The 551,837-nt window shown below is 42.0% G+C and overlaps 4 protein-coding genes and 2 long non-coding RNA genes across 45 annotated transcripts; 2 read left to right on the top strand and 4 right to left on the bottom strand.

Annotated features, from left to right (window-relative positions):
- Positions 1-10,742: 10,742 nt before the first annotated feature.
- LOC119851853 (serum paraoxonase/arylesterase 2-like) lies at positions 10,743-53,814 on the top strand. Its single transcript, XM_038392366.2, has 9 exons — positions 10,743-11,135; positions 21,612-21,682; positions 38,394-38,449; positions 40,067-40,232; positions 41,889-42,015; positions 44,520-44,720; positions 45,385-45,466; positions 47,662-47,790; positions 50,653-53,814. The coding sequence occupies exons 1-9, from the start codon at positions 11,062-11,064 to the stop codon at positions 50,809-50,811; spliced, it is 1,065 nt and encodes a 354-aa protein (XP_038248294.1). The 5' UTR covers positions 10,743-11,061; the 3' UTR covers positions 50,812-53,814.
- Positions 53,815-56,713: 2,899 nt separating this feature from the next.
- PPP1R9A (protein phosphatase 1 regulatory subunit 9A) lies at positions 56,714-323,393 on the bottom strand. 26 transcript variants are annotated; one of them, XM_038392368.2, is made up of 22 exons: positions 323,314-323,356; positions 318,646-320,348; positions 152,666-152,798; positions 152,029-152,149; positions 145,661-145,765; positions 125,851-125,986; positions 120,408-120,470; positions 116,032-116,187; positions 115,088-115,132; positions 108,631-108,684; positions 105,957-106,186; positions 102,662-102,758; positions 102,382-102,553; positions 91,127-91,284; positions 90,211-90,511; positions 79,503-79,599; positions 79,327-79,404; positions 71,227-71,425; positions 68,882-69,001; positions 66,713-66,736; positions 65,136-65,318; positions 56,714-63,613 (listed from the first exon to the last, which is right to left on the bottom strand). In XM_038392368.2, exons 2-22 carry the CDS (start codon positions 320,113-320,115, stop codon positions 63,401-63,403), a joined length of 4,155 nt encoding a protein of 1,384 aa, XP_038248296.1. In that variant the 5' UTR covers positions 320,116-320,348; positions 323,314-323,356; the 3' UTR covers positions 56,714-63,400. The 26 variants fall into 26 exon arrangements, with proteins under 26 accessions (XP_038248296.1, XP_038248295.1, XP_038248300.1 ...); XM_038392367.2 differs by lacking the exon at positions 323,314-323,356 and adding an exon at positions 322,361-322,623; XM_038392372.2 differs by lacking the exons at positions 120,408-120,470; positions 323,314-323,356 and adding an exon at positions 322,361-322,645.
- LOC122459001 lies at positions 311,513-316,970 on the bottom strand. Its single transcript, XR_006279407.1, has 3 exons — positions 316,645-316,970; positions 313,765-314,412; positions 311,513-313,630 (listed from the first exon to the last, which is right to left on the bottom strand). It is a non-coding gene; the product is annotated as an uncharacterized LOC122459001 (long non-coding RNA).
- A 65,128-nt stretch (positions 323,394-388,521) lies between the features above and the next one.
- SGCE (sarcoglycan epsilon) lies at positions 388,522-455,243 on the top strand. 14 transcript variants are annotated; one of them, XM_043509283.1, is made up of 13 exons: positions 389,240-389,425; positions 399,998-400,102; positions 408,052-408,174; positions 411,340-411,497; positions 415,324-415,396; positions 419,458-419,656; positions 421,123-421,285; positions 437,039-437,250; positions 437,981-438,007; positions 438,729-438,917; positions 446,668-446,711; positions 447,493-447,527; positions 454,944-455,243. In XM_043509283.1, the coding sequence occupies exons 1-13, from the start codon at positions 389,317-389,319 to the stop codon at positions 454,992-454,994; spliced, it is 1,488 nt and encodes a 495-aa protein (XP_043365218.1). In that variant the 5' UTR covers positions 389,240-389,316; the 3' UTR covers positions 454,995-455,243. The 14 variants fall into 14 exon arrangements, with proteins under 14 accessions (XP_038248760.1, XP_038248763.1, XP_038248762.1 ...); XM_038392839.2 differs by lacking the exon at positions 399,998-400,102 and adding an exon at positions 407,384-407,507 and having other exon boundaries at positions 389,328-389,425; XM_043509288.1 differs by lacking the exon at positions 389,240-389,425 and adding an exon at positions 407,384-407,507.
- An 8,591-nt stretch (positions 455,244-463,834) lies between these two features.
- Positions 463,835-522,950, bottom strand: CASD1 (CAS1 domain containing 1). The gene is given in 19 exon segments (XM_038388700.2): positions 463,835-466,396; positions 468,335-468,427; positions 469,490-469,567; positions 470,126-470,266; positions 471,409-471,510; positions 473,997-474,059; positions 474,062-474,081; positions 481,501-481,657; positions 484,921-485,040; positions 485,762-485,851; positions 486,325-486,750; positions 487,823-488,037; positions 493,510-493,633; positions 497,747-497,791; positions 499,291-499,353; positions 503,136-503,180; positions 507,300-507,420; positions 508,317-508,413; positions 522,504-522,950. Coding segments are annotated over 19 exon segments (2,709 nt in total). The 5' UTR covers positions 522,946-522,950; the 3' UTR covers positions 463,835-466,129.
- A 3,270-nt stretch (positions 522,951-526,220) lies between these two features.
- Positions 526,221-529,798, bottom strand: LOC119851785. Of its 2 annotated transcripts, none has more exons than XR_005291397.2 (3): positions 529,634-529,798; positions 528,354-528,458; positions 526,221-526,623 (listed from the first exon to the last, which is right to left on the bottom strand). It is a non-coding gene; the product is annotated as an uncharacterized LOC119851785 (long non-coding RNA). The 2 variants fall into 2 exon arrangements; XR_005291398.2 differs by having other exon boundaries at positions 529,501-529,798.
- Positions 529,799-551,837: the final 22,039 nt, after the last annotated feature.

Genomic DNA, 551,837 nt, shown 5'->3' on the forward strand with positions numbered 1-551,837 from the left:
TTTTTAAATGTTAACAGAAGAAACACAGACCAGCTCTAATATCTATTTAGCATCTCTGCCCTAGGATAGCTGTTCTCTATACTTCAGATCTTTTTATTTTGCTCTGACATGTAGCTTTGGGACCTGCAAATCTTAGGCCAATGGATTTGCAAGGGATGAATCTCAATAGTTACATAGTGTTTTGAACACCCTTGTAAACAGCCTGGGAGAATGCATATGGAGCACAGACTCCGAGTCTGAGCTGCTGCTTTCTGAAGCTTTCTGGTGCTTTTCCACGAAAGGACAAGCACATCTGTTCCTATGAAAGCCATGGAACATAAAGAGACATTCAGACCAGAAACACCTTTTCCCATGTAATTGGAAGGAGGGGTAGCTGGGCAGGTGCATTCTATAGTGAGATTGCTATTGCAAGAAGCATCCCTACAAAATGTTATTGCCACAGTGAGGTGAGGGACTAAGGGCATGGCTACACTTGCAGATGTAGAGCGCTTTGAGTTAAATCAGCCTTTATAGAGCGCAGTAGTGAAAGCGCTGCAGTCTGTCCACACTGACAGCTTCAAGCGTACTGGCATGGCCACATCTGCAGCACTTGCAGCAGCATTGGGAGCAGTGCATTATGGGCAGCTATCCCAGCATGCAGGTGGCTGCAACGTGCTTTTCAAATGGGGGTGGGGGTAGAGTGTGACAAGGAGTGTGTTGTGTGTATGTGGGGGGAGAGAGAGTGGGTTTGTGGGGGGCTGAGAGCATGTCAGCATGTCTTGTAAGTTCAGACAGCAGCAGACCCCCTTTGCCCCCCTGTCTCTCTCTCTCATACACAGCATTCCACACTAATGGTTGCTTTGTCTCAGAGCAGATAAGCAGACGGCTGTCAGAAACGGAGCTTTCAAAGGGCATTTCTGCATTTCTACAACCAATTCCAAACAATGACAAGAGTGGCCACTTGACTTAAGGGGATTATGACATTTCCGGAGGCTGATCAGAGCATAGTAAAGCAACACCTCGTTCACACTGGCACCGCGGCGCTCCAGCAAGGGCTCAGCAAATGTTATTCCAGTTGCTGAGATGGAGTACCAGCAGTGATGTAGCCGCGGAGTCAGAGCACTCTACATGCCCTGCCAGTGTGGACAGGTAGTGAGCTAATGTGCCCGGGACTCCTTTATTGAGCTGTAACTCGCAAGTGTAGCCAAGCCCTTAGTCTTTCTGTTAAAATGCTGGAGTGGGAATCAATTCCTACGTCTGGAATAGCCTTCCTGAATGACCTTTGCTAAACCACTTGATTTTGGTGTACCTAAGTTCCCTACATATAAAAACTCTGTGTGGAACCAAGAATAAAAATGTCTGAGTCTCACACGCATGCAGAATGGGACATCAAATGGTAGTACAAAGGGGTGGAGGGGAACACATCTGCTCTCTGGTAGCTGTTTTTCCCTAGATGCTGAAATGAAGAGATTGCAGGAGAATTTCAGCGTCCATTTTTTTTTAAAGTAAATTTCTGGCCCTCGTGGTTTCAGAGAAAAGCTGGCAAACATGGAGTGAACCTAAAAGGCTTGGAAACCAAAAGAAAAAACCCCAATGTTTATTATTTTAAAATCTCATGATTTTTAAACTAATCTTGTGATTTGAGGGAGGCCTGTCTGATGCTTTTTGAATAGTTGCCGGTTAGCAAAACTGGTTGTGCCTGTTTCCCTTGGGGATATGTAGTTTCCCTCATTGCTTTTTAATGGGAAATCTTTGGCCATTTCTTATCATTGGAGACACAGGGCTAAGATTCCCCCGAAGACTTAGGCCCCTAACTGTCACTTTAGCAGCCTAAATTCCAGAATCAGGGATTCACAAATCCCCCACTCAGATGGCCATTATCTTTGAAAACTCGTGGCGAACGGGGGAAGTCCCGGATGACTGGAAAAAGGCTAATGTAGTGCCCATCTTTAAAAAAGGGAAGAAGGAGGATCCTGGGAACTACAGGCCGGTCAGCCTCACCTCAGTCCCTGGAAAAATCATGGAGCAGGTCCTCAAAGAATCAATCCTGAAGCACTTAGAGGAGAGGAAAGTGATCAGGAACAGTCAGCATGGATTCACCAAGGGAAGGTCATGCCTGACTAATCTAATCGCCTTTTATGATGAGATTACTGGTTCTGTGGATGAAGGGAAAGCAGTGGATGTATTGTTTCTTGACTTTAGCAAAGCTTTTGACACGGTCTCCCACAGCATTCTTGTCAGCAAGTTAAGGAAGTATGGGCTGGATGAATGCACTATAAGGTGGGTAGAAAGCTGGCTAGATTGTCGGGCTCAACGGGTAGTGATCAATGGCTCCATGTCTAGTTGGCAGCCGGTGTCAAGTGGAGTGCCCCAGGGGTCGGTCCTGGGGCCCGTTTTGTTCAATATCTTCATAAATGATCTGGAGGATGGTGTGGATTGCACTCTCAGCAAATTTGCGGATGATACTAAACTGGGAGGAGTGGTAGATACGCTGGAGGGGAGGGATAGGATACAGAAGGACCTAGACAAATTGGAGGATTGGGCCAAAAGAAATCTAATGAGGTTCAATAAGGATAAATGCAGGGTCCTGCACTTAGGATGGAAGAATCCAATGCACCGCTACAGACTAGGGACCGAATGGCTCGGCAGCAGTTCTGCGGAAAAGGACCTAGGGGTGACAGTGGACGAGAAGCTGGATATGAGTCAGCAGTGTGCCCTTGTTGCCAAGAAGGCCAATGGCATTTTGGGTTGTATAAGTAGGGGCATAGCGAGCAGATCGAGGGACGTGATCGTTCCCCTCTATTCGACACTGGTGAGGCCTCATCTGGAGTACTGTGTCCAGTTTTGGGCCCCACACTACAGGAAGGATGTGGATAAATTGGAAAGAGTACAACGAAGGGCAACGAAAATGATTAGGGGTCTAGAGCACATGACTTATGAGGAGAGGCTGAGGGAGCTGGGATTGTTTAGTCTGCAGAAGAGAAGAATGAGGGGGGATTTGATAGCTGCTTTCAACTACCTGAAAGGGGGTTTCAAAGAGGATGGCTCTAGACTGTTCTCAATGGTAGCAGATGACAGAACGAGGAGTAATGGTCTCAAGTTGCAATGGGGGAGGTTTAGATTGGATATTAGGAAAAACTTTTTCACTAAGAGGGTGGTGAAACACTGGAATGCGTTACCTAGGGAGGTGGTAGAATCTCCTTCCTTAGAGGTTTTTAAGGTCAGGCTTGACAAAGCCCTAGCTGGGATGATTTAACTGGGACTTGGTCCTGCTTTGAGCAGGGGGTTGGACTAGATGACCTTCTGGGGTCCCTTCCAACCCTGATATTCTATGATTCTATGATTCTATGATTCTATGCCACCAAATCTTGTAGGTGCCTAAACTCTCCCAGCACCTAAATTTTTGCAGTAGAAGTTCCCTAGGTGCGTGTGTGCCTGCGGAATGGTGCCTCAGGCTAGGTGTCTGCCTAAGCCCCGGTCTACACTACAGAATTAGATAGATGTAAGGCAGCTTAGGTCAACCTAATTCTGTAAGTGTCCACACTAAAATGTAGCTCCTGCCGATGTAACTTGCCCACTACACCAACTTAATAACTCCACCACTCTGAGGGTATGCCTACACTATGAAATCAGGTGGAATTTATAAATGTTGGTTTTTTAGAAATCGTTTTTTATATAGTCGATTGTGTGTGTCCCCACACAAAATGCTCTAAGTGCATTAAGTGCATTTACTCGGTGAAGTGCTTCCACAGTAATCGAGGTTAGCGTTGACTTCCGGAGTGTTGCACTGTAGGTAGCTATCCCACAGTTCCTGCAGTCTCCGCTGCCCATTGGAATTCTGGGTGAGATCCCAATGCCTGATGGGGCAAAAAACATTGTCGCAGGTGGTTCTGGGTACGTCATCAGGCCCTCCCTCCCTCTGTGAAAGCAACGGCAGACAATCCTTTAGCGCTTTTTTTTCTGAGTTACCTGTGCAGACGCCATACCACGGCAAGCATGGAGCCCGCTCAGCTCACTGTCACCATATATCTCCTAGGTGCTGGCAGACGTGGTACTGCACTGCTGCACAGCAGCAGCAACCCATTGCCTTGTGGCAGCAGATGGTGCAATAGGCCTGAAAACCATCCTCATCGTGTCCGAGGTGCTCCTGGCCGACTCGGTAAGGTCAGTCAGAAGTGCCTGGGCAGACATGGGTGCAGGGACTAAATTAGGAGTGACTTGACCAGGTCGTTCTCTTTAGTTCTGCAGGCAGTCCTATTGTATCATCTTATGGTGAGCAGCCAGGAGATGTGGATGGCTTGCAGTCCTTTTGCACGTCTGCTGCTAGCCAAAGATGTAAAAGATAGATGGAGTGGATCAAAACCAGAAATAGACCAGATTAGTTTTGTATTAATTTTCTTTCCCCCTCCCTCCGTGAAATCAATGGCCGACAATCATTTTGGTGAGGTCTGTCAGGGACACCTTGAAAACTTTAATGGAGATTCAGTCCTGCCTGAAACACCAGAAGGAGAGATAGCTTAGTGGGTTGAGCATTGGCCTCCTTAACCCAGGGTTTTGAGTTCAATCCCTGAGGGGGCCATTCTGTGTGACAGCTGTTTTTGTTTCTCCTTGATGTAAAGCCACCCCCTTTGTTGATTTTAATTCCCTATAAGCCAAACCTGTAAGCCATGTCGTCAGTCGCCCCTCCCTCCATCAGAGCAATGGCAGATAATCGTTCCGTGCCTTTTTTCTGTGCAGACGCCATATCACGGCAAGCATGGAGCCCGCTTAGATCACTTTGGCAATTAGAAGCACATTAAACACCACACACATTATCCAGCACCAGTATATGCAGCACCAGAACCTGGCAAAGGGAAACCGGGCTAGTAGGCGATGTCAGCGCGGTGATGAGAGTGATGAGGACAGGGACACAGACTTCTCTCAAAGCATGGGCCCTGGCAATGCAGGCATCATGGTGCTAATGGGGCAGGTTCATGCGGTGGAACACCGATTCTGGCCCCAGGAAACAAGCACAGACTGGTGGGACCGCACAGCGTTGCAGGTCTGGGACGAATCCCAGTGGCTGCGAAACTTTTGCATGCGTAAGCGCACTTTCATGAAACTTTGTGACTTGCTTTCCCCTGCCCTGAAGCCTGCCCCCTGCCCTGAATACCAAGATGAGAGCAGCCCTCACAGTTGAGAAGCGAGTGGCAATAGCCCTGTGGAAGCTTGCAATGCCAGACAGCTATCGGTCAGTTAGGAATCAATTTGGAGTGGGAAAATCTACTGTGGGGGCTGCTGTGATGCAAGTAGCCAACGCAATCAAAGATCTGGTGACATCAAGGGGAGTGACCCTGGGAAATGTGCAGGTCATAGTGGATGGCTTTGCTGCAATGGGATTCCCTAACTGTGGTAGGGCCATAGACAGAACCCATATCCCTATCTTGGCACCAGAGCACCAAGTCGGCAAGTACATAAACTGCAAGGGGTACTTTTCAATAGTGCTGCAAGCACTGGTGGATCACAAGGGATGTTTCACCAACATCAACGTTGGATGGCTGGGAAAGGTACATGACGGTCGCATCTTCAGGAACTCTGGTCTGCTTCAAAAGCTGCAGGAAGGGACTTTCTTCCCAGACCAGAAAATAACCTTTGGGGATGTTGAAAAGCGTATAGTTATCGTTGGGGACCCAGCCTGCCCCTTAATGCCATGGCTCATGAAACCGTACACAGGCAGTCTGGAGAGTAGTCAGGAGCTGTTCAACGACAGGCTGAGCAAGTGCAGAATGGTGGTAGAATGTGCATTTGGATGTTTAAAAGTGCGCTGGTGCAGTTTACTGACTCGGTTAGACCTCAACGAAACCAATATTCCCACTGTTATTACTGCTTGCTGTGCACTCCATAATATCTGTGAGAGCAAGGGGGAGACATTTATGGCAGGGTGGGAGGTTGAGGCAAATCGCTTGGCTGCTGGTTATGCGCAGCCAGACACCAGGGCGGTTAGAAGAGCACAGGAGGGCGTGGTGCGCATCAGAGAAGCTTTGAAAACCAGTTTCATGACTGGCCAGGCTACGGTGTGAAAGTTCTGTTTGTTTCTCCTTGATGAAACCACCCTCCCCTTTGTTCACTCTACTTCCCTGTAAACTAACCACCCTCCCCTCCTCCCTTTGATCACTGCTTGCAGAGGCAATAAAGTCATTGTTGCTTCACATTCATGCATTCTTTATTAATTCATCACACAAATAGGGGGATAACTGCCAAGGTAGCCCAGAAGGGGTGGTGGAGGAGAGAAGCACCAGGAGGGGTGGTGGAGGAGGGAAGGACAAGGCCACACAGCACTTTAAAAGTTTAAAACTTTAAAACTTATTGAATGCCAGCCTTCTGTTCCTTGGGAAATCCTCTGGGGTGGAGTGGCTGGGTGGCTGGAGGCCCCCCCACCGCGTTCTTGGGCGTCTGGGTGAGGAGGCTGTAGAACTTGGGGAGGAGGGCGGTTGGTTACACAGGGGCTGTAGTGGCGGTCTGTGCTCCAGCTGCCTTTCCTGCAGCTCAACCATATGCTGGAGCATATTCGTTTGATCCTCCAGCAGCCTCTGCATTGAATCCTGCCTCCTCTCATCATCTGCTGCCACCTTTCAGCTTCAACCCTCTCTTCAGCCCGCCACTTACTCTCCTCAACCCGCCACCTCTCCCCCCATTTTGTGCTTTCCTGCACTCTGACATTGTCTGCCTCCACGCATTCGTCTGCGCTCTGTCAGTGTGGGAGGACAGCATGAGCTCAAAGAACATTTCATCGTGAGTGTGCTTTTTTCGCCTTCTAATCTTCGCTAGCCTCTGGGAAGGAGAAGATCCTGTGATCCTTGAAACACATGCAGCTGGTGAAGAAAAAAAAAGGGACAATGGCATTTAAAAAGACACATTTTATAGAACAATGGGTACACTCTTTCACGGTAAACCTTGCTGTTACTGTTACATACATAGCACATGTGCTTTCGTTCCAAGGTTGCATTTTGCCTCCCCTCACCGCATGGCTAGCCCCTTCCCCCTGTGGCTAACAGCGGGGAACATTTCTGTTCAGCCACAGGCAAACAGCCCAGTAGGAACGGGCACCTCTGAAGTCCCCTTAAGAAAAGCACCCTATTTCAACCAGGTGACCATGAATGATATCACTCTCCTGAGGATAACATAGAGAGATAAAGAACGGATGTTGTTTGAATGCCAGCAAACATATACTGCAATGCTTTGTTCTACAATGATTCCCGAGTACGTGCTACTGGTCTGGAGTGGTAAAGTGTTCTACCCTGGTGGACGGAATAAGGCTGCCCTCCCCAGAAACCTTTTGCAAAGACTTTGGGAGTACGTCCAGGAGAGCCGCAAATGCCAGGGCAAATTAATCATTAAACATGCTTGCTTTTAAACCATGTATACTATTTTAAAAGGTACACTCACCAGAGGTCCCTTCTCCACCTGGCGGGTCTGAGAGGCAGCCTTGGGTGGGTTGTGGGAGTACTGGCTCCAGGTCCAGGGTGAGAAACAGTTCCTGGCTGTTGGGAAAACTGGTTTCTCCGCTTGCTTGCTGTGAGCTATCTACAACTTCATCATCATCATCTTCCTCGTCCCCAAAACCTGCTTCCGTGTTGCCTCCATCTCTATTGAAGGAGTCAAACTACATGGCTGGGGTAGTGGTGGCTGAACCCCCTAAAATGACATGCAGCTCATCATAGAGGCGGCATGTTTGGGGCTCTGACCCGGCGCGGCCGTTTGCCTCTCTGGTTTTCTGGTAGGCTTGCCTCAGCTCCTTAAGTTTCACGTGGCACTGCTTTGGGTCTGTCAAGGTTCCTTCCCCACTCTGAACTCTAGGGTACAGATGAGGGGACCTGCATGAAAAAACCCCTAAGCTTATTTTGACCAGCTTAGGTTAAAACTTCCCCAAGGTACAAACTATTTTACCTTTTGCCCTTGGACTTTATTGCAGGCACCATCAAGCGTCTAACAAATATATAACAGGGAAATAGCCCACTTGGAAACATCTTTCTCCCCCAAAAAATCCTCCCAAACCCTACACCCCCTTTCCTGGGGAAGGCTTGATAAAAATCCTCACCAATTTGCATAGGTGAACACAGACCCAAACCCTTGGATCTTAAGAACAATGAAAAAGCAATCAGGTTCTTAAAAGAAGAATTTGAATTGAAGAAAAAGTAAAAAGAATCACCTCTGTAAAATTAGGATGGTAAATACCTTACAGGGTAATCAGATTCAAAACATAGAGAATCCCTCTAGGCAAAACCTTAAGTTGCAAAAAGACACAAAAACAGGAATATACATCCCATTCAGCACAACTTATTTTATCAGCCATTTAAACAAAACAGAATCTAACGCATATCTACCTAGATTGCTTATTAGCCCTTTACAGAAGTTCTAAGCTGCATTCCTGCTCTGGTCCGGGCAAAAACAACACACAGACAGAGTGAACCCTTTGCTCCCCCCACCTCCAGCTTTGAAAGTATCTTGTCTCCTCATTGGTCATTTTGGTCAGGTGGCAGCGAGGTTTTCTTTAGCTTCTTAACCCTTAACAGGAGATAGGGTTTTTTCTTCTGGCCAGGAGGGATTTAAAGGTGGTTAGCCTTCCCTTTATATTTATGACATGCCCCCCAAATCACAGATAGGGTGAAACGCAGGCTAGGATTTCTTCCTGGAGCTCTAGGAGAAAACAGAGTTAATAAGACACATGCACCTCTAAATACAGTACCAAGTATATAAAGACTAACAATATTTTTCACATCTCAAGGACAATTTTAACCAGTTGATTCTGGGAAACTTTCACAGGAGACTGCATCAGCCACTTTGTTAGAAGTTCCTGAGGCGTGTTGTATGTCAAAATCAAAATCTTGGAGAGCTAAACTCCACCGAATAAGTTTTTTGTTATTTCCCGTGGCGGTATGAAGCCACTGTAGCGCAGCATGGAAACGCCATCCCCAAACATATGGGCGTAGCTTTTCCAGAGCGTAGACAATAGCGTAACATTCTTTTTCACTGACTGACGAGTTGCTTTCCCTCTCAGACAGCTTCTTGCTGAGAAACACTACAGGGTGGAATTCTTGATCCGGTCCTTCCTGCATTAAAACTGCCCCACACCACGCTTGGACGCATCTGTGGTTACTAGGAATGGTTTGCCAAAGTCTGGGGCCCTTAGCACAGGGTCAGACATGAGTGTCACTTTAAGCTGGTTAAAGGCCTTCTGACACTCTTCAGTCCACTGAACGGCATTTGGCTGTTTCTTTTTGGTTAGGTCTGTCAGTGGGGCGGCAATTTGGCTGTATTATGGTACAAATCGCCTGTAATAACCGACCAAACCTAAGAAGGATTGGACCTGTTTCTTTGACTTTGGGACAGGCCACTTTTGGATAGCATCCACTTTGGCCTGTAGGGGATTGATAGTTCCTTGACCCACCTGGTGTCCAAGGTAAGCAGTCCACTAAGGAAGCATGGATAGCCGACACTTGTGCTCCAGTGTCCCTCCACGCGGTGACCTTCTTCCCGCCCACACTCACAGTTTCCCTCCTCTCTGCGGGTATCTGCGAGGTATCTGGGCCTGAGGACCTCTGGTGCGATTCCAGTGCAATGAACTGTAATCTGTTGGGGTTCTTGGGGCAGTTGGCCTTCACATGCCCCAGCTCATTACATTTAAAACATCGTCCAGCTGACGGGTCACTGGAGTGAGGTGGGTTGTTGGAGAACGGTGTGGCAGGATGATAAGGTGTCTGGAGTATTCCTTGGTGTGTAGTTGGGGCCTTGGGCTGCCCCTGGTAGTAGTGGGTGGTCTGAGGGTGTCCCTTCTGGTATCCGCTCCAACTGCAACCAGGGTTGTTCCTCTCTTCTCCCTCCACCCATTTTGTTCTGGCTTGCCCCGCCTCTCTGGCAGTCTGGGACTGCTCGTATTGATCAGCATAAGAAGCAAGACTTTCTGCTGAGTCCATTTCCTTATCCCATAAACACTGTTTTATTTCCTTCTTGGACATATTCAGGAATTGCTCCTGAGCTATCAAATCACACATTCCGTTATAGCTAGTGACACCCCTTCCTTGGACCTATTTATCTAACAGATCCTTCATCTGGTTTAGATAAGCCACATTACTTAGTCCAGGCCCTCTCTTAAGGGTTCGAAATTTTATTCTGTACGTTTTGGATGTAATTTGAAATTGCTTTAAAACCAAATCCTTGAACTTATTATAGCCATCACAATGGAGCACTCTGGGATAGCTCCCGGAGGCCAGTACCGTCTAACTGCGTCCACAGTACCTCAAATTCGACCCGGCAAGGCCGATTTCAGCACTAATCCCCTTGTCGGGGGTGGAGTAAGGAAACCGATTTTAAGATCCCTTTAAGTCGAAAAAAAGGGCTTCGTCGTGTGGACGGGTGCAGGGGTAAATCGATTTAACGCTGCTAAATTCAACCTCAACTCCTAGTGTAGACCAGGGCTGAGAGGCGCAGCGCTTAGGTCGATGTTGTTAGGGCGAGGTGGTCCTCGGCGTAGGCACGGCATTGCTTACACCGACTGTTGCTGCCTTTCAGAAGCCGTCCCATAAGGTACCACGCCAACAGTAAAATGGGTGCCCGCGCTCCTGGCGAGGACGCACTTCGCCGACACCAGCAGCCAAGTGCGGACGTGTAAAAGCGATTCCATTACTGCGGAGGCTGGACGTCGAGTTAATGCTGTAGCCACGTGCCCCAAGTTCCCGTGTGCATGCAGCCCAAGGTCTTTCTCCTGCGGCTGGGGTTTGCTAGGCTGGAGCTAGAAGCGACCCCTCGCCCGTTCTCTCCTGCGGAGCGTCGCCTGTCCCCGTTGCCAGCCCTCGCTCAGGGCTATCCCAGAGGCAGCGAGCTCAGCGCCGGCAGGCTCCCGGGCGGCAGGGCGAGCGGCGGGCGGCGGGAGGCGGAGCTCCCGCCGCCATTAGCGGCCCCGCGGCTCTCGCAGCTGGGAGGGGACGGTTAGTGGCCGGGAGGCGGAGCTCTGGGGCCCGTCGCTGCGCCGCGGAGCTCGCTCAAAGGCGGGTGCGCTTGACCTGCTTTGCGAGGGGGGCAAAGAGCCGCCACCAGCGCGGAGCCATGGGGAAAGTGCTGGTGCTCGCCCTGGCCGGGATATTTGCAGCCCTCCTCGGGGAGAGGCTAATGGAGTTTCGGTAAGTGGCTCCAGCCCCGCCTCAGGGAGCTGGCCCGAGCCGGGCCACGTTCGTCAGCTTTGTCCCATGGAGAGACGGGGACGTCCTGGGTCTGTGCGTGTAGCTGGTGCTTTCCTTCCCTAATGGGGGCAGGGGAAGGGCGTTTCCGCCGCACAGCGTTCACGACTTGAAATAGAACGGCCACGGGTGGGGAATCGAATTCGAAGTCACTCCGGTCTAGTGGGAGCAGTTTGGTCCCGCACGTTCTGACGTTCCCGCGCCCCTTATTGCCCAGGGTTCTCTCCCCTTGTGCACGGGGCATGCAGAGCAGAAGTGCCATGAAGAGAAGGCTCGATTGTGCAGTCCTCCCGTGCCCTCATCGGCTGGCAAAGCTTGCCCGCGGGGTTCAGGCTGAGCGCAAAGCTGGCAGGAGCAAAGCGGCTCAGGACGCTAGAGCCTGGCTTTGTAGAGCCTGGATCGCTGAGCAACTGAGATTACATAGAAAGAAAAGGAGGACTTGTGGCACCTTAGAGACTAACAAATTTATTAGAGCATAAGCTTTCGTGAGCTACAGCTCAATCCGATGAAGTGAGCTGTAGCTCACGAAAGCTTATGCTCTAATAAATTTGTTAGTCTCTAAGGTGCCACAAGTCCTCCTTTTCTTTTTGCGAATACAGACTAACACGGCTGCTACTCTGAAACCTGAGATTACATAGCTGTTTTAAAAAAGTGGCTGTCTGTCTTCCCAGGGGATTGCAGTTCATCTCGTTGTTTAGCATGGCGTGCAGCTTTAGCAAAAGCCTGCACGTACAGAAGTGCCACTGAATTTGTCAGAGGAAGGGAGGGGTTAATGTAAACTACCCTGTTATCCAGTAGATGCAATCGGAGCGCTTGCTTTTGTTTGCTTTTGTATTGGTCGTTCTAAGCCGGGCTTGAAACTAAACTTCAGAAATATTCGCCTCAGATTTACAGTAGGGTGATGTCATACCTGGGTAAATCCTTTGCTAACTCGAGCTAATAGGGTCTGTGAAGTGTGAACTTTAGCTTTGTTTACTTGTCTGTTCCTCTTCCAACAGAGGTAATGATTGGGGGTATGTGGACACAGCCTCACACAATTTCACCAATCGCTCATTTAAAAAAAACCTGTTTTGTTAAATAACTTTGATTGCAAAAATAAATAACTTTTATTTTTTTTAAGCCAGAACTTGTGAATAAACAGCCACTAGCAAACCAGTTTGTGTACTAGCTGGAACTGGAACCAGTATACTTTCAGTAAGGGAACATGCCAGTTTCAACTTTCAGAGGAGTTGTTTTGAGTAGTGAGATGAATACTAAAAGGAATGAAAGCTATTAAACCCTAGAAGTAGACAGTACATACAGCAAAGGCTAGTCAATATAATATTACAGAAGTAGCTTCTCTAGAAACATAACCATGTAGCTTTTTAAAAGTGGCAAAGAGTCCTGTGCTCCAGTACGTCTATTAGTCTGTAAGGTGCCACAGATCCAGACTAACATGGCTACCCCTCTGATACTTGACACCAGTAGCTTTAGACTAGAAAAGTGAATGTGGAATTACTTCGTTAGGTGACAGTGGAGTCGTCATGCTGGTAATAATGAGTGATGTAAAAATATTTTCAAGACATCGAAGTAACAACATAGAAATTATTTAAATTTTAGATCCAACATAGCTAATTACAAAGAAACTTTTTACTACTTACTTTTCTACAGGGTAGAGTGCAACACAAGTGTATTAAGAGAAGTATTGTGTTTTGAACTAAATTCAGTTTAGCGCTGATCCTACCACTAGTCTGAGCACTAATTGGGAAATTTATTGGCAACAAGAAACTGCTACTGTTATGTCTGACGATATAGGGATCTTGATAAAGTTCATCGGAATGCATCCGATGAAGTGAGCTGTAGCTCACAAAAGCTTATGCTCTAATAAATTTGTTAGTCTCTAAGGTGCCACAAGTACTCCTTTTCTTTTTGATAAAGTTCTAGAATTCCCAGTTTATTTTTGGGGTGAGCTATTTCGGAGCATAATAAGTAGCAGGCCCCCGTCGAAAGCTGAGTAAACTGGATTGAAATAATATTGAAAACTGGTAAAATAAAATTATATGCTAGAAATAGATCAAACTAAAAGCACTTGTGAATATTCTATTTAATTTTTATTGTATTTTTAAGACTTTTTTTCTGGTGTGTGCATGTGCTGCATTATAAGCCTGCTACATTGCAACCTTGCTAATACATCAGTATTTGTGTCTGGAGATGTACAACTTCAGATAAGAGTTGAGACTGGTGTCTAGTTTCCTCCTAATATGTACTGGAAGGAGGAGATTGGAAAGTGAGATTTTTTTTTTTCCTTGATATCTCTCCACACCCATCCCCCACTCCAAAAGAAAATGAAAATTAAGAAGTTCTCTATAGCTTTGCTGCTGTTCACATTAATCCCTTGAGTTCTGGCACATTGTGGTCTGGTAATATGATACTGAAAAGGGTCCTATCAATGTTTGTCTTTTTTTCAAACACATTTAACAGAATTTCTAATATTCCTGGAGGTGAAAAGTGATTAATTTTTTACTAAATCGGTTTATGTATCATACTGTATTGCTAATATCTACAGCAATGGAAGCAGCTTATTCACATCTTATCTCTGCTGTGGGGTCTGAACATAGTAAGAGTTCACAGTATTCATAGACTTTTGCCTCCACTCCTTAAAAGAACAATTCTTGATGTAGCTGAACTGCTATATTTTCAGATATGTGATTGTTAAAGGCATTGACACTCTTCTTATTTTCCTCTTGTTCTTATTATGCTTTAGTTTTAAAATTCATAATAATAAGGTCCTGATCCAATGTCCACTGAAAATAATGATAAAGCTTCCATTGACTTCTGGCAGATGCTAACTTTCTCCTGAAGACTTGATGCCGAGAGTGTACTTTGAAAGCTTCTATAGGATTGAAAATTTGTTGTAGTTTTTAAACCATTTTTGTATTCCTCAGATGTAGAAAAAATAGGTCTCAAGCAAGAAACTCTTTAAAACCAGTAGAAACACTGTGATCGTCACACGAGGACGTTCAATGTTGCACTTTTTGTGTTGCTAGTGGTGTGGTAGGGGTTGGCTGGGAGTGTGTACTAAGTTGTGGTTTTTTGAGAAGTTTCCAAGTGAATTTCCTAAAGAGATGAGGATCAGTTTCTCAGTTATAAATTTTGAGACATTGGTAGAAATGATAATATCCTTGAAGCCCAGGCGGCAAACTTCATGTGTCAACACTAAAGTTTTGCCAGCATTTTTTCTAGTATACAGCTGTTGACATTAGTGTCGCTAGAACATGTGAAAGCTTCGCTACCTTTGCTGATGCCATGCATCCTCACTGTGAGAGGTTGCCTCAGCAAAACCCACAGAGCAGGAAGCAGAGGCATCCACCATACCACTGTGTGTCTCATTTTCTTGCAGGATGTTTTTGCAGTGCATTGTGGGATACCAGCATTCTCAGGGAATTATGGCAACTTAGGGCCTTTGTTCCATCTCACAATCTTTTTTCACACTGTTATTAAAATACCCTCCGGTCTTCTCATTGCTTTTCAATTTTCCTGCTCTGTCGCTGGGAGAAGCATAGATGCTGAAGAGATCAGAGGAATTTTCATTGTTTTAGAGACTGAGTGAGTAATTCTTCTGTATTCTGAACTTTAGCTACCACCATTAGTAGTCCTACAGCAGCAAAAATGAGAATGACAGTCCCCAGTTGCTTCAGGCATTCACTGACCAGTTACACACAGTGGAGAAATGCATCTGTACCTGTGAAATGAGAACCAAGTGGTGGGATTGGATAATGATGCAAATCTGGATGATCAGCAGTGGCCAGAGCACTTTTTGGATGTGGAAGGCCATGTTCCTGGAGGTGTGTGCCATGCTTGTTCCAGTCCTCCAGCACAGGGATACCAGAATGGGAGCTGCATTGACAGTGGAGACACAAGTAGTGATTGTGCTCTGGAGGCTTGCAACTCTGGGCTGCTATTAGTCAGTAGTCAGTTGGTGTTGGAAAATCTATTGTGTGGGGTGAGAGGAAGTCAGTTATCCTGATGTGAAAATCCATTAAGTATATCCTGCTGCACAGGATTGTGACTCTAGGCAATGTGCAGGAAATAATAGAGGAATCTGATGGAATGGGCTTCCCAAACAGGGGAGAGGGGGCAATATGTGGGACACGCGTCCTGATTTTGCGCCTTCCACCAGCTTGCTTCTGAGTACATAAACAGAAAGGGGAACTTTTCTATGTTTATGAAAACATTGCTGGATCACAGGTGGACATTTCATTGATTGGATGCCTGTTCTTCCTGCTCTGTGGGTTTTGCTGATGCAATCTCTCGCAGTGAAGATGCATGGCATCAGCAAAGGCAGGGAAGCTTTCACATGTTCTAGCTCAGGGGTGGGCAAATTTTTTGTCCCAAGAGCCATATCTGGGTGGGGAAATTGCATGCAGGGCCATGATGTAGGGCTGGGGCAGGAGGTTGGGGTGCAAGAAGGAGTATGTGGGTGGGAGAGGGTGCGGAGTGCAGGAAGGGGCTCAGAGAAAGGGGTTGGGGTAGAGGAGAGGTGTGGGGTGTATGAGGGCTCAGGGAAGGGGGTTGAGGTGCAGGAGGGGGTGCACAGTGCGGGAGGGAGCTAAGGGCTGTGGTGCACAGTGCGGGAGGGAGCTAAGGGCTGTGGTGCAGGGAGGGGTGCGAGGTGCAGTGGGGGCTCAGGGCAGGGAGTTGGGGTGCAGGAGGGGTTTGGGATCCAGCCTGGCGCAGCTTACCTGGAGTGGCTTTGGGATGACAGCGGTGCGCACTGGGGCCAAGGCAGGGCCCCGGCCCCGGCCCCGGCTCCATGCTGCTCTGGGAATTGGCCGGCATCCATGGAATGGGGAACTGTGGCCAATGGGAGTTTTGGGGGAGGTACCCACAGGCAAGGGCAGCATGCAGAGCCCTCTGTTCCCTCTCCCCAGGGGCTGCAGGGACGTGGTGCCTGCCGCTTCCCAGAGCAGTGCGGGGCCACAGGAGTGGCAATCCCACAGGCCGGATCCAAAGCCCTGAGGGGCCAGTTCCAGCCCTCGGGCTGTAGTTTGCCCATCCCAGTTCTAGCAACGCTAATGTCAACAGCTGTATATTAGAAAAAATGCTGGCAAAACTTTAGTGTTGACATAGCCTAGCAGATGATGATTGCCACCTGGGCTTCAAGGATATTATCAATTCAATTAGCACTAACTTTGGCTGATCAGAGAAGGTGCATGATGCTCACATCTTCAAAAATACTGGACTTTTTTGAAAGTTGCAATCAGGCATGCCTTTCTCAGACTGGCGCATACACGGTGGGGTTGAAATGCCAACAGTGATTCGCGGGTACCTCCCCTAGCCTTTGTTTCCTTGGCTGACGAAGCCCTAGATGGAAGCAAGGAAAGATTTAACTCCCACCTGAGCAGGTGCAGGATGACTGTTGAATGTGCGTTTGGTAGATTGAAAGGACGCTGGAGATGCCTCATGATTTGGTGTCACCATTCTGGGTAGCTGCACCCATTTTTCCCCTCCATGGTCTATCAAGGGCTACCACTCTAGGCTCCCAGCTAATCAGCCATCTCCCCTCTGGGGTAGATACTCACGTCTCTGACTTTCCTGATCAAGGTTTTTCCAGGCAGTTCTCTGCTTACACTTTTATATTCCCAGCAAGCTAGGGTGCCTGAAAGGCCAGCTTCTGTGCTTTGCTTTCTCTCCAGAAGCTATAAGCAGTGTAGTTGCCAGCAGTTATAAGTTTTAGAATTACAAATATTTCAGAGTTGTGAACAACCTCCATTCCCAAGGTTTGTAACTCTGAGGTTCTACTATAGTCTGCCTGACTAATTACTGGAGTGCTTGCAAGGTTTTTCACATTTTCTAATGCTCTGATATCGCATTCAGAATATATTTGTTTAGGTTTGCATTTAATGGATTTATGGTGATGGAAATTCTAACTTGCTACCAAAAGCTGCTGGTTACTAAATGGCTGTGATAGTTTCTTATTTTGCTGTTGGTACATTTTTAAAATAAATTGGCTCTGGCTATTTCAAAAGGGAATTCCTTTATTCTCTGTGCACATTTGGCTGCCATTTTGAAAGGGACTGGAGGTGGTTTGGGGCCCACAAAGAAAGTAAAGAGAGAGAGAATTATGCTTTAATATAGCTACCTGAGCTCCTTTATCTGTCCTCAATGGATTCTGTGACTGGGTTGGGTCCATTAGTCTTTTGAACAGCTCCTGGCTCTCTTGTGGGGGAGGCGGATGGAGATCTGTATTCTCCTCATCTCCCTTCTCCACACTCTTGTCATTGTTGCACTGCTGGGGCTCCTTCCTTGGGGTCTCATGAGGCGTCTACTCTTACTTACAGATTGCTGGTAGGGTCCTTGCCAGCATTGCATATAAGCAGCAAGTATTAGGGGGTAACCCCAGATCTTCTGTTGGCCTCCCTTCCCCATAGCTTGGCATTGCTGCTCATTACCTTTTTCTACCCCGGCTTCAGCATCTTCTTTGCAATAACTGAATACACCTCTATATTCCTGTGGTTATTCCACAGCTGGGCTTGTACCACACCTCCCCAGAGGCCAAGGAAATCTAGGCCTTCTTTTCTAGACAAGGAAGCAGTGCAAAGCTTGCCTGTAGCTTTACATGGAGCCACACCCGTATGCTTACAAAGGTAAGCTAGTAGGAAGAACACAGTGGGTATTTTAAAGGAGGTCAGGCTTCTGGTCACTGTAACCCCTGAATAACTGATTTTTAGAATTGTGACTGGAGCGGTCATTCTCGGTGGGCCATTGTGGGTCTATGGCTGAAGGAAAAGATAATGCAGCATCTACGAAGACGCTGGTACTGGGCCAATAGAGAGTTTATGCCATTTGGGGACGTGGTTTAACTTGGCTGACACAGAATCAGGGTGTTAGCAGTAGGACTCGGAATTGCACCTGGGTGCATACACAGACGTGCTAAAATAAGGCCAGTGTTACCAGCAAAACTTCGTAGTGTAGACCTGGCTTTGGTATGTAGCTAGGTATAGGGAGCTGTATATGGTACAATAACACCCTACAATCTATTTTCACATTGTCCTTCTGCTCAAGAGAACCGTTGCAAATGGCTGGTGAATCTGGGACACTTCTTTTTCTCTATCAGACAAGCAATATTAACATGCGGCTTGGCTGTTTTGAAAGAGTGCTACATATTTTTGCAAAAAATCCTGGTCTTTCTGAGTTAATGAGACTGAAGTGATGGAGCAGGGGAAAGTGAGAGCAATTCAAGAATGCTGATGTTGCTGAAAAGCCGCACAGAATGAAGAAAGAAAATATATTAGTTAAATGATGATTCCTCTGGCCGCTTGCTTGGTGATCCAACATTTGCCTGAATTGCTCTTCAATGAGGATAGGGGGGAAAATAGTTCACTATATTAGCTCACTGGTAACTCTGAAGGTCTTAATGATCAAGCCATATGTTCTGGCAACTCAGGTTCAGGCAGAGGGAAGATAAAAATTGTATTCGCAGGACTGTTTGAAAACAGTTTTAAGTTTTTGTTTAATTTGAACCTGATCTCTCCCACCGTCCCTCTGAGTTCTTAATTTTACCTGGGAAACATCTGAGTGAAAATCCACAAACTGATAATAATGCAATATTAGGTTGAGAATGTAAATGAATGCAAGTAAAGAGATTAAAAAATTATGGCTTCCACAGCAATGCTAACTATTGTAGCCAGGTGTCCAGTTTTTGACTGGCCAGTCAAAAAGGACCCTGGCGGTTCCAGTCAGCACCACTGACTGGGCCATTAAAAGTCCAGTCAGCAGAGCATCGGGGTAGGCAGGCTTTCATCTCTACCTGGCTCTGCACAGCTCCTGCAAGTGGCAACATGTCCCTCTGGCTGGGGGGGTGGCCAGAGGGCTCTGCGTGCTGCGCCAACCCCGAGCACTGGCTCCACAGCTCCCATTGGCCAGGAATCACGGCCAGTGGGAGCTGCTGGGGCAGCACCTGTGGACAGGGAAGCACACAGAGCCCCCGGCACCTCCACCTAGGAGCCAGACATACTGGCCGCTTCCGGGAGCTGTCTGAGGTAAGCGCTGCCCAGAGCCTGCACCCCAACCCCTCTGCCCCAGTCTGGAGCCCCCTCCTGCACCCCAAACTCCTCATCTCTGGGCCCACCCCAGAGCCTGCACCCTCATCTGGATCCCTCACACCCTCCTGCACCCCAATGCCATGCCCCATCCCTGAGCCTCCTCTCACACTCTCAACCCCTCATCCCCGCTGTGATGTTCTGTACCTCGGGGGAATACCCTGCACCCCCCCACGTTCATCCTATAATATGATTGTGTGGTATCCAATGCAAAGTTTGTCATGTCGGGTGTCTTCGGAAAGCTTGTGATGCACTGAGCGTTGTTGTTGTTATAGTGATGTTATAGTAATTGTTTTACAGTAATGTTAGAGGTTGTAATTTCATGTATATAGTTGAGCGATGAAGAGAGAGCAGATGGAGTGAGTAGGGGCAGGGCCTCGGAAGGGGCGGAGCAGGTGTGGGGCAGAGGGTGAGGCAAGGGTGTTTGGTTTTGTGCGATTAGAAAGTTGGCAACCATATAGCTACTGCCGGGGGCAGGGACTAGCTACATGAGCCGTGCACACACACTGACACGCCCAACAAATAGAACATGGAGTACATCTGTCCCTCCGCTTCCCCCTCCCAGCCCAAAGTAATAGACACCTGAGAAAGGGTTTGGAGTGGCTGGAGCTGAGCAGGAGAGGCAGTATTGCTGTTACAGGAGATAATGTTATTAAATCAGGAGTTGGGAGATTTTTTTGCTTGTAAATGGGAATCTCCCTGGAGTACCAGGAGACTGGGTCAGTCTGTCCTACAGATACCATGTTGTTTCTTATCACTTGGCCTTTCATCTGTTGACATCTGGCCCATAGTGTCTGATGCTATAAGTATTGGGAAGGGGTAAGAGTGGTAAAAAGGTGATACTGGGAAGGGAGAGGTCAGAGACCACAGGAGGAAACAGTTGTAGACCAAACACGCTGTATCAGGAACAGTACCTCCTGTCATTCACAGACAGGGAATGCTGCCCCTAAAAATACTTCGCCATTGGAAAGCAATAAGAGTGATAGGGAAGGATGGAATTAAGGGACCCTCAAAATAGTAATTGGACTGGGAGGAAAGAAGGTGACCCTTCTTTCTAAAATATTGACTTAGTGCGTTAGCCCTATGTGGGACACTGGTATCTAGAGTATTGTAATTTAGGCATAAAGTGTAACTTTACAAAACCCATATAGCTAGAGTTGCTTAACTTCTGGACATCAAAGCTTAAAAATAATTGTTGTAAAGTTATATTTGTTCACTCTATACAGTGTTCCCAATGCTTGCCATTTTATGCCACAATAGTGGATGATTTTCTAAAGTCCCAGCTCTGGAGTCATTGAGTTATGTGAGAATTTCAGCTTGCTTCTTTTAATGAAAGTGTCTAGCCATCATCATTGCAGAGAAAAGCTTGAAAACATGATGTGAGCATACTCTAAAAGCTCACAAGAAGATTAACAAACATTCCAGAATTATTATTTATAAATATTCCACATTTGTGGGTGATTTTTTTTTTTTTTTAAAGTCTGATTCTTGATTTTTTGAATGTTTGGATCTGGCACTATTGCAGTTATAAAGATGAAGACCCCTCTGATCCTTATTTTATTTTATATTTTAGCATTAGCATTTTACTGAGAAATGACTGGTTCTATAGCTAAAGTAAAGGCAAGTGGGGACCTTTTGAGCATTAGCCTGTTGATAGATTGTATAGTCAGTTGCTTGACCACACTTTGGTACATTATGAAATATATTCAAGAGACCAAGTAACCAATGTTAGTCAGGCTTATTAATATGGTACAGGAAAAAAGTTCTGTACGATACCAGTCTCTGAAGAGCAGTCTCCTGCAGCAATGTTACATTCACCTTATGCAGAAAGGGTGCTTCCCAAGTTACACATTATTTGTATATTGGTATTATTTGTATGGTTTTACAAGTTACACATCTCTTTATATGTCACTAAAACCCAAACCATCAGTTTGTCCCAGTTCCCAAATGTCTTGTACTGTTCCTTCCTTATCTTTGTTTTAGATACTCACATGCCAGGTACTGGTCTGTGAAGGTACCTCCGTAGCTTTTACTAAGACAGAATGAATGTATCTTGATTTTGACATGTTTCCTATCTCCTTGTGCCAAATACTTGCTTTAATAAGTGCAAGATGTTATGGGATACTTAGCATAAGTGAAAAGGATTATGGTATAGATCAATTTAAGCCATATCACTGTTACAATATTTGTACTTAATGCCATACTTGTGTATATGGTGCAGATAATACATATTATTATGATATATATTTATATGCTAGCCAGCATATATCGGTCAACACTGTTTCAGTTTGTAAAACTCTCTCTGATCTGTTACACTAAACTGTATTTCCTCTTGCAGACGTAAACTGAATAGCTCCAGAGAGCTGGAACCAGTGGAACTTCCCAACTGCCACCTTATTAAAGGAATTGGTACGTATATGATAGGACTAAGTACTTTGTATTGGGAGCCTTGCTTTGAAGTCAGCTACTAAAGCCAGGTTTTAAAAATCTGACTCTGGAAAAAATAATAATTGTGGCCTATAAATACTCTTTTTTTGCTATTGTGAATCCCCTGAACTCCAGTAGGAAAGAAAAGAGGCAGCAGACAGAAAATTCTGTTGTGAACAGCTGGATGTTCAGAATCGAAGGAAAATTTCAGTTAGTACTGGGATGGGAGGTTGTGTTAGTACATTGTCAGTGTTTCTCTTTTCATAACCTTTGTCACAGTACCATGAAGATGGAGAGACCAACTAAAGCTCTGTTGCATATCTGAAATGCACACAGTGAGGTGTGGCCATGCTTGTGGGACACGCCTTCAGATGCCTGTCTGCTGGTGATACATTTCCTACAGGAGCTTCTGCAAGTCTGAAGGCTTTCAGAGGCCGCAACAGGCACAGAGTTAACTGGCGTGCTGATAAAAGCAAGCTGGCAAAATGCTGGGCGGAGTTGGTGGTTTTAAGATCAGAGTCCAGTCAAAGTGGATGTGGAGAAGTAGAAAAGGAGCTTTAGTATATAAGGTACATACAGCAGCACACTTCCCTTTCTCACGTTATGGATCCCAAAGTTCAATGTTTTGCATAATTTAACCTGAATATGCAAGGGAGCTATAACACTAGAAAGACAGCGTGTCCATGCTTGTGACTAGCAAAGTTAGGAAAAGGGGATTGCCATTACTTTCTATATAGGACATTCCTGAAAATACTAAGCACTGAAGCTATTCGTGTGTGTGTGTGTGTGCGCGCGCGCAGACCTAAACACAGTCCCATACAAATTTATGAAGATTAAATGTGTTCTGTTTATGAAGAAAACTAAAATGTAAATTTCTTCATCTCCTTTTTCTTTATAGAAACAAATACAAAATGTTACACATAAATATTGTAACATTTTGTCCTCTTAATTTAATATTTCTGTTGAGCACAAGGAAAACTGGGATTTATTTTTTAGCTAAATGAACAATTATAAATTCTCCTGGCTGTTAGCCATTTAGCTACATGTTCTTTAGTTAAAATATCTCCTTCATATTTGAGATAGTGAGCTCAGCATCACAAGGTTGGCTTTTTTTATTTGTACAAACATTTCACATGTTGAAATCAGTCAGGTCAAAATAGGTTTAGCTGTTTTAGATGTTGAAGTTACCATTAACTTGTTTTCTTCCTATTTCAGAGCACTTACGAGTGGATTTGCTGGTTTAAGAATACTAGGTTGGGGCGGGGGGGGGGGGATTAGGCCTATGTCTTTAACAGGATCTTTCTAATGGCTGCTAAAACAAAATTCTAACAGGGTTGTACTTATAAAAATCTGTAAATGGCTGAACTCCCTTGTCTATTTTTTGTGGAATGCTTTGCATCAGTTGGAATTTACAGCTTTTCCTCTGACCTAGCCGAGTCACACTGTTAACTTCACAAATCTCACTTCCTGACAGTTGCAGGGATCAAATGTCTTTCTGAACTCAAAATTATGTAGTTGAATAAACGCAAGTAGAATTTTTTGTGTGAGATAGTGGGGAGGTTAGGTCAGTAGAACTTGCATTTGAAAACATTTCATTCTTCTGGGTTGAGCCCATATTTATTAGAGGAAGAGGCAGAATATTCATTTCCCTTGATAATATTTCATGTAAAAGGTATTCTTGAGTGATCCCTTTAAACTGGTGTCTTTGCTCCCATTTGGGAAAAGCAAATGGGTCTTTACAAAACCTTTTGCAAAATGCTCATTCTGTTCAGGAAAATAGAACTCAAAATGGCAAAAACAATTTGATTAACTTCTGAACAAAATAATTAACTGTCCCTCACAAACATCTTGGGGCCTGGAATTTATATGAAGATTAGCTGAATGCTGATGGCCCTCTTTTGCCCGGAGACTGGGCTTGAGAAATACACAATGTTACAGCTATCCCCTGTACTCCCGTGTCATAACATTCCCAACCCTAGCTGAGCACTTTGCTCAGGTGCATTCCTGTCATCTGCTGGTCCTCAGAGCAAAGTCAAAGCAAGAAAACAGACTCAGTGGCTCCAACATATCAGTGGGTGATATTAATAGTAGCAATATTCTTATAACACCTACAAGCCTCAGGCATGGACCAGGACCCCATTGTGCTAGAGGCTGTATAAACACAGAACAAACTAGTAATGTCAAGAAGTTGCTGCAAATTAAAAAAATCAGTATGTTGATATGGAATTGAAAACATCACTCCAAAATTCACTTCACGGGATTGGGGCCCCAAATAATAGTCAGATGGCAGCACCAAGATAGTAGAGGTTGCATCACCACTTACGTTTAAAGGTTGATCTTTCTAAATCCTTTTAAAATCAACATGCTTAGTTTGATTCCTTTGAACTGTGGTTTACCTCAGGAGGGGGCAGCACAGGGTTAGTAACCCAAAATTGGGCTCATTTGAGCTAGGAATTGTGGAGATATAAGCCCCCAAAATGTCCATTTTTAAAAATAGTTTCTAGGTGGGTTCATCTTGTACAGAGCTGGAGTCAAACTATTGTTGTTATGGGGGTCTAAAAGGTCTCAATTTTTCAAGTTTTACCAAAGGTAGTGCATGGTACCCATTGAATCTTTGCGGGACTGAAATTTGGAATGGTGTTTAAGAACATGTTCACTTCTTTGCTTGTGTAGACAGACAAGTATTACATTGCACATGAACCAATAAATGTGGGGGGGGAAAAAAACCATGAAGGCTTTTTTGCAACCACTTTGTTTGCCTGGATTGTTCGAGGGAATTTGCTGCAACATTGTCCCTGGTGTACACCTCACCGCTGCCTTTTCTAGTCTTAATCTTTGTATACCCATGCAATAAAGATTTAATAATTCTTAAATTGCTTGCTCTATTGTCGTTCTATTATAACGTGTTTTTTATTTTATGGGAAGGTTTAATTAGCAGCCGGTCGAACCAAAACTTTGGTGTGTGGGGAGTTGCGGGGAGGGGATGGGGGGGGAGAGAGAGGGGTTGTGGCTATGGTGGGGGTGGGAAATGAGAATGGGTGGTAGGCTAGTCTAGGATTCGATTTTTGAGAAAATCTGTGTTTTACTAACCATGTGGAAGTGGCTGCTTCCAGATCTCTGAGCAGATAAACGTGGTGGATTCCAAAGATGCATAGCATGGAGGTTTGGAACTGATGGGTACCTTGACAACTGAGGAAAAAGAACTTAGTGCACTGACAAAATTACCATTGTGTGGATTCTGGGTAATTCCTGGCTCATGAGGTTGCAGAAGTTTGCGAGAGAGCAAAGAGTATGCCAAGATATGGAGATTGCTGATTACAGGCTAATTTGGGAGAGAAATGGTCTGCATTGGCATTGTGTTTCGCCCACCAGTGACTTATGAGGTTGTGATCTCCTGGATGTTGTGGTGATTCGCTGAGGCGGAAATGATCTGGGCCTATTCCTAGTGTGCACTTCATACAATGTATGAAAGCAGATTTGGATATGTGGTCAGGAGCTGTGATCGTTTTCACTGATTTGGCTGAGCGTCTGAATAATTGCTACAGTGACAATATGAAATAATTAATAAGCATTGGAAGAATATTAACTGGGAAATCAGAGGGTTCATGGCTAACCAGACAACGTGAACTGTATGGCATAGAAACATTACAAGCTCTGACCTCCCCACGCTTTCTCAGAGATAGGGTATGTCCATTGGATGGGGTCAGAGGATCTTTCTCTCAAATGTAAAACTATCGGTATTTTCCAACAGAAATCCTGTGCGTTATTTCTCTCACTGGCCCTGCCACAAATTCCACCCTCCAACTATTATGAAACATGACCAGAAACGCCATCCACTCTAACACATTTGTCCTTCCCTCTAGCCACTGCATGTGAGTTTGGGTTATAGGTAGGGATGAGGGGAAAAGAATGGCAATTGACACTTTTGTATACTAGGGAGTGGAAACTGCAGAGAAATGCATTCCCTGCTTGTGGTTGCAGGGGGGCTGGGTACAGTAGTGGGAGGGACACAGGTTGGCAGTAATGCAGTGAATGGGTCAGGGCGTGGCTGGGGAGATGTGTCAAAGTAGGGTTGGTGTGGCCCCAGCTGACTGGCTTGGTATGCAAATTGCAGGGCATGGTATGTAGAGCTAACTAGATGATTAGTAATTCCTACCAACAATGTATCTTTTTCCTGTTTAAAAATAACCCTAGGAAATTCAATGTCAAAAAATAACATTACCACAGAGTTGAGGTTGCTTGGTGCGCGTGTCATCCCATTGCTGAATGGTGAGTTGAGCAAAATTCGCACTTCTTAATTGCTCATGTCCTTCTTTTCAGGTTGCCCATGCAGTTTTAAGTTTGCCCCTTTCAGCAGTGCCCCAATACACCCTGTTAACACACATACCTTTTACTCTGCCAACCATTTTCTTTTCCTTTTGTCCTTTAATAGTGTTAGATGGCATTCTGTGGGTGTGAATGGACTGTAAAAAGAGGTGAAGAGCTTGTACATTTCAGCAATAGTGAAGCTGGCAGAGTAAAGGTTTTTGTGTTAATGGGGCATTGTTGAAAGAGAGCAGAGTTAAGGTTGCATAGGCAACCTTAACTCTGCGTTTCCTAGTTTTCAGAAGTTTGAGTTTAGCTCAACTCATCTTTCTGCAAGGAAATGACATACCACCAACCTCCTCAACTCTACGTTAACATAGTTTTTGCCACTGAGTTCATAAAGGAAGCCAGGAAATTGAAACACTTCTACCAATCTGAGTAAAATTACTCACTTGTGTGTTTTCTGTTGGACTCAGCCATGTAAGGTTGCTCATGTGTTTGCAGGATCTGGCCCACAGTAATTACATTTAGGATATTTTGCATGTGTATTTCAGTTTTTTTTTCTTAAAATCCCCCAGTAAAATGTTGTAATCTCTGTATTAATCTGAAAAACTAGACTAGTCAGTCTAACCTCTTGAGTGATTACTTTATTCAGAGCCAAGATAGTCAATTAATCTTAAACTACTCATATTGTACATGGGAGAATAGAACAGCTGTTGATTATGTTAAAAACCATTCACCAGTGGTAGTTTTCCAAGTTACTGCAGGCTTGGTTTTGCTATCTAGTTCACTTTTGTTTTTGTTTTTTTCCACATAGAATTTCCCACTTCATGGTTTTTAGACTTTTTGCTTTTGAACACCAACTTGGAAAAAAAAAAAAAAAGTCAGAAATTAAACTGGGGGGGGTGGAGGGGAAGGTTATTCTCTTAAATAAAAAAAAGGCAAATATCTTTCAAGTTGGCATAAGTGCACACCTGAATTGCAACCTTCAGTCCAAAGCGATCTTTTTAATTGTTAGAAATGTACATCCTGGGTGGTAAAAGGGTACATTCCACTTGTGTTTACAGCTGGGCAAAATCAGGAATTGTTATATAACTGAACCAATTTGTTTTGCTTTAATTTGACCCCTTCTTGGTGAATCCTTTTTTTTTTTTTTTTTAATTATTATTATTTACAAAAATGTTTGCAGAAAGAAGTTTCATGAAACACTCAAGTGAGTGTTCATGTTGGAAGTGCTCTCATGACTGCCCCAAATTCTTGAACAGAAGGAGGGAAATCTAGAAGAGAAAGTGAAGCAATCAATCAGTGAGCTGAAATGGTGTCATAAGTGGGCCAATTTGCAGTGTGAATATCAAATACTTGTAACTAACAGTTTGTGAATAATCCATAGACTAACAAAGCTTAGTTTAAGCAATTCCTTGAACAACTGCAAATAGTGAACACATTGGTAAAAAAAAATCATGAGTTGTTTGTGTGTAGCACAAAGAAAAGAGTACATTTGAATAGGTGATAGTTTGTGAATTGTTCACCTAGTTCTATTCCTATTACTGTCTCATAATTTGATCTTGATTAAGAATTCATGGAAATAATTATCTGAGGAGTTTCTCCTGATGAACAATCTATTGTTTTCTCTAACTTGTGTACGTTACCCTCAGAAACATGATGGAATTGTATCTCATATCCTCCAGCAAGTGAATTTGAAGTTTCATTTAATGTAGTTGGGTGCAAGTACAAAATAATTCCATATCCTGACAGAAGAGAGAAAAAATTACCTTTTTGTAGTAAATATTTCTAGGGTACTCATCACCATAGGAAGTGACTGTGACAGTCTGGTCAGGGTTCAGGGGTGCAATCCAGGACCAGTGAGGGGTTGTCACCACTTAACCATAACCCTGGGTGCCTCACAATGCTCTGTTGCTGTAGCTCCCAACCTAGGCCACTTACAACAAGCCTATAAGCATGTGGGTCACACCCTGAGCGTCTGTGTGCTTACACAGTCCTAGTTCAGCAGCTCTGATCCCAACAGCCTGTCTACAACCTCACTCTGGCTTCCACCAGCCTTGGTTATGACCAGCCAGATGACTTCAACACATTCCCAGTCCCAGATTTCCCCAAAACTGTGTCCTAAACCCCAGTGTTTTTCAAAGTTTGTGTCGCGACTCAGTACTGGGTTGCAGCATGTAAGGCGCTCGGCACCCAGGGACCCTAGCGGCTCTAGTCAGCACCACTGACAGGGATGTTAAAAGTCCCGTCGGCGATGCTGTCCAGCTAAGGCAGGCTAGTGCCTAACTGTTCCAACACCGCGCTGCACCCCGGAAACGGCCAGGAGCAGGTCCAGCTTCTAGGTAGGGGGGCCACAGGGCTCCACGTGCTGCCCCCGCCCTGAGCACTGGCTCCGCATTCCCATTGTCCTGTTCCCGGTCAATGGGAGCTGCAGGGGGCGGTGCCTTGCACGCCTCTGCCTAGAAGCCGGACCGGCTGCTGGCCACTTCTGGGGTGCAGCGTAGTCCGCGGTGCCAGGACAGGCGGGAAGCCTGCCTCTGCACCCCGATTGCCCTGCTGATCGGGAGCTGCCGGAGGTAAGTTTGAGCCCCAACCCCGTGCACCAATCCCCTGCCTAGCCCTGAGCCCCCCCAAACCTGGAACCCCTTCTTGCCCCCCAACTCCCTCATCCCCGGTCCCACCTCAAAGCCTGCACCCTCAGCCCAGAGCCCTGATCCCCTCCTTCTCCCCAACCGCCTGCCCCAGCCCCGACCTCACCCCAGAGCCTGCACCTTCTCCTGCACCCCAAACCCCTGTCTTAGCCCTGAGCCCCTCCCAAACCCCTCATCCCCAGCTCCATTGGGTCGCAGGCATGAACAATTTTCTTAAACTGGGTCCCCAGAAAAAAAGTTTGAAAACCACTGCCCTAAAGTGTCCAGCCTTCTCCTGGACAGCTCAGAGAAATAATGTTTGTTGAACCTGTAAAGAGACAAACTGTATCGGAGATTATTGTCTAAACAGCGCACAGAGTTGGTTCATTGTGAAAATAAACAAATGTATTAACAATAGGACTTAAGTGGTGTAAGTAAAAGGAACAAAGTTAGAAAGGGTTACAAGCAAATAAAAGTGAAAACACATGTCTAAAAGCGCATGTCTAATGTAACAAGGTGCAGGCTTTGTTCTAAATAGTTTCTCTCACCAGTCAATCATCTCCCAACTTGGCTCTTTTATTTACTTTCTTCACACCAGTCATGATTTTATAGCCCTCTATCATATTCCCCCCCGCTTAGTCATCTCTTTTCCAAGCTGAAAAGTCCCAGTCTTTTTAATCTCTCCTCATACGGAAGCCGTTCCATACCCCTCATCATTTCCGTTTCCCTTTTCTGTACCTTTTCTAGTTCCAATGTATCTTTTTTTAAGATGGGGCGACCACATCTACACACAGTATTCAAGATGTGGGCATACCATGGATTTATCTAGAGGCAATATGCTATTTTCTGTCTTATTAGTTAACCTTTTCCTAATGATTCCCAACATTGTTAGCTTTTTTTGACTGCTGCTGCACATTGAGTGGATGTTTTCAGAGAACTATTCACAATGACTTCCAAGATCTTTCTTGAGCGGTAACAGCTAATTTAGACTCCATCATTTTGTATGTATAGTTGGGATTATGTTTTCCAATGTGCATTACTTTGCATTTATGAACATTGAATTTCATCTGCCATTTTGCTGCCCAGTCACCCAGTTTTGTGGGATTCCTTTGTAACCCTTCACAGTCTGCTTTGGACTTAACTATCTTGAGTATCTGCAAATTTGGCCACCTAATTGTTTACCCCTTTTTCTAGATCATTTATGAATATGTTGAACAGTAGTGGTACCAGTACAGATCCCTGGCGGACACCACTATATTTACCTTTCTCCATTCTGAAAACTGACCATTTATTCCTACCCTTTGTTTCCTTTCTTTTAACCAGATCCATATGAGAACCTTCCCTCTTATCCCATGACAGCTTACTTTGCTTAAGAGTCTTTGGTGAGGGACCTTGTCAAAGGCTTTCTGAAAATCTAAGTACACTATATCCACTCAATCACCCTTGTCCACATGCTTGTTGACCCCCTCAAAGAATTCTAATAGATTGGTGAGGCATGATTTCCCTTTACAAAAAACACGTTGACTCTTCCCCAACAATATAACATGTCTGATAATTCTGTTGTTTACTATAGTTTCAACCAATTTGCCTACACTGAAGTTAGGCTTATCAGCTTTTAATTGCTGGAATCGCTTCTGGAGTAGTCTTCTTTTTTTAAAAAAATTGTCACATTAGCTATCCTCCAGTCACCTGGTACAGAAGCTGATTTGAATGATATTATTTACTAGTTAGTAGTTTTGCAATTTCACATTTGAGTTCCTTCAGAACTCTTGTGTGAATACCATCTGGTCCTGGTGACTTAGTACTATTTAATTTATCAATTTGTTGCAAAACCTCCTCTAATGACACTTCAATCTGGGACAGTTCCTCAGATCTGTCATCTAAAACGAATGGCTCAGGTTTGGGAATCTCCCTCACATCCTCAACTGTGAAGATGGGTGCAAAAAATTCATTTAGTATCTCTGCAATGGCTTTATCTTCCTTGAGTGCTCCTTTAGGATCTTGATCGTCCAGTGCCCCACTAGTTGTTCAGCAGGCTTCCTGCTTCTGATGTACTTACACATTTTTTAGCTGTTACTTTTTGAGTCTTTGGCTAGCTGTTCTTCGTAATTGTATTTTTACATTTTTTTTACAATTTTTCCACAGAAGCATAAGGTGCTGGCTTCCCTTGTTGTCTCAGGTGAAAGACCTTTTCCTAGACATATTTGCTTACCTATAGTCGGTTCCACAGGCTTCAAACCCCATCCCCTTGGTTTGAAGGACCCATTTTTCTCAGCTTGCAAGGGCTCTGTTTCCTTGTCGGTCTAGTGATGGTTGCCTAAAATGGCTTTCTGTCCTTGCTTCTATCTCCCAAAGTTCAATGACCTTGTTTCAGGAGGCAGGAAGCCCTCCTGTGTGCTCAGCTTGCTGTGCCCACCTGGATGCTGACCTGAGCTGTTCTTCCCTTCCTGTGGGCTTCACATCCCCCTGATACATTAAATGCAGTTTCCATTGTTTTGATTTTACCATGCTTTAATTTACGTAGGAGACTGGATGGGAACAGTTCCTTCCTTTGTTCAGCCACACACATTCAAACATAATATCACTGAGTGTTCATAATTCCTCTTATAGTATTAATACATGCCGTTTACAATTATATTAATCACCGGTGTGTAAAAAGGCATTCATAAAATCTTACTAGCATTGTATTCAGTCAGTTGATTGATTTGCTTAAGTGAGGTTTAGACCCCCTGTCTCTCTAGTTCAGATAAAGTTTATTTTCCTTGCTGTGGTGTGGTCACACTGTCTCTTTTCCCCACTTGTTAGCTTGATAGCTTTGTTTATCTGATATGTGTAAATGCATTCTCATTGTCTTTGAGGCCAGGTCTACACTACAGATCTATATCGATATAACTAGGTCACTCAAGGGTGTGAAAAATCCATATCCCTGAGCGACGTAGTTATGCTGATCTAAGATCCTGTATAGACAGTGCTAAGTCTACAGGAGAGCTTCTCCCGTCAACATAGCTACCGCCTCTTGGGGAGGTGGATTAACTATGTCTACGGGAACAGCTCTCCCATCGTCATCGTAGCGTCTTCACTAAAGTGCTGCAGTGGCACAGCTGTGCCTGTGTAATGCTGTACATTGAGACAGGCCCTCAAAGTACTTTGGAAGTAACTGCCTGATGAAGAAACCAAATTCCTTTGTTTAGGGCGGGGTAACTCCTGTCTGAATGGCAAACACATTTTAAGAATTATAACTTCAGATGTCCATAACTTTGCGTCCGTTGTTTGCACCTACGTTAAACAATGATGTTAATAACCAGTGAGTTCTGAGCTTTCCAGTGACATATCATCTGGATCTAAAAGCGGGCATTCGATAACAATAGTGAGTTGGTTTACACAGGGCTGGTCAGGCCAGTTGAAACTCACTGCTAACTCTCTGGGTTCCCCTTATCCTCTGTCCTTGGACTCTTCTTAATGTGACAGTGACAAATATAGTAATTTTATTTTATCAATTTATTTAGATTTAACAATGTAAAAGATGCACAACCATACCAAAGCTCTAACAAATTTCCAATGGCCTCCAACAGCACTAAAAAATTTCTTTTTAAATGGGCTGGAACAGGGGGTTGGGGTGTGAGAGGGGGTGTGGGCTCTGGCTGGGAGTGGAATGAGAGGGTTGGGATGCGGGAGGGGACTGTAGGTTGGGGCAGGGAGGTAGGGTGCGGGGCGGGGGTTTGAGTGCTCCATCTGGGAGTGGGGCTGGGGATGAGGGATTTGGGGTGCAGGAGGGGGCTCAGGGTAGGGGGTTGGGGAGTGGATGCAGGGTCCCGGCGGTGCTTATTGCAGCTCTGAGGAAATGGCTGCCAGGTCCCTGAGGCCTCTAGCTGCAAGGGCGGCCAGGTGGCTCTGTGTAGTGTGCGCTGCCTGCATACCCACAGGCGCTGCCCTATGCAGCTCCCATTGGTTGCAGTTCCTGGCCAATGGGAGCTGTGGAGCTGGCACTGGGGCGGGGGCAGCGCATGGAGCCTCACAGTGTGTGACTGCCCCCGCACTTAGGGGCCACAGGGACCTGGCGGCCACTTCTGGAAGCAGTACGGAACCAGAGAAGGTAGGGAGCCTGTCTTAGCCCTGGGCCCCTGCTGCACTGCCGACTGGACCTTTGGCAGCCTGATCAGCGGTCCCAACTGGAGCCGCCAGGGTCCCTTTTCTACTGGGCGTTCCGGTTGAAAACTGGACACCTGGCAACCCTATTCAGGGCCATGGAACAGCACACAGCATGGTGAGTATATGGGGGCACTTTTCAATCCCTTTGGCTGTTAGGAGCTGGTGACCTGGGTAACTTTTGGCATAGTGTAGTAAACCCTGCTAAACTTATTACAGGAAGTAGGGGGTCCTGGAAAATATATCTCTCATAAAGGTTCCAAAGGCCCAGAAAAGGCAGCCACTTGAGATGGCTCATGGGTGCCTGGGTCCATATGCGACCAGCCCCATGTCCTCCCAGAGCTCATTGTGGTGTGTCTGACCATGGCAGAAGCAAAAAGGCTGCTCTGGCTAGAAATGTGTGAGCAAAGCTCAAACACTACTTGCTTGAAAAGTTCAGTGAAATTGTGCCAGTGAACAGGAAAGATGTCTGGGTCAAGACAAACTTGCATCACTGCAAGTGGAGGAAGGACCAGTGGATTGCTGGCTAGCTTTGTGATCCTGTCCAAGACAAGCCCCCTAAACCAGCCACAAATTGTTCGATCTCTTTCCTGAATCTGACCATAGCAAGTAATTTGTTTTGGACTCAAATATTGTTAGTGGGTTGGTGTGTGTTTTTCCCCGCCTTCCCCCCATACCAAATCATGTAGTTTGAATGCCCAGTTACTGGCTTGCTTGCGAGCATTCTTTTGAATTCTCAATATGTTTAATTTGAATTCTCAGGTGTTGGTTCATGTAGCATTCAATCACTGGAAGCATTTCTTTTTTTTTTTTTTTGTTCTGAATGCATTGAATGTTAGTTGCATTTTGTAATTTTATTTGAATTATTTGCCTGCAGAGGTATGTGCTTTGAATGTACCTAAGGTATTTGCAAAAGTATATATCCTGTTTTTTCTTTCTATTGATTTTTTATTTTTATTTTTTTTCCGTTGTACTGACAGTGCATGCTCTTAAAATAAACAGGCTACTTTAAAATTGAATTCCTTTGCTTCCTTACCATGTGCAGTCAGCTGCCGTTTTTGGGAAGGGAAGGAAATGGGGACAACATTTCTCAAGCTATGGAGGAAAAAAGAACATTTAATAGGGGCAGTAAATCACACCAATTAGAGCCCCTGTCCCTTTCCTCAGTAGGTTTTCTCTGGGTTCATCTTGGTCTTGAAGGGGTCCTGGTTGTCTTTTGGTTCTGAATCCTCCATGTCCCCATCCTCAACAAGCTCTTCCTCACTGTACAATTCTAGGGTGCCTTATTCTGGGTGTCACAAGGTGTCTGCTGTCACTCACAGGTGTGATTCCTGCTCAGAATGGCATCTAGCTCTGCATAGTAGAGACAGGTCTGGGGGACAGAAACTTACTTTTTTTTTTTTTTTTTTGCTGCTTGGGCAGCGGAGTTCAAAATGTAGGAAATGCCAAATTGAGATCTCTAGGTGCTACCACAGCACAAATAATTAAGCCACCCAGTACATGCAATCACAGCAGCAGGGAGTTGACTGACAGGAGTGTGTCTTCCCTTCCCTCTCCCCGCCCTTTATGCCTCTTGTTGTGTAAGGAGCATGTGTCAGTGTTAAGAGCAGGATAGAAGCAGTAGTGATAATAGAACATATTGTGAATTGCAGTGTGCATGTGCGTGCGCGCACATGTGTATATGCACATGGGGCTGGTGCAGCTCCTTGCTGTTGCACCTCTGAAGTAGTGTAAAGCCAGTTTAATCGGCCTTTATGTCGCTGTGATCCTGTGGTTGTGCAGAGCTGACATGGCCTCTTACCCACTGGAGCTGATGTTACAGGGGAAAAGAGGGTATGGCAAGAGAAGTGTCTAGCTAGGTTGCCCATGTGCTACTCCTATCTTTGGCTATGTTTTTGGACCCTGGTAGCTGTTTGTAGCCTGGTATAAATTTAGAGAAGCCTGAGGACAGCTTTACCTTGAGACAAGAGGATCTGCCTGAAGGATTGGGAGTGCAAAGATGAACTTCAAGTCCCCTTTACAGCACCCCCGAGTGTGTGCTTTCTGCATCTGGCTGTAGCCGAGGTTCTAATCTAATAAAGACCATGTGGTTTTCCTGTAGCATGTAGTGGATGGCTTTCTTCTATCAGTAAGTAAAGTCCATTCTTGGTCTAATCATGATGGATGCATATCTTTGTCATCTATGCTCTTTTCTCCCACCCTCCGTGCTCTCTACAAACTTTATTTAATGAATGGTAGAGGCTTTCCCAAGCTCATAAATAGGATTGCCATGATTTCATTAGGATGATGTCCTAAAATATTAAGAATGGGGGGTCTCTATTGAAAAGTAATTCAGTTACAGTCCTGTTCCCCATTATAGATGTAATATAAACATTACTCTGCCTGAACAGCTACAAAAAAGTATTAATACGTTTTCCTCTTTCATGGGCACGTGGATAGGAGAGTTTTTTCAGCTCATGTTGGTGCTCTGTATGAGAGATACTCATAGCTGTCAGATTCCTCCTCTTTTATGTTATCTGATTTATAAACGTATTCCATACCGTACCCTTGCAGTGAAATTCTGTATTTTGCCGTATAGAACATCTTCATTTTAAAATGCTGTGTTCTTAAATCTTGCCTCGGTTAGAGAGATGCAGTAAAAGTTTTTTCCCAATAGAGGCTGGAGTTTCACTTAGAGAAAGGACTGGTGAGACTTTTCTGAGGCTTGAAGAAGTGGGTTTTAAGTGCTGAATGCCTTATCCTCCAGGGGTCAGACTAGATGATCACAATGGTCCCTTCTGGCTTTGTAATCTATGGATCTGTCCTCACTATCTGGGACATTTTAGCATGTACTTAAACATGAACCTTACAGACATCATAACCATCTAATCTTTATTAAGACTAAAAATGCTAAAAGTCCTTTCCTGCTGTAGGTACAATTTGAGAACTTCTGTCTTTCATTTCGCAGTTAGAGCCGGTTAGATACCCAGAGTAAAAAATTATTTGATCAATCAACAAGTTCTATTCAAAAGTGCATATATTCTACACCTCTTGGGTAATGCAACTTTCAAAGACTTCCCCATCTTTGCTTAGTGCTGTACAACCCTATTAATGCAAACATTGACAGCTATGAAGTAACAATGGAGCATTATGTGGCTTTTGTTGGCTGTAGTGAACTAGACTAATCCTCTAATGTAGCGTTCACCATATTTAACTGAAAATATGTTTCCCCTCCATGTGAGTGTGCTAAGGTTTCTGGTGGTTTGTTTCTGACCCTTGGCATTATTTCATGCTGTGTAGAGAGAGGGTTTGTGATCAGGAAAATCCTACTAATGAAGTTCTGCAATGCAAGATAAATGGGAATAATCTTCAGTGAGCTGTAGTTTAAACACTGGAGAAACACCTTCAACAAGGACAACTGAATGAAGAAAGCTTTTGTTTCAGTGTTGCCCCTCCTCTTGTAAGACACTAAAGACTAAAAATCCAATTGGTGATTTGGAGTAAGGAAGTTAGAATCCTGTTTTGTAAATCTCTGCTGTCCTAAAATGGTCTTATTCAGGCTGGCTCAATGGAGGGTGCAGCACAATGCAAAAGCATGCTGAACTCCCTTGATGTAGGCTGGACATTTTTCTTTCATGGAGAAGGTACCTCTCGGGTACTCCTGAGGCATCTTAGAAAGTATTAAAAAATTAAAAACACCTCCGTTCTCTTGCTAACAATTATTAAATAATCTTTTAAAGGCTTCCTCCTCCTTCCCCAACTTTCATCTTTCATCACTTTCATCACTCCTCATCTTTTTCTTGTGGTGTGACTTCCTTAGGTCTGATATATGCTAGTAATTTTAAAGACTTCCCACCATTATTACGAGTAAAGCTTCACCAGTGGTAGATGGGGTTCTTAACTATCATGCCATCTAAATCTGTTCAGAGCAATAGCAACAATGGAAAAACTTTCTGGAAAAAGATCAAAATAGACACAGGCCTGTAGGAGTAGGATCATTGATCTACATCTTAATAATGTCTTCTGTAAAAGAACTACTCCCTCTTGTGCACACATAATGGATGAGGGAGGTTGTTTAGCAAATCCTAATCCAACAAATATTCGAATGGTAGTCACGCCTTTCTTATCTAACTAGAAGGTAGTTGAGAAGTGAATGGTCAATATTTGATTTGTTGTGCAATCTCTTAAAGGTAGTAATGAACCCTTTTTAGTGTGTAGCTTTTTCTCTAGTTTATCTGCTTCATAAATTTGTAATTTAATTTTCCATTCCCAAACTTGGGAAAACTCCTCCTTTGATTTTAGTGGAGACGAAATGATCACAGCTCATGATTTACTTGTTCACAAACCAGCATATTCTGCCAGCACAGTCTGTCTATAGTACTTTTATGGCCCCCACCACAGTAGTATTGGAGCATCTCACAACACCCCTGTGATGTAAAGAAATGCCATTTTTACAGATGGGGAACTGAGCCACAGAGAGCAAGTGGCTTGGCCAGGGTCACACAGGTTGTTTGTGTTGGAGCAGGAATGGAAAAGCCCTAGTATAGTTTCTTATCTAACAGCTGCTCTATTGATGAGTCTGCAGAGATTTTCCTCTTAAAAAATGCAATACTTTCTGCAGGATCTTTAAATTTTTCACTTTTAAAAATTGTTTAGAATTCTGTTAAGATTCTGTGCTGCTCTCCTGAAAAATGGGAAAGGGTCCTGAGAGGAGCTACGAGAATGAGTGGTCTGGAAAGACACCCTTTACAATGAGACTAAAAGAGTTCAGTCTCTTTAGTGTATTGAAGAGAATGCTGAGGAATGACTTAATCAAGATCTTAAACTACCTACACATGGAGAAGATCACTGACACAAGAGGATTTGTTATTCTAGCAGCACAAATGTTTACAATATCCAGTGGCTGAAAGTTGAAGCTGGCAAAGTACAAATTGAAAATGAGACAAATTTTTAACAGTGAGGGCAGTTAACCACTGGAGCAGCTTACAGATGTGGTAGATGCTCCATCACTTGGAGTCTTAACGTCAAGATTGGATGTCTGTCTTAACGAGATGTTCAAGATCAGCCACAAGTTATTGGGCTATTGGAAATTCTGGGTGAAATTCTATGGGCTGTTAGGTAGGAGGTTGGACTAGATAATTGTGATGGTTCTGGCCTTAACATCTATGGTCTACACTTGCAGTTTAACAATGTTCATTGCTGGTTTCCCAGCTGATCTTATTGTCAGAAATGGATAAGTTTTCTAGTGTAGACTAGGGCTCAGGTCAGAGGGGACTAGATAGCTAGGACAGAAGGGCACCTGGAGGTCAACCTTTCAAACACAAAATTCAGTGATGCGGGGAGGAAGCACATGTCTGAGTTGTCAGACAAGCCTAGATCCTAGAGAGGGGGTAAACTTGAACACTAACTTGAAATTTGTGCACTACTGTTATTTTCAGTAGCTTCTGAAGCTTCTGCTAATTCTTTAGACACATGGTACGAGTAGCACAGTAGCTGAAAACGGTATCCATTTGCTATCTCTTGAAAGTAGAAGTGTGTGTGTGTGTGTGTGTGTGGGGGGGGGGGGACGGGCAAGGCAAAGATTTGAGTAGTAAACTCTTTCTGAATAAGCCACTTCTCTGTCTTTGCAGAAAGAGGTTCAGAAGATATTGACATCCTTCCTGATGGTCTGGCTTTCATTAGCTCTGTAAGTATCCCACCTCCCCACCCTATGCAGGTGTTGGAATACTAATTTTTTTCTGCACAGGAGTAACGCCTGCAAATTGCAGGCTGAACATTTTCCATGCGCACTGCTTCCTGGGAGTAATGCAGACTTAAGTTAGCTCAAACTACATTTCTTCCTACCTGAGGAAGTTCATTTCTTAACCTTGTAGTGGTTATTGTGGCTATTGTTATACAACCGTTATCATTGGCACATGTGACTTTACATTCTGTTGGTGCATTGCCAACCCAAAGTATTCAGTATTTGAGTCAGCCTCCCCAAATCAGGAGACTGACTGACTTAAAAATCATGATTTTTTTTTTTTCCCCCTTAAATTAACTTTTGGATTCTTTTTGCTTATTTCCTGGTTATTGAGCCCTTAGGGTTCACATATTCAAGCTTTTCTCCACAGCCGTAAAGGCTAGGAACTGTGTTTTGCTTCGTGAATGCTGAGAGTTTCATTCATGTCATTCCACCAACTGTCACTATTGGGGAAAAACTACCAATATTGCAATACGTGTGATAGCATCCGTGTCGCCAACTCTCGCGATTTTGCCTAGAGGAACTGTGCTAGGTATTAGGTAGTCTCCTTACCCACTCAGGTGCACTTAACTGTGGCACTGCAGCTTTGTTTGCCCATATTTTGAAAACTTTTTGAACAGATAGCCTGGATCAATTCAGAGATTCCCTGTATTACCTTGCATGGTAGTGGTGGTCCAAAGCTGCAGTCATCTGAGCTGTCTGAAAGCAATGACGCTGTGTCCTGAAGAAATGTTAAAGTGGGGGAACATGGAACTGAGAGTCAGAAGCCAAAAGGGGTAGAGACAGGATGGATACAGGCCCTTAGAAGTTACTTGAGGTGGGGGAAGAAGAATGGGGGGAGGGAGGCAGGAAAGCTGGGGTGAGAGGTGCTTGTTTTGAAAGGGACCAGCACAGAGTGGCTGGGTGCATATTGCAAGTGGGGATCTGCCATGTTGAGGTCAGAAGTCCTGTGTGGGTATGCAGCATTGTCTTGGGATAACCAGCACAGGGAAGGTAGATGCTTGGGGGGGAGGGGGGGGCTAGCATCACAAGAAACGGGAATGCTCAGACAGGGTCTGGGTAGAGCAGTTGTGGCTGGTGGCTGTTGAGGGGAATTACCAGCATTGAATGAGGGTGCTGGAGCAGCACTGTGGATGCGGTGGCAGTTTGTGGGGCGGGGTGTTCAGAAAAACAGTGGGGAAGGAATGTCTCTGGGATGCAGAAAAATGAGTTTCTTTGTGGAAGGGTGTCGTAGCAGCAGATGGATGTGGAGAGGCAGTAGCACTGTGAGAATATTTGGTGGTGATGGGGGCATCAGCAGTATATGGTGCAGAGCGTGCACAAATGTGTCTAGGGTGGCTGGGTTGCAACATGAGGAGGATGCAGGCAGCATAGTGAGAGAGTTAAGGAGGGATCAGTTGATTAGGGAGAACATGAAATAAAAAACACCAGAAAAGAGACGGGATTAGTACAGTTGTTGCTGTATTATGAGATGTATCCACAAACCAAAACAAAAAGTTAGTCTTGGCAGCTTTGTTAGGATCCTCTTAACTTTCTTGTTGTGTTTACTTAATCTTAAAGGGTTTAAAATATCCAGGGTTAAAAAGCTTTGCTCTAGACAAGCCAGGTGAAATATTTCTGATGGATTTGAATGATGAAAACCCAAGAGCAATAGAACTGAGAATCAGTCGCGGGTTTGATCTGGCATCATTTAATCCTCATGGGATCAGCACGTACATAGACAAAGGTAAGAAGACTGTTAAATGGAGACAAGAAATCTCAACCTAGAGATTTATTATTATTATTATTTATTATAGGTAAAACCCTTTGCTATTCCTGTCACCCTCCATGGTGCACCATCAATAACCTGATATATGGGTGGGAGAAAAAAGTATGATCCAGCAGATCTTCATATATTAAATCAAAAGAGCTGGCTGTTTGATATTGTACATGTGTTTATATAAACTGACACACTCGTCGTCTTCAAGATATTCAATATACGGGGCATATTTCTATAACTATGGAGAATGTGGGAAATGTCTATATTTTTATGCATATTATGTGTGACTCAGTTTGTCCACTCACTTTTGTATTTTGGCCTACTTCTACTTGGTCTCAAGGGATTAACTTTTTTCCAGAGAGCCATATCAGGAGTGAAGGAATAAGCTTTGAATGGATTGGGCTGGCATATTTATGTCTGGGCTGGCATGAATGAACTCTAAACACCTGGATAGAGCTAGCTTGGAACTCCAGTGGGGAATAGCACCAGACCATTAATTTTTTTAATGACACCTGGTGTCTTGGAATATGGGTGGGTGATTACCTATGTGACCACACACTGAACACTGGGAAGGGCGGCACTCATGAAAACACCATCACTGGAACCTGAAACAAAGGACATAAATGTTAAGGGGCTGGGGGAAGGAACTTGTTCTGCCTGTGGGAGAAGAATATTCCAGTCTGGGACTGTTTCACAGCTGCAGGCATGCTGTCTGTCTTCCAGGCCAGGGCAAAGAGAGACCCTCCTAACCAAGAAAGGAAAAGCTGCCAGGTTAGCGGGCAGTTGTGTGTGTTAGCTTTTCTTTACCATTTTAACAGGATGTCCCTGCACACTGGGTCCCTGAGGACTAATAAATGATGTCTTGTTTTGGAAAGGTTGTCTTGTGTCACTGCAAACACATTGGTTGTATAGCTCCCCAGAGGGGAAGCCTCCAACAAGGGTTCAAGATCATTTGGACCTGCTGGAGGAGCTCCGGTGGGAAACAGGTGCTGAAGGCAGGGACCCAGTCTTTGGGCTGTGGGGCTCCCCCTTGAGTAGAGGGGAGACCTATAAGGTATCACTAAGGTCGCGCTCCCAGAAAAACAGCAAAAGAGTTGGAGGCACAGCATGCCCTGTAATATCGCCTCAGTAACCAGTTGCAGTTTTTGAACGCTTTACGGCATGGGTGGTTAGTAAGGGGAGTAGGAGAAGACAACTCAGTGTATGGAAATATAACTCCTCCATCACTATTCAGATTCTGCAGTTCTGGTGCTATGAGCCTTAACTGAAACTCTGTTTTCCAGCATATAGAGCCTGTGCACAATGAGCATTTCTCTTCTAGCTCACTGCACAGTAGTGACCACAAAGGGAGACTGGCTTGTGGCTGAAATGAAGCTCTGGTTCTGCAGCTTTTTGGTACTGAATGACTGATAGAGATATGGCATCCTCTAAAGGCTCTTTCTGTCCATAGAAGACCCTTCAGTCTATTGGCATCCCCCCTACCACCTCACAGGGGTGTTGAGTGTAAATACATCAAAAGGCGCTCAGACTACAGCGGTGGAAGTAGATACATACCAGACACAGACAATAAGCTGCCATGTCATTTTTCTGAAACTCAACAATGTTTCCACATTCTTTCTTTAGATGACTCCGTGTACCTCTTCGTTGTGAATCATCCGGAGTTCAAGAGCACAGTTGAGGTGTTTAAGTTTGTAGAAGATGAAAACGCTCTTGTACACCTAAAAACCATCCGCCACGAACTTCTGTCAAGGTACTGAATCCAAATCACAGCACCTGTCTCCATTTGGCTAACGGCTGTTTTTTGTTAAAACTCAACTTATATTCAAGGAAATGTAAACCCTAGAGGACCTTTCCATGTTATGTTTTCCCACTGCTTTCATTGGTACTTCACATCTGGATACTGCCAAGCTCCTACACTTCTCTCCTGTCTCCTTTGTAAGTTAAGACCTGGATCCACAAAGGGATGTGGGTGCTTAAAAGCCTAGGTTTAGGTGTCTGTCAGTTTTAGGCACCATGGCAACTCATAAACCCCTGCCTAACAGCACAGGCACTTAAATTCACTTGGCACCTACATTTTTGCTGCAAAAGTCCCTTAGGCACCTAAGTTTCTGCACCTGGGCATTTGGATGCCTAAGCCACTCTGACCCGGGAAGATAGGTGGGGGGAATGCCTATCTTGCCTGCAAGACCCATTCCAGTAGGTGTGCTCAAAACACCCTTAACTCTATGCAAAACAAATGGAGGGTGGAAGAGAAGGCAAACATCCCTTATAGCCTATTAGCCCAATGGTTAGGGTTCCCGCCTGAGATGTAGGAAATTCTAGTTCAAGAGGAGAAGGGATTTGAACAAGGGTCTCCCACCTCTCAAGTGAGTGCACTGGGCAGCGTGATTTTTTTACACTGCCTCTGGCCCTGTCAGTATTTAATTAAAGTGGAACTGCTTCAACAGGAGAGATTGAGAGAGACCCACATTGGAAAGTCTCATAGTTCAGCAGCTATGGCCGTCACCTCAGAGGTGAGGCAGTGCTTTAACGTTGGTAGTGCAGACATACCCTAACTCAAGTTTTGTGTATTCCAGTGATTTTTTTTCAAGACTCTTTTAAGCTAGGTGTTGCAATGCTAAGTCCCTTTGTGGATCTGGTCCTACATGACTTCATTTCATATTTGGGAGTAAAATGTCACGAACCCTCCCAAACACTGAACCAAACCTGACCAGTGTGCTCAGGATGATAATGTCCCGCTGTCTGGACTGGATCATGAATGTGGGGTCTGGCCACAGGGCAGACAGGAAATAGGGCACAAACACCACATTGGTTGTATGCTCTGTAATTAGACTTCACCAACCAAGTAACAAGTGTGAACTCCCCAAGTGCTACAACAGCCTTACCATGGAATGACAGACAGTCCACTTGGGCTATCTTGTCGATCAGGCAAGCTTGCTTCATGGATGGTTCCTTCTACCAAAAATCACAACAATATTCAGATTGCTCCCATTCCAGAGGACCAGTCACTTACCCTAAGTCAGTTGTACCCCACATCTCTCACCAAAGGCAACTCTTGTAGCCAGTCCTGTAATAAACTAACTAAAGATTTATTAACTAGGAAAAGGAAATAAGAGTTAAATACAAGGTTAAAGCAGGTAACATACACGCACAAATGAGTTAGTCTTAGATGACAAAAGGTAATAGAAATTTCTATAATAAGCAAACCCCATATTTCCTTTAGGGCTAACTCAGGCAAAACAGCTGGGGGTCTTCTACTTGTGCTTAGTGATTCTTGCCCCTTTAGAGTCCAAGAGCAAAAAGAACCCTGTTTCTCCTTGGGGGAGAAGAGGGTGAGGGGGAGAGAGAGGGTGAGGAGTTCAGTTAACAAAGTCTTTTGTTCTTTGATGTCTCACAATGGCTCATTTGGTTTCAAAAGCGGCCTGTAGGAATCCAGCCTTTGCATTAGAGAAGGCTTCTCTCCTGTTTGAGTTACACAGTTACAGAGGTTTACAATGCAAACGCTCAATATAACTTTATACCCTGGGTTACAGATGTTATAAGTGAGATCAGTAGATGCAGATATGACAAACATTTCATCAGGTCTAAACACATTCTTAACTTAAGATCTAGGTCCGAGATTCTCAAACTGTGGTCAAGACCCCAAAGTGTGTGACCCCATTTTAATGGGGCCACCAGGACTGGCATTAGATTTGCTGGGGCCTAGGGCTGAAGGCAGAAGCCCAAGCACCACCACCTGTGGGAAAAGCCCTAGCCCAACTGAAGCCCGAGCTTCAGCCCTGGGTGGCAGGACTCAGGTTACAGGCCCCCTACCTGGGGCTAAAGCCCTTGGACTTTGGCTTCCCCACTCTAGGTAGTGGGGCTTGAGCTTTGGCTTTGCCCTTCCCCACTGAGCTGGTGGGGCTCAGGTAGGCTCAAACTTTGATTTCCCCCCCCCCCCGGGGTCATATAGTAATTTTTGTTGTCAGAAGGGGTTTGCAGTGCAATGAAGTTTGAGAGCCCCTGATCTAGGTTAACAATTCTAACACACAGTTGAGCCAGACTGGTTTCTACCTATGCATTTGTCAGTGTTCAGGGAGGCCTAGGAGCCTTGGCATGAGCTAGAATCTGGTTTAACAATGCCTTAGATACCAATTTGTTTGTTCAAAGGTGTATATGGCACTTCTCTCTGTTCTCTGTTGTAATCCAGTTTCATACATGAACACTAATTCTCAAACCTCTGTAAAATTTGTCTGCTCCATTTTGTCATTTCAGCGTGAATGATGTTGTGGCTCTTGGACCTGATCGTTTCTACGCTACTAATGACCACTATTTCTCTGACTTCAACTTGATGTACTTGGAGTTGTTCTTGGGCTTGACCTGGTCAAATGTTGTCTACTACAGTCCAACAGAAGTTAAAGAGGTAGCCTCTGGGTTTTACTCAGCCAATGGAATTAACATTTCACCAGACAAAAAGTAAGTCTCTTTTGGTCTCCTTATACATTTGATGGACCAAATGATGAAAAGAAACTCAGACAATATTCCTGAATTTTGCATGCAAATATTTGCATGTACAGATTGTGGGGTTAGATGTCTAAATTGATTTGTGGGTGTACATTTGGTTAGTTGACTGGGTGCTCTTTGTAAAATATGGTTGTAATAAGTAATCTGAAGTGATTAGATAACTTTATTCAACTATTGGTGGTATATTTATCCAATAATATCAAAGAAATTACATTTTAACCAAACTGATACTTACATTTTTTTAAATGCTTGCAAGAATTAATGGATAAAATTCCTTCTAAAATTGTAATAAGGGCAACTGTTCATTTAACTTTTACAGACTACCACAGACTGGGAGCCTGTTTCAGAGTGTAAACCATTTGTACAATTTGACTGGTATTTTTACAAAATATGTATTTGTGACACTATTGATTGGTTGTTACATTAAAACACCTTGGAACACCATTGGTACTTCAGCCATCTGTCTTGAGTTCAATGTGTGGTGGACAGCTTAGAATTCTTATAAATATTTCAAAATATCAGTTTAAAACGTCTAAAAATCAAGGCTTACAAATAAAGAATCAATTTACTTTTATCTCTGTGTAGATACCTTGTTAATAGAATCTTTTGTTTGAAGGTATGTTTATATTGCTGACCTGCTGGGTCATAGTATCCATGTTATGGAAAAACACGCTAACTGGAGTCTAACTCAGTTGAAGGTAAGCAGTTTGCCACTTAGAACAAGAGCCTAATCCATGTTTGAAATGTAGTGTGTACCCTTTAGGGAGCCTAGATCTCTCAATCATAGCTTGATTATGGGTAGAGAATGTGTTAATATACATGCAAACCAAACTGCTGGGGGGCTGTGGTTGGCTTGTGGTACTGAGAGGAGAGGTATTCCTGTGGATTTTCATGTGAGCCATTATTATTGTTCACTGCAGCCTAATACCAGCAACCTTAAAATGAACCTTGAGTTTGGCCCTGATCACGTTCTCCTTTAGGACGCTATCAACCTGTTGATGCAGTTAGTGCTCGTTAATGCAGCCTGCAAACAGAAGGCAGCTTTCAGAGCAGCAAGTGGTATCTGACTGGGAAACAGAGGGCAATTTACAGAACATAAATATTCCAGTTCTCCTGCTTGGGGATTTGGACGTCTCCCTTTTTATGTTAATGGGAGTTACTTCCCTCCTGCCTAGAGATAATTGGTCCCATAGCATACAAGGCTGGTGTTATGAGATGGTGGTAACGCATATGATATGCTAGGGTAATTATGGCTTGTGGTTGCTGTGGGCCTGTAGAACAGGTTGTAACATGTTTCACACATCCTGTATTAGCTGAGGGGCTCCTGTTGTTGGTATTTCTGTAAATTGCCCCAAATGGTTTGGTTACTGTTCCCTATATAATAATGGAAACTGGGGGTTAACACACAAATTGGGTAAAATTTCAAATCATGAAATAAATGCCTGCAGAGTGAATTAACAGGCGACAGTTCCAGCTAGGAACTCAGATGTTCTGATTTGGGGACCAATTCACTTAGCTATTTCTAATGCCAGCTTTTTAATGTCTCTTCAGCCACTCATGTCTCTTTCTCTCCCCCAACCTACACAAAGGATCATAGAAACATAGGGCTGGAAGGGACCTCAAGAGATCATCTAGTCTACCCCACTGAGGGAAGATTAACTCTTTAACTCTTACATATTTTCAGTTTTCTTTCCTTTCCTTTCCTTTCCTTTCCTTTCCATGGATTTCTTACTCAGACCTCAGATTCTGGAATTGGTTCTGCGGCATCCTGGTCCCCAGCATAAACCAGAGCAACCTCAGGGCTGCTCTGAAATACCAAGACTGTCAACACTCTTCCAAGGCCATTCCAGCAGCTGAGGATCAGCAGATGTAGAGTTGTTCTATTCACATTCCCTATACCAGGCGCTGAGTTGATGGCTTAGTAGCTGCTGCTATAGGCTTTTCCCCTATGCTGGGGAAATTCTCAAGGGGCTGATTACACCAGCTTTAAGGCTGCTTTAAGCCACTGGAGCAGCACAACCCAGCCAAAGGGGAGAAAGGATCTGGCCCACTATGCAGAGCTATTTTTAATATTAAGTATTTGTACATGATGCCACTGGCATGCATGTCATTGTACATAGATATTCAAAGACATTGCCTCTGCCCTGAGGAATTTATAAGGAAGAGGCCTTTGTTTGGATAGTTACCTGGAAATTGGAACATCTGCAGTTACATTGGATAAGATTATTTATGAATAAAAGTTTTGGAAAGGATAGAAACCCCTCTGGACAAGTTTTTCCATAATTGCACAATTTTGACGACTTACACTGGGGTTTCGCACTGAAGCATTGTTGGTGACAGGATATTGGATAAGATGAACCATGGGTATGACCCAGTGTGGCAGCTGATAGCATCCCAGCAGATAACTTTACCAAGGACAGCTTTCCTTTCCACCTGATCTGTCTCTTCTTGCTGACCCCAGGAGTCTTTTTGTTCCATTTTAATTCAGGTTGTCAGTCCTAGCTGGGAGGGACACTGCCTTCTTTCATGCCTGTAACTTCCATGCCTGTAATGCACCATGCACACCTATATAAAAACATAAGATTTGAAGGTGACTGAGGCTAATAATATGCCCCGTCCTTCAGCTCTAGAAGCTGGAATGAGTTGCTGAAGCAAGTATGTAAGTATTTATAATGTCCTCATCACCCTCGTATCTGGGCAGTACAGCAGATGGTGATTGTTGACAAAAGGTGTAGTGAGGGGAAAATCTTATGGTGGTTTCAGTCCAAATTTTTAAAAGTGTTACTGAAAGGCATAAATACCTTTGAGAAATATGCTGATTGTGAAAGGCTATAAATGAAGTTTGTGACTTTGACGTGTGTGTCACTGTGTTGGGTTCTCCCGTGTTTGATAGGTGCTGGAATTGGACACGCTAGTCGATAACTTATCTGTTGATCCTTACACTGGGGATATTTGGGGAGGATGTCATCCCAACGGCATAAAGCTGCTCTTCTATGATCCTGAGAATCTTCCTGGTTCTGAGGTTAGTTTGACAGATTCTTTTGGTAAATTAGACCTTGTCTATACTGTAAAACTATATTGTTTTAATTAGAACAATATAACTAAAGTGGTACAACTGTGCCCTCCCTCCCCCTCACCCTCCAGTGTGGATGTAGTTATACAAGTATGAAAGTGTTTATACTGGTACAGATTATTCCGTTATGGGAAGGAGAATAAGATATTCTGGTGTAAGGCACCTTTATACTGCTATGACTGTCCACACTAGGGGTTGTACCAGAATAATTATTTCCATTAAAACGAACACATTTATCTCCCCACTCCATATTCCTAACCACAATAGCTATACTAATACAAAATCTGTGTGTAGACAAGACATTGGTGTGTCTCTTCTAAAACAAAACAGAAGAACAATGCAGAGCTTTAAAGAAATACTTCAGTCTGGTTTCTATGGAATAGTGCTATCAGTCAGAAAAATCAGCTATTGACGCTAATCTCTGTACCATTTAATGGCACTGAAGGGGAGAAACATTTCAGTTCTATCATATGGTATCTTTAGCCATAACCTCAAGGCACTAGTTATTGTGGATTATGTGAATCCAAGTATTTTTGTTAACATTCCTGAATAAATCTAAATGCATTGGAATCAGAAAATAAGTTAAGCAGAAAGGAAATATCTTTCCTTTGGAAATATCAGCTGGAATTAAGCAACTGGCTTCCACTGACTTTCAATGGGAGTCATGGGTGTAACTCATTTAGGTCCCTTAGAAAATCCTAGCTCATGTCCCTGATTCACCATTGCGTTACTCTGGTCCGAGGCTCGAGTAACTGCACTGATATCTGAGGAGCTACGCTGACATTTACTGGAGTAGCACAGCGGTTAATCAGGCTCAGATAGTTCTTGTGCAGAGAATGGGCACTACTTCAGCAGGTGACCTGAGAGAGTGTGCTCCTTCTGGAGTGTAGACTCGCCAAAGCTGTGATCCTCATCTCTGCCTTCCCAGGAACATACAAGCAACAAGCCATGCCTTGACTTGCTAAAAAACATAGACACCAAGATGACAGAGATTTAAAGAGCTATCAATATGGAGTTCATCAGATAGTGATAAAACTTACCCCGTGGATGGCAGCTTACAGGACAGAGCAGAGTCTCTGATCTGCCCAGTGCCCCTGCCTTATTGTAGCTACACTCCCATTTTCCCAACATGTTATGTTTGACATGCTGCACAAGTGTGACCTCTCAGCCACCCTCACTGAAACAATCCCTCCAGCTGCTTGGACCTTGATCCTAAACCCGAGCTGACTTCACCCTGGATTCTGTGAACCACGAAGCAGAAAATGCTTCTGCAGGCAGGGTGGTGGAAGAGCAGGATGTATGTACAGTGAAGAAGATTGGGAAGGTGTGGGCTGTGGTCAGAAATGGCTTAAAGTAGATGGGTCTGGAAAAAGCCACAGCCTGCTTTGCTTTTTTGACCTGCAAGATGGCAACTGCCAAGAGAGCGCAGCTCACAGCCATGGAAGAGGTGATACATGGATGGGTAGGGTGGGATTTCCAAAAGCACTAAATTTGAGGTAGGGAGCTCAAGTCCCATGGACTGACTTGTGCTCCTGAGTCATTTCAATGCTTTTGAAAAATCCCACCCCTTAGCTAATGTTTCATATTAAAAGGAGTTACCCATGAATAACCTTTCAGACTCCATTTCCCTCCTAACTAGTGGCTAGACTCCAAATTTACTTGAAGAGCTTGAACTCAGACCATTGTGAGCCTTGCCAGATAACATCTCTTAAAATGCCTCAGTAACCACCAGAAAAAATCTTCATCTGATAGTTCAATCAATTCCAGGCTGCTTTCTCTGCAACTGCAGTCTAATTAAATGTTGATGAACTACATGTTTTGTGCTAGCTCAGTTTAATTGTATTCGTAAAAGAAATATTGCCTGAGAATAGAGCAAGGCTAAATTTGTCCTTGTTCTTTCTCATTTACCCTTTATATTTTATAATGGCTACTAGTGAGCTGCTTTCTGCAATCCTTGCTCTTGTGGGATTTCAGTGAGAGTATACAGTTAAAATACCAACGGGAGTACTTGAACAGTACGATGCTACTCAGTGTGAATAAGAGTGGCTGAATCTGGTCCTATGGGTTTAAACCTTTTTTATATGAACTCTTGTGGCCATCATCAAGGAACTCTGTGTTCAGGGATCTGTTGACACAGAAATTGTAACATATCATAGTAGTGGAACTTTTCACCTTCAAATGTTCTGCTACCTTAGACAATCATTGTAACATTGAGTTTGTGGTGTCCACGCTTCCAAAAAGGTGTTGACAAATTGGAAAGGGTTCAGAAAAGCACACCAAGCATGAGCCAAGGTCTGAAAAGAGACCAAAGAAGTCCTATCTATTTAGTTTAACAAAGAGAAGGTTAAGAGGTGACTTGATCATGGTCTAAAAGTACCTACAAAGGAAGATGATTTCTGAATTAGAAGGATTTTTTTAATCTAGCAGAGGAAGGTATTGAGCGATCTAATGGCTGAAAGCTGAAACTAGACAAATACAGACTAAAAATAATGTGCATGTTTTTAATAGTAAGGCTAAGTAGCTGTAGGAACAACTAATCTTGGGATGTGGTGGATTCTCCGTCACTTGAAGTCTTTTTAAGACTGGAGAGCTTTCTGAACAGTCTGCTCTAGTTGTGAGCTTAATGCAGCAATCATTTGGTGAAATTCTATGACCTGTATTATGCAGGAGCACAGATCTTAAGGTCAGAAGGGACCATTATGATGATCTAACCTAAATTAATATGTCCTGTCTGTGCTGAACTCTGAACATCAGCTTCTATAAAAGTAGTACACCTTCTGTATTGACTGCATATAACTCTTCCCTCTTCAGGTAGTCCGGATCCAGAACATTGTTTCTGCAAAACCTACCGTGACCCAGGTGTATGCTGAGAATGGCTCAGTGCTTCAGGGAAGTTCAGTTGCTGCAATGTATTCTGGGAAACTGCTCATAGGCACAGTGTTCCACAGAGCTCTTTACTGTGAACTATAGTTCACTCTGTCTGGACTTTGTTAGTGGGGAGGGTTCAGTTTCTTTTAAATTGCTAATTCCAAGCTACATTGTCATAAGTCATGAAAATGTGTTCCTCGCCTCAAGGAAATAACATAAGTTCTATTCAGTAGTGAATGAAAATGGATTTAAAGGTAAAAATGTGTGGGGGATTAATGTGGAAGATCCCAGGCCAACAGCAAAGTGTGGACATTAAAGGACAAATACAACATTAAAAGAAAATGGCTGAAAATGAGTTGGTTCTTGGGTTACCAAATGGGCTCAGACTTCAGGGTTCTATTTCTCTAGGAGAGTTGATGATCTGCTTAGTGTGTAAAATAATGGAGGCAGTGTTGAATAAATCATCATTTCATGGTGTGGGTCACTGACCCAAGTGCTTTGGGGGGGCTTCTTTCACCCCCTGCAAATTTTCCCTAATCTGTCAGAAATCATTTGAAACCCATGTGTTGCCTTATCATGAACCTGTTCTCAGACATACTCTTGCCTGCATATGAGAGTATTAGGTGCATGATTTAAATAACCCTTCAAGGAATGAGTTCAAAAATCTCTACTTTCTGCATTGGTCTGAAATGCCTTAACCAAACAGTGCCTTGGAGCCTGCGCTCTCCACATACAGCCAGGGGAGCAATGGTGAAAGCTGCACCTCAGGGAAGGCCTTTAGCACAGAGAATGCAGTTCATGCAGTATATGTTTAATTACCATGCTGTGTGAAACTGCCACACTCACGCCAAAGGATTCTACCAAACAAACTATTACAATGCTGTTTGCTAGAATGATACTGTCCGCTCTGTGTAATCGTTGTATGTGTGAGGCTCGTATGACCTTTGTCTGCTAGCCAATATGCTACTCCACCTCCTCTAGGCTAAAGCATTCTGCTACTGTTTCTCTGGCAAGAAGAGAGGCAGTATGGTTTTGGAGAGTGAACTCAGGGACAGCTGTGTTGCTAGGGCCAGGTTACTTGACATCTCTCTCCCCCAATCTACAGCTGCAGAAAGGGTGGGACAGCGGTTAAGGGTACAGAACAGTTATGAGGAATGACTGAAAATGTGAAAGCAGCATCACCTCAGTGCTAGCTCCCTGATCTGCAATGGGGGAACGCTGTACTGTATCTGGTACAACACTGACGCAGGAGCAAGTATCTAGGCAACTTGTCCTAAAGCTCTCTACCCATGGCTGGATGAGGATGGTGGAGGGACTAGTAATATACTAAACCAGGGGTAGGCAACCTATGGCCTGCAAGCTGATTTTCAGTAGCACTCTCACTGTCAGGATCCTGGCCACTGGTCCAGGGGGCTCTGCATTTTAAATGAGGTTCTTAAACATTTTAAAAACCTTATTTACTTTACATACAACAATAGTTCAATTATATATTATAGACTTATAGAAAGAGACCTTCCACAAACGTTAAAATGGATTACGGGCACACAAAACCTTAAATTAGAGTGAATAAATGAAGACTTAGCACATCACTTGTGAAAGGTTGCCCACCCCTATTCTAAACCATGAGCGCAAAATGTCAGCCTCAGAGGTAGAATTCTAGCCGAGGGTTAAAAAAGGCCTGATGCGTTATCAGCCAAAGAAGAGAGAGAACTGCTATTGGTTCCCTTCCCTATTGCTACCCCTGCTTTCCATGTTCAGGTTAGACTCTGCTCGCTCCAAATCCTCTCTGAGCCCCTTTTCCAAACATGTCTATCATCAGTGCTGCTAATGGGGAGAGAGCATTGTGCAAAGTGAGCAACTTAGGTGTGGATGCTACCAGTGAGTTACAAAGAGATAAAACAGTAAATTTCCTGTACCATGGTAGCTAGGTTGTTGTGACTTTGCAATCTAAGAAAGCTTTTAATTTCTGCAATACTAGATTACTTTCTAATCACAGCACAGTTTGGCAGCAGCAACTGCAGTCAGATGGCGAATGTGTTGTTTTTACAGAAACACCTTAGGGCCTGCTGGGGTCTGGCTAAAGGGGAATACAAAGCAACTCTATGGACCCCTCACTGGCTACTTGAGGGGTCATGCCAGCATGTGCAGAATCAGTTCTGCACCCTTTCTCCGCTGATGGGCCCCAGCTCTAGTGGGGGTGGGGAGAGGCATGGCTAAGGCATTCCTGTGACCTGGCTCTTTGCTCACTGCTGTAACAGCCCAAGGGTTCATGGGAACCAGAGCACAGGTTAGGGCTGCCCCACCTCAACCACCCCCGGCAGCTAACTAGAAGCCACATGTGATTTCCTCATAGCAGTGAAGAGCCTGGGTCTGGAACAGGGGGGAGGTGCCTTACATCTGCTGCAAACTGCATCTGCTCTGAGGAACTCTGCATCAGTACCAGCATGAACCTAACTCCCAAATCCCAGAGAATGCACTATGTGCTCATTTGCCTTTACTTTAGGGGGAGCAAACTGGCTCCCCCAGCAGCTTCTTTCCCTGCAGCATTTGTTTAATATGAACAGTAGGGAAAGCACACCTTCCTCCTCCCCCACTTTTTCCAAACAACAAACTGGGCCCTTTTGGGGGAAGTACTAATAGAAAGTCTCATCTTCAAATATACTTAGTTCTAGAATATGCTCTAGTCTTGTGGTTAATTACTGTGTAAACAAAATTCTTATAAGGAAAAACATCACCTGAAATAAAATTTTGATCTTTACAGTATCATGTTTCTGATGAGCAATATTTTAATTTGAAATTGTGGCATCATAATACTCAGTGGCTCATTATAAACATTTAGCTTTACTATTCCCTGTGCTTTTCCTAATTCATTAATTGATGTACAGTGTCTAAAATGTAGTTGATTGTAAACTTGGTAACTATGAATGTACTCATCTTTATTAAAAGAAATTACACCGCAGAGTTCTTATACAAAATCTGATCCATCTTTAGATTAAACCTTCTTCAAATGAATGTAAAATGATTTGGAATCATCATTTTGTCCATTATCCTAATTTTTGGTCCTGGGAAAAATAAAGTCTGTAGTGATCCTGGGTTTTATTTTAATTGTAGCTGTCTCATGGCTGTGGTATGTATGTTCTGCTGTCAGTTATGAATTCTAAGATGTAACAATGGAATGGGGAAAAATTAAATGAATAGCTACAGGCATTTTATATATAAATATAGTAGTACCTCACAGTACATTAAAAATCATGCAAACGCATTCTTATGCTTACAAAACTCTTTGGCCTCTGAGGAGCCATGTGTTGTTAGTACTGGGGCTCTATGCTGCTCTGGCCATCTCATCTGGTCTGTCTTTTGTATAGGCACAAGATGCGTGTCTGTCTGAACCCTGTATTGTCCCAGTCACTAACTGTTTGCCCTGTTGTGAGGGGCACAGGGTTACCTGTAGCTCCTGAGTTTTCTAGGTTAATCACTGGTAGTTGGACACAGCACTATCTTCAATATAGGCCCTGTTAGTGCTGTCTCAAAAAACTTAGTATAGAGTGACCTTTAAACACAGCTTAATTATACAACAGAAAAATTGACATTAAACACAACTCTACATGTAAAGTGATTTCTAGCAGAAATCTCTAGCAACAGGACCAAATGACTCAGCCACATTTCAAGCCCGACCTACCGACAGTTCAAGTCTGTTTTTTCTGAATGCCATTTTTCCTGTTTCATTACTTGGCTGTGGCCTGGGCACACAGTCCTCTTACTTTCCTTCTACCCACATGCATTTTCTGCAAAGAACTCTACAGCACATGAAACTACTTATGTAAAGCTATGGCTGCAATTTTCCATACAGCTGCTAAAATACATGGAAGAGGAGGAAGACCAGCCAAGTGATATGTCTTCAATCCCCTTTTAAAGCCCCCCTACAGTCCAAGTGGTAGATTGTGGAACATAAAATTTTCAACATAGCATAAGGTACCACTCACCAAACAGGACCAGCAGGAAATACTGATGAAAACTACACAGCAGATAGGAGGCAAGCCATTGCAGGACTATGGAATAAATTGTGTAGAACCAATTTGTGGTAGGGAGTGGCAGGGAGGATGGAGAGAAGCAACTGTGTTGAGAGTGTGAGGGGGGGGGCAGGGCAGGGTTGGAAGAGTGAGTTATACAATGTACCAATAAACAAGTACACCATTAGTACCTTAGGTTTCAGAGTAGCAGCCGTGTTAGTCTGTATTCGCAAAAAGAAAAGGAGTACTTGTGGCACCTTAGAGACTAACAAATTTATTAGAGCATAAGCTTTCGTGAGCTACAGCTCACTTCATGCATCCGATGAAGTGAGCTGTAGCTCACGAAAGCTTATGCTCTAATAAATGTTAGTCTCTAAGGTGTCATTAGTACCTTAGTGTTTAGAGGGTTAAAATGATCCTTTCACCCTCTTGCAGGTGGTGACCATGTTGCTGAACATGACACTTGGTGACACCAGCTATTGGGAAACTTAGAGCCTGAACTCAGAATCTTTTCCATCCAGATTCAGTCATGACTATTTTGGTCCAGATACTGCCAGGAGTAACTCCATTGCAGTGATGGCCGTTACTTCAGCTATATACAGTTATTAAATTTGTGCTGAGCAGGAGAACAGCGCCATAAGGTGGCTTGAGAAATGCCCATTACAATTTTCAGTTTGGTCACGAGTGAATTGACCGATACTGTACTTGCCTTACCAAAAGTGATACAGCTCTCTTTAGAAAGTTTTGCTATGGCCCCAACGATTTACGTTGCACTGAACTGCTAGTGGCCTATTTTCTTCCACTTAGGAAGATCATATATGAGCAGGTGTGTTACATTTCAACACTGCATTAAGAAAAATCAGCCATATAATGCCACGCTAGTATGGTTTTTAATGAAATTGTGATGCACTGGGAATGTGTCTCTACAATTTATGATTTCTGGTTGATATTGTGAAGTTGTATTATGAAAAACGACCGTCATGAATAACTATGTGTATGTTGTTCCACCTCTGCCGACAGTTCTGTAGCTGGTACACACCCGACAGGGACAATGGAAAATGCTTAAGGTTACTACTAACAGTACTTAGACCTTGGTATACTAAAAATCAGCTGCATCCTTACAAATCCATTGTTAGCTTTAAGTGGAGACTCACCAGGAGCAGAACAAAGGCAGGGAGGTGACCAAGAGTTGTTTCAATAAGGGAACCCACTGGAACAGGAGTGCCAGTCAGGAAGCATCAGGCAGAAGAGAGCAAGGTCACACAAGCTGGGTAAGGGGCTTTGCAGGATGGGAGAGCTCACCCATCATGTAATACTCTGCCTGCCTTCGTGGACACCAATGATCCCTAAGTACTCCCAAGAGAAGACTGAGCCAGGTGGGCTTAGGAGCTCCATTTCTAAGGGGTAACAGACAGCCTCAGGGTCCGGGAAATGTTGCAGAGAGGCCAAGAGAGGAACCACTGTTGCAGCCTGCCAAGGTTCCAAAGGTTTAAAACACCCATGGGGGATCCAGAGCTCAGAGGCTTGGATTCCCTTCCCAGACATCCTAGTCGGTGGCCCGCAAGGGGCACTCACTAGGACCTGTGATAAGAACCATGGAGTGTGATAAGATCAAACCTGAATCCTGAATGCTGCACCATTTGTCCTAGTCTTCCGGCTAACAGATGAATTTAAAATCAACTTTAGACTTGCTGGGAAAGGAAGAATGAACAATTATGTGAAAGCCACCAAAAGCACAACTAAAGGCTTGCCTATAAGGAGAAATAGCCCAGAATAGCTAGCTTGCCATGTGGACACTTACTCTGCACTAAGAGTGCTTTTCTGTGGCTTAATCTGTTTTGGAATAGCTGTTGTGTTTTAAAGTCACATCCTATCTTATTCTGTAATAGACAGATCCTAACACATGGCAGTAGTTGTCCAATCTGGGTAACATCTTATTAATTCTGGAATGAATAACAGAGGCGTGAAGACTAAATAAAAATTCTTGTAACAAGTTTCAGTAGTTCTCTTTTTATTGCATTCATTGTCTAACAATAATACTCATTGGCAAGAAATTTATTTACACTAACAAATTAATTTTAATCAAAGGTGATTGGGTTTTTTTTAAATCTGTAAGAAAACAAAGGGCCACATGATGTTTTGCCTTGAGTGCCTCCAAATAACCAAATGTAAAGGAATGTTGTTTTTGGAAACTCAACAATCCAGAGAAGTACATATTAACCAAGCACAAGAGAACAAGCTCAGACAGGGCACTATTGTCTCTTCCATGCAGATGATTAGACACCAAGATGTACAAATGAAAAGTCCAGGATTACATGCAATTCATACACATTTGACCTTAAAAAAATTCTGAAGTATAACTATCTCCCTCCCTAAGATAAAAAGAAACAATAAAAGAAGCCAGTTTGTATAGTGGCACACAGTGCATTTCTGTTTTTTAGCTGCCCAGTCTTTTAGCAATATGTATAACACTTGTTAGTTACCAGTGATTTATAAGTGCAACATCACTGAAAAATACAAAAGCAGTAGTTATACAGTAAATGAGTCAGGAAAAGCAAATATATTTTGGAGAGGTTCACTGTGCACCATGTCATCTCCATTTGAGGAGGCTTATTTGTTCCTTACCGTCTTTTCGTGCCATGTAATTCTTGTTTCTTCTGGACACTTCATTAATATTGTGAATCTTCCTGCATTTACACCCACGTCTGCTCCCACTGTAGTCAACGGCAAAACTCTCACAACAGGATCAGGATTAGGCCCCTTTTTTTGCTCAATTTGGGGTTGATCCTGTAAAATGCTGAGCACCTTCCTCCAAAGCCAAACAGTGCTGAAGGCCCTTAACATCGCACAGGATTAAGCCAGATAAACTACGAGATTTGTGCCTAATAAAGAGTCCAAACTTCTGAAAGAAACAAGCAGCACAAAGAGCTAAAGGCAAAACCTCCCAACAAGACATACACATCCCTCCCTTTAGTCATGATTTCCTGGCTATAACAGAAGTCCCAGGCCCACTGCCAGGTAGTGAAAGACAGCTTATCTTAGGGCCAGGAGGGAACCAGAGGGCTCAGTTTCATGACTGTGATATCACAGCTTTCAAAAAGAACAGTTTTGAAAATGTAAGAAAATGCAATAAAACATATATAGAGCTTTGATGAAAAGGACTGTGCAACATGCACATAACATCTAGCTAATGGTGTGATGACTGGATGAGTCACTTCTGACATCACAATCCTGCCCAATAATCAAATGCTCAAAGCTCTCCAATAGACATCTAAGCTAAGTTTACAAAACGTACAAAAAGTTTTTTTGTAATACTAATTCTAATAAATCAATTCTGCCAAAAGAACACAAGGACAACATGCAGAGATGTACAGAGGAACAGTCTGTATATGATTTTAATAAACATTTTTGTTTAAAATCTTGTGATCCATCAAGTATTTAAAACATAACATGAAAATTGTGAGTGAGGCTAAAAACACATCTGAGCTATTATACAAAAAACTGCTAGAGCTTTGCTCTTATGAGTTTCATGATATTATCACAATCCTTGATGTGTGTTTTACGTGCATGTAGCCCTAAAACTCACCGTTACCTGCACATTAACTAATCTCTTCAATACAGTGTGTATACTTGTGTATGTATATGTACACACACAAATGCAAAAGTATTTGTTAAAAAGCAAACCACAAGCCCCATCACTTAAACATTTTCATTTCTAGAAATGCTCATTTCTTTCATTATTCTGAATCATTGATAAAAAAAATTCTCTGTGAACTCTGCCCCTTTCATTTGAACTGTTAAAGACTTCCAAGTTGCTCAAATACATGCTGATTTTTTCAAACAACTTTCTATTGTTCAGAGTTTTGGACCAAGTTACAGGTTTTCTGAGATTTTAAAGCTTACAGAACAAAAGCTATAAACAAGTTTGCTTGCTCTCTGGTTGAGGCATAGCACAAGACCAGGCAAGTGAAAAAGGCTCAATCCTGCTCCCACTGAACTCAATGACAAAACTCCAGTGGGAACAGGATCAGATCCCAAAACAACAACATTTTGCTTGTCTGACACACAATTTTTCTATCCATTTGAAAACACTGCTAAGGAATTGACACATAAACCTTGTTTTTGAAAACTGTCCTTAAAGCCCAGATCTGGCACCCTGTACAAATCGCTCTTTAAGATACTTTTTAAAGAAATACGGCTACGCAAATACAAAACTTTCTTTCTGATTTTCAGTTCCATCGCACAGGATACTAGACTAGAACAGTATATCCCAGGCACACATATGCAAAATGATAACTATGCCTTCTTTGATTTAAACAGGAACACAATCAATACTACTGCTGCTGAGCTTCTGTGGTGGGCATCATTGCCTCTAGTTGCCTGTCTTTAATGCAGCTGAGTGTGCTCTAACCAGCAATTGCTGATGAGTTAGAGACCACACAATTGCATGGATGGCAGCAGGTGCTTGTACGCGCAGTGGACGTGCGGAGACCTGAGGCTGCCAGATGATAAACATCCAAAATTCCCACTAACATCAATGGGAGTTGAGACTGATGTGGCTTCTGAGAAATGCTGTTCTAGATCCTGTGATCACTCTTGCTTAGAAATGCAGCATTGTCTCAGCTCCATCATGGCACAATAAATGGCTACTGACATAAAAGCACCTATCCAAAGTGATATATAAACATAAACCAGCTCTGCACAGCTTTTGTTACTTTTTTGCTCCACTATTTAGTTTTACTCCACTAATTGTGATGCGCTTTATGTACATGAACATCACTAGCTCTGCTAAGGCGGCAGATGAAATGCAAAAACCGGTGGACAATACTAATCTGCATTATGCAACATTAAATGGTCTGAATTCCTCATTGCTTTGCACTTGGTGTAATCATTTACACTGGTACACAGTGGGTATCCAACATCACCTAATCAGAATGACAGCCTTTAGCACTCACTTGCCCAGACGCAAATGGCTCCACAAGGTGCCAGGCAATGGGGAATGAGATCCATAAATATTTGGCAGTTTGTACAGAATAAACCACGGCCTTTTGTTCCAGAATGGTTTCAATGCTACTGCTGGATTTCAGTGCAGACACTAGCTTTTCGGGGGCTGAGGCTATGAAAGCACCTTTGTATCTTCTATTTCCTACATCTTAAAAATCCCACTCTCTGTCTCCTTCATTCAGTCTTTCACATTCTTGATCGCTAGAAGATGTGCATAAATACATAGACTAGGGCTGCCAAACCTATCGGCACTAGCAGATCCAGAACTTCCAGAATTCAGCTACCACATATAAAACAGGGTGAATGTTAGCTAACCAGCTAGCTGCGAGTGCACCAGCACAGGAGAATAATTAACTGGGGTAGAGCTGGCATAGGCTGTATGGCTGGTTTAGAGATAATATGGCCAGAGTGCTGATGTGCTCCAGGGACACCAGGCTGCAGAATACCCCTTAGGAAACTAGCACACCTTACAGAATACCTGAGACTGCTCTAAATTACGCATTGGGACTGGTGACTGGCTGCCCAGGGATTAGTAAGCCACAAAAGTAGCTTACAGTCACATTTGTGGTAGATACCCCGCCAGCTAGGCTGGGAGCAGAAGATTCGTCTATTCAGGACAGGACATTTGTCCATTCTGTTCATTCTTATGATAGAGGTAACACACTATTCTAAACTAGCATTGTTCTTAGGGGAAGCTTACAGCGGGTTGGTTAAAGGTATTCTGAGTTTTTAATTAGATATGTAATGGGCAAATGCATATCATTTCTCAATATGGGAAAGAAAAATTGTGATAAACCTTTTATGGTCTTGCAGAAACAACAACTCCTCAAACTGTATTGGTCACAAACACTGTGATTGTGACATGATTGCGTGTGCCATACATCAATGACTATCTTTAATTAAACGGAATCTTAAAAATATACCTTATCATAGAAAGAAGAGCAGAACTCAGATACTGCTTGGTCTACTTTGTTTTCATTAGTCACTTTGCATTTTATGCTTTTATTTTTAACTGATTAAATCTATTTTTAAAAGTTAGATTTTAAACTCAAATAATTACAAAAAGTTTAAATTCACCGTTTAGCTCTAAAGTTTCTATAAAATAGTAAAAACAATAATTACTAGCACATAAATCAAATTAGCTATCTGCAGAATAAGAACCTGATTTACTACGAGGTTAACTAGACACTGTTCTAAATAACAAGAATGAAAAATCAATGCATAACACATACAGTAGTCTGCCTTGGGATTTTACAAAAACAAAAAACATAAATAGAAACACACCCACAGTCTATTATATACAACCACTTAAAACATTACCATCATGTAAACATAACTTAAGGAGAAAATAATCATCTATTTATCAACATTGTATTTAAAATAGTATATTTCCAGTTTCTTCCAGATAACTTTCTCTTACCTAAATATAACTTCATAAGCTCCTAAAATAACTGAGCACTAGTTTCACCAGGTTGCCATGACACTGTAGTATAATTTGTCTCCTAGAAGGTAGATAGAAAGATTCAACTGAAGAGGTGATTTCTCCCCACAATTATATTTCTCCACTAATGGCCTCTTTTTCTCTCTGGCAGCATTAGGAAACACCAAGACCTACCAGAAATACCAACGCTGTTTTAACTGAGTGTCCTTCACTGCAGTTTCATTACTTTATGTCTATAGATCAATGAAATATATACTAGAAACATGTAAAAAGTAGATTTGGAAACAAAAAGGAAGCCATTACTAAATAGATTTGTCAAATTATTTGTACTAAATGAACTAAGTTGTATCTATTTACAAAGCTTTCTACAGGTAAACATACTATTATTAAAAATGAAAATTTGACAAATGTTAGATAATATGAGCATAGCATCCCAGTTAAGACATTCTAGAACTCTGAGCTTCAGAAGAGCTTTTTTTTTTTTTAAAGATGAATGTCAAAATATATGATGAGGGAAAAAATCCCTTTAAAATCATTCAGCATTTGCAGTTAGAGGTTCAGCAGATTGAAAGTTAAGTTTTTAATTTTGCATCAATAGCTAACTAAATAAGAGTTAACTGCTGGCAAGACTGACTACACAGAGATTACTGCTTATGTCAATACCTATGGAATGCATTGAAGGGAACGGATGTTGCTATAACCTACAAATGCTACTACACAGTAAGCATTGACTACAAAGCAATAATGTAATATCTTCGTCTTCCCATTATGTAAGCTTGATCCATTGTCCTCCCATTCATTTGGTGAAATAAATAATATTTTAATAGAGGCTGCTAAGAAACTGTAATACCACACAGTGCCAGACTGTACTGTTTGCTTCATTAATAGACATATCTATATATGAGAAATCTCTGAAGTATGTAGAGCAAGAGTCAATTTAAGCATTCCAAACATTCTGCAAAGTATGCCTCAAGGCTGAATTTTTAGTGGGGGTGTCCTCTGGACACACTATTTAAAACAGGTAGTGCATGACAGGTTTGCATTTAGTAGCCTTCTTCCATATTGTAGCCTATATTAGTTGGCCTTAATATTAGCAAATCTTGTTTTTCTTTTAACAGCCTTTTTTTTTTAAAGGGCACTTCATTGAAAACTGAAAGCCTTTAGCAGACTCAAATTTGGAGATCATTTCAGAAGATAGCAGTTGTGATTAGATCACAGCTCTGCAGGTCAGAGCACAAAGCTCACTGCCTGCAGCACTCAGTGAAGATGGAATCTGAAGATATGGTATTTTCCTTAAAAATACAACCCCCTCTAAACACCCAGTTTTCTTTTCAGAATCTGTTTAAAAAAGAAGCTTATAGTGTGTTACAGGAAAGTTTATCTGTACACCCCATGAACACAATGACCAGTGTACTCTAAAGATCTATCTGTTGTGCCAAGGTTAGAAAGTCAGTCTTGCTCAGATATCGGGAGGATAAATGTTACCCTCAGAACCCCTTGTAAACCAGCTTTGCCCCCTTTCTGTGTTAAATTACTGTACAGTTCACAGGAATGTCAACCTCCCCTCTTTTGCCCAGAAAGGATAGTGACTCTCCTGTCCTTATCTCCGGCATATAATTACAAGTCATTGAACAATTGTGTTTGCAAAACGGTTGCATTTCAAGGTACTGATGCACGCTGTAGCCTGTTCTAGCAGACAAAACTAAATATCAGAGTCATGTAAAAGAGTTGAGATTACAGTTAGAAAGATGAGTCAATGGTAACAGATGTGGGAACAACTCCAATTACCCAGAGTCAAAAATCTCCACTGATCATTGCAATCAACCACCAGGGATCCTGTTCAAAATGTGGTTGTGATGCAATGGACCACATCCCTCTTTGTCACACTGGTTACCAAACACAACTAGCCCAATACAAAATAGCCGTTTGAAAGGAAATCCCCTCAATGTTTCCCAAAATAGGATACCTAGCTTGCAAGTAACAACAACAACAAATAATAAAATAAAATAATGGTTTTGGATTGTTCAGCAGATCAAAAATAAGAGCATGTATTGCAACTGCAGGAAAATGTAGTCACACAATATAAATTTCCCTATTAATTCTATTTATAGCATTATATTTGTGTACATATTCCTGTGTAATGACCACAAGAAAATGGGAGGGGTACTGTAGATCACTTGAGTTTCTTTGCCTGAAGTGTCTCCACATTAACTAACATAGTAGTAGTTCTGGCTCATCATTGCTCATTAGCACCCTCTGTTGCATCTGATGAAGACTTGTCTAGTTTCTTTGACTTCCTTTGAAGCCGCTCTTGTTCTTTCTTCCTAAGTTTTTCCCTTTGCTTTTCCATTTTTTCTTGAGCTTTTCGAGCTCTCTCAATGGACACTTTCATTTCCTTTAGCTTTTTTTTAATGATTGCTCTGTCCTGGGAAGATGTCATACCAAGGGCCTAATATTAAAGAAAGAAATAGAATAAGAGAATTAAAGAATCCCATACAGTTTCATTTATGGCCAAATTATGTAAATGAAATAATAACACAACTAAACTAGAAGACAGTGAAAAATGAACAAAGCTTGAATTAAAGTTAGTGCACTGAAAATAATAAAACTTTGCCCTTCTATTGTATGATGCCTTCCACATAAGGAAATCAAACAACTTTATAGAATATTAAAGATTTTGATCAATTGAGAAACACAGGCACACAGAGGTTAAGTGATTTGCCCAGAGTCGCAGAAGTGTGTGGCAGAGCTAGGAACAGACCCCATATTTCCTAAGTCCCAGCCTTTGCTTTTGCCACAAGACCATTCTTTCCCCATAAAAAATCCTGGAGATACAGAAAGGTTAAAACCCAAATTTTCAAATAGTTGGTAAATTTTGTGTGCCCAACTGAGACACCAAGGGCCTGAATTTCACATATGCTGAGCCCCTATAACTCCAGTTTTTACTTATTTTATCAGCAATATGCTCATGATTTCATTGCAACAAATTAATGCACACTTTATATCTCAAAACTTTTAAACTATGTATCTAGTTCTCGTATACTATCCACAGCCAACCCCCTCCCCTGATATATATGATAGACAAATGTGTGGTAGAAAGAGACTGATAATGAATCACATAAATGGACTGATTAGAAAAGGCAAAGCTGTATAAGGCACTCTCTTCACCAGCAGTCCAATATTTAGGCTTGGAAGGATTTGATTTTTTTTAAATTGGTAAATGTCAGTAAATGCTGATTTCACCATACACACACAAACTGGGGGAAAATATTTCCATTGATAACAACTGGAATTAACAGATAGGCAAATTGAGAAAATGCTGCTTCAGAACTTATCAGAGGTTGATTTAAGGATATTTACTTGGTATATTTTGAAATGTGCTGTTAATAATTTGTGTTTTAACAGTTATAAAGCTTTAACTTCTTGAATCTCAATATATACACTCTCATTAAATAATTATTGTCTGACCCCCCCACCCATAATTTCCTGCAACTATGAAAATTTATATCAATGCAAACTGGAAAAAAAGCTTGACAATAAACAGATATTATTTGCTGAAATTATTTAAAAAAAACTGAATTCTACCAAGCCTACTGATATTTTACCTTTACTTCTTGTGTGCTGATATTTACCATCCTACATGACTTGCATTTTTACAAAATGGGATTGGATGAGAAATATATGCATGCAAATACCACTTATGCATGCAATTATCTGATCTGTACATGCAAATGTGGGTACACTGTGCACCCACATTTTTTTGCAAAGCAAAAGGGTCTCAATTTCTTTAAAAAATGGATCTAAATGATTCTAGTAATACTCTGGCCCTCTGTACCATGTCTGTTGTTATAGTCTGTCTTCATTCCATACACTGTTCTTTTTTGTACTCCTAAGGAATTCTCTTTTTCTCTAAGAATATCTCCAGTGACAATAAATAACATTTGAAGTTTGTCCCCAAGACAGTCCATTACCTTAAGCTTACTCCCATCCAGCTGAAGGAGATGCTCTCCATTAATATTTTGGGCAGTGAATTCAGAAACATACTGTTCAAAGTTGAGGCTCATTAACCAGTGGGAAACTTGCTGTATGCTCCATTCGTGAACAGCACGATTCTGACACTGACTGTGTTTAGGAGACTGTCCATCATCAAGGATCTGTGACAAAAATATGATGCAGTATAATTAAAAGGGCAAAACTGACTAGTAATGGCATATTGCTGTACATACTTGCAACACTACGGTAGAGGCATTTGTACTATTTTCATTACAACACTTCAGTAATGATACACCAATATATTACAACAGTATCTACCCAGATATCCATAGAGTGTAACAGAAATAGCTTGGTAATTCTAGTTTTCTGTATGCAGGCACAAGAAAGAGGAAGTCACAGACAATGACTGACTAGGGCTAGGTGGCACAATTCACAGTGGGAAGATTCCCATCCCCTCTCCAGGTTTTAATCTTTTAACATGTCTTTGGACAGAATGTTTTTAAGGATACACTGGAATTCTGAGGTCTACTTAAAGGTGCATTACAGTATGTTTGGAAAGTTTTAAATATGAAATTCAAAAAATTCCTTAGAAAACCACTCCAAAATTCAAGATGATGACAATAAATAGCCGAAGTTATTATCTATGGAAGACTACAAGAAGACACACAGTAACAGTATAGAACAGACAGTGAGCCACATGGTTGGCCCCTGATCTGGCTGCTCTGTGAAGGAAACAGCAGGAAAGCTATGCTAAAGGAGACAGCTGGGGATTTCTGGGTGATGTAAAGCTGGCATAGCTAACTCAGTGCCACCTGTTCCCCCCCCCCCGATCTGCATAGAGGGTATGCTGCTGTTGAGCCGGAACACATGATGCAATGATCAATCCTTGGTCAGTGAAGCAGTTGCTATGGGATATTAAATTGGTGTAATTTAGAACAGTCTTTAAACTGGTTTAAATTACACCAGCAGGTCCCCTTGATTGAGGATGGGGAAAGATGGCATAAACCCTAACCCCCAAGCTTCTGCCTACTCTGCACCAAGCATGAGCTCAGCACAGCAGAGGATTCACTCCAGTGTACTTGTTCTGAAATGCAGCCCCCACAAGACACCTCAACAAACCACAAGGACTATAATTTGCTATAAGCCTGAAAACTGCAGCCAGAAGGGTGACACCTGATAATAGCTCATCTTAACTAATTAGCCTCTTACAGTTTGTATGGAAACTTCCAACTCCTCTGTATGTGTGTGTATATATATATATATATATGTCTTCTTCCTATATGTTCCATTCTATGCATCTGATGAAGTGGGCTGTAGCCCATGAAAGCTTATGATCTAATAAATTTGTTAGTCTCTAAGGTGCCACAAGTACTCCTGTTCTTTTTGCAGATACAGACTAACATGGCTTTTACTCTGAAACCTGTGGGGTTGTGTTTGTGCTTTAACAGGGAGATTTGCCGCACAACAGAATAAGATCAGAAATGCAAATCTGCACATGAGACAATGCCACGCCACGGTCACACAGTCCACCACAAAGAGCTCACTAGTATCTCACCTCATCATCAATCATATCCAGGCTCTGAGTAAGGGAGCAACAAAGAAATGGGAAAGAAAAGCATTATAGAAACAAAATACAGAACATGTAACAGCGTGCGAGAGCGTTCAGGCAAGGGCAGCACCGCGATTTGCAAACAGGTCTGGTTATTGAAAAACAGAGCACTTTTAAAACTATTTCCAAACCCAGAAAGGTTATGCTAAAAGCTTAACTAAAAAGCACACAATTTCCTAGTTAGAGCCTGCACCACTGGTCAATGGGAGCTTTGCCAATGACTTCAATGGAAGCAGCAAAGACCCTTAATTTCTGGGATACGAAGTGAAATAAGAATGTGTTCCACCCCTTGCTTATCATTCTTTTGCCTCACAAGTGGTTATGTCGTCTCCAGTAGGGAGGTCTGTGGGAGAGGTTCCTGGCAGCACCGCTAATAACCCCAGATCTGTAGCAGTCAGCAGTGAATGGCTGAAGACTGATCCAAGCAGCATCACCTACAACAAGGGCTGGGTTGGTGTCCTCTGCAGCACTCACTGGACACACTGACTGATTCAGGAGCTGCTATTTATTATGCAGCAGAGGACAGAGAGGCCATTATTTTATTTTATTTGTATAGGCCTGTTGATATTAGATATTGCAGAGACAGCAAAGTTAAAGTTTTAGGAGAGAGGGCTTAAAAAGAAAAATGGAAGCATTTTCAAACTTATCATTCGGCGTACTGGATACAGAGTATTATCTACACTAAAATACATAGTACAATAAGAATGATGTGGAATAATAAGAGAGCAAAAATATTTAATAATGTAGGTTTTAGTGAAATGTACTATCAAAATAGAAAGATCATGTAGAATGAATGAGTCTAAATGATCAGATCTTTACAGTTTGCTATTCTCATTAGTACAGACAATTTACACATGACCACTGCCCAGCACTCTACTGTGGGTATAGTAAACATCTACTCTAAAACAGCAGCAATATTCCTACCATAGTGTCTATAGGACTTTTAGCCTTGCAAACTTAAATTTTGACAACTGTGGCTGTATGGAACAGTCATCTCCCTTTAAACACATGCAGAGCATGCATTAATATTAATCTGTAATAATATATTAACAACAACAAACATAAGTGCTCTAAGAATAATAGAGAAATATGTTTTGAAATCAAGCTCTCTAGAGCAAATCCTGGCATGTATCTCACACAAGAAAATATGGAGTTCACCACAACATTTTCAGTGGATTACAGGTTCTGTATTTATAAAAAGATAAAGATGCTCATCTGCACCTCATCTGGGTTTACATGTGAACTAGGCAAGATCTTCTGCTTAGTGAGTCAGTGGTCCAGATTCTCAGCTAGTGTAAATAACTGTAGCTCCACAGAAGAGCTGGCCTAGTGACTTTACCAAGCTTGTTTTAGGACCCCATTTTCAAAACATAGCTTCTGTTTGTAACATGTAATTTTGGCATCCAATCCAATGGGCACAATTTTTGCACACTAACACTTGTGCAAAGAAACAAAACAAGACAACCTCTGGTCAAAAAACAGCACAGAATTTAGGTCAACTCTATTGCATATGCACAAGCCAAGCACAAATTGAATGCAAATGAAATACACATGGTAAAAAAAGTTTACACAATATAGACGTGTAATAGTGTGCAAAAACTGCACAGACAGGTGATTTATTTTACACATCACACACAAAGAGGTTGGGTGGAGGCGCCTTTGAAGTTTGGTCCTTAAAATTCAATCATAAATGGCTTCACCAGCTGGTCTAACTATATCATACCTCTACAACCTAGCTAGCCCACACTCCATATTCCCTCAAAGGCATCCCAGTTATATTTATTTTAACATATGATATTAACAAGCTGTGTATATTGGTCCGTGTGCATGTACTTAAATGTAAATATAGGAAAAATATACAGAAATTAAATGGTGGCAAAGGCTTGGGTGCAGAATGTTTTAGGAATCCAATCTTATTTTGTTATTTCCCTATTTTATTTTCTATATATACACTGAAGTATGAGAAATACTGTAATAAAAGGCAAATCAGGAATCAAATTCTTCTTTTCCAATTACGTTTTCTAGAAAATAACTATCATTTGAATACTTATTAAGAAAAATCCTATTGGAGAAAGAAATTAACTCTTGCCCACTGTAAAAATGACAGAGACATACCTCATCTGATGATAATGCTAAGGAATGAGAGAAACCAGGGGTTTTCGGTTCTGCTCCTAAACCACTCAAATCAGCTGAGCTTGTGCTGCTAGGACTGAAATCATCAGTGAATGTGAAATTCTGCAGACAAAAAGATGGGTCAAAGTCAACATAAGATCATGCATACACATCTTGTGGGAGACTTGCTTTTTCCCTCCAGGCTGGCATAGTTCAGGAGTGATTTCAATAATTTACTGAACCAATTATTATAAGGATGCCCAATCTTTATTACTGTTAATATTTTGTGAAATAATATGTAATATGTCTATTACTATGGTATTAGAGAGACCAACACAGCTACAAAAACAGTGCAAACAACATATTACTGTGGTATGTGTTTAAGAGACATTTTTGCCAGGTTAGTGTCTTAGTAACAAAGATGTGTGAGGGGAATTTCCAGGCTTCCGCTTAGAATGACACTGCCTGCCCCTTCTGAGGCTGCCAACTTCACTGCTTCTCATGGCTGATCAATAGCATTTGCAGCCTTCCAGGATGCCTGCCCTCCACACATTTAGGACAAACATAGCACATGCAGTTACATAATGGGTAGGAGAGGGGGTGGATTATGAGGGAGAAATGAAAGTCACTATTGAAAAGGCAAGGAAATCATTCTGTGAATCCATTTTGGCCAGGCCCTAAATAAACTCTTTCAGAAATGAGAGGTTCTTCCCTCTTTGCCTAAACCTTTAGATAAGACAGAAGGTAAAGGAGACCTTCTGATGTTAGGTGCTGCTATTCGCTGCAATAGTAACCACAAAATAGACATTTATTTTCCTTAAAAATGAAATGACAAATATTATACTTTATAGCAAGGGTGAGCAAAATATTACTCCACGATTCATATATATTCCTAGAGATCATAAAAATCACCACTGGGGAATACTATAATTGGCAACAGATCTGCATTAGAGTTTGGAAAACAGTTCCATTTCAAAACAACAACAAAAATTAAGAAATTCCTGACGCGCCTGAGGTTCAATAAAAAAAACAAGCAGAACCAGACTCCACATCCTTGGTGTTCAAATACACAGATGAAAGTACAATAATGTAAAAAGTGTAAGTCAGTGCAAAGAAACAAACAACAACAACAAAACCCACAGGTTTTTCAACTAGCTCTTTTAAAAAATATGAAAAATATCAAGCCTTGACCTCCCTTTTTCTTTTGGAAGTCCCTCTGGAGAACTAGTGGGATAATGACATCACATGAAAATTCGGTACACCCAACTACTCTTTGTCCCTTTGAAAATCTCCCCCCCACACACACTCAGTGTCACCTTTATGTGCCCTATCTTTGCTCAATCCAAATCAGGTAATCTTTCCGCATAATGGTAAGATTTTGTTTCCAGTCAGAGTTCTGTGATCTTGTAGATTTCTATGTAGGCCCTAAGGAACGGTAAATGCCCTTGAAAACTTCGAAAATTGCTACTGCATATGTGAAAAATTAATGTCACTTGGAGTCATGCTCCTGAAAAGGAGGGTAAGAACCACTTCAGTTTCTTTTCCAGCCTAATATAAATAGTGACATGCACAGTCTATAACAAGGTATATTCCGCTAGAGAAATATTTCCCACAGATGAAAACAGATTAAACAACACAGGAAAGTTATGTACAATACATTTTAGGGCTATCATGCTGAAAGCTTTCATGCACATAGAAAGGAATCACAGAAATATTTTAAATAATTCATGTTTTTACTTCAAATATCTTCAGAAATGGAATTAAATCCGATATCCAACATGTGCAACAGGCAGATTTATTATTGTGGAGAAAAGGCAAATAACTGACAGTGAAGTTTGAAAGTGATCTCTTCCACCAACAAAAATTGGTCCAATAAAAGATATTACCTCACCCACCTTGTCTCTCTAATATCCTGGGACCAACAGAGCTACAACACTGCAAACAGTGTACATTATTGACATTTCTTAGTTTGCAAACATCTCACTTTGAGAGATTAAACAGATTAGATACTCCCTCCCCTCGACAATCAGTCCTGAAAAATGCGGTAAAATATCTGTAATTTAATATACAAATCTAGCATTTATTCTGTGGATAAATATGCTATTTTCCACTGGTGCCATTTGGTATGGTGCAGCACATCATACCTATCTTACTCATAACATACATCAAAAGAGAGAGAGAATAAAAAGGCATATACAATCTGGAATGGTAGTGTTAAAAATGATGCTTTTTTACTGTACAATGAACACCATGCATTGTTTATTGCAGTATTACCACATTGGCTCTTTATTTCTCCTGAAGCATTGAGTTTCCCACATACTGGGAATAAGGTAGCTTTTGTTTTCTACCTTGGACCCTTTTTTAGCTGGACTTAGATTTTCAGAGGATGGTTCAGTTGAGCTGCTAGATGAAGGCAGGTTGCTGGAAGAATTGGATCCTTTGCCACTCTCTCCATACCATGTGAATGGTATTCTATGGGGGAGAGAGGAGGATCGCTCTGACATAGATGCATTGCTTGCTGAGCTCTCCAGCATCTCTCTAGTGGTCCTGTTTAACAGAAAGGAGCCAGGATCTGTGTTAGATTATAAAACTCAATAAACAAATTAATAATGATTTAAAATAACTTGTAGGTATTGGCATTCTGAAAACATACTATTAGATAAAGGGAGAAAAGGGTAGTTTTTGAACTCAAGTTCTCTATATGTAATATCAGTATCCTGACATAAATCTTAAAGACTTTTCTATATTAAGTTTTTTTTAGGTAAACCTAATCAAACGATCAGCTTACCTTTGCTAAAACAAAAATAGAATGAATTGAATGTCATCATCGAGGAAAAGCTAACAGTTATAAGACTAACAGGGTAAATTATTACCTCTATTGTCTCCAAGTATGTTAGATGCTTTATGGACAAGCTATAAAGTCTGGGCCTCTGTCCAAAGAATTTACATTCTAGAATCACTGGGGCTGCCGGGACCTAACTGATGCCAGAATTAGGCCCAGGGGGTTTGGCTATAATTTGAGATACCTTTTGAGCAGGATTCATGATAGCCTGTTTCAGAACTGAATGGTTTATTGCTTTAAAATACATGCATTTAACTCTGCCCCTGGATCTCACAGCAAAATTCTGTATTTAGTTTCACCAGCATAGATGCCAGAACTTGGGGTGCAGAAGCACCCCCTGGCTTGAAGTGATTTCCATCACAGAGAGAGTTTACAGTTTGGTTCAATGGCAATCAGCACCCCTACTACACAAATTGTTCCAGTGCCCCTGGCCACCAGTGTAAATCTGGCATAACTCCACTGAAATTAATGGAGTCCCCCTGATCTTTATTTTGGTGTCAGAGCAGGATTTTAGCCCTCCGTCTTTCTTATGCTTTTGATCTGTATATGGTGGGTATATTCCTAAGGCCATGACACTTCAAAAGGCTCTTCTTTCATGCATACATATCATTTTAGTTGGCTACCCTAACTTTAGAATAATACAATCTAGATCAAGAGGGCTCATTAGGGTTTCAGAGCAGGCACATGGAGCTAAGTATATTTTGTTGGGTGGAGACTTATTTGCGTTAATGAAATTTGAGTGTATTTATAATGATTGTACAGAACTTAGAGCCATATTTATTTTAAAAATTCAATTTCCAAATATCCCCACATATTAGCATGCTGCAGTATTTTTAAGAAGGGGAAGTAATACTTATCACTTCAAGCCTTCAAATTGATTTACAACCATTTACCTACTTACTAATCCTCAACAGCTCTGTGAAGGAGGAAGTATTGCACCCATTTTACAGATAGAGAAACTGAGGCACAGAGAGGGTAAATGACTCACAAAGCAAGTTGGGGCAGATGAGAACTGAACAGTGCCTGAGTGTTGTTTTTTCTGACCATACCATATCTCAAAGTACAGGCCCATTCATACTAACTGAACTCTAGTACCAACCCAGAGAAATGCTGGACAAATGACCAGATACATTTTTAAAAAACACAACTTCAGATCGTAAAAAGAAAAGCAGCTTATTTAAAATACAGTAAGCAGAAAATGGATCAGCTGTTCTCTGGCTGGAGCAGACAATCCTGATTGCTCTAGGCCAAATCTTTCCCATCCCTGGCCTCAACAATGAGTAGCCAGGTTTGGCATAAGGTCCACCCACAGTGGCAGAGCAGGAATTCCCCTCCCCAGTAAAGACGGCCATCCACACAGTGGAAGATCAATCAGCCTCACTCCTGCTCCTCCCTTAAGCTCACCCCAGATCCTTCCCCAAATCTTGCTGTGCAGGGAAGAATAAAGGTGTTCTCTACATTGCTGGGATCGATAACATGTAGGCTCATTCCGCTGCATGGGCAGGAGAACTCATGCTTCCCACCTGCATTGCAGAACTGAGGCAGTTCTGATTTATCTGTGAACAGTGGTGGCCATGGAGGAGAGTAAAATCAGTACAAATGCCAACAATGGCAAAATAGTACATGAAGCATATATCTGAAAAAAGGATTAATTCTACATCAATCAGTCACTCTACTGGAAATAAATCATTATAATAGGATGTTGTCATGGGATCGGTCTCTTGTGTTCGAAGAGCTTCCTCGTCTTTAGATTCTAGGGAAAGTATCCTTCCCTAGAATCCAAAGATCTTGAGAAACAAATTCTTTAGAGTCAGAAACAAAGGAAAGTACAAGCAGTCTTTAAAATGTTACACAGTGATAAAAATGTTCCAGTTTACAGAAGTGTAATGAGAGTTGTAAAAGCTCATGAATTTTGAGAGAGGCAATATCAATCTTTGCCTTCAACAACTGAATCCAAAAGCAGGCATATTCAGCAGTGAAAAACGAAAGGCTAATAGAAATGAATGATCAGGTTATATTTCACTATTTACTGATTCTCAGTCTGCTCTTGACTATTTCTCACAGAAAGGAATAGATATTTTGTACAGTCAAATAAGAAAACAATTCTACTTTAGGGGTTATTTTTCACAGGCAAGGAAAGATTCATTTTTTTCCCTTTAGTTTATCATTCAAATGCTAAATATACTCACTAAAGATTCTATATCTCTCACAGATACACATCACTGCACAGTTTTCTTTTACAAATTTCTCTTTTTCCCCAGAGACATACAGCAATATATAGCACAAGCTATACATAGCCTTAGAGAAGCACACAATGAGTCAGGTCCTCAGATGGTGTAAACAGATGTAGCTCCACTGATTTCAATGGAGCTGCAGTGATTTACCCCAGAATAGGACATGGCTAGCTACTCTCACTGACATCACTGGAAGTTGAGTGCACCAATCTAGAACATTATATTCAGTGCAACACTCCTCCTCTCAGATAAAAGGTTAGAACTTTGGCTTAATGCTTGTAAAAAGTTTTAAATGTATCTGTATGTTGGAATTTCAGCAAAGTTCCACAAATTTCTGTGTACGTGCCCAAGTCAAAAAGATATTTCTGCAGAGAATTCACAGTTGGATGAATTTATTTACTTTGATTGTTCATTTATATTATTGTTTTTCTTTTGCATTTGTGTTGCTTTCTGCAAGTTTTGAATCAGTTTGTTTTTTTTTATAGTTTTTAGAATGTATTATTCTACCATAACATTTCTGACATTTAACTCAAAGGCTCACCCTTTCATGCCTGCAGCCATTCTACCTAGGTCTGGGATCAAGTCAGAGCTCCTCAGTACTTGCACAGGAGATGTTCAAGGAAAGTTCGCAAAGAGGTGTGGTGTGCCACTTCTGGGTTTTTGTGTTTGCTGAAGAAGTACTGAAGATGGTGTCTCATTAAGCAATTAATTCTAATATTAATTAATCTAATTCTAATAAAATAATTCTAAGATAATTTTCCTATGCATCTTTAAATTGTTATGAAGCTGTTCACTTTCTGAAACAAGCTGTTCTATACGGCTGCTGCAAAATGTATTTAAGGTCTGCTGTCCTCCATCCCATGAAAGGCTGCTTTTCAGTGTTGGGTGAAACGTGTGTCAAGCTTTAGGGGAAAGGGTTTTACATATATTTTATAGGGCAGTCGATTAATCACAGTTAACTCCCTGGGATTAACTCAAAAAATTAATTGCAATTAAAAAAATTAAAGCACAATTAATCACAGTTTTAATTGCACTATTAAATAATAGAATACCAATTGAAATTTATTAAATATTTTTGGATATTATTCTAAATTTTCAAATATATTGATTTCAGTTACAACACAAAATACAACGTGTACAGTGCTCACTTTATTTTATTACAAATATTTGCACTGTAAAAATGATAAAAGAAATAGTATTTTTCAATTCAAGTAATACAAGTACTGTAGCGCAATCTCTTTATCATGAAAGAGCAACTTACAAATGTAGATTTTTTTTTGTTACATAACTGCACTCAAACACAAAACAATGTAAAACTTTAGAGCCTATAAGTCCACTCAGTCCTACTTCTTGTTCAGCCAATCACTAAGACAAACAAGATTGTTTACATTTACAGGAGATAATGCTACCTGCTTCTTATTTACAGACACCTGCAAGTGAGAACAGGCATTCACATGGCACTTTTGTAGGCGGTGTTGCAACGTATTTACATGCCAGATATGCTAAACATTCATATGCCTCTTCATGCTTCGGCCACCATTCCAGAGGACATGCTTCGATGCTGATGATGCTCATTAAAAAAATAATACGTTAATTAAATTTGTGACTGAACTCCTTGTAGGAGAATTGTATGTCCCCTGCTCTGTTTTACCCATATTCTGCCATATATTTCATGTTATAGCAGTCTCGGATGATGACCCAGAACATGTTGTTCGTTTTTAGAACTTTCACTGCGGATTTCACAAAACGCAAAGAAGGTATCAATGTGAGATTTCTAAAGATAGCTACAGCACTCAACCCAAGGTTTACGAATCTGAAGTGCCTTGCAAAATCTGAGGGGGATGAGGTATGGAGCATGCTTTGAGAAGTCTTAAAAGAGCAACACTCTGATGCAGAAATTGTATTAGGTGAATTGAAAAATATCTTTTCTTTTGGTTTTTTTTTTACAGTGCAAATATTTTTAATCAAAAATAAATATAAAGTGAGCACTGTACACTCTGTATTCTGTGTTGTAACTGAAATCAATATATCTGAAAATGTAGAAAACATCCAAAAATATTTAAATAAACAGTATTCTTTTGTTGTTTAACAGCGCAATTAATCATGATGAATTTTTTTAATCGCTTGACAGCCCTAATACAGCCTCTCCTACGATAGTGCTTGGGGTGTGCTACAGACCTCCAGGATCTAATTTGGATATGGATAGAGCCCTTTTTAATGTTTTTAATAAAGTAAATACTAATCGAAACTGCGTGATCATGGGAGACTTTAACTTCCCAGATATAGACTAGTGCTAGTAATAATAATAGGGCTCAGATTTTCCTAGATGCGATAGCTGATGGATTTCTTCATCAAGTAGTTGCTGAACCGATTAGAGGGGATGCCATTTTAGATTTAATTTTGGTGAGTAGCGAGGACCTCATAGAAGAAATGATTGTAGGGAACAATCTTGGCTCAAGTGATCATGAGCTAATTCAGTTCAAACTTAATGGAAGGACAAACAAAAATAAATCTGTGACTAGGGTTTTTGATTTCAAAAGGACTGACTTTCAAAAATTAGGGAAATTAGTTAGGGAAGTGGATTGGACTGAAGAACTTATGGATCTAAAGGTAGAGGAGGCCTGGGATTACTTTAAATCAAAGCTGCAGAAGCTATCGGAAGCCTGTATCCCAAGAAAGGGGAAAAAATTCATAGGAAGGAGTTGTAGACCAAGCTGGATGAGCAAGCATCTCAAAGAGGTGATTAAGAAGAAGAAGCAGAAAGCATACAGGGAGTGGAAGATGGGAGGGACCAGCAAGGAAAGCTACCTAATTGAGATCAGAACATGTAGGGATAAAGTGAGACAGGCTAAAAGTAGAGTAGAGTAGGAGCTTGCAAAGGGAATTAAAAGTAATAGTAAAAGGTTCTATAGCCATATACATAAGAAGAAAACTAAGAAAGAAGAAGTGGGGCCGCTAAACACTGAGAATGGAGTGGAGGTTAAAGATAATCTAGGCATGGCCCAATATCTAAACAAATACTTTGCCTCAGTCTTTAATAAGGCTAAAGAGGATCTTAGGGATAATGGTAGCATGACAAATGGGAATGAGGATATGGAGGTAGATATTACCATATCTGAGGTAGAAGCAAAACTGAAACAGCTTAATGGGACTAAATCAGGGGGCCCAGATAATCTTCATCCAAGAATATTAAAGGAATTGGCACCTGAAATTGCAAGCCCAATAGCAAGAATTTTTAATGAATCTGTAAACTTAGGAGTAGTACCGAATGATTGGAGAATTGCTAATATAGTTCCCATTTTTAAGAAAGGGAAAAAAAGTGATCCGGGTAACTACAGGCCAGTTAGTTTGACATCTGTAGTATGCAAGGTCCTGGAAAAAATTTTGAAGGAGAAATTAGTTAAGGACATTGAAGTCAATGGTAAATGGGACAAAATACAACATGGTTTTACAAAAGGTAGATCATGCCAAACCAACCTAATCTCCTTTTTTGAAAAAGTAACAGATTTTTAAGATAAAGGAAACGCAGTGGATCTAATTTACCTAGATTTCAGTAAGGCATTTGATACCGTGCCACATGGGGAATTATTAGTTTAATTGGAAAAGATGGGGATCAATATGAACATCAAAAGGTGGATAAGGAATTGGTTAAAGGGGAGACTGCAACGGGTCCTACTGAAAGGCGAACTGTCAGGCTGGAGGGAGGTTACCAGTGGAGTTCCTCAGGGATCGGTTTTGGGACCAATCTTATTTAATCTTTTTATTACTGACCTTGGCACAAAAAGTGGGAGTGTGCTAATAAAGTTTGCAGACGATACAAAGCTAGGAGGTATTGCCAATTCGGAGAAGGATCGGGATGTTATACAGGAGGATGACCTTGTAAACTGGAGTAATAGTAATAAGATGAAATTTAATAGTGAGAAGTGTAAGGTTATGCATTTAGGGATTAATAACAAGAATTTTAGTTATAAGTTGGGGACGCATCAATTAGAAGTAACAGAAAAGGAGAAGGACCTTGGAGTATTGGTTGATCATAGGATGACTATGAGCTGCCAATGTGATATGGCTATGAAAAAAGCTAATGCGGTTTTGGGATGCATCAGGAGAGGCATTTCCAATAGGGATAAGGAGGTTTTAGTACCATTATACAAGGCACTGGTGAGACCTCACCTAGAATACTGTGTGCAGTTCTGGTCTCCCATGTTTAAAAAGGATGAATTCAAACTGGAGCAGGTACAGAGAAGGGCTACTAGGATGATCCGAGGAATGGAAAACTTGTCTCATGAAAGGAGACTTAAGGAGCTTGACTTGTTTAGCCTAACTAAAAGAAGGTTGAGGGGAGATATGATTGCTCTCTATAAATATATCAGAGGGATAAATACAGGAGAGGGAGAGGAATTATTTAAGCTCAGCACCAATGTGGACACAAGAACAAATGGGTATAAACTGGCCACCAGAAAGTTTAGACTTGAAATTAAACGAAGGTTTCTAACCATCAGAGGAGTGAAGTTTTGGAATAGCCTTCCAAGGGAAGCAGTGGGGGCAAAAGATCTATCTGGTTTTAAGATTCTACTCGATAAGTTTATGGAGGAGATGGTATGATGGGATAATGGGATTTTGGTAAGTAATTGATCTTTAAATATTCAGGGTATATAGGACTAATCCCCTGAGATGGGATATTAGATGGATGGGATCTGAGTTACCCAGGAAAGAATTTTCTGTGGTGTCTGGCTGGTGAATCTTGCCCATGTGCTCGGGGTTTGGCTGGTCGCCTTATTTGGGGTCGGGAAGGAATTTTCCTCAAGGGCAGATTGGAGAGGCCCTGGAGGTTTTTTGCCTTCCTCTGTAGCATGGGGCATGGGTGACTTGAGAGAGGCTTCTCTGCTCCTTGAAGTCTTTAAATCATGATTTGAGGACTTCAATAGCTCAGACATAGGTGAGGTTTTTTGTAGGAGAGGGTGGGTGAGATTCTGTGGCCTGCGCTGGGCAGGAGGTCGGACTAGATGATCAGAATGGTCCCTTCTGACCTTAGTATCTATATTTTATATAGGTATGTGTGTGTGAATTATAATAATCTGTGTGTGCAACTTCTATCGTTGTCAATGGGAGCATAGGCCTATCTCGGGCATTACATGGCTCAATCTAAGTACTTATTATTTTGCTATTTGTTAAAATATCCTCCCATCAGTGTCGGTTTCTTCTTAAAAACAACTGGCTATAACAGGGATTCATGAAAGCTGGCCTCGCGGGTATTACTTTATTTTAGCAATGCACACAGGAAAGGTGGACTATCAGTTTTATCTACTGGATAGCACAGTTTTGCCAAGGATTTTGGAATGAGACGGATTACTTCTTTGTTGTTTTACCCATACCTGGTGCCACAGGCCACCCTAATGACTTCTCTCTCTTTCCATTTCTTGCCCTTGTGGGAACTCCTTCTCAAGGGAGCCCTACAACAAGATTAGAGACCATCAACAAATGTCATTTGAAACTTAGCTTTCCATCCCCTTCTAATAAAAATCTAGTTTTTAAATAAAAAAATGCTTACCCAAGATCCACAAGCTTTTGCTTTATTTTTTCTGCCTGCCCCATAGTAGGGCTGGTTGCTCTTGATGAATGGGGACCTGTGTGAGCACCTACAATATCTTTGTACATGAAAAAAATATACATTATTATTTTATCTGATATTAAACAGTAACTCCAGAAGAGATTGTGTACATGTGCATTTGTACATAAATACACATTATATAGCTATATAAATAGTGGGACATCTCATTTAATTAGATGCAACTACAGAAATAACGTCCCTTCTTTGAGAAGAAGTGGTAAAAATTATATAAGAAGTACCTCAATGAACTGCTTTGAAACTTGAGAGAAAATACTGAGGGGAAAACGGGGGTGGGGGAGAGTTATTTTAACTGGGTTTTAATGTAAGAATTTGTACGAAGGCAAGCCACACATAAGCTAATAAGGAGAAATATGAAAAATGAGCCATTTTAAAACTCCTGGAGGATCTATCTAATCTCTATTTTTGCCAAGAACAAGCTTTTGGGAGTATACTTTACTGTCAAAAATGGCTGTTGAATATCTGTTCTGAAAGACTCCAGCAGCTTTTGAGAACTGGATAATTTTTATGACGGGAGTGCCAAGAGATAATAAACTATTTTATTTTTATGACTTGATTAAAGGAGACACTGTCAGCTTGTAATCTAGTCAATTTGTAAAAATGAGTTAAAAATAGCTTCTGTTTCTACACCTGCTCTGAGACCCTGTGGCAATCTCTGCCATTTTACAATCATATCTTTCCTCTCTCTGTTACTGTGTGATAACCTTAAAAAAAGCAAAAGGGGAAACAGATAACACAGCCCCTATAGTCAAAACAGTGAAACTGACTATACAAAAGTGCTGTAAAATACTTAAAGCAAACAAAATGAAAAGAATATAGCAGTTAAAAAAATTTCACACAAATGTGGGTTTGATTGAACTTGTCTCTAAGTATTCTACAGGGAATGAATGAAGATCAGCCATTCATTTCCTTAGGTTTCTTCATGACTTTTACACTATAGTTTCACATCCTGATTCTGATCACATTTACACTGGTTCTACACTGGAACAACTCCATTGGCTTCAGTAGATATACTCCTGATTTCACTGGGGTAAATCAAGCCCTCAGAATTAAGAATAAATAAGCAAGCAAGTGTAACCCATACCTGCTTGGTGTGACACTCTGTTCCCCTCTAGTGGCAGTTAAACCAGCTCGACATTGATGAGACTGCTACAGCTTTGGCTAAGAGACATGCGTCTTTTAGCTCATGCAGTAGAGGCTCACGCATTAAGATCCCAAGGTCCCAGGGTTTGATCCCGGCCGACGACGACCGGGGTCTGTTGACATTACACAAGCAAAAAACAAAAACTATCACAAGCACAGCTTTGCCCTCTAAGTCCCCTACCCTACATGCTACTCATTCAAAGGGGCTTTTCAGAGGCACAGGGCTGCACTGGCATGAACAGCTTGCAGAATCACTAAAGGCTTCCTCAAAAATAGTTTGCTGCAGTGCAGCAACTGAGAAACTTAAATATTTTACACTGAAAATAACATTTTGGCATTTTTTGTTCATGAAATCCAATGCACAAGCGACCCATGAAGCAGATGTGGCAGGCCAAGAAATACAAAACTCTAAAAACAAGTTGTTTTTAGTGACCATGTTTTATGCTTTACATAAGGCATTCATGAAGGTCTGACACCTGGCCTTATGGCAAAACAGAAAACAAGCATCAAATTCCCAAAAGGGGAGCTAAAGAATATACTCCTGGTGGAATTCTGTGCCACTGCGCATGTGCAGAATTCATGTCCCCTGCAGATTTTTTTCTCTGCAGAAAATAGATTCTGCTGGACAGGTGCTGCAGTTACACCTTTTGCCAACCAGAGGCTGCTGTGGCACCAGTTCAGAGGGCAGGCAGCTGTGGATAGGGAGGAGGAAAAGCTACTTTTCTCACAGCACCCTGCCCACGAGACCAGATGAGGAGACATAAGATATGGAGGGACTGACAGTGTGGGGTACATGGGGCTGCTGAGGGGGTCACATTGACTGGGGTTCAGAAGTAGGATTGCCAACTTTCTAATCACACAAAGCCAAACATCCTTGCCTCGCTTCTTCCCTGAGGCTCCAGCCCTGTCCTGCTCACGCCATCCCCCCTCCCTCCATCGCTTGCTCTCCCCTACCCTCACTCACTTTCACCAGGTTGGAGCAGGAGCTTGGGGTATGAGTGGAGGTAAGGGCTCCGGGATGGGGTGAGGGATGAGGATTTTGGAGTGCAGGAGGGGGTGCTGGCTCTGGCTCCAGCTGGAGATGAGGGGTTTGGGATGCAGGAGGGGGCTCTGGGCTGGGGCAGAGGGCTGGGGTGCAGGAGGTGGTGTAGGGTATGGGCTCCAGGAGGGAGTTTGGGTGTGGGAGGGGGCTCAGGGCTGGGGCAGAGGTTTAGGGTGTGGGCTCTTGAAAGGAGTTAGGGTATTGGAGAGGGTTCCGATCTGGGGCAGGGGGTGTGGGGGAGAGTTCAGGGTGCAGGGTGTCTATGACAGGCTCCCTGCCTGCCCTGGCTCCGCGTAGCTCCCAGAAGCAGATGGCATGTCCCTACGGCCCCTGAGCAGAAGGGTCAGGGGCCTCTATGCGCTGCCCACAGGCACTGCCCTAGCAATTCCCAGCCAATAGGTGCTGCGGAGCTGGCATTCAGGTTGGGGGCAGCACATGGAGCACCCTGGCTGTCCCTGTACCTAGGGGCCAGAGGGACATGGTGGCCGCTTCTGGGAACTGCGTAGAACCTGCCATAGCACTGCTGCACCGCCGACTGGACTTTCAGCAGCCAGGTCAGCAGAGCTGCCAGGATCCCTTTTTGACCAGCATTCCAGTCGAAAACTGGAGACATAGCAACCCTATTCAGAAGGGCTAGTGGGAGGGGGAACAGATTGGGAAAGGGAAACAGGAGCTAGTGGCATGACAGCATTGAGCCAGGGGCTGTTAAGTGGGGGTGCAGGGCCATATGGTGATGGGGGTTCAGGGACACATGGAAATATGGTGGCTGAGTGGGTCCGCGGGGCCACATGGGAACAAGGAGATGCAGGGGTGGCTGAATGGGGATGCCACATGGGAACAGAGGAGTGGCTGAATGGAGGTGCAGGGACATGTGGCTGGGGGGAGAAGTGGTATCTGAGTGAGGGTGCAGGGATATATAGGGATGGGGAAGGGGTGTGTAGGGACAGGAGCAGATGTGCCTGACTCAATGAGAGAGGCTAGGAGTAACCAGGGTCTGCATGGGGGAGGCTCCCCATCTCCCTAACAATCCCTCTCCTCCCGCTGCCAAAAGCATTCCATACTTCTCCCACCCACGCCCAATAACCCCCCCCCCCCAGTTCACTCCCAGGCTCCTTCCCAGCAATTATTTCCCTCTCCCTCAGTTCTTCCATTACTCCTAACTCCTCCAAGCATTTCCACTGCTTTTGAGGGGTGTGGGAAATACGGTTCTGTATGGTAGTTTAAATGAACATGACTCAAAGTTTTGTATTAATATGCCTAGTAAGGAATCTATTTGTCAAAAAACATTTCCTGCATCTTTTTTGTTGTCTGCATTGTTACAGACATACTTGCCGACAGGTATTTTGAAATAAATTACAAAATAATTGAAACCGGCCTGATTATATTGTTATTTTGACAAATAAAATATACAGAATTTTAAAATATTGGGCATAGAATTTTTAATTTTTTGGAGCAGAATTTCCCCAGGAGTAAGAGTAGTAGTACACAAAGCAGCAAAACACATGCCAAACTCTCTTGAGTAGCAATCCATCCTACAACAAAGGCTGATGAGACTACTATGCAATTTTTACCCCAGTGTACAGAAAATAGTTTTAAGGTGTCTCTTTTGTCTTTATTGTGTATTCTTGTCATTTAACAGTTTTAAACTTTTCAGATTCTCAATGAAAAGATTGTGCTGCGTTTCCTTTAGCATTAGGAATTCCCAGACTAGTCCCCTTATTTTATCACTATTATTTAGAATCAGAATAAAATTGAACTGAATGAATCTACAATGTGTGTTGGGTTTGTGACAGGTAGTCAGGAAAGGGACAGAGTGAAAACACCAAAACACCAGCTACAAAACAAGATCAAATCCAGGTTGATATTTAATCCAGCATTCACTTTGGTTTGAAATCGTGTCCCAGTTTTGAAATTTTTTTTGCTATGTATGGAGAAGCCCAGTTTGTGCATTAGAAGATCATCTATATCCATAACTCAAAGCAAAGAAACAAGCTGGGATAGAGGTTTTTTGTATATTTTTCATTATTATAACAAAGTGCTTTGAGGATCTACCATGAAGAGAAGACAGTGAAAAAAGAACGAGAGTAAGAAGAGCAGAACTGAAACAACTGGGGAGACTAACACTACGAAAGTTGTGAAACACACTTCAATTTTTTTAAAATAAAATGGTTACTAACAACTGAAAAGCAAACATGGCTTTGCTGAATTGTGTGTGTTTCGGGGGCAGTCTTGTAAACCCTTATTTATTTCCATGGGAGACAATAAGACTATTTTGGTGAGTTAGAATCTGCAGATAAGGATTTACACTGATAATAAATTAATTCTAGATTTTAGAAGGAACTGGTCTTTTGCTAATTTAGAGTATACAAGAAATAGCCCCTTTTCACTCCATCACGTATGTGGAGCTTCTCTACCTGCCTCCATTATCCTGACTTTCAATCTTGTTGCCTGTTCACCTTCCAGAAGGATTCTCCCCCACCCCGGCCAACAGATACAGTAAGGGCCTTGACACAGTTCTATCGATCTGGCACAATTTATTCTGTCAGTGCTTTCTGTGTATACTGAAAACTTGTCTCTTTCTGAGAAAATCAGATGTTTCAGAATAGACTGAACTGGCACACTAACAACTTCCCATGTTATCCCTGCCAAAACTACCTGCCCTCCTCCTTGATAATAGGTTCATGAGGCCTTGCATTCTGAAACTGTGAAATGGACAAGCCTTCTGAATGGAATACAGAAATGAACTGCCTACTTGTGCAATTGTCTGGTTGTCCCTGGCATCATGCAAGAGATATTATAAACTAACTAGTTTGGATATAAACAGATTGACTGAAAAGGATTAGATTGCATGCCATTATCTCCTAATAAATGTGCATGCCTGGATCATAATGCTGGAAGAACATAAGACCGGACACACTGAGTCAGACCAATGGTCCATCTAGCCCAGTATTCTGTCTTCTGACAGTGACTGATGCCAGATGCTTCAGAGGGAATGAACCGAATAGGGCAATTATCCAGTGATGCATCTGCTGTTGTCCAGTCTCAGCATCTGGCAGTCAGAGGTTTAGGGACATCCAGAGAAGGGTGCTGCTTTCCTGACCATATTGGCTAAAAGACATTGATGGTCCTTTCCTCCATGAACTTATCTAACACCTTTTTGAACCCAGTTATACTTTTGTCCTTCACAACATCGCCTGGCAACAAGTTCCACAGGTTGACTGTGTGTTGCATGAAGAAATACTTCCTTTTGTTTTAAACCCACTGCCTATTAATTTCATCAGGTGGCCCCCTAGTACTTGTGTTATGTGAAGGGGCAAACAGCACTTCCTTCTTCACTTTCTCCAGACCATTCATGATTTTATAGGCCACTATCATAACCTCCCTTAGTTGTCTCTTTTCCAAGATGAACAGTCTGAGTCTTTTTAATCTGTCCTCATGTGGACACTGTTCCATATCCCTAATCATGTTTATTACCATTTTTTATACTTTTTCCAATTCTAATATACATTTTTGAGATGGGGAGACCAGAACTGCACACAGTATTCAAGGTGTGAATTCATGGATTTATATAGTGGCATTATAATATTTACTGTCTTATTATCCAACGCTTTCCTAACGGTTCCTAACATTGTTAGCTTTTTTGACTGCCACTACACATTGAGTGGATGTTTTCAGAGAACTATCCACAATGATCCAAGATCTTTCTTGCATGGTAACAGTTAATTTAGACCCGATCATTTTGTATACATTGTTGGAATGATATTTTCCTATATGTATTACTTTGCATTTATCAATATTGAATTTAGTCTGTCAGTTTGTTGCCTAGCCACCCAGTTTTGTGAGATTGCTTTGTAGCTCTTTGCAGACATCTTGGGACTTATCTACCTTGACTAATTTTGTATCGTTTGCAAACTTTGCCACCTCACTGTTTACCTCTTTTTTCAGATAAATTATGAATATGTTGAACAGCACTGGTCCCAGAACAGATGCTTGGGGGACACCACTATTTACCTCTCTCCATTCTGAAAATTATTTATTCCTGTCCTTTGTTTCTTGTCTTTTAACCAGTTACTGATCCATGAGAGGACCTTCCCTCTTATCCTATATCTACTTACTTTGCTTCAGAGCTTTTGGTGAGGGATCTTGTCAAAGGCTTTCTGGAAGTTCAAGTATACTATGGCCACCCTTGTCCATATATTTGCTGACCCCCTCAAAAAATTCTAGTAGATTGGTGAGGCATGATTTTCCTTTACAAAAGCCATGTTCATTCTTTCATACCAAATCATGTTAATCTATGTGTCTGATAATTCTGTTCTCTACTATATTCCAACCAATTTGCCCGGTACTGAAATTAGGCTTACCAGCCTGTTATTGCCAGGACTGCTTTTGGAACCTTTTTTAAAAAAATCGGCGTTATATTAGCTCACCTCTAGTCATCTGATACAGAGGCTTATTTAAGTGGGTTACACACCACAGTTAGTAGTTCTGCAAATTCATGTGTGTGTTCCTTCAGAAGTTGTCACTAACTAGAATGCTACACAACATCCATACAGGTGTTTTATTAAACCAATCATACAAAAAATATATTTGTATAACATTAGATGAATAGCAAATAATATATTAGTAGTTTATGATCAAACAGTGATTTCATAGATGTTTAAGGCCAGAGGAAACCAATATGATAATTTAATCTGACCTTGTGAATAACATCCTGCATATTTTCAAATATCAAAAGACTACATATTGGTCCTGGAAAATTAAGATTTCAATTTGTATTATTTCCTTTATTGTTATAATTAGGGATGTTATTTCTCTGATAGCACAGAAATCTAAGCCAATTAAACAATTATACTACATTTTCCCTAGGTGGCAAAAGAGATATTTCTAAAAATACTAGGGCAAATTTTCTGTGCTCATGATTCTATTTAAGTTATTGGAGATGTGCCATTCCCACAAGTGGTGTAATTGGCCCCAAGAACTGAATGTCTCTGATAATCTGTTTTGATCATGTTGTTTGGCTTTTTAGTATTTTGTTTAATTTTTTTAATGTTTTAATCTTACTTTAACTGGGTTTTGGTTGGCTGGTTTTTTGACGCCTAGTCATTTTGAAGGGGGCTGCTTTATATACAAAAGTCCAGATTTTCAGCTACAGCTGAGTAGCACACCGTGTAATTCAGGGAAAGCACTACTCTAACATCCACAGTTAACAGCACCAAGGAGCTGATAGAGATGCCCAGGCCAAGCTCTTCCCAGAACCACACTTCCTACGCCAGCAGCAGTAGGGTAGGAGAAGTAGCTTTACAGCACCAGAGGATCCATCAGTAACCACATCTGCTGTCTTTAGAGTTGGAATGCTGATATTGCTGTACAAAATGGCCACACCCCAAAAGAGAATCTGAGCTAGAACTATTCTAAAAAAAACGTAGAAACTTAAAAATAACTTTGGAATGTAATCTCTCTCATTATGTTGTAACTGTTTAGAGCTAAGGCTTTTCATAACATTTCAGACAAACACTTGAAAGGTGCCATGTTCATTAACCAGAGAATATAGAACTGTGTGATATTACAGGTTAAGTCGATAGCCACTTACCTACACAGGAGTGTGCATGCACATATGACTACTCTCAGTCTCTAAAACAAACGAAGCTCAACCCACACCACAAACACAACAAGAGAATCTACTGTGTTTAGTTACTGGCCCATTTCCTGTACAATAAGGATTTTTAAGACTAGTTAATAATCAATTAAATGGTATTATAAAGCAGTCACTGGAACACTGGCTGCGAAACACTTGAGGAAATCGCTGTACTGGGGAACTTATTAAATGTAAATGTTTCTGACTGAAACTAACTTGTTCTATTTTGATTTTAACATACTCATTAAATTCTGGTTACACACAGAAGCACTGGCTGTTCATATAATGTTCATAGTGGGAAAAGCATATCACCTCTGTATCAATTATATATAGATTAGTTTCAGGACCTACAATGCAGGGAGGGGGCACTGAGTGGACTTCAAATCCCCTTGTTACAATTAATGATGTCATTAAACACATCTAAAAAGACAATAGTAAAGAATGAAGGAGGGTTTACCATGCTAGTGCATATTCCACTAGATTTTGAGATCTAAAACCACCAGTTTCAGTCAAGTTTTCATCAAATGCAATTCTCACTGAGGTCATGCAACACTTATGATTTCACTAATGAACATATTTACACAGAACTGCACTTTTTATCAGCCGAGATATTGCACTCAAGCTTGGGATTTTACTCCAATTTATCAGCTATCCCACAATTAGAGTACCATACACAAAGATATATCATAGGACTTTCTGGTGTCAAGTTCAGAATGCTGACATTAGGGTTTACCTTTTCCAAACCCAGTATCTTGGTAGGAATCTGTTGGAGAGGGCCTTACTATCTATCATATTATGAAGGGGGGAAAACTTGACTCCTAATAAAACAATGGCAACATTTTTTCAGCAGCAGCTCAACAAAACTAGATAAGTATTTATTTTTAGTTAATTTAATTCAGTGAGTGTCTTTTATGAAGATGTTAAAGGTCCAGTCCTAAGTCCTTATTGGACAGAATTCCCATTGACATTAATGTTAGTTTTACTTGACTAATGATTAAGGAATGCCCAGATCTAAGTAAACAGAGGCATTATAATTTCAGATGCCTAAATCAGACACATTGCCACTTCTCTGGAGTTGGAAAGGAGTAGTACTTTGTACTATACTGTAGTTTCAAAGTGCAGCACAACCAAACTAATCTTTGAAACATCTGCGTGAGCTACAAAAAATGCACTGTATCATTATCCCTATTTTACATCTCAGAAAACTGAGTTAGAAAACAGATGACTTGGCCAAAGCTTCATAACAAGCAATTAGAAATACTGAGTTTAGAACAGAGGAGTTTCTGGTTTTTGGTCTCTTGCTTAATCCAGAAGACTACATAACCTCTCATCTATTAATAAAACTACAACATCTATGCTATGCTCTTCTCAGGGGTTAAAGTAAGTTAAAGGACTTACCGGTACGCCGGAGTCCTGAGCAGGGGGCATGGCTTCAACCGGAAGAGGCATAGCCTCAACCAGAAGAGGCAGAGCCTTAAATACCTGGGCCCTTTAAATCTTGATTTAAAGGGCCCGGGGCTCCAGCTGTGGTAGTGGCGGCCGGGAACCCCAGGCCTTTTAAATCACCCCCGAGCTACCAGCTGCACAGGCAGCTGGGAGCCTTGGAGCCATTTAAAGGGCTCAGGGCTCCAGCAGCCACTACTGAAGCAGAGCCCTGGGCCCTTTAAATCACTGAAGAGCCCTGGGGGCTCCCAGATGCCACCGCTACCCCGGGGCTCTGGCAGATCTTTAAAGGGCCTGGGGCTCCGCTGTGGTAGCGGCTGCCGGAGCCCCGAGCCCTTTAAATCCCCACCTGAGCCCTGCTGCCCGAGCCCTAGCGTAGCGGCGGCCGGGCTCTGTCGGGAATTTAAAGGGCCCCGGGGCTCCAGCCGCCGTTACCACCCCAGGCCTTTAAATCCCCTCCGGAGCCCCGCTGCCACTACGCCAGGGCTCAGGCAGCAGGGCTCAGGCAGGGATTTAAAGGGGCCGGGGACAGTAGCGGGGACTGGAGCCCCAGGGCCCTTTAAATCCCTGCCAGAGCCCCGCTGCCACTACCCCAGGGCTCAGGCGGACATTTAAAGTGCCGGGGCCACAGAGGCAGCTGGAGCTCTGGGGCCCTTTAAATCCCCACCAGAGCCCTGCCGCCACTACCCCAGGGCTCGGACAGCAGGCCTCAGGTGGGGATTTAAAGGGCCCAGGGGCGGTAGCGGGGGCTGGAGCCCCGGGGTCCTTTAAACCCCAGCCGGAGCCCTGCCGCCGCTACCCCAGGGCTTTAAATTGCCATCTGGGAAAGCCAGTCCTGGTACGGTGCCCCGGCTCTTGCCGGTATGCTGTACCAGGGCGTACCGGCTTACTTTCACCTCTGGCTCTTCTACATATAACCTCCACCATGAAACACAGGTACCAATATCCAACCCACAGATTTTGAGTTACTAACAGTTTGCACTAGTTCGGTATGCTCTACTCCTGAAGTAAGTGGAGCTGACTGAAACTTTTTTGAATTTTGATTGTTTGAATTTTTTAAATTTTCAAATTAAAAAAACAATAAACATGTGAGATAAAATTCAAAAATACTTTTGTGATTTCCTCCTTCCTTTTTTCAACCATCTCAAGGGGGAAAAGAGGAAACAATTCTGGTTTTGACTTAATCTGTGTCCCTTCTACCTACCACCAAATGAAGAGAACTGCTATTTTCCGACCAAGGTGTCTAAAAGAGGTTTAGAGAACAGGGCCCATTAGAGACTTAAGTGCTAATAAAACAAGAAGAGTGCATCAAATAAATGTAAGTGAGCAAAGTGATGCACTGACTCATTTGTAAAAAATAATTATACCTTCGTCTTGTAAAACATTCCTGTTGGTTGGGTGATGCAAAGGAGATGTTTCAGAACTGTGACTGGATTTTGAAGGAGAGGAAAGTGGAGTGTCTCTCCGAGCATAATGGGAAAGCACACCTCCTTTGTGCTGCTGTCCTCCTTCTTGGTTTTCAGCTACGTTGTCAAATGAGAAGGCTGCACTGCTACCCATTGGGGAGAGGGAGGAAGCACCAGAATCTGATGCTGGTGAGGATGCTCTCACACATATGGGCAGAGGTGATTTTGAAATGTGCATGGAACTACTGTAACTGTCTGAAGGCTGTGGGTATAAGAGATTATAAAGCAAGTTATGCCATTTAGCAACCAATCGGAGCAACATTTATTTTGAACATGCAATCCTTTCATTTAACAACAGTTTGTAGAGCCTTCATATTTTTAAGCAATATTCTAGAAAGTCACACTGTTACCATTTATATCACACATAGGTGTTTCATACTAATAATCTGCTTACAAGTTCAAGAGTCAGGATCAGCAAAATCTAAGAGTAGATATTAAATTAACTGTCATTCGCACAGAGAAACAAACAAATGCAGGATTCAAGTTCGCTTCTCCTCCCATATAAATTAAATGATCCGCTATGCATAGCGCTCGTTGTTAGTTCAAATGGGAAAAACAATGAAGTGACCTACATAACAATAGCATAATACATGAAAATAAGACAGAAATTCTGCTGTTCCTGTGAGAAAAATGGATGTGCTGCCGCCAAGGCAACAGGACTTGCACACTGTTCAGACCGTTATCCAGAGTATGTTGGCCACAGATGAATACATTCTACCTACACTAAAATGAAAGGACGAAGATATAGGATGAAACAAATTACAAGGGTCATCTAGCACATCATCCTATGAATAAGAGAAAGCGAAGGCCTTCTCACCTTTCGTTCAAGGCTGTCCTCTCCATCGGTCGAACTGATACTGTCATAGAGCCTTGTTCTAGTAGGTCTCTGCCGTTTGTTCCTTACTGAAAGCTGGGCTCGAGTTTTCAGCGCTTTGGAGTCCAGCCTCTCTGTTTCTGGGACTGCTTCGTTGAAATCTATGAAAACAGGATTCAAAGATATTTAACAACATTCTTTGGATAAAATTAGCAATTTAACTCTTGTCAGATTCCACACAGGCCTGATCTGCAAATGTATGTTCAAATGGGCATGCACTTTTGCATGCCTTATTTGCATGTGCAATCACTGAAACTGGCTGTACAAATTTATGATATGAATGTACAAAAAGCCAGGCATTTGCATAAGCTATTAGCAAATCTACAAATGCAATTTCAGTAACTGTGCATGGATATTAGGCACAAAGTTGCACACATTGAAAAATTAGACCCCGTAAATCAGTGTAATATTTTGTAAAGTCGTAACAATCAGTCATAACATAATATAACAGTCATAATACAAAACAATACATCATCTCATGGTGCCGAATACATAAGTGATATGTAATGTGGTGTAAACTAGACCTACTTAGACTCCCTCATACCCACTCTATCCACATGCAAGGAAGTCCACACCATTGTAATTTACATAACTAAGAACAGGAAGAAGGCGTATATTAAAGTAAGCTTCACCCATCTTTAAAACACCTTCTTCCAGCTCCTTGGCAAATAAATTACACCAATTTAGACTCACAGGGCCAAATTACCTGCCCCTGGCCTGGTCCTTTTTGGGCACTTGAGCATTGCAAAGGGGTTTGAATCTGGCCACAGCTCATCCCTTAATAATTTCTCTGGCAAAGGGGAATTTTCAACTGGCATAGGAGCTCAATTTGCCAATTGCTCACCCCAGCCACCTAAAGAGGAGCAGGGTGATGGCAGGGCTTAAGAATCAGAAAGCTGTAACAGATGCTGTCCTGTGCCAAGTTGATCTTGGCTCAGGAAAGAAGCTGCTCCCTCATGTGTGGGTGTAAACAGGCTAATGGTATCTGAGCATAAATGACATCTGAGTGAGTGTAAATGAGTCTAACCTACATATAACTTATGAATTTGGCCCTTATGTTTAAAAGAAACTCTAAGAAGACATTTTTCCATGTTGCAAACTTTTCCACGGATTTGGCCAATTGTGCGTGTATACACAGTATATCTATGTATCTGTTCTATAAAATGAGGAATCTGATTGATCAGACTGTTTTTAAATTCCTGCTGATATGCAATACAATTCTGAGAGTTGCAATTTATTAGTCAAATCAATAAAAGAAAGGAGGTGGCATGACGGAGGAATCCTGGAGATTGAAGATGTTTGGTTTCCATGTTTATGTTATGACAATACAAGCATGGCATATGCATTCCCATCCCCATCTACTCTGTGAACAAAAGCATTTTCTTAATGATCATTACCAACCACAGCTGCTGCTTTATGCCTCCCTGCCCCCTAATGAATTGCTCCTCTCCTCATCACACTGGATCTTCCCCTGTCTTATTCAGAACTCTTTCAAATATCTGTAGCCTTCTAAAGCCAAAAAAACCAAACCACCCCACAACCAACCAAAAAACCAAACCAAACCCACCAGCACCTTAAAACCAATAGTCCTAGCACAATAGGGATTTAGGGTTACTATAATATAAAGACATCCTCATCCTCACGTAACCATGTGTCATTAGCTTCTTATCTTTCTGTAGTAGGATTCTGGAGAAGGCAATCTTCACTCTGATCATCCCTTTAGCACAACCTCCTTAGCCACTTACAGGAGTTGACTGTTTCTGACCTTTCCCCCAGTAAAATGACTTCATAAGGTCATCAAGCAAGCGAATGTGACAGCTTTATGGGAAAACCTCAAGAGGTCTGAAATACAATTTCCATGCAAGAAAATGTCAAAGGCATTTCCTGAGTCTTGTCATGACAGCACAAATAGGATGAAATTAATCATCTCAGGAAGGCCTATGAAAGGCCTTCTGCACCTTGGAAGCATTGCTTTGGCCTCGTAGGATAGAGGCACAGATGAAATGATCTTACAGGTGTGCCCATATGTGAGATGGAGGGGCATTTTGTGCCCATGCTGAAAAGCTGACAAAGGAGTTGCTGAAGGTGGGCTATGAGAAGGACTCCTGGATCTGTCATTATGCTTACCAAGTGGCACAAAACCTCCATGCAGGGTAGTAGTTGTTGTCCAACCCCACAGAGGAACAGCTACCATAGAGGGCTGAATGCAGGTTGGGGAGGTGAACTCCACCATCCAACCCTGTCAACCTCTCTGTACAAAGCTTTACCACTTGGGATTTTTACAGGGAGGGGTGAATTTCACCAACAGTCCATATGAAGAGATTACAGACATGATTATTAACACAGATAAAAAGAACTGGGTACCAGTACCCTCCCATCTTCCCCCCCTCTCTTACACACATGTGCATGCCTGCCTACCATGAAACTCTGTCAACCTAACTGTCAAATGGAAATGGAAGGCTTGCTCTTTTAGATCTTCTCTCTTCCCTTGACCATGGGCTGACCTACACCATATCTGGAGCACATGCTCAAAAAATAACATTTCACAAAAAATGGAACAATGAAAGAACTACATTTTCACAAAAGACAAACCTGGGTTCAAAAGATGATCTGTCCAAAAATGCCTTATAAACAAAGTGTATTAATCAGCTTAAACTTAAATACATGACTCTCTCAACAAATTGTGTTAACAAAATTGCACTATTTCTAGAAAGCTTATCTTTCACTTGAAAGAGGCCTGAATATTTTGGGAAAGAGTAATAAGATAAATAAATAAAGAAAATAAATTCCTTACAGTTTCAATTTTCCCTCTCCCCACTAATCTCTCAAGCACAATCTGTATTAGAACCCACAAGCTTACTATACTTCTATTTGTACAATGCAAGAGTTGTGGTTTTGTCAATTACTGAGATGCTTTCTGGGACAAGTTCCAAGTCTGCATAGCCAAGTTGGGAAACTTCCCAATTTGATCTGCTTATAAAGACAGACAATAACCACAGCATTCATAACACTGTATTTAAATGTATGTTTCTTGTACAACTAGATAGTAACCAGGTGGAAATCTTGGCTGGGATAAACTGGTTCCTATTCCAACCACTGCCGATCAGAGATCAGCAGAGGCCAAACTGTGCAATTCTTGAATGAGACAAATATTTTATATACACAGAACTCAGTATATTAGTCTTTATTGTGTGTGTGTGTGGGGGGGACAAGCACCTGTATAGCTTGCAACTATTAAAGTGGGGTGAGTGTGTGTGTGTGTGTGTGTATGGCTTTGGTTAACCCAGTATGGCCATTCTTATGGCAAATCCTAAGGTACTTAACTAATTTTTTCTACTCAGGCACTCTCCTACTGAGATTGATAAATTTCCAATCTGACTAAGGACCTCAGGATTTGAGCTACAGTGAATTGCCTCAAAGCTTTTCAATAGATTTTCAGACCTCCTATACTGGGTTACATTGCACTAACCTTCGGAAATACCAAAGTTATCAAGTGATCTCAAGTAGATTATCACTTCCTCATTTTCCTATGCTCTATTTGATTGGGCAGGAGAGATGTTATCACTATCCCATAGGGAGGGGTAAAAAGCAATCCTTAGCACCACCAAGTCGCACTAAAACTGTAACATTAAGCAAGGTCAGCCGCGTAACTCTTTGTGCATTTCTCTGAAATAAACCACATAGTGGGCTGGGTTCCTCCTCCTATTATAAGCAAACTTATGAAGCTAGTTGAAAATTTCACCTTCTACAAACACTGGAGTAATATGAAGCACTTACAAAGTCACATAGTCTTGGAAGTGATAACGGGAGCACTATTGATTTCAAGGGTATAAATGAAGGACATGATCCTGCAAACCCTGACTCATACGAGCAGACCCACTGGCCTTGCCTAAAGAAATTTACTTTTCTATATGAACTTTTCTAACCCCCGGGAAAACTTGTAAAACACCTCATACAAAAGTGCTCCGACTGTCTTTAGTTTGCTCCAAAAACCATTTTCATTAGACTCACTTTGAAGTCTAAGGACCATTTCAATATAAAGGGTTTCAACATGAACTGGTTTAGTGCTAGCATGGAGGGAAACAGCTCAACTAACGCCTGCTGCAGTTCCTTAGCAGCTGGTTGTCTTTCAACATCTCCCCAAATCCAGTGTTTCTGCAAGTTGTGTTAGGAAGGAGAGGTTACTTACCTGTACAGTAATGGGAGTTCTTCAAGTTGTTTTGTCCCTATGGATGCTCCATTTTAGGTGCGTGCATGCCCATGTCCTTCTGGTCCGAGACTTTTGTCAGCAATGTCCACAGGAGAGCAGGTGTGCTCTACATCTCCACGTGCTCCAGACTGAGGGCATAAAGGGAGAAGCAGACTGCTGCTGCTCCAGTTCCTTCTCAACCCTGATGTCCAGCAGGCAGGGATTCCAAAGCAGAGGGGAAAGGAGAGAGGGTAGCAGAGCACTCAGAGAAAACATCTCAAAGAACTCTAGTTCCTGTATAGGTAAGTAACCTCTCCTTTTTCTTTGCATTAGTGTCCCTATGGATCCTTCACTTCAAGTGAATCCCAAGCAAAGCCTCAATTATGGAGGATGGGGCTGAAGAGGTGGATTTATTATAGTTCAGAGAACAGCCTTCCCCAAGGCTATGTCTGCTCTGGAAGTATGAACACATAGTACCGAGAGAAGGTGCGCACAGATGACCAGGTAGCAGCTTTGGGTATGTCTGTGATGGGTATGCTCTTAACTAGAGGTAGAGGCAGACGATGCCTGGCAGAATGGGCCATCACCTTAGACGAAGGGTGCACCCAAAAAGCTTCATAACAGGCCAACATGCATCCTGATACCGATTTAGATAGTCTTTGCGCAGAAACAGAGGCTCCCTTCAGCTTTTCTGCAAAGGCAACAAAAAATCTAGGGGAGGTTCTAAGTGGTTAGGTAGGAAGTGAATTTAGGGACACGGAATCACTTTGTCCTGGCAGAATACTATGTATGTAGGATCAGCCATAAGCATTCTCCATTCCTCTATCCTGCTAGCTGCAGTGATGGCTATGAAGAATAAATGGAGAAAGGAACAACTCCCAATGGGTACAAAGGGTGTTTTCCACATAGCATCAAGAAGTAAAGTAAGGTCCCAAAGCAGGGTAGGCTCTCTAACATGAAGGAAAAGAAAAGGAATACTTGTGGCACTTTAGAGACTAACAAATTTATTTGAGCATAAGCTTTCGTGAGCTACAGCTCACTTCACTTCAATCACGCTGCATCCGATGAAGTGAGCTGTAGCTCATGAAAGCTTATGCTCAAATAAATTTGTTACTCTCTAAGGTGCCACAAGTATTCCTTTTCTTTTTGCGAATACAGACTAACACGGCTGCTACTCTGAAACCTGTCATGAAGGAAAAGGTTGTTCAAGCTCTTGATGAGCGTCTCAGTGGTAGGATAAGCAATACTGAAAATCCTCAGAGTGGTAGATGAAAAGCTATAATGGCAACTAGGTTGACTTTAAGAGAGGTCATTGACAAGCCCAGCATTTACAAATTTAGCAGGTAATCGAGTATGTGAGTGAGGTGAGACTCAGACGCAGGTAATGACCATTGGGTGCACCAGGACTGGAAACACTTCCACTTCTGCAGGTAAGTCTTGTGGCAGGTTTCCTATTGTTCACCAGCACAGTTTGTAGCTCAAGAGAACAGACTCTTTCTAAGCTCCAGAGTATTGAGGAGCCAGACTTTGAGATGAAGTGAGGAGAGTCTGGAATGGGTTATGGTGCCCAATTCCTATGTCTGCTGTCAGAGGGAGGTGAAAAGCTGACCAGAGAGATAGGTAAATCAGGTCCCAAAACCATACTTGCCTCGGCCAGGCCAGTGATATGAGAATGATTACTGCCTTTTCTTGTCTTAATTTAATGAGGACTCTAAGAAGCAATGGTGTTGGGGGACAGGCATATATCAGAGTTCAAGGCCAGGAATGAGGATAGCATCTCCCAAGGACTTGTGACCATATCCTCCTCTTGAACAGACACACCAGCATTTCATGGTGGGTAGCATCACAAAGAGTTCTCTCCCTGGAATGCCCCAGAAGAGACAAATCTTTTGAACTACCAAAGTGCTCAGCTGCCATGTGTGATCCAGGCAGAAATGCCAGCTCAGAGTGTCTGCAATGATGTTTTGCAGACCTGGTAGATAAGCCAATGAGATGTTGACTTGGTGAGATATCAACCAATTCCAAAGTTTTATGGCTTCTGGATTTAAGGATTGGAATCTTCCTCTTTCTTGGCAGTTTATACAGAACCTAGCTGCTCTGTTGTCCTACCCTACCTTGGGTAGGAAATGATGCCAAGTATACTGAACTGCTATGAGATCAAGCAGACTGATGTAAAGTGATGACTCCGGGGGAATCCATTTGCCTTCCACTTTCAAGTCCTGGAAGTCAGCTCTCCAACCTAGCAGGTAGGCATCAGTAGCAACGATCTTTGTAGGGAGTGGACACAAGAATGGAGATCCCACACAAACCTTGTGAGGGTCCTTCCACCAACTCAGAGAGTCAGGAATTCATCCTCCCTCAGAACATTAAGTTATTCTTAAAGCATGAGTATAGTCAGAAGAGACACAGATATGAAAAGAAATATGGAAGCCCACGAACACTTTTTATACATTTATTTAATTTACAACTGATTCTTTGCTTTTTTTATTGTCAAAACTGCAAACTCAGCCTGGAATCTGAAAATCACGCTGGGTTCTTTCTGCTTTTTTGCATTAGCACACATAATATTCTGCAGTCAAAATTTAACTGTTTTGTAATAAAGGTTGTATTTAGATTATAATGTTCAAATCTGGGCACCTAAATCCACATCTATCCACCCAATAAGTTGTCTAACTATTCAGAAGTGGTGAGCATTACAATTGATCGTGAATTTTCCAATGGAATGTTCTTCCACTGTAAAATGCTTTTTTGCTTAATATGAAACATTTTGCAGATGTGTCAATTTCAATGAAATGTCATTTAAAACAAAAAACCCCAAAGTATTTCAAAATAATATTGAAAAGTTCCATTTCAGCATTTTCAGAATGGAACATTTCAATTTTGTGGTTTCAAAATGATTTTTTTGTTTAGAAATTCCTTAAATTTTACATTATAAAAAGTTAATTTTTTTAATGCTGTAGTTGGAATTGTGATCAGTCCAAAACAAAACAAAAAAATTTAGTTTGTTTTTCAGGAAATTTAAAATTCTCTGTTTTCATTTTGTTCCAAATTCCCCTCCCCCTCCTCAAAATGCAAGTGTGGCATTTCCCATGAAAGGGAAAATCAGATTTCTACTTAGCTCTACTGAACAGCTGTAGCTCCTATTCTTACCTACATACCTATTAAGCCCATAGATCCGTGAGTGTTCAGCCCTTCTGAAAAGCAAGCCAATTAATTAGATGCCTGAATATGGAATCAGATGTCTAACTTTCTGTAACCAGTTTTGTTTGCAGTGCTGTAGCCATGTACCTTTCCAAAGAGTTTTGGGTAGCTCAAAAGCTTGCCTCTTTTACCAACAGAATTTGGTCCAACCTCAGCAACCAATTTGTAAAACTTTAGCCTTAGTGACTGGTGCTTAGTTACAAAGATGGCAGGTGCCTTAGAACAGATTTCAGCTCTGCATCTATGGCTATATTGCTTCTGTAGTAATGACAATTGTAGAGATTCATTTTTTGTCAGCAACATATGCAGCTGTGATGCAGACACACAGAGAGCAAGTATGCTGAATACTTTTCAGAAGAGGATCTTTGTTACACAGCCAGTTTTCTGACCCAAACCACTTTTTAGCTATTTTTGTCAACAGTTGCACTAAAAACATTATTGTAAATATCTGATGCAACATATAAACATTCTTGTAATGATAAGTGCGTCTGTAAATTTCAGAGATTTCAGTATTATAAATGCTTACTAGAAAGGAACATTCACAAACTCTGATTTATGGGAATGAATTCTGCAATATGGCAGAACAGTTTTAGCAGGACAATCTTTTTTTTCTTATGGTAAATACAATAATTCAGATTGATTTGCTTGCAGAGAAATATTTAGTTTGTGTTCACACATGAAACAATTGTTAAAATATCAATAAAGCGTTCATAAGTCTGCCAAAAATCAACACATCAGGAAATCTAATGCATTCTTCTATGCCAGAGAGGATTTTTTTTAAACTAGTCTTTATTATTATTTAACATTCATACAGCTGCAGCGCCCTTCATTACACAAAGGTTTCAGGTGCCCCTGTGACTTTTGTAAAATGAAGATTTATCTGTATAATTAACCCCCAGTGGCTCTTAAATGATTATTTGATAAGGAACTTGCATTTCATTCACACATCGCTCAATCCTGAAAAAAAAATGAGCACCTCCTGTAAGGATCCTGTGGGCATCAAAAAAGGTTGAGGGTACTCAGAACTTTGCAGGAACTGGTCCAGAATGCACTACAACTGTTAGGCTACTGTATGGTCTCGGGAAGCTGAGAATAAGGGTTTTCATAGATTATTTTTGTTTGGGTTGGAAATGAGTGGGTCTTTAGCCCTTCTCACCTTCCTATCTGTCATTGCAGGATAGATTTAACTTCTTAAAGTCTTCATGATAGCATCATTAGCAAAGAGGACTCGTCAACCTTCTCTGACAGCTTTCTTGACCACTTTACAATGCTTATGGTTAAAAGTATTTTATATACTTAAATTTAACACACATTTCCCCTAATGCTGGTTAAGTCCCATTAATTTCTTCCTCTGTCCCTTGTTCATTGATAAGAATTATTATTCCTTGTATTCTTACAACAGTTCTATGTCAGTTTGTAGAGAGTTATCGAGTCTCCATGTCCTCCAGACTGAACGTGACCCATGTTTCTATATTTTCTCAGAGGTGTTGGCTGCAAGATCGTCTATCATTTCTGAACTGCCTTCACTTTTATCTACTTTATAAAAAATAAAATGCTGCTCAAACATCAATGGAGAACTCAAACTGACTTAAATGGGAATGGAAGTCCCAAATAAGGCCTAGCCAATATATAATAGAAAGAAGCAAAACTTCACTGATTTCATTCTGGAGACTCTTGTTAGTATAGTTACAAGAGTATGACACAGTACTGGGCTTTCTGCTACTAATCTGTATTTGTTTACTCATACAATTTATCATCTATTATAATTTTCATGCCATCCTTCTCTGTGGTACTAGTGCCTAGCCAGTCTCCTCCTATTCAATGTGCATTTGATTATTCCTTATTTATTGACCAATGGGGATAAGTAACGTTACACTTTCCAGACCCCCTGTGTCTTAATCTTGTTGGGTTATAGAGGAAAAACCTGATAAACTGCAGGGAAGCTGAAACATTAGAACCATGAAATGAGACTTTTTTTTAAGTGTGAAGAAAAGTGTTGGACTATGACGTATTAATCAATATGGAAATGATCATCAACCAACTGTATGATGCTGGACTAAGTTACTTCCAGTGCCACCTACCCAGCACCCCAGAAATGAGCTGTCCATAGCTATCTTAAAACAACTGTAAATTATAACAAATATTTTGTTCATTAGAGAAACAACATGGAGAAGAGCAAAGCTTGCATTTTGTATATGACTTTAATAAAGACACATTTTTCTTTTTAAAATCTTATGATGTTCTTTGAATATATAAAAAACAAAACTGGAAATCCATCACTAAGGATATATAAACACATTTTGGGGTCTGATGACATCACAAACCATTTGATCTCTTTCATGGTTAAGATGATGTCCTGATATGTCAATGCAACTTTATAATTCAGATGCCTGTGTACTATCTTCCATTTGTGTATACACAGGTGAGTATACATACACACTTATGTACATACCTATCTATTGTGACAAAGTTCCTCCTCTGCCTTGGTGAGTTCTGCACTTTCTGGCAGATTTGCTCACCTCAGAGGTTCACGGCAGTCCTCAGTTTGGCTCCTTTTGTTAGTGGCACAAACCTGCCGTTTGCTCAGCTAACCTCATCGCTGGCCAGCATGGTGAAAAGGAGGAGAACAATCCCCGCAGTCTCTGCTGATCCACCTAATGGGTCGGGGGACAGGCCAGAGACTGTCCCCTCTGGTGGGACCCACAGTCCAGGTCAACTCCTCTTATATCAAATAGGGAGTTGGGGGATGGGGGGAACCCAGGCCCACCCTCTACTCCAGGTTCCAGCCCAGGGCCCTGTGGATTGCAGCTGTCTCCAGTGTCTCCAGCAACAGCTATGTGACAGTTACAACTCCCTGGGCTACTTCCCTATGGCCTCCTCCCAACACCTTTTTTATCCTCACCACTGGACCTTCCTCCTGAGGTCGATAATGCTTATACTTCTCAGTCCTCCAACAGTATACCTACTCACTCTCAGCTTCTTGCTCCCAGCTCCTCGCATGGCCTCACTAACTGAAGTGAGGTCCTTTTAAAACCAGGTGCCCTGATTAGCCTGCCTGTCCTAACTGATTCTGGTAGCTTCTTAATTGGCCCCAGGTGTCCTAATTAGCCTGCCTTAATTATTTCCAGCAACTTCCTGATTGTTCTGGAACAGCCCATGATCTTACTCAAGGAAAAGGGACCTGCTTAATCTGGGGCTAATATATCTACCTTCTATCACTCTCCTGTAGCCATCTGGTCTGACCCTGTCACACCATTTATAATATAGATAGATATATTTAGTATCCGTATTCAGACACTGTATATACACACAGCTCATTTGTTTATTTTTTGTACATACAAGAGATCCATTTATAAGACATTTTATTATATTTTTCTCATTTTGGCAATTTTGTTCCTGTTTGATCTTTAGTAAATTGGGTAATTATAGACAGACCTAGGACACAGGAAAAAACACAATCTTTCCCTACTTTATTGACACAACACAAACATGGATGAAACCTAAATGTTGTAGGCAATCCCACTGAAAATTCATTGATGGTTTAATGAATAAATAATGACCTCTGCTTTATTAACAGGCCTCAGTCACTTACACTTACTGATGAATATTCATTTTACAGCTGTTCTGTAGTGCTGCACTGCCACTAAATAGTATAACACAAAATGTTTGCTATCAGATACATTTGGTGAAAATGACAGGATTATTCTGATATTCATTTATTCTTTACTGTAAATTCTTAAAGTCACAACAGTGACATTCATACACAGCAAATTAGATTAACAGGAGTTTAGGGCTGGTTCAAACAAACCTTGAATTAAGCCATCCAGGCAAGACACTTGCTGTACATCTAGGCTCTCCACTGGATCCCCTCTGGAAACGTCTCCAAAAGATGTTTGCCTTTCAAAAATGTTGTTGTTATTGTTAACCTGGCTCCCATTTTGCTTCAACAGCCTGAAAACTTCAGCTTCCAAGTCTCTAATCTAAGAGAAATACATCCAATTATTAACCAAAATGAACAACTAGCTTTTTTTCCAGGCTATCAGACAGCATTGCCTTATTCTTCACACACTTGAGTGAACATTACTCACGCGAGCTTGTAAGCCTTGAACCTCTACAAGGTGCGCTTTCTCCAGTTCTTCTATTTTTTTTCTCTCAGCTTCCTGGCGTTTGATGAAGTCAAGTTCTCTTAAGGGAAAAAAAAACATTTGTGGTATCAAAGCAATCACAGATTTAAACAGGAAATTAACAAATGTAACGGCACAATACACATTAATATACCCAAAAAGAAAAGGAGTACTTGTGGCACCTTAGAGACTAACAAATTTATTAGAGCATAAGCTTTCGTGAGCTACAGCTCACTTCATCGGATGCATTTGGTGGAAAAAACAGAGGAGAGATTTATATACACACACACAGAGAACATGAAACAATGGGTTTATCATACACACTGTAAGGAGAGTGATCACTTAAGATAAGCCATCACCAGCAGCATGGGGGGGAAAGGAGGAAAACCTTTCATGGTGACAAGCAGGTAGGCTAATTCCAGCAGTTAACAAGAATATCAGAGGAACAGTGGGGGGTAGGGTGGGAGGGAGAAATACCAGGGGGAAATAGTTTTACTTTGTGTAATGACTCATCCATTCCCAGTCTCTATTCAAGCCTAAGTTAATTGTATCCAGTTTGCAAATTAATTCCAATTCAGCAGTCTCTCGTTGGAGTCTGTTTCTGAAGCTTTTTTGTTGAAGTATAGCCACTCTTAGGTCTGTGATCGAGTGACCAGAGAGATTGAAGTGTTCTCCAACTGGTTTTTGAATGTTATAATTCTTGACGTCTGATTTGTGTCCATTCATTCTTTTGCGTAGAGACTGTCCAGTTTGGCCAATGTACATGGCAGAGGGGCATTGCTGGCACATGATGGCATATATCACATTGGTAGATGCGCAGGTGAACGAGCCTCTGATTGTGTGACTGATGTGATTAGGCCCTATGATGGTATCCCCTGAATAGATATGTGGACAGAGTTGGCAACGGGCTTTGTTGCAAGGATAGGTTCCTGGGTTAGTGGTTCTGTTGTGTGGTGTGTGGTTGCTGGTGAGTATTTGCTTCAGATTGGGGGGCTGTCTGTAAGCAAGGACTGGTCTGTCTCCCAAGATCTGTGAGAGTGATGGGTCGTCCTTCAGGATAGGTTGTAGATCCTTGATGATGCGTTGGAGAGGTTTTAGTTGGGGGCTGAAGGTGATGGCTAGTGGCGTTCTGTTGTTTTCTTTGTTGGGCCTGTCCTGTAGTAGGTGACTTCTGGGTACTCTTCTGGCTCTGTCAATCTGTAAAAAGTAAAACTATTTCCCCATGGTATTTCTCCCTCCCACCCCACCCCCCACTGTTCCTCTGATATTCTTGTTAACTGCTGGAATTAGCCTACCTTGCTTGTCACCATGAAAGGTTTTCCTCCTTTCCCCCCCCTGCTGCTGGTGATGGCTTATCTTAAGTGATCACTCTCCTTACAGTGTGTATGATAAACCCATTGTTTCATGTTCTCTGTGTGTGTGTATATAAATCTCTCCTCTGTTTTTTCCACCAAATGCATCCGATGAAGTGAGCTGTAGCTCACGAAAGCTTATGCTCTAATAAATTTGTTAGTCTCTAAGGTGCCACAAGTACTCCTTTTCTTTTTGCGAATACAGACTAACACGGCTGCTACTCTGAAACCTGTCATTAATATACCCGTTTATTTAAAAAATAATCCTTAGTTAACAGGAGATTTGGTACTAATCCGATAATACTAAACATGCAGCTGCAAGTAGGAGAAAATAACTGAGCAGTTATTATCAACCAAATGAGTAAACATATTGTAGTAAACTAATTAAGGTAAAAATCCCACTTATTCAAACTGTCAACAACAACTGTGTTGAAACTGTGATAAACTAAACTAACCTTTTCATAATTTGTACTTATAAAGCATCATTACTTCAAATTATGTTGAATTTTGCAGCATCAGTTGGGATGGAATCGCTCTGTTAGATATGAAAATGACTGGGTATCACCACTTAATTTACATCTGTAACGCATAAGGTACAAAACTAATTATCCAAAAATTAAAAGTAAATCAGTGATGTAATTTAGGATTTTGAAGCAGTCAAAAATTATAGGACAGATCCTCCACTGCTGTAACTCTCGGTAGTACAACGGAGTTCACACCAACTGATGGTTTGGCCCTACTTCGATTGTCTTGAAAAGCTGAGGCCATTATTGATCCAATGGCACCATTCACAACAGATGCCAGTTAGTTCTTGTAGACTGGCAAAATTCCACTGTGGTTAATGACATTTTGTCTACCTAAAATCCTCCTTGTCGTTTCAGTGGGATAGGGTATTCAATTCCTCTGCTTGGAGCTGTCTATTGTTGCTATATACTGTTAAAACAGCTGAGTTTCATTATAGAAATGGCTGATTTCAGTAGCAGATGAAGCAATCCTAGTGTAAAATTATTTGGAGAATGAAAATTATTTCTGAGATGTCAGGAATGGGGGGGTCAGGAGAAACTGACCCCCCCTCCAAACTGCTGAGGTATGCTCTAGTTGATTCAGTTCAATTCAAACATTCTCAAGAGTCAGGAAGAAGAAAAACACAGCGTGAGAATGTCTCAACATGATTTGCTTCTTCATGTTGCATCAATACAAAACAATACTTAGTCAAACTGAGGCAACATCATCATAAACTGCTGCAAATATGGCTCTCTAACACAAAGACTAATACTGCAAATTAATTAATTTATAGTCATTTAAAAATATGCACAATGCCGATATTTTTAGTAATAAAAGCCCCAACCCCTAATCAGGGGTGGCCAACCTGCACCTGAGAAGGAGCCAGAATTTACCAGTGTAGATTGCCAAAGAGCCACAGTAACACATCAGAGCTCCCCCCGACTCCTGCCGGCAGTCCCACTGATCAGCACCTCCCGCTCCCTCCCACAGTGTGCAGGAAGCTCTGAGGGGGAATGGGAGAAGCAAGGGCATGGCAGGCTTGGGGGAGGGGGTGGGAAGGGACAGGGCCTTGGAGGAAAGGGTAGAGCGGGGGCAGAGCCTTTGGCAGAGCCAGGGATTGTGCAGTGAGCACCCCCTGGCACACTGGAAAGTTGGCACCTGTAGCTCCAGCCCCAGAGTCAGTGCCTATACAAGGAGCTGCATTTCAACCTCTGAAGAGCTGCATGCAGCTCTGGAACCACAGGTTGGCCACCCCTGGTTTTGATGGTAGCAAAGTGAAAAATGTTGTTTATCTTACAGGCCTTTAACACTGGGTTTCATATTTCGAGAGAGACACAGGTATATGACATAAACATTCCCTATCTGGCCACTATTTCAATTTTTGGCCCATAGCAGCTGCTTACTTTTGCTGAAAGTCCTTGATCAATTTCTTTGCTTTGTTATATTTCTTCTCCAAAGCCTGATACTGGCTTTGAGTCTCTTTGAGGTGTTCATTCACAGTGTGACACAGGGTTTGGGCCTCAATCCAGTAGCTCTCTAGTTTCATCATCCTTTCCTTATTCTCCTCAATGTTCTGTTGCAGCTGGGTCTTCTCCAGTTCCCATCTCACTTTCTCATTCTCTGCAGCCTGTAGCTGGACACAGCAAATACAGTGGCTTGAGAGTAAATAGCTGCATTAAAAATCAGTAATTCAAGATGCTTTGAAATACTGAGAGGCGTTAATAGCAGTGTCTTAATGATTATAAAGGTTGTGCATTACTAATGCAAAGGCCATTCCTGTACAATGAGAAATTCTAATACATGTTTGACACGAAAGAATGAATAAACTTAAATTAATTTGAGTCTTTTGCATCTGGCATCCACTGCAGCTTCTATGCTTCCGTTGAATGTTGTAGCATTTAAAAATTCCAGCTTTCTAATGTTGGTGATTTCTGATGGTGTGCCTGGGACATAGTAGGGCACTGGGAGTGTATTCTACCTCATGTATCTGAAGCAGGTATGTTAGAAAGCACTATGGACTAAGAAACTCAAGATTTTTTATTATTAGAATTACAAATTGTAACTTCTATATTTGATTTTACCACAAAGCTATTTAGAAAACAATGGAGGAAAAGCTAATTGTGTCTTATCTAGCTAACTGCCTTCTTTTTGAAATCAGAAACTTTTGAACTTGAAATTTATTGCACCAGTTTTCATGCAATGATAATTTCTTAATCATAATCTGCGTAATTTAGAAAGTTAGAAAGGAAGATTCGTATCTTAATACACTGAGAGAAGTATTAGTAGAGCTAATATTAAATTTTAATTTGGAAGTTTTTTTTTAATTAAACAGACAAGTTTTAAACCCAATATTTCAACTAATTTTTAAAGCAGTTATAAGAATAGGAAAAATCTGGTTCTAGTTTATAAATCTTAAACTTAGTTTATGTTTTTAAATTATCAAAGAGATGATACTGATAGAAAAAGTCCATTATATTTATTGGGCTCTGTCTTGCAAGGGGCTGAACACTCTGTCCACGATCCAGCCAAGCGCTTAAGCACCTGATTAACTTTAAGGCTAAGCACAGTGGTGGTCCCACTGAGTGAAATCTTAGACCCACTGAAGTGAATGGGAGTCTTTCCATTGGTCCAACAGTCAGGATTTTTCCCAATAAATTCAGAGTAGTTAATTCTTTTGTATCAATGGAAGAAAAGTGCTAGGTAAAATCTAGATATTATTTATTATTATTAAAACTAACTGCAGGCTTAAGTGCTTGGCTGGATCAGGGTCAGATTTCTCAGCACCTTGCAGATTGAAGTCCATACAATTTACAAAAAGCAAATAATGTTTTATGCACTGTCTAGTTACTTATCAACAGCAGTTAACTTGTACTGGCAAAGCTGTGATGATATCATAAATGATGCACACAACAAACAGAGTAATCTGTAGACTGAACATATTGTTTTACTAGCAGTTTAACCAAAAATAGCCCTGGCTCTACTAAAAAGGTCAGGCACAAATGTGTGGCAAAGAAAAAGACAATGACTCCAATCCTGCCACTGGTTTTGCAGAGATGAATGCCTACATCCAGGATGTATTACAGGGAAGTCGATGGGGCTGTGCATGGGCACAAAGGTGTATCCATATGGGTGCAATTGCTGGATCAGAGCCTAAACTGGAAGGACAGAAAGAAATTTCTGGCTTCCTAAAATGAAAGAGAACAATGAGAGTTCACATAAAATAAAATTACAATTGCCTTTTAACAGTAATCTTAGCTGATCTATTTGATAAACACTAAGCTAATTATATGATGGGTGTGGATGTTTGTAAGAAAAAATCAGCTGAATCCTTTTTCAATTTTAAAAATTGCTCTTTTGTCTTCCTTTTATTTTCTTCTGTAATATATATAAAATGTTATTGTAAAACCTATTACTCAACAACTGAATCATTATCAAAAACTGAACTCCTCGTAAAGGTTACATTGGTATTAAAAGGCCAAACATAAGAAAATACATTTTCTATATATTAATAAATTAAATCTAATTTCTAAGAGCTAATTGTGAGATAATTTCCTCCATGAAATCAATCAGCTTTTGCCTTTTATAACGCATTTTACACTGTATGCAGTAGTTTCTCTTGTATGTAAAAAGCAAATATTGTATCCAAAGAAATTAATAGTTAAAGGAAAGGAAAATGCCAAAAGTCATAGGGGGAGAATAAAATAGTTAGTCTTCAGATCTCTACTGATCAGAAAACTATTAAGAAGGCTACAATTATTGAATATAAATATAATTTATGGAATTGTTAAAGAAAATTAATTAGTACAGTATAAAGCTAAAAATCTGTCTTTTAGTCATTATGTTATCCTTCAAAATGCACATTTAATGAAAACTAGATATTTTAGCAATTTCTCAATAGCTATGCTTTAGATTTTACTGAAACCTCTACTGGAAGACCTACACCCAAACAAGCTTAATTTGAGTTTAATTTTAATTAGGTCTTTCTTAGTAAGAACTTTGGTTTACATACAGATATGTGTCTTCCATCAGATAAAAGGGAAAAAAATTAGCATGAATTAACTATGTATTGATCCTTACCTTTGTCTTCAGCTTTTGGATCTCAGCCTCTGTAACTGCATGTTTGATTTGCAACTAAAATTAAAAGCACAAAATGAACAAGTGAACTAAGAGATTGAATGCTCCAATATTTTTAAAGCTTGTGCTGCCAGTTGAATACCTTATTACACAGCAGAAGGCCTAGAGAAATGCTGCAGTGCAGTACATTGTAAATTAGAATGTTTAGCTTGCAAAATGACTCAGTCTATGCAACCTAATTAAAGAGAGGGTTCTGCCTAACCACTCATAATTTCCGATTAGGACACCCAATCTGTCTGGCAAAAATAAACATCTTGCACTTAAAAAAAAAAAAAAGAGATGAAGATAGCTTTTATCTTGCTTGGTTTTTGCTCTCCTCTGATTTGAATGTGAAAATATCCCAGTGCACGCTGGAGTTTGTAGAAAGTCCCATTTATTGGATTAAGCAGGCATATCACAGAAAGCAAATACAGAAACAGATGATTTAATAGCTCCAAATGAGAGAGAAGCTTGCAGGGAGGATTCCACACATACAGGTACCACATGCAGGGGAGAGGAAAAAGTGGCGATCTTCTCATAGGTCTTGTCTCCATTGCAACAGTTAGCTTGAGTTACTCCACTTGACCTAGACTAATTTGAGTGAGGGCAGCCCACTGCAATACAACACTCGAGCTACACAAAGTGATTGGATTAGGATCTGATGAGCAGTGCTAATCTGAGCTATAGCCTGTAGCTGAGTTCACACTGCATTACTAGCTTGAGCATCAGCAGCACTCGCGCATCAACCTATACTTGATGGAGCATCTAGCTTTAGTTTAAAATGCCACTTAACTCAAACTAGAGATTTCTGCGTGTGGACTGGAGTCAGGTTAGGGTCAAAACTTGAGCTATAGTTCAAGAGAACAGTGCAATGAAGACAAGCGCTCAGTCTATAGTTTATGCACATTGTAGTTTCACTGGATCATCTGTGACTGTGGAAATCCCGTGAAGAGGGATTATTTATTTTAATATATATATTTACATTTTCAAAAGAATGCCTATATTTACCCAAATACAACTTTACCTAAGGTATCTTAACCTTTATTATTAGGGTCCTAGCAAATTCACAGCAATGAAAAACATGTCATGGACAGTGAAATCTGGTCTCCCCCCATGACATCTGGTCTTTTGTGTGCTTTTACCCTATACTATACGGATTTCATGGGGAGACAAGTGTTTCTCAAACTGGGGGTCCCGACCCAAAAGTCAGTTGCAGGGGGGTCACAAGGTTGTTGCAGGGGGGGGGGGGGTCACAAGGTTATTTATTGCCACCCTTTCTTCTGCACTGCCTTCAGAGCTGGGAGGCCAGAGAGCAGCAGCTGTTGGCCAGGTGCCCAGCTCTGAAGGCAGTGCTCTGCCAGCTGCAGCACAGAAATAAGGGTGGCAATACCATACCATGCCATTTTTTGATTTGTGTTGCTGCTGGCGGCAGCTCTGCCTTCAGAGTTGAGCTCCCGCCAGCAGCTGCTGCTCTCCAGCTGCCCAGCTCTGAAGGCAGCGCCACCACCAGCAGCAGCACAGAAGTAAGGGTACAGTACTACAATGCCCCCCACCCCTCCCAAGTCCTTTTTGGGTCAGGACCTCAACAATTACAACACAGCAAAATTTCAGATTTAAATGCCTGAAATCATGAAATTTACAATTTTTAAAATCCTATGACCATGAAATTGACCAAAATGGACCATGAATGTGTTAGGGCCCTATTTATTATGGATTAGGGAGGCTGAATTGCAGTTACTTCACAGTTAAGGTTGGGGTATAGTTTGTACTTAAAGCAGCCAGCTTCTTTCTTTTGTATGAAAAACAGAGTGTGCCTGCTCCAAATGTGCAATGCATAATCTCTGCATAATACTTAAATTTTCTGAGGATTTTCAAGTAAATTTTGTTAATTAATTTCCAAATCTTATCAAATCAAAACAAGGTTCAAAAGTTTGTATATAGTGAGAGTTTGTACATATATCTAGGGTTATGTAATTATTTTATTAACAAAAAAATATGTTATTCAACACAACTGAAACCATGCTTAGCCATTGGACAACATGATTTACATTAGCCACTTCCATTTTGTATCAGGGTATGCAGGAGCCTTTTGGATCCGTTCAGGAGAGGTGCAAAACACTGCCTTTCTGTCACATGCAATAATGCTCCCTGCAGGTGAAAATGGGGATTAACACAGAGTGTGGGCACTGGGTTTTCCTAGCCCCAGGCCATTTGTGCTACACACGAGAAGATTAACTGTGGCAAAAGGAACGACTGCTCTCTTGGAGACCAGGATGTCTATAAAACAGGTCAGACAGTTCAGGGTCAGAGCTCTTGAGCTGGCTGAATACATTTCAAAGTTAGGATCTGTGGCAAAAACAACAGCTACGATGATCAATACCAGCATCTTTGTGAAAGTGCCCAGCTGGCTCAGAGGCTCCATTTTCACAACAAGGCACTGGCATGATGATACTTTGCTTCATAAAAATAATAGCTGCTACTTTGTTACAGGTATAACTCTATAAATGCTGTAAGACTATAAATCCCCACTCCCATCCCCCGCATTAGGCTGTAGCTTTGGCACATTACTAGGGACAAGTGACAATAGTGTTGGTGTGACTGTCCAGAACTGAGCAGAAAACATAGTAGAAAGCAAATATGGTCTGTATGTGGGGGTGATGGCAGTGGTGGTGAGCTTGGTGAAGCAGATGCTGGAAGGAAGACTTCTCTACTGGGGCAGAGATGAAGTTGTGGTATATATGGATGTTGTGCTAATGGTCAGGTGTGTGTGTCTCCGATGCAAGAGTAAAGGTATGTACAGTTAGGTGCCTTATTTTTCATTTCCTTATTTTGTGCTAAGTATGTTATTTATAGATCAACTTTAACTGACACACCAATGTAGTGTTTTTGCATATTACTATAGATACTTCCTCCAACAAGAATTCCCCCTCTTTCAAGGCTAGGAGAGGAAAGTTTATGGGCCAGATCCTTGGATAGTATAAATCAGGATACCAGCTATGCAGATTTACACCAGCTGAGGATCTGGATCTATAATTTAAAAAGAGTTTCCCATTATCTGGTGATTCAAAACTTTTCCACACAATTAGATGACTCAACTGGTATTTTATAATTAAAAAGAAAGAAAAAATATCTAAGGGAAGCTCTCCTGAGGGCTAAATGCTTATCCAATTGAGTTACGAAAAGCCAATAAAGATGACTCTAAATTATATGCTGTAAACTGCCATTCCTGACCAGGTAAGACTAGCAGAGAGATCAGCATTTCTCTGCATGCACATTGGCCCCAATTCTGCAATCAATGGAAGTTTCTTGCATAGAGGACTGCAGGATTGGGCCTAGGATGTAGAAGGAGGAAGCTGAGCGCTTGCCAATAGTACAGCTCTTTAATGTTCTTGCATATTCTGTTTCCAATCTATGGCTTTGGGGCACTGAGGAAGACAACATCCTGAGAAAGAGAGGATGAGTGCAGGTGGCAAAGATAATGCTTTTGTGCGTACAGATATTTTTAATATATCTTTTCTTTCATACAATTACAAAGATTGGGAATGAGTCAGATAAAACAGAAACAAGTGCCTTCCTAGCTCCAATAGGAACATATAACTTTGGCTAGCGGTTCACTTAATTCATTTCACCAGCATAAAACCCAAGTAGTAAAACATTATATGGGTGGGGTGATGAGCTAGGGAGACAAACTCTATCTGTTAACTCTAGAGTGGGGTGCACAACTGTCGTGCAGCTTTCGATGGCTGGACCAGCAGTCACAGCTGCTCCTTCACACTGGCACCAGTCCCCACATGGTGCTTAACCAGTGATCCTCACTGCCACAGTACCTCCAAAGAGCTTAAGTGGGCCTTCCACCCTTCGATCACTAGATGTTAGAACTATATCAGGAAAGGAGGAATTTTTGGACTCTTCCTTCTCTGTCCAAATAGGAGTGGAGGATTTGCAAGGGAGATGTTATGTTTAGTATCTACAAGATGCATCCATAATGTGTCAGACTTCTGAACTCCTTCACACCTGGTTCCCTGCACTGCAAGACCTGGATCAGGCTGGTAACTGTGAGTGACTAGAAGAACAGGAAAAATTAGAAGAGAGCCACCCTCAAAAATATGGTGTTTGTGCAAACACCAAACCTTTACTTAAATCAGCTATCTTGCTGCCTTGCGGTAAGATGAGATGAAGGGGAGGATGGCTATATTAGACTATGTCCTTTCCAGAGGTAATGATGCAACAGAAAGTTCATGATTTGATGCCGTGGGCCATCTGCTTGCAGCCCCTCTCCATCCCTCCTATAAAAGCTCACAAGCAAACAAACTATATTTAGACTATTATTAAAGAGACTTGTATCAAACAAACAAAACCAGAGCTGTTGCATAAATTACAATCTGCTCAGGTACAGATGGTTTTATCTGTTATTTTTATGCTTTCTCTTATTAAGTAAAAAATGAATACTGATCATTCAGTCAGATCATTGAATCAGCACATGGTACAGCAGATCCCACTGAGGTAGAAACAGAAGCAGAGACTTTTCTCACAAACATACCAATGTGTAGACTGGACATTTGGAATGTTTTTGTTTGGACAAAAGGAATTATGTTTTGCAATACAGAGAGCAAATATATGTTTCTCTTTGACTGAAGGCAGAGGTGTAATGGACATTTTAATGCATTTGTGTTTTAGCACTAAATTAGGGGCTAGGTAAATGGTTTGGCAAGCAAATCTGGATCTTAGATATATCATATGCATGTTCCTTGGGGGGAACAGGTCATGTATGTTTCTTTCTATGTTTTACACAATGCCATGTACATTCTTGGCACACAAACATTATTTCAGATTTTTATATATAGCACAATAAGTTTTTCTAGTGCTATACAGGATCATTGTTAACAATGATACTTTACTTTATGTAAAGTATTTCATCCTCAAAAGTGCTTTACAAATATTAATTAATTTATCCTCACAACAATGTAAATAGTACTGCCAATATTTTATCAAGAGAAAAAAGGGTTTAAAGTGGTTTGTCTAAGACCACAGAGAGTCTGTTTGCATACCCAGTGTTACATTTTTGTATTGCAATAGGAAAGAAACTATCTAAAAAGTCTCTTTTCAAGTTCATCCAAAGTTCAAAGCGTGCTTGGCTGTGTAACTATGTTTTATTTTTGCCGACAAATATGCATAGGTTACATTAAAAAAATTCAAGAAAATATATGTAAGTATTCCAATTTCCTTACTAAAAGAAAAATGTGTGACAAAAGTATAAGGTTCCTAAGTAAGAGACAAGTCAAACTTATTTGAGCATATTTTTCATCTGCAACAGTTGAATTCAATTCAACTTATTAGGTCACTCTTATGTTTGAAGATGATGTCCAATCCACTATTATTCAATACTGTCATATAGCTCCATGATAATAAGAAGAAAGAATAGCTCTTCTCTAACTACAACCCCAGCAAACATCAGAGTGAGTGTGAATAGCACCAGTAGCACATCTAATGTTGAACAAATTCAGGGCAAATGCCATTAAAAACATGAACTAACTCTAAGTCAACAAAACTTAGCTATATCCTGTTAAACGCAGACAGTGAACAAACTACAAGGCTGTGTTCATATTTTGCTTATAACTATGTGGGTGAGCAATCAAAGATTCAGCTGTAATATAAGTAGGACTTATGTGGTTACATTTCCTTTTCAAGCTCTCTTAGAGCCACCTGGATTTGAAGCTTCCCAACTCCCTGATTCTGATATCATCTACACTGGGACTTTGAGTTAAGTAAACCAGTTCCTTAAACAGTTTAAAGCCAGCTTGGGCATATTCAAATACAGTGTAGACCAGTCCATACTGGCTGACCTAACCGTTTAACAGACTTGATGAGAATTATGTTCAAGCACAGATTTCAGGGTAATTCAGTTAAAGGCCCACAGCTTGCCCACCACTGCTTTGCACTTTGGATAGCCTTTTATACAGAGAGAACAAAATGGAAGTAAACATTACCAGATCAGAATGGAACATTTTATTAAGCACTGTGCACTCATTTGAAACAGTTATCAATGACTACACAAGATGCAAGGTAGTGGAGAATCAGGCCACCAGTGTGGACAGAATTTAACACAGCAGCTCACCATTGTCTATAGTCTGAGATTTTAAAACCGGGGTCTTAAAACCAGCCATCACGATGAGGAGAGTCAATGCCAAAATGTGCTGAAAAACTCCTTCCAGAGAAAAACACTTATGAACAATAAGCACCTTAAGGCTGAAGACGACACCAGCTGAGTGAGGAATGACACAGTGACTGGTTACCCTCTAAGTCTAACACCCAGTGCCAATCATATGTATTTATAGAAAATAAGAGAACTGGCTTTGGGAGGGCAGGGAAAACTGTTTCTTTTACATCTCCCCGCTGGCCCCAGGAGGGTGCTGCCGCTCACCTCCCCCATGAGGCTCCGGCTGCTCTCACCCCTTCCATCTTCACCCTATTTAAAAAAGAAAAATGGACTTTATTGTCACGGTTCTTGGCCCAATCGCTCCAGCCACATGGGGAGCACTAATTGCAACCACACATGTCTCACGTCCCCATTGACATCACACTTTGTGGAAGATGAGGCACAAACCATATCAAGGGCTCAGACCTAAAGTACAGTGGCACTAGAGCTGATATGTCTGTCATGCTTTGTGAGTGATTCACTGATTGCAGCTAACATCGCTGACCCAAGCCAGACTTAGTACTAGCAGGCGCTGTGCAAGCCTCTTCCTCACCCAGCACTATCAAAGCACCTCAACCCCAACCTGCAACGTGCCTGCTTCTCCAAAAAAGGAGCCTTTCTTAAACCAACTGCCAGACGTGTCACACTGCAGTACTCTTAAGAGTGATTTTGTGATGTGGGTAGAAAGAACTAAGAGAGTCCACTACATTCATTTTCACTGAAGTGTAGCCCATTTGTCTCTCAATGAACTCCAGATTCAAATCTTAAAGTAAACATTTGTTTAGAAAGACAATCGATCCGCCAGCAATGAATTAACTCGCAGCTTCCTCTCCTAGCTGAAAAATTGCAAATAAAGTCCCGAGACATAGAAGGATTTTTTGTTGAAAATTTATTAAACTGTAAATTGTTCTAATTAGGAGCATTATTGCCGATTCATGCTTTGCGGAGCCTTTGTCAACACAACGGATATCTGGCAACAAATTTTAAAAACAACTGAGAAAATGGGTCTCACTTATTTCAAGCATGACTGCTTGAGCCATTTATAACTATTGACTACACAAATAAGATGGGAATCAATTCTGTTATTCTAAGAGAAATCCAAATAATTGAAGAATGAGATTACTAGAACCAGTGCTGTCCCAGAAATCTCGCCCAGCTGTCCATCTTACCTCTTTAAATTTGTGAGCAAGCTTGGTGGTGTCCAGTTCGGTTGGGGAAAACATGTCGTCATTCTCAGGAAGATCAAACACTTCAATGGCCATGTCACCTCCTGGAAGGACAGGTCCCATGTCTTCTTCATCTTCATCCGTAGCATATTCCCCTGTCTTAATATTATGGAGTTAAAATATTTCAGTTATCCTCTTATTAGACATAGCTTGTTTGCACTGTAATTAAAAAGTTAAATCTAACACCTGAACACTTCCATATGCTCACTGAAATTACTAAGCATGCACATACAGGATTCTGCATGCAACAAAAGTTATATTCTCTCAGATCTGGCACAAGCAGTTAGGAATCTCAGTAGTAAAAGTTAGCTCAATCATAATGTTTTAGTGCACTGGGTTACAGGAAAACAAAAACATAGGTACTGCAGCATTTTCAGAAAAGATCAGTCTGTCTTTATAAAGCTGTAGTTTAGTGGCTCTCAATCTTTTTAATAGCAAGACTCCTGCCCTCTTCCATTTAACAAAGATTTAGCTGGGAACCGTTCTCATTTAACAATATGGAAAGGACAGGGCTGTGCTGACCCCTGGCACTTGTTTATAAGACCACTGGAGATTGTGACCCTTAGGCTGAAAAGCCACAATGCATTTGAATATTGGGTGGTTTATTCATTATGTCTGAATTCATATAAGAAGCATAAGATCTGCATTAAAAGATACTTTTCTGAAAAAAAAAATCAATGGGGTGAAAAGCTGGCCCACTGTAGTCAACGGCCAAATTCCCATTGGCTTCAATGGGAACAGGATTTCACCCTGTATGAGCAACCTGATTTCACTGGTTCTGAACAAGAGTGGTGGGTGTTTCTTGGGTTGGTGAAATGTGGTTTGTGAAATGAGCACTCTCTTACAAGATGGAGAGAATGCTGAAAAACTATAAACAATCTTCAAACCATTTCTCAAAAATGGGAAATACAATCTAATGTTAATGAAGAAGAAAAAGTCATATAATTATTGCAAAACACTCCCAGGAATTCTAAACTAATATGTAATAAGGACAACTCCCCTTAAATTAGACTCTTAATTGACATCATGTAAATGTTAATAATATCTGTGATGTGCTGTACATACAGTTATGCTGTTATACCAGCTGGCATTGGCTGGTCAGAGAGCTAATCTGTAACTTCCTATTCTCCAGTGGGTAACAAGGAGAGTGGTGTGGGAGATGTTATGCTGACACTGGGGCATCCAGGTTTCCCCCACTCTGAAGGACCCTTCAGGAAGCCAATTAAAAAGGCATTCTAGCTGCTCTACATTGCTAGACTGGAGGCCAGAATCAGGCCCCGAGAGTCAAGGTTCCCGAGTTCAATTACCATTTCTGTCACTGACTTGCTATGTAAACTTGGAAAAGTCATTTAACCTCCCACTACACTACAGCTTCCCCCATGTAAAAAAGAGAATAATAATACTTACCCACCAAAGTGTTGTGAGGTTTAATTAACATCTGTAAAATGCTCTCAGATCCTCAGATGAAAGTGCACAGCATTTCAATCACAAATCTATTCTCATCAAGCTCGAAGTAATTGCTAGGGCCATTTTTTATTAATACATTTTAAATATTGGGGGGAGATTTTCAAAGGCACAAACAGCATTTAAGCACCTAACTCTTATTGCCTTTCAATAGGACTCAGATACCTAACTGCCATTTGCACCTTTGCCAAGCAACCCCATTATTTAAACAGTGCTAATAGGTGTTTTACACACAAGTATGAACCATATTATTGGCAATGAATATATAATAAATATCACCACTTTTCACCTATATAGCAAATCTCACAGGAAATTTTAAGATTTATAGAAAAAGAAACCTTATTTTCAATTTAAGACTACTATAGAGAAGAGTAAAAAAAATGAAAGTTGTAAAATAAAGAACTTGCTAGAATCCTTTCAGTGAAAAGAGGTATTAAAAGAACTTATGTCATCCCTTTGGTATGACCAATCCACACACATTAGTGTGGATTAGTGAAATGTGAACACTACTCCTATGAGGCCTAATTGAATATACCTGTCTGGGCATTTGTAATAATGTTATACATATTGTGTGTGTGTGTGTGTGTGTGTGTGTGTGTGTGTGTGTGTGTGTGTGTGAGAGAGAGAGAGAGAGTGTGTACACACACACACAATATACATATATTTTACATACTTAGTATATTCTATACATATTTTATATGTATTCTGTGCTGAAACGGGATCTTCAGAACAGTTACATATTCCTCCAAATTATTTTTATTTATCCTTCTTTTACTGCTTTTAGTTTTGTATCCTTCACTAGAATATATTCTTAGAGCTCATGTGAGTAACATTGAATTTAAGGAGACTACTCACATAAGCAAAATTACTCATATTCATGTTTGCAGAATCAGGCTCATAGATAGAACAGAAACTTTATTTTCCACCAAATACTGGCCTTTTCCATGTAACACCACATTTATTGTTTTCCTGTTTCTAATGATGCTGGAAATTAGCATAGATTTACTGATTTACTTTCTTGTTAGTGCACCAGTGTTATTAATGGAAACACCTAGCAAAGGAAACACATGGCACATGCTCCAACTCCGAAGTCTCTGGGCAGGGCTCCAACACAACTCTGGGACCAGTATTTGTTAGTGAAATTCTGTGGCAGATGCCAGTAAAGATTGTTTTGGTTAGGTCTTAATTTCAAACTTGCAATTTAAAAAACAGTATTTTTTATCTGTTGACTGACTATAGGATGCTGAATTTAACTTTGCTTTTACATATACAGCCAGATTGTGAAGGATAGTCTCAAATCAGATCATCAAATTTTAAAGGTCAATTTTGGAGTCTAAAATACCCAAAGTCTCTTAAACCTAAGAAAACGACTATCCTTAGAACTAAATATCAAAGGCACGGATTTTTCTTCACTAGGTAGCCAGGGTGTCAATGTAGTCTGATGTGAACTTGGTTTTCATTGGGTGGGAAAATTTGTTTTGCTCTGGAGTCTTCAAATACACTGGCACTGCATTGTGTGTTAAGACACCATTTGAAAGGAAAACTTCCATTTCTATTCATAATAAGCTAGATCACAAACAAATTCAATTTGTGCAATGTCAATTCTGCAGCTGTCGTTCTTGGCAGGTGCCACAACTGACAGCTCCCTCACCTGATGAACCTTCTAAGTTCACAAACTGGAAGTCTTCTCGTTGCCCCACAACTCCTCCTCCTCCCCTCCCAGTATCCCACATCTTCCAAAATGCTTCCCTCTACTAGCCATGATTCCCATGAACATTAGGTGGTGTTAACTGGAAACATTCCTCTCCCCTCCACAGACAGCACTGGCTGAGCCTGCAATCTCTCCCTTCTGCCATACATCACATATTCCAAACCTTCCAGACATGGAGGTGTTAGGAGAAGAATAGAGAGCTGACAGGTAACAAGCCAGGAGGAACACAGCACAACTGCCATTTTCACCGAGAGGCACCATGTCTGGGGGGTGTATTTCTGAAGACCTGTGATGGGCATGGCTAAATGGAGGCAGAGATGGGACCCTCAGCCAGTGAACCGAAGCCTTATCTATGAACCATCTCACATCGGTTTAGATAAAGGGGCTTTTAAGAACTGATTTGCTAAACTGGCAAAAAACCATGTGCAGACAGTCTTCATTTGGTTTAAGAGCGGCTTATACCAATTTAGCTTAAATTGACTTACAGACCATTATTAAATAGAAAGAAGAGTGTTTTTAAACTCATTTAAGTTAAGTTGGGGCAACAGTTTATTATAGACAGGCTGCAGAGTTTCGCCAGATGAGGGTGCTGTCAAAACTGACATTCACCCCCTCTGAACAGATAGGTGTAAGGCAGCACTTATGTAGACAAAAAGGAAAAATTTACATCAAGTGAGGGTAGTTTGTGTGCACTCACACAATCATTTCTGCTTCAGCTGATGGAAAACAATTGTTTGAAGCAAAAACACCTCAGTCCTCTAGCATAGACAAGGTCATAGGTTGGTATTTGAACAAAGTATAGAACGAGACAATGGCAGTATAATATCATTCGTGACAATGGGCCTGTTCATGCCCTCTCTGAAATAACTGGGAGTTTCGCTAACGACTTCAAAAGAGGCAGGATTGGACTCTATAATTAAGTAACTAAATAATGCAAAAAATGTGTTTAAAAAAGTACAACATGGCAATTTAAGGGAACACCTGATGTATATGTCATGAACATACACTGACTGATTAATTAAGTCTGCTGCTTGTTACGTCACATAAAACTACTATTAAGTTAATAAGCCATACATGAAAATTTAATTAGTGTAAAAGAAGCAGCAAAGCACATACAAAAGTTATTTGCTTCAAAATAACAAACCTTTTTAAGGTAACAATTGTTATTGTAGTTGCCTGAGGCTCCTTGAAATTCTCTCTCAGTTTTCTAAAATAGTTGACAACAAAAAATAAAACAAGAATTCTTCTGTACGGTAGCCAAATGAGAAGTTATATTATGCACTCTGACAGCAAAAGTTCAGTTCACACTGTCTTCATGATGGCTGAAATTCTCCCCTATATAATTAGGTCAGCAAAAGTCCTATTCAACACTTAAGTTCTATGGAAAACCAGGCACTTAAGTGGTATATCGGCCTTTTGTTAGCTCTCTATATCAGGATGGATTTCATTTGATATTATTCAATCAATTTTGCTGTACACTGCAGCAGATAATACCATAAAATCATCTTTAAAAATGTGAATAGTAACTCTATTGTATTTTTCCATCTTAAATGGAAAACATGTTAATTCATATAGCTTATCAGCCAGACCTGCTGGGAAGAAGATTGGAGATACACAGTCTAGGCAGAATTTAGCATGAGGCAGTGCAGCGAGTGGAGACCTGAGAAATGACAGGGGAGTAACAGAGGAGGAGAAGGACCTTGGAGTATTGGTTGATCACAGGATGATTATGAGCCGCCAATGTGATATGGCAGTGAAAAAAGCTAATGCGGTCTTGGGATGCATCAGGCGGGGTATTTCCAGTAGAGATAAGGAGGTGTTGGTACCATTATACAAGGCACTGGTGAGACCTCACCTGGAATACTGTGTGCAGTTCTGGTCTCCCATGTTTAAAAAGGATGAATTCAAACTAGAACAGGTACAGAGAAGGGCTACTAGGATGATCCGAGAAATGGAAAACCTGTCTTATGAAAGGAGCTTGGCTTGTTTAACCTAACCAAAAGAAGGTTGAGGGAAATATGGTTGCTCTCTATAAATATATCAGAGGGATAAATACCAGAGAGGGAGAGGAATTATTTAAGCTCAGTACAATTGTGGACACAAGAACAAATGGATATAAACTGGCCATCGGGAAGTTTAGACTTGAAATTAGACGAAGGTTTCTAACCATCAGAGGAGTGAAGTTCTGCAATAGCCTTCCAAGGGAAGCAGTGGGGAAAAGACCTATCTGGCTTCAAGATTAAACCCTAAGTTTATGGAGGAGATGGTATGATGGGATAACATGATTTTGGCAATTAATTGATCTTTAAATATTCATGGTAAATAGGCCCAATGGCCTGTGATGGGATGTTAGATGGAGTGGGATCTGAGTTACTACAGAGAATTCTTTTCTGGGTATCTGGCTGGTGAGTCTTGCCCATATGCTCAGGGTTCAGCTGATCACCATATTTGGGGTCGGGAAGGAATTTTCCTCAAGGGCAGATTGGAAGAGGCCCTGGGGGTTTTTCGTCTTCCTCTGTAGCATGGGGCAAAGGTAACTTGCTGGAGGATTCTTTGCATCTTGAAGTCTTTAAACCATGTTTTGAGGACTTCAGTAGCTCAGACATAGGTGAGAGGTTTATTGCAGGAGTGGATGGATGAGATTCTGTGGCCTACGTTGTGCAGGAGGTCGGACTAGATGATCATGATGGTCCCTTCTGGCCTTAATATCTATGAATCTATCTATGAATAGCATAGATAATAAATAGAGTGGCCCTGACTTTCTTCTCATGTATACTGGGGGAAATCGGGATTAATGGTCCAATGAGCATAATTAAGATCACACTCGGGCTTAATCTTTTGTTTATCTACAAGTCTCAAATAGTGATGAAATGATACTTAATGGACTATGGACATAGTTTAATGCTACCTCTTCATCAATTTTTTTCTGACAACTTACACTCAGCTCATCACGTGAACGACACTTGAAGTATACTGGAGTGGCATCAACTACCACTTTCACAACATTTCTAGTTACTACAATTGGAAACACTGGATTTGCTTAACAATTTGCCCCCATTTAAAAGCAATCTTTTGGTATTTGGATATTAATGCACATAACATAATATTTTGCTTCTTCATGTAACTCATGTCATTTTCTAAACTGGTTCTCAGGTTACTTTGAACACTGATAAAATAAGGATAAAAACTGAAAACCTATTCAGACCATAGATATAATAAAAAAACTAATGATATTTTACTCAGCTGTTAATAAAACACAAAAATACTTGTCCATAGCAAGTTGGTGAGTAGAAATTTGCAAGGTTGCTACAGAGCTTGCATATAATTCAGTATGAAATACAGCTATTGCAAAGAAGGAATGTTACAACTATTGTCCGGCTATACCAGAAGAACAGGAGATACTGGAAGTGGTTTAATTAGTGGAATTGGTTTAATTAGAGTACAATTTTATTAACAACTGTCTGAGAGTACCCAGCAGATAAAAGCGTACAGTGCAGGTATCTCCATGATCAATTCAATATCTACTCTGGGGGCTTCTGTCAGATCCTCCCCCCGGATCCCCAGCAACCCCTCTCCTGGGACCTTACCATCCCCCTTTCTCGAATGAGGGGGAAGGTAGGCTATAAAGGAGGGGGGGAGGTTGGCTCCCTGCCATGCCAGTCATAGGAGCCCCAAACCCCCTTTCCACTCCTTTAAAAACACATTCTTTAAATCTTTTACCAAACTATTTATCTGATCACAATTCTATTCCCCCCAGAGCACCTGCACCAGACATCCATCCCACACTTACATAATGAGTTGCAACATCATAGCCTAACTCCCATTCCATGCTCGCCCCAACTAAGCTCCCTGCCCCGCTTTCCCCCGAATCCACTATAGAGAAAACAAAAAAAAACTCACTCTGCCTGGGCCAATCTGGCAATGAGGGAAAAATTCCTCCCTAGTCCCCCCGCTCCAGTAAGGAGTAGCTAGCGCAATGCTCACAGCAGACCCTGATATTTCATCACTTTCAAGGGTAAGAGGGTGGCTGCTGCCCCGCTTGGTCCTAGTGAAAGAAGGCTTTTACCCAATATAATTTCCCCTCTCTTCCAGTTACCTGGGAGATGAGTTAGTGTCCCCTTGATGACCCACTCTACATTTGCAGCAACGTCAGTGCCTTTCCGTCCTTAAAGAGGTGTATCCCTTTGCCTGGCATGCCAAACCACCCCCTCCTCCCTCACCACACACCCCGTTTAAGGTGCAGTGCAGTGATTGTCTTCAATGGTTTATGACAAAATGTAACAGGTGGATGGACTAAAACACGTTTGGAAGGATTAGATTTTTATCAGTAAATGTTAGTAAATGGCGATTTCACCGCACACACGTAAACCGATGATGAAATATTTCCATTGATAGTAACAGAAATCTACAGACAGGTAAAGAAAGAAAACTGTTGATTGAAAGCTTATTAGAACTTGATTTAAGCATATCTATTTTGTATACCTTGACTTGTGATGTTGACAATTTGTGTTTAAACAGTTATAAAGGTTTAACTTTTTTAATCTTGTCTACAGTCATTAAATAATTGTCTGATCCCCTCAATTTCTCACAACTGTGAAAATTTAAATCTATAAAAATCTATAAAAAATAAAAAATGTTTAAAACCCACAATTCTGCATATGTATGAAAATTTAAATAGATTAAAAATAGAAAAAATACTTAAAAATAAACATCAATATTATCCATTGAAATTATAAAATAATAAAAACCAAATTCTGCCAAGCTTAAATAAAATAAAAGAGAGGGAAAGGACAATGACAAAACAACAGTGAGATGAGGCAATTTTGCAGTAGGTCCCACCTGAAAGAAGGCACCTCCAACAACACAGTACTTTCCAACACCATTCTTGGGGCATTAGGTCAGAATTGATTCAAAGGAAACAGTGTAATCAAGTGAATCACCAACACCAACTGTGACCCAGGGATCTCTTGGTGACAACTGGCAGAGGGCACTGAAGTATTTAGGGTTACAAGGGATCCCCCGGGTCTGGTATCTATGTACTAGTTGGTATCTAGTTCACCAAACAGTTATACAAGATCTCTGCTGAAAGCCTGTGTCACACTGGTCCTCAAAATCACTGTTAAATGTATGCACGGGTAATGTAAGGAGTTATGTATATATACTGAAAATGATGTTCTTAAGATCTGTGACTTGGGGCTGGTCACCAAAAGGTGAGAAACATTTCTTTCAAGCAACAGATTTTTATCATAGAATCATAGACCGGAAGGAACCTCAGTAGGTCATTTAGTTCAGTCCCCTGCACTCAAGGCAGGACTACATAATAACTAGACCATTCCTGACAGGTGTTTGTTTAACCTGTTCTTAAAAAAAATCCAATGATGGAGATTCCACAACCTCCCTGGGCAATTTGTTCCAGTGCTTAATCACACTGACAGTTAGGATGTTTTTCCTAAGATCCAATCTAAGCCTCCCTTGCTGCAATTTAAGCCCATTGCTTTTTGTCTTACCATCAGAGGTAGGGAGAGGGGCATTTTAAGGGGTTAGGGAGAAATTAAGGGGATTGTATGACTAAAGCCTGTTGGTGTCAGAATGAGTATATGTGTACATTGTGAGTGTTGAGAGATGTAAACATGAGGACTCTGAACATGCATTTCAGTAAAGGCTGTACATGATGTGGGTTAATCTGCATCCTAACGCACGGGGGTCCATCAGATACCCAAAAAGAAAAAATAGATTAGATGGAAGTTTCAAAACAACACTTCTTACTAATTCATTTAATGGAGGCTGAAGATGATAAAGGACAATTGCCCTCATGCGTCTCTCTTCAGAAACCCCCCAAAAATTAATTACTGGAAGATAAAAAATAATCATTTTCCCAGAGAGAGAATAATGCTGCAGTGTATTAGCAAACCAACCTCCTTTCCTTAATATAGACACAGCAGACACTGCCACAAAAGAGCAATGCTTTCAGAAGTGTCTATCAACTTGATGTTCACTCTCCTCCAACAAAAGGATTATTTTAAATACATGCTGAAAAACTTAGTAAGTGACTTTGTTCCTGAAAAAGGACACATGCTAAAATTGGTAAAGAAACCATTAGAGTTGGTGGAGAGAGAGAGACAGCAGATCCAAGTGTCTCTTTGACTGACTGTATAGAAAATCTAGACCAGATCTGGCCCTACACTACTAAGCTGTGCTAATGGGAGCAGAGGATTTAGGAATCTTGTCCTATGCAACAGCAGGACAAGATTCCTACCAGGCATTCATGAGACTCATAGTCATATACACCAGCTATTGTGCTGGCTAGTGCATCACTGCCCCAAGTTGAAACAGTCTTAAAGATCTATATTGATTAAAAAACATATGCACTTCAGTGTGGGCATTTTTACATTTTTGAGCACCATAGGAATATATGTATTAGTAAAAACAGGTGTATGTCGTTACAGACATGGTACAATAGATTTAGCTTTCATATGAGACTGCTTTCACTCACCATTATCTCAAAGCATGTTAGAAAGAATGAACTGGAAATCGAAAAGGGAACATTACGAAGTAATGAATAGGAGGAATGTTAACAAGTATATTACCTCATCATCATCTGCATCATATTGTGCATAATGCTTTTCCAGGAGCTCTCTCTGGCGACGCTCTTGTTCTAGAGTCTGACTAATCAGCTGAGCAACCTCACTTACTTGTCCTGGCTTTTCTCGTCCAATTACAAACCTGCATAAAACATTATTGAACAAGATTATTCTTCAGTCCTTTCTCAAGCTATGTTTGAATTTTGGTCAGAGCCAGGTGTACATTAACTGTGCAAAATATCTGATCTGCATCCATATGCAAAGCCTACTATGTAGACTATCCTTGTCAGAGAAGAAACAATATACCCAGACATGGTGTGACCAGGTCACGAAATGACTGTGTTAAAAAAACAACATCACCACTAACAATGCTTGTGAAGTCTGGCTCCAAATTCCCCTTCCACAGTGTGTGAACCCAATGGATTTAGACCCAGAGCAGAGCAAATTTGTTACATACATCATCTACTCCTGAGGGAATTCTGCGCCACTGCGCAATGCAGAATTTACACAGAAATTAATGTTCTGCACAGAATTTCCTTCCCCCCAGCCCCACAGAAATGGGCTGCAGAGCTGCTGGCCACCACTAAGGGCAACTGGACCCTGCAGAGCCTGGGTCCCCAGCTTGCAAATACAAGACACTGCTGAGGGAAAGGAGAAGGGAGCTGGACGGCTGCCAGCAGCTTCAGTTCCCGGCATATTCTAAAGGAAGGAGGCAGCGTGCAGAAATCTCCACACAAGTCTGGGACCCAGCATCAGGCTGTTTCTCCCTCTGGATCCATGGGCTCTGGGGAGTAGGGGATGTGAGAGAGTGGGCTGGGGGGGCATCCAGCAGCTAGGCGCTGGGGAGGACAGGGGGTGCAAGTGTGTGATCTGGGATACACCCCACAGCTGAGCTCGGGGTGGGGGGGAGGAGGTGCAAATGTCTGGGCTGGGGAGCCCCGTAGCTGGGCTCTAGAGGATAAGGGGTGCGAGTGTCTGGGCTGGGGAGCACCCTACACCTGGACTCGGTGGGGGGCGCGAGTCTCTGGGTTGGGGGACCCTGCAGCTGGGCTCTGGAGGGGAGAGGGTGCCCTGCAGCTGGGCTCTGGAGGGGAGGGGATGCGAGTGTCTGAGCTGGGGGGGCCCTGCAGCTGGGCTCTGGGGGAAGAGGGGGTGTGAGCTGGGCTGGGGGGGCCCTGCAGCTGGGCTCTGGAGGGTAGGGGTGCAGAGAAACGGGAACTGGGTTGTCACAGTGGTTTCTTTAACTCTCTACACCTGGGGGAATTTATTTTGTATCTGTATTGTTACAGACATACAGTAGAACCTCAGAGTTATGGACACCAGAGTTACGAACTGACCAGTCAAACACACACCTCATTTGGAACCGGAAGCATGCAATCAGGCAGCAGTAGAGACAAAAAAAAAAAATACAGTACTGTACTGTTAAACAAAAACTACTAAAAAAAGAAAAGGGAAAGCAGCACTTTTCTTCTCCATAGTAAAGTTTCAAAGCTGTATTAAGTCAATGTTCAGTTGTAAACTTTTGAAACCACCACCATAACTTTTTGTTCAGAGTTAGGAACATTTCAGAGTTATGAACAACCTCCATTCCGAAAGTGTTCTTAACTCTGAGGTTCTACTGTAGTTGCTGACAGGTATTTTGAAATAAATTACCAAAACAAAACAATTGAAGCTGGCATTATTAAAAAATTGTTATTTTGACAAATAAAATATGAAGAATTTTAAAATATTGTGCACAGAATTTTTAATTATTGGCGCAGAATTCCTGAAGGAGTAATCATCACTTCCAATCCAATAACCGTAGCACATGTCCTCCCACAAGCCTGAAAAAAAAAAAACAATCACATGGTAGCAGCAGAGAGAGATTTCTGTCGGTTTATGGGGAAAGGAGTGTGTACTATAGATTCACTGTTCTATCCTCCCCGGCCTGCATTGCATTTCCTGCTTGTTATACACACCTTTGTGGCCCCTATCCCACCCCCACTAAAGTGGAGAATCAGTCTCTGTGTTTTTTGTCCAATCAGTTTGGCTTTTGATTTTCATCTTTTCCCATGGATACATCTATAGATGATACTAATGCTGTTTTCCTAATTCAAACTGCATTTAAGTTTTCCTGTTATTTCATGAAATTCTATCACTACACTATTCTCCCAAAGTCTGTTATTGCTGCAGGTTCAAAACTTATTCTCTGTTCAGGTTTCCCTTGCTTTGGTTGAAACCCACTGCTTTCAGATCTAGTTTTTCAGCAATTACATTTTAGGATCAGCTTTGGCTGTAACACAGATTTTTTCCAGTACATTGGATGTGCTGTAATTAGATGCTCAGTGTATTACAGTAGTAATGACAAATAATCACACTATAATACCAGTGTTATAAATAAGTGAGAGACACTTAGGAGTTTAAATTAATCAAAGTTAGAAGAGTATTTTCTTAACATGCTAGAAAGAGGATTAGCTGCTTATAGCTGAAAAACATTATGCAGATCTGTAAAGCAAAATCAGGCCACTGAGACATTCCAAATGATGATTTAGTTGTTTTCTAAACGTTTGGGGAAAAAGATGAACATATATAAGACACTGGAAAGTGCATTATATTCTATGTAAAAGGAAAAATTTGATTTGTATTAGATAGCACTGTGCATTCTTAAAAGTCATTTGGAATTTGGCATCTGTGTAACACAAGGTCCCATGAGTGGATAAACCCATTCCCTATGCCAAGTAATCTGTCAGACCAGGGTGGATAAAAAAACCTCTGTGATTTAAAAAAAACAAACAGATATTTTAATTTAAATTGGATTTTTGTATTTAAATTAAATATAGCATTATTTAAAAAAATAAACCTATTTAAAATTACTCTGAAATTGACAACCTATGTTAAGATCTAAACTTATTATAATCTATTAAATATATAAAATAATATTAAGCAGTATATATTTGATGCCCAGTTTTAAAGGAAGTCAACCCACTGAACTGGTGGAAGTCATGGGCTAAGCACCTGGATTCAAGGTTTGTTGAAATGCTAAACCAGCTTTTGACAGCAGTAGCTTCTTTTGCAGGTGCAGAAAGAATATTTTCTTCATTTCAGTTTATTCAGCTATAGCTCAGTTCAATGACTAGTCCAGCCAAAGTTCAGAGACCAATTGGGAGTTGAAAAAGCAGGAAAACTTGTTTTCCTCTTCCAATTTATGAATGCAAACTAAGTATGAGAGGGCAAGATCTGCAAGCTCTAAAATCTGGAAGGACATGATGATCAGAAACAATCAGTTCAATTCATTAACTACAAGTCATACTTCCTTTGTTTAAGTGCAAAACATGTTTTGAAAAAACTTGTCTTCTGGTGTATCCAGTGCTTTTTATGTACTTTTATTTAACAACATTTTTACAAAATGTAAAATATGTTTTGTGCATTTTAATCAATCAAATTTGAATTTTCATCCAAATAGACTTTGACAAAAATCACAAGTAAAAAATTAATCATAATCAAGTAAACGATGCATCAGTCACCATTTTCTAATACGTTAAAAGTGTAACTATTAAGAATCTGAACAAATACAAGTTAAGCTATATAATTGCTTAAATAAATAAGTATAACACAGTGTATCGTCTGGGTTAGCTAAAAAAAGCACCAAATCTAATGAAAGGCTATATCAAGTTGCAAAGCAATATGTTTCAGTTGTTACTAACTAATGAAAATCAACCTTTGTTTAGAAAATAACTAAAAAGAAGTACACATGCAATACACAATTAAAATTCATGATTTAAATTAAGGTTTCTTGCTTGCTGATTTAAATCATGCTTAAAATTGGTGATTTAAATCACTTTGATTTAATGAAGTCATAGACAATTAGAAAGGAATACAATTTGGAGATATGCTGAACACCACAGAAGAGAAGTAGCCAAGGATGATTTCCAAAGGGGAAAGAAAGGTGACTAAAATGACCCCATTTGAAATGATGATGCCAAGAGTTCAAGCTGGAGAACAAAACAAGCCATTCACAAAGAACATAGTTAGCTTTCTAATATCAACAGGAAACATAGGGGGAACCAGAATACAAATCAACATTTTAACCCTCATCAAACCAGGTCTCAAACTGACACTCTGATCCTGCTGTCACTAAATCTGGCACTGGGACCCGACCACAACAGAGGGATAAAGCATCTCCTTGTGGCCTCTCTGGCCTATTCCTTCCACATAGTGACGCAACACCAACACAACACACAGCCTGGTCCTGTCTCTTCTGATCTATAGTTTTAGGACCTAATACTCCTCCAAATGAATAAAATGGCCAAATTCTTCAGCGGAAACAGCACTAGGTCCTTAACATGGTTGTTGTAAGTAAAGATGGAGACCAACCACATGTGTCATGCACTGGTCTGTCCTATGAAGCAACAAGTAAAGGGAGACTACAGCAAAAATTAATTCTGGTTTAAACTAACTAACTTAAACAGGCTTTTATTAGATGGATATCACCAAGACATCTGAGATAGATATACATGTGATGGTAATACCCATATGATAAATTGTAATTTAATTGACCCATGTAATGCATGGAATTTGTGAGGCACCTCACTGCCCTCTGCTCTGTAATTCCCTTCCTTTGGGATGTAAAACTCCATAACAACTTCACACAGCCATTATGTACATTGCCCGAAGGCCTAGGATGTGCAATATGCAGTCTTGCACCAGCAATAGGTTTAAAATACGATATCTCATGACTTCTTGGGACTAAAAATGGGAGATTTTTCACCACTGAAAAGGGGAGAATTTTATGTTTCCAACCAGAAAGCTCTTGCTTCTAGACCAGGAAGGGTCCTAAATAGGGTTACCAACTTTCTAATCGTACAAAACCAAACACTGATGCCCTGCCCCTTCTCTAACGTCCCACCCTGGCTCACTCCATCCTCCCCCCTTACTCTGTCACTCGCTCTTCCCCTCTTCACTCATTTGCTCATTTTTACTGGGGTGGGACAGGGGGCTGGGGTACAGGAGGGGGTGAGGGCTCTGGTTGGGGAAGCGGGGGAAACCTAGGAAGACAGCATTGCCTTACAACACATTTAAAACAATTTTTGAACAAGCATGGCACATTTTATACCTAATACCTCTGCGCCGCGTGAACTTTATATGAAGAGACACTTTTATTTAGTGGCAACAACATAACCCAGATTTAGTGACAGTTTTCCATGAATAAGTTCAAGACTTTTTAGAAAAGTCAACCTCAAACTACAGAGGTCATGAAGTTTTAGATTCTCTATGCGAATGAGCAAATTACCACATCCTAGTCCATGTACTTTTGCATAAGAAACTATCTGAAAATGAAACAGTCACAAAGACCTAAAACAATTATATTATGAAACAACAACATTGAACTGATTTTTAAATAGGACTACGAGAAAGTCAAGTAAAAGTAGGATATGTTAATTCGCTTAGATTAGTTATCCTCATTTAAGAGTGTCCACTAGTGTGGGACCTGAGTGGTGTGTCAGCTATGTGTAAAAATGCTACAGAAGCAGCTGTTAGGTTAGGCCTGGGAAATGCAATAGCCCGCAATAAACAATTTCTTAAGCTTAAACACTGGTTTATCCCGTGGTGGGATAGGCTTTCCCTTCCCACCATACCTATCAGTATTCTGACATAATGCAGACACTGGTGTTCCCTGAATACACAGTATGCAGCTGACCAACATTCTCTGCAGTATTCCTCAATTCTAAGGGCAGTAGCCAGCCATCAAAGACATGGCCATATGTGCACCCCCCATATGCATCTGAATGTAAACACTCTATGGAGATGAATACATTGCAAAATAATAGCTGTGAGATAAGGTGAACTGCTCCATTTATGGCACCTTAGAGACTAACAAATTTATTTGAGCATAAGCTTTCGTGAGCTACAGCTCACTTCATGTTAGTCTCTAAGGTGCCACAAGTACTCCTTTTCTTTTTGCGAACACAGACTAACAGGGCTCCTACTCTGAAACCTGCTCCATTCATGTCTGTGAATGTTCCCATCCCCACCTCACCAGTGTTGGAGAACCTGTGATATGCATCAAGCATGCCGATTCTCAATGCCCCACCTCAGTCTCAGCAGTGTGTTCTTGTTGCATGCTCCCAGTATACTTACTCTAAGCTCCGCACCCAGGGAGGCAGGGGTTTCAAACCCCTGTAAAGGGACAAGATCTGCCCCCTCAGATCACTTGGGGAGGGCAAGAAAAGGGGGAAAATATGCCCCTAGAAGGGGAAGTCCCTCAAATCCCAGCTCACATGAGCAAGTCAAAGGGGTGTCAGACCCCCTGTAGATGTGTGGGGGTCCCCCAGATCCTGGCACACACACAGGAGGCAGGTTGAGGGGTTCAGATGCCCCAAAAGAGCAACTCCCCCATACCATGGCTCACATGAAGGGGACACAGATGGAGGGTGTGATGCTGGCAGACCAGGTGCCAGCTCATGTCAAGGCTCCTAGGCCTCACTGAACACTGACAAATAAGTAACTGGAAACCAGTCTGGCTCACCTGTGTGTTAGCATTGTTAAAATACATGTTAAGTTTATAAGAATGTGTTTAGTGTTTGGACTTTATGAAATGTTTGTGAGTTGCTGCATGCATTAATTTCACTTATAATATCTGTATTCCATGTCATAAGGTATTAGTTAAGTAAGTGTTTGCTATGCAACTGGAAACCCCCAGAGTCAGGAGAGAAGCATTACCAAGAGTGAAATACTAATTTACCACCAGAGGTGTCATCTCCTGTACACCTAAAGAAAGCCTACAGACATCAGATGAACCATTGTGGAACATCAGTGGACAAAAGACTTCGTTGATTTCTTCCCCCACACCCATGCAGAGGGGATGTGCACAAACCCTCATCCCACCACAGTTTGAACTTTATGGGAAAGGAATAAAAATCCCTGACCATAAAGAACTGTATCACTATGTTGCTTGGAATTTAGAGAGGGCAATATTTCTAAGCGTCAGCATGGGATTCCCAAGCTGCTTAGCTTGGGTTAGCCCTAAAGGACATATACACTTTGCATATTACAGCAGCTTATATTACTTTTTGAAACTTAAAACTATAATTCATTTGTGTGTGCATGTTTACCTGCTTTAACATTATAAATAACTATCATTTCTTTTTCCTAGTTAATAAATCTTTAATTAGTTTATTACAGGACTGGCTACAAGCTTTGTCTTTGGTGAGAGATTTAAGGTACAAATGACATGGGGTAAGTGACTGGTTCTTTGGGACTGGGAGTAACCTGAATATTGTGGTGATTTTTGGTGTAAGGGACTATCTATCACAAAGGCAGGCTTGCATGGGTGGCATTGACTGGAGTGCCCAAGAGGACTGTTTGTGACTCCATGTTAAGGCTGTTATAGTGCTTGAGGAGTTCACACTTGATACTAGGTTGATGAAATCTAATTACAGAACACACAGACAGTTTGGGGTTTATGTGCTGGTTTGTAACAGTCTGCCCTAAGGTTGGTGCCCAAGTTCATGAACCACTCCAGACAGTGTGACGGAGGGGTCAGAGCCCCCTGGAGTGGGGGGTCCCCCAGAAACTGACACAAATAAAGGTAGAGAAAGAGGCTCAGACCCCCTAAGACAGGCAGCCCCCCGATCCAGGCAGACACAGGGAAGGGATATGTGGGGCTGACAGGGGTCTCTGCCCCTATTTTCTCTCAGTCCCCCTATGACTCACTCCCCAAACCTGCTTCCCAGTTGTCTCTCCCCTCCCATTCTTCTAAACCCCCACCGTCTCCTACCTACACTCCCCCATTTCATCTCTCCCCCATGATCATCCCTCCCCTCATTGCAGCTCCAAACCCTTTTCCCCTATTTCCACCTACTTTTCCACCCAATCACCCTCCCATTCCAGCAAACATTTGCATGTGTAATTTACTGTCATTTCAAACACAGTTTAAGCACCTTCTAAATACAGTATGAGCACCTTCTGAATATTCTGCTGTAGTCAGACTACATTCCTCCTAAAGAAAATCCTTTGACGGAGGATATCTGCCCAGGGCTAGATGTGAACTCACAGTGCCTGGGTAGTGCTCAGTTTTGATGTCTATAACATTCCCCGAAGCAATTAAGTCCTGTGAGCTACAGCTGGCTTTCAACTCCCTTCGCCTCTCTCTCTGCACATGCAGTGTAATCAGTGTGGTGCATGAGCCTTAGAACTGATAGGCATGTGCCTACCTAGAGAACCAAACTTCTTCAAATAACGCTGTAACGTGATTTCCCTCAAAGGGCTAGTGGGTGGTATGGACTCTGTCGGGTATCCCTTGAATGTCTGAGATTCTGATGCAAGGATCTCAGCCCCGGTTTGAGTCCTATATGTGCACAAAAGAAGTTGGAAATGCATCCACCTTCAGAAAAACTGGGGTTTTTCCCATGGGGTTTGCACAGTTTGTGGGGTTGTAACTCAGGAAGCCTTCAGTCAAATGGCCCCAAATCTGGATCGTTATCCGAACCCTGTGCCCCCATGAGGCATACTCGGTTTGATTTGTAATTTAGTAACTGTGCACATTTTAGAGTACTTAGAAGAGTCAGTCTTTTAAACAGGAAGAACTTCCCAACCTTAACTATAGCAGAAATGTCCCTCACTATACCGAATGGTACTGGTCTGACAGTGCCCTTTATCTCATACCCAGAAAGATGACAGAAGGATGACATTCAGTGAAACTAAAAAACAGTATGTATTTAAAAAAAAATCCCTCCATTTTAAAATCAGACTGTGGAATTCACTAATGCAGGATATTAGTGAGCTAAATAGTTCCACAAGACTAAAGAGGACTTCACATTTACATGAGTTGAAATAACATTTGTAGTTAGACTTGTCACATTAAAGTTGAATGAATGAAGGATAGCTAATGTGACGTCAATTTTTAAAAAAGGCTCCAGGGGTGATCCTGGCAATTACAGGCCGGTAAACCTAACTTCAGTATCAGACAAACTGGTTGAAACTATAGTAAAGAACACAATTGTCAGACACAGATGAACATGATTTGTTGGGGAAGAGTCAACATGGTTTTTGTAAAGGAAAATCATGCCTCACCAATCTACTAGAATTCTTTGAGGTCAACAAGCAGATGGAAAAGGGGGATCCAGCGGACATAGTGTACTTAGATTTTCAGAAAGCCTTTGACAAGGTACCTCACCAAAGACTCTTAAGCAAATTAAGCAGTCATGGGATAAGAGAGAAGGTCCTCTCATGGATTAAAAGATAGGAAACAAAGAGTAGGAAAAATGGTCAATTTTCAGAATGGAGAAAGGTAAATAGTGGTGTCCCCCAGGGGTCTGTACTGGGACCAGTACTATTCAACATATTCATAAATGATCTGGAAAAAGGCATAAACAATGAGGTGGCAAAATTTGCAGATGATACAAAACTACTCAAGATAGTTAAGTCCAAAGCAGACTGCAAAGAGTTACAAAGGGATCTCACAAAACTGGATGAGTGGACAACAAAATGGCAAATGAAATTCAACGTTGATAAATGCAAAGTAATGCAAATTGGAAAACATAATCCCAACTATACATATAAAATGATGGAATCTAAATTAGCTGTCACTACTCAAAGAGTTCTTGGAGTCATTGTGGATAGTTCTCTGAAAACATCCACTCAATGTGCAGCGGCAGTCAAAAAAGCTAACACAGAATACTGGGAATCATTAGGAAAGGGACAGATCAGACAGAAAATAGCATATTGCGTCTATATAAATCCATGGTATGCCCACATCTTGAATACTGAGTGCAGATGTGGTCGCCGCATTTCTAAAAAGATATACTGGAATTGGAAAAGGTTAAGAAAAGGGAAACAAAAATTATTATGGGTATGGAACAGCTTCCGTATGAGGAGAGATTAATAAGACTGGGACTTTTTCAGCTTGGAAAAGAGGCGACTAAGGGGGGTTATGATAGAGGTCTATAAAATCATGACTGATGTGGAGAAAGTAAATCAGGAAGTTCTATTTTCTCCTTCTCATAACACAAGAACGAGGGGTTCCAAATAAAATTAATAGGCAGCAGTTTTAAAACAAACAAAAGGAAGCATTTCTTCACACAATGCACAGTCAACCCGTGGAACTTTTTGCTACAGGATGTTGTGAAGGCCAAGACTATAACAGGGTTCAAAAAAAGAACTAGATGTGTTCATGGAGGGTAGATTCATCAATGCCTATTAGCCAGAATGGGCTGGGATGGTGTCCGTAGACTGTGTGCACCAGAAGCTGGGAATGGGCGACAGGGGATGGATCACTTGACGATTACTGGTTCTATTCATTCTCTCTGAAGCATTTGGCATTGGCAACTGTTGGAAGACAAGACTCTCGGCTAGATGGACCTGTGTTCTGACCCAGTACGGCTTATGTTATTACAAGAGCTACCCATTCTCATTCTTTAGGTCAGAAACCATTTGCCAGCTGGGATTAGGAAATAATTCCCCCTCATCCCTTTCCCTCAGAGCGTAGGTGCTGGAACTAGGAGTGCTGCCACACCTCCTGGCTTTAAGTGGTTTTCAATATATACAGGTGTACAGTTTGGTTCAATGGCTCTCAGTACCATCACCATACAAATTGTCCCAGAGCCCCTGTACAGAGTACAGTTGGTCAATGTCTTCCTGTAAAGCATATAGGCTACTGCCAGATATAGAATGCCAAACTGGTTGGATTAATGGTCTTGTATTCTGGTATGACAATTCTTCTGACTAGCATAACATTTCAAATAACAGATACCCCTCAGCTCCTTCAAGTTTTTATGTAATTAATTTGCTGGATGTGGGGGGTTATCTTGAAATGGAACAGTTTAAAAGATGGACATCATGGCTTTGTTCTCACTGTCTCTTTCCTATGTCAGTTACAGAAGGTTGGTTACGTTTTTCTGGAAGCAATATTGAAGAATCTATTCTAGGTCACTAACCTCCATTGTCATGACTATTCAAAAATGTTTATAAAACTCAAATGGGTGAATCACTAAATATCAGCATTATACTAGCTTTCTGAAGCAGCAGTGACCAAATTATTGGTGAGAATTAAGAAAGTAGTTTCAATATCACTCCTTTCATAAATGTATTTCCACATGATTGATCAAGTATAAACCCCAATGCAAAGGCTAAAATGTATTTTGCTAGACTACTTGAAAAATGACAGTGTATAATGCTTTGGGCTGTAAGAGGAAGGAATGTTGGAGACACACAGAACTGTGTGCATGCAGCATTCCAGAGAGAACATGTGTATACGCACTATGTGTTGTATTCATGATGTGAAAAAAAAGCTGTGCTCATTAAAGGTTAGGTTGGTTAGTTCACATGCTATTGCTTGGACAGCGCAGAGGCCACAAAGTGTTCATTAAAGCAATTATGTAAAATTAATTAAGTCAACACTGTAACATATATAGTAATTAAAGCAGAACTTTAATTCCATCAAACAGTATGTGTGTGATCTCTCCCATCAGAGGTTGGTATGTGGATTTGCTACAGAGACATCTTTAATAAATAGCATGGGAGTTCTACCTCCACATTTTCTCACCAGTGTGTCTCTATTTGCAGTTTTGTGTAGCCTCCCATCTCATTTCCTCCTGAAAAGGAGGGGGTAATAGATCACTTGCACCGTGCATGGGGCACTAGTGATCCCTGGCAACATGAGAGGCAGAAGCAATGGTATCGACTCTCTTTACCTGCATGGGAGTCTCAGCACCCAACCTTTCCCTCTTCCCCGCAAGTGATGTGAATCATTAATGGCCGCTTCTAAGGAAGTGATGATCCACAAATGCCTTCTCTTTACTTACAGCAGCCAGGCACAAATAGCTGTGGAGAGGAGAGGAATCCTGTCCCAAATGATCCTCGTAAACTCTCCTAAGGCCAGGGAGGGTGTGTGTACAGAGTGAAAGTGTGTCCATGAAAGAGAGGGGGGATGAGAGATTGTTCTGTAAACCTACTACTGTGTCTCAGCAGCCGAGACAGGTATTGCCATGAAACAGATTTTTTTCCTTTATAACACAGCCAGCATTCATGGTTTCTGCATGCGGAAGAGGGAATAAAAATGACAGCAAAATACGCAATCCTCTTTTATAAATAATGTTTTTAAGAGACCAATATTTGATCCAATCTACTCTATAAGCAAATGTTTATGTTTATGGTAGAACCACACTTTCAAGCTGGTAGTAACCTTTGGCATCCTGAGATTCACCTTCAAAAGGCATTAAATTAAGAGAGATGTTCGGGGATGGTTTCAGGAATGTGTCTAGCTTTGAGTAATTAAAAGCAAACACAGTACACTGAAGTAAGCAGAATGTAAAACTATGTAACTTGTCAGGGCCTAACAGTACTTGTGTATGATGTCTATGTCACAGACTTCATGATAGAGCTTGGCAAATCTTCTCACTCTACGGATCCCAAGCAGTCTGGCCAATTACATTTCACACATTTTTGGGCTTTCCTGTCAGATGGACCATGGAACTTTGGGACACAATTAGAATTGAGGAAACTGGAAGGTCTTCATCATACAGTTTTCTTAAATGAAGCAAAATCAGAAAGGGAGTTGTACCAAATTCTACCCCATCCTTCTCCTCAGCAGGTACCTGCATTTGTGTAAGTGTGCATGTACATGATTATAAAATATTTTCATTGAAATATGTATATTATTTATTAAAATCTTCTTTATCCAGTTGTGACACTGATGTGTTCAGTCAGTCTTTCTGTGAAATCACAGGTTTCAGAGTAGCAGCCTTGTTAGTCTGTATTCGCAAAAAGAAAAGGAGTACTTGTGGCACCTTAGAGACTAACAAATTTATTAGAGCATAAGCTTCCGTGAGCTACAGCTCACTTCATCGAATGCATTTGGTTGAAAAATTTGGTGGTTTTTTCCACCAAATGCATCCGATGAAGTGAGCTGTAGCTCACGAAAGCTTATACTCTAATAAATTTGTTAGTCTCTAAGGTGCCACAAGTACTCCTTTTCTTCTTTCTGTGAAAACTCAGTATTTTAAGCTTACAAATAGCAACAATGTAAAAACTCAAACCTCTCCCTAATAAATGAGACCTGTAAGGAGCCAATGATCATAGAATCATAGAAGATTAGGGTTGGAAGAGACCTCAGGAGGTCATCTAGTCCAACCCCCTGCTCAAAGCAGGACCAACCCCAACTAAATCATCCCAGCCAGGGCTTTGTCAAGCCAGGCCTTAAAAACCTCTAAGGATGGAGATTCCACCACCTCCCTAGGTAACCCATTCAAGGGCTTCACCACCCTCCTAGTGAAATAGTATTTCCTAATATCCAATCTAGACCTCCCCCACTGCAACTTGGGACCATTGCTTCTTGTTCTGTCATCTGCCACCACTGAGAACAGTCGAGCTTCATCCTCTTTGAAACTCCCCTTCAGGTAATTGAAAGCTCCTATCAAATGCCCCCTCTCTCTTTTCTTCTGCAGACTAAATAAGCCCAGTTCCTTCAGCCTCTCCTCATAAGTCATGTGCCCCTGCCCCCTAACCATTTTCGTTGCCCTCTGCTGGACTCTCTCCAATTTGTCCACATCCCTTCTGTAGTGGGGGGCCGAAAACTGGATGCAATACTCCAGATGTGGCCTCACCAGTACCAAATAGAGGGGAATAGTTACATCCTTCAATCTGCTGGCAATGCTCCTACTAATGCAGCCCAATATGCTGGTAGCCTTCTTGGCAACAAGGGCACACTGTTGACTCATATCCAGCTTCTCGTCCACTGTAATTCCTAGATCTTTTTTTGCAGAACTGCTGCTTAGCCAATCGTTCCCCAGCCTGTAGCAGTGCATGGAATTCTTTCATCCTAAGTGCAGGACTCTGTACTTGTCCTTGTTGAACCTCATCAGATTTTTTTTTGCCCAATCCTCCAATATGTCTAGGTCACTCTGGACCCTATCGCTACCCTCCAGCGTATCCCCGGAGCTTAGTGTCATCTGTGAATTTGCTGAGGGTAAAATCCATCCCATCACCTAGATCATTAATGAAGATGTTAAACAAAACCAGCCCTAGGACTGACCCCTGGGGCACTCTGCTTGATACAGGCTGCCAATTAGACATCGAGTCGTTGATCACTACCCACTGAGCCCGACAATCTAGCCAGCTTTCTATTGACCTTATAGTCCATTCATCCAATCCATACTTTTTTAACTTGCTGGAAATAATACTGTGGGAGACTGAAACAAAAGCTTTGCTAAAGTCAAGGTATATCACGTCCACCATCTTCCCCATATCCACAGAACCAATTATCTCATCACAGAAGGCAATCAGGTGGGTCAGGCATGCCTTTCCCTTGGTGAATTCATGTTGACCATTCCTAATCACCTTCCTCTCCTCCAAGTGCTTCAAAATGGATTATCTGAGGACCTGATCCTTGTGTATGGGATGTACACTACACTTCACAATGTGTGCAGAACAGCAACAAAGAAATATCAGTACAATACGATATTTTATGACAAAAGGGTCTGTATGGCAACTAGTCAGATTATAATTTAATCCATGATGAAGGACCTAGGGAAAGCTATGTGAAGATCCCCTTGTGTTTTCTCCTTCCTTCCAAACCTGCTATTTTCCATGGAAATGGGCAATCTGCCCCACAGTACACTGAATAATAATTAAATACATGGGAGATTTTAATCTTACAAAAACTGTGGTGTATTTCAAAGCATAAGGATGTGTTTTGGCAGCAGTACTCTTTGGCATATTCCTCCCTCTGCTGCTTCGCCATGCTTTCTCATCTAGCACTAAGGATGTAAATCTCTGTACAAGATCAGATAGAAAACTCTACACATCTGTAATGTTTTAGGGTTCAATTCAGACTACTTGTCCTGTAATCCTGCGTGCCTTAAAATGCTCTTCTGCTGTAGCTCCCTGTCTGGATGCTCCCAGCCAGCATACAAGCATGCACTAAGTGTCTGTGTGTTGAGCAGACCTGCTTCAGCACCTCTGACTCTAGCAGCCTGCTTGTTACATCAGAGCTCCACTCTGGTCCCCACCAGCCTTAGTTACTACTTGTATGGTGACCCCAACATACCCCCAGTCCCAAATTTCCCCCAACCAAAGAGGGTTGAAGCATCCAGGCCTCTCCTGGAACACCAGAGAATTAATAAGGTTTGTTGTTCCTTTAAAAGCACAGCGTATCACTTTATCCCTTCTACTTGGTATCACTTAAAGACAAAATGGTTACAAGTAAATAAAAGTAAAATATGCTTGCTAGTGTCTAGGGGCAAGTCTACACTACTGCTTAAATCGATCTAATTTACATCACTCAGGGGTGTGAAAAATTCCCCCCAAGTGACAGAAGTTTCATGCTGTCCACATCGGCACTATGTCATCAGGAGACGTTCTCCCGACAACATAACTTATGCTTCTCTCTAAGGTCAATGGGAGAGTGCTATCCCGTCAGCATGGCACATCTTCCCCAGATGCGCTATAGTGATGCAGTTGCACTGATGTAGCACTGTAGTGTAGACTTGCCCTAAGACTTAATTCAAACAAGCTACAGCCATAGTTCAAGGTAGATTTCTTAGCAATCATCTTCTTTCCATCCACAGCTGACTCCCTCTCTTAGTCAGGCCCTTCCAAAACAGTACAAGGGACCATCTTCCCTTGATCTTTGCCTAAGCAGGTTTCTCACCTATATTCAGTTCCCAGAGACTTCAATCTCCTTAGCTGAAAGACCCATCTTTGGCAGATTGCAAGAGTTCAGGTGTCTGTCCAGTGATGGAAACCAAGATGGCTTTTTCTCTCTCCTTTTATCTTCCCAAAGTCACTGTTTTGTCTGCACACTCAGGATGACCTCATGCTGTTCTTCCCTTCCTGTGGACCTCCCCTCCCCCTGATGATTCAAACATAAATGGGCCTTCCATTGTTTTTGGTCACACCTTGCTTAATTTACTACTGGGGGAATTCTGCGCCACTGCGCAATGCATAATTTTGCAGAAATTAATGTTGTGCACGCAGAATTTCCTTTCCACCACAGAAATGGGCTGCAGTGCTGCTAGCCACTACTAGGGGCCACTGGACCCGGCAGAGCCCAGCCTGCACATAGAAGACACTGCTGGGTGGGAGGGAGAGGGAGCTACAAGGTTCCTGCAGATGCAGTTCCCAGCATGCCCTGAGGGACGGACAGGGTGGCATGCAGGAAACTCTGTGCAAGCCTGGGACTGAGCATCAGGTTGTTTCTCCCTCTGGATCCCTGGGCTCTGGGTGGGGAGTGGGTGCAGGTATCTGGGCCGGGAGGGCCCGGGGCTGTGCTCTTGGAGGGACGGCGTGCAGATATCTGGGCTGGGGGGCATGGCTGAGCTCTGGCAGGGGGGGGGAGTTCAGGTGTATTGACTGGGGAGGCCAGAAGCTGGGCTCTGCGGGGGAAGAGGGTGCAGATATCTGGCTGGGGGGCGTGGCTGAGCTCTGGTGGGGGAGGAGGTTCAGGTGTTTTTGCTGGGGGGGCCCGCAGTTGGGCTCTGGAGGGGGGGAGGGATTGTGGGTGTCTGGCCCCCTGGCTGGGCTCTGGGGGAGAAAGGGGGCAGAGAAGACACTTGGTTGTCATAGAGGTTTCTTTAACTCTCTACTACTGGGGGAATTTTTGTGTGTGTCTGTATTGTTACAGACATACTTGCTGACAGGTATTTTGAAATAAATTACCAAAATAATGGAAACTGGCATGATTATGTAATGTTATTTTAACAAATACAATTTTTAGAATTTTGAATTTTTTTGGTACAGAATGCACCCAGGAGCATGAATTTCATTGAAACAGGTAGATAGCTGCATTCCCTCCCATCTGGGAGAAAACTAGTTTCTCCCTTTGTTTGGTCCCAGATTTTAAATTATAATATCAGTGAGCATTCATAATTTCTCATATAGTGTTACTACACACATTCCCCAATGATATTAATCACCAGTGTGTCATTAGTTTTCATAAAAGATCTCACTTGGTACACTTTTATAGTACTGTAATATTGTATGAGGCTCAGACCCCTTGTCTTTATATTCTAGTAAACCACTGGAATATGAAGTTATATTCTCAGATAAAAAGAGATTATCTGTTTATCTATTCTCAAATAAAGTTCTTTTTGTCCATCTGAAGAGACGCCATGTGGTCTGGAGAAGATTTCATGCTGGTTCTTCTCTAGCTGGTGACAGTTGAGTAGTTATCTCTTCCCTTTGCTAGTTCAACGGCTTTGTTTACCTTTTGTGTAAATGCACCTTTATTGTCTCTGCCTGATGACCAGACTGGTCAGCCAAGCAAATACACATTCCATTGTCTATGGCAGACTGGGATTATGCATTGCTTGCCAAACACATTTTAATAACATGATTCTAACACATATCCATAACTTTTTGTACATACCTTATAAATACACATGCAAGAACATTAAAGATCAGTGATTTATTAGTTTTCCTATGATATATTACATGCCGCATTTTGGGTATATATCATGACAACAGTGTGTTAGGAGTAGTGAGTATGTCAGGCCTGACACAAGTTGCTGAGACAGAGTAATAAACCACCAGTGGGCCTCTGTGTCAAACATCTAAAAGCAAAAAGCAAACTCAAACACATGGTGATAAGAGAACTTCTATTCACCAATAATTCAATGCTCTTCGCACATAGTGAATAAGAGCTTCAGCAATTTTTCAATAGCTTTGTGCTACTTGTGTTGAATGTGGACTATCAGTCTAAAGAAAACAATAATAGCACAAAGTGTGTTGATTACACCAGGGTTTCAATCACTAACACCATGCTAGAAGTTGTGCAGAAATTCTGCTATCTAGGATTAATTTTGTATCAGATAAACTCCTCATCTGGAGATAAGTTAATTCCCATATCAGAAAGGCAGCTACTACATTAGGGCACCTGACCAAGCATGTGTGGGATAACAGGAAACTAACATTGAACACCAAGATCTGGGTCTACTAGATGTGCATTTTGAGCATAGTGCTTTATTGTGGCGAGAACTGAACCACGTACAGCCAGCATGAAAGAAAACTAAACACCTTTCAGACATGCTGTCCTCACCATATTCTAACTATCAAACAGGAAACCAAAGTTCCTGACACCAAAGTACTAGAGAAAGCAAAATTACCAAGTCTAATCTCTATTCTCAAACACAAACATCTCCATTGGCTTGGTCATCTGCACAGGGTGGATGCATTCTAACGATTCCCTGTATAGAGAAAATGAGGATGCTCTAGGGCCACTGGGTCAATGTAAGCTCAAGCACTTTTGCAAGAGGGACTTGAAATCTTTCAACATCAACACTGCAAGCTGGGAAGATAGCTAGTGATAGACTACGTTAGAGGGCTGCGCTTTGCCCGGGAGTCAAAGAGGCTGAAGAGAGGTGGTTGAGAACAAGGAAAGCCAAGAGAGTGAAGAAGAAACTGCATTAGGCCTCAAGCATTAGTAATGCACCGGATTCATTCCCTAGCTCCCACCCTTACAGCTGCACTATTTGTGGCAAGGACTGTTGCTAGAGAATTGAACTTTTGAGCCACTCGTGATGTTGCAGCATGACACATAATTACAGAACTGCTTTGGCTCTTCACTTTTCAAGATGGATGATTGCCACCAATTCCCAGTTCCTGAAGTTAAATCTGTGTGGAAGTCTTTGCAGGATTGGGACCCAATTAACATATATAAAATTGCATATGTTACACAGAAGGCTCTCTTGTAACTAAACTACAATTTTTACAATATTTATTTTCCTAAATATAAACCATAACAAAAACCCAGCACTCTGCCCACCTGCACAGTCTACTACATTGACAATGCCAAAGCTAACGTTTTCCTCAAATGTTACTTAAGGATCAGCTGGAAAAGTCTTACTGTCACATGACTACAGCATGTACCCAACACTGCAACTGGAGCAGGCTGACCTTGTTTCCATTGAAACCAATAGTTTTGTCATTGAGTTCAACAAGAATAGGAACTGGCCCCAAATCATATAAATCAGAGGTCAGGTCTATCCTCTGTACAGCGAATTTTGGGAACTGCAATTAACTGAAGGCAGTTACAGCTTGGATATTAGTTTACAATATGCTACACATTTTTTTTATTTATTAATTTGTCAAAGTTAAATATTTGTTGCAATTAGCAGGTAGTTTAACAGCGTACATGAGTGTATATATTCTTTTTATAAAACTGGTAGAACAGTTTAATGGTTAGAAAATGTACATTATTGTATTATGGTTCTTACAAGTATTTTACATTTTTGCATTATGAATTTACATCTTGTATTAAGAATTTTACTCAGTGAATTTTACAGTATTTTCTAACCTGTTCACTATTTTACTGACACTTGCAACAATCCCTTTTAACTAACAGGTGATAATAAAACGAACAACACATTTTATAGCAAGGAAGTAGACAAAACATCTGATATGGGGATAAACCCAGAGCAAGTACTGGGGAAAGGGTGGCTCAGTGAATTAATATTAGGATAGTATTGGTAATGATTCTCCTTGAGGTTTCCATTTGACTGATACCTATTTGGTGGCCTATGCGAACAATGGGTCAGAGCCTGATTTAAATCCTTTGAAAGAAATCAACTTTGACCAACTTACAGCAACTGAGGATCTGACCCTACCTGTGGTTTCAGTCAAGTCTTAATCATCACGTAGTCACATCACAAAAAATTAATATCATTTATACCATTGCTGGGAGTCCCAGTAGAGATGTGACAGGTTAAAAGGACAGAGAGGTCTCTCCCTTTCCACTTTCTTGTATTGCCCCTACCCAAGAAATTGATATTCCGAATGGAAGCAACTAGATAATTTGAAATGTTTAGTACCATCAGTATGTTCTTCTTCAAACATAGTTACTCACCTGACATTTCCTTTGGTGTTTCTGAGAACTGTTGCAGCAAAATTCTGTGTAACGCCAACCAGACTGATTCCATCCACTTCTACAATTTGGTCATTTACTTGGATCCTTTCAGAAAAACAAATAAAATCCCTAATTACTCATCAAAACATAAGAGGAAGCAATACTTGTAGCTTTTAAAAAAGCGTTTGGAGTTTTACCAAAATAAAAAAAAATTGAAGTAAATACCATCCACACAACATTATGCAGCATATTTGGTATGTGATATAGACCCCAATTTAGAAAAGGGCTGATTTCATGTATATGAGCACATGCTTAAACGCATTCCTGAAGTGGGGCAAAGCATGCTTTACTATTTCGTATTGCTGAGTACAGAAGCAACACCAAGGAAAAAAATACAAAATTATGTCACTGTCTGTGTGCAGATACCTCATAATTACAGCTTTAGACAATCTTAGTATTATGAGTAATTACATTCCTCCATATCAGTAGTATGGTAGGTAATAACAGGTAAAACAAATTCCTGAGTCTGGAACATTACAAAATTAAACTCAGACCTGATCTACACTTAAAAGTTAAAGTGACCTAGCTACATCACTCATCACTTTGCGCCATAGTTAGGTCAACCTATTTCAGAGTTTAGACACAGCTAAGTTGATGGAAGAATTTGTCTGTAGACCTGGTTACCAACTCTAGGAGAGGTGGATTAACTATAGTGATGGAAAAGCCCCTTCCATTGATGTAGGAAGTGTCAGCTGCAGTACTACAGTGACACAGCTGAAGCATCAGAACTATGTTGCTACAGTGGCTGTAGAGTAGACATACTTTGAGAAACCTGAATAAGTTAAAAAGAAAAGGAGGACTTGTGGCACCTTAGCGACTAACAAATTTATTAGAGCATAAGCTTTCGTGAGCTACAGCTCACTTCATTGGAAAGCTTATGCTCACGAAAGCTTATGCTCAAATAAATTTGTTAGTCTCTAAGGTGCCACAAGTCCTCCTTTTCTTTTTGTGGATACAGACTAACACGGCTGCTCCTCTGAAACTTGAATAACTTACACATTGTCTTTTTCTAAACAATCTTGAAGAACAATGTAAACTGGAGTTCTAGTATTTCATGCTACTTGAAAACGGAGTATTCTTTAGAGCAAAAGCATATTAAATAACCTATCATGTACCTGACGGCCACTACTTAGATTATGCCTAAACTTCAAATAAGGTAAATTAGTCTTTAAAATTATCTTTAAGAGGTCTGATCTTGCATTCCCTGCACAGCAGGAATTCTGAGTGACTTGAAAGGGAGTCTTGGATGTACAAGGAATGAAGGATAAAACCTTAAATTGTTTTACAGGGGAAGAATCTTCTAGATTTTAAACATCTTTTTATAACACAACCTACTGCTTCATGTGGCAAAGTTAAAGGAATTGCTACTCTTTTCGTTCTGCAATACACACAAGTGTAAACCTGTGAATTTAGCATCCCTAGGGCAGAGATAGCATCATCATTTATTAAAGATACGTGGAGGGAAGAGAGCCATATCAAATTCAGCTCTGCTAGAAACATACAAATTCCAACAGTTTTCCAAATGAAAAAGGATATAAAAATAGTAAAAGAAACACATTTTCAAGCATCTGTATGTGAGCTACTATATCAGATAACACAGATTTAAAAGGAACCAACAGAAACAGAGCAGATGAAAAAGTTCCTTTTTTCAAGTCAAGATATTTAAAAACAGCACCTTTTCCTGAGCATAAATATCTACTAATGGAAGTTTTCCTCAGGACCTCAGAACCACATGCTCCGGGAATGCAAATTAGAAACTACATTTTGCGAAGGAGTATTAAAAATAATTTCACTCTCAGCTTTGGCATAACACCTCACATTTCTACATGCATTTTGAATAACATCTCCCAACTTTCTGAAATATACTGCTGAGCACAAATGGCTCCCAAGAGATAGTTTGGCAGCTTCAAAGTTCATACTGTCACTGTGGACCAACTGTGGATCAATGGATTATTTCCCATCCAGACATAGCAAATTTTGAAAATACTGCTTTTGTGGAAGCCTACAAACTGCATCTCTGCAACCCCATCTACTTCCTTTTTAGAACGGTATATCATTTTTATACATGTAACTGTTGCCATTACATTGAACATACCTCAATAATATAAAAAGATTGACAGATTATGAGAGTCTTTTTGTCCATTAGCCCACTTTGGTTATTACTTCTCTCTGTATTTCTTTTCTTTGCGGCTTACTAATTTGTTTCCATTTCTTATTTCAGTCTTCTTAGTTCTCCAAATACGTAACATGTGCCATCGAAAAGGATATTTTCTATTTGATGCCAAGTAAGTATTCCTATATATACACACGAGTAAGAGTAATCACATTTATTTTCCAATCATGTCTTATTCTATGTTTGGAAAGAACCCTTGACCCTGGAGACACTACCAAAATAAGCAATACTAATAAGATTTTCTATGTAATTGAGAACTGACTTGTCAGAAGGCCAATGCATAAAGAAATTAATGTGCATTTTTGCTTGCTAAAACTGCTTTTGCAATTAACATAATTCCACATGCAAATCTGTTATTTGTGCACAAAAGGCCAGTTTGTCAAATAGCTGGTCCTTTGCAAGTCAAACATTCACAATTTGCACATGGAATTGTAGTAACTATACAGAAATTAGGCAAAACATGGGCTTACATATATTAGCATCCATTTTGTATCTGACCTTTTGAAACTCAGGCCTTAATATGTAAAAATGGAATAAAAGTGCTAATAAAAAATGTAGAGGTAACATACAATGTATGTTAAAATTATAGAATAAAATAAAATAATCAGAGTTCCTTTTCAGTAAATTGAATTCTTTCCTCTCTCTTTATCCATCTGGGATTTTGAAGATACAACTGTCAAGATGACTTTATCAGGTTTGTATTGGATGGTGCACATAGGTCATTGTCTTTACTAAATCAGCATTACATGACAAAGGAGCAGGAGGAAAAATTCAGTCCTAAAATCTTTTTTTAAACTTTTAAATTTAAAGGAATTAACAGCATCCTTTTTTCTAAATATTAAAGGCATTTGTACAATATACATGAAGATGAAGGATGGTTATTCATTTATAATATATAATTACACCAGTTTATATAATATGTATTATTACACCAGTTACAATTAATTTCCAGACAGTTATTTTCAACCTTTACCCCCCATTTGATTCTTCCTCCATCCTGTTCCTGACTCATTTTTAGAGATGTGTTGAATAGCTTGACACCAATCTGAACAACATGCTATTTCTCACCAGCTCGTGAGTGTGTGTATGTGCGTGTGCGCGCGTGTGCGAGAGAGAGAGAACAAATTAAGTACCAAATGGGAGAAGGGTTTACGGGTGACAGACTTAAAAAGAAAAAGTTTAACAGTATTTTATTATTAATGAAATTGGTGGTTTCTCTGACTATTATTTTCAAGGACCAGTTCTTCAAGCTTCACTTACAGGGAACAGCAGTCACCCATATGAACTAATTTAAGTTGCTGGAACAACTTCCTAATTGCTTCTCGATATCAGAAAGATTGCAGAATTAGATCCTAAAAATGTGAATTCAAATTTCGAAGAGATATAATTTAGTATATGTTTCAAGTTGTGAACTGTTATACATTCCTCAGCAGCTGTTCTCAGGTAAATTTATTATCAGAAAAATATTTTCAAATGATGCATCATCCACTACACCTGTCCTGTACTTGAACTGGGAGATTATTTATACAAAGTAGCCATTTACCCCATCACATGTAATAAGAGTATTGGTATTTCATATTCAGTTTGCCCACTGATTCCTTCACTTTTTATTACCTCTAATTATCTATCATCCTATTCTTAATTTGGACTGGAGCTTACAGCAACCTCTCTGGTTAAATTGGCCAATGACATTTAAATGACATTTAGTTGGCAACTACCCAACATCTGCTATGTCTGGAGCAGCATGAATAAGACAGTGGTGCTCAGTCACTCGGAATTCCCTCACTACAGTTTCTCATCTTCCCCGAGGGCAAGTAATACCCGGAGTAATCTCCTGACTTTTGCAAAAAGACATGGAAAATTTACTGCAGCTACTGAAATACAATTCTCATCTGAAAATTACAATATTAGGAATCCCACCCCAATCTTTATTCAATTATTCTAGGATATTTGAGACATCCCTCCAAATATATTCATATTTATTGCTAAAAGATGGTGTTTTGATTATTATGCTTACTGATTATCATATAAGGATGAGGTTGAAAGAACCTCCTGAGCTGATGCTCCATATGCTCCAAGATGTTCCATATTCAGGGTTAGGGTGCTCCATATTCAGAGAGTTGTGTACACCTGTCTCGAATGAATGAAGTATTTTGGAAAGAACATGAGAGTTCTTTCTCAGCTGCCTGATTATTAGTCAATTGGAGACAAATATTAAAGGGGCCAAAGCAAAAATCTACTATGATCTCCCTGATGAGGGACCAACAACTTGTGCAGGCTGTGTTTGTTTGGAGTATAAACAGTCCTGAACCAGCCCCTCCAAACATCAAAGGAGAAGCCTCATATGTGGTGTCACAAAGGTGCAGGCTGCCAGATATCCAAGCAATTGAAGACAACTTCTTATCTATGTCTGTGGGTTGATTTGAATCTTTGAGATGAGATCTGCTAACATCGAGAATCTGTTGGAGGGAAGATAAGCCCTGGCTGATATATTGTCTAAGGAGGCTCCTATGAACTCCACTCTTTGTACCAGGCTCAAAGTGAATTTCTCGATGTTGAGTGGCAATTCTAGCTTGCAGAACTGAGATCTTATCATCTTTATGGTGGCAAAAACCTCATTATAAGATTGCCCCTTGAGTAGCCATTCATTGAGATATAGAAAATGATTATGTCCAGACGTCAAAGGTAAGCTGCAACCACTGCCAGTACCTCAAGGAACACTCTTGGGGCAGGCAAGGCGGCCAAACGGGAACACTTGATACTGAAAGTGATCCTGATCTACTGAAAAAACACAGGAACTGTACATGAGCTAGGTGAATTTGTAGAGGGGAGATTTTTGATAGCACAGAGCCTAGTAACATGCCTAGACCACTGCCAGCAGCTGGAATACCAATTATTGTGCTTATTGCTGAAAGCAGGTAAAAAACCAGCTACTGAAACCTTAGCACAACTTACAGGCCAGGAGGGGAAGGGGAAGTGAATGCCCACGAGGAGTAAGCATGGCCATGTGCCCTCCAGACTTGAGCTTCTCAAAATTGCTGAAGCATGAGGTTTTGCATGATAGGAAGTCTGGCAATATTTTAACTGTTGCTATGTGAAATACATCTGGTTAACTGATGGAAAATTCGCTGGCTGGAAAACTCCACATAAATTCTGCTCAGCAGGTTTTTTTGTTTTAATGAACAAGCTATGTAACTGAGTATAAATGGGGGAAGAGGTCTGAGCTTGGTGGACATTTGAATACTTGGGACGCTTTGCACATTTCTGGGATTCCTCTCAAGTTCCCCTGCAGATGGAAGGGTGGCCACCAGAAATCTACAGATATCCACTCGAGACCTCCTGAAGACCTTGCATAAATATTAATCCGGGGTATATTTGAGGTGCTCTCCTAACCTGTGGTGGACGTGTGTAAGTGCTGGAGATTAAATAAAGTAAAAGCTTTTGTAAAAGCACTTTTTTTTGCATCAACCATTTATGGGTCGGACGTGCCACGTCCCCATTGATTTATTTCCTGACACCACCTTACAAAGAGTAAAGTTACCAAGAGCTGGAATGCATGTGTGCAATCACTCAAAGAAGAATTTATAATACTGAAGATCATTCTGCGTTAGTGATTTTCAAAACGTGCATGTTAAGTGAGAAATGAGGAACTCAAGGGCATACAACTACACAGGAAAAACTAGAAAAATGTTGCTGAGGAACCTTTTTTCATAGATACTGACCATTCCAAAATTCTCTTTGAAACCAATGGGAGCTGCAGGCACTCACCACCATTCAAAGACATTATAAATGCTTCATTACTTCTGATTTTGGACAACCAACCAAATGCTACAGGGGCTTGGTTTTCAGGAAGTTGGAACAACCACCATCTGCAAATCTGGCGTCTTTAAAGCATCACAAGTGAGATAATCAAAACAATTATCTTCTGAAATTTCAGTTTGCTACTTTTATTTAGAAGCCTACCTTTAGGTACCCAGATTCGAACATTTGGGCCTTAACACTAGCTCAGATTTCTAGCTATAAAATTACACACAACTTTTTGCCATATGCAAACAATCAGAAATTATTTTCTACAAAAATCAATATCCATAACAACTATTGTTGAGGAAGATTCCAAACACTGAATCTAGTTTACCTGCCATCTCTTTCGGCTGCCCCACCTTCTGTTACTGTTTTGACAAATATTCCCAGTTTTTCAAGGCCTGCATCTGCTCCAACTCCCATTCCAATAATACTGATGCCAAGTCCATCTTCATCTGTGGAGAAGACAAATAAAAGCAATATATGTTTGATTTAAAGTAATTTGGCATTTAAAGAAGTACATTTGCATCTAGCTTTTGTTTTCCTTTGATTTTTTTCATGTGATTAAACCCACTTTTAATTATTTCCTTGGTGAGAATCTTAATTTTCTGCAGTTTTAATAACCCACCAAAGATAGATAATATTGCATTTGCCATTTGGAAAAGGTTACTACAGTTACTACAGGCAAGATGGCTAATGTTCCAGAGGAGAATGAAAAGTTAATATGAAAAATCATGTCAATTAATGTGTAAGGTGAACTACAGGAAACAACATTCTTACAGAAATACAGAACTATTGTTCTTGAACTGGTTCCTTAAATAATATTATAGAATATTTTTCAGTCTGAAGGGCCAAGAGATTTGCAACGGTTCCTTGAGAATTAAAGGTATTCCCTCTAAGCAAGTGCAACAATCCCTTTAAAGATTTGCACATCAGTTTAGAGAATTGTAAATAGTGCACAGAATGCATACCTTTTTCTAGTTCCACTGGAAAAAGCTCCAATTTTTCCACACGCTTTTCAAGTTCATATTCAGCTGATGCAGCCACTGGGTCAACTTCATCATTTCTCCGGTCATAGTCTTCATTGGAGTATGTGTTGAAAACCTTTGAAAATATGCCAATATTGATCAACTATCCATTCCAGAAAAGATCATTAACTTAAGAAAATAATTGCTATATGTATCCATTTTTATGGCTTTTTCCAATACATTGGTTGAAATGGGTTTTTAAGGCAATGTTCCCCTCCTCCCCTCAAAGTTCAGGTTTTTAAATTAGCGCTTTTTTATTCAACATTCATCTGCTAAGGACTGAAAACGAATTCTGAATATAACTAATTCATTTTTACCATATGTGGTTATAAATGCAGTACATGTTTTAGAAGGACTGAGTCATTCTACTCCTTTCAATAATTAAACACACAAACATATGGTTCCAACCAAACAGTGCTCCATCTAGATAGTAAAGATCTCCAAATACTTATAAAAGTAGAATACATAGGAACTACTGTGATTAACTGTAACTTATATCTAATCTCAACTCTGATATTTTTTTCTGAGGGTCCAATTTGCACACACAAAACCAAAGCTGAAACTCACTACTGCTAATTTGAAAAACTATTTACATATAAAATTAAAAATTATGCTGTACTTTTAAATTTTAAGATTACAGTATGGCATCATTACTGTGCAATTAAGACAGATTTAACATTTCAACTCTATTATAGGACATGTTTAATATTTATGTGTGTGTGTATACACACACAAACTTTTCAAATGCTACCATAAATGCAGTATGTTCGATGAATTTGTTTACCTGTCAGTCAATATACATATTTATGGCTTTTAAATTAATTAAGGATTACTGAAGCCTTCTGAAGAGTTATAGAGTCAGAAAGATGGAGATAGTTGTTCAGATTATTGATCCTATGCTTTATTTAGATAATCCCTCTGTTCACTTAGTTGCCCCACTGTGGCAGTAGTGAAGGAATATACAGTACTAGACATAAATATTGTATCTAAATTCTTCTGTCCTACATCGATTGTTGCATTTGTTATTTTAAACAAAGGAAACACCACACAACACCCCTACCACAACCACCACACCCACAATTTCGCTCTCTCCCCTTTTCTGTCTTTACAAGTCCTCAACAAGGGAACGCAGAATTAGGTAGCAAAAGAGTATTTACGAACAAGATCTGGTGCACGCATTGATGAACACCAAAACAGAGAGGTCACAAGAAGCCTTCCCTGACTGCAATTCTGTTCAGATGCTAATCAACCATTGCCTACATGCAAGGACTGCTCAAGGCTATCACCCCACAAGGGGCAGGGAAAGCCAACAGCAAGGCTGTGGCTAAACTCACCACGCTCTGACTCTGTAGCTGAGCTGTCCGTTCAACGTCTAAAAATTCACATTCAACTTTTATGTTTGAATTCTTAATAGAAATCAGAGAGATCAAATGTAAGAATAAAGGCTGCACCTCATCAGATCTGATGGTAAAGAGATCTTTTACACACTACAAAAAATATTATTAAATATGCTCTAAATAAAAATGGCGGCAACTGCTTTAAAAATGTCACTGAGTGATATAACTTTTAAAGTTTAGCTCCTGAAGAACACGTAAAAGAAAATGATTATAGCTTAAATGGTACTGTTAGTGGAATCTGTGTTGTTCCCACCTAGCAATTTGTCAGCTGAGAGAGCAACATAATTGACTCCACATCTATCTAAAACTAGATGCACTTCTGTCATAAATATAGAGGGAAGGGTAACCACCATTCTGTATACAGTGCTATAAAATCCCTCCTGGCCAGAGGCAGCATCCTGTTACCTGTAAAGGGGTAAGAAGCTCAGCTAACCTGGCTGGCACCTGACCCAAAGGACCAATAAGGGGACGAGATACTTTCAAATCTTGGGGCGGGTGGGGGGGAGAGAGGCTTTTTTCCCTGCTCTTTGTATATGTGTTGTTCTCTCTTGGGACTGAGAGAGGCCAGACAGAAATCAATCTTCTCCAACCCATCCTAATCCAAGTGTCCAATATTGCAACCCGTACAGGTAAGCCAGGCAACGCGGATTAGTTTATCTTTTGTTTGATGTGAATTTTCCCTGTGTTAAGAGGGAGGTTTATTCCTGTTTTCTGTAACTTTAAAGGTTTGGCCCAGAGGGGGATCCTCTGTGTTTTGAATCTGAATACCCTGTAAAGTATTTTCCATCCTGATTTTCTTTATAGAGATGATTTTTATCTTCCTTTTTTAAAAAAAAAAATAAAATCCTTCTTTTAAGAACCTGACTGATTTTTCCATTGTTCCAAGATCCAGGGGTTTGGGCCTTTGATGATTTTGTAACCAATTGGTTAGGATAATACTCTCAAGCCTCCCCAGGAAAGGGGGTGTGTAGGGCTTGGGGGGATATTTTGGGGGAAGACATCTCCAAGTGGTCTCTTTCCCTGTTCTTTTTTAAAACGCTTGGTGGTGGCAGCATACTGTTCAAGGACAAGGCAAAGTTTGTACCTTGGGGAAATTTTTAATCTAAGATGGTAAGAATAAGCTTAGGAGGTCTTTCATGTGGGTCCCCACATCTGTACCCTAGAGTTCAGAGTTGGGAAGGAACCCTGACAACTCCGTGCTTATTTTTTTTAATTACACAAAGTGGGGGAAAAAATTTCCCCAGCTCCCTCTCTCTCCCACATTTAATATATCTTTTTTATTTCTTTGGCATACATTCCTCAACTCAACTTTGTAACATTTTTGAACTAAGAATAAGAACATAAAAACGGCCATACTGGGTCAGTATCCATCTAGCCCAGTATCCTGTCTTCCGACACTGGCTAGTGCCAGATGCTTCAGAGGGCATGAACAGAACAGGTAATCATCAAGTGATCCATCCCGTCACCCATTCCCAGGTTCTGGCAAGCAGATGCTATGGTCACCATCCCTGCCCATCCTGGCTAATAGCCATGGATGAACCTATCCTCCATGAATTTATCTAGCTCTTTTTTGAACCCTGTTATAGTCTTGGCCCTCACAACAACCTCTGGCAAGGAGTTTCACAGGTTGACTGTGTGTTGTGTGAAAAAATACTTCCTTTTCTTTTAAATCTGCTGCCTATTAATTTCATTAGGTGACCCCTAGTTCTTGTGTTATGAGAAGGAGTAAATAACACTTCCTTATTTACTTTCTTCACATCAGTCATGATTTTATAGACCTCAATCATATCCTCTCCTAGTCGCCTTTTTTCCAAGCTGAAAAGTCCCAGTCTTATTAATCTCTCCTCATATGGCAGACACTCCATACCCTAATCATTTTAGTTGCCCTTTTCTGAACCTTTTCCAATTCCAATATCTTTTTTGAGATGGGGCGACTACATCTGCACACAGTATTCAAGATGTGGACGTACCATGGATTTATATAGAGTCAATATGATATTATCTGTCTTTGGAAAGAAGTAAAAATAATGAGACTGCAACAATTAAACCCATACTTCAGTCTAGAATGCCTTCTTTGCGTAACAAATCTCCGTAATCACATCAGAGATGGCTTTTCAGCTTGTAGGCACATTGAGTTTTAGATGGTGTCTTGGCACATTTTTGCTTTGGATTTAAGCCTAGAGTTCACATGCTTCCTCCAAGAAGCTAAACTCATCACAAGTTTTCTTGGCAGAACTCTTCATCACCTTCATATTAATAGGACTGTCGAGGAAACCTTACAATACCACTGGGAACATGAAGAACGCAGTCATCACTCAAAGTATTGGTGCTACTGTCCAAGGTAAAAAAATCTTCTCTGCAGTGCTATGGAAGTAACTTAGTCAGTCACATTAATTCCCCTAAAATAGTAGCTATATTAAGATTATTGTAAAGAAACCAGTAGTACAATACTACATAATTAGTAAAACAGAAATTGTGATAAGATTGCCATGCTCTTTGGAGCGGCTCACAACCGTGAGTACCTGCTTCAGGGCAGATGGTCAGAAAACAAGGCAGGACATAATGAGTATCTGCACTGGACACTTGTCACAAGGAAGCATCCTCAATTATTTTGGCTGAGAGATGGATTTTATTAAACTGTTTTGGGTATAAATACTCCCTCTCCCCAGTCACCTGGAAGAGCAATGCCTCCCACCTGGTCTAGCCACTTCCTGTTCCTCCTTACTCCATCCAGGTAAACTTTCCATTTCTTCCCTCTCTGCTGCCAACTGCAGAGGCGGCCCCCTACAGAGGCAAAAACTCCTTTTCTTCTGGCCTGCCAGATAAGGACCCAGCACATAGTTTTCTTTCAAAAGACCCTGAATGATCTATTAATTTCTAGATACAACAGAAAGTAAACAGTAGGTTTCTATCTTTACATGAAACCATTTCAAGCTATAACAGTTTGGCTTGCAAGTTCTGAAAAGATTTATTTTCTTGGGAAAAAGAAAAGGACTTTTTGACTGGGAGTGGATGGGTCATTACATAAAGTAAAACTATTTCCCCATGTTATTTCTCCCCCTTCCCCCCCCCCACTGTTCCTCAGACGTTCTTGTTAACTGCTGGAAATGGCCCACCTTGATTATCACCACAAAAGGTTTTCCTCCTTTCCCCCCCTCCTTCCTGCTGGTAATAGCTCATCTTAAATGATCACTCTTCTTACAGTGTGTATGATAAAAACCATTGTTTCATGTTCTCTGTGTGTGTATATAAATCTCCCCACTATATTTTCCACCGAATGCATCTGATGAAGTGAGCTGTAGCTCACAAAAGCTTATGCTCAAATAAATTTGTTAGTCTCTACGGTGCCATAAGTAGTCCTTTTCTTTTTTGCGAATACAGACTAACACGGCTGCTACTCTGAAACCTTTTCTTGGGAAGAAATCTTTTGCATAAGGCATTGTGACAGGGTCAGGCCAGATGGCTACAGGAGAGTGACAGAAGGCAGATATATTAGCCACAGGTTAAGTAGGTCCCTTTTCCCTGGGTAAGGTAACAGGGAAGGTTCCAGAATGATCAGGAACTTTCTGAAAACAATTAAGGCAGACAGGCTTATTAGAACACCTGCAGCCAATAAAGAAGTTGCTAGAATCAATTAAGACAGGCAGGCTAATCAGGGCACCTGGGATTAAAAAGGAGCTCATTTCAGTTTGTGGTGTGCATGCAAGGAGCTGAGAGCAAGAGGCACAAGAAGCTAAGAGTGAGAAGTACAAGCATCATCTGACATCAGGAGGAAGGTCCTGTGGTGAGAATAAAGAAGGTGTTGGGAGGAGGCCATGGGGAAGTAGCCCAGGGAGTTGTAGCTGTCACGCAGCTGTTACAGGAGCCTCTGTAGACAGCTGCAATCCACAGGGCCCTGGGCCGGAACCCGGAGTAGAGGGCAGGCCCGGGTTTCTTCCATCTCTCCACCCCCCAATTCCCTACTTGATCCCGGAAGAGTTGACCTGGACTGTGGGTTCCACCAGAGGGGAAGGTCTCTGGCCTGTTTCCCGATCCACTAGGTGGATCAGCAGAGACTGCAGGGATTGTTCTTCTTTCTTTTCCCCACGCTGGCCAGTGATGAGGTTATCTGAGTGAATGGCAGATTTGAGCCACAAAAGTGGCCAAACTGGGAGCTACTGTGAACCTCTGAGGAGAGCAAATCTGCCAATAAGCGCAGGACCCACCAAGGCAGAGGAGGAACTTTTATCACAGCATCTTTAGTAACTGGTAGATTTGCAAAGAGTTTTTATAGGTGAGAAATGACTCTTTGATCTGGACAGGTCTTTAAAAAGGAGTTTAACTGCAGTAAGAATCTCTCTTTCTTGTAAAGGCTGTCCAAAGAATGATTAGCTTTTCAAGTGGTCTATTTTAAGTTCTAATTAATGAAAGTTAAATAGTATTTTTTGCATCAGTGAATAAATATCTTCTTTTTTGAATATTTTATCTTATAAGCTCCTTTTGCTAGGAAGATATCATTTTTCAGACATTTTGTAAGTTTCTTACATAAATATATGATTTTCATTGTTAAATAATAATGACATTATTAATAGAGCATGCTCAATATTGTTTCAAAGTTCGCATCTTCCCAGATGTGGATTCCAATGGCTGTTAAATTGAGAGAGTGTGAGAATTCACCTTAAAATAAACTTTGCAACCTCTGTTTCAGAAAATTATGTTGTATTTTCCTGTGTGGGACTCAAAATGGGCTTGAACAGATGGATAGGGAGAATCACATAGGCTCTTTTCCCTACAGTGAGCATTCAGCCAGAGGATGACCTATGGATCTAATGAGTCCAATCTGTATGCAGTGAAAAGAAAGTAGGTACGGGACAAAGACCTCCTGACTCAGCCCCATTTATCTTTCTGTCCTGGAATGTATGACTCAATCAGTATCTTGACTGTATCTCTTACACGAAGGAGAGTCACATGTCTGAGAACACTCCATCACACAACAGGCAAAGTGATCCTGCCACGGCAGAATGTGTGTGGATTTCACAGCACCAACCCTGATATAAAGTCCCCTACTATTAAATCAATGCAATTGTTGTGTTCTCTGGGAGGTTCTGTGGACACTTTGCTGTTCTTAGAAATAAAGGTCCTGATTCTGATCTAAGTTAATAGATTCTATGGTCAGAAGAGAACCGCTATTATCACCTACTTTGGTGTCCTGCATACACAGGCTGGAGAATTTCCCAGACACTGAAGTAATTCTTCTTGAAAGAGATCTAATCTCATTTTAAAGACTCCAAGTGATGGTGAGTCTACCACCTCCCCTGGCAAGTTGTTCCAATGTTTAATTACCCTCACTGATAAGAAACTGCATCTCATTAAAAAGTTGAATTTCATACAATCAAAGAACTGGAAAGGACCTCGAGAAGTCATCTAGTCCAGTCCCCTGCACTCAATTTGTCTAACTTCAACTTCCAGACACTGGACCTTTTTATGCCTTCATCTGTAAGGCTGAAAAGCCCTGATTATCAGGTATTTTTTCCATGTGTAAGTACTGTGACAAAGCTCTGACCTTACCTCCGTGGGTCCCACATTTCCTGGCGGATTTCGCTAGCCTCAGAGGCTCACTGTGACCCTCCACGTAACCCTTCTCTCTCTATAGACAAGGGTCACAGTCTACTGAGCCATTTTCATTATAAGCCAGCGAGGGAGGCGAGGAGAAGCTATCCTTCCTTGCACAGTCTCTGTTGTCTCCCAGTCTCAGTGATTGATAAGGGGGTCGGGGAGGGGGGAGCCCGGGCCCACCCTCTACTCTGGGCTCCAGCCCAGGGACCCTAATAGTATCAGCTATGGTAGCTGACCTTTTAGAAACATGACATGTACAATTCCCTGGGCTACTTCCCTCACAGCAGCCCTCACTTCCTCAAGCTCCACTTCACCCTTACCTCAGGACCTCCTTCCTTGTGCCTGATATAGTGTGTACTACTCAGTCTCTCCAACAGCACAACTTCCTCCCACAGCTCCTGACATGCGCGCCCACCTGACTAACTGGGAGGCTTTTAACTAGTTTTAGCCAGCCCCTCATTGGCTTCAGGTGTCCCAATCAACCTAGCCTTCTCCCTGCCTTCTGGAAAGTTCTTAAATCGGCCCCAGGTGTCTTAATTGACCTGGAGCAGCTTCCATTTCACTGATCCTGGTACCAGGGATTTGTTTAGCCTGGAGTGAATCTCTCTCTCTCTCCCCCACTGCTCTCCCATAGCATTCTAGCTTGGAGGGAGGTGGGAAGCTGCTGCTCCTCCTGCTACTAGGCCCTAAGCTCTCCCTGCTGCTCCAGCTGCTCCCCTGGCTGGGCCAGACACCCCCCATTCTCTGCTACTTGGCTGCTGGACCCCCCACTCTTGGGTGCTGCTACTGCTGCAACTGCAACCCTGGGGTGGGGAGGGGGCTGCTAGCCCACTCCCCAGAGAGGAGGAGTGAGGGACCCCAGCAACTCTGTGAAAAACTGCTGTTATGGATACCACCACCACCACCACCTGAGAGAGGTCCTTTCTGCCTGCCTGGATGCACCACTTGGAGCTCCTGGAGCTGCTGCTGCTGCTGGAGTCCTGCTACCTGGAGCTACTGAAGCCCGAGGAGGAGAAGAAGAGGATCATCTACCAGTGGGGCAGCACCTAGAGACTTTGCAGACCACCGTGGAGGGGGACCATAAGACTGAGTAATTTTCAAACTGTGCTCTTGTGGTGGGGATTTTGACTGTGTTTGTAGGGACACCGGGGGTGTGGCGTGGAGCTGCCCCCCGATCCATCTGTGTGTCCCCCCCAACCCCCACCACTATTACTACCACCGCTGCCCCCTCCACCACCCCCACTGGCTGTATACCATCTGCCTCAGCTCCTGCCTCTGGACTCAGCTGCTTGATTGGCTTGCCACGCCCTATTTCCACCCTTTGGGCCAGAAGCAGCAGCCAGCTAAAAAAAGACTTGTGCAAGTGCACATGGGCACATGTGCCCCCCCGGACTGCCTACCCCCCAGCTTTGCCCTTTACTACCTGCCCCATTTGCCACTTGCTTTGCCTCCTCTTTTGCTCCAGCCCCCCTTACTAGCTTAAGTTTGTTTGCCTGCCCCGCCCATTTGCTTCTACAGCCTTTGTTTGTTTGCCCCGCCCCAGCCTCTGAAGCTAGCCCCTTGGTTTCCCTGTTCTACCCCCAGACCGCTTAGCCCCTCGCTCCGTGTGCCCATGCCCCCGCCCATGCGCTTGTGCAATTCCCCTTTTTAGTTGCAACCCTCTTCACTGCACCCTCAATGTTGTTGAATCCCCCCCCCCGCGTAGTGCACCAAGAGGAGCCGGAATTTCCACCTTGTGTCGGTGACTGACCCCTAACCCCTGATTGCCCCCGGTCCAGCTCACCCCTTTTGGCGCCCTCCTCCCCTGCCTGCAGCCTAGCGGGGAGGAGTGGTCGACCTGCTTCCCCTCTCCCCTCCTCCTTTTGGTATCCCCCTTTCCTCCTTGCTCATGATGGCGGGGGTTGAGACGGGTGAGACCTCTCCAGTAGCCCGAGCTCCCCCTCCCCCGCCTGCCCCTCCGTTACCCCCCCAAGCTTCTACCTCCGCTGCCAAACCATCTGCCATCGCCCCCGCTGGGGCACCAGCAGCGACGGGCACCGGGGTGACCTCCACTGCTGCCACGTCTATCACCCCCTCAGATTTGGGGGGAGTCCTCCCAGCCGGCGGGAAGGGCCAGGGGAAGAAGAAGGGGAAGGGCCCCGCTAAAAAGACCAGGCCCTCCATGGCAGGGGCTGTCCCCGATGCCCCGGCCCCATCTCCAGCTGGGGCGCCCCTCCCCGCTGTTCCCTCCACCAGCTCTGCAGGTGTCCCTCCCCCAGCCCCTAGAGCATACGCCCAGGTGGCGGCAGCCCCCCCGCCTGCCGCTACATCATTTCTCCAGCCCACCGCCTCCGCTACCATCTATAGCGGCCGGGGCCCCTTTCCCACCATGACCAGGAAGCACGGCGTCCGTTGCCTCCTGGTGCCCGCCTCACCCCACGTGGAGACCTATGTGCGGGTGTTGGCGAGGGTGGTGGGGCCCACGGCCATTGTGGCGGCCTCCAAAATGTATGGCAAGGTCGTCTTCTTCCTAGCATCGGAGGCCGCCGCCCAGGAGGCGGTGGAGAAGGGCCTGGCGGTGGGGGGCGTGTTCGTCCCCTTAGAGCCGCTAGAGGACCTGGGCGTCCGCCTGGTTCTGACCTCCGTCCCTCCCTTTCTGCCCAATGCCGCCCTGTTACCCGCCCTTTCTACCTTAGGGAAGCCCATCTCTGTCATCAGCCCTCTCCCGTTGGGCTGCAAAGACCCCGCCCTCCGTCACGTCCTCTCCTTCCGCCGGCAAGTGCAGCTTCAACTGCCGCCGGCGGCGCGCGACGGAGAGGCACTCGAGGGGTCCTTCCTAGTCCCCTACCAGGGGACCCATTACAGGGTGCATTATTCCACGGGGGAGGCCCGGTGCTACCTCTGCCGGGCGATGGGGCACGTCCGGAGGGACTGCCCCCTGGCCCGGGAAGGAGGGGCATCCAGGACACCCGAGCCCCGGCAGGGCACCGGCCCCGTCATCGCCGACGCCCCTGGCTGCCCGGCACCCGAAACTGCCCCTCCTCCTTCCCAGTCCACCATTGGTCCCGCTCGGGCCCAAGGGGTACCTCCCCCACTATGCCCAGACGAGCGGGAGAACCCCGCCCCCGCTGTTTGCAATCTGGCGGGGCCTGTGGAGGAGGGTGCGGCAGGGACACTGCCAAGTATGGGAGAGGACCCGCCCCAAGGGGAATCTTCCCTCCCTTGTGCTGCCCCACCGTTACCCCCTCGAGTCCCTGAGCCATCGCCTCTGCCCCCTGACACAACCCCTGCTAGCCAGCCCCCGGATGATGCCATGGAGGGCTGGGCCCTAGTCCAGGGGAAGCGGGGCAAGCGGAAGGCTCGAGCTCCGCTTCTCCCATCTGATGCGGAGGCCCCCCGGAAGACCAGGAAGGGGGGCACCGATGCCGAGCCTTCCGCTCTACCCACGGGTGTGTTCCACCCACCAGAGCCGGCTGGGGAAGACGTGGCAGCACTGGAAGGCGGTATCTCCCCTCCACGGGAGTCCCTCCCCTCCAAGACCCCCGAGGCACCATCTGAAACCCCAGTGTGCCCCAAAGTAACCATCGCGTCAGGTGCCGGCGGGGAGAATCCTGGGGTAGCGGAAAATAATTTCCCCTCTATATATGAGGAGATCGAGGCCCTGGGTCTGACCCCGGTCACCCAGGGGGAGGACGATCCTATGCCAGCGGGCCTCGATCTGGGAGACTTCTTTCCAGCCCCCCTTTCCCCATACTCCCTCCCCCTAACCGTTGCTTCTGCTCCCACCTCCGAGGAGCCCCTGGACTCCTCCATCAACCCGGCTGCAGAAGGCACCCTGCTGAGAGCCACCGAGCCAGTTGAGGCGACGGCCAGTGCCACGCGGCTGGAACCTGAGTCACCAGGGGCATCCCTCGCTGGTGAGGAGCATTCGACCTCCTTTCCGGGAGAGGACCCTACAGAAGAAAGTCCACCTCCTGATGCCGTGGCTGCCAAATCCACCAGAGAGCTTGCGCCCGGCATCGGTGAGAGCCCTCTCCCGACCCAGAATCTCATCTCTACCCCTGCCCCTGCCCTTCTCCCGCCCACCTCCCGAGATATTATTGCCACCCCTGGGACAGTCTCCTTCCCCTTTCCAACAGATGACTCCCAGGGAATGGCCTTTGTGTTTGCCCGTCCCGACCCACCAGGGGCTGCTATCCTCCCTCCGCCGCCCCCTATCGCCCCAGCACTCAGGTCAACCCATCAAGAGCCCCGTCGGGGGTCCGCACCCTGTCTGCCCGTCCCGCTGGGCCAGGGGGCTGTACCAAGGGCCCCATCGGGAAGCAACCAGACCATAACCCCAGCCCCCCATGCGCTGCGAGAGGAGTTGCGGGAGTTCCTAGAAGACGTCCGTGGCTCCCGCAACAAAGTCCAGCTTGCCCTCCAGCGATGGGGGGACTTTAATCAAATCCTCCGGGCCGCAAGGGCCCTCATGGGGGAGGGGAAAAGGACCGGGAGACAGGGCGCCGCGGCCTACCAGCGGGTCCGCCACTTCCGTGACTCCTTACTCACCTACGGGGTGGGTCACGGACTGCTACGCGGCCCGCCGGGAGCCACGAGCATTCCTGCTGGCGAGGATCCCCCCAAGCCCTCCTCATGGCACCCTTTACCATCGCAACATTGAACACCCGTGGCTGTAAGATGGGTCTCCGCAGGTCCCAGGTGCTCTCCTTCCTTCGAGAGGGGAGGTACTCTGTGGTTTTCCTGCAGGAGACCCATACGGATCCGACCGCCGAAGACAGCTGGCGGCTGGATTGGGGGGACAGGGTCTACTTTAGCCACCTCACAGTTCATACGGGTGGAGTGGCGACCCTGTTCTCCCCCGACCTACGGCCCGAGGTGCTGGGGGTCGCCGAGGCTGTGCCGGGTCGCCTGCTGCACCTCCGGGTCCAAATGGAGGGGCTCGTAGTCAACCTCGTCAACATCTATGCCCCAGCAGCGAGCCCAGAGCGGCTGCAATTCTATCAGCAGGCATCCGCCTTCCTCGGCACCTTGGATCCTCAGGAGTGCCTGGTCCTGGGAGGGGACTTTAACATCACCCTTGAGGAACGGGACCGCTCGGGAACCGAGAAGAGCCCGGCCGCCGTCGCCGTCCTCCAGGAGATAGTCGAACACCACTCCCTGGTGGACGTCTGGCGCGACCACCACCCGGATGACACTTCCACGTTCACCTTTGTCCGGGTGGAGGCCCATCGGTCGCGCCACTCCCGGTTGGACCGCATTTATTTATCACGCTTTCATCTTACACGAGCCCACTCCTCCAGCATCCGGCCGGCCCCATTTTCTGACCATCACATAGCCACCGTGACAGCCTCCCTCTGCGCGGAGAGGCCGGGGCCGGCCTATTGGCATTTTAACAACAGCTTGCTGGAGGATGCGGGCTTCGTGGCGTCCTTCCGGGAGTTCTGGCTGGCCTGGCGAGGGCAGCGGCGTGCCTTTCCCTCGGCACGGCGGTGGTGGGACGTAGGGAAGGTGCGCGCCCGGCTCTTCTGCCGTGACTACACCCGGGGCACCAGCCGACGGAGGGATGCAGCGATAGAGCAGTTGGAACGGGAGGTCTTAGAGCTGGAGAGGCGTCTGGCCGCCAGCCCCGAGGATCCACCCCTCTGCGGAGCGTGCCGGGAGAAGCGGGAGGAGCTCCGGAGCCTCGAGGACCATCGGGCCCGGGGTGCCTTTGTTCGATCCCGCATCCGTCTCCTTCGGGAGATGGATTGCGGCTCCCGCTTCTTCTACGCCCTGGAAAAAAAGAGGGGGGCTAAGAAACATATCATCTGCCTACTGACTGAGGATGGCACCCCCCTCACGGATCCGGTGGAGATGTGCGAGAGGGCGAGAGCCTTCTACGCAAGCCTTTTCTCCCCGGAGCCGACCGATCCTAACGCTTGCAGAGTGCTGTGGGAGGAGCTCCCGACGGTCAGCGTGGGCGACCGAGACCGGCTAGAGCTGCCTCTCACTCTGGCCGAGTTCTCGGAAGCCCTCCGTCGCATGCCCACCAATAAATCTCCGGGCATGGACGGGCTGACCGTGGAGTTCTACCGCGTGTTCTGGGACGTCCTGGGCCCAGACCTAGTCACCGTCTGGGCCGAGTCTTTGCAGAGCGGGGTCCTCCCTCTTTCGTGCAGGCGAGCCGTGCTCGCCTTATTGCCGAAGAAGGGGGACCTCCGCGATTTACGAAATTGGCGTCCCGTCTCGCTCCTCAGCACGGACTACAAAATCGTGGCAAAAGCCATCTCCCTGAGGCTAGGGTCCGTGCTGGCGGACGTGGTCCACCCAGACCAGACCTACACCGTCCCGGGCCGCAGTATCTTCGACAACCTCTATCTGGTCCGGGACCTATTGGAACTTGGGTGTAGGGATGGTCTGTCGTTCGCCCTCCTGTCCTTAGATCAAGAGAAGGCGTTCGACAGGATGGATCACGGGTATCTCCTGAGCACTCTGCAGGCATTTGGCTTCGGACCCAGATTTGTGAACTTTCTCCGGGTGCTGTACGCTTCCGCAGAGTGTCTGGTAAGACTCAACTGGACCCTGACCGAACCGGTCAACTTCGGGCGAGGAGTACGGCAGGGGTGCCCCCTCTCAGGCCAGCTCTACGCTCTGGCGATCGAGCCCTTCCTCTGTCTCCTCCGAAGGAGGTTGACAGGGTTGGTGCTGAGGGAGCCGGAGCTGCGGCTGGTCCTGTCGGCGTACGCTGATGACGTGCTCCTCATGGTCCAGGACCCGGGCGACTTGGTGCGAGTGGAGGCTTGCCAGGCCATCTATTCAGCAGCCTCCTCCGCGCGGGTCAACTGGGTCAAGAGCTCTGGCTTGGTGGTAGGGGACTGGCGGCAGGCGAGCCCCCGCCCACCCGCGCTTCAAGCCATCCGGTGGAGCACGGGTCCGCTGCTCTATCTGGGCGTTTACCTTTCTGCCACGCATCCCTCTCCGCCGGAGAACTGGCAGAATTTAGAGGGCGGGGTGATAGAGCGGCTCCGGAAATGGACAGGACTGCTCCGGTGCCTCTCCCTTCGAGGGAGAGCGTTAGTGCTTAATCAACTAGTCCTGTCCATGCTTTGGTAACGGCTCAACACCCTGGTCCCAGCCCCGGCTTTCCTGACCAACCTGCGGACATCGATTCTGGAGTTCTTTTGGTCAGGACTGCACTGGGTCCCTGCAGGGGTTCTCCATCTACCTGTGGAGGAGGGAGGGCAGGGCCTCAAATGTCTGCTTACTCAGGTCCATGTCTTCCGCCTCCAGACCCTGCAGAGGCTCCTTTATGGTGCAGGTAGTCCGGCGTGGAGCATACTGGCGCACGCCTTCCTGCGCCGCTTCCGAGGGCTCCGATACGACCGGCAGCTCCTTTATCTCCATCCGAGAGGTCTTCCGCGAGACCTCTCCGGGCTGCCGGTCTTCTACCAGGACCTCCTCCGGACCTGGAAACTCTTTACAACGAGCAGGTCCGTGGCGGCCACCGAGGGGGCAGATCTCCTCGCGGAGCCCCTGCTACACAACCCCCAGCTCCGTTTGCAGGTGGCGGAGTCCCGCTCGGTGCGCCAGAGGTTGGTCCTGGCAGAGGTCACAAGAGTCGGAGACCTCCTGGACTATGACCGGGGAGACTGGCTGGATCCCCTAACCTTCGCTCAGCGCATGGGGCTTTCCAGACCTTGTACTCCCCGATGCATACTTCAGGAGGTGAAGGCCGCTTTGCCGCCCGCTGCTCGGGTTTATCTCGACCGGGTCCTGCACAAGGGCACGCCCCGCCCACCCACTACCCCAGGCCCGCCGGACCTTTTAATTGGACCCCTCCCCCGTGGACCCAACCGATCCCTTCACCCCTTCACTAGAAGCCGGCTGCACGAGATGCAGCCGGTCTGTTTTCAAACCGCGCCAAGAAAACATCTCTACACACTCGTGCTCCACACCCTTCACGCCCGCACCCTCGTGTCCCGCCCCGATACAAAATGGCGGGACCTCCTGCCACCTTTGGAGGGTGCAGAACCCCGGTGGGGCAGCCTATATTCCATCTTAGTCCCAAAGCCCGCCGGGGATGTCAGTTGGCGGCTCCTTCACGGAGCCGTGAGCACGGGCGTGTACTTGGCGCGGTTCACCACAATCCCAGACACCTGCCCCTTTTGCGGCGTGAGGGATACCCTGGCACATGTCTACCTGGAGTGTGCCAGGCTGCAGCCCCTATTCCGGCTCCTCACCAATATCTTATTACGTTTTTGGTTGCACTTCTCCCCTCACCTTCTCATTTATGCACTCCCTATCCGTGGCCCCACAAAGTCCCGGGATCTCCTGGTCAACCTCCTCCTGGCCCTAGCTAAAATGGCCATCTACAAAACCAGAGTGAGGAGGTTGGCCGATGGAGTCTCCTGTGACTGTGGGGCCTATTTCCGATCCTCGGTCCGTTCACGTATCCGGGCAGAGTTCCTCTGGGCGGCGTCCTCTGACTCCCTTGACGCCTTTGAGGAGCAGTGGGCTCTGTCCGGGGTTCTCTGCTCGGTGTCCCCGTCCGGTTCCCTTCTTTTGACCCTTTGACCGCACTCCTGTCCCTGTTATTTTATTAGTTGTCCCCCGGAATTATTTGGGTATCTAGGTCCTGTGGATCCCCCTTTTAGGCTGGGGGGGACCCTTTAGCAGTGGACGGGCTTCGCCCGCCCACTTCCCGGATCCCAATAAGACCTCCGAGGAGCCCCTGGACTCCTCCATCAACCCGGCTGCAGAAGGCACCCTGCTGAGAGCCACCGAGCCAGTTGAGGCGACGGCCAGTGCCACGCGGCTGGAACCTGAGTCACCAGGGGCATCCCTCGCTGGTGAGGAGCATTCGACCTCCTTTCCGGGAGAGGACCCTACAGAAGAAAGTCCACCTCCTGATGCCGTGGCTGCCAAATCCACCAGAGAGCTTGCGCCCGGCATCGGTGAGAGCCCTCTCCCGACCCAGAATCTCATCTCTACCCCTGCCCCTGCCCTTCTCCCGCCCACCTCCCGAGATATTATTGCCACCCCTGGGACAGTCTCCTTCCCCTTTCCAACAGATGACTCCCAGGGAATGGCCTTTGTGTTTGCCCGTCCCGACCCACCAGGGGCTGCTATCCTCCCTCCGCCGCCCCCTATCGCCCCAGCACTCAGGTCAACCCATCAAGAGCCCCGTCGGGGGTCCGCACCCTGTCTGCCCGTCCCGCTGGGCCAGGGGGCTGTACCAAGGGCCCCATCGGGAAGCAACCAGACCATAACCCCAGCCCCCCATGCGCTGCGAGAGGAGTTGCGGGAGTTCCTAGAAGACGTCCGTGGCTCCCGCAACAAAGTCCAGCTTGCCCTCCAGCGATGGGGGGACTTTAATCAAATCCTCCGGGCCGCAAGGGCCCTCATGGGGGAGGGGAAAAGGACCGGGAGACAGGGCGCCGCGGCCTACCAGCGGGTCCACCACTTCCGTGACTCCTTACTCACCTACGGGGTGGGTCACGGACTGCTACGCGGCCCGCCGGGAGCCACGAGCATTCCTGCTGGCGAGGATCCCCCCAAGCCCTCCTCATGGCACCCTTTACCATCGCAACATTGAACACCCGTGGCTGTAAGATGGGTCTCCGCAGGTCCCAGGTGCTCTCCTTCCTTCGAGAGGGGAGGTACTCTGTGGTTTTCCTGCAGGAGACCCATACGGATCCGACCGCCGAAGACAGCTGGCGGCTGGATTGGGGAGACAGGGTCTACTTTAGCCACCTCACAGTTCATACGGGTGGAGTGGCGACCCTGTTCTCCCCCGACCTACGGCCCGAGGTGCTGGGGGTCGCCGAGGCTGTGCCGGGTCGCTTGCTGCACCTCCGGGTCCAAATGGAGGGGCTCGTAGTCAACCTCGTCAACATCTATGCCCCAGCAGCGAGCCCAGAGCGGCTGCAATTCTATCAGCAGGCATCCGCCTTCCTCGGCACCTTGGATCCTCAGGAGTGCCTGGTCCTGGGAGGGGACTTTAACATCACCCTTGAGGAACGGGACCGCTCGGGGACCGAGAAGAGCCCGGCCGCCGTCACCGTCCTCCAGGAGATAGTCGAACACCACTCCCTGGTGGACGTCTGGCGCGACCACCACCCGGATGACACTTCCACGTTCACCTTTGTCCGGGTGGAGGCCCATCGGTCGCGCCACTCCCGGTTGGACCGCATTTATTTATCACGCTTTCATCTTACACGAGCCCACTCCTCCAGCATCCGGCCGGCCCCATTTTCTGACCATCACATAGCCACCGTGACAGCCTCCCTCTGCGCGGAGAGGCCGGGGCCGGCCTATTGGCATTTTAACAACAGCTTGCTGGAGGATGCGGGCTTCGTGGCGTCCTTCCGGGAGTTCTGGCTGGCCTGGCGAGGGCAGCGGCATGCCTTTCCCTCGGCACGGCGATGGTGGGACGTAGGGAAGGTGCGCGCTCGGCTCTTCTGCCGTGACTACACCCGGGGCACCAGCCGACGGAGGGATGCAGCAATAGAGCAGTTGGAACGGGAGGTCTTAGAGCTGGAGAGGCGTCTGGCCGCCAGCCCCGAGGATCCACCCCTCTGCGGAGCGTGCCGGGAGAAGCGGGAGGAGCTCCGGAGCCTCGAGGACCATCGGGCCCGGGGTGCCTTTGTTCGATCCCGCATCCGTCTCCTTCGGGAGATGGATTGCGGCTCCCGCTTCTTCTACGCCCTGGAAAAAAAGAGGGGGGCTAAGAAACATATCATCTGCCTACTGACCGAGGATGGCACCCCCCTCACGGATCCGGTGGAGATGTGCGAGAGGGCGAGAGCCTTCTACGCAAGCCTTTTCTCCCCGGAGCCGACCGATCCTAACGCTTGCAGAGTGCTGTGGGAGGAGCTCCCGACGGTCAGCGTGGGCGACCGAGACCGGCTAGAGCTGCCTCTCACTCTGGCCGAGTTCTCGGAAGCCCTCCGTCGCATGCCCACCAATAAATCTCCGGGCATGGACGGGCTGACCGTGGAGTTCTACCGTGTGTTCTGGGACGTCCTGGGCCCAGACCTAGTCACCGTCTGGGCCGAGTCTTTGCAGAGCGGGGTCCTCCCTCTTTCGTGCAGGCGAGCCGTGCTCGCCTTATTGCCGAAGAAGGGGGACCTCCGCGATTTACGAAATTGGCGTCCCGTCTCGCTCCTCAGCACGGACTACAAAATCGTGGCAAAAGCCATCTCCCTGAGGCTAGGGTCCGTGCTGGCGGACGTGGTCCACCCAGACCAGACCTACACCGTCCCGGGCCGCAGTATCTTCGACAACCTCTATCTGGTCCGGGACCGATTGGAACTTGGGTGTAGGGATGGTCTGTCGTTCGCCCTCCTGTCCTTAGATCAGGAGAAGGCGTTCGACAGGATGGATCACGGGTATCTCCTGAGCACTCTGCAGGCGTTTGGCTTCGGACCCAGATTTGTGAACTTTCTCCGGGTGCTGTACGCTTCCGCAGAGTGTCTGGTAAGACTCAACTGGACCCTGACCGAACCGGTCAACTTCGGGCGAGGAGTACGGCAGGGGTGCCCCCTCTCAGGCCAGCTCTACGCTCTGGCGATCGAGCCCTTCCTCTGTCTCCTCCGAAGGAGGTTGACAGGGTTGGTGCTGAGGGAGCCGGAGCTGCGGCTGGTCCTGTCGGCGTACGCTGATGACGTGCTCCTCATGGTCCAGGACCCGGGCGACTTGGTGCGAGTGGAGGCTTGCCAGGCCATCTATTCAGCAGCCTCCTCTGCGCGGGTCAACTGGGTCAAGAGCTCTGGCTTGGTGGTAGGGGACTGGCGGCAGGCGAGCCCCCGCCCACCCGCGCTTCAAGCCATCCGGTGGAGCACGGGTCCGCTGCTCTATCTGGGCGTTTACCTTTCTGCCACGCATCCCTCTCCGCCGGAGAACTGGCAGAATTTAGAGGGCGGGGTGATAGAGCGGCTCCGGAAATGGACAGGACTGCTCCGGTGCCTCTCCCTTCGAGGGAGAGCGTTAGTGCTTAATCAACTAGTCCTGTCCATGCTTTGGTACCGGCTCAACACCCTGGTCCCGGCCCCGGCTTTCCTGACCAACCTGCGGACATCGATTCTGGAGTTCTTTTGGTCAGGACTGCACTGGGTCCCTGCAGGGGTTCTCCATCTACCTGTGGAGGAGGGAGGGCAGGGCCTCAAATGTCTGCTTACTCAGGTCCATGTCTTCCGCCTCCAGACCCTGCAGAGGCTCCTTTATGGTGCAGGTAGTCCGGCGTGGAGCATACTGGCGCACGCCTTCCTGCGCCGCTTCCGAGGGCTCCGATACGACCGACAGCTCCTTTATCTCCATCCGAGAGGTCTTCCGCGAGACCTCTCCGGGCTGCCGGTCTTCTACCAGGACCTCCTCCGGACCTGGAAACTCTTTACAACGAGCAGGTCCGTGGCGGCCACCGAGGGGGCAGATCTCCTCGCGGAGCCCCTGCTACACAACCCCCAGCTCCGTTTGCAGGTGGCGGAGTCCCGCTCGGTGCGCCAGAGGTTGGTCCTGGCAGAGGTCACAAGAATCGGAGACCTCCTGGACTATGACCGGGGAGACTGGCTGGATCCCCTAACCTTCGCTCAGCGCATGGGGCTTTCCAGACCTTGTACTCCCCGATGCATACTTCAGGAGGTGAAGGCCGCTTTGCCGCCCGCTGCTCGGGTTTATCTCGACCGGGTCCTGCACGAGGGCACGCCCCGCCCACCCACTACCCCAGGCCCGCCGGACCTTTTAATTGGACCCCTCCCCCGTGGACCCAACCGATCCCTTCACCCCTTCACTAGAAGCCGGCTGCACGAGATGCAGCCGGTCTGTTTTCAAACCGCGCCAAGAAAACATCTCTACACGCTCGTGTTCCACACCCTTCACGCCCGCACCCTCGTGTCCCGCCCCGATACAAAATGGCGGGACCTCCTGCCACCTTCGGAGGGTGAGGAGCCCCGGTGGGCCAGCCTATATTCCATCTTAGTCCCAAAGCCCGCCGGGGATGTCAGTTGGCGGCTCCTTCACGGAGCCGTGAGCACGGGCGTGTACTTGGCGCGGTTCACCACAATCCCAGACACCTGCCCCTTTTGCGGCGTGAGGGATACCCTGGCACATGTCTACCTGGAGTGTGCCAGGCTGCAGCCCCTATTCCGGCTCCTCACCAATATCTTATTACGTTTTTGGTTGCACTTCTCCCCTCACCTTCTCATTTATGCACTCCCTATCCGTGGCCCCACGAAGTCCCGGGATCTCCTGGTCAACCTCCTCCTGGCCCTAGCTAAAATGGCCGTCTACAAAACCAGAGTGAGGAGGTTGGCCGATGGAGTCTCCTGTGACTGTGGGGCCTATTTCCGATCCTCGGTCCGTTCACGTATCCGGGCAGAGTTCCTCTGGGCGGCGTCCTCTGACTCCCTTGACGCCTTTGAGGAGCAGTGGGCTCTGTCCGGGGTTCTCTGCTCGGTGTCCCCGTCCGGTTTCCTTCTTTTGACCCTTTGACCGCACTCCTGTCCCTGTTATTTTATTAGTTGTCCCCCGGAATTTTTTGGGTATCTAGGTCCTGTGGATCCCCCTTTTAGGCTGGGGGGGACCCTTTAGCAGTGGACGGGCTTCGCCCGCCCACTTCCCGGATCCCAATAAGACTGCTCTCCCATAGCATTCTAGCTTGGAGGGAGGTGGGAAGCTGCTGCTCCTCCTGCTACTAGGCCCTAAGCTCTCCCTGCTGCTCCAGCTGCTCCCCTGGCTGGGCCAGACACCCCCCATTCTCTGCTACTTGGCTGCTGGACCCCCCACTCTTGGGTGCTGCTACTGCTGCAACTGCAACCCTGGGGTGGGGAGGGGGCTGCTAGCCCACTCCCCAGAGAGGAGGAGTGAGGGACCCCAGCAACTGCTGTTGTGGATACCACCACCACCACCACCTGAGAGAGGTCCATTCTGCCTGCCTGGACGACCACCTGGAGTTCCTGGAGCTGCTGCTGCTGCTGCTGTGGAGTCTGCTGCCTGGAGCTGCTGAAGCCCGAGGAGGAGAAGAAGAGGATCATCTGCCAGTGGGGCAGCACCTAGAGACTTTGCAGACCACCGTGGAGGGGGCCCTAAGACTGAGTAATTTTCAAACTATGCTCTTGTGGTGGGGGTTTTGACTGTGTTTGTAGGGACACGGGGGGTGTGGCGTGGAGCTGCCCCCCGATCCATCTGTGTGTCCTCCCCAACCCCCACCACTGTTACCACCACCGCTGCCCCCTCCACCACCCCCACTGGCTGTATACCAGCTGCCTCAGCTCCTGCCTCTGGACTCAGCTGCTTGCTTGGCTTGCCACGCCCTATTTCCACCCTTTGGGTCAGAAGCAGCAGCAAGCTAAAAAAGACTTGTGCAAGTGCACATGGGCACATGTGCCCCCCCCGGACTGCCTACCCCCCAGCTTTGCCCTTTACTACCTGCCCCATTTGCCACTTGCTTTGCCTCCTCTTTTGCTCCAGCCCCCCTTACTAGCTTCAGTTTGTTTGCCTGCCCCGCCCATTTCCTTCTGCAGCCTTTGTTTGTTTGCCCCGCCCCAACCTCTGAAGCTAGCCCCTTGGTTTCCCTGTTCTACCCCCAGACCGCTTAGCCCCTCGCTCCGTGTGCCCATGCCCCCTCCCATGCGCTTGTGCAATTCCCCTTTTTAGTTGCAACCCTCTTCACTGCACCTTCAATGTTGTTGAATCCCCCCCCCCCGTAGTGCACCAAGAGGAGCCAGAATTTCCACCTTGTGTCGGTGACTGACCCCTAACCCCTGATTGCCCCCCGTCCAACCCACCCCTTTTGGCGCCCTCCTCCCCTGCCTGCAGCCTAGCGGGGAGGAGTGGTCGACCTGCTTCCCCTCTCCCCTCCTCCTTTTGATGTCCTCCCTTTCATCCTTGCTCATGATGGCGGGGGATGAGACGGGTGAGACCTCTCCAGTAGCCCGAGCTCCCCCTCCCCCGCCTGCCCCTCTGTCACCCCCCCAAGCTTCTACGTCCGCTGCCAAACCATCTGCCATCGCCCCCGCTGGGGCACCAGCAGCGACGGGCACCGGGGTGACCTCCACTGCTGCCACGTCTATCACCCCCTCAGATTTGGGGGGAGTCCTCCCAGCCGGCGGGAAGGGCCAGGGGAAGAAGAAGGGGAAGGGCCCCGCTAAAAAGACCAGGTCCTCCATGGCAGGGGCTGCCCCCAATGCCCCGGCCCCATCTCCAGCTGGGGCGCCCCTCCCCGCTGTTCCCTCCACCAGCTCTGCAGGTGTCCCTCTCCCGGCCCCTAGAGCATACGCCCAGGTGGCGGCAGCCCCCCCGCCTGCCGCTACATCATTTCTCCAGCCCACCGCCTCCGCTACCATCTATAGCGGCCGGGGCCCCTTTCCCACCATGACCAGGAAGCACGGCGTCCGTTGCCTCCTGGTGCCCGCCTCACCCCACGTGGAGACCTATGTGCGGGCATTGGCGAGGGTGGTGGGGCCCACGGCCATTGTGGCGGCCTCCAAAATGTATGGCAAGGTCGTCTTCTTCCTAGCATCGGAGGCCGCCGCCCAGGAGGCGGTGGAGAAGGGCCTGGCGGTGGGGGGCGTGTTCGTCCCCTTAGAGCCACTAGAGGACCTGGGCGTCCGCCTGGTTCTGACCTCCGTCCCTCCCTTTCTGCCCAATGCCGCCCTGTTACCCACCCTTTCTACCTTGGGAAAGCCCATCTCTGTCATCAGCCCTCTCCCGTTGGGCTGCAAAGACCCCGCCCTCCGTCACGTCCTCTCCTTCCGCCGGCAAGTGCAGCTTCAACTGCCGCCGGCGGCGCACAACGGAGAGGCACTCGAGGGGTCCTTCCTAGTCCCCTACCAGGGGACCCCTTACAGGGTTCATTATTCCACGGGGGAGGCCCGGTGCTACCTCTGCCGGGCGATGGGGCACGTCCGGAGGGACTGCCCCCTGGCCCGGGAAGAAGGGCCATCCAGGACCCCCGAGCCCCGGCAGGGCATCGGCCCCGTCATCGCCGACGCCCCTGGCTGCCCGGCACCTGAAACCGCCCCTCCTCCTTCACAATCCACCATTGCTCCCGCTCAGGCCCAAGGGGCACCTCCCCCACTATGCCCAGACGAGCGGGAGAACCCCGCCCCCGCTGCTTGCAATCTGGCGAGGCCTGTGGAGGAGGGTGAGACAGGGACAGCGCCAAGCATGGGAGAGGGCCCGCCCCAAGGGGAATCTTCCCTCCCTTGTGCTGCCCCACCGTTACCCCCTCGAGTCCCTGAGCCGTCGCCTCTGCCCCCTGACACAACCCCTGCTAGCCAGCCCCCGGATGATGCCATGGAGGGCTGGGCCTTAGTCAAGGGGAAGCGGGGCAAGCGGAAGGCTCGAGCTCCGCTCCTCCCATGTGACGCGGAGGCCCCCCGGAAGACCAGGAAGGGGGGCACCGATGCCGAGCCTTCCGCTCTACCCACGGGTGTGTTCCACCCACTAGAGCCGGCTGGGGAAGACGTGGCAGCACTGGAAGACGGTATCTCCCCTCCACGGGAGTCCCTCCCCTCCAAGACCCCCGAGGCACCATCTGAAACCCCAGTGTGCCCCGAAGTAACCATCGCGTCAGGTGCCGGCAGGGAGAATCCCGGGGTAGCGGAAAACAATTTCCCCTCTATATATGAGGAGATCGAGGCCCTGGGTCTGACCCCGGTCACCCAAGGGGAGGACGATCCTATGCCAGCGGGCCTCGATCTGGGCGACTTCTTTCCGGCCCCCTTTTCCCCATACTCCCTCCCCGTAACAGTTGCTTCTGCTCCCACCTCCGAGGAGCCCCTGGACTCCTCCATCAACCCGGCTGCAGAAGGCACCCTGCTGAAAGCCACCGAGCCAGTTGAGGCGACGGCCAGTGCCACGCGGCTGGAACCTGAGCCACCAGGGGCATCCCTCGCTGGTGAGGAGCATTCGACCTCCTTTCCGGGAGAGGACCCTACAGAAGAAAGTCCACCTCCTGATGCCGTGGCTGCCAAATCCACCAGACAGCTTGCGCCCGGCATCGGTGAGAGCCCTCTCCCGACCCAGAATCTCACCTCTACCCCTGCCCCTGCCCTTCTCCCGCCCACCTCCCGAGATATTATTGCCACCCCTGGGACAGTCTCCTTCCCCTTTCCAACAGATGACTCCCAGGGAATGGCCTTTGTGTTTGCCCGTCCCGACCCACCAGGGGCTGCTATCCTCCCTCCGCCGCCCCCTATCTCCCCAGCATTCAGGTCAACCCATCAAGAGCCCCGTCGGGGGTCCGCACCCTGTCTGCCCGTCCCGCTGGGCCAGGGGGCTGTACCAAGGGCCCCATCGGGAAGCAACCAGACCATAACCCCAGCCCCCCATGCGCTGCGAGAGGAGTTGCGGGAGTTCCTAGAAGATGTCCGTGGCTCCCGCAACAAAGTCCAGCTTGCCCTCCAGCGATGGGGGGACTTTAATCAAATCCTCCGGGCCGCAAGGGCCCTCATGGGGGAGGGGAAAAGGACCGGGAGACAGGGCGCCGCGGCCTACCAGCGGGTCCGCCACTTCCGTGACTCCTTACTCACCTACGGGGTGGGTCACGGACTGCTACGCGGCCCGCTGGGAGCCACGAGCATTCCTGCCGGCGAGGATCCCCCCCAGCCCTCCTCATGGCACCCTTTACCATCGCAACATTGAACACCCGTGGCTGTAAGATGGGTCTCCGCAGGTCCCAGGTGCTCTCCTTCCTTCGAGAGGGGAGGTACTCTGTGGTTTTCCTGCAGGAGACCCATACGGATCCGACCGCCGAAGACAACTGGCGGCTGGATTGGGGAGACAGGGTCTACTTTAGCCACCTCACAGTTCATACGGGTGGAGTGGCGACCCTGTTCTCCCCCGACCTACGGCCCGAGGTGCTGGGGGTCGCCGAGGCTGTGCCGGGTCGCCTGCTGCACCTCCGGGTCCAAATGGAGGGGCTCGTAGTCAACCTCGTCAACATCTATGCCCCAGCAGCGAGCCCAGAGCGGCTGCAATTCTATCAGCAGGCATCCGCCTTCCTCGGCACCTTGGATCCTCAGGAGTGCCTGGTCCTGGGAGGGGACTTTAACATCACCCTTGAGGAACGGGACCGCTCGGGAACCGAGAAGAGCCCGGCCGCCGTGGCCGTCCTCCAGGAGATAGTCGAACACCACTCCCTGGTGGACGTCTGGCGCGACCACCACCCGGATGACACTTCCACGTTCACCTTTGTCCGGGTGGAGGCCCATCGGTCGCGCCACTCCCGGTTGGACCGCATTTATTTATCACGCTTTCATCTTACACGAGCCCACTCCTCCAGCATCCGGCCGGCCCCATTTTCTGACCATCACATAGCCACCGTGACAGCCTCCCTCTGCGCGGAGAGGCCGGGGCCGGCCTATTGGCATTTTAACAACAGCTTGCTGGAGGATGCGGGCTTCGTGGCGTCCTTCCGGGAGTTCTGGCTGGCCTGGCGAGGGCAGCGGCGTGCCTTTCCCTCGGCACGGCGGTGGTGGGACGTAGGGAAGGTGCGCGCCCGGCTCTTCTGCCGTGACTACACCCGGGGCACCAGCCGACGGAGGGATGCAGCGATAGAGCAGTTGGAACGGGAGGTCTTAGAGCTGGAGAGGCGTTTGGCCGCCAGCCCCGAGGATCCACCCCTCTGCGGAGCGTGCCGGGAGAAGCGGGAGGAGCTCCGGAGCCTCGAGGACCATCGGGCCCGGGGTGCCTTTGTTCGATCCCGCATCCGTCTCCTTCGGGAGATGGATTGCGGCTCCCGCTTCTTCTACGCCCTGGAAAAAAAAGAGGGGGGCTAAGAAACATATCATCTGCCTACTGACTGAGGATGGCACCCCCCTCACGGATCCGGTGGAGATGTGCGAGAGGGCGAGAGCCTTCTACGCAAGCCTTTTCTCCCCGTAGCCGACCGATCCTAACGCTTGCAGAGTGCTGTGGGAGGAGCTCCCGACGGTCAGCGTGGGCGACCGAGACCGGCTAGAGCTGCCTCTCACTCTGGCCGAGTTCTCGGAAGCCCTCCGTCGCATGCCCACCAATAAATCTCCGGGCATGGACGGGCTGACCGTGGAGTTCTACCGCGTGTTCTGGGACGTCCTGGGCCCAGACCTAGTCACCGTCTGGGCCGAGTCTTTGCAGAGCGGGGTCCTCCCTCTTTCGTGCAGGCGAGCCGTGCTGGCCTTATTGCCGAAGAAGGGGGACCTCCGCGATTTACGAAATTGGCGTCCCGTCTCGCTCCTCAGCACGGACTACAAAATCGTGCAAAAGCCATCTCCCTGAGGCTAGGGTCCGTGCTGGCGGACGTGGTCCACCCAGACCAGACCTACACCGTCCCGGGCCGCAGTATCTTCGACAACCTATATCTGGTCCGGGACCTATTGGAACTTGGGTGTAGGGATGGTCTGTCGTTCGCCCTCCTGTCCTTAGATCAAGAGAAGGCGTTCGACAGGATGGATCACGGGTATCTCCTGAGCACTCTGCAGGTGTTTGGCTTCGGACCCAGATTTGTGAACTTTCTCCGGGTGCTGTACGCTTCCGCAGAGTGTCTGGTAAGACTCAACTGGACCCTGACCGAACCGGTCAACTTCGGGCGAGGAGTACGGCAGGGGTGCCCCCTCTCAGGCCAGCTCTACGCTCTGGCGATCGAACCCTTCCTCTGTCTCCTCCGAAGGAGGTTGACAGGGTTGGTGCTGAGGGAGCCGGAGCTGCGGCTGGTCCTGTCGGCATACGCTGATGACGTGCTCCTCATGGTCCAGGACCCGGGCGACTTGGTGCGAGTGGAGGCTTGCCAGGCCATCTATTCAGCAGCCTCCTCTGCGCGGGTCAACTGGGTCAAGAGCTCTGGCTTGGTGGTAGGGGACTGGCGGCAGGCGAGCCCCCGCCCACCCGCGCTTCAAGCCATCCGGTGGAGCACGGGTCCGCTGCTTTATCTGGGTGTTTACCTTTCTGCCACGCATCCCTCTCCGCCGGAGAACTGGCAGAATTTAGAGGGCGGGGTGATAGAGCGGCTCCGGAAATGGACAGGACTGCTCCGGTGCCTCTCCCTTCGAGGGAGAGCGTTAGTGCTTAATCAACTAGTCCTGTCCATGCTTTGGTACCGGCTCAACACCCTGGTCCCAGCCCCGGCTTTCCTGACCACCTGCGGACATCGATTCTGGAGTTCTTTTGGTCAGGACTGCACTGGGTCCCTGCAGGGGTTCTCCATCTACCTGTGGAGGAGGGAGGGCAGGGCCTCAAATGTCTGCTTACTCAGGTCCATGTCTTCCGCCTCCAGACCCTGCAGAGGCTCCTTTATGGTGCAGGTAGTCCGGCGTGGAGCATACTGGCGCACGCCTTCCTGCGCCACTTCCGAGGGCTCCGATACGACCGGCAGCTCCTTCATCTCCATCCGAGAGGTCTTCCGCGAGACCTCTCCGGGCTGCTGGTCTTCTACCAGGACCTCCTCTGGACCTGGAAACTCTTTACAACGACCAGGTCCGTGGCGGCCACCGAGGGGGCAGATCTCCTCGCGGAGCCCCTGCTACACAACCCCCAGCTCCGTTTGCAGGTGGCCGAGTCCCGCTCGGTGCGCCAGAGGTTGGTCCTGGCAGAGGTCACAAGAGTCGGAGACCTCCTGGACTATGACCGGGGAGACTGGCTCGATCCCCTAACCTTCGCTCAGCACATGGGGCTTTCCAGACCTTGTACTCCCCGGCGCATACTTCAGGAGGTGAAGGCCGCTTTGTCGCCCGCTGCTCGGGTTTATCTCGACCGGGTCCTGCACGAGGGCACACCCCGCCCACCCGTTACCCCAGGCCCGCCGGACCTTTTAATTGGACCCCTCCCCCGTGGATCCAACCGATCCCTTCACCCCTTCACTAGAAGCCGGCTGCACGAGATGCAGCCGGTCTGCTTTCAAACCGTGCCAAGAAAACATCTCTACACGCTCATGCTCCACACCCTTCACGCCCGCACCCTCGTGTCCCGCCCCGATACAAAATGGCGGGACCTCCTGCCACCTTCGGAGGGTGAGGAACCCCAGTGGGCCAGCCTATATTCCATCTTAGTCCCAAAGCCCGCCAGGGATGTCAGTTGGCGGCTTCTTCAAGGAGCCGTGAGCACGGGCGTGTACTTGGCGCGGTTCACCACAATCCCAGACACCTGCCCCTTTTGCGGCGTGAGGGATACCCTGGCACATGTCTACCTGGAGCGTGCCAGGCTGCAGCCCCTATTCCGGCTCCTCACCAATATTTTATTACGTTTTTGGTTGCACTTCTCCCCTCACCTTCTCATTTATGCACTCCCTATCCCTGGCCCCACAAAGTCACGGGATCTCCTGGTCAACCTCCTCCTGGCCCTAGCTAAAATGGCCATCTACAAAACCAGAGTGAGGAGGTTGGTCGATGGAGTCTCCTGTGATTGGGGGGCCTATTTCCGATCCTCGGTCCGTTCACTTATCCGGGCAGAGTTCCTCTGGGTGGCATCCTCTGACTCCCTTGACGCCTTTGAGGAGCAGTGGGCGCTGTCCGGGGTTCTCTGCTCGGTGTCCCTGTCCGGTTCCCTTCGTCTGACCCTTTGACCGCACTCCTGTCCCTGTTATTTTATTAGTTGTCCCCTGGAATTTTTTGGGCATCTAGGTCCTGTGGATCCCCCTTTTAGGCTGGGGGGGATCCTTTAGCAGTGGACGGGCTTCGCCCGCCCACTTCCCGGATCCCAATAAGACTACTTTTCTATAGCCGTCTGGCCTTGCCCAATCACAGTACCTATAGAAAGCAATCAAGTCACCTCTCAACCATCTCTTTGATCATTTGAATAGACTGATCTCCTTAAGCTTCACATTGTAAAACATTTTTTTTCAGCTCCTGGAACATTTTTGCAGCTGTCCTTTGAACCATCTCCAGCATTTCCACATCCTTCAAGTGTAGACACCAGAACTGGACGTAGTATTCTAGTAGTGGTCTTAACCAATGCTGTGCATAGAGGTAAGATCACTTCCCTACTTCTGTTTGAGATTCCCTATTCATACATTCAAGGCTTACACCCCATTTTTGAAGCCACTGGTATTAAGGTTGCTGCCGAGATAACCCATTCAGCACAAAATGATCCTAGTGAATTGACTATTGATGAAATCCATGGAGCTGAAAAGAAGCTTAAGGGAAATAAGGTGACAGGAGTCTGTGAAATTCCTGGAGAACTATTAAAAAGCTCTGGACCAGCTTTTCTTTTGTGTCTTTAGGTAAATATAATCTGGAGAACAAAGTCCCTTTCGACTGGCAAAGATGACCTTATTTTACTGCTTTGCAAGTGTAAAGACAGGAAACAAGACTGTTGTAACTACTGTGACATTACTCTTCTATCTGTCTTGGGAATTCAAGTACCCCATTCAAATTGCATTTGTAGATATCATGGCTGCATTTTACTCTGTCGACGGGGAATCGTTTTGGCTGATCTTAAAACAGAGGCCTCCCTGACCAGCCCTATTGAATGTTCTATCTTCTATATGATGACTCCTCAAGATGCATTCTTGTAAATAGGAAAAGAACCGGCTTCTTCTGAATTAAGCTGGGTGTTTGACAAAGATACATTGCCATCCCAGAACCCTTCAGTGCTGTTGTAGACTATCTCCTTAGCCAGACATTAAGTAAGTTTAGACATAAGCCTTGGTGAAAAGAACCTCACCTATTGTTGATTTTCTTTTCATTCACGAACAAGCTCATCAAGAAGATAGTCAAAGGCCAACTACAGGCTCACCTAATTTAAGCTAACATCCTAGACACAGCACAATTTGGATTCAGGAGAGGACATGGAACTGAAACCACCACGCAGGATGATCACCTGCTCTCAATGGATAGAAGGCAGATCATCACTCTCATCCTCCTGCACCTCTCTGCAGCACTGAACACTGTTTGAATGCGTCTCCCTGGTAAATTGAGAGGCATTGGAAAGTCATTTACATGAAAAGTAAATAAAAGCTATCAAGCTAACAAGGAGAGGAGATCACCACTCAGCTATCAGCAGTGGGGAAGGAACCAGCATGAAGTCTTCACCAGACAACATGGTATCTCTTCCCAGCAGGACAAAAGGAACTTTATCTGAGAATAAAATTGAAAGATATACTGACCTATAAAGAAAGGGGGAGCGAACTCCTAAGTTATCCTTCACCTGAAGAGACAAAGAAACAGAGCACTTTAAGCTCTGTAAAGAGACCTGCCCAGAGAGTTTGGAAAAGACTTGGTGAGAAACACTTCTTCAAACAAAAAGAAAAGGAATACTTGTGGCACCTTAGAGACTAACGGATACAGACTAACACAGCTGCTACTCTGAAACCTGTCATTCTTCAAACAAGAAACTTAAATCAGGTTTTAGTCTTAGACGTGTATTTTTGCTTGTAACCCTTTCTATTTTTATTCCTTATACTTAGTATAATTTAAGCCTATGACTTTTTGTTTAATAAACTTGTTTTACTATAAACCAATTCATGCTGTGATTGAAATAAGAGTATTTATCAAACCCCTGTTGAATTAATGAGATGCTGTTTATTGTTTCTTTAAAGTAGCAACAAATTTAATAACATCTGTGAGCATTCCAGGAGAGGGCAAGACACCACATGGAAGACAGCTTTGGGGAGATTCGGAAATGGGGTCACTCTGCAAAAAGTATTTGGCCAGTGGAAACCAAGTTGTGACCTGCATGCTTGTATGCTGGCTGTTGGTGTCACGGCTGAGTGCCACAGCAGCATACCATTTAAGACAACCGAAGTTCAGGGCAGGCGGTGACACAACCTCTTACTGGTCTGGGTTGAACCCCAAAGTCTCCTCAGCAACACTGGTTACTATAAACACATCATAGAAATGTAGGAGCGGAATGGACCTGAAGAGGTCCACTAGTCCATCCTCCCATGCTAAGGCTGAATTGAGTACACCCAGAATGAATCATCCCTGATGGGTGTTTGTCTAATTGGTTCTTAAAAACTTCCAATTAAACTTCTTCTCCACTCCCTATACTGGCTTCCCACAGAATATCAAATCAAGTTGAATATCTTGGCCCTTATCTTCAAGGCACTCGATGGCCTGGGCCCAGAGTATGTAAAAGATCGCCTAAAGCTCTGGCATACATGCAAGTGCGTACCATTGGAACTGGTGAGGAGCAGCAGCGCTGGCTGCCCCAGTGCCCACTCAGGTTTGGCCCCACCAGCACTCCGTCATGGTTGGAGGACCACGAGGTCAAACCTGAATAGTGCTGTGACCCCCGTGCACCAGGTCATGATGCTATTCACTAGATTTTGGTTTTGACCACCCAGTCATGATGCAGGACCAAAACTGAGTGGGCAGTGGGGCAGCCAGCACTCTTCTTCCTTGCCACTGCTTTTGGGCTGGCTCCTAAACCAGGGGTCCTTTCCAGGGACCTGCCCAGCCTCACTCTCCTACCAGAAGCCCATGTCCCTTTTCAGGGATGGGGAATAAGTAACCCTGCACCTGGGTAAGCCAGGCTGGCAGGCAGGGACTGAGCATGGTGCAGACTCAGTGGGTGAGGCATGGTGCCACTGGCTGCAGAGGGTTGGCTCCACAGAGATTGATGGTGTGTACCATGGGAAAAATTCCTGGAGGCACTCCTGCTCTGGCACAATGGAACTCTCAATAATAGAGCTTGTCTGCGCAAGAGAAAGCTTTCTTAGGGGCCAGCCCAAGACCATAGGGAATTAACTCCCCTAGGAATGAAGGACCATCACAAACCTCCTCACCTTCCCCTCTGAGTGTAATGCACATTTTTTTGACCTTGCCTTATCTAACAAACATATGGCAACATTTGTATAGATATATGTCTAAAAAAATTCCAGAACAAAAACATTACTTTGCACAAACTTCTACCCCCTGGAAAGAAGATGAGAAAACAAATGTGACAGATACTAATCACATTACTTAATGCTGGAAGGCATACATATACCAGAGTGACGAGCACAGTATAAGAACATATGGAGGAGAGAAAGAAGGAGAAAAAAGAAAGGAGAAAGAGACGGTGTGGCATTCTCCTGCTTCCAATGACTATCAGGTCTGGTTCTGCCACCAAGCTGCATCGGATTTCTGGATCTTAGCACAAATAATTCATTCCACTGATATTAATGAAACCATATGCATGAGAGTTTTTTTTCCCTTAAGGTGTTTTACAAATTTTAAATTGTGTATACATTAAAAGCTCATAATTGTCAAAAGACGCCTTAGGTGAAATCCAAGATAAACCACCTAACTCTATTAAACACATGAATTAAACTCACTTTGTCACTATCACTACAGACATTTATGCTCCACCTCAGAACAAACAGCAATCACTCCACAGACTTGCAGAACTGAAGTAAAGAGATGTGTTAACATTTACTACTCGGTAACATTAAAGTATTTGCCACTTTCATTAGAATTAATAAAATTGCAGGATTTATTTGAATTAGGAAACATTTCATGGGTCAGTTTGTAGTTATCACAGAACTGATTCTCTCTTTCTCCTCTGTCAACTTATTTTATTACCTAATTCACAAAGGAAAATTTCCAAAACTGCTTCCAGCAAATTCCTGTTCCCTTGACATGAATGTTCCCACTGCTCTCTTGCCAATTTCAGCAATTTATCCTGGTCTCCAACATCAGTTATTGTGACAATGAAGGTGCCAGCAATTTTCTCAGTCTCATATCCTTCCTTGACAAAATCCTGTAACATCTCTTGATGTAGATCGATATTTAGCAGAGATGACAGTTTGGGTCTTAAATGAAAATGTCTGCACCTTCCACTTCTGTAGAAAGACCAATCATCTATATTCTTTTATCTCAGTATTTTTCTTGGCAGTCTCAAATCTGCTGTCTATGTTCTAGACATTTTTAATCACATCTTTGGTGAAGCTTCATGTAACCTTCATGCTTATTTCTCTTAAGCACTTTTAGTAGTATCCATAAGGTTGGTTCCCCAACATTCAAGTGGAGGCCACTCAATCTGTACTATTCCTGTTGCTACAGAAGCAGAATTTGTGTAATGATTTGTCCAAATAGCCTTCTCCTCTCAGAAGCATATATACATCACAGCTTTGTGGACAACTGCTGGCGACTTCAGTTAGCAGCTATGCATCATGAACAACAACATGAGGAGAGACACACTTTCATCATATTCTGTTGCCTTCCTCTGTTCCTAACACTTGGCATGAGATATTTACTTGAAGTTACATCTGGGGACAGGGCACTATATCCACCAGATCTAGCTCTTGCCAGCTGCAGATGTCATTTCTGGTATGTACAGGCTACACATATGCTAAAAGCTTAATAAAGGGCAGCATGTATAGGTGCTGACCACAGCCATTTGCAGTAGGAGAAGTGCTAATGACTTAGGGGTGTTTTTCTTCTCTCATGTAGGGAGGAAGACTGGTTTGGGGTGGGATTCATTCTGGGGTAAGCAGCGTGTGCTGAAGGATACTGCCCTCTCTCATGCTCTCTCTTTATATTTCAGAATACTCCTCCTGTTCCCATCTCTGCTACCTGTAGCCTGAGCCAGACGGGGTGAAGATTATGGGCTTGTGGCAACACAAACGATGAGAAAAGCATGGCTTCTCAATATTTATCCAGAGCAGTGAACTGCAGGAAAACTGTTGATGTTGGGACTTCTTTGGTGGGATTAGGAAGTAGGGTAACAGTATTCTGGGTGTGAGGGATACTGAAGAAATGGACACATGCCTGCTGTTCTCTGCTTAACTGTCTGGGGTGCTTTTGTTCCTTCAGTGCCCCCTCATCTTAAAATGGCCAAGAAGGAGTGCAGGAATTCTCAGCACTTAGATGCTTTAAACAGATGGTTTTATGATTTACATATTCTATTTATGTAAGCCAGATTGTTTTTCCACTCTGCATGCTCGCACAAAAGATTAAGGGGGTATACTCCCTTTTCATGGCTAGTCACGTCCTGGGCATAGGGAGATGTCTCTGTAGAACCGCTATTACCTCTCCCACATTGGTGGATGGAGTCAAGGCAATACCCCCTCCCATGCAAACTTGTCAGGGAACACACGCTCTGACAGGTATAGGAGTGGTGCAGGCTACATCCTCACTGGACCATAGGGAAGCCAAGAGTCAGATTGCTTCCCAGGCTGTTCTTGAGGCAGCACAACAACGTGCTGCCCTATACAAATGGGTTTACAATTTAGCCTTTACGTTGAAGGAAACAGAATTATTTACAGGCAGCAGCGCTGAAAGTAAAGAGAGTGATACATAAAGATGTGGCCTCATGTATTACTCCTCAGAACTTATTTTACTTGATCATAATTTTGCTGATTTTATAACATTAGAGACACATAAACCCCAACATTATTTTCTAAACTAATTATCTTCAGAAGTAATGGCCTAAAATTATTCTCTACAAACAGAGATTAAAATCTCTTGTAAGTACTGAATTTTAATATTAGCACTATATCCAACCTTGTCCCTTGAGGACTAGAAATAAAACTTTTAAACTAATAGGAATCTTTGGAAAAGCACTGGAGGACATTTCTCTGTTGGAGGCATCCTATAATATTTTTATTACGCAATATAAGGGGGTTAATGAAATAATAAGGGATTCTAAGTTTTCTTCATCAATTTTATCTTGGACTCTTTTCCCATTTGTTATGGAAATATTCAAGGTTTTTTAAAAGCACATCTAATAATTCAGTGTCTCGTATAAAAGCAGATGGATTCAGAGTAACTGTCTTTCTCCAAAGTCAGTTCTTATTTGATTTGGTGAATCAGCCAGCACAGAATGTGTGTGTATTATTGATGACTTCACTGGGAAGAAGACCAGATAACCTTTAATTTATACATAATGTAGTTTCCACTGGTTGAACCCTCTTCTATTTCCTTCATGACAGATAGACCATTGCCCCCAAAATAACAGTCTCCTTGAAATGGAAACTTTCCAGCTACAATCATACATAACCATCTGCTAACTACACCCACAATTACTCCCATGCAACACTCCTCTTTCACAGAGTCAGAAACATAAGTTCTCTGTAAAGCAAAGAGCATCAGAGTAATATTTTTAATACAGAATTCCACAGACCAAAATCAACTGAGGTGGAGTTAGCAATTGCATTGTCAGTAACAGCCATTTAAAGAAATAAGATACAGAGTCCTGTCACTATAGCATGAATTATATGCACTCTCATATAAGGCAAACACTGATGAAAAAGGGTTTCTTGTATATTCTGTGTCTGCATTTTTTTATTGAAAAAGACTGCAGTGATGGGATGTAGAGCTTTCTCTACTACATCACCAATTCAAGGGCCAGATGCAAAGCACACTGAAATAAATGGGAGTTTTTAAATGGATTTCAATGGGCTTGGGATCAAGTCCTAAAATCTTGGCCAGGTCAGCAGAAACCAGATAAATGCTTATCAATAGATGCTTGATAGTGTATGTGAAGAGAGAGTTTGGTAGTCTCAGTGGAGTTCAAAGTGAAGCAGTGTCTACCATCACAAAACCCTCCATCACCTTTATTAGTATTCTCAGTCTAGTTTGGGGACTGAATGAGCAATGAGCAACCCACTCCACAATGCCTCAAGAAATCTAGAAGTGAGCGGTTGAACAAAACTACTACTTTAATTAATTCCACATTTCCTTATACTACCCCAAAAGCAAAATTCTACTCAATGTGCTACAGAAATGAAGGAGCAATTCCAGTTACTCAACTACAAGTCACCCCCTTCCGCCCCATGTCTCTATTACACACGTTCCATATTACAACTCTCTAGTGTTACAGCATTTTTCTAAACTTAGGGCCTGACTTTCAGACGTGTTGAGCACCCCCAACTCACATGGGAGGGGTAACAGGCACTTTAGTACTGGTACTGAGACTTTCTGACAATCATATATACATGGTTAAACTTTCTTCTGCATCTACTGATTAATTACAATTGTGGGAAGGGGAAGGTCTTGCTCTTATTTTTATTTTTCCTCTTTTTTATTTTAAATGCATTATTACTGAAAAATAGTAAAATGCTTCGACTGGATGTTTATGATAGAAATATATGTAGGAATATGTACATTTCATTGTATAAGCTAGAAATTCTGATAACAGTACCAGTATCACTTAAAGTATTTCTTTTATATTAATGGTGCTACTGAATCAACTCCATCATCAGTTTTGAAGAGATGTTTTCAATTGTGTCTATTTCAAATGCAACTGTTCCTCTATCCTGCACTGACCACTTTTTAAGCTTATCTTTAATTGGTGTAAACTACTGACTAAATATTTGCTTTGCAATACTGATAAGACTTTTACCACCTATTTTTACTTCGTATTCCAAACTTTGGGCCTTTGTTCAATATTTATTTAAGGAAGATTTCATGTATTTTGGTCATAGCATGTAGAGAGCTATGTGTAAAACATTCAGAGAAACAAACTACTATATGGGTATGTTTCCAGTGCAGTTGGATGTGTAAACTAGCTAGCATGTTTCAGAGTAGCAGCCGTATTAGTCTGTATTCGCAAAAAGAAAAGGAGTACTTGTGGCACCTTAGAGACTAACAAATTTATTAGAGCATAAGCTTTCGTGAGCTACAGCTCACTTCATCGGATGCATTTGGTGGAAAAAACAGAGGAGAGATTTATATACACACACACAGAGAACATGAAACAATGGGTTTATCATACACACTGTAAGGAGAGTGATCACTTAAGATAAGCCATCACCAGCAGCAGGGGGGGGAAAGGAGGTAAACCTTTCATGGTGACAAGCAAGGTAGGCTAATTCCAGCAGTTAACAAGAATATCAGAGGAACAGTGGGGGGTGGGGTGGGAGGGAGAAATACCATGGGGAAATAGTTTTACTTTGTGTAATGACTCATCCATTCCCAGTCTCTATTCAAGCCTAAGTTAATTGTATCCAGTTTGCAAATTAATTCCAATTCAGCAGTCTCTCGTTGGAGTCTGTTTTTGAAGCTTTTTTGTTGAAGTATAGCTACTCTACTTGCGCTACATTGATGACATCTTCATCATCTGGACCCATGGAAAAGAAGCTCTTGAGGAATTCCACCATGATTTCAACAATTTCCATCCCACCATCAACCTCAGCCTGGACCAGTCCACACAAGAGATCCACTTCCTGGACACTACGGTGCTAATAAGCGATGGTCACATAAACACCACCCTATATCGGAAACCTACTGACCGCTATTCCTACCTACATGCCTCTAGCTTTCATCCAGATCATACCACTCGATCCATTGTCTACAGCCAAGCGCTATGATATAACCGCATTTGCTCCAACCCCTCAGACAGAGACAAACACCTACAAGATCTCTATCATGCATTCCTAAACTACAATACCCACCTGCTGAAGTGAAGAAACAGATTGACAGAGCCAGAAGAGTACCCAGAAGTCACCTACTACAGGACAGGCCCAACAAAGAAAACAACAGAACGCCACTAGCCATCACCTTCAGCCCCCAACTAAAACCTCTCCAACGCATCATCAAGGATCTACAACCTATCCTGAAGGACGAGCCATCACTCTCACAGATCTTGGGAGACAGACCAGTCCTTGCTTACAGACAGCCCCCCAACCTGAAGCAAATACTCACCAGCAACCACACACCACACAACAGAACCACTAACCCAGGAACCTATCCTTGCAACAAAGCCCGTTGCCAACTCTGTCCACATATCTATTCAGGGGATACCATCATAGGGCCTAATCACATCAGCCACACTATCAGAGGCTCGTTCACCTGCGCCAATCACCAATGTGATATATGCCATCATGTGCCAGCAATGCCCCTCTGCCATGTACATTGGCCAAACTGGACAGTCTCTACGTAAAAGAATGAATGGACACAAATCAGACATCAAGAATTATAACATTCAAAAACCAGTTGGAGAACACTTCAATCTCTCTGGTCACTCGATCACAGACCTAAGAGTGGCTATACTTCAACAAAAAAGCTTCAAAAACAGACTCCAACGAGAGACTGCTGAATTGGAATTAATTTGCAAACTGGATACAATTAACTTAGGCTTGAATAGAGACTGGGAATGGATGAGTCATTACACAAAGTAAAACTATTTCCCCATGGTATTTCTCCCTCCCACCCCACCCCCCACTGTTCCTCTGATATTCTTGTTAACTGCTGGAATTAGCCTACCTTGCTTGTCACCATGAAAGGTTTTCCTCCTTTCCCCCCCCTGCTGCTGGTGATGGCTTATCTTAAGCGATCACTCTCCTTACAGTGTGTATGATAAACCCATTGTTTCATGTTCTCTGTGTGTGTGTATATAAATCTCTCCTCTGTTTTTTCCACCAAATGCATCCGATGAAGTGAGCTGTAGCTCACGAAAGCTTATGCTCTAATAAATTTGTTAGTCTCTAAGGTGCCACAAGTACTCCTTTTCTTTTAGCTAGCATGTGTATGCCTATTTGACCTGCAATATCACTTCCAGTTGCAGTGTTGACATACTCAATATGTTACAATCCTAGCAGAATATAAAATTAAAAAACCAATTGATTGTTCAAAACAACAGCCCCCAGAAAATGAAGCATGCTATTCTTCAGCAAGCTTCTAGCAATATCAAACACTTATGGCAGCCTTTTTTCTAAATCTAATACCTCCTTTAGGCTCCCAGAATTTGGAGACTAAGTAGATATGTGATGCCACCTACTCCGTAAACTGCAAGCACAGGATAGCTTTTCCCCCTATTACTGACATTATCTGATACTGAATCAGATTTAAAATTTTTATTAAACCTAATGTTTAAATTATATAAATCACAGGTTGAGAAAAGAGTGTCTGTACATCTAGGTATTGTGCTTAGATTATCCACAATACAAAGTTTGTTTTTAAAAATCATATGGTACATATAGTACATAATCAGCAATAATCCAAATTTAGGTGAATAAATTTAAGAATACAGTTTAGATATTGGCATACAAGTATTCGGGTACATCACTTATGAAAAGCTGTACAGAGACTGGTTTGTGGAAAGCAAAATAAATCAATGAATGAAAACTGTCCCTCAGTAATTGAGAATATAAGGTAGGTTGTCCATTTAGAAAATACAATCTATCAGGGAAGTATTTCAGTTACTTTCCCCACTGTGCTTCTCAACTTCTAAGCTTAGTCTTAGCGAAAAGGCAATCATCAAAGAAATCCAGCCATAAAGAGTAAGTAAACACAACAAGTACTAGTAAATATTCATGTGATATAATTCTTTCAAAACCAATACTTGTTCATGTATAGACACATCAGAATTCTATATAATGATGGAACATTCCTTATAATTCACAAATGACAGCAAATTTCTTTCATTTTAGGTAGTTATGATTGTGTTTTAATACATGCTGCACTGGTATTGAATACATGGTAATATTCATAAAAGTCTCAGAATATATTTCCCGTTTATTTTTACAATAGTAGAATACACTACAGGCTCTTCTAATAGTTCAAATACTTCAGATGCTGAAGAAAGCCACTGCGAAATAATAGCTGCATTTCTTGGCAAAATGATAAAGATTCATATAATTAATATATATATCTTTGAATATATTAAGTATTAAAGGCTCGCCTATATTAGATTTTATTTGCACTGTGTCTTCAAAATTCATGGCTGCTTCTGTGAATATATTTAATTTCGGGGAGGGGAAGCTTTGCTGTAGAAATATCAAAATTCATACCATACCTGAAGCTCTTATGTAACACTTAAAATATTAACTAATGTATAGAAATATCAACATTAATATCGAGTGCAGCTATAAATGCCTTTATCCCTGTTTCAGCAAACCTTGCTGTTGTCAAGGTAACAGACTAGTATGCTGGAGTGTTTATTTTTAAATTAAGAAACCACCAAAGTAACCCTGCAGAGGAAAAAAACACATTTTGTAATAAATTGATTTGACAAATTAATTAGAATAGAGAACAGTATTAACTAGATTATCCTGGACCTAGTACTTTACTGTCTGAACAAATGGGATGATGTAAGGCAAAATTTCTAATTTCTTTAATTAATCTCTTATTTCTGAAATTGCTACAATATTTTCCCCATGTCCTCACATCATTTACAATTGCCATCATAAATCATGGTGCTATCTTTCTTCTGCCTAAAAGGATGAGACTCACGATTTATCCAAGACTGATATCAATGCCTCCCCATGCCCCAATTAGTACAGAGCACTATCTTCCATTCTAACATTTCCCTGCGAGAAATCAACCTCTCCCCACACTTATAGAAATCAAATGTGATATCTCAACGTACAGTTCAAAACAGAATTAAACCCCACAGACCATATCAGTATTTTGTTTCTATACAAGCTGGAACAATACAAAAAAATTTTAAATGAATTTTGTATTGTGCTTGTATCGCTTTTAGCCTTTGCTTTCTTTGACTATTCTAGCCGATAACTTGATTGTCAGCAAATGTCAAAGAAATAGTCAATTTAAAGCAAATATTCGAGAATACTCACAGAATGAATTGTTTATTTTTTAAATATGAGTTAATTCTAAATAATTACGCTCATCTAGTCAGGAAACAGAAATATAATATGTGACCTATTGTGATGCTGTATGATTGAAATACGACCATTTACAACAATGATATTGCCACTGTTAGACAATTGCAACAAAACATGTACAAAGTATATCACATAAGATGTCAATGAAAAAGATATGATTTGCTAAGTACTATAATCCCATTTAAATCTATCATCACTGTATCTGAAGTTATGAATATTGACAATGTATCTATATCTTAAATGTGTTGTTCCAGAGGTAATTTACATCCAGTCTGGCCAGCACACTGTGGCCAACACAATGGACTATTCAAGTTTGATGGCCCATTAAAGGACACTTCACTCTAATAATGGGACATAGAAGAAGCTCCTCCCACCCAGTGAGCTTTCCTATTGATGCCCCAGAGGGTAATGGCTGCCCCTGTGAGTCAGTAAGACATATAAGGGCACGTGACCCTAGACTCCATCTTCTGTCAGTAATTTTCCACAAGCTGTGCTGCGAGCTTTGGTTTGGGACAGTAAAATTCCAAGCACATGGCAGAGGGTATAAAAGACCCTTGATTCATCTTCATGTTGCCTCTTTTCTGCTCTGATTCTCTGGACTGTGGCCTTACAATTAAAAGGAAAACATTTGAACTACGGACTGTGGACCTTCCAATCTTTTGGAAGTTACCAGAGACTTTACAAACCAGCAGTCTATAACATCACTGCTACAAACCTGATATAAGAACATTGCAATTACTGTATGTATAGGATCTATTAACTATTGTAACTCTCTTCTTCTTTCCTCTCATAAATAAATCTTTAAAATTTAGTTTCTAAACATCTGGCAGCAGTGTGATTATTGGATAAGATCTGATTTATATATATTGACTTGGCTACATGGCTGATCTCTTGAGATCAGAAAATACCCTTGTTTGATGAAATTAGGGATGTAGAAGTTTAACCGGTTAACCTGTTAACTGATAAGCTTGAGGCTAATCAGTTTTTGTTAACAATTAAACTGTGCCCGGGTCCCAACTGCCAGCCTTGCTGCTGGGGCTCTACTATCACCCATGCCCGGCATCCCAGCATGCTCAGCATCCTAGCTGCCACCGCACACCCAGGGCTCTGCTGCCACCCTGCTTAAAGCCCTGGCCATTGGACCAGCAGCCAAGACCCGGGCGCAGGGCTGATAGTGAAGATCCCTGGGCATGGGGCGGCAACGGAGCCTCACCTAAAACTTGGGGGTACTGCAGCACCCCCCGCACTCCTAGTTCCTTGGTTAAACATTTAACCATGTAACCGATAGAATTTTAATGGGTTACACTGTTTTTTTTACACATTATTTACATCCCTAGATGAAAGTGGTTTTCAAGAACCACTCATCATAAAGTCTAGTGTCTGGGTGGTGAGGTAAGGGCTGGGATGCCTAAGGAGAGTGCATTTTTGACTTCTTGTTAACCAGTCTGGTGTGACAGAAGTTTACTTTTATTACTGGCTTGGCATAATCTAATGATAGAATTACCATCAGTTTGGGGGTGAATCTGGTATTCTTGGCTGTGACCCACTGAGGCGCACACCTATGTGTTCAATCAAAAAAATCAAAATAACTGGAATTTTATATACTGAATACACAAGAATTGCTTGTGAACTATTTACAAACCAAGAATTATTGAGCAAATAATTATGAACAAAACCATTCAAGAAAACTTCATCATGGACAATTCACTAGAAAAAGGCAAATCAGTTGAACTATTAGAAGTTATCCATCCAGATCTCTTTTATAAATGTGCTTCTTAAAACACATTTACAATATATTCTGCAAGTTGAACAAACATTAACACTATTACATTATTGGGAATGCCAGCTAAGCCTTTACTAAAACTCTAAAGACAGGTTTCAGAGTAGCAGCCGTGTTAGTCTGTATTCGCAAAAAGAAAAGGAGTACTTGTGGCACCTTAGAGACTAACAAATTTATTAGAGCATAAGCTTTAGCTCACGAAAGCTTATGCTCTAATAAATTTGTTAGTCTCTAAGGTGCCACAAGTACTCCTTTTCTTTTTGTAAAACTCTAAAGAAGATGATAGGCAGTATTTTAGTGAACTGGAAACAGTTTGATTTGGGAACTGAATAGCTTAGGAGACTGAGCTTTTCAAATCTACATTACTGGTCCAAATCTTGTCCAGGTTATTAGTGAAAGAATGTCATTATCATTGTACATTGTAGCTGTATGAATAGACAAAGAAAAATATTATATGGCTGAACCGGTATTTAAAAAAATAGTAATGACTGATGTAGTTTTAAATGATAATGCAGCTGGGTGGGGATTCAGGAAAATAAATTTCATATGCCTAGAGTCAACAGTATCTTTCCATATTTTGCAACTTTGTTTTCTCTGAGAGCACACATACAAGGCCTGATACTAATCCCACTGAAATCAACAGCAAAACCCCTGCTGACTCCAGTTGAAACAGGACTGGGCCCATCAACAGCTTATTTTATGACCTACTACTGATCCCCTTATACAGTGATGTGAACGTAGAAGCTATACAAGTTTTTGATAGCATGCAGTCTTTACACAATTCCAATTCAGTACACTTGTTCTTTTATCCACCTTTTCTTTACAAGTTCTCTCCATCCATGGTCCAAAAAGAAAACACTGTTCCCTACACATCAACACTTCTAGGCTGAAGGTGAAATTTTGGAGAGCCAGAGGCAAAGCATTCTCAGAGTTGGGTCCCCCAGACTCTGAAATACCTTGCCAAGAGAAATCAAAATGAGCCCTCATGTAACTGTTTTCAGAGTCCAATGAAACATTTTCTCAGCAACCTAACCACTACACTGAAGGTGAGAGAGAGCAGAAGAGAAAATATGAGGAAAGAAAGAAAACATAGCAGTTAAGTAAGCATCTGAACTTTAAAATGGCAAGAGCACACAGCTTTCCATTTCAAATAATATTTGTGGGTTTTGCAATGTATATTTGGCACTTTCCCCACATATAACAGAGATCGGTCCCCTACACCACTGTTTTTCAAACCGTGGGTCGCAACCCACTACTAGATCGCGGCATGTAAGGCACTGGGTTGCCTTACTCTGGTCAGCACCGCCAATCAGGATGTTAAAAGTCCGGTTGTCAGTGCTGCCCAACTAATGCAGGCTAGTGCCTACCTTTTCCGACACCGTGCTATGCCCTAGAAGCGGCCAGCAGCGGGTCCAGCTCCTAGGCAGGGGAGAGCCGCCAGAGGTAAGTCCGCACCCCAACCTCCCACCCCAATTCCCTGCCCCAACCCTGAGCCCCCACAAACCTGGAACCCCTTCCTGCACCCCAACCCCCTCATCCTTGGCTTCACCCCAGAGCCTGCACCCCCAGCCATGACCCCCTCCCGCACTCCAACCCTCTGCCCCAGACCAGAGCCCCCTCACAAACCCTTAACCCCTCATTCCCAGCTCTACCCTGCAGCCTTCATCCCTGCACCCCAACCCTCTGCCCCAGCCCTGAGCCCCTCCCACACCCCAAACCCCTCATCCCCAGATCCGTTGTGTCACGGGCATCAACAATTTTCTTCAACTGGGTTCCCAGAAAAAAAGTTTGAAAACTACTGCCCTACACATATCTGAAATGATGTATTAAAATCTCAGTGGTTCTCAACCCATTTATCATTGTGGGCTGCAAATGCAGCTGTGTGTTATGTGGGCCGCATTCATACACTCTATATACTACCTATAAATCTACAAAAGAATAAGGTTTCAGATTTGTTCTATGACAGCAATATGATTCAAATCGACATTCTACTTTTCATTTCAACACTGGCAAATGTCTACCAAGAGCATTTTAAATTAGCAAAATAAGTAAAAACATTAACTGTTAAAATTAATTTACTGTAAAGGTGGCATGGCATGGTGTACTGCCACCCTCACTTCCATGGTGCTGCTGGTGGCACGGCTGGGCTGAGCGCCTGGAGAGCACAGTTGTGGGGCCTGCCTGCAAAGATGGGGCACTCCGCCAGCCAGGAACTGCCCCGCATGCACCTAGCAACTGCCCCTGCAGCCAGGGAATGCCCTCTATCACCGCCCGCAGGATTGTCCCCCTAGCATCCAGACATACCCCACACCCCCAACACTGGGTTGGCACATGTGCCTGCCCTTCAGAGACAGGGTGCCCTCTCCAGGGCAGGGTGCCCTCTCCAGGGACTGCCCCTTCCAGCATCCAGTCCCCATCCCCATTGACTGCCCCCCAGTACCCGTCAGCAACTCTCCCCAGCAATAAGCCCCCCCTAAGGACTGTCACCCAGCACTCAAGCCCCCATCCAGGGACTGTGACCCAGTATCCCCTCCCCCCACCTAGTCTCTCTCTCCCCCATTCACTGGCTTCACTCCCCTCCCCTCCTCACGGCCATAGCCCCCTGAACCCCAGCCCCCTGCACTCCTATCCCCATACCACCTGGTCTCCTCCCTTGGCTGCAGAGTAGCTCAGCCATGCAGCCCACCCTGCTCACCCGCTGCCATGGTCCTTTTGCCAGGGGGCCTGGAACCATGATTCTGAGAGATGGGGGAGTGGGTGGGGACACTAAGCACCCTGGCACCTCCTGCCGATGCTGCTGGGCCCGATCCTGCTGGGAGAGAGGGGCTGACACCGCTAGGCCTGATCCTGTCAGGAGTGGATACTGGGCCTATCCTGCACAGCACCATTTTTTGCACCACCACCCCCGATTTTGCACCCAGAGAAGGCAGCCCTCCCGCCACACCTTCGTTACAGCCCTGAGGATGTCACATGGGCCACAGCTGTGTGCTGACTGGGCCACAAACTGCTCACAGGATGTGGGTTGAGAACCACTTAGATAGAAGAGTCTTGGAAGTAAGGAGAGAGAGGAAGGGATGTATTTTAGGGATATTCTGGAGGAAAGGTTTGAGAAGGGTATAGATGCAATAGGAAGAGAGGTATAAAAATCATTTCTCTAAGAAGAGTAGAATTGCAGTAGTTCAGGTTCAGATAATTGGAAACAGGATATGTTTAGGGAGCTCATCATTTTTCTCATGGCACGTGAAGGAATTAGATGCAATTTTAACAAGAGGAATACCTATGATGTACAGAAATAAACTGCTACCAGCCATAAAATTACATATGCTACAGTGTAACAACAATAACTTTACAAAAAAAAAATAGAGGAACACTGTTATTCTGCTTCTTCTCTCTATTAGCTCAACTTTTCCTACCATGGCAATTTATAGTAATCCTTTTTCAGGCTATGGCTTAACTGAAAATCCTGGGCTACATACAACTAAGTGTGTATGTCCCCTAAAATACATAAGGGTCCCATAACACCCGACTGCTTTGGAGCATGGCAGCATGTGCATCCAGTGACTCTGGTGTACCTTAGCTCCCTTTTTTGGGGTCAACCATGAGCTTGAGACATGTGGGCCTACTGCTATCAGTGCTTCACCCAGGCTGCAACACTTAGGCCCCAACGCATGTTTCTTTGAGCTGTCTGCCTGCTGGATATATGTCCTTCACCTCCTTGAGGCAGAAACCACTAAAGTCTGAGAGGCAGCTACCCCCTTATATAAGGAGAAATAATGTCATCAACAAGCTTACTTTCTGTCTCCATTTGCTGGTTGGTAGGAACTTCATCCCAGTTGTCTGGACCATAGGCATGCACAGCACATTTTATTAGCGTGTGGACCCAGGGACTTTTATTTATTTATTTGGTTAATTAATTTAAAGGCGAACATTTAGCACACAATTTTCCACACTGAAAAAAACAGTAACCTAGTTAATAAATAATAATAATAAGTAATTATTAGTAATAATAATAAATCAACTCATAGAATTAATGAAAAATGTGTGTATACTGTATATGAGATTATTATATGAGAAATGACAATGAGCTTGCTTTGGGATTTTATAAGGCACTTATATCATTTAAACACATTTGGTACCCTGAGTCATGATAACACTTCTTGCAAATCACATAAATAGGGATCTCATGGTCCCCTTCTTTCACCCCATTGCAAAGGCACAGGTGTTATTGCTGGCTGCCCTAGGGCTGCAGAAAACCCTATGGGCAAAATGTATGGAAAGAAGAGGATCAATTTATACAGAGGGCTGAACTGAGACTCCCATAGTGCATTAATTTACACTTAATAAATACATCAAAATTAAATACATTACAGAGATAAGAACCTGTAATGACAACTTTACTTCATGAGAAGCTCCACAGAAAGATGACCCAGAGGGAGTAATGGTAGGGAGAATCCCAGAGAAACCAAAGGGGCTGGTAGAGGGAGCAGACAGAGAACAAGGGTAGAGGCAGAGTGGCTGCAGGGTTGGCCCAGTCTTCTGCATCTCCCCTGTGGGTGGACACACTGATCTCTATCACCGCAAGAGGGAACAACAGAATGGAATGCCCAGAAGAATGAATGACTTGAGGACAATTTCCTGAGGGACCCATCCCTTGCAGAGCTTTTCTAGCTCTGACATTTACATTTCTTCATGGTTTGGCCCACAGAAATAAAAATCTGCACATCTACCATGTGTTTTTGGACCAATGGAAAAAAGAGTTAGAATTCAAATGACTTTTAAAATTCCCTACAAAACTGAGTTAACAAAATAAATGAGTTTATCAACAACTAGAAAATATACTTCAAGTGTAAAACTATAACTGGACTTCTTTGCAAAGAAACTAAGTTTTCTTACAAGAAAATCCACAAACTGTCTGGAAAGGAAGAGTAGATTAAATTACTTGCCTCAGTGAAATTAAATATCCAGAGAATTGCTGGGCCTGTAATGATGATGACCGGGGTTTGCTCACCTATGGCTCTCCCCCTCCCTGTGCTGTGGAGGCACAGCCAGGCAGGTCTGCATCTGCAAGCAGGCCCCCGCCTCAGATGCAGCTCCCATTGGCCTTGGTGACCAACAGTCTGGGAGCCTCCTGGCCAATAAGCTAGGGATTGAAGGGAGAAGGTAAAGGGGGAGATTGTAGGGAGCTCGGGAGCAGGGAAGGGGAGCTGTCTCTGGAGGCACAAAGGGGGGCTCTCTGGAGACAGGTGATGGGGGCACAGGGGCTGGTGGGGATCTTCCAGGGGGGCAGAGGGTTGTGTGGGTCTCTGTGGGGTGTGGGGAGTGATGGACAGAGACAGCTGCAGCCCGGGTCTGGTCTGTAGGGGGAGGGACTGTTGCTATACCCCCCCACCCAGGAAGCTCCCTCTGTACTGTGTATTTTATGCCAGCTCCGGGGTGCCCATCGCTGCTCCTTTCTCCTGCCACCGGCTCCATCTGTTTGTCTGCCCCCACAATGCACCCCCCCCGTCTGTGTCTGACAGTGACGGACTCTTGCTGCTCTCTCTGCCTGCAGCCCCCTCCTCCTCCCTGCTGGGGAGGCGTGGTCAGGCAGCTCTGGCACCGCCCCCCCAGCTCCCATTGGCCAGATTCCTGGCCAATGGGCTGGGAGCCTGGTCAGCTCTGGGAGGGGGAATGGAGGCAGCATGTGGAGCTGCCCTGCGTCTGCCGAGACTCTCCCAGCACGCAGAAACGCCGGGGAGGGGGGACCATGGACTGGCTTTCCCAGGCGGCAATTTAAAGACCTGGGGTAGCAGTTGCAGGGCTCTGGTGCGAATTTAAAGGGCCCTGGAGCTCCAGCCGCCACTATCGCCCCGGCCCTTTAAGTCCCCGCCGGAGCCCTGCTGCCAAAGCCCTAGGGTAGCGGCGACGGGCCTCCGGAGGAGATTTAAAGCGCCGGGGCGGTAGTGGCTGCCAGAGTCCCAAGCCCTTTAAATCTCCACCTCAGCCCTGCTGCCCAAGCCCTGGGGTAGCAGCGGTGGGGCTCCGGCGAGGATTTAAAGGGCTCCAGGTCTTCAAGCCCCTGCTACCGCCCCAGGGCCCTTTAAATCCCCACCTGAGCCCTGCTGCCCGAGCCCTGGGGTAGCAGCAGCGGGGCTCCGGCAGGAATTTAAAGGGCCCCGGAGCTCCAGCCTCCGCTACTGTACCAACACTTTAAATCCCCGCTGGAGCCCTGGTGCCAAAGCCCTAGGTTAGTGGCAGCGGGGCTCCGGAGAGGATTTAAAGGGCCCCGGGGCGGTAGTGGCGGCTGGAGAGCCCTGGGGTTCGGGGACAATTTACAGGGCCCAGGGCTCCAGCTGCCGCTACCACAGCAGCGCCCCAGGCCCTTTAAAACTCTGCCAGAGCCCCGGGGTAGTGGTGGCATCCGGGAACCCCCAGAGCTCCTCAGTGATTTGAAGGGCCCGGGGCTCCGCTCTAGTAGCGGCAGCTGGAGCCTGGGCCCTTTAAATTGTCCCCGAACCCCAGGGCTCCCAACCGCCTCTGCAGCTGGTAGCTCGGGGTGATTTAAAGGGCCTGGGGCTCCCAGCCGCCACTACCGCAGCTAGAGCCCCGGGCCCTATAAAACAAGATTTAAAGGGCCTAGGGATTTAAGGCCCTGCCTCTTCCGGTTGAGGCTACGCCTCTTCCAATTGAAGCCACGCCCTCGCTCAGGAGTCCAGCATACCGGTAAGTCCTTTAACTTACTTTCACCCCTGTCCAAGCCCCATGTTCCTGAACCATGGAGCATGGGCACCATGGCCCACCTCACCTCTTATGTATCCAATCCACCCTGCGCCCTGTCCCCTGACTGCCCCTGCCCCTTATCCAACCCCCCCGGTCTCCCTAATCATAAGGCTCTTAGCAGCGTTTGGCTCAGCACAGAGCCAGACACGCTGTCCTGCGGGAGCACGCAGTCCCGCCCCCCAGAGCTCTGCCCTACATTAGGGTGTGCCTGGGCATATCCGGCACACCCCATGCACACAACTATGGTCTGGACTAGTGTAGAAGACTGAGGTAAGAAAGCTTTATTTGCAAAAATCTGCACTTGTAGGACTACAAAAAGACCTCTCTACAGCAGGCTGGCTAGGGTGGAAATTCTGAACATTTAGCAAAGTATGCTTTAGTTGTTTCACTAGCTGAAGTACATTACTATGTACAATGGAATATATAATGCTGTTGCATACAGTTACAGAATTCTGGTTGCAAACAGCTGCACATTTCTATTAAAAGTAGAACAGAAACTGCTTAACATGAACTGGACAGATTCCATGTAACACATTAAAAGAGACAATCTGTGTACGACATGTTATAAACCCAACATAGTGAGATTTTTCAATAGGCTTGTATTGTTTCAATAGTTACTCTAATCCAAAACGTTCAGTAATGAGAACAAACTTAGAGAGACTTCCCCCACCAATTTTATATTTGAATATTTATGACATAAACTACTGTTTATTGTCATAGTAGTAATAGAAAAATAATTATAATTAACGAGAGAGCAAGCGGGAGAAAACAAACTGACTTTAAAAAAAAAATAAAAACCCCACCATCTTTCCCATGTCAATGTCTCTTCCATTCCATTTCTCTCTGTCATTTGCTGCTGCTTCCATTTGCTCTATGGTGTTGAGACAAACTATTCTGCCCTCCCCTTTGACTCTTGCTTAAAGTAAAACACAATGGGTTAGCCACTGGTAGAATAACCACACAGAGGAAGCCACCAATCAATTTTGACAAACTTTTGCTACCGCAAATTTAATTTGTTTGCCTATCGCTACTATTTCTTAAAATTTCGGAGTCAGAAAACTGTCTTAAAAACAAACATGCTACAATAATTTTTCTTTAACAACAGATAACTGTTATATTACTGTGTTTTGGTTTCAAGGCATCCTGTCAAGGCTGAAAGGCTGATATTTTACTATAAGCAGAAAAAAAAAACCTTTGAAAAAAATTCAAGCCTTTTTTATACAACGTTTGATAGTAAAACTAAAGGCACACACCCATTTAAAATAATCCTCTGCAAGTCTCCTTTAACTTTACTAACCAAATTAATTACTAACTCAAGAAAAAATTAAAGCTATCAGCTACTTTTTGTCGTATTATATGTGAGAAAAATGATTGGTACATAGTATTGGTAACTCATGCTGCTATATGCAAATACTTAAACTAATTCTGAATTAATTAATCCATTGTTCTGGATGGAGGAGACGGGGGAAATTTACTGTGTGAAAAGGAAGATTTGTGGGTGAGGTCAAAAAAGTCTGCCAGCGTGGTAAAACTTTAACCTGTGAGTTATCTGTTAAAGATTCAGACTTTAAGAACACTAGAACACAAGATAAAGGATTTTTTATTTGTAAATAAAATATTTGTAAATCAGTACGAAACCTAGCTAAAACCAAAAGTTTGTCGTATTCCAGTGATACACAAGGGGAATGTGCATAGGTAATTCTCATTAATGCTGACTAGAATTACATGTGTAAATTCCCTTAATTAAGAATAGATGTGGTTAAAGGTTATTGGCAGCAACTTCAGCCCAATATTTACATACTAAAGAAAAGATGTACACAATTTATGAAGAGAAATGTTTTCAGGAATCTAAAAAGTAAATTTAAATAAAAAGTGTTTGTTTAAATGAAAACATTTCCTGCAGTGTGTATGATGCAAGATCATGGGGTTAGTCATATGTATAAAGGTATTCATCTGCATAAGTGTTTGCAAGATCTTCAAGGGCAGTGTTTTTAAAACCATGGGTCACGACCTACTACTGGGTCCTGGCATGTAAGGCACTGGGTCACCTTGCTGTGGTCAGCACCGCCGACCCGGATGTTAAAAGCCCCATCGGCGGTGCTGCCTAGCTAAGGCAGGCTAGTAGCTACCTTTTCTGACACTGCACTGAGTCCTGGAAGTGGCCAGCAGCAGGTCCAGCTTCTAGGAAGTGGGGCCAAGGGGCTCCGCGCGCTGCCACTCCCCGAGCACTGGCTCCGCAATCCCATTGGCTGGCAACTGGCCAATGGGAACTGGGTGGGGGCAGTGCCTGAGGGCAAGAGTCACACAGAGCTGCTTGCACGCCTCCACCTAGGAGCAGGACCCACTGCTGGCTACTTCTGGGGCACAGTGCGGACCGTGGTGCACCCCAGCGGTGCCGCTGACCGGGAGCCGCCAGAGGTAAGTCCACGTCCCAACCTCGTGGCCCAATACCCTGCCCCAGCCCTGAGCCCCCCCCAAACCTGGAACCCTTTCCTTCACCCCAAACTCCTCATCCCTGCCCCACCCCAGAGCCTACACCCTCAGCCAAGAGCCCTGACTCCCTCCCGCACCCCAACCCCCTGCCACCACACAAACCTAGAATCCCTTCCTACACTCCAAATCCCCCACCCCAGAGCCTGCACCCCCAGCCCAGAGCCCCTTCCACACCCCAACCCTCTACCCCAGCCCAGAGCCCCCTCACACACTCTGAACCCCTCATTCCCAGCTCCACCCCACAGTCCTCACCCCCCATCCCAACCCTCTGCCTCAGCCCTGACCCCCTCCCACACCCCAAACCCCTCATCCCCAGCTCCGCTGGGTAATGGGCATCAACAATTTTCTTCAACTGGGTCCCCAGAAAAAACATTTGTAAACCACTGTTCAAAGGCATAAGGGTCTGCTGCCCACATGGATCTGACTGGAGAATAGGGCCTATGGGAAATTAGTTCATTTTACTGATCCAAGTTCTTACTTTTTATTGAATTCCTTGGCAAAAAACGGGAAATGCAAAGAAGAATTTTACTGATCACTGTTGTATAGCTATCATCAGCAAACAACATCTCTGGCACTTATTCCAAGACTATATTTAAGATGTGCACAGGCCTTTGATATTTAGCCTTGATGAAGGTGTTGGGGGTTGCTAACCATTATTACTATTATTACTATACCTTTATCAGTCTAATCTAGGTAGGGGTTCATTTGGCTATGCTGCTTTAAGGAGCACATCAGGGAAGAAACTGCGACTCAGAGTCATAATTCCTTCCTGGTACTCTACAGAGGAATTAATCTTCTACTGATTAACCTGAGCGGCATATTATGTCCCCAACCCAATGCGGTTGTCCTGGCTAACATAATAGGGCGCGTGGTTGAGGGTTCAGTCACTTCCTGGAAGAGGACACAGCGGCCCCAGCAAGGCTGCTCTGCCCCATTATGCTGGGACCAGCTGGGAACATAGTGACTGCAGGGAAGAGTAAAGGGCGGAGGGGTCATCTTCTGCTGTCTTATTCTCAAGCACACAGGACAAGGGACAATCTTGCTCTTTTATTTCATTAGCACCCAAAGGCCCCAAACACGATTAGGGCCCCCACTGCTCTGAGCACTGTATAAACACAAGGTAAGGGACAGTCACCCAAGTGGCTTAGAACCTAAAACTTTTTGGCCCAAGGGCCACATAGGGGTTGCAAAACTATATGGAGGGCCAGGTAGGGAAGGCTGTCTCTACCCAAACAGCCTGGCCCCCATCCCCTATCCGCTCCCTCCCACTCCTCACCCCTGACTGCCCCCTCAGAATCCCCAACCCATCCAACCCCCCCCCACTCCTTGTCCCCTGACCACCCCCTCTGGGGCCCCCCCGTCCCTAACCACCCCCCAGGACCCAACCTCGTATCCAACCCCCCCTGCTCCCTGTCCCCTGACTGCCCCGACACCTATCCACACCCCTGCCCCCTGACAGGCCCCAGGGACTCCCATGCCTATCCAACCCCCCTGTTCCCCATCCCCTGACTGCCCCTACCCAGAACCTCCACCCCATCCAACCGCCCCCTGCTTTCTGTCCCCTGACTGCCCCCCAGGACCCCATGTCCTATCCAACACCCCCAATCCCCGCCCCCTTACCATGCCGGAGCCAGCCACACCACCGCGCTGCCTGGCAGGAGTGGCGGGCCAGAGTACTGGCAGCGCAGCGAGCTGAGGCTGCGGGGGAGGGGGGACAACAGGGGAGGGCTGGGGACTAGCCTCCCTGGCCGGGAGCTCAAGGGTCAGGCAGGTCGGTCCAGTGGGCTGGATGTAGCCCTCGGGCCGTAGTTTGCCCACCTCTGATCTAAAAAGACAAGCAGCATACAAAGGATTGGAGGAAACAGGAGCAATTAAACATATGTAGGTATTTAAAATCAGAATCCTAATACCATACAAACTACAAACTCATTTTACCCAATTTTATCAAATGATATTTCTCCCACTATGGCATATATCAACAGTACATTTTTGTTTTGGGATATGATACATAAGAGTTTATAAGGATTTTGTAATTTTAGAACAATGACACTGCCAATATTTTGAAATGTTGTACATGTATTAGAATCAATTTGTGCATGCCCTGTTGTTACCTATTTAACATGAAAGATGCAAAACATTTTGCCAAATCAAGTCCTAAATGTTATTGCGCCTTATCTGATTGTGCAGGCCTCATAAAAACTGCCTTAACAGTAATCTTACTTTACCTCTAGTTAGCTTGCAAGCCTGTCCACCTTTCTTAAAGGGCAGCTGTCAAAATCTGTTTCATATTCTAGTTTTCAAAATGGAGCATCTCATTTTTCATGGCTTAATTTTAATTTGATTACTGTTAAATCCCTTAACATAACTCATCATCAAAGGCACAATACAAATGTAGGCAAAGTTGTTATGCTCTTATCCCCTAAACAAACTGATTTCACTTCAAGGACTACCTAACAGCAAAGAGATTTATGCAAAAGCCTGAATTTTCTCTCTCTCTATTTTGGGAAGGACTTTTGTTTCTTTCATCCACCCAACAGACTTTAAGAGCTACATTTTTAAACCAGATGCCTGCAAGATATGTGCACAGATGTAAAACAACAGGTATTATTATCATGCTTGCACATCATGCACTTAGGAATACAAAAAGTAGTCCTTCATGCTTCATGGATAAGTAGTACTTACCCACATGCATATTATTTTTGTTGCCATATTTTTCTGTCTAAGGGCTAGATTAATTCCTGATTTATGTTGGCTTCTGCCAATATAAACCATAACTCAGGACACCCAGCAACATACAGACCTTCCATTGTGGAGCTCAAGCAATTGAAAGAATGGGTTAAGTTGACTGTGGAGGGCGTGTAGCAAGGGTAGCCAGAGGATGCTTGATTTAGTACATCTTCAGTGCAACCTCTACCAACAGTCCACAGCTGGAATTATTATTAATATGTCCATGGTAGTTCCTACAGTACATTCTTGTGTTCATAGAGTGAAGTAGGATGGCAGCACTGCATAAAGAAGAATATCAGCAAATACCTTCCTGAGGCTGATTCCTTGATATGCAAGGGAAGTGTATGCCTCCTAGTGCTCCTTGGGGAAGTGCAACTCTACATTGCCCCTAACCACTGGTCTGTGCCTTAAAGGCATTATGTGCCTTCCAATGCTTATGGAAATCAAACACATTAATTTTGTATTTCTGAACAATCATAAATATAAAACAAACTTAACCTCTGCAAACATTCAGAGAAATACTGTTCCATTTTAATTTGATCCTATTATCAAATAAATTCTCTTAACTAAAAATATTGTGACAATCACACAATATGCAAATCACATGCTGCTTTCAAAATGTTTAAATTTCACACTCTGTTATAGGTATGTAACAAAAAACAAGTAATCCATTATGTTAAAAGACAATTAATAACTTGGAAACAAATCCCTATTGAAGGGATTGTTATGAATGATTAAACAGTCAAGCAGATGACACTATCTGAAAGCCCAGATTTGAAAAGGCAGAAGCCTCATTTTCACTCAAGTTTACAATAATAATTTTGTCTGTCTGACTCACGAAAAAAAGCTTCAGGGCTAGAACAATCAGACATTACTATCTAATCACATTCAGTTGAATGAGAAACACAGAATCTTAGATGTGAACATCAATTTCTAATATAAATAACACAATCAATTACTTTTATATTCTCCATTTTTTCCAAAGAATGAAATTAGGAGGCATACAACTTTATTACTTGTTTAATGTTCCTCTGTTTCAGATTGAGCTGCAATGAATAAAAGTTTGTTCTGTTTTATTATGCATTAATGTCATGGATGATATCAGCACTGATCTTGGAATAGTTTGCTTCTGCTGGAAAAACCAGTGGAGGGATCACAAAATGCAAAATGATTTTAACAGGTATCACCAAAATGGTGGGTTTTTAAAAATTTCTCTATTGATAATGTTAGATTGATATTTTAGAAAAAAATAGGTATTTACAACCTATTCTACCACCAGATTATAACATTAAAATAAATTCATTTTGGGGGCTAAACTACTTAATATTTCTTCTCTCTATCCATGAAAGGTCAGAATGGGTCAGAATACAGTGTTCCCTCCACACAGCTTTCCTTTCCCAAAATGAAATTCAATGGTCCTAGAAGGGAAAGACTGCAGTTGTAAAGTTACTGTTTTCATTGTTAAACAGGCATTTGAGGACATTACAAATGCCTGTTATTCTTTCTCAAACACAAATACACCAAAATATAAATATATTTTGAATACTCACTAAAAAATAATTACTGATCTCATAATACCACATGGTGAATATGTATTTAGCATCTTTTCATGTGATGTTCAATGGTGCGAAACTTAGTTGATCATTTCTTAGAAAGTGAATTCTTTACATGATAGAATTGTGATGGACTGTCAGTATGGATGCCACCTAGGCCCACTAATTCCAAGTTTTAAAAATCATTATGTTTCTTGAACTTCTAAAAAAATTAAAATATTTATAGAACAAGATTCCAGGATTGTCAGTTTGTGTGTCACTGAGACCTAGAATATCGGTTGAGTCAGATTGTGAAGCAATGGAAACAGCTACAAGCTTGATTGAGAGCTCTTTTTGTTCAGAATTTCACCAGGCTGAATCAGCACTGGGATTTGTGATCTGTTACCATCCAATTTTTAAGTTCTCAGCCATTTAACTTTATCAGTTATACCTGTGCAACAGCAAGGCATGTATCTATGCCATTCCAAGAGTCCAAGACCATTGTGATATCACAATATCAGAGGTAATAACAAATACCATGCTTACTCTACAACGAATTTATCTGCAACAGTTTAGACCAGGGATCGGCAACCTTTGGCACGCGGCCTGCCAGGATAAGCCCCCAGCGGGTTGGGCCGGTTTGTTTACCTGCCGCGTCTGCAGTTTCGGCAGGTCGCAGCACCCACTGGCCACGGTTCACCACTCCATGACAATGGGGGCTGCGGGAAGCAGTGCAGGCCAAGGGATGTGCTGTCCACCGCTTCCCAGGTATTTATCCCTCTAATGCATTTATAGAGAGCAATCGTATCCCCCCTCAGCCTTCTTTTGGTTAGGCTAAACATGCCAAGCTGTTTGAGTTTTCTCTCATAAGGTAGGCTTTCCATTCCTCAGGTCATCCTAGTAGCCCTTCACAGCACCTGTTCCCATTTGAATTCCTCTTTCTTAAAGATGACAGACCAGAATTGCACACAGTATTCCAGATGAGGTCACACCAGTCCTTGTATAATGGTACTAACACTTCCCTTGGTTGTATGAGGCAGACTGCACAGATGGTGGATTACTTGGCCAACTGCTAGTTATTCAAACCCACTCACACTACAACACAACCAGCATCCACAATAACTCCAAACACAGATAGCCCCTTATGACAGCACACACCCCTCATTCACTATCCACACAAAACAACACAAATTTCCTAGAACACCACAACACACTCACAAATCAACAAACACAACCAGCGCACACGATAACCCCAAACATCACTTTGAAGTCTAGAATGTCTGTTGAGTCAGTAGTGTTGTTGTAGCCATGTCGGTCACAGGATATTAGAGTGACAAGGTGGATGAGATAATATCTTTTATTGGACCAACTGTTGGGGAGACAGTTGTTGAGCTTACATGGAGCTCTCCTTCAGGTCTGGGAAGCATAATCAGAGCTAAATACAAAGTGGAACAGATTGTTTAGCAGAAGTAGTTAGCACATATTTCAATGGACGATTCAAGGTGAAGTGGCCTGTTAATAATCATCCAGTCAAAAGGGGGAAAGGGAGTAAAGCAGCTGAATGGGATTGTTAGTGGGTTATAGATTGTTGTAATAAGCCATAAATGAGGTGTCTTTATTCAGTCCATGATTTTTAGTGTCTAGCAAAGTTATGAATTTAAACTCCCAGGCTTGTCTTTTGAAAGTGTCGTACAGATTTCCTTTGAGGATGAGGACTGATAGGTCACATATGGAGTGACTGCTCTGTGAAAAGTATTCTCCCACAGGTAGGGTGACCATATGTCCCATTTTAGCCGGGATACTCCATTTATTAAGACCTCTTCCTGCCATCCTCACTTTTATTTTTTCCCAAAAGGAGGCATTTGTCCCATTTGCTCTTGCTGACTTGATCAGTTGGCAAGAGCAAACAGGACAAATTACCACTTTTGTAAAAATGTGGGTTGCGGTGCAGAGGGGGCGAGTGGAGATGCCAGCCTGTGGCAGGGTTGGGGGGGGGAGCAGCATTCCAGCATGTGGGGCCCCCACAGCGTTCCAGCAACTAGGCAACAACCTCCTGAGGGGGCCCCTGCAGGGTTCCAGCAATGGGAAACAATATGGGGGGGCCTCAGGTGAGCAACTGTGGGTGTCCCATTTTCTCTATGGGAAATACGGTCATCCTACCCACAGGTGACAGGGTGTTTATCATTTTCCACTGCAAGTTCATTCAAGAGTCTGGTGATTGTCTGTTTTCACTCCTGTAGTTGTTATTGGGGCATTTAGTGCACTGGATGAGGTACACCACATGTTGTGATAAGCATGTGTAGGACCCATGGATCTTGAAAGGTATTTGTGGAGGTGTTGATCATTCTACCAGTGGAGAAATGTCTGCAGGTTTTGCATCTGTTGTTCTAGCAGCATGTGATACCGCTTTGAGTTGGTGTGTCCTTATCTGTGGAGAGCTTGCTTCTGATGATGAGCTTGGAAAGGTTGGGAAGTTGTTTGATGGCCAGAACAGTGGGCTGAGTCAGGGTGAAGCAAAGCACTGTCTTTTAGCTTCTAGTATGTTTGTTAAGGCTTCTAAATATGGGTTAAATCAAAGATGGTAAAGGATATAAACAGCTACATATCTATATATCATATACAGTATGTAGCTCATTGGGCCCACATAGTTATAGCAGTCCCAAAAATCAGATGTTCCTAAGTGCCATTACAGTTTGTGCAATAATAGCTATACAAGGAAAATTCATGCCAAAACCAAAAATCTTTGGGTTTCTTTGTCTGTCAATTTGTGTCATGATTTACATGTTATTTAAGCAAGAGATGGTTTTTAATATTTAATATTTTTAGTAAGCTAGTACAGTATCCTTTATCACCACCAGATGTCAAACCCACTTAGCTGAAGGCAAAACAATGAATAAATTCAGGGATCTCAGGGCAGATCATAAAACTCCCACACATTCAGCATGGAAGCTGGTTTTGACTGAAGGAGAAAAGATATGTGAATACAGGCAATCACGCTTCCAGGCTTACTTGCTCTAATTCTTTTATTTAATTAATTTATTTATCCATCTAAAGAAGTGGTCAGATCATGGCATAACTCTCTTGTAATTCAGATTAAAATAGTGTTCATGTTTCCCCTCCTCCCCAAAACAGACATACAATAAAACCAAAACATACTTGTAGCCAGCCTACAGCTAGAACAAATCAGCATCAAGTATACTCAGTCCCCACGAAGCTTCATGAGTTTGAAAACGATGGGAGGGAGGGCTGTTGGTGATGGGGGGAGGAGTAGAGCACATGGTCTCCTCCGTAGTTCATGTACCCTGAGGCAAAATTAATCACTTGGGATACCCTCCATTCTAAAGAACTTCCCAAGAAGGCATCAAGGAGTCCGGTGGCATCTTAAGACTAACATTTATTTGGGCATAAGCTTTCATGGGTAAAAAAAAACACTTCTTCAGACGCAATAGATTAGATCACATAAGTGTAGTCTTACCTGACCACTTATTTTCTCCTAATCCATGTCTATCTCCAGGCAGATATAAGGCAGAACCAGACCAATCAGCTCTTCTGCTGAGGGCCAAACCCCTTAACTACTTGGATCCTTGCCATTTTGGAATATGCTCTAAATTCTAACAATGTTACTAAAAGTTAGATAGTGAATATGAACTCACATAGCACAGCATTTAAAGAGAACTATGCAACTATTCTGAGCAGGAACACAATCTGATTCTGTAACACACACTGTAAAGAAATTTTGCCAGTCAGCCTGCTTGGAGACAATATTTTTTCTCTATTTTGTCAATGTCTGCCAATCCTAATGTTCGTTTAAAGAGAACTGGATGCCAAAGAAGGATAATTTTCTGAATAATAAAAAATGTATTCACATTTCTTCCTACGAGTCATGACCTTTTAAAGTCCATGATGTAACTACTGATCTGGTTAAATGTGCCCTAATGGATTAAGGAATTACTCCCTTAGCTTTGTAAACCCCAAGGGTGCCCACTTTAAGGTATCCAGATATTAATGTTTTATAAGCTTTCTTCCTTTTGACCTTGAAGTGGCAGAGAACAAATAGAGAGATGGTTTTCAGAAAAGATTTTGTTCCTTTGAAAAAAGTTGTGAATGCTCTTTCAACATCAAGAGTGTGCCCACTTCTTTTCCTTTGGAAGTTCATCATTTTAACAAAAAATGGTGGGAGGATATTAAAAAGCCTTTGAAAGAGGGTGTTTTATTTAGGAATAAAGACCAAGTTTAATCTTTAACACTTAATGAAAGATGCAGTACTAAAGACACTATGGACAGAACCCCTAGTACCAATATTCTATCGTCTCAAAAAGGCTACTTTAATAGAAAGATAATTGAAGAAAATCGGGACATGGGATTGGCCATACAGGGTCAGAAAAAGGTCCATCCAGCCCAGTATCCTGTCTACCGACAGTGGCCAATGCTAGGTGCCCCAGAGGGAGTGAACCCAACAGGTAATGATCAAGTGATCTCTCTCCTGTCATCCATCTCCACCCTCTGACAAATAGAGGCTAGGGACACCGTTCCTTATGCATCCTGGCTAATAGCCATTAATGGACTTAACCTCCATGAATTTATCCAGTTCTCTTTTATAACCCTGTTATAGTCCTAGCCTTCACAACCTCCTCAGGCAAGGAGTTCCACAGGCTGACTGTGCGCTGAGTGAAGAAGAACTTCTTTTTATTTGTTTTAAACCTGCTGCCCATTAATTTCATTTGGTGGCCCCTAGTTTTTATATTATGGGAACAAGTAAATAACTTTTCCTTATTCACTTTCTCCACACCACTCATGATTTTATATACCTCTATCATATCCCCCCCTAGTCTCCTCTTTTCCAAGCTGAAAAGTTCTAGCCTCTTTAATCTCTCCTCATACGGGACCCTTTCTAAACCCCTAATCATTTTAGTTGCCCTTTTCTGAACCTTTTCTAATGCCAGTATATCTTTTTTGAGATGAGGGGACCACATCTGTACGCAGTATTCAAGATGTGGGCGTACCATGGATTTATATAAGGGCAATAAGATATTCTTCGTCTTATTCTCTATCCCTTTTTTAATGATTCCTAACATCCCATTTGCTTTTTTGATTGCTGCTGCACACTGCATGGACGTCTTCAGAGAACTACCCACGATGACTCAAGATCTTTCTCCTGATTAGTTGTAGCTAAATTAACCCCCATCATATTGTATGTATAGTTGGGGTTATTTTTTCCAGTGTGCATTACTTTACATTTATCCACATTAAATTTCATTTGCCATTTTGTTGCCCAATCACTTAGTTTTGTGAGATCTTTTTGAAATTCTTCACAGTCTGCTTTGGTCTTAACTATCTTGAGCAGTTTAGTATCATCTGCAAACTTTGCCACCTCACTGTTTACCCCTTTCTCCAGATCATTTATGAATAAGTTGAATAGGATTAGTCCTAGGACTGACCCTTAGGGAACAGCACTAGTTACCCTTCTCCATTCTGAAAATTTACCATTTATTCCTACCCTTTGTTCCCGGTCTTTTAATCAGTTCTCCTCATGAAACGATCTTCCCTCTTATCCCAAGACAACTTAATTTACATAAGAGCCTTTGGTGAGGGACTTTGTCAAAGGCTTTCTGGAAATCTAAGTACACTATGTCCACTGGATCCCCCTTATCCGTATTTTTTTTGCCCCCCTCAAAGAACTCTAATAGATTAGTAAGACGTGATCTCCCTTTACAGAAACCATGTTGACTTTTGTGCAACAATTTATGTTCTTCTATGTGTCTGAAAATTTTAGTCTTTACTATTGTTTCAACTAATTTGCCCAGTATGACGTTAGACTTACCAGTCTGTAATTGCCAGAATCACCACTAGAGCCCTTCTTAAATATTGGCATTACATTAGCTATCTTCCAGTCATTGGGTACAGTAGCTGATTTAAAGGACAGGTTACAAACCATAGTTAATAGTTCTGCAATTTCACATTTGAGTTCTTTCAGAACTCTTGGATGAATGCCATCTGGTCCCAGTGATTTGTTACTGTTAAGTTTCTCAAGTAATTCCAAAACCTCCTCTAGTGTCACTTCAGACTGTGACAATTCCTCAGATTTGTCACCTACAAAAGACGGCTCAGGTTTGTGAATCTCCCTAACATCCTCAGCCATGAAGACTGAAGCAAATAATTCATTTAGTTTCTCTGCAATAACTTTATCATCTTTAAGTACTCCTTTTGGGCCCCACTGGTTGTTTAGAGGTTTCCTGCTTTTGACGTACTTAAAAAACATTTTGTTATTACCTTTTGAGTTTTTGGCTAGCTGTCCTTCAAACTCCTTATTACATTTTTACAGTTAATTTGGCAGTGCTTATGCTCCTTTCTATTTACCTCACTAGGATGTGACTTCCACTTTTAAAAAGATGCCTTTTTATCTCTCACTGCTTCTTTTACATGGTGGTTAAACCACTGTGGCTCTTTTTTAGTTCTTTTACTGTGTTTTTTAATTTGGGGTATATATTTAAGTTGAGCCTCTATTATGGTGTCTTTGAAAAGTGTCCATGCAGCTTGCAGGAATTTCACTCTAATCACTGTACCTTTTCATTTCTGTTTAACTAACCTCCTCATTTTTGCATAGTTCCCCTTTCTGAAATTAAAGCCACAGTGTTGGGCTGTTGAGGTGTTCTTCCCACCACAGGAATGTTAAATGTTGTTATATTATGGTCACTATTTCCAAGCAGTTCTGTTATAGTTACCTCTTGGACCAGATCCTGCGCTCCACTCAGGACTAGATCGAGAGTTGCCTCTCCCCTTGTAGGTTCCTGTACCAGCTGCTCCAAGAAGAAGTCACTTAAACTATTGAAAAATTTTGTCTCTGTATTTCGTCCTGAGGTGACATGTACCCAGTCAATATGGGAATAATTGAAATCCCCCACTATTATTGAGTTCTTTATTTTGATAGTCTCTCTAATATCCCTTAGCATTTCATCGTGACTATCACTGGTCAGGTGGTTGATAATAGATCCCTACTGTTATATTCTTATTAGAGCATGGAATTACTATCCACAGAGATTCTATGGAAAATGTGGATTCATTTAAGATTTTTATTTCATTTGATTCTACATTTTCTTTCACATGTAGTGCCACTCGCCCCTCAGCCCTCCGACCTGTTCTGTCCTTCTGATACATTTTGTATCCCGGAATGATTGTGTCCCATTGATTGTCCTCACTCCCCCAGGTTTGTGTGATGCCTATTATATCAATATCCTCCTTTAACACAAGGCACTCTAGTTCACCCATCTTATTATTTAGACTTCTAGCATTTGTGTACAAGCACTTTAAAAACTTGTCACTGTTTATTTTTTTGCCCTTTTCTGATGTGTCAGATTCTTTATGTGAATGTTTCTCATCTGATCTGGACCCTTCCATCCTCTCCTCCTGACTAAAACCTAGAGAATCTCTATCAATAGATCTCCTCTAAGAGAAGTCTCTGTCTGATCCACGTGCGCCTCTGCAGCAATTGGCTTTCCCCCATCTCTTAGTTTAAAAACTGCTCTGCAACCTTTTTAATGTTAAGTGCCAGCAGTCTGGATCCACTTTGGTTTAGGTGGAGCCCATCCTTCCTGTATAGGCTCCCCCTATCCCAAAAGTTTCCCCAGTTCCTAATAAATCTAAACCCCTCCTCTCTACACCACTGTCTCATCCACACATTGAGACTCTGAAGCTCTGCCTGACTACCTGGCCCTACGAATGGAATTGGAAGCATTTCTGAGAATGCCACCATAGAGGTCCCGGATTTCAATGGATTTCCTAGCAGCCTAAATTTGGCCTCCAGGACGTCTCTCCTACCCTTCCCTATGTCATTGGTACCTACATGTACCACGACCATCAGCTCCTCCCCAGCACAACATATAAGTCTATCTAGAAGCCTCAAGAGACCCGCAACCTTTGCACCAGGCAGATAAGTCACCATACAGTTCTCCCAGTCAGCAAAAACCCAGCTATCTGTGTTTCTAATGATCAAATCTCCCATTACTAACACCTGCCTTTTCCTAATGACTGGAGTTCCCTCCCCCAGAGACGTAACCTCAGTGCGAGCGGATACCTCAACATCATCTGGAAGAAGGAGCTTTGAGTCGTCACTGGGGCACACAATGCAATATTGGGTTTGAGGATGTACCCTATACTGGGCAACGAACTATCCTATCCACCTACTGAAATAAAGACTGCCCTTCTTGGTTTTCAGCAGCTGTGGACCAAACATTCCTTCCTAATCCACGGTGAGTTTGCAAAGCTGGACAAGCACAAGTCCATGGGTCCAGATCTAAAGTACCCGAGGAGGCTGAGGGAATTGGCTGATGTGACTGCAGAGCCATTGGCCATTATCTTTGAAAACTCGTCGCAAGCGGGGGATGTCCTGGATGACTGGAAAAAGGCAAATGTAGTGCCCATCTTTTAAAAAGGGAAGAAGGGGAACCTGGGGAACTATAAACCAGTCAGCCTCACCTCAGTGCCTGGAAAAATCATGGAGCAGGTCCTCAAGAAAACCATTTTGAAGCAGTTGGAGGAGAGGAAGGTGATCAGGAACAGTCAACATGAATTCAACAAGGGTCAGTCAGGCCAATCAACCTGATTGCCTTCTGTGATGAGATAACTGGCTCTGTGGACATGGGGAAAACAATGGACGCGATATATCTTAACTTTAGTAAAGCTTTTGATAAGGTCTCCCACAGTATTCTCGTCAGCAAATTAAAAAACTATGGACTGGAAGAATGAACTATAAGGTGGATAGAAAGCTGACTAGATTGTCAGGCTCAACAGGTGGTGATCAATGGCTCAATGTCTAGTTGGCAACTGATATCAAGAGGAGTGCCCCAAGGGTTGGTCCTGGGGCCGGTTTTGTTCAACATCTTTATTAATGATCTGGATGATGTGATGGATTGCACCCTCAGCAAGTTCGCAAATGAAACTAAACTGGGGGGAGAGGTAGATAAGCTGGAGGGTAAGGATAGGGTCCAGAGTGACCTAGACAAATTGGAGGATTGTCTGATGAAGAAATCTGATGTGGTTCAACAAGGACAAGTGCAGAGTCCTGCATTTAGGATGGAAGAATCCCATGCACAGCTACAGGCTGGGGACCGACTGGCTAAGCAGCAGTTCTGCAGAAAAGGTCCTGGGGATTATAGTGGATGAGAAGCTGGATATGAGTCAGCAGTGTGCCCTTGTTGCCAAGAAGGCCAGCATATTGGGCTGCATTAGTAGGAGCACTGCCAGCAGATTGAGGGTCGTGATTATTTCTCTCTGTTCGGCACTGGTGAGGCCACATCTGGAGTACAGCAACCAGGTCTGGGCCCCCCACTACAGAAAGGATGTGGACAAATTGGAGAGAGTCCAGCAGAGGGCAACAAAAATGATCGGAGGGCTGGGGCACATGACTTACGAGGAGAGGCTGAGGGAACTGAGCTTGTTTAGTCTGCAGAAGAGAAGAGTAAGGGGGGGATTTGACAGCAGCCTTCAACTATATGAAGGGGGGTTTCAGAGAGGAGCTTGGCTGTTCTCAGTGGTAGCAGACAACAGAACAAGGAGCAACGATCTCAAGTTGCAATGGGAGAGGTCTAGGTTGGATATTAGAAAACACTTTCACTAGGAGGCTGGTGAAGCACTGGAATGGGTTACCTAGGGAGGTGGTGGAATCTCCATCCTTAGAGGTTTTTAAGGCCTGGCTTGACAAAGCCTGCCTGGGATGATTTAGTTGGAGTTGGAGTTGGTCCTGCTTTGAGCAGAGGTTTGGACTAGATGACCTCCTGAGGTCTCTTCCAACCCTAATCTTCTATGATATAAAGGGTATAGGACTCCCCATGGGAAAAGCCTAATGAGGAAGGTTGCAGTGGTGTAAGGTGTAAAAGGGTGGGACTAAAAGACTGAAAAGTGGGTAACAATGGTTGGCAAAGCGATATTGCTAGGAAGTATAGGGGATATGCTGAATTAGCATAATTCTGGGAAGACTCCATCAAAACTCCTATGAGACACCCGCTAGACAGAGGTTCTCAAATTCGGGGTTGGGACCCCTCAGGGGGTCGCAAAGTTATTACATGGGGGGGGGGGTCGCAAGCTGTCAGCCTCCACCCCAAATCCTGCTTTGCCTCCAGCATTTATAACAATGTTATATATATAAAAAAGTGTTTTTAATTTATAAAGGGGGTTGTACTCAGCAGCTTGCTATGTGAAAGGGGTCACAAGTTTAAGAACTACTGCTCTAGAAACTAAATCTGCCCATTTGCCTGAAGAAACACCAAGGAAAAGCCATAGTGAAAGAACAGCCTGGCCCCTATTTAGGAACGACTCCCCCTGAAATACATCACACTTTGAGGTACAGTGACTCTGGTCCACTGTGTAAACTTTACTTTTTCCACTTCTTAGACTGTAAGGTAAGAACACTCTAAGGCAAGTTCACTTAAACCTATTAATAGATAACACCAGCACCTGGACATTTAAAGATGCAGATAGGTAGTTTAGAATGAGAGATCTTGCCAAACCATTTGTTTCTCAGTCCTGTCACCTGACCCACCTACATAAAGGGACCAGAAAGAGTAAAATTCTCCTGCAATTATGACCAACTCCTAATTCTACAGTTTATTTTAAATGTTTGAATGAAGAGAATGGTTAACAGGATTGGGCAATTGTCCTTTTTGTATGAACATAAGTATGAAAAAAATAAACTGTTTTATAAACAACTATGTAATTTCCTCCTGCATTGTTTGCCACAAGGAACATTTCATTGTCCTTTTGATCTCCTAGCTCTCCTTGTTGGTTATCAATTTTTGTACAACAAATCAAAATACATTTTCCTCATTTTAAAAACAGAAGCTATTATTGTTCTTTTAGGTTAGCTGGATAATCTTCCTTTTAATCATTAGAAAAATCTGCATACAGCACACAGTCCATTGAAAACTGGATTTATATTTTAAAATGCTGATTTTTCTACTCTGTTCTTTTGTTTTTATTTCTCCCCAGATACAAGAACATTACATACAGTTTTCTGTCTGACAAGATCCCTAAAAAAGGAGTTTGCAAAGCAGCCAATACAAATTTTTTGAACTTTGAAAAAGCCATTTAAAATTTATGGTACTGGCTCTCAAAACCATTTGAAAATACAACTTGTATAATAATTCCGAAAGAATATCTAAAGCCTTGTGCTGAACACATACAATACATACAACATTAAATAATTACTTTTCTTGGCTATGTAACTTCTAAACTATTTTTGAGACTAAGCAGCAAATAGCTCTATCACAATGCCATGTACAAGCTAACCCCCAAGAGTGGCTCATGTAGTAAAACCACAGACATTGGCCAGCAAGCTATCATGGTGTTTTGGTTCCCCACATGCTGCTTCACTAATTCTGTGGTTTAAGTAGCTTTGGAAGACATATTTCAGCTAATGGCTAGTTATCAAGAATTCAATTTCATAAAATGAATCTCCTCCCTGTACCCCACACAGGACACTGAGACCCAATTTGTATTATGTAAATTATTTTATAGAAAGAAATGTCCCAATGTAATATGATCAATTCATTGCGTTTTTTCCAGCTAAGTTTTCAAAGACAGGTTTTTCTTTAAAAAATGATTAAACATGGCTTTATTACAGAAACATTTAGAGAGAATTCTAGACATCCCTTGACACGTTTCTAAAATATAACATCAGATAAGGAAAAACTTAAGAGTTTACTGCAATATTAAGACATAGCTGCAAGATTAAGTTAGAGTGTGTAAATAATGCAACTGCTATTAGAAAACTCATCTAGGGCATAAAATATTAGTTAATCCTATTCTCCCCTAATGAACTGATTAGTTTACTTGGTATGTTAAAAATGCCAGCGGAACTTTTTTAGCTCAGGAATGAGGCTCCAACACTAAAGAGGTTTATTGCTTCATGATTTCTGCTAATGTCTACATCAGAAAATGTGACTATGATTTTATGTCAAGGATTTATCTCTGACATTTCCTCAATGTAGTTACATTTTGTTTAGAAAGCTGAAGAAGCAAAAAATGACATGCTACAATAAATGTAAAAGAACAAATCTATATCTGTAGCACAATGCCTTCATCCAACCTACCATCAGCATGCAGAATAGCCACGCAGAACATGGCCCATTGAGCCCTAGGATAAACCACAAACGTTTGACTCCTGGAACAAACTTCATTCTAGACATTCCATATAAGAGGCCTATGGCAAGTGAATTGGTGCAGTTCATAAGAACACAGGAATGGCCACACTGGATCAGACCCATAGTACTGTTATGCTGCGAGGTGCCAGTGACTGCATGAATTGCAAAGTTCTTTGAAACTGGTGTGAACACACCCAAACAATCAAAATAACTGTTAGGATGAGTTAATCAGAAGTCTCCTTCTTCCACCAGAGAGAGAGAGAGGGATTTGGGTTAGGTGTTGGTTTAAGTGGTTTGCAAGTGTAAGCTAAGAAACTCTCCTTTTGTTCTTGGTTTATTTTTCGTTTGAAGCAGCAGGAGTTCATGCATTCCTTGTAAATAAACAACCCTGCATGAAAGAAATACCGGACACCCTTAAAATTTCTACTTTTAATTGGAACATCCACAGGGCCCTGAACTTTGACTAGCCACTGGGGTCAAAAAGGGGCAACAGTACATAGATGTTGAAGAATATGCACTCCTCCCCTCACCCCCAGCATGAGGACCTCATCCTATTCAATAATAGCTGGAGACACAGTTAAACCCTGATGTATGAAGTCTTACATTCCTTCCAAAGCTTTTGTTACCCCTAAGTATTTTAACACTGGATATTCCTGTTATCAACAGAAACATTCAATCCCTCTGACTCTTGCTTATGAATCAGCTGGCCACGCTCTTGTTCCCAGGCCCATCCACAGTGTCTCCTTCATGCTCCTGCAAAGCAGACTACTGAAGGCAAGCTCCAACACTTGTGATGCCCATCTGTCCCCGGCCCTTCAAAACCACAAATGGAAAGACAGTAGTTCTACTATTATGTTCTGGACTTCAACAGAATGGACCTATGATGTTCAGTTATGAGAATTTCTCCCTACATTCATTAATTTTAGCCATCTGTCCAATACTGATATCCAGTACTACTGGTGTGCCTGCATCAATCCGATTGAGATATGGAATTGCTTGAACTGTGGGGGAAACAAGATCATTAGTCTTGTGTATCTGGCAGAATAATTGTGCTTGCTGGAAGCCATCATGATAAATTTAGGCCTAAGACTCAGTTAATAAAGCAGCTGTAACAAAACAAAAAGCTATATAACTGACTACAGCACAACAAGATTCTTCCGCTACTTTCTCCTTCTATGGCGGTTTCTCACCAAAGGTAGATGCAATGATTACTACTCATTTTAGAAACTTCACAACCTTCATCTCTTCCATACATTTTATATACTTTCTATTACAATAAGTAGACTGAATATAGCTTCCATCACCATTTTGCATTTTACCCTCAGCTATAAAGAATATGTAGGAGTTGTGCCAACTCCTGTTTTCCCAGATAAAGCAAGTAAAAAGTCAAAATTTTCCAACAACAATTAGTTTTCTAAGAACGCAAGCTTGAGGAGTTAATTCATCCATCAACTAATGGTTCACCTAATTCACCCACGTGTTGCCTCTTGTAATGTGTTTGGAACACATTGTCCTTTTACCTTGTGTTTGTAAAATGCCCAGCACAATGAAGCTTTGATCCTGACTGGGTCTGGTAAGACCTACTGTAATGCAAATCATAAATACATTAAAATAAAATAAAATAAAGTACAAATAGTGGCACCTAGTCATAAAACAAAACATTCTACTTTAGTGTTTCCCCAAGCATGGACTGCAGACAATCTGTGGTTCATGGTTGTAGTTTTAAGAGAATTGCCTCTTCTCCTTGTTTCTATATCCTATGTCATATTAAAAGACAGCTAAACTATATTAAATATTTTCCTAAAATGTGAGCAATTGCTGTATTTGTCATCAAAATACCATATGATCATGGAAGGAAGGGGAACTGGTCCACATATTAATGAATGAAAAAAGATCTACAACCTATTGAACAGACTTCTGAACTGGGAGCACACGAGGCAAGTCTTCCAGTGCTTACAAAAATCAGGCATGCCTCCACTGGAGATGCCCCAGATAAAGGATAGCCAAGATTTGTTTAATCAGTATAAGGAGATTAATTCTTCTTATCAGCCTGTGTTGGAAAAGCCTGACTCTTCCTCAGAGAAAATGTTCATCTCCACTTCCAAACAACCTGAGGGCTTTATAAAAGACTGCCCCCCATTTTGCCCTTCAAGGTGACATTATATGAATATCCCCAGTCAGTAAATGGCAGGCTGTATAAAAAAATTTGTTGCCAGATCAGTATCTACGCTATTCATGGCCATCAGGACTCCTGATTCAGCTTGTTGTGAGAATGTCCCTTTTCCTACTCCTCCATCCTACAACCCAGTTGCAAGAACATGTAACACTCCAGGCTCCTGCATGTTCAAAAGTGCTTCCAGGCATAGGCAGCAGGTATACTAGGCCAGGGGAAGCTAAGCCTCCCGTGTGGCACAGCCACCAACCTGCTGCCTCTGAGAGCACGGAGGTCTGGGTTGTGGTGGCCCCACTTGTGCTACACCCCCAATGCCCCTTCCCGCTTTTTTCTCATGGTCCCACCCGCCCTCTGCCTCTTCCCATCCCTCCGCCGAGGCTCCCACTGCCCATCACTTCTCACCAAGTCCCGCCTCTCCTCCCCCAAGAGGTCTCCACCACCTAAAACTCGCTGAGTCCCTCCCCTCCTCCATCCTTCTCCCCCCATGACCCTCCCACTCACCTAGACTCGACTCCCTCCTCTCCTCCATCTCCCCACCTTAGGTCCCCACCGTCCTCCACTCACTGAGTGCCTCCACACCCCTCGCATGTGGTCCCCCGACCACTCGGTGGAGGCAGGGTGGAGGGACTCAGTGAGCAGCAGTGGGGGTTTTGGGGGAGGGGCATAGCATGAGCGGGGGCCTGGGCAGAGCGGGGGTGGGGCCTCAGGGGGAGGGGGCAGAGTGGGGACAAGGCCTTTGGGCAGAACAGTGGGTAGGACCACGGTCCAGTGCTTTGGCCAGCCTCCCCAAATGCCAGAACCACACGCCGCCCATGCTTCCAAGCAATCTAGACAGAAAGAGGCCTCAATGCTGATGTCAAGGTTCCTTCCCCACTCTGAACTCTAGGGTACAGATGTGGGGACCTGCATGAAAGACCCCCTAAGCTTATTCTTACCAGATTAGATTAAAAACTTCCTCAAGGTACAAACTTTGCCTTGTCCTTGAACCCTATGCTGCCACCACCAAGTGTGTTAAACAAAGAACAGGGAAAGAGCCCACTTGGAGACGTCTTCCCTCAAAAATATCCCCCCAAGCACTACACCCCCTTTCCTGGGGAAGCCTTGATAAAAATCCTCACCTATTTGCATAGGTGAACACAGACCCAAACCCTTGGATCTTAAGAACAATGAAAAAGCAATCAGGTTCTTAAAAGAAGAATTTTAATTAAAGAAAAAGTAAAAGAATCACCTCTGTAAAATCAGGATGGTAAATACCTTACAGGGTAATCAGATTCAAAACACAGAGAATCCCTCTAGGCAAAACCTTAAGTTACAAAAAGACACAAAAACAGGAATATACATTCCATTCAGCACAGCTATTTTACCTGCCATTAAACAAAAGAAAATCTAATGCATTTCTAGCTAGATTGCTTACTAACTTTTTACAGGAGTTCTGAGGAACATTCCTGATCTGTTCCCGGCAAAAGCACCACACAGACAGACAGACAGACCTTTTGTTCCCCGCCCCCCGCCTCCCCCGCCCAGCTTTGAAAGTAACATTGGTCATTTTGGTCAGGTGCCAGCAAGGTTATCTTAGCTTCATAACCCTTTAAAAGTGAAAGGGTTTTGCCTCTGGCCAGAAGGGATTTTATAGTTCTGTATACGGAAAGGTGGTTACCCTTCCCTTTATATTTATGACAACTGACTTGCAACTATCCCCACAATCGCAGCCAAACAGGTGTAAATTACTTCCCTTAGAGTACACAGATACAAAAGGGCAACTAGCAGGCACAAGAACACACAAACTGCTGAAGCTGGCAGAACAAGAAAAGACAGGAGACAACAGTACAGAGGTCTGAGAAATGTTAGTTTGTCCTGACTTTGCTAGTACTTTTTCTGTAGCCTGTTGTAAAACTAGGCAAATATATAGATGAGTTGATGTATCCATTGGAAGACTTCTGCATACCCCCAGGAGTATGCGTTCCCCTGGTTGAGAACTACTGCTCTAGCTGATTTCCCTCACCAATGCATACTCCTGTAGCTAAGGAGTAGAAGCTGGTGGCTATGTGACTCTGCCACACAACAGCACCCTTAGTACTGGTATCAGCATAAGGCCAGTGAGCTAAAATGGTGATGAGGCAAGGAAGAGAACCAGCATGAACTGCCAATTATTAGGCAAACTACTCTCCCGAGGGCTTTCAGTGCTGAGTCAGTGAAAACAAAATTCAGAAGCAAGCAATGGAGAAGAAAACACACTAGGATCCACAGAGTAATCTGCAGGAGTTCTTCCTCCCACTAGAGAATGGAATCTGGCTGCCAGCAAACCCTTTACTATGTAGGGGCAATGACAGCACCAGATGTCTCCACCTGCAGGAAGGAAAGCTATATTATCCACCCTCTGGACTGGCAAAGAACTATAAAAATAATTTTACAATGAAAATGACTGTCCTATCACAAAATCATTACAGCTTTGCTTCAGGATCAAATTAGAGGAAAAGAAGAGTAGTGATGGTGGAAATCTTTATTTAAATATTTGTATTCTTTAATAATTAGCAAACACAGAAAATGTGTAAGTAATTTATCTGAACATATGATATATTTTAGCATTTTCTGCAGTATAAAGTCCATGTTTAAAAATTATGTAACATCACTATTTAGGAACTTATTCATAGCTTGGTTATTCACATGAAGCCAAATTCTTATCCCTTGCTCAAAGGCCAAGAGCAAACAGGGCTACAATGCAGGACCAACAGGAAGAAAAAACTCTCCTTGTTAACCTGGTAACTGAGCATGAACTGTGCCCTTTACATGGGACTTTTGGGCAATGGATCCAGGTAATTTACAGAAGGTAGTATTTGGCCCTATTTGTTTACTGCTGAATGCATGTTATTTCATTAAAGAGTTGTAAATATATGCAACAACTTTCTAAACTGTGTATCATCTGAAAAGCTGTAAAAATTAAACAGTGATTTCTACTATTTATATAAATTACTACGAGTCTACTAAAAAAATAAAATTCAAGAACACAACAAACATACTGTACACAATAATGTTTGTCCAGGTGTTTGATGCAGAAGGTTGATTACAGTAGTATTTGGACTTATTGAAGCAAGACAGACTGAATTTTTATCCCATAATTCACTGCAATGTAAGCAGATGTTAAAAAATACACACCTGTATTTAACACCATATGTGTTCGGTCAAAGGATACAATACATCAGGAAAGGATTACTGTCCCCTCCCTCCACCTGATTAGCATTTAAATGGCTTAGCAACATGGTTGTTTTAAAAGTGCAATATTAAACATAATGTACCTATGCATCTTTCACTGTACTTCTTTACACATGACAGGAATCTACAGATGGCCAAAACCTGGATGACTGGTTAATCCAGCTACGAAACACAACTAAGAAAGAAATGGATAATCTCTTTGTGAGGTACTTTGGAGAAGATTAACAGATGGCTCTATTGCAAGAGCATTAAAGACCAAAAGCTCAACAAAACAAGTGATTTGGTATTACTGTGTTGCTTTTATTTCTTAAATCAAACACCTTGATGCTTCTCATCTATTCACCAACGATAAAACAATATAAAATGCAAATGTATTGGCACTGTGACAATCTCATTAAGAAGCAAGAGATCAAAATTAGCTTCTTGGGCACAGTTCAACTGTTGCTACTTAGGTTAGACATATGCAACAAATGTACATGTTTTATGTGCATTTGGTTAATGCTACTCATACTGGGTCATAAACACTCCTTAAAGTCACAGATTTCACACATCCAGCCAAAGGGAAAATTAAGGCCATAGTTGTCATAACTGTACAGTGAAAGGAAAGACTGAGGTGGTCTCATCGTTATAGATACAGATTTCCCACTTACTTCAATTAATAAACTACCCCCTTTTAACGCTTGGCTGCCATGAATAACAGAGGTCAGTTCAATTTCTGAGTGATGGAAAGTCTTTCTCCTCTTCCCTTATGACCCCATGAAAATGCACACTGTTTTACTGGCCCACAAAAATAACTGTAACCTTTACAATAAAGCATTGCTCTACTACTACAATCACCAGTTAAATACCACTGACTTTAAGGGCCAGAATTTCATCCAAAGCAGGGAAGTTGTTTCCATAATGTCATCTCCTGTCACTATTGATGTCATCTCTTCCAGCATGAGAGAAAAAAAATGCTGCCTTTGAATTGCTTCTCTTAATTTCTCAGAAAACTATTTATAGGTAGAAAAGACAGTAATAGTATCACCTCAGTCAGGGATGAATAATGTATGCGGCACTGCTTAGTGGTTATAGATAGCAAGGGGAATTTCCTTACAAAAATGGACTTCTCCTTAGAGATTTGATAACACTCAGGAAAAATGATGAAACATCACTGGGTACCGAAGCAGAGATAGCAAGCAGTACAGTGTGTCACTTTCAGGGTGGGGTTAAAATAGACGGAGTGCCTTCTCTAGTTCTAAGCCGACAATGAAGAACCTTTGAAAGATTGTCCCATTTCAGAAGCATCTTGCAGACAATCTAGTCCACCCACATTTGAGGTGAAAGCACAGGCAGCCTTTCAAACACTTTTTGAAGTTGTCAGGGTAAAAATATTTCATTACTGAAATATCAGTAAGGTGCATTCACCTCCTTCACATACAGTTGACCTGAGACTTGGCACAGCACTTCAGTTCTTCAGTATAACTCTCTGAAGCTTTTTCACCTTATACTTCTAAGAGCAAATCAGCCCTTGCAATGGTGAAGCAATACATTTAAAACAGGATGGAGAGGGCACAAAGTGCCAGAGTGGATTCTTAAAAGCCCCACATTCTCCCTTTGAATCAGTTGATACTTACAGCAAGAACTGTTCTCATGAGCCATTTTTGTCGCACTAAAAAGAGTAGCATTCTTTGTCAAGAAACAGTCCCTGATCACACACAAAACTTCAAAAAGTTGAAGCAGAGGCGAATTAAGATTAATTGGGGTCCTGGGCACAAAGAGCATTTGGGCCTCCCACACCTTGGGTACCTGGGATGCCAGAATCTGAGGGACAGGGGGGCCCTGGCTCCCCACACTTTTAAAAGTGGGAGGGCCATGCCTGCCCACTTTTTAACATGGGCATAATAGACTCAAGCTGACATGGGGCGGCAGTGACATAGGCACAATGTGTGGAGGCAGGGGAGGCTTGGACCCCCAAACTGCAAACCTCAGGCCCAAGACAACAGGAGGAGTGATGCCGTACATGGTTGATGCCTGGGGCACAAAGCCCAGGCAGCAGCGGGGACAGCCTGTCACCGGGAGCAGCGAGGGACCCAGCGGGTATAGCCTGGCAGCAGCAGGACCCAGCAGGGGCAACCTGGCAGCAGGAGCTGGGTGCAGCCACTGAGCAAGCCTGGATGGAGAATGGCGGTTGGTATGGCTGGGCCAGTATCAGTGGGAGCTGTGCCGGAGGAGCCCTCCCTCCCCACTCCTCACTGCCTGTGACCTTCCTGGGACTCCCTGCCACCTCCCAGCCAGAGCAGGGCCTCCTCTCCCTGCATAGGGTAGCCAACTTTCTATTTGCACAAAACCAAACACCCTTGCTCTGTCCCTCTGCCTTCTCTGAGGCCCACTCACTCTATCCCCCTCCCTCCCTCCATTGCTCGCACTCCCCCACCCTCACTCACTCACTCATTTTCACTGTGGTGGGGCAGGGGGCTGGGATGTGGGAGGGGGTGAGGGCTCCGGCTGGGGAGTGGGCTCTGGGGTGGGGCCGGAGATGAGGGGATTGGGGTGAAGGAGGGGATTCAGGCTGGGGGATGGGGTCAAGAGGTTCAGCGTGTGTGAGTTCAGAGTGTCCGGGATGGGGCAGGGGTTGGGGTGCGGGACGGGCTCTGGGCTGGGGGTGTGGGCTATGCAGTAGGACCAGAAATGAGGGGCTCAGGGCTGAGGTAGAGGTTTGGGGTGGGGCTGAGGATGAGGGATATTGAGTACAGGAGGGAGCTTTCGGCTGGGGCCAAGGGGTTCAAAGTGCAGGAGGGGCTCTGGGCTAGAGTAGGGGGTTGGGATGCAGGAGAAGGCTCTGGGCTGGGGCATGGGGTTGGGGTACAGGTGTGGGCTCCCGGAGGGGGCTCAGGACTGGGGCAGGAGTAAGGGTGCTGGGTGCATACCCCAGGCAGCACTTACCTCAGTCGGCTCCCGAGAAGCTGCCAGCATCTCCCTCTGGCTTCTAGACACAGGAATGCAAGGTGGCTCCATGTGCTGCCCCTGCCTGCAGGTGCTGCCCCCGCAGCTCCCATTGGCTGCAGTTCCTGGCCAATGGGACCTGCTGAGCTGATGCTCAGGGCGGGGGCAGCACACAGAGCCCCTGTGTCTGTCACTGCACCTAGGATTCAGAGGGAGATGCTGGCAGCTTTCTGGAAGCTGCGCAGAGCCAGGCAGTACCTTGCTGGCCTGCTGCGGGCGGCCAACTGGACTTTTAATAGCCCAGTCAGCGGTGCTGACTGGAGCAGCCAGTTTCCCTTTTCAACCAGGCATTCCGGTCATAAACCGGATGCCTGGCAACCCTATCCCCACAGAGAATATCTTCAGGCGCTGGGGAGGGGGCAGGCCACCAGACCAGAGCCCCTCCCCCGGGTCCCACTGGTGGCAGCATGCCCGGGGGCCAGGAACACAGCCAGGGGCTGCTCTCAAGTACCCCAGCCCCTGCCCAGGGCAGATGGAAGGTCCAAGGAAGCTCTTACCAATTCCTGGCTCCATCTTCCGGCCTGGCCAGGAGACGGGGCGTTGGGGGAAGAGGAGGAGCATTGCCACAGTTTTGGCACTGGTGGCCCTCCCACTTCTACACACATTCTGGTGCTCCTGCAGTGGCCCCCAAATTGGCCAGGGCCCGTGCATTAATCTGCCACTGAGCTGAAGTTTAGCATTTGGTTAATACTCTTTTTAAGAGAAAACCAAACCTGCTTTCTCTATATGGAAAGATACACCTAATACCCTATATACACTATGAAATACATTAGAGCATATAGCTTTTAATTATATTTAGCATTTCTGAGCTTGTAGCTGCCTGTGGCAGCCATCATGCCAAACAGAGTACAATGAAATTTCAGGGAGTGTAAATCAAATTCTGTTCTGCTAGTTTAACATCAGAAGCATTTTAGTGTTCAATACAAAATATTCTATATGCATAACATTCTTTATATTGCTGAACTATTATTAATGCAGAGTAAAAGCAGGTCTACAATCTCTCACTGGATTTCCCGCATTGGGTGTCACAAACTATGGCACTTCTCAGCAATATAATCACCATCAGGGGTTTGAAGCACATTTTTAGAATGTCAGATTTGGGCAGGTTTCCTTTAAAGGATGGCTGGAACAACTTGTGTCACTTTTACAAAAGGGTTTTGAGAGCAGTAGATCTCTCTTGCTCTGTTTTAAAAAAACCCACAAACTTCACCTCCAATGCCAAAACTTTAATTTAGCTATGAGTAGCTGACAATGCTGAACAAGACTTGTTCTTGTCTAAACTGACTGCAAAATCATGGTCAGCATTGCGTTAATTAACTCAACTGTTCAAGGTCATGCTTTAACATGAAATAATTTTGTAGTGAAGACAAGTCCTGAGACAGGGGTCTGAATGGAGAGGAAAAGTGTAAAGTCCCTTCTTTTATCAGAATAACATCTTGTCTACACTATGGGGGTAACTCTACCTAAGTTACACAACTCCAGCTATGTCAATAACAGCTTAGGTCAACTTACTTCAGTGTCTACACTGCACGGCGTCGACAGGAGATACTCTCCCGTCGACTTACCTTACACTTCTCATTCCGGTGGAGTACCGGAGTCAACGCAAGATCGATCTGTGGTCGATTTAGCAGGTCTTCACTAGACCTGCTAAATCAACCCCCAGTACATCAATCATAGCAATGTCGATCCCTAGTAAGTGTGAACATGCCCTAAGAGACTGCCAAGAGGGGTTTAGAGACAGGTGAACCATCCAGACTCATCTCTGAAGTGGTATGGAAGGAGTAAGCAGGATCTCTGTGTTAGGACCAGCTTCAATACCTTCCTATCTAATGGATTGCCATCATCAGTCCTCCATCCTCAAAACAGCTCTCCCTCCCAATATAGCTCTTCCTGACACTTCCAATTGGAGCTCCACCCCATCATCTTCTATTTGTGATCATACTCACAGACACTTGGAAGATGCTTCCATTTCTGTAACACTCACCTTCTCATGGGAGACACAGCCTCAGGAGTGACCTCCATTAAAGACATAACTGTACTAGCAGCAGAGGGCAAGACTGCCACAGAAAAGGGGAACAGCATTTACAGGCCTAAACACAGAGGCCTACAACACAGACTGGACAGGACAGGAAAGAAAAGGAAAGGAAAGGAAAAGGTCAGCATTGGGCTATTACTTCCTATCACCTTCACTTTACTACAAAACCATGGGTCAGCCAAAAAATCGTCCTAGGCACACACTAATCGTCAACAAAACCTAGTAGCATAGGATAAAGCAAAAGCTAAGCATATGCAATCTACTATGCAGAAACACGAGATGCTCTAAAAATTAAATCTGAACTGTATATTGCCAGTAAACTAAAGCTGTCTTCTGGTACATTATTAAATGCTTGCAAGCCTCTGAAGGGCTCTTTTTTACCCCATACAATAAATAGTCTACTGTAATTGTCACATGGTAATCAGATCTGTTGAGTATGCAGGAAACTTGCTCCTTTTGAAAATGTTATGCCACTTGCAAAGCTTTTTATCCATTAGACAGATTAATAGCTGTACTTTGAACTCTCTTGCCTCTTTACAAATGTACACCCACTACAAGTTCCTCCCTGTCTGTAAGACTGTGACAAGGGATTCAGAAATCCTCCCAGGAAAAGAGAGAAAGCTCAACAGAAAGGTCCATTTTTGGGACCACAGTGGAAAAGAAATTCCCATGTGAAGATTCACATCTTCATAAAATAAAATCCCCCTTTAACATGGGATTACAATAGTTCATATTATGTCAAAATGAAATTAGAGTTAGATGACACTATGGGACAGGGAGTTCTAGTGATAATCTCTTCCTTTTCTAGCTCTTTCCCTTTCAAGAGCAGAGAAGATCCAGATCATTCAGTTTTTCAGCTTAATAAAGCTCAAGTAAAGTGAAATGTTTAGATACTATTTGAAAAGTATTACAGAAATCCCTAAGGAAGATAGGTAAGTACATTTCTTGTTGCATAATAAGAGTAGATCCTTACTGCAAGTTAATACATCAAGAAAATAAAGGAGATATTATACAAGGTGGACATTTAAATCAGGATTCAGAGTAGCAGCCGTGTTAGTCTGTATCCGTAAAAAGAAAAGGAGGACTTGTGGCACCTTAGAAGACTAACAAATTTATTAGAGCATAAGCTTTTGTGAGCTATAGCTCACTTCATCGGATGCTCTTTTCGAGGTTGGTCATTAATGCACCATGGCTGAGTTACTGATGGTGTGAACAAAAACCATGTACTAAAATTTCCCTATTTTTACGCATGTAAAATCTTGGACCATAATGTTATATGAACTTTAATTCTCTTTTTAATTAAAAATAAAACAAACATAGTTGAAGAAACACTGTACTAACAGCAGAGGGCAAATTGTACACACCCACTGATCCAAATGTAAAATTGCGCAGATAGGCACAGATATGTTCACTTGTGCATGCACGTATGGTAAATACTAAGGGGCTCCATTTTTAAAGGTATTTAGGCACCTAATGCCCATTGAAATCACTGGGAGTCTCATACCTAAACACCTTCAAAATAATGGACCAAAGTGCACACTTAAATCAATAAGAAAAATTACACTGTGGATGTGCAATATGCTATTTTCACTCTTTCATAACCTCTTTATTTACCTAACCCCAAAATTACCAAAGCACATATTCTCAAGTTTGAACATTTAAAACAACCATTTTAACTGACTATCCATTAAAAAGTGTCTGAAAATATTCTTGAAGTGTGAAACAAACTTATTCAGTTTTAAGTTCAATATATATTTTAACTCATATTTTTAAAAAAATGTAGCCAAAAGGTTAAAATTTCCAGGAACGTTTTAAAACCTGAAAATGGAGGCTTACTGCAGAATGTAATGCTTACTGTTGATATTTATTTAGCCGATCAACTTAGTTTATGGACCAAATTTTATAGTCTTTATCCAGGCAAAAGTGACATTGACTTTAGTTAAAGGATTTGGCGCTACATTTTTTTATTGCATTTTAGGATGTTTGTGCTTAGTCTTGTAAGACTTGGTAACATTAGCAAGTATTGAGATGTACATGTAGTACATTCACATTAAAGTCTTACTTATATTATTTCACTTGAGTTATGTCAAGTGAAAGAAAACCAAATATTCTTTATTTTTGTGAATTTCTGTCTTATCACTCTCATTGCTGCATAAGTCAAAACCAACTGCTATCTGTGATTTATGAGGTGACATCCATTCACAATACCTTGAATTCTGTTTACTTCTGTGCTTTTTTAGTATTAATTTTTTAGACTCGGGACTAGTTGTTGTCCCTTGAGAAAGGGAGGAGATACAACAGGGTCTTTTCTTTGGCTTTCAACTGTTCAACCAACCATAGAATGGTTTGTTGTCAGGATGACACAACACATCCGTTTGTGCTTCTTCAATACTTTTGCAAGAATGATTCCTGACTTTGAAAATAGCATTTTAAAAAGACTTTATAAATTTATACAGTGTATATACTTACTAATTGTTCTACTTTTTGTTGTAACAATCAAACTAACTCCTTTCTGTTTCCTTATCCTGTCACAAACTCAGCTTCATTATATGTGGCACGATTAATACATTGAGTATAAAAAATGTTTTTTTTACCTTTTGTGCCATATTTTCAGTTTTGTGCTTCCAGTTTTGCACTTGCATTCATTTGCTCAGAAAAAACATTTTTAGGTGCAAAAGGTTGAATTTCAGTTTCTGTCTACCTGCTTTGATCTGCAAATCAGCTAGGCATTTGAAATCAAATGATTGAGTAGCCATAAATTTAAAGAATGGATAGTTGCCGCTTTTGAAAATATGAAGCTGGTGTAAATGGACACAGTCCCGCTGACATCAAAGGAGCTATGACAACATATACCAGCTGAAGATCTGGTCCATGGCCTTTAATTTCCCCCAAAGTCTGCACCAAGTATATCCAAGAAATTCACTGTTTTGAAGAAATACTGCAGGAAATTTAACTGAATTCAACAAGGTCCTGTCCTGCATTCCTTTCTCAGATCTCAATCCCATTGGAAGTCACTGATTTGAACTGAGATTTTGGCCTAAAAACTACAGGACTCTTGTCACTTAATAACTTGCAGATGTTGTGTACAACCACTTTTAGTCTATTACATTCAACTCTTGGGAATTTACTATAACAAGTGGCCTAGGCTCCATTAGTCACTATTCCATGTAGTGGTAACACAGTAGCAATTTTGTAGTTATGAGTAGGCAGAAGCAAACTTTTATTTCCACCATTTTAGTTTAAGATTTTTTTTTCAAATGTCAGATCATTACATCCAACCAGTGACCAACACATTTAAGAACTGTGATTACTATTTTATAAAGTTTTAATTTTAGTTTGGCCAGTAAGGAGCCTATCCCTCCCTACCTTTATATTCTTTCAAAAGGTGGAGGGGGGGAAATGCAAAGGTTAATTTCTGATTTTTGGGAAGGGGTTTGTTACCATGGTTAGGAGTGGAGAATTCCTTTTGAAAACCAGAAGGCAGGAAGAGAATAAGTCTGTCAAATATGTTGTCTTCTAAGAGCTAGGGGGTTGATCCAGCTCACACTCCAGTCAATGGGAGGCTGGCCATTGATCTGAGTGGGAATTATATTGGGTCCGTATTATGGATTTTTTCTCTTCATGAGTTTGGAGGAAGTGAGGTGGATCCACCAAATTTCCTTCACATCTATGACCTGCTGGGTGTACAGGCTCAAAGACAGTAGTAGTTGGGTTTTTTTTTAATTGATTTGGGCAGTTTGGGAGCAGGGCAGATTAAAGTCATTTTTTTATTGATATTTCAAAACAGAAGAAGATTTAAAAGGAAACTTAAGATGCAGTGAACTACTAGTAAACTTGTAAACAGTGTTATCATCCCCTCAAATATCATTGTACTGTCAGTTTCAGTTTACCGGGGAGGGGATCAAATAAATGGTGGTTTTATATTGAGCTGGAAATTCTGATATAACCCAGAGGTTAAACATGTATTGAGTTGAGAAGAGTCTGCTGTTCTCGCAACATATTTTTTAACATTGCTGTATTGAATTTTACAGAATGTCATAGCTGTCAATAAGATATATTTTCTCTCTCCTCTGTCGCTCACTCCCTCTCCTATGATACAGTTTCCTGCCCTTCCAGTCTATGTATACCTTGTGCTCCCCTCTTCAAACACACCACCAGGAGAACTGGTGTGTCATGGCACATGCTGTGTTTCAGCACAGTGCCTCTTTTCCAGTAGTGTAATTAAAAGCAATTAGAGAGTTTTCATGGTTGCAGGGTTAGCTGCACTTCTATCCTCTTCATGGTCTCTGTGAGTGCACCCTCTCAGGTGTTCAGTTTCATGCCTCAACTTGTCAGAGGATGGAATGGAATCACATGATTCTCCAACTCTTAGACCGGGCCTTGGTAAATGAAGTGACCAGATAGCCTTCTTAAACTAAACTAATGTTTAATGTTAACAGTAGGAACAAATCATAACATATGAGGAAAAGAATTTTAAAACAACAAACAACCTACATGCATGTAGGGATGACCCAAGTAATTATAGGCCTGTCAGTCTGACATTGATCCCAGACAAGATAATGGAGGAACTGATACAGGACTCGATTAATAAAGAATTAAATGAGGGTAAGATAAGTAATGCCAATCAACATGGATTTATGGAAAATAGATCCTGTCAAACTAATTTGATTTTTTTTAAATGAAATTATAAAGTTTGGTTGATAAAGGTACTACTGTTGATGTAATACACTTCTGTAAGGCATTTGCTTAAGGTACTGCATGACATTTTGACTAAAAAATTTCCAAGATATAAATTAACATGGCACACATGAAATGGATTAAAAGCTAGCTAACTGATAGATCTCAAAACGTAATCGTAAAGGGAAATTATCATTGAATGGGTGTGTTTTTAGTGGGGTCCCACAGCGATCAATTCTTAGCCCTACGCTATTTATTTTTATTACTGACCAAGAAGAAAACAAAATCATTACTGATAAAGTGTACAGCTCCATAAGAATGACTAGGATTTGCAGGTTCTTGTCTGGATACCCTGCATTTCCTTCCTAATATCAGCCAAGTTAAAAAGTTACTCAAAAAAAGGACATGCCAAAGAAGGGCAGGGTCTGCAATTGTTCTTACAGAAGCAGATAAAAAAAGAATGAGGAAGCATAACCCATAACAGAAGGAAGCAGGTCAGAAAAGACACTCCAAAATCTTTAGCAAAAACAGGCTATGCTTTCTTTCCTTTCATTTAAAGGGACAACAGGACAAACACCTCGTAAGTTACAAATTGGTGTGCAGAGGGTAAAGAACAGTGATTCATTAACAAAATTATTTCTGCCACACCAAAATGACTCAGGGGCCTAATTCATAAGCAAGTGCAGTTATGTCATCAAGCTACACAAAATACAATCATCATAAAGGAAAATAATATGTGGTCAGTGACAGATGTCATTAGATTATAGCAATCATGTTAGTATTACTGAGCCTAAAACATAGAATTACAAAATACTCATCAAGATGACCTTAATTCTGTTAAAAAAAATAAACTATTATTCAGCATTTGGATGCTATTTTAGTCCAGTGGTAAAATGAGTTCTATCACAGAGTCTGTTCTGTTAGCACTTCAGTACAAACAATTTCATATTTTTTTTATTAAGTTAGTGAAATCCAAACAAATGAAACAATTTTACAGCTATAAGACAACTAAATCAATTCTGATTTAAAGGGGATATGACATTGAATTTGCAGGTCCCCATTAAATTTTACTTTCAAGATCTCTCACACATGATTTTGGAGATGAATGAATGGTTCTGTATTTCCCCAAATAGACAAATACTTTTCTTATTTTGAAAAGATTAAATGAAGGTGATTAACACTGAAAAAAATGACCAACGGCCTTCACTGTCTCATTGTATATAAAATTTCCTATAATCTAATTATACTACTCATTGAACTGTTATTTTCAGTATCCTATTGATTATTCAAATCTCATTTTCAAAGCAAATCAGAATTTACTAATGGCAACTACAATCTAACATATAATGACCTTTTGGTTATACTTCTTCTACATGATGTTTTTATTCTTGATCTGGTGCTTTTCAGAGAATAGGGTTATCTGCCACATTGAAAACAAGTCAATTTCCTCCTCTTCTTTCATGGTTTTGTTGAATTCCTATGTCTCATTTAAAGAGCTATACAGAAAACATGGAGAAGTCAGCTACAGTCTGAGCCAGCACACCTTTGGCTAGACAATGTAAAAACATGCTCACCAAAATTATCTTAATATCTGTGTTTATATCAACATACTTTCAACCTCTTGGGAGATTGAAGAAGAGGCGCAACCCTGTTGGAGTAGCCCTAAAGCTACTAACAAAAAAATTCTTGGTTATAGAAACTGATGCACAAATCCCCCTTGGGAGGAATATATTGTTGATTCAGAATCTTCATCACAGCTTATAAAACCATGATTTTACTTGCATGGGTGATTACCTGTAGCTTGATTTCATTGCCTTTAGCTAACCATGATTTCAGTGCGTTGGAAAATTTTTAATAGTGGGAGTGCTGAAAGCCAGCCCCTTTACCCCGTCCGTGTCAATCCACCCCCTCTCCAAAGGGGAGCCAGAAGCAGGGCCATGTCTCCAGGAGGGGGGGATCCAGACAGGAATAAGGAGGCCGAGGCTGGGGCCATAGCTGAGGACGAGCACAGGGCTGGTGGCCGGGACTCTCAGGCGTGGGACCGAAAGCCCACGTGCGGGGCCAGAAGCAGAGGCATGGGGCCAGCAGCCAGGACACACAAGTGCAGGGACAGAAGCGGAGCCCTGCATAAAACCTGGAGGTGGTGCAGCACCTCCCGCACCCCTAGTTCCCGTGCCTATGCATGATTTACCCTTTCTGTAGCATTTTATTTTTTCTTTGCTGCATGTTCATGCCCTACGCAACATTTGACAGCACAGTTAGGATTCAGGTTCAGATTACCTGTAACAGGACCATGACTCTTATAGCAAATTCACCTGACATTGGATGGTTCTGGCAGACACATTAGAAGACCTCCTGATTTGGGGAGCTATAGTCTGGAGGTGGAGGGCCATAGAACAAGCTCCAGCAACTCAGAGGTAGGGATATGCCTCCTCACATAGAACAGACACCAACCTAACCGTGCGGGACAGATGAGGCAAGCTGGTCTATACAACCATTCTCTCATAGGGAGATTTAGGTACGATCTACACTTAAAAACACACGTTTGCCAGTGTAAGCTGCATCTCCATTACAAGAATATGGCTCTACCAACATAGCCATACCAAAAAGCGTCTCGAGCATAGGTATCCCTAGAGATAGACGTAGATGTCAGCATAGAAGCCTTGGAAAGTCAGGGTCTCAGAACAGATAGGTCTCCCCAGCAGCAGCCTGTTTTCACTAGGAAAATAGATGCTTTTCTGAACGTGTTACCTGCTAGGGATCAGTCTTAGGCTCCAGGTTGACCACTACCACCTAGCAGTTAAAATACAAATTGCTCTATCTATACTAGAGTTTTAACACCTGTCAACTAATGTGTTTTTTAAACACTTTTTTGCCTAGTATAGACACAACCTTATCCCTTGTCTATACTAGAGAAGTACTAATGATATAATGGCAAATCCTCCTAGCGTAAATGCAGCTTATACTGGCAAAAGAGTTCTTTTGCCAGAATAACTTATACCAGTTCCCCAACAAAACAAGCTATTCCAGCAAAAGGACTTTTTTGTTGACATAACCATCTACATTAGGGCTTCTTCTGGCATAGCTATGTCATTTGTGGGGTTGATTATTTTAAATAACCAACAGAGCTATGCTAGCAAAACTTGTAAGTGTAGACCAGATCTTAGAGTACAAACTCCCTGAGGCAGAGACTATATTTATTTTTGTCTTGTATAGTATTAAGCACATCCTCTGCACTTAAACAGCAAAAGAGGAATTCTAATGAGGGTTTGGAATCCATGATGCACTTATACCGGACGTTGTGCTGATTTGGATGTAAAGGTCTAATGTTAGATGGAGTTACCTTACTAGATATAATTAATACCTTCTAAAACTAGAGACAAGGCAAAGCAAAGGAACTTTAGCACAAGCTAAACTTTCCAAGGTAAAGTCTATGCTCTCCCCATCTCCAATCAAAGTTTCAGTGTTACTGGAGAGACGGGGAGGTGGTGTTAATTTCCTTTAAAAAGAAAAGGAGTACTTTTGGCACCTTAGAGACTAACAAATTTATTTGAGCATAAGCTTTCTTGAGCAACAACTCAATTCATTGGATGCATGCAGTGGAAAATACAGTGATTAGGCCCTATGATGGTGTCACCACTAACCCAGGAACCTATCCTTGCAACAAAGCCAGTTGCCAACTCTGTCTGCATATCTATTCAGGGGACACCATCATAGGGCCTAATCACATCAGCCACACTATCAGAGGCTCGTTCACCTGCACATCTACCAATGTGATATATGCCATCATGTGCCAGCAATGCCCCTCTGCCATGTACATTGGCCAAACTGGACAGTCTCTACGTAAAAGAATAAATGGACACAAATCAGACATCAAGAATTATAACATTCCAAAACCAGTTGGAGAACACTTCACTCTCTTTGGTCACTCGATCACAGACCTAAGAGTGGCTATACTTCAACAAAAAAGCTTCAAAAACAGACTCCAACGAGAGACTGCTGAATTGGAATTAATTTGCAAACTGGATACAATTAACTTAGGCTTGAATAAAGACTAGGAGTGGATGTGTCATTACACAAAGTAAAACAATTTCCCCATGTTTATTTCTATACACACACACACACACACACACACACACACACACACAGGTTCCTCACACATTCTTGTCAACTGCTGGAAATGGCCCACCTTGATTATCACTACAAAAGGTTCTCCCCGCCCCCGGCTCTCCTGCTGGTGAGAGCTCACCTTACCTGATCACTCTTGTTACAGTGTGTATTGTTTCATGTTCTCTGTGTATAAAAATCTCCCCACTGTATTTTCCACCGGATGCATCCAATGAAGTGAGCTGTAGCTCATGAAAGCTTATACTCAAATAAATTTGTTAGTCTCTAAGGAGCCAGAAGTACTCCTTTTCTTTTTGCGGATACAGACTAACACAACTGCTACGCTGAAACCTATCATTAATTTCCTTTGTTATTTAATGATCATTCAGAAGATTAAAAAACAAGTATAGATTTTCAACTATGTGGTCTATGCCTTTTAAAATAACGTCTTGACATGGAACCAGGACTTCACCAATAAGGTAATAATATTTTTGTTTGTTTTCTAACCTTGAGTCAGGTGATTCATCCCTCCCATGTCACTTCCCAAATCTGATTCAGCCTCTCTCAAAGCAACACTTCTCCTCTGGGACTGAGGAAAAGTACAGTTTCTGACTGGATAAAGTTTCCTTCTCATTATTTTCTTGCATCTCTGCCTCTCCTCTGTTCCTGTCTTCTTTTATCTGCTTTTCAATTTCTTCTGTTGTCTGATGGCCTTTCTTGTCCTCCCCTTTCTCGTCTCACCCCATGCTCTTGCAAGTTTTCTCGCTGCTTTGCCATTTCCCCATTCTCTTTATACAACATATATATCCCTCTCCCATAAGTACGAGTTAAATCTCCTTGCACAAACAGTACTAACTTAAGACGAAAGGCACCACAGAAGCACGAAGTACAGCAATTACTATATAACCTCATTACGATGACGAAGGATCCCACTGAGCAGTCTTCAGTTGCTCCCACACACTGCCAATGGTGGTACCAAAACTCACAAAGCACTAAAACTTGTTGTCAACAGGCATATTCTTTCTGCACCAGAACTGTGCATTATTTTACTGGCACTGGGGGTCATGCAACAATATACCCAATCATCCCACACGTAGAGAGTGCTTACAAGCATTAAACTCCCCAAGTCTGGCACATCAGCAAATCTGTACTATGGGTCTAAACACAAGGGGACAACTGCTCCATGAAGCTGCAAGTTCACACCCTAATCAAGCTAATGTTTTCTGAGCAAACAGCACTGAGTAGATGAACCTTGGGGAAACAGATTTCAGCATTTAGACTGCAGTCCCTGGCTATAGGTGTCTGCAGCCATACCTACTGGTTTCTTCCAAGGGATAAGAGGCAAAAAATCCTAATCCATTCAGCCAATAACTCAAGGTGGGATGCAGAGTCCACCACTACACTAAAGACAGCCAAAGTTTTCTGTTCCAAGGATGAAAGACATAAGCCCCAAGCTAAGTCACGCTACCTATAGAAACTGACTAGACAGACAGGAACAGCTGCTTATCTAAACAAAATTACTTAGAATTTTGTCAGAATACTCAGTACTACCAGTGAATTTTATGGATTGATGTGTTGAGAAAGTTTCATTTCAAAAAATTAAAAAACTATTTGAGTTATTAAAGAAGAAGAAAGAACCAGAAGGCACCAACATCTACTTAAACAGAGATCATTAACAACCAGCTGTACTTCCCTCAAATGGTTGTCAATGTCTAGAGGAAGATTTTAACCAGGGACTGTTTCTTTGACTACTGATGTAAATGTAGTTGTCCTTTCCAAATGCATATCTGTCAGGATGTGCTGAACATTCACTGGAACCTCTCACTGTTTTGTCTCTTTAATAGGAGGTTGATGACCATTCTAAAAATTGTATCTGAAACTATGAAAGACATGTATTGTTTTTTCTACGTTAAAAATTATTCTGTATTAATTTGTATGGTTAGGGCCTGAGTCAAAGCCCACTGAAGACATGGAGTCCTTCCATTGACTTCAATGAACTTTTAACATGGCTATTCAGAACAAATAAGATATTTTACATTTTGACCTAATTTTTTCTATAGTATTCTGATAACATAACTGATGAGCCAATTTCTATCGACATACGTTTTTTCTTTAAAAAACAAAACACAAAAAAGCAAAAGCTGCAACCTGAAGGGAACTCTTACAGTTGATTTTTACCAATGTCTAAAACCAAGGGTTTGAAATGGGAAAACTGACATAACTTTAATTAGGGTAGCACAAATAGAGTTCTGACAATATCTCAGTCCTTCAGCAAGGTTTTTATTCGCATGCGCTACTTAAATATTGTTTTCAGTGTCCAATGTTTCCAAATGCTCTTCAGACTGTGTGTTCTCATTTTAGACAACACAAACTCATAAGAGAGGAGTTTTCAAATCTGTAAACTACTACTGAACACTTATGACTATGTCTCCAGACTAGTCATGGTAATGAATTTCTGACCCACTTAAAGGCATTTATTACTTTGGCTATAAAAACCTGAAGCACAAAAGAATTTTTTTCCTCACTTGACAATTCAAAGTAGTGTTTTTTGTCAAGCAATAATGGATGACAAGTGATCTACATTTCAAAAGATAAACATTTAACATCTCATTATAATTTTAAAACATTTTTCTTGATTTTAATAGCCCTTAAGCATCAAACTATCCTAATGTACTGAGCTGGAAAGATTAAATCAAAAGAAACAGACTTTTTTTCAAATGTTTATACAACTTTTTAAAAGAAGGGTTACTAGTACTGCAGTAACTATGGTGGTTCCCAGTCAGCGTAGATCCCACTGTAGATGCACACGAACGTCATCTGCATGAGGTGCATGTTTTTTATTTTGTTTTGTTTTGAACAGCAATGTCCATTAGGGCTGCACACATTCTTTGTGCTCCTGTGTGAAGGCATACAGAGCAGAGTGGCCGCAATCCTCCCTCAATTCCCTTGCAGTTCAAAGCCAGTGATAGTGGAGAACTCTGAAAGTGGGGATTGAGGGCAGGTCATGGGTTCCACACGGACAACAGCATCACAAAGATCCACAATTATTGCAGAGTAAGTAACCATTCGTTGTTCGCCAAGTATATGTCAGTGTGGAACTCACAGACTGTATGTGGCTGGAAAGCAGTACTCCCTCGGGAACCAGGTGGGATGATACGCATGTCTGGAATGTTAAAATAAATGTTTATAACCTATTTAGCTAGGGTGACCAGGTGTCCAGTTTTCGACTGGAACATCCAGTCAAAAAGGGACCCCGGCGGCTCCAGTCAGCACCGCGGACCGGGCCGTTGAAAGTCCGGTCGGTGGTGCTACGGAGGTAAGGCAGGCTAGTCTCCACCTGTCTTGGGGCACTGTGCTGCACCCCAGAAGTTGCCACCAGGTCCAGCTCCTAGACTGGGGGTCCAAGGGGCACCACGCGCTGCCCCGGCCCTAATCACCGAGCCGGGGGGGGCGCGGAGCAGAGCGTGCAGGCAAGAGCAGTGCGCCATAAAGCCTCCCGCCCCTGACCCCCGGTAGGAGCCGGACCTGCTGTCTGCTTCCAGGGTGCAGCACAGAGCCAGGACAGGCAGGCAGCCTACCTTAGCCTCCCCGCTATGCTACTGATTGGGAGCCGCTGGAGGTAAGCCTAAACCCCAACCCCCTGCCCCAGCCCTGAGCCCCTCCCAAATCTGGAGCCCCCTCCTGCACCCCAAACACCTCCTTCCCAATCCCACCCCAGAGCCCACACCCCCAGCCCAGAGCATATACCCCCTCCAGCACCTCCACTCCAAGCCCCGAGTCCCCCCCAACCCAGAGCCCCCTCCTTCGCCGCAAAGCTCACACCCCCCCAGCCCAGAGCCCTCATCCCCCTACAGCTCAAACTCCTGCCCCATCCCACACCCTGAACCCCTCATCATCAGCTCCACCCCAGAGCCCTCACATCATATCACAACCACACCACACCACAAGCCCCAGCCTCAAACTGCAGACCCCTCCTACATTCCGAATTCCTCCACCCCACCCCCCAGCCCGGAGCCCCCTCCTGTACCCCAAACCTCTCGTCCCCAGGCCCACCCCAAAGCCCACACCCCCAGCCAGAGCCCTCACCCCCTCCTGCACCCCACCTCCCTGCCCCAGCCTGGAGTCCCCTCCCGCACTCTGAACCCCTCATGTCTGGCTCCACCCCAGAGCCTGCACCCCCATATAGAGTCCTCACCCCCTCCCACACCACAACCCCCTGCCCCAGCCCAGTGAAGTCCATCCGATGAAGTGAGCTGTAGCTCATGAAAGCTTATGCTCAAATAAATTTAAGTCAAGTCTCTAAGGTGCCACAAGTACTCCTTTTCTTTTTTGCGAATACAGACTAACACGGCTGCTACTCTGAAGCCTAGTGAAAGTGAGTGAGGGTGGGGGACAGCGCACCACCGAGGGAGGGAGAATGTAGTGCAAGGAGTGCGAGACCTCAGGGAAGGGGCAGGGCTAGGGTGTTCTATTTTATGCCAATAGAAAGTTGGCAACCCTATATTTAGCAAGGATCAAGGGTTCAAAAGAGAAGTGGGAGTGGCACTGTATGTCAAATATGGCATTACCTGTTCCCAAGTCACTGATAACTCGGAATGCTTATGGCTCAACGTCCTAGCAGATAAAGCTTGACTGGTAAAGGTAACAGTGTTGATGTAACATACTTAGATTTCTGGAAGGCATTTTACTTGGTACCTGTGAGGGACAAGTTCTTATCCCATCCAGGAAGTGGTTAATAAGCTCCTCTGGGCAAAGTCAAGACTTCTGAATGAATCTTTACAACATGAATACCATGTGGATATCTTCAAAGATTTTTATAGATATAATTCCATTCTAAGGGGGTGTATGCACACACGATATTAAAATAATATGGTTTAGAGAGGATGCCTGTGCTATAACTTTTCATTGTGGGCGTTAGCACTCCAAATGAGGCATTATCAATCCCAAGCAAAGTGGATTGTTTCATTTGTTTCACACAGTACTCCTTCTAATATTATCCAATAAGGCCTTTGCCTCTTTTGTGAGACCACCATATATTTTAATTTACTCAATTTATAATCCACTATAATCCCCAGATGTTTTTCTATAATGTATTCAAACACCTGTCCTTTCACCTGTTGCATTACTACTTACTCCTATATATTAATCACTTTACATTTCTTTTTATTAAGTTTAATTTTATTGGTTGTGGCCAAAGTCTCCAATTTAGTCAAGACATTTCATCCTCCACAATACTACGTGAAATATTTCTGGCACTACAACCAATCAAACTCCACAAGATCAAATAGCACATATATAAGAAAAAAACATTTCAGCACTTGCACCTTCATATATTTCTAATATCTGGAAATATGAATGGAGATAATATTCCATCATTTAATTTATTAGATAAAATGTCATTAACATTATATGGTGATGATTAATTTCCTGCATAAGCTTTCAGATCATTTTCAGCATTAGTTCTAATGTACTTGAACTCCTTCATGCATGTGTAGGTGCTGAGAAGGCCTAAGTTTGTCTCACACAGTGAATCTTTTCTTGAAGGTTTTCAATCTCACCAGAAAGTTTAGAGTACCAGTCTCTAATATCCAGTAGAATAAGATGTAAATCCACAGTGCAATTTGAGTCTTTATTCAGAAAAATATTTCCAATCATCGAGAGTCACCCACTCTTGCATCCACACCCTTTAAAAATGTTCGTTATTTTCAAAGCACAACCCTCACAAAATCAAGAATCGGTTAAATTATCAGTAAAAAAAAGTGCTAGAAATTCTATCAAGAATGAGAAAAGCCAGGCAAGGGAGAGAGATCCAGTGGAAGACATAATCTTAATATTCTTTTCTAGAGCTGGTCAGAAAAATTTCAAAACAAAAAACAAAACAATTGTCTTAAGAATTTTGCTTCATTTGAAATATTTTGCAGAAACTGAAAATTTTGGGTATGTCTACACTATAGCTGGGAGGGCTTCTCCCAGTGTGGGTAGAGCACCACACGCTAGCTCTCCTTAAAGCAGCATACTAAAAACAACAAGTGTGGCCTCAGCAGCACAGACAGCAGCGCGGTCAGGCTAGTCACCCAACTACAAACCTACCCAGCCCCTTGGGTATGTACTCGGGCAGCTAACCCAAGCCACCGCCCAATGCCACTGTGGCCATACTGCCATTTTTTAGCATACTAGCTCGAGCAGAGCAAGCATGTGTTGGCCTATCTGCCCTGGGTAGCATGCTCCCCGCTGCAGTATTGGCGTATCTTTTCATGGGGGGAGAGAGAAAACAGGAGATTTCAAAGGGAAAATACTTTGTCAGAATTCTTGTTTTGAAATAAAGGCCATTTTTCTTCAAAAACATTTTTGAACAAGAACATTCAACCAGCTTTATTCTTTTCCCTTTTCCCCACTTTGCCTGTTGATATGCACTTGCAAAAGAAAAGCCATTTTCCTAATGGGATAAAAGACTGAGATAACAGCCAAACTGGGTTTCTAATTGGTTAAAGAATTCTATGTACTCTGAGTATTTCTGCTATTTGAATTATATCTCCTACAAGAACTACACTGCATTTTTTTTAATCCTGGAAAAACTCAGCTGTGAACTTCCATTTATTATACATGATAGCAAATAAGCTCTCCTTCCCCTTCTTTTGAACTCTAGAAAGTATGCAAAAACAGGAACAACTTTTACAGCCAGGACTTCATGCTGACATTGATAATTACAAGCCACAGAATATGTTGTAGTTACATAACTTTTACAACATTAAAAAAAAAAAAAAACCAAAAAAACCACAACCTTCGAACAACAAAAACGTAGAGTCAAACTTTCTCACATATTTTATGGTTAATGTTTAGTACAGTCCATTTTATTCTATCAAATCTAGTGATGACACATGCATACTATAAATTCACGCAAGTTGAAGAGTTCAGTACAGAGAAACCAGTCATCTGAAAGAAAATATGGCCTGCCGAGTCCATCCACAGACCAATTATTTTTCCCACCCATGTCAGCAACAATGAGCTTGTTTCCCAGAAAGTGCCTGGTTTTGAACCCCTTTCTCTGCAAAAAGAAAAGGAGTACAAGTAAACGTCCATCCTTATAGAAAGAAAAGGAGTACTTTTGGCACGTTAGAGACTAAAAAATTTATTTGAGCATAAGTTTTCGTGAGCTACAGCTCACTTCATCCAATGCATTCAGTGGAAAATACAGTGGGGAGATTTATATATTTTCCACTGAATGCATCGGATGAAGTGAGCTGTAGCTCACGAAAGCTTATGCTCAAATAAATTTGTTAGTCTCTAAGGTGCCACAAGTACTCCTTTTCTTTTTGCGGATAAAGACTAACACGCTGCTACTCTGAAATCTGTCATCTTTATAGAGGAGCACTTCGCTTCTTATCAGTACTACAGAAGCTGACACTTACAGAGTCTTCCCTACTTAGCTCATTTCCAAAGTGCTTTTGTACAAATGGGCTTCCATTCTTGGAAAAAGCTTGTGGGCTAGTTGACTTTGCTGAGATCCCAACCTGAGAGATTGGCTTATTTTCAGCCTACTACAAGGAGATGTTTTCATCCTAAATCAATCCATAATGGATTTTGACATCTCAATGCAATAATCAACAGTACTCCTGAAGTCTATGAAAACTGAGAATCTTTTTGAAAGAGAAAATTCTTGGCACTATTTATGACAAGATCCTCTCTTGGAAACCATTAACACCACATTTACTTCAGTTTCCTCTTCAGAATTGTTTCTAAATCCCCCAAGGGATTTTTAAGGTCAGAAAAGGGCATTTTAACACTTTATCTAAGAATATTCCCATCTAATTATATTCAATAGAATCTTTTGAGCTTTAAAATGGAATAGCCTTGTGGAACTCTGGGGCCTCCATCAGAGTCTAGAGACAAAAGAAAAGGAGTACTTGTGGCACCTTAGAGACTAACAAATTTATTAGAGCATAAGCTTTCGTGAGCTACAGCTCACTTCAAGAGATAGTCAAAAATTTCCATTGTTGAGTTTTCAATTAAATACGTCATCAAAAATTTGATTTATTACCACCTCCCCTCAAAAGTATGTGCTAGAAATTGTAGAGCTATTCAAAATTTTGTGACATTTTGGAAAAAAATTCACATTCCTTTTTACTATTTTTTCAACCAATTCTAAGGAACAGTTCACCACCACTATGCAAATAAATGTTGCTCAGACACATGTGGAATTCTTAATTTTCCCCCTTTTCTACCACTAATGAATAGAAGCTCATTTTCTCCCTCAGAGAATTAACCATCCTTCACAAACCAAGGCTCATTTGTGGGGGTTTGATGAGCTACTGACAGATCAAGTCACATGAGCTTGGCTCCCTAAAAAGCTCTGTAACACATCTCAGAAGAGAAAAAGCAAGATCTAAGACACAAACAATTTACTGGGAACACTTCTCCTGTGAGGGGATAAATCTGTGTCTCTGGCAGTAGCCCTGTTTGAAGTTCTTACCCAATGCTATTTAGAGCTGTACATCTAGCTCTGAGACCATCTGAAGAGGTCCTTTTCTCATCCTAATAGTCAAAGACTCATTCATCATAAGTGGTATAGGGTTCAGCATGTAATTTGCTTCATTTTTCTCTCACTTATTTAATTTTTTACTTAGGTTTTCAGGAAATTTATTAGGTAAAATTTAGCCACATTCTTTTATTTTTTTAAAAAGAATGCTACATGTGTAATTTAATTGGCTTTCTTAACATGTTTCTGTATTTGAGAGAAATTATACAGACATGTTAAGAAAGCCAATTAAATTACACATATAGCATTCTTTTAAAAAAATAAAAGAATGTGGCTAAATTTTACCTAATAAAGTCCTAAAGCTGAATAAAGTCAGGAATATTACGCAAACAAGTAATTTCTACCCTGCTCTTTCTGCCACCTCAATAATTTAATACTCTTGTACAGCAAACTTCTGAAACAAATATACACACAGCACCAATGGATCTCAAACCTGACCAGAATGGACTATCTCCAGTAGTGAAAGAGGAGGTCAGTCTCTACATGGCTGATTTAATCCTTGAGTTCTGTGCTGAGGCTGATAAAGGTTCCAGTTACTGCCAATGTGGTAGCTTTGGTTTGTGAGCACCCATTTAATACAAGGTTTAGACCCTATCTAGCTACACTTTGCACTTCCTCCAAAACTTTATTACGATGCAGGGTTAAGTGCAATTTTGACAGCAACCAGCTGATTTCATGATTTCGCATCCCACACCTCAGTATTAGGACGAACAGGAAACATGGCAATGAGTAATAATTGAGTGATAAGCTCCCGAACACCTCTTTAAGCCTTTCTAATACAACATATTTAACATTCACTAAAAATCATTGCCGCATGAAACTGCAGATACAACTTTCTAGAACCATTATTTTATTCAGGTATTATTTCTTATTAGTATTGCAGTAGCACTGCAGAGCCACAGTCAAAGACCAGGACCCAATGTGCCAAGTGCTGTATAAACACACAAAAAAAGATGGTCCCTACCCCAAAGAGCTTACCCTTGTCATCTACAATCCCTTATCTCCTCAGCTGAAGAAAGAGGGATCCCTTCTGATCTTACACTTAGAAGATTTAGAAGTAGCTCCTTCAATTCAATGGAGCTACACAGTTTTTGCACAAAAGAGACATCAAACTTGGACCCAGCTGATGTGTATGGATGAGAGAAATATCGCTAAATTTACCCAATTCATACATGTTTTATGAAGAACATAAGAATGGCCATACTGGGTCAGACCAATGGTCCATCTATCCCAGCATCTTGTCTTCCACCAGGTACCCCAGAGGGAATGAACAGAACAGGTAATCATCAAGTGATCCATCCCGTCACCCACTTCCAGCTTCTGGCAAACAGATGCTAGAGACACCATCCCTGCCCATCCTGGCTCAATTGATAGGCCTATCCTCCATGAATTTATCTAGTTCTTTTCTGAACCATGTTATAGTCTTTGCCTTCACAACATCCTTTGGCAAGGAGTTCCACAGGTTGACTATATGTTGTGTGAAAAAATACTTCCGTTTGTTTGTTTTAAACCTGCTACCTATTAATTTCATTTGGTGGCCCCTAGTTCTTGTGTTATGAGAAGAAGTAAATAACACTTCCTTATTTACTTTCTCCAAACCAGTCATGATTTTATAGACCTCTATCATATCCCCCCTTAATCGTCTCTTTTTCAAGCTGAGAAGTCCCAGTTTTATTAATCTCTCCTCATACGGCAGCCGTTCCATACCCCTAATCATTTTTGTTGCCCTTTTCTGAACCTTTTCCAATTCCAATGCATCTTTTTTGAGATGGGGCAACCACATCTGCACACAATATTCAAAGTGTGGGAGTACCATGGATTTATATAGAGGCAACAAGATATTTTATGTCTTATCATCGATCCCTTTCTTAATGATATAAATACTCCAGAAACAGATAAAAGTATGTTACTTTGTGCCAGTTTGATTAATGCAGTAAAATACTATGCCTAAAACTATGTAAGTGTATTTTTGCTTGTAGTATATGGATAAAAATGCCACCCACCCACATCAACGCTGAAAGGGGAAAGTCCCAGGAGCAAGAGAGAGAGAGATACTCAAAGGACAATAGGTAGCAGCTCCCCCTGGGAGTCTCTAGCATCTATTGGACAGCTGGGGGAGAAGGGCACTGATTGGCAAGCATTCCCCAGTTCCCAGGATTTAGCCGGGTGCAGGGGCCATGTGGTGTTTCTTTCCATTCCGTTCCAGCAAAGAAAAGGTTACTCAGCTGCTTCCAGCAGCAGCAGCAACCCTTGTCGTCCTCCTCAGGATGCAGAGGAAAGTGATAAGGATTCCAGGGCCCCTCTCCCCAGGGGCAGAGGATGTGCCCAGCAAAGTGGTCCCTCCCCCAGCAGGGTGCTCGTACTCCTGACCACCAGCTTTGGGGCTCTGCCACTATCAGAGCAGGAGCCCCCCTGGGGAGGGATGTCAAGTTGGCTTCCTGTCCACCCTCCCTGATAGAAGGGGGGGCAAGGGCCACATGGTGAAGCTGCTGGGGAGGAGGACAAAGTCATGTGGTGCCATTACAGTGGCTGTGAGGGGACTTGCATCCCCAGGTGACCCTACCAGAACGGGGTCCACTGCTTCAGCTCTCCACCTCCCCCTCACCCCGGGGTTAACAGGAGAAGAAGCCACAGGGATACCACAGCTTCTGCAGGAGCCCACTACTCCTTGCGTCCTGCTACCCACCCCCCAATTCTGACTTCCTGTGGGAGGAGAAGAGGGGCTTGCGGGGTTTCGACAAGAGAGACGGCTAGCAGGCCTGCAGATGCCCACTCCAGGAGCTGCTCTGAAGTAGCCAGTCAGGATGCACTCCCCCTTTGGGGTAAGGCAGCAGAGGTCAGGGCATAGGCAGTAGGAGTGCTCTCCCAAAGACATGGGAGGGACACTGCCTTACCCTAATGCAGGCACTAAGAGTGGTGGCCTCAGAGGTGGGTGAGGGCTCATTTGAGCAGCTTTGCCAGGGAACTGCAGGATTGGGATCAAGGCCCCATGGGGAAGGATGTGCTCAGTCTTTGAAGGAATGGAGCTCAGGCAAGGACCAATGGCCTGCAACAGGCACAGGAGGGGAGTCACAGGTTGAGGAGAGCAATTGGGCAGGAGCCAAGACCTCAGCAGAGACAGCTCATTTTGCAAATGGTGGTGAGTCAGAAGAGTCTGTCCTTCCTGGTTGGGACCCAGAATCCCTCAAATAGGAGGTCCACAGGATAGATTCATGGTATGAATTTGAGGATAGTGAGGGTCCGAGCCTCACGGGGTGGATGAAAATGACAAGGAGTGGGGAATGCCTCTGAGCCTGTACCTCACTCCCATAACTCACCAAGAGTCCAGCAGGCATCTTCAGGATGAGGCGGTGGAGTTTGTCAGCAGACCTCGGATACTGAAGGAGGGGATTGCGAACCTCGGTGCTCAGGGGTCTGGGCAATGGCAAAGGTCCTTCCTCCACTGGATGCCCCACCCTCAAGGGATATGGGCTAACCTGGCAAAATCATTGGGTTTGGTGGTCCATAGGTTAGGCAGCCTCCCTAATAACAGTGGGTCCCCCTCAGACAAGGGGGAGTGCTGTCACAGATTTGGGTGGAACTGATATCCCACAAAGGAATACAGAGCAATTAAGGAGGGACCCCAACCCCTCCCCTGCATATCAACAGATGGCATCATAGATTCATAGATACTAAGGTCAGAAGGGATCATTCTGATCATCTAGTCCGACCTCCTGCACAACGCAGGCCACAGAATCTCACCCACCCACTCCTACGAAAAACCTCACCTATGTCTGAGCTATTGAAGTCCTCAAATCATGGTTTAAAGACTTCAAGGAGCAGAGAAGCCTCCCTCAAGTCACCCATGCCCCATGCTACAGAGGAAGGTGAAAAACCTCCAGGGCCTCTCCAATCTGCCCTGGAGGAAAATTCCTTCCTGAACCCAAATATGGCTAAACCCTGAGCATATGGGCAAGATTCACCAGCCAGATACTACAGAAAATTCTTTCCTGGGTAACTCAGATCCCATTCATCTAATATCCCATTTTAGGGGATTAGGTCTATTTACCCTGAATATTTAAAGATCAATTACTTACCAAAATCACATTATCCCATCATACCATCTCCTCCATAAACTTATCGAGTAGAATCTTAAAACCAGATAGATCTTTTGCCCCCACTGCTTCCCTTGGAAGGCTATTCCAAAACTCCACTCCTCTGATGGTTAGAAATGAATTTTGAATTCATCATTCCTAATGAAACACAATCAGAAGACACAACAACTGATGTCCCTAGAGCTTATGAGGATCCGATTGGATCCGATCCACTCAGGAATCATCTGTCTAAAGTGGTTAAAGAAAACATTTGGAAAGGGGAATATGTGTATTTATTTGCTTTGCTGTTCAGGGAAGGGCAGACAGAGGAAGGGGGTAAAAAACACAAAAACAAGGACAAACCCCATAGACCTAAGATGTCTCAAACTTTCGAGAACCAATCTGCAGCCTTTCATATTTATGTGAGTATAATTTGTGTGAGGAACTCCAAGAAGTGCATTTCCTTAAGTAGGAGGATTTAATAGCAAGGGCATATGCCACAGATGAGGGTGGGTAGCATGATTAAGGTGTGACAGAGAATTTAAGCAGAGCCGGATTTACCCTGTGTTAAAATAGACCAGGAACTTTGGCTGCAGTATATGACTCGTTATTGTCCTACCCAGCTGGCATTCACAGACAGTGGGTTACCGGTGCCAAGACTTTGGTTTCAAAATGCAGATATAAAAGCCAATGCGTGCTTTGCATTAACTATCGGAAATGTTTTCGTTCAAACAAATGCAGGTTCAAGCACCACTGTTAGAGGCACAGGGGTCAGCATAGTGCACTCTCCTGTTATGGGAGTAAAGGGCAGTTCCATTAGAGAAGTAGGAAAGGGGTCTGCCAGATCCCAGTGCTTTAGGAGATGCTATATGGAACTATGGAAAAGGCTCCTTCCTTCTCCAATAAAAATACAGGTGTTATAGAACTTGTTATTGAACTGCCCTAAGGAAAAAAATGCTGCTTATTATTTATTAAATGGATTTTCAGCTGGTTTTCAAATTCCTTAAGAAAACATGAGGTGCCATTCCTGGGCAAAGAATTTGAAGTCTATTAAAGACTTTGAGTAAATAGTAAGGGCAAAGATCACCACAGAGTGGCAGCAGGGAGAATGGCTGGCCCTTTCCAATGCATTCCAGCACTAGCATTGTGCATATCTCCCCTGTGAGTGGTCCTGAAGAAGGCAAGGGGGGAAATACAAGCTTATCCATCACCTATCCTACCTACAGGGCTCATCAGCTGTGTTCAGTGAGATATTCATCACTTGACACTGTGCTAGCCATCGTTAGGGAGTGGGGCCCTGTGGCGCTGTTGGCAAAATGTAAAATCAAGTCTGCATTACAGTTGCTTCCAATGCAATCCCAGGGACTTTAACCTGCTTAGGTTTCAGTTTGAAGGCTGTTACTATTTTGATAAAGTCAGGCCCATGGGGTGCTCTGCATCATGTATCACTTTTGAAAGATTCTGTGGGCAACTGCATGAGACTGGCCTGCATCATAGGGTGCACTCTCTCAAAAACTTCTCATTTGCCGGAAAGGTTAGGGACTGACAACTGTGATACATGCTTCCAGCCTTTCGGAACCTAGCTGTGTGCCTCAGAGTCCCCCTGGCCACAGAAAAAACAAAAGGCCCTACCCAAAGTTTAATGTACCTGAGTATCCAACAGGACAATTCAGGTATTTTCTAGGTTACCTACAGAGAAGTTGGAATCGGTCAGGTTACTGATACAGGCTCTCAAAGGAGCAAAGAAAATTACTCTGACAGAAAAGCAGATGGTCAAGGGGCACCTAAAATTTGTATGCCAGGTGATGGCTCCCAATTGGGCATTTTGTGCTCATCTGGCATCAGGCTCCTCTGGAGTGCAAAAACCCCACCGCCTTATCAGAATGACAAGGGGAATAAAAGAAGTGTGGGAAATATTCCTAGAAGAGTGTAATGGGGTTTCAATATGGCGTTCGAACTGGTGGATCAAAACTGAGCTGCAGATACAGTCTAACACCTCAGGAGGCATAGGCTTGCGGGGGGTTACTTTCAAGGAGAGTGCTGTGCACAGAGGTGGCCAGAAAGTTTGGTGGCTCAGGGTATTACAAGGGGCATCACCTTCTTTGAGGTTTTTCTATGGCCCCCAATTGGAGAGAAAACTTTCAGAACAAAGAGGTCCAAAGAAGTTCTGATGCAAGTACCAATTTGTGGTCCTTATTGTAAACAAACAGACAGTCAGCTAAGGCTGGTGAGGGCCTTCATTTTACACTGCCTCCAGTTTAACATCCTTTTTCATGCAGTGCATGCCCCAGGAGTGGATAAAAAAGTGTTGCTGATGCTCTATCTCAATTTCAGGACGACAGATTCCAGAGACTCTGAGGGCCTATAAGGCCAGCTATTCAGATTTCACGGAATTTAGGACACAGGCAGCTCTACACCATAGGTGGCCCATATCCACATACAAGACAGTTTGGTGTCTTTGACCCACTGGGATTTGGTTCCCTTCACTATCTCTGGCCAGCTGATGGGCCTCTCCTACTGGAGTAGGTTGGTGCATTTTCCAGACCCATGTCGGCACTTCATAGTGAGGAAACTCTTAGAAGGGTGATCCAGGATAGGTGGGCGCCAAAGGAACAACAAGTTACCCATTGGAGTGAAAGTAACTTAAAAGTCTTACCGGTACGGGGGCCCGGGTCTGGCCCCCTGCAAGGGGTGGGGCGGGGGGGGGGTCAGCTTCCCACAGCCATCCCTTCAGCGCTGCCCAGCCTGTGTTGCACAGGGCTCCAGCATCGATTTAAAGGGCCTGGGGTTCCAGCACTGTTGCAGTAGCAGCGGTGGCGATTGGGAGCCCGGGCCCTTCTAAATTGCCAGGCCCCAGAGCAGCTGCCCCTTTAGCCGTCCCCATCAGTGGCCCTGGAGGAGGGAGGGCAATGACATTAAAGCACTGCCACATGTTGATTGTGTACAAGTGTACATAATGTACCGTAACGGTGGCCACTTCTTACCAGTACGCTGTACCAGCCCACTTTCACCTCGGTTACCCATACTACTGGAAACCCTGACGGGATTAGTATAGGCTCTGCTTTGGGTCTACAGCTGTGGGAGATAGGCCATTTTATTTAAGGAGGCATTTGTTGTTGCCTTTTTTGGCACTTTTAGAGCGAGTGAGCTGGTGCCGATGGCAGCTGCAGACAGGTCCCAGGATACAACAGACATGAATCTATCTGCAGGAATGGTGTCCCTGCACTTAAGGTACTTAAAAACAGACCAGAAAGGAAAAGGGGTTTATGTGGAGTTGAAGGAATATGCAAATGGGCACTTGTGCCCCATAAAGGCAAGAAGAGCCTTGCTAAAAATCCAGAGTCTGCAGCCAGGACTGCTGTTCATACACGGTGATGACAGCTGCCTGACAAGGTATCAATTCAACATGGTACTGAGAAAATCCTCCTGCTACTGCAGTTTTGACCCACCAAAATTTGGTATTCATCTTTCAGGATCGGGCCAGCAACATCAGCAGCTGCAGGGGAGTTTGGTCCATAGCAGAGGCAGGCAATAGGTTGTTACAGGACCTTCATCTGCACCACAGAAAAGATGGCAGGGAACGTCAAAACATAACTAACCCAATGTGCTTGTTTGTTCCATAAGCTATGCAGAGCCTATGCATTATCCGGATTTGTGGCACTCTATAGCGCATTAGACCCACAAGAGGCCAGCCAGGATGGCAGCTGGATCTCAGCTAGGCTTCAGGGCCAAAGCAGTTTGCATCAGTAGTTCAGCAAAGAGGGATGCATGAGGATCAGCTCATGCCACTTCTGCACTCAGTGACAAGCAATGTGCACCTACCTCACATCCTGGTTATTCACCTCAGGGGCTGTACAGGAGTTTACTTAAGTGACAGAATCCAGAGCTATGTTAGCTTAATTAGGCAATCATGGCCGGAGATGAGGTATGGCCAGACTTACCTGTGGATCTGTCTGGGAGCTGCAGACCTAGCCCACATGAACATGGCTAGAAAGACAGTGAAGAGAAGTCACCAAGATATTCCTGGACACAGGAGTTCAGTGATACAGCACAGGGACATCCATTACAATCAGACAGAAGTTTTCAGGGATGCTGGTGTACATTTGTCAGATGGAAGTGCTGATATATGGCTATAGTATGTGAGGGAATGGATTGGGCAGAAATTGTGATACCAGGAAATGTGGTTGGGTGTGGGCAGTGAACAAGCTAGTCGCTGTCACCCTCTGTGGCTGGTTTCCAGTTAAGAGAATAAAATGAATGTTCCCAGAGATAAAAGACATGGGATTTTGGTAATGGACTTTTGGCTCAAATGATACGGTGAGACCTTGTGGCCTTCACAGGTCAAAGTCCCCACCTTGCTGCACCCACTCAGGAGAGCCTATCCTACATAATGGGTTATATAATAAGAAGCCCTGTAACCCTGGCATCAGTTACAGATTATATGGTAAGGAGCCACATAACCCCCGCACTGAATCAATTAAATATTTGGTATAGGAGAGTATGGGTGATGAGCAAGTAGCGCCCCTCCCTTGTGTTTAATAAAAGTTGTGGCCTGACATTTAATTCCAGGCACATGTCTAGCCTCATTTTGCCACTGTGTCCACATCAACTGCATTTATCCCATACAAGTTTCAATTTATTCTCCTCTCATTGCAGACAAGTAACTAAGCACATGAAGTGGGGAATATACTCTAGCAGGTTTAATATAAACAATTCTATACTTTCTGACAAATTTTGGATAAAAGAAAATTTTAGAACCAGAAGGGAATAAAAAGCATTTGAACTCAAACCAATCCAATTTTAAGACTCAAATAAGAGATCTCAATAAAACACAGATTTTTTAACACACTAACACTCGTCTATGAAAATCCCCCAAGTCTCTATTATTCTTGTGCTTTTGAATGAAAGAATCTTTTGTCACTAACAGTCAAAAGTTAATATGGAAAAAAACTTCGCTCCACATCTGTACTGATTTGTCAGTTCTGTAATACTGCCAGCTACTGATCTCATGAAGGCTCTCACTTATTGCAATCTGTTGCAGCAGTCTCTCTCTCTCTCCCCCTCGGCCCCAGCACAATTTCTTGTTTTGTTTTATTTTTTTAAGTCCCGTACTATAAATTTTACATGGAAACATGCATACACATTGCACTCTTTGTTATAAGAATTTGCAAATATTCAAGGCACAACAGCATGAAAAATTGTTGCAGCTTTAACAAACCTTTGTCCTTTCATTTAAAAAAAGCCTCATACTGAAATTGTATTCCTCTATGCCATTCGAGACTTTATATTCAGTGAATTCCTGTATTTAGAAATTATATTTTCTCATTATACAAGTACATAACTTTACTGTGTAGGCTGCAAATCTGGTGGGAAAAAACATTTTTTAGAAATGTTGAGTACTATTCTATTATCATTTTGTGGCAAGTTTGCCGCCTACATTAAAACCCACAGATACTGAACGTCAAAAAAGACATGTGTTAATATACCAGCTTGGCTCCAGAAGAACACAGTTACTCCTTTTGTATACAATTCAATGGCATTTTCGTCACTCTGAGACTTCCACAAGTGAAACTGCAAAGAACCTTGTGTTTAATTGTATTTACTCATGATATATTTAATCTATAAACTACAAAAACACAACTTTTATAATTTTTTAGTTTTTATGTGCATTGCAATTTGGAATATAAAGTGTTATATAAGTGCTAAGCTGTGGTGCTAATTTTAGTCAAAAACTAGTGCTTAAATATATTTAAGTACTGTTTGATATTTTTTAAAACTAGGTACGATGTGTCAATCAAATTCTGAAATTTTCCACCAGAAAGTGGGACATATTAAATTAGTTAAAATAATGTTGTTTTCTTCTCTTTAAAAAAAAGATAAAGTACACAAAATAATTTTACAATAAACATTTGAAATGGAAAACAATTTTGTTTTAACTGATAATAATTTCATTTTGAGCCAAATCTGCTTGCTTTACTCACAATAAAAGTCCAATTTGTCTCATGTGAATAAGGCAAGAACCACCAGATCCTTCATATATAATCAAAATTGGTCAAAATAGGACATACCAACTAATGCAGCAAGTACAACTGACATCTTTGGGACTTTCATTGTAAAAATGACTCCAGCAAACAGTTTCAGTAGAGAACAGCTAAGCCACCTCTTCAAGACAATTATAAACGTGAAAGGTTTAAGTAAGTTTTTTAAAACGAAAAAATGAGTAATTACCTAGCATAACTGTATTCACTGTTACTTGCAATTTCAGTTATTCTACTAAGCATATTGTTTTTAAATGACCAGACAGAGAATATTTACTAAGAGACACCAAGAAATGGTGAAGAGATACGATTATATTCTTCATTTCATGCGCATGCATACCTCCAATTACCACAAAAAGAGTTTATAAGCCCATATAGAAGGGAGACATTAATTCCAAGAGCATTTGTGAGATGTCAAGCCTATTCTGTCGAATAGGAAGGATGGAAAACTTTTCCTTACTATTAAAAATATTGGGGGGAAAGAGAGGACTGTTATTTAAGCCTTTTATTAAGGAGTCGTACAGATGATCAGATCTAGCAACCTCCTCTAGATCTATGTGCCAACTAGATACTCATGACAGGTTATGATTCAGGAAGCCCCAGTAAAAAAAAAAATTTTATTTTATGACCCACTATTGGCCATATTAATCGTCCCTTCTCTTGCTCATACATCCAGACTAGATGCAGGTCAACTGCCCTTACTTGAACTATGCATAGATATATTCTTGGTCTCTTTGCATCACAGTTTTTTCTATATTCTATATTTTGTATTTTCCATTTTCTCCATCTTTCTAGAGCTCACAACTAAGAGGTATCCACACACCAACATGTCTATAAAAATATCTCAGTACTTTACAATCTTCCCTATTCTGTTTTGGTAGGTTTAATTTCTGAAAAAATAATAAGATGTTATTAAAATCTTGTGCAGTCCCCAAGGCAAAGTGCATGCAAGTAGCTTACCATTCTTAAATAGATTACTATTTATTTTACTATGGCCCAGTTTGCACTAAGGAAAGTCTCACTGAGGTGGCTACATAAGTACCTCTAAGGGGAACAGAAATTTGATAATGGGCTCTTCAATCTAGCAGACAAAAGTATAACAAGACCAATGGCTGAAAGCTGAAGCAAGACAAATTCAGACTACAAATAATTTTAATAGACAATTTTAACCACTGGAACAACTTACCAAATGGTTGTGGTAGATTCTCCATCCTTGGGAAATTTTTATACCAAGACTGGATGTTTTTCTAAAAGATATGCTCCATTCAAACAGTATTAATTCAGGGAAGTTCTATGGCCTGTGTTATATAGGGGGTCAGATGAAATGATCATAATTGTTCTATGAATGTAGTTGCTCCACTGCAATCCCCTAATGTAGGCACATTGTATCAACACAAAGCAGGCTTTACACTGGCATGTTATCAGGTAAAATTACATCAGCATCAACCCTGCTTTGCACTGGCGCATTGAATCTACATTAGGGATTTACATCAATGTAACTTTGACTCGTTACACAGGTGCAAATTTTCTTAATATAGACAGGGCCTGTAACAGCTAGAACCCATAAAGCATTCCGAGACTGGCTTAACTGGAAGCATCCCCACCTCTAGGCATGGAAGTTGTGAAAGCATGCCATCTTTGGATGGAATCTTAAACAGAAGTCCCTTATGCCCATCTGGTGGGTGTGCATGTAAAAGTTAAAGAGCCCCTTGTGATGTTTCAAAAAGAGTGGAGGATAAGCTTGCTGGAATGGCCAACATTCATTCTCTAAGTAAATAGACTCAAAATCAGACTACGAATGGACATGATAAAACACTTCAAATACAGGTCACGGTTTTCAGAAGTGGCCCTCTGATTTTGGGTGCACAAGTCAAGACACCTAGGGCCTGATTTTCAGAACAGCTGAACCTACAACTCCAGATGATATATGGCTGCTCAGTATTTCTGAAAAATCAAACCTTTGATCCAACTGTCATCCTCCCTCTCTCCCCATTCCTTCCAACTCGCTCATCTCTTCTTCCTGGCTACCCTCCCCCAGCCACAGTTCCTACCAACTCTGCCTACTTATCTTTCCCTCTCCACCCAGACCTCCTCCCTCCTCTTGCCAGCAAAAATACAGGTCATACATCTCCATCCTCCTGCTCACTGGTGTCATTTGCCTCATCTCTGGCTCCTCCCTTCAGGCTTTGCCTCTCCACCTCCCATACTTTTCTTGCCACCTCCACCATTCCTAACCTCATGCCCGCCCATCCATTGCTTTCCCTGCTCCCTCCTCTTGCTGTCTCTGGAATGTGCACTCCATCTCCAAAAAGATCACAGCTATCCCCAACTCTTCATTTCTCATTCCCTCCAGCTCTTGGCTCTCACAGTGACCTGAATCCCTTCACTGGACACTGCCTCTGCAGCTGCCCTCTCTTACAGAAGCCTCTTTTTCTCTCACACTCCATGCCAGGGATCAGACCATGGGGAGAAGGGGGTTGGGCTTCTCTCCCATTCCTGCCACTTTCCCTCTCTCCTTCTCAGTGTTTCTTCTCATTTGAGCAACAGTGCATCTGACTCTTCTATCCTCTTCAATGTTGCCGTCATCTAGTGCCCCCCTCCTCTCCATCAGCCTTCCCCTCTGATTTTGACTCCAATCTCCCCCACCCATCCTCAGAGACTTCAGCTTCCATATCGATGACCCATCTGACCCCTTAGCTGCACATTTCATCGTCCTCATGTCTCATTTGACCTGACGTTTTGGTTTAACTCCCCAGCCAATCAAAAGAGCCATTCACTCAGCTTGGTCTTCACCCAAGCCCTGCTCTCTCTCTGATCTCTCTGTGAGTTCTCCCTCTCCAACCATGACCTGGTCACTTTTAGAATCGCCCATCAGCGTCCCCCACCTCCTGCTCGGTCGCTCAGCTTTTCCATGTCTCCAGGCCGTCAGCATTGATTACTTTTCGCCTGCTATCAGCCCTTTCCTCCCTGCTCCTCTTCCCTTTCTTCCATTGATATGGTTGGTGAGTCTCTCCATGCCTCATTTGCCTCCACTCTTAATTTTTTGTCCCCCTCTCCCATCACAAAGTTTGCCCTGCCAACCCTCATCCCTGACTCTCCACAACATCCACTTCCTCTGCTCCTTTTCTAGTGTTACAGTGTCTCTGGAGAAAATCTCCTGACCAGGCTGACTTCCTCCACTATCAATCGTTCTCTCCTTTTTTGGTTCTGCCATCTTCCTTGCTAAACAACTCTACTTCTGCAATTTAATTGAATCCCCCACTCACAATCCCAGGTGCCTTTCTGGCACCTCTGACTCATTCCACAAACCCTCCCGTCCCCTGCTTCCAATTCTCTCTCTGCAAGGATCTCACTGATTTCTTCTAAGAAAAAACTGATAAAATACAAGGCGACCTCTCCACTCTACTAAGCATGCCTTCTCTTCCCACTTCCCCGCCTACATTTCTCCTCTCCTCCTCCACTGTCACGGACACTGAAATTTCTCACTTGCTTTCCTCCTCTTACCCCTCCACTTGCCTCATGATCCCATCAAATTTTCTGATCTCCCTTGGATACACTCTCATCCCCTCCCTTACTCTTCTCCTCTAACCCTTCACTCACTCTGAATGTAAGCATAATTTAGTCTCTCCCATCTTAAAATACTCCAGCCTTGACCACATTTGCTTCTCCATCTCCCACTCCATTTCCCTTTCATCTCTAAGTTTATTGCTGTTCACAAACACTTTTTGGAGTTCCTCTCCTTCAGTTCCATCCTAGACCCTCTCCAATTCAGCCTCTGCTCCTTGCACTCCACTAAAACTTCTCTTGCCAAAGGTTGTATTTATCTCTTCTTAGCCATATCTCAGAACCAGTATCCATCCTTATCCTCCTTGACCTGTCAGCTATCTTTAACACAACAGATCATGTTCTTCTTCTTGAAATATTGTCCTCCCTTGGCTTCTGTGTCTGCCTTCTCCTGGTTCTCCTCCTACCTCTCCAATCACTCCTTCAGCATCTCCTTTGGAGGATTCTTCTCATCCACCCTATAGCTTTGTGTCAGGGTTCCACAGGGTTCTGCCCTTCGTTTCCCTTACCTCTGGGTAATCTCATCTGCAAACACAAATTCAACTACTATCTCTATGCAGACAACCCACTGACCTGCCTCCAGACCTCTCTCCTTCTGCCCAACCGAAAATCGCAGCCTGTCTCTCTGACATTTTGTGGATGCCTAGTCATCAACTAAATTCGACATGGATAAAAGAGAGCTCTTAATCCACGCCCTCTCCCCAATGAAACCCTTCTCACTGCCTCTTTTCTCAGTCACAATGGACAATATCTCTATCCGGCCTGTCAATGAAGTCCATAACCTGGACATTATCTTCAACACAGGCTTCTCTCTATTTCCTCACATCCAGACTACATCTAAATCATGCAGATTCCTTGTGCCTAACATCTGTAAGATATTACTTTTCCTATCCATCTACCACAGTGGGGTCGTGATCTTTGACTAGGGGTCCCAGGCACTATACAAATAATAATAAAGCAGAGGCCAGTACCAAAAAATGTTGTCAATAAAATAAAATAAAATATGATTTTTGATTGGAAGACCAAATGAAAGAACAGAGTCAATAAGATGAGAAAAGGGTTAAAACTTTAAGGAAAAAAATGCTACATGTGATAGACTGGTTTTAGGATCTTTCTATTAACCTAAAAAAGACTTTACACAGACTGGATCTTCTGTCTAAAACCTGGTAATTACAGGCAAGTAAGCTAACTTCAATACCAAGAAATTTGGTTGAAACTATAGTAAACAGGATTATCAGACACACAGATGAACATGATTTGTTGGGGGAAGAGTCAATGCAACTTTTGTAAAGGGAACTCATGCCTCACCATTTTACTAGAATTCTTTGAGGAGGGGTCAACAAACATGTGGACAAGGGTGATCCAGTGGCTATAGTATACTTGGATTTTCAGAAAGTCTTTGACAAGATCCCTCACCAAAGAGTCTTAAGCAACGTAAGCAGTCATGGGATAAGAGAGAAGGCCCTCTCATGGATCTGGTTAAAAGAAAGGAAACAAAGGGTAGGAATAAATGGTCAGTTTTCACAATGGAGAGAGATAAATACAGGTGTTCCTCAGGGACCTGTACTGGGACCAGTGCTGTTCAACATATTCATAAATGATCTGGGAAAAGGGTAAACAAACAAAGTTTGCAAAATGATACAAAATTACTCAAAATAGTTAAGTGCAAAAAGACTGCAAACAGCTACAAATGTATCTCACAAAAGTGGGTGACTGAGCAACAAAATGGCAGGTGAAATGCACACTATAAAACATAATCTAAAACTATCAATACAAAATGATGGAATCTAAATTAGTTGTTACCACTCAAGAAAGATCTTGGAATCATTGTGGATAGCTGACTGAAAACACCTGATCAACATGCAGTGGCAGTAAAAAAAAAAAAGCTAAAGGAATGTTAGGAATCATTTGGAAAGGGATAGATAATAAAATAGAAAATATAATGCCACTATATAAATCCACAGTATATGTCCACAACTGAAATATTGCGTGCAGTTCTGGTCACCGCATCTCAAAAAAGATATATTTGAAATGGAAAGGTACAGAGGGAGGTAACAATGATTAGAGGAACAGCTTCCATATGAGAGATTAAAAAATCTGGGACTATTCATTTTAGAAAAGAGATGACTAAAGGGGGGATATGATAGAGGTCTATAAAATCATGACAAGTGTGGAGAAAGTGAATACGGAAGTGTTATTTACCACTTCACATAATAGAAGAACCCAGGGTCACCCAATGAAATTAATGCACAGCAAGTTTAAAACAAACAAAAGTAAATATTTCTTCACACAGTGCCACAGTCAATCTGTGGAAATTGTTGCCAGGGAATGTTGTGAAGACTGAAACTATAACTGGATTCAATAAAGAATTAGATAAATTCAGGGAGATTATGACCATCAATGGCTATTAGCCAAGATGGTCAGGGATACATCATCATCCTCTGGGTGCCCCTAGGCCTTGGACTGCCAGATGATGCGACTGGATGACAAGGGATGGATCACTTGAGGATCGCCCTGTTCTGTTAATTCCCTCAGCAGCAGCTGGCATTGGCCACTGTCAGAAGACAAGATACTGAGCTAGATGGATCACTGGTCTGACCCAGAACTGCCATTCTTATGCACTGTATATATTCAGTATCTCATCACCTGGAGGATTTGCTATAATGTCAAAGACAGGAAGAATGTCTTTCTCAAGTATTTATAGTGGATATAAAATATTCTACCAGTAGTCAACAAACTGGCAGCATTGAAGTCTTTATGGTACATTCAAAAACACTTTTTTGTTAACAAAGCCCTTTGGTAAGAATTTAGATACTCTGTTTTATCTTCTGTAAAATTTATTAATTCTTCACTTTAAGTTTAATTTATACTTTATGCCTGATGTATTTTAATATAGTAACAAAAAGTTTACATTAAACCTCGGTATTTTAGTTCATTTACTTTACTGCTGTGAAGTACTAGTTAATATTTTGTCTGGTATACAAAGCATTTTTGTAGGCTCCCAAGTTAATGTTTTCAGTCAGTAAATTTTGGCAAGTCAATAAACGTTGATATGATTTGACTAGAACTGGCATCTAGATCAAGGTCAGGAATTGCAAGGATGAGCTCACATTCATGCTGTCACACTCTAAGTAAATGTCTCATTTTGTTGCCTGGTTAGCTGTGCGGAACTCACTTTCCCCTCTCCAAAATTCCAGGACCAATCCCCGTGACTTCCATTGATGCAAAGCTAGAAATGTTTAAAGGAAATTTCTTCCAATCTGTCCTTTTAGAATTTCTATAATCATGTACAGTTATTGTACAATATGACCAAGTGTTATATTAAGACTAAGATGAAGTGTTAAAAAGGGATTTGCAGAGACAGAATTGAAGGCTGAGGCATAGATGGCTAACTCTGAACTCTTCTCATCCCCCAGGCAGAATGCCAGATTTAAGGTACAACCAGGAGAGGAGAATCAGAACATCTTACTATTTCAAAATCATTATTGGAGTTCTGCAAGATAAACTGAACATAAAGCACTGCAGCCTTGCTAACTCTATAGATTTTCAGACCCTCCTACAGATTTGTAGGGAATTCCTCATCTGACTAGCTGTCCTTCTCCATTGCACCACCTTACCTCCTGGGGGAAGAAACAGACAATCAAACCTGCTACTCACGTAGGGAGTGGGAGGGAAACGACACCCTCATCATGCATGGCAGAGAGCGCTCTGCCTAATTCCAGGCTGGGACACTTCCTTGTGCTAACACAGCTGACAAGGAGCAGGTGCTCCTCCCAGTTCTGTGTCAACTCATTCTCAAACACCCTACATACTCACACTGCACCTGCTGCTTTCCCCAGGCCAGGGAAGGGAAGGGAAGGGGAGGATGAAGAGACTGCTGGCAATGCTCCCCACCCCCACCCCACCCCACCATCTTGACCTCAGGTAGCTCAAAATCCTGCCACTGCTGCCCACTCCCCAGTTTGGGACAAAGAGAATAAACACTCTCTCAGTTCTTTATGCCCCTGCCCTAAGCTTGTAAAAGTGAGAAATGAAGGGAGAAAAAGAATATTGAAATGCTGAGAGACAGAGGTTAAGAATGAAATGCTGAGTGCTGGGGCGGGGGTTGAATAGCAAGAATGAATGGCTGAGTCACTTTCCCATGCTCTATATCCCTTTTTCTAGGTCTCTTGGCATAGTTATGCAAATGTCATGGACTTAAGGATATTTACAATCTTTTCCATTTTTCTTTGATGACGTTGGCAGATATGACTATGTTCAATAGATTAAAAATCTGGAAGTCAGGTGTCCATGTATGAGCAGAAACCATAATGATTAACCACTACAACAGTTAGTGAAATCTCATACTGTGAAGTTTAAAGGCAATTTTGTTTTGACAGTTTAACTTGCCTCATCTCAAACTGAAGCCTTGTAGAGCACCAGTCAAGATGAACAATAAGGAGTAATACACAAAATCACGATGCAAATTAATGGTAATATTACATTGCTTCTGTCCATTTTATTATAAAAAGCATTAATGTAGTTCCATAAATGTATATGCTACTTCAGAAACATAGTAAGACATGTTTCCAGTCCTGAAGAGCATACAATTAAAGTTAGAAAAAGCAAGCAAAAGAGTCAAACTATACGACAGCAGATCAGGTAAGGGAAAATATAGAGATGACAGTTCATAAGAAGAAGATAGAAAAGGTATCTGGAAGGAGACTTTTAAGGAAGGATCTGAAGGTTTGAGGGTGTTTGCTTTTTTAAAACAGATATTTGAGTAGTTGCTCAGGAAGTTACATCAGCTACTTCATGCTCCTTGCTTTTCCTGATTCAGAGAAATTGTAGACAATCAGGCTTTAATTATGGTGTTTAGTTTTCCCCCAGCTTTCTTCTATACTGGTAGATTTTAATAGTTCTTCCACCTGTGCTTTACACACTAAGTTTCTTACATTTCCCAGAATTTGGTTCTCTGGAATCCAACACATCACATTCCATAAACCCATTTCTACTCTGAGTTTAAATACTACAGTTCATGATCAGGAGTACAAAGGTTCCCTGTTATTTTTGCACTTCCTCTCTACTGGTATGTAGGTCCAAGACAGTTTTTTCTGTAATTGAAGTCTCTTGGGAGTCCCTCTGATGATGACATCAATGCACATTACGCAGTGAGGACCCTTGTTGGGCTTGGCAGACTCAAAGGTGGCTAGAGAGCAGAAGGTGTGCTGCCCTTTTAAGGATGACCAGAAAGCCAGCGAGGTACCTGCAACATGGAGGCATCCCCATTCCAGATCAGCATGTGGACACTGACCCATTCTCACCAGGTGACTGAAAGAGGGGGACTATTTATGTCCATGTCCGGGCAGAGAAAGCCCTCTTTTAATGGAGTGTCATGGTGGAGAGACGAACGGATACTCAAGGCTGATTTAAAGATCCACTTGGATGCTTTGGGAGGTACTGGTTTTGGAGTATTTCACCAAGGCAGGTGGTGTGCCCAGAAATGGCCCTCCAGCTGGATACAAAAGGGATAATGGAGAATGTAACATTCCTCCGTTCCCAATTTTGGTGACACTGATTATTTCGGGAATGGAGTTTACTAATAAACAGATGCGTTTCTGGTGTGACAACATAGTGGTTGTATATGTTATCAATCGCTAGTCCTCCAGATCACACAAGGTTATGAAGCTGGTGAGAGTGTTTGTACTACAATGTTTAAGCCTTAACATCAGTTTATCTTCCAAACATGTGCCCTGGTTTGATAATGGCATGGCAAAAGAACGGTCTCATTTTCAGATGGACATATTTCAGGAGCTGGCACCAGGAGCCAGCAGGGAATCCAAATGGATGCTGCTAACAGTGTGGCATATGATAGCTGTCGCTGTAATGCATAAACTGGAGCTCCTCAAACATTTTGGAGCTATGAGAGAAGTTTTAATGATTTTGTGCAATTTCAGGAGCTGGAGAGCCTGTCACTGAAATGACTGATTACAGAGGATTGGGTGCTGCAGTACATGGCGTCATTAGCCACCCACCGACTGGCGTCATCAACCACTTACACTCACTTATCAGCCTTTATGTTTGTCAGTAGGCTGAATGGTTACCCAGATCTGTGTAGTGGGATTTTAGTTTGATGATTTCTAGCAGGGTGGTCTCGAAGCACCAGTCAAAGGGTGGAAACATGTTGTTCTATAATTTCCAATATGCTAAGGGATGCGTTGCAGATCCTAGAGGCCACATGTCATTGTCAGCCAGCGGGAATCTCGTTTGGGGCTGCATTCCTAGTTGTGGTTTTTTTGAGCTTTTAGGGGCAGTAAGCTAGTACCTGGGTACTGTAGGGATTCTTCTGGAAGGGCCTTGGAATTAAGGGGTATACACTGGGAGGGGCGATCAATGATAACAACCTTGATGAGGTCAAAGATAGATCAAGGAAGCCACGGTGAAGCCCGGTCTGCACTGAGTAGGATCCGACGGCATTCAAGGCAGTCAGGAAAAGAAGGGATGGGTCCTCTCTTGAATCACAGGCATTAGAGTCCCCTCACAACCCATCAGTTTGTTACATTGTTAAGATGGGGACTGACCAGCTTGGGGATTCCAGCACATGAATTTGGTTCCCACACATTCTGGATCAGGACAGCACAGCAGTGGCACAACTCCGTTCTTGGGCTGGGACAATTCAGGCAACTGGGCATTAGCATTCTGAAGCACATAAAGGGATCAGTAGATGTCAGAGAGCCCAGCTAGAAATGGGAGGAGGCAACCAAGCTAATTGCTGGCACCTCTTTGTGGCAGATGTCCAGTGCAGGTATGTTGTAGGGAATGGATAGGGTGATCAGATCAAATGGATTGGAAAAGGATTTAAAGGAGGTTTTCTTTAAAGGAGCAGAAACTTTTTGGGACTCCTCCCCTTCTTTTTAGCCTCCACTTAACCCTCATTTGAGAGTAGGAGTGGAGAGGTTCCAGCGGTGAGTTGGCTGAGGATCAGGATGGGTAAGCCACCAGCTCAGACTTACAATTTTATCTGCCAGCTACTCCCAGAGATTTAGGAATAAAGTTGTGGCCTAATTAAACCACATCCAGTGTCTCCTGTCTTTCTTCCAGCATAACTTGACAATGTGCATTTGTCTGCATGTGTTACTCACAAGACAGGAATAATTACATTCCTCCCCTGGATACAGGAAATATAATGGTTCTGTCACAATAGTTGATCTAGATCCTCATTTTCACTTCTCTCTAGGTCTGATGGTCTGTAAAAAATGTCCACTATTTTCTCCCTTTTGTTTTTCATTCCTTATATCGATATGCAAAGAATTTCATCATCACATTCTTCATTGCTGAAACACAGATCACTGGCATTACCATATATTCAACATAAATCACTATCCTTCCTTCTCCAGAATTTTCATTCACTGAAAAGGACAATGTTCCTTTAAAGTAATTGAACAGAGGTCAAGTGATATTGAGGCATTATTATTATTATGAATTATGAAATACAGAGTAAGACTTTGACGAATTGACAAATCCAATAGAACCTATTATGTAGACAATCTAGTCTTTTTTCTGATGAGTCACTTTCATTTACGTCAATGCTACTAAACAAACTTCAAATTTGTTGGATTATAAAATTGAGACTTTTAAAAAAAACAAAAAAACTTGTGGTTCTAATGAGTTATTTTATAGTCAGTGATGAATGAGGCCAACAGTACAAAAGACCTTCGCTCACATTTATGAGAAACAATTTTTGTTAGTAAAAAGATACTATGAGTTACTTGAGCTAAAAACAAACTAGGATTTCAGAGTGTGAAAGTAAGATTATGCTCAGTTTACCAATCGAACAAAGAAAAAAAGAAAAAAATAATTCTGTCCTGACTAATGCCTGAATTCTAGAGCTGGGGTTGTCTATAATGATGATTCTTTGTCCAGCAAGGCTGAAAAAAAATGTACAGCAATGAAAAGTTCATAGTCAAGCTGCTGCAGGAAGCTAAGTGCTGTATCAGAATAAAAACAACAAATGATACTGTTCAGATGGCAACAGAGCTCATTTCTGCCAATTTTATGGTCCCTTTAGGCTGCCAGAGCAATGAAAAAATGGTCGCAATATAATAGAGAATCTGACGCAGAATCTTCACACAAGTTTTGAACAAGGAAAGACATGGAACTTGGGGTGCTGGAATCTGGAAATCATTCCATATAGGGAGCGATGAGGAAGAAAACAGAAAGATATGAGTGGGAAAAGAAAATGAGAGAGAGTAAAGGGGATGAGGCAAACATGATATAACACCATCTAGTAAACAGGCCAGGTGGAGTTGTGCAAGGCCTAGAGGAGAGTTTGAGATATGTACATTTGGCACTACAGGCATTTGAAAGAGAGCAGTCTGTGTAGCCTGATCAACAGGTGAGGGAAATAATGTTAGCAGCTGCATTTGGATGGACTGCAGGGGAGTGTGAGCAGGTGATGTTCCAACTTTACTTGAAATGAAGTACACACATGCAATATAAGCCAAAATTCCCTTGCTGGGGTTTGTCTTTACTGGTAATTTAAACAACAACATAAACTCAGCCTAAGCTTTCTCTTCAAGCTGACTGTTCCTAGGTAGTCCTAGTCTCTGCTCCTATATGCTTCTAACCAGAGGATCAAGTCCATTTTATAGCCTGTGAACTCTTCAGGACACAGATCATTGATTCTTGTATGTCTGGAAAGTGACCCAGAAAACTGGAAGTGCTACTGTAAACAAACAACTACCAATAGTATGCCACACCCGTCACAAAAAGTCAACAGAATCTACTCAGCAGCTTTGGGCAGTCCTGTTAACAGGACTGGCCAACAGAAGAGCCCTCCATCCTTGAGCATGGTCATAGACACTGCCACCCTGTTGCCATGAGTGCTGGGGGAAGCAGGGTGGAGGAGGTAGTCAATGCAGGACACAGCCATGGTGGAGACTAACATTTTAGCTGTTGAGTCAGAAAGGAAGATTGAGATATTTTGTTATAATGAACCTTGTGAAAGAATATTTAATATTACTGACTGTCCTACTAAGTATTATGCAGTACAGTTGGTCAGAAAATGGGGTTCGGTTCACAGAATAACTGACAAAAGTTAAAGAAATATCAGGGGCCAGGTTCTGTGGCTGGACGACTTTAATCTCTCCTGTTGCTGACCATTGCAGTGCATCATGGAAATCACATGGTTGTGGTGCATCGTGAGAGATGTAGTCCAGCTGGGGATTCTGGCCCAGAAAGGAGAATGGGGACATAAGACACCATGGAGGCTCAAGGGGATGCAGTTTAATGTCAAAGCAAGCCAAAACATTTCAAGCTGAGTCGTGTTGAAACATCTGACATTTTAGATCAAAATGTAACTTTCCAACATTTCCAAATTAAAAGTTTTATCTGAAAGTTGGGATCATCTCCCTCTCAAATAAAAGAGCAAATTTTCAGGTGACTGGTTTTTAAAATAAATGGCTGAAATTTTTCACAGAGCAGATACCTTTTGTGAAAAAAAATTCATTTAGTTAAAAGTCCAATTTATTTGTGATCAGCCCTAACAGGCAAACACATTACTCACAAAAGTTCATTACTCCACAAAAATTCAAGGTAAATCAATTATTTCTTTACTATATAAAAGCCAATATTTTTCTTCAAAAATAATGTTTCCAGGATAGACTTATTAAAAAAGATTAACACTTTCCTGTTTTAAAATTAGAATTAGGGTCACAATTTATAACTAGACAAAGGTTAAGGTTGTCCAAAAAGGACCCAGATGTCAAGCAGAAGACATGCTTTAAGCAACAGCATCTGGCTGCTTTACAGACTTCACAGGAAATTTTACTGACAGCTCCAAAACTGCCTCTAGGTCTGTCACATCATTAGATTGTTAATGGGTTGTCTAAAAATGTCTTTCCTTTCTGGATGTCTCTGCACTTTGATTTACCTTTGGCTGTATGGAATTTTCAACCTCTTTTAAAACTCTAAAAGCAAGGATCTATAATGAACCTTTACTATAGTTTTAATGTAACTTATGTTTCCCTGGCCCTTCCAATAGCTATGCTTCACATTTTCAGTGAAAAATTATGCTCATTCTTCATATCCGTTCATAATTCAGTGCCTAAGCTATTTACATACAGAAAACACCATAAACAGGAGTAAAACAAATGCAAATTCATGCTAAACCCCAAACTTATAAATTCTGCAGAAAAAACAGGCCCTCCTTTCTTTAGTTGTTTTTACAGGGTTCAAATAATTTATACAAAACTGCATAACATCATGAAAATGAAGGAAGTAAAAGATTTGTGACAATTCTCAAGGTAATTATTGCAAAACAAATTAACATATTTTCTTGTTTCCTTTTCAAAAAATCTGTTTCTAAGTCTTAGAACACGCATATATAAAGAATTGTTTGGCTCTTTTGGTGTTGTACTGACTACTGCTACTATTTACTGGAATATAAACATGAGAACATTGAGATGTTCTCAATATGGTTAGAAAAATGTGTGTAAATATATTACATAAAAACTAGTTTAAAAAATGTTCAAGTTCCAAAGTCTGGAACTCAAAATTTAGAAAATGCTTATGTAACCTTCATTTGGCCCCCCCTGTGCATATGCCCGAGTCTTTAATTACATAGTCACATACTTCTTTTCTCCCACAAGTTCCCTGCCTCATTCAGCAAACATGACTGATGGTGCCCGGGGAATGACAGCAATCCATTGTTTCTTTTTAGTCTCATCATTCAGCGTGTGGCCCAGCCCTTATTTACTATAAAATACCAATTCTCCACACTGAATATGTAATTTTCTTATAGTTTTTTCTGTGGCTCTCATTACCAAATCACCTGACTACCTTTCAAACATAAATTAATATCTTTACAACATCCCCACAATACAGGAAGGCATTATTATCTGCATCCATAAAATTGGAAACTAAAGCACAGAGAGATGAAGGCCAAAATTTGTAAGAGTGCCCCCTAACTCTGGGTGCTTCCATGACTGGATGACTAATTTGAGTCACCTGATTTCTCATTAGTGCTCAACATCTACAGTTCCTGTTTGCTTCAGCTGCAGTGCTCAACACTTTTGAAAATCAAGTCCTAGATACATTCAGTCAGGCTCACAGAACAATAGCGGAACACAATGGACATCTTTGAAAGTATTACTTTAAGTGACTTGCCCAGCATCACAGAGCAAGTCTGTGGCAGAGCCAGGAATAGAACTTAATTCTCCCAGGTTCCACTAAACTCCCTTAACAACTGTGTGTTTTCAAAGCATATAAGCAGTAAAACACTGAACTGAAGGAGTAAATCATATGAGCAATAAGCTGCTGATTCAGGTGTCCTCTAGAGAATGCATTAACTTTCCTGACTAGAGTCCTCCTCCTTGTCTTCCCCTCCAAAAGTGAAAAGCTTTGGCACAGACACTGTCACAGCTGAATTCACCTTCCAAAGCAGTATGCAAGTCATCACAATCATCACAATGTGGAGATACAGGTGGAAAAATCTGAGTTCTGACACTATGCTCATCACTAAAGTACCTGAAAATAAAACTCAGAATAAGATTTAGATAAAGATATTCTAGAATTGGGGGAAACAGAGCAAACTGAAATGGCTAACAATCTGAAGATCAGTGAGTGTCTCAACAGTGCTTTTTTCTACTGTGCTTGCATTCGTAATAGAAACCCAGATGAATACTCTGGTTTAGGACATTGAGATTTCTAATTAAAAATGGACATAATTCATTCTGATAAGCCTCAGTCTACTTTCCCTTCTACTGGTAAATATGTGAATAATTTGTCATCCTCTAAAGGACGAGTGTCTTCCTGTCCTTGCTAGTGAGATTCTTAAGTTTCTTCTTCTATTATTCAGACTTGTCTGTCGCCTGAGTGGATCAGTTGTGACTGAGCAGTTTAGAGTGGAGAGCTGGTCATTTTTATCTTGTTGGCCACTTTCATTTCACATTAACCCAGACATCCAGAAGATCAAGCAAGCAGAAATAAATATTCACACACCTACTTGTCCTCTGAAGCAGTTACCTTGTACTTCTGTCTGCTTGGACCACTACTTCCACATCATAATCCTTGGGTCCTTGAATCAGTTCAGTTATCTGAATGTATATGACAGAAATGGAGCCTAAAAGTCAGTACAGCTCTGATGCAGCTTGCTTAGAGAATGAGGGGGTTAGCTATGCAAAAAAACCCCAAACAAACAAAAACAGAAACAAAGTAGAACGTCCGAGTTACGAGCTGACCGGTCAACCACACACACCTCATTTGGAACCGGAAGTACACAATCCGCCAGCAACAGAGACCAAAAAAAAAAAAAAAAAAAACCGCAAATACAGTACAGTACTGTTAAATGCAAACTACCAAAAAAAAGGGACAGCAGCATTTTTCTTCTGCATAGTAAAGTTTCAAAGCTGCATAAAGTCAATGCTCAGCTGTAAACTTTTAAAAGAACCACCACAACATTTTGTTCAGAGTTACGAACAACCTCCACTCCCAAGGTGTTTGTAACTCCAAAGTTCTGCTCTAGCCTGCTATACTTGACTTTACTAGCACTGTACAGCTGGTGCATATTTGTCACTTCTATGTCTAACACGTTAGAAAAATCCAGAGCTCTTGTGTGGTAATCTGCCAAACTGAAGTGGAAAATGTAATGCTTGCAAATTGATAACTCTTCTCTCTCCTTTGTTTAATCCTGCACACATGCAGAAGCTAAGGCAGGATAATTCAGTAACCAGTCTGGTGTATTGGCAGGAATAAAAATTTTGGTTTCTATTTTCAATGATGAAATGTAAAATACTGTCACAAATACTCTGTGATACTGTTTGTTGTTAAAAAAAAGTCTTAAGAAAATGGCACTCTTAGGGTCAGATCCTTCCCAATTATATATTGGCATAGCTTCATTAACATTAATGAAGTTATGCCAATTTACACAAGTTGAGATTCTGCCCCTTGGAGGATAAAACTAGTCTTCACACCCTAATTTGTTTTTAAAAGATCCCAACACCATTTTCTAGATCTCATTTCAGTATAGCACACACATTTAAAGTGCAGCAACATACAAGCCTACTTTTTAAGCAACAAAATACAAAGCTAGAATTCACAGGGATTTCTATGCTTGTCCTATTTTTCTTGTTGATTTATTAGGTGCATGCAATCCGATCAACCAAGCTACAGCTTTCTTATCGATGATGTTCAAGGAATGAAGACCTCAGGAAGTTGAATCATTTTGCAGTCCTCAACAATATGTGTCATAGTCGGTGGCTGCCCACATTGACATAGTGGACTGTCTCTAAAATGCCACCAAAATTCCATTGCAGCACAAATTCCAGGTTCGGTACAAAACCAGTTCAGAAGGATCCATTGCCTTTGCAGCAAGTCAAACTCAGACTGACACTGAGTGGGGTCCAAGACAAGATAATTATTTGTAATTTTCTCTTCAGACCATGAAGCTCGCCATGGTTCCTCTATTATAAATCCCTCACCTGGTAAACTTATCCATAATGGGTGACGTGAGGGCAGACAACCATGTGAGAGATTAAACAAGTCTAATTAATTGGTACATGTGGCATATTATGCAATTTTGTCATGAGCTTTGCTATGCTTTCCTCTTTGTAAACACTTGGTGGAGCAACACTGCAAAGAACTGGTAACCATTGTAGAGGATTCAGAGTAGCAGCCATGTTAGTCTGTATTCACAAAAAGAAAAGGAGTACTTGTGGCACCTTAGAGACTAACAAATTTATTAGAGCATAAGCTTTCGTGAGCTACAGCTCACTTGATCGGATGCATTCGATGAAGTGAGCTGTAGCTCACAAAAGCTTATGCTCAAATAAATTTGTTAGTCTCTAAGGTGCCACAGGTACTTCATTGTAGAGGAGTAGATTTAAGTGTGCCTGAAATACGCATGTTGGAATTAAGTTGTACGTTGATTATCTTTGTGTGAGAACATATTAGCAGCACACAATATTCTGCCACTGAGTAACAGTGTGCCAAGTCTGAAATGCATAATGTTTGGGCATTGGCACCCCATGTTGTTCCTGATAGTTTTCAGAGCTTGTTGTTCTGTGTTTTGACCTTAATCGCTGTCTTTGTAAGATGGTCATGATCATATGTGAGAGTTCTGTCCGACATTACGCCTAGATAAACTGGGTGTGAATTATGCTTTATTCGCTGACCGTTGAGAACTATGTTCGGCTCTCTGCCCCCTTGTGCATGACGTAAGTGGAAGACACTTGACACAGTCTTACTTCCACTTGATATCACGTGCCACCGATGACAATCGGCCAGACGCCATAACTGTGTTCTGAACACTCTCAAGTATGTCAAAGGAGTGTGATTGAGTGTCAAGGCATATGCATAAACAAACTTGTGAGACCCAGTACATGGTAGGTCATTCGAATACAAGATGAATAACATTGGAAATAACACAGTTACTTGCAGGAAGCCATTCTTCTGGTCCTCCAAGCACTTGTTTTATCACCAATATGCACATGAAACGGTGATTTCTCAGAAACAGAGCCATTGCACATACTAACCAATTTGGCATAGTTGTAAACAATTTCACCAAAAGGCCCATGTGCCAAACTGTATTGTATGCCTTGGCTAGGTCAAGGAAAATTGAACCAGTCTTCAGTTTATCTTGGAATCCATTTTCAATGAAAGTTGTGAGTGCCAGTACTTGACAACATGTACTACGATCACTGGTATCAGCATGCCTTCCACAGATGGTGAACTTCTTTGCAAAATCAGACACTCTAGCATCTTAAAGCAGACACTTGGAAGTGAAATTTGTCTGTAGCTCGAAGACAAGTGTGGGTTTCCCAGGTTTCAGCAAGGCAATTACCCTTGCTTAGGCAGTGTGGAATCCCGCAGAACACTGCTGTAAAAACAGATGAGCCATTCCCGAGTGCAAGGACCCAGCTGTTTCATGAATTTCTTGTAGAGATGCATCGCAAAGCATATGACGACGCATTGTGGTACGCACCACGTGCACTTTCCATCCTGTTCTTAATTTCACAAGAGAAACTTTCTTCATTAAACCCCAGTGATCTACAGAAATTCTCTGTGGGAGCCTAAGTCTACATCTTCGGTCCTTACTATTCTTTAGTATCTCAGCAAGGAATCATAAGTAGATATATAAGGCAATGAAATCTGCACTTCATTATAATGATCTTGTTCTCTCTTTGTCTGTTTCTTTTAAAAAAATCACAACACTATTCTAGAAATATTCTGCCTCTAGATGAACCTCAGAGCTTGCCACTTTGTTACCAGAGGTTTGGAATGCACAGATCTAACAACCCTCAAAAGCCTACACGAGCCTAGAAGATTTTTCAATGGCGTAAATGTGTCCCAAAGAGACATAAGCAGATGCCCATGCAACATCAATGGGGAGAAATGTACCTAATAATAGCAATCAACTGTTTACAGTGCCATTATAAATAGAATAATATGTACAACATTTTATCGAACACCTACAATTGATTCCTTAAGATGAATTTAAAGCATTTGAATCATACTTTAAATATCATTAAGGTACTTGTCCAAAATCTGGGAAATGCTCTAAGATGCTAAAATATAGATATTTCTTGCATAGAATGTCTGGACATCATCCTCTTTGGTAGCATATCAGAGTCTTGGAAGCGGGGAAGGAGGGAGAATAAGTGTGTGCTGTTTGTTTTGTTTTTAAACATGAATATTTTACTTTTCAGGTAATGTCATTAGACTTGAGTAAAGAAATTCATACTGAAAATAAGAGAAATCTGTTTTGGTTTTCAAAGTAATACAATAAAATGACTCAGCTGATGTGTCATTTTTCTAGATTGTACAGATGAAACAATGTAATTGATTTAATCTTGATATCATTAAAATAAACTATTTTAAACACCAGCAAGACAAGCCAGTGTTTGGGTACTGTGCTCAAATGATCACTACTAAAAATTGGGACCTACACAAAAAGAAAACAATAGAAGTAGTTTAACGGATGGTAGTATCATAGCAGGCAAGGACAGGAAAAACAAATGGCAAGGGGATGGAGAAAAATGAAGATCATTAACAAGGAAAGAAGAGAAAACCAAAGGGGAGAACAGAGAACCAGGTTCAAAAATGACAGACATGTTTTACCCTATCACAAAGACTGCATGCAACATTTCTGACAAAAAGTACTGCCTTCAAAATAGTCAAGAGTGGAATCAGGAACCCATACAAGTAAACAATAGATAAATCACATGACTCACCACAAAATTGGGACAATACTCTTGTTCTTGTGTGTTCAGTCTCTATTTTCGTCACTGTGGGACACTGTTCCACTTTGAAACATTTCTGCATGAAATCTTAACCCTACTGCTATAGCTACTCTCTCCTAAGGCACTGATTCTAATAACAGCACAAATCCAACCTCATAGACGTATGTCACCTTATATCTTAAAAAAATCATCATCGTACATCTGTGACCACCTTAAAGTGCAAAAGCTTTGCCAAGATACTTTATAATGTGCACCCAGCGTACTGCAGTGTATACTCTGGTTTTAGAATTTGAAATCTTTTTAAACATTGTGCTTATTAGCTCCATGCTCTTTTGTTAGGTGCAGCTATGTTCATATTTCTATAACAGGAGAGATTAACATTTTAAAATTAATGTATTTGTATTTTAAGACTGGAGGAAACTTTTTTACATTAATTTATTGTGAATAGTAGATGGAGATTGGGTTACACACACAAGGCAACTAGACCAGGTGTGGAGAAGACATTTCACTGATAACTTAAAATATTTAGAAGATATCATGTGTGAAAATAAAAGAGCAGGTTAACTGTGGGTCATCAAGTTGAGACCCAGAATTTATTCCAGGGTGGATAAAAATCAATGATTAAAAAAAAATCAGATTTTTTATTTAGATCAGATTTTTTTTATAAAATGCTTTTTGAGGGAAAAAAAAAACCTATCTGAAGATAGTTTTCAGTAAGATACATTATACCTTAAAGATATCTCATCATGGAATAGGAATTATAAATTCTAATTCTATAGTATGAGACAATATATTCATGTAATGTTTAAGAAAAGTTTAAGAAAAGCACCATCATTTTCTATAGTTTCAGAGTTATCTACCAAAGATAGTGTTTCAGTCACATCATGTATGTTGCATAGCTACAGTATATCACCTGTAGCGAAAAGAAAAAAAAATCTCCATCATCCAGAAACAACCATAGATATGTTTGTGATAAGACAAAAGATTGCAGAAAGAGGTAACTGACGAAAAAACTGCCTGGTTTGTTTATGCAACAAACTCTCCTTTCCCTATGATTCAGAACCCATGCTTCATTAACATGGTTCAGTCATTAAGACCAGGATACAGTCCACCCAACAGAGCAGATGGCACAGGCAAATTGCTGGATAAAGTGTATGAAAGAGAAATCGTGTGCAAAAGGTCTAGAGGGTGAAATTGTTAACCTGAGTCTTGATGGGTGGAGCAATGTCCACAATGATCCTGTTGTATGTGCTTGTGCGACAACAGAAGAAGGGAATGTCTGCCTTACTTGGCTTACTGCCTTACAATTGATACATCAGGAAACGCACACACAGCAGAATACTTACAAGTAGTAGCAGTAAAAGCTGTAACAAACTGTGGAAGAAAAATCAAATGTCTAGTACGCAGCTTGGTCACAGACAATGCTGCAAATGTATCCAAGATGAGAAGAAATTTAGCAGAGAGTGAAGAGAGTCCCAAGTTAATAACACACAGTTGCAGTGCTCATTTGATGCACCTCCTAGCCAAAGACTTCGGTATTCCAGAAATAAACATTGCTGAATTTGCAAAATACTTCCATAACAACCACTTTGCAGCAGCTGCTCTGAAAAAAAGTGGGAGGAACCAAGCTAACTCTCCCACAAGATGGAACTCAGTAGTGGACTGGTTTGAGCACTGTATCATGAACTGGCCTAATCTGATGATAGTTTGTGAACAAAATTGTGAAAAAATAGATGGCACTGTCACAGCCAAAGTTCTCAACATTGGGCTTAAGAGAAACATTGAACACATGCTGAGTACCCTGAAGCCTATTTCTGTAGCCTTGAACAAAATGCAGGGAAACAGCTGTTTTATTGCTGACGCTGTTGAAATCTGGAAGGAAACTGAGTGAGATCTTAAAAAGAGAAATATGCAATGAGAGTGTTAAATTACAGGCATTAAAAAAAACAAATGGGACAAGCACTATCTCCAGCTCATTTTCTTGCAAATATTCTCAATACTCAATACCAGGATCAAACCTTAATTGCTGAAGAAGAGGAGTTGCCTATGACATGGACATCCAGCAATCATCCCTCCATAATGCCAACTATAATAAACTTCAGAGCTAAGGGTGAACCATTCAAGAAATATGTTTGCTGATGACTTTTTAAAGAAAGTCACACCAGTGAACTGGTGAAAGTCACCTAAGCACTTGGATTCAGAGACTGTTGAAGTGATAATCTCACTTTTAACAGCAGTAGCTTCTTCTGCCTGTGTAAAAATAAAATTTTCTTCCTTTGGACTAATTCATTCCAAACTGAGAAGTCGCTTGGGACCTGAAAAAGCAGGAAAGCTTGTTTTTCTTTTCCAGATTATAACAAACAGGAAAATAAAGATGAAGACGACTGAGTTAGCTGCAGAAGCCAATATTTTTAGTTTCTCATGTTGACCTGGCTGACATAGTCAATTCAATTTTTGAGTTTTTTTTTTAAAATATTTCATTAACTATTTTAGTTAAAAATAATTTTAACAAAAACAAACCTGATTTTAAGAAACTTGAATGTTTAACTGCATTCAAAAATTCATATGCTTGTTTTGTTAAAATATTATATGTTTGCTGTTGAAGAAAAATATCCAGAATACTTAATGTTGTTGTTTTAGTTAAATAAAACAATTTAAATGTCTGTCTGGTGATTTTCTCCTCCTAATACAGCATGGCAAGAAAATCCTCCAAATATTAAGGATTAACCTTTTGAACTGGAGATATTTATGAAGTCAATGGGAGGTGAACTATCTGCTTCAATTACCTTTGGAAATAAAATAACCAACAATCATTCATTTTCTGATATAGCTGTAAACTAATCTGAAAAGTTTCCAAAATAAATCACTTTAAAAATGTATAGTGTGTACCTTCTAAAAATGAAACCTACATCTATCTGAGTTGTAAAGAATATATATTAAGGTTATAACAACCAACAAGAACGCACTTTTATGTAGAAATCCATGATTAAATCGAGTCTTCCTGACTAGTGATTTAAATCATGATTTAAGTCAATTTGGGGTACACAAGGAATGAAGAATCTGGCCCAGGGTGTTTATTTGTACTTATTCTCCCCACACTCTACCTTTTTTCTACATAGCAGTTGATCCTTTTTGTACAAGGTACTTTTCTTATAGCTGCATGGCTCTTCAGAATTATGCTGAATGACTTGATATAGCCAAAATGTTGGCAACCAAACTGTTCTAAGATATCCCATTCAACATTGTGTAAAATTAAGTAGTGAATAAATTACCCAAATCCACCCTAATTTATTCACTACTTAATTTTACACAATGTTGAATGGGATATCTTAGAACAGTTACCCAAATTCACCCTAATTTATTCACTACTTAATTTTACACAATGTTGAATGGGATATCTTAGAACAGTTTGGTTGCCAACATTTTGGCTATATCAAGTCATTCAGCATAATTCTGAAGAGCCATGCAGCTATAAGAAAAGTACCTTGTACAAAAAGGATCAACTGCTATGTAGAAAAAAGGTAGAGTGTGGGGAGAATAAGTACAAATAAACACACTGGGCCAGATTCTTCATTCCTTGTGTACCCCAAACTTCCACTGAACTCAATGGAAATTTAATGTAAATTATTGGGCATGACTGGAGCTAATGAATCATCTGCACTGTTGCAGCATGACTGGGGCTGGTGAATCATTAACATATGGGTAGGTAAGAAGAACCTTTTATGAAGGGATATGGGGATATCAGAAACCTTTGCACATCAGAGGACAGGGCATCCATCCTATGGAAACTCCTATACTTGGCGGGGTTGAAGTTCAGCTCTGCAGCAAGGAAGCTGCAGAGCCATAAGCTGCACAAAATTGAAACTCAGCTTTTGAAGTCTAACAGTAAGTTCTGCAAGAGTGGCACTTCAGTCAATTAATCCCAGGAGACATAAGGAGCTTTCACTTAAGCAGGCAAAGTGCTATGTTACTGTACCTATTTAAATATCACCAAATAGAGGAGCTTTTATATTTGCACCTTTTGATATTTTTATATACCTAGATACACACACACACAGCATATTAATTTCAGAAAAGTATCATTAACATTTAAATTGTTTATATAAACAATGTGACTGACACATTAATATAATAAATAAAATATAGAATGTTATTGTGATATTAACTGAAGCAAGCAAAAAATTATGTGGAAATAAGGCCAAAATTAAATTAATGGCTTCAAACAAAGGCATCTAGGCATTATTCACTCTTTGCCTCTCATGCAAATGGCTCTACCAATATCAGATCTGTTTGGACATGCTGACACTAATTAAAACAAGCTATAAAAAACCCAGAAGTTTTGGAGATTCTGGTATGTATGTGATCAGACACGCATGCAGACAATGGAAGAAACACAAATAGGAAAGTTGCTACCTGAAAAAAAATGAATTATGAGCAAATTTTAAATGAAGAAAACAAAGACATACGACATCAGTTTGAAAACAACAACCTACCAAAGGGACAGAAAAATCCTAAAAGAAAAAAGCATGCTGAAAAATGTAAATGCCTAGGAAATAAAAGGAAAATGACAAATGATGAAGTAAATATAAACTGAAGATTATGTGATATGTTTTAAACAGATCCAGTTATGCGGAACGAAATGTGACCAGCTGATTTAAATTTCTTTAGTTTCTCTTTACAATGAGAAACTATAGCAGTTAGTTTCTCAAGCCTGAAATTCTCCAACCAAAAACAGTATTTTTAAAGATTATCAGATCTTGGAAAGAAAAAAAAGAGTATAGGCTCCTGAGCAATTCCTAGATCTAAACTACTAGCTTAGGCCCCAGCCCTGTAAATTCCCACGTTACTCCTGAAGACATTCTGTGCCAAAAAATGGCAGTGGAGAGCACAAGTCACCGGCTGTATGAAGGTGGGAGATCACCCTGCAACCTTTCCACTCCCCTCCGCCGGGATATGGACTCAGTGGTGAGGCTGCACTGACCCTGACCTGACACAACACAAGGCCTGGGCCTGCCCCAGAAATACCCTGGGGCCATGCCCCTGTGCGCCAGGCACACCAGGTATGGGGCAGGCAAGCTCAACCAGGCAGGATCCAAGTGTGGATGCGCTCAGTGTGGGGGGATCCAGGTGTGCTGTGAGAGGATTCTGTGTAGGACAATCTGGGTGCAGGCAGCTCAGGGAAGGTACAAGTGTGAGGGGATCTGGATGCACAGAGGCTCATTGGGGGATGGGGGGTTCCTGGTGCAGGGACAATGGGACTCTGCAGGGGCTTCCAGGTGAAAGTGGTTGGGGCACAGTGGAGGAGTCTGGGTGCAGGGAAAGTGGGGTGGGGTTGTGGATGCAGCTAGTTGGGAGGTCAGTGGTGTGGGGGTCTGGATGTGGGGGTTCAGGGTGGTGCCGGGGGGTGGGGCTCATCAGGGTGGAGGTTTGAGTGCAGGGAGCTCAGTGTGGGGTTGTCTGGGTGCAGGCGTGGGGGTCCAGAGGCAGGAGTCTGGGTGCAGATATAGGGTTTGAGGTTCAGGTATTGAGTGGGGTGTGGTTCAGGCAGGGGTGGGGTTCGGGTATGGGCTAGGGCAGGATGGGGGGTTCTGGGTGTATGGCGTGAAGCTTGGTGGGGGTGTCTGGGTATGGGAGGTCCAGATACACAGGGATTCGACAGATGGGGGACCAGCTTCCCATATAGTGACTCTTCCCCCACAGCTGAGAAGCGACAGGGGCAGGAAGCAGGGGAGGATGCTAAGCTTCCTGCAGCTGGAGGAGGTTTCTGTGGGTGGGTCTGACACATCCCCAGCCATTCCTTGCAGGGGAAGAGAAAGTCCCATCCTCTCCTGCTTCTAGCCCCCAGGACTAGCAGATGATCCTGGCTCAGGGTAGGAGCCACTGGGTGTCCCTAGCCCTGCAGTGATTTATCTTGCCGCCAGCTGCTCTGGGTGCCTGAAATGACGTACCTGCGTAGCTAGGGAGTGGTGTGTGACTGCTCTTGCAGCTTCCCTTTACTTCCGTCAGAAAGTCATTTTTCTGTGGGGAAGCAAAGAAATCTGCAGGCGACATGAATTCTGCACAAGTGCAGTGGCACAGAGTTCCCCCAGGAGTACCATGTGGAGTCCCACTGACTGGAAGTCAGAATGGAATTCAGTGGAACCCTGCCTGAGTGCAGGAATCAACCCAAGTGAGACAGGGCAATTTGCAGAATTAGAGCCATAGTAAATATTTTTTGCATACTCTTTTAGCAAATTACTTAATTTAATCATTTAATAGAGGATTTACTGTTGTGATTAAGAATAATCAATTTATGAGTGGTAGGTGTGTATTAGTAATATAAGTAAAGCAAGGTTGTAAGCAAGGCCTACAGGCTGAGGCCTGTTAGATTTCAACTTAACTATACAGGGTATATCTGTGCAGCAACTAGACAGACACCAGAGGCTGCATGTGCCAGCTGACTCAAGCTTGCAGGGCTGTTTCATTGCAGTGTAGATTTCAGGCTCAGGCTGCATCCCAAGCTCTGGGACACTCCCACCTCACAGGGTCCAAGAGCCTGGGCTCCAGCCCAAGCACAGAGGTCTACACAGCAATGAAATAGCTCCGCAACCCGAGCCCCGCAAGCCCAAGACAGCTAGCATTGGCCAGCCACAGGTGTCTAGGTGCTGTGTAGACATACTTACAAAAGCCTCAGGCCTAAAAAGGGTAGACATAAGTAGGTGCCCCAAGAATAACCCTGTTCTGGTAAAGTTACAAGGTTACTGTAAAGAAAGTGACCATAAGTGTTGTTCAGGAAAATATGCTATAATGTACCCATGTAGACCACAAGACACCAGGTTGTAACATATGGAAAGTTTTGCTCTAACTGCATGTTTATGTAGATGCTAATGAGAACAAAGGGAACTAAGAGGACAACCTATGGCAAACAGGGCACCCCAAAGTTTATGGGGCGTAGCAGCACAGATAAGGAAAGGAAGGTTGGAACCCTCACGCATACGCGTAAGGTGCTAGACGTAGTCATGACCCAAATAAAAAAGGTTCCCTGTTAGGGATAGGGAGGAAAGACCCCATCAGGAGAACCCCTCACACTCTCCAATGATTACAACCTGTTGAGACCATCCACCTAACTTTATGATATCTTTGGGTATGTGAATAGGAATATAGCACTGGCTATTGCATGGACTCTCTCAGGTTTTGTATATGTTTGTGTGATTGTAAACTTATAATACAGACAAAATTCCTTACTTCTAACTGTGTTTGTGATCACTATTTGTTCTTCATGTCTCTCCAAAGCTAAGAAAATCCCTCAGGGTGACTCTCACCCTGCTGACCTTAAAATTATAGCAACATAGGAGACGGACTCACTCAGGATGCCATGGTTTAACACAGACAAATATAAATAAAGGCTATCCTCTCCTGCAGTATTTCTTGTTAGGCAAAGCAACAGTATATTATCTGCCTATGTAATATCACTGACTGTGAGAGTATTTCAGCTACTTATTTGTAAACATTTGTTTCTGCTTTAGCTATCTAATACCTTCATTCAAACACTGCTAATTAACATATTCATTTACTCAATGATTATTAAGCAAATTGTTATTATTTAGCAGTAATTAGTGTCTGCAATTTATATTTCAGTGTACTTTATATAGCATTATTCACCTTGACTACAAAGTTTAGCAGGACCTATCCTTATGAATCAGATCAAGTTCTTTAAACAATGAATTAATTCATAGATTAGTTGTACAGTAGCAGTAAGTGTCTTTATATATCAACAAGATAACCTTGAATAAACACTGGATCTGCCCAAACATATGTTAACACACAATCTTATGTAATACACTCCAAGTGCTAGTAAAAAGAACAATCACATTACAAACTGAAAGTATTTAGGAACTGGGAATAAAATTTTCATACGCTATCACAGAAAATAATTCCTTTTTAGTTTGGCTAAAAGAAAATTGAAAAAAGGATATGGATCATACTATGTCTACAATAGATGACTGTTTCTCTCAGGCTTTCCACAGTTCCCATTATGCTTCTCTGGGCAGGAAGCACATCAAGAGGATATTTCTTTAAACTGGGCCAAAGTCAGCCCCAAATGGCCATATAGGGACCGTATAGATATCTTTGATATACTGTACATCAGTCACTTCCCAAATGACTGGAAGTCAACAGAACAAATCTCTTTCTTCAATGGGAGATGCTGCTGCAGATGTACAGTAGAACCTCAGAGTTACAAACACCTCAGGAATGAAGGTTGTTCATAACTCTGAAATGTTCATAATTTTGAACAAAACATAAAAAACAAAACTTTCAAATGTTTACAACTGAACATTGACTTAATACAGCTTTGAAACTTTACTGTGCAAAATAAAAGTGTGGCTTTCTGTTTATTTTTTTAGTAGTTTACGTTTAACACGGTACTGTACTGTATTTGCGTTTTGTTTTTTTAAATTTGTCTGTGCTGCTGGATGATCACCTACTTCTGGTTCCAAATGAGGTGAGTGGTTGACTGGTCAGTTTGTAACTCTGGTGTTCGTAACTCCAAGGTTCTACTGTATAGTGCTTCTAGTGTGGGCTACTGATCAGAAGTCGGGAGTAGGACTTAGGCCTTTTGGTTTCTGTTCTGGACTCTGCTACTGATTTGCTCAGGCACCATGGAACAAAAGTCACTTAACATTTCTGTCTCAGCTTCCTCCTGTGTAAAATAGACATAATACATGCCTGCCAACATGCATCTCATCCCAATTACAGAGAAGCAATCTTTGTTTTTCCAAGATGTTAAGATTCTTATTTAGGCCATATTCTGCCACTGGATCTGAACAGGTGGAACCCTGTGCACACACAGAGCCCCACTGAAGGATGTGTGTAGGTGCAAGGATCAGTCCATCAAGATTCAGTTGAAGGATCAGAACTTTCCTCAGGGAAAGGGTCTTGTCTCCAAACAATCTGGGAACTACATAAATAGAAATAAGAAAAGGAGTACTTGTGACACCTTAGAGATTAACAAATTTATTTGAGCATAAGCTTTCGTGAGCTACAGCTCACTTCATCAGATGCAGTGAGCTGTAGCTCATGAAAGCTTATGCTCAAATAAATTTGTTAGTCTCTAAGGTGCCACAAGTACTCCTTTTCTTTTTGCGAATACAGACTAAACACGGCTGCTACTCTGAAACCTGTCATAAATAGAAATAATAGTTATAACCTACAGCTGTTTTTGATGCTTTCATATCATCAAATAAAGGTGTTATATAAAACAGGAAAGTATTATATTATATCCTTGTGTTAATGTCTGTATGTGAAGAAGGGCAATTTAAGCAGTTACATAAATGATTCTACAGAATCAATATATTACCTGTAGGGCATATCATAACAGTATGAAAGTTCAATGCCTAAAACAAAGTTTCAATTGCTGTAGGCACTCTGTTGCTGCAAGGAATATAAATTTAATAGAAATTCCATACTGTCAGCATTTATTATTTGGTTAGGCTCAGTAAGGAGGGGTTATTAATTTGACTGGTTGAGTACTTTTAAAGTAACATTTCAAATAAGATCAAGACAGTTTCTTAATAATTAAATCTCCACTGCTTCCTGGCTGGCAAAGTGGTTTAACATCAAGAAAAGGATGACGGTCTCAGCAATCAGAGGGATCATGATTAGTTTCCTACTTCGCTAAGCCAAGTATACAATTATAACCATGACACCAAAAAGTTTTCAAATAACTATCCAACTACCTGGGGATTTGCTCCATGAAGAAACTTAGTACCCCCATTATAAAGAACAGGAGATTATAAAGATGTTATAAAAAGATTTCCAGTTTCCCACTTCTTCTCTACATACATTTCAAGATTAAATGATTCCCCAGATACTTGCTCATGGCCAAACCCCTTAGTTTCAACGAGAATCACATCTGATTAGAATTCTGCCCAAATGCATTACCCTCTTCTCAGTTTCTTGAAAGTTCAGTTCATCAGTACTATAAGGCTGGTGAAATAAGTCGCATATCTGTTTATAAGTACTGGAAAACAGAAAAGGTTTTCTCTATCCTGAATCTAGACAATGAAAAAGGGTAATCTTGTGCTTAAGGAAATTCCAGCAGGTCTGGGTTCAATTCCTGACTTTATCACACGCTTCCTGTGTAGCCCTGAACAACTCAGTCTCTGTGCCTTATAAAAAGGGGACAGTACTTTCCTTTTTCACTGGGGTATTGTGGGATAAAACCACTAATGTCATGAGATGCCCAGACACCAACAGAAATGCAATTTGGGTTAGTGGAGAGGGGCCGGACTGGGAGTTGGAAGACCTGCATTTTATTACCAGATCAGTCACTGACCTGCTGTGTGATTTTGGATAAGTCATTTCACCTCTTGATGAAACTGATGTCTCAGTTTCTCCTTACACCTTTTCTCTGTCTCGTCTGTTTAGACTGTATTCTCTGAGTGGGAGGAACTTACTTTTACCTGCAGTGATTAGCACAATTGCATACTCTGATCTCACTTGAGGCCTCATGGCACCTCCAAAACAAAAATAAATAATAATTACTGAGATAAATGCCATAAGTACCTAGACTTTTGGATTAAACTAGCCTGATTTGTTCATCTATCTTTGATTTATCCATGATTTCCTGAATATTGTTTCTGTTCCATGCTCATGTTTGTAAATGGTAATATAAATAAGTCTTAGTGTTTGTCACCCAGCAAGTGTTTCTTATAAATAAAGATATAAAAGGAGACATGGTTTGCTTTCAGGACACACAACATTACTGTTGCTCCTTTTGACACCAGCAGCTAATCAAGTTTCAGGGCCCTGGGGATGTTCAAGTCAGAAGTAGAAATCGATGTTGTCTGGTACTTTCTTTGATGCAGTCTTGTTTATACAGAAGGAACGTACAAAGTCCTGCTTCTCAAAACACAGGAGAAACCAAGAACAAAATGAGTAGTTCCTTAGCTTACAGTCCCATGCCTCTTTAGCCAACAACAGACCCAAAAGCTCACTCTCTCTAGCTTTTACCAAGGTCATGCTGTGCTCAAAGGATATTATTTGACTTTCTTGCTTTTTCCTCTCTGCTTCTCTCTCTCTCTCCTGTGTTCTCTGCCCATAAGAGTGTTCACAATTCAAGATAAGCCTGACAGAGGGCGTAACAGCCTGCACATCCAAGATCCCTGTTTAAATCTTAATTTTTCTGATTAGTAAGGATTATTATATTTTAATAGTAAAATATCTCCATGCCCAAATGTTTTCTTCAACTCTCAGTGCTCCTAGCCATATAACCATGTGCTCATGTAATGCCACCATATTCAAAAACAGATTAGCAGTGAGTGGATATGACTAAAATTCAATCTTGGCCAAATTATGACCAGTCACCCTGTACAAACTGTACAACATGGCCCAACAAGCACTCACACTCCCTTCCCATGTGTCGGATGCCTCAGCAAAATCAATGGCAAAGGGTACAAGTATAAGGAAAACTGACAGGAAACATCTGACATGACCGAAGTCTACCTCCTTACTGGATGAGAGAGCAAACAGTCAAGAGCAAAAGAGAGAGAGAGAGAGAGAGAGCAAAGAAAAGAGAAGGAACAGACAGGAAGAGCTGTGGAGAGAAGAACAACAAAGAAAACAAAAAGAAGAATGTGCGAGACTGTTCTTCTTAAAACTATACATTTCATAGATGGCTGTTTGTCAGTGTCAAACATCTTAAATTAATATTTGGATGTGGTTTACCCTTGCTCATTAATGGAAGTGTAGACCACCTACAGTTAAGCACAAGTCTTACTTCCACTAGTCAGACTTAAAAAATTCACTCGTTTTTGAAAACATCTATTGATTTGACTGATGTTCCCAAAATGATGCTGGAACCAGTAATAGCTCTAAAAATGAAACAACAATTTTAAGTGTTACCACTATACTTATTAAAAGCTATTTAGCCATAGAGCTAATGAAACAACAAAATGATATGCACTATTAATTAGCATGACCAGGCAGAAAACTTTCATATTACAGCACAATTATTATATGAGAAGATGGCATTCGTTAAATAACAATTGCTACAACTAGCTGATGATAAAAAGAATGAAAATTTTTTCCTCAGATGATAAAATTATTTTCTCCTATAAGGTTCTGTCTGCCACACTCTATCTCCAGGCAAATGAGACTAACCATATTGGGCCAGATTTTCAGATGTATTTTAGGCAATTAAAGACATAGGTAGGAGTCCACTGGGATTTCTAAAAGCATGTAGGCACCTAACTCCCCATTGGACTCATATATGCAATGTGAATAAAACATAATGGTAATTAAATCTCTGTGTGGGCCTTTCTGCATACTGTCCCTGTCTGTTAATTCTACTCTCAGATTAAACAGCAGTGAATGGTTCAAGGAGGAATAATTTTCTAATTATACATATTTACATACCCAAACACAGTTTATCATATGAAACATATTCCTTATTAGTCTATAGCAGAACAGCTGATCTGGTCAGATGTTTTAATGTATTTAGGAAGAGTTACACTTTCATCTCCAAAAGCCTCAAAAGGTAGGTATAAACTTTGTCACATAGCAATTAGCTTTTTAGATGCTTTCTTTCGTTTGGCTGATGAGTAGTCAAGAACAAAGGGAGTTCTTTTGATACAAATGTTGATGGTCTTCTGTGGAAAGTGTTCCCTTCCTTACCCTTTGGATGTTAAGGAACTGAACAGAAAAATCTCCATTTATTATTACTAGAACACCAAAAATGTGCCTGGTACTTTATACACAAATAAAATGTGTGACTTTGCCTCAAAGAACTTACAAACTATGTTACACAGGCTCGTAAGCATTGCAGGGCAGGGAGAAATAGGAGAACAAAAGGGTTTTGTTATGCATTTATAAGATTTATAACATAGAAAAGAGAGTCTACTCAACATTCTGGAGTTAAAGCAATAAAATCATACACTTTACTAATCAAATAAAATGTGTCTCGAGAGTTTTGAGAAAAAGAATTAAGATACCATTATTATTAACTAGGGTTAATAGTGCACCAGAAAGAAGGGTATAATACTTACCACAGATGTAGCGTTTTAACATTGTTACCTATTAGTTCTGTGTTCTTGGGGAACCAGGGCGCAGTATCCAGCCTGTCTGACTCATGAAGAGCCTACCCTCCCTCCATCCTCTGCTTGAACCAAAATCAATCAGAAGAAAGACTTACAAAAGCAATGAAAAGACAGTGGGAGACACACCTAAACCCCTCCCGACAAGGGTGACAGGATTAAGGCAACTCCCCTAGCCTCATTTGCATCAAAGATAGAACAGGGAGGCACCTTCATTAGCATACAGAATGGAGAACAGAGATTCCAAGGCAAGAACCGCACTGAACTCTGGGACCAGAAAAGCAGGGAAGCACTACATGATGGAGAATCTCTGCTCCAGATGTTAATGAACCCACGCCAGCACACACCCAGCTCAGTAGTTATCAGACCAATTCTAGTAATAAATCCTTTATTGGTATCCAAAATATGGAAGCTACCTAAGTGCATTGTGAGTTCCCTCAAAGAAACAGCCATAGCCAGGAATGATCAGTTCCTATTGTCTAGCATGAACAAAACAACTTTGGTATTCTCTCTTGAGCCATCAGTTTACCCACAAACAAATCTAGTGTTCTCCCTTGAACCATTGTTGTTTCCCTACAAAAAAAACAAACACACACCCCTTTACCACGCTCAAGTAAGTGTTCTGACACCTGGATCCAAACTCTGTATCAGTCCCATTAGGACTTCATCTTCTCCTGACTGATCGTGCTGGGGACTCTGCCTGTCTCCAGCACTCCGGACCCTCAGCTACCATCACCACCTGGAACCCCCAATCGACTCAAGCTTCACGGAGCGGCAAGAACTCAACTCTCTCTCTCTCTCTCTCTCTCTTTTTTTTTTTCTACTATAGGTATAGCTTTTTAACCCTGACTTGTGTGATCAGTTATAGTTTTCTAAACCTAACTTTTGTAATCAAATTTAAGCTAGATTTAGTATTGTAACTGTTTTGTCTGTTTGGCTCTCCTTGTATGGTTATTACCTAGAAATAAATAACCTTTATGGTTAAGCTGGTTGCTTCCCTTCCTCCCCCTCCCCCCACTCATGTTTTTGGCTTCCCCAGTTGCTCTGCAGCAACACTCCTCTTACGTAAGCTAAAGATCCCTGCAGCGCCCAAAAATCCTGTGGGGTTTGCTCATCAAGTGGGTTACTACCAGAACAATTGTAACATGAAAGTGGGGATAGGGACATGGCTGAATCCGTGGCATAGGAGGATGGCAGCTTGGAAGTGCTGCTCGACCTAGCCTATTGAGTCCAGGGACATATAAGGGGTCAGCTTCAGAGTGCTGATTGACCTGGTCCTCTCAGACGCACTCTGTTAATGTGTGTGTATGTGTTCATCTGATTCTGGGGCTGGAGGAATGGAGCCCTGGGGAACTAGGTCCTACAGAATAGCTCCATTGGTCTATTGGGAGGGAACCTGCAGAAGGGAGAAGTAGCGCTCCGTACGAGAACACAAGTGACACAAGCAGTACATTGACAGAATTACAGAACCCACCTGCAGAAGAGTAACCCTAATAAATGAGAATACCCCAAAGTAACAGGCAAATCTGGTAACAACATCTAACTATCTTAAAGCATAGAGCATAACTAAAGTTAGAAAGGAGGATAAGTATCATTATTTCATTTTATAGATCGAGAAACTGAGGCGCGGACAGATGGAAAAGGTTGAGGCACAGTAAACCACACCAAGAAGAGGCTCCAGGTACTAGGTGGTGCACGGATAATATTTTGAGACCTATGAAAGAACCAGGGAAGAGCAGGCTAACCATTTCCTAGAGACTTTGTTGGTTTCTTAGCTTTGCCTTAATTTTGTCATCCAATTTTGAGAGCATGCCTGCTCAAGTGCCACAAAGGAGAGAGAAAACATCCTTATCCAAATTCCCAAGGAAAAGCCAAGGAAACCTAATTAAATAAGTTGCCAGTTTTGCTGGTTAGTTGAGGTAAAATAGTGGAGTCACTATATTATTGTAAAGCAACGCAGAATTTGATCCAAAGAGGTGGGAGTTAGCCCCGAGCCAAAGAGAGATCAGCCTAGTTCTAGCTCCCTGTCAGACTGGAAACAGACTGCATTCATGGGAGAAACAGCAGTCATGGAGAAATTGGAGAAACGATTAACAGAAAATCGCATGTAAATATTTACATTGTTCACTAACTAATTTATCCCCCAAAGTGAGACATCTTGTTTGACAGAAATTAATTTGATGAGCAGTCTTATAAGAGACTTATAAAAGAGACTGAGTTATAAATTTTGCCATTAGATTCCAACTAAAGGAAACATTATAAATTATGTAAGTTTTACCTAAAGTGTTTTCACCAAGTAAAATAGCTAACTTGTGATACTAAATGGAGTTTAGGGAATAACCAATTTTAATTAAACAAATAGCCGAAGGAAAAAATCTTGCAAGTAAGCCATTAACAACAAATGAAATTACCTTTCATTTGAAGTCTAGCCAATTCACCCTTTGACACATGAATATTCATGTTTTTATTTCAGTAAATAGTCGATAACATAGATAACAAAGATAGAAAATACAGTAGATATTAGACAGAACTAAAACAGAGACAAAAACATGAATTATGTAGTACTTTAAATAGCTTTTCCCCTAGGTGAGAGAAAGGAAGGCCTAGTTTAACAAAATCATCACAGTAAATAAACTATCAAAATCTAACCACATGTTGAATGTGTAATTCAATTGTCCTTGATAGCCTCACATGAAAGGATGCAAAATACAGTAGTGCTAAACATCTGTCCAAAAATGTTTTTATATAACTTTAGTAAGTGCTTCAGAAAATCATACATAAAACGTACAAGCCCCAATTCTGCAAAGACCACAGCACATGCTTAAATCTTTGCATGACTGAGGCCTTGACCTCATCAGTTACACCTACTAAGTGAAGCTGTGATCAGCAAGTGCAGCATGTCATACCTGAGCTACCTTTAATCTAGCTAGCACAAATAACAATAGTACTGAAGTTTGGCAGTGTAGTGGGGCAGCTGCCCCACACAGCAAGAAGAAGGGGTTAAAAGCAGCACCAAGGAGGCTGCGCAGAACCCACTAATCAGGAAAGGGCTTATTGAGCCCACCAAGAGAGAGAAGGCTTGCTGGAGCAGTCAATCAAGGCCAGCGAGGGCCATATATAAAGGGCTGCTCAGCAGAACAAAGGGGAGTCTCTCCCTGGAAGGCAAGGGAGGAGGACTGGTTGCATGAAGAAGTGCTATAGATAGAGCAGTGCTGGGCAGGGGCCGCAGAGTGCAAGGGTGAGCTGCTGGCTGACCAGTGCCAGGCTGGTACTTGCTACAAGGGCTGAGAGGGTGCTAGGGCTACAGAGGAAGTGGCCCAGGGAAAATAGGCAGCAGGTTGGAGGAGGGCAGTAGGTGGCTGCTGGCTATTGGATCCCTGGATCAGGACCCAGAGTAGAGGGTGGGTCTGGGTCCCCTCCGCACTTGCCAGTGAGGAGAGTGGCTGGTATCCAGACTGCAGTTTGCCCTTGAGGCGAGGGGCTGGACCTTGAACTGCAGTTGACCACTGAGGCAAGTGGCGGGAATAAGGACTTTTGGCCCCCATGGAAGCGGGGGGGAGGGGGAAATGAAGTGGGGCACAGCCAGAGGGCCATGCCCAGAAGAGGATGCTGCAGTCTGGGGAGCAACATGGGTCCAAAGAGTGGAGACAGCAGTGACAGCAGGTGTGACACCATTAGCTGAAGGTGGACAGGAAGGGCTGAGAGCTAATTCCCAGGATGGCCAGCAGGAAGTGCTGCAGTGGTGAGTTCTGCCCCGTTACAGGCAGTATGTACCCTGGTGTAGGCCAACATCCCAAGTGTATACTCAGGTCCCCGGAAGTCTTCAACGGGGGAAGCTGGCTTGTGCTGAAGCATGTAACATGTCCTCACTACCACCGTTCATTGCATGAGCTTGCATAAAGCTAGCACACGTATGCCTAACTGTGTTGAAATCATACCTTCATTTGCAATGTGCACATACTAATAGAAAACATGACTACATGACTAAATAAAAAAAAGGGAGTTAGAGACAGATAATGCCACACCAAAATCTCAGTGAAAAGCATATTAAAAAATAATCAGGTTATATTTTGCCAGTCATCTTCAATTTCTGAAAACTGAAAAATCAGACCAAACTTCTATATATTTACCGTATCATTCAATCTATTAATGCTTTCTTCAAGAGATGCATATGCATAAAAAACAATATTGAAAAATTTAGTGGTAAAGAATTCTGCCATCTTCAAAGTGTAACATGTTCAGTATATATAGTAATCACAAATCCATATACTGCCATTTCAAAAAAAAAAAAAGGGAGGAAAGGAAGTCTGGCTTTTTGTTTTTATAGTACATATATGAATGCCAAAAAGCAGAGTTAGAGGACAAGATAATATAGAATAAAAATTAGAAAGATGTTCTGGGTCATCATTGGAAACAGTCAGAGACTGGCAAGTGCCCAGAATCAATACAGAAAAAAACCTGTAGGAGAAAGCAACCAGTGACTGCTTGTTTAAAAAAGCTACAATGTACAACACTTACCTTAGATAAGATCAAGACAAAATAGCAAGTAAAGGACTCAACTGCATATTTAAAGAAAATCGGCAAGGACTTTCCGTGCAATGCTACTGATGCACTGCCATACAAGTGCTAAAGAAAACAGCCACTGCAATTCCTAAATGCTTAAAATGCAACAGCAATGTGTAATATCTGCAATGCTTTATTAAAGCTAAGATCATTGGGCCAATGGTCAGCTTTCTGTACAGTTATGTGAGACTCTAGAACAGGAGTGGCCAAACTGACTTGCGAGCCGCATACGACTCTTTTGTCATTAAAGTGCTGCTCGCAGAGCCCCCCATTCCCCCACCCCATTCTCCACCTACCAGACTGGGTGTAGGGAGCTCAGGACCTCTGCCTTGCAGTGGGGTAGGGGTTTCTGCCCAGTGGGGAGGAGGGTCTCAGGGCTTCTGTCTAGTGGAGAGGACGGTCTCGGGGCTTCAGCCCCACTGAGCACACCTGCCGGGGCTTCCAGAGGAGTGGGGCTGATGCCCCGAACCCAATCAGGCATCTCCCAGTGGACTGAAGCCGAGAGCTCCGGCAGGTGTGTCCCAGTTCTCGAACTTCTGAAGATTGTTGTATGTGGCTCGGAGGGTCACTGAGTTTGGCCACCCCTGCACTACAATTTGACCTGATCTACTGCTCTGTAGGTCCATGTAGGCTAAACGTTCTTTCTAGGCAGTGTATTTACCTTCAATAGGGACAAAACACATCATGTAGATCTGCCAGTGACCTCAGGCCAAACTCAGAGATTTCATAGACTGGTAGAAGGTAAATCCAGGCTTCCTCAGGTGGTAAATGTTAAACCATGCCCTTGAAAACCCCACATCACAACAGAGGTTCCCCTCAGGGCTTAAAGAGGGACAGACAACCCTTTGCCATGAAAATAAAGAATTGTATGCATAGTCTTAACAAACCTATTTTTACCACATCAACTTTTGAGTCAAAGAACACGAGTGCTTTTCCCCTAAACTTCTTGTTGTCTTTCATTTTAAAATTTTTATGCAAACTGCTATCAAAAACTTTTAACTTGTTAATCATCTCTCAAGTGTATTATGAATTGCTGTTAGTCATCTTTCGAAATTGGCCCTTCTAATAGCAGTTCTTAAGGTATATGCAATTAACAGCGTGCCTGTTTTATATTATTGGAAAGAAGTCCACAGATAAAATGAAACTGTTAGCAATTTGGTACATTATATAGAGTGATTATTTTTAAAATTTGCAATATAGTACAGGTCAATGTAAAATTATGATAAAAGAATTTGATTTGGGTATTTTAGCATGTGGTGTCAACTTGATGTTCAGGATCCTAACTGTACCTCATTAGTATTACAGAAAAAATTTAAGTGATAGGAATACATATTAACCTATTTAGGCCATAATTAAATTTAAAAGGCAAGAGTCTTTTTTCCTCCATTGTAAATGAATTTGGCCACCCAACAAACGTTATCTTTTCCATAGGTTGTTTTGTATTTTATCTATCATCTTGGTTATTGATATTTAATTGCTAGGATTTATTTGGATGGATTTTTCCAGGCCCTTCTATTTTTGCACTGCTAAAATGTTATTTTTAAATCTGGGTCAAATTTGTATGCTTTAGTACAATCTAAACAAACACCTCTTTTTAGATAACTATTTTGATTATATTAACAGCAGGAAATAGTAGTTTGGCTGGGTTTTCCTAACAGGAAAGGATACTGTCAAGGCTGGCAACCCTAAAATTAGACCTACTAGCTTTGTTATGAATCATAGTTGCACACATATATGTGTGCAAGTCATACTATCCCAGCTATATATTTGGGGTGTAATTCTGACCTGAGATAGCAAAGCTTCCATTACATCAATAGGGCCAGGATTTCACACCTGTATTCTTCTTGTGAAGAGGCAGAATATTGAACTTTATAGACTCATGAAGTACACAGAAAATGCAAATACAGTAAAACTCAGTATTATTTCGACTTGCTAGAATGCAGCAGTCAGGTAAACAGATTTGTTTAATCTGCCACACTGTTGCCCTGTATTTACTTTTGAAGAGTTCCCCAAGAGATTAATTTTAATTAAATCTAAATTTCAGCCACTGAAAAACAAGTGAAAAAATTCTGCATTTAATTAATTTTTGAGAAGTTTTATGCTTCGTGACAACTGATCAACTACAGCACAGCTTTATCCCCTACTTAAAAAAAAATAAAAAAACCTAATTCTAACAGATAAAAGAAACATATCCTTAATATGCTAAACTTCTAAACTAAAAAGATACATTTATTTGACTCACCCTTCCCTCTATTAAAAATAACTCAATCTATGTTTGTAGAGTTCTGTTAAAGATTTAACATTCTCTTGAAAAGGTATACATGCTTAGATAGGGCATATAATTACAAGTATGAAATATTTCATGAAATTGTTATGCTAATTTTGGATCTGTAAAATCAAGTGTTCTTGGATCAAAATTTAGTAACAGATATTACTTAATATGTGTTTTACATAGGAAAAGATGGATATAATTGTTTTAAGTGCCATTTAACCATGTACTTTTGCACCCTTTGCTGATCATCAACAACATGTCATTTTTCAAATACAGACCACGCATTACTGGTCAAGGCTCAGCATGTTGAAAGAAACGCACTCGTATTCAAGTGGTTCTAAGAGGAAAGTCCTCTATCTCAGGCCTACACCCATTAAAGCAGTCTGCAGTCTCCTTATGACAAAAAAGGCCATTAATCCAGTTTAGTGACATTGTTCTCACACATATGACTGGGGGGGACTCAACTAGGAAAACTTAAGGATGCATTTTTACAATCAGACTGCCAGTTTAGTAAAAAGGAGATACAACCAATACCTCAGAAAGAAGAAGTAGGTAAAGAGGAGTGGAAACCATAAAAAGTAGGGCTGTCAATTAATCGCAGTTAACTCGTGATTAATTCAAAAAAAATAATTGCAATTAAAAAAATGAATCAATTAATCGCAGTCTTAATAACACTGTTAAACAATAGAATACCAATAGAAATTAAATATTTTGGATGTTTTTCTATATTTTCAAATATATTGATTTCAATTACAACACAGAATATAATATGAATAGTACTCACTTTATATTTTTATTACAAATATTTGCACTGTAGAAATGATAAGAAATAGTATTTTGCAATTCACCTCATAGAAGTACTGTAGTGCAATCTCTATCATGAAAGTGCAACTTATAAATGTATTTTTTGTTACATAACTGCACTCAAACAAAACAATCTAAAACTTGAGAGCCTACAAGTCCACTCAGTCCTACTTCTTGTTCAGCCAATTGCTAAGACAAACAAGTTTTTATACATTTATGGGAGATAATGCTACCCACTTCTTATTTACAGTGTCACCTGAAAGTGAGAACAGGCATTTCCATGGCATTTTTTGTAGCCAGCTCTGCAAGGTATTTACATGCCAGATATGTTGAACATTTGTGTGCCCCTTCATGCTTCAGCCACCGATCCAGAGGACATGCTTCCACGCTGACGACGCTCGTTAAAAAATAATTAATTAATTTTGTGACTGAACTCCTTGGGGGAGAGTTGCATGTCTCTTGCTCTGTGTTTAACCCGCATTCTGTCACATATTTCATGTTATAGCAGCACTTTCACTGCAGATTTGACCAAACACAAAGAAGGTACCAATGTGAGATTTCTAAAGATAACGACAGCACTCATCCCAAAATTTAAGAATCTGAAGTGCCTTCCAAAATCTGAGAGGGACGAGGTGTGGAGCATACTTTCAGAAGTCTTATAAAGAGCAATACCCCCATGCAGAAACTACAGAATCACCAAAAAAGAAAATCAACCTTCTGTTGGTGGCATCTGACTGAAATAATGAAAATGAACATTCATCGGTCTGCACTCCTTTGGATCATTATTGAGCAGAACCCGTCATCAGCACCAGCACTCTGGAATGGTGGTTGAAGCACGAAGGGAAATATGAATCTTTCTGGCACGTAAATATCTTGCATTTGACTGGCTACAGAAGTGTCATGTGAATGCCTGTTCTCACTTTCAGGTGAGATTATAAACAAGAAGCGGGCAGCATTATCTCATGCACATGTAAACAAATTTGTTTGTCTGAGCGATTGGCTGAACAAGTAGTAGGACTAAGTGGACTTGTAGGCTCTAAAGGTTTACATTGTTTTATTTTTGAGTGCAGTTATTTTTTGTGCATAATTATACATTTGTAAATTCAACTTACATTATAAAGAGATTGCTACAATACTTGTATTAAGTGAATTGAAAAATACTATTATTTTTGCAGTGCAAATATTTATAATAAAAAATAAAGTGAACATTGTGCACTTTGTATTCTGTGTTGAAATTGAAATCAATGCATTTGAAAATATGGAAAACATCCAAAAATATTTAAATAAATGGTATTCTATTATTGTTTAGCAGTGCGATTAATCATGATTACTTTTTTTAATCACTTGACAGCCCTAATAAAAAGCCATGAGGCCTGTTAATCTCCTGCTCTCGGATGCCACAAAGTTCCAGAGAAAATAGGAATAAGCACCCTCTCTCTACCTATATTTTGTATTTAAGCTTCCTCAACTATTACATAAATTACTTAAGCTAGTTTTCAGTAGTGCCCTTTCTGTGAAATCACTTCTCTATTGTGTTGGGCCTTGTAAATAATGAAAATAAATGCTATATTTATCATTCTCTTTGCAACTATTTAAAGGAGAGACAATGTGGGCGAGATAATATCTTTTATTGGATCAACTTCTCAGGATGAAAGAGAAGCTTTCAAGCTTACACAGAGCTCTTCTTCAGGTCTGAAACAGGTACTCAGAGTGCCTTCTAAAGACTAGTTACCAACACTCATCGATTGTCAGTAGATCTTTTTACTCTGAACAATGTGGCGATATCAACCAAATGTTTGAATCCCAGCAACTATAGGGTCCTTCTTAAAATTGTTGACAAGCTGATAAGTTTGCATTGTTGTGGTGTAACCTTGGAATATCTGTTTATGACACACTGAAAACCTTAAAAGTGAGCCTATATTGGCTGTGGGCTTGGTGACTTGGAGGGAGGTCTCTGACAGTGGCCTTTTAGAACACGCAGATGCTATTACCTTTCTATAAGCAACATTAGCAGTACATCTGAAATGTAGTCATCTTGACAAGTAAAAAGGCATTGGAAGCACATGGAATCTGGTCTGAATATTAAAGGATCCCCTTTGGACTTACAGCATCATCTCATACAACAAGAAATTATTCACTGGACATATTGGCCATTGTAGTAAATGACATCAGAAGAGTGGAAAATGAAATAACTCCCGATGTGCTTAGCCTAAAGGAACTTTCTGCAGGCACAACTCCCATTGACTTTATACCACGGAAAAGATCTAAATGACCTGAACAATCTCTTGACTCTATATCAATGGGTGGAATAAACATCCACTATAAATTAAAAAATTAAAGAGCTGGGACACAGAACAATCATTCCCATGCTCTATGAAAAATAAAGTTTGGTATTATCTGAAATATAGCATTCCAGAGCAAATTCCATCCTAAAAACACTCAGCAGACATTATACCAGAAGATATGAAGTCCTGTTCTCCTAAAGGTACATAAATATACCTGGATTTTTTTTGTTTCCTTTTAAAGATTACACTAATATACATAGGAGTTAAGTACACCCATTCAGCAAAATTCTCCTCTGAGATATATGAATTCCACGTGCAGATATTCATCCAATGACCATGTATAACTCCATTTTATCATAATACATGAAAAATATTAAAAAGACTATGCACAAACATTCAAAACAGACCTCTCTTCCGGTCTGCGATGGGGTATACAAACTCCACACTGGGCAACAAGGGGGAAAGGAGTTGCTCTGGCCTCAGCCAGTCCTTCATAGATACTAAGGTCAGAAAGGACCATTCTGATCATCTAGTCCGACCTCTTGCACAACGCAGGCCACAGAATCTCACTCACCCACTTCTACGAAAAACTTCACCTATGTCTGAGTTATTGAAGTCCTCAAATCATGGTTTAAAGACTTCAAGGAGCAGAGAATCCTCCCTCAAGTGACCCGTGCCCCATTCTACAGAGGAAGGTGAAAAACCTCCAGGACCTCTTCCAATCTGCCCTGGAGGAAAATTCCTTCCTGACCCCAAATATGGCGATCAGCTAAACCCTGAGCATATGGGCAAGATTCACCAGCCAGATACTACAGAAAATTTTTTCCTGGGTAACTCAGATCCCATCCATCTAATATCCCATCTCAGGGGATTCGACCTATTTACCCTGAATATTTAAAGATCAATAAATTACCAAAATCACATTATCCCATCATACCATCTCCTCCATAAACTTATCAAGTAGAATCTGAAAGCCAGATAGATCTTTTGCCCCCACTGCTTCCCTTGGAAAGCTATTCCAAAACTTCATTCCTCTGATGGTTAGAAACCTTTGTCTAATTTCAAGTCTAAACTTCCTGGTGGCCAGTTTATACCCATTTGTTCTTGTGTCCACATTAGTGCTGAGCTGAAATAATTCCTCTCCCTCTCCTGTATTTATCCCTCTGATATATTTATAGAGAGCAATCATATCTCCCCCAACCTTCTTTTAGTTAGGCTAAACAAGCCAAGCTCCTTAAGTCTCCTTTCATAAGACAAGTTTTCCATTCCTCGGATAATCCTAGTAGCCCTTCTCTGTACCTGCTCCAGTTTGAATTCATCCTTTTTAAACATGGGAGAACAGAATTGCACACAGTATTCCAGGTGAGGTCTCACCAGTGCCTTGTATAATGGTACTAAAACCACCTTATCCCTACTGGAAATACCTCGCCTGATGCATCCCAAAACCGCATTAGCTTTTTTCACAGCCATATCACATTGGCAGCTCATAGTCATCCTATGATCAACCAATACTCCAAGGTCCTTCTCCTCTTCCGTTACTTCTAATTGATGCATCCCCAGCTTCTAACTAAAATTCTTGTTATTAATCCCTAAATGCATAACCTTACGCTTCTCACTATTAAATTTCATCCTATTACTATTACTCCAGTTTACAAGGTCATCCAGCTCCTCCTGTATAATATCCCGATCCTTCTCTGAATTGGCAATACCTCCCAGATTTGTATCATCTGCAAACTTTATTAGCACACTCCCACTTTTTGTGCCAAGGTCAGTAATAAAAAGATTAAATAAGATTGGTCCCAAAACTGATCCTTGAAGAACTCCACTGGTAACCTCCCTCCAGCCTGACAGTTCGCCTTTCAGTAGGACCCGTTGTAGTCTCCCCTTTAACCAATTCCTTATCCACCTTTTGATGTTCATATTGATCCCCATCTTTTCCAATTTAACTAATAATTCCCCATGTGGCACGGTATCAAACGCCTTACTGAAATCTGGGTAAATTAGATCCAATGCGTTTCCTTTGTCTAAAAAATCTGTTACTTTCTCAAAGAAGGAGATCAGGTTGGTTTGGCACGATCTACCTTTTGTAAAACCATGTTGCATTTTGTCCCATTTACCATTGACTTCAATGTCCTTAACTAATTTCTCCTTCAAAATTTTTTCCAGGACCTTGTCAAACTAACTGGCCTGTAGTTACCCGGATCACTTTTTTTCCCTTTCTTAAAAATAGGAACTATATTAGCAATTTTCCAATCATTCGGTACAACTCCCGAGTTTACAGATTCATTAAAAATTCTTGCTACTGGGTTTGCAATTTCAGGTGCCAATTCCTTTAATATTCTTGGATGAAGATTATCTGGGCCCCCCGATTTAGTCCCATTAAGCTGTTTCAGTTTCACTTCTACCTCAGATATGGTAATATCTACCTCCATATGCTCATTCCCATTTGTCATGCTACCATTATCCCCAAGATCCTCTTTAGCCTTATTAAAGACTGAGGCAAAGTATTTGTTTAGATATTGGGCCATGCCTAGATTATCCTTAACCTCCACTCCATCCTCAGTGTTTAGCAGTCAAACTTCTTCTTTCTTTGTTTTCTTCTTATTTATATATAATACCTTTTACTATTGGTTTTAATTCCCTTTGCAAGGTCCAACTCTACTCGACTTTTATCCTGTCTTGCTTTATCCCTACATGTTCTGACCTCAATAAGGTAGCTTTCCTTGCTGATCCCTCCCATCTTCCACTCCCTGTATGCTTTCTGCTTCTTCTTAATCACCTCTCTAAGATGCTTGCTCATCCAGCTTGGTCTACAACTCCTGCCTATGAATTTTTTCCCCTTTCTTGGGATACAGGCTTCCGATAGCTTCTGCAGCTTTGATTTAAAGTAATCCCAGGCCTCCTCTACCTTTAGATCCATAAATTCTTCAATCCAATCCACTTCCCTACCAGCCTCCACCCCTTAAGCCTTATCCACTATGCAACACTCCCCACAAGAGAAGACCATCTCACGATCCAAAGCTGCAGTTTGTTCTGGAATACTATAATACCCAATCATTCTTTACTTATTTTCATCCTTTGTGAGAGAACATTCAGTGTCTGAATACAAGAAACTTAGATTTACAGGGAGATGATTGTTTCAGTAACCCATGAAGATAAAAAAAATACTGCTGCCAAGATGAGGAGCCTAATTCTCACTCACATCAGTTTTACACTAGTGTAACTCAGAGAAGAATCAGACCTAGACATTTATTACACCCCCTTTCCCACCAGAATAAGGGGCCTGCGTTTAGATAATTTAGACCAGTGGTGCCCAAACTTTTCCTGTCCCGCCTTCCTTACCAGTAATGGAATGTGTGTGTGTGCCCCCCCCCGCCCCCCATTACTGCACAGCCAAGGCTTCCTCAGCAGAGGAGCTTGGTTTGAAGGTGGATTCTGGGAACAGAACTGGGAATAGAGAAGGAGCTGGGGATAGAGGCGGAGCTGGTCCAGGGGGCGGAGTGGAGCTGCGGCTGAGGTCAGAGCTGGAATGAGGACAGAGCGGGGCTAGGAGGTGCTTCCTCCCCACCCCTCCCATGGGCCCTGGCGCAAGTTCCACCGCACACCCTCCGAACATTCCTTTCCCCTTCCCCCCAGGGCGCGTGTCCCACAATTGGGGACCACTGACTTAGACCTTGCCAATGCTGCATGGATTGATCTCTGTAATGGAACATTTGATTACTTACATCACGCGCAATAATATGCTACCCTTCCTAATACTGTTATGCAGAGGTTTGGGCAATCACAATACCTCACTGAAGCTGCTGGGTGTGACAACCATCTTCCATTCAGGGTAAATGAGGGAACAATTACATGCCCCCTTTATTCAGTGATAGCTGAAATAATGAAAAATCACAGCCCAAAGACCAGCACACATGCAAGCCTCGGCAATGGCTGGGCCACGCAGTCCAAGGCAATTTCATGTGGATCTGATTACAAATACAGGGCAGGGTATTGAAAAGACTGCAGCTGTGTGTCTGGAAGAGAAGCAGACAAAAACACCCCAGAAGCACACAAAAAGACAGCAAGCAAACACCAGACATAATTAGAGAAGCATTTATAGCTTCCCCTGAGAAAATGCTGAGCGCGCACACGCTTTTGGGCAGTGCGCTGCTGGAAAGAGGCTTGGATCTGTGAGCAAAAAAACTGTCTCCTGCTGTTTGATTCCTGCTGTGTTCAGGGAAACAGGACTTTGTACTCTTCATAAATAAACAGGATTGCATCAAAGAAATACCTGGCTATCATCAATTCCTCCTTCTAACAACCCGAAAGATCCAAATAACGGCCAACCATTTGGGTCAGAAGGGTAACAATACTATCAAAAATGTGTAACCTTGTTTTATGTAATAAAATAAAAACATATTTTAACTACCTTAACATTCTCCATCCAAGCATCTCAAACTGTTTTGCAAACATTGATAAATGGAGCTTAACCACATACCTGTGAGGTTTATAACTATTTGCTCCATTTTACAAAAGGAAATAACCAAGCCACAGGATCAGTGACTTGCTCAAGATTACATGAGAAATCTGTGACAAGCCTTAGAACATCTGATTCCTAGTCTCATGCCTTAACAAGACCATTCTTCCACCGGTGGAGTGAATCAGAGAGGGGTCAAATCAAAACAAAGAGCAATATGCTCATTGACTTCAAAAACTTAAGATTTGACCTATACTCTACACCTTCATTTTTCCTTGAGCATTCTGAAGTGTGTGGTTCAGCAACATGTGGATTAGAAAGGTTCTACTGTTTAAATTTACATTTAACATCTAACACTTCCTCTAGATCTCCCAGTGAGTTCTGTCTTATTTGTGTGCGTGTGTTTAAGACAATTCTGCAAAAACACAACAGGACTACTCAAGTATGTAAGGTAAGGCAAACGAGTAGACACTAGCAGGATGGGGGCCTTAGATTGTAAACCACTTTGGGCCAAGCAGTTTTAATCTTTGTCTTCTATAGCACCAACTAACCATCAACACTTAAATAATCTCTAAATACTACACTAAGGGCTAGTCCACACAGCATCGCAGTGTGAACTAGAGGGATGTGAATTACGGAGTACTCTACAATTCACACCTCTCAAGTTCACACTGTGGAACAGTGTAGACAAGTCTAAGTAAATGTGGGATCAGGCAACCAAATATTTTCCTCTTCCACACTATGATTTGCGAATGTTTTAATCCTCATGTAGTAAATAGCAAAATAAATTACAAGTGAAAATGTTTTACAGAGCAAAGATTTGTAAAGCAATTTACAATGTCAGACTGTATTCAGAATTTTCCCCACTCCTGCCCATTTACATTTCTGGATATGTTCTTGTGAGGTAAACAGTGAATAAGAAATACAAATACTATTTCCATTAACAGAAAGATTTGCACTGAAAATGTACTCCTTGAACTGATTTTTTAAAATGAAGTTTACCACCATCCAATTTATAAGAAATCTGAATATTATTATATCACAGTCATTTATATTTCTTTGTGCAATAGTCTAATCACAACATATCTTGTAAAACATCTCAGAGATTCTATAAAAAGCCTGTAAATTAGGTCTCTTGAAGAAGGTTCTATTTGAACAAGGCCCTTCTAATAGAAAAAAAACCTGTGCAATGGGTGTATTACTCAGTCATTTTGGAAGGCAATGAGGGAGAGTATAAGGTGAGAACTCAAGTGACCACATCCTCCCTTTCTCGAGAAATATCAGAAGAGGAAAGTCGCTTACAACCCCATCTCACACACACAAGTGTAGAGCTCTGTCAGCAGATCCTCCAACATGATTACATGGCATGGAAACTTTCTGGAAGATGGGACAACGTAAAGTGAGGATTTGTGGGAAATTTAGGAGTAAATTCTATGTTTCTCAGTTACAGCTATCCTCTTAGCAGAATATCATTGCACATACTATGCTGCCCTGGCCCTCATACTGTGGCTGCATATTTCTATCCCATCAACATGGATTGTTTTTTTTTAATTAATTACTATTATTATTTATTATTAAAGAAAAGGTATTGTGACAGACTGACAATATTCTGTATAAATTTTTTTTGTGAATTTTATGGAATTAAGATAAACTTTACTGAATTAGGTTTAATACCTTTGGGGTTCGTTGTATTCAGAATGCAATTGTGTATGTGTTATTTTGAAATTGTATGCAACTTCTCCACAAGGAGGGGGATGATAATGTAATACCTCCATTATGAGCCTTTTGGAGCCACACCCTGGAAAAGTACGCAGATATTTGTTCACAGCAGGTTCCCCAGGAACCAACAAACAAAACGGGATTTAGATAAATAGTCTGGTTTTAAACAGGCTCCTGGCCCTCTTCCTGATCCAGCAAATGGACAGGACCCCCCGGTCCACAGAGGGCCCCAATCCTTAGGAAAGGACTGGGCTTACTGAGGCCCCATAAGACTGGGTGCTTGTTCCGAGATGAAGCTGTGATGAACTTGAAAGCACAAGGAAAATCTGTGAGTGGGGTTTTGAAGGACTGCTCCTGCTGGCACCCCTATTAGGGTTGGGGGTGATCTCTAGTAACCTTATCGTCATATGGGTAACTTCTTGTATTGTTTTTCATGTTTTCTCTGTAGTGCTTTTACCTTCAGAGTAAAATAGACTTGCATAGGAAGTACTGTGTGGTACCTTATAATGGTGGGAAATTACTCTGTTATTAATCTCTGAAGAGAAAGTAAACAGGTCTGCTTAGGCAGAGTCCCTTGCTGAGATACCACAGTATAGTCAGGGGACTGTGCAGCCTGGAAATACCTTGGTCAGAAGGAAGTGAGTTGTGTCATCACTGAAGGGAGGTGATGGCCAGGGGATCAGGCCAGGGGCCTGAAGCTTAGAGTGGGTGCCCTTGCTGAACCATAGAGGGGGAATACAGGTCCAGTTGCCCTGCACTGTGGCATGAGTTACTGAGGAAGAAAAGGGGCAACAAAAATCAAAATGGATAAAAGGAAAATGAAGAAGAGAGATGAGAAAGAAAAAGAAATGGAAACAGATGAAGAGATAGAGAGCCTAATACTGGCTTTAATGGTCACAAGCAGGGCTTCAAAAACCCACTAGCCCATGATGAGTAGGAAAGAGGATTTTTTCCCATATGAGTGCCATCACCTTCTGAAGAATCTCCCTTTCCCCACACCCAGAAAAAGTCTCTAACCCTCATGGTTATGTAGATAACCTTACAAATGTGAACAGAGTGTAACTAGTGCACTAATAGCTCCCGACTCTGCACAGAGGTAGCTCCAGTGCCATTGCTGCTCAGGGTCCCGGAAGTCATTGTTGGGGGTGGAGGGGAGGCCCAGTCACTGCTCCACAGAGCACTTTGGGAAGGTTTGGCTGCCTTCACTGTTAGGGTGGTCGAAGTGACCTGACTGCCACTGTTAGTAGTAGAGCACTAGGGGGCTGCCACTCCCATCCATTGTAACAGGATTAAGGGGAGAAGGGGGACGCAGTGCAATACATTGATTAACTGGAGAGTAAGTTTAAAATGATCTATAATATACCCATAGCAGGGGAGGCAATGCAAAGCTGATGAGAGGGGGAAAACGGGAAAATTGTACCAGGGACGTGAGCTCGGGGGCCCCCAAAATGTCTGTAGCTTGGCTAGGGCCCCAGCAACCATGATGTACTGGGGCCCCAAATTTCTCTCGATGGCCTGGGAGGCATTTACTGGGTGGGAGAACCACCAATAGGAGACCAGGGCTTTTGGGCCCTGGCAGGTGAAAGAGAGATCAACCAGGATGGGATGTGACTCAAGAGGGGCTCTGGCCTTTAGTATTTCTGCTTCAAAAGTAGGCCTAGTCCTTTAGCTCAGTGGTTCTCAACCAGAAGTACGTGTATAGAAGTCAGGAAAGGTTGAGAGCCACTGCTTTAGCTAATAGGTGTTGGATTTATTTTTCAAGTCCTGGCCAAAAAGTCTGCTCAATTTTGGCAGCATTGTGTAACTGGATACTCTCAAAGAAAAGTAGCAGTGCATGAGCCACATATGGGCAAGGTCAACACATTGCACAGCTCCTGCTCCTTCTTGTGGGAAAAACATCTTGTGTGTAACTTGTTTTCTTTGTGCCGGAAGTTCTCCAGGATAGGGATCATGTCTTTAGGTGCACGGACAGCACCTAACACAATGAAGCTCCGAACGTGCCTTAAGCCACTAAGTGTGATTGCAATATAAATATTAAACACCGTCAACAGGTGTATGTCTTGGATAGCACCACACACATCTCAAATTTCAGCCCAGCCTCAAACTTTCCCCATAAATCCTGCCCAGGGAACATAGGGCCAGAACCTTCAGTCCCTTAAAGCTGGGGGGGCGCGGTTTCTGTTCTGCTTTTAAACAAAGTTTGAGCAGTGCAAAGCAGCCTTAACTAGCCTTCCCCCACCAGGAGGCTAACACAGGTGATGTGTCTGTGGTATACCAAACACGCAGCAATACGCAGTGGTTGAAACGGCCTTTTGAAGCGAGTTTAAGTTTCACCTGGGAACAGAATGGCAGCCACACAATTCCCAACATTGGGGGAATGCTTTGTGCAGCTCAGGATTTGAGACATAGCGTGCACAGTGCATTTAACTGTAGTGGCCAGTTAAACTACTAGCACACTCTTGTGAACCATGGCAGAATTTCCTTTGGCCTCACACACTGAATGTGCTACTCTTTGCAGCTGGTTTCTGGTTGTTTGCTGGGTTTTCTTCTGCTTTGCGGATGGACAGCATTTAGTCCTTACCATTTAAATTAGTAAAAAGAAAAGGAGTACCCGTGGCACCTTAGAGACTAACAAATTTATTAGAGCATAAGCTTTCGTGAGCTACAGCTCACTTCATCGGATGCATTTGGTGGAAAAAGCAGAGGAGAGATTTATATACACACACACAGAGAACATTCATGTTCTCTGTGTGTGTGTGTATATAAATCTCTCCTCTGCTTTTTCCACCAAATGCATCCGATGAAGTGAGCTGTAGCTCACGAAAGCTTATGCTCTAATAAATTTGTTAGTCTCTAAGGTGCCACGGATACTCCTTTTCTTTTTGCGAATACAGACTAACACGGCTGCTACTCTGAAACCTGTCATTTAAATTAGTGAAATTTTACCTATTGATTTTACTTCCTTTGTTACATCATCCCCCAAAGTGCGGGGCACGTCCCACTGGGGTGCGACGGACCGGCTAGGGAGCCACAAACAATCCTCTTAATTGGTCCTCATTTTTTTTAAAGTATATTTACAAGAAGCCTTTTGCTGGCAAAATTCTTGAAACAGTGACCCTAGGGTACCTAATTCAGCAATTTAAGTCAGTACCTACGTGAGACCCTGCTGAGACCTGCTGAGACCCTGAATGCCAATGAGGATAGTTTACAACATTGGCCTTTAAAGTATTTAGTTGCTCATCACAACATGAAGGAAAGGAGAGGAAGTATCACACTGTGAAGTTTGACACTATTTACTGTCAGTGACCTCTCATCTGGGGTAGACCTTTAACACCACATTTCAGGATTGTGGGTGGGATTGGTTTCAGTCTCCAGAAGTTTCAGAGTAGCAGCCGTGTTAGTCTGTATTCGCAAAAAGAAAAGGAGTACTTGTGGCACCTTAGAGACTAACAAATTTATTAGAGCATAAGCTTTCGTGAGCTACAGCTCACTTCATCGGATGCATCCAGAAGAGAAGAGAAGCTTTCACAAGTTTGCGAAACACTATTATATTTAATTACATTTTCCTGAAAGCTTGCCTCAAATCAGTTACTTTGGGGGAGGATGGTGTTAGCAAGGATTACAAGAGGGTGTTAATGAGAATCAAGTCAAATTAATGCTGGCTTTTGGACCTCAACTCGTTTATATGCTACCCTCCTACACAAAAATGCCTGCAGTAGAACAATATTTAAATTGTCATTACACAGACTGAGCTACAAGAGTATTATCTGTATTTTAAAGATGTGTAAAGTAATGCATAGAGAGATTACATGCCTTACCCAAGTTCACAAAGCAATCATTGACACAGTATAGAGCTCAAGGGTACATCCATACTATGGAGATAATGACAGGTTTCAGAGTAGCAGCCGTGTTAGTCTGTATTTGCAAAAAGAAAAGGAGTACTTGTGCCTACCTTGCTTGTCACCATGAAAGGTTTTCCTCCACCCCCCCCCCCCCGCTGCTGGTGATGGCTTATCTTAAGTGATCACTCTCCTTACAGTGTGTATGATAAACCCATTGTTTCATGTTCTCTGTGTGTATATATAAATCTCCCCTCCGTTTTTTCCACCAAATGCATCGATGAAGTGAGCTGTAGCTCACAAAGCTTATGCTCTAATAAATTTATTAGTCTCTAAGGTGCCACAAGTACTCCTTTCCTTTTTATGGAGACAATGGAGACATAACACCACAGCGTAGATGCAGTCTACAACAACATAAAGGGTTTTTCTGTTGATGTAGAAACACCACCTTCCCCAAAAAAGTTAGCTACATCAACAGAAGCACTCTTCCACTGATACAGCTGCATCTACACTGGGTATTATGTCAGCATAGCTATGACAGTCAGGGGTGTGGTTTTTTCACACCCCTGACCGATGTAGCTATGCTAACATTACTCTCACATGTAGATCAAACTCTGTGACCTACCCACAGACCATACTTTCTCAAATGTATACAAAAAGTTCATTGAAGAACAGCTGCTGTCAAGAGCTGGTATACGGTCCCCTTTACTGGTCTCCTTATCGGTCCAGAGAACTGGCAGGGATGTACAGCAGGCAGAGGGTGGGGACAAAAAATGCAGTGGAGGCCAGAGAATCACAAGTTTCCATGTCGCCCACAGAGAATTCTCCTTCCACCTTCCCCTCTAACCTGCACCCAGCAGCCATGGCAACATGTCCAGGCTGTGACCAATTGCCTCTGCTGGCTAGCCCAACGCTGTGCTCTTTGAGGTCTCTGGGTATGTCTCCACTGCAATTAAAAACCTCCAGCTGGCCCATAGCACGTGACTCACTGCAGTGTCAACTTTTGGGCTTCGGTTGGAGCCTGGGTTTAGAACCCTGCGAGGTGGGAAGAGTCCCAAAGCTCAGGCTGCAGCCTGAACCCAGACATCTATATCACATTGAATAGATGCAAAGCCTGAGCATATTTTCTGAGGGGATTACAGTGTGTGCTAGAGGGAAGAAGGAGCATTTATAAATCAAGCAGCCTTTATTTTCCAAAACTTTTACTGCAGTTCTTGTTCTTAGTGAAAAACCTTCCCACAGATTCACTTCCTTTCTTCACAGGACCAAGAGGCTGCACAATTTTTTGCAGACAGGACAAAAAACAACTACACAGGATTCTTTCAAACCACTTTCTCCTCCACCTTCTCTCTCACTGCAGCTTTTTCCACAATTTTTCTCCTCTCTGCAGTAGGAGATGCTCAGGGCTAAAATAATTAAAACAGTGTCCCTTTCCCTTTGAGTGACAGAAGCTTTTCAGGGAATATTTTATAGTAACAACACTGGTGATCAGATTAGTAATAAAAACCTGAAATATTGGAACAAAGTTTTTAAGGATGACCTGGCCCAATTCTGCTCCCACTGCCGGAGTTTTGCTACTGAATTTCAATGGTCTATGCCCTATTTCTTCAAGGTCAAATCAAACTTTTCCCTTGCTAATTACAGCTCTCATAACAGAGAGTAGAAATTTCAGATCATTGAAAACAACTATCAGAGCTACCCCACTAGAGCAATGGTGAAGTTTAAGGGAGCTTATAGATGTGAGAAAATAGAGATCAAATATAAAAGGGAAAAAATGAAGGATAAAAAGTTTTGTTTTTTTAAAAACACCAATGTCCCTTTTATCACTTACACATATATGGCTTTTGAGGATTTGTTTTTTTCTTGATGGGCAGTCAACATTACATAGAAATATGTAATACTACTTGAACATAACTGAAATAAAACTTCTCTTTTACCTGAAGTATATGTATCATTAAGGGTTCAGATAACAAGAATACTTTTAAAGCAATCATGCTGTTTTGCTCAACTGTATGAGACAATCATTCAGGACCACTGAAGGTTTTTATAGGTTTCAGAGTAGCAGCCGTGTTAGTCTGTATTCGCAAAAAGAAAAGGAGTACTTGTGGCACCTTAGAGACTAACAAATTTAATAGTTAGTTAATTTAATTTGTAGCTCACTACCGTTAGAAGATTTTTAAAATGGGAATGGAAAGCATCTAAAGAAAAAAAAATTGACAAGTTTAAAAATATAAAAAATAGCCTGTGTTAACTTTAAATATATCCCTTTGTTACTTTTGCTAAATGATTATCCGATTCAGGATAACCGTGATTTGAGGAATAACATTTCCATAACTGGTACATTTTCCAGGAAACTAAACAAGTCTTACCTATTAGAACTGCCTGGGGATGTCGGTAAAGAATGCTTCCCAAAAGCCTTTGTAGTAGATTACATTCTCTACCTCGCATAATGACAGGTTTCAGAGTAGCAGCCGTGTTAGTCTGTACTCGCAAAAAGAAAAGGAGTACTTGTGGCACCTTAGAGACCAACAAATTTATTAGTCTCTAAGGTGCCACAAGTACTCCTATTCTCTACCTCGTTTCTAACAAAGGTGGAATAGAATGGGTTAGCTAAATTATGTGAATGATCTACAGGGGTATAATCTATTGGATTTGTGTGTTGAGATTTTGCTCGAAGAATTAAGTGCAAACAAGGTATTTGCAAAGCAGATCCCAGTATTATGTCTTTTAATATTTTGTTTTTAATTAAAGTGACCTTATTCATGGAATGAGGAGTATGAGGTAAAGTTTTCTCTTAAATATACAAGGTCAGATTCTACTTGCTTCATTCACAAGTAGTTTCCATAATATCAACATGCTTGACAGGGACATTGATGATTTAGAACTCATACATTGTAAACAAGTTTCTTTAAATCACATTACTAAACCCTTTCAATTATAAAAAGTGAAATCATATTTAAAATCCAGTTGTTTATTTTTATTTATGTTCTTGTTTACTTTGTGCATCTCTTGCAACTCAGACAATAAAAATCAATGAAATCAGTTTCACTTTCAGATTCCTAATGCTGCAATGTTTAGGTTTCAACTATGGTAGAGAAACGTTTATTTGTTTAAAACAAATGATTGCACTGGAATTTTTAAAACAAATTTCTAGAAATTTCTATTAGTCTTATAAATACTTACTTTTATACATTTTAGTTTGGAGAAACTTTTAAAACAATTACTAACACTTCACTAAAAGAAAAGGAGTACTTGTGGCACCTTAGAGACTAACAAATTTATTAGAGCATAAGCTTTCGTGAGCTACAGCTCACTTCATCGGATGCATTTGGTGGAAAAAACAGAGGAGAGATTTATATACACACACACAGAGAACATGAAACAATGGGTTTATCATACACACTGTAAGGAGAGTGATCACTTAAGATAAGCCATCACCAACAGCAGGGGGGGGGGAAGGAGGAAAACCTTTCATGGTGACAAGCAGGTAGGCTAATTCCAGCAGTTAACAAGAATATCAGAGGAACAGTGGGGGGTGGGGTGGGAGGGAGAAATACCATGGGGAAATAGTTTTACTTTGTGTAATGACTCATCCATTCCCAGTCTCTATTCAAGCCTAAGTTAATTGTATCCAGTTTGCAAATTAATTCCAATTCAGCAGTCTCTCGTTGGAGTCTGTTTTTGAAGCTTTTTTGTTGAAGTATAGCCACTCTTAGGTCTGTGATCGAGTGACCAGAGAGATTGAAGTGTTCTCCAACTGGTTTTTGAATGTTATAATTCTTGACGTCTGATTTGTATACTGTCACGGCTAACCTGGTGGCAGAACTTTGTGACTTTGTCCTGACCCATAACTATTTCACATTTGGTGACAATGTATACCTTCAAATCAGCGGCACTGCGATGGGTACCCGCATGGCCCCACAGTATGCCAACATTTTTATGGCTGACTTAGAACAACGCTTCCTCAGCTCTCGTTCCCTAATGCCCCTACTCTACTTGCGCTACATTGATGACATCTTCATCATCTGGACCCATGGAAAAGAAGCTCTTGAGGAATTCCACCATGATTTCAACTATTTCCATCCCACCATCAACCTCAGCCTGGACCAGTCCGCACAAGAGATCCACTTCCTGGACACTACGGTGCTAATAAGCGATGGTCACATAAACACCACCCTATATCGGAAACCTACTGACCGCTATTCCTACCTACATGCCTCTAGCTTTCATCCAGATCATACCACTCGATCCATTGTCTACAGCCAAGCGCTACGATATAACCGCATTTGCTCCAACCCCTCAGACAGAGACAAACACCTACAAGATCTCTATCATGCATTCCTACAACTACAGTACCCACCTGCTGAAGTGAAGAAACAGATTGACAGAGCCAGAAGAGTACCCAGAAGTCACCTACTACAGGACAGGCCCAACAAAGAAAACAACAGAACGCCACTAGCCATCACCTTCAGCCCCCAACTAAAACCCCTCCAACGCATCATCAAGGATCTACAACCTATCCTGAAGGACGAGCCATCGCTCTCTCAGATCTTGGGAGACAGACCAGTCCTTACTTACAGACAGCCCCCCAATCTGAAGCAAATACTCACCAGCAACCACACACCACACAACAGAACCACTAACCCAGGAACCTATCCTTGCAACAAAGCCCGTTGCCAACTCTGTCCACATATCTATTCAGGGGATACCATCATAGGGCCTAATCACATCAGCCACACTATCAGAGGCTCGTTCACCTGCGCATCTACCAATGTGATATATGCCATCATGTGCCAGCAATGCCCCTCTGCCATGTACATTGGCCAAACTGGACAGTCTCTACGTAAAAGAATGAATGGACACAAATCAGACGTCAAGAATTATAACATTCAAAAACCAGTTGGAGAACACTTCAATCTCTCTGGTCACTCGATTACAGACCTAAGAGTGGCTATACTTCAACAAAAAAGCTTCAAAAACAGACTCCAACGAGAGACTGCTGAATTGGAATTAATTTGCAAACTGGATACAATTAACTTGGGCTTGAATAGAGACTGGGAATGGATGAGTCATTACACAAAGTAAAACTATTTCCCCATGGTATTTCTCCCTCCCACCCCACCCCCCACTGTTCCTCTGATATTCTTGTTAACTGCTGGAATTAGCCTACCTGCTTGTCACCATGAAAGGTTTTCCTCCTTCCCCCCCCTGCTGTTGGTGATGGCTTATCTTAAGTGATCACTCTCCTTACAGTGTGTATGATAAACCCATTGTTTCATGTTCTCTGTGTGTGTGTATATAAATCTCTCCTCTGTTTTTTCCACCAAATGCATCCGATGAAGTGAGCTGTAGCTCACGAAAGCTTATGCTCTAATAAATTTGTTAGTCTCTAAGGTGCCACAAGTACTCCTTTTCTTTTTGCGAATACAGACTAACACGGCTGCTACTCTGAAACCTAACACTTCACTGAATTCCATGTTTACTGTCACATAGCGATTTCTAGATCAAATTTGCTAAGTCCACAAATAAAAAAGAGAGACTATTTTTCTACCTGACAGGCTTGCAAATGTATCCAAGGGTATGAAAATCAAGATGTGTTATTCCTGACTCCTGCATCACCACCAATAATACAAATTCATACAAATTCTGCCCAAATATATATCATAGTTCCCAATTCCATGCAGTAAATAAGCACCCTGACTTTCACAATAAGCCAAAAATCAAGCTAATCCCATTTCAAAACAAGGCCAAAAACAAGCCAATCCCTAAGAACCCCAACACTCTATGTGACTAGATTTCCCCCCCCCCCCCCCAGCGCGAGTCTGGAACTCTGGTGGGCCTGCTGTGCATCCCTGACTCTCTCCCCGCTTGCCGAGAGCCAATCAAAAAAAAAAAAAAAAGCAGCAACAAGCTACAAGCAACAAGCCAAAAACTAGCCAAGAAGCAATTTACAAGCTAATTAAGCCAAAGGCAAGCCCAATTTCTGTGCTTTTTTCACAGGTTTGGCATGTCTGAGATTTAGCTGTTTAATCTTACTGCTTTCAATGGGATTCAAAGTTCTAATTACAGAGCCAAATTCTGCCCTCAGTTATATCTGTTTAACCCCTTCAGTCTAACTGAACACTGTCTTCCTTTTTTATGTAGTCATTTACACCAGTTAAAAGTGGTCTTAAAATGTTCCCTTTCTAATTTGGTAGTGTTTAGCATTCACTCTGCATAGCTATAAATGACTATACAAGGGGGAAGGCAATGGAGAATCAGGTACATCTTCAATGGGATCAAATAGGTGTAACAGTGAACAGAATTTGGTCCTGTAACGGGAATTTAGTTAACTGTGTTGATTATGTGTGAGCTAGAAGAGAATCCAGCTCACTCACGTGCAGCTGGATCCACAAGGATGGGACAAGTTCCAAAATGTTTCTTTTTTGACACTAAATTAAGTAGTTGTGGTCTCAAAATACATAGAGGAAGCAGATGAATCAAACAAGATGAAATTATTTTTACAGTGTCACTTTTCAAAAAAGAATCTTATTTTTCTCTTAGTCTGCACCAGCCCAGTATTTGACTCTTTAAAGACTGTCGGGTGTGCCAAATAGCTTAGTGTTTTTTCAGTGTGGATAAGTGTCCATTGGTAACTACACTGAGATTATCAAACGCACTTCATTTGCAACCTATGAGTAATTCAGTCCTGATTCTGAGAAGTAAACCTCTGTTGTAACAAGTCATTGTGCCCCCTACTCTTTCCCCAACTTAAAACACTTGAATCAGACCACATTCTTAGATGTTATTTTTAACAATGTTTTACATCAAGTATATTTCAGTGGATTGACCTTTAAATTACCTCTAGTATATGTCAAAGTACCTAAGAAGCTGAAGCACCTATATGAATACCTACTTATGCATGAAGAAAGACTGACTGGTGAAGAAGCTAGCAACAAAAGGATACTGATGCAGATAAGTAAGATTAATGATCCAATAATAGTGGATCACAGTTGCTGGTCAATAGCACATTATATTTCATACCATACAGTATTTCACTCTAGTAACTTTAATTCTTCACAGATGTTCTTTAAAGTAAGAGTCGCTGTTTGGAATGCAAAAGTTATTTTTAAATTTCAAAAATAATGGAAATATGATGGTCACCATATAGACACCTTTTATATTTCACTATGCAATTTATATATTTATGTTTAAATTACAAAGCCTCACAAACCTGAAGCTCATTCTCAATTTCTACTGGTTTAATCAACCATAAAGTAGACTAGGAAATGAGACAGGGTCATCAGAACTCATCTTCCTTTAAATCATTTGAAATTATGCTCACTTGCCAGCTGCAACTAAAAAAAATGTCTCAAGAACCTCTGCAATCTTTTCAGAACCAGATGCAGCTGTCAAAATCTACCCTGAACAAATTTAAGCTCAAATAAGAATCAAAAGTTCAGGGGAGGGAATTTACCTTAATTGGAGCACTGCTAAACTTAATTTTTCTGTTTGCTGGGATTTCATCTTCATCTGGCAATCCAATAACTTCAGCATATTCCATATCAGGTTCATAATAGTTGTTTTCATCACTATCATCTTGATCATCCTGTTCTGTTCCTGTCTCTCCCCAATCAGAATTATACCTTGATCGCACCCTGTAGACATTATAGTCAGAGTGCATATATACATGTGAACTCTGAAAGTTATTCAAGTCTTCCTGGACTTCCTTTCCACTGGTATCATCATAGTGGGATTTAGTAGCATCTGAAGCTACATCTGCTGCAAAGTCACCACCTGCTACCAAGTTTCTTGGTATGTCTGCAGCTCCAGTGCCAACACAGGCACTCTCTGCATTTTGTGAATGTTCTTTTTGTTGTAAAGAAACTTCTGAATCTATTTTTTCCTTAGTCCTGGTACAGGATTCGTCACGCTTTTCACTGTTAATGATGCTGGCCAATTCTTGTTTAGTTGCTGCACAAACATCAACAGGATCATAACTTGCTTCCTTATTCTTCCTTATTTCTTCATTTGTTTGTGATACTGGCAAAGTGCTTTTAGAAGCTTCTTCTCTTATTATTGAAGATGTACTGTTTTGCTGAAAGGTCTCAGCAGATACTGAACTTGTAGTTTGTTTGGCTGGTGAAGACCAGGCATTACCATCTTTTAAAGGACTGAATCCATCAAGGTTTGCAGCTGTGGAGGATAGATTTGCAACAGTAGAGGACAGGTTAAGTGGGTAGTGACCAGTTACAGAGTATTCTTCATTGTTTTCTGACTTTTCTAAAACGATTACACTATGTGAATCGGTGTTTTCAAACACTGCACTGAGCTGACTCACTGTTGGAGAGACAGTCTCTGTCCTTGAGCTAAGACTGTCCAATGAATCAGTACTGCCTCTATTAGACTTTGAGCTACACCACTCATCTTGGAGTTCATTGGAAACTACTCTCTCTTTCTTTGGGGAATAGCGATTGGAATGACCCATTTCATGAACATTTCGCTCAAACATCTTTCGAGTTTCAGTAAACTTGGAATAGGAAGGACCATCGTGCACAGCATCAAATCTACTAATCCTTTCTGAAACTGAAGACTCTAGTTTTACAACTGAGCCATCTGTCTTCTCCACAAATTCTTTGGGCCTAATTCTTCTTTGAGGAGACAGGGGACCACTTTTCCCTCTGGTTTTAGGGGTAACTCCAGTGCTCTCACTGGGCTCCATGCCCATCTGCATAAATAAGTTTTTAATCCTGTTGACGTTTGAGCCATATTTCCTCCCTCTGCTCTGCTGAGAGGCCTCTCCTTCAGCTTTTGTTTTTTGGTCTCCATCTGATTTAGGTTTGTCAAAGGTGCTTTTTAGTGCCTGGAACTCAGTTCTATAAGCATTCCTGTGAGGAGAGGCACTTCGGAGGGTTGATCTTTCTCCTGAAGACTCTGTTTTCATCATGTTTACTTCAGGACTGCAAAACCAATGTACATAGTGACTGATATACCACTCTCAGTCTTCTGTTACTAGTGAGATTCTGGTTGAGAAGAAAGTGCCTCTCAGGTGGCACTGGTCTCCATCAGGGCCATATTCAGTAGGTATTCTGACAGATACTATCTAAATATTTGCAAGCAACCATGACAGCAAACAAAGTGGCAAGACTGATGGCTTTCCAGAACAAATGTAGATTTAACCTGCAACAGAAAGTACAACTTTTTGAATCGAGTCATGCATTTTTATTTCTTCAAATCTAAATCAATTACTTCAATTTTAATAAAGTTATTTGATACAACTGATATTTAGAATAAAAATTACAAAACAAATGCAAGGATTCATCCTTCACACAGCATCATTATCAAAATACACACATATGTATTAAAATTCTACAGCAGACTCAATTTGCTAAAGATTCAACAATTAGACAGTCTGAAAAAGTTTGTATGCTCACATAAAAGTAAATTTTCTTCCAAGTACTAATTAACATGTCACTATTAGACAATGAAACATAGCAGTTTTGTGATGTTCATATGTATGCTACAAACATATTACAACAAACAAATTTGTCTAGGTGAAACAATTACAAAGAATAAAATTACAAGGAAAATGATATCACCAATGTTTCATTGCAGTCAAACTTTTTGACTGGAGATGGTAAAGGACAAAATAAAGAGAACTAAAATCTCTGTGTTATTTATGTCTAGGCACGAAATACTTCATGCAAACATGATGACTGTGCTTCCCTGAGCTGCTAACACTGCAATTCCACGTAGGGTGTCTCTGAACTACACAACAGTATGCTTTTAATGGTGTTTCTATGCAGAGAACGATCATTCAACAATGAAACAACAGCTCAAAAGAATTAGAAAAATTGCACCCAAAGGTATCATTTAGTGTTGAAAATAGTTAAGTGAAATTTAGTAAGACTTGCCCCTTTCCACTTGCTGTATTATTTTAACATGACAAAGAGCATGGAAGCATTTAGTGAACTGCAAAAAAATGGAGCTACAGGCTAAATCTCAATCTTCCAGGTCACATCTGCGCACCCACAGAGCTTCCAAACCAAAAAAGAAGTAATAAACTGCATTGAAAGTTACATGATCCAATATGATGAATTCAGACATTCTTCGGGGGGAGGGAGGGAGGCACTGAGTGGTGTTTAAGGTAAAGGATGAGAACTGGGTTTGATTCCAGCCTGAACATTAGCCCAGAGAATTGCAGGAGAACACCACATGATTAATAAAGAGCTAAATCTCTCTCATTAGCGTCCCTCTGTTTCCTAGTCTTTCCTCTAGGCTATAACTTATTGCTGCAAGCTTCAAATGCAATGCCTGTGGGCTGCTGTGCTCCTCACTCATAGGGAGGAATGCTATAGCACTGCAGTCACACCTAGCACTTTAGAGCAGGAAGATTATGGATCAGATACCTTACATATGTATTCGCCAATCTTTAAGCCTAAGAGGTTACTTTAGGCTAAGCAATATTATGTGGCTATTAATGCACAATCCCCTCATCACCTTCCTGAAACAGAACACACTCCTAGATCACTTCCAAACTCAAGCCCAGCTATCCATGCACAAGCAGTGGAGGGTTGCCCACAGCTGTGGCTCAACTGCTGTGCAGGGGTGCTGGAACAATTTGTATAGTGGGGGTGTTGAGAGCCATTGAACCAAACTGTAAACCCATATATGATAGAAACCACTTCAAACCACGGGGTGCAGCAGCAGCATCTCTGCTATTGTGGATCAATTTTAAAAAAAGACCAACAATTATGGGGGGGGGAGGGTGCAGCAGTTTTTTCTTAGCTACCGATCATTTCCTTTTGCCTCCTCCTTTACAGACTCCAGCTGATGTTTCCAACGATTATAAGGAAAAGAAAAAGAAAGGCTAACTTGAGGCAAAAGGATCCTGTCTGGCGTCACTGAGCAAACCCCTCTGAAAGGGGAAGTGTTGCGAAGAACCGGTTTCTCCGAACTGAAAGGCGAGAGGATCCCACACCAGCGTTGGCCCAAGAACCACCTCGCGTACGAGCAGCTGCCCTGGCAATCATGGCAGGGAGCAAAGCTCAGTAGCCATGCACCCCCCTGGCTCCGGCTACAGCGTCTGGGGGAACAAAAGCTCCCGGGCATGTCTCCCCTTGGCGCGCACACAAGCTGCGCCCTAGTCCGAACTTCAGCCCCTGCTCCCCGGTGCGCGCACGGCCCCTTACCCGGGAGAGGAGCTGCCCGACGGGCTGGGCTCCGTCCACCTCGCGCGGCTCCCTGCGCGCTCAGAGCTGCGGCTCCTCCAGCCCCCGGCTCCGACCCGCCTGGGCGAAGGTAGCGCGCGGCTGCCGCCCCCAGCCTGCCAGCGGGCAGCAGCCTCCGACTCCGCTACTCAGCGCCATTGCAGGCAACGACACGCTCCGCGCCCTCGGAGCTGGGGGGAGGAGAACGCTCCCGCGGCCCGCCGCAGCCCGGCGCCCGCCCAGCGGCTTCCCGGGGGCCGGGCGTGCGGAACGTCTGCCCCGCCCGCGGGGGTGCGCTGCCAGCGGCCGCCGCCGAGCGGAGGCCGAGCGCGGGCGGCGGATGACAGGTGCCTCACCTCCGCGGCGAGCTGCAATGGTTCGTTCCGCCGGGGCGGGGGCGAGCCACGCTCCCGCTGCAGTCCGGCCGCACAGCGAGCCCGCGGGGAGGGGCGCTGGCCGCTGAGCCTGCTACGCCCCCCCGCCCGCCGCGCCGCACTGGGCCCCGAGGTCGCCAGACTTCCCCCCCCCCTCCGGGTCTGCGGGCAGGTCACTTCCTCCCCCTGCGCGCGGGAGAGGCGAGTCCCTCAGCGGTAGCCATGGCACAGGGGCCCCGCGCGCAGCGCTGCGGCCCGGCCTCACACGCTGGCCGGGGCGCGGGAACTGGCGCGGGAGCGGCGTGAATTCACCCGCCCGCCACCGAACAGCCCTTGCGGACCGCGAGCGCAGCCGCGGGCCGCTCTCCCTCTCGGGGCTTCACTGGGCGGCAGAGCCCGAGGAGTTCAGAGCCGGTGGGAAGGGGACAGAGAGGCACTTCCATGGGCGCGGGCCGTGCACCTGCTGCAGGCTCCTGGCGGCTCAGCCACCCCTGCTGTCTCTGGGATCCCTTTGAAAAGGGGCCCCGCCGGCTGGAGGTGAGAATGATGCTCCGTCCTTACCCCTCAGTCGGTGCAGACAGGCAGCGTCCTTCGCAGGCCAGACCGAAAGCAGCGGGCTTCTTTTGAGGAAGGGCAAAGCTGCACTCGAGCCTCAATTCAGCAATAAGCGCCACGGGAGATTTCATTGCCGGATCAGGACCTTGGACTCCCCCCCCCCCCCCGTTAATTTCCTTACGTCAAGTGTCTTTGCACAACGTGCAAGCAATTAAATAGTGGAAAAGATAAAAAACTGGAGTTACAATATATACTCATTCATACTGGCATTTCTATGTTGCTTGGTAAATATTGCTAGTGCTCCAACATTCCCCACAATAATTTCCAGGATTTGCACAGATGATAAGAAAAATTCCAGAGTAGGAGATCCAGCAATCTCTCCTAAAGTAGTTTGGGAAACTGGCACTCCAGAAGGTAATGATTTTTAAATCATATAGCAACTCACACATAGAGTACATTAATTTAATTGCTTAAGCATCCAGGAGATGGCTTGAGGATGTGTATGATAAAAAAAATGAAAAAACAAAAATACTGCACATACTTCCAGTCACTTGTGTCCTGATTCCATAAAGATTTAGGTAAGTGTGTCACTTTAAACACAAGTCGTCCCATTGGTTTTTTTTTGGGGGGGGGCACTAAGGAAATTGTATAAAGTTACACACTTTCTTAAATGTATACAGGCTTAAAGCTTTGGTTATCTAGTGAGTATCAAATGTACTCAATTAAAAAATCTCTCTCTTTCTGTGACATTCTATATCCAACACATAAATATTGATGCAAAAACAAGTCCCTTTCAAGATTGATTGCCTATATGACAGTGTTCCTTCTTTTTCAAAGTTATTTTAAGAAACTGACATAGTAAGGGACAGAAATAGAAATGAATTTAACAGAATTGGGATTCTTTTCCCAAACTCAAATTGTGCCTTTCCAGAAAATGTTTGCTCTTTGTTTGGGAAAAGAAAGTTTCAGCAATCCAAGTCAATTCGCTAGAAAAGTTACTAATATTTAGGAACAAATAATTCCCACCCTTGCTTAAGCATGGCAGCATCTAGCACCATGGGGTCCTGATCCATGACTAGGTCTCCTAGGCCAGCGGATCTCAACCAGGGGTACACATAGGTCTTCCAAGGGGTACATCAATTCATCTAGATATTTGCCTAGTTTTACAACAGGCTACATACAAAGCACTTGTGAAATCGGTGCAAACTAAAATTGCATACAGTCAGTGACTGCTCTATATACACTGAAACATAGATACAATATTTATATTCCAATTGATTTACTTTATAATGATATAGTAAAAATGGGAAAGTAAGCAATTTTTCAGTAATAGTATGCCATGGCATTTTTGTATTTTTATGTCTGATTTTGTAAGTAGATTTTAAGTGAGGTGTAACTTGGGGATATGCAAGACAAATCAGATTCCTGAAAAGGGTACAGTAGTCTGGAAAGGTTGAAAGCCACTGCCCTACACCCCAAAAAGCATCAAAACACTCCGTGTATTGCTATGTGGGAGTACAGGCACTTGACAACAGCTAGACTGTGCTGTGCAGAGACCACTGCCTATCGTCCTGACCAATATAGATAGTCTTAATTGTTTATGTGCACTGCTTCATCTGTCAATATCAATCTGTTGTCTTTTGGCAGTACTATCTCAAGTGAGGTTCCCTGGATCAAGACACAGCAAATAGAATAGGAAGGGCAAGCCAGGCTTTTGGAAGACTTCATTATATAATACTCAACCAGCACACAATCAAACAGTCAATAAAACTGATGATATCCAATGCAGCAATAGCATTCCTTTTATATGGGTGTGAAACAGGATAGTTTACCACAGACACATTAAGCAACTTGAAAATGTTCACATGCACTCTCCTCCACTAGTTAGACAAAGTCTTAAATATTAACATCCTTGAAAGTGCAAAAACAACCAGCATCGAGGCAATGATCATCAAAGCTCATCTAAGATGGACAAGTCATGTTATCAGAATGGATGATTATACATGTCCAAAAAAATTTTCTGTGGTGAGCTGAAATTTGGAAAATGCAGAAGGAGTGGGCAACGAAAAACTCTTCAAAGACACCATTAAGCAGAATCTCACCTCATGTATCATAAATATTGATAACTTCAAAGACATAGTCAAGGACAGACCTGAATGGAGATCAACTATCAGTAAAGGTTGTAAATGCTTTGAGGAAAACAGACTTGAAAAATTAATTGAAAAAATGCCAAGCGTTATTCCAAGTCTTCAGCTGGAGCCTGCACATTCCTGTGTGACATCTGTTCGCAGTCTTGCTCCTCACAGATAGGATTAGATAGCCACATGAGAATACCTGTGAAGCCGTCAGGTCCTTGTAAGATATGATAGACAGCAAGGTAGACAGTTTATGAGCTTCTTGGGGAGGGACTGTCTTTTTGGTCTGTGTCTGTACAGCATCTAGCACAAGATCCTGGTCCATGACTAGGTCTCTTACATACTACAGCAGTGGTAGTCAATTATTTTTTGTCAAGGACCAAATTTTGTGGTTAAGGTATAGTCAAGGTCTGGACTCCAGAGAAAATAAAAAAATCCAATGATAATAATAAGTAAATAAAAGATTTTGAAGTCAGTTCAAAAGCATCTGGCAATCCGGATTTGGCCCGTGATCCACCTATTGACTACCCCTGCACTAGAGTAATACAAATAATAAAGTCACACAGGGAAATTCTGTGTTCCCTGAACGCAGCTGATTCTGATATGCCAGAGTTCTCTTTCTAGCAGCATGCAGGGATAGGGTCTGACAGGTGGATCTGTGTACTAAAAGGACCAAGTGACTGAAGATCAAGTCTAGGGATCATGCCACAAACACTACTACAATTCAGTGGAGCCATGGAATAACTTCTTCCCAGCCTGCTGAGTCAAAGATTCAAACCCTCATGTTAGTCCCCAGTACAAAACCTAAAAAGGCCATAGTTCATCTTTAAATAGATATTTAAAAACTGCACGTTCCTCATCAGATTCTAAACATCTGAAGGTAAATTAAATTTTGGCCTAAACTGCTAGACACTGCCATTGTAAATATCAGTATCAATTTAGAGAAAGTGACAGTTCTTTGGAAATAAAACCACAAAGAATAACTTCCATAGAGAGTATTGCTTTAATAAAACTGGAAGTCTCCTTTATATGGACCCAACAGAGTGTAGTGATGAATAGAAACTTTAAACAGAAATGTAAATGTCTTATTTACTTTGTGCATACAGAACAAGCATGCAGAGCAGCTAGAAAACAATTTAGCAAGTAAGAGAGAGATATCCATGGGAGATTTGACATTCATATTTTATGGTACTGAGAATAAACACCTTAACAGGAGATGAAACATGATTGAAGTGAATTAAAATTTTAAGGAGATTAAATATTGTATTTTATTTTAAAATTTGTACCTGTTACCAGAACTGCGTGCTACACATCCACTGTTACAAACATCACAAATCAGAATTTTTTATAATTGGATTTTTGCATATAAAACTTTGGATTCTATTCTTTCATCAGGAATGTATGTAAATTTTTTTATATGATGTAAATAATATATCAGAGTAACACTACATTACTCTGCCACATAGTTATACAAAACTGTATATCATACTTCCACAGAGTGCATCTTGAAAGGTTCAGTAATAAATCAAAGAGATCGCATTTCTTACACACTGATGAGATGAGCACACACACAAGAAGCCTGGAACTTCCAGATGGAGAGAGGGAGAGGTTTGTGTATGTGTTGCACCCTTCAAATAAACAGCATGCAAATGGAGATCTGATTTTCAGAGTGCTGGTGGGAAGCACTTTGGGTGGGATTCACAAAAGTGCTTAGGTGCCAAACCCCAGACTTACATGCCTAAGTCCCACACTGTGATTCACAAATCTCCCACCAAATCCTGTAGGTGCCTAACTCACTCAATGCCTAAGTTTTTCAAAGTAAAAATTCCCTAGACGCCAAAGTTTTTGTCTCTGGGCATGTGCACTGCTGCCTCCCTCTAGGCATCCAGATGCCTATCTCCCACCTAAGCCCCAGAGCAATTCACGAAGCAGGGGAACATAGTTGTTCAGCCACCTAATTCACCCAAGAGTGCAGATACAGTGTGCATCCGCTGAATACATGTAACACATCAGGCCTCATTCAAAAGCCATGAGGAGGTGATGGTGCCATCACTTTCCACATTATAAAACTTTTATCCCAGTGGTTAGAGCACTCAACTGAGTAGTGGAAGGCCCAACTTCATTTCACAGCTGTGGCACTGTAGATACTGAATGAGTAGTTGGAGCAGAGGAACTTGACCCAGGGTCTCCTGGCCACTCACCCCCACATGGGTGCCCTAACTATGGACTATATAGTCATTCCTTCTATATCTGGCCCTATGACTTTTATTATTTATCCACAGTGGAAGACCTACAACAGGAGAGAACCCCACATCAGACTCCCATAGTTCAGTGGTTAGAACACTCAGAGATGGGAGACCTTATTCAAATCCTTTTTCCCATTCTGGGAGAGGGGGGAATTGTACCAGGGTGTCCCACCACCCAGCTGAATGCTCTATCCACTGGGCTAAAACTTATTGGCAGGGGAAAATAGGGCAGAGGCACCACCATCCCCTCTTCTTGTGGTCATTTTGTGTGGAGTGAGGCCATCATCTAACACATTTTCAGAAGAAACTACATAGGCCCCTAGGGCCAGGAGCAGGGTTTCTGTTTGAAGATCATTTGCAAATATAGGTTCCTCCCTGCAGCCTGGACTTAGACTGCCATCTCAGAGAAAGAGGCAGAGCTTAGCACAAGGGCACCTCCCACAGGTTATCTGAGGCAAGAAGCTACCTAGCTTTCTAGCTCTTGTGGATCACATTCTAAGGTACCTGTCTCTCCCATTCATTTTATAAGGATCCTGAGTGCATTACCCAGCTTTGTGGATCACAATGATATCTGTGATTTTCTAGGTGCCTAGAAGTTAAGCATCCCGATGGTAAGCATTGCAACACATATGTTCATTCATGGATTTCACCCTTAAGGTATCTCAAGTTAGGCACCCAAAGTCACTGGTCTCTTTTGAAAATCTTGGCCTACATCTGGATTTACACAATACCTATATTACAGCTACATGTACTACAGTACAATGCATTTTGTGTTGCTTTAAATAAAATGTCACCATATGAAAGATAAGACCTGCAACTATGAGTGCAGCCATGCACTCAACTATGTAAATCAAGAAAAATAAGGTTCTTTAATTCTTAGTATTACTATGGCAACCCATTTGTTTGATTGGAAGGTGTCTTTATGCTCCATTATAGCATGGCTGACATTGCTCTAAATTTCTGAGAAATATTAAAATGCTGCACAGAAAAGACAAGGGGCCATTTTCTGCTCTCATTGACACCAGTGTAAATCCAGAATCTCTTCACTAAAGCTAATGGAGTTACTCTAGATTTACACTGATTGAAGTGAGAGCAGAATTTCCTGAAGGTGTTATTATGTATAATGGGGTTTGGTTCTCCTTTCACTAACATCAGTGTAATTCCATTAACTTCTATCAAATTGCTCTTGATTTTTTCAGGTGTCAGAAAAATCAGGCACAGTATATTTAACTTGACAGTGTCTCTTCAACCTTTTATCAGTGAGTGTCCTTCTAACCAGTTTGGATTCAAGGTGCCGAGGCTGATTTATCATTATTTTCCATGTACTGTAGGATATAAGTGAATTGCATTTGCTTTTAAACATTACTGTTTGGTGTCATGGATACATTGTTTTGAGTGAATTCAGTGGCTATAAAATGACCAGTTTTTGAGACAAGTGTTTTTTTAATTTGCAGAACATGGGGGTGAGGGATATAGAAGTGGAGGGAACCCAGTTCCGCTTTCTCCCTTCTGTTTAATATATCCCAACCCTTGGAGGATCACATCTTTGCTTAAGAAGGTAGTTCAATTTCCATGCATGTTCTGATCCTTGACTAGGACAGTCTTTTACCTGGCTACCCCACATAAACAATAAGGAAGAAAGGGACTCTCTTTTGCTATGCAGATCTGCACACCATAAAACACAATTTAGTCTTGTTTGTTAACAATTGAAATATGTTTGATAATGAACGAGTATGAATTGATTTTATATAAACTAGCACAAATAAAGAGACTGTGTTTGAAAAAGACATTCATTATTTGTCTGGCTAGGAAGATTCAAATTAGTGATCATTCTGTATCTAGCACAAGACAAAAATAAATAAGAGGCAGAAGGGTTGCCAACTCATTTGTTTCAAACATCAAGAATCCATGATGCTCAAGATGAAGAAGGCTCATTAGTATCATTCACTTGGAGTATTTTAGAAGGTTATATTAATTTGATTTAGGACAAGTTAAACTACTTGACAGCTCCGGAACAGAGTCAAAGAGGCCTTTACATTGCAGTTAGCTAAAAAAAGAACTGCCTCTAATGATAATGAAACTACATGATAAGAGGTCTAGGTCATGCTAATATTTGACTGGCTACAAAGAATAATAATTGAAGGAAGGTTATTACAATAAGGATATTGTTATATAAATTCAAGAATATTTTACTAATATGCAGCTAGTCCGAGATAGCAAAGGGAATTTGTATAGCACAGAGAAAAATTACTGTATATATGTTACAGATTACACACAAAAAGCTATTAAAAGAATGTTGATTAGGTTGCAAAGACAAACACTTGGAAGTTGGGAAATGTCATAATTAAGGTTGCTGCTGCAACTTTAATTCTGCCCCACCATGTGCACCTCATGAGATTAGGGTTTTGTGGGGGGAGGTGAAAGAGGGAGGAGTATCTATACTATAAAGTACGCATACAAGGGGGCAGAATTAAGATAGCAGGAGCAAGCATAAGTCTGGTACTTTCTAATTTTTGAGTGTTAGACTTTGCAAATTAAATGACATTCTTGTACTACAGCTTTTTGAGCATAATTTCCTAGGGGTTATTTTTTTATTAAAAAGGTAAAAACAAATTTTGACCACTCCCCCCCCCCTCGCAACCATGCATCATCAGCAGGGTTCAGCACAAACTTCTATCACTGGAGCTACAGGACTAACCGCATCAATAGGCAGCAGGAGATGGTTGTTATCCATGAGTGGAGGAACGTCTCACTCTGGAGGGGTTATTAGAGAGAGCCAAACCTTCCTTTCTCTCCCCCACCCTCTCCCTCTAATGCCAGGCAGCGAGAGAGCTCCTAGCATATATGAGATAAAGGAGCTAGGCCTCTGGGACCACATGCTTGGTTCGGGATGGGGGAGAGACAGGGACCCAAACCAACTCATCCTCTGCAGCACTCCCAGGCATTCCCAGTGCAATGCTTGCCACCTGACTTTTAGGACTCTTGTGTTCAATTATTTTTGGCCTGCTGCCAAAATAATCATTAGGAATACAAGTGAGAGAAAAGAAATGGCAAGTTTCAAAATGTATATCAAACCAAAACCTAGATGGAACTTCATTGGACAAAGAAAGGGCACTCCTTACCAAGGGGCTTTCCTCCTGCCATAGTTCAAAAGCCTACCACAAATAATACAGGTGTTAGAGCTTTTCCAAAACAAGGCCCCAAGATCAGAATGGAACCTAAATATAGGGGTCACAGCTCACTACCAGATTGCCAATGGAATATGTGAAGGGATAAAATGTTCATCAGCATGAACTTTATTAGACTGTTTTACTCACAAATGGCAAAGCTACAAGTGAGTTATTAACAAGCCTCACTCGTGTATTCTATATATATCACACTAGGGAAAAGTTTAAATTTGGGAGAGTTTTAAATATATCTATTGGGATTGTTTCTTGTATCCACTTACTTGTGAAGGCAGGTGCCTTAATTACCATGAGTCCAACTGTCTAAGGTTCAACAGGAACCATTGAATTGAAACCTCTAAAAATAATGTAAAAGAATTTCTGTATCTAAGACTGTCACTGCTTTAAAATGCCTTTGCATGACCAGAAGAGCATGCTGGACCACATACAGAGCTGGAAATATCCCCTTCATAATAGCATATAACTCCTGTTCTATCCCTGCAAAGATATAAGACCTCAAGAGTTTAAAGCTATGACATTTTTATGTTCAGAAAAAGCTGTCCATTGATGCAGGGCTGAATCTTTTCCATCCTGGTCCTCAAACTGGGGTGTTAATTTTGTGGGGAGTTCGATATTTGGGGAAGAAGGAAATATTTTTTCTGGCAGACAGATTCTTTTTTTAAATGGCAGCCAGCCAGTTGATTGGGATATTAGAACAAGTGCCAGAGATCTGGTTTAGTGAGCAGAGGGCAAGTAAGGTGGTTAAAGGTGAATGATAAATCTATCACAAACCTTTCCAATTTATCACATAATTATCACATAGACATATGTGGTGTATATTTCTCACACAAGTGCTATAAAGGAGAAAGAGATTTAGGGTGAGAACACTAATGAATTACTTCCTCTCTGTCAAGTCCAAACAGCTCAAGTTTGTTAAAGAAGAATAAAATCAAATTGCTACTCTGATATAGTATAAACATGGAAGTTAGCAGATTAACTATCATGCAATCTCTGTGTAAAATATAAACAAAAGGGAGGAAAAGGTGAAGGTGGAGTTCAACTGAGGTGAAGATGGTATTGTGTGGTGGAGAGGATGTGTACAAAAAAAGCCCAGAAAAAAAAGTCAGTTGTAGGTCAAACAGTTTTATTTGGTATTAAGAGAGTTCCTGCCTGCCTTCAAATTGGAGCTGGGATGGATGTTTTGAAAATAAAAATAAATGGATTGCCTGGGCTACAGACTGTTGGAGGACAGTAAGAGAGAAACTCCTGGGGGAAAGCATGTGCAGAATTCATGTCTCCCTGTAGATTTTTATTTCTCCTCAGAAAATATATTCCGCTGGAGAGGCACTGCAGTTATACCTTTTGTCCAGAAGGGGCTGCTGTGGTGCCAGAACAGAGGGTAGCCAGCCGCAGATAGGGAGGAGAGGCTAAGTGAGGAGACACAGGATATGGGGGGATAGACAGAGCAGGGCACATGGGGCTGCTGGGGGGTCACATAAACCAGGGTTCAGAAGGACTAGTTGTGGGGACAGACTGGAGTGGGGCACAGGAGCTAGTAGGGTGACAGCATTGAGCCAGGGACTGAATGGGAGTAGAGGTGCAGGGTCACATTGGGATGGGAGGGTGGCTAAGTGGGAGTGCAGGGCCACATGAAGGTGCGAGGAGCAGGTGGCTGAGTGGGGATGCAGGGAAGAGGATGCAGGGACACACAGGAACCAGGGAAGAGTGTGACATTCTATACCTTGGGTGAGCATCCTGGAACCCCCATTTTTATATAATCCTCATTTTTATATAATCGTGATCTTACATGTAAAGCATGCCTTGTAAGGTATCAGGGGAAAGGTTATGATCTGCTTAAAGTCATTTCTCTATCCATATATGTATATCATTAATGCATATGAAGTTATGAAAATTGTGTTGTACAGCAGTCACTAAAAAAATGCTATAAGTTGGGGAATCAGCCAGATATTAGCTCCCCAGAGGCAATAGCAAGGAAAGTAGCAAAAACCCTGGTGGGGTGTCAATCAGCCCATCAACTGGGTTTCACCTGCATCCTGTCATAGAGGGTGTGGCTGAGTGGGGGTGCAGGGACACATGGGGATGGGGGGACAGGGGTGCAGGGACAGGGACAGATATGCCTGCCTGAATGGGAGAAGCTAGGGGTCAGGCAGAATTTGCCTGGGGGAGGCTCCCCAACACCTTAACAATCCCTCCCCTACCCACCACCAAAAACTGTTCTATACTTCTCCCACTTATACCCAGCAACCCTCCCTGTTCATTCCCAGGCTCCATCCCAGCAACTACTTTCCTCTCCCTTAGCTCCTCTGTTACACCTGTCTCTCCCTTTGCACTGCTTCTGAGGGGTACAGAAAATACGGTTCTGCCGTGGAGAATGAATTATTACTCAGAGTTCTGTATTAGTATGCCTAGAAAGGAATCTATTTGTCAAAAAAACATTTCCTGAATCCTTTTCTTTGTCTGTATTGTTGCAGACATGCTTTCTGATGGATATTTTAAAATAAATTACCAAAATAATTGAAACTGGCCTGATTATATTCTGATGTTTTGACAAATAAAATGTGCAGAATTTTGCAGAACTTTAAAGTATTGTGTGCAGAATGTTTATTTTTTTGGCACAGAATTCCCCCAGGAGTAGAGAGATCAATTAGGCATGGTATTGCATGGCACCTCTCAGGCAGGGGAGTACTAGTGTGCTGTCTGTTGCCCAGCATAGCAGTAATAGGCAAGAGAGCTTTTTTTTTAGTTTTGTGGGTGAAAGTGCCCACTGGGCGTGCAGGCTTAAAAGGCTATGGGTATCCGTTGTTTTTACACAAGTGTATACAGTGAGTGCAGAGACTCATTTTACCAGATAGGAGGAGGTCTTGTTTCTCCTATTATCCCACAGCAACATAAACCAAGACGTAAATGGATATGGACAATAGCACTCGGTAGCAGTAAGTCATACTGCTGCCAGCAGTGCAGCCATGGTGCCATCCAAGTAATCAGGTGCACACATAGTGCACACACAAAAAGTAATTAGAAACAAGGGGGAGGATAATAGAGCCTAAATTCACTAGTGGTATTACTGGTCAATGCAAGGTATTCTACGTAGTGTATAAAGAGCTCTGTATAGGCTATCCAAAACAGATAAATATATTCCTGCCTACTGTTACCTCACTACTATTTTATCAGTTCTGCCAAGCTTAAGTGCAGTCTTCTGTTTTTAATTATGATCATTTTATACCAGAGTCCACACAACTGCATAACTGCCAAGTCCCAGCCTGATATCTGAGGGAGATTTGTGCACCAGCTGAGGGAGTTTGTATGGGATGGGAAAGTTTGGGCTTTTGTTTCTACAGTTTTCCTGTCTTTCCCCTTTTCTTACTTGGTCCTTTCGAACCTGTCTTGTTTCCCAGTTCCTCACATCCCTCCAATCCTGCTGATGTGGTGTGAGTTTTGTATATCTTCAAACTGCCAAACTGCTCCTGTCCTTCAGTCAAACCAGTCATTGGCATATTTCACCTCCAGAATCAGATACAGGGAGTGCTCAGAGGTTAAATGGGATGATCCTGATCAGCACTTGGTTCCCAAATCTGGTCATGCAATTCAGAAGTGAGAGAGGGAAAGAAATGGACTGAGCAGGTAATGGTGAACTGGAAGAGAATAGAAGAGGACAATATTGAAGTAGGAGAACTGTCCCAAAGGAGGGACTCTCCTTCAAGCGAAAGTCTTGATAGGTCTGCATCTGTACATTAAAACACAGACTCAGCCTGATGTGGACAGTTAACATGCACACATTCTAGGCTTGCTCTAATTAAAAAACAGCATATGGCACTATATTTATATTTCATAGATTTTGTTGTTTGTTAAACAATGTTTCCATCAAATATTCTGAATGTCAGACTTTGATATGAATGTCAGGACAGAGCACATCTGTAACAAGAAGAGAAAGGTTTGCATCTGTGAGTTAAGCATATAGAGCATGAAAAGAACAGAACTGACACAACTGTCACCCGAAAGAAGAAAAACTCATCTTATAAAAGAAAACACATGGGGCCAAATCCTGTAGTCCTTACTAAAGTGAAACTCACCTTGACTCAGGGCACCAAATTCTGCTCTCATTTATATTGGTGTAAAACTATTGACATCATTGAGTTAATCTAGAGTTTCATTGGATTCACTGTGCAGTGCCTGGCCCATATTTTTTAATATTGCATTTTATTAAATTAGATTGTGAATCTGTCTTGCTAAAATTGAAAACATCCATACACATTCATGGCTGAAACGGGAAAAAACTGTCACCCACCTATAAACAGCACTAGATTATTTGAATGTTAATGTAAACACTATACTGCTACGAGGGAGGGGGAGAAACGCTGATAAAATATGGATAGTTGTATCAAGGAAGCTTAGACTCTCTGTCCCAGCCAACCCTTTTGGTTGCTGTCTGGAGCATTCCCCATCTCTCAAATATCTACTACAGAGAAATACGTTTAACTCAAACACTTCCCTTACCACCATCTCAGAGGCTGATTAATGGAGTGGTTAAAATAAGAAAAATCAGTGGGACTACATTTGAGAGTGGCAGCAGAACCGAAATTTGGAAAGGAATTTTGAGTTGTCTGAGCATGGAGGAGAACAAGGGAGTGGCATTGCAAGGAAATAAGAATATCACATCAACAACAGAGATATTGTATCATGTGAGCCTGCACAGTTAAACTGAGTTAATAAAAAGACATCCTCTAGGGAAGGGTCAGAAACCCATTCCGTACAGGGCAGGGCACTGTGCATCTCTCTCCACTATTCAGATGCGCAAGGAGTAAAGCTGAACCATAGTAACTTTTGAGAGCTTGATGCTGCACTTTAAACACAAGTAATCTCTTGTGAGTGAAGTTACTCATGTGGAAGGAATGGGCTCTTGCATTCTTAAAACGTCTTAGTAAGTAGGTAGAGTAACAAGCATGTGTTTTCCACAGCAGTTATGCAGTGCATATACATACACTTTTCTTTCCTTGTGAACCAAATCTGAATACCTGCAATTCCCATTCAGACCAGCAGGAGCTGCAGGCATTCAGAATTGCAGGACTTGGTCCTGTGTGTTTTTCTCTGCTTCTTTCACTGCAGCTAATATGAATTGTTCAGACTGTCTTGTCTGGAGAATGAATGACGCTTACTGCTCTGGTCTGGCATAGTGGGCACTGGGTCAGAGACCAACCCCACAGAAATTGTCCTAGGATAGCCAATAGAATAGACTTGTCATGGAAAGGACAAAGACTAAATGCATGGTCGATTAACTCTTTGCAGAATAAAATGGAGCATAGCAAGCATCAACTTGAAATCCATCTGGAACTTATATCTGTCACTGTTGGCTCATGGAAGGTCATTGGACCCGCTCAGCTCCGTTGCTACACCCAGTTCTGAAATGAAAACTCTTTTCCTGTGCCCAAAGTATGTATGGTTACTCATAACACCTTAACTTCTTTTTAAAAGTGAAGAAAGATACTCCTCCCACCCTGATCACCAGGTAGTAATCTTGGAAATCTTGGGTCTGATTCTGCTCACCTATAAAGTCAGAGGCTTGCCATTGTCTTCCATTATTATTACAACACCAAAAAAGTATGCTAAGTGTTTTATAGAATAGATAATAAGACATAGCCACAGATAAGTAAAGAAGGAAAGGAGCCATCATCAGCAGTGAAGATTTAATTTTAAAAAGGAAAATAGTTTGGGGATCAGAAGGCTCCTACAACTCAGAGGTATTGGGGCTCTTAGGTCACTTAAAAAATCTGATCTTTGGGGCAGGTCCAGATACTCTCATTCATAGTCACAAAGCAGATTTTATAATACTAAAGCTAGAGTTAATAGTTGCAAACTACATAGAATTTTCTAAGAAATAAAAAGACACATATTACTTAAAACTATACACGTCCCATGCCTGTGGCCAGTATTTGTTCATATCATGTTTCAGGATAATCCTATTTTATTCAATTTTTTCAAAATGAAATTGACAAAGTAATTCTGTAAATGGTTCAGACCAACATTTTCTACCACCACAAATATTTTGTGCTTTGGGCCAGGCCACATTGATATGTACACACACATACACTTTTTGATATCTGGCTTTGCATATTAAAACAAAACAAGATCTGCAATAGGAAATTAGTGATAGTGCTAATATTCAGGTTCATATTGCTTAGACGAGTCATTGCCCTATAAACCTATATTTGAATCAAGTATATTCCAGAATTTTCACTGCAGATTTTGAACAGTTCCTCTTTCAGCTTGTTGAAGGGGAAATGGAGACTATCTCAGACCTAGATCAGCAGTTTCTCAACCTTGGGGCTATGCCAATGTGGGTGGCTTCTGGGTAGCAGCAAAGGCTCCACAAATATACAAAAGAGTATATCTTGCTTTATAGTAGGTGGTTGTTTTAACTCTCCCTCATCCTCCTACTACTCAGCCCATAATAAATGCTTCAGGGGAGAATGTGCCTACTACTGTATGCTTCATGGGGTGCAGGCTATTCCTCTTGTACAATGGTCCCACTCTGTGCACTGGTGTGGAAAGAGGTAGAGCTAAGGCACAGCTTCCTATGCCTCCCACTTTGGGGTGCTGTGCTCTTGCAGAGAAGAAGGGAGGAAGCAGTCCCTGTGCTCCCCAAAGTACATGGACTGTAGCTTTGCCTGGCCATACAAGAGATAAGGATCCTTGTATTCTTCTTTCATCCCTTCCTGAGCATCCACAGAAGAGTTAGGTAGGATCTGGCCCATTAATAGTTTTATTAAAACACATTAAAAGAACATGGACCAAATTTTGCTCTCAGTAACATTACTACATTTGGTGTAATTCAACTGAAGTTAAGCGCAGCAGTCTGGGGTAAGACACAGCTGTGTTACAGAAAGCAGAATTTGGCCCCACGTATTGGGCCAGGTCCTCAATTAGAGTAAGTCAGCATAGTTCTACTGACTCCAATGATACCATGCCAAGTTACACCATCTGATCATCTGGCCCTCTGTATTTAGTTCCTAGGGGTCTGATTCTACTCCTGTTGAAGCTGATGGCAAAACTCCCATTGTTTTCAGTGGGTGCAGGAGCAGGTTCTATGACAGATTAACTGGTATTAGACTAGAATATTATCCCAAAAGCCATCTATCCCTAATGTACAGAACCACCACATTTTTTAACTCCACTCCTTTTTTGGGGTGTTTTTCTCCCCAAACTCACCAGTGCTCAATTCTGCTGTTTTCCCTTCTCTCTAACCAACTGTCCTGCCAACTGTCCTGGAACCTTCTGGGCCAACATTCCTTCCCTCTTTTAAAAAGGGACTCAAACAAGTTTAATCTCTGAGAACACTTATTCAAATGAGGAACTTAAATGCTGTACCTCTTTTCAGATACTTTTCTTACTTACTGGTGCTCATCAAGTCATGAAAAAGTTATGAGTTTGATGTACTATACACATTGAGAGATGTAGGATATATATATATTAGGGCTGTCGATTAATGGCAGTTAACTCACACGATTAATTCAAAAAAATTAATCGTGATTAATTGCAGTTTTAGTCTCATTGTTAAACAATAGAATACCAATTGAAATTTATTAAATATATTGGATGTTTTTCTACATTTTCAAATATATTGATTTCAATTACAACATAGAATACAAAGTCTATAGTACTCACTTTATATTATTTAAGAACATAAGAATATAAGAATGGCCATACTGGGTCAGACCAAAGGTCCATTCAGCCCACTATCCTGTCTACCGACAGTGGCCAACACCAATTGCCCCAGAGGGAGTGACCCTAACAGGTAATGATCTAGTGATCATTTTCGTGATTTTTATTACAAACATTTGCACTGTAAAAATGGATTTTAAAAAATAGTATTTTTCAATTCACCTCATACAAGTACCATAGTACAATCTCTTTATCATGAAAGTTCAACTTACAATGTAGAATTATGTACCAAAAAAAAAACTTCATTCAAAAACAAAACAATGTAACACTTAGGGCCTACAAGTCCACTCAGTCCTACTTCTTATTCAGCCAATCGCTAAGAGAAACAAGTTTGTTTACATTTACGGGAGATAATGCTGCTCGCTTCTTATTTACAATGTCACCTGAAAGTGAAAAGAGATGTTCACATGGCACTTTTGTAGCTGGCATTGCAAGGTATTTACCTTCCAGATGTGCTAAAGATTCATATATCCCTTCATGCTTCAACCACCATTCCAGAGGACATGCATCCATGCTGATGATGGGTTCTGCTTGATAACGATCCAGAGCAGTGCAGACCAATCCATGTTCATTTTCATCATCTGAGTCAGACACCACCAGCAGAAGGTTGATTTTTATTTGTAAAGTGAAAATATTTATAATAAAAAATAAATATAAAGTGAGCACTGTACACTTTGTGTGCTATGTTGTAATTGAAATCAATATATTTGAAAATGTAGAAAACATCCAAAAATATTTTTATAAATAGTATTTTATTATTGTTTAACAGCAATTAATTTTAGTAATTGCACAATTAATTTGATTAATGTTTTTCATTGCTTGCCAGCCCTAATATGTGTGTGTGTGTGTGTGTGTGTGTAAGTAAAATGGAAAATAATCATTTTCATGCAGAAACATTTGCTTCATAAAATAAAAGGGTTATCATAATTCCTGGGGCAAACCACCACTTTATTGCACCATGATTAAATCCCAAGATAGTAAATGTCATTAAACTCGCATTCAAAACTAAGTGTCTGTTTCCTCTCTCTCATGTCCCCCAGGCTTTCAGTTTTACTTTCTACAGATGTAACATCTCCCGAAATACATATTTTGTTACTAAAGATTACTTAATGGTCACAGTGCCATTTCCTGCCAAATCATCCAAATCAAAGGCATATCTGAGTGACACAAATTATCTCATCCTGGCATATGTAGCTGGAAGAGGGAGAGGGAAATATACCTTGGATCCTTTACATAAAGTTTTTTCCTTTACTGTATGTGAAATTTTCTCCCTGTCAGACATATTCGACAATGTCACCACAACAATTAGATTTTCCTCCCCCAACCATTCATTTGGATCAGACATCCCTTTAAAAATTAACTCATTTCAAATTCCATCTCCAAATTCAGTATAATGGGGTAAGGTTTTAAATGTACATTGTAATATCTAGTGTCCCTTTATCTTCAGGGACCTCCAAGATTCTTTACAGTTCCCTTCCTAATCTGATTCTCTAAATTCTCTAAATTTTAATGGGTAGAAGATTATTAAAGATCATAGTTTGATTTGATCCCTTCCTTTCTTCAAACAGATTCTTAGTTTCTAGTTACTGAGAGCCAAATTCTTGCCCTATGTACACAGCCAAAACATAATAATTTTGTCTTTAAGTGGGAATTGCATACCTATTAACTGAAACCAGAACTTGCCTCTGAGGCTAAGTGTACTGGTGGCAAAAACTCCAGTAATAAAGCTACACCAAGCAAGCTGCACTAGTGCAAACTCCCAGTTTAAACAGTGCATGTGTGCGAACCCTGACTTGCACCAGTGCATTTACCCTGGTTTCAAATGGGGATAAGCTTGTTGAAAGTTATGGTTTACAGTGATGCACTGAGTTTGCACTAGGGCATTTCTTCTCCTCCTGGTAGGATGGAGGGGTGGGGGTGGGAAAGGGGTTAACAACCAGATGTGACCACACAACCCTTTCCATATGTCTCAGTGGACATGAGGGTGTAGTATGGAAAGAATGAGAACCACTACGCCAATGGTTTGGTCCAATGCAGCTACACTGACAAAGTTATACTGCTAGCTAAAAACCCAGTGTAAGACAAGGTATAGTAAGGAATAGTAGTCATGACTGGACTACAGGTATTGAAGGGTATGTGCTCTTTAGGAAAGACAGAAACAAAGGTACAGGGGGTGGAGTAGCATTGTATATCAATGATGAGGTAGAATGTAAAGAAATAAGAAGCGATGCAATGGATAAGACAGAGTCCGTCTGGGCAAAAATTACATTGGGGAAGAAAACTAGTAAAGCCTCTCCTACGATAGTGCTTGGGGTGTGCTATAGACTTCCGGGATCTAATTTGGATATGGATAGAGCCCTTTTTAATGTCTTTAATAAAGTAAATACTAATGGAAACTGCGTGATCATGGGAGACTTTAACTTCCCAGATATAGACTGGAGGACCAGTGCTAGTAATAATAATAGGGCTCAGATTTTCCTAGATGCGATAGCTGATGGATTCCTTCATCAAGTAGTTGCTGAACCGACTGGAGGGGATGCCATTTTAGATTTAATTTTGGTGAGTAGCGAGGACCTCATAGAAGAAATGGTTGTAGGGGACAATCTTGGCTCAAGTGATCATCAGCTAATTCAGTTCAAACTAAATGGAAGGATTAACAAAAATAAATCTGCAACTAGGGTTTTTGATTTCAAAAGGGCTGACTTTCAAAAATTAAGGAAATTAGTTAGGGAAGTGGATTGGACTGAAGAACTTATGGATCTAAAGGTAGAGGAGGCCTGGGATTACTTTAAATCAAAACTGCAGAAGCTATCGGAAGCCTGTATCCCAAGAAAGATAAAAAAATTCATAGGAAGAAGTTGTAGACCAAGCTGGATGAGCAAGCATCTTAGAGAGGTGATTAAGCAGAAAGCATACAGGGAGTGGAAGATGGGAGGGATCAGCAAGGAAAGCTACCTAATTGAGGTCAGAACATGTAGGGATAAAGTGAGACAGGCTAAAAGTCGAGTAGAGTTGGACCTTGCAAAGGGAATTAAAACCAAGAGTAAAAGGTTCTATAGCCATATAAATAAGAAGAAAACTAAGAAGGAAGAAGTGGGGCCGCTTAACACTGTGGATGGAGTGGAGGTTAAAGATAATCTAGGCATGGCCCAATATCTAAACAAATACTTTGCCTCAGTCTTTAATAAGGCTAAAGAGGATCTTGGGGATAATGGTAGCATGACAAATGGGAAGGAGGATATAGAGGTAGATATTACCATATCAGAGGTAGAAGCGAAACTGAAACAGATTAATGGGACTAAATCAGGGGGCCCAGATAATCTTCATCCAAGAATATTAAAGGAATTGGCACCTGAAATTGCAAGCCCATTAGCAAGAATTTTTAATGAATCTGTAAACTCAGGAATAGTACCGAATGATTGGAGAATTGTTAATATAGTTCCTATTTTTAAAGAAAGGAAAAAAAGTGATCCGGGTAACTACAGGCCAGTTAGTTTGACATCTGTAGTATGCAAGGTCCTGGAAAAAATTTTGAAGGACAAATTAGTTAAGGACATTGAAGTCAATGGTAAATGGGACAAAATACAACATGGTTTTACAAAAGGTAGATCGTGCCAAACCAACCTAATCTCCTTTTTTGAAAAAGTAACCGATTTTTTAGATAAAGGAAATGCAGTGGATCTAATTTACCCAGATTTCAGTAAGGCATTTGATACTGTGACACATGGGGAATTATTAGTTAAATTGGAGAAGATGGGGATCAATATGAACATCAAAAGGTGGATAAGGAATTGGTTAAAGGGGAGACTGCAACGGGTCCTACTGAAAGGTGAACTGTCAGGTTGGAGGGAGGTTACCAGTGGAGTTCCTCAGGGATCGGTTTTGGGACCAATCTTATTTAATCTTTTTATTACTGACCTTGGCACAAAAAATGGGAGTGTGCTAATAAAGTTTGCAGATGATACAAAGCTGGGAGGTATTGCCAATTCGGAGAAGGATCGGGATATTATACAGGAGGATCTGGGTTACCTTGTAAACTGGAGTAATAGTAATAGGATGAAATTTAATAGTGAGAAGTGTAAGGTTATGCATTTAGGGGTTAATAACAAGAATTTTAGTTATAAGTTGGGGACGCATCAATTAGAAGTAACGGAAGAGGAGAAGGACCTTGGAGTATTGGTTGATCATAGGATGACTATGAGCTGCCAATGTGATATAGCTGTGGAAAAAAAAAAAAAAGCTAATGCGGTTTTGGGATGCATCAGGAGAGGCATTTCCGGTAGGGATAAGGAGGTTTTAGTACCTTATACAAGGCACTGGTGAGACCTCACCTAGAATACTGTGTGCAGTTCTGGTCTCCCATGTTTAAAAAGGATGAATTCAAACTGGAGCAGGTACAGAGAAGGGCTACTAGGATGATCCGAGGAATGGAAAACTTGTCTTATGAAAGGAGACTTAAGGAGCTTGGCTTGTTTAGCCTAACTAAAAGAAGGTTGAGGGGAGATATGATTGCTCTCTATAAATATATCAGAGGGATAAATATAGGAGAGGGAGAGGAATTATTTAAGCTCAGCACCAATGTGGACACAAGAACAAATGGGTATAAACTGGCCACCACGAAGTTTAGACTTGAAATCAGACGAAGGTTTTTATCCATCAGAGGAGTGAAGTTTTGGAATAACCTTCCAAGGGAAGCAGTGGGGGCAAAAGATCTATCTGGTTTTAAGATTCTACTCGATAAGTTTATGGAGGAGATGGTATGATGGGATAATGGGATTTTGGTAAGTAATTGATCTTTAAATATTCAGGGTAAATAGGCCAAATCCCCTGAGATGGGATATTAGATGGATGGGATCTGAGTTACTATAGAAAATTCTTTCCTGGGTATCTGGCTGGTGAATCTTGCCCATATGCTCAGGGTTTAGCTAATCGCCATATTTGGGGTCGGGAAGGAATTTTCCTCCAGGGCAGATTGGAGAGGCCCTGGAGGTTTTTCGCCTTCCTCTGTAGCATGGGGCATGGTTGACTTGAGGGAGGCTTCTCTGCTCCTTGAAGTCTTTGAACCATGATTTAAGGACTTCAATAGCTCAGACATGGGTGAGGTTTTTCATAGGAGTGGGTGGGTGAGATTCTGTGGCCTGCACTGTGCAGGAGGTCGGACTAGATGATCAGAATGGTCCCTTCTGACCTTAGTATCTATGAAGGTCAGAATCTATGGCCTTGTCTTACACTTAAGTTTAAATTGGTTTAAAAATCACATCAATCTTAAGTTAATTAGACCAGTGCATAGCCCTTTGTAGGATACTCTTATTTTGCTAACCAAAATAAGCCACCTGTAAACTGATATAAGAGTGTCCTCCACAGGACTTTGCATCAGCCTAACTAAATCAGTTTAGCTCACATCTTAAGTTTAAATGGAACTCTCTTGTGTAGGCAAGCCCCCTCCCTTGGTGAATGACCTCAGGGGCGTGTCACTGAAATTAATCACATCAGGAGTTATAGTTCATGACATAACATTTTTCATAAATGTATCACATACAGGATAAAGTTCCACCAGGGTGTCATGGGTCAACTAACCCTCACCCACTGAGTAAGAAAGATTTGGGCACCCTGTGATGAAATCTCAAGTGCATTAGTTCGATCCTTTGTTGTACTGTGTTCTGCCAGGTGTTTAGAAATTGCCACCCTCTCCAACACTTGTTTACCTAGTTTTAGTTTCCACTATTTTCATTTATCTTTCTGTTGCCTCACCATTCAGACCTTTTAAATGAGAAGCAATCCCTGATACTCTTCTCCAAAAGAATAAGGTTTGCTTGAATTTTGTGATTTATGAGAGAGAGTCTCCAGCATCTCTCTAATACAGTCACTTTTTACTGGATCTGCAGTCAGAGATAATCTACAGGGCTCACAAAACAGCACAGAAGAGAGATTGGCAACAATGGCTTAAAGATATTGGCCTTCTTGGGCTTGTTCTCTTACTTTATGACAGTGAACAAATCAGTCTATTTGCCAAAAGATGTGGGAAAATGAGGGGCCAGTTTCTTTGTTGACATAACTCCAGTGAAGTCAATGGAGAATCTGGCCCAAGGTCCTCACTCCAAAAAGCTTACAAATCTAGATTAGTACGATACATGGGAGAACAGATACAGGGAGAAGTACTCCTTTTCTTTTAGGGAGACACTGCTGAGCATTCACCATAAGATTACATGACAGAAGTACGTCTTTAGGAGAAATATGAAGGAGGAAAGGGAGGGCTCATAGTGCAAGAAAGTGGGGAGCTATTCTAAATGGCAGGGGCAGCATGTAAGACGGTATAAGGAGACAAAGGCAACACTCCTCTAGCAACTTGAAGATGGATGAAAGACGGGTCCACAGGTGAAACCTGAAATCAGTTGTGTCTTGTATAATTATTTTATGTAGATGAATATTCCAGCTGGTGTAGTTCTTAAGAAGAATTGGGAACTTGCCACTATTTACCTGTGCTGGGCACTCCCTGGGTTTGCTTCACTGACTCCACTCCCTGCTTTTGCATTTATACGTGGGATTTCTTTACAACTTCTAATAGGTGAACTTATTTTTCAGCTGAAAAGTGGATTACAGTTCCACATTGAAGAGTACTTTAAAACCATTGTGTTTCTAATTAGTAACCCCACACACATACCTAATTTGAAGTTCCTCCTCATGTCCATCCCGATAAAATTAGTAAAGATAACAAGCTTCATCTTTTAAAATGCTATAATTGATTGTGTATACATCCTTCTATTTTTCTATCTGTGTTTGTCATATAAAACCAAAATATTACACAAAAATCCAAATAATTGTTTGCAACTCTAGACCCTAGAACACATGGGAAAATTTGGGGATAAAAGGGTTTTACAATAAAATATTTTAAAAACAATTTCCTCAGCTATTTACCTGCTAAATTTATCTGAGTTCTGGGTTGTGTTTCTCTTGTACCAGTTGGTGCCATCGCTCAATTATAAAGCCCTGTAAACAATGCATCTCCTTGGTTGGTTTTAGATGATTATTATGACATGGGCATTTGTAGGACAACTGGAACTTTTTAGTAAAGTAATGGGGACAACTCTGTTTTCCTTTCTCCTAAGGGGGCCGAGGAAGGAAGAGAAATGGCCCTTCCCCACAGATACTGAGGGTCTGAAAGGTTAGAAGTTCTTCTATCTTTCCTCTTCCATGATCCCTCAGTGAGAATGGTTTAGAGGAAACTCCATGAATTTCCTCTCTCTCTGACTCCCTCCCCTGGGTTTTCTGTGTGTAGTGACATTACCAAGAATTATAATAGGAAGCAGGGGCCATATCACGTTTGCTTTAGTCACAAGAGTATCTTCATTGACTTCAGTGAGGATTTGGCCCATGTCATTTAACTTCAGGTTATGACTCTTTAATTGTTCCCTCTCTCATGGGGTCACTATGGTAAAACAGCCCTTTACGTATGTGGTATTTGGTAATGCTAGGTGTACCACAACTTGGATGAAAGTGTTTAAGGTGCTTCAGTTGCTGACTCTCAAACTCTAGCTCCTATTACTCCCAAAAAATACACAGCTAACAGCCTCTAAAAATCACTTTCCACCCAGGTTTCCCAATCAGTCTTCCTAACCTACTCCTCACCAATTGTCCTCCTAATTACCACAGCTACCCTACTACTTCCCCATTTCAGCTGAACTACAAATATTCAGCAGATTTATCACAATATTCTCCCCTTTCTTTGATATCACTCTAGAGAATCCAAAGCAGTGGAAAATAGGTTGATTTTATCCTTTAACTCAGCTAATATGTATCTTTCAGGTGTTTTAGGCAGACCTGGCCTCCTTCCAGCCTTTCTCTGAAACCACAATAGGCTCCAGAGCCTTCCATTAAACATTAGAGAAGTAAATCTTTGCCCAGTGGTAAAAAGCAGAGATTATTATTTGTCTGTTTCAAGACTCATCAGCACACATTCTTTGGTTTCCATGGAAACCATCTCCAGTGAATTTTGAGCAGGGATGTGTTAACAGCTGAAGCAGTAACAATAATGGAGAGAATGAAGTTTGCATTGCATGAATGAAGGGGGAACTCTCAAAGTCTTTTTAAATTCTGAAATTATTATATTTTTACCTAACTCTTAGAAGTGAAATTATGCATTAGTTTCATGTTTACTAACCCAAAGGAAACATAGAAGGAAACGTTTTCATCCTGGTGAATTTAATATATGGGTTTTTAAAAAGTTTGAATTTAGTAAATGCAAGTTTGTTTTCTTTGAACAGGAGCCAATTAATAAATTTATTATTCATGTGAATACAATAATAAAGATAAGTGATTTTATATTGCTGAGATATGAATCTAAATGCATGGACCAAATTCTACCCTCAGAGATACATGTGCAACTTCCCTTGGAAGAGGTGATGCCATTTAGTTCCTGGTATAACTCTGGTGAAGTCAATGGAGTTACATCAAAGATTAATTTGGCCCATCAGTTTTGATGGAAGTTACACATACATATGTGTGGGCAGAATTTAACTCACTTATTTGAAGGAATCATTAAGAAACAGCAGTGGTTTTGTTATAAGAATACTGTAAAACGCTTATAAAACTATTACAGAGCTCTTACTGGTGTTTAATAGCACTTAATTACATTCTGATATTAGTGCATGATGAGAATGGAGTAGCTTCAATATATTTGGATTTTAGTAAAGAACGGATAGTGTTTCATGAACTCTTACTCTTGAAATTAATTCAAATGACCCTTAATAGGAAAAATTATAATGTGGATTGAGATTTGAGAACCAGCTGAATGATTGAAATAAGTGGTAATAATGACCAACAGCGATGTGCAGATGTGGTTGTCAGGTGAAGTATCGCAGAATCAGGGTTAGTATTGGTTTAATTTAATATCTTCATTAATGATTTGGAAGAGGAACAGGAGGAATAATAGTCAAGTGGTTCAGACACTAGTCTAGAACTTATCAGGCCAGGGGTGCTGGAACAATTTTTATAGAGGAGGTGCTGATACCATAGAACCAAACTGTAAACCCTGTATATGATGGAAACCACTTCAAGCCAGAGAGTGCTACTGCACCCACAGCACCCCTAGTTCCAGCATCTAAGAACCAGGCTCAAATTCAATTCCTTGTTCTGCCACAGTCTTCCTGTATGAGCTTGAGGAAGTCACTTAGTTTGTCTGTGCCTTAATTCCCCAACTGCAAAATACAGATAACAGCACTTTCCTGCCTCACAGGGGAGTTGTGGGGATAAATATATTAAAGACTGTGAGGCGCTCACATACTAGGGTAATGGGGGTATATCTAAACCTGACGTTCGTACATCTGTAACTTTAGATAGACAGATAGCAAATACAAACAAGGAGAGAGAAATAATATAAAGAGGGCATAGAATGATTAGAGCATTGGGCAGAAAATTTTTTTAAAAAGACTTAACTTAGAAAAAGAGCAAGCTGAGGACTAGATTGTAACATTATCATCTGCCCTCCTGAGTAAGGGGCAGTGTGTAGCTGGGCCATCACAGGAGCAGACAGGGATTCTATTCTTGCAAAAGGGAAAAAGGAGGGAGAGTTGGCCAGCAGCAATTACTTACTCCTCCACACCAGTGTAGATCTGCTTACTGATGAAGTTGGAGAGGGCAAGACCAAATCACTCTCATCATAAGGTAGCTATTTTCTTGTCTCCACCTGCTGGAAGGAAAGAGCTGAGGAGAACTTGGAGAAACTGAACAAACAAATAAGAAATTACCTTTCAATAGTCTATTGGCCGTTATTTGTCATGAATTTTGAGAAGAAATTATAGCAACTAGGGCAGAGACGGGGCAGCATAAAATAAGGCAGGAAAATACTTTGATTTTCTTTGAGCTATGAGGATGATGGAAATTCTGTTTTGTAAAGGATCAAGTGTTTGAAGTTCACTTTTCTCCAAATTGGAACAAAACCTGAATATTTCTAAATTATTCACTAAAGGAAATTAATTGAAGACAGATCAGAATGTTTCATTTTGACTGATTCTTTAAAAACTGTATAATATATAATGTAATACTGAGTAGAGTCAAAACAAAACAAAAAGTTGTTTTGTTCCCAAAATGTCAAAACAGAATACTTTGACATTATCAGAACTTTTTTTTAACCAAATCCAAAACAAAATTTTGGTGAAATGACAACATTTTGCAAAGAGCTTTGATTTCAATGTAACTGCATTTTTGGGGAAAATGGTTCAGTCAGAGATTTTCTGAGTAGTTCTATTCACCATCTTTAATAAATGTTACCCATGAGAAACAAGAACAAAGGAGAAAAGGGTTACAAAAGATATAAAGGTACTAATCCAGAAAATGGGAAGTATCCAGTAGAAGAACAAAAGAGGGGCTGGTACAATAGTGTGTTATTACAATAGAATGACTACAATATTACAATTAAAATTATTAAAACAGAGTGTAATAAGAGTAGAGTGACAATGTGTGCATGTGCTCTGAAGTGAAGAAAAATTAATTCTGAAAATTATCAGAAATGTGTGGGATTTTAAAAATGGTAACATTTACCATTTAAAGAACAGTACTTTAAGATGAACAAAAAAAGTAGCCTATAAATAGAATTTCAATAATTCAATAAGCTAAGAGCAATTATTTTTAATTAAAATTCTAAGTTAAACAGTTGCCATTCCATGAGTTAGGTAGCTAAAATAGTGGCAGTTTATCATTGCCTGGTATGACCAAACTACAGCACGTCCTTTATATATTTACATCTCTTTGGAACAGATTGATCGTGATGGCTTGCTGCTGTAGATGACAGAAGTCACATACTGAATCTTAGAGGTAGCAGATGCAAGGTTCCCTCCCCCATCATTAAATCTGGAAAATTGTCCAATTTTGCTATAGATAAAATCCCTGGTTTATATGTAGGGAAGAGTGGAAGGAGGACTGATTGCAGAACATGAAAAATTAGATCATTTTGCTGAAAGACAGAAATCCCTAGTATTCCTAAAATCTTTATACTGTACATTTCTAAGATTTGTATGGCTGTTCAACAGAAAGTCTAATTTGGAAGCATAATGTTGCCACCTTTTGGAATATCATGTGAAGTGTGCAGCTCCAATGCAGTGCCATTTCACGAGGTCAGAAGAGAGTGGTGGCATGTGAATATTAATGGGTGTATTGAATATGCAAGTCCAAGTGTATATTGAGACAGACAAGTGTTACAAATATTGCAAAATGTATGTTTATTTGGAAGTACTTTATCCAGTAGTTGCATGAGACTATAAAAAATGTTGTTATAATCATTATGTATATATAGCTGCACAGATAGATACATTTATTTGGTGTGCCAGTACAAGAATTGCTCTTCTAGAATTGTTATGGGACTTGATCCTGCTCCTTGACTTCAACTGGAGCAGGCACTTAGTTTACTGTTATATTAGCATTTGCATTCAAACAAAGATACTACATTAAAACCTTTGACACTTTTCAAAGACATAATAGAGGCTCAATTTAAATGTATACCCCAAATTAAAAAACACAGTAAAAGAACTAAAAAAGAGCCACCATGGTTTAACCACCATGTAAAAGAAGCAGTGAGAGATAAAAAGGCATCTTTTAAAAAGTGGAAGCCAAATCCTAGTGAGGTAAATAGAAAGGAGCATAAACACTGCCAAATTAAATGTAAAAATGTAATAAGAAAAGCCAAAAAGGAGTTTGAAGAACAGCTAGCCAAAAACTCAAATGGTAATAACAAAATGTTTTTTAAGTACATCGGAAGCAGGAAGCCTGCTAAACAACCAGTGGGGCCCTTGGACGATCGAGATACAAAAGGAGCACTTAAAGACGATAAAGTCATTGCGGAGAAACTAAATGAATTCTTTACTTCAGTCTTCACGGCAGAGGATGTTAGGGAGATTCACAAACCTGAGCTGTCTTTTGTAGGTGACAAATCTGAGGAATTGTCACAGATTGAAGTGTCACTAGAGGAGGTTTTGGAATTAATTGAGAAACTTAATAGTAACAAGTCACCAGGACCTAAATGCTCAACTTTAAGTATCCAAGTCTGAAAATTTTGACTTAAGTGATAGTCCCAGAATGACACAGGAAATTTTTTTTTGGAGTTGGGAGAGACCTAGGATCTCACACCCTCCCCAGTCCTAGGTTTTAATCACAAGACATCTTTTTCTTCCCTGGCATGGTATTTTGGCATTTATTTTATCTATTTTCAAGGAACTTTAGATCAGAGAGGAACATGTATTTATCATGGTGGCATTATTTAAGTGGATCAGTACAAAACAAACAGTGCTTTCTGTGGCTGTTAAAATGAAGCTGTTAGTGGAAGATGTATACACAATACATTCCATCTAGCTAAGATATCCGTCCAATATGAAATCAACCAAACCAGAATGACTGTTTACACTAGTAAGCAGATTTTATCTTAGAGGGCCAAAAATGCTAAAACTCCACAAACACAATCGAGAGATTAAAGATGAAAGATTCGGAGAGTTCCAGCAATCATTGTTCAGGCACGTGTTTGTATGATAAGTTGGTTAGTCTGAGGGAATAATGGATAGATGTTTTGATAAAGAAACAACCTAATACTGCAAGAGTAAAACAGTAAGAACCAAGGTATTGATGTTAGTAATAAACACAGCTCAATTATCAATATCCTACCTTTTCAGTTATAGCTTGGGTACCACGGTTAACAGTGAGGAACAGATCTTTTCTGTTCTGACTAGTTGATCAAAGTGGCGCACTACACAATTTACAGCTAATATAGAGCAGGAGAATGAGAGAGAGAATTTTGGTGCTTTGTTGTGAAAGCCAGTCATGCAGAGGGGGAACAAGTGTTTATTATTCTGTGACAAATGCCAAAAGACTTACTCGCTTAGTGACGTACAAAAGCCTGGCCAGAGATTGGAAATATTTTCAGGAATGGATGCTGCAGTGTGTTTGCAAGGTTCAACAGGCACAGCACAAAATTGCTTTGTGAACAATTGTAGTGCTTATCTCCAGGACCTTCTGAAAGAGATAAAACTAGTTTTATGAGGTTTCTACCCAACTACATTTACAGGAACTTAATGAACATTACATTCACCAGTTTTGTGTTATTTTTTGAGGGGTGGGTGGAGAATACCATATGGCCTGGTTCTGCCAGCCTTGCTCACATTGAATAGAAACTTATTTGGAAGGAGGTCACAGATTCTACTGGGACTGCTTGCTGAGTAAGGTACTACTCCATTTGACTAAATGTCAAATAGTCAGGCATACAGGGCCATATCTGGTCTCAGTTACATTTATGTAAATCTAGAGCAACTTCACTGGAGTTATACCAATCAGCAAGAGCAGCTGAGATTGTTACAAGTCACATTATTGAATATAATCTACATTCCTCCTCAAAACATCACTGTATCAAACCAACAACTTTACTAAAATGTTTCAAGAAAGTTGATATTCAAAGGAGGAGGTGGTAGAATTCTTCCACTCGCTGTTGTCCTCAGACATTCTATGAAGGAACAAACAAGACTTAATTTTATCCATATCTGTTTTCTTTGAATTCAGCTGTAAAGGAATGTAAAATCCATCCATCACACCTGATGAAGGAGAGGGAGAACTGCACTCAAGGAAATCAAGTTACTGCTGAAGAAAGTTTATAAGAGATGCCACTGCTCTAAAATGGCATCAACTTCATAAATTATTATACCACTGGAAGAGATTACAAGAAATTGGAAGTGTATTGCTGATGGCCAATATGTCTCAGACAGCTAGCTGACTTTAAGCTACATCTAGACTACCAGCTAAGGGTTCAGTCTACATTTACACTGTGAGCTAAGGAGTCCCAGAATGTATAGACCTACTTGTGCTCGCTTTTATTTGAGTTAGTGTGCTAAAAATACTAGTGTAGCTGGACAGGCAGAGGGAGAGGGGAAGCATGGGTAGCGGCAGCACCGGCTAGTCATGCTAAGTACATGCACACAGGTTTCAAGTTGGTTTGTTTTAGGGTGGCTAGCCCTATGCTACTGCTGCCTGTGCTACCATGGCTACACTATTATTTTTAGCATACTAGCTCAAATGAGAGCCAGCATATATATGTCTACACAAGCTGGGACTCATACCCTTTACTTGGCATGCTACTGTAAGCTTCCAAAAATCATTTTAATTACATTGAAAAATAAATGCAGGAACTGAAATGTTTTCTGGTGTGTATTTTACATGCTGCTGAAATAGTTAAGGATGGTATTTCATAGGTTTGTTAAGAGGCATTACTGGTCAGAAGGTACAATTTTATGTGATTAAGTGTGTACCTCAAAAACAAGTTCTGCTGTATTCAGGGGATAATGCATTCCCTATTTTAACAGGGTTAAGGTAGCTCTAGTTTTGGGTCTAACCTTTTGAACAATCTCTAACTGCACATGTAAGAGGTGCTAGATAATTGCTCCCCACCAGTCAACACCTTTCTTAAACAGGGAAAATCCACCAGTAACTGCATGTGTCAGAAAGATGGAATGCTCCAAAACCAAGGAAAACATTGACTTGTGGTACACACTAGCTTAAACATTAGGATCTCTAGTAAGAATGTTCAGCTCCTCTGTTCTATCACCTCAGGTTTGTCTATAAGTCATAGCCGTCCTCCCTGATTTAATAGCACCTTTCTGTGCTTTTACAACTCCACCATGCCCATTTCCCAGCATACAACATCTATAATTTTCTTGTCCATTCTTGCCTCCTACCACATCCAGGATGTTGCCAAATCCTGTTGCTTCTTCCATTACAACATCTCTAAAATCAATCTTTCCTCCTAATTCCTGTGGCTAGAACCTTTGTCTATGTTCTTAGTCATCTTTCTTGAAGACTACTGCCACCTCCCCCTTGCTGCCTTTCCTAATTCCCAATTGGCACCTCTGCAGTCAGTGCAAATGACAGCTGCAAAAATAGTCTCCCCTCCTTTGTAGAATACATCAGCTCTTATTTGAATCACTTCCCCACTTTTTCCTCCCCTCAACTTTAAAATACTTCTCACTTTCACAACTCCACCCTTCTGACATCTCTGATCTCTTTCTACAACTCCAGTAATTCTACTTCACAGCTGTTTGCTTCCTTTGCATCCATACTGCCTCCTATGCCCTTCCTATCCTAGTGCAGCAAATATTTACCCTTTCCTTTTTCAAATCCCACTTCAAAACACATTGCTACCAAGCACCTTGTCATTTTTAAATATGTCCTTCTAGGAAGCATTCTTCACTGAAGAAAAGATTCTTTAGTGGTGCTGCTATTTTGCATTGGAATTAACTTACGTGCAGAGAGCTTTGCACTTAAGCCACAAAATAGAGTTTAATTGAGACTGGAATGGTGAATAGCCTTTGTTCTGATCCTCGACACAATGGAAAATTTGTCCCTTCAATATCCTATATATCTAATTTGCTGTGTATTTTAAGGTCTTCCTAGATAGTAAGCTCCTTGGGACAAAAAAGAAAAGGAGTACTTGTGGCACCTTAGAGACTAACAAATTTATTTGAGCATAAGCTTTCGTGAGCTACAGCTCACTTCATGAAAGCTTATGTTCAAATAAATTTGTTAGTCTCTAAGGTGCCACAAGTATTCCTTTTCTTTTTTGCAAATACAGACTAACACGGCTGCTACTCTGACTCCTTGGGACAGTCTTTGTCTGCTCCTTACCATCCACAGTGCTGAACACATGGTGCTTACTCAGCAGATAATTATATTAATAATTCTGGATCCTCTCTATTCTCCTTGAATATAATGCAGGACACTTCTCCTTCCATTTAAAAATCAACCTGTGGAGAGAAAGTTGAAGTCTACAAACCTATAATTTAGCTAAGCAAGCCCAATCATTAGCTTGCCCTGTGGCAATTATTCTGGCAATCTAGAGCACGAGAAGCATGGTCCACAGATTTATATGTGCACAGTTCGATTCAGCTTACTACAGCGTCCAAACCTGCAGTCCTTTTATAGGCAAAACTCCCACTGAAGTTAATGGCTATTTTGATTAGGTAAAAACTGCTGTCTAGGGCCCCTTAGAGGGCTCTAGTGTTTATAGAATTTACTGTAAATCCACATGAAGCCACAGGTTGATCTTCTTGTGCCCTAATTAAGTTTGTTGTTTTAAAACTAAGATGTTGGTGAATTATCCTACAACAAAAATACTACATCTTAAATTTCATAAAAGATAGTGGGCCCAAACTTGCCATTACTGAAGGCTGTGGCAAAGTTCCAGTAGTGTTACAGAATCATGCTTTTCCATACATGCCCCACCGTGGCAGAGAACTGTTTTAGTACAGAGTATTCTGGGAGTCAGTATTGTTTAGTGGATAGGGCACCAGAGTGGGAGTCAGAAGACAGGTGTTCTATTCTGAGCACTGCCACTGACTTATTATGTAACCTTGGGCAAGTCTAGTCACTTCATCAGTCGCTGCCTCTGTTTCCCCTCCTACCTTACGTTTGTCATGTCATGTGTATACTGCAATGTAAGTCCAGGATCAGCTGTAATTAGCACACCAAAACCACCAGTAATAAACCAGTGCTAAAACCATTAATAAAACAAAGTGCATACACCAAACATTGAACAGTACAAACAGTGAAAGCAGTGCCAATAAATCAATCCCCTAATGTTGTGTGTTCCCTGGCCCCCATTTTCCTATCCTTTCAGATTTAGCATGCATTTGGCACCATTACACAGGGGATGGAGGCCTGCCAAGTGGTGGAGGACTGCATGAGGGTAGATTTGCCCTTTCCAGCTGGATAAGACACTCAGTGATGGAATTATCCAGTGTTCCTGATAAGCAGCCTCTCAAACAGGTCTTTCTGCTGCACTCTATATTTTTCCCTCAGCGAATGTTCCTACTCCAGAAACTGCACTGCAAGCCTCTCTTCCCATGCTGCAATTCTGTCCTCTAGCTTGGCAGCCTGTCTGTACCTTTCCACTTGATGTGAATCCTTCTCCCTCTGGTATTGCTCCTGCTTGTTGGTCCTGCCCAGAATGTCCACCATAAAGTCATCACTGAAATGCATCTGGTTGGACTAGTCTGTGACAGTTCTGAATCCCAGGGACCTGCTGGAATGTGCCCACACTACTGAGATGGAAGGATAAGCAGAGGTGGAAGGGGCTAAAAGCAGACATCAGACAGGGCATTATTGTCTCACTACTTCAAAATAGGTTCAGTGCATCTGTGGGCAAAACTGCCTTGTGGAATCTCAAGGCCAAAAAAGTGATACTTTGTAAAACTGAGCTTTAATATATTCTGAGAGAATGCTTAAGTTCACAGACGCTCCACGAACACAACTGAGTTAATCACAGTGGAAAGAGTGCACAAACTGTGGTAAGTAAAATTTACTTTTGATTTTTGTTTTAAAATTGCAGACCAGCTGGGCCTTTTTTGGAGGGGACACATGGCTTTATAGCTAAGCTTTCTCTATCCTTTCACACATTCCTCGGAGGACATAACGCATTCTAAAGATTTCTGAATGGCAAAGAGGCATTTTATTCCAGGCTGCCAGTGAAAAGCCACAGAGGTTTTCAAACTTCTGGTGGCTGAGCAGCATATGTATGAGTGGAGTGGGCTGATAAGCCCAGAGGTGATCTTGGAAAATATGCCTGTCCTGGAAATTTGACTACTTATCTGGAGTTCCTAGAAAGGGAAAAGTTTGCAGCTATTATCTCCTGGGATTGGGTCAAAATTAATGGGAGAAAATCAACAGGGTGCTGCTTTAGCATCCAGATGGATTACTGCCTCCCTATGGCTCCCCAGAGCTTCTGATGCAGGATACTCTGAACATATCTACCTGGGAATTACATGCAAACACAAACAATAGTACAAACTCTCAAAGAACTACACACCTAACCCCACTTCCCCGGCACATTACTGGACTATATAAAAACCCCTAGTTGTACTTCAGACATTGATTTTGTCACCTCTGGACTACATTTAACCTTCCCATTCCTTCCCCCATGCCCCATGACAGTTTATTGTTTTCAGGTAACTCATTACGTTGTGGCATGGCCGATTTGTGCAGCAGGACACACTAAAAGGGAAGGCTCTATATGGTTCTTTTTTTTTTTAACGCCCCTGCTCCCCGCCCATCTTTGTAAGAATGTACAAGTTTCTAGTAAAAATTTCATTTTAAATGCTTGTTCACACTTCCCAGTCTTCATTTTGAATTCCACGTGATGGTAGTAGGATGATACCAAGGCACTGACGTGCAGTCCACTATTAGCAGACACATGCTGCTGCAACAGCTTTTAATAAATTTTTCATTGGGTCATAAACCAGAAATCCCTTCCATCCCTATGTTAACAGGAACCACCTTGGAGTCAGAAACTAAACAGGCTGAGGGGCTATTTCTGCCTCTTGTGTTTCTACTGCCTGTTCTGCAGTGGGTGGCTCCTCTTGGGCATCAGCAAAAAGCTCCTCGGAGTAGAGACCTAGGATATGCTGCAGCTGCTTTGGTGGCAAAGCCTCCTCAGGGACTGGTGTGAGCACAAGAGAGTCACTTAGGCAGCTTGATCCAGTGCTTGTTGGCGCCCCTCTGGTCTAATACTGGATTCTAGGGTCAAAAAGTCACCATACCAGCTGACCAGGCTGCGGCTCCATGTTTGGTGAGGTACTTAGCACCTGGTCAACCGCCTCATAAAAAGGGCAGGATGACAGCAAATTCCCAAAGGTGTGGTTCTCATCCCTGGCTTTTTGGTATCCATTCTTGAGCTACTTAATCTGCTTCTTGCCCTGGTCACCAGTTTGGTGAATCCCCAACGCTGCCAGCTTCTTCTCCATCTCCTGATATATACAAAAAGAAAAGGCGTACTTGTGGCACCTTAGAGACTAACAAATTTATTAGAGCATAAGCTTTCGTGAGCTACAGCTCACTTCATCGGATGCATTTGGTGGAAAAAACAGAGGAGAGATTTATATACACACACAGAGAACATGAAACAATGGGTTTATCATACACACGGAGTGTATGATAAACCCATTGTTTCATGTTCTCTGTGTGTGTATATAAATCTCTCCTCTGTTTTTTCCACCAAATGCATCCGATGAAGTGAGCTGTAGCTCACGAAAGCTTATGCTCTAATAAATTTGTTAGTCTCTAAGGTGCCACAAGTACGCCTTTTCTTTTTGCGAATACAGACTAACACGGCTGCTACTCTGAAACCTGATATATACAGTAATTCCTGGAATTCTTGCTGAAGTTGAACATTTTGCTCACCTTGCACTAGAGATTAACCAAAATCTGACTGTGCTCCCATGACCAGGTAGCAGTGTGCTTGGCACAGGACTTCTTTCTGTTGTTGGTCACTGCAAATGCAGGAGAAGGTTCACTCTGTTCGCAGCTCCCAGTTAGAATAAAATGGAAGAGTTAAATGCTGAGCAGCAGTACCTGAACCTGGGGCTGCTTCTGCTTCCAAGCTGTGTCCATACTGCAAAAATGATGGAGTTTGGATCTGAGTCCCTGCAGGATTCAGACTTGAACCCACCCCCTCTGCAGAATTCTAGATCTGGGCTGGAATCTGATCCCAGGCTTACATTGCAATATAGACATATCCTAATAGACTGTAAACTCTTCGGGACAGGGACAGTTTTTAGTACATTTGAACAGTGCCTCGTACAATGGGTCCTCAATCTCAGCTGAGGCCTGTAGATGCTATGGTAGTACACAAACACACCAAAGTGTAGACAGGCAGAGCACAGACATGAAATCAACAAGTGTCGTAACACATAGTGACAAGAGTAGCATAAACTGAGATTAGATAGAACATTGTAGGGATTGACCTAGTCTCTCTTCAATACAGCTCTACTGGACTGGGGAGCAAGCACAAAACTGAAAGATAGACTCAGATTGGGGCCTCTTACACCCAAATGCATGGTAAAACTACTTGACAATATTTGATTGCTCTCTGTATATTCCTGTAAATAGTTATAGATAAGGTACATGTAGCTAGTACCCAAGAATATGTAGCATAATTCCTGGATTTTCCTGGACCAATATAAATTGTGGTTGTCCGTGGCAAACGGACTCCCGTAGCTAAGCTTTATAATATTGTTTTAGAGTGTGTGGGTTCTCTCATTTGAAAGTTGTAACTTTTTATTTAAACTTCTCCAGGCATTACCTTTCCCTGTGCTTCCAGAACATTCTGTTGGAGGCAGAGCATTATTTTACTGCCAGCATTTTTTTATTCTGTTATGAAAAGCCCTATATTAATAAGATAAATAGAACTGTCATCTGCAGAACTATACATAACTGTGTAGCTATTTTTTTAATTCCTTTAATTGGCTAAACACAGACATAATTAGAGGCTGGTAATATTTTATTTTCCACAGAATCCTATGATTCTGCACAAAAAAATAGCAGTGATATATTCCACAAGAAATACACTGACTCTCAGGGGGAAAAAGTAGTAATTTTTTATGTTGAGTGCTTGTTGTATTTAAAAACAACAACAGGTAGCTGGTTACAGTACCTCACATCATCTCTTCCTTCAGCCCATCCAGAGTGCAGCTGCCTCACTTAATGCTCCAACAATTGCCCGCCCTTCCTCAGATTCCTTCACTGCCTTCATCTCACTTTCTACACAGGATGTAAAATTCTTGTCCTAATCTTCAAAAACCTGCAATAATTGGTCTTCTTTACTCTCATGCCTTTTATTCCCTGCCTTGTTCTCTTAGCTCTACCCACTGAGAACTGCCCCGTTAGCATTCTCCCATTCTCCTCTCCAAGCCATCTTCTCCTATGGCTGGAACACTTCCCCTGACCTAGTATATCCTGACACAGTGTACCATGCTTCCTGCTCCCATAGCCTTTAAAATAAAATTAAAAATATAAACACCCCATGCTTCTGCAAGGCCTAAATACCATAATCTTCCCCTCATAGAAAATAGGTTTATTTTCACATCTGTGGAGGGAGACAATACAGTGGAGGAAGGATGAAAAACAGACCAACCAAATTAACCCTCAAAGTATGTTCCTCGCCTATCAGCACTGCAATTCCATTATTTTATTGCCATAGGCATTGGGCTCTTTTTCCCCTATGTCTACACTATGATATAAGATCAGAGTACAAACTCAGGCTCAAGCGTAACTCTCCCTCTGATTACACACAAATTACATTAACCCAGGGCTCAGATCCTGTGTCTCAGGACTCCATGGGTGTGAAGGGTCCAAGCATAAGTCAAGCTGGGACCCAGAATTCAAGCTCTATTACTTTCCAGCATAGACACAGCCCCACTGGATTCATACTCTGGGAGTCCTCCAGAAGTATCCCACAATCTCACAGACAACTTACTTTGTCCTCTGGACTGTCCACTTTGGTGGCCAGTCAATTTTACCCACACTGCACCATAAACAAAGGGCTAGAGTGGACATATTTTGGAACAGTGATAGGAAGTCTGGAATATGGGTGGTTAGACTCGGGCCCATTATAAAGCAGTGTAGACGCTGGAGGCCCAGGTTAGGACCCAGGATTCAACAATTCCTAACCTGCAGTTACAAATGAATATAGATGCTCAAGCAATAGGTTTACAAACCCAGGGCCTGCTAACTCAAGTTCAACTAATCCAGGGCTTACAGTGCAGCATAGACATACCCTATGGGGTCTTAAAATTACAATGCAAACTCCTCAGGGTAGGGGCATGTCTATAGCACAACTTTTATAGTTCAATCAACAAAGATCCTACATAATTATTCTTATTCGGTAGTCTGAAAGCAGTGTGGTCAGATTTTCCTGCAACTGAATTCTTACAGTGAGAGCATTCTGGGACTTTAAAATTTTAGATGATGTACTTCACCAGTCCACCGTGCCTAGCATGGCTTCCACATGATACCGCCTCCTATATCTCTGGTCCACCCACTCTCATTCTGTGTGTGTTCACCCTAGCCCTTACTCTTGCTCCAGGTGCCCTCATCTCCTGCCTCTTTAATATTAAAAGGAAAAATTCACCCAGTTGCAGAAGTCCACCATTAGTCCTAAGCACCACTTAAGTACCCTTTCAGCCTGTTTGGAAAGCAGCAGTGAGACTTGAATGGTGCTTAGGCCTCAGGCAGAACTTCTGCCCAGGGATGAATTTCACCCTCAAGGCTAATCCCTGTCCCTGCAGTATGCAAAGTCCACTTTCTGCCGGTCCCTGCTGGGGGAACATGGCTGCCCAGCAGCAGTTATTGAGGAAGAGTGGAGTGCAGAGATTAGCTGTGAATTTTAAAAAATTAAAAAAAGAAAGAAGCCAGGATGAGGGGAAAGCATTCCCACCCACCCACCCATGAATGGGCTCCTGTGGGGTGGGGGCTTTAAACTGGCAACAGTAAATCTCAAGACTTTGTCTCTGTAAGAAGGGACTCCACTAGAATGAGGAGTAGAGAGAGGAGGGGAAGGACCCACTGTTTGGCATTCTTCCCCCTCTCCCAAAAAAGGCTTGGGGGAATTGAAAGGTTTGAAGCCACCAATGTGCCTTTTCCACCCTGAGCCTTCATCACCTTCTGCCTGAGATGAAGTCTTGAGATTAATAGGTCCCTGTTGCCAATTGAAACCCCCAGGCCAAAGCAGCCAATTTGGCCAAAAAACCAACCAAACAAAAAAAAAAAAAAAAACTTTCCCCTCATCCTTTACTGGAAGGTGTGCTGTGCAGGTTTCTCTATGTGAAGGAACAATAAAGGCGTAGATTATCACCTTCTCTCTGAATAATCGATAGTTTCCATAGAACTACAGGCTGGGAAGTTACTGTGTCTCACTATACTTGGAAATGATAGTTTGAAATACTGCAACACAATAACGCACGTGGTGGTTGCTGCAAGGTTTGTCATTAACTAGAAGGGGAAGCAGAAGAACAGTACCTTGTTTTTTTAAAACTGTAGTTTGTATGAGATATTGAGCATAATACAATGCATACATTACTGAGAAGACAGAAGATGAACCAATAATTCAGAACATATTGCTATTCCTTTAGTACTCCCACAGGGAACAGAACATCAGACAGTGGAGGCAGTGTTCTACTCACAGTGATGCAAGTGAATTTGTAATTATTCTCTTATTTCATATTTGCTTTTATTTTGTGCAAGGAAGCTAAACATTTGATTGGTTTTGTAAGTTTCACTGTTTGTTTTTTGTTTTAATTTTTAAAAAATCAGTTACAACTTTTGGAGTACATGACAAATGATTTTTCATCTCCAAGATCAACTGTCACAGCGACGCTGATAACAGAAAATGCACCACAGACATTAGAGATAATCAGTTTAACATATTGATAGTCTTTTTTTTCCAAATAGAAAGGATGTGGGGAAGAGGACAATAGCCAGTTCCTTTTCTGATTTTAAACTTGCTGCTTTCACTTCTCTGTGCAAGCAGTTCCCATCCAGCTATTGCCCTGTGTTTGTTATTTCTGATTTATTTTTCAACTACAGGGTGGTTGATGCTAACTGCAGCAGACAGTATATTGGTAGCAATACAGAAATCCATTCAAGACAAAAATTAAAAAACAAACCAGAAACTCACACAAATGCTACTTAAAAAGAGGATCTATTTGTCCATTAAGAGTTATAGATCTGCAAAACTTACATCTTAAAATAAGTACTTCTGTGTCTATATCCTATCCGATTTATCAGTCAGTTGAGGTGAGTTAGATGGATCCAGTCTGGCTCCCCTGGAGCAGCAATATGAGCATTTAAAAAAACAAAACCAGGAAACACTGCTTTGAGAACCCTTTAAAAATGAGGTCAGCTCATCACTATCAAAGGCCTGTTCAGTAAGCATCAAAGCATCTTTTGAAAATTACAGGAAACCCATGTTCATTCCCCTCAGCCCCTACAAAAAGGCAGCCTTTGACTGGGTAAGATATTATTGAGCAAATGTTTAGTAGAAGAGGCTAGCATTGGGCTGCTCTTCATTAACATGTTATAAAAAATGCAACCACAACTCACATGACAAATGTTCATATTCTATTTTAACTGATTGCACTGCTAGTATAATATAAAGTTGTTGACAAAGAGTAGCATCTAAATTCCTCCCCAAAATGGCTGCTTTTCAGTGATAAAGAGGAATCACTCACCTATGTAGTTTCTAAAAAGCATAGGGTTCCACTGAGGAAAAGCATGTAGAGTTTTACGTGTGTTGCTTTAACAGTAAAAATATAATACAGGAGAAAAGACAACAAAATCTGACAAAATAATAAATGGCAGATACAATCGGACTTCCCTGTTCTCTAGATATTTGATTCTTGTGCATCTGGATGTGACCTGGCTGCACAATATTCTTTGAAAAAAAATTCCAAGTGGATAGTCATAGGTCAGCCTGTGAAATGGATTTTGCTTTGTGGTATATCTGAATGTAGAATTCAGTTGTGGTATGGGAATTATCTTGTATAATTCAAAAACATACATGACACATTAGAAAAAGTGATATCTTCACAATGAATCATTTTGAAAAAAAAAATCTGTTCTACATTTAAGAAAGTCAACAAATGGCTGAAATCATCAGATAACTCTGAACTGCTACTTTTCCAAGACACAAAATAAAGAAATTTGAACTTAGACTGGGTAGTGACCATGTAGTTTGGAGTTCTGGTATATCAAAGGAAACCAGAATTCAATTTACCTGCATCTTCTCTCAATGTTTAGGAGTAGGTCTTCGCTGCAGAGTTAGCCCATGCTAACCTAGCCTGGAGAGGTTTTGTGCAGATGGAGCTTCCCCACTGCAAAGCACTACCCACGCAACTATGTCCAGAGTGGTGCTGTATGTAAGTTTTGCTATGGAAGTGCAGCAAAAATGGAGCAGGCAAATATGAGTAAAAATGAAATGCGGAAGAAGGGAGAAGTTAGACAAGAAAGTACAGCTGAGGTGAAATAATGAAATGGAGCTGGACGACTAACTTCACCAAGTTTGATTAGCCTGCATTCTCACTGCAAAGGAGGTGGGTTGATTGAGAATTGACTATCATAGTTTAAGACACAGCTGCCAGAGGAACAGCTACAGTACTTAGTTGTTTTATGATACCAATAGTCTTGAAAGGGAAGTCCTTCACAAAAAAGAAGATCTGTGGAATAATATCCAGAAATTCATTGTTGCACTGAGATGCTCCTAGGGAGGGAAACCATACACAGATGGAGAGAAAGAGTTTTCCTGTGTTGTCCACATGAGCCAAGCTTTTGAAAGAAAAAAAAAGTTAGAAAAGAAGAGCTAATGTTTGTATCTGAAAACGCAGCAGAAACTGTTCAAAAATAGTTCCGCCATCTGAAACGGAGCTCTGTAATACTGCCAGTGTCGCTGAGATGTAGGGTGATTGGCTACATAAGTGCTGGTTCAGCAAGTTAAAGTTGCCTGTGGGCTGTTTTAACTTACAGTGTGTTAAAATTTTTTCCAATAATTTTTTAAAGTGCTTGTTTACACCACTTCTATCTTTGGATATATACAGTGTCCTTTTCCTGACCACATGATAAGTTTTCCAAGACAGATGCCAAATTCTAGAGAAAAATGCTACATTACATAACTCAAGCTTTTGTGCTCCACTTCTCCACATCAAGTTACATAAAAACAGACATATGCAGACTAAATCAGCTCAAGAGAGAACTCAATAATAATCTGTATTTCTAAAATTAAAATTCAGTAGATAGTATTTATTACAAGGAAGAAATCAGTTGAAACTATTAAGTGAGTGTTTAATATGTCCCCTTTGTTGCATTTTTTTTAGTAAAATTAAAGCTCTTTTAAAGTATACTGACTAGCTATTTTTAAAAGAAAAATTTGCCAAAAAAAATAATATGCTTTTATATAGCACCACTGCACAGATAAAATGCAGTTAATTAGGGTACAGTGTACAGGACTAGCAGTAAAATGTATTGCACTTATGATTTATCACATTGATATGCTGAGAAGTTTTGAATGTCAGCAGTTAGCAGTGAAGATCAAGGGGTGGGGGAGTCCTGGGACTGTAATGAAAGTTTTATTGCAAACTGCTCTGACTTTTATTAAATAAAATGGTAATGTGTAACAAGGGTGATGGTAATTCTATTTTTAAATCATATATAATAAAACACACTATCACGGGCATTGCAACTTTTTCTTGGAATCATACACAGATACAAAAATCTTTTCAAACATGGGGCTTGTCTTCACTACTGGGGTAAGTCGACCTAAGTTACACTACTCCAGCTACGTGAATAACATAGCTGGAGTCGACAGTAGCTTAGGTCAACTTACCCCAGTGTCTTCACTCTGCTGAGTCAACGGGAGACACTCTCTGGTCGACTTTCCTTACTGTTCTCAGACAGCTGGAGTACCGGGGTCAACCAGAGAGCACTCTGCCATCGATTTAGTGGGTTTTCACTAGACCTGCTGCATCGATTGCAGTAGCGTTGATCTCCCCATAGTGGAGACCAGCCCATGATGGATGCCTAAAAGTTAAAAGAAAAGGAGTACTTGTGGCACCTTAGAGACTAACAATTTATTTGAGCATAAGCTTTCGTAAGCTACAGCTCACTTCATCGGATGCTGTAGCTCACGAAAGCTTATGCTCAAATAAATTTGTTAGTCTCTAAGGTGCCACAAGTACTCCTTTTCTTTTTGGGAATACAGACTAACACGGCTGCTACTCTGAAGCCTAAAAGTTAGGATCCTAAAGTATTAGAATGGGCTGACCTTCAAAGCTGCTGAATTCCTGCAGCTCCCAGTAGTCAATAGGCATCTATGGTTGAAAAGTTTGACTTCAGTCTCAAGCATAGTGAAGAGATAAACAGATTTACTAGGTTAGATTCTCATGCATCAAAGATTCATGATAGTGGGCCTAGAGAAGAGAGTAACTTTTCAAACATGGCTGGAGAATAAATTCTACAAGTCATCTTAATTTTAAACTATTGGCCCTAGGACAACAAAGACTGTTGTGGTTTTGGCATTAACAAAAAAACAAACAAAAAAACCCCCATGTATCTATTCTAGTTCAAAAGTATTTTTATTCCTTCTTGGCAGTGTTTGAGATCTGAACTTGGTTCTTTTTAGAGCAACCCACTGAGCTACCTCTAGACCATAGGCCAAATCCCATAACCACCACTTGTCTATAGCAATTCCCTTTTCCATCCCAACACTAGAATACTGGTGTTGCACACCTCTGTACTCTTCTTGATCTATAGCCTGTTATATGTTGTGTAACCCTTCTGCCCGTCAGAGTTGGCAGCAACAAGGACCAGGTTTAGTATCTAGGGGTTCCATTCCAATAACACAATGCAAAACCGGCTCGAGCCCCCACCCAGTGACCTGGGACAAATATATACCACCCCCAATGGGCACCTCCAAGAGGCAATACTTCCCCTTTCGCAAGCACATATTCTGAGTGTAGCAAAAAGCCTTTTAATAACAGAGAGAAACAATGTGGCATTATGTTGGGGAAACACCACCAACAGAATTCATAACACAACCCATGAGCAAAAAACCCACCCCAAGCAAATTGGGGCATGTCCTTTCCCTTTGGTTCTTGAGTCCAGCAACCTAAAATCACCCAAAGTCCCAAAAGTCCGTCCCTGGTCCGGGCAGCCCCAGAGTTTGAAAGTTTATCTGCAGAGTTTTACCTCCCAACCTGGGTGGAGATGGGGTAAGTGGGGGGCGTTAAGAAGCACCTTACGTGGTCCAAAGCTGATTGCCCCTCCTCTCCATGGGGCTCCACTCTGCCAGCCACCCCCATACCTGTTCCAGGCATCCAACAAACTGCTCTGCTTGCCATCCCGCAAACTGCAATGCTCTGCTCACTGTTCCACAAGCCACTCTGCTCTGCTCGCCATCCTGCAAACTGCTCTGCCATATATCTTCAGGCTCCCCCACTACTTAACACAACACTCAGTGATTTCAGCTCTTAGTAAGTTTAGCTCTTTTGTGATTTCAGCTTGTAGTAGGGGAGCCTCAGTGCTGGTACACCATTAGCCCAAGTGAATTCAGCTCAGCAGCTCGACTCCTAAAGGAATCAAAATTAGCTGATATTCCACAGCGGAGAGAGAGAAAGTGCAATTAGCATGTAAGGAGATCCATGCCACCAAGCATTAATACCTATCCCCAACCTCTCTCTCTCCAGTCACTGGGTTTTGGAACCCATGACCCTTGCCTAGCGAGTGCTGCTTAATTGATGGTGAGTCCGTCCATCATAACAAAAGGCCGAGTACAGTTCTACAGTCCTTGAGTCACATAATCAGGGTAATAACAGTTTATTCCTGCCCCAATAACAGACAAACTGGGGCTCCCACAGCAGCCAAAGTGAGGCTAGGGTGGGTGTGCCTATGCAAATGAGATCAGCCCCTGAAGTTCTTTTCCACAACCCACCATGACTCGCCACCAGATGTCAGGGTAGAGCTCATCCTGACTCTGCTTACAGTTGTATCTATTGCATTAACAAAAAGACACATAAAGGAAGTGCATTTCTGACCGGCAGCAAGAAGTTGTGTTAAGCAGGGCTAGAAAACTGCTTGAGGTAAAGTGCTTAGAAGGAAAAGATCTCCCCCTGGAACTGTGTTCAGGGTGGCAATTCCATATTGGATACTGGTATCCCGGCATCAGCTAAACTACAGAAGCATGAATATTAAACAGCTTCACCCAAAAGCTATAGACTTGCTAGCTCAGGCGGAGTGGGAAAAGTGACAGGAATCTCTCATTTCTAGATGCTGGTTTGAATCTAGGCATAATGGTTAAGGGAGTGAAAGAGTTGTCATGTGATTGCTTGCATAAATTGAGTCTGTGGTTCAGTTCAGTTCTTGTTGCAGATATGACCATATCTGAAAAGCTACCATCAAATCACAGTTGGCAACCTTGGCTTTTAACAGGGAGGACAACGTTTGAATGGGCATGGTGACTAACCTTGTCTATCTAGAGAGCAGTCCATTCAGATCAAGGTTGAGGTTACTGATTGGGCAGTGTAGGAAAGCTTTCACTTTTCTGCCCACACTGCACTGTTCTATAAATAGAGGACATTAGCCTCCAGGGGCATCATACAAGATATTATCAATTTACCCTCCCGGTATACAATTAGCAAAATTGGCAGGCTGCCCAATAAGGAGTAACAATATGTACAGCACCCACTTATGTAAGGCCCATTACATACATTTGTTCTGCAACTGAAGTTGTCTTAATTGGCAGCAAAACTACATACTGATCACAGCTGCGGTCAGCATAAGGGGTGAAAGTGCACTTTCGATAATACACAATAAAGTCCCAAGATAAATAAAAAGAGTGACAAATGATATAGAGAATATTAGTCATACTAATTCAGAACTAAATATTTTTCTTTATTCCTTCTTTATTCCTTTATACCCTGCTATTCTGTTGTTTGTCATCCCATGACAAGAAAGTAGTGACCAGCTGACATTTGGGAAGGCATGACTTCTTACAATATTGCCCTGACTAATGTGGGGTAAGAACAAGTGTATGGATCTAGATTTAGATGCAGAGAGATGCTCTGTAAATCTCACTAGGTATCAATCTACATTTTTATGGTCCTAAATACCTTTTTTTGTCTGGCCTGTAGGTATTATAGGGGCAATGCTGATTCCCCCATGCTGAAGAATTAAACTCCAGAGAAGCAGAGTTTAGAAAACCCAACAAAACTTAATGATCAAAGGTTGTAGAAATCTAGTTTTCTATAAAATACAGACTCTGTATTTTAGATACAGGGCTCTGTATCTAAAGGTCTCTGCATCCTTTAATAAAAAGGAATTTTACAAAGAGGAAACTATAGTTAATTAGACTGTAGAACATACAATCAAAAGATTAGACACACACAACATCAGATCATATGGAGGAAACAAAAATATTTTAATCCTAATGCTCACAATTACTGCCAAGAGTGTCTATGACCAGGGGGAAGAACTCCATAGTCTTATTTTATGAGTCGCAGACAGGACTGATGACATCATTTGGCTTTACCCCATGCTTCCTGACACTATGGGAGTCCAGTTATTGAAAAAAAAAAACCTTTTCTCTAGCGAACATAGCTCTGTCAGATACTGATAATAGATCTACAGTTGTAAAAATGATCAGGATTGAATTTATGACAAGTTCTGCTCATATTCTCTATCTAATAAGTCCATCATTAAAATGTATGTCAACTACCATTTCAAGTTTTTAGTCTTCTGAAAAATAATATATACACATGCACAGTTTGCTAGCACATGCAATTTTCTGATAAACCACAAAAACCTTGAATTCATTTTCGGGAGTCTAGGCGGTGAGCCAGATATGATAAAATATTGGGTCTTCATGTTATTTGTGTTGAACCTTTAGATTGCCTTAAAAATAATGCAGATGATAAATAAACAGAGCCTCAGCATTGCCTTTGGAGCCCTGTCATATCCATGCGAGTTGCCCACATTAGAATCTGCAAAATAAGTACCTTCTGGAATGACATTGTATTTATTGAGAAGAACTGACAAGCTAAAGACTGAATCAAAATGAGCTTGTTCTGATCGAAGATCCTGCTCACTCAGAACTTTGAAGCTTTACAGTGTCAAAGCAAAACACTTACATTGTGCATTCTTATGTTGCCAGTTCATATGGGTGATGTGATGTTTAAGATAAATAATTTCCCATAGAAAGTAAAGCAATTCAAGCTGCTGTTTTACAACAAATTAAGAAGATAAAGTTGTACAAGATAACACAACAGTAGATGCTAATTTTTTCCCAGGTCAGAAACATTGTTACTAAGTATTTCAAAAGGTTGCCAAGAGATTTCAGTGACTTTGAAATGGTTTAAACCAGTAGAGGATAACTTCATTTGACAAACTTAATAAATAAGAGTAGAATTTTCAAAAGTGCTGGATTGGCCTAACTCTGCTCCTATTCAAGTTAATAGTAAAATATTCCTCCTGATATGAATAGGACCAGTTATGACAACACTGTGCACTTTTGATATTTCCACCCTAAACATAGAATAAAATAAATTTATAGGGCTAGATACACAGCTACATATGGGGATGGGAGCAAGGACTCTTCCCTCCTCCCTTTAGTATTATTAGTTTTGTATGCATGCATGTTTTGTGTAATGGGCTGACTAATATTGCAGGACTAGTGCTTAGGGCAGCACAGAGGCTGCTAAAAAGTTGTCCTCCAATGGGAGCAACTGGCAAGGCTGGCCCAGGACCAAATGTCACCCCAGAAAAGGAGCGTCTTTGGCACCTCCCTCCATTTGTTAAACTTTTGAATACCTTATTTTTATTGCATTTGTAATCCATGTCACAACTTTGATGCATGATTTGCATGTATGATTTATCTCTGTCATATAAGAAGATAAATTTGCATGCTAGGATCTGCAAATCTGTATTTATTCATGCCATATATAAGCAAATAAAAAAATTAATTTCCTCTTATCTTATAGAAACTTCATGTCCTAACATGAAGAAATTGAACTGTGCACCAACATTGGGTGGACCAGTATTAAATAGTGCTACAATAGGTGACAGCCTTAGAATGTTAACCCTAGTCGTTTAGTTCAAAAGGTTGCTTTTCTCGCCTTTGCCCTCGTGAAATGAAGCAAAGCATCAGAGAGATTCGAAGACTGACCAGTGGCATTTTCAAGTAATAAAATAGCAAGCAATGTCAGTCTCTCATTGGCCATTGTCAATTGAAGATATGTTTTAATGAGCCTGAGCTTCGAAAAGCTGCTCTCACCACTCATGATTGTGACCACTAGCGTGGGCAGAATCCTCAAAGCTATCCACACATTAGGGAAAGCGTCCTTCAGCTTGGCATCAAGAATGAATTGGAGAACTTGGAGTGAGAGTGCTTCCCATGTGGCAAAATGTGACAGATGTTGTCCCATTCAACATAGAGATCTTTATCATTGATGTCCAAACATTCCCCTTGTGTCAGTGTCCAGTGCAAGTCTGTACAATTGTTCAAGAGTGTTTTCCTGTCCACTGGCAGCTTACTAAGGTCATACAACAATCCCCAAGTCTTTTTGTGGTGCTTCGTTTGTCCAAACCTTTTTTTGATGGACACTCGAGCAGTGTTAATGAGCAAGCAAAAGAAGTCCTCTTGAATTTTATTTCCGAGCTCCCCATTACCCCATCTCTGCCTTCATAACCAAACTGTTTCTTCTTCAGATGAATATGAGTTTCCTTGAAAACAGGCTCAACTCCTAAGTTTTCTACCATGTCTTTGACAGCAATGATAGCATCTTCAAATCCACTGTCTCTCTACACCACAACAAATCAAGGCAGCTTCTCATCAAAGTAGTCGTGGTCATGATGTCCATTGACTGTGTTTGTAATGCCTTGCTTACAATGTTTACTGGGAACAGGATATCATGCCAAACTACAACTGAGACCAGAAATTTGAAGTCAGTGATTTAGTTTGACAGGCTTTGCCTCTCGTGTTGAATTCTGGCCTTGGCTTTATTCGACTGCGCCAGTTCCATCAGGCATCGTAAACCTCAGTTGTTTGGTATCTCACTGGCCTTATGCTGTCACTTAACAACTTCATGGTCAGATTTGTAACACTGTCTATGTGGATCTTCCACCTGATAGTTCATACTGAAAACAGGATGTATATCCTTTGCAGTACTCTGAAGAGAGATACTGAATCTAATGATGACACAGCATATGACACAACCAGACTGAGGAAATGGCAATAAAAATGCATGAAGAAAGCTCTTGGATTCAGTATAAGGATCCTTCCCTGGACAGCACTGTTTCTTCCCTTCATGTTCCTGTCCCCACCCCTCTCTGCTTTCACAGGGATTTGGCATTCGAGCCCCTGGCTTAACGAGGTCTTTTCAGCTGAGGGTCACCTCATTTGGGACAGTTTAAGCACAGTGCTACTCCTCTTTTCTCAAACAATAAAGACAACAACATTGGTAACAACATTTCACTACCCCTGTATTCAGTTCAAAAAGTGATTTGTAATGCAACACCAGCCAAAGTTGATCGCTTGGAGCAATTCAGCTCCTGTCTGCTAGATACATACGCAGAATAGATGTGTTCATATAAATACAGTTTGCGCAGGGGTAGTGAAATGTTGTTACCAATGTTGTTATTGACAGCTAGTTGGGGAGGTGGAGAGACTTCAGGAGCAAACTGTACTTATATGAACACATCTATTCTGCGTATGTATCTAGCAGACAGGAGCTGTATTGCTCCAAGCGATCAACTTTGGCTGGTGTTGCATTACAAATCACTTTTTGAACTGAATACAGGGGTAGTGAAATGTTGTTACCAATGTTGTTGTCTTTATTGTTTGAGACCAGTTCCATCAGGCATCGTAAACCTCAGTTGTTTGGTATCTCACTGGCCTTATGCTGTCACTTAACAGAAGCTTTATTTTATTCTCATTCAAAACATTCATAAACAGTTCTGTTACGCCTTTTCCAGTAGAGTCATTCACAGATTGGAAACAGATAAAGTGTTCCTTTACTTGGATACAGCCATCCTTGTCATCAACAACTCTTACTGTAAATGATATCTTTTCACTGTGTCTAATGTTGGGAGTGCAGCAATACTGCGGCCTACTACTTCACTTTGCAAGCCGCAACAATATGTTATCAAGCACCTTCCTTGCCGAAAGGTCAATCAATTCATTTTGAATTGTTTTGCTGCAGTAATGCTCCATAGCTTCCTTACAATGTAGGTGCTCACGTTGATACAAGAGATTTTTCAGCTGCTCTGTTTTGTGTAAGAAATACAGCACTAAGAGCGCTGCGCTGCCAGTGCTAGCTGAAGCAGGAGGAGATAAGAATTAAGCTTGTTTAAGATGTAAACAGGGTCTGAATGAACTCTCCCCTGACAGCTAGTTGGGGAGGTGGAGAGACTTCAGGAGCAAACTGTATTTATATGAACACATCTATTCTGCGTATGTATCTAGCAGACAGGAGCTGTATTGCTCCAAGCGATCAACTTTGGCTGGTGTTGCATTACAAATCACTTTTTGAACTGAATACAGGGGTAGTGAAATGTTGTTACCAATGTTGTTGTCTTTATTGTTTGAGAAAAGAGGAGTAGCACTGTGCTTAAACTGTCCCAAATGAGGTGACCCTCAGCTGAAAAGACTTCGTTAAACCAGGGGCTCGAATGCCAAATCCCTGTGAAAGCAGAGAGGGGTGGGGACAGGTGTCCCAGCCAGGAGGTGTGGACTGTCCCTAAGGATCCCCAGTCTGGTTTAACCTGTTCCTCCCCACTGTTCAAAGATAGAGTTAAATTGGCTTCATTAGGAGCCCTTTGTTATTTTAAGTGCTGAAATCACTTATGGTGGGACAGAGTTTCTGCCCATCCTACTGAGAGCTAAAAATCACTAAGAGCTGACAATCACTAAAGGACTGACCTACAGGAATTATAGCAGAGAGGCAGGTGACAGCAGAAGGTGACCAGGAGGAGTAGCCAGTGAAAGTGGCGAGCAGTCAGCCAGTGGGAGCGGCAAGTGGGAGGCAGTGAAGAATAGTAGCTGGCAGGATGGCCAGGCAGTGAGGAAAAGCAGCTGGTGGGGCAGCCAACCAGAGCAAGTCCTCATGGTGGAGCAAGCCCAAAGCCTTCTTCCCTGGGTGGGAGGTGAACTCACACAGATGCACTTCTGAACCTTGGGTCCTCACTGAGCCAGGACAACTACTGCGAGTGGGGTATGATGAGGGAGCAAAGGGGGCACAGTAAAGTAACTTTTGGTTGTTGAACTCAAGAACGTGTGGCAGAAGACTCTGCCCCATGCACTCTGGGGTGGGCAGCCTGCTCACATTTTTATGTTTATGAATCATGCATGCGGCATTTTCCCTAGTTAATGTTGGGTGACTTCTCTCCTTTCATTAAAAGTTTCTTTTCTACACTCAGACTCTATGCTTGCGAGTGGAGAAGTATTGCCTCTCAGAGGTGCCCAGGGGTGGTGTGTAATGTTCCCAGGTTACTGGGTGGTGGCTTGAGCCGGTTCTGCGTTGTACTGTTGAAAAGGAACCCCTAGATATTGAACCCGGTCCTGGTTGCTGCTGACTCCACCTGGCAGAAGAGTTACAAAAATAATAAAAAATAGAATGGTGATAGTGAATCATAGTGTTAGGGTATACTTAAATATGGATAGTTGTTTATAATTATAGAAGTTTAATAATTAATAAAGATAGTTTTGGGTGGTTATGGCTAGTGAAAACAAGATGGTGGTCGCAAACAGTCACATTCAGAGAAATCCAAAATGGAGGTCTGGGAACAATTCGGCCAATAGCAAATAGGTAGGCTGAGGTAAAATAAAGGTCGCTCCAAAAACTGAAGGGAGGGGTCAGGCAGGCAGGATACAGGTCTTCAATCAGGTCCAGTTTCTCAGGCCTAGGTCTTCAATCAAATCCAGCTTTGACTGACAGGTAAAGACCTTGAAGCCGATTAGTTATTTCTTCAAGCCTTATAATTTTATCAGCCAATCAGAATAGGCCAAAAGCTGTGTATAAGGAAGAGAGCTGACAGGCTTTAGTCAGTTTGTGTCTGCGTCAGCAAGAGTTTGTTGGAATCTGCGAGCAAGTGAAAAAGGCGCCAAAGTGAAAGAGCGAAATCACTAAAAAAGAAAGAACAGAATCACTGACAGGTAGCAAAACAGACAGATCAGAAGGACCTTTTTCAGAGGGAGAGAAAACTACACAAGAAGTAAACGTGGTGATTTCAATAATAAACTGAGTGAAAGGGTGTGTTAGAGATAATAAAGCTGGATGATTGTTTATGTATGTTTTGTTGTTATATGTATAGTCTTTAATGTTTAAAAACTTGCTGTCAACATCCTATGTGTGACTGGCCATCATAGTCACATAGAATGTAATCACTTAAAGCTATTTTCCAATTGTAGGACATTGTAATTTTGGGTACTTTAATATGCATCTGTGCTAATAGAATTTTATGCCTTTAAGAAAATGTGTGGTTTTATATGTTTTAGATTTGATGTGTTTTAATAATATTATTATGTTTTAGATTCATTGTATTAGGAAATACTGTTTAAATAAAGAATATTTAAATGTCTGAGTGTCAATCCTTTGAGCGGAAGGCTGTATTCGTGTTCTTCCAAGGGTCAACAGAGCTAGTCTGTTCTGGGGAGTCCTCCAAAGGTCAGAAACCCTGTGGTAAAATCCTGGGAAATCCTCTAAGCTGGGGCAGCTCTTTTACCTACCAAAATAGATAAATTAATAGATTGAGTTATTGGGGTAAGCAGGCTATTGCGGGGTGCCTAAAGTCTAATTTTGGGAGTAATAATGCAAGACATTGTTGTATTTCCCAAACCTACCTATCTACCAAACCAAGCAAATTACTGTTATTTCAATGAACAACTTATCTGACGAGCCCAGAAAGCCAAATTATTCTTTGCAAGGAAGAGGGTAACTGAGATCAGACACTCGAGCATGTTCCTCCAATGCTGGGTGTCTACGTTTATAATCAAGTACCAGAGGGGTAGCCATGTTAGTCTGGATCTATAAAAGCGGCAAAGAGTCCTATGGCACTTTACAGACTAACAGACGTACCTGAGCATAAGCTTTCGTGGGTGAATACCCACTTTGTCGGATGCATGTAGTACATTTATAAGGTGCTGGTTTTCTGCACATATGCCTTTATTCAGCTTGATCCTGGACTCCACCTCCATCCATTTGGAGTAGGCCGTAAAATGGCTGGGTGACCTTTCATGTTGCTTCAGAGCATCAGCTAAATTATGCCAGTAATTGTACCCTGAAACCACAAGCAACAATTTGGCATTTTTGTCAAATAATTTGCAACAAAAACAGAACACTTTGTCAGTTGATTTCGAGTAAACTAGCCAACACCGATTCAGTTTCTCACCATTCTCAAGCACCCTTTCACAGTGTGACTTTTACAAGTGTTACTTCTACTCATTTACTGGAAACATCATATCCTTGATTTGCCTGGCCAATTCAAAATTGTACGATCAATATTGGCAGAGTTTAGGATGGCCGGGGCTGGAGCACCCATGGGGGAAAAATTAGATGGTGCTCTGCACCCATCGGCAGCCAAGCTCCCCTCATACACCCCTCCTGCCCTACCCCCCCTCCTCCCCCGAGTGGGCTGCATCTTTGCTCCTCTGCCTACCTCCCAGCACTTCCTGCCTGGCCACTGCCAAACAGCTGTTTGCCAGCATTAGCATGCTCCGGGAGGGAGGGGGAGAAGCGGGAATGTGGCGCGCTCAAGGGAGGAGGTGGGAAAGAGGCAGGACCAGGATTTGTTGAAGGCGTTGGAATAGGAGCAGGGAGGGGGTGGAGTTGGGGCCGGGATTTTGGGGAAGGGGGCAGGGCAGGAGTGGGAAAAGGTGGGGCACGGCCTCATGAAAGGGGTGGAATGGGGGTGGGGTCAGAGGCAGAGGGTAGTTGAGCCCCCTGAGGAAAGAGGGGAAGTCAGTGCCTATGATCTGATGTATGGATTTGTAGTGTACAGTTTTTCCTCACTGCTGTTTCTGTCATCATGCAAAACTGATTCTTCTTTATCTTTTCTCTACTTTTCATGTAAATCAGATTTTTCTTTGTCATTACTCTTCTTTTCATGTGAGCTACATTCTTCTTTATTGTCAATCTCCTTTATACCACCAGGAAAAGCAGATGATTCTCCATCACTTTTCTCACATTTCCATTCCTTATCGTCAGGTAAATATGCTAATTCCTTAGTAATAGGGCTTCCATCATCTTTATGCTTCGCTCCTCAATTTCTTCAGCACTCGGACAATTGCTACTGCCCAAAGCCGGTTCTATGTTGTTCTGTTTCACATATTTTCCCATCAAATTTGCCCCTTTGTAAGTAGGGGAATGGTCCTGCTATTGTGGGGAACTTTCCTGGCTTATGCACTACCCCGGTGAAATGGGCTAGTGAAAGGATCTGAGTCCTTTACCTAGAGGCCTGCCTGATCTCAAGGGCTCCCCTTCCACTCTCCTGTGTGGCAGAGTCCTTGTAACTCCAACAAGGCTGGGTCCAGGATTCCTGGGGGGCTTGACCCCCAACCTTGTTGTGGTCACTTAACAAAGGGGCTAGGGTTTCCCCCCTCCGGGATGCTCTCTCTGCACTGGATGCTTCCCTGACCCACTTATTACATACAGTTCAGAGCAAATACAATTTATTAAACAGCAATCAATAAAAAAAATAAGGAAAAAGGGAAAGATTAAAGCAAAACACATGATCCTGCTCTGTGGCAGGGGACATCACAACCAGCGTCTCTGGAATGTCAGGGCAGTTCAGTCTGTTCCTTATAAGTCCCAGGCCTCCTTCTCAGGCCCTGGCTGTGCTGCAGGGATGCTGTGGGTTGGACACTTATTCTGGCAGTGGCCACATACCCCCAGGCTCTGGGTGGCAGGACTCTTCTTCCCAGCGTCGCCTCCGCCCCGTCGGAGTTACAATCCCCCTCCAAGTCTGGCCTGCAAGGCATCTTGGCTGGGGGTGTCTCCCTGCGCTGGACCTGCTGCCGGGGTCCCCCACACTCTCCCCAGCTGCTCACCTCACCCGGCTCCGGACTGCTTCAGCCCCAGCTCCACCTCCACTCTGCCTCAACGCTGCTGCTGTTGCTCTGCCTCCAGCTCCCTGGGCGGCTTCTCTGGCCCCTCTGGCTCTGGTTGCTGCAGCTCTCCTCCCAGCACAGGTCTGCTCTGTGGGCTGCTTCTATCATAGGTGTCGACTCCTTGGGTGCTCTGGGGCTGGAGCACCCACGGCGAAAAATTGGTGGGTGCTCTGCACCCACCGACAGCTCCCCAATCCGCTCCCCCCCACCACCCCAGCTCACCTCACCTCACCTCCACCTCCTCTCCTTCTCCTTCCCTGAGTGCACCGCTATCCTGCTTCTTCCCCCTCTCTCCCAGCGCTTGCGCAACGAAACAGATGTTTTGCGCAGCAAGGGTTGGGAGGGAGGGGGAGAAGGGGGAACACAGCGTGCTGGGGGAAGAGGTGGGGCTGGGCAGAGATTTGGGGAGGGGTCTAATGGGGCAGGAGGGGATGGAATCGGGTGGGGCCGGGGGCGTGAGCAGCCATCGGCGCCAAGGAAAGTTGGCACCTGTGACTCTGCTCCCAGCACTGATCTGCTTCCTGGGCTGCTTTTGTGGCCCCTCTGGCTGGCACAGCTCTTCTCCCCAGTTCCTCTTGAGCCCCTGCTTTCTCCTTAGCTCAGCCCCACTCTGTCTGACTCAGGCAATTCCAGCTCACACGGAGGAGGTCAATCAGGCTGACCTGGAGCACTGGCCTCTTCCCATTGTTCCTGGGAACTGTCAGTCTCAGGGTCCTGTATTCCCATCAATCCTTCCCCTTTCTTTTGGTACTGAGAGCTAGCCAGCCAAAACACCCCCACTGAGTTTTAGTAAGGGGACAAAAGTCCCCTTAGACCTTGCTGCAAACTAGATTGCAATTGAGCTTTTTGCTTCCTCTACTGAGAAACTGAAGGCTTCTTGGGGCATCTTTTATTTTCTATGGGGGAAAACAGACAGTATTAGGGAGAGCAAAATTTATGTTCTGAAGTCTTAAAAAGTCATCAAAATTATGTGTTAAGCATAGCAAAAGAAGTAACAGTATTTCTTTTACATTGTTGCGTAGATAGGGGTTCGATAGATACCTCTGGCATCTCATTACATATGTCTTTTGTTAGTCGCTACTTACATTCTTCAAGTCTTAAAACACAAGTACACTTTCACAACTACACAATAAAACAAGTTTCACAATATTACAGCTGGGCTCTCACTTCTCTTCAGTTCGTTCTTACACCTCACTGACTGACTGGCGACACGCTGCCTCCTATATACCCACAAGGGCATGGCTGACAACATTCTAGGAGATTCAAGGAAAATGTAGTTCTCCAAAAGACTGGAAGGTTCCACGAGATTCTACAAAGGTCTAGAACATTCTAGGTGGTTAGTGAAAAATGAATCCACCTATGGAATACCTGAAATATGTTACTTCAAAACATTCTATTTTCCCATTTGTCACTAACAACAGCAGCAGCCTGATCCCGGCACCCCCACCCCACTCCAGCATCCCAGGCGGTCGCCTGGGTTGCCTGCCCCAAATCAGGCCATGGCAACTGGTCAGGAAGGGGACTAACTGAACCATGGCTATGCCTCTTCCCTACTCCCTATCAGCAGAGCAGACTAGTTGCACAGGGTGGAGAAAGGGAGCATGCTGCATTCCTTCAGGGTAGTAGTAAGCTACTCTATTTGAGACACTGACGCTACAACAGGCACCTGAGCTCAAGGCACTGAACACCACATTATAAAAACGTAGGTCAATATAATTTTTGTAGCTAATGTCTGTAGGGATAAAGCCTGAACAATAAATTATTTTGGGAGGAAGTTGGTGGTCTGGTAATCTGATCAGACTACCGGTGTTTAAAAAAAAATCAGAATTTCAACCAGCATGAAAATTAGCAGTGCAAAACTGCCAGTTGTTCCCATTGGTTAGCAGAAATATTAGTGTCACAGGATGAGCTAACTCTTCAAGGGGTCTGAGGTACAGTTGGACCTGTGCTAGGCTTAGCTCATCTTCCCATGGGAAGGGAATGAGCCTGGAGTCACATAATGGGAGCCTGTGACTCAGAACTAGGTCTGTTGGGAGATTAAAGAGCAACCTGAATGAGGTTTCTCAATGAAGGAGAAACTCAGAGCAGAAGAATTGCTGTATACTGAGATTCTCCCTAGCTCCCAGGCAGAGGGCCTACAGGGAGCAGAAGTCAGCTAGGAAGGCTGCAGTGTGGGGAAAAAGCCTGCTTAGAGGAAAGCCTTAGCTGGGACAGGACTAAGAACCCTGTACCAAGGGTTGTGGGCCAGCTAGGAAGACTGAGTAGAATATTTGTTATGAACTTTGTGTTAATAAGACAGTCTCCTAGAAGGGGAGGGTTATTAGACCACTTGCTGCATGAAGTTTTCTTAACTAGGGGAAGTAGGAAAAACTGAGGTAGTGGCAGAGTCTGAATCTAGACTGAATAAATCCTGCTACAGTTATATTCCACTTTATGTTCCGGAGATTTTCTATGTCAAATGCATTTCAAATGGGTCAGACTACATTCCGCCCCCCCCCCCCCCAATTTAATATCTTCTAAGCGTTAGAATTTCTGCAAAAGCAAATACACCAACCTTGAGAGGCAGGAAGTTCTTAAAGAACTTTCTCCAGAATACAAAATATATTATGTACAGAATACGAAGGCAGAAGGTTAGTTCCACAGAAAGACTCTTAAGGAAGTATGGGGAAATTGTCATGGATGACAGCTATGTGGAAGGGGAATTATGGTTAGAAGTAGATCTGCTGATTGAGCTGGTGTGCTTACCATGGAGGGACAGTCCCAGGGGCACCATGTGACTGAGTGACTCCACGAGGTGTTTGAATCTGTTAAGATACGATACCATCATAGCAGTAAATACTAACACTGCCTGGATAAACAGCATATAGTTGTAAATAAGACATTGGGCAAATTGCAGATCCACATAGACCCAAAACCATTGCATCAGGCACTAGAGAGATGCCACTACCTACTACCCACAATTGACTATATTCTGCCAGACTCTCTACAGTCTGATATCAGTGGGTTGTGACAGCACAAAGTTGGATGAAGAATCTAATAGGACGATGACACTCAGCTATCTATGATGCTAAGATTATTCGGCATAAACCATGAAACTAAGATCTTGCAAAGATTCAACCAGGTACTGGAATAGCTGTATTATTTTAAAATGCAGATGACTGTCTCATTGTGGGTGAAGGAACAGTGCAAGAAAGCTATGCACTGGAATTCTTATGATACAGTGAGAAGAACAAAGTTAAATCCAGAAACTGACTCAATCATCATCATCAACTGACAAGGCACATGCTCTCATTGGAAGTACTGAAGGCAGTACAGCAAAGTTAAGACAATCAAAGAAATACTGGCTATAGTAGATGCAAATGTGGTGCAACAATTCATAGGGAGGATAAACTTCCATCCAAGTTCTGTCCCCATTTGGTAGCAATAACAAAGTCTCTATGCCAATTTATAAGGCAGAATGAGTGAGACTCTACTGCAAAACCATTTGAAAGAAAAAAAATCAGATTAGATTGCTTTGTCTGGAAATACTACCAGCCACTATACAAGATATACTTCAAAGAAAGGATTGGGTGTAATTCTGTTACAGGGACAGTTTCCTATGCCAGCAGAGCCCTGTTGGAAGCTGAATACGCTAAGCAGAAGTAAAAAACAAAACAAAAAACTGTGGTGGTGGTATGAGTAGAGCAATTCCTCCAGTATGTCTATGGCCACTCTCTACTAGCACAATCTTACCACAAACCACTCAACATTTATGGTTAAGCCTCTCAAATGTTGCTTCTTTCTGGTGCTACCAGATAGATCAGATATTGACTTGGGCAGCTATTGGTTTTGAGTGACACACTGGCGAGACAGAACAAGATGACCAGGACATTGAGTTGGTAAATATGGTGCCCTTGCTAATTGAAGGTTAGCAAGCAGCAAGTCAGCATGCTCAGTTGCAGGATTGGGGCCTAACTTCTGGACCATATCCTAAATACCTTCCTTAAAGAAACTCCCATTAAAGTCAATCATAACCAGTGCAAGTGTTCAACACATTCTAAAAAAAAAATCAGACATTTATTTAGAGTAACCATAAAATGAGGAACTTGATTTTAGGCACATTAGTAACATAAGATGTTACTTTCACCATACAACAAGGACTTTGGGATCTGGCCATCTGACTTCTAAATCTGCTCTACATGTTCAATGGACTGCTAGTGAGAAGCTGTGACGGTTCTCAGGGTATCCAGGACTGAGAGTCACATTGTTATTCCCCTGCCTCCAGTGAAAGGAAGAATTCCTTGTGCTTAACTGGGTGTCAGTTCCCTAATACCACCAGCCTGTTAGCCACCCAAACAATCGCCTCTGGACTATTCCAGTCCTTACTTTTGTTTGCAGGTTAACAATAGGTGTACCCCAGCTCCAAGCCCCTTTGAAGTGTTCCTGTACAGTGTCCAGCCTCTTATCTAGTGAACACTCACAGTAATACCAGGTCTGCTCTCCCACAGGGAACAGTGTACACACAAGCTTGATTGATTCAACTCAGATCGGGTCCTTGTATAGTGTCTCAGTGTTGTGATAAACATATAGTGAAAACAAGAAGTTTATTATCAAAGATTCAAGAGATGAGTAAGGAGAATGTAGCCCTTTTGTTTTCATATAAAACAAAATCATAACATGATTTTTAGAGACTAAACTTAACTGGCTAACCTTCTGTCTAAAGAAGTTTATCTCACTCCATATGTCCTTTGCAGTGTCTCAGCCAAATCTGATTGAGATCCAGTTTTCACTAATGTAATTACATTGTGTGATTACATTGTAAGTGTGATTGGTTCCCCCTCCAGGGTGCCACCTGGAACTGGGGTACTACTGAGCTCTCCTGACCCATCAACCTGGGTTCCCTCTTCACTGTACTGCTGTGACCAGCCTGTTATGCCCTCTGCCAGGCTCCAGTCTCCACCTTCACCATCACACATACAGTTAGGGACCACATCCAGCTCTGCATGGGAAGGCTTTAGCTAAGGAACTGTCCAGTATTCAAGTGCACACACACACACCCTCTGGAGGCTAAACCCAAAATTATACCGTCTTGTGCTGCACAGAGAACTGTATAGCGTAAGCTCATGAAATTCGCCCTCTCCCTCAATGCGGAGAGGAATATACACAGCTTTCTGCTCCCAGTTATGATTTCCACACACTGGTTTGTGATAAAGCAAACAAATTTATTAACTACAGAAGATAAATTTTAAGTGATTATAAAGGATAGCAAACAGATCAAAGCAGATTACCTAGCAAAAAAAAAACCGCTGCAATCTAAGCTTAATATACTAAAGAGATTGGATATGAGTAGCAACTTCGCACCCTAAATGATGATTTATGCTGGTTACAGGGATTCTGAAGGAGCCAGCTGCTCTTGCTTGAAGCTTTAAAACCCCAGGTATTCCTTTCACAAGCTAGAAAACCTTCTAGTCTGGTCCAACCCTTCTCCCCCAGTCCAGTCCTTGTTCTTCAGGCGTTTCCGGGTCTCCTTTGGGCGGGGAGTCAGTGAAGAACCATGATGATGTCACTCCCCTGCCTTAAATAGCTTTTGCATAGGGCAGGAACCTTTTGTCTCCATGCTTGGTCAGTGGAAAAACACTGGTGTTCCAAGATGGAGTCCAGTACCAGGTGACTTGGTCACATGTCCCTGCAGGGTCACAGCAGCCATGACTTGGAGGCTGTTTGTAGCATCCTCAGGAAGGCTCCCTGGTGGGAGATAAACTTCTTCTAAGGCCTATTGTTCTCCATAATGGCCCTTCCCAGCCAGCCAGCCAACTAGACTGATTGCATACTGCCTAGTGGTCATTCCCCAGGTATAAACACATTTGTAATAGATGCATGGACAATATTCCTAAATTCAGATACCAAAATGATACATGCATACAAATAGGATAATCATATTCAGTAAATCATAACTTTTTCAATGATATCTCACATGATCTATCTTGCATGAATTACATCATAGTTATGCCATAATCATTTCATGAGTGTCTGTTGTGGGGACAGTTTGACAGTGTGCTTGATTGGTTGTTTGAAAAGTGTGACTTGGGAGTGCTTTGTTCCAGGTGAGCCTTGAGTGGGCCTGACTGTTATAAAAAGCCAGTCAGCTGCGAACCAGCTGAGCAGCGAACTGCAGAGAGGCTAAAAGAGGGAGTTTGCCTGGGAGTTTACCTGGGGAGTGCCCACTGTGGCTGACATCTTGCCAGCTTCTCTGAGTAGTTACTACAACTCTTGCGGAAGCTCATAGAAGGACGGCAATATGGATGGGGAGGACCTGCACTGGATGTGCCATGTTTGTCTTTCTTCCACAGGTAGATACAACTTTGTCTGTACAAAGTGCAAGCTGGTCTCCATATTGGAAGAGAAGGTTCAAGGTCTGGAGCAACAGGTATCGACCCTGCGTTACATAAGAGAAACTGAAGAATTCCTGCACAGACATCAGGATATGCTTCTACGGACCCAACATTCTGAAGATTCAGAGTAGGCTGCACTGCGGAGACAGGAAGAAATTTTGGCAGCATGTGACCTCCAGAAGAAGAAAGGGGAACGTCCATGTACCAGCAACGCAGATACAGGTAAGTAACCATTTTAATGTTCTTTCCACAGGTACTAATGCGGAGAGTGGACTAGATGACACATCTGGGGGAAGGGAACAGAAGGAGACTCCGACGATTGGAAGGCATGAGATGCACTGTCCTAGGATTGGGGGTTCCACGACCACCACTCCCAAGAGAAGGAGGCGGATGGTGGTGGTCAGGGACTTTCTCCTCAGGGGGACTGAGTCATCTTTCTGCAGCCCTGACCAGGAAAACCGAGAAGTCTGCTGCTTGCCAGGAGCTAGGATTCATGATGTGAAGTAGAGACTGCTGAGACTCATCAAGCCCTCGGATTACTATCCCTTCCTGCTTCTCCACGTGGGCACCAATGATACTGCCAAGAATGACCTTGAGTGGATCACTGCAGACTACGTGGCTCTGGGAAGAAGGATAAAGGAATTTGAGGCGCAAGTGGTCTTCTCGTCCATCCTCCCTATGGAAGGAAAAGGCCTGGGTAGAGACCGTCGAATCATGGAAGTCAACGAATGGCTACGCAGGTGGTGTCGGAGAGAAGGCTTTGGATTCTTTGACCATGGGATGGTGTTCCAAGAAGGAGTGCTAGGCAGAGACGGGCTCCACCTAACAAAGAGAGGGAAGAGCATCTTCGCAAGCAGGCTGGCTAACCTAGTGAGGAGGGCTTTAAACTAGGTTCACCGGGGGAAGGAGAACAAAGCCCTGAGGTAAGTGTGGAAGTGGGATACCGGGAGGAAGCACGAGCAGGAGCGCGCGAGAAGGCAGGGCTCCTGCCTCATACTGAGAAAGAGGGACGATCAGTGAGTTATCTCAAGTGCTTATACACAAATGCAAGGAGCCTGGGAAATAAGCAGGGAGAACTGGAAGTCCTGGCACAGTCAAGGAATTATAATGTGATTGGAATAACAGAGATTTGGTGGGATAACTCACATGACTGGAGTACTGTCATGGATGGATATAAACTGTTCAGGAAGGACAGGCAGGGCAGAAAAAGTGGGGGAGTTGCATTGTATGTAAGGGAGCAGTATGACTACTCAGAGCTCAAGTATGAAACTGCAGAAAAACCTGAGAGCCTCTGGATTAGGTTTAGAAGTGTGAGCAACAAGAGTGATGTCATGGTGGGAGTCTGCTATAGACCACCGGACCAGGGGGATGAGGTGGACGAGGCTTTCTTCTGGCAACTCACAGAAGTTACTAGATCGCAGGCCCTGGTTCTCATGGGAGACTTCAATCACCGTGATATCTGCTGGGAGAGCAATACAGCGGTGCACAAACAATCCAGGAAGTTTTTGGAAAGCGTAGGGGACAATTTCCTGTTGCATGTGCTGGAGGACCCAACTAGGGGAAGAGCTCTTCTTGACCTGCTGCTCACAAACCGGGAAGAATTAGTAAGGGAAGCAAAAGTGGATGGGAACCTGGGAGGCAGTGACCATGAGATGGTCGAGTTCAGGATCCTGACACAGGGAAGAAAGGAGAGCAGCAGAATACGGACCCCGGACTTCAGAAAAGCAGACTTTGACTCCCTCAGGGAACTGATGGGCAGGATCCCCTGGGAGAATAACATGAGGAGGAAAGAAGTCCAGGAGAGCTGGCTGTGTTTTAAAAAATCCTTATTGAGGTTACAGGGACAAACCATCCCGATGTGTAGAAAGAATAGCAAATATGGCAGGCGACCAGCTTGGCTTAACAGTGAAATCCTTGCTGATCTTAAACACAAAAAAGAAGCTTACAAGAAGTGGAAGATTGGACAAATGACCAGGGAAGAGTATAAAAATATTTCTCGGGCATGCAGGAGTGGAATCAGGAAGGCCAAATCACACCTGGAGTTGCAGCTAGCAAGAGATGTTAAGAGTAACAAGAAGGGTTTCTTCAGGTATGTTTGCAACAAGAAGAAAGTCAAGGAAAGTGTGGGCCCCTTACAGAATGAGGGAGGCAACATAGTGACAGAGGATGTGGAAAAAGCTAATGTACTCAATGCTTTTTTTGCCTCTGTCTTCACAAACAAGGTCAGCTCCCAGATTACTGCACTGGGCAGCACAGCATGGGGAGGAGGTGACCAGCCCTCTGTGGAGAAAGAAGTGGTTCAGAACTATTTAGAAAAGCTGAACGAGCACAAGTCCATGGGGCCGGATGCACTGCATCTGAGAGTGCTAAAGGAGTTGGTAGATGTGATTGCAGAGCCATTGGCCATTATCTTTGAAAACTCATGGCGGTCAGGGGAAGTCCCGGACGACTGGAAAAAGGCTAATGTAGTGCCCATCTTTAAAAAAGGGAAGAAGGAGGATCCTGGGAACTACAGGCCAGTCAGCCTCACCTCAGTCCTGGAAAAATCATGGAGCAGGTTCTCAAGGAATCAATTCTGAAGCCCTTAGAGAAGAGGAAAGTGATCAGGAACAGTCAGCATGGATTCACCAAGGGCAAGTCATGCCTGACTAATCTAATTGCCTTCTACGATGAGATAACTGGCTCTGTGGATGAGGGGAAAGCAGTGGATGTATTGTTCTTGTGTTTAGCAAAGCTTTTGACACTGTCTCCCACAGTATTCTTGCCAGCAAGTTAAAGAAGTATGGGCTGGATGAATGGACTATAAGGTGGATAGAAAGTGGGCTAGATTGTTGGGCTCAACGGGTAGTGATCAATGGCTCCATGTCTAGTTGGCAGCCGGTATCAAGTGGAGTGCCCCAAGGGTCAGTCCTTGGGCCGGTTTTGTTCAATATCTTCATAAATGATCTGGAGGGTGGTGTGGATTGTACCCTCAGCAAGTTTGCAGATGACACTAAACTGGGATGAGAAGTAGATATGCTGGAGGGTAGGGATAGGATACAGAGGGCCCTAGACAAATTAGATTTCTTTTGGCCCAATCCTCTAATGAGGTTCAACAAGGACAAGTGCAGAGCCCTGCACTTAGGACGGACGAATCCCATGCACCGCTACAGATTAGGGACCGAATGGCTCAGCAGCAGTTTTGCAGAAAAGGACCTAGGGGTTACAGTGGACGAGAAGCTGGATATGAGTCAACAGTGTACTCTTGTTGCCAAGAAGGCCAATGGTGTTTTGGGATGTATAATTAGGGGCATTGCCAGCAGATCGAGGGACGTGATCATTCCCCTCTATTCGACATTGGTGAGGCCTCATCTGGAGTACTGTGTCCAGTTTTGGGCCCCACACTACACGAAGGATGTGGAAAAATTGGAAAGAGTCCAGCGGAGGGCAACAAATTATTAGGGGACTGGAACACATGATTTATGAGGAGAGGTTGAGGAAACTAGGATTGTTTAGTCTACGGAAGAGAAGAATGAGGGGGGATTTGATAGCTGCTTTCAACTACCTGAAAGGGGGTTCCAAAGAGGATGGATCTACACTTTTCGCAGTGGTAGCAGATGAAAGAACAATGATCTCAAGTTGCAGTGGGGGAGGTTTAGGTTGGATATTAGGAAACACTTTTTCACTAGGAGGGTGGTGAAACACTGGAATGCGTTACCTAGGGAGGTGGTGGAATCTCCTTCCTTAAAAGTTTTTAAGGTCAGGCTTGACAAAGCCCTGGCTGGGATGATTTAGTTGGGGATTGGTCCTGCTTTGAGCAGAGGGTTGGACTAGATGACCTCCTGAGGTCCCTTCCAACCCTGATATTCTATGATTAATAATATCTCTATGAAGAATATGGGGCATAGTGTCACTTTAAGTACAGGAGAAAGGGGTGTTTTCCTTGCCTTCTCCTTATATTCTCCAAAACTCATTGTCTGGATCTCAGAGTCAGGATTCTCCTCCATAGCTTATTCTCTGACGTGCCCCCCCCCTGTTGATTTCACATTCCCCCGCTGACTTCATATGTAAATGACTCCCCATTGTGTCACCTTACAATAAGTGGACCAAGAGAGATAGGTAACAAAAACATGTTTTATCTGGCAGAAGCCTGTTTGTCAACTCTGTCTTCATCCTGGTTTTAGGAACATATTTTCATAGTATCTGTACCTACATTTCACGACATTAATGAGCAGCATGACCCTGGCTTTCCTTTAACACCTCACAAGACAGTCTTTGGTGAACTAGAACGGACACACCAGGATCGGGATATTCTTGTAACCACCTTACCAGCTGGCACTAAGAGGCTCATGGGTCACAGGAGCACGTGCAGGGTTTCTCCTGTACTCACTGCTCGTGCTGGACCCTGGAAAATGTGGGTGGACACCATAGAGACACCATGTGAACAGGTGCTGAAGTCACCCCTACCTCCATTGAGCTGCCACTTCCCCTTCAGTTTGTGTTGTCGCTACTTGTAAAGAATTGTAAAGTCACTGTGGCTCATTTGTCACAGCGAGCATGGGAAGAGTTAGTTGCTCTGTAGCTGAGACAGACATGAGACAGACTAGGGTTGCCAACTTTGTAGCTGAAGAAAACGAAACACCCTTGCCCCATCCCCTGCCCAGCCCTTCTCCAAGGCCATGCCCTGGCTCACTCCATCCCCACTCCCTCCGTTGCTCCTTCCCCCCACCCTCACTTACTCGCTCATTTTCACCAGACTGGGGCAGGGGTTGAGATGTGATGGGGGTAAGGGCTCCAGTTGAGGATGCGGACTCTGGGGTTGGGCCAGGATTGAGGCATTTGGGGTGTGGAAGGAGGCTCCAGGCTAGGGCAGAGGGCTGGGGTGCAGGAGGGCTCCATCTGGGGGGGTGGGGCCAGGGATGAGGGTTTTGGGGTGCAGAAGAGGGCTTCAGGCTGGGGAAGGCGGTTGGGGTTCCAGCTGCGGGCTCAGGGATAGTGCCAGTAATGAGGGATTTAGGGTGAGGGCTCCAGCTGGGGGTGCGGGCTCTGGGGTGGGACCAGAGTTTGGGGTGCAGGAGGGGGTATGGGCTTGGGGTGCAGGAGGGGTTTCAGGGTGCAGGCTCTGGATGGCATTTGCCTCAAGCAGCTCCCAGGAAGCTTCTGGCTTCTCTCTCCGGCTCCTAAGCGGAGGCGCGACCACATGATTCTGGGCACTACCCGTATCTACTGGCACCGCCCCTCCCATTGGCCACGGTTCCTGACCAATGGGAGCTGCTGAGCTGGCGCTGGGGGTAGAGTGCAGAGCCCCAGTAGCCGTCCCAAGAAACCGGCAGCTTCCCCGGAGCCGTGTGGAGCCTGCCTGCATCACCAACTGGACTTTTAACAGCCGGGTCGGCAGTGCTGACCGGAGCCGCCAGGGTCCCTTTTCGACCGGGCGTTCCGGTCTAAAACCAGACACCTGGCAACCCTAAGCTGGACCCAGTCGGGTGCCCGAGTCCATCTGCACCCTGCTGCGGTGGCAGGGAGGGGCTGCAGGGCGAGGCAAATCCTGCTCGCCCTGTGCCAGTGCGGCGCTGGATGGAAGGAGTCGGTTCAGGGCTCCACCTCGGGGTTAAGTACAGGCCAGAGCCGGCCAGGCCAGGGGCACTTGTGACTCCGAAACAGGGCACTGAGTGACTGGAAGGGGGGGGGGGCTCCCCACCAGGCTCCTCTGAGGGCGCTTACTGCCCCCCCCCCCCGAGAAGCCGCCGCAAGCTCGGCCTGCGCGCGCCCTCGCGGCTCAGGGGCGCGCATTGGCTCGCTCCCAGGCCTGCAGGGAGCGCGGCTCCTCCCAGAATGCCCCGCGGAGGCGACCGACCGGCGCTGCTTGGAGACCGTCACTAGGGGCGGGGGGATGCCGCTGGCTGGTGTCAGGCGGCGGCACGGAGCGGGCGGAGGATGCGGCGGCGGCGGCTGGAGGAGCGAGGAGCCATGCAGCGCTGTACGCCGGGGTCCCGACCGCAGAGCAGGCGGAGCGGGGGCGCCTTCACCACCCTCCTGCTGACAGGTTGGTCGCAACGGCTCCTTCACTGCATCGAACAGGCGCGGCCCCGTTGTACCCTCCCCCCCCCCAGCCCCTCGCTGGCCGCCCCAAACCCCGACCCGCCTCGCCGGCCACCCCTCAATCCCCGGCAGCGGCCCCCTCGAGCCCGCTTTGTTCCCTGCGGCCCCCCTAGTCACTGCCTGCAACAAGGACCCCCACTACCTCCAGGGCAGCGACCCCTCGGTACCCCGCAGCAGTAGCCGCTCCCCTTTTAAACCTCCCACTTCCCCTTCAAGTAGCGGCGCCCGTAGTCCCCTCCCCGCGAGCAGCTTCGGCCCCTCTAACCCCGCCTTGCCCTCCAGCAGCCGCAGCAGCAGCCCCTGGCCCTAGCGGGCAGCCGCCCCTGCGATCATTACGGAAAACAGGAGTCTCTGCAGCAAAGCCAGTCTCAGAGCCTCGGTGGCAGTGCATCGTCTCTGTAGGATTGACACAGCCCCAACTTCCCCCTCCCCTAGGCTTGTACTGACGCTATAAAACAGCAGCCTGACACTATAAAAATCTACAGGAATGCTAGATGTGATGTGCTGGCCACCATCCATGTAACATAGTGCTGGCCAGCTCCTCCCCATCCCAACCACTGCACCGGGAGTAACATGCCCATTTTAGGAGTAGTTGTCACTTTGGATATGACCTACATGGGAGAGAGGTACCCTCATGCCACAGTAATGAACATGGTATGCATGCCTCCATAGATTAACAGGCTGTAGGTAATCATGTCAAGAACAAGAGATGTGATGCATGAAGATAATTTGATGGCACAGTCATTTAAAAGAGATCCCTGTACTCAATTCTGGTAGCGAGCATAGATCTAGTTTTACTGAAGGCTACAAAGAGTATATTTTCCTGTCACCTCTCATGACCTCATAGGATTTGCCGACACTTCTTCGAGCTCTGTCTGAAGCAACATGCATTTGCATGCTTCTGCCATTGTGCAAATAATTATATACAAGAAAGACTTAAGAATTATGGTCCCACCAGTGTCAAGCACTCAGAAGTTAGAGTGCCAGAATTAAGGTTATACAGCAACTTTTATTCTGCTCCTTTCTGCATATGTTTATAACAGTCTTTAATCACATGATCATACTATTTTCAGAGTCCTGCCACAAAAAGTATTGTCTCTTTAAGCAGAGACATTTCTTATGAAGGAAAGTGTTAGGCCACCCTACTAAAAAGGTTAAAGGAGTGCAGCTACTCCCATAAACTTTGTAATTAGGGTACCAGGATTTTGCAGTGAAAAAAAAATGTGTAGCTATTTTTCATGGTGGTTTAATCACATAGTTTCTCTGTCCTTTTGTTGTGATCAAAAGTTTATTTGCATTTAATTCTCTCAAACTATGAAGCAATGGCATTTGGGATCACTTACCTTAAATATGATAAGTACCACATGCATTAAAATATTTTAAAAAATGGAAGTAATGTGAAATTTTTTGGGGTGGAGTCTAACAAGTGTTTCGGGTTTTGATTCATATGTTTGTGGTTAATCCACCAAAGTAATGCAAGGTGGGGATCATACCAGTTCTATCTAGCAAGCATAGATTTGTGAAACAGCTCCCCTCAACAGCATGCTTTCCAGTCTCTCTCTCCCCCCCCCATAGGATTAGATTGTCAGTAAAAAGGGGAGCTAGGCCAGTCTCTTCAGACTTAAATTTTCAACAGTGTTAACTGGATAGATACAGAAAGTGGAAAAAAAAATGAATAGTTTTTGGAAGATTAGTTGCTCATTTCTTGAGAGACCTCAGGTTATTTACATCTACATTACAGATGAATGGGCTCAGTGTGCAGGATATAAGTGGTGCAGTCAATGAAAGATTAACTTCAGAAGGGATAAATTACACAGAATTAAAACATTAGCATTTGTTTTCAAATCTAGTACTTCTAAAGGTTTTTATGAGTTTCTGGAGTGGGAATGTGGAAAACTAACCCATTCTAGGCTTTACAGCCTTGCTTTATTCAAAGGGTCTGACAATGTAACCCATGTGAGCAAGGTATAGGACACAGTTGTGGGCAACTATGTGTGGTTTAAAAGACTGCATCATAATAAGAGCTGTATCTTATAATGTTAATAAATGGCATCTGCATGCTATCAAATTTCTGTAATACTGTATTTATTGCAGTACTAGCTTCATTTACTCGTTTCTTCAACTTTATAAAAAGGGGTGGCCAAACTGTGGCTCGTGAGCCACATACAGCTCTGTTACAGTGAACGCGCAGCTTGTGAAGCCCCCTCCCCGCACCCCCATTCTCCACCTACCAGACTGGGGCAGGGGCAGCTCAGGGCATCTGTCCTGCAGCAACAGGGTGATGGGGCTAGGGACTTCTGCTGTGGAAGGAGGGGGTTCTCAGGGCTTCAACCCAACAGGAGGTGCCTGTTGGCACTTGGAGTTTCAGCAAGAGCAGGGCGGAAGCCCTGAGCCCCAGCAGCATGCCCAGCTCTCAAACTTCTGAAGATTATTGTATGTGGCTCGGAGGATCAGTTACTGTGGCCACTCCTATTACAAAATATAGCTATAGATGTCATCCTATGCTCCAAGTTCACATATAAGATACAGAACTGCCCATAAGGTAACCATCCCATACCTCTCCCTTTTTAATAGTGTAAAGGATTTTTGCTGAACCTGAAAGATAATAAATCTGGCCTCTGGTGACCACTACTCTATGGAGTTCAAAACAGAAGACCCTCAGTTATCAAAGAGAGACTTTACCTTAGGATTCTTTGCTGATCTCAACTCAGGTAGCATGTCACAGATGGTTTGTCCTCGGATAACCAGGGCTTATCTCATTCAGATTTATATATTTGAAGATATTCACTTAATTCTGAATTCTTATTTGCACATCAATCAGGATTTTGGAAGCCATTCAACATCCCCTAATACACTGAAGCATTGTTTTGTTTTTAAATTGCTCTTAACCTGTGCATGAAACATCTACTGATACTAGTTGATGATCTGCATATTGATTAAGGGCATTGCTTGAAGTGTTGTCTTCTGCAAGTTTGGGTAATTAAGATTTTACTCTTTCCTTTAGTTATAGCTGTTGATCTGCAATAGCACAAGTCCAGGCTCTTTTCTTTTTTGCTTCTTTATGATGTACAAATAACAAAGGTTTTAAAAAAAGCTTATTTCAGAAATAACGGTCTTATTTACCCTGGAAAAAGCATGTTGACTTGAAGTTATATCATTTGGTTTTAAAAGGTGAAAGGGTATGGGATTTTTAGTTACTGTTTCAAGGAGTTTTTTTGTTGACATTTAATTCCACTGGCTAATGAACTTTAAGATTCAGAATCCTTGATTTCTTCATTTGAGATATGAGAGTTAGCGATGACCATCTGTGACTTCTTCCCCCTGCCCTTGGAAGTCCTCCAGCAAAGCCAGGGAAGATAAGTCTTGACATTCCTTGATATTGTGATAGAACAAGCTTTAAAAATTTATAATTTCAAAGAACTACTAATTCAATAATTGCTGTTAAAACTAGACTGCATTATGAAATCATGATTTCAGACATGGGGAAAAGAGAGTTTACTAGAGTCTGAGATAAAGACCTCTACATTATCCCAAGATTAAACCTTATACTTGATTTCTCTTTTCGAAATTTTTTATAAATCAGTCATATTGCCTTTAGAGTCAAATTAAGGGAACCTGGAGCCGTAGACACACATCCCCTTGTGGCTGTTCCCTTGCAACCTTGTCCCCATTCTACAGCCCTGGCATTCCCCAACCGCCTTTACTTGGGGTGGTAGTGCAGGGGCTTCCTCCCCTCTAGTAGAGGCAGGGATAAGAATATGGGTGCCTCAGGAACAGCAAGAAGGGTCCCTTCCCCGTTTGGAGAGGCGGCAGCAGAAACATTAGACCCCCAGTACTTACTCCAGAAGCTGGGGCGTATCTGCTTATGAAACTGGGCTAGACCCACTGCACTCTTCTCTTCCTGACACAGAATGATCACTAGAATAATGTTTGCAGGACCACACAAACAGTGGACTGGGTCTTGGGAATAACACCCAAGAAAAGAATGGAGTAATTCGCACTTTCAGAGCTATTGTTTCTGGTCATCTGTAGATTCAGACATCACCGCATCAATTAGTTAGTTTCCTTTTTTCAGTGTTTTCTTTGCATCATGAGGGCTAGAAATTTGTTTAAGTAGGAGTTCAGATTCTTACTTGCATGACTTGAGGAGCAGCCCTAAGCTTCTAGTGCTTATGCCTTAATCCATCCCATATTGTCCTTTCTGCTGACATAACTCATCATAAAAAAACCTGATTGTATATTAATCAGATAAGTAGATACAGAAGGGTGAGTCTTTACAATAGTCATCTGATTGGTTTGACTGCAATTATGGAATAAAGTTTTTTTTGTTTGTGGGGTGGCATAATTTAGATTGAAAAAATTACAGGCTATTTTGGATACTTGAAAGGTGGATTTACAGTTTCTAATCAAACTGAGAAGTGTCATCATATAATTATACAACTCTTTCCCCTCAGATACTTTAAGAAAGCATAGATCTCTAAAACTCCCTAGTTATATTTTCTTGCATTTGTTTTTTATGTTAGATTTGTCTTTTTCCCCAGTTTGGATAACTTTACAAAGTTGTTATTTTAATTCATTCTCATAAGAATACTTTGTAGTACAGAAAGAAATATTAATATTTTAGAAGCATATGCAGAAACAAAAGAGCCAGTAACAGATATCTTCCCCGTACCCCATGTCCCTTAAGCCAGTTGAATGGTTTCCCATAAAACATTAGATAAAAGGGGATAGTGACTAGGATTGGAGAAAACCTCCTTTTAGCAACCTCAGTTTTACCTGGGAGCCCCTGAAGCAAAAGATAATTTAAGGTTATCATAAGTTTTCAGTTTGTTTATTTTTGTGATTGATAATATTTAGTGTATTATAGCCAGTTACTTGTGCGTGGTTTTTCACATCACACCAGAGAAGAGGAAACACACATTTTCAGAAGTAGTAAAATGTGAGCATAATAATCACATGTCATGGTAGAGGAGGTAGGCCAGATGTAGTATCTGAAAGTGGCTAACTTTTTTAAAAGTAGGTAGACTTCAAGTGGACAGTGAACATTTAAAGGCTATTAGTGTGTTGTAATTAAACTTCAGAAATTCTTATTTGCTTTTATCATGGGGTAGGCTTTCCCTTTCTGGTAGTAAAAAGTTACAAAATAAATAAATAAACTCTTAAATTCTTTCTTTTCCAGGGTATAATCAAAGTCCAAATAAATAGCCTTACCTTTGTAACATATAAACCAACTCCAAAAAATAACATCCTCTCCTTTGGAAAGAATAACTATTTTAAAAACACAGCTTTTGGTTCTTTCCTTCTAATCTAGCCATGTCTTGTGTCTTCCTTCATTTATACATAGCAGCTGTGCCAGGTAGATGCATGAGGTCCAGCTGCATCTACTCTTCAGCCACTTAACCATTTCCTGTTTGACTCCACAACCCAGCAGAGTTACCGTGGACACAATATTGATATGCGGAATGTAAATATAAATTGTTCTGAAATTAATGTAATTATAATATTTTTATGTAATATCAAGTGAGGTATTTGAAGTACCAGTGGGGGTTGGATAATATATATACCATGCCCCACTTGAGGTTTTAACAATTTTAAGGTGGTATGATTTATTTTAATAATAAAATTAAATGCTCAGGAAAAGTCTGGAGGTACTGTCTTTGAAATGATGTGTTCCATGTTCATTTAGCCATTGGCTTCATTACTGAGACTTATCAAGTGTGTAATGGTGATTCTGTGAATTGAATATCCACATACAAGAAACTGAAACTAATGAAACTACTTCTTATTGGCCACTGAACAGTTTTCCAATTCTGTCAACTTTTGGTCATCACCAGTTTGGCTGTACTTGAACAAATGATGTAGATGTGAAATGCTTTTATCTTATTTCGAAGTCCTCAGAGACATCCAGTTTCCTTATAATTAAATAAGGGGCATGAGAGTTAGTGAAGTAAGTCCAAGTGTGTCAAGATGAGAATAACTACAATTTTAAAAAATACACTAATTATGCAGAAATTTCAATGTCTTGACATTGATTGCTTCTGTTGACTTTACTGTGTTTTTATTTAGTCCTTTAAACCCATTAGCATCTTCCAAACCTGAAAATTATTTGCTTGTTTCTAGTCTAAGAGCTGCTCTAATGTAGATCAGAGGGTGATAGTGCCAAGAAGCCATCACCATCTGGGGATTGTTGTCACACAGCCTGCCCTGGCCATGCCCTCACCCCTCCCCACCTCTGGATTCCAGGGTGTGTGATGGGCAGGAGCCAGTTACATTGTTTTTTATCAGTGTGGGATTAGGGGTTTGTGGGGCCCTGGGCCAGAGCAAGTGGGAGTCCCTCCCCCACCCTTCTGACTGCAGTCACACTCCTCCTTGGCACTCCTGCCGGGGAAATGGAGTCGGGGCACGGGGGCTTGTCCTGCCCCGCCTGCCTGGCGCTCCTTCCCCCACACTCTAACCCCGCTCCCCGGCAGGAGCAACATGTGGGCGGACGGAGTGGGGTAAGTCCCCGTGCCTCAGTCCCACTCCCCGGCAGGAGCACCAGGTGGACAGAGCCAGGCAAGCTCCCGCGCCCTGACCCCAATCCCTGGCAGGAGCGCTGGGCAGAGTGGGTTGGGGCATAGGGGTGCCCAACTGGCCAGGGCTCCTGAGCACAGGCCCCAGTGGCTAATCTGCGGCTGGTTTTTATGCCTGCATGGAAGATCTGACCAGTTTCTTTACCTTTTTTACTATTAGTATGTATTAGCTAAGACATTTTAAAATCCTAGTGTAGCCAGCACAAGTAGAATTTAAATGTTAGTACATTTTTATCCTAGTGTGGCCCACCTTCCCCTCCCATCCTGGACTTTATTCTGGTTCTTCAGTGATGAGGCTAGAATTTACCATTCCCTTCTCCCCTTGTCCCATCCACCCTGCTGCTGCTTTCCATTGAACTGCGGGAGAGAAGGGAGAAAAAGTCATAGAATTAGTGGGGGAAGCAAAAGTGGATGGGAATCTGGGAGGCAGTGACCATGAGTTGGTTGAGTTCAGGATCCTGACGCAGGGAAGAAAGGTAAGCAGCAGGATACGGACCCTGGACTTCAGGAAAGCAGACTTTGACTCCCTCAGGGAACAGATGGCCAGGATCCCCTGGGGGACTAACATGAAAGGGAAGGGAGTCCAGGAGAGCTGGCTGTATTTCAAGGAATCCCTGTTGAGGTTACAGGGACAAACCATCCCGATGAGTCGAAAGAATAGTAAATATGGCAGGCGACCAGCTTGGCTTAATGGTGAAATCCTAGCGGATCTTAAACATAAAAAAGAAGCTTACAAGAAGTGGAAGCTTGGACATATGACCAGGGAAGAGTATAAAAATATTGCTCGGGCATGTAGGAAAGATATCAGGAGGGCCAAATCGCACCTGGAGCTGCAGCTAGCAAGAGATGTCAAGAGTAACAAGAAGGGTTTCTTCAGGTATGTTGGCAACAAGAAGAAAGCCAAGGAAAGTGTGGGCCCCTTACTGAATGAGGGAGGCAAGCTAGTGACAGAGGATGTGGAAAAAGCTAATGTACTCAATGCTTTTTTTGCCTCTGTTTTCACTAACAAGGTCAGCTCCCAGACTGCTGTGCTGGGCAACACAAAATGGGGAAGAGATGGCCAGCCCTCTGTAGAGATAGAGGTGGTTAGGGACTATTTAGAAAAGCTGGACGTGCACAAGTCCATGGGGCCGGACGAATTGCATCCGAGAGTGCTGAAGGAATTGGCGGCTGTGATTGCAGAGCCCTTGGCCATTATCTTTGAAAACTCGTGGCGAACGGGGGAAGTCCCGGATGACTGGAAAAAGGCTAATGTAGTGCCCATCTTTAAAAAAGGGAAGAAGGAGGATCCTGGGAACTACAGGCCGGTCAGCCTCACCTCAGTCCCTGGAAAAATCATGGAGCAGGTCCTCAAAGAATCAATCCTGAAGCACTTAGAGGAGAGGAAAGTGATCAGGAACAGTCAGCATGGATTCACCAAGGGAAGGTCATGCCTGACTAATCTAATCGCCTTTTATGATGAGATTACTGGTTCTGTGGATGAAGGGAAAGCAGTGGATGTATTGTTTCTTGACTTTAGCAAAGCTTTTGACACGGTCTCCCACAGCATTCTTGTCAGCAAGTTAAGGAAGTATGGGCTGGATGAATGCACTATAAGGTGGGTAGAAAGCTGGCTAGATTGTCGGGCTCAACGGGTAGTGATCAATGGCTCCATGTCTAGTTGGCAGCCGGTGTCAAGTGGAGTGCCCCAGGGGTCGGTCCTGGGGCCCGTTTTGTTCAATATCTTCATAAATGATCTGGAGGATGGTGTGGATTGCACTCTCAGCAAATTTGCGAATGATACTAAACTGGGAGGAGTGGTAGATACGCTGGAGGGGAGGGATAGGATACAGAAGGACCTAGACAAATTGGAGGATTGGGCCAAAAGAAATCTAATGAGGTTCAATAAGGATAAATGCAGGGTCCTGCACTTAGGATGGAAGAATCCAATGCACCGCTACAGACTAGGGACCGAATGGCTCGGCAGCAGTTCTGCGGAAAAGGACCTAGGGGTGACAGTGGACGAGAAGCTGGATATGAGTCAGCAGTGTGCCCTTGTTGCCAAGAAGGCCAATGGCATTTTGGGTTGTATAAGTAGGGGCATAGCGAGCAGATCGAGGGACGTGATCGTTCCCCTCTATTCGACACTGGTGAGGCCTCATCTGGAGTACTGTGTCCAGTTTTGGGCCCCACACTACAGGAAGGATGTGGATAAATTGGAAAGAGTACAACGAAGGGCAACGAAAATGATTAGGGGTCTAGAGCACATGACTTATGAGGAGAGGCTGAGGGAGCTGGGATTGTTTAGTCTGCAGAAGAGAAGAATGAGGGGGGATTTGATAGCTGCTTTCAACTACCTGAAAGGGGGTTTCAAAGAGGATGGCTCTAGACTGTTCTCAATGGTAGCAGATGACAGAACGAGGAGTAATGGTCTCAAGTTGCAATGGGGGAGGTTTAGATTGGATATTAGGAAAAACTTTTTCACTAAGAGGGTGGTGAAACACTGGAATGCGTTACCTAGGGAGGTGGTAGAATCTCCTTCCTTAGAGGTTTTTAAGGTCAGGCTTGACAAAGCCCTAGCTGGGATGATTTAACTGGGACTTGGTCCTGCTTTGAGCAGGGGGTTGGACTAGATGACCTTCTGGGGTCCCTTCCAACCCTGATATTCTATGATTCTATGATTCTATGATTCATGTGCCAGAAGAGGTTTTGTTTTAAATAAATAAAGAGGGATTTAATGTGTGGGGTTCGGCTCCCCTAACCCATTTATAATCAGTCATCCCTACTCTCACCTTTAGGTCCCAGGCAAGAAGCTACAGCTTGACATTACCTTTAAAAAACAATTTAACTTCATTTCAGAAGATTAATGCTTCTCCTTACCCCCAAACTGAATACATGCAAGGTTGTTGATTGTAACCTACCCATTTCCCATCACATGATGTTCTTCAACTTCTTTAAGACATCCTTTTGTTAGTAAGTTAATGGACTGGTTTTTAGTAAAAGATCAGTGGTAAACATAACGTTGATTTTGCTATCATTCTGAACTAAATGGCCTTTCTTGTAGAAATTACATTGATTTTAAGATAAGTGTTTCATACATTTCGAACAACAACAAACATTCCAATTGTAATATATTGTGGTAAACTCTAAATCACACATTTATATTAACTGTCACAGTAAACAATTTGAAATATCGTCTTTATATTTAAAATTTTTTGCTTACTTGCATAAACATAATCCTCTATTGAACAATGTATTTGAATTTGTTTTATGAGAATTTTAAAACAAATATATTACACGTGGCGCATTATTACACTGGATGTGATGTGGTGCACATTTAGGCCCATAATGATTCACTTGGTCTTTGGGGGAAATCAAAATTACTTTGTCTTCAGCAAACTGTTAGCCAATTAATAGTGAGTATTATCGTGAATTGAGGGTGACTTGTTCAACCTCTTATGCCTTGTCTACATTGCACTTTACTGGCATAGGTGTACAAGTGCATTATACTGTCAAAGCACTTGTAGTTCAGATGCAGTTTGTACTGGCAAAGTTTCACCTTTAGCAGTATAGTTTTTTCTACACCCCCATCTCCAGAGCGAAACAAACTATGCTGCTAAAAGTACAGTTTTACAGTATAACTGCCTTTGCACTATGCGCTTTTGCTGGTATTGCTGTGTTGGTCATAGATCACATATCATCACACCCTATCTGACATAGGTAGGCTGGCAGAAGTGTAGACCTGCCTTATTTGGAGATAGCATGCCAAAATGATGACTGCCAGAGGGATATATAAGCCAGCATCATCTATTTTATTTATTTCTGTTTCTACACTCTGAAGAAAAGTTGAAAACAAAAGCTGTCTTTAAAAGAATCTGATCCCAGCTAATGGCATTTTGATCTGTGGGAGTCTGTTAATCTGACATTAATTCTTTTTTTGTTTGCATTTATTTTATTTTGAAAAGCTTTTTTGTTAAGCTCTGCTGAAGGGATAAATGGAACAATTAACTGGAAGACTAAGCAACCCAACAGTTATATTATCAGCAGAGTAAGGGCTGCTGAAAAGAATGGTGAGTTTAGGTTGTAAATTTAAATCCCATTGTGGGTTCAGTCAACATCTGCTTTCAATGTTACCTTTGCTTTTTCAGTGTATGTTTATTAATAAAATGACATCTCAAGGTAAGTAATTTTGAAAAACAATTTTATAGTTCTTTAATCTTCTAAACCATCAGGAATCTGTATGTCTTTATGTTTAATTTCCCTCTTTTTTTTTTTTTGTTGCCTATGGCTTTGCTTAAAATAATGGCTGTGTGTATAACCTAATATTGCATATTTTCTTGTCACTGCTGGTTGCTTAAAAACATCTTTGCAGTGTGCTTAATGCAATAACTTGTTATAACTCTTAAAATAATTCAGTCTGTGTTTATATGTAGGAAAAACACAATTTTTATTACTTATTTGTAGGAATACACAGAGAATATTGTAGCTGAATTTTACTGAGACCAACAGTTATCTGAGAAAATGCTGGTAACTTTTCATGGATCATCTAGCTAGGTAAAGGATCTGGATCTCCCTAGAGCTCTAGCTATGGCCAGGATCACTCTTACCCAGGGAATCTGGAAAAGGAGCTCTGGAGGAAGAAACTTCTATATGGATTCTCTTCTGGAATTCATTCACTATGGAGAAGAATGGGTTTCCCCCCCTCACATGCAGAATAGGCTGCAGGCCTGTCACCAAACCTGGTTGATCCTCTGAAATCCATGGGAGAGCAGGGTCATCCGCACTGAGATCCTGGTCCTCTCTGCTAGCTCTGGCCTCTGACAGCTCTCAGCCTCTAGGCTCTCTGACAGTGCAGTTCCAGTGGGGTGATTTCCTGGCTATGCCTATCCCCAGGATCTATGGAGAAGGAGAAAGAGCACTACTCATAAGAGGTAATACAGTCTGAGGCAGTATTATTTTCCCAGGGGAATCCTTACAGGGACAGAGAAAGACAATTTATGTTCCCTCTCCCCTCTGTTCACAGCCTGTCTACTTATTCCCTAGGCCTGTGCAGCTTCCCTTCCCAGCATGTACATCCCAGGATTCATAGAAAGGCCTTCATGGAGTCGGGGGGAAAGGAGGAGCAAAAACAGTGAAGTGAAGGTCGATGATGCCCCCTACATGACTTGAGAGCACCTAAACTGGGACCATATATCATGTATGACCATTAGTAAAGAAATTAAATTTCCCTTTCCCCTTCCATGAGGTGGACTCACACAAAAACAGAATATTTGGCAATCTGGCTCATGGAAATGGCACTGGGAGTTAGTGAGAATGTTCAGTTACATCTTCTGCCAAGTTAGGACAAAAAGAAAAGGAGTACGTGTGGCACCTTAGAGACTAACAAATTTATTTGAGCATAAGCTTTCGTGAGCTACAGCTCACTTCATCGGATGCATTCAGTGGAAAATACAGTGGGGAGATTTATATACACACACAGAGAACACACACTGTAAGGAGAGTGATCACTTAAGATGAGCTATTACAAGCAGGAAGGGGTGGGGGGAAAGGAGGAAAACCTTTCATGGTGATAATCAAGGTGGGCCATTTCCAGTAGTTAACAAGAACGTCTGAGGAACAGTGGGGGGTGGGGTGGGAGGGAGAAATAACATGGGGAAATAGTTTTACTTTGTGTAATGACCCATCCACTCCCAGTCTCTATTCAAGCCTAAGTTAATTGTATCCAGTTTGCAAATTAATTCCAATTCAGCAGTCTCTCGTTGGAGTCTGTTTTTGACGTTTTTTTGTTGAAGGATAGCCACTCTCAGGTCTGTAATCGTGTGACCAGAGAGATTGAAGTGTTCTCCGACTGGTTTTTGAATGTTATAATTCTTGACATCTGATTTGTGTCCATTTATTCTTTTACGTAGAGACTGTCCAGTTTGACCAATGTACATGGCAGAGGGGCATTGCTGGCACATGATGGCATATATCACATTGGTAGATGCGAAGGTGAATGAGCCTCTGATAGTGTGGCTGATGTGATTAGGCCCTATGATGGTGTCCCCTGAATAAATATGTAGACAGAGTTGGCAACGGGCTTTGTTGCAAGGATAGGTTCCTGGGTTAGTGGTTCTGTTGTGTGGTGTGTGGTTGCTTGTGAGTATTTGCTTCAGGTTGGGGAGGCTGTCTGTAAGCAAGGACACCACAAAAGGTTTTCCTCCTTCCCCCCTCCCCTTCCTGCTGGTAATAGCTCATCTTAAGTGATCACTCTCCTTATAGTGTGTATGATAAAACCCATTGTTTCATGTTCTCTGTGTGTATATATAAATCTCCCCACTGTATTTTCCACTGAATGCATCCGATAAAGTGAGCTGTAGTTCACGAAAGCTTATGCTCAAATAAATTTGTTATTCTCTAAGGTGCCACAAGTACTCCTTTTTCTTTTTGCGAATACAGACTAACACGGCTGCTACTCTGAAACAAGTTAGGAACATTTTTCTCCATAATCAGTCAGTCGTAGAAGATTGTTAAAAGGCTGCACAACCTGAAGATAACAGACTATCACTAAATGAGATACTTTTTTGTCAGCTGGAGAGGAAGAGCAAGTGGCATACTGGACCGAAGATTCACCTTCCACTTCTTTTCTCATTTTGAAGAAACATCAGGGGGAGGGAGAAGAAAGGCTGTGAAGGAGAACTTTCCAAATACCAGTCTCCAGAGTTGTGTTATTACAATTCATATGTGGTTATAAGATAAATATCTGTAAGGTCAAAATTCATCCTGTACAATGAATAGAATATATCATTCAAAGTACTCTGAATTATACATAAGAAAGATGGTTTAGTGGATTAGAAACTGAACTAGGACTTGGGAGACCTAGTGGAAACAATTCCCAGCTCATCCACAGGCTTTCAGAGTGGCATGTTAATCAGTATATAAGATTGGCAACCCTCCAGGGTTGTCCTGGAGTCTCTAGGATTTAAAGATGAATCTTCAGTGCAAGATTATGTCATGTGATGAAACCTCCAGGAATATGTCCAACCAAAATTGGCAACCTCATCAATGTGCCTTGTGCTTCTGTTGTCCATCTCTAAAATGGAGATATTTCTGTACCTCACGTGAGTGCTATGAGGATAAAATCCATTAATGAGTACAAATCTTAAATAATATGGTAATGAGGGCATAAGTAAGTAGGTAGATAACATGTTAAGATACGAGGAACCAATTAATGGAACCGGGATAGGAAAATTTAGGGTTTATTTTCTCAAAATATTTTAGTTTGCCCTTTAAAGGCAGGGGATTATTGATTAAAACAGAAGGGGAAATGGGATTAATGTGTCTTTTGTGGATGCATGTGCTCAATTACATTAGCATTAATGAAGCTAATATATACCCAGAGGGTAGAACTCTACCTTTCAAGGCCCCATCTAGATTAGGAAAATAGAACTGTTTTTTTAACTGTTTTTTTAACTGTTTTTTAAAAGATATTAGCTAACACAGTTTTAACGCTGTTTTAAACAGGACTTCAGCGTTATGGAGAAAGAGCGACTACTTCTTAAATGTGTTACTTGGTTTTGGTTAATCCAAGACTCCCCCTGGTAACAGTATTAATAATAATAATAAATGATTATATTAGAATAATTACAATAATACTATAAAGTAACTCACAGGGTTATTGTCAGGGTTAACTAATGTCTGTAACATGCTTTGTAAATTTAAAGCATTGTAGCACTGGTAGGCAACTTTTAAAAATAGGACTTTATACTAGGTGCTAATTAGTGTTAAAACATTAATACAAACACATCAGTAAACATTTTAAAACACCCCTATTTTTTTCAGTAAAGAGAAACCGTATCTTTCATTCCAGCTGTGGGCCAAATTCTAAAGCTGCTTTTAGCGTGTTCAACTTAGTAAGGTCATTTTTAGGATTAATTTGTTCCTCTGAAGCTTATTTTTAACTGTCCACTAACTTCATCATTTTACATCTGCAGAAAGTCCTCAATGGTACACTTACCTCAACAACATAATATGTTCCATTACCAGGAGCACCCATTGTAGTGTATGTGGCAATATCCAGTAAACTGCCTATTTAAGACATAAGACATGTCTGAGAAATAATTTTTCTGCCAAAATTCCCCACTATAGTCTCTCTTATTAATTCTTTATTCTTTATGGAGAAAGTTTACCTTAACTTTTCATTGATTCTCCTTTTTGAAACTGATCTTTGCTGTAGTATTAAAGTCTCAAGGTATAAAGCAAAACATCTGGAATAGAAAAATAAATTAAATTTTTCTTTAGGTTTCATCAAGTCAGGATATTTTTCTCACCTTTCCTGTTCTGTAAATAATCTTATTAATGTTACAAATTGCTTTTTTAGATTTTCTTGATAGATACAATTTCCTATATAATTCTATTTCCTTGATCTATTTATAGTTTATTTACAAAAGCTAGTGCAAGACTTTATTGGGTCACTAAGGCAAGATGACGGGTGTACTTACCGACTTTGATTATATGCAGCAAATTGCAACAAATTGTTCTAGGTTAGTTTAGTTAAATGAAACCTGCTTTAAATATATTAACAATAACTGATTTATTAATACAGATTTTTTTTCATAAAATGTATTTATATTTCAAGACTTTGAATTTTTATTCTTATTGATAAAATTATTATAAGAAGTGGCAGTTTAATATAGTTTAATAAAAGCGAAATTCACTCTGGGCAAAGGCAACTGGGATAACCAGGATTAATATATAAATACAATTAGAAAAAGATTGATTTCTGGAGCTCAGTAATATATGTGGCACTTGAAGGTATTAATCTTAGAAAACCAGGCTCAGAATATCTGGTGCAAGGAATAGAATGTTTGTTAGTAACTGTTGTTGAGCAATGTTTTGTGAGCAAACATCATGCAATAAGTTTGGCCTAAAGAAAAACTGAAAAAAGAAATCTTCACACAATTGGGTATTATCAGCAATAAAGGCTTGATCCTGGCAGTGGGTTAAGAGGTAGTGCTACCATGTGGATGGGGATCCACAACAGTACTGAGCACACTGTGGTGATTCTGCCAATGCATATCTCCAATTTTGCCCAGTGCAGAGTTAAGCGCATATGGCCACCGTGTAATAGAGATGGTCTACACACACCAAGTGCTGAGAGGGCAGAAGGGGCATGGTGATGGATGGAGTTGTGGCATGGTGCCACAACCTGTGAAAATGGGTGATCTAGGTGGCAACAAGGGAGTTCAGAAGTGGGTCCCCCACCAAATTTTCCTGTACCTATTAGCTGCAAGCATAGGGGCCTCTTCATAGACAGGGAATTATAGAGACCCAGCAGCTTCACCACAGGCACCATGGCCCGAAACACATGTAGCTCTGCTGGAGAAGGAGCATGTCTGAAGGCTGGCCAGCCTGTGGTGGCTCCACTTCAGCCAGCTGGAGGACATGGATTCCCTTTTGCTTATATTGTGCTGTTCTTTAAAATAGTGAATTTATTTTAGAAAGCTAGAGAGGCTATTTATGATAGTAAATATAACTCACTTTTAACACACAGTAATACAGTAAATATTGAGGCATTTGGCATTGAGCCTGTCTTTATATATTTATAATGGGAATGAACACAAAGTTTGGAAGAGGCCAAAGAACAGAGTTATTAAATCAAAGATAGCTGGAAACACCGAATTTCAAGCACATCTTGTTTAGCTAATGCTTAAAAGAAAAAGGTTCACTAAAATTTGTTTCAAAAGACCATGCATCTTGAAATTAAATATTACATTAGCAGATCTACTATTTTTACATGCTCTTCCATAGCACCTATCAGAAAGGTATATTGATACTCATCAAATAAACTCTATGCTTGGGGGGTTTACAGTCTTTAGGGGCAGACCCTCAGCTGGCTACATTCTGTTCAATGTAGTTATGACAATTTATGAGCCGAGGATTGCCTCTTTATATTTAAAGTGGAGTTTATTTTAATTTTGGTGAAGATGGCATCCTAATGAATCCCAAATTATCAATGAGATAATTCGAAAAAAGTCTTCTAGTATCTGACACTTTTCTTTATCCTTTTTGTGAATGCACTTAATAAGAAATAACTTAAGTCTAGGATGACTGTAGAAGATGAAATAATAATTTTAAAAACCCAGAAAAATCTTCAGCATACTATGCATTTAATAATTTAAGACATCAGTCTAGGAGTTGCAGATAATCTGTCCAGCCCACTCACCATATTTTGCAGCCTGGCTCATGAGAATGACAACTGGGGACTCAATGAGCAAGTTCATTTTCATCCCCTGATAGCTTAGGACAAATGCACATTCTTCTCCAGATTCAGGAAGTTGTAGAAGGTTTTTTGGTGATTTATAATTTTGCCAGCCCATCTGAATGCCATGAAATGCTGTTTGACACAATGTTTTTCAAAGTTTACCCCTGAAAAGGGCACTGAGCGGTTCTCATTTTGATTGCCATCAAAGCTGTTTTTCATGAGAACAAGTTGTTCTCTAAAACAAGGGCTCCCACAATTGTAAATCCTGCAGCTGAACAATTTGAATAAAACATGGAAGGATCCAGATGTGCACAATGTGAATTTGTGAGAATTACATATCATTCCCATCCAACTCTATTTTTTTGTTGTGTGTGCAATCAGATTTTTCCAGTGTTTGGGAAAATCTTCATTGGGGTTTCACACATCAAAAGCAATTGTTTCTAAAAGAGTTCAAGTTTATAATTTAAATAGAGAAATAAAAATGGATTGGAATTTTATCTGAGTCCCTTTTTATGTTTGTTGTGAATAATCCTGGTATGTATAAACTCGTAAAATTCTAGTTTGACAGAATGTGAATCTTCTTCACTTACGGGAAGATGAGGTATCACACCAATGTATTATGTTATTATTTAGATTAGTGCCATATATAAAACTGAGCAATTTTATATCACATATATAGGGCCTGATTTTAAAATTGGGCTCCCATTTTGAACCTGCAAATCACGGCAAATAAAAATGATGGTATGTCTATTTTTATCTGAATACCTGGTTTGCTGTACCTGCAAAATTGTAGGTGAAAAATGGGAGGCTGGATGGAGACTCCTTTAAAATTTAGCTTCTGAAGTTTCCCTTAAACAACAGAAAGAAATTAAAATTCACATTATGTCTGATATGTCAAATATAACTGTATATAAATAGTTTATATACACTTTTGATAGTAATATGTATTTTTAGAACATGAGATGTAATCAGAAGAGAAAAGCACTCAATTTTTGTAGTAAATACTAAGTAGTTTAAAAAATGCCACTGAGGAATTATGACATTTTTATTTTACCCTTGGTGTGTGGTGTGATTAATATAATTCATTCTACCCTCAATTTGTGCACAGAACTACCATAGATGTCCATGGGAATCTTGCATGCAGAACAGTGGAAGAATATTACCCTATGTTCTGAGGCTATTGATAGTGTACAAATACAGAATAACAAAGAACAAGGAAAAATTACAATAAGGTATAATAATGAAGTTCTTGCTTGCACAGCCTTCATCAGGATGTATTTGACTAAGTAGTCATATTTAATTACTTTACAAACAAGTTAATAAGCCAGTTTAATCTACTTTGTTCCTTCTGTTCCTTATTTTTATTGTTAAAAATATGGGGGAAATTTGATTATACACTCATGTGTTTTTATTGATATATGGAATATCACAAATAAACAAGTTTCCAAAAATACTCATTGGCTTCTTCATTATCCATCATTATTACCATTTTAAAAGTAAGTAGGTGATTAGCATTTGAAATATTAAAAATTGTCTTGAAATGTTTATTGGAATCTTGGACAGGACTTGGAGGATACATAATGGGCAAAGAGAGGATTTGTTTTGCATTGTATTCTTAAACCCACACAACCTTTTAAAAACTTATTAACAGGTATCTAATGCTTGTTGCTTTCCTTTCCCTAGAAATGAAAATTTCCATAGTAATGCATGCTGTATTGTCTAGAGCATGTCTCACTTTTTACTTTTCTGTCTCTTATCTTTCCTTCTGCTTTTCAGTGTACACGATTCTCTCTAAGGTGCACTCTGATCGGAATGTATACCCTTCTGCTGGAGTTCTTTTTGTTCATGTTTTGGAGAGAGAATACTTTAAGGGGGAGTTTCCTCCTTATCCAAAGCCTGGTATGGGATGTTTAGATCTTCCATGTTATAGAAAAAGATAATTTTTAGTTTTAAATTCAAGATCTCAGATGTATCTAGAATACTTTGTGGTACAGTATTGAACATAAATCATTGCAACACTTTTAACTTTAGCTGACTCTTCCATACTGGTAAAGTAAGTGGATAATTTCAAGTGGTTTTAAATCTTAAGGCTTATGAACTACAGGTATGCATTGCTGTGCATCTTGAGAAGCCCAGTTATGGACTTTGAAATCTTCAGTAATGCATGTTATATTAGAATCTGGCATTTTTCTTTGCTATCCCATTAAATCTGTAGTTGTACAAGCTTAATTTTAATTTTAAAAAGATTGAGTCGTGGTTTTTTTTTTGTAAAAAATGCCCCATTTGAGATTGTATCACTTTCTTACAAAATACATAGTGATACTAACAATTTGTGTCAAAAAGCATCTTATACATTTTATAAAATAACTTTAAATACACAAGAAACATTTAAAATAAAAATTTTAAATGTCTTTAGCATAGAGCAGTGATGATTATTTTATTTCAAAGAAAATGAAAGCTCCCTTGATTTCAATCCTATTTTGTTTCTACATGCAGTAACTTTTTTAAATCGTAAAGCAGTCTTTTGTCATAGAAAGGGCTATAGTATTTCATAAGTATAGTATTTTGACTTACATCCATGAAGTAAAACTAAAGGAAGATCATTAGCAAGATAGAAAAGATGTTTTTGAGATGAATTCAAACTTTATATGAAGATAAAGTACATTTCCCCCCACTTTGCTTATTAAATATTTAGCCTTCTAGAAGCAGGTAAAATTGAGAAGTTCTACTTCACTGACATCTTTTTAATTTTGATTTTGGAAGATGGCACCTTGAAACCACATTGGATTAAAAATAGCATTTGTTTGAATGTCATATGTTTAAAATATTCTCAAGAGAAAAAATGACTTAATTTGTTTTTATTTTCATTAATCTTCTTCTCTAAAGGTGGATGTCTTGACAGACCCTTACTCTTGAGTTTATGCTCCACGTGTGACTGCTGGAGCTTCACAGTTTTACTGCCAGCCAATAATAGGGTGAAATGTGCCTATCTCAGGCCCAGTTTTTCCCCTTCTAAGATAACAACTTCGGGATGTAAATGGAAGGAATTTGAAAGTCCTTTCCTAATTGCAGATTGTCTCTAGAACTGTGCTACCTCAATTCCATGTCTGAGGCATGTTACACAGATGCAGTGTGAATCTCTGACTTGTACAATTGTGACCTCATGATCCATTGAAATTGCCCCACCTGTAGGCATCATGAATACCACATTGATCATCAAGGCTCAACATTTGCAATATAGTCCTTGTTTAAAACTATTGTGTATGACAAATCTGTTCTGCCAGATCCTTAGCAACATAGAGCCTTTCCTGGAGAAGGACTTTGAAACAAGCAAGCCACATCTTAGACTATTGATGTATTAAAATTGACTTTGAGGAACAAACTGTGAAATGGGGTAATTTATGATGAACCCTAGCGACTGTAGCACCCTGGTGAGATAATTCCCAAAGAAGTGATGTTGGGAGGGCTTTCTGTGTTGCCATGGTAACATGTTTGACTGATGTCTTAGCATATTGCTGTAGTATCATGGTTGATTCTCAATTTCCCCTGACACCCCGAGGTTTCACTGATTTTTGAATTTGGTTTGTGTTTAACTCTCCAAGTAAAATGAAGACCATCCATCATCTGGATTATGAAAGTCCAAATAAGCAGAAGTCCACTTTCTTTGTCCAGTCTCCCACTGTTGCTTCCTGGGTCTCTCTTCTTGAGTCTGCACAATCTTTTTCTGATGTTTCTCATTCTACGTTATAGGTTCTCTTCCTGAAGTGTGTGCAAACTCTCATTCTGTTCATTTAGCAAAGTGAATGGGAAGTTCTTCCTGCCCTCTACTGGCAGCTGTATACTTGGGCTGAAAAGGAAACAAGTGCCTGGTTCAACCTTCCCCCCCCCCCCATGTTCCCTTCTCTGAGGCCTCTTCCTTCACTTGCTTCCACTTGTTCTTTGCCCTTCCCAACATCACCTAATAAAACAGTCTTAAATATCAAGCTTCCTCTTCTGGCACTTCTTCTCCAGCCATCCAGTTCTCTATGTGGTACTTTTGATGGCCACTGCCCAGGGTCCTTCCAAGATACTTCCTGTCCACAGCTCCTACTCATTATCTGCATCCTCCTGCTGTGAGAAAAAAGAGCTGCTTATTTACCTTATTCCCAGAATACCTTGCCTGGAGTCTCAAACTTTCATCACTTTCGGAACTACAGATCACAACATTCCTGGGGTCTGTGCTGAAATTAGGAGCAGAACACTGTTCGATGAGGAGCCTACTCTTAAAAGGCCAGGATACCATATTTAAGTGTTATTTTACCAGTTAAAAATTGTCTCAGAGAAATCTTGTTGTCCTCCTGTCTTTTAGGCTATCACAAATTTCTTAAAATAAAATCCTTTTCCTTTTCTGTCCTGTGGCACAAGTTTGTTGGCAATGTTTGCCTGTTTCCAATCTTCTGAAATAGGAGTAAATCTGGAAGAGTTTCTCTAAAGCAAATCTGTTGCCCCGTTATTAGTGTTGAGGACCTGTGTGTCTTGAGATGACCACATATGGTAAGGTGAGGAAAAAAACATAGTCTCCCTCTTACAGTAAGGTCCTCAGAGGTAGACATTGTCTCTAAAGCCTTTGAAAAGTTTAAAGGTTTTTGTTGCTTGGAAATACTGGGCTTTTGCTTCTGTTGGTAGGGAGGCTGGATGATTTGGTGTTCTGGGAAACCCAAGCCCCCGTGAAGCCAGGACCTATCAATTGATGGGTGGAAGCTGAAGGAGTCATTACGTCTCTAAGAAAGTACAAGCACACTCCACTCTGCTCTTGGCTATACATTTCAAATATGGGATTCCTGCCAATTACACATGCTGAAGCATGGACACAGGAGTGTGGCTCTCTCAAACGGCACTTTTCTGATAATAAGAAGTTACAATTTTATTATTTCCCCATGGAACTGCAATGATGTGTTACAAAACATTATAGTAATTGTGTTTATATGACAAAACTGAACTCAAAATTATTTAATGGAAACTTCAAAAACAAGTTGCATAAACTTCATTTTTTGAAAACATTCTAATATTGTGTATCTTATATAGGTGAGATAAGTAATGATCCTATAACATTTAACACCAACTTAATGGGTTACCCTGACAGACCTGGATGGCTACGCTACATTCAGAGGACACCATACAGTGATGGAGTGTTGTATGGATCACCAACTATAGAAAATGTGGGCAAACCAACCATCATTGAGGTACTTCCTTTAAAAGCATTAGAAGGTTTTATTTCATTTTTAAATCTTTATCACTTAATATAAAATAGTGTTATTTTAGTGTGCAAAATAACTTCATAAACAATTAAATGAAGAACGTCTAAATATTTAACTTTGCACTTTTCTTCTCTAGAAATATTCCACTTTTCTTTCCCTTCAGTGCAAACAAATACAGTTGTTAAATCAATTAACAGATTTTTTTATTTACTTTTTATCACTTAGTGGTAAATTATTCATGTTTACTTTAATAACTAATACCAAACATTTTCCTATTCTAATCTCCTAATTGCTAATGCTGACAAAAATCACTATTTGTTGTATCTATATCACTAATATGAATATAATTCCAAAATTTTAAAAGTACTCATTATATAGTGAACAGCAGTTGAAAGACAAAAGCTGTATGATTCTCAGTCAAGCCTTTGGTCCCACACCACAGATTAGGAAGTCAATGGAGCAACTCTGCAGCTCATAACATTATGAAAAAATTGCTACATTAACTTGCCAGTTCCACCAATTTTGCTTGGATAGTCATATATTTGTGTCAAACTCTTGATTAATTGCTTCTCTTGGTTTTATTAACTTGTTTTTCTCCAAAGATAAACCTGTAAACAACAGCCTAGGTTCTACGAACAGTTCCACATATGGTTAATTTTATATACATGTGTAATGTTCCCCTCTAATGTTATCTGGACTGGTGATCTGCTAGATCACCCCAATCCTTGACTCTGGAAGCCAGCCTCATCCTGCTCTGCTATGAGAACCCCCACTCCTGAGTTGTTCACGCACAGCCTCTGGCATATAAGCTGCTCCTTGGATTGTGCAACCGAATGACACTGGCCAATATCTCTGGTCCCAGACACAACCCTAGGAACCTCCGTCTTGTAGCGTCCAGTTATGCCCGCTAGATGCTGCAAACTTATACGAGTTCATCAATTTAACAAAGAAATGGATATATACCAGGCTTGTTATTGGAAGGGGAGTCTCTGACATGCTTCAAACCAAACACACTGCTTCAGGTAGAATAAACAGATTTATTAACTATAAAATAGATTTTAAGTGATTATAACTCAAAGCATAATGAGTCGGATTTGGTCAAATGAAATAAAAGCAAAATGCATTCTAAGCTGATCTTAACACTTTCAATGCCCTTACAAACTTAGATGCTTCTCACCACAGGCTGGCTGGTTGCTCTTCAGTCAGGCTTTCCCCTTTGATCAGTGCTACAGTCACTTGGTGTGGAGTCTGTAGATATAAGTGGAAGAGAGAGGAAGAGCATGGCAAACGTTTCTCCCTTTTATCAGGTTCTTTCTTCCCTTTTGGCTTTGCCCTTCCCCCTTCAGGGTCAGGTGAGCATTACCTCATCGCAGTCCCAAACTGGCCAAAGGAAGGGGGATGACTCACTTGAGAGTCCAAAAGATCCTTTTGTTGCTGCCTAGGCCAGCATCCTTTGTTCCTGTGAGGCTGGGCTCGGTATGTTCCATATCTGCCCTGATGAGGTGTGAACTGCCTCTCTGCTTTTGGAGAGTTTTTGCTTGGGCTTATTTTAAGTCATGAGGATACATTTTCATCCTCATAACTACATACTTGGAATTATAACCTATACCATTACTGTAACAACAATGCTCAGTGCATCATGAGCCTTCTGAAGACACCCAACATGACAAACTTTGCATTGGATACCACACAATCATTTTACAAGGATAAACATGTGGGTGCTGGATGTTCCCCCGAGGTACAGAGCGTTACAACATGGTTAGTCCAATTGATATCAGTGGCATTAATCACATGCATAACATTAACCATGTGCAGAACAGTCTGCAGGATCAGAACCCTGGATTGCTTAAAGAAACTATTTTTAAAATTGTTCTTTTTTGAGCGGTGTCTGTTTCCAAACCTGCATCAGGATCTGCAAGGATGGATTCTTGCTGCTATATAGAGTACCACTGAAGTCAGTGTGACTTTGCACAGGTACAAGGATCTTTGCACAGATGCATTAGCAAATCTCAGTATAGTTCTGAAGATTCTACATGGGCACAGAAATATGCTAGTGATACCAGTGCATGTTTGGGGCCTACATTTTGATGTGAGCTATATACATATCTCACATCAAAATGTAGATATATATTTTATATAGCTTAGGTTTAAAATAGGTTACTTGTTACCAAAGCTTGATTTTATTTTATTTGATTTACTCCCTAGTAAATAGGTGAATGGTTTTTTGCATCTTTTATAGGAGTTTTAAATATATAGTTTGTGATGTAGCTGTAATAAGTGATTTATCTATCATTTGGATTTATTGTTAAACTGAAATTACAAATTAAAAAAAGGAAAGAATGCCACACTAAATATTAGTGCTTCAGTTAGTTTTTTCAGCAGATTTAATTTTACAGTGCTAAATTAATTTTTGTTTAAAAGCTCTCAAATTAGAGATTAATTTTCAATTGATTTTTTATTAACTTCTTTTACATAGAGTACGCTATTTTTACAATTTAAGCTTTATTCTCTTCACTTACATAAATTTGCCTGTAACCGATATGCCAGATCACTATCCTCTCCTCATTCCAATCCCTTTCAAGACCCACTTTTACTGGGACACCATCAAGAAGTGAGTTAGTCATTTATTGGTTTATTTTAACTAATGTGCTCCACTATGCTATTCCTACCCTTTCCTGAGAGACTGCATAATTTCATTCACATAGCCACTGTCCTGCCCTCCATCTTCTGATATTTTGTTACCTCCCTTTGTTGAATCATGTCAAGCTAGATTGTCAGATCTTTTGGGCGGGGACCATCTGTTTCTATTTGTATTATGAGATACCTATATTCTTGAGGGTAATGTGGGGAAAAGAAAGGAGAGGGAAAAATACATAATTCTGATAGACCATATTCCAAAATTCTTATGAGTTCAGTCATGGTATAACTTTTCAACACAGTCAAAGAATAATCACTGGGGACTATGTTTGGCCATCAGATGAATACCACAGATCCTTCATGCATTTAAAAGGTACCTTTCTGTGTACTTGTACATAATTACATCAGAGACATATTTTTCCAGAAATAAGGAGCATATACTCTGCATCGCCCACTAGCTTTCAAACCACCTAAAGATAAAGACCCTGGCATTCTTATTATTTGTATTGTGGTAGTGCCTTGAAGCCCCAGTCATGGATCACGGTCCCATTGTGCTAGGCACTGTATAAATATAAAACTAAAAGATGGTCACCGTCCCAAAGACCTTACAGTGTTTTTTTCCTATAAATATCACCAGTTAGGTTAGCTCCACCAGGAGCTAAGAATGAATAGAAACCTTGCAGCCTTCAGGACAAAACACAAAACCCATCTCTATTCTTTGACTTTATCATACATAGGTCAATAAAAGAAGAAAAAAATACAGGAAAAAGCCAAACAAACTGCTCCCTCTTGTTCCTGAAATGGAGCTGAGAGAGAAAAGAATACAGGACTAGGGTAGGCCAACCACTTGTATGTAAATTTGTTATCCATATGGCATCTGAGAATATTAGTGCAGTATAAATAACTATATAGACTAGTGTGTAAATCCCAATAAGCTGTCTTTATTTAATATAGTGCTCCATCAAAGCCAGTAGGCCTGCTCATTCATTTATCTTTCATGTTTCTACATTTATAGTCCATAGAGGTTATTTTTTTAGTATTCAAAAATAAAAATAATTACATATATTAGTGAATATTTTTAATTTAAGAAAAACAATACTTTTCTATGCTGAATTAATTAATTTTGGTTTTCATATTTGTACTACCATTTTAGTATCATTTGTTTTTATTCTAGATCACTGCTTATAACAGGCGCACCTTTGAGACTGCAAGACATAACTTGATCATTAATATAATGTCAGCAGAAGGTATGTACAGAAAAGATTTTGCAGCACTCTAGATTGTATAAGTGATAAATTGTTAAAATAACATGATTTTTAAGATTTGATAAAATACTGTCAAACATTAGGCAGTGTTTCAACTAAAAGCATGGCTGGTGAGGAGGAGGTAAGGGAAACTTCTCTGTCCTGATTCATCCTGTTTGTTGTTTTTTGCTAAACCATTTTAACCAGGGCTGATTTATGCCCTGCTCTTAAAAATTCTTCTGAAGAGCTAATTTTTTTGCTTTTGAAACCAGATTGTACCAAACTGTATATTTTCTACACCTATGCCACATACAAGGGATATCGCTCTTCTTCTGCAAAGTATTTGTTTTGAAACCAATAGTAGTGAGAGCTGTATTTGAGAAGTGCATCAAGCCTTTGAAGTTAAAGGAGAAGGAAACATGAAGGGATGTCAGCATTATTTTGCATCTCAGTTGGTTAATGAAAGATATATCTAACTCAGGGATCGGCAACCTTTGGCACACAGCCCGTCAGGGAAATCCGCTGACAGGCTGGGACCGTTTGTTTATTGGCAGCATCCGCAGGTTCAGCCAATTGCAGCTTCTACTGGCCTAGCACGGCGAACTGCGGCCGTGGGATCTGGGATCAGCTGAACGTGCGGACGCTGCAGGTAAACAAACTGTCCCAGCCAAACAGCGGATTCCCTGGTGGGCCGCGTGCTAAAGGTTGCTGATCCCTGATCTAACTGGAAGATTAGACATTTAAAGCATAGAATGAACAACTTTTTGCAAAGTTAGGGACACTGGGTCAAGTTAAGCAGTGACATAATCAAGTACTGCTCCATTAAGGTAAAAGGAGTTGCACAATTTTGTCATCAGCAATAGTGGATGTTGGATTTTGAAATGGAGGCAGGGAGGCCCAATATGCTTTTTAAATGTCTTTATGAAAGACAATGAATTTCATAATATAAAATGCTTTAGACAAGCAGTGATCTTAAAGATTCAGGTTGCCTTGCAAAACAGCTAGTTGCATGTTCTATCAACTGTCATTGATAAAAATTCTCCAAATAAATAGAATGAGCTAAATTCTAATTTCATTTATATTGGTGAAAATCTTGAGCAGCTCTGAAGTCTATGGAACTGCTCCAGACCTACAGTGTTGTTGAGTTCAGAATCTGGTTCTCTGGGCCACAGTCAGCAGAAAAGTAGATGAGAGTGCAGGTTAGTCAAAAAAGGAGCGTAAATGGTAAAGAAATGTAATTTTCATTGATTTGGTATTCAAAGGATAGGCAAAACAAATGTTATACACAAAAGAAATTGTCACAAGAGAAGCACATAACAGAATGTTTTATGATAAGATAAAGTTCTGCATTCTCTTCCACACTTTTTTCCTGTTATATACTCTCGTTGGCACCCCCTGCAAATAAAAATCCTTACCTACTGCTGCTTTTTTCTGGGAGCAGCTTCTCTACATTCTTTTAGTTTATTATGTAAACACATTGGATATGTTATCTCCTATTCCACATACAGAACTCCTATTCTTGTCACTGGCAGTGTAATACTTACATTGAGTAGAGAATATGTTTCATTATCAGAAAAACATATGGGTTCCACAAAGCAATATGCATCTGATGAAGTGAGCTGTAGCTCACGAAAGCTTATGCTCTAATAAATTGGTTAGTCTCTAAGGTGCCACAAGTACTCCTTTTCTTTTTACAAAGCAATAGTGGCTTTTTTCTTCTTCCTTTTCAAATTGTCATAGGGACCAACAGTGTAGTGTGCTGAGCATTTTGGCCTCAATCCAGCAATGCATTTAAGCACATACTTAACTTTATGCATGTGGTTAGTTCCATTAACTTTAATGGAACTGCTCATTTGCTTAACTTACAGCATGTGCTTAAGTGCATTGCAGAATCAGAGCCGGATGGCTCAGGGCACTGGAATACAAAGCCTTCATTCCCTAGATTTTAAAAGTAACACAAAGGCTTTTAACTTTGATATGCCTCTTGAATTTACTACTTATTTTATTGCTAAGTCTCCACAACATATAGAGGTCAATAGCTGATGTATCACCAGAGGAAGAAAATCACCCCCAAATGCATTTAGGTAATTGTGAAATGATTCACTATAGTTAAATCATAATGCTGAATGTGTGACAATCACTTCCACAGTTAGACAGATGTCATAAAAACTCAGAAAGAAAACTGGTATGTGATCACAAAGCATCTATCTATTCTAAAAGTAGCAAAAGAAACAAGGAAAAATGCCAGGCAACAATTTTTTGCGTACATTTTTTCTCCTCAAATTTTCTCCAGTGTGAACATCCCTTTCATTTTCATAATGTTACTATGTTGATTTGTACAATAGACCCTCATACTTAACTAATAACATCTGTTTTATCATGAAAGATTGTGAAAGTCCTGTTTTACTAAATTTAAAAACCCAGTGCAAAACTAAATAAATAAACCAAGTGAAAAAATCAAATAGCATCTCCAAGAAGAGTGGAAAGGATTTAAAAATGAAGCATCTTGATATTCATTTAGGAAAACCTGTGCCCTTCAATTTTTGTAACAAGATTGCAATATGTAACAGTGTAAATAAAATATTCAGAAGTCTGTAAAATCAGAAAACAAGACATAAATACATGTAATTTTAGTTAATGAGACCTGTAAAATGAAAATTCCTGTGGTTTTTCTTTAATATTTGAAAGAAGGCTTTTTATTTTATCAGAGCTCTTGTCCACTACTCCTGGCCTCCTCTAGGTGCTTTTAGAAATCTATCTATGGAGAAAAAATGAAATGTGCATATTGAATTTATGAGTGTGCACAGGATGCAAATGCATAGTACCACAAAAATAGTGGCACATAAAACTGCAGCACTCAGGTGTCGCAGACAATGTTCTGTGGTAACTTTTACATTTAAAAAAGTAGATGTTTCAGGTTAACCAAGTTGCAAACAAGTCACTGTTCAAAACTGAGAACAATATAAGTCACCTTAAAAATACCAACACCATGATCCTGCTTAAAAGTAGAACTGGGCAAAGTTTTTTAGGCAAATTGAGTTTTCACTGAAAAATCTGTTTTGGTCAACCTGAATCTATGAATTTAACACTCATAATTTTGACCATTCACAAAACAACCAGAGGAAGAAGAGGTGAAGGTTGTGGTGGTAATGGTCGTGATGCTGCTGCTTCTGCTACTGCCCTTATAATATTTAGCCCAGTGGTTAGGGCACTCACCTGGTATATAAGAGATAAAGGTTTGAATTCCTGCTCTAAAATATACCTTATATGGAATGTCTCAATTAAATGAAAAGTCAGAAAAAAATCAGATTTGGTTTGACCAAACTGATTTATTTTTTAACATATTTCAGAACTGCCATCCAACTGAAAAATCAGTTATTTGCCCAGCTCTCCTTAACATTTAGCAGACCATTCTAATTGTGGATGTGGACAGTTTGTGCATTTTGAATTTACTGATTACTTAGACAGGAGGAAACTAAAGTGGGACCTACCATATAGGCTGTCATCAGTTTCAACATGGAATTGTGGCCTATTGCATTTACAGGTTCCAGCCTACAATATTTCATCTTGAATGAATCATCTCATGTCACTCAGGTCAGTGTATGAAACATTGCAGGCTGGGACTTGTAGTCATTTCAGGCCACTCCTCTTTGCCCAAGAGAAGGGTAGCTGCAATTTTCTTCACTTAAAGCAGATTAAGTGTTGCCTTCAGGGGGCAGATCCTGTGCAGATGTAAATTGTCAAGCTCATTGAAGTCACAGCACTATGATGATTTACATCAGCTGAGGATCAGCCCTCAGGTTATTTGCAGGTTGCCAATAGCTCCATAAATAGGGCAAAGCTTGAGTGTTTTTTAAAAAATAGTTGGTTCTATTATAAATAAACATAGTTTGATAATTAAACAAGAGTGGCCAGATCAGATTCAGAATATAACTTGATATCATAAAAGGATTTTAGGAAGGTGCCTCCCTCCTCAGTCTTCTTTCATAAGTCAGTAGTGCAGTACTTAACCACTATTTTAGATCTTTTGTAGTAAAGACACAACTCTTTTCCTTCACAACTAGATTTTCCTTTACCATATCAAGCGGAGTTCTTCATAAAGAACATGAATGTAGAAGAAATGTTAGCAAGTGAGGTTCTTGGAGATTTTCTTGGAGCAGTGAAAAATGTGTGGCAACCAGAGCGCTTGAATGCTATAAACATCACCTCAGCTCTAGACAGGGGAGGCAGAGTTCCACTTCCTATTAATGATATGAAAGAGGGGTAAGCACATGAATATCTATCTATCTATATCTAATCTGTTTATAAGTCTTTAGCATTCAAAATAAGTGTCACTGAAGTGTTTAATGTTCCTTTTAGGCATTCAAGACTTTTTGGAAGTTACTTTTTAAAGAACAAACTTTTGGAAATTGTTATTACATATTAAAAATATGTAAGTTCTCAGAGGCCCCAGATGGGGGGATCAAGGTCTTTTGATCTTAGGTGCTGGGAATTTACAATCAAAGAAACATTAACAGTTTTCCCTGCATACAAAACAGGTGGAAGGAAAGAAGACTCTTAATCTACTATTCCAGTTTTATATCCCACTAACTGCAGAGCCTAATTTTGATTCATGACTCTGAAGTTCTACAACTTAGACCTCACAAAACTTAAAATTAGCTCACCTGCATTCTGTTCCAAACATCACAGGCACATTTAAAGCTACATCTTCCAATACAATAGCTCTTAAATTTAGAGTTTACTGATTAATATTGCTTGGGAAGGGGCTCGTGCCTTTGCATTAGAAGTTTTAGGAGTATTTTTTTTAATATGCTGATAAGAACTTACCGGAGAAATATGCTTTGAGCAAAATTTTCCTTTAATGTTTTTTGATGGAGAGGCTTCTTGAAGTCTGTCATTACAGTTGAACAGCAGCTAAAGAAAATCTGGTGCCCAACCCCCAGTAAGGTATCAGTGAAGTTTGTTCATTGAACAATATCTTCAAGGTCCCTGGATTCTGTGACTTTCTGGTGCAGCAGATTATATTCTGTAATAGTTTCATTTATTCATTTCAATTGAGATAAGTATGAAAATGAATAATAGTATCAGGACAGTAGCCCTTGTTTTATTTACTTTGACACTAAAAGCAGTTTGTTTTGTCCCACACTCTGCTTTCAGTATGTTTCAAAATTTTGTATTGACAGTGCATAACTGTATTGTGGAATTTGTTAAGAGAAGCTTGATGTTTTGGCAGGTTGGCATCAATAATAAATTAATAAATTGCAGTTTTAATTTAAAGCATTTTCAAATACATTTTACAATTTATACGTGGGAAGAAGTGAATTTTCAAGAATGCAATGCTGAGCAAAATTTTCTCTTACATGAAATGGAACTATTTTAACAGAACTTCCTAAAGTACTTTATCAATGATTTATTGCTGTTTTTACCTCAAAATCCTGAACTTTGAGCTTCATAACTTTTTTTTAATGAAAATTGACAACTGCTAGTCATAATCACACAGTACACTCAAGCAGTAGCAGGAATGTAATAAGTAGCTAGAGAAACAGTTTGGTCCCAATTCATTGTGCCTACATTGGAAAAAATGATGTCATAGCCTATAAAACACAATTAGCTGTTTTAGAAATGAACTATGGTGATTATTGGAATGCAGAGGACTAGACTGTGTTCATTAGATATTTATTTATTAATGGATATCCTGGTGACACTTCGTCACGCATCTTTTTCTGCAGTGTCTATGTTATGGTTGGTGCAGATGTTCCATTCTCCTCATGCTTACGAGAAGTGGAAAATCCACAAAATCAGCTGAGATGCAGCCAAGAAATGGAACCTGTAATAACGTGTGATAAAAAATTTCGTACTCAGTTCAATATTGACTGGTGTAAAATCTCTTTGGTGAGTTACTTTGTGATAACATAAGAAGTGATGTATTTGTAAATGCGCTACTTAGAGCTGGACATAGTGTGTGGCTAAGTATTTTGCAAGCCTCACCAAACAACTCTTCCAAATGTACCACACTTGTGACTGATCAGACCATAACTAACTCTTCCTTTAGCAGAGACTGCTAGAATGTGGAGGGATTTTGCTATGTGACAAGAAGTGTATTATAGTGTAGGCAAGACTAAAACCACCAAATTCAGTTTCCTTTGTGATGACTTACGTAGGATTTGAACCCATAAATGAATGTCTGGTTCATTAATTCACTGCACTAATATGCCTAGGTCTAACTCATTAACCTAAAAAAAAAATGTACATCAGTTAACAACATACTGAGTTGAGTAATTTAGCAATGTTTATCCTTGAATCACCTTGATTATTTGTGTTGTTTTAGCCATTCCTTCAGCCACCTGCTGGCTAGGCTGTCAGAGGCACTGGATGCTCAATCAGCATAGCGCACCGGAGCCCAGAACCCCTGAGCTCAAGCAATCTGCCGACCTCAACCTCCCAGTTAGCTGGGATTACAGGCATACACCACCACGCCCGGTTGCAATGTTTATAAATTGTTAAAAACTTCTGAACATAAACATCTCACATTACATAAGAGGCAGAAAATGAAAATAAGATTAACTATTGGAGCCAAACGAAACTGGAAAATTTTCCTCAGGTTTATCAAGTAAAGGAGAAATATTAAGGAAAAAATAGGACTACTGTTTCCCAGGGAAGGAGAATAATTCTGATAAGGGCTGAATTTTTAAAATGGTTAGTTTTTTCTCAGTTTTAAACAAAAAGCAAAGAAATCGAGGAATGGGAAGAATGTAATGCAAACAATGTTAAACAAAGATGGTGAGGGAATGTTTAGTAAAGCCCGTATCTCAGTAGGGCCAAATGAGAAGTGTGCAGAAATTTTAAAAGAGCAAGCAGAATAAACTGAATCACCTGGTAATACTTAACACACATAGAACTTCTTATTTTCATTGCATTTACAAATATTAATTTATCTTTACATGCTCCTCAGAGGTATGTTAATAAGCATTATCCCCATTTCACAAATGAGGAAACTGAAGAAAAGAGGTGAAATGTTTTACCAGGATTTTTTTGGAGAGATTATCAGAACAGGGATTTAAAACGTAAACGCACCTAATTACCTGACCATGTGCAGTCCAGTAGATCACCGATCCTCTGTCTTTCAATACATTTTGAATCAGGAAGGTTGCCTAAAAACTGTAAAAATGACAATTATTGCAAAAGGAAGATCCATAAAATATCCACTGTTTCTGGTGTCTATTGCTGAAAAAATAAGCATAAATTAGGGATATCTGTACAAAGGTGTCTAACAACAATTCAGGCCTGACAAGAGTTGCTGACACTGGGTAGTGAAGCAGAAGTGGGCCTGTGTGATTCTTGCAGTTTTTTTAAAGAAGTTTTGATACCTCCATTGTTTGCAGCAGGCCTTTGAAATTCAGCAGGGACAAAGTCATGGGGCTATAGATGTGCCTTTTGCTTGTTCAATGAAATTTTGTTCAGGTTTGAAAGTTTTACAATTAATAACTCAGTCATTTCCCTTCTGTTTGCACTGATCAGGAATTTTTTGGCAGCCTGCCACAATAATAACTGAACATGAACATTCTAAGGCCAGTGCTGTTTCCAGCGCCTCATCACACAGTGTACTGGGAACATCTGGTAGCTGCCAGAGCAGCTCCCATAGCAGCAAGTAGAGTTAAGGAGAAAGTTGATTCATATTTCCCTCCGTCTGACCACACACCTCCTGGCATTGAACACATACCCCCACCTATCTGCCTCCCTCGGGAGCTCCACAGGGGCAGGAGTTCCCAAAAGTCTGTGAGAGGGCTGGGCTTCCTGTAACCACTCCTCCCGACCCAGCTCATGGTGCCAATACATTTCTTTCTCCCCAGAATACAAAAGTGTTCTGCTCAGTGCTGAAGGTTCAGGGTTCAAACCCTGATGAAGATGCATGAGGGGAGGGGTATTACAGTTGCATGAAATAGAATTTGTATTTTGCTTTTTTCCTTTTAAAAAAGGAAACTACATTAAGAAAAACCTATATTAAAACAACATTTATATTGCAAAGTCAAGTACTCAAATGAGACGTTGGTGTATTATGATAAGTCTTTAAATGCTCACTTGAGATTGATATACACACACAGAGAACATGAACTTCATCTGAGTAGGGAAGGAAATAGACTTCTAGGATCGAGGCTGGCACAACTGATAAAGAGAGCTTTAAACTAGGAATTGGGGGGAGATGGATGGGAGATGTCCGGAAAATCTCCACGCCAGATTTTAGCATTGAGAGGGAAGAAGATGAAGTAAGAAAGGATACAGCCATGGGTAGGAGAATGTATATAAGGAGCGAGGGCGGTGTGGATACTAGTCTAATAGGTTATAATGGCTGTAGAATGACTGTGCCTAATAGGGTACAAAATGTGAGCGAGGCCAAACAGCAAAAATTAAGATGTTTATACACCAATGCGAGGAGTCTAGGTAACAAAATGGAGGAACTAGAGCTACTGGTGCAGGAAGTGAAACCAGATATTATAGGGATAACAGAAACATGGTGGAATAGTAGTCATGACTGGACTACAGGTATTGAAGGGTATGTGCTGTTTAGGAAAGACAGAAACAAAGGTAAAGGGGGTGGAGTAGCATTGTATATCAACGATGAGTTAGAATATAAAGAAATAAGAAGCGATGCAATGGATAAGACAGAGTCTGTCTGGGCAAAAATTACATTGGGGAAGAAAACTAGTAAAGCCTCTCCTATGATAGTGCTTGGGGTGTGCTATAGACCTCCGGGATCTAATTTGGTTATGGATAGAGCCCTTTTTGATGTCTTTAATAAAGTAAATACTAATGGAAACTGCGTGATCATGGGAGACTTTAACTTCCCAGATATAGACTGGAGGACCAGTGCTAGTAATAATAATAGGGCTCAGATTTTCCTAGATGCGATAGCTGATGGATTCCTTCAACAAGTAGTTGCTGAACCGACTAGAGGGGATGCCATTTTAGATTTAATTTTGGTGAGTAGCGAGGACCTCATAGAAGAAATGGTTGTAGGGGACAATCTTGGCTCAAGTGATCATGAGCTAATTCAGTTCAAACTAAATGGAAGGATTAACAAAAATAAATCTGCAACTAGGGTTTTTGATTTCAAAAGGGCTGACTTTCAAAAATTAAGGCAATTGGTTAGGGAAGTGGATTGGACTGAAGAACTTATGGATCTAAAGGCAGTTGAGGCCTGGGATTACTTTAAATCAAAACTGCAGAAGCTATCGGAAGCCTGTATCCCAAGAAAGGGGAAAAAATTCATAGGAAGGAGTTGTAGACCAAGCTGGATGAGCAAGCATCTTAGAGAGGTGATTATGAAGAAGCAGAAAGCATACAGGGAGTGGAAGATGGGAGGGATCAGCAAGGAAACCTACCTAATTGAGGTCAGAAGATGTAGGGATAAAGTGAGACAGGCTAAAAGTCGAGTAGAGTTGGACCTTGCAAAGGGAATTAAAACCAATAGTAAAAGGTTCTATAGCCATATAAATAAGAAGAAAACTAAGAAGGAAGAAGTGGGGCCGCTTAACACTGAGGATGGAGCGGAGGTTAAAGATAATCTAGACATGGCCCAATATCTAAACAAATACTTTGCCTCAGTCTTTAATAAGGCTAAAGAGGATCTTGGGGATAATGGTAGCATGACAAATGGGAAGGAGGATATAGAGGTAGATATTACCATATCAGAGGTAGAAGCGAAACTGAAACAGCTTAATGGGACTAAATCGGGGGGCCCAGATAATCTTCATCCAAGAATATTAAAGGAATTGGCACCTGAAATTGCAAGCCCATTAGCAAGAATTTTTAATGAATCTGTAAACTCAGGAATAGTACCGAATGATTGGAGAATTGCTAATATAGTTCCTATTTTTAAGAAAGGAAAAAAAAGTGATCCAGGTAACTACAGGCCAGTTAGTTTGACATCTGTAGTATGCAAGGTCCTGGAAAAAATTTTGAAGGAGAAATTAGTTAAGGACATTGAAGTCAATGGTAAATGGGACAAAATACAACATGGTTTTACAAAAGGTAGATCGTGCCAAACCAACCTAATCTCCTTTTTTGAAAAAGTAACAGATTTTTTAGATAAAGGAAATGCAGTGGATCTAATTTACCTAGATTTCAGTAAGGCATTTGATACCGTGCCACATGGGGAATTATTAGTTAAATTGGAGAAGATGGGGATCAATATGAACATCAGAAGGTGGATAAGGAATTGGTTAAAGGGGAGACTGCAACGCGTCCTACTGAAAGGCGAACTGTCAGGTTGGAGGGAGGTTACCAGTGGAGTTCCTCAGGGATCGGTTTTGGGACCAATCTTATTTAATCTTTTTGTTACTGACCTTGGCACAAAAAGTGGGAGTGTGCTAATAAAGTTTGCAGATGATACAAAGCTGGGAGGTATTGCCAATTCGGAGAAGGATCGGGATATTATACAGGAGGATCTGGATGACCTTGTAAACTGGAGTAATAGTAATAGGATGAAATTTAATAGTGAGAAGTGTAAGGTTATGCATTTAGGGATTAATAACAAGAATTTTAGTTATAAGCTGGGGACGCATCAATTAGAAGTAACGGAAGAGGAGAAGGACCTTGGAGTATTGGTTGATCATAGGATGACTATGAGCTGCCAATGTGATATGGCTGTGAAAAAAGCTAATGCGGTTTTGGGATGCATCAGGAGAGGCATTTCCAGTAGGGATAAGGAGGTTTTAGTACCGTTATACAAGGCACTGGTGAGACCTCACCTAGAATACTGTGTGCAGTTCTGGTCTCCCATGTTTAAAAAGGATGAATTCAAACTGGAGCAGGTACAGAGAAGGGCTACTAGGATGATCCGAGGAATGGAAAACTTGTCTTATGAAAGGAGACTTAAGGAGCTTGGCTTGTTTAGCCTAACTAAAAGAAGGTTGAGGGGAGATATGATTGCTCTCTATAAATATATCAGAGGGATAAATATAGGAGAGGGAGAGGAATTATTTCAGCTCAGCACCAATGTGGACACAAGAACAAATGGGTATAAACTGGCCACCAGGAAGTTTAGACTTGAAATCAGACGAAGGTTTTTAACCATCAGAGGAGTGAAGTTTTGGAATAACCTTCCAAGGGAAGCAGTGGGGGCAAAAGATCTATCTGGTTTTAAGATTCTACTCGATAAGTTTATGGAGGAGATGGTATGATGGGATAATGGGATTTTGGTAAGTAACTGATCTTTAAATATTCAGGGTAAATAGGCCAAATCCCCTGAGATGGGATATTAGATGGATGGGATCTGAGTTACTATAGAAAATTCTTTCCTGGGTATCTGGCTGGTGAATCTTGCCCATATGCTCAGGGTTTAGCTGATTGCCATATTTGGGGTCGGGAAGGAATTTTCCTCCAGGGCAGATTGGAGAGGCCCTGGAGGTTTTTCGCCTTCCTCTGTAGCATGGGGCATGGTTGACTGGAGGGAGGCTTCTCTGCTCCTTGAAGTTTTGAACCATGATTTGAGGACTTCAATAGCTCAGACATGGGTGAGGTTTTTCATAGGAGTGGTGGGTGACATTCTGTGGCCTGCGCTGTGCAGGAGGTCGGACTAGATGATCAGAGTGGTCCCTTCTGACCTTAGTATCTATGAATCTATGAAACAATGGGTTTTATCATACACACTGTAAGGAGAGTGATCACTTAAGATGAACCCGGGGGGGAGGGAGGAAAACCTTTCATGCTGATAAGCAAGGTAGGCTATTTCCAGCAGTTAACAAGAATATCTGAGGAACAGTGGGGGCGTGGGGTGGGGGGGAGAAATAACATGGGGAAATAGTTTTACTTTGTGTAATGACTCATCCATTCCCAGTCTCTATTCAAGCCTAAGTTAATTGTATCCAATTTGCAGATTAATTCCAATTCCGCAGTCTCTGGTTGGAGTCTGTTTTTGAAATTTTTTTGTTGAAGAATAGCCACCCTCAGGTCTCTAATCGAGTGACCAGAGAGATTGAAGTGTTCTCCAATTGGTTTTTGAATGTTATAATTCTTGACGTCTGATTTGTGTCCATTTATGCTTTTACGTAGAGACTGTCCAGTTTGACCAATGTACATGGCAGAGGGGCATTGCTGGCACATGATGGCATATATCACATTGGTAGTCGTGATTCACCACAAAAGGCCAGACATTTAAACCAATCCAACTTTATTTCATTAATGGTCTAGATAGATGTAAAATTAACATTCATTGAATATACCAGGTTTCAGAGTAGCAAAACTGGACATGTAGCAGGAGAATGATGTTACAAAACTGCGAAGTCGCAGGGAAAGATTAGAACAGTCAACTGAATGCAATGAGATGAAATTCAGTAATAATAAAAGTAAAATAATACTTCTGGTAACAAGCATCTTAGGCCATGCCTACATGACCACTTATGTCAACAAAACGTATGTCGCTCAGGGATGTGAAAAAAACCACCCCCTGAGCGACATAAGTTTCACTGGCATAAGTGGTAGTATGCACAGTGCTATGTCAGCGGGAAAGCTTTTCCTGCCAACATAGCTATCATCTTTTGTTGGGGGTGGTTTAATTATGTCAACGGGAGAGCTCTCTCCGATTGGCATAGAGTGGCTACACAGGCGATCTTACACAGGCGCAGCTGCATTGGTACAGTTGTACCGCTGTAAGGTCTCTAGTGTTGACTTGGCTTTAGATAAAAATTGCTGGTGGGCAAGGAAGCAAATCTCTGTAAACAGTGAATTGATGAAAAATTTGGGAGTGACAGCAGATAAACTAAATCTCATGATTTAGTGTCATTGGGAAGGAAAAAAGTCATGGCAATTACAATTTGGTATCGATGTGCTTTCAGTACTTATTCAAGTAGATGTAGCCCCGTATTCCACTTAGGTGCATGTGCACACAGAGCAGAGCCAGAGAATTTTGCCAGCAGTACCATTAGAAGGGGTGGCACTTGCGCCTCATGGCCAAAGTCCCTCCTCTGACTATATGAGGCGGCGCCACTACAACCCCCTTCAGTTCCTTCTTACTACCTGTGGCTGGAGTTGGGGTTCTGTATGGTTCCTAACCTCACAATCTCTCTATATCTTAGTGAGTTTTCTAGTTGTGGTATAGTTAATTAGTACTCTTAGTGTAGTGACAGTTAGATTTAGTGTTAGTTAGCTTTAGTTTAACTAGGGTTTAAACATTGTCGGTCATGTGGGGGAGCGATCCCCAACAATAATCCCCATACATGATGCTTGCTGTGATTAGGGGAAACCTATGTCAAGGAGTCGTATTCAATTTGGGGTGGCAAGGGATCTTCATCTAAAGCAGCACTTGCTCGACCAGGCAATGTGGCCTGCTTCTGCACTGAGGTTGGATCAGAGATTGCCCTTGCTTCTGAAGGTGCTGCCACTTCAGACTCTGGAGCTGGTGCCTCTCCAAAGAGACAGGGGAGTTGCTTTCAGTCAAGTGCGCCCAGGAAAAGGTCACTTAAGACTGATCGAGGTCACTCCAAATCACTTGGGGACTCATCTGCCTCCTCCAGAAGGAGTCTGGACTAGCATGGTGTGAACGCCACTGCACAGGATGCAGCAGGTCCCATCAACTGCTCCCAGGTACCACGCAGGAAGGTCAGAGACCCCGTACTGTCAATTCTGGTTCTGGCTCCAGGGCATCGGTTGAATCCAGTACCAATGAAGGCTATTCCAGCACCAACTTTTTCTGTGTCAGCATTGTATTGGGCAGCAACTTACTTCCTCTGCCTTTATGTCTTGACCTCTCCCTTGGTCCAGGACTTTGCCAGGCCTGCATAATTTATACCCAGTGAGTGAACCCTGTCAGCACTGTACCCCAATGTTTGTCTTCCACAGTGGAAGTCTGGTGGGGGCCGGGCTTGGCACAAGGGAACTTCTTTGGCATCCCTGCTGTCAGCGCCAGCAATGTGTTACCATGGTGCACTCACCGCCCTCCACTTCAGCAGTCTCTCACCTTGGTACCAGTGCCAACTTCAGGATTGGCTCTGTTTCTGGCACTGGAAATGATGGAGACATACTTGATGCCGGCAGTACCATTTCCATCCTCTACACCTGTTCATTCTGGGCTACAGATGAGTCAGACTGGTTGCTCTATCCCTCAAGGCTAGCTCTACCTTATCCCCAAAGCCCAGGACTCTTTGGCATTCAGGTTGAGATCTTTCTCCTCTTGCACTCCATCACCTGACCCTCAGTGGGGGCCATTCATGGGATGGGGCCTACTGATCACCAATGACTTACCCATATCAGTGGCCTCCATGGAATGCATGGGATACGCCTCAGTCATGTAGCTCCCACTTCTCATCTTACTCTAAGGCAAGATCACTGGGCAGGTCTGTGGTGGTTACCATCAATCTGCCACAGGCCCAAGGTGAACCTTCCTCCTGAAGAGCCATCAGTATCATCCCATCTAGATCTGTCAGTCCTGTAGCAGGATTTGGCCCTGGCACAGTTAACTGCTTCATTTTCATCCCCAGACGATTCCAGAGTGCCTGGCTCTTCTTCTCTGTTGGTACTGGAGGATTTCAAGGTGTACCAGGATCTTCAGTGGTACCTGGCTGCTTCCATGGGTATTCAAGCAGAGTTCTTGCAGGAGAATACCCATAAGTTGTTGGATATCCTGCAGCAGTCTGCCCTGGGGAGAGTCGCTGTCCCTATTAATGATGTGCTCCTAGAGGCTGCTAAGGTTCTCTGGAGTGTGCCAGCTTTGGTATTGCCTACTGTGAAGTGCATGGAGAAATGCTTCTTCATTCTGGTGTAGGGATTTGAGGATTTTTACTCACATCTGGCTCCAGATTCCCTAGATGTAACTGCAGTGAATGATAGAGCCTGGCAGGGCACATTTAAATCCACTCCCAAGGATAAGGACTAAACGGATGAATATGACGGGTAAGAAGATTGACACCTTCTCTTTCTTGCAAATACGCATTGCTAATCAGAAGGTATTCCTGTCCAAATCTGATTTTTGTGAACTGGATGGCTATGTCTAAGTGTGTGGACCAGCTGCCTGAGGAATTTCAGGCATTTATCACTGATGGCTGCTTGGTAGCTAAAACTTCATTGCAGTCCACACTGGATGTCACGGATACATCACCAGAGTGATGGCCTCAGCAGTGACTATGAGAAGGGCATCCTGGCTGTAGAATTCAGGCATTCTCCCTATGTGCAACCGAGTGCTTTTTTTCGGACAAGATAGATGAGACTCTGCACTCCTTCAAGGACTCTAGTGCAGTGCAGAGGCACCACTACAGTGGTCAACAACAACAGCAATAGCATCGTTCTCACTGCACGTTTGGGCAGCCACCCCACCCACATCCTAACCCCACGACAGCAGGGACTTCCCCAGAAAGGGGCATAGGTCCCAGAGGAGGCAGCATTTGGGAGCAGAGTTTGGCCAGTCAACACACCTTCCCCCAGCAGCCCTCACCTTTCCTCCCTGTCCTTCTGGACATGTCCTTCTGGACCATTTTGGTCCAGAGCAATATTCCAGTCATCACTGTCTTCTCCCCACCCCTAACGTGAAAGAGATCCAGTCTGTCTCCAAACAATGCTTGGGGTTTGATCACCACCAATAGCTGGGTCCTAAGCACCATCAGATTGGGCTGGGCCCTCCAGTTCCTTTCCAGCCTCCCTGCCACCTATCCTCCCTGACCCTCTTCAGGGACCCCCCTTACGAGAGCAGGTTCACTAGCTATTGGCTTTGGGGATGGTGGAGGAGGGTTTGCTGGAAGACCAGGGTCAGGGCTTTTATTCCCCGTACTTTCTGGTGCCCAAATCCAAGGGAGTGATAAGACCCATACTTGACCTGCACAGCCTCATGAAATATATCAGCTACATGAGGTTCTGAATAGTCACTCTGTCAACTATCTTCCCCGCATTCTCAGAACAACAGGTTTGCTGCTCTGGACCTTCAGGATGCCTACTTTCATTGTGGTGATTTTGCCAAGCCACAGAAAATGTCTTTGATTCATCATAGCAGAGCACCATTTTCAGTGTATGGTGCTTCCCTTTGGCTTCTCTTCTGCACCTCAGGTTTTTACCAAATGCATGGTCTGGGGATGGCATACTTCAGGAAGGAAGGATTCCACATTTTATCATACCTGGACAACTGGTTACTGAGGAGCAGGCCCATAGAGGAAGTCCTTTCCCGTGTTGACACTACACTGTGCTTGCTTGACTGTCTGGGTCTCATCCTAAACACCGAAGAGTCAATTTCCCACTCAGAAAATTGAATACATTGGAGCCTCATAGACTGAGTTTGAGAGCATTTTGTGCCAACTGACCGTTTTCAAGTGATTCACCCCCTTTTCCTCAGTCTGCAGTCTCAGCCTTCTATGACAGTCCAGATGTGCCTGAGGCAAGCAGATATGTTGCTCCAGTTTTCATGGTCACACCTTTGCCCCCTTAAAATGTGGCTCAGAACAGTTTACTGTACCACTCTTTGGACAGAGTGGTCTGTCTCCCTCCACTGGTCCTGGACTCTTTGCAATGGTGGACACTTCTAGAGAATGTTTGTCAGGGAGTTCCCTTCATCTGGCCCTTATCAACCAGATCGGTTATCACAAATGTCTCCCTGATGAGATGGGAAGCATATCTGGCGTTGCTGTACATTCAAGGTCCGTAGTCAGAGCAGGAGTCCTCACTGCATATCAACTTACCAGTGCTTCTGGCCATCTGTGGTGCATGTCACACTTTTCTGAACTGTATCAGGGGCTCAGTGGTTCGTTCACATACTTGCAATAAAACACCGCAATGTATTATGTGAACAGGCAAAGGGGCACTTACTCGAGGATGCTCTGCCAAGAGGCAATCAGGTTGTGGCAGTTCTTCATCGAGGAGGGTATCACACCAATTGCTGACCACTTGCCCAGGGTCCAGAATCATCTCACAGACCATCTCAGCAGGAATTTTTCCCTGAGTCATGAGTGGTCCCTGAAGACAAGTGTGCTCCGGGTTGTCTTTGCAGCTTAGGGCATTCCGATGATCAACTTGTTTGTTACAAGCAACATCAGGAAATGTCATCTGTTCTGCTCTCAAGAGGGAGACTGGACTCCCTGTTTGACATCTTCTATCTTGGCTCCAGTTAGCACGTCTGTATGCTTTTCCCCCAATCCCAGTCATTCCACAGGTCATCCTCAAGCTGAAGGCTCATTCTCATTGACACAGTGTGGCTGACGCAGTGCAGTTTCTCTGGCCTTCTAGCACTGTCAGTTCAGCCTCCCATACCCTTTCCTCTCTATCCAAACCTACTCACAAAGAGTCATGGTCACACTTTAAATCCCATACTCAGTTCCCTGTATCTCATGGTATGCTTCATGGCTAAACAAGGAGGAATTGTGGTGTTCCATGGCTGTTCAACAGGTCCTACTCAGTGGTAAAAAGCCCTCTACCAGAATGGCCTATTCACAGAGCCTTGCAAAACTGCAGATATCTGCTTTGCATCCATGGATGCAGATATCTGTGGATCATTTTTGCGGATCGCAGATCGGATGTGGATACAGATTTTGTATTCATGCAGGGCTTAACCTATTTGGCAAAATGGAAGCAGTTTTTGGTGTGGTTGTTGGCCCGCAGAGTTTAACCAATGCTGCCTTCTATTCAGAATAACTTTGAGTACTTGCTGCACCTTCAGACACTGGGCCTTGTGCTTAGCTCATTGAGAGTACATTTGGCAGCAATATCAGTGTTTCATCCCCCTATTCAGGGACGATCAATCTTCTCCAGTGCCACAGTAGCAAGATTCTTAAAGGGACTTCTTTATCTCCATCCTCCAGTCAGTGAGCTGATTCCTCTGTGGCACTTTAACAAGGTCCTAGTGGTTTTAATGGGACCTTCGTTTGAGCCCCTGGTATCTTCTCCCTTTCTGCTTTTGTGTCAGAAGACTGCATTCCTGTTAGTGATAGCATCTGCAAGGAGAGTCTGTGAGTTACAGGCTCTGATGGCAGAACCTTCATGCACACAATTCTCTACCGATAAAGTGACTTTACAACAACACCCTGAAAATTTTGTCTAAAGTGGTTTCTCGGTTTCATTTGAACCAGGTGGTATATTTACCAGTGTTCTTTCCTAAGCTGTGTTCATCTCCAGAGGAGCAGTACATTCATTCATTAGATGTCAGGTGATGTTTAGCCTTCTGTCTGGACAGGACTAAACCGTTTCATGCTGTGCCTCAGCTATTTGTGTCATATGCAGATTGTATGAAGGGGCAAGAGGTCACTTCACAGACTCTCTCTAAATGGATATCCTCCTGTATCAAGATTGCATATGAAATGGCTTCAGTGGGTGAGAGCGCAAGCTGTGTCAATAGCGTTCCTCAGTGATGTCCCAACCTTGGACATTTTCAGGGCTGCTACATGGTTATCCATACGTACAGTTATGAACTGTTATGCCATTACCACATCTTTCAGGGCAGATGCAAGCTTTGGTAGGGGGCAGTCCTGCAATCCTTGTTTAGGTGGACTTGGAGCCCTGCCTCCTGGGGTGGGTACTGCTTGCAAATCACCTAAGTAGAATACTCAGCTGCATCTAATTGAAAAAGAAGAAACAGTTACTTACTGTAAATGTGGTTCTTCAAGATGTGATGCATATGTGTACCCCATGACTGATCCTCTGTCCCCTCTGTATTGGAGTCTAGTTTTTGGGCACTTGGTGCCAAGGAACTGAGGGGGCTCAGGGCAGTGCTGCCTCATATAGCCAGGGAGGGACTATGGCCATCAGTGTGAATACCGCCCCTCTATGGGTACTACTAGACAAAATTCTCTGGCTCCAGTGCACTGGGTGCACACACACTTAAGTAGAATACATGGCTCCATCACATCTCAAAAAAACAATTACTGCAAGTAACCATTTCTTGTCCTTTGGGATGGATCTGTACATCCCTGGCAAGCACATACTGCTGAATGCAGTGGTTAGTGCTAGTGGCTGAGAGGCAGGAGCAGACTATGCCCCCCTCAGTACTGTATCCAGTTTCACTTCCTTTGAATACCAACTAGGGGCAAAGGAACAGGTAGGAGAGACATCCTACAACCTTTTTCCTGTCATTCATAACACATTCATGCAACACAGGCAGGGTTTACTTTCTGGTATTTAAGAAATGTGCGTAATATATAAATGTATTTATTAAGAAATATATCAATAGCCAATAATCAGATTGTTGTAATATAAAAGTAGGATTTTGAATTTATTTTATCAAATAACAAAAATTAGTGTTTAATAAAATAAATTCAAAGGACATTTTTATATTACAGTAATCTGATATTTGCTATTGATCTATTTCTTAATAAATACATTTATATATTTAATCTTATTTCTGTGACAGGGTCAGGCCGAATGGCTACAGGAGAGTAATAGAAGGCAGATATATTAGCCCCAGGTTAAGTAGGTCCCTTTTCCCTGGGTATTGTAACAGGGAAGGTTCCAGAACAATCAGGAACTTTCTGGAGACAATTAAGACAGGTTGATTAGAACACCTGCAGCCAATCAAGAAGCTGCTAGAATCAATTAAGGCAGGCTAATCAGGGCACCTGGGTTTAAAAAGGAGCTCACTTCAGTTTGTGGTGCGCGTGTAAGGAGCTGGGAGCAAGAGGCGCTAGGAGCTGAGACTGAGAACGCATACTGTTGGAGGACTGAAGAGTATAAGCATTATCAGACATTAGGAGGAAGGTCCCATGCTGAGGATAAAGAAGGTGTTGGGAGGAGGCCATGGGGAAGTAGGCCAGGGAGTTGTAGCTATCGCACAGCTGTTCCAGGAGGCACTCTAGACAGCTGCATTCCACAGGGCCCTGGGCTGGAACCTGGAGTAGAGGGTGGGCCTGGGTTCCCCCCAAACCTCCCAACTCCTGGTCAGACACAGGAAGAGATGACCTGGCCTGTGGGTTCACGGAAACAGCCAAACTGAGGGCTGCCATGAAGCTCCAAGGCAAGCAAATCCGCCAATAAGCGCAAGACCCACTAAGGTAGAGGAGGAACTTTGTCACACTTCCTTATGTAAAATAAAAGAATGCAAAATGAGTGAGTTAGTCGAAGTGTTATTTACAATATATCTGAAGATCAGCAAAATTTCTTTAATTTGGTGAAACCAGAACTTTGAATAGATTCTCTAACTTCATTTATATGACTGATCAAAAATATCTATCTTGTGCTATGGCAATGTTTAGAATGAGTCTTCAAAAGTGCTTTTAAAATATCTATTTTTAGTGATCTCAGATTATTTGGAGATAATGGTCTTCTAGTCAACAATTTTTTAAAATTACTGTTTTCATTTGTACAACTATTCAGCTAGTGAATAAATATTTTAGTAATCTTTTTTTAATATTTGTCTTTTTAAGTTTTAATTTGTCACTTTATGCTGGTCTTCTAAATTATTCAATAATTGATAAGGCAATATTTCATCTAATGAAATGAATGAGTTTGTTGTTACCTAGATTTAAATGAATGAAAGAAACATTCACCTTATGTATTAATTATATTCTGAAGTCTACTAGTTCATATACGTTACTATATGGGATTATTTTATTTTATATTGAGATCGAAAGGGCACAAGCACATCCAGGGCATACAATTAGATTCAAAATCACTTATTGTGAAGTTAATACTAAATAGAGCTTTACTGTTATACAGTGGTTGATTACCTTAATTTCCCCCCCTTTAGTAGGGTTTGAAAGTGCTACATTGCTTCTTTCCTCTACTTTCTAGTGACATACAGTACACTTTGGAAGTGTGAGTGGGATGAATAATTGAACAGAAGCAGGATAAATATTACTTAATCAAAAGCTGGGGAATTGGATGTCTGAGGGAATTAATAATGGGATCTATACACCCTTTCTGCTTTATGTTACAAGAAGAGAAGGGTGAATAATGGGTTTCTTTGGTTCAATGGAAGTTCCAAAAAAAATTTTTCCGCTTAAACCAGAAACGAAAATTTTGAAATTTTCAGCCAATCAAAAAGTTAAAAAAATGAATTGTCAGTGTTTCTTTTTGTATTTTATTTCTTTTTAGAATCAAAGGAAAATTTGAAATTAGAAGTTATTTCAAATAAAATCAAAACTTTCATTTTGAAAATATCCAAATGAAACATTTCAGGTTTTCAGAATGTTGGGGGTGTTCCCCCCCCATAAACAATTTGATTAAATTGACACTAATTTGAGAATTGTTTTTGTATCACTGAATCATAATTTTTCATCAAAAAAAGTTTTGACTGTACAATTTCCCTAGCTCTAGTACAAAAGCTTGCCCTGGTTGATATTGACCAGGAAATGGTTATTTGGTAGCTTTCTGACTTCGATAATTTTTCAGAGTTTTATTATATGCTCATTGACCTCTTCTGTTATTTGGTAGCTATTCAGTGTCTTAAATAAAATTAATTGGTGGTCTCAGTCCAGTTCACATAACAAATTATCACCATTTTGGTGTAGTCACAGCAGTGGTCAATGAGCATTTTCTGTGATTTGATCTTTAATGGGAATTAAGACAATGAAATACCTTACGTGAAAAAGTCTTTGGAAAATAAATGGAGATGTGAGATTTCATATAATTTGAAAGGCTGTGCTGTATAGTGTTGCTTTTTCTGATTTATGATTGGTTAAAATTCTTTTCATTTTCTACATACATTTGTTAATTGGTTATGTAATTGTCTTTCTTTTGTATCAGGTTGATAAAACAAAACAAGTTTCCACTTATCAGGAAGTGATCCGTGGAGAGGGAATATTACCTGATGGTGGAGAGTATAAACCACCACCTGATACACTGAAAAGCAAAGACTATTATTCGGATTTCCTAATTACACTGGCAGTGCCCTCGGCAGTAGCACTGGTGCTTTTTCTAATACTTGCTTATATCATGTGCTGCCGACGGGAAGGAGTGTGAGTACTTTAATTAGTAATTGTAGATTTTTCTGAGATTGTAATTCATATGAAAGCATTCTGTAGAAGAGTCATTCAGTTCATAAAAACACTTTTTAAACAGATGAGCAGAAATATTTAATATATATATTATACTGTTTTCCATCTAAACATGCTTTAAAATTAATAGTAATCTCCAAGAGAATGGATTTAGGGACTGTAGTTCTATTCAAAATGGTTAAATCATCCATGCACAAAAGAAGTAAAATAAAAATAAAGGACCCACCAATTCAGGACAATTATTTAATTGGACTAAAATTTTCATTCACTGAACATTAATTTTAAAGACCCTAACACTAGTAAAATAAATATTGCCAAGGACCTAAATTGAATTTAAGGTTATAAAAGCCAAACATATGAAACAAAAGCAGCAAGTAACGTAGTTTCTTCCATCTCTTACATGTACCCTGATTTTATTTTGTCATAGTATTTATTTTAGCCAGAAGCTTTTTCCTTAACTTGCATTTTCATTCACTTGTGTGTGGGAGTGGTTGTCTGTCTGTCATCAGTATCAACAGCTCTGTGTGTGCTCATCCAGTTCTTATCATTAACCTGGTGGCAAATGCTACCAACTTAATTTGGTGGTAACAGTAAGCATTTCCACATCATGTACTGTTTCCATCAGCAGATAGATTTAATGTTCCAACTATCAATGCTATTATTTAATTCATAAATTTTGTTTTGTTTTTAGGGAAAAGAGAAACATGCAAACACCAGAGTAAGTGTCTTCTTTCCTGTTATTTTTCTTTCTTATTTAATTTTCATTTCTCAGTAGCTTGTCATGCTTCATACATGTGTCATGCTCTTCTCTCACTCTCCTTGATTCACAGTCTAATTCATATATGTGAAAGCTGCTATAAAACAGAGAGGTCTGGCAAGGCTAGCAGGTCAGAATAAAAAGGGTTTGAAATTAATAAAGATCAGTTTAATGTAAAATCATTTAGAGTAACAATATTATGTAATTAATGTTCATGCATATGTGATGCCCAATCTACATTTTTACAAGGCAATGGACAGATGAAAGAACTTTCATGAAAGGTATCCCGTGCCTACATAATATTCTGCCATAAAATTGAAGCTGCTTTGAGTATTTAGGAATCCAGCACAAGAAACAACAATATAAAAGATACCAAAACTTTTATTTTTACAGTAGGAAATAAATGGAATATTAACATTAAATTGCATAGTCTAAGATATTTTAGAAAAATACTTCTTCATACAGCATAGTCTGACAGAACAATTCTTGCTTTCAAAATTAAATAACTTAAATATTTGTTTTATACTGAAGCTATACTATAATTGTTCTACTGATAGGCTGTAGTATGCATCAAAATCCTTGTATTTTAAATAAAAAACAATTTTCAATGGTTTTACAAAACTATCCATATTCTTAGAACCCTTTTTAAGAAAAATATGTATTTTATTTCCTTTTAACATAGTATCCAGTTGGTCCACCACAGTGCTATACAGAAATCCACCAAAGAGCTTCGTGAGATGTCCAAAAATAGAGAGATAGCATGGCCTCTTTCAACACTTCCTGTGTTTCACCCAGTTACTGGTGAGATTATACCACCTCTTCACACAGACAGCTATGATAATACTAGCATGCCACTAATGCAAACACAGCAGTAAGTATCAATTTAGATCTTTAATGTCTATAATGACTATGCTATACAATTTAGCTGTGGAAGCCAGTGTTATTTCTCTGAATGTATTCATGTACTATGTAACTCCATAGTTAAAGTTTCTTTGAAATTTGCATTTAAAGCAGAAATGAAATCTTAATTTCACTAAGATGAACCAATAGAACTATGCAGATATCAGCTTTTTCCATTGCTATCAGCCTTCCTCCCAGACTAGAGGCAAAACATCACTGAAAACCAGAAATGATCATTTCCATTCTTCAAAATTTAGCTTGTCAAAAAAATTAATCTTGCTCTGTCCCTGATGCTCCTGTGGTCTTCTGGACATATCTCTGCTGAGTCAAGGTGGAAGGCTGGACTCTGGGAAAGCGATGGGGCTGTAGAAAGAGTGACCAGGGATGTGAGGCAGTAGCCTAAAAGTGGGGCTTGGAGGATCATGGTTTATACCGTGGTTCACTGAGGCAACAATGCTTGGGGAGGCAGGTGCCTCTTCACAAAGGCACTGACATATCGTAGGCTTCCCATGGCACTACTGCTTGGGTCCATTGGAAAGTAGAAGCAGTAATACTGAGGGAGCTCTTTAAATATTGATACCTTGATGAAGAAACACTACACTACCTCAAAAAGAAAAGGAGTACTTGTGGCACCTTAGAGACTAACAAATTTATTAGAGCATAAGCTTTCGTGAGCTACAGCTCACTTCATCGGATGCATTTGGTGGAAAAAACAGAGGGGAGATTGATATACACACACAGAGAACATGAAACAATGGGTTTATCATACACACTGTAAGGAGAGTGATCACTTAAGATAAGCCATCACCAGCAGCGGGGAGGGGGGGAAGGAGGAAAACCTTTCATGGTGACAAGAAGGTAGGCTATTTCCAGCGGTTAACAAGAATATCTGAGGAACAGTGGGGGGTGGGGTGGGGTGCGGGGGAGAAATACCATGGGGAAATAGTTTTACTTTGTGTAATGACTCATCCATTCCCAGTCTCTATTCAAGCCTAAGTTAATTGTATCCAGTTTGCAAATTAATTCCAATTCAGCAGTCTCTCGTTGGAGTCTGTTTTTGAAGCTTTTTTGTTGAAGGATAGCCACTCTTAGGTCTGTAATCGAGTGACCGGAGAGAATATTTTTAGACAGCAGTGTTATTCCCCCATCTGTCTATTTAGTTCCTTTCCTTTTTCCTCATTATTCAATGCCTCTGCAGCCCCCTAATTATACTTATTGATTTTCTTGGATATCCCTCCCACTTATCTATCTGTTAGTATTGAGGTACTGAGACTAAACACAACATTTTAGGTGTAGTTCCACATGCAATGGGAATTGAAGGTTGTCCATTCCTCACATTATTGAGTCTACTAAGAGGGACTATCATGTCCCTGCTCCATGACATAGCACTTTTTGTCTCCGGGGAATATTATTATTTATATTATGGTAATGCTTACAGCCCAAAATCAGGATTATAGGCCATTTGTTCCAGATATAAACACGTGCTGAGGAAAAGTGAAAGTGCAAGAGGCCATTATCAGGCTGTGCTATCCTTGCAGTCAAATATCAAATTTAAAATAGTCTTTTTTTTATAATTGTTATCCCCTGCCCCACATGACAGTTAATAATTTTTCAAAGTGATTCTTACTTTGTGACCACATTTCTGACCTTTCTAGGTTTCTTTCTATTGCTCAGTCTCCATGATGTTCACCTCACAATTTGACGCATCTCACTGAGGAACATCTCCGCATCTAGCTTCTTGTTACAAGGATTTTCTCTCACTATAGATTTGTACAACACTAGCATATTTTAGTTGTTGTAATAAAATTAATACTAGTGACAATACTAAGGGGCTGATCCTGCAATTCACTCCTCTGCCGTCTTGAATCCCTGCTGGCCTCAATGAGGGCTCTTTGCAGATGCAACAGCATGCCTGCATGTAGTGAATTATGGGAGCAGAACCAAAGTCAGTATCATTGTCAACATGATAGGCTCTTTACTTCCTCTTCCAGATTATGTATTGTTATCTCTTTTGATCCAGGCACCTAGCCCATTTTCAGGGTCTGGTTGGTTGTTTGATTCCATTATCAATTTCTCCACCAGATGCAGATATTTCTTTGATGCAATCTTGTTTATTTACAAAAAATGCACACAAAATTCCATGTTCCTGAGCACAGTAGGAACCAAACAACAGGAGACAGTTTCTTTGCTTATAGTTCCAGGCCTGCCTTTCCAGCCAGCACCCTGCTCAAAAAGCGCTTGCTCTCTCTCTCTCTCTCTCTCAGGACCATGCTCCCAGTGCTTCTGTGGCTGCTTCTGGTGTTAGACAAAAACACCTTCACCAAACGATACCCAGCTACACACCCCTCACTTGTTTGCATTCATTCTGCAGCAAAACACCTCCATCCATAGCTCAGATTCTCTGACTGCCTTATTTGTAGCTTGTGTTTTGGATGGTGGCTCCTGTTGGTTCAGCTATTTTGCTTTAATAAGGAGCTTAACTGTTTCTTACATTTATCCTGAATGAAGGGAGTCTCTCACACCCATCAGCTTCAATGAGGTTTCACCCTATCTCTGTCATAAGTGTTATATGTGGAAACAAGAACTACACTTTTAATTACTCTAAATTAGTAAAACAAGCAATGTAGATGCTTTGTAAAAATTTAATTTACATCTGAAATGTATTCATAAAATTGGATACAAATAAAGAATGTAGCAAAGAGGAGGTTGTAACATTGTCATGCTGTCCTATATTTCGGAGTGAAGGTTGCTGTGGTTTTTCCATAAACTTTAATATTGTATATTATAAATATCAATTGAATATGTACATTCTTGGTAGTTACATTGAGAATATTGTTTTACTTTTTACTACAGTGAGGGGAAGTTTCTTCAAGAAAGGACACAACATATTTTATAGAAGAGAGTATGTCTGAAATACAATGTTGTCACAGCATAAGGGCTCCTGCTGATAGATGAATGCTAAACAGAAACTAAGACTTTGCCTCAGTGTTTATTTTTAAAGCAGGAAGCATTGATCCTTTCACAGTATCCTATTACCAAAACAGTTTATTCCTATTATACTAAGTGACTGATGGAAATGTTATAGTGACTAATGGATTTTGTACAGTGAACTTACTCTACCATAATTGGAAAACTGTATCCCTGTTTGCTCTTTGATATAGTCAGTCAGAAAACAGCTCATCTGTTTAAAAAAAAAAATCTTTTAAGATACTGTATTTTGTATGTAAGATGGTTTCTGCCAGCTAAGTTTTTGTCTTGTAGTTTTACAATTAGTCATGCAGAAATTATGTGGATTTGATTTAGTATACTGAAAATATCAATCGCAAACATATGTCATGTCCTATGCTAGACATACCCTAGCTTCTGCTGACAAACTGAGTGTTCTCATTTCTCTCCTACCTGGCACAAAGTGTGGCTGCTTACAACAGACCTCAATTAACAGACCAATTAGGCTTTGCATAGTTTATCCAGGCTTACGTGGCCTTTCCTGTATTTTGAAGGGCAGCTTCTTCTGCACATTAATTAGCAAGTTAAATTAAAACATATTTAGTTCTATATTTTGATAAGCACTATCTGTATCATTCCATTCGCTTTTCTAACTAGTATAATCAGAAATTAGAACGGATTAGGTTAAGCACATTTATATATGCTTCTAGTGCATTGAAAACAACTGAAGTTGGGCGGTGAAAGTATATTTATGCCCTATATGTTGTGTTAGCCATTTTTAAGGCTTGCCTATATCCATGAGAGGATACTTCTCTGCCTAACTTTATGCACCTAGACTTTGGTCTTTCAAATGCTTACGCACTTGTTTACTTTTACTCAGATGAATAGTTGCTTTGATGTTAGTGGGATTATTCATGTGAGTAAAGTTAAGCATGTGTATTGGTGTTTTCATGACTGGGGCTCTGGTGTTACCCTAAATTTTAGACGCCAATTATGTTACCTACAAATTTGCATGGGGCTCTTAGCGCCTTGAGCACAAGCCCACCAATTATATTAGCCTATGATAGGGCTTCTAATTTAACAAAAGGGTAAAAAGGTTGTGGCCCATCCTAAAGGAATTGCCAGGGTGTTACCGGGGGCCTGTCTCCGACCTGCAGAGGACTTCCCAGAGCAAGCTAGTTTAGCTAACCCCTGAAAGGGCACGGATACAGTCTTCTGCTCAAGGATTGACCCACATAAGCAGAAATTCTTCAAAAACAAAAGATTTATTTATTTAACAGAAATTAAAAAAATACAGAGAGTTTAAAGCAAGAAAAGATACATAGGACTTAATAAAACACAATAGAATTACGTTTAAGAATTATACAACAAAGCAGTGCAACAAAATAAAATATACAGGAGACTTAGACTATGTAGCATTTACAATGTAATAGGCATATAGAGACCCCGCATACACAAAGGCTTTAGTCTTAGTGTTCAAATCTAATACTGTACTTAATACAAAGTAGTATACATGGCCTCTATATATACATATGAGAAACCATTATCATATTCACACATATTAAAAATAAAACGTTTACTTAACACTAACATTATCACTTAACACTAACCATTTAACACCTAACATTTAATATCTAATAATTTAACATACTCTGAGCGGTGATCAGCTGGTCGCAAGATGGATAGGGGAGATCTCATTCAGAAGCACAGCCATCCAGCTTTATTGACAGACATACCCAAACACCCTTTAACAGGAGATGGTAAAATCAGACTTACACTCTATCTTTTTAATTCCCTCTGACTCGTCTCAGGGGTCCTTCTGCTCTGTCAGTATCTGGAGAGCATGGTGTCAGCACCTGGAGATGATGGTTGCTGCTGCTGCTGCAGGCGTAGCGGTAGTTGCTGGCTGTTGCTGCAGGCAGTTGCTGCTGATTGCACTTCTATGAAAGTCGTTGCCATGGTGACCTTTAGAATTCTGCTGCTGTTTTTCCGGGTAACTGTTTTCCGGAATCTTCTTAAGATGCTGCTGCATTTGGCTTAGCCACTGCTGTTCTGCTTGAGGCTTCTGATCTTCCCAAAACCCCCACACTTTCAGCCTGCTAGCTGTTGACCTTATATACTAGTTGCTCTCTCAAGGTCAGCTCATCTCAGCTAATCAGCTTCTAGCTTTTCTAGCACCTCCCCATTTTGTCATACCTATTTTTAGATACATAGCTCCTCCCCCTGAGACCTTCTTGGGTAGAGCTCCTTCCCCTGAGTTGCTGGAGACTTCTGGAATTTTCCATTCTCTAAATTTAAACTATGTCATCCCCATCACCACGATTTTGTCTGCCATGTTGGATTCTCTAATTTTACATTATAATTAATTTCTGCTTACCTAGAGCCTAAATCTTAGAACTAATTACTGCTTTATGCAAATCAAAGTGTCCTGATACTATCACCACCTTAGTTATGTAAATTGGGAGAAGTGAATTTTACAGTGTTTTTAAACCCCCTCTGAAGTTTTTCTCTGCCAGTCTCTATCAAGGTGCTGCAATGTTTTTCCAAAAAGCTAAAAGCAAAATTTCTTGTTACCCTGGAGCCAAGGATAGATGCTTTTTTTTTCTCCTTTCAGTTATAAATGAAATAAATAAATGCAGCTTTAATTGCCTCACCTGCACTCTGACCACTAATCCACATCTGCTAAGACTACTTCTAACAAGGGCTGTCAAGCAATTAAAAAAATTAATTGCAATTAATGATTAAAAATGATTAGTGATTAAAAAAATTAATCATGATTAATTGTGCTGTTAATAATATAATACCATTTATTTAAATATTTGTGGATGTTTTCTACCAATTACAACACACAATACAACATGTACAGTGCTCAGTTTATATTTATTTTTATAACAAATATTTGCACTGTAAAAAAACAAAAGAAATATTTTTAAATTCCCCCATTGCAGGTACCGTAGTGGAATCTCTTTATCATGAAAGTTGAATTTACAAATGTAGAATTATGTAAAAAAAACCCTGCATTCAAAAATAAATGTAAAACTGTAGAGCCTGCAAGTCCACTCAGTCCTACTTCTTGTTCAGCCAATTGCTCAGAGAAACAAGTTTGTTTATGTTTTCAGGAGATAATGCTGCCCACTTCTTGTTTACAATGTCACCTGAAAGTGAGAACAGATGTTCACATGGCACTGTTGTAGCCAGCTTCACAAGATATTTACATGCCAAATGCCCTAAAGATTCATATGTCCTTTCATCCTTCAACCATTTCAGAGGACATGCATCATTCTGCTCTATGACAATCCAAAGCAGTGTGGCCCAACGCATGTTCATTTTCATCATCTGAGTCAGCAGAAGATTGATTTTCTTTTTTGGTGGTTCAGTTTCTGTAGTTTCCACATCAGAGTGTTGCTCTTTTAAGACTTCTGAAAGCATGTTCCACATGTAGTTCCTCTCAGATTTTGGAAGGTACTTCAGTTTCTTAAACCTTGGGTTAGATCCTGTAGCTATCTTTAGAAATCTCACATTAGTATCTTCTTTGCATTTTGTCAAATCTTCAGTGAAAGTGTTCTTAAAACGAACAATATGTGCTGGGTTATTATTCGAGACTTCTATAACATGAAATATATGGCGGAATGCGGGTAGAACAGAGCAGGAGATGTACAGTTCTCCCCCCAAGAGTTCAGTCACAAATGTAATTAATGCATTTTTTTTAACGAGAATCTTCAGCATGTTCTCTGGAATGGTGGCCAAAGCATGAAGGGGCATATGAATGCTTAGCATAATCTGGCTTGTAAATACATTGTAATGCTGGCTACAGAAGTGCGAAGGTCTGTTCTCACTTACAGGTGACGCTGTAAATAATAAGCAGGAGTATTATCTCCTGTAAATGTAAACAAACTTGTTTGTCTTAGCGATTCGCTGAACAAGAAGAAGAACTGAGTGAACTTGTTGGCGTTAAAGTTTTACATTTGTTTTTGAATGCAGTTATGGAACAAAAAAAATCTACTTGTAGTTGCACTTTCACAATAAAGAGATTGCACTACAGCACTTGTATGAGGTGAATTGAAAAATACTATTTCTTTTGTTTATCATTTTTAGAGTGCACATATTAGTAATCAAAACTAATAATATAAAGTAAGCACTGTACACTTTGTATTCTGTGTTGTAATTGAAATCAATATATTTGAAAATGTAGAAAAACATCCAAAAATATTTAATAAATTTCACTTGGTATTCTGTCGCTTAACAGTGCGATTAAAACTGCGATTAATTTTTTGAGTTAATTGCGTGAGTTAACTGTGATTAATCAACAGCCCTACTTCTAACATTCAAAACCTCCTCAAATAGCCACTCTTTAAAAAACAAACAAAAAAAAAGGCCAAAAAGTGTTTCTCTTTTCTTCCAAAATAAGAAATTTACCTTTATAGTTAAACTGGTCTATCTTTACATTTCTGTATTTCAAGTGTCTACATTTTTAGAATTCAGCTTGCTTCACCTTCCTTCTGTTGTGCTACATTTTTCACTTAGTAAATTATTTATTATTTAAACATGGGTAACATAATGAGAATCATACTACTATGCTTTAGCAATAATATAGTTCCTTGCTCATGTTAAACTGCTTAGCCTTTTGGCCACTTGGTTTATCCACTTGGAGAAAACTAGGTTATTGCCTCATAGAAGAATGATGCATGTACAGTTTAAATACCATGACCGTATTCATAGATGTGCACTGTACATAATATATAGGTGTTTTAAAGATGTTAAATTATTATTTTTAGGAACCTGCCACATCAGACTCAGATTCCACAGCAGCAGACTGCAGGTCAGTATAAAAAAAATGCTGAAAGTTCAGATGATAATGGGCAGCACTCAGCACCCAATACTTACTCAACCTTTGACGTGTGGAAACCATTTTGAAATGTTATAAGATGTTGCAAAATTATAGTTCCAGTTTTCATGGAGAAATCACTAGAAACATTTGGCAGGGGACAGCTTGAGAGTAGTCAAAAAGGTTACAGTGCAAGTGGGACTAGTAACACAGATCCAGTGAAGTTAAAACAGAGATCTTCTTACATAGACTAGCCTCTCTCACCCCAACAGCTAGCTACATCTAATTTCATCTTGCTACTGTCAAGGACAGTGAGTGATAAAGCAGCACTTTTGTCTTGCTTTTACCAGATATAAACAATGGAGACTGGGGAATTTCTGGGCAGAACAATTAAATCCATGGTGTAGATTTCCATTGGCCTTAGTGAATGAACTCCATCTGTCTAGAGCGCAAAAATGTGAGGCATCAGCTGCTTATCTTCAGGTAGCATCCCTGATTTGAGAGAGAAATCTACATTTGTAGGAAAGAGGATAAGAATCATACTAGGAAAATACAGTAGCCAAAATGGGTGGCTTGTTCAGTGTGTATGCTAGGGACAACCAACTCTGAGATTGCTCATGGGAGGGAAAGTATCCACAACCATGGAAACAAGAGTTATACGTATCATAATGTGTGTGCACCTCTTAGACAAAGGTTTGTCTTATATGTAAGAAACACTTGTTTGGTGTTTTCATTCAAAATTCTTCTTCTTCATTACTGCTTTCGGGGATTAAAGGAGAATTTCGTATGACAACATTTCAAAGATTTGAGGCAAGTATATAATAGATGTTTATGCCCTTGTGTTTTTTAGTTATCTAAGAATTAAAAACACATGTATTAAATTTGATAATTCTGCACAATATCATTACATGGCTTTAATTATGTTTTCAGGTAATTTTAAGAAAGTGGTAGGTGGCACAGTGGTTCTCTGTCCTGACACTTAGGGTTTAAATTTAGTGAAGTTCATCCCACAGAGAAAAGTGTTTTTTGGTCAGTTGTAAAAACACCACACAATTCAGCCTTTTAAAAAAAAAACAACAAAAATTAGTTTCCACTCAAAAGAAACGAAGTTTTAGACAAGGTCAGATTGAAGTGCATGATTCTAGACAGAAGAAACTTGCACAGCTTTCACTGTTCTTTTTGAGAGCATTTGAAAATGATGGTCCCCCTTGTTCAATATTTATGTCACTAGAAACTATACAGTGTTGCTATTTCACGGAAACTTAGTGGCAGATATTCTTTCCAGAAACTGTTTTGGAACTATGGATGTGCTTGCAAATAGAAGGAATAGAAATAGTTACTGAAGTTGCTATTCTCACTGAGGATGTCAGTGTTCAAGGTAAAATTGGACTACGTGAAGCATCCATGTCCTCTGGATCCAGCACCTAGAAGCTGATAGCACTCTACACTCTACTTGGCAACTTCTGCCCCATAATTTAGATCTCTAGCAATTGGGGGTAAAATTCCTGTGAAATATTAGCAAATTGTTAGTAAATGTGAATTGTGGTGAAAATCCGAGTCTTTGCTCATTTGAGTGGAAACAAAAGAGGATTAGCAGCAGCAGAAGACATTACAATGGAAATGAAATCTGCCATTATGTTCTCTAGCTTATCTGATCAGAAAAATGTTTCATTTTGCAATTCACGTTCGAGGTTGTTGACCAGATGTTATATGTCCCTTCCTTCCCTTTCTCTCAAATAAGAAATGCTTGTTCTGACATCGCCAAAGTTAGCTCTCTCATGACTGTCTATTTGGGCCAGATGTTCTGGTGTGTTCCATCCTGTCTCTTTTCGGGAAATAGCCACATCAGGCGAGCTACAAGTTTTCCTATAGCTTCCAAGAGTTTGGCAGTTAAAAACCACACAAAGAAACCCAGGAAAGCAGGAGTCCCTACACTCACCTGCTCCCAGGAGAATCAGGCTTTGAGAGCGCCCCTGCCTCCCCTACCCTGCTTTTTACCCCTCCTTGCTAGCTTGAGGCTACTTTGGAGAAAGGGATTTAGGGTCTTTTCTTCTCTGCCCCCCATCCCTTGCCACAATTCCAGGGACCTTGGGAGGGAGTTGCCATCACAGCCCAGAGCACATGAAACACACACCTCTACCTCAGCAGCAGTAGCACAGCCTTTCCCCCTCCCCCCCCAGCGCACCACAGCTCCCTACCAGGCCAGGCTGCTGGGGCTCATTTCAGTACTGGTAGGGACCAGCCTCTGTGCCCCAGGACAGGACCATGAACAGGTGTCCCATCCTCACCCTTCCTAAACAGCACCCTTGGCCTGTGCCACACTCCCTGATCCCTACCCTTGGCCTATGCCACACTCCTTATCCCTCCCTGCCAGCACATGGCTTCCTGCAGCATTGAGAGGAGCTGCTGAGAGTTTCAGCTAGAGGGCAGAGTGGGACCCAGGTGCCAGCATGCTCCTGTCAGAGGCTCTGCTCACCACTGCTCCTCTTCCTACTCCTCCTTCCTGCTGGCCTCTGGCACCACAAGAAGCTGCTATGGGTTCTGCCAGGTTGAGGTCCTGAGTTTTGGCTGCTCTCTCAGCTATGTGAGATGCGTGTTAGGTACCAGGTTGCTGCACAGATGTGCAGCTTAAAGGTAACATTGACAGGGACCCTGTCCATCTGTGTTTGTCCGGCACCTAGTACCACAATCCAACTGTGGCTTCTGGGCACCTCCATAATATAACTAATACATAATTACTGGTGTATTTTGCATTATTCATGAATACTTTTTCCAGGAATATATTACCCCCCCCCTTTTTTTAACAAATGTGGGGTGAGAGGGTTTGTGATTAGTAAGGCCACAAAGAATTTGCACAGGATGAGTAAAATCAAATCCTTGTCTGTGGTGTGTACATTAATTGTTATATATACACCCAACACAATGCTACCTACAAGATAGGTACACCTCTGCAACTGTGGTTACTTTTCTCTCTAGCAAGGGTGGGCAAACTTTTTGGCCTGAGAGCCACATCGGGGTATGGAAATTGTATGGCGAGCCATGAATGCTCATGAAATTGGGGGTAGGGTGTGAGCTCTGTCTGGGGGTGAAGGCTCTTGGGTGTGGCCAGAAATGAGGAGTTCAGAATGCAGGAGGGGGCTCTGGGTTGAGGTGGGCGGGGGGAGCAGGATGGTTCAGGCTGGGGGTATGGGCTCTGGGTACGGGCTGTGGGTACAAGAGGGGGCTCTGGGCTGGGATTGATTGGAGGGCGGGAGGGAGATCAGGGCTGTGGCAGGGGAGAGGGGCATGGGGGGGCAGGGGTGCAGGCTCCAGGTGCTTACAGCAAGCAGCTCCCAGAAGCATGCCCCCCCTCCGGCTCTGAGGTGCAGCCAGGCAGCATTGCATGCTGCCCTGTCCACGCCTCTGTGTACTACGTAGGAGTTGGAGGCGGGTCATTCCAGATGCTTCCTGGGAGCCATGTGGAGTGGGACAAGCCCCAGACCACTCTCCCTCGCGGAAGCTGAGGTCCGGATGGGGCCCGCCGGCCCGTAGTTTGTCTACCCCTGCTCTATAGGCTGGGACAGGCAGCACTCAGCATCACTTTTCACTGCACATGGGTGAGTTAGCGGATATATCACTTCTTTCATCTCCAGTTCAAGCACCGTTTAGGCCAAGCTCATAGTGATGGAAAAAACAACCCCTTCTCTTGCATCGGTCAGTCCCTTGCTTTCCCTTTCCACTCATTTTATTGGATGACAATTGAACCTCCTTCTATGGTCTGGTTGTATAGGGAAAAGTTGCACCCCATGATGTAATACAAGTATTTCCCTGACATTATAGCACATGGCAGTTGCAAGATGTCGTCTAACTAGAAATCTATCACCTACATTAGCAGAAGAATGGATTTTTATTATGTCGTTGACTTTTAGTAGGACTTAGGAACTTGAACATTTTACCCAGCGTCATTATCAAATTAGCATAGCTGTATTCCACTATTTTCAAATGGCAGTTTTACACATACAAAACATTTACAGATCAGGAAAGTTACAGAAATAGTTTCCCTTTTTGCTTTGAAGAGTTAAGAAATTGAATTTCTATCAAAAATATAAGTAATATTGTAACTGTTCAACAAAATATAAATAACTGAGCATTTGATTTTGAGAGGCCCAGTAGACACCACTAATAAGTATTTAATGAGAGGTAGGAGAGACTATGGCTAGTAACTGTCCTTTTTCACTAACTATTTGAATACCCACTAAACAGATTTTCCACTGTATGCGTTACCTTATGAGGACTTCTAAAAGTATGACAACTAGACTAACTTTGCTGACACTGATGTTGTATTTCAACAGAGGGTGGAATTGTGCCAAGATAAAAATAATTGAGGAGAGATTAAAAACTAGGGCTGTCGAGAGATTAAAAACTAGGGCTGTCAAGCGATTAAAAAAAATTAATCACTATTAATCACACTGTTAAACAATAATAGAATGCCATTTATTTAAATATTTTTGGATGTTTTCCACATTTTCAAATATATGGAATTCAATTTCAAACACAGAATACAAAGTGTACAGTGCTCACTTTATATTTTTATTATAAATATTTGCACTGTAAAAATAGTATTTTTAAATTCACTTAATACAAGTACTGTAATGCAATTTCGTCATGAAAGTTGAACTTACAAATGTAGAATTATGCACAAAAAATAACTGCATTCACAATACAAATAATGTCAAACTTTAGAGCCTACAAGACTACTCAGTCCTCCTTCTTGTTCAGCCAATTGCTCAGACAAACAAGTTTGTTTATATGTGCAGGAGACAATGCTGCCCACTTCTTGTTTACAATATCACCTGAAAATGAGAACAGGCATTCTCATGGCATTGTTTTAGCCGGCGTTGCAAGATATTTATGTGCCAGATGCGCTAAAGATTCATATGGCCCTTCATGCTTCAACCACCAGTCCAGAGGACATGCGTACACGCTGATGATGGGTTCTGCTCAATAACAATCCAAAGCAATGCAGACTGACATATGTTCATTTTCATCATCTGAATCAGATGCCACCAGCAGAAAGTTGATTTTCTTTTTTGGTGGTTCGGGTTCTGTAATTTCTGCATTGGAGTGTTGCTCTTTATAAAACTTCTGAAAGCATGCTCCACACCTCGTCCCTCTCAGATTTTGGAAGACACTTCAGATTCTTAAACCTTGAGTCAAGTGCTCTAGCTATCTTTAGAAATCTCACATTAGTATCTTCATTTCGTTTTGTCAAATCTGCAGTGAGTGTGTTCTTAAAATGAACAACATGCTGGGTCATCATCTAAAACTGCTATAACATAAAATATATGACAGAATGCAGGTAAAACACATAGCAGGAAACATACAAGGAGTTCCCCCAAGGAGTTCAGTCACAAATCTAATTAATGCATGATTTATTTAATGAGCATCATCAGCATGGAAGCATGCCCTCCAGAATGGTGGCCAAAGCATGAAGGGGCATATGAGTGTTTAGCATATCTGGCATGTAAATACTTTGCAATGCCGGCTACAGAAATGCCATGCAAAAGCCTTTTCTCACTTTCAGGTGACATTGTGAATGAGAAGCGGGCAGCATTATCTCCCGTAAATGTAAACAAACTTGTTTGTCTTACAGATCGACTGAACAAGAAGTAGGACTGAGTGGACTTTTTTTTAGGCTTTGAAGTTTTACATTGTTTTGTTTTGTTTTTGAGTGCAGTTATGGAACAAAAAAAATCTACATTTGTAAGTTACTTTCACAATAAAGAGATTGCACTACAGTATTTGCATGAGGTGAATTGAAAAATACTACTTATCATTTTTACAGTGCAAATATTTATAATAAAAATAAAGTGAGCACGGTACACTGTGTTCTGTGTTGTAATTTAAATCAATATATTTGAATATATAGAAAAAAATCCAAAATATTTAATACATTTCAATTGGTATTCTATTTTTTAACAGTGTGATTAAAACGAGTTTAATTTTTTTAAGTTAATCGCGTGAGTTAACTGTGATTAATCGACAGCCGTAATAAAACCAAAACATAGTAAGTCAATACACTCAGCTAATATGTGTGTTGCACTACTGGGAATTGCAAATAAATTACTAGATGAAAAGATACATCCCCTGTTTACTATTCATTTTTGTTCCTTAGCCGGCTGTTAAAATCTATGCTACCTACCTTGGGCTGTTGGTTTAACTAAATTATTGGATATTCTTGTAATACAGAAATTATCTTAAACATAAAGATATGCAGTAATTCCCAATTTGAGTTGTATGTTCTCCTTTAGCCAGGTTTCTATTAGTTCTGTGGTAACAGAGAACTGGTTAGAAAACCATTCCCAGAGAGTAGTTCACAGTCATGCTGGAAGGGCATAACAAGTGGAGTTCCAGAGGGATCAGTTCTGGGTCCGGTTCTGTTCAATATCTTCATCAATTATTTAGATAATGGCATAGAGAGTACACTTATAAAGTTTGTGGATGATACCAAGCTGGGACGGGTTGCAAGTGCTTTGGAGGATAGGAGTATAATTCAAAATGATCTGGACAAACTGGAGAAATGGTCTGAAGTAAACAGGATGAAATTCAATAAGGACAAATGCAAAGTACTCCAGTTAGGAAGGAACAATCAGTTGCACACATACAAAATGGGAAGTGACTGCCTAGGAAGGAGTACTGTGGGTCATAGTAGACCACAAGCTAAATATGAGTCAACAGTGTAACACTGTTGCAAAAAAAGCGATCATCATTCTGGGATGTAATGGCAGGAAAAGTAAGCAAGACATGAGAAGTAATTCTTCCGCTCTACTCCGTGCTAATTAGGCCTCAACTGGAGTATTGTGTTCAGTTCTGGGTGCCACATTTCAGGAAAGATTTGGAGAAAGTCCAGAGAAGAGCAACAAAAATGATTAAAGGTCTAGAAAGAATGCCCTATGAGGGACGATTGAAAAAAATAGGGTTTGTTTAGTCTGGAAGAGAAGACTGAATGGGGACATAATAACAGTTTAAGTACATAAAAGGTTGTTACAAGAAGGAGGGAGAAAAATTGTTATTCTTAACCTCTGAGGATAGGACAAAAAGCAATCAGCTTAAATTGCAGCAAGGAAGGTTTAGGTTAGACACTAGGAAAAACTTCCTGTCAGGGTGGGTAAGCACTGGAATAAATTGCCTAGAGAGGTTGTGGAATCTCCATCATTGGAGATTTTTAAAAGCAGGTTAGACAAACACCTGTCAGGGATGATCTAGATGCTTAGTCCTGCCATGAGTGCAGGGGACTGGACTAGATAATGTCTCGAGGTCCCTTCTATTCCTATGATTCTACAGGGATAGATTCACAGTCACATTGATTCTTCCCTACCCCTCTACCCAAAAATTCTTTGGTCTAGGACAAGGATGGCCAGCCTGAGCAGGAGCCAGAATTTACCAATGTACATTGCCAAAGAGTAACAGTAATAAGTCAGTAGTCCCTCATCTACTCTCCCCCCAAACCCTGTGCCTCCCGCTGGACGGCAGCCCTGCCAATCAGCGCCTCTCATTCCCCCCCTTCACCTCCCGATCAGCTGTTTCATGACATGCAGGAGGCTCAGGGGGATGGGAGGGGGTGCAGCGAGGGCTCGGGCTCAGGGAGGGTGCGGGAAGGGGTGGAGGGGGACAGGGCTTGAGCAGTGAGCAGTCCCCGGCACACTGGAAAGTTGGCGCCTGTAGCTCCAGCCCCAGAGTCGGTGCCTATACAAGGAGCCGTATATTAACTTCTGAAGAGCAGCATGGGGCTCTGGAGCCACAAGTTGGCCACCCCTAGTCTAGGAGATGGAAAGTATCTTCAAAGTGAGTGGATTAAATTACTCTCCGTGGATTTCAGATAGTGTGACTATCCTTATATTAAAAGTGTTGTTATTCACATCTACCATACTTGCTTACTCCAAACAAGCTAAAAATTATTCAGGCTTGTCTAAATACAGGAATTCTAAACAGGGAGACATGTTTGAATTTGGATTCAGGTTTGGAAGAATCTGGAAAAAAAAGTCTGAAGTTGGCATACATTACATCAAACGTGGACAGTTGGGTGGCAATGGACTTGAGTTGCTGATAGTTCTAATGCATATTTTGAGTTCTGGAGGCTTAGGGAAAGGATATGTAATTCCTATTTATAATGGTGAAAATATAGTTCTGTATTCTAAAAGGAGCTGTAACCATTAATGGATTATATACATTCTCATTTATTTACAGGTAAATGGTATCCCTGAAGAAAGAAAATTTACAGAAGCAATTAATTTGTAATCAGATAATGCAGTAATCATGTCTTATTTCCTTATTTGTGCAAATAATGCATGTGCTTTTCTGGTGTACAGTGTGCATGCCCACAGTATTAAGTTCTTCAGTGCCAGATTGTACAATCATTTCCATTTAACCAGTGTATCGTATCTTTTTTGTACTTTGGACATTTTTGACAATTTGTAAAACACTGATAATTTTATATTTGTTACATTAAGAAAACTATCTTTAAAATAAACATTAATAAATATCAAACTTCTCACTGTTTTTATGATCAACTGAAAATTCTAAGGAAAAATGAGTTCTTTCAAAGTAACAGCTAGATTCAAAGATTTTTAGACTCATTTCTATAGAAATATTTGTTTAAATGTTTGATTTAGAGGGAATCAATCTAGGAAATAGTGGAAAAATTAGCTCAAAAATTATGGATCTCTGCTAAGCCAGAAGGTCCGTAGCATTACCATTTGGGGAAAGATGCACTGACATTTTGTTGGTAGGATGGCACACTTGCCTTATCAGCATCACATCTTTGTGAATCTGAACTATAATAATTTCTGACATTTCTAAAGCACCTCCCACATGTAATCCTACTTGAGCAATACTGAAGTTTGTGGGATATATTGAGGGTTTATTAAATCTAAAGTAGCATTTCTATTATTTAGATACTCGGATATTCTAGTGAAAAGCACGATTATAAAAACCTAGATAACTGTTTTTAAAGGGGCTAAAAATGTTGAAAAATTGGTTTCCACTACTCCACAATACTTTATTATCATTGTCAAGTTTGTCCATACACAGGCTTTGCAGGACAAAAGTATTCAACAATCTGGCCATCCACTAATCCATGCATTTTAGAAGAACATAGATAATAGATCACAGCGCGCAGAAATCCATTTCTTTAAACAAACAATGTTTAGTCCATGTTGTGCCAAAATTTAAGTATTTTTCTCTTGTATGTATGTATTTAACACAAATTGATCATTTTGGTGATGTATTTTCTAATGTAACAATGTAGTTTAAAGCCTAAATGGCTGTATTATATATTCAGTGTGCAGACTTTTAAAAATCATTTTAAAAAAATCTTAAAATTGACAGAATACCAATAGACAACACAACTCAGAGTAACTCAGTTTCTCAAATAATATTTCTGATAATTAGTATTTGTCTAATACTTATTTGCTTTACCTGATAAAATGTAATGACTTAGAGGCATTCATCCATGCAACAAGGTATTTTTAAAAATCTGTGGGTTTATTAAAAGGATATAAATTTATGTCTCCATACATATAAATATATATTTATCAGAATATCTTCCTAAGCTCCTAGGTAACATTTTCCTGAATAATTTATTAATTTCTATGACATTTCTATAATCTCCATTCAAATATGGTTGACACAAACCTTCAAAACTCCTGCAGTCATCTGGCAAAGGGGTCACCGTAGTGGATCCCTATTGAATAGGCAGAATCATGACGCTGTGGCTGATATTCTGCTTAACTCATATTTGTGCTTTGTTTTTCCAGGATCTGTATTTTTGTTTTGCTGTTACACTAGTTAAGGCTAGCATTTCAACTTTAATAGGACACTTTGAACTTGAGGTACAAAACTGTACATGCTTTAAAACTACTATCATCTGATGGCCAATGTCTTTTGGATTCTGAGCATCTATATTTCTTTAGTCTATAAGTACAAATTTTAAATAGCCTCCTGAGCTGGTGTGACATATCCAAAATCCAGTGTATTAGTGACATCTACCGATTTGTGAGAAAGTTGTAACAAGGCCTGCAAACTCAAACTGGTGAGCTCTGGATAGCAGCAAGAGTCTTTTCCTTACAATAGAAGTGTGTTCTCTAAAGCAGCGGCTCTCAACTTTTCCAGACTATTGTACCCCTTTTGAGAGTCTGATTTGTCTTGCATACTCCGAATTTTCACCTCACTTAAAAACAACTTGCTAACAAAATCAGACAAAAAGATACAAGTGTCACAGCACACTATTACTGTCAAATTGCTTTCTTATTTTTACCATATAATTATAAAATAAATCAATTGGAATATAAATATTGTACTTACATTTCAGTGTATAGTATATAGAGCAGTATAAACAAGTCATTGTCTGTATGCAAGTTTAGTTTGTACTGACTTTGCTAGTGCTTTTTATGTAGCCTATTGTAACTAAAATACAAGCCCTCTGTTACAAACCATTTTACACATTCTTCAACTGAGGCGTCCCCTTATTCTGCCTCAGAAATATCCAGAACATGAGTTGACAGACTAGGTCTGACAGTCATGGATAGAGGCTGAAGAGAAAAAAGTACAATTCAATGCTTTTTATTGCTCTATAAAATAGTTCAGGAAAAGGAGCTGGGTAATAATAAATTAAGGTTGCTTATTTGTAACCAGAGTTCTTCAGGATGACTATATTCATGCTTAGGGGTATTGCACTGCCTGCTGGTGTCAAACAATAGAACCGTCTCCAAGCAGTGCCCACTAGAGTGCACGTGGATCCCCTCCTAATCCTCTCCTCAGCGTTTCCACACATTCAGAGGATGAGGCTACGTAAGGGAGTGCTGCACTCTCTACTGCCTCAGTTCCTTCCAATGCTAACCCAGAGACACCATAATAGGACTTTGAGAAAGAGGGTAAGGTGGGTGGGAAGTGTGAATATGCAGAGTCATTTTGAAGAACTCCGGGTACAGTAACCAATCTTACTCAGTTCTTTGAGTGTATTCTCACTTATGACTAGTTTGACAAGCAGTGCTGAAAACCCAGGAGATGGGAACAGAGTCCTAATTAAATAACGATTGAAACACCGCTCTGCCAAATGTGGCATCATGAAGCTAGATCCAGAGTATAACATTTAGTGAATGTGTGCTCTCACTTCCAAGTATCAGCTTTACACATTTTCCTAATAGGAACATGTTTAAGGCAAGTGAAAGATGCTGCTACAGTACTAGTAGAATGACACCGGACAACAGAACACATGGGAATTTCTGCTTTGTTTAAACCATCTGGAAGTAATCTGAGCAGACATGTCCACTGACCCCTAGTTTTCTTATCATGAGAAACAATCCACATGACCTCCTAAACTTTGAGTTCTATTTAAATAATATATAAGAATCCTAGCAGCTAAAGCATGTAACAGAGACTCTCTTTTTTAGCATGAGGTTTTGGGGGGGAAGAAACCCTAGTAAATTCAAGAAACAAATCTAGACCATTTTAAATAGAAATACTTTTTAGTAGACTGTTTTCTAAAAGTCAGCAGTATATTCTGTAACAATAAGGAACATGAGTGTTTAAGACTAGTCAAAGTCCAATAGCCCAAGCAGTCAGATGAAGAAACTGATGATCCGGATAAAATATGCTCCCTTGTTGCTGTGACAAGAGATTTGAATACAGAGGAAGATGCATGTAAAAACCATTGGATAGCTGAACCAAGTCCATATACTGCTGCTGTCTCAGCCCAACTGGAGCAATCAATATAATTTTTGCTTTGTCCTGACTAATCTTTTTTAATCACTTTCTGAATTAATGGAAAAGGGGAGGAAGCATACATACAGCTCCTTCCCCAGTGCACAAGGAAGGTGTCTGAGATGGACTGACTATCCCTGCCCGCTCTTGAAGAGAAGAGACGCTTTTTGTTGAACCTTACAGCAAACATGTCTACATTGGGCCGACCCCAACTGGAGAGGTCTTGTGCTACTTGATCCTTCAGGGACCACTTGTGCACCTGAGAACAGTTCCTACTGAGACAATCTGCAAGCATGCTGCTCTCCCCTGCCAAACGCTGGGCCACTGGATAGATCTCATGAAGAATGCACCAGTTCCATAATCTTACTGTTTTGGCACATGCATGGAAAGAATGAGGACCCCGTGTCTGTTCACATAATACATAGCTGCTGTATTGTCCATTGCTACCTGAACAACCTTCCCTTTTGTGTGAGGAAGTAAAGAGGGAGGGCCAAACGAATGACTTTTAATTCCAAACATTTACATGCAAGCTTTTTTCTTGAAAAGCCCAGTGACCCCAGAGTGTAAACCAATTTAAATGGGCTCCCCCATCCACTATTGGCTGCACCTGACATTATTGTGAGTGATGGTGAGGGGGATTGAAGAGGATGTCTCTGAGAACATTGGATCAGTTAGTCCACTGCTAAAGTGAATTTAGAACATTTTGTGGTATGGTGACAAATGTCTGAAGACTATCCTGAATGGGTGTTTAGACTCGAGACATCCAATGCTGCATCAGTCTCACTCTGAGACAAGCAAAGGAAGGAGTTCTGTAAGTGAGAGCTGACATCAAACCCATGAAACCTAGGAAGACGTTCACTTTATAGAATTGGCAGGTTCGAATTGGCAAAACCACTTGCTCAATTTTTAGTAACCTGTTCTCTGGAGGAAAAGTTTTCCATGCTACTGAGTCCAATAGAGAACCTATAAATTTTTTTTTTGAGTTGGACCAATATTTTTTTTTTTTATATTGAGAAGCAGACCCAGATCCAAAAAGCTGGAGATTGTAAACATGATCTGAAGTAACAGATCCTTGGGTTCAGCATCTTTTAGCAACCAATTGTCCAAATATGTGTACGCAAAAATACCCCATTTTCTTAGATATGAAAATAAGTATCCTTTAAATAGAGAGTGGAGAACTAATCCATAACTGTAAGCATGGGAGTTATGGAAACCAGAGTTAATATACCTTTGGATGTTCCAGTTTTGTATCTGTTCGATTTTCTTAAATTTAAAACATCATTTTTTACGGTACCAGGAAGTATCTTAAAATAGAACACCTGACCCCACAGAAGTTTTGGTACTTCCTTGACAGCTCCCATCTGGAGCAGCTTGTGTTATTCTGTATGTAGAATGACCTCATGGAGAATAAAAGAGGAGGGGAATTGAACTGAATAGCGTAGCCTCTCTACTATTTCTAGTACCCATAAGTCCAATGTAATCAGCCTCCATCTGTCAATGAATTGCCTGTCCCCAAATAAAAGGATGGATGAATTTTTCCTGATTGGTCCACAACTCTCGATCCTCAGATCAAATCTGAGGCCTGGTGTTCAAGGACGATGAAGAAGGGGGAGCAGATCTGTTCAACTTAGATCCGGATATGAAAGACCTCTTTTTATGCTGGGTCTGGAATGAAGATGGAGGTTGCTGATGTCTCTGATTTGAGGAAAAATAAGCAGATGACTGAGGGTAATATTGTGTCTCATATCAAAAAGGAGAAGAAGATTTCTTTCTGATCCAGGTATAATGATAAAGAGAAGGAGCAATGGATCTGGTTTCCTTTAATTTTTCCAACAATGTATCAGTCTTATTGTTGAAAAGTCTTTCCCTTCAATGGGGAGATCTTCCACCTTGATTCTAGTGTCAACAGCCAAAGTGTGTCTCTGCAGAAGAGAGCGTGTCATAAGGCCAACACCTCAAACCATCTATGTTGTCTTATAGTTGTTGGCCTATTGGAAGACTATGTTGGTAATAGTGAGATTGAACTTGGATCACTGGGAAAGAAGTAGTTGGCTGTTAGAATTTGACTGTCCAATGCTGTGGTGGCCTAGCATCCTGCTCCATGTGTCAGAGTAGGCTCTCACACAATCACTAAGTCTCCAAGGACAATAAGTTTGTCCTGGTATGGCACCTGTTTAATGGCCTTGCTGAGGTCTTCATAAAAAGCTTCCTTGACCTCATCTCTACGAGTCATTGTCAGTACGTAGGCACTGATAACGGCGGCGTAGTCTAGACAAGTTTATGAGGAGCAGTATAAGTTGGTCATTGATTCCCTTGGAGACCGAGTCAAGCTTGTGGGCAATGTCAGACCATATGGTGAAACCTACTCCTGACTGTTTTGGCTTGTCCTTGTCATTCCAGTAGTATATGTAGCCTGCTCCCATGTCCTCAGGGTGGGATTCATCAGCAAGTCTGATTTCAATAGGAGAATGATGTATTATATCTCTTCAGAACAAAGAATAGCCTTTATTGCCAAAACACTGGTCTTTGGTCATTATCAAAAAGAGTTCTGACATTCCATGACCCAAATGTCAATCTGTGAATCTTTGTTTTATTTTGACTGCTAAAGTTGGGTGACCAGCCAGGAGCAGTAGCCTGATAGATATGGAAAGGGTAGGTTGTGCTGAAGGTTCCTTTTCAGTCCCCTTTTCCCTGGATTGGGGAGAACAGTGCTGTGCCTAAAAAGGCCTGCTTCTGTCACCTCAGAAGGATATTAGCTCCAAGTTCTGTATCTGCCATTCTGCAGTGAACAAACTTCGCCCTAAGGCCGCCTTGTGTAGAGTTGTGACTAAGGACTGCCAGTGGCATCCTCTGCCTGTCGCAGTCGCCACTTCCCTATCACCCTAGGACTCTGTAAGTTGATTGTGTTGAATGAGTTGATGGCTGAACAATGTACTCCTTTTCCAATAACATGGAGCATGGACAGTCAATAGACTTGTAGCTGCACTTGGGCTTCTATGACAAATTTTCAATACATAAAGTGTCAACACAACTGTTATATGGCACAGATTTAATGACTCGAAATTTCTAATTTCCAATTCGATATGAAACTAAATTGAAATATATTAATAATAGATCTTGTGAAATTAGTCTGTTTTGTTTCTATACCGAAAGTTGCTTTTTTCTATTGATTGTTGAATATCATCAGTTCAACTGAAATAAAAAATACATTTAGATATAGGAACAAGAAAGCACTAATTATACATAATAGCACTGGGAAATGTAAGTGAATTTCCAAGATTATTACATATCTGTTGTCAGTTGAAGATCATAAATGACAAGTCTATAAAAAATGAGCTTTATATAGTCTGAAAGCGGTCTGGTGATGTTAATGGTTTGGTATCAGCACACCTTTTCACTGTCCTTTTTGTAAAAAGCAACATTCATTTTAGACAAGTTTATCCCATCTCATGTGAACCTGATATTTACATATTACAGATAATTAGAAATATGGACTCAGAAAACTGTAGCTAACTAAAAATAATTATATTAAATTATATAAATTGAACACCACATTGGGGATAGTTAAAAGTGTTAGCATGTAAATTCACAGCCCTATTTTGACCATATGATTAAGATCCAAGGGGGAAGAACTGAAACTCCATTGTATCATTACAATAAGATTGAAGTGCACCAACTTAAATGAACAGAGGGTTTTCAGGGTTTTCTTTTTTAGATATATGAAAATCAGTTTTTGCAATAAATACAGTAGTTAAATACTTAATTTACCTACAGAATTTTGGTTGCTGTTTTTATTGGGTCATGATGCCTACATAGATTCCAATGCTATGGTAATTGCTATGGTCAACAATGGATCTCAAAGAAGGTAATGATACCTCATGTCACAGGTTCAAAGAAACTGAGCTGATCCTGTTGGGTTTTTTTTTGAGTGGAAGAGATGCCCTGGTTGATATTGCAATTAATGGATATAGTTATCTTCCCATTCTAATGCTATTAGTTTCAGAAGGCATTGCCTGGCTCTGCCATCCTGATATGAAGAATATTCCTTTATGCTTTCATTCTGCATTTCATCGGTTTTTAGCTTCACACACTTGGAAGAGAAATGCTGGGAACTGAGATAAGGGGCCTGCATCCCGTGTGTTATGGATCCATGCTCTGCTGGAGTTTCTTTTGTACAGCCATAGAAGGAGGTTTTGGGGGTGGGCCTAGTGGATTTACAATTTATCAGTTAGGCCTAGAGTTGGCAGGTGTCTAGTTTCGACTGGAACACCTGATCAAAAAGGCACCTTTGCAGCTCCAGTCAGCATCACTGATTGGGCTGTTAAAGTCCTGTTGGCAGCCCAGTCAGGCTCCCTACCCAACTCTGCATGGCTCCCAGAAGCAGCTGGCATGTTCCTCCAGCTCCTAAGCATAGGAGTGGCCATGGATGCTCCACGCGCTGCCCCCTCCCCAAGCACCGGCTCCACAGCTCACATTGGCTGGGACCCATGACCAAAGGGAGCTGCAAGGACAGGCTTGCGGGTGGGGGCAGCGCACGCTGTGCAGAGCCCTTGGCCATGCATGTGTCTAGGAGCTGGACGGCCATGCCGGTCGCTTCCTGGGAGCCACCTCAGGTAAGCGTCACCCAGAGCCTGAACCCCTCCCCACCTCCTGCACCCCAACTCTGACCTCTGCCCCACCTTGAACTCATTTCTGGCCCCACCCCAAAGACCCCACTCCCAGTGCAGAGCCCGTACCACCTCCCACAACCCTCTGCTTCAACCTGGAGCCCCCTCCCACACTCCAAACCTCTCGGCCCCACCCTCCCAGCCTGGAGCCCCATCCTGCCCCCCAAACCCGCATCCCTGGCCTCATCCTCTCCCCCTCCCCCTGCTGCAGCCTCCTGAAAATGAGAGACAGTGAGGGTGGGGGAGAGCAAGCGGCAGAGCGACAGGGGAAAGAGTGAGTGGGGGGTGAAGTCTCAGAGAAGGGGCGGGGCAGGGCAAGGGTGTTCAGTTTTCTGCTATTAGAAAGTTGGCAACCCTAGTTAGGCCCCTGCACATGTGAGGATTGCTGAATCCCTGAGGCTACAGTAGTGACAATGAAGCAGCCACACTGTGTCACTGGCTTATTGTGGAGAATTCCTTCTCTCCACCCCATCTTGAGACCATATGCACAGCCCTGTTACTTCTGCTTCTGTTTGCGAGGGTGAACATTTTCCCTTAGAAAAGGATTAGCTGAATTAATGGTGGGTAGGGAATTACTTTGGAGGTTCCCTATAACCTGAACCTCTGACTTTGGCTAGGCATACTACTAAGTTACCACTGATTTAGGTTTAAACAATAAGAAAAATATAACAAAAAACCCCTGAGTAATTGATGCTCCTTACAGTACAAAAATAAGCATCCACAGCACATTTATTTAATGTTTAAATTACTTCATATTTTCACATAATGTTAAAAGAAAATATATTTTCTCCCACATACAGTAATAGCAAACAAGTGCACTATTTCAAACATTAAAAATAATCTTCAACCAAATCTGTACAACAGATAAATAAAAATTATATCTACAGTACTTTGTTTGTGAAGAAGAAAACCAAAAAAATTCCCCCCAAACTCACTTTTTCTTACTTCTAACAATGGTATAGATGTAGGTTGTACATTCTGTCCATTGCAACTATCACTACAGTGCTCAGCTATACCATGTCTTTCAATAAATCAAATGTACTGATCAGTGGCTAAGGATGACTTCCCAAACATTGGAAATAATGTCCAAAAAGAAAACACAACTGAGAAAATGTTGAGTATCTTTCCACAAGCTTGTTAATAAAACTAGGTGACATGCCCAAGGCTGTTGAATTAATGCATTAAAAGTTTATTCTTGAAACCTGTATTATCTTTTATCTTGCTATCTTCCTCTCATTACTGGCTCCACCATTCTTACAGAAATTGTTTTCTTTACTGGAACAAAATTTTGCAGGTATTCTTTCACTGTCAGGAAAGTTTTCCAACAGACACAGGTGGCTTTGCAAGTTCGGACTCCACAGTTCAACTGAGATAACATCAGAAAATACATAAATATCAGACCACTTACTGTATAAATTAAGATTCATATAGTTTATCATTACATATAATTGCACATATGCTGAGAAAACAATTGTCGTATTCATTGAGTGCTAAACAGTAGCCACCAAAAGGAGGCCAGAACGAAGATGCACATGAACCTTCAAGCATTACGTGAGCCAAACTCACAAAAAATGGTGAAGACTATTATTATGGTTCAATGGAACAAAGGATCACCATGGTTCCACTGAATTTGCAGAATTTAAAATTACAACCTACCAGTTCTAATTTGAAGTGCTATTTCTTTCAGTTCTATGCTGTATGCAAAAGAAGGTTACATGATAAAGAAAAAACCTTTGATTCTTAGTTTGAATCACAGCACAAAGGCAAGATACTGCTAAAATAGGAATGAAAGAATTGGCTCTTCTAAACAATGAACCTCAACCTTATTTTATTGTTATTTTTAAAAGGGACCCATTTTCTGCAGTTACCCAGAGTGCTAGTCAACCAATCTTTCCCATGCAGGCTGGTTCTCCATACCCTTCAACTGAAGACATATTGTAAGATCTAACATGGCTCTAGCTCCCTAGGGAGACCTAGTTCAAGTCATGCACGTTATGGGGGTTCTGACATTGTATGCCTCTGCTATGCCCTCCTCTGTAAGATCTGAATACAGTAGATGTATGACTGGAAAAGGGCGGGAACTTTCCCAGCTTTTCAATATTCAGCTGAAATATTGCTTATCATTGTTTTTTCAGTGGGGCTGAATTAATATTGTGAACTACAGAGACTTTGAAAGAGCAATAATAGGAAAATGCTGATGAAAAAGCAAACATACCTGTAGAAAATTCAAAAGAAAATTACTTATGCATTCTTAACAAATCCCGCATTGCCAGAACTGAAGAATATTTCCTGAAAACTCTTCAGAAAAAAAAAAAAAATACAAAACACTTACGAAATACTATGTAAACCTGGCTAGAATGTTACATGGAATCACGTTAAATTGAGAGGGTTTTGTTCAATGCATAAAGCGTTTCATATACTACATATTAGCTACACCCAAAATATTGATCCCTAAACAATGAGTTAACACTTAGTTTAGAAAAATGACCCTGATTACCAGTAAGATAACTTCATTTTGAAATTAGCAAAAAATGACCATTAGCTAAAGATTACACATCAGGTCTGCTTTGTTGTTACAAAAAGTTTCTTGAGGAGAACAATTAAAGCACGTCTCATGTATACTGTAGTATGCTAGTAAATATCCACGAGTTAGGTGTATCAAGGTAAAGTTAATTCAGTAATCTCCAAATTATGCTGCCAAGCCACCCATTTCTCTTCTTCATGTTACGTTTAAACAGATATGTAAATATATATCCAGTAGAAAAAAAAACACTTGTTTTTCACATGCAGTTCTGTACAGTGCATTCTTGTTTCTCGGGTTCCTTTGAGAAGAATATTTCCACACAAAATATGTACATTTCCATTATATACACATTCAATAGACTTCATTTAGATGTCCTTCTGCTGCTGCTTAGCACTGTACAAGTTTTTTGTATCTCCAGTTAAATATTTTTCTTCAGGCAGACACAAAGTAAGCCTGAAGTAAGTTTTAAGGACTTCTTGAAGTTAATGCCTTGATTGATCTTGAATTGCTGACAAAAAGAGGAGTCCAGAAAAAAACCCAACTATACATAGCAGCCTTCTAAGCAGAGTCGCATTATCTTTAGGAACAACCATCTGTGCTAGATCGTTAGTGATCTGAGAAATTTCATGTGCCACACACACAAATATAAAAGTGCTGACAATTATGTTCAGCGTTGGATTTCCAGGAATGAGCACCAAGATCCCCTTTGTATCTGCTGCCAGCCAGATGTGATATTGGCAGATGAACAGCTAGAACGAAAATAGATTCAGTTTACAATTTTAAATATAAATAAGAGTATAATCATTACTACTACATTAGCTAATATAAGGCTTACTCTTGTTAAAGGGGTAAACAGTGAGGTGGCAAAGTTTGCAGATGATACAAAATTACTTAAGATAGTTAAGGCCAAAGCAGACTGCCAAGAGTTACAAAGCAAACTCACAAAATTGGGCAAGACAATGTCAGATGAAATTCAGTGTTGATAAATGCAAAATACTGCACACTGGAAAATATAATCCCAACTGTACATACAAAATGATGGAATCTAAATTAGCTGTTACCACTCAACAAAGAGATCTTGAGTCACTGTGGATAGTTCTCTGAAAACATCTGCTCAATGTGCAATGGCTGTAAAAAAGCTAACCAAATGTTAGGTACCATTAAGAAAGAGATAGAAAATAAGATAGGCAGTATCACAATGCCACTATATAAATCCCTGGAACACTCACACCTTGAATACTACATGCAGTTTTGGTTGGAAAAAGTACAGTGAAGGGCAACAAAAATGATTAAGGGTATGAAACAGCTTCTGTATGAGGAGAGATTAAGAAGACTGGGACTGTTCATCTTAGAAAAGAGATAACTAAGGAGAGATATGATAGAGGGCTATAAAATCATGACTGGTGTTGAGAAAGTGAATAAATAAGTGTTTTACCCCTTCACATAACACAAGAACCGGGGTCATCCAATGAAATTAATTGGCACCAGATTTAAAACAAGTACTTCTTACAGTCAACCTGTAGAACTTGTTGCCAAAGGATGCTGTGAAGGCCAAAAGTATAACTGAGCTAAAAAAAGGCTTAGATAAGTTCATGGAGGACAGGTCCAGGGATAGCTTTTAGCCAAGATGATCAGAGATGCAATCACATGCTTTGGAGGTTCCTAAGCCTCTGACTGTCAAAAGCTGGGACTGGATGATAGGGGATGGATCACTCAATCATGCTATTCTGTTCATTCCCTCTGAAGCATCTGGCACTGGCCACTCTCGGAAGACAGGATAGTGGGCTAGATGGACCATTGGTTTGACCCGGTAAGGCCATTCTTACATTCTCATGAGTATCAACTTTATCTCATGAATATCAAATTTAAGGTGGGACAGATTATTAAGCATAAGGGGATAAAACATAATGGAAGAAACCACCCAAAATGAAGTGGCCAATTAACACCTCTGCAGTCATAGGACACAGGAGGGTTAGTAGGTTACAAATTGTTGGGAACTTAAATTCGTAACTCTGATAGACATTAAGGGCACGTCTTCACTGGCAACGTTAAAGTGCTGCCACGAGTCGTGGCATAGCACTGGGAGAGAGCTCTCTTAGGGATCTAAAAAAAACCCTACATCTATGAGGGGCGTTTCTACCACAGTCTATACTGGCACGTCACAGTGCTGAAACTTGCAGCGCTTAGGGGGGTGGCTTTTCACACCCCGAGCGAGAAAGTTGTAGCGCTGTAAAGTGCCAGTGTAGACAAGCCCTAAAATCATAGTCTCGGAGACACTGGTTTATGACTCATTACAACAAGTTGTAACCGACAACCCTCCTTTGACCTATGACTGAAGAGGTATTGATTGCCCTCCTCATTATAAGTGGTTTCTCGCAACATGTTAAATGCTTACACTTAACAATGCGTCCCTGGTTACCTTTGCTAGACCTGAAGAAGAGCTCTATGAAGCTCAGAAATTTGTCTCTTCCACCAACAGAAGTCAATCCAATAAGACATATTACCTCATCCATCTTGTCTCTCTCAATGAAGAATATCAACAGCCACAGTTGGATTTCAAAGCAAATTAACCAAAAATATGTTTTTACTATTTATTCAGTTACACTACAGTGTATATTATAAACCCACAAGTTATAGATTCCTAAAATGAAACACCCTATTATTGCATTTGTGATCACTCTACTTACCTCTAAAGAAATTCTGCCAAACCAGGCAAAAAATGAACTATATACAGAACGGGCATATCCAGGAACGTTCCTGATGAGGATGAAAGCTAAAATCTAAACAGAAAGAGATTCATGTGTGAAAAGTAATTGAAAATAGATTATGCATTATAACACAGCAAGAAAATTAATTTAATAAAATATTTTTGCTATATATGTACATATTATAATCTTTAAAAATACATACAGTATATACGTAATATAAGCACGTGCACAAATGTTTGCAGGATCAGGGCTACACTATATGGAGTAGAACCTCAGAATTACAAACACCTCAGAAATGGAGGTTGTTTGTAACTCTGAACAAAACGTTTTGGTTGTTCTTACAAAAGTTTACAACAGAACATTGACTTAATACAGCTCTGAAACTTTACTATGCAGAAGAAAAATGCTGCTTTCCCCCCCTTTTTTTTTTAAAGTAGTTTATATTTAACACAGTACTGTACTATATTTGCTTTTTTGGGGGGGGAGAGGGGGGTGGTGTCTCTGAGGCTGCCTGATTACATACTTCTGGTTCCAAAAGAGGTTTGTGGTTGACTGGTCAGTTTGTAACTATGAGATTCTACTGTATATGAATTAGTATTCAGGTACTGTGTATGGCCATGAATGAGTATTTTCATTTTTATATATAAAGATATCTATATTTATTTTACATAAGGGTATATATGTAATGCATATATACATTTATATACACACACACATACACACACAAAAACATATAAACACACACACACACACACAGATATGCACTACATATATACCCTCGTGTAAAATATATATAGATATCTTTATATATAAAAATGAAAATACACATTCATATATCTATGTATGTGAATGTACACACATACTAATATAGCTACACTCTTACATTTATACACAGAATAGAATGAAAATGTGCTGTCACAATAATGTGCTATAAATAAAATGCTACATTTTAAACTTTATATTACACAGGTCAAGGAAAAATAACCAGCAATACAACAAACCCTTTTTCACATTCATACATGAAAATGACGTTCATCAACTGATGTGAAGTGCTAAGACATCAGAGACAGACTATATTATTTTTTTTTTTAATAGAATCTAGATTCTGTCACTAAGGAAAAGGAGCATAATTACCTGCACCACAGAAACAGAAGGATGCAGTTCATTGCACTCAGTTTTGTTTTTACAGCTACTAGCCCAGATAGAGTAGGTCTACAAGATATAAATATACATATCAGTCTGTTTGATGACTGTGCTTAAGAGATTTTAAAATGTTACAACAGGATAAAACATTTTAAAATATGTTAAAACAGCAGCGGTGCGGTGTCTATTCTTTACACTTTCTAGTTAGTTATGCATTTCTCAAACACTGTTTTGCAGCTGATGAATGCAATAATCATTTGTACTCTAAAATACAAAAAAGTCCAATGCTGACAATTTTATTAATCACACTTATACATTAGCTCATTTCTTGACTGTTTATACAGGTCATCTACCACACTATTCTTACTAAGATCATCCAAGATAATCAACTGGAGAAGCTGTAGTATTTAAATCTACAATAGAGTAAAAGGGGGGAAAAAAAAAAAAAAAAAAAGAGTCCAGGATGGGTAGTAGCTATTTATAAAATATAGCAGAAATAAACTTCTGCAACCCAAGACCATCTCTTATGAAATGTCCACTCATTGCTACACAGGAACTTCTCCAGAAAACCATCCTCAGGATGACTGTTTTAAATTTACAAAATTTCAGTTCATATTGTGGACTTACCAAAAAGCAAACTACAGAAATAAATAGTAAAACATTTGAAATTTTGTTGGAGAAGAGAGGGTCTCCTTTCCCTTCCGAAAGCACCTGACGTTTTTGTAATGCCAGATAAATAAAAGCAAACATCATCCCGTGAAAGACTACCTGCAAAAGAAAACTAAGGTAACTACTCTCTCTTTGCATTTAATAAACACAGGTAAAACCACCAAGGTAACAGGGTTGTTAAGACATTTGATCTAGGATGTTACTCCAAACTCCTCCACTAACATCAGGTTATGGTTCAGAGCCCTGCTGCCGCCCGTTTTAAATTTTTTGGGGTTCTGGCACTTTAGAACCTCCCCGGAATGCAATGTATGCTTCACAAAACTACAACATTGGTGAGATCTGGAGTTTTATTAAGTACACTGCTCTCCCTGGGCCGTGCAAAAAATGTAAGCAGTTATTAAAATTGGCAGCAGGGGGAGAAGGTATGCCACTGATTGGTTCCAGACCATGCAGTCTAGAGCGGAAAGAAGAATTTGAAGACTGCTGCACCCAACCACAGCAGGCAAGACAATGCCTTTAGGAAGAGGTCAGAGGAAAAATACGCTCGGGCCTCACATCCTCCCAATAACCAAACAAGATACAGGAGAGAACAGGCAGAAATTTCTCTCTCTACCAGCACACCACACTGTGGGGGAAGAAGAATGCCCCCTCGCAAAGCTATTTTAAAACACAGTATTCAAAACATATTTATAAACAATAAGATAAAAATAACATCTCTACATAAAAGGTGAAATAAATTCTATATCAAGACCTTCTGATTTTAGCAGCACAGAATATTCAAAAGGAACACTCCCATGAGAACGTCCTTCATTTATAAATTATGTTGTTTATATAATTAAAGTTTCTTTGGAGGTTCCTTTGGGTTTTTAAAAAAAGATTTACTATTTATTGCTGCAGTAATGTGAAATTTCAATTTCCTGCAGAATTTAGCCTTGAAGTGCCACAGAAGTCAGTTGTCTCCCAGCAAAATTTAAGTCTGGGACAAGACAGAATATGCAGAGCTCTGATTATGGACACTTTATAGGCTCAGCTTATAAACAAGTCAGCTTCCATCTTTTCTGCATGGCTTTGACAAATACTTGAAGTAAAAGTGGATGCTCCCTGTCCCTACAACAAACCATTGCCTGGAACTTCAAATTTATTTTTTCCAGGGGAAGAGGGAGAAGTAGATTCTAAAAGTTAAAATATGTTTAGGAATACTTCTTAAAACACAAGACCACAATTAATTTATGATTACATACATAGCGGTCTAACTTCCACCTAAACCACCACTCATAGACATTTCCATTCAGCTCAAAACATGTGGACAATGGCCAAAGAGAAAAAATCTTCTCAAATACACCCTGCAAAATACAAACATGGCAAGAATGTTAACACTGACTTCAATTCCATTTAATAAATTTAATTCATTTCATTATATTTGAATACCATCATACCAGTACTAAATCAGTTTAATTGGTCTCACCTAAAAATAAAGTCAACAGGACTTGCGTATACTCTGCCCCTTTCAAGATAAGGCCCAGAATACTTATGTCAGTTAATGTTGGTTTAATAGTTCAATTTTCACATCAATTAATTTTAAAGAAGCTAGGACACTTGTCTACACTGCCTATGCCATGTTCTACCAGATAGAGGCCAGAGCCTGAAACAAATTCCTTCCTTAAAAAACCAAAAACAAACAATAAGCCTCCCCCCCCCCCCGAAATGAGTGCAGATAAATTTTTGAACGGCAAAAACACTACAGATGTAGAGTTAAGCTGCAGCATGCTTCCCACTCCCTACATTTAATTTAAACACTACATATTCTCAGATATGGAAGAAGTAAAAATGTGTTGTTTCATATTATCTAATTGAATGAAACTATTTTAATAGAAGTGTTAGATATACACATCTGGTACTCACTAGACAATATCCCCAAGTTGCTGCCTCTTCCTTAACACAAATTAGAAACACACACTTTGTTATTGTGTGCCTCTCACTGTATCATGATATACTGTACAGTATTTCCTAATGCTCCCTCCCTATCTGTAGTCAGTGCAGTTCTCAGAAGCCAGAAGGAATGAATTCATGGTCTCCTTCTCAGAGATCATTGTTCAGACCCCTCCATGAATTAGCTCGCAGAAAGTGTACCTCCAATTGTGAGGAAGAAGGCGGCCAGCCTACCATTCTTCCAGGAGATTAAAATCTTCACTAATGATGAGAAGTGGTTGAAAAGGAGCAGAATTACCTGAAAGTATTCCTGAATTTGTTTTATTTTTCTGATCAACTTAAAGGGTAGTTGAAGTTTTCTGAAAATTCAAAATTTCAACTAAAAACGTGTTAAACATTTTCTCCACATTTTTCAATCAGCTGTACCAGTGAATAATCTTGTTTCAATCATTCTGAGGAGCTGGAGTTTTAAGATTATTCCAACGTTATTGGGCCCTATTTTAAATGTGTCAGAGTACGACATATTGTGTTAGATTGCAAGCTCTTTGGAGAAGAGACTGTAATTTTGTTCTGTGTTTCCATAGAACCTAGCTCAGTGGGATCCTGGTTCATGACTTAGGTGCTCTGTTAATACAAATAAATAATCAACTGAATATTTCTGCAGATAGATGTTATTCTCTATGACAGAAGTGCTCTGAAAGGCATCTGACATTTCCCTTTAATTTTCCATTGATAAAAGCATCTACCATCTTTCCTCTCGCCACTCCATTTTGCACTCCATTTGTGGGCTTAAATGGAGACAATCAGTTATGTGCTGGGAGACGTAAATGAAAGCTTTACAGAAAACTTGAGTACTTCAGGGTTTAATACTAATGGGAGCTGGTGTTTTTTTGCTTTTGTTTATTTAGAAAGGAGCAAATTCTGTCCTTCATTCTGTACCCTGTACATGATACACTATGTGATAAGTCATGCATTTGGCATGAAATGCACACGGATACAGAAGATCTACACAAAGCCTATGTATTACTTACGTGCCACTTAAATCTTCAACAATAGATCTTAAGTGGTACATAAATCTTGTCCTGGAAATCTGCACAGGCATGAATTTAAATCCATGAGAAATGGACATCCTCCAAAAAGTGCAGACCTTCCTGTTTCCAAAGTTTCCAATAGACAAATGGCAACCAAAATTAGGCCTTCCATGTAGGGTCATGGGGGCTGGGGAAAAACCCTAAACAGAAGTTATGTATGTTGGTGTCAATTTTCCAATGACTTCCGTGCCACATTTGCTTGGTTTCTTTGTCAAAGTGAGATCTGTCTTTTTAAATTTAGATTTTTATCTATTTTCATTCATAGGAAATGTAGTGAAGAAAAAGGAAATCTTTCTAATTCCTGGTACTACATCTCAATCTGGCATCTGAAAGTCAAACTGTTCTTTGATTTATACATCACTCATTACTGACAAAATTTCTGGCATCAGGATTTAGCTGACAATTTTGTTGAGTTGCATGAGAAAATAGAATGCAGCTTGCTCTTCTGCAACTATACTGGTCATAAGAGCTAAGAGCACAACCTTCCCCCTATCCTAAATAAATTAGCCAGACAGGCCCTGAAAGATAAATATAAAGCTGATCTCTCAATTTACATAACATTTTAGGAAAAAACAATGAATTTTAGAAGTGTTGTCGGAAACAAACAAAAATGTAGGATACTGAAAGTTCCAGCCTCCCACATAAAATGAGATATGAAAAGGAGGTATTTAAATATTTAATTTCCCCCTCTGTACTCTCCTATATAGTAACAGAAAACTGGTCATAATGTTCTATTCTGAGTGGCTTTCCAAATTGAATACACAGGCTACTATAATTCTCTAAGGATACAAATAAGAAAATTTACCAACCTGAGAATTTGCTAGAAAATGATACACATAAGTAAGGAAATTGTTTCAGAGTAAGCAGTAGAACACCCGTGCCAGAAGCAGTTCCCTGTGGGAGAATTGAAAAAATCAATGAGTATCTATCTGGCTGTTATTCAAAACAAAATGACACATTTAATAAGAAGTAGTAGCTGTGACACACAGATTCTTTATATTTAATATGTAATTGTCTAGGTATAACCAGTCACAATTTGCCATTATCAAACATTTATTTGGTGATTTTGCTTCTTTCAATAAAGTAAAATCCACACACAACCAATTCACAATAATAAATTCACACTTATCTACCTCAGATGCACAAGTACAACCCCCTTCTGGCTTGAATGAGACTGATGTGAACATATCCAAGGAACCATTTAACCCTACAAAAGCAAACACTGCTTTAAAGACTCAGTTTTGACAGACACTCAGCTGGGACTTTTTAATATTCATTACACGTGAAAAATCTAAGAGCAGTTACATAAATGAGTGTATATGTAAACTGTGAGTCAAGAGTGAGGTACTATAAGGCGCATCTAATTTTGCTCCTCATAAGCTGAACTGGTTAGTTGAGAGCTGCTATTTTGCCAAGGCTAGCCAAAGGAACAGCTTCCCCAGGCTGCTGGTTGACACTGTTTTGATCCCACAAATTCAGCTGTGCTGTGAGAATGGCTCTCCAATCCTGCTTCAAAGATTGGAAGTGGGCAACAGGCACAGAGCTGAAGGAAAGTGGTCAATGAAAGGAGCTTTCAGGAAGTAGTGCTGCGAGGTCCACAGTGAGACTTCTGTTGCACAATGCACATGAGAAACGAGGAGCTGTTGTAAGAGAAATATCAGAGTATGCTACTATAACCTTGTGAGCTGGTTGTCAGTGCTTTAAAACTAACATAAACATTCTGGACATTGTGTCAAAGTAAGGCCAATTACCAGTTCTGCAGTATGTATTCCAAATACACGTTTAAAGTGCTCCACTATCAAAAATGCAATCTACACAATGGAATATTATACCATTAATAAGTGAGGGGAGAAGTTACTCACCTTGTGCAGTAACGATGGTTTTTGAGATGTGTCCCTATGGGTGCTCCACTGTAGGTATATGTGCATCCCTGTGCTTCTGATCAGAGATCTTGATGGCAGTGTCTATTGGCCTGCACATGCTCTCTTTCCTCCTTGTGCTCTGCTTCGAGGCTAATTAGTGCTGCGCAGGCCAATCACCCTCAGTTCCTTCTCTACCACAGAGTCCCTATCAAGAGCTCCGAATTAGAGGAGAGGAGGGCGGGTTCCGGAGCACCAAAAGTGGGACACATCGTGAAGAACCATTGTTACTGCACAAGGTGAGAACTACTTCTTCAATTAGTGTTCCTATAGGGCTCCACTGTAGGTGACCCTCGAGCAGTATCCCTAATGAGGTGGGGCTTCGAAGTTGAGTCTGTTATGGATAATACTGCTGAGCTGAAGCTAGCATCAGAAGCAGAGTCCCCAATAATCATACAGTATTCTGCGAAGGTATGTACAGACGCCCAGGTATGCTCTGCAGATTTCTGAGATAGGGACATTCTTGAAGAAAGCAACAGAGGAAGAAAAGGACCTCATGTTGTGGGTGTGAATTCCAGGTGGAGACCATTATGTTGCAAATATGATAGCAGAGCTTAATATAGTTTGAGACTCACTAAGAGAGATTCTGGGATGATATTTCTGTGCCTTTAGACCTTTCCTCAATGGAAAGGAAGAGCTTGGGAGATTTCCTAAAAGTCTTCGTGTCCAGGTAGAAGGCCAGAACTCTCCTAACATCTAGCATGTGCACTATGGCCTCTCTATTATAACAGTGAGGCTTAGGATAAGAGGTTGGGAGATGAATTGGTTGGTTCATGTGAAAAAATGAGGACAATTTAGGAATAAACTTTGAGTGTGGTCTGAGATAACCTTATTGTGAAAGAATTCTGTAAAGGGGGGTGCGTCATAAGTGCAGCTATTTCCCCTATTCTCCTAGCTGACGTGATGGCCATGAGAAATGCGGTCTTCATTGGGGGGTAAGTGAATAAGGATGGTTTAATCTTTAAAACTAGATTAGGTCCCATGTTGGAGTGGGACATCTGGCTGGGGAAAGAGGTTCGTTATGTCATTGAGGAATTTTTTTGTGGTTGGGTGTGAGAAACTCTTGTGGATGGAAAATCACTATGGCTGCCAGGTGTACCTTGAGCAAACTGAGGGATAGCCTTGTTTTTTTAAGAGTCAGTACATAATCTAACACCACAGGGAGAGTAGCATGTCAGGATAATTTGCCTGGAATCACAGCAAACCTGAAACCTGGACCACTTCTGCAGGTAAGTATGATGGGTAGCCGATTACCAACTGTAGTAACACTTTCTGTACCTCTTCAGAGCAGGTGCGCTCTATGCGTTGGAACCAAGAAAGAGCCAAGCCTTGAGCCGGAGTATCCACAGGTTGGGATGGAGAGTGTCTCCTTTGTTCTGTGAGAGGAAGTAAGTAGTGGGTTGAAGAGGGATGGGTGGACACATCACCAGCTGTGAAAGGTACGAATATCACGTCTGTCCCGGCCAGATGGGAGCAATCAGTAGAAGTTTTGTTTTTTCTCTTTTTATTTTCAACAGGACCTTCAACAACAGAGGGAACAGGGGAAAGGCAAAAAGAAGGCTGTCATCCCATGGAAGAAGGAAAATGTCCCCCGAGTGCTGTCCGAGGCCGGTCCTGGAGCAGCAGTGTGGGAATTTCCTGTTCAGATAAGTAGTGAACAAGTGTATTGATGGTGTCCCCCGTTGATTGAATATGCTGTGAAGTACTGCTGGGTTCAGTTCCCATTCATGGTTGTATGAGAACATGCAATTGAGACAGTCTCCTGCTGTGTTCTGCACTCCCAGTAGGTAGGTTATTGATATTAGAACATTGTGGCAAATGCACCAGTTCCATAGCTTTAATGCTTCTGTGCAGAGAGAGGATGATCTGGCATCTCCCTGATGATTTATGGAGTACATGCATGCAATGTTATTGGTCCGTGTGTACTTCTGATCAGTGGGAGAAAGTGAGTGCAAGCATTCCTGACTGCCCTGAGTTTGAAGAGGTTGATGTGGAGAGTCATTTCTACGGGCGTCCATTTGCCCTGAGTTGTGAGGCTGTTGAGGTGTGCACCTCAACCCCTGAAGGGAGTGTCCATAGTGAGAATTGATGTCAGAAGAGGGGAGGAGGCTGAGTGAACAGGACCTCTGTGCAAACATTTCCTGCATCTTTCCACCAATCCAGGAAGTGTTTGACCCTGGAAGGCATTGAGAGAGGTTTGTCTAACCTGTCTCTGTGTGGCCTGTAAACGGAGCTGAACCATGTCTGCAGACACCTCATGTGCAGTCTGGCATGAGATATTACGAATTTACTGGCGACTATGTGCCCCAGAAGCAGGAAGCAATGTCTGGCAGAAGTCTGAAGGCAGGCTTGAACTGTCTCTCTAAGCATGGACAGGCTGTGAAATCTGTGTTGTAGAAAGAGCGCTCTCACTTGCAGCGAGTCAAGGTTGGCTCCCATAAACTCCAGGCTTTGCTCTGGAGTTAAGGTCAATGTTTGGATGTTGATTTGCAGGCCCAGGTTTGTGAATACATCCATAGTTCTGTGGGTGGCACACAGAACTTCTTCTAAGAAGTGGGCCCTCAGGAGGCAGTCATCCAACTATGGGTAGATCATGATCTCTTGGGTATGTAGGTGAGCCACCACTACAGAAAGGATCTTGGACAATACTCTGGGAACCAACAAGAGGCCAAAAAGGAGTACTCTGTACTGGTCTTGACTCAGAGTAAATCTGAGATACTGACCCTACCACCTCACAGATGATTCATGGAAATACGCGTCTTGGTGGTCCAGGGCTGAGAACCAATCTCCCTGTTCCAGAGATGGAATAATCGCTGCTAGTGTGACCATCTTGGATTTTTGGGCCTTAAAGTATTTGTTCAATGCCTTGAGGTCCAGTATGGGTCTCCAACTCCCTTTTTCTTGGGGACCAGGAAACAGAGCGTAAAACCCTTTGGCATGGAGGTAGAGGGACAGGTTCTGTGGCTCCTAGTTGGAGGAGGTGATCTATCTCCTATTGCAGCAATCTCTCATGAGAAGGATCCCTGAAGAGGGATGGGAAAGAGGATGGAAATGGAGTGGATCGAATACTCATTGGAAATAGCCTTCAAAACCCATCTGTCAGATGTCATGTGTTCCCAGTTGTGGTGGAACAAAACAAGGCAACATCCAAAGGGATGCAATGGGTTGGGAATGGCAGCTGATGTTGAAGGGAGTAGCCTCGAACAGGATATCAAAACTGATGTTTTGAAGTGACAGACTCCAATGTTGAAGATTGAGGGCCTGACGGTTTGTTTCTCTAGAATCTGGATTTCTTTCTCTGTGGGTTTTAGTAGTGTGTGTGGTGGGAACTGTGGTGCATGCAATTTGCGAGGACTAAATTTTTCTTTTGTCTGGTTGTATAGATCTCCAGTGACTGAAGTTTGGCTCTGGAATCCCTAAGTGTGTGGAGTGATGCACTGTTCTTCTCAGCAAACAACTCAGAGCCATGAAAGGAGAGGTCTTAAATAGTTGTTTGCACCTCCTTTTGGAAACCTGAAAGCTGCAACCACGAAGCTCTTTGCATAACAACTGCTTTTGAGATGGACTGGGTCACTGTATCAGCTGTGTCAAGCACTGCCTGGAGTGCTGTTTGACCACCAACTGCCCTCATGAAATGGCTCAAAATTGTTCCAATTATGATTCATTATGAGATGGTCAATAAAGATGTTAAGTTTGGTATAGTTCATGTAATCATATTTTGCTGTTAAGGCCTGGTAGTTTGCAATACTAAATTGTAGAGAAGCAGAAGAGTAGGCCTTTCATCCAGATAAGTCAAGGTGCTTCCAATCCCTATCATAAGGGGTGGACTTTGAATGCTGTTGCCAGCTGCAGGAGTTCACTGCACTATCACAATGGAATTAGGTGGAGAGTGGGGAAAAAGTAAATTCTGTATCCCTGGTGTTGCCCTGAATTTAAGGGGTGTGTACCCCAGAATGTAATCAGGTTAACTGCAGCCATATAATGTGCATTCAGCCACCCTGAATTAATGAAATAAACCACCACATAGTTAAGGGTTAATTTGAAGACAGGGTTTTAGAGGCAAGGTCATATCTAGCTGGCAGTTTCTGCTAATCAGAATAAAAAAGGGGAACAGACAAGTAAACAACTAAAACTAAAAATCTTAATTTAAAAAACAAATCTAAACACCTCTATTAAAAATGTATAAGAATTAAAAAAAACCCAGTAAAAATCATTATAACCTATGTTTTATAAAAATTAGTTATAAAAAATTAGCTAATAAAATGTAATTTAAAACAATCCTCTAAAGCAGTGGTTCCTAAACTTGTTCTGCTGCTTGTGCAGGGAAAGCCCCTGCCGGGCCAGGCCGGTTTGTTTACCTGCCACGTCTGCAGGTTTGGCCAATTGCGGCTCCCAGTGGCAGCGGTTTGCTGCTCCAGGCCAATGGGAGCTGCTGGAAGTGGCGGCCAATATGTCCCTCGGCCCACGCTGCTTCCAGCAGCTCCCATTGACCTGGAGCAGCAAACCGCGGCCACGGGGAGCCACAATCGGCCGAACCTGGGGATACGACAGGTAAACAAACCGGCCCGGCAGGGGCTTTCCCTGCAGAAGCGGCAGAACAGGTTTGGGAACCACTGCTCTAAAGCCATCTTAAAAAACATTTTTCCTGACTCCCTTTCTCCCTGATGGGTAAACAACTGTCCACAGAAAACCTGCTGTTATTTACTTAATACTATTCTAAATATTAAATATCTAAAATGTTCTAAATCTATTGCTTATGTTTATATGTGCTTAAACCTAATAAACTACCGTTTTAAAGAAAGCACATTGCATAAATCTTATAAAACACAATTGCTATGTTCCTAATAATTTATTCCTAACACTGCCTAAAATAAAATAATTAAGTTTCCCCTGTTAAAAGTTCTCAAGATCCCAGATAACACTGGGAGGTACATAATATTTTTTATTGGCCCATTTGCATGTTGGTGTGGCTGATACTGGCGTCTCCCATATAAGCTTAGCTGGGTCCAAAAGCATCTCATTGATGGGGGAGCATTATCCTGGAGAAGGAGGAGGAGGAGAAGGTATGTAAAATATCCAGCAACTTATGGTGAGTGTCTTTTACCTCCTTGAGAAATATCTGTAAGGTATCTGCCGTCCTTTTAGGCATTGTCTACATCTACACTACACAGTTTTATTGACAAAAGTGAGGTTACAAAAAACACAAACACAAGCTAAGAAAGAATGTCTAAAGAGTGTATCCGTGAATGGACTTCTAATTCCTCTGTCTCTAGCCAGGGATGGTTGAGAAGGAACTGAGAGTCTTTTGCTCACGCAGAGCTAATTAGCTTCAAGGCAAAGCATGAGGAGGAGAGAGCGCATGTACATGCTGAACGAACACTGCTACCAAAGATCTCCGATCAGAAGTGTAGGGATGCACCTACACCTACAGTAAAGTGACACTACTCGAAGAAGAAGGGGGGGGATCTATGATTATCTAATAATCTCTTTACTCTCCAGCTCACTGGGTTCTAATCTATGTGAGGTAAATTATCTCCAAAAACAGTTACCACATGACAGCTCTTCACTGAGCTATAGTATGTGAAACAAACTGGTGGTATCACGTCACGTTTCTAAAGAACAAACATCCACATTACAAGAAATCATGCATTTAACACCACCTTGACAATCTCAGAAAATGGATCATACACTGTGTAGAAGCCTGGAAACCCCTGCTAGGAAAGAGATAACAAAATTGGTCCCTCAAGAAGACGGTTGAGGTACATTGGCAGCACAGACTAGGGGAAGTTTGCAATACTGTTGCTCATGCTGTCCGTTTTCTGTGGACAAAGTATTTTCTAGAAGACTAACTTTAGTTTGTAAGGTAGAAAATACACTATGCCATTCCCTCTCAAAGTTCCACAATAAAGAATAGTTGGGAATATATAGTTCTGAATTCCATTCCACTTTTTAAAAAGTGAGCTTTTGTAAATAAAAGGAAAAACCATAGACAACATTAAAACTCTGATTTCAGGTTCTGAATACAGGTATAGCGATCTAGGAGCAAGCTCATATGGGGTTTTTAGCTTGCATTCAGCAATTGTTTGTTTCTTTCAGTGTTCACCAAACATAATTTTCAAAACCTCAGAAATATAATTCATATTCCAACGAATTTAAGCAAGGATACAGTTCAAACACTTGATGTGTTTTGTTGAGAACTACAGCAAGTGAAAACTGTCTCTCCAAGTTTAGTGGACAATGGTTTAACATATTTATAGAATTTACTTCTACATTATTCACATATCCAAATAAAGACAAACATACTAGCTATCAAGTTTTGTATATGGATTGTAATGGTGTACATTATCATGTAAACACCTTTAAAGTAAAAGGAAAGAAACAAAATTTATTTTACCGTTTGCTTTCTTCTGCACGATCTGAGGCCAAACAGCTAATGTAGCATAGATGATCATAAACCAGACAGTGACTAGTGGAACAAAGTAGTAAAATTGGTAAGGTCGATCCATCACTATACATAACACCACAACCAGGAAATTGAGCCGAAATAAAACCTGTGGGTGGTTGGGATGAGAAGGAAGAGAGAAGAGTTTTTTTCATGTAGGATTACCATCCAACTGGGTTTTTCTTTAACATTATACAAATTATACAAATATTATGCATATCAATTTAAACACCTACAATATTACCTTTCTTGTAATTTGAATGGCTGTCTCAATAAGCAGTTCAAACTTTAGCAAAGAAATAGAGCTGAATAGTTGTAGTTTGTTGTTTGAACCAAGATACCGTTTGATACCAACAGGGTGACCCAGTCACATATTTTAAAAAACGTATAGTGTGCTCCCTCACATTAACTGGGCAAAAAACCCTACAACACGTTTTCTCCAGTTGTCCTTATATTGGAACAATGGTTATGAACAACAGTGGACTTTGAGATATTCTCTTTTCAAAATGAAAGGGTAATTAATAAATTTGGTAGAAGACCTGGCAGAGGTGATAGCTAGGGGCTTGAGACCTGAATGGACATTCCTGGACCAGACCATGGAAGGGAGAGGGTTAAAGGTGCAGTACCCTGAAGCTGTGACAGGAACTGTGCAAGGAAGGATAACTTCTCCTCACCTCCCTCGCTGGCTTATGATGAAAATGGCTCAGCAGACTGCGACCCTTGTCTCTAGAGAGAGAAGGGTTACGTGGAGGGTCACAGTGAGCCTCTGAGGCTAGCGAAATCCGCCAGGAACCACGGGACCCATGGAGGCAAGGACAGAGCTTTGTCACAGTACCAATACTCATTGTGAGATCTGTGTACAGGCGTGTGTCACCTGGTACCCCAAAGCAACACCTTGGCACCCCCACATTTACCATGATGATATAATTATATGTTTTATACAAAGTATGCCTTGTGATGTATCATTTTAAAAGTACTGATCTGTTGAACATTAATATCCTGTTAGATTGTATATGCTATAATTGTATGGGAAGTTATGCAGTTTTATTATGCATGTTACTGTAATATGTTGTAAGGTTGGGAACACTCATAACCAGCCTTTTAGGTACAACAGTGGAGCAGCCAGACACTGATAATGGCCCATTAAGGGGAATACACATTCACAAGGACTACCCTGGGAATTGTATAAAATGGAGACCTTTCAGAGAGAGCAGGTAAACAATGGAGACTGTTTGACTCACATCATAGCAAAAGATCTTTCCAGCAAGCTGGAGGAACCAATAAAGGAAGGGAAGTGACATCATCATTTAGCCTCTCTCCCCCCGCAACTCAATACCTGGAAACACATTTGGAGAACAAAGTCTGATCTGGGGAGGTGGTCCCAGGCTGGAAAGGAGAATCCCAGCTTATGTATTAAGGAACTATACCATCAGGGTGAGACGCTGTTTGATTTAAATCCTGTCTAGTTTATGGAACTCAGATTGTGATTAAATGTTTTATTTCTTAGGTAACCAACTTTGATCTATATTGCTTACTACTTACAATCACTTAAAATCTACCTTTCAGTAGTTAATAAATCTGCTTTATATTTTACCTAAAATGGTGGGTTTTGCTTGAAACACATGGGAAATCTGCTAAGGAACAAGAGCTGGTATATGTCCTTTCCACATTGAGGGAGGGGTGGACTGGGTAATAAACTTACACTGGTCAGGCATCTGACCAGGCAAGATGGTACAGCTCTGGGGTCCTGGTCTGGGGAGCTGTGGGGAATTCGCTGGAGCCTCTCTATTGTTGATTCACGTGTGGCTGGCAAAAGCATTCATGCAACTCAGCAGGATGTATCCCTGCCTGTGGATATCTGTGTAAGTGTAGTACCAGGATGCTTGTCACAGCATCACAGTGTGACAGGGAGCCCAAGTTAGTGAGACAGAGGCTAAGGGCTCAGTGGTACCCCATTTCCAAGCTGCACCGCAGGAAACCCATCACAGGGTGATATTTAAGAAATAATATAAACACATAAAAATTATTCCCTTCTGGTTTTGGAGTGAAAATGAGTCACCAGGAAATATGTCTGGGTGATCACCTGCCCTGGCTAGCTGATTATGTAATGTATTGCTCAACTGTGTACCTTTGCACCAACATTGACAAGTCAATGGAAAACCACACAAGACTCACTATAAATATTGAAACCACTTGGAAGTGAAAAGGAACAAGATGACAGTGAGGGAATTGCCCTGTCTGTGAATAAAGACAAAAAACTTATTTGGGATATCTCAGGGTGGATCCATTCACTGAGGAGGTACCTTGTTAAGTGAGGGAGCTTCATAAAGACTGGGTCCTAGCTCCTTGTTTAAGACCTCAAAAGACTGAACTTTAGTAGTTATCTTTCCTATCTAATAATGAGTGTAGGCCCTAGTTCACATTTTACAATTTTATTTTATATGCAACCATTCTATTAGAATGTTATTCTTAAATAAATCTCATTTTTGTTTACTATAATCAAACACAAGTGCTATGTGTGACACAGGAGTGTTGGTCTAAGGTAAAACTGTTAAACTGGGGTACACTCTTCCTTCCTGCTCTGTGGGTATCTAGTGATCAGGGACTGGTTAACATAGGGGGACAATCTGAAGGGACCCAGGGACTGGGGTACATCTATTGTCAGCCTGCAGGGCAAATGCAGGACTGATATAGCTCAGAGGAGAGTACTTGAGTGGCTGACAGGCTGTTTGTGTGAGGGAGCTAACACTCTGCTTGCACAGACAAGAATTCCTCCCACTGGAGGCAGGTGGCAACATGGTGGCTCACAGCCCTGGTTGCTCTAAAAAGCATCACACTCTTCATAGTGAGAAAAATTTGATTTTGTTTCCAGGCAGAAGCATCCTGGATTCACCAAACATTTTTCTATTTGTATAAGAGCCAACAGAAAAATGCTCTAGTCGTATGTAAAATAGAATCTCCACATTAAACAAACAAGATGGGGAGATGGGTTGGGGAAAGAAAGATCCAAAATGGATAATTTAGATAAAGTTTGCTTCAGTCTTGCCTTTTCATAATATTACATTGGTTTATGTTCACCACTAGTTACTGTGCCCAATTTCTGACAAAAACATTAAGAAAGATTATTTTTCACCTCAGCCACATTCTAATGAGTTACCAGCCTTCCCTCTAACACTTTTCATTATGTTTGTATTAGATAGACTAGATTGATCAGACTACATTAAATAGACCAGATTAGAGAGAGACACAGACAATGATCAGTTTGTTATGAATATCAACCAAAATAATTTTAATCTCAGATAATTTAGTGAGTAGAGAGAGATCTGAACTTGGAAATATTTTGATATACATCACTGAAAGATTTATTCTTACCTGACATACTCTATACAATCCAAAGTCTCCTTTGAGCCAAAAGTATGAAAAATGCCCATAACCTGTTTGGAACAGATATGCAGCAACCAGAACCCGAACGTGCATATACACAGGCAAAAACTGTTGAGAAAAATAATTTATCTTTTACAGAGGGCCACCGAAGCTCTCTCTTTTTTTAAACATTATTAATTGTAAATAAGTTCGGAGAGAAGAGGACAAAGTTCTGTATTTTAGTCTTCTTCTGTTTCTGTTTCATAAAACTTTGTGTCATTGTAAACCAAGTGTAACAAAAGAAATGTTATGACCTACTTACAACTACTTAAAGCAATTCTCTTTTGACCTAGCTTCTCTCAAATTGTAAAATCTGAATAAATCTTACAACTATATCAACAGCTCTACTTTCTTGTGTGTCTATAACTGGATTAAAAGGAAAAAAAAGTGTTATTGAAAGTTTGCCTTTTAACAGTTTCAACTCCCAAAACACAAAAAAGCTGTCTTCAGCAACTTTTTGTAACTAAGTTAATACAGTCTTCTACAATGGGAAAATAATTCCCCTTCACTGGATATACCAGGAAACAAAACAAAACAGTATAGCCCCATTGATATCTTTACTTATTGAAGAAAATGATATAAATGAGGCCTCACAAAAATTATTTCTTTGAAATTAAAGATTAAACGAGGAGCATAATATGAACTGTTTATGATACTCAAGTCTAATAAATGCTTGGATATTTTAACTTCTGTATCTTGGCGGTAAACGGCAGAAGCTTATTTTTCCTTTAAAGCATTGAATCCAAATCACATTACTTAAAAAAAAAAAAATTCAATTCAAATCACTTACAGTGCTTGCTCCAGAGATATGATAAATCAAAATAACAAGCTGCATCCAGCCTTTCCATTCATCTGTCTGCTCTCTATTTAACATCTTAGTCTATGCAAAACAAAACAAGAATGTTGCTATTCCAACAAGTACAATGAACATCTACAAAATGAGGAGAAAAAGTTCAAAACAATAAGCCACTTTATGGGCAGCTGTGTCTAAGAAGAAAAACTTTTACATTAACGACATTTATAAAGTTCACTGTGTATTAGATGTTGCCCCACAAAACAATGCTCATCTACTAGTTTGAACTAGGATTTGACTCTGATGCATTATGGCCAGTTGATGGATGAACCCTACCAACAGCTGCATCCACAAAAATGCTTTAGCCAAGCACTTGCAAAAATATCCTTTTGCACCTAATTACCAGTTTGTGTACAATTACTGAATTACCATATGCAACTATATATTTTGTGAGTGAACCAGCGATATCTTTTTGAAAATTTGACCTGTAATGTTTTAGTAAATAAAAATGAATTCAATTACAATCCTGAACTGGGAAATGACACCAGCATGATCTTTACCTCTTTGGTGTTTTCGGTATAAAATACCCCCAAAACCAGGATGTAGATGATTGGTATGAAGAAAGATGAATGTGTATAAAATTTGTTTTCCTTCATGAATAGATTTGCTCTGTCACACAGATAGAAATAGGCCATGATTAGACCCAGCTTGCAGAAGGAGTGTAACAACGTCTCTAGAGTAGAAACAGAAGACGTATTGGTGACAGGTTTTTTCTCCTCTCCACTTTCCATATCGGTGCATGGCTTGTTTTTTCGATGATTATTACGATAAATAAAACTGAGCATTAAATATCCAATAATGGACAAAGCAAAAAAGCAAAAAGCTAACTTCTGTATCAGCGTGAGGGGAGGTTGAGGCTGGCAGCAGGAACCATCAATGGGCTTCAGAATCTTATTGCAGTAGATGTTCATAAGAATCATTGCACTCTGTCAAAGAAACAAGTAACTAGCTATCAAACATGCTCAGCATAAATTTTCTTCAAATAGCTTTACTAATATTTCGCAGTAGTAAAGAGGCATTTTGCCCTATCATTTTATATTTAAGCACTTCATATATGAACACACAGCTAGTTACACACAAATTCCAGGATTAAAATAACCCTTATCAAAAGAGCTAAGCCAATATTTTTAAGAGTCCTGATGTAAACAAACAGCTTTAATTTTTATTATTGATTTTGAAAAAGCAACAAGAACCAAAATCACGAGCTGGAGCACAACCCAAATAAGTAGACCTGGGAAGGTCTGCTGTGGAGGGTGTGGAAATGTAATACTTCTACTCCAAACTGTGGAATGGCAGCAAAACTGCTTTGCAAACATTACTGCAGACTCAGTGTTGCAGTAACCAATGCAGCTTGCCAGCTGACCTGCACAGATATGGATCCAATAACCCACCTTCTGCCTATCTATTAGCCCGTTCCCAAAACCACAAACTTCCTCCATGTTGTGCTGCAGGGAGCCATTACAGAGGTTTATATAGGATGATGATCCCCTGAAAGGGTTCTCTACATCCCCCCCAGCCTCCGCCATAACAGAATTACTTCTAATATGCTGAGGATCTTGCACACTCACAAAAGGCGAGATTTAGGATTTAGCCCTGAGAGCAGCTCTCCAAAAAGCTGCAATTGTCATTCATTCATGCAGAGGAAAATAACAAATTTGCAGCTTGGATTTCTCAGGATCTGAAGGATCTAGTGATGGTCTCAAATAGTGCTTAACACACAGGAGAAACTACGTTTTTTAAAAACAGCTACATAGTTACTTACAAAATGGCAAGTAGCATCTTGTAAAATTTGTTTGCAAGGTCCCAGAAGATACGATTTCATCTGCTGGGGTCTTGCAAACAATTTCCTGGAAAACTCTTTTATGTCATTTTTAAGACTACAATCATCAAGGGACACCAAAGTTCATACTATCTGCCATTACGAGTACAACATGTTCAATTAAAATCTTGCTCCATTATTAATTCTTTGTTATGTTGACTAATAATGAAAGTACTCACTGTTTCTCTGCTTGATTCTGGGAGATGCAGGCCATCTGAAGATTGCATGATAGTTTCTTGTGCTATGAGTTTAGAAACACTGAACACTTTAACTTTAGCTTTGGAATTTCTGGAGCTGCTGTTCAGAATACTGATTGCAGCTTCATTGTAAGCATCTATTTTCTCATTAGTGATCATTTTCCTACTGTCACTCAACATATCTTCATAAACAGGATCTGAATTTAAAAGAATGTTAAGCTTTATTAAAAAAAATCAATCATAACCACTCAAATTCTATAGACTATATTCATCCTAAAAGATTAATCATAATTTTTCAGTGCTACACTAGACGGTAAAATTAACGTTTTACCACTTGTATTATAATCCTTGTTTTTTTTTAGGTTTAAGTCCAAATAGTTCACTGTAATCTTCAAACTGGCATACAAAGAATTTAGTTTGGGAGCAAGTTTTCCTAAAACCTCTCAGAACATGTATTTAGTCATCTGATAAAGAAGAGATTTTCTCTTCTCAAATACTCCTGCACATTCCAATGAACCCACATCAATATTAGATTGGGATTTATTTTTTTTTTTTTTAAAGCCACACACTGCTTGTTCAGAATTCGTAATGTTGTCTGTCAACTGAACATTAGAATGGGCACATCAGCCATCAATACAGCTAAGGTTACATAAGTATTTACATTCTAATCTAAAAATCCAGAAACATCAAAATTAAAACAGGATTAGCTACCTTAATTCTGTCCCCTCATATTCATTACATCACAATCTTTAAATTCATGATCAAACATTAGTTCTCAATTCAATACATCACACTACTTTTCCTATAACCTTAAAAACACACTAAAACACTTATATTTGTCATACCTCTATACTTGTGCTATTTTCATAGTCCAGTATACCTTTATCGATATTGAATTTTTACATATTCTCCAAGTATATATTTTAATGTAATATCACTTTTTTCCTATTAGCAGCACAGCTGGATGGCATTCAGGACATGAGGCACTTAACTGAACTAATGTAGATGGCCTTTGTATTTCTGCATAATTTTCACTATTACTTTATGACATACTGAAACTATAAAATGGTGGGCAAGAATTGGTTATTTTGTATGTTTTTATATAAAAGAAGCAGCTCAGGCGCAAGTTGAAGGTTCAAGATTTGAAGGACCCTATTAAGCGTGACCACTTCCAAACAGTCTTAGAAGAAAAGCTCCCATCAGAGTTTCCAGAAGAAATTGAGGAACATTGGAGCCAGCTGAAAGCAGTAATCATCAATGCCAGTGAGGAAAACATAGGCTACCAAACCAGTAAACATCAGGACTGGTTTGATGAGAATGATGCTGAAATTGAACAACTCATAAATGAGGAGAATGGCATTTCGTCCTTGGCAGAACGACATAAATTGTAATATAAAGAGAGAAGCTCATGCCAAGGTGAGGGTGGAAGTACAACATAAAACCAGAGAACTCAAGAACAAATGATGGACTGAGAAAGCGCAAGAATTCCAACATCTTGCGAACATCCACAATACATCTGGTTTCTTTAGTGCCACCAAGGCTGTTTATGGGCCCATTTGTCATGGTATGAATCCTCTTCGCTCTAAGGACGGAAGCACACTTTTGAAGGACAACAAAGCCATCAATTCTCGCTGGAAAGAACATTTTGAAGATCTCTTTAACCATAATTCTACAGTTGCAGATTAAGTCCTTGAGCAAATCCCTCAACGACCATTTAGGGATGAGTTTGGAGATCCTCCCAATTTGTACAAGGTATACAATGCCACCAAGCAGATGAAGAACAACAAGGCAGCAGGTCTAGATAGGATCCCCACTGAAATCTTTAAAAACAGTGGACCAGAGCTAATTTGGCAGCTTTACCTGCTTATCCTTAAAATCTGGATAAAGTAGGAGACACTCAGTGAAATGAGGGTTGCCCTGATTGTCACCCTCTTCAAGAAAGGGGATAAAGTGGATTGTGGAAACTATCGTGGTATCTCCCTCCTAGTCATTGCAGGCAAAGTTCTAGCATGAATCCTTGCAACCGCCTTCTGCCTCTGTCAGAAGAAATTTTCCAGAGTCATAGAGTGGTTTCCGACCATGTTGTGGAATGACAGATATGATCTTCACAGCACGGCAGCTGCAAGAAAAGTGTCGGGAGCAAAACCAACTGCCGTACATGGCTTTATTGATCTAACTAAAGCCTTTCATTCAGTGAATCGCCGTGCTCTCTGGACTGTACTTTCTAAGATTGGATGTCCTTATAAATACATCAATGTCCTAAAATTGCTTCATAATAACATGAACATGACTGTTTTGAGCAGCAATGGCTCCCAAAGTGAACCTTTCAAAATACAAACAGGAGTCAAACAGGGCTGTATCATTGCTCCAACCATGTTTGCGTTTTTATTGCTGTCATTCTTTACCTAATTGCTGGGAAGTTTACAGGTGGCATTGAAAGCATTTACAGAACGGATGGAAAGCTGTTCAGGCCTAGCAGCCTGAAAGCCAAAACTAAGATTTCCACAAGATCTACTGCAGAACTACATTATGCTGATGACAACGCAATCTTTGCCCACTCTGAGAAAGATCTTCAAACTATCTTGAATATGTTTGTCGATGCTTACGCATGTCTTGGTTTCACTCTTAATATCAAGAAGACTAAAGTGCTCTATCAGCCCTCTCCAAATGAGGTATTACATGCTCATCTATCAAAATAAATGGAGTGGCACTAGAGAACATTGATCATTTCCTCTACCTTGGAAGTCATTTCATCCAAGGCAGATATTGATGCAGAAATTCAACATCACCTGAGCTGTGCCAGTGTAGCTTGTTCTCGTTTACGGCACAGGGTTTTTGAAGATCACAACATTCCAACAGGCACCAAGCTTCTTGTTTACCAAGCCATTATTCTCCCAACCCTGTTGTATTGGTCCGAAACTTGGACAACCTATAGACACCACTTGGAAGTCCTTGAGAGGCACTATCAACACTACCTTTGTAAAATTCTGAAGATCAAATGGGAAGACAGGCGCACCAATATTAGTGTCCTGGAAGAGGCGAAGACCACCAGTATCGAGACAATGATCATCTGTCAGCAATTCCATTGACACTTGGGAGACACTTGCCCAGGATCGCTTAAAATGGAGTGAAGTCCTACATGATGGTCCCCTGCATTTTGAACTTGCTCACCGACAAGCTGAAGAGGACAAGAGGCACAGGAAGAAGGAGAGACTGGTTTCCAGTAATGGTCAACAGCCTCCTGCTGAGCCTGAAAACATCTGCCCTCATTGTAATAGAACTTGTAGTTCAAGGATTGGCCTTATTAGCCACCCGACGATCCATAACTTCCATGGAAGATGATCACACTCGGTAAAGAGTGATAACCCATCATCATCACTACTCCTCCTGGGGGAATTCTCCACCAAAAAATTAAAAATTCTGCAACAAAAATTAACAATGCTGTGCACAATATTTTAAAATTTTTCAGAATTCTGAATATTTTATTTGTCAAAATAACACAATATAATCACACCAGTTTCAATTATTTTTGGTCATTTATTTCAGAATACCTGTTAGCAAGTATATCTGTAACAATACAGACAACAAAAAAAGATTCAGGAAATGTTTTTTGACAAATAGATTCGTTACTAGGCATATTAATACAGAATTCTGAGTAATAATTCATTTAAACTATAATACAAAAGCATATTTCCCGCACCCCTCAGAAGCAGTGCAAAGGCTTGGGGGGAATTAGAGGTAACGAAGGAGCTGAGGGAGGGGGAAATAAATTGCTGGGAAGGAGCCTGGTGTGAACTTGGAAGATTGTTGGGTATGGATGGGAAAGGTACGGAACAGGTTTTTTTGGGGCAGTCATTGAGGAATTGTTAGGGAGCTTCCCCTATGCAGACTCTGGCTGACCCTTAGCCTCTCCTATTCAGTCAGGCACCTGCTCCTGTCCCCATGTGTCCCTCCACCCCACTCAGAATCCACTCTCCCATCCCAATATGGCCCTGGCCGGCCTCCCCCATCCCTACGTGGCTCTGTACCCCTCCAGGTGTGTCTCTCTGCTCCCACCCAGCCACTCCCTGTCCCTGAAACCCTCCCCGTCGCATGTGTGTCTGTGCCCTCACTCAGCCACCCTCTGTCGCTATGTAGCTCTGCTCTCCCTCCCCGATCACCATGTGGCCCTGCACTTCCCTCCCCTCTGTGGACCTGTGCCTCCACTCCCCCATTCAGCCCCTGCCTCAGTCTGTCCTCCCCCACTACCCCTTATGAGCTCCTTCCTGACCCTCCTCTCCCCAGCATCCCACGCCATCTGTCTCCCCATAGCCCGTCTCCTGACCTGGCCTGACAGGCGCTGCGAAGAAGGCAGGCTCCTTGTCTTCCCTAGCTGGCCAGGAGCTGCTGCTGTGTTCTATTGCCACAGCGCCCTCTGGTGGGCAAAAGGCAGAACTCAGAAGTTATTTTCTGCTGGGAGATGCTGCTATTCTTGTGCCACAGCGCCCTCTGGTGGGCAAGAGGCAGAACTGCAGCAACATTTCAGCAGAAGCGTCTTTCTGTGCAAAAAATTAAAAATATGCATGGCTCATTAATTATGTGCACGCAGTAGTGCAGAATTCTCCCAGGAGTAGTTTCATACTAATGACTTTAATGGATTGATGTACAGTATAGTACAGAACACTATCACATGCCCCACATGTCTATCTGAGGGCTTAATCCTGCAAAACACTAATATGCACAGTGCTTCCTACCATGAGCAGTCCCTCCCAGGTTTCAGACACAGATACTGATTGCTATGGAGCTAATTAGAGTAGTAAGCACTACATTTAATAAGTATGCACAAAATAGGGTCATAAAGTTAAAGAAAAATTGCATATGTTGTATTATTTGAGAAATCGTATGTGATTATATAATTAAAAACAAATACAATACATAAAAGGTGAAAGAGCTGAGACCACATGTGTAACCTGAACTTTGGCAAAACTTGACTTGTAAACCATTAACTAAGCAAGCTTAACATTTTCTTAAATTTTTCTGCTGTTTTTTATTTAAGTTAAAAATCAGCCATGTTATTAAAGTTTGAAAATATTTTACACCAACAGTCTATTTGATGTATGTAATTAACTATAGTCATGGTTGCATATTGGGTGTGGGTATGTCCAGCCTCAGTGCTCCTCTTTGGAAAATGTATCCCTTTCTGGCTAATGGCTAACTTCATAATAAAAAAATGGAAAGGAGCATTTCTCTTAAGCTTTATCATGGGTTGTATAAGTCAAGCAATCTGAAGAAGTTTTATTACAGGAATCTTTCAACAAGAGGTCAATGTTTAGGGGGATTAAGATTTTTCTTTTCAGGAAGAAGAAATCAACTGGTTATATCTAGATATAACTGTCAACACATGTAATTTCAGATAGCTCTAACTCATGAAGGTAGGAACAGGTCAAACACATGGAATGTACAGTCAAGAGGAAATGGATGGAATCTAGCATACCTATATTGACAAAGATCCAAGTCTTCCAGATTGGATATCAAAATTTTCTGAATATTTATGCACACACTAGACGGCGCTGAGGTTGTTCATAAGTAAAGCAAGGCAGTGAAAGATGGTTTAGTCCTCCACAGCCTGCAAAACTGTGATTCAAATCGGACAATTACAGCACAAATTATAGTTATCTACTGTATTTTACCTTGTAAGACCCAGTATACATCACTACTCTTTGCTAATTTTTCCAAAAGAGGTGCTATTGAAGTGATATTGATTTTATATTGCATAAGGGCTTCGTTGCTGCCATTGTGAATCTTGATAGACCACTAGAAGATCAAATAAAAAAAAAAATTCAGTTTCTTGTATCTCTAAAGTATATACAATCATAAAACTTTACTGATTCCACTCCATCATTAGCAGCTATTTTCAATACTATTATAGAACCTGTTTATTTCTTCAATATTTTAATTAGCTATGAAGATTTGTGGTATCTATTTAAGTACTACAATGAAGGGGAACATTTATGTATCCAAGTGCCTCCCAAATATTTAAATAAAAAAATTACAACAACAATCTTTCTCTGTCTTCCTTCCCAGCATGTAATAGAAATAGTTGAGGAAATTCTTTAAATTACTGTTCTGTGTGTGTCTGGGTTGACATTATAGAGGGAACACAGAGCCAAAAAGATGAGTTTTGTATGAGCCTGAACATGGTGAGACCTGTAGCCATTGTAATGTTTTGCGGGAGTGAATTACATGATCTAGGTCCATTTCCTATGAAAGATCTTTTCTTCCACACACTCAAGCCTGTTCCAGCTGGTCAACAGTTTCATTATTTCAGCGGAAAGTAGCTATTGTGAGAGGTCAATCTTGGAGGGAGAAACAAATTTATTCTGAAACTATGCCCAATCAGATAGAGAAGGCTGAATATCAAAACAGATACTTTTACTAAGCCCAAGAAGGGGCACAATATCCTGGCCAGTCAAAGTCAGAAATGGGAGTTTCTGCTACCATCAGTACTTCAGCATCAAATAGTGCTGAGGAATCCCATGGACCCAAAGGCTGCTGAACAATTTAATCTGAGGGCAGACATGCTTGGTAGTGGTGGGGGGCATAGGCAGCAGAAATAGGAAAGTGCTTCAGAAACCTGAGTATTACTTCAGACGAGTTCAACTTTGGCCAACTGGAAGATGGGGCTGTTTAGTACGAGATAAAGACACAGAGAACTGAGTGTCATCTGTGTATTGCTGGCTCATTTTTCTCTTTCATATGCACCAAGTCAAAGGTGATGCCCTTGATTGCAGTTAGGTAGAAGGGGGCATTTTGGTACTGAACTATCTATAAGCAGTAGTTAGGGAACAATAGTTGTGCTTCACTGGTTCTTGTAGTTCTTGACTGGGTAGAGTTTTCTGTAAATATATTTTGGAATTTGATTTTCAGTAGACTATGGTGGTGATTTTTTCATCTTAGGGAGTTTTCATTTCTATGCGGGGTAGGACTTGGTGCAATCAGGATTGGGGAGTTATTCTTAAGTTTCTTATGTTACTGTCCAGCTTTAGGCCACGTCTACAATACAGGTGCTATAAAGGCTCACCTACGGCACTGTGGCTATGCTGTTGTAGTACTGCAGCATAACAATTTCCTAAAATGATGAAAGGGGTTTTTCCGTCGCTGTAGGTAATCCATCTCCCCGAGCGGCAGTAGCTAGGTCAATGGAAGCTTTCTTCCCTAGCTGCTTCTACACCAGGGGTTAGGTCAGCACAGCCATGGCTGAGCAACATAGCTTTGTCAATCTAAATTTTAAGTGTAGACCAGGCCTTACTATTTTGTCTGGGGTACTGGTGGATGTATGTCTGTGTGTGAAAGAGAGACTTCTAAGAAAACTTATGAGAAACAAAAAGCACAGAGTTCAGATAGGAGTTTTAGGCTATCATCTGTATGGAAGTCTCCAAAGATGATGTGATACTGGCAGATCAGGTACTAGCTCATGCCAAGACCCCCAAGCCTCACTGAACACTGACAAATGCACAGCTGGAAACCAGTCTGGCTCATCTATGTGTTAGTATTATTAAAACAGGTAGATTTATAAAAATGTGTTTAGACTGTATGAAATTCTTGTAAGTTGTTGCATGCATTAATCTCACACATAATATCGGTGTCCCATGTTATAAGGTAATATTTAGGTGTTTGCTGTGAAACTATAAAGCCCCATAGTCAGGAGAGATGCATTAACAAGTGTGAAATACTAGTTTACCACAAGAGGTGTCATATCCTACCCAATGAAACAAGGCCCATAGACATCCGACAAGCTATTGTGAAACATAAGGGGACAAAAAACTTTGTTGATTACTCCCCCCAAACCCATGAAGAGAGGAGAGTGCACAAACACTCATCCCATCAGCTTGAGTTTTGGGGGAAAAGGGGATAAAAATCCCTGTCAAGAAGAAATTGTTATCCCTATGCTGCTTGAACTCTGAAGGGCAAAGACTTTTAAGCATAAGCAAGGGACCCCGAGCTGTTTAGCTTGGGTTAGCCCAAAAGGACATATAGAGCTTGCATATTGCAACGATTTCTATCATCTTTTGAAGCTGAAGACTAGAACTCATTTGTGTGTGCATGTTTACCTGCTTTAATTTTTGTAAATAACTCATTTATTTTCCTTATTTAATAATAGTTAATAAATCATTTATTTTTCCTTAGTTAATAAATCTTCACTTAGTTTATTATAGCCTGGCTACAAGCATTGTTTTTGGTTTGAGCATTGAGATGCAACTGACTTAAGGAAAGTGACCAGTCATTTGGGCCTGGGAGTAGCCTGAATATCATTTTGATTTTTGGTGTAAGGCACCATCTATCACAAAGGCAGGCTTTCCTGGAGTGCTAAGATAGATTGGAGTACCCAAGGGGACTGTCTGTGACTCTACATCAAGTATGTTATAGTGCTTGAGGAGTTTATGCTTGATACTTACTTAGTTGGTGAAATTTAAGCATAGAACTCACAATCAGTTTGGGGTTTGTGCCCTGGTTTCTAATAGTCGGCCTTGATGCTAGTATTCACATTTGTGAGCCATTCCAGACAGCTGACATATGGCTCTTGTGAACTTCTTGACTACATCAGACTACATGAATACATCACCTCTTCTTGGAAACTTTTGGTGTCCAGAGGTTTATAGATTAGCAGGACTCCTAGACAAGTATTGTCTCCAAATTCACAGATCAAATAGCAGCACTCAAAAGATTTTGTTTCCGGTGTGCTACTCCTGAATTTGAGCCAGAGTGGACTGATTTGAACCAAAGTGATTTAAACTGACAAATGTAATCATGATTTAAGTCAGCAAACAGGAAACCGTGATTGAAATTGATTATTTAAATCACGTTGTGCATTTGTACTTTTTAGTTATTTTCCTAAAGAAAGGTTGATTCTTCTTAGTTGGTAATCATTAAAATATGTTGAATTGCAACTAAGTATAGCCTTTACATTAAATTGGGATATTTTTGCTAACCAGAATGATGTCATTAAAGGTGGGAGACAGTAGGAAGACTAGTCCATGTCTGAAGTGGTGCTGATACCTGGCATTGGGGGAAGGGCCCTACTCCTCTTCCTACTGGAAGTGGGGAGAGAATGAGGACTAGTCTATACTACCATGCAAAACAATGCAACTTACATTGCTCGGGGTGTGAAAAAGACATCCCCCCGAGTGACGTAAGTTACAGTGACTAAGTGCTGTCCACACCCGCACTATGTAGGTGGCAGACACTCTCCCATCGGCATAGCACATCTTCACCAGATGCACTACAGTGGTGCAGCTGCATCGATGCTGCTGTGATGATATAGCACTCTAATGTAGACTTGCCCTGAGGTTCAGATTCCTGAATCAGGATGTCAAAGCTCACAATCTCAGGAAGCACAAATGCTTAGGTGTTTCCTGGTAACAGCAGAAGGAGGTATTCAACAAGTCGACATAGTACAGAAGTCTTTAAATTAAGTAAGAAGAATGGATTCCTGGAAGGAAAATCTTGCAGACAGGACCATCATCAAGGTCAATACTTTTTTGAAAACAATACTCATTAAAAAGTTTATATTCAGTTGGCCAGATTATTCATAAAAATATTTAAAACTTTTATGAAGTACTTGGGCTACCTTCTCAGAGGATTTGTTCTACATTTCATCCATGTATCAAGCCAAAACACAATCTTTAACAATGAAACAGTGAGAAAATATTACTGTACATCATACAAATCTATATACTTTCTATTTTAGAAAGTATTTGTTATAACAAGAACAAGACAATTGGAATAGAAGACTGGCAATCAGTGTATGTTTTCCCTTTTGAAATTAAAGTAACTACTTCCTCTTGTAACTTTTCTAGAAACATATGTCTTCTCCTGTAATAATTTCCATACATTCACACCAGAATGCCTACTGCATGAAAAGCTTACCGTAGCAGCTCCTGCTACAATTACATGAGGTTTTGCAATAGAACCCTAAAACACAAAGTAAAAGAGAGATTAGTCTTCTCAATATCTTCACAAATCACTAAAGCTATTATTCAATTTATTGCACAAGTTATTTAACATCTGTGCCTTGATTTTATCACACCTCCGCTCTCTTGTGAGGCTAAAAATTTGTAAAGCAGTGAGATCCTCAGATGTAAGGTTCTATGTAAGTGCAAAGTATCATTATATTTCCGTATGTTCAAAATCATTTATCGAGTTAGGCAGTATTTAAGTTTGCTCTTTAAAAGCTATCTAGGCATCTACTCGTAAGATGTTATGCATTGCTAAATCACACAAACAAGCATTATAGCAGCTGAAATAAATATTCTAGACATTTGTGATCTGACATGTTTATCGTTATGAAGTGGCCAATGACTGAAGATATGTCTAAATAATTAAGTGATAATCATATTATTATTATCATTATTTGTAGTATTGTTGTGCCTAAGAGTCTTATACACAGACAGGACCTCACTACGCTAGGTGCTGTACTAACACAGAACAAAGAATCCCTGTCCTCAAAGAGTTTACAAGCTAAATATAAGACAAGAGACAGATAGAGGCAGACGGGGAGTTACAAGAAAACAATGAAACAATATTAGTCAGCATGATGGGTAGTGGTCTCTGCACACTAGCAACCTAATTGCTGTCAAGCATTTCATAGCCATCATGGAAAAGGACAATTTTAAAAAGGGTTTTGAAGGAGGATAGAGAGGTAGCGTCACAGATGTTTACAGGGAATTCCACCGAAACCTGAGGGGCAGCATGAGAAAAAGCACAGAGATGTTTGTTTGAAAATTTAAGAAGTGGTTAGTGCTTTAGTGGCATAATGAGCCATTATAGAATCATCAAAGGAAGAAACCCAGAAATGACAACTATTCTTTAGTAAAAAGAAAAGTAGTACTTGTGGCACCTTAGAGACTAACAAATTTATTAGAGCATAAGCTTTCGTGAGCTCAAGCTGTAGCTCACGAAAGCTTATGCTCTAATAAATTTGTTAGTCTCTAAGGTGCCACAAGTACTACTTTTCTTTTTGCGAATACAGACTAACACGGCTGCTACTCTGAAACCATTCTTTAGTAAGAGTCAATTTGTGTCAACTTTACTAATTATCAAGAGAGATATATGTTCAAATCATTATACTTGTTAAGTATAGTAATTTGAAAGAACACCTAACATGCTGGATAGCAAGAAAACAAGAATATTAGACAGTACATATAACTAGTGCATAATTTAAAGATCCAGTGCACCCCTCCAAGTTTGCAAGAGTTCACCAGATACTACAGAACTGTGGGATTCTTTGTAGATTTTCATTTGACCTCTAAACTTCTTAGTGTATAACTTGATTTCAATTTTTTTAAATTATTATTCTCCTTTATCTACATCCAGAACTTGTACACAATATGGGTTAAGCACATGGAACAATAGGAGATTAGGTCCCTCAATCTGTTGGTATTTTCTAAAGACAGTATACTTTTAGAACACACCTCAGCCCAAGATTTGATACATTGCTTCATAGAGCCATTAACTTCTGGATACCATAGGAAATCCTGTAAAAAGAATGTATTAATATCTGAGTAAATTTAAGAGTAGTTCATCATTCAGAAAATGCATGTCTATATCAACTGCAAGCAATGCATTTCATACACAGAAAATTATACTGGTCCAAATTTTGCTTCATTTCTTTACTACATTCATGGACCAATCATAGATGAAAGATCTGATGACTTAATCAGCCAGGAACAAAGGGTAAAATAAATGGGAGTTTTGTCATTTATTTCAATGGAGCCAAGATTTCACATAGAATCTAAACCTTTGAACGAGTTGGAAGTGAAGAGTCTCAGTTTTCCAATGATATCAAGGACAGAAACAAATGTTTTAAGTTTTACAAAGGATCACATCAGTGTATTCTAGTTAACTTTTTGCTTCATTCCCCACAACTTTTCGCAACAGCTATCCTGCAAATCTCTGAACTTGAGAACCAATTTTCTGAAAGCTTAATATTTCAGGTTTCAAACTATGTTGAGTCCTAACATTTAACACTAGCATTTCCCGTCACTGACTTCTAAAAATAGAGCAGGGAGAAACAAAAAGGGCTAATGACTTGCACTTTATTAAAATCATTCCCCTCAATAAAAATAAAATCTCTAAATTAATTCCAAAAGATTTATGTAAAACTTTATTTGTACCTCAGCTAATGTTATTCCCTCTCCTAAATAAATCTGAGAGGCCATTTAAGGCCCAGCCTGCTACTTAACATCATAAGTAGTTTCTGCTTCCACAATCAAGAGGTACTACAGTCTCCTAAAAAAGTACAGTGGAGACAGTGTCAGATCAAAGGGAAAATACAAAACAAAGAACTACAACAAAACTTTATAATGAAGGCAGAAAGACTGTCCTAGCACAAAGTTACACTTCTCCTCTCCTGAACACAACACTAACCATCCTTTTTAAAAAAAAAAGGAGTACTTGTGGCACCTTAGAGACTAACAAATTTATTAGAGCATAAGCTTTCGTGAGCTACAGCTCACTTCATCGGATGCATTTGGTGGAAAAAACAGAGGAGAGATTTATATACACACACACAGAGAACATGAAACAATGGGTTTATCATACACACTGTAAGGAGAGTGATCACTTAAGATAAGCCATCACCAACAGCAGGGGGGGGAAAGGAGGAAAACCTTTCATGGTGACAAGCAGGTAGGCTAATTCCAGCAGTTAACAAGAATATCAGAGGAACAGTGGGGGGTGGGGTGGGAGGGAGAAATACTATGGGGAAATAGTTTTACTTTGTGTAATGACTCATCCATTCCCAGTCTCTATTCAAGCCTAAGTTAATTGTATCCAGTTTGCAAATTAATTCCAATTCAGCAGTCTCTCGTTGGAGTCTGTTTCTGAAGCTTTTTTGTTGAAGTATAGCCACTCTTAGGTCTGTGATCGAGTGACCAGAGAGATTGAAGTGTTCTGCCACTTTGTGACTTTCTTTGTGACTTTGTCCTGACCCATAACTATTTCACATTTGGTGACAATGTATACCTTCAAATCAGCGGCACTGCGATGGGTACCCGCATGGCCCCACAGTATGCCAACATTTTTATGGCTGACTTAGAACAACGCTTCCTCAGCTCTCGTTCCCTAATGCCCCTACTCTACTTGCGCTACATTGATGACATCTTCATCATCTGGACCCATGGAAAAGAAGCTCTTGAGGAATTCCACCATGATTTCAACAATTTCCATCCCACCATCAACCTCAGCCTGGACCAGTCCACACAAGAGATCCACTTCCTGGACACTACGGTGCTAATAAGCGATGGTCACATAAACACCACCCTATATCGGAAACCTACTGACCGCTATTCCTACCTACATGCCTCTAGCTTTCATCCAGATCATACCACTCGATCCATTGTCTACAGCCAAGCGCTACGATATAACCGCATTTGCTCCAACCCCTCAGACAGAGACAAACACCTACAAGATCTCTATCATGCATTCCTACAACTACAGTACCCACCTGCTGAAGTGAAGAAACAGATTGACAGAGCCAGAAGAGTACCCAGAAGTCACCTACTACAGGACAGGCCCAACAAAGAAAACAACAGAACGCCACTAGCCATCACCTTCAGCCCCCAACTAAAACCCCTCCAACGCATCATCAAGGATCTACAACCTATCCTGAAGGACGAGCCATCGCTCTCTCAGATCTTGGGAGACAGACCAGTCCTTGCTTACAGACAGCCCCCCAATCTGAAGCAAATACTCACCAGCAACCACACACCACACAACAGAACCACTAACCCAGGAACCTATCCTTGCAACAAAGCCCGTTGCCAACTCTGTCCACATATCTATTCAGGGGATACCATCATAGGGCCTAATCACATCAGCCACACTATCAGAGGCTCGTTCACCTGCGCATCTACCAATGTGATATATGCCATCATGTGCCAGCAATGCCCCTCTGCCATGTACATTGGCCAAACTGGACAGTCTCTACGTAAAAGAATGAATGGACACAAATCAGACGTCAAGAATTATAACATTCAAAAACCAGTTGGAGAACACTTCAATCTCTCTGGTCACTCGATCACAGACCTAAGAGTGGCTATACTTCAACAAAAAAGCTTCAAAAACAGACTCCAACGAGAGACTGCTGAATTGGAATTAATTTGCAAACTGGATACAATTAACTTAGGCTTGAATAGAGACTGGGAATGGATGAGTCATTACACAAAGTAAAACTATTTCCCCATGGTATTTCTCCCTCCCACCCCACCCCCCACTGTTCCTCTGATATTCTTGTTAACTGCTGGAATTAGCCTACCTGCTTGTCACCATGAAAGGTTTTCCTCCTTTCCCCCCCCTGCTGTTGGTGATGGCTTATCTTAAGTGATCACTCTCCTTACAGTGTGTATGATAAACCCATTGTTTCATGTTCTCTGTGTGTGTGTATATAAATCTCTCCTCTGTTTTTTCCACCAAATGCATCCGATGAAGTGAGCTGTAGCTCACGAAAGCTTATGCTCTAATAAATTTGTTAGTCTCTAAGGTGCCACAAGTACTCCTTTTCTTTTTGCGAATACAGACTAACACGGCTGCTACTCTGAAACCCATCCTTTTTAAATCATAGCTCCCTCCAAAGACCTAAGTAATCCACTCAACTTGCACTCTCTCGATGAATTATATGGAAAGGAGTGGGAAGAAAGTAAAGCTACTGAGGTCTTTGCAGGAAGACCCCACTCCCACACCACTGGGGATGGGGAAGGAGGACAGAGTTCTCCTTAAAACCTATCACGAGAGAGAGAGAGTGTGTGTGTGTGTGTGTGTTGAAAAACCTTGTACACTGGTGATGCATCTGGCTCACTCTGTTACTGCAATCAAAGTGGACCCAGGGCAGAGAATTGGTTGGGGTGACACAGAAAGCTCATCTGCATTTACCACATTCCTTGCTCCAAGTATTACAAGCCACTTTCATTGGAAGGGCCAATTATCAGATCTGATGAGAGGACCGTATGTCATTACTATCGAGTCCAAAGCTCCTGTAAGATAAGGGAACTGATTTAAAAAAACACCACAACCCAAACACACCTCTAAGGACCTTACTCAGATTTCACTAAATTTTAAGATACAAATCTTCGGGATGGGTGGGAATCAGATCATAAATGGTGCTGAGCACCTGCTATCCTGATTGACTTCTGTTTAATTTGTGACTGGTAAGTATCTCTGAAAAGAGGTCCTTAATTGTTTTCACCTGAAGTATAGGGGGAGCATATAAAATTATACATTGATTATTATAGCTTGGAGCTTATTACCATAAAAAACTTACCACTTTAATTGATGCAGACTTGTCTTCAAATAGAATGTTTCCATGCTGCCAAAATAAAAAACAAGTTAAACTAGTTCTACTGGAAGGTAGTGTATGTTCAAATACCGATCCCTCTCATCTCTAGAACTCTACAAATTGTGGATATCCATGGACCATTTTTGTGGATCGGGTGCAGATACAAATTTTGTATCCACACAGGGTTCTACTCATCTAAGGCCTCATCTACACTAAAAAGTGTTTGCTAGTACTACTCCTAGAGGAGACAGTTTATATGAGAAAAATAGTTCTTTGTCTGTACAGCTTATATCACTTCCTGGAGGAAATAAGATATACTAGCAAAAGTTGTTTTGGGGTTTTTTGTTGCTGGTATAACTGATTTTTTCATGCTCCTAACTGATATAGCTATGCTGGCAAAACCTTGAAGTGTAGCTCAGGCATATGGTGCTATGTCCCCCGAGCAGCTCCTGGGAACACCATAGCTTTCTATTACCAAATGATTCAAAAAGTCTGAAATCTTTCTTTTCTAGACATCACTATTTTTCTTAATATCCCCTCAAAGGACCGAAATAGAAACAAAACATTTTCCTCTCACCCACTTCCTTGTCTATACCACTAGTATGCCTACTTTCCTGTTCCCCCTGTACTCTAACAGCTGAACTAATTTTTCTCTAAGTTTCCAGAAAAAAATAAAATCACCACTGGCAGAAATCAAGCCTGGAATATGTAATTCATAACTTATTGATTGAAAACGGGAGATTAGAATGGAATAAGTTAGGCATCCTTAATTACAGTAGACACAGATACTCCTTTAACATTAAACTGAGTTGTATTATTTCAGTTTCAATCCCTGAAACAAAAAGGATAAGTGCACTTTTCCTCCACAAACTGAGCTCAGGTACTGTAGACAAATATACCCATTCTTTTTCCATAAGCCAATGAGTCCCTCTGCTCAGCCATCCTGAAACTTCCTCAGGATGCATTTAATAGATATCCTCCAATATCTATTAAATGCACTGTTAGTCCATCAGTTTCAAAAGCATTTGACACAAAGGTCTTCCAGCTCAGAACCTACCAAACTACTCCTCCCCACCAAATTCTCATAATTGCCAAACTACTCCCCACCTCTGGCAAGCAATCCAACACCAACCCCCAGGCTAGGAAAACTCCTGTTATCCAATCAGCCAAACATCTGGCTTTGACAAGTGAAATTTAATTACATGCTGTCTGCCAGACAGATTGCTACTGTGCATTTAAATACCCTGATTGTATTAAATAATTGACAAGTGTGATAAATGAAGGACAGGGGTAGCTCCCTTTTATGGATACCCAGCCTGCCAGCAGCTATAAAATCCCTTAGTAGCTGTTTTCTAATTGCTCTACCTGTAAAGGGTTAAAAAGTCTTACTGCTATGCATAGGTAAAAGGAAATGAGTGGACACCTGGTCAAAGACCCAATAGGAAGGCTAGAACTTTCTAAAATTGAAAAATGACTTCCCTTTTGTCAGTCTGTAGTTGTTCTCTGGGGAGAGGCAGACAAGGCTGCAGTTATGCTGTAAGAAGCATGGGCCAGATATGAAAAATCCTCAGTATCATATCTAGAAACTACTCATTTGAATCCCAGGTATGTAAGGATCAGGAAATGTCTAGGAAGATGCAATTAGGTTTCTCTCTTTTTATTTATTTCTGGCTTGTGGCCTACTCTGTGCTACACCTAAGTGTTTTTGTTTTTCTTGTAACCTTTAAGCTGGACCTCAAGAAAGCTATTCTTGATGCTTAATCCTTGTAGGTTGGTTTCTTTTCTTTTTTTTAAAATCTAGCAATAGCCTGATTTCCCAGATGTATTTTTTCTTTTTTTATTTTTATTGATAAAGTTTACCTTTTTTTAAGAACAGAATTGGATTCTTGTGTCTTAAGAGGTTTGTGCTTTTTAATTAGCTGGTGGCAACAGCTGATTTCCTTTCCCCCACCCCTTCTCAGCTCTTCCCCAGGGGTTGGGAGGGGGAAGGACCTTAGGGTACCCCACAGGAAGGAATTCCCAAATGCGCGTTCCTGGGTTCTCAAAGGGGTTCTGCACTTGGGTGATGACAGCATCTACCACTCCAAGGTCAGATAAAAGCTGTAACCTTGGAAGTTTAATTCAAGCCTGGAGTGGCCAGTATTAATTTTTAGAGTCCTTGTGGGTCCCCACTTTCTGCACTCGAAGTGCTAGAGTGGGGAATCAGCCTATACAACAAGTCTGACCTGAAGCTAAATACAAACCCTGAACAGCAGAAGAAGTTAATGATTTGGCTGCCTGATAAGCTATATTGCTATATAGTCTATCTCTAGCTCCACTTAGCAAGCTGTGCTTCACACTTATCTTCCGAAAATGAACACAGAACTGTATTTCAGTCGCATTTACAAGAAAGGGAAGGCAGAAAGCTATTTTTAATTTCAGCCCCAATCAGACTTGTATATCAGTCAATGCATCTAGGATTTCAGTTCAGATTAAATCAGCAATTAATCTTTCAAGAAGGGACTTACAACAAGACTTGAATTAATTAATACTGGCTAAAAAACCAAAAAAATCTCACTGGCATAGATCAGATTGGGCTCCCTCTGCTGGCAGCTCATCAGCTTGCTACGAGGAGACTCTGCCATTGGTTCCCTGCGTGTTTTAAGCCTTTAACGTCTGAACAGAGCTTATTTTGTCTCTGTATTTGGGTCCCTAGGGACATCTCTGGAGCACAGATCTTCTGTCTAGGCTGCAACCATATGGCCCAGCTTCCTAGCCCCTCTGGTCTCACTGCTGACTCCTCAGCCCCCAGACCAGTTTAAACACACCCTTTCCCAGAACTCCAAAGGTGTAGGCCTTCTACTTTCCCCTCTTCAGAGGGCCATTTGATAGGTGTAACATACAACAGATACTAACACATTATTGCTCTTTACTTAAGCATGACAAATACATAGAGGGTATAGATCATATAGAAAACAACACACATCCTGAACTGTAGGTCACTCTTCGCTTGGAGGGCCATCTATGTTCAGATAGGCAGGTTCCTCCTGTCCCAACCTCATCCAGTTCTTGCAGCTGTCTCCTGCATCTTAAACTGGTGAAAAATTACCAAAGAACTCCCAACAGGGCATCTTTTATAATCTTCCAGTCCCTCTGTCAGATGACCTCCTAATCAGCCTCCCCAGGTGATCAGAGCCCAATACCAGATGACTTTGTTACCAGGTGACCCCTCCCCATCTAGCCAGTTCTTGGGGTAGACATTATCTTACTGTATAGGATGTTTATATTTGAATAGAGGACTATACCAATTTAACAACTGTCTATTGTCAGTCCTGCATCACTATGCCTTGGCATTTCTGTCCAATATGGAGGTAAAGAGATCACAGAGAAGGCACCTTGTCCCCACATTCAAAACAGAGTTTGCCGATTGGTAAAGATACATAGAGTTCATAATCTCACAGAGAATTCATAAATTGTACAGGCAAATTTCCATTTTCTCACCAGAAAAATAAGTCTCACTTAGGGCATGGCTACACTCGAAACTTCTAAGTGCTGTCGCAGGAGTGCTCCCGCGGCAACGCTTTGAAGTGCGAGTGTGGTCACGTGCCAACACTGGGAGAGAGCTCTCCCAACTCTCCTGGTACTCCACCTCCACGAGGAGATTAGAGCGCTGGGAGCATGGCTGGGGCACTGTTTACACTGGTGCTTTACAGCGCTGTAACTTGCTGTGCTCAGGGGGGTGTTTTTTCACTCCCCTGAGCGAGAAAGTTGCAGCTCTGTAAAGTGCCAGTGTAGCCATAGCCTCAGTTGCCATTGGAGAAGCCACCTTAGTTTTCTTTCCTAGGCTGTTCAACTATCGTCTGCTGAATGCTCCCTCTGCAAACTTCCCACTTCACTTCTCAGCATGCCATACATTCCTGTTATCACCCTCTGACAACTGCTTGGGCCCAATCTCCTGATCAAGTGCTTGATTTGTTTCTCTGTGGAACTATGCTACATGGTCCCCTTTCCTGAACATTAGGATAGTAAGTAGTATTATTTCCCAACAAATGCCCATTCCAGACATCAAAGTCTTTAGAAAAAACCCGGTTTCTGGTGTTTGCAACCTGGAAGTTAAGTAAAGTTTTAACAGTGAAAGTGACAAATTGGGGGGAAAAAAGACAGTCTTACCTTGTTTCCTTCTTCCTTCACTTGAGCATTTATGAGTTTTACAAAAGAATAAAACAATTGGCGAATTCTGGAATCTCCTATAAATGCAATATGTTTGTCTAGGAGGCAGTTTTTTGCTTCACTGCAAATAGAAACAGCATTACAAAATTAACATATTACATCATTTAAGGAATCAATTTAATGAAGGAAATTGACAATTCCTTAAAGGAAATCTGAATGTTATACAGAAAATTCTAAACATTATATCTAACTCTAAAGAAGGGTAAATTGTTTTTTTAAAATACTGAATGCATTACATATAACTAGGGATAAGTATGAAATAAGGAGCCACCCTGACCATTTGATTCCACAAATTACTGTAGGAGTGAAAGGACTCTCTTACCCATTGGGTGGTGCTGAAAAATCAAGAAGACTGAGTAGTTGTATAACTTTGTTAAGTAACAGAATAATTCCGAGTGATAAAGGTATCTGTCACAGTTTCTATATTAAGTGAATGAAGAGAAAAGTGATAGATACTTTTATTTCTCAACATTATTTAGTACATTTTCTTAAGAAAAAATTCTAAAAAAGGAATATATATTAACTATTTGGGATATTATAACTAAGAATTGTATTTGCCCTTTAAATCACAATTTGAAACTATATATAAAACATGTGATGCACCTTAAGCTATCTTGAAATTCTTCATAATAAACAAAACATGCAGTATAAATTATTACTACCATTCTTATCTATTTATATTTAGTAGCACGATCCTATTATGCTTAGCACTCTAGACACATAATGAAAAGAATATCTGCCACAAAGGACTTACACTAAGTGCCCTTTTCTGATCTCTGATAAATTCTGTATTTCACTGTAACCCATTTAAAAACAATCAAGCATGAAGACAGCCAAAAGAGATGAGGCTATAGAGACTCAAAAGACTGCAGTATACAGTCCAATATACAGATTACTTACTACTTTCCCCTATAGAGACTAGAATAAAAATAAAAGAATGTAAGGTGATATCCTTACCTATTTTTATATTTATGCATCATACAAGTATGGGGCTGCCATACTTTTTCCCCAAGAAATCTCCCACTGGAGAGAAGGTATTCACATGTATCATCACCTTAAAAAAAATTACACTAGAATTAGAATCCAACTACAAAATATATCATACAATATCTTAACCACCAACTACTTTATTTTTTTTAAATAAATAGTTGAAGTTTAGACCACACAAAGGTAAGAAATCATTAGCACTGACTAGAACCAAGTATATTGTAAGGAGGTCCCATACAAATTTCCCCATGTAATTTTGCCATTTATTGCTCCTCACTTCTGTCTGAAAACATTCCTCTGTCCTCAGCCAAATGGTGATGATTGCCTTATATCTACTAAGGAGCAGGTAGTGACCTGAACTAGATGAATACTTGGGCCTCCAGAGTTAAAAGAACAGAGCATCAATCCACTGTGCCACCTATCATTCTACAATTATAACAACATAAGGTGAAGTGATTAACATACTAGTACTTTAATGTAATGCTCTTCTGTAAAGATTTAGCATATACTTTAAGCATTTTATATACAATCTAAGTCTAAAAAAGAAATGTGCAGGATTATCTCTTCATATCTGCTTGCTTAAAATGTAATTACCACCTTAAAGCAGGTGGAATTAGATCTCAGTGTTTCAGCAGAAAGAGGTTTGCATAGGAATTCTCTGTAGCCTCTGATTCTGCACTGCAGTCAGGTCCTTCAGTCTAAAAGTTGCAAACTAAGGGTCAGCTACAGAAATGGTGATTATTTTCTTCAAGCTCAAGTAAATTAACATCTTAGGTACGAAACCAATAAATAAGTCCTTTTTAAAATTGTTTTGAATACCTTGCCTGAACAAAAAGGAAAGATTTTGCTGCTGTTACCAAGATACTATTTTTCCAATAAATTAATATTGAAAAAGCTATGATTTCTGAACTTTCTCCCAAAAATGAAAAAATAAATGATATTCATGGGCACCAGAACTTCATCCAGAATGATTCCAAAGTGCTTTACAAACTATTTAGGAATCACTGGTTTATAGCCATTTACAAAGTAAAATGCACCCACTGTACAGCAGTTCACAGCAACATTACACACTAGAAAAATGTAATTATCTGAACTGAAATTTGTTCTGGACATAAGGAATAGCCATCTTAGTCTTGAGAAAACTATTATGAGATTTTTGGTTATCACTAGCCTAAGCCTCAATTGTGCATCTGATCCAGAAGAGGACACCTTTAACTGTACAGTGTCCCCAAATACTGACTCAAAAAGAAGGCTACTTAATGAATCACCACTACTTCATGAAGAACCTAGGATTTCTTTGGAGGTGTTCTAAGTACTGACCCAGCCAAATCCTGCTTAGCTTGAAAAGTATGACGAGATCGCAGCCTCTGCAGTAACTAACAAAATTCTCACATATGTACACCACACTGTTCTAATAGCTTAAACCTTAGACTTGGGTTCACTGCATGGAAAAATCGTATCGAATTTTTATGTGGAGAACATAGTTTCAGCAAAGCAAACTGAACACGTGGCACTAGAGAGAAGAAAGCTAGAGGGGATATTTATTAATTTTTCTATAACCAAGTTAAAGGAAAATCTGTAGAAAACAGATACAGTGTGCTGAAATTGCTTAATATGAACTTAAACACAGATCACTTGAGGATCTGCACGGAGACAAGAGGCAGTGGAAGAGAAAGGGAGAAATAAGCACACTGAATAAAGAAAGGCTATTTTCTTGTCAAAGTATTTTACACAGACATCAGCAGCTTCACATGGCGATGATGTAGCTGTGGTAGCACACAGAATGGACCCATTTCCTTTTCCTCCCCTAACTAATTTTCATTAGACAGAATTGTACGGGGTTTGTTTTTAATTTGATATACCTTCCCCAACCTGTATCTTCAGTTTTCCAAGTACAACTTCAAGACAACAGCTCATTGGTCCCAATTTAGGGTAGTGTTGCTATCACAGAATAGCTGCATGTATTTCAGTGTTGGGTGAACATATACATATAAATAAAAACTTTAACAACTAAAATTGACAGCGTATATAAAAGGAGTCTAACTTACATCCCTCCACCCTGAAAATACAGTAGGTTTTCACAGAATAGCTCTTCTACCTCAAAAATGAATAGTTAAGACATGCAGCCAAATGATGTCTCATGCTATATATTTCTTCTCTTATCCCATGCAAGTTATATCTCCCACCCAATCTAAACTATGCCCCCTTTTGTTTTGAAATAATATACTGCTTGATATTCTTTGAAAAAATAATATGCCACTTAATTAAAACTAAAAAATGTATTTTTGCATTATATTTCCTGGTTGTTGGGAAGACTTGAGATATTTTCACCATTACCTGTCTTCTAATTAAAAAAAAATGTTTTTTTTTTAAATTTAGTATTAATGAGACTCTTGATATATATAAATATGTAAAGGTTATATGACATACAAATTTAAAAAAACATACTTAAGATGCAGAATAATAAAGAAATACAAAGGGAGAGAGAAACCTTTTGATTGAACAAAAACATTTATTAAATTACACTGATTAACTAATAAAATTCTCAGTATATGCACTCTCACATTAGTATAGCCATGACAAAATAAGTGAATTCCTATGGAAGGTAAAACAAAAATTAAAGTATCAAAGAAAAAGCTCATGTGGGAGAATTCCGCTACAAATAGAAAATATCTTCCTTGTACCATGAGTTCAAATCATAAGCTGCCACATACCTATTTAATATTGTGAATAGGTAACAAAATGAATTAATGTCTACTTGCTTTAGATGGGGAAATCACAAATATCACAAAATAGCTTAGTCCCCAAAATTTTGCTATATTCTCTGAAATGAATATCCAATATTTCCTGCAAAATGTGAAATCTACAAATGTCATTAATATAATTTTTTTGCAGCGTAGTTGTAGCAGTGTTGGTCCCAGATTGAGAGAGAGAGAGAGAGAGGGAGAAAAATAAAAGGTTGGTGAGATAATATTGTTTATTGGACCAATTTCTTCTGTTTGTAGGAGGGACAAGCTTTTGAGCTTCACAGGGGCTCTCCTTCAGATCTGGGCAAGATAACCAGAGTATAAGCTAAATACAAGTTGGGACAGATTGTTAAGCATAAGGGTTCACACATCTGTAAGACTACTTAACTCTTTAATGTGCACTTCATTTTAACAGGGAGTAGGGTGTGTTACAAATAGTTGTAAAGGACCATAATTAAAACCATGATTTTTAGTGTCTATCAGAGTTATGACTTTAAGTTTGCAGGCTCATCTTTTGAAGGTGGTGTTTTCTTTGAGGACAAGGAATGAGAGATCAGATATGGAGTGACTGCATTGTGAAAAGTGTTCACCCGTGGGTGATGCAGTGTTTTCCTCTTTTTTCACTTTTCAGTGGGAGTTCATTTGCGAGCATAGCGATTATCTGGTTTCACTCACATAGCTGCTGCAAGGACACTTAGGGCTCTGGATGAGGTACACCACATGTTGTGATAAACATGTATAGGACTTCTTGATCTTGAAAGGTGTGTTGTGCAAGATATTGATCACAGTAGAAGAGAAGATATGTCTGCAGATTTTGCATCTGTTGTTCTGGCAGAGTCTGGTAGTGCTTTGATTTGGTGTGTTCTTATCTGTGCGAACCTTACTTTTGATGATCAAACAACCGCCGACCCCCAACTTTGCCAAGCTGAAGGCCAGGATAGGGGGATGGAGAAAGATTTCTATCCGAAGTGTTCCCATCAATATGGGTTGTAATTGTTTGATAATACCCCATCAGCATTCTGGCATGGGGCGGTAGATGCCACCTATGCAAGTTCAGTCAGTGGGTTTTTTTATTTTTAATTGAAGCAGGATATCTGGGTGGCTCCTGGGATATCCGGATGGCTTATTCTATGATCTGATATGCTTCTCTGGTGGAGTGTCCTTGTTTAGTGAAGGCAGTTTAGTGCATTTTGATGTACTTTCTCTTCGGAGCGCCTGGTTGTAGATAACAGATTTCTTGGTGTGTCTGGGATGGTTGCTAGATCTGTAGAGATAACAATGGTGATCTGTCGGGACCTGAGAGTTACGAACCTGAGAGTTACAAACTGACCTGTCAACCACACACCTCATTTGGAACCGGAAGTACGCAATCAGGCAGCAGCACAGAGAAGAAGAAAAAAGAAAATACAGTACAGTACTGTGTTAAATGTGAACTAGAAAAAAATAAAGGAAAAGTTTAAAAAAAATTTTGACGAGGTAAGAAAATTTAAATGAAACAAGAACAGGAACAGTTAAGATGGTTAAAAGCTGCATTTTTCTTTTGCATAGTAAAGTTTCAAAGCTGTATTAACTCAATGTTCAGTTGTAAACTTCTGAAAGAACAACCATAACACCTTGGTTCAGAGTTACAATGGCATCCTAACAATGTCATGTGTTTTTTGTAGGCATCATGGCAAAGGAGAGTTTTGAGAAGGTTTTGGAAGGAGAATAAAAATTAGTTTTGCAGATGTTTATGGGGAGTACTTCCCAAGCGTGAGGAATAGCATGGGAGAAAGCACAGAGGCATTTGTTTGAAAATGTAACCAAGTGTCTGATGTAGGCTGGCAGAACGGGCTCAGAAAAGCATGAGACAAATTCACAACATTAACTCTCCATAAAAAAAAGTTTTGGGGCAGTTAATAATGCATTTTTTAAAAAAAAAAAAAACCCTCAGCACTGCCATGTTCCGCAGATCAGCTATTTCCATTCACTGACTCTCACTCCTGGGCAATGATTAAACTGGTCACAGAAGGCACTGGATGGATGTTAGTCCTTTCAATGAGTCCCTGTATCATCTGTTCATCCCTTCTCTCTCTACTGGTTCAGCACAGCCCAATCCTCCCTCCCCAGCCCTCCTCCCCATGAAGGGGTAGGCATCAGTAAAGACTCTACTGATTGAGGAACTGGACAGAGGATGCAGAAACAGTACAGGGACTAAGAGTCAGTGGGGCATGTTTTGAAGTGGGGACACAAATGCAGGGTATGGATGTGGGTGGTTTATGCTAGTAAGAGTAGTTTAGGGGTATGCTAGACCCTCAGCACTTGTGCCAGAGTGCAGCCCTAAAGGATCAAGCATGGCAAAGGGCAAGAGTTCTCCCAACCTCCTGCCCTCTGACACACACACTCCCTACACTGCTCCAACACCCCATATTCCCTAGATTTGCACCAAAAAAGATATAAAAATCTGAAAATGTTATGAGCAACTCACGTTAAGGATGCTGTGCATCAGTTAACCCCTTGAAAAATAACCCAACTAGCTTTTCTTTGTTCACAATCACTCCCATTGTTCAGGAAACAGCCGAAGACCAAAATGACATATCCTAAGTGCTTATTAGCTTTTCATCTTGCCTCTAATTAATGCTGGTTTCCTTCACAGTATATACTTCTACTTTAGAGCATTTAAAAACATCGGCACCAGAAACTTTGGTTTTGGGGCAAAACTTCCAAAAACAGCCCCAGCAGAATGCAGGAAGAAAACATCTTATGTGCATAACACAAATTTATCTGAAAACTGCTCAGGGTAGGGCTGAAACTCAGAATGTATGCATATGGCTCAGATTCAATTACCAGAGCATGTCACCTTGAGCTACCCAGTTAGTATGACAACAGAGCCCTAGTCTTGTTACATAAACACAATTCACTCTCTTTGGTTCATCAGTTAGGGTCAATCCAATCTGGAGCAATAAACTTAATTTTCCAATAATTTCTTTAAGTTTGCTTCCCCAGGAAGGGGGAAGGAGGTAAGGGGGACAGTGGATACCGAAACAGTGCTGAAATAAATCCTGAGCAGGTAAGATCAGTTCAGGGAAGATAAGATCCATAGTTTGAGCTCCAGGTGTTGACAAGTAAATGTTTTAAGAATCAAGTGATTTTGTAAACACGTGATGGGGGGGGGGGGGGAGAAGGAGGGACTGTATTTGTGTAATCCCTTTCTCAAATGACTCCAAATTTGGACCACTACACCTACCTCCCAACCCAAAAACGAACAACAAATTTTAAGACAATTGAGTCATCACCTGGATTTTAGGACATGTCTACACTGCAATCAGGAAGTGTGATTGCAGCATGCATAAGCAGACTAGCTCACTAAGACCAGCAGTGTAGCCACAACAGCATAGGCAGCAGCATGGGCTAACCCCAAGTACACACCTAGGGTCCCAAGTGGAATTTAACTTGAATGCCTAGACTACACTGCTATTTTTAGTGAGCTAACCAGATCACAACTAGGTCGCCTATGCCTATACATACTATGATCACACCTCCTGACTGCAGAGTAGAACTACCCATAGAGCACTGAAAATAGTCTTTAAAACAGTAGACGATTCTGAGGCCAGGTCTACACTAAAACTTAAACTGGTATCACTACATTGCTCGAGGGTGTGAAAAATCCACACCCAAGTGACCTAGTTGTATTGATATAATCCCCGCTTTAGACAGTGCTATGTCAACAGGAGAGCGTTACCTGTTGACACAGCTGTCGCCTCTGGCAGAGGTGGATTAACTATGCCAACAAGAGAAGCTCTCCCCCTGGCATATCGGAGTCTTCACTAATGCATTACAGCAGCACATCTGCAGCTTTTTAAATGTACACCTGCCCTGAGCCTTAACTATAACAAAGCTGAGACTCCACTATTATTATATGCAACTGTAACAATCTCCGCTCTCACACACATACCATACATCACCAATAGGATGAATCTCAAATACTCATCACTTCCAAGAGTACATACATACAAAAAATAATCCTTTTAACACAGGGATAATTTCAGATCATAGGATTACACTTTCAACATACACTACCAACAACTGGGTTTGAATGTTTTAGCTCCTTAGGTCATCAAGACAGCATGTTCCAAGGGATCACTAGAAGTGTTCCCAACATCTGATGTCTCTCTTCTATCATTAGACATAAGAACTTCCGTTAATATGTAACAATAGAAGATCTTTTGGAGAGATGGAGGAGTTTGGAGGAGGAGAGGGAAGGAGAGTGACAAACGAGGAAGCGAAAAGTGACATATTAGTGAAGGAAAGGATATGAATAGGGTAGAAAAGGAAAGAACATGGAGAGAAAGAAATGAGGAGAGAAAATAAGCAGAGTCAGACCACCATAAATTGTGTCTCCAAGAAAAAACAATATAGGCATTAGGAAGTGCTAGGAACAACAGAAGACGGATGAATCACTTGACTAACAAAACAAAAACGGGCCATGACTCTTTATTTAAAAAAACAAAACAAAATAACTACGTTATCTCTGATCATTATTGAGAGCAATTCCTTTTACGTGATAATGAGAAGAACCCTAAAAAGTGCCCTGGTATAGCTAAAATGTAGGAAGTTCTTATTCTTTATTCCCCTCATGTTTTATTTGAAATAGCACAAACAATAAATTAAGTTTAATATTCATAAAATTTCATAAGCACACATACTGCATACATGCATAGTAATCGATAGAGAACATAATTGAATTCTATTTTGTTAGTTATTCCTTCTATATATCTATCTACTGAATTCAAGGAATAACAGTCTCCATCCAATGACAAAAACAACACAATCTCATAATAAACAAACTCTGAATCCGAATGGACAAAGAATCTTCCTTATTTTCAGATATATGAATTACAACCATGATAGATATTTTGTTGAACGTTAAATAACTTTAAATAGTACTTAACTGCAGAATACTTGGTGATCCATTTAATAAAGAAAAAATGCAAAATTATAAATAAAAACCTATTCCCAATAGGATTTCAACACCATACCTTTGACATATATATTACTAAGATGACAAAATACACAATACTAATGTTAAGTTTTGAGACAGTTTATAAACAATTAGGCAAATGAATACTCTGGAGGATGTATAGATAGGTTAAATCTAGTTTTCATACAATTTTGCATAAAGACAGTTTCTCTATCAAAGCTTATAACTAAGTTTTATGTATCCACATCTCATATCATTAGCAGTTAATTTGAAAACTGTATCAAATTTTAGTTTATCTCTTTTTAAGTAGGAAAAAGAAAAAGGAGTACTTGTGGCACCTTAGAAGTAGGAAAGCTTCCATTGCTTCCACATACAGGCCACAGTCCTGCACTTACATGATCATTTTTACACTAGTGTACAGTCCCACTGAAGTGAATAGATTACTTAGGGCACGTCTTCACTGGCAATGTTAAAGTGATGCCACGGCAGCGCTTTAACGTTGGCTTGTGTAGTCGCGGTATAGCACTGGGAGAGAGCTAAAAAAAAAACCCACCTCTACAAGGGGCATGGCTCCCAGCTCTGGTACACTGTTTATACTGGCACTTTACAGCGCTGAAACTTGCAGTGCTCAGGGGTGCATTTTTTCACACCCCTGAGCGAGAAAGTTGCAGTGCTGTAAGGTGCCAGTGTAGACAAACCCTTACATCTGTAAGATTACACCCATGTGCAGTTGCAGGATTAGGGCCAAAATTAAGACCTACAATTTCCCATCATTCTCCTACTAACTTTTCTTCCAAACATGCAATAAGAGCAATTTTTACCATGTTCCAGCAGAAAACAAAACCTAATCAAAAACATTTAGGAAGTACAACATCTCCTCTGTCAAAAGCAGAAAAAGACCATTGAGACAATGAAAGCTAAATCCTTGACCTGCAAACATTTACTCACATGCTTTACTCATATAAGTAGTCACATGTATGTCTGCAGACTAAGGCAGTCTTAACCAGGGGTAAAAAGAAAAGGAGTACTTGTGGCACCTGCTGCTACTCTTAACCAGGGGTACGCATTCCTGTGGGGTTACACAGAAGTCTTCCAGGGGGTACATCAGCTCATCTAGATATTTGCCTAGTTTTACAACAGGTTACATAAAAAGCACTAGCAAAGTCAATACAAACTAAAATTTCATACAGACAATGGCTTTTTATATTGCTGTACATACTATACACTTAAATGTAAGTACAATATTTATATTCCAATTGATATATTTTATAATTCTATGGTAAAAATGAGAAAGTAAGTGATTTTTCAGTAACAGTGTATTGTGATACTTTTGTATGTCCGGTTTCACAGTAGCAGTCATGGTAGTCTGTATCCACAAAAAGAACAGAAGTACTTGTGGCACCTTAGAGACTAACAAATTTATTTGAGCATAAGCTTTCGTGAGCTACAGCTCACTCTCACAAAAGCTTATGCTCTAATAAATTTGTTAGTCTCTAAGGTGCCCCAAGTACGCCTTTTCTTTTTGCGAATACAGACTAACAGGGCTGCTACTCTGAAAGATGCATAGAATGGAACATATAGTAAGAAGATATATATACACACATACAGAAAACAAGAAAAGGTGGAAGTAGCCATACCAACTGTAAGAGGCTAATTAAAAGGAGCTATTATCAGCAGGAGAAAAAACTTTTAATATGCAAACTAGATACCATTAACTTGGGTTTCAATAGAGACTGGAGTGGCTGGGTCACTACACATACTGAATTTATTTCCCCATGTTAAGTATCCTCACACCTTCTTGTCAACTGTCTAAATGGGCCATCATGATTATCACTACAAAAGTTTTTTTCTCCTGCTGATAATAGCTCATCTTAATTAATTAGCCTCTTACAGTTGGTATGGTACTTTCACCTTTTCATTTTCTCTGTATGTGTATATATATCTATATCTATCTATCTATCTTCTTACTATATGTTCCTTTCTATGCATCCGATGAAGTGGGCTGTAGCCCACGAAAGCTTATGCTCAAATAAATTTGTTAGTCTCTAAGGTGCCACAAGTACTCCTGTTCTTTTTGTATGTCTGATTTTGCAAGCAAGTAGTTTTTAAGTGGAGTGAAACTTGGGGTATGCAAGACAAATCAGACTCCTGAAAGGGGTACAGTAGTCTGAAAAGGTTGAGAGCCACTGGACTAAGAGAAAAAGGGGAAAAGGACAGGTTAGCCACCAAAAAATTATATAATATCCAATTACTATTAAAAAAACATTAAAATTATACTAACCCTGCCTATTTGGAGAACATGAGATTGTTTAGTAGTAGTGATCACTGTACATTATAATTTACACCCATCTTCATATGTCTTTACCCATTTTTAGGATTGCCCACTTTTTCATATCTTTTTCTAGTGACCGGCTATTGCCTTTCTTGTCCCTCTCTAATGCTCACTGTTTTAACAGTCCACAATAATAGTCTTTACTATCACAGAGAAAAAGTATGTTATTGACTAATTGTCTCCAGGTGTAGCACTGCACATTTGACTAAGCAAATAAAAAAGGTTTCAGAGTAGCAGCCGTGTTAGTCTGTATTTGCAAAAAGAAAAGGAGTACTTGTGGCACCTTAGCGACTAACAAATTTATTTTGAGTATAAGCTTTCGTGAGCTACAGCTCACTTCATCGGTGAATGCACAGCTCACTTCATCGGTGAATGCATCCGAATGCAGCTCCTTTTCTTCTTGCAAATAATAAAGGTTTTTGTCCCTTGTCTAAAGAATCAGGTAACGATCATTACTTGATTTAGGAAACAAACCTCAACATACAAAAAGTCTGAGCCAACAATCTAGCCCTATGCTCTTTTAAGTACATTAATTTAAAAGTTTGTTTTTTTTAGGTAGCATAGAAGAGAAATAAAACACATTTTTACTGGCTGTGGAAAATTATGAATGAACAATCTTCTGATTTCTCTCCAAAAACATATGCAATCTTCTTAACCTTTTAAGGTTTTATATGATCAGCAGTGTTTGGTATTACCTAAGAAACTCATATCCAGTCCTGTGACAGGGTTCTCTCTTCCTCATACAGTTTCAATGTCATTTTATGCGAAAACTTGAGAAATTAGCAAAGAGTGATTATTCATCAACCTTTTGGAAAACAACAACAACGGACATTTTGCTGGTTTTGATTTGTACACAGACCCCCTCTCCACTATCCCTACTCTGCCTCTACCCACACTGGGTGTTCATTACATTCCTTGACATCTCTGAAACAGACTGAGCCTATATTGGAAAAATGTGGATGTGTACTACACCCTTAGAACAGCTTCATTGGCAGTAACAAGAGTGAAAGTGGTAGCATAATATGACAAGCATTTTTACCATTGTTAGCTAACTGTGCACCGAGTTCAATTTTTACATGTCTAATTTTCCTACTGTAGACATGGCCTACTGCACTGTATTGTTGATAAACTTCCTACTTTACTGTGAAGCAGGGTTGTGCGTGTAAACTAGAAATAGGTGATGAGATCCCTTTAAATTTTTCATTGCTTTTTATGGAATATGCTGGATTTGCAGCACGGGAACTGAAATGTTCTAATTATCCACTGAATAGGCAACAGTACAAGTTTCTCTGTACTGTCCTGCCAAAATACCTCAACCTTAAAATGGATCATTTCAAAGAACATAGAAACTGAACTATGTTTGTACTTTCTCATCCCTTGGCTCTTCCACTAAAAAAAAAAAAAAAAAAAAAAAAATCTACCTACCTAGTTGTAATGTTATCTGATTAAAATATGACCATATAGATTATTATTGCTACCACTGTTATATAAGTGCAACAAATCTTTTACAAAGTGTGTTAAGTAAGGTATCTATGGAAATGTTATGATTTTCTGAATATGATTATACTATTTGTATGCATGTATTATTTTTGTATCTGAAGTTATGAACATTAACTACGTACCTGTATTTCAAATGTTGGTCCCTGTGGTAACACCAACAAGGTATTTAACCTGCACATCTAGAAGGGACTATTCAAGTTAAATGACCCATCAAGGAACACTTAACTCACAATGCACCATGGAAGACCTCCATCCACTCCTGATGGACTTGCAAGTGAATGTTCTGACTAGAGTATGGGTAATGGCCTTGACTAAGCAAAGCATGCATAGACATGTGACTTGCTCATGTGAGTCCAAATACCATCTTTTTCTTTTTTTTTTCCTCCTCTGAATGCATCCAATGAAGTGAGCTGTAGCTCACAAAAGCTTATGCTCAAATAAATTTGTTAGTCTCCAAGGTGCCACAAGTAGTCCTTTTCTTTTTGCGAATACAGACTAACACAGCTGCTACTCTGAAACCTGTCAAATACCATCTTATTACCTGTAATTTTCCACAAAGTAGAACAATGGGTTTCCTTTCACTTGGCAGAAGCTATAAAAGGCCCTGGAAACATCTCCATTTTGTCCTCCTCAAACCTCTGGACTATAGACTTGTACTAACGTACTAACCAAGGGACTGAGGACCTTCCAGTAATTTGGAAGCAACCAGAGACAAGCCAGCAGTTTTTTTCATCACTGCTATAAGCCTGATCCAAGAACTTTGTATTTATTGTATGTATTTGATTCCTTTAATCAATTTTCAGTCTCACCTTTCTTATAAATAAACCTTTAGATATTAGATACCAAAGGGTTGGCAAAAGCATGATTAATGAGAAAGATCTGAGTTATATATTGACCTGGGTATGTTGCTGGTCCTTTGGGATCAGAAGAACCCTTTTGTTTGATGAAATTGGTTTTAAAGAACCACTCATCATTAAAAAGAAAAGGAGTACTTGTGGCACCTTAGAGACTAACAAATTTATTAGAGTATAAGCTTTCGTGAGCTACAGCTCACTAGCTCACGAAAGCTTATGCTCTAATATATTTGTTAGTCTCTAAGGTGCCACAAGTACTCCTTTTCTTTTTGCGAATACAGACTAACACGGCTGCTACTCTGAAACTCATCATTAAGTCTATGCGTTTTGGTGTTGAATCCATGACTGGAATACCTAAGGAGGCTGCATTTCTGATTTCTTGTTAGACGGTGTGGTAGGCAGAAGTTTACTTTTGTTGCTGGATTGGTATATCTCATGGAAGAATAACCACCGGTTTTGCGGCATCTGCCCTTTTTCCAGCAGCTTGTCCTGAATTTGGTACTCTCAATTGTGACCCACGGAGACACACTGACACTGCTATCTTATTTGCTTTCATAAAACAGGGCACTTGTGACGGTGATTTGGGGGTTTAGGTCAATTGTTTACATGGAACAAGGGCATATATCAAACAATTAAGATTTTACACCATTATTACTATTTCAGTCAAGGACCTGATTTTTTTTTCAAGCCAAAGTAGTTATACTGACATTGTGGCTGCCCATATTCAGGTCTGAAAGTAGTTATACAGTATAGGCTATTCCCCTTTGAGTATGGGAACAAATAATATTGGTATAAGCACTGTATTTTTACCCATGTACAACTGCATTCACTGGAAGGGGGACTGTACCACTTAAACTATACCAGTACGGTTAAACCAGTACAACTTGTGTGCTTACACAAAGCTGTTGACTTTCAGTCCCAACCTGTGGCCTAGCGGTGAACACCACCGCACATAATTGTAAATCCATAGCAACCTATGCAGGTTTTGTAATGTTATGGGGGAGGAGGGGGGGGAAAGGGGAAGATCTGCAAGGTGGTTGAGACCAAGGCACGTTTGTGTTGACTGTCTAGTCCAATTTGAACAAAGCCAAGGGCTGGTGTATAACACCCTGGTGCCATTCACCATTTTAAATAGCATCCGCGGGAGCTCGGATTCATTCCCTGTCCTCCCAAACTCGTTCCTCCCCTCCCCAAGCCTTCCAGTGCCGGCTCAGCTCGGGCTGTCTATTTGCACTGGCGTGTCCTAGACTGCCAGGTCCTCAGGGCAGGGACCTGACTAAATACACCAGCCAACTTCAATTCCCTCCTGCCAGCCTCTCCCCGGGCAAAAGGTGTCCCCGTATTGCGCTGCCCTAGGAGGTGTCCCCAACAGTCCGTGCGAACAGCTGGGCTCCGATGACAAGTAACCGCGGGGCGGGTAGGAAGATGATGCTCAACTAGGGCGAAGTTTAGGAGCCGTCCCCATCCCTCAAAGCGGGGCCGGCCCCTCCGTGCGACACCCGCTTGCGGGCATCAGCCGCGGGGCACCCAGCCACCTTGTCCGGGCCCCGGAGCGCCCGTTCCGCGCGGCGGGAGCTGGGGTCGGTCCCGCGGCGCGTGCCGGGAGCCGCGGCGCCTTACGCCGGGGACCGCACCCAGGTGCCCCTGCAAGGCAGGAGATGCGGGGGGGAGAGCGACCCGCAGGATGCTCCCCCCGCGGACCTTAGCCCGGCTCCCCAGTGTCCCGGGGCTCCTCCCCCCGCGGGGCTCCCAGCGCCGCCTCACCTCGGTAGTGGCGGAAGGCGACGTGGCAGGCGGCGAGCAGCAGGACGGCGCCCAGCGCCAGCGCCTTGGCGCTCCTCACGCTGAAGTAGTGGTTGATCTCCCGCTTGCCCACGGTGTAGGCCAGGGCCGCCATCTTGGCTCCTCCATGACAACAGCGTGCGATGGAGCGGGCGGGCGCAGCGGGGCAGCACTGGGTCTCCCGCGGCGGCGAAGGGGAGAGGAGCCTCCGCTGCTGCTGCTGCTGCTGCCGCCGCCGGCGCCGGCGCCAGCAGCGCCGCAGAGCGGTGCCCGACGCCCCCGCCCAGCCCAGCCCAGCGCCGCTTGGCTTCAGCCGCCAGCATCGGGCCGTCCCTTCCTTCCCCGCCCCGAGCTGCGCCGCCGGTCGCCTCCCGCAGCGCGGCCCCCGCCCTGGCCGCGGGGCCCTGCAGCTACTCCGGGGCATGGAGCAGGGGCGGGGCCCGGCGCTCGGGTCGGGCAGGAGCCGCTGGGGCAGGGGTGTGGCTGCGGCTGGCTGGGGACAGCTGTCCCCGGGCCGATGTTATTGCTCCACCCCTCCCCCGGGGCTCGGTTGGGGCCAAGCGGCGCTTCCTGCCCTGGGCACCTGCCCAGCAGCCAGCCAGGCAGGCACCGCACCTGGGGTTGGGCGTCGCTAACATCTTCTGCCCTGTGGCAGGCACGCTGGGGCCCAGCTACTGAAGCCCTTTGGGGACCCTGGGGAGTCGCTTCTGTTAGTCACGTACACGCGCTAGGACATCCCCTTGCGCAAGTAGGGCCAGCGAGGGCTTGTGTCACCACCTTCTTCCCTGCAAAGGCGGGGTCCTCACGCTGGGGCGCCTACCCCGGGCTGGGCCGCACCCGAACAGCATGTCCGGAGTGTCTGCAGATAGGTGCAGCCAGAGGTTGGCTTCCACCGTTCCTGGTTACCAGCTGCAGGGCGCCCCAACACACTCTCAGTCCTAAATTCCCCCCTCTCCCCCCCAACGGTGTGGTCTGCATTGTGCAGCCCACTCCTGGGCAGTTTAGGTCCATTTCCCCTATAAGGGAACAATAGCCAGCTGTTTGCTGCTTTAATTGAAGTTACCCAAAGTTGAATGGCTTAGCTTGATTAAAGACTAACATACGTTTAACTACAAAGAGATATTTTAAGTCAGTACAAGTACAAGGCATTAAAGTAAAAAAAAAATGATTATAAGAGAAAAAGATCAAACACTTTCTAGTCCTTTCCTTTAAACTAAATTTGGTTCAAGATAAAATTCTTACCACATGCTCCCAGCAATAGGGCTGACCAAATTGCAGGTCAGTATCTCTCCCAAGTCAAGTAGCTGCTTCCTTTGTTTTCTTAGGGGAGATTTCTTGGGGGTGTTTTTGCCCATCACTTAATAATCTAGTCTTCCTTTCAAGTACATTTTCCTGAGGAGTAAACAAGGAGTCTCCTGCTGGAAGAGTTTCCATGTTTCTTGCTAAAATACTGATGTTTGTTCTTGCCCTGCTTCCTTGCCAAAGACTGGCCATTTGACAGGTGATTGTCCATCTAACTTTGATGACTGCTAGCCAGAGGAATCAGCTTGTCCTTTGTCTTTCAGAAACTGGTTTATCTAGACTTGTCTGGTAAACACATTTCAGACCTAATTTTAGCTTATGTTTATACTTTTACATATAATGTTGCTACAAACATTTCACCATGATATTATCGACCACAGAATTATTAGTTTTCAAATGATACTTCACAAAGCATATTTTGTACAAAACTTACTAGAATACTGTGTAGGATGTGAATACAGGGGTGCATTCAGTCACGCACACACACTCAATAAACAGAGCAAGGATCCTTTCTTCACCTACTGTCAATGCATTTTGCTGAAGTTCATAAATAAATCTAGAGGCACAGAGCCAAAAAAAAAAAAGACCTTGTGTAGTGAAACTAAAAAGTGCGTGTGGCCTAAGTAGCATTGCTTAATTTTAGGGTTGGCAGGTTAGATTTTTGTCAGTAAGTGTCGCTTTCACCCTATGCATGTAAACTGACAAAAACAATTTCCATAGATAACAATCAAAATTTACAGACAGGCACAATAAAAATGCTTCTTGAGAACTCAGAGTTTGATTTAAATATATTTTACTTTGTATCTTGTGACATAGGATATTGACAATTTATGTTTGGTTATAAAGCTTTAACTTTTTGAGTCACACTAATTATTGTCACTCCCCCATAATTTTGCACTGTGAAAAATTTAATGGAGAAAAATCTAAAACCAGCTTTAAAATCCATCACTATTATCCCTGAAAGTTATAAAAAAAAATCAAATTCTGCTAAGCCTGTTTAATTTATATTATGAGAGACTCTCCTGTCAGCTATGGAAACAGATACTTTCTCTGTATAAAATACAAGAGATCCTGAGATATTTATTTCCGCAAATGATCAGAAATGGAAAAAAAAACCCTCGCAATTTAAACAAGATGAGGAAAAGCTGCAAAAGGAGAAAGGAGAAAGAATAATAACCTATGAAATAAAAAATAGCAATAGAGACTAAAAGATATATGATAATGCCGCAAACAGACTGTGAAACCCCTTTCTTTACAGACCCATTCTAGTTTCCTTTTTTATTAGGATCAGTTGAAAATTTATTTTGGGGGCAAAAAAATTATCCTTTAACAAAAAAATTTCATTGTAGTCAAAATCCAAATATTTGACAACTGAAAAACTTTCTTTGTTTCTTTGTCCCATTCCTTTTTCCAGTGGGGAAAAAGAGAGAGGAAGGAAGAAAAGATCTGAAAAATTGTTTAATTGGAAAAACCAAACTTTTTGTATTTCTTTTGAAATTTTTCATGGACGTTACTTACCATTTTTCAACCAACCCTACATTTTACACTGCCAACTTCTCTGCACTATAATTTCTCATATATATAAAGTATATTGAATTGAATTGCAGCCACTTCTATGCTGGAAGGCACATCCACTTGGACTGCTGGGACACAGGATCATAGAAGGGGCAATTTTGACTTATCAAACAAATCTCGACTCTTAGGATCCTGGGCAATAGAGGCAGATGTTTGATCCTGCTTTGGCAGGTCTTGTGCCTGAACATTTCCACAGGGGAAGCCTCAGGTGGTATAGAGCTACCATAGTGGCTCCTATGCTATCCCATTCCACTGCATGTCCAGGAGACAAGGGGCAAGACCCTGGCTGCCCAAATGGAGGCCATAGGCACAAAGGATAGGTAACAGCAACAGCATTTATGCTATTATAATTTACATGGGATAATAGACTGGTCCTAGGCAGTCCCAGAATTGGAGAAACGCAAAAGTGGTTTTAGCCACTTCTGATTCTTCTCCCCAGTCTTGCACTGACAGCAGCATGGCCAGATGAGAGTACTGGGGTCATTATGTCCACAGACAGGGCCTTAATTTTTAAGTTCTCATCCAAAAAAATCCACACAAGGTAATTGCATGGAAACATACATATATGTATATGGTCTCGATGTATATATGGGACTCAGTTTCCCTAGATATATCAGGCATCCGCTTCTCCTATTTATCATGTGTATATAGATTCATAGATACTAAGGTCAGAAGGGACCATTCTGATCATCTAGTCCGACCTCCTGCCCAGCACAGGCCACAGAATCTCACCCACCCACTCCTATGAAAAACCTCACCTATGTCTGAGCTATTGAAGTCCTCAAATCATGGTTTAAAGACTTCAAGGAGCAGAGAAGCCTCCCTCAAGTCACCCATGCCCCATGCTACACAGGAAGGCGAAAAACCTCCAGGGCTTCTCCAATCTGCCCTGGAGGAAAATTCCTTCCCGACCCCAAATATGGCGATCAGCTAAACCCTGAGCAACACACTCAATATATGTGTTACCACTCAAAAACTTACTGATTTCAGTGACAGCAAAAGTAACATCCTCTTTCCATCCATCCTGTTAAATGTGCTTATTGTAATCTTTCACATGTGGGCATGAACTTCTCAACTCTATTCATGGAAAAAAAACAAAACCCACAAACAAAAACCCTGATGAGATTTATTTAGTATTTTAAGAATGCTCAACTTCATTGTTTCTCAGAGGGAAAAATTGTCCAGTTAATTCCAGGTGCACATGTTTGCAACTGTTGAAAATTTTCTGAAAGAACAAAACCAAGAACTTTATAGATTATTTTACTTTTGAAACTGAAAAAAAATGGCAGAATTAATGACAAATTGACTCTCCTTATTTTTTCATACAATATTAGAAACCTTTGTCCTTTACTATTGCTTCACTTACCTTGAAATAGCAACACTAAACACTCTGATAAATGGTTTGAAAGTTTAGCTAGTTTTACAAATTTCAGTAAATACTTCCCTATGATTTACTGAAATATTTTTTCTAGCTTCTCACAGCATTATTTCATCAATGAATCATAACAATATTGTTCTCTTCTAGTACATTCCTACAGCAATAATTCAGGGGAATGGCTTTTTACTACTACCTTGCAACAGGTGCAATCACATTAGTTCCTACTTTCACTAAAAATGATGGTAATATAGAAAATTCTTGACTGCTGTAGGATTATAAGGACTAAGATTCAGATCTTCTGGCTTGGCTGAACTGTGTTTGGTGCAGGACTGGAGATGGGACAGAAGTAGCTTTTTACCACCTGTAGTCCCTCTCCCCTTCAAAATCCAGGGACAGGCCATGGGTTGAATATGACCACAGTGCAACATAGAGCAGCCACAGGGCTGCTGTAAATTGCTCCTGGCTACCTAACCCCCAAAAGGGGAAGTCCAGGAGCCAGGGATTATTGGATTCCACTAGCACTCTGGCTATGCTTCCTTTCCCATGGTCACTTCTTCTGCGGCTACACCAGCTCTGTGCCACCCATAGATTTCCCCCATACACTGGGGGAATGACCCATGTAAACCCTCCTTTAATGGCCCCTTTATGCCATTAGAGAAGTGTAAAGTGTCCACAGTAGGGGACAGAATCTAGCTTATCAATCTTAGTATCATAAGGATATTAATAAACATTGAGTCCAAAATACCGCACAGTCTCTTCTGATTGCTTTATATTCACATAGAACACAAAGAGCAATAAGATGGAATTCATATCTGTGACCTGTTGGGCAAGCTGAGTAATTGACCAACACTGTCATCTGGGAAGAAACAAGCCAACTGAAAGCTATTCCAGCCACCTATTCCCAAGTCCCATAGTCATGTTATGAAGCATCATGGTCAATAGTATCAAAAGGTGCTTATAGTTCTAGCAATGTCAGTAAGGGGACAGTTTTTCCTTGTTCATTAGTAAGAAGGTCATCATTAAGGCTATGTTTTAGTCACGGGTATTTTTAGTAAAAGTCATGGACAGGTCACGGGCAGTAAACAAATATTCATGGCCCATGACCTGTCCATGACATGTACTGTATACCCTGGTCTAAAACTTCGGTGCTCTGTGGGGGAGGGGGCACACCAGGTGCACTGCAGGTGCTCGGGGGGGGGGGGGTGTCTGGCCAGAGGTGCTGCTGCTTCTGGGAGTGGGGCACTGGGTGGCAGTACACAGCCTGGGACCCCCACTAGTGCTCGGGGGGAGGCTGTCAGGCTCCCTACAAGGCTCCTGGAAGTGGCCGGCAGGTCCCTGTGGCCCCTAGGTGGAAACACAGCCAGGGGGGCTCTGTGCACTGCCCCCATCTGGAGTGCCCACTCTGCAGTTCCCATTGGCCGGAAACCACAGCCAATGGGAGCTGTGGGAGCGGCGCCTGTGGGTGGAGGCAGCGCGCAGAGCTGCCTGGCTGCACTTCCACCTAGGAGCTGGACATACTGGCTGCTTCCAGGGGTAAGTGTTGCCCAGAGCCCCCATTCCCAATCCTGTGTCCTTACCAGAGAGCCGGTCTAACTCCCGCTGAATGGGAATCTTTCCATGGGCTTCAGTGGGATTTGGATCGAGAGCCAGATACTGAAGCAATTACTCTGCTCCTAATGCCTCTGAAATAAAAAGAGATCACAGTCCTTTTCTCTGATATGTCCCAGTAGCAACTACCCTGCTTAAGTCTCTACAGCTAATTACAGTTATCTTAAGTGAAATCAGATAACACTGTCATGGTGTAGATAACAGGGAGAAAGGCAGAAAATAAAGAGGTAGCGAAACAGAGTTACACCTTATTACTAAATATCACTGGGTGGACAATATGAATATGTTTCAGAGTAGCAGCCGTGTTAGTCTGTATTCGCAAAAAGAAAAGGAGTACTTGTGGCACCTTAGAGACTAACAAATTTATTAGAGCATAAGCTTTCGTGAGCTACAGCTCACTTCATCGGATGCATTTGGTGGAAAAAACAGAGGAGAGATATGAAGTTATTATTGCTATACATTGTAATTCTGGTATAGCAGAAAGCACTCATTTATCTCACAGATCAAGGCTGTTTCAGTTCATTGTCTCAGCAGGCCATCCTGGAAGTCCCCCAAGAAACCATGCATGAGTATTCAGAGGAAAATCTTTAAGCATTCTTTGTCTGTTCACATTGAGACGAGGGGTTTACCCAGCTTAGTACATTATTTTGGGGTGACTTCATTATTGAGGCAATATACAATTGTTGTCTTCCTGTCTCGCAAACCAGTTATTTATTATTTGTCCTGTAGTAGTGCCTAGCGGACTCAGTCATAGACTAGCCAAGCACTGTACAAACACAGAACAAATTGGTAGTTTCTGAGCTGAAGATCTTACAGTCTAAGTAACTTCATTAGGATAATTTGCATGTCTAGGATTAAAATATTATATGGATTGAAGAAAATATCTGTTACTGTTTTTATAGGGATATTGGTTGGCATTTTATAAAAAGGGTTTCCCCCGTTTCCATCTAATACTTTTGATCTAAGAGCTGCCACCAGTGAGTAGTTGTAGGTTTACATAAAATCTCATTTACGACAGGTAGCTTTTTGTTGCAGTTAGTCTTACTGTCATATAGCATCACTATACCAAACCTAAGAATTAGAGTCACAAACATGATATAAAAAGTTATAACTCACATCAAGCAGGATGGACACAGTCTGCCAGATACACCAAGAGACCGACTCCAGAAGTGAATTACTATTGTTTAGAAGAAACACTGCAATTTCTATAAACTTAGTGCCTTATTTCTCTATTTGCTAGTAAACTTACCAATACTGAGGAGTATGACAGACCCACTAATAAGTCCAAACTGAGCTTTTGGTTTGTAAGTGTTCTTTCTTAGCATTCAGAGTAGCAGCCATGTTAGTCTGTATTCGCAAAAAGAAAAGGAGTACTTGTGGCACCTTAGAGACTAACAAATTTATCAGAGCATAAGCTTTCATGAGCTACAGCTCACTCCGATGAGGTGAGCTGTAGCTCACGGAAGCTTATGCTCTAATAAATTTGTTAGTCTCTAAGGTGCCACAAGTACTCCTTTTCTTTCTTAGCATTGTTTCTCCTCTACTAACTAGATGAAAATGGTGAAAAACATTGAAGGCAATTATTGATTTTCTAAGGCCCCCCTACACTTCCTCCTTGAACTCAAAGACTTTACAGATTGTCTTTGTCCAGGTCTGTCAAGGAACCATTATTCTGACAAAGTAATATGTTCAGCCTCAATGAGCTTTTGGGATCATCAGTACTATACAGGTCTACTTTAAACAAAATGCTATTCTTGCTCTGACTGTTAACATGGCAACTCAGACTGTTCTTTTAGATAAGCAGTTGCCAAAGTGTGGGCCATGAAGCACTTTTGGTGGTCTGTATAGAGCTGATAAGTTATGTAATTCTGGCTCCTCCCTCTTGTCTCCAACCTGTTTCTACAGACACCAGGCTTTCAAAGAAGAGCAGAAAACTTATAAAAGCATCTGGAAACAAGGCAGATAAAACAGTCTCCCTGCCTCCACATTAAGTTATTACTACAAAAAAAGGGGGGGGGGGAAGGGGAGGAGAAATTTCATTGAACAGGAGGCACTATAAGGAGTTGTCAATGTGAGAGGAACATCCAAGGCAGAAGGGAATCAGGTGGCACATCAAGGGCAGCAGGGAAGAAGAGAACTCAGCGTCAGTAAAATATGTACAATAAGAGAAAGTCACCAGGTAGCAGAAAGACATAAATGGGAATGGAGAAGATCAGAATGAATGGAAGAGCAAAGAGAGACAGTATGATTAATTTTCTTCAAAATGGATAAAATACATGCTAGATTAGACAAATATGTCACTATTTTAGCTTGCACTTTGGATTTCTCAGCATATATGTCCTATGTCACAGCTAACTCCTTCTATTCCTTGAGGGCCTGATCTCACCCCCCACAATTAAGTCTATAACAAGATTTCCTTTGATTTCAAATATAGGTGGTTTCTTTTAAAGGACACATTTGATTTTGTGCACAATACTAGAAAACTCTCCTTATTTTGGGCTATGTGATGTGTACTTTGAACCTTCAGCATCGGTTGGCTCCTCCGATCCACATTTTCCTGTTCCTCAAGTCTTGCCTATATGAGAAAGTTGCACCAGTTTAACTTAAATAATTTTTAAACTTATCTAGTGAAAACAATAAGATCCTTCTTTAAACACTCTTATTTCAGAAAAGGCATGGCTCATTTCCATTTAGTTTAAGTCTATTCTTAATTGAATTTAGATAACTGAAATAATCACTGAACTAAGAACTTCTCCACAAGGGTTTGAATCAGTTTAACTCCACTGGTTTAAAAATAAGTTAAACTGGTGCAACTTTCTCATGCAGACAAGACCTAAATTTATAAACAGCAGTCATATTCAAAAACCAGTTGGAGAACACTTCAATCTCCCTGGTCACTCGATTACAGACCTAAAAGTCGCAATATTACAACAAAAAAGCCTTCAAAAACAGACTCCAATGAGAGACTGATGAATTGGAATTAATTTGCAAACTGGACACCATTAAATTAGGCTTGAATAAAGACTGGGAGTGAATGGGTCATTACACAGTGTAAAACTATTTCCCCATGAAAAAAAGAACTGGAGTACTTTTAGTACCTTAGAGACTAACAAATTTATTAGAGCATAAGCTTTCTTGGGCTACAGCCCTCTTCATCGGATGCATAGAATGGAACATATAGTAAGAAGATTATATATATATATATGTATACATATATATACACACACATACAGAGAAGGTGGAAGTTGCCATACAAACTGTAAGTGGCTAATTAATTAAGATGAGCTATTATCAGCAGGAGAAAAAAACTTTTGTAGTGATAATCAAGATGGCCCATTTAGACAGTTGACAAGAAGGTGTGAGGAGGATACTTAACATAGGGAAACATATTCAATATGTGTAATGACCTGGCCACTCCCAGTCTCTATTCAAACCCAAGTTAATGGTATCTAGTTTGCATATTAATTCAAGCTCAACAGTTTCTCATTGAAAAAAGAAAAGGAGTACTTGTGGCACCTTAGAGACTAACAAATTTATTAGAGCATAAGCTTTCGTGAGCTACAGCTGTAGCTCACGAAAGCTTATGCTCTAATAAATTTGTTAGTCTCTAAGGTGCCACAAGTACTCCTTTTCTTTTTGCGAATACAGACTAACACGGCTGCTACTCTGAAACCAGTTTCTCATTGGAGTCTGTTTTTGAAGCTTTTCTGTTGTAAAATTGTTAGCCTTAAATCTTTTACTGGGTGGCCAGAGAGGTTGAAAGAAAAGAGGTACTTGTGGCACTTTAGAGACTAACAAATTTATTTCAGCATAAGCTTTCGTGAGCTATGACGTGTTCTACCGGTTTTTGAATGTTATGATTCCTGATGTCAGATTTGTGTCCATTTATTCTTTTGCGTAGAGACTCTATGGTTTGGCCAATGTACATGGCAGAGGGGCATTGCTGGCACATGATGGCATATATCTTGGCCAAACCGGACAGTCTCTATGCAAAAGAATAAATGGACACAAATCTGACATCAGGAATCATAACTTTCCAAAACCGGTAAAACACTTCAACCTCAGTAAAAGATGTAAGGGTGGCAATTTTGCAACAGAGGGTCGAGGCCTTAACAGAGATACAGTAGTACCAAATTAGCAAGGGACTTCAGCCAACCAAGGTTTTCCCTACTAAAGAGGGCTTTATTTATTTCCTGTTCTAAATTTTTGTGTATAGTTGCTGCATACTGCAGAACAGCTACTGCATTTAATCCCATAGGCATATGCATTGCAGCAGCGCATGAAGAGATTTCTGTGTGCAATATGTATATCCTTTTCTAAAATGCTTTAGGATCCTTCAGTATGAAAGGTGCTATATAAGGTATAAGATTATTGATGGAGCTTTCATAACTTTGTTTTATTTGCACTTTCTTATGTTGAAAGCACTATGGCACATTAAATACAAAGTGTAATTTATATTTTGTTACTAAAATAGAGAATTAGGTAGGATACAATGCAGGGAAGATACTCTGTAATACTTGGAGCAAAATTGATATACACAATCTCCCCTCTGTATTTTCCACCAAATGCATCCGATGAAGTGAGCTGTAGCTCACGAAAGCTTATGCTCAAATAAATTTGTTAGTCTCTAAGGTGCCACAAGTACTCCTTTTCTTTTTGCTACTTTTATGTCTCTCCAGTCTTTAGGCCAATGCAGTTTAGGGCTGTTCTGTGACTCCCAGATGACCATTTTGATGAATGAAGATTACTGGAGCATAGGAGTGCTTTGTCCATACACCTTACTTCCGACTCTGGTTCCTGACAGCAGAGCTAGGATGGGGTTGGCATAAAGCCACTCTTTTTCACTTTGGGATTCCCCTTACACAAAAGAAACCCCACATAGCCAGTGAAGTTAGCTTTGCAGCTCATTTGTGTATCCTACTAGGGCCAAGGGTCTGCCTCACAAAATTTAATATAGATTAGTCTTTTTAGAGGGTTAATGTAGCCAGTCTATAGAATTCTATAGCTAGGATATCATTAGATTCTATAGTTTCATAAAGTATCGTACAGAAAGGTTATCTTATAGGACTTTTCCAAAAGGGCCCACGAGCCAAAGAAAGCCAGCATCTGGACTGCTTTCAACACAAATATCTAACTCAGCTGAGTTTGATAAAAAGTCAGCAAGCACCTGTAAAATCTACCACCACCCCCCCCCCCCGGTGCAGAGGGAAATTTTTAATTGGTCAGTTTTTAATTGAGCTGTTACCAAATCAGGCCAGGGTCATAGAAAGGTTCACAGAGGTTTGAGAATAGACATGGGTGGAGCATACATGTTAGCATGGCAAACATGAGAAATCTGTGGGGTTCATCAAAAATGGGGTAAAATATAGTAGTTTCAGCGGAGTTTGAGTGTGTGAATTTGTTCACACCTGGAACTTCAAGTGAATCACAAGGTTTAGGAATCCATAAGATGTGAAACAGAGAAAGGGCCCGATCCTGGAAGCCCACTGTTACTGTGCTTGGAACTGCCATTAATGTCAATAGGAGATTCAAATAGATAGAATCGCAGAAATGCAAGGCTGGAATGGTCCTCGTGAGATCATCAAGTTCAGCCCCCTGTGCTGAGGCAGGACCAAGTATACCTAGACTTAAACCTCCAAAGACAGAGATCCCACAACCTTCTTTATAAGCTATTCCAGGGCCTAGCGATCTTTATAGTCAGAAAGGGTTTTTTAATATCAAACTGTAAAAGGGAACTCACCACCAATGCTACCTAGTGTACAGGGGTGCAGCAGGTTGTCTCCCTCCCTAACATCCCCCCTTTTCAGTTACAATTCTGGTCCCTTCTTTTGTGGCTCAGCCCTCCAGCCAGGACACATGTTCCAGTCCACCCCTTTTGACATATGCCAACTCTACACAACAGTTTAGAGCAGGAAGTAAATAAAGCCATCTCTAGTAGGGAAAAACTTGGTTGGCTGAAGTCCCTTGCTAACTTGATATTATCACAGAAAAGTCTTTCAGCACCTCCAAGGGCTTCAAGGCTTTCACCTTAAGTTAGAGGACTTTGGTCTAGGCCCTTGAACATTCAGGCTATATCTATGCAGCAAAAGAAAACCCAAACTTGAGCTCCTGGGGCTCAGCCTTGGGCTGGAGTCCAGGCTCTAGGACCCTCCCACTTCATAGGGTCCTAGAGCCCAGAAGTCTGCACAGCACTGAAACATTCCCACAGCCTGAGCCCTGTGAGCCCGCGTCAGCTGGCAAGGGCCAGCCAGGGGTTTTTCTTTGCAGCATAGACAAACCCTCTGGGTCTTCCCCAGCTGGATTCTCCACCCAGGCAAAGACTCCCATTGTTGTAACACATTCTGGAGTTGGCAGGGGAGCCCAGCCCCACTTTCTCCACCAGGCTCCAATCCAGAGTCCAATGGTGGACAGCTAAATCCTGCACTTTGGGGTGCTAAGCAACTGCCTCCCTGGACCACTTCCTACCTTAGTCCCCTTTTTCGGCAGTGGTGAGCTGGAGCTGGTTCGCTGGAACCGGTTGTCAAATTTAGAAGCCCTTTTAGAACCGGTTGTCCCATGAGGGACAACCGGTTCTAAAAGGGCTTCTAAATTTAACAACTGGCCAAAAGTGGTGCCTTAGGGCTTCTAAATTTAACAACTGGCCAAAAGTGGTACCTTAAGTGCCTTAGGGCTTCTAAATTTAACAACCAGCCAAAAGTGGTGCCTTAGGTGCCAGGGCTAGAGCACCCACAGGGAAAATTTGGTGGGTGCAGAGCACCCACCGGCAGCTCCCCATCTGGCCCCAGCTCACCTCACCTCTGCTTCGCCTCTGCCTCCTCCCCTGAATGCGCCTCCCCACTCTGCTTCTCTGCCTGCCCCCCGCTTCCCGCGAATCAGCTGTTCACGCGAGAAGCCTGGGAGGGCTGAGAAGCAAGCAGCAGCTTCGCGCTCAGGCCCAGGGAGGTGGAGGAGAGGTGAGGTGAGCTGGGACCAGGCAGGGCGCTGCCGCAGGGGAACCACAGGGGCTCGCCTCCGCCTCCCTGGGCCTGAGCGCGAAGCCGCCACCTGCTTCTCAGCCCTCCGCGGCTTCCCGCATGAACAGCTGATTCACGGGAAACCTGGGGGGTGGGGAGGAGTGGAGAAGCAGAGTGGGGTGGCCCGTTCAGAGGGGGAGGTGGAGGCGGAGGCAGAGTGGAAATGAGCTGGGGCCTGGGAGCTGCTAGTGGGTGCTCTGCACCCACCAAATTTTCCCCATGGGTGCTCCACCCCAGAGCACCCAGGGAGTCGGTGCCTAAGGCACCACATTTGATGTGATCAGTGGGGGGAAGCAGCCGCTTTCCCTGCTCCCCCCCCCCCCAGCTATGCTCTCCCACCTCTAGGAGCCAGAGGGACCTGCTGGATGCTTCCTGGGAGCCACCCCAAGTAAGCACTGCTGGGACTCCTCACCTTGCCCCCTGGCAGGTCCCTCTGGCTCTTAAGGCAGGGCACGGTGGGCACCCACTACGGTGGCCCACAAGACCCTCCTGCCCGGTTCTGGGGGCAGTCAGGGGACAGGGGTGGATGGGGCAGGGGTTCCGGGGGGGCATCAAGGAATGCAGGGAGTTGCATAGGGCAGGAGTACCGGGGGGGCGGGGGCAGGCCACAACCCTCTCGTGGGGTGAGGAGGGAACCGGTTGTTAAGATTTTGGCAGCTCATCACTGCCATGGGGTAAATTAAAGAACCACAAATAAAGCTTCTGATCGTCACAATCAGTCACCAGTCTCTCCTTTGCAGGCTTTATCTGTGTTTCCATGTCTCAGGTAACGAGCCTGAGCCCGAGCCCGAGCCCGAGCCCTCCTTCCTTCCCCACTACTTCCTCTAAGCAGCTCTGCTTCCCTTTTTAAACAGCTCTGTCTCCAGCTTGTGCAGGTTTTGCAGGTGTGGCTGAAACAGCCCAGAGCTGCTCCTTAACTCCTTGTCCTCCAGTGTGGGGTTTATATGCCCCATCATACTACCCTAAATCTCCCTTGCTGCAGATTGAGCCAGTTGCTTCTCATCCTGCCTTGAGTGGACACCGGGAACAATTGATCACTGTTCTTTTTATAACAGCTCTTCTGCTATATGAAGACTGTTAACAGGTACCCCCTTGTTATACAAGTCAGGGTTTGCTGGATCAGACTCAAAATTATTTGCTTGGATGTCTGTAAATAAAAAACACCGTTTTGCCATAACTCTAGTTTGAAGAGTTTCTAATACTTGTGCTGTTACCTCCTCCACAATACTGATTACAGCATGTGTTGTCAACTTAAAATAAAATGGGGGTTGTTGCATGACAACATCCTGCATGTTAGCTGAATAGATGTTTGCAGTACCTGCAGCAAACCGTTTCTTCTAAACGAGCTGACCTACTGCAGAATTAGTATTTTTGATATTTTTGGCCACAAGTAACTCAGAAAGCTGAGGATATATTCAGGTGTCTAGTAGTCATGACTTTGAAAAGGTTTACCTGAATGCAAGCAAAGCTACATAATCTCCAGCGCCCAGTAAAAAGGGTTTAGGGTTAGGATTTGTGGCACCTTAGAGACTAACACATTAATTTGAGCATGAGCTTTCATGAGCTACAGCAGTAGTTACTTTTTAAGCCAATAGGTGGTGCACCGTAGCTATTCATCTACAGCAGTGGTTCTCAGCCTGTGGCCCAATTAGCATTAGCTCTGGGCAGTGAGGGGGTGGAGGGCACTGGGAATGAGAGTTTTGCTGGGGTGCTGCAGCACGTCCAAGTTTTAAGTGGGGCTCCGCTGCTGGGGTTGGGTCCGGCTGCCCGGCCCCACACGGCGGGGTTCCCGGGTCCAGTACCAGCTGCCTGGTCCCACACTGCATGGTCCGGGCCACCCGGCCTCACACAGGGTGGTAGCCCACAATGTGTTATATTGGGCTGCAGGTTGAGAACCACAGCACCCCCCGAAAGACCCCCATAGTCCCCTATGCCCAGCACCCCTGCCCACAGCCGGGCCAGGAGCAGAGCCCTGAGTGCTGGGCTGGGCAGCCAGGATCCTGAACCTGCAGCGGGGCCAGACGCTGGACCCCAAACTCCCCTGTGCGGGGCCGGGTAGGCAGATCCTGGACCCTGCAGCGCAGGGCCAGATGCTGGATGGACACCTGGATCCCATTGCGCAAAGCCAGGCAGCCGGATGGACCTGGACCTTGCCATGTGGGGCCAGGCAGCCGGACCCGATCCTAGGAGTGGAGCCCCATCTAAAACCTGGAGGTGCTACAGTACCCCGGCAAAACTGTAGCTTTTTTTTAGCACACAGCTGGGCCACAGCTCTGCGCCAATTGGGCAGCAGGTTGAGAACCACTGATCTACATTGAAGTAATAAAGCTGCTCTGTTTTACCAATTATGCAAAATAAGCTATATACAAGATTTATATGTTTCATTTCAACCCAAGAAAACGATTTCTATAGCCTGAAAAATAACTAGAAGTGTGGGGGGATGGGTAACATATGTGTTTGAAAGTTAACATAAGGACCCAAGGGTAATTGTGGGAATGCAAACCCTTGAATCTGGAAGTGAATTTAGACGATAACATTTGTTATATTGTTGCATTTCTGTGCTTGTGTGTTGGCTAATAAGATCTATTTTATTAAGAATTTAATTGTAGAGTGTGTTTGAAACCAGGAGTAGTGTACAGGATTTTTTTTCCCTATTGCAACTATAATGACTGATTGCCTAAAATTAGCAATTTTCTAGCAATAGGAGTAATTTATGAAACCCCTATAAAATGTTTACTTAATCCTGTTTCTGTGGAGGATTTTTCTGCATGAGATTGCAACATAGATTGTATTTGTGATTTATGAAGAAACATTACATAAAATCTATGGTCATTTGCTGGCATAAGTATCAGTCATCTAAGTTCAAAATGAATTCTATGTTTCTATCAAAATTCAAGATGTGACTTATGGCTCACTTTTGATCATTAAACATTTCCAAGGGAACTAGTTTATTCAATATCAAGTGGATATTTATTTCTATTTCATTGTCCTAATTCTATATACAGTCCTTACAATTTCATTTCAAATGTCAGCCCTTAATAATGTAAATTGGATTAAATAGCTGCTATGAAAAATGACTTCTATAGGATCCTGACGGCTAAGCTCTACAGCAAAACAAAATTTTAAATAATAATAGCACTTTTCAGTGCACTATGGTGGAAGTGTGTTTGTATTGCCAGGACTGTTGCTTTCTCCACTATTTGAATGAAAGGAAAATTTGTCAATCAATGATTTCTAAAAATTTTTTTTAAATGGACAATTACATACATTTAAGGTAATTGTGAGGGGATCATGACTTACTTTTCCCTAGAAGATGGTAATTCCATTTTGCAGCAAGTTCCAAGGTTTTTATATTTGTAGTTTTTCCACCCTGAAAACAAAACTCTTAGAACATTTTTACAAAAACAGAATGATGTCAAAATGTCTGATTCTGTTTCTGAATCAGGGAGAGATGGAGGGTTGTGTTTGTGTGTGTGTGCACACATGTGTCAGTCTGTCCATTCTTCCCCCCTCTTGTCTCCCCCGATAGTTAAGGTCCTCACCTGGAGTGGAGGAGACCCAGGTTTAAGTCCTAGCTCTCAGAGTTTTTCATCCCAAATCACTCTGAATCAGGCAGAATTTTTCATCTGAACTGATATGTTTCCATTAAAAAATTTCAGCTTCATTAAATATGTTCCAACCAGCTCTAGGACTTACCTATTTATAGTGTTTTGTTTACATCCCGTATAAGCCTTTAAGACGGAAAAGGTCTTAGTACTTTCACAGCATGTATCTTTGTACAAGAACAGCTCATGTAATTAGAGCCAAAATGATCAAACTTTGGTACCAAAAAATAAAATCAAACACATAAATCGATGCTTATCTACCTACAGTAGGTAAATGGCCTGGCTGGAGAGATACTGAGTACCCACAGCTCAGATGGGTAATCACCACTTACGAAAGCCACCTCACTTATTTGCCTCAATATGAATTTGGATGCCTGCCTACCTTTAGGCATTGCATTAATGTCTTGGTGCCTCAGTTTCCTTATCTATAAAATGAGGAAACACATTTCTTTCCTCTTCAGAAAGATGCAATGCATTTTAACGAATGAATTACTGTAGTGCTTATTTATATGAGGTCTTAAATTGGAGGCTTCCAATTTAAGACCTTATATACATAAGCATTATTTTATTATATTTTTATCATAATTGTAAATTGTATCCAGGGGAGAAAGTAACTGAGGCCATTTTCCGGTACGGGGCAGCTCCGGCCCCCGAAAGGGGCGGGGCCTTGGGTGGAAGGGGCGGGGCTGGGGGGTCAGCGTCCCCTAGCCAGCCCTTCCAGTCTGGCTGGCCCACACTGCCCAGGGCTCCCGTGTTGATTTAAAGGGCCCGGGGCTCCAGACGCTGCTGCTGCCATAGTGGCAGCGGCGTCCGGAGCCCCATGCCCTTTTAAATCGCTGGCCCCAGAGGGTGGCCGGGGGGCAAAAGGGGCAGGAATGTTAAAGTGCTGCAGGGTCCTTTGCCGCTGCCCCACCAACGGCGGGGGGCGGGGGCGCTGCAACATTAAAGCACCGCTGCAGCAAAGGACCATGCTTAAAGCACTGCTGCAGCAGGGCTTTAATGTCCCTGCCCCTTTTGCCTCCCCTGTCGGCAGCCCTGGCGGTACGGACCCGACCAGCATGGCCGCTGACAGGGGAGGCAAAAGGGGCAGGCACATTAAAGCGCTGCCGTGGCAATGCTTTAATGTAGGCTGGGTATGGGCCAGTGCGGGTTCTTACCAGTATGCAGTACCAGCCCCTACTGGCTCACTTTCACCCCTGACTGTATCTCTTTGGAAGATGTGGTCTATTTTGTGGATTATCTATGGCTGTCTAATACAATAAGTTCTAGCTACTTAATTTTAGAAGAACTGATTCCATTCAAGAAACAAAGTATACTTGCTGCTCATTTATTCAAGATGTGCCTATTCTCTTCATCCGTTATAGCATCCATACTCTGAGAAAAGAAATCAGCATTAGCATGAGCCTGGCCCACCCAAAGAAGCGCCTGGAATTGGTATGGCTGGAGAGCCAGGTACCAATGCACGATCCTTGTGCTCATGTCCTTCATTGTGTGTAGCCATCTCCATCTGAGGGATGCCTGGTCAGTAATGAGTGAAAAGGGGCTCCCTAGCAGGTAATAGTACAAGGTGTCTATGGTCCATTTCACAGCCATGGCTTTTTTCTCTATTATGGATTAGGCTCTTGCATGCAAGAACAACTGTCAACTTAAGTACCGTATGAGGTGTTCCTCTCCCTTAAAGGTCTGGGAGAGCCCTGCCCCACCTCCCATGTCTGATGCATCTGTCTGAAGTACAACCTCCTTTGAGAATTCTAGGTTGAAGAGCACCGGGTTACGGCACTTTCAGCATTTTAAAGACTGCATCACACTCATCCGACTACTGAACTTTCCAAGGTTTCTCATCTCTTGTCAGGTCCGTAAGGGAGGTTGCAATGATGATGAAGTTAGGGATGAAGCATCTGTAGTACTCAACCAACCCCCAAAAAATTATCTGACTTTTTTTTGGCCGGGGTATTGGGTATTTGGTCATGGCCTATAGTTTGCTCACAAGTGGGCGTATACGCCCGCCTCCCACCATATATCCCAGGTACATGATTTCAGTATTTCCAGATCTAAACTTGGCTGGGTTGGCAGTCAGGCCAGCTTCAGCAATTGACTATATCATCATGGTGACGTGGTTGTCCCAGTCTGGGCTATATATGACTATATCATCCAAATAAGCTGTAGCATAGTGTCCATGTGGAAGGCACACCCAATCCATTGAAAGGTTGTCGTCCCCCACCCATGCAGCCCAGATGGTATTGTTAGAAAATGGTACAGTCCAAAGGGTGTGGCAAATGTGGTCTTTTCCCTGGTTTCTGGACTCAAGGGGATCTGCCAATACCCTTTTGTAAGGTCAATTGTAGACGGGCACTGGCTGCCCCAAGCCATTCCAGTAGCTTGTCCACCTGTGGTGTGGGATATGCATCAAACTTGGAGATCTCATTGACCTTGAGGAAGTTATTGCAAAACCTCATTGTGCTTTGGGATGAGGCTTTGCCATTCACCATGGGACTCCACCACCACATCCAGATCTAACACGACTTAGTTCGGTCCTGACAGTGTTCAACACCTTCTTGGGTAGGGGCCAAGGGCTCTCTTTCACCATCTTCCCAAGGTTGGTCTCAATGTGGGGTATGTTAGGTATATATTCCCAGGAAGGGTGGGAGAATATTTGAGGGAACATTTGTATCAGCTGCTCCATCTGGGCCTTTTGTTTAGCCCCAAGCATCTCCCACAACTTGGCAGTGTTATCCATCTGTGCCATCGAAATCTCGGGTCCTAGTTCAGGGTTGGTGGCAAGGGGAGTGATCAGGAAGGCTTCCTGTCCCACCAGGCCTTTAGTTGTCATGGTAGATTTGGGTGCCCTTTCTCTTCTTGGGGTGTCATACTTCATAATTGATGGCACCCTCATTTTGCAGCACCTTTGAAAGGCCCCTGCCATTAGGGCCATAACTTGGACTCCACACTTGGTAACAATAGCAGAATTTGATCCCCTAATTCGGTGTTTCTCAAACTGTGGTCCGCGGACCCCTGGGGATCCCCAAGTAGGGCCGGCCCACAACATTTTGGCAGCTGAGGCGGGGCGCTCAAATGACCCCCCCATGCCCCCTTGCTTGGGCCAAAACTTTGAAAGGTCTCAATTCTGCCTTCTGCCTGTTCTATTCCTCTCATGGTACTGCTCTGCTACCTACCCCAATAATGGAGAACTAACAACTTAAAATGCCTTATTCAAAAATTTTAAGTAACACTTAACTTTCAAATGCCTGAACAGCAAATGTAACTTTTCTTGTCTGCATAGTAAACACTGGCATTTTTATCTGTTTGAATAATCAACGTGGTGCTTTCCGTGCCTTCTTGGTTGCAAAGATTTGAACTGCTTCCTGAAGGTCCACAGTCTGGACCTGCTCATGCTTTATTGAGATGGCTGCAAGGCTGACCTGCCTCTCCTGTGTCATTGTGGAGTGTAGATGTGTTTTTATTAACTTCAGCTTGGAGAAGCTGCGTCCTCTACTGGCAACAGTTACAGGTAGTGTTATGGGCAGAGCAACAAAAGCATTTGGAAAGAGGGTGGCCATCTTATTTGTGCACATATATTCCAGAACAGCCTTTGGAGTTGATCCTGCTGAAATGTATCTTGAAAGGGCTTTCAGTTCATCACTTAAATCACTCGTATCAATATCGCGCATGTCATCATGTGTCTGGTGTAGGTCTTCTTCAGAAATAGTGAGGAGTTTTGGAATATCATACAACATCCCAAATATACTGCTGTGTTCCTTGAGCTGCATGAAACGTTCTTCAACTGAAAGTATTGCACAATCTAGCACCTGGTTAAAGAATTCAACTTTGAATTGTTGTTTGGGATCTCTTATGGGATTATCCTGTGCCTCATAATCAAAATGTCTTCTTCTTCAGTGACTCTTGTATTATTCATTGGGTGGGAAAATAGCTTCAGTGTGAAGTTCCTCTGCCAACTTCTGTGCACTCTTCAGAACGTTTTAAAATCCCTCATCTGACCGCTAAGACTGTAGGTATGACTTTGCTTTGTCCAGTTGTTCCATTGCTCCAGATATATCAAGGTCAACACCTTGGAGTCTCTTGCTTACAACATTTATTTTGAATAGTGCATCATGCCACAACACTAAGCCACACAGCAATTTGAAGTTATGTATGTTTCTGTTGATTCCATTTCCCTCTGCCACTGATCTCCCATGAACAGTTCCTGTCATAGCATTATTCTCCATAATGGTAACTATGGTATCATCTATCTTCCCAATTTGGTGTTTGATAAGCTTTATCGCCTCCACTTGACTTTCCCATCGTGTGGCACTCAGTGGTTTCAGTGTCAGAGAGGATGTTCCCAGATGTTGCTTCAAAATTTGCCATCGATGAGTTGATGCAGAGAAAAATACATAGATGCTTTGAATTACATTAAAAAATTCAGCAGCCTCACTAGAAGGTGATGCTGCATCACTGACCACCAAGTTCAGTGAATGAGAACTGCATGGGACAAAAAAAACTCGAGGGTTTAACTCTTGGATCTGTGTCTGCACTCCTCTGTTCTTTCTTCTCATGTTGGCACCATTATCATAGCCCTGACCTCTCATGTCAGCTATCACAATTCCCATCTTCCAGCTTTTTAAGAAGCACATTTGTCATATCAGCTCCTGTAATATCATCAATGTCAATAAATTCTAGAAAATGCTCTCTGACAGTTACCATAACAGGGACATTTTCACTAGGTTCTGTTGTTGTTACAAAATGCACCATTAAAATCATTAGTTCCGTATGGCTGATGTCAAGTGTGCAGTCCAGAATAACAGAGTAATATCTTGCTGACTTCAGATCTGCCACAATCTTCTGTTTGACTTTTGTTGCCAGTAACTGTATGATCTCATTTTGAATTGTTTTTCCATGGTAGTGGTGTGTGTACATTTCTTGGGTGGTGACTCTTCTTAGATGCTCCTGGAGTACAGCATCAAATTTAGCCATCAGCTCCACATTTTTAAGGAAGTTTCCATTGTTTGGCACATACAGCTGATATGAAGTGCCATGCAGTGCTACGTTTTGGGTAGCAAGCATTCTCACAATGGCAATGAGCCTTTTCAGAACATTTTGCCAGTTAAGAGACTCTGATGCAATCTTCTCTTGATGCTCATAATCTATGGTGGCCTTTAACCTTAGTCTCATCTCAAACTCTTTCCACCTATGGAATGCTCTCTGGTGATTTGCTGCCTTCTCATGGCATGCCAGATTCCTAGCCAGATTTTTTCCAGTCCTTTGTTCCTGTAGAACCCAATGTGGCTGGAACATTAGACTGGAAGAGTTTGCAACAAAAACAGTATGCAGCATTCTGGGTTTTTGAGTACATAAGCCATGGTGTCTCCACTTTGGATTTCATGCCAGTAATATATTGGATGGAAACTTCTATTTTCATTGTCTTTGGGGAACATGAAGTTTTTCACTTGCTGTGGCCCATACAGTACGAGGAAATCTCTCAGGCTACTGCTCAAGTGAGTTCACAATCCTGGATCATCTTGACTTAAGGAACTAAACTCAGAAGCAGCTGTTTCTTGTGCCTCCACCACACTCTTCTCTGAGCTACACTTTTCTTCAGTGGTTACATCCATTTGAGATGGAGATATGGATGCTGCAGTAGCTGCCAGGTCACCTGCACTCTGACTAACTGGAAGATCAGGCATCTCCTCACCACTCATCCTCAGTGAGGCCGGAAGGCTCACCGTGAACATTTGTGTCCATGTATCTCAGGAGAGCTCCTTCCTGCTTAGATCGAAAAGCTTCCTTTGCTTTCTTTCTTTTTCTGAATGCTGCCCCGGAGGGGCATTTTCTTCTTTTACTCATGACTGCTGTTCTGTGACAGCTATAGGGGCTCTCAACACTCAATTGTAGGGGACAAATAAGCAGACTGTAGCAGGACCTGAATGAGGGAAGGTATCAGCATCTTAAGGGCCTAACTGGTTCCTACTACTTCAATTGACTGCCTATCCTCCTCAAGTGGGTTCAGGGAAGCAGCAGGAAACAGGAAGCTCCCTGAGAAGCTGGTGTTAATCAGTCCAGGCTCCTTGGGATGCTAGAGAGGTACATAAGAGGCTCCTCTTCCTCTCTCTCCCTGCAGCTCCTGCTGCTTTCTGTTATTCCCTCTCACCTTTTCTCCTGCCTCCCTGTTATGTCTCTTGTGCCCTCCTTCCTCCAGCACAGCACTCCACCATCTCTGTGCATCTAGAGCAGAGAGAATTCATATGCACCAGCAGCAGACACAATTTTCTATACTCTAGGTCCTAGTGGCATCCCCCCACAGTCTGGTAAGGCCATGGTAAGGCCAGCCCTGTCCCCAAGAGTACTTCAGGGGGTCCACGGGCGCTGCTGATCAACTCCTCATCCATCCCTCCTTCCCTCAACCCCTCCCCTTCCCTCCCAGTGCTTCCTTCATGCTGTGGAACAGCTGTTCCCCAGCATGAAGGAGGCAGTGGGAGGAAAGGGGGAGTGGGGACCCCGGGTCCACACAGCTCCCAGAAGCTGCCAGCTCATTCCTGCAGCCTGGGGAGGGGCAGGAGGTCTCTGTGCACTGCCCCCGGTCTGAGCACCGACTCCGCAGCTCCCATTGACTGGGAACTGCGGCCAATGGAGCTGCGGGGGTGGTGCCTGTGGGCAGGGACAGCAAGCTGAGACTCTCTGGCCCCCCACCTGGAGCCCAGCCCAGAGCCCACACCCCCACCTGCACCCGAACTCCCTCCCAGAGCCTGCACCCTCTCATGCACCCCAACCCCTTGCCCCACCCTGGTGAAAGTGAGTGAGGGTGGGGAAGAGCGAGCGATGGAGAGGGGCGGATGGAGAGAGTGGGGGCATGGCCTCAGGGAAATGGCAGAGGTGAGGCCTCCGGGAAGGGGGCGGGGCAAGGGCTGAGCAGGGGAGATTGGGGGTCCCTGAAAATTTTAAAATCAAAATGGGGTTCCTCGGGTTGCTAAAGTTTGAGAGCCGCTGTCCTAACTCAAACACTTATAATCACGCTCCTCGGTGTAGGCTGTTGCCTGACATTTCTGGGACCCCTGTAGGTTCTCACAGGTGAAGGCCCACAAGTTTTAAGCTGCTCACATAACTGGAGAACATATTGGACTAGGTTTTCTGCTTTTGGCCCTTGACTTTCCTAAGACTCCCACAACAAATCGAGGATACCTCCAGGCTGTTAGCCATATAGCGAGTTGAAAGGGGAGAAACTTGTGGATGCTTGGGGAACCTTCCAGATGGCAAAACAGTAATGGGGGCAACAGCTGATCTGAGCATTTGGGGTCTGTGTTGATGAACTCCCTTAGCATACTCTTGAGATTTTTATTAAAACATTCCAGCAAGTCATCAGTCTGCAGATGGTAGACCAATGTTTTTAACTTGTCTATCTTCAAGAGGCCACATAAATCCCACGTTAGGTTGGATATAAGGTTGGGCCACTGGTTCATTAAGATTTCCTATGGAAGGCCTCCCCGGCAAAGATTTTCATTAACTTGTTTGCTATTGTGCTCGCGTTGGTCGATTGCAGGGGATGGCTTCTGGGTAATGTGTTGCATAAGCTACTATCACTAAAATATATTGATGGCCTGCCAAACTCTTTTCCATGAGGCTGACTAGATCACTCTTGTCCTCTCAAAAGGGGTTTCTACTAGGAATAGTGGAATGAGAAGTGCCTCTTTAATTCCTGAGACCTGGGAGCCTGGACAAGAAACACAGTAATCTGTGCCATCTTGGAACACTCCAGGTCAGTAAAACTGGGCTGCAAGGAGATCAAAGGTCTTCTCCCTCCCTAGATGCTCTGCACAGGGGACCTCATGGCCAAGTGGAGTATCTCCTGCACATTTTGGGAACTAGCAGCTGGGCCTCAGTTTCTCCAGTCTGTCTCAGTTGTTCTGTGTGATAAAGTTGTTCTTACTGTAATTCAAAGTGGGGCTCTTGTTTCTCTCTCTGGAGGTTTACAATTTCCCTGTCTACTACAGCTAATTGTTCATATTTGTGGGAGAGTGTAGGCTCTGCCTGTTGTTCCCTCACAAAATTTGTATCTTGGGTGAGGATATCTGCATGGGTATTATAGGGCTCTGCTTTGAGTTGAGGGTTGGTAGGGTCTGTAGGGATGTGGGTTGAACCTTTTGGCTAGATGGTCCCTCGCCGGGGTCATCGACTTTGCTCACCCCCACTCATGCAGGCTCCATGGAGGAGTGACTTAGATCCCGAAGTTGAGGTTTCGCTTGCCCCACCAGGACCTCACTGAGTCATTCCCAGTCCCTGCCCCGTATAACTGAGTAGGCCAACCCAGCTACTAAATCCACCCACATGCTTGCTGAATGCTCGCCCACCCTCAGCCATACTTGTGTCTGTGCCAAGGGGTAAACTTGTAGGCTTTATGTCTCCTGGACACACTGGAAGAATATTGTTCCATCTGTGTCCTTCCTCAGATCTACGAGCTGCCAGTGCATCAGGGTCTGATTACATCCCGAGTCCACCAGCTCCATTATTTTCTTTCCCTTCGCCCACACTAGGACTATTAGCTTGGCAGGGCTTTTCTTATGGGCCCTTGACTCTGCAAAGTCGTATTCCATATTGGGACAGTCCCTACAGAAGTTGCCCACCTGTCCACAGGAGAAGCGTTTTCTGCTGGATGGCACAGATGTTGGGGTGTGGCATGGCAAGCTGTTGCTCTGTTGGTCTGACTTCTCTGGGTCTTTGCCGTAGGTTCTACCATGTGGGATTGCAGGCCCTTTAAAAGCAGCAGGGGGTTCTGCCAAGCTGCCATCCTTCCTCGCTGCCCCGGAGTGGGGACCTGGCTTCTTCTCTGCCATCAAGGGTCCTTGTGGGGCCAAGTGGAGCCTTGTATCCCATGCCACTTTTCTTGGCATGTCTCCCTGTCTCTCAGTGACACCCCCGCCAGGCAACTCAGGGGTGTTGCAGGAGGCTTCATGGTCTCAGGCTGATGCCTTAACACCAGGCCTGTCCTCTCACCAGTAGAATCTGGGTGAATTGTTCTATGAATACGAGCTCTGCCACCTATACACCCGTCCGGCACTCTGGCTTCAACTACAGCCAGCAGTGAGCTTTTAACTTCTGGGCTACCATCCATGGGCATGCACTGAAGGGCACACCTCCTTGAACTGCCACTGGTGGGTCTCCTCAGTGATGTCTAAATAATCGAGGATTGCCTCTTTTACCTTTGCATAGCCAAGTCAAGTTCCTGTTAGGCAGTTCCTGGTCCCAACAAATGGAGCACCACTAGCACGGCCCAATTTTTCAGGGCTCATCCCGCAGCAGATGCTACCCGCTCATAAGTAGTGAGGAATGCCCCACGGTCATCATCTGGGCCCATCTTGGCCAGTTTCACTGGGATGGGCATTGTGCTGGTGGGGGGATGGGGGAAGTTAGTGTTTGCCACCACCCTGGTTGCTCCTTGAACCTGGAGCGTGGCAAGCATCTGCTGTACCAGGTTCTGTTGCTACTCCTGTTGGTGCTTGACTAATTCCCTTCAGCTGCTGCTGCTGTTGTTGCTGTAGGGTGGCTTGCTGCTGCTGATTGTCAGTGACCCATTTTAACAGCTGTTCTAGATCCATCTCTCTTGAGGTTCCTTATGTTTGTTTTAAATCTGCTGCCTATTAATTGCACTTATCTTAAAAAGTGGAACTCAAAGGAAAGTTACTTTCTTCTGCAGCGTATGCCTGATGGTGGCGAAAGGTTTTATCAGCACTCATTTGGGATGAACTGTATAACATCCATGTCTCATTGTCAATTGTGAGTAGTGTGGCTATACTGCATAGAGTCTGTTTTGTAAATTTTTCCCCTAACGCTATTTCCATGTGTAATGCACACAGTCTCAAAATAAGTTTTTATTTTAGAGGTTACCATTGGTGCATCACAGGATGGGTTAAACAAAAGTTGTATGTGTTCTAGCATCCAAGCAGCAGAGGGTGCAATGTGATAGGTTACTTGGAATAGGAGAGAAGCCAGAAGGCAGCTGAGTGGGTAGCAGCTGTCTTTTGTAGTTTCCTTCTTACTCTTAAGTGTTTGCAAGTTATGTGAGCTATTTCAACCAGAAGTAAAGGTTACTTACTCCTGGATGCCCCCATTGTCCTGCCTCTCCCCTACTCTGGATTGCACCTAAGCTTCCCTCCCATGATCTCTAATCATCTCTCACCAACCTGATGGCACCAACTCATGCAAACCTTCCCCAATCTGCCCAGGGCCTGAGACTTTCCTTTGCTCTCCCTGTTTTCAGCCTCCACCAAGTCACAACACTTCTTCAACCCAGGTATAACCCAGATTCCCTACCAACCCTCTTCAGCCCACCCTCATCTTGATTCTTGCCTCAACCCTGTCCAACTCCCCTATAAGTATAGGACTACTCCCCCAGCCATGGCCCCAGTAGGGAGTCTAAAATATATAGGGGTCACCATTTCCCTTTTCCCTTAGTTTTCTTATTTTTTTTGTCTGAGCCTATCTGAGGCAGAATCCCCTACCAACGTCACATTTCACTTCTGCAAAAGTCTGTGACAAGGAGAAGTGCAAAGGTGCTAAAGGGTTACATTATGGGTGCATTCAAGGTTTTAGTTTACAAGTCATAGGAACATGGATGTGGGTACAGAGCTCTCATCCACACTACAGGCACATAATTGTCTGAGTAGCTAAGAAATAAGTAGATTAGGTTTTAGAAACACCACTTTAGGGAGTCTGCAAGGATCCCTAGTAGGGGTAGGCACTAATGCAATCCAGTGCCTTAATGTAGCGAGCAACTAACTCCTTCCTGAACCAGCTCAACAATTATCGACCTAGCATATTATTTCACAGATATGAATTGAATGCTCAACTCCCTTAGGCCATTTTGAAAATCCCAGCCTTAATCACTTATATTTTAAGTACATAAATGATTGCTGAGCTAGTGTCTTTCTCTTCCCCAAAACACTAAGATGAATAGGACCAGTGCCCAGTTCTACCAGACACCTTTGCAGCCATCCTAAGGTCTGCAGGTATGCTGGAGGTACTTAGGTGCAGCTAGGAGCACTTGAACATGGGGAAATTTTTATACCCTATTGCGATCCTTTCACTTCTATCTTTGTAGAAACTTTTTGGCCTCTAGCTGATCCAGGTGAGCACCAAAACATTTGCAGTTTTTAAACGCTGTATTTCATACAGCAGTGGGGGAGGGGGAAGAAAATATTTTTCTTTAAACAGGAAAATATGATTGTAGAACTAAAATAAGAAAATGGTTGGTGAGTTGAGGGGTGGGTATAGTACCTGTAGCAACTACTCACTTATTTTTAAAACCGATTAGAGTTCAAGCTGACAGTGACCCTTTCGTCATTTCATTCAGATCCTTAGACTCAAAGGGCCATAATTTCAGCAGCCTGAACTTGGACTCCATTTATTGACATGTGAACTAGTAAAGAACACATTTTGAAACTTGGGCCTTTAGTCTTATTCAGTTGTCCAGAAACAAGACTGGAAAGGGGTTCCTTTTTGTGGTATCAGACTGTGGGGTTACACCTCTCCGTCCTTCTCCCTCCTCAGCCTGCTCTAGTTTGATCTCTCTCTTTAGATTCCACATTGTTCAGCGAGGCGGCTCATCTCTCCAGTGGTACTTCCACTCTGCTTACAGAGAGCTTTGTTCTGTAAACCTTCTGCAAAACTACCTTCACACGATATGTGTTAGCAAAGCCCATCTGACCACTTGCGCTGTCTTCTCTGGTTGTCCTTACGTATTCTATGCTTCTGTCTCTGAAATGCCATCCTAATCTCAGACACCCAGAAAGGCTAATCCAGTCAGAATTTCAGTCCAGCTATGTCAGGAAAGTACCGCCATCCATCAAAGACAGTAAATTCCTCGGGGTAGGGCCTGTAGCAGCTCTTGTGTTTTTAATGGTGCTGAGGGTACTGTTAGTGCCTCCTAATAGTTATCCTCCTCCTAATAATCTAGAGAACAATTTTTTAACTAGTTTCCTGGTTTGACTTCTGCATATGTATTCAAGAAAGTCAAAGCTCCTGCCAATAGCAGATTCAACAGCTTGTCGCCAGCCAGGACACAATGGCCCTTTGGAACCAGGGTAATTGGATCCTCTGTCTTTTTCCTTCATCAGTACTCAGCAAAAATCCTATCTTGCTACTGCTGTCAGATTCAGAGAGTGGGCGAGATGCAAATCCCTGTGCTCCCTCCCTACTTTGTGCACCCACTCTACACCAGGTGGCATTCGGCCATGAAGCTCTTTAATATTTTAACAAAAGGCAACAATCCATTATTGCTTGTTATCAATAGTGTCACACCAAGATGCCTAGTGCTTCTGGATTGTCTGTAGATGTTACCGAACAGAGATGTTGAACTGAAGAATTGAGTAGACAAACATATCAATAAGCTATTTCTATATGGTCTTGGAATGCAGCAAATAAATTTCTCTTTGCAATAAACAGGCAAAGACAGACAAATGAAACTATGCAAATGTATTGTATGCTTAGCACAGAAAGAGAAAGGCAACTTCCTCACGGATTAGACTAAATGCCAGAAAGAGCAGAAAAGACTTTCTCTCTGTGTGTGTGTGTGTGTGTGTGTGTGGCCAGAGATAAGATAATTTAAAATGCCATTTCATTTCGCAGTTGGGTGGGGTATGCATGATCAAAGGATGTATTTTGCTATCTGGAGTAAAGAAAATATGATTTTATTTCCTACATCTAATGTTGCATCTGATTGCATATTCCCATTCTTGTATAATTAATTTAATCCAAGAATTAGCAAAGAAGGACAGACCCTGGGTTATATCACATTTATAGTTTATAGAAAAAGGTGAGCATTAATTGGCGCTTAATGCATTACATTGTT

This window comes from Dermochelys coriacea, chromosome 2 (genome assembly GCF_009764565.3).
Source record: "Dermochelys coriacea isolate rDerCor1 chromosome 2, rDerCor1.pri.v4, whole genome shotgun sequence".
Classification (NCBI taxonomy): domain Eukaryota; kingdom Metazoa; phylum Chordata; order Testudines; family Dermochelyidae; genus Dermochelys; species Dermochelys coriacea.

Excerpts from the sequence above, each read along its gene's own strand:
- LOC119851853 (XM_038392366.2), top strand. The coding sequence starts at position 11,062 with ATGGGGAAAGTGCTGGTGCTCGCCCTGGCCGGGATATTTGCAGCCCTC. Across the intron at positions 21,683-38,393 it reads CCACCTTATTAAAGGAATTG|AAAGAGGTTCAGAAGATATT; the intron begins GTACGTATATGA and ends CTGTCTTTGCAG. Across the intron at positions 47,791-50,652 it reads AGAATCTTCCTGGTTCTGAG|GTAGTCCGGATCCAGAACAT; the intron begins GTTAGTTTGACA and ends TTCCCTCTTCAG.
- PPP1R9A (XM_038392368.2), bottom strand. The coding sequence starts at position 320,115 with ATGATGAAAACAGAGTCTTCAGGAGAAAGATCAACCCTCCGAAGTGCC. Across the intron at positions 91,285-102,381 it reads CCTGGATGGCTTAATTCAAG|ATTTCAACGAAGCAGTCCCA; the intron begins GTTTGTTTGAAC and ends CTGTTTTCATAG. Across the intron at positions 69,002-71,226 it reads CAGCTAAAAAAGGGTCCAAG|AATTTCACATTCACTGATGA; the intron begins GTAGAAAACAAA and ends TTTTGTCTGCAG.
- SGCE (XM_043509283.1), top strand. The coding sequence starts at position 389,317 with ATGCGGCGGCGGCGGCTGGAGGAGCGAGGAGCCATGCAGCGCTGTACG. Across the intron at positions 408,175-411,339 it reads TCCTCCTTATCCAAAGCCTG|GTGAGATAAGTAATGATCCT; the intron begins GTATGGGATGTT and ends TATCTTATATAG. Across the intron at positions 415,397-419,457 it reads TAATATAATGTCAGCAGAAG|ATTTTCCTTTACCATATCAA; the intron begins GTATGTACAGAA and ends CTTCACAACTAG.